The sequence below is a fragment of the Girardinichthys multiradiatus genome, chromosome 6, assembly GCF_021462225.1.
Source record: "Girardinichthys multiradiatus isolate DD_20200921_A chromosome 6, DD_fGirMul_XY1, whole genome shotgun sequence".
Taxonomy (NCBI): domain Eukaryota; kingdom Metazoa; phylum Chordata; class Actinopteri; order Cyprinodontiformes; family Goodeidae; genus Girardinichthys; species Girardinichthys multiradiatus.
The window spans coordinates 15,705,739-16,282,454 of record NC_061799.1 but is presented as its reverse complement, the minus strand read 5'-3'; the positions used below and the strand labels follow the sequence as shown (position 1 = coordinate 16,282,454).

The 576,716-nt window shown below is 39.0% G+C and overlaps 2 protein-coding genes and 2 long non-coding RNA genes across 4 annotated transcripts in view; 1 reads left to right on the top strand and 3 right to left on the bottom strand.

The window, feature by feature from the left end:
- Positions 1-139,552: 139,552 nt before the first annotated feature.
- Positions 139,553-140,500, bottom strand: LOC124870648. The gene is made up of 2 exons (XR_007038848.1): positions 140,157-140,500; positions 139,553-139,972 (listed from the first exon to the last, which is right to left on the bottom strand). It is a non-coding gene; the product is annotated as an uncharacterized LOC124870648 (long non-coding RNA).
- Positions 140,501-193,251: 52,751 nt separating this feature from the next.
- Positions 193,252-502,687, bottom strand: brinp2 (bone morphogenetic protein/retinoic acid inducible neural-specific 2). The gene is made up of 9 exons (XM_047369231.1): positions 501,954-502,687; positions 376,782-377,225; positions 330,145-330,335; positions 326,575-326,756; positions 311,215-311,320; positions 288,660-288,896; positions 202,225-202,447; positions 197,924-198,230; positions 193,252-195,570 (listed from the first exon to the last, which is right to left on the bottom strand). Exons 2-9 carry the CDS (start codon positions 377,156-377,158, stop codon positions 194,749-194,751), a joined length of 2,445 nt encoding a protein of 814 aa, XP_047225187.1. The 5' UTR covers positions 377,159-377,225; positions 501,954-502,687; the 3' UTR covers positions 193,252-194,748.
- Positions 502,688-520,984: 18,297 nt separating this feature from the next.
- Positions 520,985-521,828, bottom strand: LOC124869585. The gene is made up of 3 exons (XR_007038618.1): positions 521,718-521,828; positions 521,367-521,616; positions 520,985-521,295 (listed from the first exon to the last, which is right to left on the bottom strand). It is a non-coding gene; the product is annotated as an uncharacterized LOC124869585 (long non-coding RNA).
- Positions 521,829-547,647: 25,819 nt separating this feature from the next.
- The window catches only part of astn1 (astrotactin 1), a 523,796-nt gene continuing 494,727 nt past the window's right edge, over positions 547,648-576,716 (top strand). Inside the window, exon 1 of the mRNA XM_047368543.1 lies at positions 547,648-549,116. Within this exon, the coding sequence (XP_047224499.1) occupies positions 548,807-549,116 (310 nt within the window). The 5' untranslated portion in view covers positions 547,648-548,806. The remainder of the gene's footprint in view (positions 549,117-576,716) is intronic.

Sequence of the window (576,716 nt, the reverse complement as noted above, 5' to 3'; positions counted from 1 at the left end):
AGGTTTAAGAAATAAATAGACATGTAGGTATGTTTTATAATTCATTAGCACTTTAGACTACAGTGGAATATTACTACTTAAAAAGCACTGAGCATTAGTCTGATACACAACGAGCTCTCAGAGGTTAACAAACAAAGCAATGCTAGATCAGTATTGAATTAAAATGTATTTTTACTTTGTTTAATCTGTAGTAATGGGGTTTATGTAGCACATAAATAATGTGAGTAATTAGAGTCCATTCCTTCAGGTAATTGGTACAGTCTGTGAAAGTTGAAAGCACATCTGTGATGACATGTGATTATACAATCACATGTAAAGTATATAAGTCGATTTTCTCACATGCTTTAATCTGTTTTTATTTTACAAGTTTCTTTACATATAAGAATCCTGGTCTAGAAGTTGCACACACAATTCATGCAAAGCGTCATGGAATTCAATAAAAAGGTGGATAGTGGTCTGCTGAAAGTTGTGGGGCTTGTGTTGGCTTTTGGGCTCAGTGTAAATGTCATAATACAGGGGGTTTCCTCTTAAAAAAGCAGAGGCCACTGTCCACAGAAACTGTGTTCATTACCTTTGCCATGAGTCTTGTTAAAATTTTGTCATTTGATGCTTCTAGCAGTGTTATTTTTTTATAATCAATCCATTTATTATGCTCAAAACTATTTTGATTTTTGAGTGTTGCACATTAGTTTCAAGGCATTTTGGTTTATTTGTATCAGGTGCAAAGTATCTTGTTTCAGTCCTTTGTACTCCATAGGGCGTCAGAAAAATATGTTATTTTAAAATTTGCAGGAATAAAAAAACATGTCAACAAGCAGCTATTACCAACTTTTGGTGTGTAAGTAAAAGTAAAGACTTAATGTGATTGTCATGAAGTTTTGACGAAAATTCAATCCGGAAGACTCCCTCCTACCTCAGCCGGTCCAATGGGTCCTCCTGCATCTCCGCCCATCCAATCAGCGTCAAGTCTGCACCTTCTCTTCAGCCAATCATCTCCAAGGCTTCGCTTTAAAGCTCCTCATCGGCAAGATTCTCTCGCTCTTCCGCTGAGCTTTGACCCACCTCCTCCCCATCTCCTCCTTCTGGACTCACAACAACCCGAACCTTCAGGCCTCCACTCTACCACCAGTCGGATCCCGGGGGGGAAGACATCTCTAATTTAATCCTAAAAATACTCATTCAAGCCCTCATCATTCGCAGCGTTCAGGTCTTCCCTCGGGGTCTGTTCACCAAATAAATGTATATAAAAATTCAATCTGAAAAGACTCACAAAGAAAGGGATGGCAATTAGAAAAGTTTTAATGGTGTGAAGTTACATGGTTATTTCTTTAGCGCTCGGACATGGGAGGAAGACATGAATGCTGAGAATGACATGAGCTAAGATGATCTTTGTAAGGCTTAGATTTAGAGATGTCTTTCCCCTGATCCGACACTGGTGGTGGATTGGCGGCCAGGGAGTGAGGAAGCCAGAAATAGATGTGAAGGAAGATGATGGAGGTGGGGTGGAGGAGGGATGAGCTCAGCTGACAAGCGAAGATGAACACTGCTGAAGGTCCTTTAAAAGCAAGGCGTCGGAAGGTGATTGGATGGAGAATCAGACGGACAGGATGCTGATTGGAAGGCCGGGAGACGCAGAGAAGAAGGTGGAGGCGGTGAAGGTGAGTCTTTCATTCTGAATTTTCGTCAAAACTCCAATAAACTTCTAATAGCCTTTCTTTGTGTTTTCCATTTGTGAGTCTTACAGGATTGAAATATCAGATGCTAGATGTGCTACACAACTTTAGTTTACACCACTGATATTTAAATAATTGATCTCTCTGTTTTATTTATGATGTGACTTTGATAGACTGAATTGGAAGACAAGGTGAGACTAAAATTATGTCAGATTGAAGAAGAATGAGCAATAATCTTCCTCCTTTTTTATGTATTGTGTTAACAGCTCTCATTTTAGCATTTCCCATAAAACCACATGTATTCCTCTCAGCACATTTAGGTGGTAATTAATGAGACAGTAAGATGGATGCCTGAAAATTGTCTGTATCCAAACTTTAGTTGTGAAGTACACTCCCTGCTGGTACACCTTTACAGTTTCAATCTAAAAATGGAGATGACAGTTTCTTCAAAGAATGCTGACACATTTCTACATTCCTAATGTTTTTCCATTACACCTGTTGTATGTGTTATTCTTAGAAAACACGCTTCCTTCCATCAAAATTGGCCAAGAAGTTGTTGTCCCTGAAACGAGTCCAACCTGGAATTCCTTTTCTCATTGCTAACAATGAAGGGGTGATGAAAGCATTTAGCATGACACCTGCTTCAACAAACCCACTGTCATCTGGACAAAGCCAGTAGCACTGTGAGGATTATGTTCTTTGATTTCTCCAGTGCATTTAATACAATCCAACCTGATTTGCTTTGTCAGAAACTCCAGAAAACTCAGGTGGAGGCCTCAACAATCTCCTGGATCAAAGACTACCTGACAAACAGACAGTTTGTGAGACTGAAGGGTTGTGAGTCTAACCAGGTAGTCAGCAGCACAGGAGCACCACAGGGGACTGCACTCTCACCATTCCTTTTCACTCTGTACACCTCAGACTTCCAGTACAAGACAGACTCCTGTCATCTGCAGAAATACTCGGATGATTTTGCAGTCGTGGGGTGGATCAGAGATGGACAAGAAGCTGAGTACAGGAAGGTGGTGGACCACTTTGTGGTATGGTGTGGAAACAATCATCTCATTTTGAACGTGACTAAAACAAAGGAGATGATTGTAGATTTTAAGAGAAACAGGAATAAGTCAAAAACTATTACTATCATGGGAGAAGAAGTGGAGATGGTGGAGGAGTATAAATACCTCGGTGTTCACCTGGACAACAGACTAGAGGGTAGATGCAACAGTGAAGCCATCTACAAGAAGGGACAGAGCAGACTGTACTTCTTGAGGAAGCTTAGGTCCTTTGGTGTTTGCAGCAAGATGCTGCATATTTTCTATAAGTCTGTTGTGGAGAGTGTGATCTCTTCTGCCATCATCTGCTGGGGAAGCAGCATCAGAGCCAGGGACTTAAAAAAGCTCAACAAGCTGATAAAAAAGGCTGGTTCTGTTCTGGGGACTCCTCTGGAACCTCTGGAGATCATTGTGGAAAGATGGATTCTTCATAAAATGAAGAACATTATGGAGAACCCTGAGCATCCTCTTCATGAGACTGTCCTACAACAACAGAGTGTCTTCAGTCAGAGGCTTCTTCAGATCTGCTGTAAGACGGATCGCTACAGCAGATCCTTCCTGCTCACAGCCATCAGCATCTACAATGGCTCTTTGAGGAAATCTTCATAATATGAGCTACAAAAACATTTAATTTCCCTTTAGGGATTAATAAAGTATTTTTGAATTGAATTGAATGATCTCGAATTGCCACAGAGATTTAAACTGCATTGGACCACTTAATAACTTTTAAACAAAGTTCAAGTTTAATTATGAAGCTAAAAGAAAATAATTTTATAAAGTAACCTCTGAGGTAAAGAAGTCTCTCAAGGGTGGTGATTCATTGTACAACTGACAAAAAAGTGTGGCCTGTCTGTAATTCTCTTTATATTTAGAATTTTTTAAGATGTTTTGCTATTATAAACTTTTTGGTAAGCACACATTCTGCATGTCGTGTCCAGGGTGTACCCTGCCTCTCGCCCATAGACTGCTGGAGATAGGCACCAGCTCCCCCGTGACCCACTATGGAATAAGCGGTAGAAAATGACTGACTGACTGACATTCTGCATGTGTTACAACAGCCTGGATTCGTATTAAGAGTATGGGCACTAGACTGGCCTGCCTGCAGTCCAGACCTGTCTCCCATTGAAAATGTGTGGCACATTGTAAAGCACAAAATACTACAACAACAGAGACCTCAGACTGTTGAGCAACTAAAGTTGTGCATTAAGGAAGAATGGGAAAGAACTCCACCTACAAAGTGATTAAGTTGGACCATTGAAACAAAAGCCAGATTCACAAAAGTGTGTTGTGGGTTTTAACTAATCACAAAAGTAGTGACAAAATCCATGAGTGTATTTCTTAATGACCAAATGTTACATCCTTTGCAAAAGTCAGAGTGAGGAAATGGAAGACTAAAAAGAAAGTAATCACAGAGACAAAGCAGTTATTTTTATGGAGTTAGTACAGAAAGCCGTTACTGCTAAAAATACCTCTCTAACTAATAGTGCAGTTGAAAAATGTGCTTGCTGTGTGTTAGGACACACTCATGCAACAATGAGTCGCCTTTGTTTGATCTGTATAAAATACCAAAGATAATTTCGCTGAAGTAGTATTTTCCTTTGGATGGTTGGAAGATTCAGCAGCTCCTGGGAGAGCAGTAGTACTCCTCATGTCTCGTCATCCAAGCAGCAGGGTGGCTTCCCACTCATTCTACTCCCTGCTTAGCCATGTCTGTCCACCAGCTGTGTTCAGTCTCAACTGCAAACGTCTGTGGTACTAACTGATTGGTGGTAGTAGTCTCAAATACTTCCATTACTGCTTCTGGCTTAAGCTCAGATATGTGCCACAACCTACATCAGGATATAAATTTTACAGCAGACTCACCTTTTTGTTGTCTGGACAGAAGGATGTTAGTTCCCAGCCTGATAGATACAGAGGCATTGCTATGGAATGGTCAAAAACAAAAACATAATAGTCTTTTAATTATAGGTTTACATAATAAAAGTGTGCCTTCATGTTATTCATGGTGCAAACATTAGCAAGAAAAAAGTAGTAGTTTATGTGTTTTATTCTAGCTCTAACTCTAAGTTGCGCTTGGCTAAAACATTCTGAACTGAATTGAAATGGTGCTCAGGCTCCGCCTTAATTCAATTCAGTTTATTTATTATGTGCCAATTTCCAACAAATGTTACCTCAAGGGACTTTACAACACATATCATATCCAGGATTTTATAATCAGATCAAATCAACACAAACCAGTCATATCGATGGCTTACTTACATTCCATTGTGATAATAGTCAGAAAACAATTCAGTCATTTTTAGTTTATTATGCCAACTCGTAAAAGGCTATCTGTCCAAGGAAGACCAGCCATTTGCACTGATTCATTAACTTTGCAGCAATACCTCATCCCAAGCAAGCACATGGTGACATCGAGACAAACAACTTTCTTTCAATAGGAAGAAACCTTGTTCAGCAGGTTGCCTCCTTAACAGTTGGTCAGACTTTTCCACAACAAGTCATCTATTATCTTCCATACATCATAAAAGGTAATCTTTCTATCCTTTTATATCATAAAAGAAACTCTGCATCTTGCACATTGAGCCAAAAATAACTTTTTTAACTACATTTTAGCTTACCAATGTTTTCTTATATAAAATATATATTATTTAAATTCTAACAAAGTACTGCAAAGCATGCTGTTATTGATTTACATGAAAACAAAGGCCTGAATAAATAAAGCACAGCCTGCATAGTGATGAAAACTCACAAATAAACATCTACCTTATTGAAAGGAGAGTTTATTAATCAATCAAAATTGACAAGGTGGCACAGTGGTGGGTGCCAGTTACCTCTTTAGTACTGAGACTCACTGTATATTTGATTATCTGTCACTTCTTATACATATAACATCACAAAGCCTCACAAATGAATAGCATATAGAAATTCATATTAAAGAAAAAATTAACATAGTAACACACACACACACACACACACACACACACACACACACACACATACATTGAATGGTCAGTTGCTAAGGAACACGTTGGTTATTGATGTTCTCCGAACAGTAAGTAATTTAGTGCAGAGCTCACTTGTCTCAAGGACATTTATAGTGTACCTCAATTTCCACCTCCATCTGCCCATGAAGGCTCATTTTCTCTCTTCTCCCATTGCCAATGCAAAAGATAGAATCTGCACTTGGACTCTGACCCACTGCACCCCTCAAGGTCTCGAAGTAAAAGATGCTCTGCTTTGTTTTAATGATGGTAAAATGGCAACAAAAATAAAGATTGAAATACACTGAGGTTGTCTCTTGTGTACAATACTTCAGAGGACCTTTAGGTTAGGATGAACTAGGCTAAGTGAGCAGGTGAAGTGTTTAGCTCTGAAACCTTCCGGCAAAATGTTTTAGGTTTTAATCTTGGGCGAGGCTTTTTTGTATAAATTTTCATGATATTTTGTGTGGATTTTCTTTGCACACAATATGCAAAACAATATTAGTTGCCAGACAGCATTGGACATGGATTTATTTCTATAGCAGAACTTCGTCACAAATAGCAGACAGAGATATAACAGCTAAAATGATGGAAAGCCAATGCTGGATGGGCTGGTACACTGGTATTACCTGGAACTCAACCCACTCAAGACTGTGGAAATGGTGGTGGACTTTCGGAGAACACCACCCCCATACACCCCCATCACCATCCTCAACAACACCGTGTCGGCTGTGGACCACTTCAGGTTCCTAGAAACCACCATCTCTGAGGACCTGAGATGGTCCTCACACATAGACACTGTTCGAAAGAAGGCCCAGCAAAGACTGTACTTCCTGAGGCAACTCAAGAAGTACAACCTTCCACAGGAGCTGCTGGTCATCTTCTACACTGCTATCATTCAGTCTGTCCTGTCTTCATCCATCTCAGTGTGGTTTAGCTCATCCACAAAACAGGACAGGTCCAGAATGCAACGAATAATCAGGACTGCAGAGAGAATACTCAGGGCTGACCTTCCCTCCATCTAGGACTTATACAGCTCTAGGGTCAGAAAAAGAGCTGCAAAAATCTCTGCAGACCCCACACACCCTGCACATAAACTGTTCAGAGCTTTACCTTCAGGCCGCTGCTACAGAGCACTGTTCACTAAAACCAGCCGCCACAGAGACAGTTTCTTCCCCCAGGCTGTTTCTCTGATGAACATTTAATAGAGTACCAAACAACAGCATACAGATGTTGCAAATGCACCTTTTTATTTATATATGTGTATATTTATATGTTTTGCTCAGTTTACATATTATTAAAGGGCCAATTGACATAAAGTTCCCACCACATGAACAACCCGCATAATCCACACATACACACAAAGAAATTAAAGCTAATTTGTCTGCAAATGAAGCTATGAGTAAAAAACAATCGAATGAGAGAGAATAAGTGTTGAACACTTGGTGAAAACATTTCTGCTGCTATGTGCACATTATGATCAGCTAGCTTAATATTGACTGACTTTGACAAAACAAGTGTGTAAGCCAAATTTTGCAAAACAAGAATACATTGCTGCATTTACTCTTGCAAACTTAGCACAGCGGCTCTCAGAGACAGAGGGAAGCAACGTTCTGCGTTAGCTTTATTTTGCAAATGGTCTCAGACTTTTCTCAAAAACCTTTGTCATTGTCACCTGCTTGCCCCGCCTCTCTCTTCACTCTCTCCGTATATTTATGCTTTAACTCACCATGTAGCTCCAAAGTTCCTTTCTGCATTTTGGCCCAGCTCCAGACTCTCAGCTTCTGACAGTAATTGTTTTATAACAAACATGTTGTCTGTTGTGGCATCCTAATTATTGAGATGTACCGATCTTTCAGATTCTTTCAGGCAATTTTTAGTCTGGTGTTTATGTGTTTTTATAGAACACCATGTTCAAGCATAAGGGTGTCCCTACGTGCTCTTGGCACCAGGACACCCTAGGCCGCAGTTTGATGATAGACTTTGTTGTTGTGTCATCTGATCTGCGGCCGCATTTCTTAGACACTCGGGTAAAGAGGGGAGCAGAGCTTTCCACTGACCACTACCTGGTCGTGAGCTGGCTCCGATGGTGGGGGAGGATGCCAGTCAGACCTGGCAGACCCAAATGAATCTTCAAGGTCTGCTGGGAATGCCTGGTGGAGTTTCCCGTGAGGCGAAGCTTCAACTCCCACTTCCGCAGGAGCTTCAAACACATTCCGGGGGAGGTGAGGGAAATTGAGTCTGAGAGGGTCATGTTCTGCACCTCCATTACCGAGGTGGCTTACCGGAGCTGTGGTCGCAAGGTTGTTGGTGCCTTTCGTGGCGGCTATCCTCAAACCCCCTGGTGGACACTGCTGGTGAGGGATGCTGTCAGGCTGAAGAAGGAGTCCTATCGGGTCTTTTTGGCCTGTGGGACTCCGGAAGCAGCTGATGTCCAAGCGGCATGCGGATCAGGTGGTTGCTGAGGCAAAAACTCAGGCATGGGAGGAGTTCGGAGAGGCCTTGGAAAACAACTTTCATACAGCTTTGAGGCGATTCTGGTCCACCATGAATGGGCAGAGTACTTCGACTCCCTTCTCAATCCCACCAGCATGTCTTCCACTGAGGAAGTGGAGCCTGGGAACCTTGGGGCAGTCTCTCCAATCTCTGGTGCTGAGGTCACCGAGGTGATTAAAAAGCTCCTCGGTGGTAAGGCCCCAGGGGTGGACGAGATTCGCTTAGTTCGATGAGTTCCTTAAGGCTCTGGATGTTGTAGGGTTGTGTTGGTTAACGCGACTCTGCAGCATCACGTGGACATCAGGGGCAGTTCCACTGCATTGGCAGACCGGAGTGGTGGTCCCCCTTTTTGAAAAGGGGGACCATAGTGTTTTCCAACTATAGGGGAGTCACACTCTTAAGCCTCCCCGGTAAGGTATATTCAGGGGTTCTGGAGAAGAGGGTCCGTCGGATCATGGTCTTGAGCTGACAAAGGGTAGAGTTCCTTCTCCGGTTCGGGGGGGAGGTCCTGCCTCAAGTGGAGGAGTTCAAGTATCTTGGGGCCTTGTTTACAAATGAGGGAAAACTGGAGCAGGATATCGATAGACGGATCGGTGCTGCATCAGCAGTGATGCGGGCGCTGTACTGGTCTGTCGTGGTGAAGAGAGAGCTGAGTCAAAAAGTGAAGCTCTCGATTTACCAGTCGATCTATATTCCTACCCTCATCTATGGTCATGAGCTTTGGATCATGACCAAAAGAAGGAGATCACGGATACAAGCGGCCAAAATGAGTTTCCTGCGCAGGGTGTATGGGCTCTCTCTTAGAGATAGGGTGAGAAGCTCGGTCATCCGGGAGGGACTCTGCTTCTCCACGTTGGGATGCCTCCTGGACGCCTCCCTGGTGAGGTGTTCTGGGCACATCCCACTGGGAGGAGGCCCAGGGAAAAACCCAGGACACGCTGGAGGGACTATGTTTCTCAGCTATCCTGGAAACGCCTTGGGATTCCCCTGGACGAGCTGGCCCAAGTGGCTGGGGAGAGGGGAGTCTGCGTCTCTCTGCTTAGGCCCCCGCAACCCGACCCTGGATAAGCGGAAGACAATGGATGGATGGATGGATGGATAAAATTAAAGTCTTTGGGCATTATGACCATCACCAGAGCCAGCCCAAGGCATAAATGAACTAAGCCGCTGCTTAGCTTGCTTAGCTTATGCTATCAGGGTCCTCCAAGAAATGCTTCAATGTGAACACAAACCATAGATCTAAAATTTTTAGATTTGTTCTTAAGGAATGAGAACACTTGATATGATTGTTTCAGAAAAGATAAATTAAATGTGTTAATTGTTTGCAGTTCTTAAACTATCCAAGAGTGAAGTATGGTACTGGTAATCTTATGTTGTGTTGGTGTTTTGCTGCAGGAGGGACAAGTCATAAAACAAATGGCATCATGAGGAAAGAACATTACCTGGAAATACTGAAGAAGCTTCTTATAAGACATTAACCATAACAATAAAGACTTAGAACACATTGAAATTCCAAGATGACAAAGACCGTAACCATACTGCCTAATCTGATTCAGACCAGTTCTGTTAGGAAGAACAGAAGCTTAAGGAAGGATACCAGAAAGTTTGAACCCAAATCTTACAGATTAAAAGGCAATTCTACCAAATAAAAGGAAAATGCATGTAAATGTCTGAATTTGAAATAAAATCTGAAATCTGAATATGAAAGTAAGAACAAATAAAACTCAAAAACATGTTCTTGCTCATTGTTGTAGCATTTAGCAAATATAAATAACTTTAGAAATCCTAACTGACCTAAAACGGTAAAAGTTTGTTTGATTTATTGTCAGTGAGAAAGAAAAATATGTCTGTGTATGGATGTTTATATATGGATAGATATCAACATGCATAACCTACAACATATAAACATTTCATATAAAGAGACTTCCAATAACATGTTTTTTCTGTTATTTAGTTAGAGGAAATATTCTACATAAAGGTAGCAAAATAAGTAAAATATTTTGAAGCACAGTGATTTTTCCTTACTCACAGACACACTTATAAATTACTTTTGCCAATTTTGACCTTCCTCTGCAGTGTAACCCCATTTCAACGCAATTTCAGTTGAATGTTAAAAAAAACAAACAGTGGTTGCACTCTTCTGCTAGCTTGCATAAATAAATATTAGATACGATGCCACAGATAATAGTGAAAATCTAAAGAGAGTAATTTAAAAAAAGCTTTCACGCTTCTCATGTAATGCAAATTTTGTGAAAGCTATGTCACTGAACTTGTGTTCATTACACATTGATTAAACATCTGTTTCTGTCTTCTCCAGTACCATGCTCATACACCTGAAGTTGTCAGGATGAATAAATTAATTCGCTCAGTATAAGTGATCCAACACAGCCTTTCATCAAAAAATATCTCTAATTGAAAGCTGAAACAGAAATGCACTTCTGGAGAAAAACAAATCCACTAAGCACAAAACTACTTTTCAATTCAATAAATCTATTTATTATGCTTTGTGTTTACACAGATTCACAATAAAAATTTTGTAAGTGTGCTCAGCTTATAAAATTAAAGTCCTTGAGAGACCTTGAGAAGATTGTCTATTGACATAACTTCAGAACAGCTTCCATACAAGTATAAAGGACAGTGATCTTGGAGAAGAAAAGCAGCCCTTATGGAAGATAACGGAGGATACTGCTTGGCGGCGTCTGCACCACCCACAAAAGGAAGAAAATGTTCTGCTTCGCTGCCAACAGAGCGTTGGAGGAAATCATGAAAGCAAGCTTCGCTTATTAAAGTATACACGTAGGTGAACAGTAAGATGCCAACATGTTATGTGGAGCGGTCTTAAAATATCAGGTACAGAGTTCAAATCACAATGTAGGCAGGTGCTTAGCTGCACTAAAACCTGAAGGAAAAAAACAATCTTCCTGTCATAAAGACAGAAATGTGGGATTAAACAATAAGCATCCCTGCTTTTGATTACATAAATATCAAAGTTTAAATGTCACTGTTCATAAAGGTTTTTCTTTTTTATGAAACTTTTTTGAAGATTTATGATATGGAGTTTAGACGAAAATTCATCTTGGAAGACTCACCTCTACATCCGGCTCCGTCTAACTACTCCTCTAATTTCTCCGCTCCAACCGATCAGCTTCTGGTCCGTTTTCCTCTTCAGCCAATCATCCCTCAAGGCTTCGCTTAAAAGACCTTCACACGCAGAATCTCCTGCTCTTCAGCTGAGCTTCGACCATTCTCCACCCCATCTCCACCGTCAGGCTTCAAGCTCCTTCCGACTCCCTTATCTCCTCAGTCCTCCACTCCACCATCAGTATCAGGATCCCAGGGGGAAGACATCTCTAATTCTAACCCTAAGATGTTCATTAAAGCTCATGTCATTATTGGAATCCATGTCTTTCACCGAGTGCCAAAAGAAAACAAACATCATGCCGTTTGGGTTCAGGGGGATGTGTTCGATATCGGTGCTTGTTGGGGGTGGCCCTGTGGGGAGGTTCTTGTTGGGGTTCACTGGGGGTGGGAGATTCATGGGGTTGGGATTGGAGCTCGTTGGGGGGTCGGGACTGCTCCGTCCTGGGGCGGCTCTGGTTGGCGGGTTGCTTTGGGCCATGTGGACCCCTCTTTTGTACATAGCCCCCTCTCCGGAGGTGGATGGGGGTTGTTGGGGACTGGGTTCGGGGCAGGGGGGCAGGAGCCGGGCCGGGGTCACCCGGGTCTGGGCAGTACCGGCGCTGTCTGCCTGCCTCTGCCCCAGGAGGGAAGGGGACCACATCCGGGGGCTGGTTGCCCCTAGGGAGTACCAGCACCTGCACCTGGGAGTATAGAGTATGCAGGGGGAGTGTGAGTGAGTGTATGACGTCCATTGTTGTTTATCCTTACGTTGGGTGTGAATGATTTTATGTGTATGCATGAGGGTGGGAGTGGGTGATTGTGACTGTGTGTGCCTGTTTTTTTTTTTTTTTTGCGACATGTTGGGTCTTGGACTGCTCCCTCTCCTGGATCAGCTTCCTCCCCACCACACCGCCTGCCGGTGGTTGGAGTCTCTGACCGCTGGTGTACTTGTGGTTCTCAGTGTCCGCGGCCGGGTGCTTTTGTGTGGGCTGGGTCACTCCCGGTGGCTGCTTGCCGGGGCCTGGCCCCCTGGGCTCTGTTGGGCCTCTGCTTGGGGGGTGGTGTGTCCCGGGGTTTTGGGCCTCTGGGTCCATGGCTGGATCTGCTCGGGCGTGGATGGCTGCCGGCGGGGCCTGTGGGCTCATCGCTGCGGCTCCCTGGGGCTTCTGCACTGTCGCTGCTTGGTGGTTCCCCTGGGACTCTCCACTGCTCTTCTGTGGGGGGGTTGCGGTAGTCCCGGCGGTGGTTCTCCTGGGGTTCCTGTGCTTTGGGGGGCCTTTAGATGTCTGTGGCTCGGATCTCCTCAGTGTCCGTCCAGGGACCATGGGGCAGGTCTGTGGGTCCTCACACTCGCTATTGCATATTTTTGTGGAGAAACCTTGTATACAAAAGCGCGTCCACACTCATACTCACAGGTGTTAAGCTTCAGGTGTTGACAAATACACAGATGTTCTATATTGGGCTGCACCTCTCACTAAGTACATTTTACATTCAGAATTACACGTGTATTATTTTGTAAAAAAAAAAAAAAAAACAGCTGCAGGTGTATAAGCAAGCATGGTGTAATCTTGTATTCTCTTCATCCTTCTTTCTCTCCTCCACTCTTTCCTCCTTTTCTCCCATTTTTCCCCCATCTCTCTCTCTTTTGAGCTTCTTTTTTCCTTTTCATTTCATTCTCTGTGTCCGTAACAACTGAAATATTCCCAAAGAAGTTTATAATAAAGTTTGTTTTATAAATATCAAGCAGAGATTTAAAGCATTAGCTGTGATGCTCTGCTTGTGAAAGTAAATCTGTTGAGCAATTTCTTGGCACTCAGACAACAATTCTGAGCGATATTCTGCAGGACAGGACACGGTAAAAAACAAAAAAACAAAAAACATACATCAGCTAATAAACTTCTCTAATTGCCATCTGTGTGTTTCTCTCATTTGTGAGTCTTTTCACGTTGAAATGTAGTCAAACATGAATTTCATAAACACTACAGTGAATACTGTACATATGTAAATGCACTAGTGTGAGCTGACAACTCTTCTCAAAGCTTCAAACAGCTGCTACAGATGTCGATTTTAGCCCTTAGCTAAAAGGCTGAATTCAAATGAGTGCTATTGTGGAAATAATGGATCATTTTACAAAACCTTGCAAAGGTATTTAAACCTTTCGGTCATTTATCTTTGCAAAGGACCTCAGAGGTCAGTCAGAATTTGAACAGCAATTTTCAATTGATAATGGTTTGGACTTTGTTTGGGCTTTTCCAACGCATGGAAATGCTTTGATCTAAACCATTCCATTGCATCTCTGACTGAATGTTCAAAGATGCTGTCCTGCTGGAAAGTGGACCCCTACACCAGTAGGTTTTCTTCCAGGATTGCCTGACATGTAGCTCCAACCGTTTTTTATCACATCTGACCAGCTTCCATGGTCCTGCTAGGGAACGGATCCCCACAGTGTAATACTGCTTTTACCATGGGAATGATGCCCATTTTAGATTATTTCTAATGGCAGTTGCTGGCCCAGGATTTTATTTAGGGGTGTGAATGCTGAATGCCTATGCACAACATACTTAATTTTTTTGTTGGTTCAGATGTTTGTTTAGACTCAAAGTAATGCATAAAAATAAAAAGCATCTTCATCTTCAGGTTTTTAGCAGACACCTAAAGCTAGTGTGACCAGATTTCCCAATTTGTGTGGGATTTTGCCGCATTTTTCAGTCCTGTCCCGTTGTCCCTCAAACAGAAACAATGTCCTGCATTTGACTGGGTCAAATTCGGAAAAGTCAAAAAACTGTTCGACATCATCACAGAGCCACATCAGCTGTCAATCAAAATACGCAGCAGCATCCCACGTTACCTGCGCTTCATGATGCTAGTAAATCTAGTAAGACAAGCTAGTAAACTAGCTAGTAAAACAGAACCAGAAAAGCAGTATACTTAATTCAATTCAATTCAAAAATACTTTATTAATCCCAAAGGGAAATTAAATGGTGTAGTAGCTCATATTATGCAGATGCATATAAATATTAACTGTATGCTAAGAATTATTTTAACCTTTCTCTTGACTTATATCTTTGTATAATGATATTCTATTGATCTTTTGTAAATTACAAACTATGGCTTGAGCTAGAGAATGCAAATGAACAACTGTTGAGGGAATTCTTCAGGTATAGCTGAAGTTTATCAGATTCTCTCACGTTTGTGGCATGTGTATACCCAATAAGATTCAATTCTCTAACTGAAACAAAGGTGGTTTCATAGTGTGTATACTTCTAGGACCAGGCTATTGGAGCTTTCTTGTTTTTCACTTTTTACCCCTTAAAATATTTTTTTGTTTTCGTTTTTCAGTTTAGTTGCCCACGCCATATATCACATTAAATGTAGAAAAGCTCTAAGGAGGTTCAACATGGTTTAATTTTTTTTACATCACAAAAACCTGGCATTTTGACATCAGTCCATCAACATTTTAGATCCACTATATATTCACAATTGTACTTAAGAGCTGCAGAGCAAAAATATAAAACTGACCAAATGAAGCTAATAATTGAATAAATTATTTCATGATATAAAACACAAAAAGGCAGATTCTCAGTTATTCAAATTAAAATAAAAAATAAGAAAAATAATGACAAGCAGCTGCAAAGCAGAGACATCTGTGATTCGTGTTGAAACAGCAGATGGTATCTCTGTCCAAAGGCCACTGTCACTCTGCCTGGGTGTAAAACAAGGGAATAAGTTACATATTTTTCCTAAAATTGAATAATACAACCAGGTCTAAGAAAAGATCCAAGTCAAGTAAAAGGCAAGTATAGCAAAAATAGATAGTGGAAGGTTTGGAGAAGGCTGTGTTTTAATTGAAGCAGAGAGATCATACAGAATGATTTTTTTCTGTTTTATCTTAATTAATGCTTCATTCTATTTTATAAAAAAACTGAAAGATATACCTACCCATTAAATCTGAGGATCTCATTACTTTGCCTTTTCTACATTACACATAATGTTGGTCATCAAAGGCCTACTTCTTTTTTTTTTTGACCATCATTACCCTCAAGGATCTATGAGATGAGTTTCTGCGGTGGGTTAGCAGTGGGTTAGCCACTACAATAGAAACTCACCTCATTGATCCTTTGAATCCATTAAAGTTGCTACATAGTTGGTACTTTAAGCCTATAGCTTCTATGTGTATATGGCTACATATACACATATGTGTTACACTTTCAAAATAGAAATGGAATTAGGATAATTATCTAAAATTAACTTCTTTGCTCTTTTTCCAACATTTTTACTGCCCTATGTTTAAAATGTTCTTGCTAAATTTTATAAGAAATGTGAAAGCTTGTCTTTAAAGCAATAAACATTTTAGTGTTGAACTATGGAGTCTCTTAATTGTCATATTTTATGTTTGTTTTGATCTGGAGGTTGTAAGGCATTGTTTTTCAGGGAAACCAAGGAGGAAAACAATATATTTGCATCATGGACATAACAACATATGCAACTGCATCTAAACAAGATTTTTTTAACCATTCCTTCTAAGAATAAAAAAAAAGAATTACCTCCAAACTGTCATTTCATTCAAAGAGTTACTATTGAGCTGCAAAAAAGGTAAAAATAATAATTTTGTTAGTGGTTAGCATAGATGACACAATCCCTTCTCTTGCCATACTGATGAATAATAAAGTGAGGTCAATATTTATACTTACAGATGGAATTGTATAAGTTTTGTCATCATATACCACAACTCCATTTAAACCAATTGGGTTAGTTTGACAAGGCACCTAATTAGGAATGATATTAAAATGTAATGTATTGACATGTAAACATTTTCCTTACTTATTAATACAGTATTTGATAGTGTAGTTTAGTTTCTAGAACTTGTACTCACTGAGATGCGCGGATCCTCTTCTCCCTGGGGCTGAATTTGAAGGGCAGGAGGCTCCAACATACATCATTTTTGTGTTTATTCTTGTGGACTTTCAGTTAAGCCCAGAATAATTGACCTCTGGCAGATTTAAAATTATTTTCTTTGAACCAAAATGATTGTTTTTGACACAAGCATTTCCCAAGAAAACATCAGCTTTAAAAGAGACAAATATCTTGTTTTTTTATTTACATTTTACCTTAATTGACATTTGAAAAATAATGTACATTCTTCTCAATGCCAGATGAAATAGACTGACTGGGACTTTCCAAAACATTAATATTACTTCCAAGAAGAAGAAACATGTTGGAAAAGTTAGAAGTTTGTTAGGTCTCTAGCTTTCAATTTTATGAATAATTTAGTGCTCAACTGTATATTACCTTCTATTTACTGACAGCTGCTTGACACAGTGATGGAATCTGTTTTGTGAGTGTGTGTGTCAAGGTTTTTATGGATTTTTACCCAAACCTTAAACTCTATAATATTATTAAATATATTTCTATGTCAAAAAAGGGTCATTACAAAATTATACATGAGATTATTTATTTATTGAAGCCATATCCAAAAGTCAGAACAAGCTAACAGAAATGATAATAAAAAAAACAAAAACATACATTCTATTAATTTAATATTAATATTAATTTAATATTAGATTAAAATCAAAGACACAATTAAAACCACCTGGTGGACCTAAAATGTTAGCAGCATCAAACAAACACACTAAGCAATATAAAATAATAAAAGTCTAAAATGAGGATGCTATTAATGTCTGCTTTACAATTTATGTCAAAGTGAAACTTAAAGGTGCTAACTGCTACAAACACAGGGCAGGTCAGAGGCCTGCTATGAAAGAACATGCAAAAGAACAACAGAACGACTGGCCCATCCAAACCAATCTTTCACCAGTCTTGCTGTGTGTATTGGTGCATTGTCATCCTGATACACGGCACCGCCTTCAGGATACAATGTTTGAACCATTGGATGCACATGGTCCTCAAGAATGGTTTGGTAGTCCTTGGCAGTGACGCGCCCATCTAGCACAAGTATTGGGCCAAGGGAATGCCATGATATGGCAGCCCAAACCATTACTGATCCACCCCCATGCTTCACTCTGGGCATGCAACAGTCTGGGTGGTACGCTTCTTTGGGGCTTCTCCACACCGTAACTCTCCCGGATGTGGGGAAAACAGTAAAGGTGGACTCATCAGAGAACAATACATGTTTCACATTGTCCACAGCCCAAGATTTGCGCTCCTTGCTCCATTGAAACCGACGTTTGGCATTGGCTTGAGTGACCAAAGGTTTGGCTATAGCAACCCGGCCATGTATATTGACCCTGTGGAGCTCCTGACGGACAGTTCTGGTGGAAACAGGAGAGTTGAGGTGCACATTTAATTCTGCCGTGATTTGGGCAGCCGTGGTTTTATGTTTTTTGGATACAGTACGGGTTAGCACCCGAACATCCCTTTCAGACAGCTTCCTCTTGCGTCCACAGTTAATCCTGTTGGATGTGGTTCGTCCTTCTTGGTGGTATGCTGACGTTACCCTGGATACCGTGGCTCTTGATACATCACAAAGACTTGCTGTCTTGGTCACAGATGCGCCAGCAAGACGTGCACCAACAATTTGTCCTCTTTTGAACTCTGGTATGTCACCCATAATGTTGTGTGCATTTCAATATTTTGAGCAAAACTGTGCTCTTACCCTGCTAATTGAACCTTCACACTCTGCTCTTACTGGTGCAATGTGCAATCAATGAAGACTGGCTACCAGGCTGGTCCAATTTAGCCATGAAACCTCCCACAGTAAAATGACAGGTGTTTCAGTGTCATTGTCCAACCCCTGTATGTAATGGATGTAATATTAATAGGACTCGATGGGAGACGCCAAAGACTAAAGGCTGGATTCCCGATCAGTTTTGTCCACTAAAATAATATACTTTGTTAAGCTATTCTTGTAAAGAGAAACCCCTCTATAAAACACAAATCAATGATGATAAGCATAAGAGAAAATGAAATTTACTGAACGTAACAACTTACCTGGCATATTTATCCTGGGTGTTTGGGAATACTGTCTGATATTAGACTAATGCTGCCACCTAACTTTGCTGCTTTGTTGCCTGATTGTTTCTTCAATTCTTTTGGGGATTTCATGTTTTTCAAGTTTTATCATCTTCAGAATGTTCAGCCATTCCTTATGGCCATTTTAAAATTATTTCACTAGACGAAATCCAATACTTTTTGGACCAAAATTTCAAGAGCAGGCTCCATGGATCCATCACGTCTTGTCCTGTTAAGAAAGAAAAGCCAACCTTGAAAAAGAGAAATATATAAATTGCCGAGTAGAGATAACTAGTTTAAACTTTGTGTCTCAACACAAATCCCTGTAAATATAATTTTTAAGACTTATCTAATAAAATCTGAAAGGCAGAGTATAATTAAGGAAATTGTGCTTTACAACTATACATATTTTATATTTAGTGTTGTTTAAGAGTTTTTTAAGAGTAGATTTGCTCACCTTTGAATATCTAGTGAACCTCAGCTGAAATGTGGCTCCAGCATTTGGGTAACGTTCTTTGTACTCTGTCCTGTAGCTCTCATGGAATGTGGTTTTATCTCATTTCTTAAATGCCAGTTTCATTTGAGGCTTCCTGTAAGCTTACGCTTATTGTTACAGCAGGAGAGCTCCGAGAACAAGCTCTTAAATAAAATTAGCTTTAAAAGCATTTGTTAAAAGGATTTTCTATACCCTATGTTGAGATAAATAGGCAATTATTATTTCTCCATAGATTCATTTTGAAAACCTTGAAAACTGGCTCAGAGTTTATCTGTTCCTTCTTTCTAGGTGAAACGACTAAAGGAGCTACATCCATTAACATTTACTTTTCCTTCCCATAGAAAGTACTCCTGGATCAGTGCTTCTGTGTTCTTTTTGTGTGTCTGCTCTGTTCTCTCTAAACCCCAGTCGGTCGTGGCAGATGGCCGCTCACACTGAGGCTGGTTCTGCTGGAGGTTTCTTCCTGTTAAAAGGGAGTTTTTCCTCTCCACTGTCGCTACATGCATGCTCAGTATGAGGGATTGCTGCAAAGTCAACGCCAGTGACTGTCCACTGTCTCTACATGCTCATCCAGGAGGAGTGACTGCTGCAAGTCACTGACTGGATGCAATCTGCTGGGTTTCCATAGATAGAAAACCTTTTTATTCAATTTGAATAAATAACTGAATCTGACTGCATTGTTCAATGGTTAGGATGAATTGGAATGTATGTACCTGACTTTTGTGAAGTGCCTTGAGACGACATGTGTTGTGAATTGGCGCTATATAAATAAACTGAATTGAATTGAAAAGCATGGGTTTTACTTCATACTACATAGTTGGTATGGAATCACCTTAAGTGATATTTGTTACTTACGCTTGTATAAACTTGTTGGTTTCACATATCTGTCATTCTTGCTACACCATCAGGAAGGAGGAGTCACTCATAACCTTTTCCATCAAGAGCAGCATTCTTTTCCTCTGTGGTCTCTTATTATTGAAGATCACACTGTTTTGCACTTTCCCTTGTGAGTAGTCTCAAAGTTACATATATTTTATCATTTATTATATACTCTATTAGAAAAGCAAAACTGATGGTAGTTTTTCTAATTTTCTCTCTATTGTATTACTCTACACCCATTGGTATTTACATTCCACTGAGTGTCAATCGAGTTTGCAGAAACTCTGGTCACACCTCAGTCAACACATTAAAATGCTCCTCTGGAGAAGACAGGTACAATCTATTTTTGTTCGACTGATCAAAACAAAACACCTATTACTGATGTTTTTACGATGGCTATTTATCACAGAATGTGAAAACTAGCAAAATGTGAAACTGATGGCTTATAGAAAAAAGAGGACAGGAAATTGTCAAGCTGCTGCTGCTACCGAAGCGTTGGCAAAATGTGTTTCTTGGCTTCACAACTCAAACATTTATGCTTAACTTTTTGCTTGAGCTTTATGGTTGTGTATGCATGAGTCTGGTAGCCTTTTGTATTGATGTAATGCTATCAACATTTTTCATCGTGACTATTGTGTGCAAATTCTCAAAGATATTAGTATTATCAATTCTGTTAAAAGTATTGAAAATGTGCAAAAACAATACATACTGGAATTTATGTACTAAGAGTGGAGCCTGAAGAATAGCATAAATGTTATCATCAAAATGATAATAATAATTATCATTATAAATATTACTTCGATCCACTGTCTATACTCACTTGTACTTGCAGGGTCCTGGGTAACGTTTTTCCAGCAGCCATTGGGTAGCCAACAGGGTACATTCTGTACAGGTCGTGAGTCCATCATCAGGCAATACAGAGACAAAGAAAAAAAAATATCTGTGTATATATATATATATATATATGTTGAGACATCATGTTGAGACATCATGTGTGTTTTCTTTCTATTGATATTGATAATGATAGCATTATTGGCTCTACACTTGGATTTGGTTGCAAAGGCTGCCCGGAACAATATCACACTGTATAGGCTGAGACACTATTTGAGTTCGGCCACTCTCGAGACAAAATTACTTGTTGTTTGAACATGTCTAAGTGCAGGAATAAGACCATACATATAAAATGGACATACAACTCTCTAAAGTAGCTGTCATGGGTATTAAAGATAGGGTATGTGAAGAGGACCGGCAAAGTGTTATTTTCTCTGTATAGTTCAAGCCTCAGCTGCTTCAGTGTGACAGTTTCGGAGAAAAACTGTATTCAACCGTGTTTCATGTGTGCAAAGACTATGTAAACAATTTCTGTGCTGATTGAATCTGGAGCACTGTAACCTTTTGCTCCACTCTCAAGGCAGTAGATATGGAATCATGGGAATTGACCTGACTACAGAAACCATCAAGGGATCTTCTGAGAAAACTTTAATTTTCAGAAATGATCAGGCAAGAGAAAGTCACCACCCAAATATTTATCCAAATAGTGAATTTCTTGGCAAGTATTGCACGTGCGCATACACACACACACACACACACACACACACACACACACACACACACACACACACACACACACACACACACACACACACACACACACACACACACACACACACACACACACACGCACACACACTGAACAAAACATGTAATCATAAAGTGGAGCAACATGATATGTATGGCATTTAGTGTCAAACAGAGATTTATTGGCAAAATCCCAAATTGTCATTTCCTACATACAGTATATACATTTTCCTACATATGTTTTCATCAAGTCAAAAAGATTAAAATCACATTCAGTTTTCTACTGCATAAGAATAATGTTTTAGCTTCTAGAGCATTTTTGCATAGTATCAATAAGGACCCCTGTTGTAAGAGGGGGTTGTAATAAATGACAGTAAACAGCTGGTTTAACTTAATAACAGGCTGAGGCAAAGATCCTTGTTTCACGGAGATTTGTTGGCTCTGGTGAACATTATGCTAGAGGAGGACTTTCAACATATTCCCATGTAGATTCTGAATCCTTTTCCACCAGTCTGATGGACTTTTCCCTGAGCAATACAACTCAGACAAAGGGAGTGTTCCTTCTGCATTATATGTTTGAGCAACGTTGGACGCTAACATGGTTGCAGTGTAATGAGGATTCTGATCATTTTCTGACCTCAAACTGGTCCACCTCTATTTATAATACCAATGCTTTGAATTGTGCTGAACTGAATCAGGTGTTTGTTAAAACAGTAAATCTTATCGAGCTGAATCACAATTTAAAACAGAATACCAAAAGTCATTGAAAAAGGGACTTTACTTTTTTGTTTTACAGAGGATAAACTACATGTACATGTCACCTGAAATATGCTTATCTTCTGTTTCTAAATATATAGTACTTGACTCAACACTAGTACTCAAACTTGATTAACACAGCACAATGTGCAGCCTATACAGTTTTGCAAACCCTGGATACAAAAAGAGATTATGATTTTCAAAAATTAGCTGCACAAAACACTGCAGTACAAAATAGTAACAGGCAGCCTATAAGGATTTGAGTTTAGTCAAGGACTCTGACACATTGATACATTTAACAGAATTAATAAAACTCATTTGAAATATTCAAATTTATGAGCACCTCTAGTGTTTAAAAACGACTACAGAGTATTAATACTTAAGTGGGCACAATTTAAAAACATACGCAGCATATTTGTGAAGTCCTTGAAGTGTTTGTAGTCAGTTTTGTATCCTTAACATAAACAAAAACAATTAAATTTCCACTTTACTAGATTTTTTAAAATGTTATTCTTTATAAGGTTTGTCTCAAAACTGTGTGTAATTACTGAGGAAGGGCAACCATTTTCAGGACAATCCTTGATTATTCTTTAATGCATTAACTGCTGCCAACCATTATGTATGCCCTCCTGCTGCAGATTAATTGTATTGTGTGTCTTACTTTTGATATACCGCTGTATAACTTACTTTGCAGTCCTGTCTTTGTGCTGTTTTAATCAATTTACTTTAGGTTCATGGTGAGTAAATGGACAAAAATAATGACACACCACATTCATGGAATTCATGGAAACTTGAAACAAGAGTTTTCAAGCATCATTTTGTTTTAAAAGTTGTGAGAACCTGTGTTCACTGAATATTAAATACTTGCAGAAGACAGAAAACACTGTCTTGTCATGTTTTCTTGTTTCTTTTTCATGCTTTGTGTCCATGTGGACCACAAACAGCATTGCAGATTTATGCAGCTTTAAGACTCAAAAGTATGTATTTATTTAAAATAGAAGAAGTCATAAAAATGTTACAGATACTAGTAAAGATAATACTGTTCAAATCGTAGCAGTTTATAAAAATACTGATAAATTGTAATTCTTTACCATAGTTGCTATGACAGAGAGACTATCAAATATTACAATCAGTATTCCAGTTGTGTGGATGCTTTATTATTTTCACTGATAAATAATCACAAATATAAAATTAGTTTTTACCTAAATGTAGAAAATGTTATATCAACAGCTTCAAGACATCAGGAATATTATTTCCAACTTTTCTGCCTACTGCTCTGGAATTTTTGGACATTCTGGTCAAAGGTGCGCTCACCTTTGTTCACGCGGTGAAACACCGGAAGAGAGGGAAACGGGCTGGGGTGCTGGTACGACTTCGCCAGCGTGGACTACGAACACTGTTACCTGGAATATTTCTCTCTAACGTGCGCTCACTTCCCAACAAAATTGAGGAACTACAACTGCTGTTGGGGAAAAACAGGGACTTTTATTCATCGGCAGTTTTGTGCTTCACGGAGACGTGGCTGTGTGGATTAATACCGGACTCTGCGCTGCAGCTGGCAGGATTCCAGCTCTACAGAGCGGACAGAGACACGGAACTCTCCGGCAAAGCGAAAGGTGGAGGAATCGGTTTTTACCTCAACAGTGGTTGGTGCAACGACGTGACAGTGATTCAGCAGCACTGTTCTCCAGACCTGGAATCCTTCATCATAAACTGTAAGCCTTTCTATTCCCCCCGTGAGTTCGCTTCGTTCATCCTGGTCGGTGTTTACATCCCGCCGCAAGCTAACGTGCAGGTCGCACAGCGCATGCTCGCCGACCAGATACTGAGTGTGGAGCGGACCAACCCGGACTCCTTAGTAATCGTCATGGGCAACTTTAACAAAGGTAATCTGACCCACGAACTCCCCAAATATAAACAGTTTATAAAATGTCCGACCAGAGAGGACAACATTCTGGATCACTGTTACACCACCATCAGAGACGCTTATCACGCCGTCCCACGTGCTGCACTGGGCCAATCCGACCACATCATGGTCCACCTGATTCCTGCATACAGGCAGAAACTAAAGCTCTGCAAACCTGTTGTGAGGACGACAAGGAAGTGGAGCAGTGAGGCTGTGGAGAATCTCCAGGCGTGTTTAGGCTGTACAGACTGGGATGTGTTCAGGACTACTACCAACAGTCTGGACGAGTACACAGAGGCTGTGACGTCCTACATCAGCTTCTGTGAGGACAGCTGTGTACCATCATGCACCAGGGTGAGTTACAACAACGACAAACCCTGGTTCACAGCTAAACTCAGAAGGTTAAGACTGGATAAGGAAGAGGCCTTCAGGAGTGGGGACAAAGACATATACAGAGAGGCAAAGTACAAGTTTGGCAAGGCAGTGAAAGAGGCCAAACGACTGTACTCTGAGAAGCTCCAAATCCAGTTCTCAGCCAACGACTCTGCGTCTGTCTGGAAAGGGCTCAAGCAAATCACCAACTACAAGCCGAAAGCCCCCCACTCCATCAACGACCGACGCCTCGCCAACAACCTGAACGAGTTCTACTGCCGCTTTGAAAGACAAAGGGACAGTCCTGCAACCATCCCCCACGACACCCCCCAACAGCTGCAGCCACAATCCACCACCCCCATCTCTCCAACCTCAAGAGGGGCCTTGGCACCTCCAACCCCCACCCTGAAGTTCCCCCCCACCAGCCCCCTACCCACGCCGAGGACGGCTCTTTCCATCCAGGAGAGGGACGTAAACAAACTCTTCAGGAGACAGAACCCCCGGAAAGCTGCTGGTCCGGATTCTGTCTCACCAGCCAGCCTGAAGCACTGCGCTGATCAGCTGTCTCCAGTCTTCACAGACATTTTTAACACCTCACTGGAGACATGTCATGTGCCAGCCTGCTTCAAGTCCTCCACCATCGTCCCTGTTCCCAAGATGCCAAGGACCACAGGGCTTAATGACTTCAGACCCGTCGCCCTGACCTCTGTGGTGATGAAGTCCATTGAGCGCCTTGTGCTCTCACACCTAAAAGACATCACCGACCCCCTCCTGGACCCCCTGCAGTTTGCCTACAGAGCCAACAGGTCTGTAGATGATGCAGTCAACCTAGCCCTTCACTTCATCCTCCAGCACCTGGACTCCACAGGAACCTATGCCAGGATCCTGTTTGTGGATTTCAGCTCTGCCTTCAACACCATCGTCCCAGCTCTGCTCCAGGAGAAACTCTCCCAGCTGAGTGTGCCCGACTCCACCTGTAGGTGGATAACTGACTTCCTGTCTGACAGGAAGCAGCGCGTGAGGCTGGGGAAGCACGTCTCTGACTCCCTGACCATCAGCACCGGTTCCCCCCAAGGCTGTGTTCTCTCTCCTTTGCTCTTCTCCCTGTACACCAACAGCTGCACCTCCAGTCACCAGTCTGTCAAGCTTCTGAAGTTTGTGGACGACACCACCCTGATCGGACTCATCTCTGATGGTGACGAGTCCGCGTACAGATGGGAGGTGGACCATCTGTTGGACTGGTGCAGCCAGAACAACCTTGAGCTCAACGCTCTAAAGACAGTGGAGATGGTTGTGGACTTCAGGCAGAACCCAGCCCCACCTGCCCCCATCACCCTCTGTGACTCCACAATTGACACTGTGGAATCTTTCCGCTTCCTGGGAACCATCATCTCCCAGGATCTCAAGTGGGAGCCAAACATCAGCTCCCTCATCAAGAAAGCCCAGCAGAGGATGTTCTTCCTGCGGCAGCTGAAAAAATTCAACCTGCCAAGGACTATGATGGTGCACTTCTACACAGCCATCATTGAGTCCATCCTCACCTCCTCCATCACCATCTGGTACGCCGCTGCTACAGCCAAGGATAAGGGCAGGCTGCAGCGTGTCATTCGGTCTGCTGAGAAGGTGATTGGCTGCAGTCTACTGTCGCTCCAGGAACTGTACACCTCCAGGACGCTGAAGCGGGCAGGGAAGATTCTGGCTGATCCCTCCCACCCCGGTCACAGACTCTTTGAAACTCTCCCCTCTGGCAGGAGGCTGCGGTCCATCCGGACCAAAACCTCACGCCACAAGAACAGTTTTTTCCCATCTGCCACCAGCCTTGTTAACAAAGTCCGGAAACCACACTGACACTCCCCCCCCCTTTTTTTTTGTTTGCTGACAGGACACTTGTAAACTGTAACTCTATGCATTACATTAACGCTCAGCTTGGACTCCTGCTTCACTTGCACTGCCATACTTGCACAATGATCACCTGCACTGTTGTATTGCTCTTGCATCTTATACTGCTCTATATTTACTCTCACTCACTTAAAACTGTGCACATATATTTATATTATATTGTAGATATGTTTATACTGTTTAATTTGTATTGTATTGCACTGACTACGCCAAAACAAATTCCTTGTATGTCCAAAAACGTACTTGGCAATAAAGCTTTTCTGATTCTGATTCTGATATGTATCCTGGCAACACAGACCTGAAATCAGGCCAGCTTGCTCAATGTTACCTTTCAATGTTTGGCTTAGAGGTTTAACACAAAATTTAAGACAGGAAGATACATTGCTAGTGCATTGCACCATTAATGGTTAATCTTGAATGCTTTGTAAAATGAAATAGCATGTTTATGTTGATACGACAATCCCTAACAACATTCTATTTTTTTTTCACACGTGACACAGCTCATACCATATGAAGAAACTGTTTGCCGGGCAGGGCAGTTTTGCTCTACAAAAAGGATATCTGGAAATGGTATCCTAATTGCTTGATTAGCTTTTCAAAATCAGGATTGCATCAGGCATCAGACTAGACAGGTTCCATTAATAAAGTATTAACTTGTGTTTGTATGATCTGATTGGATTATATGTACAGGTGCATGAGTGTGAAGGTGGGTGTGTGTGCAGGTGTGTGTAGAGTAGGTGTGTAAAGTAGGTGTGTGTGGCCATTCACAGAGGATCACAGCATGTAGTAAGTATGTTTTCACAGTTAATGTCATTCATTCATTCATTTTCTGTCTCTGCATCGTCGCCACTCTACAGGGATATCTGCAGTTTTTGAAGTGGACAAATTTCGTTTTGATGGTAGCACTTCCTCTCCTGTGAGCAGCAGCAGAGCTAACTCTCCTGCTTATGGTACATATGGCAAAGGTACACAAAATAGCCCAAGTGTTTCATGCCCTGCCTCTGACATGCAGCAAAGGTCCAGTCAACACAGAATAAAAGGTTTTGGCCTTGCTTGGCTGTCAAGGGTGAAATAATCTCCCTGGCTCTATAAGACTGAGCTAGGTAATGAAATACCTGATTGACAGACATAGAGAAAGACAAACAGATAAAGAAATAAAGAATATATAAAGATTGAAAGGTAGAAAGAGACTTGAAACAGATATAAAATGTGATAAAGAGAAGACACAGAAAGATGGAGAAATAAGAAAGATGGAGAGAGTTGAAGATAAAGAAAAAAGAAAAATGCAGATATACATACATATATACAGGGGATGGACAATGAAACTGAAACCACAATAATTTATTAGTATAGTGTAGGGCCTCCTTTTGCGGCCAATACAGCGTCAATTCATCTTGAGAATGACATATACAAGTCCTGCACAGTGGTCAGAGGGATTTTAAGCCATTCTTCTTGCAGGATAGTGGCCAGGTCACTAGGTGATACTGGTGGAGGAAAACGTTTCCTGACTCGCTCCTCCAAAACACCCTAAAGTGGCTCAATAATATTTAGATCTGGTGAGTGTGCAGGCCATGGGAGATGTTCAACTTCACTTTCATGTTCATCAAACCAATCTTTCACCAGTCTTGCTGTGTGTATTGGTGCATTGTCATCCTGATACACGGCACCGCCTTCAGGATACAATGTTTGAACCATTGGATGCACATGGTCCTCAAGAATGGTTTGGTAGTCCTTGGCAGTGACGCGCCCATCTAGCACAAGTATTGGGCCAAGGGAATGCCATGATATGGCAGCCCAAACCATCACTGATCCACCCCCATGCTTCACTCTGGGCATGCAACAGTCTGGGTGGTACGCTTCTTTGGGGCTTCTCCACACCGTAACTCTCCCGGATGTGGGGAAAACAGTAAAGGTGGACTCATTAGAGAACAATACATGTTTCACATTGTCCACAGCCCAAGATTTGCGCTCCTTGCTCCATTGAAACCGACGTTTGGCATTGGCATGAGTGACCAAAGGTTTGGCTATAGCAGCCCGGCCGTGTATATTGACCCTGTGGAGCTCCCGACGGACAGTTCTGGTGGAAACAGGAGAGTTGAGGTGCACATTTAATTCTGCCGTGATTTGGGCAGCCGTGGTTTTATGTTTTTTGGATACAGTACGGGTTAGCACCCGAACATCCCTTTCAGACAGCTTCCTTTTGCGTCCACAGTTAATCCTGTTGGATGTGGTTCGTCCTTCTTGGTGGTATGCTGACATTATCCTGGATACCGTGGCTCTTGATACATCACAAAGACTTGCTGTCTTGGTCACAGATGCGCCAGCAAGACGTGCACCAACAATTTGTCCTCCTTTGAACTCTGGTATGTCACCCATAATGTTGTGTGCATTTCAATATTTTGAGCAAAACTGTGCTCTCACCCTGCTAATTGAACCTTCACACTCTGCTCTTACTGGTGCAATGTGCAATCAATGAAGACTGGCTACCAGGCTGGTCCAATTCAGCCATGAAACCTCCCACACTAAAATGACAGGTGTTTCAGTTTCATTGTCCAACCCCTGTATATATATATATATATATATATATATATATATATATATATGGTATCCCACTCACACCCCACCCCTGGCGACTGCCCCTCCAAGACCAAAATCATAGGGGAAACAGCCAATATCATGCCCACACATAGTAAAAATAGAAATATCTGAACAGTTTATGAAAATTAAGAAACAGAAACATTTAAATGTAATTACCATTAGAAGCTGACTTTTAAATAGTTACATTCAATTTGATTCAATTTAATAAAAAAACTAATTGGCGAACCAATTTGGCAGAAAGATAAGGTACAAAAATAGTACAATCTTAATAAAAAAATTATTTTACTTTTCATTGACTTCATTATAAAAAGGTTTAACACAGTAGGTTAATATACAATAACAACTGATAATCAGATCACTAAAAATAACTGAAAAGAAGACAAAGAGATTTTTTTTTTCTCTGATATGCTTTGGCTAGTTATTCACCAGCAAAGACGTCCAAACAGAAAAGGCCATATTAAATTTTTTCGGAGGAATGACCAGGCCTGCGAAAGGTCAAGTATATACTCCAGGGGTAATCCTCAGCCCTAAAAGAGGTCACCAAGACTTGAAAATCTATTAAAAACTAAGTAATGTGTTGCCTCTTGCTGAACCTGGTGATAGCTCTAACATTTATTGAGGTTTTGTGAGGTTAGGTATGAGTAGAGAGCATTTCTGTACAGTGGAAAAATGTTCTTCACAAATAAATATTATGTAATATTTTACATTCATAGTTGATTAAATCACAGTTTGGGAATGGTTATATTCAAGAGTTAAAACATATTAGAGAACAGTGCAACAGTGACCAGTGTTTAATAGGAGAGAAATTATAGGTTATAAAAGGTATTTGCATCACTTTTAATCACAATACCCGAAGTCTCAAACTGTGATACAAATACCAGTAGTTGTGCTTCGACAGCTTTTACTTGAAATTTGTTAACTCTTTACAAGGTAAATAGAAACAAGATTAACTGTTATGTAACATGTAAGGGATTTTATAAATCTCCCGCTTGCATCCCACTACAACTCTGCACATCAGAGGCTGGAAAACACTTCACTGAGCTGATAACAGACACGGAGAATAAACACACTGATTGTCATCATTGTTCTTGGGGAGTTTAACAGCTCAAACCTGTCAACATTAACTATCACAATACAAACATCATGTAAAGTGTCCCACCAGCGACACAAACACACTGGACGACTGCTACACAGTCTTAAAAGAAGCATACAAAAACACTCCACAGTTCACCGTTCAGTTTTCAAACTCTCTTATCACAGCCTGCTTCATCTCATTCCAACTTACAGGAAAAAACTAAAACACTTTTATGCCAGTTATTATGACTGTTAGAAGGCGGACTAAAGAGTCAAAGCAGATGATACACTCCTGCTTTGACTGCACATATTGGAGTGTTTTTGAAGCTTCTGGTCTAAATGAACTCACTGACATTGTGACATCATACATTGGGTATGTGAGGGCATGTGTGCAGGCCAAGAACCTTTTTTATATACAACAACAATAAACTATGATTCACTTTGCATCTGAGGAAGCTGTGTCAGCTCTATGTAAGCAGGTGACAAACTGACTAAGGAGATCAGGACAGTTAAGAGAAGCTACAGGGGGAAGCTAAAAACAGTTTCTCAGCTAACAACCCAGCTACAGTTTGGAGGAGCTTGAATGACATCACTAGCCACAGGAGCCCGTCCCCCCTCACTGTGATTACCCCCAACTGGCTGACAACCTCAAGAGTTTCTTCAACAGGTTTAAAAACCAATCATTCACTCTTCACTACAAAAAGACAATCTACACAGAGACCTGGCTCCAGAGGAATTTAGCTGGGGGTGCTGTGGCTAATTTTGGGGGGATCCAGGAAACTGTTCTTTTATTTTAATATAAATATGTAAATACACATTTATGTAGCCTTTCAAATTAAATAACCATGTTGTTTTGAATACAAAATAAAGAATAATGGCTTAAATAAACAGTGATATGCAAGTGTGCATCAGTCACCAGAAAATACTTAGTAATAATGCTCAGGTTTGCATAAACTTTAGTTTAGCTCATATGTTTCAGACATTTTAGAAGCTAATCAGCACTGCATTATAATCATTGTGTTGAAAACAAATTAACTCCAGAAACCTGAAGGCAACTGAACATGAACATCTCCTGAAGAGACGTGGAAATGTTATTGAAAAAATACTGAACATTTAAAATATTTCCACTCTTTTTTTTTTTTGCACAAACCTTAAATGCCATCCACTGATGGAGTGTCTGAGTGCAGGGGCTGCATCCTTTGAAAGACCGGTCTACGTAGGCCCGGTTTGCCGCAAAGACCGTGAAGGCTGGGAGTGATCGGCTTTGAATTTGAATGGTCTAGCCTTCAGCAGCTGGTCCCACCCTTACCTCAGCCTAAGTTCTGTCACCTAGCAACCGTGACAGCATGAAGCAGAGAGCTGGAAAGCTGTAAAGATGGAGCCCACAGGTTAACCCTGCAGTCTCCACTGTATATAACTGCACGTTTTTATTTACCCCTTTTTTATATTTCTGATTGCTTATAAGCTTGTTTTGCCTAAAATGTTCTTGTTTTATTATCTTTTAATTTTATTCTCTCTCAATAATCAGCCATTTAAAATATTTAAAATAACTTTTATGTTCACAGATATATGAAAAAATTACTAAATAAAGTATATTGATGACAAATACCACTTAATTTATTGGTAAAAACTTTAACAACCTTAACACTAACATAGTAACTTTCTCAACCAAGTTTAAATTCATTTATTTGTAGAGCATAATAACAAATAAACCAAACATTAACATCAGATATCATCTGACTGAATTACGTGTTTGACTTACAATCAATGGTGAAACCCAGCAGGAGTATGTAAACAATGGGCCAGGTTACAGGCATCCTCCCTCGGTCTACCGACCCTCGACCACCTGGTCAGCTGACAGCTGGCGAGGCGAACTGGCTGTTAGAGCAGTGGGAGCATGTCGGGGACATGTCGAGCAATTAAGCGATATCTTGGTAAACCGAGCAGATATTTCAGTTTTACACAGCTACATTCTCACCTAAAATCATTGTAAAAGTTCATTTTGGTTCACAGAAAATGTAATATATCCAATTTTATTCACAGCTTTTCTCTCTCATCTGCCATTACTACTTGCATTTGAACTTCGACCGGTAGTGTCTTCTTTACCGCCTTTAAAGTGCCATTTAATAGGCTACAGCACCCTCTGCTGGTTGTCTTGGGTAATATATTGCATAGTTGCAACTTAATTTACACGGGGCTTGTGATGTGCCTTTGGTGAGCGCAGATACCTGAATGGGCGGGCCCGGCACCACAGGCCCACCCTTTGGCGCCAGGTCTGAATCTACATCCCCCATGAACAACTCTACAACCCTCTCTAATTTTCCCCATGCCTACATTAAAGATCATGGAGAGATTTGTAAATCAGAAGACTATGAAAAGCTCCAAGATCTGATCATATTTCCCTCTTCTGCCTGAAAGCCTGCCCTTACCAACTGACTCCTGTCTTCACTCAGATCTTAAACAAGTCTGGAGCTGTGTGAGGTTCCCTAATGCTTCAAGCATTTTACCATCATGCCAGTCCCCAAGAAAATCACAATCACAGGATTAAATGACTACAAACCTGTTGCCCTGACCTCTGTCGTCGTGAAATTCTATGAGCAACAGGTGTTGAAGCATCTGAAGGACATCACCGGCCCCCTGTTGGATCCCCTATAATTTAGTTACCGGGCAAACAATTTCGTAGATGATAGAGTCAGATTTGGACTACACTTCATCCTGCACAGCCTTGCCCACCCAGGGATATACAGGGGTTGGACAATGAAACTGAAACACCTGGTTTTAGACCACAATAATTTATTAGTATGGTGTAGGGCCTCTTTTTGCGGCCAATACAGCGTCAATTCGTCTTGGGAATGACATATACAAGTCCTGCACAGTGGTCAGAGGGATTTTAAGCCATTCGTCTTGCAGGACAGTGGCCAGGTCACTAGGTGATACTGGTGGAGGAAAACGTTTCCTGACTCGCTCCTCCAAAACACCCCAAAGTGGCTCAATAAAATTTAGATCTGGTGACTGTGCAGGCCATGGGAGATGTTCAACTTCAATTTCATGTTCATCAAACCAATCTTTCACCAGTCTTGTCATCCTGATACACGGCACCGCCTTCAGGATACAATGTTTGAATCATTGGATGCACATGGTCCTCAACAATGGTTCGGTAGTCCTTGGCAGTGACGCGCCCATCTAGCACAAGTATTGGACCAAGGGAATGCCATGATATGGCAGCCCAAACCATCACTGATCCACCCCCATGCTTCACTTTGGGCATGCAACAGTCTGGGTGGTACGCTTCTTTGGGGCTTCTCCACACCGTAACTCTCCCGGATGTGGGGAAAACAGTAAAGGTGGACTCATTAGAGAACAATACATGTTTCACATTGTCCACAGCCCAAGATTTGCGCTCCTTGCTCCATTGAAACCGACGTTTGGCATTGGCATGAGTGACCAAAGGTTTGGCTATAGCAGCCCGGCCGTGTATATTGACCCTGTGGAGCTCCCGACGGTGTTTCAGTTTCATTGTCCAACCCCTGTATGTCAGGAGCCGGTTTGTGGTCTTAATCAGAATCTTAATCAGAATTAAAATCGAACTTGCTTCAGTGGAAAGGTGCTACACACAGACAAACATACAGCTGACATTAATAATTTTGGAAAAATACAGTTAAAAAAACAAAAACAAGTTGTATAGAAATGTTATGAGAATAGAGAAAAATAATGCAAGCTCAGTCTTCAACACCATCAACTCATATTCTCCACCCGGTTCACAGTACTGACCTCTACCAGCTTTCTGACTGGCCGGCACAAGCAGGTGAGACTGGGTAGCATCGTCTCCCATTCAAGAACCATTAGCAATGGCACGCTCCATGGGTGTGTTCCCTTCCCTCTCCTCTTCTCCCTGTATACAAACGGCGGCACCTCAGTGGATCAGTCTATAAAACACCTAAAGTTTGTAGATGGCACCACTGGTATCTGTCTCATCCAGAACAATGATGAGTCTTCATATAGACAGGAGGTGGACTGGCTGGTCCATTGGTGTGGTCAGAACCACCATGAGCATAACCCACTAAAGACTGTGGAGAAGACAGTGGACTTCCAAAGAACTCCCCCCACACTACCTGTCCTCACTACCCTCAACAACACTGTGTTGACTGTGGATCAGTTCCAATTCCTAGGAACCAACCTTTCTCGGGACCTGAGCTGGTCCTCACACATAGGCACTGCTTGGAAGAAGGCCCAGCAGAGACTATACTTCTCATCCACAAAACAGGACAAATCCAGACTGTAACAAACAACTAGGTCCACAGAAGGGATCACTGCGGCTGTCCTTTCTTCCATCCTGGACTTGAAACACGTCTAGGGTCAGGAAGAAGGCAACTAACATCTCTGCAGACCCCTTACATCCAGGAAACAAACTGTTTAGACCTTTACCTACAGGTCGGCGATACATAGCTTTATTTTCAAAAACCAGTCACCACAGAGACACTTTCTTCCCACAGACTGTTTCTCAGATGAACATAATAAATCCTTAAAGCCTCAGTAGCCAGCTCTGCTGTGAAACAAAATAAGCATATTTTACTACCACAACACAACTTTTTTTTTTCTTTTCTTTACATGAAATAAAATTGTCTGTAAATACACATATATGAACCCACTGTTCTGTTCTCTTTATTGTATTTCCTCTGAAGTTGATATATTTATACTAAATGCCTGTATGTAGTTCTGAACCACGCCATGTTCAAAAAGCAAAGATAAGACCCTGATACTGTCCTTACCAATGCACTGAATAAAACACACATTGTGGGTGTTTACAGCAGTTATTGTTCCACTATATATATTTTTGTCTGTTGGTGTTGAGCAGTTCTGCAAAATTCTGTGCATGAACTAGATAAAGGTATCTGCATCAAAGAAGCTTAATAAAGTGGGGCAGTATCCAGGTAAAGTTGGTGACAGAGCACCCTTAATTACACAATGATAACAAGACACAGGGGCTATAGTAAGAAGTACATATTCCAGCTAGTTATACTCTAATATGGTAATGATGATGAATGGTTAATATTGACTTTCTGACTTTTTACACTTTCCAAACAGATTGATATATATTGTTGGGATGCTGCAGAGACTTTAAAGCAAAGGATAAATATTTCCCTGCCCATATTTCCCTAGACGTAGCCTATCTCAAGAAGGTCTGACAGTAGATAATGATGACTTTCTTCCCACATTGCATCCGGCTGACATTTCCTTCACAGGTAAACAATCACAACCAGCCGGTAGTACACATTGTGCAATTGTAGTTATACACAGGTTGTCCCACAGGAGGTCCACTGTCTTGAAGCTTTGACTCAATAATCAATTCCAACACATAAACTTCCAGGAGTCAGTGTTAACTCAGAATACACTAAACCTCTTGTTTAACCAATGACATTATAAGAAGTCAATCAACTTGATAAAATTCATTGCTGCTGTTAATTTAAACTATAGAGACTTCTTTAATTAATTCATCATTAAGAGCCCTGAGATTCTAAACCTGACCATGGATCCTCAGGTTACTTCCAAAATTGTGCTTGTATTAGATGAAAAATAGATTTTAAAACAATCATTCCCTGCATATTACAATGAAGTTAAGAATCATTTGGTGAGGGACAGGAGAATTAGTTTTGTAATTAAACAGACCAAATAATAAAAAAAAGAAGTTATGGTTTTCTTTTACAAAAACCATACTGACTTTGAACATTATGGGGTAAGAACGCTGTCAAAAACAATGTGTATGTAAAGACGGAAATGTGTGCATATTAGTCAATAGGTGTGCATAAGTAAAATCCAAAAGAGGTATTGTATATTTTTACTATAAGAATACAAAATAAAGAGCAGAGATAGGGGGGGAAATCAAGAGTATTATAAATAAACCATTGTTCTTATTTTTATGAAATAAAAAACTAAAACATAGAATATAGTGGGTGGAGTTATACAATGATGTACAGTAGGTGGCGGTATGCACCTCTGAATATGTTGTGTACCACCATCTCCCCTCTGTTCCTAATATTCCTTTTAGATTGAATTATCTCCCATTGCCTTTTTCCATCATCCAATCCTGGTACAACATTTACTGGCGGTGAGGAGTGTGACAGCGCATGCGCAACACGAATCGACTAACTCTGTGCTCCACTAACCTGCCTGAGAACACATGACGCCAAGTCGATGATGTAAATTCGTATTTTCATAGAAAAGAAATCGTATTCACAAACTGTTGTAGCATATTGTATTCATAAAGAATAAACCACAACTGTAAACTTGAACTTTGTTTTTGTAATTTCTTGAAGCTGTAACATTTTATTTTGTATTCTTATAGAGAAAATATACAATACCTCTTTTGGATTTTACTTATGCACAACTACTGACTAATATGCACACATTTCCGTCTTTACATACATATTGTTTTTGACAGCGTTCTTACCCCATAGAACATGAACATGCACAAAACCTAAAATTTAAAAAACATTGAATCAAATAGCAAAAAAAAAAAAAAAAAAAAAGAAAAAACACAATTGTGAAGATGTTGTGTTAAATAGGCACAGGATCAAGGGGTTTTCTCCACTGTCCACAATTTTAAACTCTGAAACCATAAGCTGGATCCCGTAACTGAATTCCCAAGCTCTCTGTGGAAATCTATGATAGAGCTGGCCTTCCTAATGAGCTTTTCTAACCGCTTCCTCTCAGCTGTAGAGGAAGCGGTTAGAAAAGCTAAAAATGTTTTAGGTTTGTTTTTTGTGTAGTTTTTCTCCATTCCTTTTTTCTTATAAGTGTTGCTTAATGCAATCAAATTATTTATTTAGTTTATCTGAATTTTTTTTAGGCTTAAAAAATGGAAATGTATGCATTATTAATAAATGTAGATTCGATGTAAATCCCTGATACTGTTTGAGTAAGGTTATGCTGCTCTGAAGTAAAAGTTTGCTAACCACATTTTCATATATTAAAATACATTATATTTAAATTACTTATTTATATATATATGTGTGTGTGTGTGTGTGTCTAAAGTACAGACCAAAAGTTTGGACACTCCTCAGTTTTCTTTATTTTCATGACTATGAATATTGTAGCTTCACACTGAAGGCATCAAAACTATGAATTAACACATGTGGAATTATATACTGAACAAAAAGTGTGAAACAACTGAAAATATGTCTTATATTCCAGGTTCTTCAAAGTAGCCACCTTTTGCTGTGATTACTGCTCCGCACACTCTTGGCATTCTGTTGATGAGCTTCAAGAGGTAGTCACCTGAAATGGTTTCCCAACAGTCTTGAAGGAGTTCCCAGAGATGCTTAGCACTTGTTGGCCCTTTTGCCTTCCCTCTGCAGTCCAGCTCACCCCAAACCATCTCGATTGGGTTCAGGTCTGGTGACTGTGGAGGCCAGGTCATCTGGCACAGCATCCCATCACTCTCCTTCTTGGTCAAATAGCCCTTACACAGCCTGGAGGTGTGTTTGGGGTCATTGTCCTGTTGAAAAATAAATGATGGTCCAACTAAACGCAAACCGGATGAAATAGCATGCCGCTGCAAGATGCTGTGGTAGCCATGCTGGTTCAGTATGCCTTCAATTTCGAATAAATCCCCAACAGTGTCACAAGCAAAGCAACCCACACCATCACACGTCCTCCTCCATGCTTCACGGTGGGAACCAGGCATGTAGAGTCCATCCGTTCACCTCTTCTGCGCCGCACAAAGACACAGAGGTTGGAACCAAAGATCTCAAACATGGACTCATCAGACCAAAGCACAGATTTCCACTGGTCTAATGTCCATTCCTTGTGTTCTTTAGCCCAAACAAGTTTCTTCTGCTTGTTGCCTGTCCTCAGCAGTGGTTTCCTAGCAGCTATTTTACCATGAAGGCCTGATTCACACAGTCTCCTCTTAACAGTTGTTCTAGAGATGTGTCTGCTGCTAGAACTCTGTGTGGCATTGACTTGTTCTCTAATCTGAGCTGCTGTTAACCCGCGATTTCTGAGGCTGGTGACTCGGATGAACTTATCGTCCACAGCAGAGGTGACTCTTGGTCTTCCTTTCCTGTGCCAGTCCTCATGTGAGCCAGTTTCTTTGTAGCGTTTGGTGGTTTTTGCGACTGCACTTGGGGACACTTTCAAAGTTTTCCCAATTGTTCGGACTGACTGACCTTCATTTCTTAAAGTAATGATGGTCACTCGTTTTCTTTACTTAGCTGCTTTTTTCTTACCATAATACAAATTCTAACAGTCTATTCAGTAGGACTATCAGCTGTGTACTGTATCCACCTCCTGCACATATATTTATATTATATTGTAGATATGTTTATACTGTTTAATTTGTACTGTATTGCACCGACTACGCCAAAACAAATTCCTTGTATGTCCAAAAACGTACTTGGCAATAAAGCTTTTCTGATTCTGATTCTGATTCTGCACAACACAACAGATGGTCCCAACCCCATTTATAAGGCTTGAAATCCCACTTATTAAACTTGACAGGGCACACCTGTGAAGTGAAAACCATTTCAGGTGACTACCTCTTGAAGCTCATCAACCGAATGCCAAGAGTGTGCGGAGCAGTAATCAAAGCAAATGGTGGCTACTTTGAAGAACCTAGAATATAAGACATATTTTCAGCTGTTTCACACTTTTTTGTTCAGTATATAATTCCACATGTGTTAATTCATAGTTTTGATGCCTTCAGTGTGAAGCTACAATATTCATAGTCATGAAAATAAGACAACTCTTTGAATGAGAAGATGTGTCCAAACATTTGGTCTGTACTGTATATGTTTTCTTAATTAAGGAAATGTAATAATTTTCTTAATTAATATTTACACAGCCTTAAACTGCATTTACCTATAATTATTATTTTAAAATTTGACAAAAAGTGCAAAAGGGAATGATCACAAAGGGGGAATACTGTGTGATTCTCATTACAGCAAAGATGAACCAACTTTCAACCAAGTACTTGCACACAGCAAGCTATTGTCTGAGGTGATTAGAGTAAGAAGAAAGCAACAAATTGTTGTTTGTGCACAGAAGCTGATTTGTTTACAAATGTAATCTGAACCGCAGAAAGCTTTTTAAGAGTCAGAACTGCCACATTTGCACCTTGTAGGCTGAAAATCTCTTTAAAATATCAATATTTGTTCTCTCTGTAAAGTGTTAGTTTTTAAAGTTGTCTTCCATGTTTTTGTTATTTTCGTGCCTCTTGCAGTATTTCAGGCATACCATATAGAGCAGATTGTTGCCTACATGTGCCAGGGCAGTTTTGCTTTTTCCAAAATTCAATTCAATTCACTTTATTGATATAGCACCAATTCACAACACAAGTTGTCTCAAGGCACTTTACAAAGTCAATTCAATCGAATCATGCAGATTCCAAGTCAAGTAGATACATTCCAATAGATCCTAGTTATCAAACAATGCAATCAAATTCAGTTTATTATTCAAATTAGTAAGTAGTTGGTGAATTGGTAAATAGGAAACCCAGCAGATTGCACTGACTTCCAGCATTTACTCTTCTCCTATGAGCATGTAGCGACAGTGGACAGCCGCTTGCATTTCAAGACAGTATTCTAATTGTGTGATTGCCTTCATAAATTCCAGATTCAATCTAGTATCAATGTAGGCAGGCCACATTGATGTTATAGTAATCTGTCTTTTTACGACAGGTTTGTGTGGTCTTTGCACTTAGTGTGTATGGGTTGGTGACCAAATGTGTTGAAAAAAGGGTGCTTGTGTTGAGTGGGTGTGAGTGACTGCGACTTTGTCACCTGGAAGATTACATTTGAAAGTGTTGCGAGAATGGCAGAAGGCCTGCAATCTACAGGACCTAAGGGCAGCAAAGGGCAGGTATACCCGGGTCCAGAAAGCCACATGAGTCCTAGCAGGCCAGACATAAAGCATCACCCCATGGCTGCCATATGATCCACACAGAAGTAGGTCACAAGCAGGGCACAGGAGCAGCAGCCCCCATCCCAAAGAGGCACAGAGCGAGATGCACGGCACCTACCCTGGTTGTGGCTGGGCTGTACAAGACCCCACTGCTTGTTGACAGCAGAGTATTTCCCCACTCCATCCCCAAAGTGTCTCTAGTGTATTAAAACTGAGGTGCAGGACAGAGCAAAATATAGCACTGCATGGTGGGCACCAATGAATCCCACCTTGGGGACCAGACAAGAAGGGACAGTGGCTCATGGCCCAGCTATGCCCAGCCTCATTGGTGGCAGCTGCAGCACCCCTATCCCACCACTGATACCTCCATGCCAAACCCACCGCCACCCCAAGGCAACACCCAAATGCCTAGGCTGTCTAGTGATATCACCAACCGAGCACCACCAACCCCATGCATCTCGGCCCCCAAAACCGAAGTGGCAATGCCCATACCCCTTATGCCACTAGTACCTCTTTTCCACCAACACACTTCGGAGCCCATTCTGGTTTGTGTTTTCGAACCGGTGACACATGCCTCTCCTTTTCCATATTACCTGTAGTTTATGCATTATATTTAAACTCTTTCATGTGTTTAGTTTGCTTTATATTTGTATTAACCAAACTTGAATAACCTTTAAAAAATTAATTGTAATTACTTTTGAATTAACTATTAATTTCTTTTATTTTCATAACAAAAGTTTATCTGAACCACTAAAATAGGTAATTCAGCTCAACCTTGTAAAGTTAACCTGTCCTGAGGAGATTCTAGACAGTTACATAGAACCACGTCTTTGAGAAGTTCAGTTTAGCTTGGTAAGCTGGAGATGTAGGTGGCGAACCCGGCAGGGATGGAAAACCTGAGCAGATACTGACAATATGAGATACAGCCAGCTGCGAGTTCAGCTGATTTTTTTAGCAAAGGATGTAGTCAGCAGTTTTATTTAAATTCCTGACTTTGCTGCACACCTTCAGGAGCTCTTCTCATTAAGCCCCCTCATAAGGTTGGGTGATAAGCTCACACTGCTTTTGATTATTTGAGATAGAGTTCACCCCTTCTATGATTCACAGAGACCATTTAGTCATTCAGTGTTAAAGAAAAACGAAAAAAAAAAAAACATATTTGGATTGTGCTGTGAATGTCAAAGCTCCAGCAACTAATAGTGGTTGGAAACAGCTTTTCACTTTCCCCAAATTGTACTACTACTTCATGTAAACATTATAAAATTGCTCATTCTTTTTTGTGCATTTGTATACATAGTTTTCCATAGAATATTCCTTTTGCACATTGGTTTACATAGTTTGTCATGATTTATTCTTTTTCTCAATAAAATTCAACCAGTAGTAGATAAAAGGATAGAATTTAGTTTGATTTCTTTTATAATCTTTTATTAATTAATTTTTATACTGTGCACATTTTCGTGATACACGGAGTAAATTTAATGACCAAAGGCTATGTCATATTTAGGACTACTACAATTGAAATCAGCACTGTTATTTGATCACATTTGACTAAATTGTGCCAAAATGCCAGCTCCACCCACTAAACCTTTTGAGGAACAAATATGTTTCAACTGATTCAGTCCAAATTTGCTGCGGTTATAGTCAAGATGTTGATGAATGCAATCTGAGGCTTCTGAGGATTTTCATGGTGTTTTGCAATGTTCATTTAGAAAAAACTAAATTTGGGAGGCTCAAAAAATTATATTTTTCTTTGTTTAATCACAAATAAATCAAACATAGTAACAGTTGCAATAGTGGTTACATTGGAAAAATATTATGTCTTACCTTTACGCAGTTACCAAAAGTTTGCATGTAGACTTTATAACTGTGCAGCTATACTTGGTTTATTTTCATGTATGTAATTGCAGGCAGAAATTTTAATGAAGCGGTCACTGTATTATCTCCTGACCTAAAGACAGACTGAAATTTTCTTAAAGATGCTAACGCTTGAAGTTGAATAAAACATTTTTTTTCTAAAATCTTGGACAGAAAGGATGAATTAAAAAAAGTGGTCTAAAACTAGGTAAAACAGAGGGATCCAGGTGAGATTTTTCTTTTAAAAAAAGGACCGAACAGCATGTTTAAAACTAATTGCCATGGTCCCCAAGTTAAGTTAGTAGTTTGAGTCTTACTGATTGTGTGGGGTGGACAGGTGTCTTTATGCAGCTAACAACCTCAAACAGGTGCTTCTAATTTAGAATAATAAGTGGAGTAGAGGTGGACTTTTTAGAGGCGGACTAACAGGTCTTTGGGGGCCAGAATTTTTGCTGATTGGCAGGTGTTCAAATACTTATTTGCAGCAGTAACACACAAATAAATTATTTTAAAAATCATACTTATTTTCCTCTCTCTCTCTCTATATATATATATATATATATATATATGTATATATTTATACACTGCTCAAAAAAATAAAGGGAACACTCAAATAACACATCCTAGATCTGAATGAATGAAACATTCTCATTGATTACTTTGTTCTGTACAAAGTTGAATGTGCTGACAACAAAATCACACAAAAATCATCAAAGGAAATCACATTTATTAACCAATGGAGGCCTGGATTTGGAGTCACACACAAAATGAAAGTGGAAAAACACACTACAGGCTGATCCAATTTTGATGTAATGTCCTTAAAACAAGTCAAAATGAGGCTCAGTATTGTGTGTGGCCTCCACGTGCCTGTTTGACCTCCCTACATGCCTGGACATGCTCCTGATGAGACGGAGGATGGTCTCCTGAGGGATCTCCTCCCAGACCTGGACTAAAGCATCCGCCAACTCCTGGACAGTCTGTGGTGCAACGTGATGTTGGTGGATGGAGCGAGACATGATGTCCCAGATGTGCTCAATCGGATTCAGGTCTGGGGAACGGGCGGGTTGTCCATAGCTTCAATGTCTTCATCTTGCAGGAACTGCTGACACACTCCAGCCACATGAGGTCTAGCATTGTCCTGCATTAGGAGGAACACAGGGCCAACCGCACCAGCATATGGTCTCACAAGGGGTCTGAGGATCTCATCTTGGTACCTAATGGCAGTCAGGCTACCTCTGGCGAGCACACGGAAAGAGATGCCACCCCACACCATTACTGACCCACTGGCAGTGCTCCTCCTGTTCCTCCTTGCACAAAGGAGGAGGTAGCGGTCCTGCTGCTGGGTTGTTGCCCTCCTACGGCCTCCTCCACGTCTCCTGGTGTACTGGCCTGTCTCCTGGTAGCGCCTCCAGGCTCTGGACACTACGCTGACAGACACAGCAAACCTTCTTGCCACAGCTCGCATTGATGTGCCATCCTGGATGAGCTGCACTACCTGAGCCACTTGTGTGGGTTGTACAGTCCGTCTCATGCTACGACGAGTGTGAAAGCACCACCAACATTCAAAAGTGACCAAAACATCAGCCAGAAAGCATAGTTACTGAGAAGTGGTCTGTGGTCCCCACCTGCAGAAACACTCCTTTATTGAGTGTGTCTTGCTAATCGCCAAAGATTTCCCCCTGTTGTCTATTCCATTTGTACAACATCATGTGAAACTGATTGTCAATCAGTGTTGCTTCCTAAGTGGACAGTTTGATTTCACAGAAGTTTGATTTACTTGGAGTTATATTGTGTTGTTTAAGTGTTCCCTTTATTTTTTTTTCAGCAGTGTGTGTATATATATATATATATATATATATATACACACACCACCAGAACATGACTACTGTTTGCAGGCAGGTATAATATTATAGATGTGATTAATGTTTGAAGGGTATAACTAATTGTCATATTTTGTGAGCACCATCTTCTAATTCTGCATATTTCTGATTACATCTTAGTGATGTGGTCCAGCCAGCCCTTTAAACTTGATGGATGAAAGAGGCATCACAAACATCTGCAGACCACCTGTGTGATGCTTCGCTCACCATCCAGAAAGACAAACCACAGGTCTCAGTTGCAGCATCCCATCCAAGTCTCTGACCTTGCGAGAGATTTAGCCACATCGCCAGAGACTTTCTGTTCAGAAAGACATCTGCCTCTTTGTTCTGTTGAAGAGGTTTTTCCAGGAACCGGTCACTCAGGTGGATCCTGCTGTCGCCGTTGTAAATATTTGTACATAGTTTTATTTTGTGCCTTTTGTCTTGTAATCTTGATCTGTTTGAATGTTGTTTTTTTCCACATTCTGTTTAAAATGCTATTTGTAATTTTCAAAATAAACTGTGTTTAGAAATTTAAATGAAGTTGATGTATTGTTGGGTCAAATGGAAATAAAATACATTGGTGACAAAAACATTGAAATTTATTAGAACAGCTTAAAACTTTAAGAAACAATCTGAACAAAACTTAATATTATTTCTTATATAGCACCTTATTTCAGTACCATTCTTTCTAAGATGGAAAACAGTCTGTCCATTCTCTGTGCCCTCATGTCCTCCCTGATCAACTGCATCATCTCTGTTCCTCTTTCTTTTCTGACCCCTTCCTGCTGGCTCACTGTCTTCCTTCTCCATCTGGTTGCCCACCGCCCCGCTTGGCCCTGGAGTGTCCTCAGGGATGGAGGCAATTAGGACAGGAGGTGTTGTGGAAGACCTCTGTCCCAACACCTCATCCATAAGGACAAACCAGGGCCAAGTAGCAGCAGTGGGCTTTTCACTGACTCCCTCTCCTGACCCTGGATACTTACAATCCTAAAGCTAGATGGAATAAAAGAAGAGTTGACTAAACAGAGAAACCAACAAGACTTTTAGAAATATTTTTTATTTGTGTGTGACATGAGAACTTCTGAACATACTTTATATTTCCATTTCATATTGTCCCACTTTTTTTTGGCCTGCAAGGGGTTGACCTTCCCCTGTTGGTCCATCTTCTCCAGAATTGTCCTAAACAAGCAAAAAGAAAGAGGGAAAACCAAAATCACTGGATGGATATTTATGAAAGTTAGAAAGATAGGAGTTTTTGAAACTGGACAGAAACTGACTGCAAAAAATGTTGTTATTGGACCTCCAAGCGGTGGCTGAGTTTTTAGCTCCAGTAAAAAAGGTGGTGGTTCTCACCCCTGAACTTAATAAACTGGACCGTCAGCTCCTTTGTCCCTAAACAACAAAAACAACAAAACAAAAAAAAAAAACATCTTGCTTAATATCAGTGTAAAAAAAGTATTTTGTTTTAATTTTCCATTTGTCTTAATTTGCAGAACATATTAAAATATTTCTATACAAATGCCTAAAACAAGCTCTTTCAAACTTTTCACTTCTTTACTGAGATTTGCTTGCATTTAAAAGTGTATTTCTCTTCAGCTGTACCTGGAATCACGAATTATAATGCTAACTGAATTATAAATATACTTTTAAAAACACATATAGCACATTTCTTCATCAAATATGAATATTTAAAAGCTTATTTATTCTCAATCACACTCTCCAGCGATACGGTAAGATTACATAAAATCGTCCATTTATTCAGGTTAACTTTAATATCACCTGTAATGTCAAATCGACTTACATGAACAAATGACACAATACATTAAAATAATACTAACATAAACTGTTAGAAATCACTTGTGTTTAACGTTCACTGTGATGACTGGCAGCAGGAGCTCAGTGCCGATAGTCCGTTCAGATCTCTACCGGGTCTAGATCGCCCCACCGCCGGTAGGACTGGCGAAGCAAACCGGCAGTTACTACGGTGGGAGTGGAAAATTCCGAACACGTCGGAGCACGTTTGAAATTAAGCGATGTCTTGATAAATCAAGCAGATTTTTCACGTCTACACAGTTATATTCCCGCACTAAAAACATTGTAAAAGTTCATTTGTGTCACAGAAAGTGTAATTTTTCACAGTTTACTCACAGCTTTTGCCAGTGTGGTCCGCCATGGCTGCCCCTGTTTGACCAAACCGCTTCGATCCGCAATGAATTATGGGAAAAGATGGACCGCGAAGGATACTCACAAGTCATCCTTCAAATCGGGCAAAAAGACACATTTGTCGGCAGCATCTGACAGACCTTACGCGCCGCGCTGTGATGTAATCAGCCCACAAGTACGCACTTGGAAGGATCCAGCCCCTGAATTGGGACACACCCTCGGCCTGCACATGGATCCTCCTCCTTCCTGTATATTGACCAATAGGAGAGGAGCTGGAGAGAAGAAGGCAGCCCTCCTCATTTGCATAATGAAGCAGAAATGCATACGGTAAAGGAAAAAGAGAGACGAGGAAATGTCAAAAGAAAAAAGGCATGTATGTGTAAGGAAAAGGAAAAAGAAAACATTTACATTTCTTGATGAAGACGCATGTTTAAGGAAAAGGAAAAACAATATATATATACATTTCTTGATGAAAACGCATGTGTAAGGAAAAGGAAAAACAAAACATTTACATTTCTTGATGAAAACGCATGTGTAAGGAAAAGGAAAACAATATATATATATTTCTGCTTTTATATTTAATTTTGTCAGGATCGGTCCTCCATAGAAAAGGACATAACCATTGAGGGGAAATTCAAATCTATTATTAACATATCACCTGACAACCAGTGTTTTTCTCAGTTTAAGTCAGTATCCTTCAGTGTTTGAGTTTTGGATTTCTGTAGATGTCTGCTTTTTTTCCCTTGTTGTTTATATTCTGTTACTATTTTAGTACATCTCATTGTCTACTAATTTCTTAGTTCATTTTGTACATTTAGATATTCAGTTACATTTCCTTTCTGTGTTCCTGTCTGTCTGCTCCTGCCCATTTTGTCTCCTCCCTCAGCTCTCTCCCCCTTCCTTCGTGTCAGTTGTTTCTCATCTCCTCCTGATTACTCCCAGCTTGCACTGCCAGGGTACGGCCGCTGCGCTACACCTCTTCTCCGCCTCCCTTGCACAGATGAGAAGAAGCAGAACTTTCAGGTTTCAGGACTGGTGCTCACGCTACCAGGGTGACTCGCAGTGGTATGCCTCGTTGGCATGGTGAGTCGACCCAACGAAGTGGATGCATCTCCAGCCCACCTTCTTGCTATATGGACCCAAGATTGATGCCTCACAACTCCTCCACCATGGTCAGCGGGGTTCCAGGTCTCAGCCACCACTCCAGTTTCCACCATCCATCTCAGTACTTTCCTCATTCTTCCACCGGATACTACACTGTCGTCGAGATGCTCCCATCCCTGTTCCAGAGGATCACGTCTACGCCTCCATTCCTGATCCAAAGGGTCTAACAACACCCCTCTCGTCTTCCAACGGGTCTGGTCAACGCCCTCCTACTTCCCCCACTGTCTACAACCTTGTCTCAGGCTTCCTGGTACCCAGCCAGATCCACGTCACTGTTCAGTGTGCCAGAGCCCAGGATTCTCTGTTGCCTTCCATCATTCCTTCAGCACCCTTCAGTGGTCAACAATAGAAAATGGGTATTTCCAACTCCTGTGTACAGTCAGCAGCAACATCCGCAGCGTATCTCTGCTCCTGATTCTAAGTTCCCATGTCTGCAGAAGAAGTGGCTCTCACAGCAGTAACTTTAGCAATAGCTGCAGCTCTCTAGGCTACTGTTTTTGCTGCAGAGACTCCCCTGGTGTAGCCTGTATTATCACAGCCATTATCATCCACATCTGCTTTTCTGGCTCAGTCATCATTATTGTCATCCACACTTCTGGATCAGTCATCATCCTTGCCATCTGCACTTCTGGCTCAGTCATCATCTCCTCCATCAGAATCTCCTGTTCAGCCTCCCTCTGCAAAGATATCCGAGGGGTTGGAGAAGGAGCAGGATCACCTTCCTGTGCCTGAGTTCTGTGAGAGGTTTGAGCACAAGCAGTCTCACATTCGTGTGCCCAAGTTATCCGACGAGGGTTTCCAGGTGGGCTCGTTTTGTGTTCCATGGTGGTCTGAACCCGCCTCATGCTCCTGTATTCTCCGACAAGGGTGTCCAGGTGGACCCGCCGATTGTTCCTGTGTTCTCCAACGAGGGCGTTCAGATAGACTTTACCAGAGCCTCGTTGAGGATTCCAGTTCCTCTGTGGGTTCTTGCGTACAGTAGATCGGACTTTAGAGCTCCTTGCTGGGTTCCTGCGTCCAGTCTCCAGAGCTCTTTTGCTGGGTTCTGCGTCCAGTTGATCAGTGTCCAGAGCTCCTCTATTTGATCTCACGTCTAGTGGACGAGTCTTTAGAGCTCCTCCATGGTTCCTGCGTCATGTGGACCAGTGTCCAGCGCTCCTCTATTTGTTCTAGCGTCCAGTGGACCAGTGTCCAGAGCTCCTCTATGGGATCTATTGTCCAGTGGACCTGACTCCAGAGCTCCTCCGTGATTTCTGCATCCAGTGGATCAGTGTCCAGAGCTCCTCTATGGGTTCCTGCATCCTGTGGACAAGTCTCCAGAGCTTCTCCGTGGTTTCCTGGCACCAGTAGACCAGTATCCAAAGCGTCACTGTGAGTTCCTGCGTCCAGTGGACCAGCTTCCTGAGCTTCTTTATGAGCGCCAGAACTCAGTGAAGAGGTTTTTAGAAGTCCTGTGGTGACTACCAGTCTCCAGATGTCCACAGTGGCTTGCATTCCCCTGAGCTCCATCATGTTTTCCAGTCCCGAGAGCTCCATTGTGGCTTCCAATATCAAGGGATCCACTGTGGTGTCAGATCTCCAGCTCAACTTCCAGAAAAGATTCTCAAGACAGTCCTTTAGATATATCATGTAGGCTAACAGCTCAAATAAAATGAGTTATTTTGTGTTTATCTTCTGGAGAGCTATGCTTGTAGTCTGCTGTATATAGGTCCTTCTCAAAATATTAGCATATTGTGATAAAGTTCATTATTTTCCATAATGTAATGATGAAAATTTAACATTCATATATTTTAGATTCATTGCACACTAACTGAAATATTTCAGGTCTTTTATTGTCTTAATATGGATGATTTTGGCATACAGCTCATGAAAACCCAAAATTCCTATCTCACAAAATTAGCATATTTCATCCAACCAATAAAAGAAAAGTGTTTTTAAAACAAAAAACGTCAACCTTCAAATAATCATGTACAGTTATGCACTCAATACTTGGTCGGGAATCCTTTGGCAGAAATGACTGCTTCAATGCGGCGTGGCATGGAGGCAATCAGTCTGTGGCAGTGCTGAGGTCTTATGGAGGCCCAGGATGCTTCGATAGCGGCATTTAGCTCATCCAGAGTGTTGGGTCTTGAGTCTCTCAACGTTCTCTTCACAATATCCCACAGATTCTCTATGGGGTTCAGGTCAGGAGAGTTGGCAGGCCAATTGAGCACAGTGATACCATGGTCAGTAAACCATTTACCAGTGGTTTTGGCAGTGTGAGCAGGTGCCAGGTCGTGCTGAAAAATGAAATTTTCATCTCCATAAAGCTTTCCTTTTAATGATATGCTAATTTTGTGAGATAGGAAGTTTGGGTTTTCATGAGTTGTATGCCAAAATCATCCGTATTAAGACAATAAAAGATCTTAAATATTTCAGTTAGTGTGCAATGAATCTAAAATATATGAATGTTAAATTTTCATCATTACATTATGGAAAATAATGAACTTTATCACAATATGCTAATATTTTGAGAAGGACCTGTATGTGTTGTCCACAAAAGTAAAAATGTTTTGAAACATAAAAATTTCTCAACAGAATCCGTATCAAACCAAGTTAATGTAACATAATGCTTACTTAGGATTTTCTACATAAAATTCAATTATCCCAAGAGCGTATATATACACAACATTACACTGTATAACAGAATGATACATTTGTGACTTAAAATTATGTGCAGCTGCAATCCTGCATAGTACAAAAAAAGATGTGGTATTGTTATAAACACATGGACTTGGACCTCAACTTCCCCTGCATGCCTGGCAGATTTGTGTTTCAATCAGATACTCAGCTTTGCAAAATAATTTTTGTTTTCTAAAGATGGTCAGCTAAGCAAACCCAAAGCACTGTGCTTTCTGCTTTGTATGCAAGTAGAGGTGCACTGCAGAAAGAAAACTTTAAAGCTGTCCCCACACTATAGACAGTCAAATTATTGATAAGAAATCTCAGATTAAATACATTTTTTTTTCAACTTTTCCAACAAAATGGGACCTTAAGATCAGCAAATTTTGGAAAATGATGTGCGTTTTCAGAAACTTAAACGTTGAACCAGATATTAATGAAAGAAAGTCTTGTGTATTATTTTTAATACATTCTTGTGTATCATAACCTTTTGGGGAGATTAGGTGAACCTAAATGATTTTAAATTTCTTCACCAAGAAAGGTTGGATATCATGTCGTTGTGAGAAATATTTTGCTAAATTGTCTTAACCAATGAATTTATCAAACCCAAACAAGAAAGTTCTTAGAGTAAACTTAAGTTAATTAAATGGATAGTTGGGATTTTTTGAGCAGAGGTTTACGGAAGATATTATCAGTAGGTCCCTTAGAGTGAAAGTTGAATTAATCATCAGAGGTGTGGACAGCTGACAGCTAATCGGAACAAACCACAGTTGATTTTAGCCATTTATAAAATATCTAAACTGAAACATTGCATATCATGGGATACAAAGCTACAAAGTTCAGGAGGCATCCAGGATGCACACTAACACAATTTTGTGCCAACCGTCTTCAAATACTGCAGACTGTCGCAAACTTTTCCTGACTGGGAATCGGTAAAATTGAGCAAAGAATCATGAAGTGTGTCCCCAGCTTAAGTGAGCTATTAGTTATTTTTCGAACATTTCTCATTATTTTCAAAAAATAGAATTATCTGTTTCTCTTAGCAGAGTGAAAATCTTGACCCATTTAGATGGTCAGTCAGTCAGTCAGTCATTTTCTACCGCTTATTCCATAGTGGGTCGCGGGGGAGCTGGTGCCTATCTCCAGCAGTCTATGGGCGGGAGGCGGGGTACACCCTGGACAGGTCGCCAGTCCATCGCAGGGCAGCACACAAAACAACCATGCACACACTCATACACCTAAGGGCAATTTAGAGAGACCAATTAACCTAACAGGCATGTCTTTGGACTGTGGGAGGAAGCCGGAGTACCTGGTGAGAACCCACACATGCACGGGGAGAACATGCAAACTCCATGCAGAAAGACCCCAGGCTGGGAATCAAACCCAGGACCTTCTTGCTGCAAGGCAACAGTGCTACCAACTGCGCCACCGTGCAGCCCCCATTTAGATGGTCTTGTGAAGAAATGACAATTTTGATGAACCAAAACAGTTGTTGGACTTAGAAATCTATCTAAAAATCAGTGCATTGATTGTCTGCTTATGGAATCACTTTCAGTTTTTATAAATTATAGTCTGTCTGCAGTTATGTATCACAAGGTGGAGAAATTCTGCGGGTGATATAAATGTAGTCACTTCTTTGTTTTATGTTTTTTTAAGCTACTCTGTGCCCTGTAACAGCCTCAATCTATTACAGCAGAGAAGCAAAAAGCTTCATTCTCCCCTGTAGCTCTGACCTCAAAGCAAATGTGGCTTCTTGTTCAGGTCCTTGTTGCTGTTTGTCTAAAAGCACCTCTTGTCTCAGACTCCGTGTCTGATGCGGGAAAATGTGTGTTATGTCTGTATAGAGCTTTTTTTTAATTCAACTCTGCTTTTCACAATTGTGTTAGTTACTTTCCTTTGCACTGTTGCTTGATTTATCAGGCCTGGCTGGCACTAAGATTCTGAGCTGGCTTCAAACTTACCCTTAGCTTATCACACCCCCTTCTCTGTTCAAGACCCCTTCACATCCTAATTTTATATGTGCACCTGTTCAATCAGTAAATTACCCCGTTATCCGTTATCAGCCCATCTCTGTCGGCCCTGCACTCGGGTTCACTCGGTTAGCTGCCCTCGTAACGGATCTCATCAGCAGAGATTCTGAAGGAATAGATGAAACAACTTAAGCAGATTCTGATCTTTAGATTATGCAATAACAATGCAAACACTTTAAAAAACGTCTCCATAACTTTAAAACTTGTTTGCTCATAGCTGCTAATCTTATTTTGTTAATCTTGAACAGATCTTATCATTTAATTAAGAAGATTTTCTTGTGGACTCAGATGATAAATGTGTGACACAGTTCTGCATTAAAATGTTTTTTGAATTATAATTTAAACTTTTCCATTGTAAGCCTCTTTGTTCTATATATATTTAAATAAACAAACCATGAACCGAGTGTCAAAGCAGCAATATTATATTGGAGTTAAAATGGGAGCAAATTCAGTCACAGTACTTCATTATTTCAAGAAAGGTGGAGGGTTATGACTAGAAATAAGAAATAAAAATATCTAAACTTTGCTTAAGGATTTCAATTGGGAAGACTCTAAATCCGTTTTTATACAAAGTTTTTTCCTTCTCTTAATGAGGAGCTTCTTAGAAAATGGATGTTATTCAGGACAACTAATGAAGTGTCAAATGTCAGTATTTACACAAACGTTATTGTCACTATCTGCAAAGTTTTAATTTCTTTAGCAGCTCTGCTTTCAAGATGGGGAAAAAAGCTAATAAAAGCTAGTTCCAAAAGAAATCCAACGAGCTCCTGCCTGACAAACTGTTTTATTACCGTCCGTGGCCATGCGGCTTTAAAGAAGCTTGCTTATATTCTCGTCACACTATTGCATATTTGCTTGACTTTTAAACCATATGTAAGAACTAGATAAACATATCTGACATTGCAGCATTTAAATTTGTCCGTAAATTAGGGATGCAAGTTAACATTAAATGAGTTAATCTAAAGTTGATTGATCTTTTCAATCAACTAACGATTAATTAACAAGTGACCATATTCTTAAAAACCTGAGTTTTCTCTTGTATCATGAGGGTATTTCCATAATCTGAAAGGCTACATTTTATTTTAAAAAGGAAGCACATCATAATAATTGCCAGTTGTATTAAATATTGACTAAATAAACAACAAAGTGTGGTTCTCTCACACATTATTAAACTTAGACATATTTATACAATATAACAAACAGAAACCTATTAGGTTACTGAATAGAAAAAAATAAGGTTAATAGAATATGTGAAACAATTATAATCCCCCATGAACAGAGAGATATATAACAATCATTCAAAGACAGGATAACATTCAAGTTAAAGGTGAACTCATAAACAAATCTTTTATGTCATCACATCCTTGCCTTCCCAGCACATTGGTAAGTTTTGGTTGAGAGGTTGATGCTGCTCTGCCATGCAGCAGAGCTTAATGGGGCCTTTTTAGGTAATAACTTAAGAAACTTGTAGAGTATCTTTTATTTAAAAACCGAACCGCATAAAGTGTATTTTGCATCGTTGTTGTCATTTAACAATGTAATAAAATCCTACAGCGAACTCGGCTTGTACCGTTTCTTGTTCCTCTGCTGGCATGGGTCTATGGAAGCAAATCGTTACCATATTTCAAATGAAAAAGCATTTTCAGAAATGCTTTTTCATTTTAAGAATGTGGCTGCATTGTTTGACTCATAAATGAAATCAACAATCCTATTTGCATTTGCATTTTCTTCTTCAAGACTGCTCATTCCTTCACTAAATTAAAATGAAAAAGACATTTGAGATTTATTTTTTAAAATATGCCCCAGCAAATAGATACCAAAATTCAATTTGAAATGTAAAATTTGAAAATGAAAAAGCATTTCCAGAAATGCTTTTTCATTTTAAGAATAAAATTAGTAATCAATCATCCTATTTGCATTTGCATTTTCTTCTTCACGCCTGCACATTTTATGCCATAATCAAAAAGAAAACACAGCAGACATTGCTTTTTCGTTTTCGTGGTCTGCCCGCAAAATACTGCCCAGAACTCGAAAACGAAAAAGCATTCCGAGCGGCGGGCGCAGAAGAGTGACGTCAGCAGCCGCTCTTCCTCACCTCCCTGCTGACCGAGCTACCCATCTTGTTCGGTGGGAGGCGCTGTGCACGTCTGCATCGCATTACATCGCAAACGTGCCGAGAAATTGATTGAATTGCAGCAGGGCCGAGCTCAATTTGTGGCAGTGGCAGGCAGAACTGGTAGTTCCGGTGGCATCCTCATGGCCTGGGACATCCAGCGTGTTTTTAAGCATTTATGTATATTTTTCTGTGAATGACAATTCAGAATAGCCGCTCATGCTCTATAATAAACCGGCTGTTTGTGCAATAAATCGTTGTCATCCTTTCAACACGTCACACATACACATAGTGCTATTTATTTTCCATGTCAAGTAAATACAATCACCTTATGTTATGGGTCTAAAGCTGTTTATTAAATAATAATCAATAATGAAATCATTATTTAAAGGTAACAGGCTATAACAACAATGACAACCCATTTGCCGATAATCAGCATCAGCTTCCACAAAAACAGCGGCAACCGCATTGGCAAGCTTTTACGGCCGGTCTGGCACCTTCTGGCATCCTCGCGGAATCCCGTGCCACCGTGCGGCAGGTTCTGCCTGCCACCGCCACAAATTGAGCTCGGCCCTGCGGCAATTCAATCAATTTCTCGGCATGTTTGCAATGTAATGCACTGCAGACATGCACAGCGCCTCCCACCGAACAAGATGGGTAGCTTGGTCAGCAGGGAGCTGAGGAAGAGCGGCTGCTGACGTCATTCTTCTGCGCCCGCAGCTCGGAATGTTTTTTCGTTTTCGAGTTCTGGGCAGTATTTTGCGGGCAGACCACGAAAACGAAAAAGCAATGTCTGCTTTGTTTTCTTTTTGATTATGGCATAAAATGTGCAGGCGTGAAGAAGAAAATGCAAATGCAAATAGGATGATTGATTACAAATTTTATTTATGGGTCAAATAACGCAGCCACATTCTTAAAATGAAAAAGCATTTCTGGAAATGCTTTTTCATTTTCAAATTTTACATTTCAAATTGAATTTTGGTATCTATTTGCTGAGGTACATTTTGAAAAATAAATCTCAAATGTCTTTTTCTTTTTTATTTTAATTAAGTGAAAGAATGAGCAGTCTTGAAGAAGAAAATTAAAATGCAAATAGGATTATTGATTACTAATTTCATTTATGAGTCAAACAATGCAGCCACATTCTTAAAATGAAAAAGCATTTCTGAAAATGCTTTTTCATTTGAAATATGGTAACGATTTGCTTCCATATGGGTCCGCCAAGATAATTTCTCTTACAAATATAATGCTTAAGGATGAGCAGCGGCGCCCTCTTTTGGATGGCGGCCACACTACAACACTGAAGCCAGGCCTGCAAGCCACAGCTCTTGAGCTGCATGCGGCTCTATTTTCATGACTACTATTACATTCTCACTGAAGGCATCAAAACAGTGAATAAACACATAGGGAATTATGTAGCAAATTTAAAATTGTAAAATAACTTTAAATATGTTTTATATTTTTGATTCCTTAAAGTAGCCACCCTTTGCTGTGATGACTGAAATATTAACCTTTGATTGTCTCTCAATGAACCTCTGGGAAGTTCTTTCAAGACGCTTTGGAAAACTATTTTAGGTGACCACCTCATGAAGCTCATGGAGAGAATGCCAAGAGAGCAAAGCAGTAATCAAAGCAAAGGGTGGCTATTTTGAGGAATCTAAAATATTAAAAGGTTCAGATTTATTTCACACTTTTGTTTACTACATAATTCCATGTGTGTTCATTCTGTTTTGATCCCTTTGGCAAGAATCTACAATGTAAATAGTAGAAAATAGACACCTAATAAGTGAGAAAACGTTTGACCTATAGTGTACATTATATTATTACTATTTTAATGCATAGTTGTATTGGAGTACGAGGTACAATAAAATAACATTGATTTAAAAAAAAGGATTTTATAAACTGTCAAACAAAATCAGCCTCCCTGGTAAGAGGAGAGTCAGACCGACTTCGGCTTCAGGAGGAGCAGTGTGGTTTTCATCCTGGCCGTGGAACACTGGACCAGCTCTACACCCTGTGCAGGGTACTCGAGGGTTCATGGGAGTTTGCCCGACCCTTCCACATGTCTTATTTGGACCTGGAGAAGGCATTCAACTGTGTCCCTCATGTTGCCCTGTGGGGGTGCTCTAGGAGAATGGAGTCGGGCGGCCATTTATTAGGGGCCATTCGGTGTCTGTACAAGCAGAGCAGGAGTTTGGTCCACAATGCTGGAACTAAGTCGGACCTGTTCCCAGTGCATGTTGGACTCCAGCAGGGCTGCCCTTTGTCACTGGTCCTGTTCATAACTTTTACGGACAGGATTTCTAGGCGCAGCCAAGGGCCGGAGGAAGTATGGTTTGGGGACCAGTGGATTTCGTCTCTTCTTTTTGCAGATGATGTGGTCCTGCTGGCCCCCTCTAGCCAAGACCTACAGCATGCACTGGGGCAGTTCGCAGCTGAGTGTGAAGCGGCTGGGATGAAGATCAGCTCCTCCAAGTCCGAGGCCATGAATCTCGACCAGAAAAGGATTGCGTTTCCTCTTCAGGTTGGAGAGGAGTTCCTGCCTCAAGTGGAGGAGTTCAAGTATCTCGGGGTCTTGTTCACGAGTGAGGAGAGAATGGAGCAGGAGAATGACAGACGGATCGGTGCGGCTGCCACAGTACTGGGGAGGGCTGTGCCGGTCCGTTGGGGTAAGGAGAGAGATGAGCCGAAAAGCGAAGCTCTCGATTTACTGGTTGGTCTACGTTCCTACCCTCACCTATGGCCATGAACTTTGGGTGATGACCGAAAGAATGAGATCCAGATACAAGCGGCTGAAATGAGCTTCCTCCGTAGGGTAGCTGGCACTCCCTTAGAGATAGGGTGAGGAGCTCGGCCATCCGGGAGGACCATGGAGTAGAGCTGCTGCTCTTTCACAGGTGGCTCGGGCATCTATACCGGATGCCTTCTGGACACCTACCTCGGAAGGTGATCCCACCGGGAGGAGGCCCAGGGGAAGGCCCAGGACACGCTGGACTATGTCTCTCGGCTGGCCTGGGAACGCCTTGGGCTCCCCCCGGAGGAGCTGGAGGAGGTGTCTGGGGAGAGGGAAGTCTGAGTGTCTCTAGTGAGTCTGCGGCCTCCGCGACCCGGTCCCGGATAAAGAGGAAGACGACGAGTACGAGTACAATCAAAATATACGTCACATCCACATCTATAACCCTCGCCTTTACCTGCACGTGGCTTCTTGAGGTTGCAACCCCCACGGTAAGCTAACCATGAATACATTCCAAAAGAGACAAATCTCAGAAGAAAACAGAGTTTCATTCTGCCTGGACAGATTCCTTTGCCTTCACTAGCAACGACACTGGCTTACTTGTACAAAGTCCAAATATCGCTCCCGTCTCTCAAATGAAAGCCTGCATTCCTGTGGGAAGTTTAAAGTCACATCTTACAGCCCCGACTTAGGGAAGATTAGCATAGAGCTTCAGAAAAAGAAGTCACATTAAACAGGTCTGAACACTAGCATTTAATTGGCCTGAAGAAATTACTTAAAAAACATAGTTTAGACGCAGGGTTGATGTAGATTTAATTGTATGCACATGTGCTTCACTTGACTGCTAGCAAAGAAAAAAACCAAAGAGAATGAGAGCACACTGAAATGGACTTGTCAAAAAATGTTACTAATTTTATGTTTACTTTATTTAAACAGCTAAGCTGCAACTTTAACATTTAACATCTGTTTGTTAAATTCTATTGTCGTAACAGGTAAAATAATAATAAAAAAAGTTAATTTAAAATTGTATTAGCTGTGTTATCGTTTTCTGCTCCAGAATATCTTTCTTTGGTGGAAAGGGGAGCAAAACAGATATTTTAGTAATAAAGGTTAACCGACCCCTGGTCTAAGCAGACATTTTAAGTTAGTCAAATCGAACAAATTTCAATGTGATAAAAAATTATTGGACAATTAATCATAAGTCTATTACTTGTTTTCATCCCTAATAAATGCTAAGCAGACGGAATCAGTGACCCAGCAATCATGTTAGTTTAGGCCTGCATAAAATCTCTGCAAGAACAGAGAAATGTGTTCTCTCACTCAGGACAGCTTACAGCTCTGTTTTAGGACTTTGTGCTGACCTTTCTGGCATCAGATGTTTTTTCTTGTGTGGTGTCCCACCATTTTGGTTTATTTTTGGTCTGAAGTTCAAAGTTGGCCAGGTTAATGTACTAGCACGTGCTGTAGTGGGAGTGCCCTATGAGATCTTTGTAAGAGCTCTGCACTTAAGTTTGTTATGAAGTACTAAATGTCCTGGCCAGTACAATAATAAAGGTTTCCTCAACTCTGCATGCCAAATGCTTAAAGTGGCAGACATTGCAGGTTGGCTTATAATTATTTGACTGCTTGGGGGTGTTAATAGACTGTGTATAGAGCTTTGAACCTTAAGCCCAAGATGGTCACGTGAGCATTAACCACAGAATGTGAGGACTGATTGATCCATACAGATTCATGCCTATGTGCCTACACTACGAGAGTACATCAGCTGAGCAGACATGACTAATTGCAATTTTTGAAATCTGGATGCATCAAATGTTTGGCTCAGTAATATCTGATTTGTTCAAAATAAAAGATGAAAGTTAACATTTCTAAGTGAATCCCTGTAAGGCTGTTCTGCTACTAGTCCCACTGTGGACTGCTGGACCGCAGCTTTTACTGTTTGAGGAGTTATAGAGCCTTTTGTGAAAAGTGAAGTTATATTTTATTGTTCATTACCTAAAAATACACGTATTCCTTACTGCTCACTTACTGTTCTATTAACACATTTATTACATTGCATTTTTTTCATATTTCACTGAGGCAGATTGTTTTATCAGTGCAGATGTAATTGTTCACTTTTATCAAGTTATTTCATTTAAAGTTAAGCTTTCTTTAAAATGCGTTTCTCTGAAAAACTCAGACACATTGAACCAGCAGCACACAATATGAATGTTTAGAGGACTTCAGTCCAGTCTTTGCAGTCTGTTTGAATATTCTTTGCAGGTTAAATCATTCAAGAAAGACCTAATGTTATGCTGATAAAGGGCATTTATTGACATTTTTCAAACCTTTTCTTGCTTACAGACTCAGGCACAATTTCCTGTTGGACTTGAGTCATAGTGGCCAAGTGAAATTGGAGATATGTCATAAACACAACAGAGGGGAAAAATGTCTGCTACTGACAGAAACCTTTATTGGCTGATTAATGATATATGCACAATTTGCTTTGTTTGTGCATAGCAATTTCCAATCTAAAATAGTTTTCTCACAAAATACAGAAGAAATAAAAAGTTTTATTTTCTGTTGTTCCCATTACTTAAACTGGTTAGTTTATGCTTGAATGGAGTACCTGTTCTGCTTCCTAGAAATCTGACAGGACAGCGTGGAATAATTATTTATTTTAAATAAGAAAGTCATTCATGTTCCTTTATAGAGTGAGTAAGAACAATAAAATACTTTTAGTGTTGTTTTATTTTTGTGCATGTTTGTGCAAGATGCTCCAGTTTCCTGCCAAAGTCCAAAAACATGGATCAAAAGGTAATTACAGTTTCTAAACTGCCCTTAGGCAAGAGTGTCTGCCTGGTTGTTAGTCTAATGTGTTTCAGAGTTGAATCTGCATGGGATTAAGCAGATATAGAAAAATAAGTAATTGTTAAAAGCACCAACTAAACTAGATGTTTATTGTTTCTTATTTCTCTGATGTAGTTTATTACAAAGCTGTAGATTTCATTATATTCAGTGTTCAGATAATTAAATTATCTGAACGCTGTTTACTAAGAAACATGTTGATTTGTGGTTTAGTTTGTGCAATAGTACAGTGAACCTCTATCCCGATCGCAAGTCTTTTTTTCCAGGACTGCCCTCCTTTTATCTTTTTATCAACTGCGACCAACTTCCCTGACCTGTTGAAGAAAATGATTCCCACAATATGATTCTGCCACCATGTGTCAGGACCTGAGTGCTATGTCTGTTTTCTGGTGCTGTTTGCCGTGCTTAGCCTCTAGATGGTCCATAAGAATACACTCTCAATGAATTACACTGAAGCTTGCATTGTAATGTACAAAATTGTGGAAATGTTCACACCTTTGCACCGTATATACAGCATCTGTAAAGGCTGAAGCGACTCAAAGATCCCTGCTATTCTAGATGTAACACTGATCATTTATTTATAATAAAAAGATTCCTAGCTTGCCTGAAACAAGTGTTACATTTCTAAAAGCAACTGAATGTAAACACAAATGCTGTACCTCTTATTATATTTGCAGTTAGTTCATATAAAAATAATAATTATTTAACTTTTCAGACTTAAATATGAGCTGTCCCAGCCTCCACTTGTCAGTGGATCAACAGCTTCCTGACGGACTGACAGCAACAGGTAAGACTGGGGATCATCTTCTCCCGCAGCAGATCAATAAGTACTGGTGCCCCCCAGGGTGTGTTCTATCCTCACTCCTCTTCTTCCTAAACACAAATGACTGCACCTCATCGGACTCGTCTGTGAAACTCCTGAAGTTTGCAGATGACACCACTGTTATTGGACTGATCCAGGACGGTGATGAGTCTGCATACAGACAGCAGGTGGATCGGCTGATACACTGGTGTAGTCAGAACTACCTTGAACTCAACCCACTCAAGACTGTGGAAATGGTGGTGGACTTTCGGAGAACACCACCCCCAAACACCCCCCTCACCATCCTCAACAACACCGTGTCAGCTGTGGGCCACTTCAGGTTCCTAGGAACCACCATCTCTGAGGACCTGAGATGGTCCTCACACATAGACACTGTTGGGAAAAAGGCCCAGCAGAGACTGTACTTTCTGAGGCAACTCAAGAAGTTCAACCTTCCACAGGAGCAGCTGGTCATCTTCTACACTGCCATCATTCAGTCTGTCCTGTCTTCATCCATCTCAGTGTGGTTTGGCTCATCCACAAAACAGGACAGGTCCAGACTGCAACGAATAATCAGGAAAGCAGAGAGAATAATCAGGGCTGACCTTCCCTCCATCCAGGACTTATACAGGTCTAGGGTCAGAAAAAGAGCTGCTAAAATCTCTGCAGACCCCACACACCCTGCACATAAATTGCTTAGAGTTTTACCTTCAGGCCGTCGCTACAGAGCACAGTTTATTAAAGCCAGCTGCCACAGAAACAGTTTCTTCCCCCAGGCTGTTTCTTTGTTGAACATTTAATAGAGTTCCAAACAACTGCATACTGAAGTTGCAAATGCACCTTTTTATATATGTATATTTAAGGACATAAAGATATATGCATAAATATATCTTATAACGCATTAAAAGAAAACCAAAAAAAAAAAAAAAACCCAGAGAGCAAAGTGTACCTGAGTCAAATTCCTTGTTTGTATGTACATACTTGGCAATAAAGCTGATTCTGATTCTGAACTTTAAAGAACATTAGCCAATGTCTTTTGAAGAACCTAAAACATGTTATACAAAAAATAAAAATAAAAATAAAATTGACCACTGAAAGCAATTCAGAATTTTAAAACGAAGCTCTTTAGAGTGTGGCAAAAATAGCTCCTGCAAATTTTAAACTGAGTGACTTTGCATGGGCCTCCTGAATAGATTTGGAGGATGTGTAGTTGTCTGCTTGTTCACATCTGGTTATCCGTCACTCAGATTATTCCTTCTTCATCTCAAGGTTCTTATTTTTCTGCTTTCCAAATAATCAATTAATAATGATCTTCTGTAAGTCACTACAGGTAAATTAAAGCCCCATGCTTCATATTGCTGTTCACTTTGAATGCATCTCTGTTTTTTTCTTTCTGCATTAGGTTCTACTCGAATTCACCAACAGACCAAATCAAGTATAGCTAAAGTCATCAGTAGCATGAGCTTTCACTTTCAACCCTCTTCCCTTCCATGTTGCAGGATGTTTTAAAAATAATTATCGTTTGCATAAACATGACCAAAAACATCCATACATTTGGTACAGGTTTGAATTGTATATTGCTAAGACTTTCTTTTTTCCTCCCCAGTATCTTCCAAGGGAAAATTTTACACTACTCATGAATGTGTTATTTTGAACGCGGTGACAGTCATCATAACTGCACAAAGACACTTCTCTCATTCTGTTTACACCTCCTGTGATTTCCCTTAGTTATTTTCTTTCCTTGCTCCTCCAGTCATACTTAGTCTGCTCAACAGTCCTATACTTTGTCTTTTCAGTCTGGTGAATTTTATGGACTCTCAGGTGACTGCTCTGCTTCTTCTAACCCATAACATCCACCTCTCCAGCCAAAACATACCACCTTGACAAATCCTCCACCAGTGCGCCCTCCTCATCCCAGAAAACTCGACTCCACGCTACATAACGTCTCTGACCTGGATAAGAAGGAAAATCAAGTAACCCTAACAATATACCGACAAACACTGCAGAGAACATTAGCTGTCAGATTTAGGTTCTCTCTCCTTCCATACAGACATTCTGTCACTGACTTTCTGTCAAACCTGTTTACTAAACTTGGCTTGATGTCTGAGTCCAAAACAGGTGCATCTGGAAATGTTTAATTTTATATACATATACAGACACATACAGGGATATTTTGTTGACTAGTTTTGTCTGTTCAATTTGATGACTAGTGCTTACATCTTATCAAAATCAAAATTTCAGTTTCTCAGAAAATTTTACTGTATTGTGGGCTACACAACCATGGGGAAGATTTTTGTGGTTGCATTTGTCCAGCATATGGTCATCAATAATTTTCACAAAGACAGTAAGCCATAACAGCTCAAAGCTTAGGAACTTAGCTGTTCAGGATTTTGTATGCATACATTTTAAGGAAAGTTGAGTATTAGGGATAACTGATGTAAAGGTACACAAGCACCAAGGATAATTGTAGTACTGAAGAGAATTTGAGGCAAAGTTAATTCAAGAGTTATGAGGGTTGTACACAGAAAAATAAATAAAGAGAGGGGAGGTCATCAAAGAGGGTATGGCTATCCTGAAAACCTTTGAGTGTGTAGGTAGTTTAGGACATCTTGGTCCCTATTTTATTTGTTTAATGGAGTTTGAAATATTGAGTAAATAATTTTTTTTAAATAACTTTCATACACTACCTGGCCAAAACAAAAAGTCGCCACCTGGGTTTAACTAAGCAAATAGGTACGAGCCTCCCATTGGATAATTACTGCATGGGTAATTATATTTCAGCTGGCAAGTTATTTAACCCAGACTGGTGCAAAGAGTAGCTTTTCATTTCTTAAACAACCATATCGAAAGACATCTTGTGGTCATGGAAAAGATGTCAGTCTGTTTCAGAGGGGTCAAATCATTGGCATGCATCAAGCAGAGAAAACATTTAAAGAAAATTGCAGAAGCTATCAAAATTGGGTTAAGAACTGTCCCAACACATTATTAAAAACTGGAAGGATAGTGGGGTATGGAGCTAAATTGGGGCCATAAAGTTTGTTCAAATGAAAAAAATTTGAACCTGAAAAATAAAAGTTTGTTCAAACAAAAAAAATGTAAACCTGAAAAATAAAAAATTTGAAAACTGGAAAAAAAAAAAACAGATGTGAAATTGGAAAAAAAAAACAAGTTCAAAACTACATTTCAGATCCAAGTTTTCGAACTTGCAGATTTTTTTTTGGGCTTCAAATTTTTGGCCCTGTTTTGGCATGGGGTGCAGGGCTTCAGATCACGGGGTGTGGAATCATGAATGACAGCTCAACACAGCTGCTGAACAACATATTCCCAGCTGTTGCTTTCAGGGACCGTGGGAACTGGAAATATATGTAATACATCATCGATATTCTATATATATGTGATTGGTTTTGAAAGATAAAATGCTTCACCAATAGAAGCAGCTTACGTGAATACATCTCAGAGGAGAAAATATGATCTTGACAGATTTGCACGGCATTTTAAGTCCGTGTTGGAGATTTCCCATGCTCTCAACATAAAGCAGAAGAACTGCCAGACTAAGCGGCAGGAATGAAACCAGATGCAAAACGAGCCGGTATTTTCCGAATATCCTTGCATAATTAAGCCTGGACTTGTTTTCACATGGACTGGACTTGGGTTTCGGTTTCTGGTGCATTTTTGATTAAAACGTGTTTGGTCTCCATTTAGTGAAGTGACTCACAGCCAGGGGCAAACTGGCTTACGGGGCAACCGGGGAAATCCCCAGTGGACCACTGGCTTAGGCATTTCTTATTTTGTGAATGTTTAGTTTTTAATAACCACCTTTCACAGACGCAAGGCGCTGGGCCGGTGATTCAGCTCGTGGGCCGGTGGTTCACTTCAGCCCGTGAACCACCGGCCCACGAGCTGAACCACCGGCCCAGCGCCCCGCACAGACGCACGGCGAGCACGACATCAAGTACGCAAGAGGCGACAGTTTCTGGGGCGCTGATATTTTTCTGGACCATTGTGCCCTAAACTATGCCATATCAACCTGTTAAGGATAACCTTTATTTATATGACTCATAGCTGTTTTTTCCACTTATACCATTGTGATATAAAGCATAAGTTCTAATGTATCCTTTTTGTTAGAATAGGACAAGAATGCTCATCAACTCACATTACAAGGATAAATGGCCCAAGGTTTGTCATGAATGACCTGTGGCTGGGGCACTGGGTTTGATGGTGGAGCAGGCTGTAACTGGTTTGATTAGAATGTAGCAGCACACTTAGATTAAGGATGGACACCCGCTACTACACAACGTACCAGATAGACACCACAATGGTGACACACCAGTCTACTGATAAACACTGAGGGAGGGAACATCCATTGCATCGGAGTGCCAGATATAAAACTACATGTGACCTTCTATCGAGGCTCTTTCTCATCCTTTCACAGACGCTACGGTCCGAGACGGGAGCCTCGGTGCTGATCTCTGTAATCATTCCTCTGCCTAATTTAGATTAAAGGAGCTTAAAGTTAGAAACTGTTTGAGAGTCATTCTTTTAAGAGTAAGTGTTAGATAGAGTCTGATCGCCTCTGGGGACCAAGGATCGGAGAAACTCCGAGAGGTCTGACCGCCAAAAGGTTGTAGTAGATCGGACAAACCTCTCCTCTGCTCCTGTCAGGCAGATCAGCTCTGCTGCATGCTGGCGAACAGCTGATCTGTAACACATGAACATGCGCTGCAGGGCGGCCAGCTGAGCTGACAATGAAGAGCGGAGATCAGAAAACAAAGCCCAGGCTACTAAAACAAACAGTGGCACTAAAAACTATATATATATATATATATATATATATATATATATAGTGATATATATAGTGAACCACCGTCCCACTAAGCCAGCGGTCCACCGGGGATTTCCTCGGTTGCCCCGTTTGCCAGTTTGCCTGGCTGTGAGTCACTTCACTAAATGGAGACATGTTTTAATCAAAAATGCACCAGAAACCGAAACCCGAGTCCAGTCCATGTGAAAACAAGTCCAGGCTTAATTATGCAAGGATATTCGGAAAATACCGGCTCGTTTTGCATCTGGTTTCATACCGCTGCTTAGTTTGGCGGTTCTTTTGCTTGATGTTGAGAGCATGGGAAATCTCCAACACGGACTTAAAACAGGGCCAAAAGTTAGAAGCTGAAAAAAAAATTAGCAAGTTCGAAAAAAAAAATTTGAATCTGAAAAGTAGTTTTGAACTTGTTTTTTTCCAATTTCACATCTGTTTTTTTTTTCAGTTGCCAAACTTTTTTTTCCAGTTTTAACATTTTTTGTGGGGAGGTTCAAAATAATTTTTCAGGTTCAAATGTTTTTCTTTTGGACAAACTTTTATTTTTTAGGTTTAAATTATTTTTGTGTGAACAAACTTTATGGCCCCAATATAGCTCCAAAGTGGGGACCCATTGTCTTGGAGGAAGAAATGTGGCCAGAAGAAAATCCTGAATGGTCCTGATCGCCGATCACTTAAAGTCAAGTCAAGTTTATTTATATTGCGCTTTTCAGCAACAAGGCACTCAAAGCACTGTACATAATTAAAGACATTACATTGATACAGAGAATCAAACAACAGAGGTAATTTAAAAAAGTAAAATAAAGAGAATAGAATGATGGATAAGAAAATTAAAGGAAAATCGGACTGAAAACGTAACTAATTATGCTTAGATGGCACAGTCAAAGGCCTCACTAAACAAGTACGTTTTTAATCTTGTTTTAAAGCAACTTAGGGTTTCGGTGCTTTTACCGTGTTCTGGGAGTTTATTCCAGATTAGTGGAGCATAAGAACTAAAAGCTGCTTCTCCATGTTTGGTTCTGGTTCTGGGTGTGCAGAGTAGATTTGAGCAAGAAGACCTGAGAGGTCTGGGTGGTTGATACACTAACAACAAGTCTGTAATGTATTTTGGTGCTAAGCCATTCAGTGATTTATAGACTAACAGAAGTATTTTAAGGTCTATTCTGTGAGCTACAGGGAGCCAGTGTAGGGACTTTAGAACCGGGGTGAGTTGCTCCACTTTCTTAGTTCTAGTGAGGATGCGGGCAGCAGTGTTCTGGATCGACTGGAGCTGTCTGATCGACTTTTTAGGCAGACCTGTGAAGACACCGTTGCAGTAATCAATTCTACTAAAGATGAATGCATGAATTAGTTTTTCAAGGTCCTGCTGAGACATTAGTCCTTTAATCCTGGAGATGTTCTTTAGGCTATAGAAGGCCGACCTTGTTACTGTCTTTATGTGCCTTTGAAGGTTCAGGCCTGAGTCCATCACTACACCCAGGTTTCGAGCCTGACTGGTAGTTTCCAGTTGTATTAACTGAAGCTGTGTGCCAACCTTTAAACGCTCTTCCTTTGGTCCAAAGATTATTACTTCAGTTTTGTTTTAATTTAGCTGAAGAAAATTTTGGCCCATCCATGCATTGATTTCTTCTAAGTATTTACCCAGCGCTTGAATGGGTTCATAGTCACCTGGTGACATCGTAACGTATAGCTGTGTGTCGTCTGCGTAGTTATGATAACTTACGTTGTTGTTTATTAAAATCTGAGTTAGGGGGAGAATGTAGATATTGAATAGAAAGGACCCTAAGATGGACTCTTGGGGAACGCCACATGTGATTTTTGTGGTCTCTGTTGTAAAGTTACCTACTGACACAAAAAAGTCCCTGTCCTTCAAGTAGGATCTAAACCAGTTGAGTGCTGTACCAAAAAAAAGGCCGACTCAGTTTTCCAGGTGCTCTAATAAAATGGAGTGATCAACAGTGTCGAATGCTGCACTAAGGTCCAATAATACCAGCACTGTGGTTCTTCCACAGTCTGCATTTATACGGATGTCATTGAACACCTTGACAAGAGCAGTCTCTGTACTGTGGTGAGCAGGACGCCTGACTGGAAGACATTGAAGTGGTTGGTCGTTGTTAGGAAGTTATTTAACTGTTGAAACACAGGTTTTTCCTTAATCTTGCTGATGAAGGGGAGGTTTGATATAGGCATGTAGTTCTGTAGTAGCAGCTTGTCCAAGTTGCTCTTTTTCAATAGAGGTTTGATAATTGCTGTTTTCGGGGCCTGGGGTGTCCAAGTTGCTCTTTTTCAATAGAGGTTTGATAATTGCTGTTTTCGGGGCCTGGGGTGTCCAAGTTGCTCTTTTTCAATAGAGGTTTGATAATTGCTGTTTTCGGGGCCTGGGGTGTCCAAGTTGCTCTTTTTCAATAGAGGTTTGATAATTGCTGTTTTCGGGGCCTGGGGGAAAACACCTGACAAAAGGGACGCGTTTATTATTTGTGTTAAATCAGATATTATTACAAGCAAAGCTTTTTTCAGGAAAGCTGTGGGTAAAAGATAGAGACAGCAGGAAGAAGAGCTTAGTTGGTGTACAATTTCTTCTAAGTTTTTGTAGTTTATTTGGTGAAATTGGGAAATTTTGGCAAAATCGGTTCTAGTTGGAGACAACATTGGTACTGGAGTTGATGTGGATGTGCTGACTGCCCCTCTGATCTTTTGGGTTTTTTCAGTAAAGAAGTTAGCAAATGCATTGCAGGACCTGGTAGAGTGGAGTTCAGATGCTACAGTTACAGGAGGGTTTGTTAACTTGTCGACCGTGGCAAATAATGCACGAGCATTGTTAATGTTTTTGCTGATGATCTCAGAAAAGAAAGATTCCCTTGCATTATTCAGTTGTAGGTTATATCTGTATAGTCTCTCTTTATAGATAATATAGTGAACATGGAGTCCAGTCTTTCGCCACCTGCGTTCATCTTTTCGACACTCCTTTTTTTTCACTTCTGACTGGTGGAGCACTTCTCCACAGAGACATTTTCTTCCCAGAAACAACTTTCACTTTAATTGGAGCAATTGAATCAATGATGTCCGGCTTCAATTTGCAAGGCAGCATAAAGATTGGACTCTGGAGAAATGGAAGAAGGTCAAATGGTCTGATGAGTCCAGATTATCCCTGTTCCAGAGTGATGGGCGCATCAGGGTAAGAAGAGAGGCAGGTGAAGTGATGCAGCCCTCATGCCTAATACCTACAGTACAAGCCTGTTGGGGCAGTGCTATGATCTGGGGTTGCTGCAGTCAGTCTGTCTGGGTTCAGCAACAGTATGTGTTCAAATAATGAGGTCAGCTGACTACCTGAATATAGTGAATGAGCAGCTTATTCCATCAATGAATTTTTTCTTCCCTGATGGCACGGGCATATTCCAAGATGACAATACCAGGATTCATCAGGCTCGAATTGTGAAAGAGTGGTTCAGGGAGCATGAGACATCATTCTCACACATGGATTGGCCACCACAGAGTCCAGACCTTAACCCCATTGAGAATCTTTGGGATGTACTGGAGAAGACTTTGCGCAGTGGTCAGACTCTACCAATCAATTCAATGCAAGATCTTGGTGAAAAATTTATGCAACACTGGGTGGAAATAAATCTTGTGACATTGCAGAACCTTATCAAAACAATGCCACAGCAAATGTGTGCCGTAATCAAAGCTAAAAGCGGTCCAATTAAATATTAGTGTGTGACCTTTTTTTTTTATGGTATAGACTTTTTTTTTTTTGGCCAGGCAGTGTATAAAGCAGTTTGTGTGTAACTGTTAAGAAGTGGACTGAGGAATCAAAGCAGACGCTACTGGCCTGCTTTGAATGCACAGACTGGACTGTTTTTGAAACCTCAGCCACTGACTTAAACCAACTAACTGATGTGGTGACATCATACATCAGTTTCTGTGAGGACATGTGTGTGCAGACCAAGACCTTCTGCACCTTTGGGAACAATAAGCCATGGTTTACTCCACACCTCAGGAATCTGCGCAGGGAAAAGGAAGAAGCTCACAGCAGTGGAGATTTGGCGTGGTACAGGCAGGCCAGGAACAAACTAACAAAGCAGCTAAGAGAAGCTACAGTGAGAAGCTTAAGAACAACCTTTCTACTGGTGACACTTCAGCTGTATGGACTGGTCTGAGAAACCTGACTGCCTACAAGAGCCCCTCCACCCATCCTGAACAGAGTCCTCGCCTGGCCAACCGTCTGAATGGCTTCTACTGCAGACATGACAAGAAGCCATTTACACCTCAAATCATCCCCTCTACATCCCATTCAAGAACAAATTCCTCCCATAAAGCAACCAACCCCCCACCATCAGATCCTCTGCCTGCACTAAAGATCTCCGAGGAAGAGGTAAACAAGCTCTTTCAGCGCATGAAAACAAAGAAAGCTGGAGGACCTGATAAAGTCTCCCCATCATGTCTGAAAGCCTGCGCACATCAACTTGCTCTGATCCTCACAAGGATCTTCAACAAGTCAATGGAGAAATGTGACGTCCCCTCCTGCCTCAAACGATCCACCATCATCCCGGTTCCCAAGAAACCCACCATCGTAGGATTAAATGACTACAGGCCTGTAGCCCTGACATCTGTGGTCATGAAATCCTTTGAGCGGCTGGTGTTGAAGCACCTGAAAGACATCACAGGCCCCCTGCTGGACCCTCTGCAATTTGCTTACCGAGCAAACAGGTCAGCAGATGATGCTGTTAACTTAGGTCTACACTTCATCCTGCGACACCTCGACCACGCAGGGAAGTACGCCAGGATCCTGTTTGTAGACTTCAGCTCGGCCTTCAACACTATCATACCAGACATCCTCCACCAGAAGCTCACACAGCTCGACGTCCCAGCCTCCACCTGTCAGTGGATCAACAGATTCCTGACAGACCGACAGCAGCAGGTGAGACTGGGGAGCATCTTCTCCCGATCCAGATCAATAAGTAGTGGTGCCCCCCAGGGGTGTGTTCTATCCCCACTCCTCTTCTCCCTGTACACAAATGACTGCACCTCATCAGACTCGTCCATGAAACTCCTTAAGTTTGCAGACAACACCACTGTCATTGGACTGATCCAGGACGGTGATGAGTCTGCATACAGACAGCAGGTGGATCGGCTGGTACACTGGTGCGGTCAGAACTACCTTGAACTGAACCCACTCAAGACTGTGGAAATGGTGGTGGACTTTCGGAGAACACCACCCCCATACACCCCCCTCACCATCCTCAACAACACTGTATCGGCCGTGGACCTAAGAAGGAACCACCATCTCTGAGGACCTGAGATGGTCTTCGCACATAGACACTGTTCGAAAGAAGGCCCAGCAGAGACTGTACTTCCTGAGGCAACTCAAGAAGTTCAACCTTCCACAGGAGCTGTTGGTCATCTTCTACACTGCCATCATTCAGTGTGTCCTGTCTTCATCCTTCTCAGTGTGGTTTGGCTCATCCTCAAAACAAGACAGGTCCAGACTGCAACAAATAATCAGGACTGCAGAGAGAATAATCAGGGCTGACCTTCCCTCCATCCAGGACTTATACAGGTCTAGGGTCAAGAAAAGAGCTGCCAAAATCTCTGCAGACCCCACACACCCTGCACATAAATTGATTAGAGTTTTACCTTCAGGCCGCCGCTACAGAGCACTGTTCACTAAAACCAGCCGCCACAAAGACAGTTTCTTCCCCCAGGCTGTTTCTCTGATGAACATTCAATAGAGTACAGAACAACAGCATACAGATGTTGCAAATGCACCTTTTCTATTAGATATGTGTATATTGTACATTGTAAATTGTAAATTTGTATATTCTGTAATGCAAAAACAGAACAAAAGAGCAAAGCGTACCGGAGTCCAATTCCTTGTTTGTATGCACGAACTTGGCAATAAAGCTGATTCTGATTCTGAATAACAAAATAAACAGGACATAAATCAATATTTTCCATTCCATGCAGTTTATCTAAAGTGTGTAGGATTATATTGACAATTTGAAGGCAGCTCTAATTAAAAGAGCCTTGGGGAAAAGATAGTATGAAAACGGTGGCATGCACATAATGAAAAGGATGATTGGAACTTTAAAGTGTGTGTGAAAAGCCGTTATTGAAAAGATGCATAAGTAAAATTAAAAATATATTTTTTATTAAATATTTACTAAAGGTTCAATTTAAACATAGAGCTTTCTTCTAAGAAAAATAACTAGAACAGAAAGCAATAGCAGAACATAGGATCAAGGGAAACACTAGAGTACACTAAAGACATTTAGCATTTTATACTCTCTAAGTAGACAGAACATAATTAAATGTGAATCACGAGGCTTTAATTGGCAGAAAATAGGAGCACCAAAAGAAGACCCTTTTGATAATCATTCTTATTTTCTTTTCTTGTAATATTGGTTATTAGTCTTTATTTTTAGGTTGAAAATATATTTATTTTCTTTTGTTCAATATGATTTGCAAACTTTGAAAACTAATTTGTCAAAGCACATACCTTTTTAAAAGAATGAACGCTAGGGAAAAAGTCAAGAAAAAGTATTCTAAACATGTTGTGATTTTACTCAACTTCGAAGGCACTTGACCAAACAGGAAAAACTTTGTGACGGCTCTAACTCCAGGGTGTTATCGACTCCAAGGCTCTGAGAGATTTGAGACATGGCGAAAAAAGTGGAGATCCCTCTTTTCAAAATGAAACTATTTTGAAGTTTCCCACTGTGGGAACTGTGAGGAAGCACTTCTCATACATTTTTCATCTTTCCAAGTTATCATATATAGAGCCTTTCAATTTACTGATGTAATCCTGAAGACACTTTTGACACTGAAATGTATTATCAATGTGAAGTAGAATTCTTTGAAGTTTTTGATCAATCCCAAGGAAAGCAGGCGCTTTTTGCTAAACAGCACCAAAACCTAGTATGAAAAAAGTCGTGAGTTATATGAGAACTAGGAGAAAGTTTCACTCATCTGCAGTAGCTGATAATAGGATGTATCACACAGCAGTTGTTCTTGATTAGGATACTTTGTACAGAAAAGGAAGAAAACATGCTAATGCAAAGGGTACTAATGCAGAATATTGAGATGGGGGGGCAGGATTTGTCTTGATAAACACACCTACCTTGAGTGCATCTTCAAACTATTTTTGTTTTGACATCTTGAACTCAAAGAAACAAGAAACCGAGTATTTCCAAGACAATTGGAAGGGGCAGTATTTTGTGTGACCGTATATTATCTCAAATGATAAGTATTTTACACATCACAGTTTCACATGCAGCTGAACCTAATTACCTAATTTCCACTGGCTTAGAATGAAGGTCTTATTTACTTCAGCCTGCTTCTGCTTAGTGTCAAATACTGTTGAAAAGAGATTTTAACATACAAAGAAAATTTGTTTCAAATGTACTTTTTATTCATCAGTTTTGTATAACACAATATTTTCCTAACACTTTGACATTAAATAAGACAAAACATATCCTGTTTTAGGTCAGTTAGAATTATCAAACTATTTAAATTTCCCAGAGGAAGACATTGTAAGAGATTTTTTTTATTCCTTTCTTTAAACTCAGATGTTTACATACACTGATATTACTTCGCCTTTAAGTAATGTGGGAAGGCCCAGATGATGATTAAATGGCAATGTAAGTTTCTGGTAGATTTATTCATGTTTCATTCATTCATTCATGTTTGGGTTTACTGGAGGCACACCTGTGGATGCTTTCAAGGTAACACCCAAAAAACACTGCTTCCTTGTGTCACTTCATGGGAAAATCTAAGGAAATTAGCGAGATGTAAGGGAGAGCATTGTGGACCTCAACAAGTTGTTGAGGTTATTGGGTAAAATATCAAGGCACTTCCAGGCCACAGCCAGCTGGTCAAAAACACTGTGAAAGTACAGGGGTTGGACAATGAAACTGAAACACCTGTCATTTTAGTGTGGGAGGTTTCATGGCTAAATTTTACCAGCCTGGTAGCCAGTCTTTATTGATTGCACATTGCACCAGTAAGAGCAGAGTGTGAAGGTTCAATTAGCAGGGTAAGAGCACAGTTTTGCTCAAAATATTGAAATGCACACAACATTATGGGTGACATACCAGAGTTCAAAAGGGGACAAATTGTTGGTGCACATCTTGCTGGTGCATCTGTGACCAAGACAGCAAGTCTTTGTGATGTATCAAGAGCCACGGTATCCAGGGTAATGTCAGCATACCACCAAGAAGGACGAACCACATCCAACAGGATTAACTGTGGATACAAGAGGAAGCTGTCTGAAAGGGATGTTCGGGTGCTAACCCGGATTGTATCCAAAAACCATAAAACCACGGCTGCCCAAATCACGCCAGAATTAAATGTGCACCTCAAATCTCCTGTTTCCACCAGAACTGTCGGTCGGGAGCTCCACAGGGTCAATATACATGGCCGGGCTGCTATAGCCAAACGTTTGGTCACTCATGCCAATGCCAAACGTTGGTTTCAATGGTGCAAGGAGCGCAAATCTTGGGCTGTGGACAATATGAAACATGTATTGTTCTCTGATGAGTCCACCTTTACTGTTTTCCCCACATCCAGGAGAGTTACGGTGTGGAGAAGCCCCAAAGAAGCGTACCACCCAGACTGCTGCATGCCCAGAGTGAAGCATGGGGGTGGATCAGTGATGGTTTGGGCTGCCATATCATGGCATTCCTTTGGCCCAATACTTGTGTTAGATGGGCGCGTCACTGCCAAGGACTACTGAACCATTCTTGAGGACCATGTGCATCCAATGGTTCAAACATTGTACCCTGAAGGCAGTGTGTATCAGGATGACAATGCACCAAGCAAAACTGGTGAAAGATTGTTTTGATGAACATGAAATGGAAGTTGAACATCTCCCATGGCCTGCACAGTCACCAGATCTAAATTTTATTGAGCCACTTTGGGGTGTTTTGGAGGAGCGAATCACGAAACATTTTCCTCCACCAGTATCACGTAGTGACCCGGCCACTATCCTGCAAGAAGAATGGCTTAAAATCCCTCTGACCACTGTGCAGGACTTGTATATGTCATTCCCAAGATGAATTGACGCTGTGTTGGCCTCAAAAGGAGGCCCTACACCATACTAATAAATTATTCTGGTCTAAAACCAGGTGTTTCAGTTTCATTGTCCAACCCCTGTATATGCAGTCTGGAAATGCCCAGCCATCATACTATTCTTGGCAGAGCATGTTCTACAGGTCCTTCTCAAAATATTAGCATATTGTGATGAAGTTCATTATTTTCCATAATGTCATGATGAAAATTTAACATTCATATATTTTAGATTCATTGCACACTAACTGAAATATTTCAGGTCTTTTATTGTCTTAATACGGATGATTTTGGCATACAGCTCATGAAAACCCAAAATTCCTATCTCACAAAATTAGCATATCATTAAAAGGGTCTCTAAACGAGCTATGAACCTAATCATCTGAATCAACGAGTTAACTCTAAACACCTGCAAAAGATTCCTGAGGCCTTTAAAACTCCCAGCCTGGTTCATCACTCAAAACCCCAATCATGGGTAAGACTCCCGACCTGACTGCTGTCCAGAAGGCCACTATTGACACCCTCAAGCAAGAGGGTAAGACACAGAAAGAAATTTCTGAACGAATAGGCTGTTCCCAGAGTGCTGTATCAAGGCACCTCAGTAGGAAGTCTGTGGGAAGGAAAAAGTGTGGCAGAAAACGCTGCACAACCAGAAGAGGTGACCGGACCCTGGGGAAGATTGTGGAGAAGGGCCGATTCCAGACCTTGGAGGACCTGCGGAAGCAGTGGACTGAGTCTGGAGTAGAAACATCCAGAGCCACCGTGCACAGGCGTGTGCAGGAAATAGGCTACAGGTGCCGCATTCCCCAGGTCAAACCACTTTTGAACCAGAAACAGTGGCAGAAGCGCCTGACCTGGGCTACAGAGAAGCAGCACTGGACTGTTGCTCAGTGGTCCAAAGTACTTTTTTCGGATGAAAGCAAATTCTGCATGTCATTCGGAAATCAAGGTGCCAGAGTCTGGAGGAAGTCTGGGGAGAAGGAAATGCCAAAATGCCAGAAGTCCAGTGTCAAGTACCCACAGTCAGTGATGGTCTGGGGTGCTGTGTCAGCTGCTGGTGTTGGTCCACTGTGTTTTATCAAGGGCAGGGTCAATGCAGCTAGCTATCAGGAGATTTTGGAGCACTTCATGCTTCCATCTGCTGAAAAGCTTTATGGAGATGAAGATTTCATTTTTCAGCAATACTTGGCACCTGCTCACAGTGCCAAAACCACTGGTAAATGGTTTACTGACCATGGTATCACTGTGCTCAATTGGCCTGCCAACTCTCCTGACCTGAACCCCATAGAGAATCTGTGGAATATTGTGAAGAGAACGTTGAGAGACTCAAGACCCAACACTCTGGATGAGCTAAAGGCCGCTATCGAAGCATCCTGGGCCTCCATAAGACCTCAGCAGTGCCACAGGCTGATTGCCTCCAGGCCACGCCGCATTGAAGCAGTCATTTCTGCAAAAGGATTCCCGACCAAGTATTGAGTGCATAACTGTACATGATTATTTGAAGGTTGACGTTTTTTGTATTAAAAACACTTTTCTTTTATTGGTCGGATGAAATATGCTACTTTTGTGAGATAGGAATTTTGGGTTTTCATGAGCTGTATGCCAAAATCATCCGTATTAAGACAATAAAAGACCTGAAATATTTCAGTTACTGTGCAATGAATCTAAAATATATGAATGTTAAATTTTCATCATGACATTATGGAAAATAATGAACTTTATCACAATATGCTAATATTTTGAGAAGGACCTGTATGTCCCATAGAGAGTTCCAATGTGACTTAAAGACAAGACAGTAAATGCTTTTGAGTGTCCATTTTAAAGGCCCCGAGCTCAGTCTCTGTGTTAGCAAGAGAAACTACCAACCTGGCTCCAAACTTTCCACTAGTTCTATTAGGAGGAATTGGCCAAAGTTTCAGCAAATCATTTTGAGAAGCTTGTGAAAGAATATACAAAACTTCCAGCCCAAGACACAGAGTTTAGAAATGATACTGGCAAATTATAGGGAAATGTTCTGAATCTGAAGGAAGACATTCTCTCATTTTTTTGGCAAGTTACTTTGGTTAATCTTAATCTAAAGTAACCTAAAACATAAAAAAAATCATGAGAAAAGGTTATGACTGTCATGGTCTGCCATTTTGTTCTTTGTTTTGGTTTACTTTGCCATTAGAGGCTTTCCTGTTCCTTTGATTAGTAGTTTACTTTTGTCTAGTTAATATTTGTTTAGATCCTTGTACTTGTGTTAGATCTATTTTCTTCCCCAAGTCTGTTATTTAGTTTGGTTCTCTTTTTGTTTGTTTCTTATGGTTATTTCCCCTCTTTGGTTTTATTTAGTTTTAGTTTCTCATTTAGTATTCTTGTGCTTGTTTACTTTAGTTGTTTCCATGTTCTTAGATTTAGTTCCTTCTAGAGTTACTATTTATATTTGTTTATGTTCTGTTTAGTTTCTTGTTCCCTGCTTTGCCCAGTTAGTATTTCCCTTCAAATCTGTTTCCCTATGTTTAGTTTAGTCTTTCCTCGTGTTTCCGTATCTCAGCAGCCATAGAAACCTAATTCCCTCACACCTGATCACCACACCTGTCAGTACTCACCCTGATTACCTACCTCTCCTTCCCATTGTCTCACCAGTCATTTGCCTCTGTATAAAAGCTTACTGGTTTCATTTCTTCCCCGTTGGTTCCTCCTGTTATCTCCCTGTGTCTCTAGCTCCGTAACCTCATGTAAGCCATATTATTATTTGTGATTAAAATAAGAAGATTTCCAAGACTATGTGGCATCCAAGCGTCTGTCTGCATCTCGGTCCCGACCAACCACAAACCCTGACAATGAGTTTATTAAACAGTTTATGTTAAATCTGGTTCAGCTGTAATGTTATTATTATTATTACCTTATTTGCAATATCTACTAAAGTTACCTGTTATACTTCCTTTTAAACATTTGGAATAGGTCCATGGGCTATACAAAATGAGTTAATTTCATTTATAGCACAAAATTATTCTCAGATAATGAGATTTAATGTTCTCAGTTCCCCCTATTTTGAGCTCATATCAGAATGAGCCGTTTTAGGGCTGTGTCACTTTTATGCATATTAGCTGTATCTGGCCAGCGCAGCCAGCACTTTGTAAATGTAAAAATGGCTGCCAGCTGATGCACAACAGCAGAGCCATACATCCTTCATCCTAGATCAGACCCAGAAGCAGGAGAGGTGTTGCCTCCTGAACAACCATCAAGGATGCAGCAAGCAGTTTCTGAATGGTAACTTCAGAATGTCATGTTTATAAATCAAAATTATATTATAATTATATAATATTATTTATCACCATCTCAATTAGGGTTGCCACCGTTCACGTAACATATGAAATACCCAATATACATTTCTGTCACACCCTAAAAAATAAAAGGAAGCTACAAATCTCTGTTATCCAACAGCAGGAGACTGTGCATGGATACATGTGGGTCTTTGCAGCCAACAACAGAATATCAGCCTTTATGGGTTGCCATTGTAAAGCATGTGTAAGGTTAAACCAGCCAGCGAGACGTGATCCTCTACTGAAAACCAAGTAAATGGAGCTCCGCTTCAGTCAGGGGTGGGACTCAGGTAACGTTGCCAAGTGCCAGTGTAATTGTGACATCACAATACAATACACAGCTTTTGAAAGCACGCATTTTCTAAAAAGAATAAAACGTTCATTTATCGCCAGCTGAATGTTTTTTTTTTGTGTTTGCACTCTTTGTAGAAGCATTAGAGACACAAATGGAAGTATAGAAACAATCAAAAAGTGAACTTTGCATAATAGGTCCCCTTTAATTTATTTAGGGGACAGAATGCACAGAAAACCTTTGTATTCCACTTCAAATTTATACACATAAAATACCACAGACATGTCTGACAAAATCAATACACTATAGTCCATGGTATACCTTGCATAGCTTGTCTGTCAATTCGACAATTCTGGGTTTGGCAGTTGCCATGAGAAATGCACTTGTCTGCTGTCAGCCTTAGGTCTCATAAAAAAAATAGTTTTTTTTTAAAGACTTTTTCAGTACTACTATTCTACAGTTGGTTTCTGTCTCTGCTTAGGTTTTTTGAGAGGATGGATAAAACCTCATAAATCCGAGGCCATGAGGCTATAGTTAAATTGAAAAAAAAACAGTGACCATATTAGGTCACCTCTATCCAAAGATTGAAAATTCACTGGGAATTAGAACTGGGAAAGTGTCTAGTTCTTAAATTGCATTCAGTGTGTCCTCCATTCCTTTCAGTTATTCAAAACTAGGTAACATAGAAGACCTAAATGAACGTGCCAAGCAGGACACAACAGGTAGCAGCCAGTGTTGATTAGGTTCCTGTTGATCTCAGCAGAAAGAAAATCAGAGTTTGAAAAAATCCAAGGAAAGAATCGACATCATTAAGAATGTATGTGCTATTTTCGTTTTTGCATCATTAAGTTGTTGTCTTGACTTAGAGAATCAGACAAATATACCAGAGCAATAATAGATGGCTAGAGGGTTGGTTTGTACTTTGATGGCAATGGGTTGTCACACTGTTTCCTATATTTCTCCTTTTGCTAATGTATCTAAAATGCATTTTGGGCCGTAAACATGTAGAGCTGAAGTTTATTTTGAGACACATCAAGTCGTGTCATGTCTTTCAAATACGAGTGCCGTTTTAGATACGTTTTATCAGGACAGAATAAGTAACTTTTGCCCATTTCCTTATTTTTTACCCATACCTTATGATTGCCTGGCTGTCTGTGGATGAAAGTAATATTTCCAGCACACAGGTGTTGTCTGCCAACTAATGATCAAATAATGAAATAGCTGAATTATTTATAAAACATTCCTTAGCATACTGCGGCGAGAGAATCTTCATCAGTGGAGAAAGAGGGTCTGCAAACGCTGCATGAAATTAAGTAACAATATTTTTGGATCACTGTTGCAACATTTGAGCAGCACCAATATACATCTCATAACAGTGGTGTCAATGTACTGTGTCTTTGTTGTTTCTAAGTATCAATGCTTATGCCACAGAATGTTTTGATATGTCACAGCTTAGCAATCGGTTTAAGTTACATATCTCACAGTATCGGATAGGGATCAGGCTGGATGCATTATTTACCTCAGGCAGTGTATGTTCATAGGCTGCTGAAATCTGAGGCAGTGACTGGGGTATTAAATTCACATGCCTTTCTGGTACTTGGATCAAACACATATTTTACATTATACAGCCTGTAAAGCAAACGTGAATTGCATGAAATGTTTAAAAGAGTCTGCAAAATGAATAAAAGATCTGAAATCAGACAACAGCTTTGGAGGTTGGATTTAAATCAGGATTCCTGCAAGGAAAATGTAAGGCTGTTAAAAGATGTTTTTAAGAATATAATTATTTCAATTTAAAACCGGCATGAAAAAAACAATAACTAGTTAGTACCTTGCTTAATAATATTTACAATAGTTAATAATAAAAACATAAATATAGGATTGTCGACTTATGTTTTTCCAAGTCTGGCAATGGAGTCCAGTGCTTAATTCATCCAGTACACAATACGAGTTATAAAAACCCTGTTAAATATATTTCCATAGCAGACTGTCGAATAATTTAACAGCAATGTTCTAATTATAGTTACCTCAACAGACTATCAGAAGCTGAAACAAGCTTATTGTAAAAAAAGAAAGAAAGGATGGATGAAGCAATAATAGGTACGAGTGTACAAATTTAGGATGTATCTGAATGTAATTAAAGATCTCGACAATTTAAGTCTTGGTAATGCTTTAAGTTAGGATAATTAGACTTAGGCTTTTTAAGAATCTGTAGAAACCCTGAAAGAGCAAACAAAAAAACTACAGAAAAAAAAGAGTGAGTACATGGTATTGATAAAAGTTGGGGAAAGTAGGAGTAGGGCAAAGTAATGAAGGTTAATAAAGTAGCTTTAATATTGGTGTGCTCTTCGACTGCACATACACAGAAGTTAGCAAAGAGGTCTTTACCATTTAGGTTGCACTTGTAACATTGGTTTCAACAGAAGACCCAATGACTCACTCCTCCTTGATCCTAACATCTTCAGCGAAAAATGTATTTCATGGCCACTCACAATACATAAAAAAAATTATTTTTTGCTGTAGATTAGTAGATCAATGAATCATGCAAAGGTTTTGCGTAAGGAAACATATATCAGAAAATGTCATCTGTACCGTTGCCATTATATACAACACTATGGCTTCCTGCACCAATTAATCTAAGCTGAAAAATACATGTCCTCCACGGACAAAAGGAGCAGGATACACACAGTGAGAGGGTTTGCTCCAGTGCTCCTCAATACCTTAAACTAAAAGAAAGAAAATTAATTCAAAACTCTGACTCTCACTATGTTGACAGATTATGTAGCCAGTAAAAACACCATCATATATATTGTTTCAGGATGATAGAACTGAAGTTGAATAAGATACAATTTAAGTTCAATTAAATCAGAAGAAAAAATGTTTTATTTCACATTGCTGTATCCAAAGATGAAGTACCATCAAGCTGTTATTTTGAACAGGCTTGATTAATTGTAAAAGTACGTAATAAGCTGAAAGAGCAATCCAGCAGATATGCTTAGAAGGAAATACATGTGAGACATGCATCTTTGGGGGCACAATAGAACCAAAACATAGAAAAAGTACTTAAAATGATGATGATGATGATTTCCTTTATTTGTACAGGGACAGTGCACAGCAATACATTGACGTAAAAACAGGAAATACCCATGGTGCCAGGTTATAGCAAAAGATGCTAATTTTCACCTGTAGTCCCTTGACAGGTTGTTATTAATCAAAACTGTTTTTTTTTTTTTTTAATGGAAATGTATGAGAGAAGAGAACCAGTGAACATAAACTAATACAATACAATCGTAACAGACCTCGCCCCTCAGTTACACCAGTTATTAAAGACTTCCAGGTATTTATCATTTCTCTATCACACGCTTGCAATAAACATACCTATTTGTTCATACACACATACACTTTCGCATTCTCACATACTTTCAGATGAACCAACTATACTTTCATTTACACACATTGATCACTAATGAGTGCAAACCTGCTTTGATTGCCCTTGTTACTGTAGTTGTTTTTTCTGAGCTCAGTGTGACGTACCTTCTTAGAGGAGGAGCACTAATACCATGAATAATTAAAAAAAGTAAGCACATGTTTGCATGCATAAAAAGGTTATTAAAATGTAAAAAATTGTATTTTGAAAGAATATGACAGTGGTGATACTGTCTACATTTCTTGTCATGAATTTTTATTGCACTTTTGAAGGTTGATTCAAGAGGCTTTAAGACTGTTTTGCATGCCTGCGACCAGCTAGTCACACAATACAGAATACGGGAAAAAATCATGGAATTTAAGTACATATGTGATGCTTCAATGGTAATAATAAAAAGGGAAGCAGTACTGCCAGAGTATGACACACACTAGCACAGCAATTTCTAGTACAAAGCCAAGTGTGTTGTGATCCAGTAGAACATGCTAGCAAGGGAGGGGAGACACTCAAAATGACACATTTATTGCAGCGCCTGTTCCATGTAGCTAAATAATTAACCAGAGGGTTATAAAGGGTGTAGAACTATGGACAGGGCCCTGGGAACTTTTATTCTTGGCTTTACGTACACTGGTTTACAGGAGAAACAAATAGCAAGTGTTTTACATTTTCTCCTTAATATTTTGGATTTCATTTTAATAATGGGGCCTCCACTTAGCATAAAATATATGTATTGTTAAACCTATATGCAACCTGCTAAGAATTTAATTTAAGTCAATTTATTCTAATGTCAGAAACCCTTTCATGAAATAGTAAATGCCTTTAACAAATTAATAAACCACACTCTGATACAAGGTTTAAGTTTAAATGAAAATGTATTTAATAGAAAATGAGAGTTTAAAGTTACACTGAACACAAGTTCAGAGGTTTCAACACAGTTTTTTCCTTTTAAGCCTACCTACATTTTAACAGTAAAAACCAGACTTTCACACCACGTTAAACCTTTGATATCACGTGTTATTTACTCAACAAGTTTAAACCAAAGTAACTTGTTGCAGGCCTCAGTCGATGCTTGAGTTGGGTGTGGCCAAAAACAAGGAGACAGTTCACTTGCTGAGCCGGCAATTAAAATAAAAGCACATGCACAAATTAAATCACTGTACTCACAACTCCGGCAGGGTTATATTAAGTGAGGGAAAATAGGTGGTACTTCTCTCCAATGAGTAGCTCGGTCAGATGAGTAAGCAGATGAGGATACCACCCAATCCAAAGGTCTTAGCCAACAGCAACCTCACATGAATCAAATGAGCCAAATGAGAACTGCTCTCCCAGCAGGTCCAAAGATCAACTCCTGGTTCACTTCTGTGCACATTAAGAGTTCTCAGTTCCCATACATTCATTTATGTCACTCAATTTCTTCTCATATCAAGACAGTATGAATTTGTCTAACCACAGATGTTAGCATATACATTCAATATGCATTATATACATTCAATATGCATTAACATTAACAGCTACTTCCTTGAAATATATGCTACAAGTAGCCTGCTAATGGGCTACTTGAACTTAGCATGGTTTACTTTAGCTCACTGCATCATCTAAAAACAGCACAAAACACATATACACCGGCATTTACCTTCTGTATCGAGGCCGGATTTACGCAGTGGCAAGAGGGGGCACTGCCCCTCGAACAAATGTCTGGCCTCTTCAAATCAATTCTCAATCACAATCTCCCTCCTCCTCCTACATTTAAGGGCAAAACATAGTCGTGCGTATATGTTTCAACGGACGTCCACCGGACATGTCCGCACAAAGCTCAAGTTTTACGACCTCATATACAATATCACACAATACTCGCTTCTGCTTAATGTTATAGCGCTGCTGAAAACATCACACGGCTTCTGGCCCGATATTTCCTTAACAAAAGGGCCGGAGAGGAGGGCATTTTGGTGCGACACCTGCTGAAAAACCCTTGCATTTTCTTCCAATCAGCATCCATGCATGACTGCATAATCCATTGTCTACACGTTTCGTAATCAGAAAATCTGTGATTTCAAAGCCTCGTCCAGCTATAAACTAATGTTTGTCAGCTTTAATAAAGAGATAAAAGGAGGAAGATATAGAACCAAACAGACAAATTAGACCATTTCACTGATTTCAAGTCTGAAGAAGAAAAGAAAAAGCAAACCATTTCCCTGAATGTCTAGTAACTCTCACAATAAAGTGTTGATTAGAAACAAACATACGGTATGATATAATTACAGCATGCTGGCCAAAACTGTTCTGTGTAGTTAAAAGTCACTTTTACTCAAGGAGTTCTTTTTATGCAACCATTTTTACTTCAACAGTTGAGGAATCATTCTGCTGGGTAGTTAACAACAAAGACTAATATATGTCAAAGGTCTATTATAATGCTCTATGATATAGAGCAGCAAACAAAACAATTATGAATAAATAGGAGAATGTTACTTAGCTATCTGTTTGATTTTATAAGCATATTAATAGACACAATGTTAATGTAACCAGGTTAATTTAACTCTCACATTGTTACATCCTACAAATGGAGCTGCAGCAAACTATGCAGCTCCATCATCTTGCTTTATGATGTTGAGTTTAGCTACAAGGGGGCAGCAGATGATAAATAAGCCTACTCCAGAGGCGAATAAGAATCCCCTGCTCTTTGTAAGAGAAGGCTGAGAGTGACTAGTTTTTTTCTCAGATGCCACCCTGAATCATCATTGTCGGCTGATGGTGTGGGAAGTAGAAGTAGAAAGAAACTTAAGTTGAGCTTACAGTGAAACTTCGCGACAAGAAGCATATTTGATGAAGAGTATGTGAACTAATTAATCGGAGAAGATTTTAAGTTCTGTGATTCAAGCTTGGATTTATTTGAACTATGTTGATAACTCTCTGTTGTTTATTACCCCAGATGGTGGTGTGAGATGTTGGAGTGTGGACAGACAGCAAGGCACAAGGCAGAAGATCCGAGAGAGCAGTAGGTGACTTCCTTAAGCAGGCAGATTCCGGGAAGGTGGAGGAGGCTCTCGGTAGTGGAAACACAGTTAAGTGTTTTAATCAATGGAGGACTTGGACACAGGACATCAGACTGGAGTAATCTAGGTCTGTGTCATTAGGGTCTGTTCCAAACACTCTGGGCGAGTAAACAATCTGACGCCTCCTTCCACGTTCCAGCTGCTTACAAACACTGTCCTTGATAAGCCCTGATGGAAAGCAGCTGCGCAGCTGCTCCTGCCTGTCGCACCCTGCAGGTAAGCGAGAGAAGGAAAAACACAACAGCAAACCACACAAACCCGTGCTGAGCTCTGTTACATGAGATTTGGACGTTTGCATGGTGAATTAAGGTTTAACTGTATGACCATGCCATGGTAAACAATGGTTTCAGGTTCCTCTGTAGGTTTTCCACTTTGGTCATAGGTGAAATGCAGGACTGGTTTCCTTTCATGTTTTGATTTTCGGATTTTGGGTAAATCATTTCCCAGATTTGAGGTTGTAGAAGCTATAGGCTCAACATCTGTTTCTTCCGACGTAGTGCTCTCCACTTCTTCTTGCATCCGACCCTCATTTTTTGATTGTTCATTTGGTTGGTTTAACTCACTCTCAGACAAGGGAGCCTTGTCATTCACTGACTGATGAGTTTTCAATGAACTGACATGTTTTTCCAGCACATGTTCTAGGTCTGTAAATGTTCAAGGGTCGACGAGTATGTTCATACTCAAACTCAGAATCTGATAAGGAGAAAAACATCAGATACATGAGCAGAAGTCATCTGTCTCCTCTCAAACTTCCTTTTACAGTGCCTTCTCATTACAGGGGATTTCTCAACTTTCACAAGAGCTTCTTCAAGCTCAGGCATCAGAACCAGATAAACTATTTGGCAGAAGATGATCTCTATGAAGCATTCTGTCACGTCCATTCCTGCCTTCTGGTCGCACTCTATAAACCGCCAAGTTCGGCAACTTATTAATGGCATCATAGGGAGTAGACTTCCAGCAATATTTATCCGTAAGGCCAACATTTCTCACTAGGACCCTGTCACCCTCCCTTAGTGCTTGATCTTTAACACGCTGATCATAACGCACCTTGTTTTTGAGATTATTTTTGTTAGATGTTTCAGTGGCCAACTGACATGTTTCCTGCAACTCTTTTTTTATTCTGTCCACATACTCAAGATGGGACTTTTTGTACAGTTGTACGCATGTACTATTTGACAGATATGCTGACTCCATTACTGTTTCTTTACAGTTTCCAATGTACCCAGGATAGAAATCAGTGTCCTGTTAAAACACTCAGGTTGTGCATCACCCTGTGGATTATAGAGAGAAGTGCGTGACTTTCTGATTCCCAACACAGAAAGAAACTCTTTATGCAGACGACTTTCAAAGTCTGCCTTGATCCAAAAAAATCCTTGCAGGCAGGCCATAATGCACAAAGTATTTGTCTCACAGGACTTTGGCAACTGTGATGGTTTTATGATCTTTAGTTGGAATGCTTGCACATGTCTAGTGAAATGGTCTGTTACTACTAGTACATTTGCAATGCTCTTTCGGTCTGGTTCTATCTGCCGAAAATTAATGCAGACCAAATCCAAGGGTCCATTACTATTTATCTGGTTTAATGGCGAAGAATGTGCTGGGAGAATTGTACAGGAGACGCATCATCCGCATGTTCTAATATACTGCTCCGTTTCTGCACTCATTCGCGGTGAATAGAATCTGTCTTTGATTAGTTCAGATGTTCTCTCACCACCTAAATGTCCACATTCATCATGTAGTGATCTTAGAACAACTGCTTTATGGTGGTATCTGTCTGTTACTTTCTTTGTCGATAGAGTAGTCCATTTATTACTTCAATTTTTGGAGCTTCACGCCAAAGCAAAGAAACATCAGGTGGATTGCTTTTAGATGAAACTCCCCAGCTTCAATGGCTTGTTTCACTGGGCCAATTACTGGGTGAAGCTGTTGGGAAACGTAGATTTCTTTGGGAGTCAACTCATCCAGTGTGTTGACTCCTAGCCTCTAGGAAAAAGAATAGGCTTCAGGAATGGCTACTTCGGCCACTCCAAGTTCATCAATTAGCCTCCCAGCTATAGAAAGTGTGGAAATAGAGCAGACCTGCCAACATATTGCTTTGATCCTGGAGGATGGAATGTCTTTAATGCCCCAGTTCTCATTACTGGAGTATGTCTGGAGAGCAGGTCTGCATCAACATTATGACGACCAAGACGGTACTGTTTATTAAAGTCATAAGTGGCTAGGGCTCCCAACCACTGATGTTTTGGCAGTAGTCACCCTAACCCTAAACAGACTTTTAAAAGCTGAAACAAGCTTATTGTAAAAAAAAAATGAAAGAAAGGATGGTGTAGCGATGAATGTACAAATTTAGGATGTAACTGAATGTAATTAAAGACCTGGGGCCTCATGTACGAAGCGTACTTACGCACAAAAACCTTGCAGCGAAATGTTTTACGCACAGTTCGGCGTGTACAAAAATGAACGTTGCGTAAAAGCATGCAGAAATCCACGCAATCTTTTTCAGTCGACAATAACAAAATACAGATAACTAAATCTCACTTGAATACACTGAAAAATGACTCAGTTCAGTTTTATTGAATTAATGGAGCACAAACCTGATTTTTTTTTTCATGAGTTTGAGCTTTTATGGTTTAAACCCAATCGATAAAACTGAATCACATTTGGCCTCATTCAATAACGTAACACATCTCAGGAAATGATATAAACAACCTCAGTCGGATGTAAACTCTAAAACTTCCTTTGTGTTTGTACTTATTTGCTGGTCCATGATGATGCTTGGCTTATTAGCCGCTTTAGATTGCCCAGGGCAATTCTTTTTTGAACTCTGCACAGAGCAGGCCCCAGTGTTACAGAGAGATAGCAGAAGGAACTATATGTCGCTGGTGCCAGTTCAAGTTCTCACTACACTGCGGTTCTTTCAACAGGCACTTTTCAGAGGGAACTGACCGACAGGTCGGGTATTTCATTCCTGAGCCAGGCCGTGCCAGCCATATGGGTCGGCCTCATCCGTATGTTGCTCATATATATATTAAATTCCTCTAAACTGTGGCTAAAATGGTAAACATTATATTGCAATTTGAATTCAATTCAGTTCATTTTATTTATATAGTGCCAATTCACAAAACATGTCTCAAGGCACTTCACAAAAGTCAGGTACATACATTCCAATTAATCCTAATCATTGAACAGTGCAGTCAGATTCAGTTATTTATTCAAATTGGATACAAAGTTTTTCTGTCTAAGGAAACCCAGCAGATTGCATTCAGTCAGTGACTTGCAGCATTCACTCCTCCTGGATGAGCATGTAGAGACAGTGGACAGTCACTGGTGTTGACTTTGCAGCAATCCCTCATACTGAGCATGCATGTAGCGACAGTGGAGAGGAAAAACTCCCTTTTAACAGGAAGAAACCTCCAGCAGAACCAGGCTCAGTGTGAGCGGCCATCTGCCACGACCGATTGGGGGTTTGAGAGAACAGAGCAGAGACACAAAGAGAACAAAGAAGCATTGATCCAGGAGTCCTTTCTATGGGAAGGAAAAGTAAATGTTAATGGATGTAGCTCCTTTAGTCGTTTCTTCTAGAAAGAAAGAACGGATAAACTCTGAGCCAGTTTTCAAGGTTAGAGTCTGAAAGAGAGCACATAGAGCTAGTCACAGTAAAAGCTCAGTCAATCGCCATGTCTAGGAGAGAGAAAGAGTTAAACACTGAAAGACAGGGCCATGTGGATCATCGGTAGAGGGTGAGCATTAAGTTGTTGCCAGCAGAAGCTTGGACGATGCCCTTCTCCAGAAAGGTGTCGCAGGTAGACACAGATTCAGGCCAGGTGTAGCTTCTAGGAAGAGAAAAAAGAGAGAGAACAAAGTTTGCAGGTCTCAAAATGTAATCAGAGCTACGGATTGCTTTAAGGACACCATCTGTAAATTAATTTTATTTTGTGCATAGAAAGCATCTTCATTCAATATATGTACAACCTATTTGTATGTGCGCAAATGTGTCCCACGAACGCAATGGCAAATTGGCTTCCTCAACTGATGATTCCTTTTATACTAAAATAATAATTAGAATTATTCCAATTATAATAGTTGTGTTGGGAACAAACTTCAATCTCCATTGTTGATCTGTATTTCATATTCAGTGAATCTTCTCTTTCCTGCCTTACTGACCACCCCCTGTTGCCATGGTCATTTGGACATATGGGTGCCTTCCGGTGTGCGGTTCAAGGACCACATGCAACTGTGCAGACTTTAACACAAAGGGGAATGTATAAATGCTATGAGTGCGGTGACATCTATACGCAGAGTTACGTTTCGTACAGCAGAATTTTTTTTTGTGCCGCAAGTTTTAGGATTTCTCCCTTCCACCAACTTTTAGTATGAAAGCTGAGCACTCTTTTGTACCTGAGGCCCGTGGACAATTAAAGTCATAAACACAATTCATTTTTCACTGTAGATTAGTAGATCAATGAATCATGCAAAGGTTTTGTGTCAGGAAACACTTACCAGGAAATGTCAACTGTATGGTTGCCATTATACACAACGCTATGGCTTCCTGCACCAATTAATCTGAGCTGAAAAATGGATAAAAGGAGTGAAATACACACACTGGGGGTGTTTGCTCCAGTGCTCCTCTAACTAAAAGAAAGAAAATTAATACAAAATTCTGACTCTCACTATGTTGACAGATTATGTAGCCTGTAAAAACACCAACATATTGATGATAGAACTGAAGTAGAATAAAACATAATTTAAGTTCAATTAAATCAGAAAAAAAAAAAAATTTATTTTACATTGCTGTATCCAAAGATGAATTACCATCAAGCAGTGATTTTGAACAGGCTAGCTTCATTGTAAAAGTACAGAATAAGCTGAAAGAGCAAACCAGCAGCTATGCTTATTAAGAAATACATGTGTGACATGCATCTGGGAGGGGGGGGGGGGGCAAAATAGAACAAAAACATAGAAAAAGTACTTCAAACAATAAAGAGGGAAGCAGTACTGCAAGAGCATGACACACACTAACGCAACAATTTCTAGGGCCCTGTCCCAATACTCACACTACACCCTACGCCCATCTATGAAGTGTGTACTTTGTACAAGTGCATGTAGGGGTTGAAGTGCACAGGTTACAAGCGTGCAAAGTTGGAGAATTGGGACAGTAGGGGTTACGTCATCAACTTGCACCTCTGCACCGTAACTGAAACATCAAAAAGGGCGGGAACCAGCGCTGTTTTCACAGTCTTGCTGCTAAATAACAATTTAAAACTGCAACAAGCAATTGTTTTGAGGAGAATAAAGTGCAGGAAGTGAAGGAGGCTTATACACCAGACTCTCGCCGTGGCAGTGTTTGTTTGAAAGGTAACTTCAGTGTTATGGCCTACTGACTGCCCAGACTCACTCTGAACCCAGTGGTATCTTACAGTGTTGAGCCTGGAAAACCAGTAAAAAAAATATATTTGTCGGCTTGCTGTCTAAAGTTTAAGCAGTTCTTATTATTCTGATTTGATGGCTGATTACATTGACGGTTGTGATTGGTTTCGCTCAGAACATCATCTGCAGCAGTGAATTGTGGGTAATATACTTCAGCAAAGTCCACTTAGATGCGCGCTTTGCCGAAGTGTGGATTGAGGGCACAAAGGGGGCAGGGTTAAGGACCACTCTGGAGAATTGGGTCACACTACGCACTCGAACCCATCAACGGGAACGCTCAATTCAGGGAAACAAGGGTGGAATGCGAGTATTGGGACAGGGCCTAGTACAAAGCCAGATGAGCTGGGATCCAGTAGAACAGGCTAGCAGGGGAGGGGAGACACTCAAAATGTATTGACACATTTATTGTAGCGCCTGTTCCATGTAGCTACATAATTAACCAGAGGGTTTTTAAGGATATAGTACTAATGACAGGGCCCTGAGAAATTTTAATCAATGTACCTTCAAAACAAACGTGCAGCATTTAAAGAACATAATAAAACTGGAAATGACACATTTTGTTTTGATTTGCTTAATACTATTTGTTTAACAAGTAGGATACCTACGTTTTAAACAAAAGATATTTAAATAGCACAGAAAAGTTTCCATTTAAAAAAAAACATTTTTACCATATTTATTCAGTGCTTTTTTTCCCCATGTATCCCTGCTTTAAACTTATATTACTTTAAACTGCCTCATTTTAATATTTCAGCTGGTCACCTTAGAATGTGTGATTATGTGGGTTTCTCAAACCTGCAGATAAAATTTTATGTTTAGTCACACTGCAAAACCTGCCAAAACTGTTCTAAACAACATTGTTCAACCTCCACACTCTGTTACAGTTTACTTTGTAGAGGTGCACTGAACAGTTAGATTTTTATCAAGCTTTTACCTGCTAATACTGAATTTAGTGGATTCTTTTTTTACTCTTTAAGAACTTTAATATAGGAAGAGAGAAAAACAACACAGAAAAATATTGTCGGAGCTTTCCTGTCATAGGTGGTAATTAATTATTTACAGGGCCGGCTCAAGCTTCCACTGGGCCCTAAGCTAAATTTTATTTTGGGGCCCTCTTCTTATGCCAGTAACATGGATTTTTATAATCAATATTTAGATCATCAGATCATTCACACACCTTCGCTCAGCTCTAGTTGGCTGAATTATTTTCCCATAGATGTAATACTTATTCTTAGTAATTAAATGTATACTATATGGTGAGTCCTCCCTTCACTCGATGCATTACCCACAGTTGAGCCTGAGGATGTGGACCAGCACTGGGCTGATTCTGTGCCTCCAATGTACTTTAACAGTGATCCTGGAGAAGTTTACACAACTTATAAGTTGATATACAAATAATGTTTATTTTACTCACACAAATTACCATGTTGTGCAGTAAACAATTTGTGCAAACAGCATATCAAACTATAACTAGAAGCCATGCAGCCTGTTTTCACAACACATTACTAGCAAATGTCAAAAATAAGGACGTTTTAATTAATGTTTGCTATCAATAGTTAGCAAAACTTATTTTTGAAGCCAAAACAAAGCTGAAATATATAGGGCCAACCCCAAGAATCAACTCAACCAAAGTTATAGCTCAGTATTACAAAAATATACTAGAAAATTTGCTCACTTTTTTTTAACTAGTGAGCTAATTTTCTATTGCCAGCTACACAAATGTATTTGATAAACATTCCATTGCCAAGGCATACAAACATACCTTTATCTAGGCTTTTTCTCCCCCTTGAAAGATATGTCCTTTTTTGCGACATTGATTTGCTTAATTGCCTTCCACCTGCACTTTGGAAGTTTGGATGCGCAGTGTGCATAGCACAGTGGGTAGCACATATTACTGGTGCAGCAGAGCTTTTTAACAGCAGCACTTTGTCATAAAAACAAAAGACAGACAATTCTTACTTTTGGGCAACATTGGTTTTGGTAGTATTTATTTTATCTGCTACTTTATTGTGTAAATTTGAAATGATCATAATTTAAGTACAAGCTCTGGGAAGTACAAAATCAGTTTTCTGTGGAGGTGCTCCTCTTATCTCAAATATCCCTAAACTGCATTTTTAGTTTTGAGTAGTCTCCTGGATCCAGATGTCTCCAGAAGACAAAAAAGGCAATTTTAGATTAAAAGCTTGGGATATTTCTGAATATCTAAGATATCTGTTGCAGAACTATCCACATTTCAATAAGCTTGGTTGTTCAGTGCATATGATATAAGAAACTGAAGAACTCTAAACTGTAGACAGTGAGCTTTTAATGACACAGTGTGCAAAAGTAGATGTAATTAACTTTAAAAACACTCAAATTAGAAATTACCTTATTGGGACCACTTACCTACTTATTACCCATTAATTATCTTTTTTTTTCTTTGTTCATGCTGTGACCTTGGCAATTTAGTTTAGAAAACGTCTGCACTAAAATGCACAAAAAAGTGTATCTTTTCCATTATAATCATATATTTTTAAATTGACCACTGTTGTGACAAATTATGATGCCTCTTTGTAAAAATGTACTTTAAATGAAAAGCAAAATCCTGAAAATATATCTTGATGGTAACTCTTATATAAGGTCATATCAGGGCATTAAGTAGGTAATTACATAATAATTAGTGGACTGTAAAAGAAATAATTACTAGTGGTCATTTAGTGTGGTTCAGGAATCATTTGTGATCCAACTGCTAAATAGATGTGCCTAATGTGTTCTACCCGACTTTTGAGTTTAATTGGACATATTTTACCACCTGGATTTAGTGGTTAGATGTTAGTAGTTTATAAGTGGGTATTTCCACCTATTGATGAGAACAATTGGGGGCACATAGAGAGCTGTATGGTGTATGTGTCTAAGACTTTACAAAAACTGACATTTGATGAGGAAAACCTTCCATATGCGAAGCGTATGATAATAATGTCAGATGAATATTATAATAGTTTTACACTGTGCAGACATTTGACAATAAAAAAGTTTATATCATTTTGTAGTTGTACATAGTACAAGTTGTAGTTCATTTAAGCTTCACTTACCAGGTCCAGTGGTATCTTGTAAAATAATCATTGTATTAAATGACCATTTTCAGAAGTGCTGTACTGAAGATAAGTTGAATGTAATAAAATCATGTGTGCAAAACAAACCCCAACAAATTTATAAAAACCTAACATTTCACAAATTTGACTCCACAGAAGCAAAGGTCACTATATATGTGATAAAATACTGCAATTGTAAAGAGTAAAGTTAAAGAGTTATATTTAAACCATTTACTGTACTTTGAAACAGCAGGCATCCACCCTTGTGTCTCTCTCTTTCTGTTCTTATCTTGCAATGGGTTCACAACATTCATATGGTGTCAAAGAACTAAAAGAAACATTGCAACTACTCAGATTTAAGGAAGCACCTTTTTGCAATGCCTTCAGTGGTGCTGTGCTGCTTAAAGTCAGAATCTCTTGGCCCTGGCTTAGCCACGTCACCAAGGAGATACTGATTTGTTAAATATGTAATGTCAAAACCAGACAGGGATGGAACACTACAAAACATAAAATTATTCCCACGTGCAAAAAAACAAACAAAACAAACACAAAACAAATATATAAATAAGCATTAGGAAGGTTTGTCATCTAAATAGCTAGATGAATTATTTGAAACTACAACTACACACGCAGCATGTACACACACGCTGTAAGAGACTGTTCTGATTTTGTCTTTTAAAATGCTCCACAGTGGGGCATGGCGGCATCGCGGCGGTTGCGCAGGGGTGGAGCAATGTTCAGAGGCTTCAGTCCTCGATGCAACCCATTGTGGATTCAACTCCTGGCCCAGGCGACCTTTGTTGCATGTTTTTCCCCCATCTCTCTCTCCACCAGTTTCTTGTCAGCTTACTTTCAAAATATGAGAAAAATTAAGACCACTTGTGGTACAAAAAACATAAATAAAAAAAAAAGCTCCAAAGTAGCATCACTGAAGAGAGATGGATACAATACAGGGGGACGAGCTAACATCCACAAAGCAAAGCAGATGTTATGCAGTGAAATCTGATACTTTGGCACATTTGTGAGCTGAAGCTTGAAATGTTAATGTGGAAGTGGGGAGGAGTTCTGCCACCTATTGGGACTAGTAAATATATTGTTAAAAAATTGACATTCTGGGCGCAGGCCTATTAGACAGACATGACAGACTTTACTGACCAAGAGGTTATGGATTGCTTTGGCAAAATCCTCCTGTTACAAAGATACTTCTTCATTGACATTCTCCAGGCAAAAGAAATGCACTTTCATTTATTTTCATTATTTTGATATACATAAAATGACTTAAAGAGAGACTGAATTAACAAAGTCTTTTGTTTTCAGAGATACTGGTTTCCATTGGTATATCTCTGTATGATAATTAAATTAGTATGATCAAATAACAGAAATGGTAGAAGTTTGAAAAGTTATTATTTTTCTGCTGGTTTTCAGCGGTTGATGCATAAAAATTGATGATGACAATGACAGAAAAGACACAAAGTTTTAACATTTCTCATTTGCAGGGGTGCAATTCAAAACCACACATGAGCAATGTTTCTTGCTGAAGTGATTGTTTTCAGAAGTGTACGTGTTGCTGTTCCTTAATAAGAAATATGTTGGAACAGTATTATTTCTGAGAACTTGACCTGACAGAAATAATGTGCTTTACCCTATTACACATACTGTAGATTCCCCCAGGGATGGCCGATGGTTCTGTTTCTTTTCTCAGTAATTGCTCTGACAACAACAGAGGTACAAAGTTTATCAGTCCAATCACTCAAGTAGATTTTGCCCCTGTACTTGTTAGCAATTACAATAAGATGGCTCATGCCCAAGCACAAGCCCTCCTCTCCCTGTTGGAGACAATATTCAACATGTCAGCTTGAATCCACCAAAATAGCTTGCTGGCTGTGGATGCCTGAGTCTCCCCACTGGCATCAGATCAATTCGCACTGGAGCTTTCATGCTCAGATTTCCCGACTCTGTTTCACAATCTGCATCCCGTAGCTCAAATCAGTGGAACAGGATGGAAATAATTCGAGTATGTATTTTGCTAACAGTCCTTAAAACCCACCATTTTTTAACCCTACTGTTACCATGAACAGAATTAGTGATAAATGTTAAAATACTGTTAAAGAAAAAAGAGCACCATGCTGAAGTTCCCAAGGCAGTCCAATAATAAAATCAGTAATTAATATGGACCACATGGCAAATCATAGAAATAATGTCTACAGCCAGCACCTTTTCCATGAACTATTCAGTATATTCGTTATGAAATGTGAAGCCACTTTCAAAATGCAGAAGACTATTTTATAAAAGAAAGAGGGAGGAATGTTTCTTTGTAATAGATATAAAAAAAGGACCCAAAATTTAAACCACACAAGTGTGCACCCAACAGTAAATTCTTGATTGGAAAACAGCTAGACAAGAGAAAAGTGTGAATTCTGACAGGTTACATCTGTTTTGGTGAGTTATCCTGGATGATATTAACCCATTGCTCCACTTATGAGAAGGCACCAGACATTTTACACATTTATCTGCCTATATATGTGTGACCTGTGCTCCTGGATAAATCTCCCAGCATTTCATAAACTGTATGTGAATTTGCACTTATCATATTTTGGTTGCCTTTTATATGTGTAGATTTACAACAGTCTTAAAATTCCTTATATATTTTTTGTCACAATGTTGTTTTGGATTGGACCAAAGTGCAGACATGAGATCAGCAGGATCATCTTTATAATTCAAAGGTTTATTTATGAAGTCAAAACGTAGCAAAAAGCAGTGCAGGAACGAACCAGAATCCAAATACAACAACTCCCAAAAATCACTGCAGGTACTCCAAGGCAAGGCGAAGCATAAGGTTTCCAAGGCAAACCAAAATAAAACATAATCATGGTAGGGAACGAGGAGTGACGAATAAAAGGAACCAGCAACGAACAGAGACACCAAACCAACTAATATACTGGGGAAAGACAAAGGCAGGTAATCAAGGGAACTGAGAACAGGTGTGACAAGGAGGCAGGGAAGCAGAAGGAACAGGTGAAACAAATACAAAGGCTGAGGAAGAGTGAAAGGACTAAATAAACAGAAAACACAAACTAAGCAAGAAAATAAATCAGAGGAGGAAATAAAGAACTAGAATAACTATGAACTAAAGTAAACAGACAAACTAGAGGGGAACCATAAAAACACAAACATTAACCTAAGAATAAACAAAGAGCCCACAAGAAGAATCTAAATTACAAAATAAACAAACCAAACGTAAACAATAACTAAAGCTGGGATAAGAACATATACCCAACCATAAATAAAACACAGAGGTACTAATTAAGAATCCAAGGATGAATAATCATAATACCACAAAAAGTAATAAGAAAGCAACCACAAAAGAAACTAAGAGCTAGAGGAAGACAAAACACACATGGAGATGGTAGAGGGAGAAAAAGGAACTAATAAACATGAAGCCAAAACCAAAGTAGAAACAACTAAACAAAAGTAAGAACACAAAACAACAAACTATGTCCAAAATGTCATGTCCTGACATTTTTATATTCTTCCAACAAGGATCCAAATGATTCCTTCTCTGAAACAGGCACACTCTAATCTGAATTGTTGGCTTTGCTTATCAGACTACTCACCATGGTCAAACAAAAATGTGCTTTTTTTGGAAGAAAGAAGGTGTTGCTTTTTTGTTTGTGTTTTTGTCAACTGCAACTTGCTCTCATTTTTGCATTTTCAAGCCTCATTAAGAGTTTTTCAAGCCCATAAAGACAAACACTTTTTTCTTGAATTTTGTAATTGCAGATACTAAGGATATGGTCTTTCTGTTTGAGAAGAAATGTATAGAGTTTAGCATGTTTAAGGTACAATAAACTAGACCAGGGTTACTTAACCAATCAGTTCTATAATATTTTAAAACTAATCAGCTTCAAAATCTTTCAAAAATCATGGTTGAATTATCTAACTCTCCACTGATCAATTTTGTCACATCAAAATGAAGCAAGTCGATTTCTGTAAATTTCTCAGGATTAGGTTTAGGAACAGTCTGAATGACTGTTCAAATGCTATTATCTACCATCTATTGAGGATGGTGCAACAATCCAAGTTGATCATTCAGTTGTCCAGTTTTTGGTAAATCTCACAGAGATAGGAGCTGCATTAAAGTTCTATTTATCGAACCACGGCTGGTTGATCACTGTTTCTGGGCTGGAAGGCACTCTTAACTGTCTGTTTTTATATTGCCTTTTTCTTCTACATTTCCTTCAGGTGTCAGAAAATCCTTCTAAGCTTGAAAGTTGTCATGGGTCACAGTCAGTCACTTTGTCTATGAAGACTACTTCAGGACTGATGTTTTACTGATAGTAAACTAGCATATAATTCACATATAATTCTTTGAATAAGCCACAACATTCACATTCAAGGTTTGACAGAATCATTAATAACAAGTAAAGATATGACTAATCATGAATTAGTCTAAATTTCTTAGTTAGTAAAAATGAGATTTTTAATTGTTTAATTTAAGACAGACATATTTTGACAGGAACTTAAAAAAAATTACTTGAGCATTTAATGTAAGAGTATCAATGAACACGACCTCATATTTTAGGCTTGACTGAGACAACGGTCTTTGAAGCATTTGTCAAAACTATGTAAAGTTCAAATCCATTCATTTCAGGCCTCTACTACAAGGGGTAAGATGAATTTGTTACAGACTAACCCAAAACTATAATATCAAAGATGCTGTCTTTGCATTACTCTCAACAAGCAGGATGAAAACAATTTTTTCGACAGAAGAACTTGCCAAAAAAGTCTGTATAGTAATCTTTTGGAGGATTATTATCAGTTTATGAGTTTGACTAATCTACTACTGGTGTCAGTTTCTCTTTACAAAGTTATTGCTCCACTGAGGACCCACATTTTGACTTTTAATACTTTCAGCCTTAATATTTTAGATGTTTTTGCAGATCCTAAAGAAAGAGGGGAGCCATTCCTAAAGCTTTTCAATGGCTTAACGACCCCCCTAGAGTCATTAAAAGACAATGGAGAAAAGGTAAAAGGATGTTGGAAAAGATATATCCTACAAATATTTTGTGGTTGCCTTGGGAGCCTAGTATTGAGACATTAAAGTTATTAGAAGCAATACACTTTACCAGGAAATTGGGCTTTTAAAACCTATAAAAAAATATTATACATCTTTTGTAGGGGAGTCAGAAGTTTTATTTGTTCCTTCAAAAAATCATAGCTTCTTCAAATTATTTTCAAATATTCTGCTTCCAGGGGATGATATTTATTTATAATTATTTAATGCAACAATCTTTTTGTAAAATTATATATGAAGAACTTTGTACAACATGCATTGCACCCAAACCATTTTACTTGAATCTAGTATTTGACTCCATTTTGTAAAACTAAAATTCTTCATCAATCCATCCTTGATGAATTTGCTGGTGTTCATAAGGACATTAACTTGTTCAATGTCCCATTTAGTTTTAAACTTGAGTTTCCTGATGTTGTATTGAAATTGCTTTAGAGACTTATATAGAAATGTCTGACGAAGACATGACTTGCACAGAGCAGATTTGGCACAAAAAGTTGTCTTTGTGATGCTAGGGGTGCAATGATTAATTTCTTCCAAGAGAAAGGACAGGGTTATCTCCTGTGAGTAGTCACATCTGTAAGTGATTCAGTGGTGACCTGACAGGTATTTAGAATTCAGTACTCCTTACTTCCAGCACCTAATTCTCCCATTTGGTCACAGCAGTCAAGCCCATCAGCTGTTATTTGCAAGTTGAAACGTACTTGATGAGAAACCTCTTTAATATTTCTAGATCTCTTGCCACAGAAAGGGTGATGACACTTAAGTAAAACAAAACGGTAAGATTTCCACTTGCTTATAAACTTGCATCTTTTCCACACCAAATATATTTTGTTGTCAAAACTGCCAATTTTATCTTTATAAACACTGATATGCTGTATATTTTTTGTCCAATGTGGAAAGCAAAAATTAATTAATACATTTTTTTTGCAGGAAAATGACATTATTTAACATCTAGCCATTTCTTGACAAGTTTTATCACAATGTAATGACAATATAATCCGCCAGTCTCATTGCTTATTGAAATCAATCTGAAGAGTACATTCTTTTCCTTTTCAGGAAGCAGACAAATCTGAAAGATATTTCTGCATGCTCTTCGGGATTAAGGATTAAGTCAAATTCAACACAAAATTTAAAATTTTCAAAGAGCTTTCTGACAAGGAATGGAGATAAGTGGGCGTGTAGCGGTTAGGGAGTATTGCATTTGCATTCTGGAGAGGCCATAAGTACCCTGCTTTGAATCCAGCAGCCTGCCACTCTCAGTCCCTGAGCTAGACCCTTAGACCCTGAATGCCCTCCGGGCACCGCACAATGGAAGCTCACTTCTCCCTATGGGATGGGTTAAATGCACAGGACAACTTCTTCATTGTGAGCTCAATAAAGTCTATATTATTATTATTATTCACTGTCAACAAAAGAGTTCAATCAGACATGATTGGTTATCAACCTATCTCTAAAATGTTTCCTTTGGATGCCAGGAAGAATCCTCCAAACTCCACAATTTTATTAAAAATAACAACAATATATATCACTTTTAGCTATATTACTATATCATTTCTGACATTGTTTCCCTATTTAATTGTTCCACTTTTCTTTTGTTTAAGGGGGGAAAGCACATGTACTCAAATTGTTTATGGCGATCTATTTATTGACATTAAGGACATATATTGGGGCACATGGTAATATTAGCTGATCATTTAAATGATAAATTGGCCATGATGCATTGCTTTGGATTTTTATCAGTAAAAAAACAGTTGAATTGTGCCATTAAAAAGAATCAATACATCACCAATTTAGGTTTTCTCATTGTCATTGTATGAAGACATTGAAGATTTTGGATATCGCAAATCCATTTAAATGCGTTATTCTGTAAAATAAGTCTTTTTTTGATAAATTCATCACAGAGCAGTAAATAGGTTACTGTCTCTTTAAGAGAAGGTCTGGGGGTTGTTGATATAGTGGCAGGCAGTTGAGGCTTAAATTACCAAGCAACATAACATTTTAATGAAACTCTTTGTTAAAATTCTATGTAAATTTAAAAATACATTTATTTCTAATCCTGTACAAAGAATGGTTACTCAGTCTGCTTTCTTGTTGAAAGTTATGGTTTGCGAAATTGCTGTATGTCCACCACTTTCAAATGTATTGTGCTGTCACCTTCCACATAGGCCATGCTTATTACATTCTTTGCCTTGACAATATTTCTTTACTGTTTTTTTCCGCCTTTTGTCTTTTCAATAAAGTCTTACTGCATTACTTCTAAGTATGTGTTTCTTTAGTGCCAAACCTTACCTCAAGGTCCAAGCAGTAATGAGGTTTACCAGAAACATAAATCAAAAACCATCAAGTTTGGGATGGAAGTTTGGGATTTCTAAACAGATACATTTTTTTCTAACCCAAATATATATACACGTATATCTTTTTGTGCAACATCCTTTTAAAGAGCTTGATATATAAAAATGAAGTGCTTCTTTTAATCAGTTGGTGACAGGATTTTGGATAAATGTATGTATGTAATTACATTGTGAGATAATAAAAAAACATTGTATTATTATTTTTTTTTACTTAATTAATGGTGTAGGCTTTGTCACGAGTTTAGACCCTCCCTCAACTTTAGTGACTGCGTAGGATCAAATTAACCAGTCCAAAGTGTGGTTGCAAAAGCAAAAGGAAAAGTGAAAAAGAAAATAAGAAAACAGATATTCAGTGTCAATAGGAATTCCCCCAATATTGCTTTTGAATTGATGGGGGGGAAAGCTTCTCAGCAGACACACTAGGATTCAGCTGAGCCAAAACAAGCTCAGATGATAGGGTGGGACTGGTTAAATGGTTCCCCACTGAAACACTTTTACATTCTCTTTATCCATCAAAGCTCATGTTCTTCAAACTGAACTCATCCAAGGAAGCAAAAAGATGAAGTAATATGGGAGCTGAAAGAGCAGAAATGAGTTGGCAAGGAGAGTATGTAAAATTGTTATGTGTAAAGGGACAGTTTGACTAAATTTAATGAAATAGCTGTTGACATATACTACCAGTTGAATTTGTATCTTTCCCAATACAAGAGAGTATGGAAAAGTGACACATGGTTTTCAATTTTCTTTTAGAAAGTGAACTCTAAATATAAGCGCCATATTGGCCTTATTTGATCACTCCTACATGGCTTGTATGTAGGAGTGATCTGGTCAAATGAGGCACATGGCTGTCTACTTGCCACCTTTCCATAAAGGTCACATTGTGGAGTAGTCAACTAATACCTGTCCCTACAACACATTATTCCATCTGAGCTGTAAACCTCTGCAGCCCCTCCAGAGTTGCCATGGGCATCTTGGCTGTCTTTATTAACGCGATTAATGCACTCCTTACCCTGCATTCATGCTGAAATTGCATATAGAGATTTTGTTTAGGGGTATCAAAGTAAAAAGGAATTAATACAAATGCATACAAAGTCCAAATAGTAGACCTTATGTTTTGGATTTAACTTGACAAAGTATTAAAATTTATGATGGTGCACAAGTATAAAATTTCAACTGCACAAAACGTTAGAAAGGAAAAAAAAAAACAACCAGTACCTTCTTAACTGGTGTTTTCACAAGTTAAATTTACTGACGGCCCCTAGTTTTTTTGTTCAAACAGACAAACATTTAAACAAACATTTAAAACAGTTTTAAATGTCTTGCGGTGTTAAGGTGTTATGCCAAGCTCTTGGAGTGGACCTAAATGCAAACAGGCAGGCAGAAGCAGCACAATGAGTTGAAAAACGTTTAATAAAAAACAAACGAAAACTCACAGCAATAAGGAGGTAGGAGACGCAGGCCTGAACATAAACAGGCTTGGCAAACAACAGTTGAGAATATGGACAGGCTTGGCATGACTTGTCATGGCATGGCATGGCGTGGCAAACAGTATTCTCCAGCGAGGAGTAAACAAAACATAAGAGTAAATATAGAGCATGGCACAAGTACATACAGTGAGGCTAATTTGGCTTTGTAAAGCACTTTGAATTGTCTTGTTGCTTAAATGTGCTATTTAAATAAATTTACGTTGCCTTGCCATGGAACAAGCTAAACATGGTGGCAATGACAAAGAGTGGAAGCAGGACATGATTAAGAACAAAACAGAGAAACAAAGACAAAACCAAAGAATACAATTTACAGAAGAAACAGAACTAAAATGCACCATAAACAGAATAATAAGAACTAAACCTAAAGGAATAAACTAAAGCACCACTTGGAAAACTTAAACAATCATGATCAGGGGAAAAATCCAAAATAAAACTCAAACATCTGCAAATCATGACATATGGGTTTAATTTATGAATTCTCCAAGAATATAAACATGTACACACATCAAGTATGGCCATATTGTAACCTGTATAGTCTGCCTTTTATCAGTAGGTTGCAGAAATAGAAGTGACCACCAGCCTTTATGCAAGATTATACACCAAATCCTATGGCAAGAGATTGGAGCCATGTTGAATACCTTGCCACTCAGGGGCATGTCAGAGCAACACATTGTAGAAGAGCGAAGATAGTCAATGGCCTCTATTACCAGTACTCTTTGTTTACTTCTCTATATATTTTGTTCAGAAAAAAACCCAGTCACTGAGTATAGAGTACAAAAAACATTTCAGATTGAATTGAAAAGTTTAAACATCACAGCCTGCTGTGGTAAGGATTTTTTCAGTCACCTGCAAAAAAACCTGAGGTAAAAAGAAAAAAATAAATAATTATAAAGCACCTGTATGTTGATATCTGTGACTTAAAGTTCTCTTTATTCCAGGGAGCAAGTCTTTCACTTTATGATTGTGATTGTACTTACAGTTGTGTTGAAAATAACAGAACTGTGTTTTAAAAAGTGAGCACTGGCCTAAACCTTAATGACTGAATTGATTGCGATTTTTTTTAAATTCGTTCCTGCAGTATGCATGTCATGACAGTTGGGTTAAATGTTTTTTTTTATTACGCTGCTACACTTACTTGTAAATTATTTGCCACTTAGAAATATTATTTCAACAAAAAATGCTGACTAATTTGATCAGTGAAGGACTGTTATTATTTTGAACAATTTGATCTTTATGCATGGAGTACATTTATTTATTACCAAATTGACTTATTTCATCTATGATTGCACTTTTATCAAATAATTGGGGTTTTTACTTCAGTGTGTGTTTTCAAACAGCCAGTAATTGTTACAGAATTAGATGTGAATCCCCCATTGGAGTAGTTCAGGCTGTTATGGATAGAAATGCTATTTCATATTCATTTCTTTTTTATGTTTATCAGCAAGCTACCAATAACTGTTACACTGTGACTACTTATGATTGTGCTTCAATAATTGTTTTTTCCGGGTATCATTTTGAATAGCTGAAAAGTCATGACTAAAACAGACAGTTTCCCATCATAAAAAAAAAATACAGGTGTGAATGCCAAGCAAACTATGCATACACTCAATTTACTAAAATGTCAAATAAAATTGTAACTCCATCCCAGACATTAAGTGAATGATTGTAATCATCTGAAGTCAAAACTGCCAACTGTAAATGCTTCAGATTGTTGCCAATCCCTCTCCACATTTGACCAATCAGAGCAGAAAATTGCAGTCAAATAAAACTTGAACAAACAACTGCCAGCATCTGTCACAACAGCATGCAGTGATGCGTGTTCCACCAGAGAGAAAAAGGGAATGCATTGCGACATAAAATGCTGGAGGATAAAACATTTTTTCTGCTGTTCACATGTAGGATGTGAGTTCTGAGCTGTCAGCAAAGAGGTTTAGGAAAGAGGATAAAGGCAATTCTAAGCTTTTTAAAACATGAAGGTGTTGAATAGCCAGATTAGAAGTGCTCCGCCCTAATTTTACAAGCGAAGCAGAAACACTGCTGTCAATGCAGAACAGATTTGCTGCCAACAGGGTTTAAACTAATCATCATTCAGCAGGCCACTTTTTCATTTGCATTATCTTTTTACACACCAGTTAGAGGGCAGAGGAAAACTGTCAAGCTATTTGTTTTGTCTATCCACTGCTGTGTCTCCTGCATCCTCAGTCTATGTCTCCTCTGAAAGAGACGTTTCTGTAGCAAGCAGCTGTTGACGCTTTAGTTTGCTCTGCACATAACCAGAAACAAGGTAAGATACGACTGATGTGACTTGGAGAAATAACTGTGGTAATTTGTGTTTATGAACTATTCTGGTTAAGTCTCAGTAATTTGCAAGACATCTGCAGCTTTGTAATGGTATCATTCATCAATTACACATTCTATAGATAAGATTAAATTTGTCTGTAAATATTTAATTGTTTTTATTTTTGTTTTCCTTGCATACATTAAAAAGCAAAACTAAAATATACAGAACAAAATGTCAGGTGACATTGTACCAGTTTTTATACATTGTCCATTTTCTCCGTAAATCTTCACTTTTCAGTTGTGATAGTCTTATAGTATACGTAAGTCTCTCCATGTTGTGGATTCCTTCCAAAATGTCAGTCCAGTTGCCCAGGGAGAGGGGATCCACCATTTTTGTGTGACAGCTTTCTTTAAGACAGCCACAAAAAATTTTAATCGAATAAAAGTCCTAACATTGAATGTTAACTTCTGATAAATGTCCCAAATAGATGACTGTACATGTTAAAGGTTGCTGGAATCCAAATATTTCTGTTACCCATTTACAAACATCATCCAAGAAATGTGTCAGCTTTGGACATTGCCAAAACACATGTGCTTGGTCTACATCTTGTACTTTACATAATCTTCAGCAGGGTTGCTGTACAGACAGTGATCCCATCTTTATTTTTGGTGTGATAAAAAATCTTACTACGCTTTTCCAACAAAAGATTTTCCACATTAGCACTGTTGCCTTGCAGCAAGAAGGTCCTCTGTTTGACTCCCAGTCGGGGGTCTTTTTGCATGGAGTTTGCTTGTTCTCCCCCCGTGAATGCGTGGGTTCTCTCTGTGTTCTCCGGCTTCCTCCCACAGTCCAAAAACATGACTGTTAGGTTAATTGGTCTCTAAATTGCACTTAAGTATGAAAGGTGTGTGTATGGTTGTTTGTCTTGTATGTTGCTCTGTGATGGACTGGCAACCTGTCCAGGCCTGCCCATAGACTGCTGGAAATAGACACCAGGTCCCCCCGACCTCATATGAAGGAAGCGGGTATAGAAAATGGATGGATGGGTGGATGGTGTTGTAGAAAAATTCACATCCAGAGACTGATGATTGTCACTCAAAATCAGCTTTATTTTAATCTTGCAAGAGAAAAGAATTTTACAGCATTGGAGATGCGCTCAGTAGTGCTGCCAAATCATTCTAACCAGACAAAGCAAAAGTTCTCCTATAAGCTACAACAGTTTTCAAGGTGGCTCTCATGAGACCTGTTGTCCTAGACATAATCTTAACAGTGCGGCATACATCTTATCTCACACAGCTGAAAGCAGAAGGCTGAGAAACCATTACTCTAAGACTAAATAAGAGAAGAATGGAACAACACTGAGGGATTCTAATACTTTTGTCAGTTCCTGTAGAGAATCAAGGAGCAAATCAAGCAAGGCACTAAACATTTCCATGACAATCCACCCTCTTCGATCATAATGAAACTAGTTTCATATGTTATGGAACTCCCAAGAAAATATTTACTGAATGACAAAGAAGGAAAGTACAAGAAGATGAATTTCAAAATGTGAATTGATTAGTAATAAAATTAATAATAAAAATGAATCAAAAATTGATTATATGAAATAAGTAGTAATAAAAATTGACTAAATAATGTAAAATTAATAATGAAACATTACAAAGGTAAACACTACAACAAATCAAATCTACTCTAACTGTCATCCTCTTTGTTGGAAACAATTTGTCATTCTGATGGAAACAAAAACATCTCTTCAATCAACAACCTTTTAAGGAATGATCAGATAAAATGAATACACAAATAATATAAAGAATAAAAAATTAAATGAAGAAAATATAGTAGAATATATTAGTACACCAATATACTAGCAAACAGAAATCATGAGTTATCATCTACCCTGTGTGTGTTCGGTACACATCTACATCATTAGAATTAGGAGGATAATTTGAATAGATGTAAACTGAATATTGGTAAATTTATTAGAGAGCATCATCATCATAAGAGTCGCTGTCAGACCCATCAGAGCAATCCATGGGTTCCTCTACACCTGTGAGGAGAGGCATCTGATATGACTTAAAGGAGTCCTCCTTTGACAGAGCTGAAGTGAGAGCACACAGCAAAGAAAAGGTGGAGGGGTGGCCACTTTGTTTCAAGATTTATTAGAGTGTAAAAAAAGTATTTCTGGGCAAATTTGACTCTTTTGAATATTTGGCTCTCCGGATAAAGAGCCCGGTCCGAACAATGTTCTTGAATATTTACAGGCCTCCTAAGTCCAAAACAAACTTTTTCAGTGATTTTAATTAACTTTTATCTGTGATATGTGTTGATTATGACTGTTTAATTATTGTGGGAAACTTCAACATTCACATGGACAATCCTGAAGACAGAAGTGCAATAGATCTATGTGACACTTAGAAATTTTGGTTTGACTCAACATATTAAACAGCAAACGCACAAACAGGGACATAATTTGGACTTGATCACCACTAAGGGTCTAAACATCTGACCACCTTTCTGTTATTTTTGAAAGCATCATCTGCAATCACTCAGTTTGCCAAAGAGACATGATAAGAAAACGCATCTTTAAGGACAGTGCTGCTGAAACCTTTAACCAGATTTACTCTTCTACCTCCACTTTGCCCTGTAACACTGTAGATGAGCTGGTAGAAAACTTTCATTCTAAAATCTCAGACATCATTGATTCAATTGCTCCAATTAAACTGACAGTCGTTTCTGGGAAGAAAATCTCTCCATGGAGAAGTGCTCCACCAGTCAGAAGTAAAAAAAAGGAGTGTTGAAAAGCTGAATGCAGGTGGCGAAAGACTGGACTCCAGGTTCACTATATTATCTATAAAGAGAGACTATACAGATATAACCTATAACTGAAAAATGCAAGGGAATCTTTTTCTGAGATCATCAGCAAAAACATTAACAATGCTCATGCATTATTTGCCACGGTCGACAGGTTAACAAACCCTCCTGTAACTGTAGCATCTGAACTCCACTCTACCAGGTCCTGCAATGAATTTGCTAAATTCTTTACTGAAAAAACCCAAAAGATCAGAGGGGCAGTCAGCACATCCACATCAACTCCAGTACCAATGTTGTCTCCAACTAGAACTGATTTTGACAAAATTTCCCAATTTCACCAAATAAACTGCAAAAATTTAAAAGAAATCGTAAAGCAACTAAGCTCTTTATCCTGCTGACTCGATCTTTGACCCACAGCTTTCCTTAAGAAAGCTTTGCCTGTAATAACATCTGATTTAACACAAATAATAAACACGTCCCTTTTGCCAGGTGTTTTCCCCCAGGCCCTAAAAACAGTAATTATCAAACCTCTATTGAAAAAGAGCAACTTGGACAAGCGGTTATTACAGAACTACAGACCTATATCAAACCACCCTGTCACGGTGGGGTTTTGCAGTGGACCGAAGCGCAGACAAGAGCTTGGAAGCAGCATTTCAAAAAGCAGTCTCTCGGCTTTAATAAAAAAAAAAGTCAAAACGTAACAAAAACACTGCAGGTACTGAACAGGGTCGAGATCCAAACACTTACATTACAGACACTGCAGGAACATGGAGACTCAATGCAGGGACGAGGATAAAGGGTCGAGTTGTAACACAAGGAACCCACAAAACATAATGAAACAAACCAACTAATATGCAGAGAGAAAACAAAGGCAGGTAATCAAAGGAACTAAGGACAGGTGAGGCAAGGAGGTAGGAAGGCAGAGGGAACAGGTGAACCTAATACAAGTAATTAACAAGACACCGAGCAGACCTAAAACAAAACTATAAACAAAGATAAAAATAAAGCATAAGAATCAGGGATAAACATGAACTGAAGGAAACTGAGAAACTGAAGGGAACATAAGAAACACCAAATCTAAGAACGAACAAGGAACCCATAAAGCAAACCAGATTACAGAGTAATGAAACCTAACACCACACAGACTGAACAGACAGGAAGGGAAGCAGAGAATACAAGGACTAGGATGTAAACAAACAAAATGTAAACAATAAGTAAACACAACCTAACCAGAGGGGCTGGGGAAATATGATAATTAGTAAACAAAACAAAACACAAAGTCCTAAATGTCACATCCTGACAGTACCTCCCCCTAAAGGTCGGATTCCAGACGACCAAAAGCGGCACACAAAGTCCAAAACAAAAACAACCCAACCAGGGTGGGTGGAGGGGGCCTCGGACGGAGGGCGAGAGTCCAAAAACAAAAACCCTAGATCCAGAGGCCAGGGGCACATAAAAAACAAGGGTCTAACAATTTGGCTGCTAATGAGCCAGAAACAGGGCAGCAGATGATCAGGAGGCCTGCCATGGAATAGCCAAAGGCAGGACAGCAGGCGTCTAGGAAACCGGCGGCGACAAAGATGCAGGCAGTCCGGAGGCCGGCGGCGAGGCCAGGCGAACCCACGAAGCGAGGTCCTCGGAGGCCGGCGGCGAGGCCAGGCGAACCCTCGGAGCGAGGTCCTCGGAGGCCGGCGGCGAGGCCAGGAGAACCCTCGAAGCGAGGTCCTCGGAGGCCAGCGGCGAGACCAGGCGGACCCTCGAAGCGAGGTCCTCTGTGGTCTGTGATGTGGCCAGAACCATGGCGGAGACTTGGACCCAGGCGGGGCCCGCAGAGGCTTGGACCCCGGCAGGAGATCTGGAGGTCGGCCAAGCAGGGTGGATGACCTTCCAGGAACTGTGTCAGGCTCTGGCGTGTCTGGGTGTGTTGTGTCAGACCTGGAGACAGGCTGTGTGTCAGGCTCTGGCATGTCGTGTCAGACCTGGAGACAGGCTGTGTGTCAGGCTCTGGCGTGTCTGGGTGTGTCGTGTCAGACCTGGAGACAGGCTTTGTGTCAGGCTCTGGCATGTCTGGGTGTGTCGTGTCAGGCTGTGTGTCTGGTTGTGTCGTGTCTGGGCTCAAAAGCCATGGCAGCCCAGTCGGTCTCACAAAAACACTCCTCCATCTCTTCCAGCAATAGAGGCGAAGGTCAAATCTCCACCTCCTCCCCATACAAAGCGCGCAGCGTCTCATCCTGCTGCTCAATCCATCCTTTTAGCTCTGTAGCTCTGTCTGCTTGGTCCTTGTGGTGGGTTCCTTCTGTCACGGTGGGGTGGACCGAAGCGCAGACAAGAGCTTGGAAGCAGCATTTCAAAAAGCAGTCTCTCAGCTTTAATTTAAAAAAAAGTCAAAACGTAACAAAAACACTGCAGGTACTGAACAGGGTCGAGATCCAAACACTTACATTACAGACACTGCAGGAACATGGAGACACAAGGCAGGGACGAGGATAAAGGGTCAAGTTGTAACACAAGGAACCCACAAAACATAATGAAACAAACCAACTAATATGCAGAGAGAAAACAAAGGCAGGTAATCAAAGGAACTAAGGACAGGTGACGCAAGGAGGCAGGAAGGCAGAGGGAACAGGTGAACCTAATACAAGTAATTAACAAGACACCGAGCAGACCTAAAACAAAACTATAAACAAAGATAAAAATAAAGCATAAGAATCAGGGATAAACATGAACTGAAGGAAACTGAGAAACTGATGGAACATAAGAAACACCAAATCTAAGAAAGAACAAGGAACCCATAAAGCAAACCAGATTACAGAGTAATGAAACCTAACACCACACAGACTGAACAGACAGGAAGGGAAGCAGAGAATACAAGGACTAGGATGTAAACAAACAAAATGTAAACAATAAGTAAACACAACCTAACCACAGGGGCTGGAGAAATATGATAATTAGTAAACAAAACAAAACACAAAGTCTAAAATGTCACATCCTGACACTCCCCTTCATCTGTAAGATAATAGAAAAACCTGTGTTTCAACAGTTAAACAACTTCCTAACAATGACCAACCGCTTCGATGTCTTCCAGTCAGGCTTCCTGCTCACCACAGTACAGAGACTGCTCTTGTCAAGGTGTTCAATGACATCCGTATAAATGCAGACTGTGGAAGAACCACAGTGCTGGTATTATTGGACCTTAGTGCAGCATTCAACACTGTTGATCACTCCATTTTATTAGAGCTCCTGGAAAACTGGGTCGGCCTTTCTGGTACAGCACTCAACTGGTTTAAATCCTACTTGAAGGACAGGGACTTTTTGTGTCAGTAGGTAACTTTACATCAGAGAGCACAAAAATCACATGTGGCGTTCCCCAAGGGTTCCCTTAGGGCCCCTCCTATTCAATATCTACATTCTCCCCCTAACTGAGATGTTAATAAACAACAACATAAGTTATCATAACCATGCAGACGACACACAGCTATACGTTACGATGTCACCAGGTGACTATGAACCCATTCAAGCGCTGGGTAAATGCTTAGAAGAAATCAATGCATGGATGGGCCTAAATTTTCTTCAGCTGAATCAAAACAAAACTGAAGTAATAATCTTTGGACCAAAGGAAGAGCGTTTAAAAGTTAGCATGCAGCTTCAGTTAATACAGCTAGAAACCACCCGTCAGGCTCAAAACCTGGGTGTAGTGATGGACTCAGACCTGAACCTTCAGAGGCACATAAAGGTAGTAACAAGGTCGGCCTTCTATCAGCTAAAGAACATCTCCAGGATTAAAGGACTAATGTCTCAGCAGGACCTTGAAAAACTAATTCATGCGTTCATCTTTAGTAGAATTGATTACTGCAACGGTGTCTTCACAGGCCTGCGTAAAAAGTCGATCAGACAGCTGCAGTTGATCCAGAATGCTGCTGCCCGCATCGTCACTAGAACTAAGAAAGTGGAGCACATAACCCCAGTTCTAAAGTCCCTACACTGGCTCCCTGTGGCTCAGAGAATAGAGTTTAAAATAATTCTGTTAGTCTATAAATCACTGAATGGCTTAGCACCAAAATACATTACAGACTTGTTGTCAGTGTATCAACCAGCCAGACCTCTCAGGTCATCTCGCTCAAATCTACTCTGCATACCCAAAACCAGAACTAAACATGGAGAAGCAGCTTTTAGTTCTTATGCTCCACTAATCTGGAATAAACTCCCAGAAAATTGTAAAAGCGCCGAAACCCTAAGCTGCTTTAAATCAAGATTAAAAACTTATTTATTTAGAGTGGCCTTTGACTGTGCCATCTAGGCATGATTAGTTGCGTTTTCAGTCGAATTTTCCTTTCATTGTCTTGTCCATCATTCTATTCTCTTTATTTTATTTAACTTTTATAAATTACCTCTGTTGTTTGATTTTATCATTTGATTTGTTTTTCTGTGTCTGTATCTGTGTTTATTTGCTTTGTGATTGTATTGTAATTGTATGTTCAGCGCTTTGAGTGTCTCGTTGCTGAAAAGTGCTATATAAATAAACTTACCTTACCTTACCTTAGTGATCAATCTGTTAATTAGAGTGCGCAGACAAGGAATGGCACAACATCCACAGCAAATGAGAATACCTGTAAAGATGGCAAAGGAAGTTATACCTGTAATAATAAAATCCTTCCATTTACCAAAAGTGTCAGCAAACCAATCAGGTAAAGAATCTACACCGGAGTTTTCTGTCATGTGATGTGCCAGGGTGCGCAATTCATCTAGGGCTCTGGCTACTGAACCATCGGGGGCTGTATTATTTGTTAATACTTTGTAGGATTTCAAGCCTTATAAATGGGGTTGAGACTATCAGTTGTGTTGTGCAGGAGCTGATAGTCCTACTGAATAGACCGTTAGAATTTGTATTATGGCAAGAAAAAAGCAGCTAAGTAAAGAAAATGAGTGGCCATCATTACTTTAAGAAATGAAGGTCAGTCCGTCTGAACAATTGGGAAAACTTTGAAAGTGTCCCCAAGTGCAGTCGCAAAAACCATCAAGCGCTACAAATAACTGGCTCACATGAGGACCGCCCCAGGAAAGGAAGACCAAATGTCACCTCTGCTGTGGATGATAAGTTCATCCGAGTCACCAGCCTCAGAAATCGAAGGTTAACAGCAGCTCAGATCAACAGGTCAATGCTACATAGAGTTCTAGCAGCAGACACATCTCTAGAACAACTGTTAAGAGGAGACTGTGTGAATCAGGCCTTCATGGTAAAATAGCTGCTAGGAAACCACTGCTAAGGACAGGCAACAAGCAGAAGAGACTTGTTTGGGCTAAGGAACACAAGGAATGGACATAAGACCAGTGAAAATCTGTGCTTTGGTCTGATGAGTCCAAGTTTGAGATCTTTGGTTCCAACCACCGTGTCTTTGTGCGGCGCAGAAGAGCTGAACGGATGGACTCTACATGCCTGGTTCCCACCGTGAAGCATGGAGGAGGAGGACTTTTATATTTATTTGTATATATTCATAGTCATGAATATATATAAATAAATATAAAAGTTCTGTTTTTCTAGATCAAATACTCCATTTAAGGTCTGAAGACTTAATTCGTCCCTCTTTATTAATCTGGCTCAAATAGTCAAACCTCTGTTTGAACAATCCTTCAATTTTGAGTTCATATTTCTGGTTTAAAATTTGTACCAACTACAAATCTTAATTTTGTTTTCCATTTCACACTTCTTAACTACTTTAAACCAGGTTTCCAAGGTGAATTTGGTTAGGGATTCCAGCTGTTTCTTATTTTCTTTAAGCAATTTCTTTCTGGCAATTAGAGCCAGCATGCAGCTGGCTGTAATTAGTATTACATAGTAAATAATAGTATTTAATTAGTATTAAATAGTAAATAATAGTATTTAACTCTTATTTCCTCCCATTTTGTAGAACAATCTGTGATACACCTGCAAAACAAGGGTTTCAACTGAGCCAAATAAAAATAGTTTTCTAGGTTTGGCAGTGCCAGGCCTTATTTTTGGGCAAGTGTTGAATATCTAATTTTTGTTTTACCCCCGTTCCACATGAGACTTGAAAATCTTTTATCCCACTCTGCAAATTATGAGTTTGGTATTGGTACTGACAAAGTCTGAAACATATATACAATCCTAGGCAGTACAGTCATTTTAATTATATCTATGCTTACATATAACTCCAGCATCAAGACTTCCCATCCTTCCATTTCTTTATATATTTTCTGGTTCAGGGATTACAGTCATTTTAATTATATCTATGCTTACATATAACTCCAGCATCAAGACTTCCCATCCTTCCATTTCTTTATATATTTTCTGGTTCAGGGATTTGTAGTTCTTTCTATATAGATTAGTTAAGTTGTTTGTAATTGTTACATTTAAGTAATTCATTGATTTCTTGTTCTACTAAAAATTATATTGCTGGGTAATTTCTGTGGATGGCATATAGTTAAGAGATACAGCTTGAATTTTCCCAGTATTCAGATTATATCCTAATGGATATCCATATCATTTCATCAAGTTCATCAATTTAGGTAGACACGTGTCTCATTGTTTTAAATATTAAGTCTATTAATATTAAGACATTGCCGGCAAATGGTTCGGTTTTGTGTTCTATATCTTTTTTTTCAACCCCCTCTTATTCTTCAGCTTGCCTTATTGGGCCAATGGCTCAATGAATATTGCGAATAGGTTTAGTGATAGACAGTTCTCTGTTTTTACCTTACTCAAGTTTGCCAGTAATTATGGCCTCTTTCTGTGATGGGAAAATATTCCCTTTTTAAGTGTTTGATAAAATGATGCTAACAGCATTGGGTTTAATAATTTTTTTAAATATCTTGTACTGTGCTATGGGGAATCGGTCACAGACCAACACATAGTAGTGCATTTTTTTAGTGCAGGGAAAAGGAAAAATGGTCATAAATTCTTACAGATAACAATCTGAAAACTGCAGTGTGCATATTTATTTAGCCTCGCAGAACCAATACTTTCTAGAACCACATGTTGCTGTAATTACTGCTCTACAAATCCCTCCTTTATGTGTGAGTGACAAAAAGTAAGACATTTTTGAGACAGTTGTAAAATGTCTCCCTTATGGATTGCAAGATGCCTTAAAGGAAACAAAGCAAACGTAAAGAAATAAGTTGAGACAAAAATTACTTTAAGAGCCTCAAAAAGGAAATAGTGTGTTCATTACCATGAATTATTATGCTTGACAGTTGGGGTAGTGTGTTTATTACCATGAACAAAGCCAGAGCTACAATGGAATGGTTAAGATCAAATGTTTTCTTGTGTTAGATTGACCCAGTCAGAGTTTAGGCCTAAATCCAACTGAGAATTTGTTGCAAATCTTGAAAATGTATGTTAACAGATGCTCTCTATTCACTTTGAGTGTGCTTATGTCATAGTTTGATGTGGTGAAGGACTCAAATGCAGAAACAAACTGAGGTGAAGTTAAGTATTTTATTAATAAACAATAAGAAGAACTTACACAGTGGTCTTGCACTTGGAGAACTGGCATGACACAGAAAATGGAACGGGCATGAAACAGGCAGGCAAACTGGAGAATCCAGCAGAGAACAATAGAACCAGTGAGCTTAATTACAGAGGCAAGGGTAGAGAGACAACAAGCAAGCCGGAAGAGCAATCAGGCAAAATGTGGATTATACTCCTAGAATATTTGTGGCTTGTCAACATGTAGTTTGGCAAATTCCAGTTTGGCTTTTTTATGATTTGTTTTCAACAATGGTGTTCTCCTTGGTCGGCTCCCGTTAAGTCCACTTTGCCTCAAACAATGTCGGATGGTGCGATCTTACACTGATGTTCCTTGAGATTGAAGTTCACCTTTAATCTTGTTAGAAGTTTTTCTTGGCTCTTTTGTTATTGTTCATATTATCTGTCTCTTTGTTTTGTCATCAATTTTCCTGCTGCGGTTACGTCCAATGAGGTTGGCTACAGTTCCATGGATCTTAAATTTCTGAATAATATGTGCAGCTGTAGTCACAGGAACATGAAGCTGATTGGAGATGGTCTTATAACCTTTACCTTTAACATGCTTGTCTATAATTTTCTTTCTGATCCCTGAGACAACTCTTTCCTTTGCTTCATCTGGTCCATGTTGAGTGTGGTACACACCATGTCACCAAACAGCACAGTGACTACCTGTAGCCCTATATATAGGCCCACTGACTGATTACAGGAATGTAGACACCTGTGATGCTAATTAATGGACACACCTTGATTTAACGGCTGCATGGTGGCGCAGTTGGTAGCACTGTTGCCTTGCAGCAAGAAGGTCCTGGGTTCGATACCCGACCGGGGGTCTTTCTGCATGGAGTTTGCATGTTCTCCCCGTGCATGTGTGGGTTCTCACCGGGTACTCCGACTTCCTCCCACAGTCCAAAGACATGCCTGTTAGGTTAATTGGTCACTCTAAATTGCCCTTAGGTGTATGAATGAGTGTGTGCATGGTTGCTTGTGTGCTGCCCTGCGATGGACTGGCGACTTGTCCAGGGTGTACCCTGCCTCTCGCCCATAGACTGCTGGAGATAGGCACCAGCTCCCCTGTGACCCACTATGGAATAAGTGGTAGAAAATGACTGACTGACCTTGATTTAATATGTCCCTTTGGTCACATTATTGTTAGGGGTACCATCATTTTTGTCCAGGCCTGTTTCATGAGTTTATTTTTTAAAATAATTCTGTTGAAGCATGTTTGAAAAGCAATATTTGACTTTCATTTGTTCATTTTCATAGAATTTTTATTCATTATTACCTTTGTCAGATTCAAGTTATTTCTGTGACCATTGTGGGTTTTTCTTTCATTAACCGGGGGGTACCAACAATTTTGTCCACATGTGTAGGCACTTATATTGATTTCTTCTGCTCAGCTCTCCCCTAACAGAGAATGGCTGGTGTGATACGCTTCTCAGAGATATCTGACCTGGGCAGTGTGTAGAAACAGTTATGTGCTTTCTCCCTGGACATAAGATGTTGCGTGCTGCTCCTTTGAACCCTAAACTATTGTATGTAGTTATAATGGGTTATAAAGTGGTGTTTCTCCTTTGCCAGCTGCCGCATTGGCACATTGAACGGTCCAAAGTTCGACACAGTCCAGTAACTATTCAAGACCAAACTGTAAAGCATGTGTCGTGATCTGTAGGTTTTTGAGGTTTGTTTTGGATCTTGCACATTATTTTTTATATTCTCTATGTGGTGCTTTATTAGTTCTTTCCTTGGGTTGAGTTTCTTAATTATTCTTGTTTTTTGTTCATAGTGCATTTTAGTTCATATTTTGTTACATATTAAATGTATTTTACTCACTGAACTGCTCCTGCTTGCCTGTCTGCTTTTTGGTCCCACTCCAAGAGCCACTTTCTGACAGCATGTTAGACACAAGTTGACAAAAAAATGTTTGCATTCCTCTGCATGCTTCTTGTTGGTTGTTTGGTTTGCTTCTCCATCTGTTACCTATTTATATCAATATGTCACTGATTTTACTTGTTCTTGTTTATCCAGATGTTTCCTTCTCTGCATGTGCATAAAGAGAACAGTCAGACTTATATTAGCCTATATCTTCTTAAGTAGATGTACGCTAGGGGAATCTAGAAACAGCTACAGTTGATGTAGTGCAGGGTTTTTCAACCCTTGTCCTCAAAGCACACTGCCATGTATGTTTTAGATGTGTCCCTGGTTCAGTGCACCTGATTTCAATTGATGGCTGAATAACAGGTTTTTGCTGAACTGCAAAAAGGTTTCTCTAACATGTTTTCATCCAGTTTGTTCTGACTGGAACATCCTCATGAATTCTATGAAAAACTGATTGACATAGGAACCACATAGGCACCAGAAATCTTTGTCTTTGGCAGAAACACCTTATTACTAACACTATTTAACAGTTTATTGCACCATTTTAAAAACATAGTTGAAAATACTGTTGACTAAAACACCCATGTGGGTAGAAATAGTTGCACGAGATATCATTCCTAAATAGTGTATCTGCAAAAACATGTACAACTGTGCCTAAGAAGCTTGGTGCAGGACCCAAACAGAGGGAAGGTTTATCTGACTTGAACCCCAATCAGGGAGTTAGCTTTAACTGCCCAGGGTCTCTATGATCACGATCTCTTGTTTCCCATCAGGCGAACAGCAGTGTTCAAAACAAGGTCATTTGAAAATTGCTCATTAGCATATCACTGCAGACCATTACAACTAAATCCATTATTAAACCATTGTATCTACATGTTAAAGTCATTGATAATGTACACAGCTTGTACTTCACTCATACAAACAATAAATAAACAATTGGAACTCACCAAGATCACTATCAGAATAAAGACTGTCAAAATAAGGTGAGATCTTTCCATGTAATCCATGCAACATTTAGTAACTGCTCACAGTTAACTCCATAAAAGTTACAATAAATATCCTTATATCCTTGTGTGTAATCCATGCAATAATTATTAAAACACACAGTTGAAGCAGTGGATAGTGAAACAAGCTTGTTCTCATATTCTGGAGCTGAGAGACTGGAGAGGCCTGTGTGGAGCCACATATTATCTGCCACATGTTATCTGTCTTATCTTTTGCAAAAATATAAACAAGTATATCCAAAGAAATGATGTATGATGATTTTACATTTTTTCACATGTATTAAATGAAATTAGTAATCTTTGATTAACAAGTTAAAAGATGTATGATTGAATTGTGGTTAAGAATTGAGAATTAGAGAAAGAAACATTAAGGTTTGACATTCTAAATCAGCTAAATATGAAATAAATATAACATTAATCATTTGTAAAGCATGAATAAAAAGAATGAAGTGATGGTTTTGTAACTGTGTTTTAAAGTAAATGCTGAAAGCTGAAGAATGAAATGTGTAATACTGTGTAAAGTTTAAAACTGAGCAGATTAGGGAAAGAACTGTAGGATGACTAGGAGTGACGAGAGCCAGATACATGCTGACAATGACGAGAGGAAGGGAGGATGGGACTACAGATGCGTGGCTATTATCGGCATCTCCAAGGCTGAGAAGCAGAATCAGTAGGTCACAATGACCATGACTAAAGTATTGAGCAATAATCAAGAAGCTGAGCTGAATAGGTTGCGCAATAACTGAGAAGCCTAATAAGGGGCTGACCAGTGAAAGCATCAAGCACCATAAAAGCAATGCTGAAGGAGGGAACGGGGTTGTTTCCTCGCAGAAGACCAGCAAACAAGATCGGACGGAGAAAAAAAAGCTTAGATGGAAAAAGGAACAGAGACACAGCCCCACTGATCGACTGCATTAAAAAAGAGGATCAACCCGTGGGCCCAGAAAGGACTGTGCCTCAAGATTAAGAATCTGATTTAATCTAAAGCCTTTTTATCCAGACAACAGAAGTGAACTTGATCGGTGAACAGCTGATTGCTCTAAGTTTCAGGCTGCTGGAAGTCCTGAATCAACCTCGTTTATGTCTCCGGGTTTCCTTCAACTCTTCAGCCTCTGGAAACTACTGTCTTCGGAGACAAATAACAACAAAGATCCTGTTTAACTATCAAAGCTTGGAGCATCAGTGCCTGCCACTTAAAGGAAGAAAAATGAAGATTAAGTCGTATTCCCTTCAAGAAACCACTCGTTACCAGAAGAAACTTCTCCATCAGGTGCATGGATGACCCTCCGTCTTCAAAGCCTCTCTAAACTCACTAGTTTCAGCATCAGGGAAAGACAGATTGAGTTGATTGATTCATTTCTATTATTGAAATTATTTTATGTTGCCGAATTTAAGCTGTTACTGACCCCTGCAAAAGCGTTACTACTTAAAGAAAGTATATACAATTCTAGTTAAATCCTGGACATTCAATTATTTGAGTCACCATATTGTTGGTTTTTCATTGGTGGTAAAAAGTCTTGTTGCCTGGTTCCAAGATATTTTAGGAGGTTTTTATAGGTTGCCTTAGCCAAGTTCGTTAAAACAGCGCCCTTGGGGCTCGTGCCGAACTACTAAAATTAACCTAGTCCATATACCAAGAGCCAGTTGTAAAATTAGGGAATGAGCAGCCGTGAACAAAAGTGACTGTTGAAAGTGTGGATGACTGTTATAGGCTACTCAGTCATCTAGACCACCAGTTGAAGAAGGGCGAGACTTTTGTATGAAGGCTGTCAGAGACTAGGCTAGTCATTTCCCAACACCAGCTTAAACAGAACGTTCAGTAAACCTGCTTAGTAAGACCTTTCAGGTTTGTGGATGTCCGGACCCGTTGGATGGAGAGCTGGTTTGAGCAATCCCCTTAGACATAGGGAAGTAGGAGGGACGGGTTAACTCATCGGACAACGAAAAGACACATCAGTATATTTTATGGAAAACAGTGACTCTAGTAAGGTGCTCAGTTTAGTGTCACCATGCCACAAAACGGTGAGCTTAATAAGATTGGGGAACAATTACTACCAGTGTATTGATCCAAGCTTTCTGAACAGTTTCTGCTCTCTGGATTAGCAAGGTCATGACTGTTCTCTACTTATTTTGACTGATTTCTGTTTTGTTTGAGAACTTTAAAGAATAGCATTAAAATATTTTTAACACCTTCCTGATGTGGCTGCTTATTAGGTATTTGTATTAAGGGCAGAGATACATCACACTATGTCACTGAGAGAGAAATCACGGTAAAACAGGGTTTTATTATTTAAAAATAAATAAATAAATCATGGATTATGTCCTTAGCAGTATCAGCGATTAGTAACTAAAAACATCAGTCTCTCTGTACAGGTCCTTCTCAAAATATTAGCATATTGTGATAAAGTTCATTATTTTCCATAATGTCATGATGAAAATTTAACATTCATATATTTTAGATTCATTGCACACTAACTGAAATATTTCAGGTCTTTTATTGTTGTAATACGGATGATTTTGGCATACAGCTCATGAAAACCCACAATTCCTATCTCACAAAATTAGCATATTTCATCCGACCAATAAAAGAAAAGTGTTTTTAATACAAAAAACGACAACCTTCAAATAATCATGCACTCAATACTTGGTCAGGAATCCTTTTGCAGAAATGACTGCTTCAATGCGGCGTGGCATGGAGGCAATCAGCCTGTGGCACTGCTGAGGTCTTATGGAGGCCCAGGATGCTTCGATAGCGGCCTTTAGCTCATCCAGAGTGTTGGGTCTTGAGTCTCTCCACGTTCTCTTCACAATATCCCACAGATTCTCTATGGGGTTCAGGTCAGGAGAGTTGGCAGGCTAATTGAGCACAGTGATACCATGGTCAGTAAACCATTTACCAGTAGTTTTGGCACTGTGAGCAGGTGCCAGGTTGTGCTGAAAAATGAAATCTTCATCTCCATAAAGCTTTTCAGCAGATGGAAGCATGAAGTGCTCCAAAATCTCCTGATGGCTAGCTGCATTTACCCTGCCCTTGATAAAACACAGTGGACCAACACCAGCAGCTGACACGGCACCCCAGACCATCACTGACTGTGGGTACTTGACACTGGACTTCTGGCATTTCCTTCTCCCCAGTCTTCCTCCAGACTCTGGCACCTTGATTTCCGAATGACATGCAGAATTTGCTTTCATCCGAAAAAAGTACTTTGGACCACTGAGCAACAGTCCAGTGCTGCTTCTCTGTAGCCCAGGTCAGGCACTTCTGCTGCTGTTTCTGGTTCAAAAGTGGCTTGACCTGGGGAATGTGGCACCTATAGCCCATTTCCTGCACACACCTGTGCACGGTTGCTCTGGATGTTTCTACTCCAGACTCAGTCCACTGCTTCCGCAGGTCCCCCAAGGTCTGGAATCGGCCCTTCTCCACAATCTTCCTCAGGGTCCGGTCACCTCTTCTCGTTGTGCAGCGTTTTCTGCCACACTTTTTACTTCCCAAAGACTTCCCACTGAGGGGCCTTGATACAGCACTCTGGGAACAGCCTATTCGTTCAGAAATTTCTTTCTGTGTCTTACCCTCTTGCTTGAGGGTGTCAATAGTGGCCTTCTGGACAGCAGTCAGGTCGGCAGTCTTACCCATGATTGGGGTTTTGAGTGATGAACCAGGCTGGGAGTTTTAAAGGCCTCAGGAATCTTTCGCAGGTGTTTAGAGTTAACTCGTTGATTCAGATGATTAGGTTCATAGCTCGTTTAGAGACCCTTTTAATGATATGCTAATTTTGTGAGATAGGAATTTTGGGTTTTCATGAGCTGTATGCCAAAATCATCCGTATTAAGACAATAAAAGACCTGAAATATTTCAGTTAGTGTGCAATGAATCTAAAATATATGAATGTTAAATTTTTATCATGACATAATGGAAAATAATGAACTTTATCACAATATGCTAATATTTTGAGAAGGACCTGTATATTTCCCAGAGAATGTGGATTCTTAACCCTGAGATTTCCAAACTTCTGTCAACTTTTGTTATCTGATGAAGCTTTCCATCCTGTTTAAAAGTTACAGCCTGAATTGTGTCTGTAGAAAATACAACTTATTTTTAAACAGCTTCTTGCACGTTTTGTGCTTAATCTGATTTCTTTTGTACCTCACTGATAGGGTGGGGAGCCCAAAGTGAACTTATATATATATGATATCCCCAATCACCACTGGTCAATCTGAAAATCATAGACAATTTTGGCAGTGCAATTATCACTTCTAATGATGTTTATTTCAAAGTTCTATATAAGAATAATCACACTTAGATGCACAGATATTACTTCTGCAAGCAATACCCTTCCGACAATCTTTATTAAGTTTAAATTTTCTTATACTATAAAATGGCCAATAATAAGCCAAATACAAGACTTCATTGCATTGCAGAATCTGAGTTTAATTAAGTTGTATAACACTAATCAAGTTTAACTGAACTAATACCCAAAGCCTCTGATGATTATCAGGATCTCTTTGTCAAGCCTGTTTCTCACAATACAGTCGAACGTTAGATGCCCTGAGAGTAGAAGAATATGTTTTTTTTCTAGGTGTTGTTTTGCACTTCTGCCTCCATTTTTTGCTTGTTCTCTCCCCTTTCACATTTGCTTTTTCAGCTGTTGTGGCAGCACAGCTTGATACCTCCACTTCCTCTCTTTATCTCTGCCTTCCTCAAAGCCTGGGAATGATCGATAATCCAGCACACATGCAGCTTCATGATCCTGCCGGAAAGGTGTCTTTTGGGAAACTTTAAGGGGTACTTGGTGCGCTGCCATGTACCTGCCATTCTGTAATTCCAAGAGTAGGTAGGGTATCAGTGAGACAGAGCGGGGGTGAAGTACACTCACATATCAATCTGTCAAACTCAAGAGTTTCTTTAAATCTAGTTGGTTTCAGTTTCAAAAAATACTCACCAAGTTAGGAGGTGAAATGATAAGTCATTACCAAACCAACTGTAGTGATTAGCTCCACCAAACAGGCTGAAGGCATGTTTAAGTATTCTAAACACACCGAACACCCACAGGAGCAGCATATTTTAGCAGTTGGTCTTGAAAGGAGACATTTTTTTCTTAATGTTGTTTCCTTTACCTATACCTGCGATCATAGGGCGCCTGAACAATGGAGCATATATAGCAGCTGCTCCCCTGATTTTAAATGTGGGGGTTTTACAAACCCATTTTTTGACCCAACAATTTCTGATCGCTCCCTATAATCCGACAAATGTAGGTTTCTGTTTTCTTTTATTATACTTTTTTATTAAAAATAATTGATAAATTTTAGTTCCACCCTCTTTCACCTCTGACATACAGTACAGACCAAAAGTTTGGACACACCTCATTCAAAGAGTTGTCTTTATTTTCATGACTATGAATATTGTAGCTTCACACTGAAAGCATCAAAACTAAGAATTAACACATGTGGAATTATATACTGTATAAAAAAGTGTGAAACAACTGAAAATATGTCTTATATTCTAGGTTCTTCAAAGTAGCCACCGTTTGCTTTCATTACTGCTCTGCACACTCTTGGCATTCTGTTGATGAGCTTCAAGAGGTAGTCACTTCACAGGTGTGCCCTGTCAGGTTTAATAAGTGGGATTTCAAGCCTTATAAACCATCAGTTATGTTGTGCAGGAGGTGGATACAGTACACAGCTGATAGTCCTACCTAAATAAAGCAGCTACGTAAAGAAAAACGAGTGGCCATCATTACTTTAAGAAATGAAGGTCAGCCAGTCTGAACAATTGGGAAAACTTTGAAAGTGTCCCGAAGTGCAGTCGCAAAAACCATCAAGCGCTACAAAGAAACTGGCTCACATGAGGACCGCCCCAGGAAAGGAAGAACAAGAGTCACCTCTGCTGCGGACGATAAGTTCAAGGTAAAAGGGCCAACAGGTGCTAAGAATCTCTGGGAACTCCTTCAAGGCTGTTGGAAAACAATTTCAGGTGACTACCTCTTGAAGCTCATCAACAGAATGCTAAGAGTGTGCGTAGTAGTAATCAAAGCAAAAGGTGGCTACTTTGAAGAACCTAGAATATAAGACATATTTTCAGTTGTTTCACACTTTTTTGTTCAGTATATAATTCCACTTGTGTTAATTCATAGTTTTGATGCCTTCAGTGTGAAGCTACAATATCCATAGACATGAAAATAAAGAAAACTCTTTGAATGAGAAGGCGTGTTCAAACTTTTGGTCTGTACTGTAGTTTGGTCCAACTCACTTGATATAGGTTGCTTTGTCTCAGTGTGATCTCTTCAGTTGGACGAGTTACAGTAATAGAGTGAAAAGCCAAACTAAACAAAATCTCAATCAGCTTTTTTACACAGCCTTACGCTAGTGACATGTAACAGTCTGGTTCCACACCACTCTTAGAAACATTATCTGAGGGACTCTTTAAATTCACTAATTAATTAGCAAATAATCGACAGTAAAAAGAAAAAAAGACAAGGTTCAAAGCAAGGATCTTCGGTACAAAAGGAAGATGTCTTAGACTTCTATGCCACCAGACCCATACATCCATCTTTTCGCCTGGGCTATATTAACAGTTTACTCCGTTCAGCATGTTTCATGAGCTTTAAGATTAGTGTTTGATATATTTGATGTACATCTACATCAGACAGAGTACTCTATATTTTATTTTTGATGGGATTTCTTTTGGCTGCATGAGAAGCTAATTATTTAGTGGCCAGCAGTTTAAAGCTCTGCTTTAATTTTATTTCAATTCTTGCGGACACGGAGACAGAAACGAATAGGAAAAAAGAAGCACGAAAGAGAGAGAGGTGGGGCAAAAAGGGAAAGAAGGAGAAAAGAATGGAGGAGAAAAAGAAGGATGAAGGGAATACAAGATAACACCCTGGTTGCTTCCACACCTGCAGAAACATTCGTATTAACAGCTTTTTTACCAAAAATGAACGGTATTTATGAATGCAAGATGTATTTAGTGGTAAATGCGGCTCAATACAGAACATTCGTGTATCTGTTAACACCTATATCTAAACACCGGTGGGTCTGAGTGTGAGCACGCTTGTGTATACAAGGTTCCTCCATAAAAATATGCAATAGCGAATGTGAGGAGCCACAGACCTGCCCCCCTGCACTTGGGATAGATACGGAGGAGATCTGGGCCATAGCCATCTAAAGGCCTCCCAGAGCACAGGAACCCCAGGAGAACCATCGCCGGGACTACTGCAACCCCCCAGAGAAGAGCAGGGGAGAGTCCCAGGGGAACCACCCAGCAGCCACAGTGCAGAAGCCCCAGGGAGCCGCAGCGACGAGCCCACAGATCCCATCGGCAGCCATCTACGCCCGAGCAGATCCAGCCATGGACCCAGAGACCCGAGACCCCGAGACACATCATTCCCCAAGCAGAGGCCTCACAGACCCCACAGGTCCAGGTCCCGGCAAGCAGCCAACGGGAGTAAACCGGTACATACCAAAGCACCCATCCCCAGACACCAATAACCACAAGTACATCAGCGGGCAGAGACACCAACCACTGGCAGGTAGTGTGGCAGGGAAAGAAGCCCCACATTTGATGGGGGGCCTAAACTGATCCAGGAGAGGGAGCTGTCCAAAACCCTACCCTACACAAAAAACAGGCCCACACTGTCACAATCACACATTCCCAACCTCATGCGTACACAAAAAAACACCCACGCACACAACGTAAAGACAAACAACAATGGACGTCGTACATGCACTCACACTCCCCATACTTGAGCCCCCGCCCCAACCCCGGTCCCCAACAACCTCCATTCTCATCCGGAGAGGGGGCCATGTACAAAAGAGGGGTCTACATGGTCCAAACTAGCCCAACAACCACAGAATGAAACAGTCTCAACACCCCAATGGATTCTGATCCTCCTCCTTTTTTCTAATTTGTTGCGCTATTTTGTAACATAATCAGGTGTTGTCATGCCTGTAATATTTTGCTACCTGTTGCTTAAAATTCACTAACAAGAATAGCAAAATGCTAAAAAGGAAAATATTAATTTTATGCATACAGAAAAAACATACAACTGATAATAATCATATCAGCTAGACAACAGTAACATCTGTTCATGTAGAAAACATAAAAGTGATATAAAGCGTCCTCCAAAGGCAGCTTGACCTTAACCAAGTGACTTATTATTTAAATATTTTGCTAATGTGAGCACAGCTGGGCATATAGACAGTGAAACATAAAATGGGGGTCAGCATGCAGCTCCTGCCAGTCTACTTGTCCTTCACTCACTGTCCTTATTTTCCTAAATAAATGTACTTCCAGAATTTAGGTCATTGGCCAAAGTCCCAGTAGAACCAACATCCATCAGAACACTCAACAACTTTTTATGTTAGCAGGTGCATAGTGATGTGAAGACAAATAAGATACAGCTGAAACCAGACGTTTACATATAAGATATAAAAGGGCATATAACATTTTGTTTCTCATGCATTGACATTGCAATCAGATAAAAAGGCGTTTGCTATTTTAGATCACAATTGCCAAAATTATTTTTATTTGTTAAAAGCCAGAATAATGAGCATACCAATGTCTTAGAGATTTTTTTAATTACTTTCTTAAATTGTAATATTTGGATACACTTCTTTAATATTTAGTAGAGTTAAGATGTATAACTTAGGTGAAATATTCTGCCCCCTGACAAGCTTCTAACAATAGCTTGCTGAAAATGTTTAGCCCATTTCTCCTGATAGAACTGGTGTAGCTGAGTGAAGTAGATTCACCCCCTTGCTAGTTAAAAATGTATCATTTCTGCCCACTAATTTTCTGTGAGACTGAGATCAGGGCATCCCACCTCTATACTTCACATTTAGGACGATGTTGTCACAAGACATCAGCAAGCTTTCCCGTTTTTCCTTTTAAATGTAATAACAGTCATTAGGGCCAAACACTTCAATTTATTTTCCATCAGATGATTGGACATGTTGGAAACTGGGATTTGTCTGTTTTATGCTAAGTAGTGACTTCTTCCTCTCTGAGTGGTCTTTAAACCCATATCAGTAAAGCACCCGTTTCACTGTGGATAATAGGACACTCTTCACCCCCATGTTCCCAGGATTTTCTGGGGTTAATGCACACATTTCACACCAAGATATGCTCATCTCTGGGACACAAAACCCTTTTCTTGAACAATACGACCGCCATTCATGCTTATGCTGATTATACTTGCATGTAATAGTCCTACTATATCAATGTTCCATTACTGGAAAACAAAATGCATCAAACTTAATAACATAAAACCTAACTGGCAGAATAGGAAGAGAATTCTGGAAAATTTGGGATTTGATGGAACGGTGCAGCTAATTCTATTATATATCAAAGGAAGCAGTAAGTATATCTATTAAAACTAAATTCCAAGTTTTAATTTTTGTCCAGTATTGCAAAGTGCACCAGGTTGTAAATACAGGAAGTATTGTCACTCGAATGTCACTCTCCTTTTGGACCACATTTACATGTCTTATTGTGTAGTAATCTCATTGATCTTAATGTAGTTTGAACAGTTTCCGTTGTTTGGCGAAAAATTCAATAAGCGCAAAGGAGATCACATATCCTCACCTTGCTCCTTTGGGGGATAAAAGCTCAGAAAACATCACTCAAACCTCCACATTATTTATATATGCAATAAGGCCTAGACATGGTCCCAAAAGCAAGTGTATCTGAAAGCAGGACAGACTTTCTTTCCACTTTCAAATCTTTCAACAACCATGCTGACGAGGCAACAAAAAATTGTAATCAGAACAGACACATCCAATAGAGCCAAGGCCGGCCAATTGACCAACTGGCAATTGGCTTTTCTCCATACATTTAAAGATCAATATGAGAGACCTCAAGCTCATTTGGTCAACTGTACTAACGACAGAGGGAAACAAAATGAAGTATTTGTGTCAAGCAATTAAACAACAAAAAGAACTGTAAATAACACAAAGTTTTTCCCATAGGTTCAACAATGGAGAATAAATTAGAACATTTTCACTGGGGATTGAAATACCACAAGTTACATCTGATAAACCTTGAAATACTCTTCAAAGAATAAACGTTTAAAGTAAAACTTAAAGTAGAAATACAAAAATATAATAATAATTGAAATGTAGTAATCTCCTCCTTGAACCGCCACCTTAACGTGGTGGAGGGGTTTGAGTGCTCAAATGATCCTAGAGGCTATGTTGTCTGGGGCCTAAATGCCCCTGGTAGGGTCTCCCATGGCAAACAGGCTCTAGGTGATGGGTCAGACAAAGAGTGGTTCAAGAATCCCTCATGAGGACCAAAATATTGAGGCACGTGACGTCGCCCGGTACGGCGGAGCCGGGGTCCCACCCTGGAGCCAGGCCTGGGGTCGGGACTCGTCGGAGAGCGCCTGGTGGCCGGGTTGCTCCTCGCGGGACCCAGCCGGGCCAAGCCCGTACGAGAGACGCGAGGCCATCCCCCAGTGGGCCCACCACCTGCAGGGGGAACCGTGAGGGACCGGTGCAAAGAGGATTGGGTGGCGGATGAAGGTGGAGACCTCAGCGGCCCGATCCCCAGATGCTTAGGCTGGCTCTAGGGATGTGGAATGTCACTTCGCTGGGGGGGAAGGAGCCTGAGCTTGTATGGGAGGTCGAGAGATATCGATTAGAAATAGTCGGGCTCGCCTCCAAGCACAGCGTGGGCTCTGGAACCCATCTCCTTGAGAGGGGTTGGACTCTCTTTAACTCTGGAGTGGCCCACTGCTGGGAACGCCTGGCGGAGCCCTCGGCCAGGGATGTATTCAACTCCCACCTCCGGGAGAGCTTCGACCAGATCCCGGGGGATGTTGGAGACATAGAGTCCGAGTGGACCATGTTCTCCACATCTATTGTCGATACTGCTGCCCGTAGCTGCGGCCGTAAAGTCTGCGGTGCCTGTCGCGGTGGCAATCCCAGAACCCGGTGGTGGACACCGGCAGTAAGGGATGCTGTCAAGCTGAAGAAGGAGTCCTATCGGCTGTGGTTGGCTTGTGGGACTCCTGAGGCGGCTGACGGGTACCGTGAGGCCAAGCGTGCTGCGGCCCGGGCTGTGGCAGAGGCAAAAACACGGGCCTGGGAGGAGTTCGGTGAGGCCATGGAGAAGGACTACCGGTTGGCCTCGAAGCGATTCTGGCAAACCGTCCGGCGCCTCAGGAGGGGGAAGCAGTGCTTCGCCAACACTGTTTATAGTGGGGGTGGGAGACTGCTGACCTCGACTGAGGACATTATCGGGCGATGGAAGGAGTACTTCGAGGATCTCCTCAATCCTGCCATCATGCATTTCGTGGTGGAAACAGAGGCTGGGGACTCGGGGTTGGACTCTCTGAAGTCACCGAGGTGGTTAAAAAGCTCTGCGGTGGCAAGGCTTCGGGGGTGGATGAGATCCGCCCTGAGTACCTCAAGTCTCTGGATGTTGTAGGGCTGTCATGGTTGACACGCCTCTTCAACATTGCGTGGCGGTCGGGGACAGTGCCTCTAGACTGGCAGACTGGGGTGGTGGTCCCCCGGAGGGTGTGTTCCAACTACAGGGGGATCACACTCCTCAGCCTCCCTGGTAAGGCCTACGCCAGGGTATTGGAGAGGAGAGTCCGGCCGATAGTCGAACCTCAGCTTCAGGAGGAGCATTGTGATTTTCGTCCCGGCCGTGGAACACTGGACCAGCTCTATACCCTCTACAGGGTGCTCAAGGGTTCATGGGAGTTTGCCCAACCGGTTCACATGTGTTTTGTGGACCTGGAGAAGGCATTCGACTGTGTCCCTCATGATGCCCTGTGGGGGGTGCTCCAGGAGTATGGAATCGGGGGCCCTTTATTAGGGGCCATCCGGTCCCTGTACGAGCGGAGCAGGAGTTTGGTCCGCATTGCCGGCACTAAGTCGGACCGGTTCCCGGTGCATGTTGGACTCCGGCAGGGCTGCCCTTTGTCACCGGTCCTGTTCATAACTTTTATGGACAGGATTTCTAGACGCAGCCAAGGGCCGGAGGGGGTCTGGTTTGGGGGCCAGTGGATTTCGTTTCTTCTTTTTGCGGATGACGTGGTCCCGCTGGCCCCCTCTAGCCAAGACCTACAGCATGCGCTGTGGCGGTTCGCAGCCGAGTGTGAAGCGGCTGGGATGAGGATCAGCTCCTCCAAGTCCGAGGTCATGGTACTCGACCGGTATAGGGTGGCTTGTCCTCTTCAGGTTGGAGGGGAGTTCCTGCCTCAAGTGGAGGAGTTTAAATATCTCGGGGTCTTGTTCACGAGTGAGGGAAGAATAGAGCGGGAGATCGACAGACGGATCAGTATGGCTGCCACAGTAATGGGGGCGCTGTGCTGGTCCATTGTGGTGAAAAGAGAGCTGAGCCAAAAAGCGAAGCTCTCGCTTTACCGGTCGGTCTACGTTCCTACCCTCACCTATGGCCATGAACTTTGGGTCATGACCGAATGAACAAGATCCCGGATACAAGCGGCTGAAATGAGCTTCCTCCGTAGGGTGGCCGGGCACTCCCTTAGAGATAGGGTGAGGAGCTCGGCCATCCTGGAGAGGCTCGGAGTAGAGCTGCTCCTCCACATCGAGAGGAGCCAGTTGAGGTGGCTCGGGCATCTATACCGGATGCCTCCTGGACGCCTTCCTCGGGAGGTGTTCCAGGCACGTCCCACCGGGAGGAGGCCCAGGGGACGGCCCAGGACACGCTGGAGGGACTATGTCTCTCGGCTGGCCTGGGAACGCCTTGGGCTCCCCCTGGAGGAGCTGGAGGAGGTGTCTGGAGAGAGGGATGTCTGGGTGTCTCTGCTGAGTCTGCTGCCCCCGCAACCCGGTCCCGGATAAGCGGAAGACGACAAGTATGAGTACGAAATGTGATTGCTTGCACTGTGGTGTTCTTTGCTCAAAAGGAAATAAAAATATTTTTGCTTTATTTTCAGTTTATATGCATTTACATCTGACAAATAATGCATTAGCGAATAGTTGCAGAGAAAACTATATAAATTGCAGTTGATTGATTTTGCACATGCTGTTTAGTGGTGTTTGCATCTTGTCTGCGTTTTTTAATTAAAAAAGTGTTTTTCTTACATGAGAAGTGCTGAAAATTTCTTCTCTCTATGCACATTATTTCTTAAGCAACTAACAAACATTTTGTGCATTCAAGGGAGACTTCAAAGTGTAGCACCTGGCTGTATATTTAAAGATTTAAAGGTGAGGAAGAACATGTGTTTCTTCTATTCAGTCTCTCCTGCAGTTTACATGGAGCTTAATTTTAACCTGAAGTAAGGTATTGAACTCGTTCCATCTCTTCATTATCATGCTGATTCAGAAAGAGTTTTTACTCATACTTTGTCAGGATTAAAATGTTTTCACATGAAAGACAAATATGACTGAAATACATCCTTTAGACTTGGATGACAAATACCAGTGAAGCTCTGCAGGGGTGTTTGTGCTTGTATGTTAAAGAGATACTGAAAAGGGAATCTGGGCTGCACTGAGGCACTGTTCCTGACATGTTCCTTCCCTTCTACTCCCCCAGTAAAATCCTTTATCTCAAAGCATGACTGCAGGAAGGGCTGTTCTCTTCAAAAAGCAACCGATATGACAGGGAAATAAATAAAATGAGGGAAAAAACCTTCAAAGCATTTAAACTCATGAAAGCTTTTACTTGATAAATAAAGCCTTAGTTTTCGATAAAATGTTTTTTAAACCGAAGCTTTGCTGAATTAGTTTTCACATCAAAATCTGTCCTTCCCAGAGGATCTACGCTGGAAAATTTGAATAGGGTCAGGGGGCATGTGATTTTAAAACAGATACAAGAAATGGGAACTACAGTCTAACTCAGAGGGAGTCTTGAGCTGTACTTTAGTCACAGTTACAAAGACTTCAAACTTGACTTAGACTTAAAGTCTGAGACTTGTGTAATCAGGGATGGGACCATGCGTAGATTGTTTGAGTAAATGAATAATGTTGTTTTCTCTGAATTACCATAGTGTATACAAATTACCAGTTGTCACTGGAGGATTTAACAGTAGCTTTCAAGTTCATCTGTTATAATTTAATGCTACCATCAAGCAAGCATTTACATTCAATGAGACACATACTGCAGCTCTGACAGAGACGCAGTTTGTAAAGGGTGTGTTTTATTTAGATACCAGGAATGTTTGTAGACAGTTGGCTATTAATGGCTAAAACCAACCTGTTCAGGTTCCCTAAAACTAAACTCTAAGTCAAATTACTATGGATCATTTCAGGGCAAAATGAACTTATTTCACCTCAAATATCGTGCTTGCTCTCTGTTAAGATAGCATCAATGCAAAGACACTTAAAGGTCCTTAGGAAAATAAAAGGTTTTCTTGTTATGTTCTTTCAGAAATTGATCGGAAAAATTATCTGTTAGAAAACATGCCAGTATTTTCATCTTTGTAACAATAATTTTTTACAATGGCAGTGTGCTGAAACAGCTGCTTTTATAACACTGCTGTTAATACAGCAGTTATCCAGATCTAACATAGTTCAAGGTCACTCACAAAACTCAATCCTGCAGGTTCATATGCCACATTAATTAGAAACCTTCATACTGAATAATAACCATGTCTGTAGGGTGGATCAGGGACAGTGGAGACACTTCTTTCTTTATTAATAATTACCCAAAGCTAAATGCCGTAAAGAAATTATTTTTACATAGCATTTCTTTTGCTTATATAGTGTGCCCTATATTTAGGCAGCTACTTTGAAGCTACCTTAGTATGGATTGTAATTGTAGTAGGAATGTAGCAATAATTTTAAACTTATAATTTTTTATGTGGGAATGTAGTTTATTTATTGAGTGTAGTTCTTATGTTATTGGTAAGATCAATTAATGACTTTTTAATATATGTCAGGAACTTACATCACAAATCAGCGTGTATGAAAACGACCAACAAAAACTGTTGTCACTTACTCACAAATGGTTACCTGTGGCGACTCTTTTCGATACAGAAGCTGAAAAAACTATTTGATGTGGAAGGGACTTGTCAGGGTTCTGGGTTTTTGTGTGTGTGTGTTTGTGTTCACTTTGTTTTTAGCTTTCAGATGGTGCACCTGAGTTTCTCAGGTGCACGGGGTGACAGGTGCGACTAATCTGCTGATTGCCTTGAGGAGTATTTAAGCAGGAGCCTGCCAGCACTTGCCAGAGTATTTGCCTTCAGTGGTAACAAACCTAGCCACTACCCAAGCTATGCTTCGTTCCATGAATCTTTGCTGACATTGTATTTGATTTTTTGCAGGCTGAAACTTGAACCTTGTTTGTCTTCGTTAAGCTTCGTCTTTGGCTCCAGTGATTTCCTGGACGCTCAAGTTTACCTACGTTTTGTGGATTACGTATTGGATTTCGTGTTTTGGATTAAGCTGGCAGCTTCCTGGAAATTCCCGACTCCTGAACCAAGGCAGAGGCGTACCCTGTCCACCCTCCAACGCAAGTACCTGAACATTGAACTCTCTCATGAACTCACCAGTATTCACTCCCCAGCTCGTACTGAAGCATCTGGACAACCTAGCTTCGCACACCCAGGTTCTGACTCCCTCTACCCCTGGCGACCTGACGGCATTTACTTAGTAAGTGTAGAATATAAACTATCTATGTGTGTAACTGGAATGTGCAGATAGAGGACAGGGAGTAGCGGATAGAGAGTGCAAGGTCATAAATTGGTGAAGGACAGGGAGGGCCGGAGACAAGACAAGATGAGCTTGCTGGAAGAAATAACAAGAAGCACTCCTTATTTGGACATAAGGAACTGTTATGTTATACAACTGAGTGATATGATATATGTAAAGAAGGAAATGTGAACACACCCTGGAGACTTAATAAAACGAGCTGGAACCAGAGAGAGAGCAGAGTTGGGCTCGCAGGCGTTGGCTGGAGCATCTCTCTCACTCTGCGCAGAGGCGAACTTAAGCTGATTGTATTTTGTGTTTATTTCACTCTTTTGAAACCTGTGCCCAAATCAACGGACCTGGAGAAGCAGAGACGGCTTCGACATAAGACACTTTCTTGTTTACAAGTTTTGTTTTCGTTAACACCGTTCCCTGTTTCACCAGTTCACTTCCCCTCTCTTTCAGTTGGCGAATTTACCCATTCATGTCCCTGTGTTCACGTACTGTAAATAAACACCGTTACACTTTCAGCTTGTTTCCTCTGAGTGTTCTTTGTATGTGGGTCAGTGCTATATCGAAAATGACAAGACTATGTAATTAAGATACTTTTGCCAATATATTTGGAGTGGAGAGATTCGCATTGATGAAAATTGGCTCACTCAGTGAGATGCTAATATGCATATGCTTGCAAAACATCATAGTTTAGGCCTGCTGCGCAAGGACATTATTTAAGGTGTATCAACTGTACCCCTGTTCCAACTATATCCAGTCAACATTAATAAAGAAGGATCTCCAAGGAGAACAAATTATTTTATCCCATGTTTGAAAATGGGTTGGATGGGCCCACAGAGATTGATTAGATGCTTCACATACTGTAATTTCATTCAGTTAGAAATTAAAAAGTTACAGCAAATGTTGAATGGATTTGATTTGGGTGAATTACACTTGATGGTAGTGGAAGCTTTTGTAAGTTTAAAGGTCTGAGTTACATGGGGTCAAAAGAATGCTGCTGCACATTTTAATACATATGAAGTCTGATGACCTGAAATGGATATGGAAATGAGGATGGAGTGTGTTGCTTCAATGCTATTATTCACTCGAAACTCAAGTGGCTATGCTGTCAAAGACAACTCATTTGCATGAATGTTTCATTTTTATTTCACAAACTCATATCCACACTTCCTGGCCTTCTTGGTAGCATTCCTACAACGTTCTCCCTCCATAGGTGAGAGCCAAAACCTCCACATCATGCCTCTTCCACTTACTATTTATCATTAAGTGAACTCCTGCTGGAAGCTGAGGAAAATTGCCACATTTTAATCCATGTGGACTGTGGAGCTGTAATTTTTTTATCATCAGCATAGATCTTTTAATTTTGCCTTGTAGTGGAGAGAATTATGCCACCACAACAGTATTACTGTATTCCTGACAACTCTTGCATGTAAGGCAAATTGATTTGTGGACATAAAGTTTTTCCTAAAACAACAGGAGATAATCTTTTTAAGTGACGTGTAGAGATTGTAAGAATTATGATTATTAATTAATTAATATATATCAAGAATTATAATTTAAAATCATAATTTGAAAAAAAATAATTTCCTAACCAAAAATCATTACTTACGAATCGAAATCAGAGATGTCCTCTGGTGTTGTAATTATGGCTCAAGGCCCTTAATAATTACAATTATATCTGAAAAGACTCACAAAGAAAAGTTTTAATGATGATAAATTACATGGTTATTTATTTGGCGTTTGGACCTGGGAGGAAGACATGAATGCTGAGAATGGCACAAAGATGATCATTTGTAAGGCTTAGATTTAGAGATGTCTTCCCTCTGATCCGACACTGGTGGTGGATTGGCAGCCAGGGAGCGAGGAAGCCAGGAGTAGATGTGAAGGAAGATGGTGGAGGTGGGGTGGACTAGGGATGAGCTCAGCTGACAAGCGAGGATGAAGCCAGTTGAAGGTCCTTAAAACGCAAGGCGTCGGAAGGTGATTGGATGGAGAATCAGACGGACAGGATGCAGATTAGGAGGCGGTGAAGGTGAGTCTTTCATTCTGAATTTTTGTCTAAACTCCATTTATTAAATTCTCAGTAACTGATAACTATTACTAGATGTCACTGTTTAATCAACCGCTTCACTGAAGGTGGGGGAACTTTGACCTTATTTTGACAGACAAATCACTCTTGCTCAAAATAAACACAAACGCTTTCTCTTTATCTACGTGAAATGTATGAAATCAACAGCCCTGATACACCTCGCTATTCTGATTCAATAATCTTCACCTAATCAAGTAGGCAAAAATTCTACACAAAAGGGGTAAAATAACTAACTAAACAAGATAAAACAACATTGAGTGTGTATGGAAGTCAAACCAGCAGTTATGGCAAAAACAAGAGAAAATACAGTACTGGGCGAAGCTTTGGGAGCAGCCTCCACCAGGCTGCAGTTATAAAGCCCCCAACGTTGGAGCTCAGGGAAACACAAAGGGACACATAAAACCTTTAGGCGAGCAACGAGTGGAAAAACACTAAGAGTGAAGACAATGGAATAGTGAGTTTTCACCATGAGGTTCTAGCAGTCCAACTTTAAGTTCACCTGAGTCTATGCTCAGGTGTTCAAACACAGTGAGACACACACAGCTTCAAAGTGCGGTGGCTTTCAGAGTCCAACAGCAATCAAAGTTTCAATAAGACATTGCATGCAAAATAATATAGAAAATACTTAAAATGCATAGTCATAATGGCTACAGTGGCTGGAATGATGTACAGAGAAGCTGAAGAGAAAGCTGCAGAATGGAGGTGGCGGAAATCAGTGGCTCCCTACCCTGCTCCTCAGGGAGTCCTCTCTAGGTGTCTCTTTGCTGCCACACACCTGGCTTAAATGAATGAGTGATTAACAGGCTTGTGCAGCACATGATGGCATGCAGAAGAGGTAATACAGTTATTTGAAGCTGGTGTGCTCTAAAACATGCAGGATAGAGGTCCCTGAGGACCAGGGTTGGGAAACACTGGTCAAGTAGTATCAATCGTCACTATTACAGTGTTAAAGAAAAATTGTTTTAAAATGAATCCAGAATAAAAACAAACATCAAGCATACAGGTCCAAGTAATAAAAACTATTAAAAATACAAGGACATAAAAAGACACCCAGGTCACATCAGCAAAAATTAAAAATAAATTAATTTACCTCATTTTAAAATGTTTTCTTGAAAGACACCCTATTACATAAAAAAGTAATGTTTTGTTGTTTTTTTTTTCACAGGGATGAAGCATAACAAAGATGTATTCAGTACCAAATAATAAAATGTTGGTACTAGAAAAAATTCTGACACTGACCTGAAACCAGCATTGGTCTAGGGCCAGCATTTATCAGCTCGCTAGTCTGTTACGCTAGCAGAAGAATCATGGATGGAGCCATGAAATTGAAATGCTGGTAACCATTTAATGGTTAGCGTGTGGCACATCCTACAGGATGAATGGGAAAATTGTTTTAGTGCAACTGTCCTCAGAGTTGTGCACAAAGTGGTGGATAAAATGATGACTATCCTCCAAACACTTAATTTCCCCACAGAGAAAGAATTGGAGGAGGTAGGATCTGGTTTTGCAGGCTTTGCAGGCCATGAGGTCTTCCGTTTCGCCGTATGTGCCAACAATGAATTCGACATTCAAATCTTTCCTCTTGCTGAACCACTATAGAAATCACACATCAACAGGAAGCTACAGGGGTTGGACAATGAAACTGAAACACCTGGGTTTAGACCACAATAATTTATTAGTATGGTGTAGGGCCTCCTTTTGCGGCCAATACAGCGTCAATTCGTCTTGGGAATGACATATAGAAGTCCTGCACAGTGGTCAGAGGGATTTTAAGCCATTCTTCTTGCAGGATAGTGGCCAGGTCACTACGTGATACTGGTGGAGGAAAACGTTTCCTGACTCACTCCTTCAAAACACCCCAAAGTGGCTCAAAATAATATTTAGATCTGGTGACTGTGCAGGCCATGGGAGATGTTCAACTTCACTTTCATGTTCATCAAACCAATCTTTCACCAGTCTTGCTGTGTGTATTGGTGCATTGTCATCCTGATACACAGCACCGCCTTCAGGATACAATGTTTGAACCATTGGATGCACATGGTCCTCAAGAATGGTTCGGTAGTCCTTGGCAGAGACGCGCCCATCTAGCACAAGTATTGGGCCAAGGGAATGCCATGATATTGGCAGCCCAAACCATCACTGATCCACCCCCATGCTTCACTCTGGGCATGCAACAGTCTGGGTGGTACGCTTCTTTGGGGCTTCTCCACACCGTAACTCTCCCGGATGTCTTTTCCAATGGTTATAATCAGTCTGACAGAGGGAGGTATCCCAATCATTGGAGTTTTTAGTATAACAATGACCATCAGTGGGACCCTTTGTGAGGTGCCTTGAGATGATATTGTTGTAAATAAGCACCGTTTAACTAAATAATCTGAACTGAAACTATCTGTGTAGTGATGCTGCTATAGGCTTAGGCTGCTGGAGGACATAATGACCACTTTCACCCTCTTCGCTACATTCTCACACTACTCTCCAATTTTGCATTGTTTGCTGTTATTTCAGCTTTTAACCTTGTTCTCTCTTTTATCTTCCTAGAAGCTACACCTGGCCTGGCTCTGTGTCTGCCTGTGACCCCTTTCTGGAGAGGGGAATTGTCCGAGCTTCTGCTGGGAACAACTTAATGCTCACCCTCTACCAATGATCCAAATAGCCTTGTCTTTTAGTGTTTAACCATTTCTCTCTCCTGGACATGGAAATTGACTGTGCTTTTACTGTAACTAATTATATGTGCTCTCTTTCAGACTCTAACCTTGAAAACTGGCTCAGAGTTTATCTGTTCTTTCTTTCTAGGTGAAACGACTAAAGGAGCTACATCCATTAACATTTACTTTTCCTTCCCATAGAAAGTACTTCTGGATCAGTGCTTCTGTGTTCTTTTTGCGTCTCTGCTGTGTTCTCTCAAACCCCCAGTCGGTCGTGGCAGAAGGCTGCTCACACTGAGCCTGGTTCTGCTGGAGGTTTCTTCCTGTTAAAAGGGAGTTTTTCCTCTCTGCTGTCGCTACATGCATGCTCAGTATGAGTGATTGCTGCAAAGTCAATGCCAGTGACTGTCCACTGTCTCTACATGCTCATCCGGGAGGAGGGAATGCTGCAAGTCACTGACTGGATGCAATCTGCTGGGTTTCCTTAGATAGAAAAACTCCGACTGCACTGTTCAATTGTTAGGATTAATTGGAATGTATGTACCTGACTGTTGTGAAGTGCCTTGATACAACATGTGTTGTGAATTGGCGCTATATGAATAAAACTGAATTGAATTGAATTGAATTGAAAACAGTAAAGGTGGACTCATCAGAGAACAATACATGTTTCACATTGTCCACAGCCGAAGATTTGCGCTCCTTGCACCATTGAAACCGACGTTTGGCATTGGCATGAGTGACCAAAGGTTTGGCTATAGCAGCCCGGCCGTGTATATTGACCCTGTGGAGCTCCCGACGGACAATTCTGGTGGAAACAGGAGAGTTGAGGTGCACATTTAATTCTGCTGTGATTTGGGCAGCCCTGGTTTTATGTTTTTTGGATACAATCCAGGTTAGCACCAGAACATCCCTTTCAGACAGCTTTCTCTTGCGTCCACAGTTAATCCTGTTGGATGTGGTTCATCCTTCTTGGTGGTATGCTGCAATGTGCAATCAATGAAGACTGGCTACCAGGCTGGTCCAATTTAGCCATGAAACCTCCCACACTAGTGAGGGAAGAATGGAGCGTGAGATCGACAGATGGATCGGTGCGGCTGCCACAGTAATGGAGACGCTGTTCCAGGTGTGGTGAAGAGAGAGCTGAGCCGAAAAGCGAAGCTCCCGATTTACCGGTCTGTCTACGTTCCTACCCTCACCTATGGCCATGAACTTTGAGTCATGACCGAAAGAACGAGATCCCAGATACAAGCGGCGGAAATGAGCTTCCTCCGTAGGGTGGCCGGGCACTCCCTTAGAGATAGGGTGAGGAGCTTGGCTATCCGGGAGGGGCTCAGAGTAGAGCCGCTACTCCTCCACATTGAGAGGAGCCAGTTGAGGTGGCTCGGGCATCTATACCGGATGAATCCTGGACGCCTTCATCGGGAGGTGTTCCAGGCACGTCCCACCGGGGGGAGGCCCAGGGGACGGCCCAGGACACGCTGGAGGGACTACGTCTCTCGGCTGGCCTGGGAGCGCCTTGGGCTCCCCCCGGAGGAGCTGGAGGAGGTGTCTGGGGAGAGGGACGTCTGGGTGTCTCTGCTGAGTCTGCTGCCCCCGCAACCCGGTCCCGGATAAAGCGGAAGACGATGAGTACGTGTACCTCCCACACTAAAATGACAGGTGTTTCAGTTTCATTGTCCAACCCCTGTATTTACTTCAATAATATTGCAAGGCATCTGTGATTTCAATGATTCCTTCTTAGATGTATACATTGGAAATACCAGTTCAGTGCACGATGCACTGGTGCTGCAAAGGTCCCCAATGTACAAGCAAGCCGTTTATCCACTAGCTGGTTTCTTTCCTATAGGAGACAGTGGATACCCCTGTCTACAGCATCAAGTTTGCACAATGACCCCATATCGGCAGCCTGTGGCCAGTGAGTAAATTCTTTGTTTGTTGTAGTTTTTTTTTGTTTTTCTTAATCTACATTCAAACAGGTCTTTAGATTGTAGATTTTTGCAACTTAAACATTTCCATTTATATTTCTGTACAGGCAGAGTGGAAAAACGATTTTAAAACAGGTACCATGCCAAGGGCAAAAGCATTATTGAGTGTACCTCTGGAATGCTTAAAACATGGTGGCGCTCCATCTTTCTGCATGCACTTCATATCTGGCCTCTCTTTGCTCCAAAAAATTATTACTGTACTTTCTTTGTGTTAACCCTGTAAATACATTTATTCGTTCATCTCCTTTTTATATACATTATTTTTCCATGATTGTTTGTAGTTTCTTACATTCTGCAAATCTGTAAATATTTAAAACATTGTAGATAAATGATTATGATTGCTAAAGGAATTTAAAAATTCATTTTTGGGAGAAACTTTACTAACATAAATATCACAGTGCTACACACAAACACACACCAAATGAAAATTCGAAATCTAGCGGGTTTTATTTACAAATTTACAACAAGCTTTTCAAATAATTACAGGTATATATCAGCCCGTGCAATGGCAGCTTTTTCCCATCATTCATCTCTACCTAGTGGGTCTTTCTCTCTCTTCTCATCCCTTTCTGCCTGTTCCTTTAAAATGGCCAGGACAGCCTCGCTGTTCCTTTGGTTTTTTCCTGCCCTGCGTTCCTCCTCCTCTGCCGATCGAAGGGGGAGAGGCCTTGGTAGTGTCTGTGCCACCTGAAGTAGGAGTCACGTCTGCAGCAACTATCAGGGGTGGGCTGATTGAGTGCTGCTCCTGTAGTGCAGCATCCATTAAACTGTACCACTGCCAGGTGGCAACAGTTACACTTCAAGAGTCCACTCCTATTCCAGTTGGGGGGGTCCTTAAGTTCCTGAAAATTGTAAGGACAATGTCAAACTAAATTAAAATGTAAAGTTGTTTATATATATATATATATATATATATATATATATATATATATATATATAAAATATGTCGACATACATTAGCCATAAAGTTGCTATCTAGTTGTTTATTGGCTAGAAGCTTTAAGTTAAATCAAACATATTTTTTACCTGAGCATGATTGTCTCTCAGCCGGAGATAAAATAAAGGAGATGTCTGCGACGACGATAAAACTGCTGAAGTTCCTCAAAAATTAAAAATAAAACTACCAGAAGTTCGGCTCCATTTTGCTTTAACTGCTTTTTTCTCCTCGCAGCTACGGTTGCTAGGCGACAGTTGTTACGCTGAGGTGAGGGTGGGAACAGCTGGTAAAGGCTAGACCGTCCCATTCCGCAGCTGCTCACTTCCGGCCTCCGTGGTTTTAGCCAGCGCCATAGAAGGACCCTTTCTCTTTCTATGGCGCTGGTTTTAGCGGTCGACAAAGGACACAGCCCACGTAGACCGGGTCCTTCGAAGGATGCAGCCCCTGAGGCTGACTTCCGGGTCAGCATCACCGTTGGTACATTCCCTTTCCGGTTGATTTTGTCAAATGTAAATTTGTTTCAGTACTTGTAAAAGTGTTTTGCATCTTGTTAAATTGTTTTCTGAAATGTAAACTTGTTTCAGTACTTGTAATAGTGTTTTGCATCTTGTTAAATTGTTTTCTGAAATGTAAATTTGTTTTCTGAAATGTAAATTTGTTTTCTGAAATGTAAATTTGTTTCAGTACTTGTAAAAATGTTTCGCATCTTGTTAAATTGTTTTCTGAAATGTTAATTTGTCTTTAAGTTTGCAAAACTGTTTTAGATTTTGTAATGTTGGTTTTCCTAACCACCATTCAGTACTACCGTATTTTCCGCACTATAACGCGCACTTAAAAACCTTTAATTTTTTCAAAAAATGACAGTGCGCCTTGTATATATGGATCAATTGGTTAATTGGTTGATCCATACTGGTTGTACACGGCGCTCTGTCAAAATGTTTCAGTACGACTGGTAAACTACAAAGCCGCACCGGTTGCAGCATTAGGGCTACCGTAGTCAGGGGTGTCGCCGAAGTAATAGCGGTAAACACCTGTACTGTACTTACTCCTAGTCCAACACCACTTGTGTGTGTATAACGTTTGAATGTACTGTTGCAGGAATTGCCTGAACTATATGTGATTAGAAGCTCAGTGTGTGGGGTGTATGTTTCGTATGTGTGTATGGAAGATGTTGACATTACTCCTCCGGACAGAGGTGGCGCTGCGTGCTGCCGTAGCTGAGAATCAAGAGTGAAGGAGTGATGTCAGTATTATTGTGTGTGTGGGGTGGGTAGAGACGGCGACCGGAGCAGCGGTGTATGAGTCTGTAAGCCCTGTGTTTTTACGTGCTGCAAAGTCATTAAAAAGAACCCCGAATCTCGTCAACAACTCAGTGTTTTGATGCTGTTTCTTCATGCTCAACTCAGCAACGTATGAGTGAGGGAGTTAACCCCGAGGAAACTAGTAAGTTCGGCCCTGGAGAAAGCGTCTCCCCTGTGTCATCAGACTACGGTCAGGGGACAGAAACAGGAAAGGTTAACAGTACTAACGTTTGATTTAGTGCATCAAACTGTTTCTTTTACGTGTTTACTGAATCAGGGAAAAGTTCCCTTTCACGTTTTAACTAACGTTTGATTTCAACTTCAACTTCATAGACTCCAATGCATTCCTAACGTGCGGTTGGCTCTATTCAATAGAATTCTATGTAGAGGAGACCTTACCATGAGAGTGAATGGAGTTATCAGAACGCTGGTTTGTAGTGTATTAATAAAGTTTGACTGACTGACTTATCTGACTGTTTTGTTGACATTTTCTTTAGCACAGCTCCATCTAGTGGATGCATAACGCAACCCCAGTCAAACGTTTGACTGCAGTAGCTTCTATTCTATGCGCCTTAAAATCTGGTGTGCCCGATATATGAAAAAAGTTCTAAAATAGGCCATTCATTGAAGGTGCGCCTTATAATCCGGTGCGCCTTATAGTGCGGAAAATACGGTAATCAAGCAGAAAATCATCCAGTTCTACTCAACAGCCAATTTCTCACTGCATCTCAAACCAGTTCTGATTCTCACTTGTGACAGTGAGTCATTAAACCCTCATTGTATTTTTACAAAAATGCAGATCAGACCATTCAAATGGAATTTGAAAGAGATATAGACTGCCGTTCAAAAGCTTTAGAACGCCTTTCTCATTTAATAGTTTTCTTTATGTGTATGACTATTTACATTGTACGTAGATTCTCACTGAACGCATCAAAACTGTGGTGAACACATAGGGAATCATGTAGCAAACAAAAAATTGTAAAAAGAAATATAGATATGTTTTTATTTTAGATTCCTTAAAGTAGCCGCTCTTTGCTGTGATGACTGAAATATTACCCTTCAGCCATCTCATTTCAGGTGATCACCTCAAGAAGTTCACGGAGAGAATGCTATGAGAGCAAAGCAAAGGCTGGCTATTTTGTAATAATATAAAATATAAAAATGTTTGACACATATTTGACACAGTTTGTTTACTATATGATACCATGTGTTGGTTAGGTTTGGTTGCCTTAGTGAGCCATTTTTAGAGTGCAGAAACACCGTTAAACTATTACGTTACTTTATTAATAAGCAAAGTGTTTTAGTAGTCTTCCCTTTGCATGCCAGAAATGTATGCTCTAAAAGTGGCCAAGTCTCTTTTAGAGCATAAATAGATGTGGCATGCTACATCAATGGAGATTTTTATGAATAAGAGACTCTCACCAACACAATTTCAGTAGCAGCTGGCTAATAAAATAACTCCAAAGAAAGTGAATAAATATTTTCAGTTGTAGAAAATGCTTAATCTTATTTTAAAAAGAAGAGTTCCCAAAAAACAAGGCACTAAATACCTCACAAATTATTTACAAGTCTTTCACCCTTAAACATTTATCAACATGGCCTATTAACCTATTTTGCATTTTCACATAAATTTAGGAATTTGAAAGCAACTTTATCCACTTAATATTACTAGTGCCAAGTTGATGACCTGCTTTAATCTCCCCTCAGCTTATTTTTGGCTTATGGCCCGTTCTATAAAAACAAGCCACTCATGTATCATTTTGTGCCAGGTAAATAATTCTAACCGATTGGTGTGCTACTTCCAGCACATTTCCACTGACTCACTACACAACTTTGGCTGTTGCCACAGAGCTCTAAAAACACTAGGTGTTCACACAACAGACTAGGTTTTTTTTCTCGACAAAAAGACTGGGGATGACGCACTTAACTGCACCTGCTGCTGGAACACAAACTACAGGATTTTTTATTCCAACTAAAGGCAACTGAGCACATCAAGCTTGTGTATAAACTCTTATAATAGGTAAAAAAAAACAAATATACCTGCAGGTCGCGGTAATAGATGATAGTCTCGGATATTTTTGTTTACACTCCCCCATAAAATAAAGAGCTGCGATTTAAAAATTGCCCCCGATTTGATTTGCCTCAGCGTTATGTTTCACCAAGGGCTCTCAGATCATTTGAACAGCTTCTATTGACTATAACAAAAACTATGCAGAAGCTCAGAGGAGATTTTTCAGTTGTGGCACCAAAATTGTGGAAGAAGTTGCCATTAAATATAAAAGAGGCCTCTTTCCTTTCTGCTTTCAAGTCTCTCTAAAAAATATATCTATTTTCAGTGGCCTTTGACACAATGTAAGTTGGTCTGCTGTTCTTCTTTATTTGCGTTGTGTAATTTTACCCTGTTTTTAGTTTTGGTTATATTTCACTATTTTATTATTTGTGTATTGATTTTAACTTTTAATACTGTACAACCCTTTGGTTTAAACAATTTGTTTTTAAATGTGCTTTATAAATAAAATGGATTGGATTGAATTAAAAATGTTAAGGTTAATGGACAAATTAATATTTAGTGTTAACTGTATTCTTTGTTTTACTCATGGTGAGAGTTTGGAACATTTATTTATGGTTGGGGGTTTGCCTGTTGGGTTTCAAATGACTTTAAATGTTGGCTGTAGACTAAAAATCTCTTTTGGCCAGAGTATATTATTTATTGTTCAGTAATCAGACAAGAAAGAGAGTGGAAGATATGCAGCAAATGGCTTGAGACTGGGAATTGAAACCCAGGACAGCCACGTGGAGGACTATAGCTTCTGCACATGATGTGTGCGCTCTTCCAACTGAACCAGCGCCCCGATAATGTTATTTCAAAACACATATCTGAACAAACAACATCATATTTTGCCTTAACATTAAGCCTTTATGATAAATATTCTATGTGAAAAATATTTCATTCAGAATGTCAGCTTGTTAAATTAAGTCCTTTGTATTTAATATGTCAATTGTTTGGTTTATTTCAATAAGGCCCTTCATTATTTATTGTGTTTTTGTCTTGAATATTGAAATGTTTTTTTGTCTGTGATTGTAATACGTGTTTTATTATGCCCAGTGCTGTTTTGCGTTCATGTGTATAGTTGCAAAAAAACGTAATAAAAAAAAGTTGTTTCCCAGTCTATCTCTTTCATTCGCTGTCAGTAAAACAGTTGGGTCGGGGATCAGCTCACTGACCCAACAACCCGACTACGTCCAGATTCTCCTCAAAACATTCAAACATGTTTGTTTGGCTGTGACTGAACTTGGATCAATTCCCCTCACACACTTGCAGACTCTCGTCATCACCTCCTCTCACACTACCAGATTTTGGTGCGGACTCACCCTGCCAAGTAACTAGAACTGCAGACTAATGCTGAATTCCCCTGACTGGGAATCGGGGCTGAAATCTGCCAGAAAATTGTGTAGTGTGGCCCCAGCTTACCTTTTAAATATCTGGTTTGTTTACAATTTAATAGTCAACGTTACAGAAATGTGCTATATAAATTCACCACACTGAAGTGATTAACTGTTGATTTTAAAATATTAATATGCTCTATAAAATTCTAGAATTGCGCCGCTCAAGGTGGCAGCAGGTTGGAGTAGCTCTGTTACTTTTGATTCTGATTTATTCTTTTTTGGGAACTCCAGATGACTTTTTTTGGACGACTGTCTACTCCAGTGTCGGATGCTGTCCAGATTGGAGGATCTTTCCTAATACTTTCTATTTTTGGACATTTGTTATGATGCATTGCCATGGCAACGGGGTTGTTTCTTACAACCGGGAGCAGCTGATTAATATCTCAAAATCTCAAACAATAGTTCAACTACAACCCCAAATCCCTGATGAGTTGAAAAGGAGACGCTGTGGATGCAGAGCAGGAGCTAAGAGAAGAGAGAGAAGGAGGAAGTTCAAACCATCTCTTCCGTCAATTATGATGGGCAATGTGAGATCGTTGGGAAACAAGTTGGATGAACTCCAAGCCCTACAAAGGACCCAGTCAGAGTACCGGGCATGCAGTATTATGTGTTTTACTGAGACATGGCTGCAGGATCATATCCCCGACTCCAGCGTCTCTCTGCTGGGCATTTTAACCAAACGAGCAGACAGAGATTTAAGGAGGAGCGGCAAATGTAAAGGAGGTGGACTGGCAGTACTTGTGAACAACAGATGGTGTAATCCAGAACATGTAACTGTGAAGTGTCATCTCTGCAGTCCAGATATTGAACTGTTGGCAGTAAGTTTTCGTCCATATTATTTACCCAGTGATTTCAACAGTGTTACTTTGGCAACAGTTTACATTCCACCTTCCGCTGTTGCCGACACTGCATGTGATGACATCAGCTCAGTTGTTGCTAAGCTACAGACACAAAACCCCAATGCTTTTGTGGCAATTTCTGGTGATTTTAACCATGCTTCACTCTCTGCTACACTTCCAACATTTCAACAATTTGTCAGCTGCTCTACCAGAGAAAACAAAACATTGGATTTGTTTTATGCAAATGTCAAGGACTCTACAGCAAGACCTCCTCTATGCAAATCAGATAACAATCTTGTTTTTCTCTGCTCGAAATATAAGCCCCTTGTTCAGAGGCAACCTGTAATAAAGAGGACCGTGAGAAAATGGTCACAGGAAGCTGAAGAAGCTTTGCAAGTTTGCTTTGAGGCTACAGACTGGGACACACTGTGCCAGCCACATGGAGAGGACATCAATGCCATGACTGAGTGTGTAACCGACTATATAAACTTCTGTGTGGATAACATCATCCCCACCAGAACCGTGAGATGCTTCCCCAATAACAAACCTTGGATCACCAGTGACCTGAAGGACCTGCTTAACATGAAAAAAAGAGCCTTCAGAGAGGGAGACAGAGAATTATTGAAGAGTATACAGAAGCAACTTAAAGTCAAGATAAGAGACAGCAAGGAGGTGTACAAGAAGAAGCTGGAGAGCAAGCGACAGCAAAACAATATCAAAGATGTGTGGACAGGGATGAAGAAGATCACAGGCTTCAAGAAGAAGGATGATCAGACCGATGGAGGTCTGGACAGAGTCAATGAACTGAACACATTCTTCAATAGGTTCAGTTCAGAAACAAGCTCAACATCTTCCTCTCCTGCTCACAGCCAAACAGACATTCCACCCTCTTTTGACCCACAGGACCCACAGCTGTCCAGTAACACCTCACATTTTTAATCTTCCACCTCAGCCCTAGACCCTTCTGCTTCTACATGTTTGCCTTCAACCATATCAGAAGATGCTGATGCTTCCTTTGCTTCCCCTTTCCACCTGTGTGTCTCAAGAAGTCAAGTGAAGATGCAACTGGAGAGACTGAATCGGAATAAGGCTGCAGGTACAGATCAAGTCAGCCCTAGAGTCGTGAAGGCCTGTGCAGAGCAGCTCTGTGGGATTCTGCAGCACCTCTTCAACCTTAGCCTGGCCCAGAAGAAGGTTCAGGTGTTGTGGAAGACCTCCTGTCTTGTTCCGGTACCAAAGAAAACTCACCCATCAGTCCTCAATGACTATAGACCTGTTGCCCTGACATCCCACATCATGAAGGTCCTAGAGAGACTCCTGTTGGCCCACCTGCATAAGCAAACAGTAAGCCATCAGGACCCCCTTCAGTTTGCTTATCGCTGTGGAGTTGGAGTTGAAGATGCCATCATACACCTGCTTCAACAAACCCACTGTCATCTGGACAAAGCCAGCAGCACTGTGAGGATCATGTTCTTTTATTTCTCCAGTGCATTTAATACAATCCAACCTGATTTGCTTTGTCAGAAACTCCAGAAGACTCAGATGGAGGCCTCAACAATCTCCTGGATCAAAGACTACCTGACAAACAGACGACAGTTTGTGAGGCTGAATGGTTGTGAGTCTTACTAGGTAGTCAGCAGCACAGGAGCACCACAGGGGACTGTACTCTCACCATTCCTTTTCACTCTGTACACCTCAGACTTCCAGTACAAGACAGACTTCTGTCATCTGCAGAAATACTCAGATGATTCTGCAGTCATGGGGTGGATCAGAGATGGACAAGAAGCTGAGTACAGGAAGGTGGTGGACCACTTTGTGGCATGGTGTGGAAACCATCATCTCATCTTGAACGTGACTAAAACAAAGGAGATGATTGTAGATTTTAAGAGAAACAGGAATAAGTCAAAAACTATTTATATCATGGGAGAAGAAGTGGAGGTGGTGGAGGAGTATAAATACCTTGGTGTTCACCTGGACAACAGACTAGAGAGGAGATGCAACTGTGAAGCGATCTACAAGAAGGGACAGAGCAGACTGTACTTCTTGAGGAAGCTTAGGACCTTTGGTGTTTGCAGCAAGATGCTGCATATCTTCTATAAGTCTGTTGTGGAAAGTGTGATCTCTTCTGCCATCATCTGCTGGGGTAGCAGCATCACAGCCAGGGACTTAAAAAAGCTCAACAAGCTGATAAAGAAGGCTGGCCCTGTTCTGGATACTCCTCTGGAACCTCTGGAGATCATTGTGGAAAAACGGATTCTTCATAAAATGAAGAACATTATGGAGAACCTTGAGCATCCTCTTCATGAGACTGTCCTACAACAACAGAATGTCTTCAGTCAGAGGCTTCTTCAGATCTGCTGTAAGACGGAGCGCTACAGGAGATCCTTCCTGCCCACAGCCATCAGCATCTACAACGGCTTTTTGAGGAAACCCTCATAATGAGCTACAACAACATTTAATTTCCCTTTGGGATTAATAAAGTATTTTTAAATTGAAAATAATATGAACATTTCTTAGAAACAAAACTGCTTTACTCATTAATTAATCCCCTTATAAAGATGTCATGTAACAAACCTGTTAGTAATTATCCACTAAAACCTTATTTTTTATGTAAACTGATCAGAGGGAAAATCATTAGTCATTTATATAATTTATAAGATACTTGGAATTTGGGTTTTTAATTGAACCTAAATATCTCTGGAGCACACTTTGGCATTAACCATTTTCTCAAAGTTATCCTTTACCACCATCAGTCTTTCCCACTGGGAACAGGCAGAAGGGGAATGCAATTACCCAAATGTTTACACTCACACTGCCTAAGTGCAGCAAAATATATCACACAAACATGCAGTAAGAAGGGGCAGCCCTGTGCTGAAACTGTGAGCTGCATGCATCATCGAAGCCTCCTGGGAAATATAAGTCTGCAATTGTTATTCTGTTCTGAGCTGGATTCCAAACACATTTTACACCTCTTATTTTTGTGAGTGTAAACATGCTGGTGAGTTTATCAGTGTTGCACCAGTGATCTGTCTTCTGTGTTTTCTTAGAATAATGTGACCTCCAAATGGCACACTTTCTGCGCATCCCTTCACTGCCTACAGTGTGGGTATTCCCAAAGACTACATCCTAGAAGCCTACACCTGGACTGAACAGGAACTCTTATTCACATCCAGCTGTAGTGTGCGCTCACCTATATATTCGATACATACTCCTTACAAGTAATTGGTTAGATCCCCTTTTGCTTTCAGAGCTGCCATAATTTTTTCACAAGGTGTTGGAAACATTACTTTTTTGGCTCATTTTGACATGATAGCATCACACAGTTACTGCAAATCTTTCTGTTGCATGTCCATGATGTGAATCTTCTGTCCCACCACATCACAAAGGTGATCTCTTAAATTGAGATCTCGGGACTGTGGGGAACATTGCAATAGAGAGAACTCATTGTCATGTTCAAGAAGACAGTTTGAGATGACAAGAGCTTGTGACCTAGGGCCTGATCTTCAAAAGGTTTGTTTGTACAAATACACATGCAAACCTTTTTGTGAACGCAAAGTTGAGCTACAAACCAGGTGCAAATCGAAATGCGTGTGTAAAATCCACAGAACAGCAGGCGCAAATATTTTAGCGTGTTTGCCTTCTTGAATATGCAAAACATGAGATAATGACCCGAACGTGCAAATTTATAGGAGGAGGATATGTAAATATAATTGGGTGTAAATAAAGCTGTTTAGAGCTGTATTTTGATCTAGGTCTGACACTGGCTGTCAGCTTTTCTTGGTTTTATAATTAATATTTCATTGTTCAACTGTAGCTTTAAATGTTTTCATGTTTCTAAATGTTTTTAGCACTTTGAGATACTTATATAAATGTCATTTTGTATCACTATAATATTTTTATTATTATTATTACTTCCAACTTCATGGCTTTGAACTTAATCTTTCTTTTACGGCTTCTCTGCTCTGCGACACTCTGCATGGTAACAGGCAGTAGCACATGCAATTCCTCATTTAAATATGGTGGTTTGTATCTTTTTTGCACCTGTTATCATTGCGCATGCAATCTTTGTAGATCGCAAGCAACATGTGAACTTATTGCTCAAGCAATTTAGCAGTCCATAGTGTATTAGCCTGGAGAAAATAGCCATCTGAAGATAGATACATTGTGGTCACAGATGGACATAGTCGGCAACGATACCTAGGTTTTGCCGTTTTTAAACAAAGCTTAACTGGTGCTAACACGCTTAAAATGCACTAAGAAAATACAGGGGTTGGACAATGAAACTGAAACACCTGGTTTTAGACCAGAATAATTTATTAGTATGGTGTAGGGCCTCCTTTTGCGGCCAATACAGCGTCAATTCGTCTTGGGAATGACATATAGAAGTCCTGCACAGTGGTCAGAGGGATTGTAAGCCATTCTTCTTGCAGGATAGTGGCCAGGTCACTACGTGATACTGGTGGAGGAAAACGTTTCCTGACTCACTCCTTCAAAACACCCCAAAGTGGCTCAATAATATTTAGATCTGGTGACTGTGCAGGCCATGGGAGATGTTCAACTTCACTTTCATGTTCATCAAACCAATCTTTCACCAGTCTTGCTGTGTGTATTGGTGCATTGTCATCCTGATACACGGCACCACCTTCAGGATACAATGTTTGAACCATTGGATGGACATGGTCCTTAAGAATGGTTCGGTAGTCCTTGGCAGTGACGTGTCCATCTAGCACAAGTATTGGGCCAAGGGAATGCCATGATATGGCAGCCCAAACCATCACTGATCCACCCCCATGCTTCACTCTGGGCATGCAACAGTCTGGGTGGTACGCTTCTATGGGGCTTCTCCACACCGTAACTCTCCCGGATGTGGGGAAAACAGTAAAGGTGGACTCATCAGAGAACAATACATGTTTCACATTGTCCACAGCCCAAGATTTGCTCTCCTTGCACCATTGAAACCGACATTTGGCATTGGCATGAGTGACCAAAGGTTTGGCTATAGCAGCCCGGCCGTGTATATTGACCCTGTGGAGCTCCTGACGGACAGTTCTGGTGGAAACAGGAGAGTTGAGGTGCACATTTAATTCTGCCGTGATTTGGGCAGCCGTGGTTTTATGTTTTTTGGATACAATCCGGGTTAGCACCCGAACATCCCTTTCAGACAGCTTCCTCTTGCGTCCACAGTTAATCCTGTTGGATGTGGTTCGTCCTTCTTGGTGGTATGCTGACATTACCCTGGATACTGTGGCTCTTGATACATCACAAAGACTTGCTGTCTTGGTCACAGATGCGCCAGCAAGACGTGCACCAACAATTTGTCCTCTTTTGAACTCTGGTATGTCACCCATAATGTTGTGTGCATTTCAATATTTTGAGCAAAACTGTGCTCTTACCCTGCTAATTGAACCTTCACACTCTGCTCTTACTGGTGCAATGTGCAATCAATGAAGACTGGCTACCAGGCTGGTCCAGTTTAGCCATGAAACCTCCCACTCTAAAATGACAGGTGTTTCAGTTTCATTGTCCAACCCCTGTATATCCCACACCGTTATACCACCATCACCATAAACTGTTAAATAAAGGCTAGATGGATGCATGCTTTTTATGCTAGATTCTGGGCCTACCATTTAAATGTTGCAGTTGAAATCAAGACTTGTTAGATTAAGAAACATCTTTCCAATCTAATTTTGTCCAATTAAGTTGAGCCTGTAAAAATTGTAGCCTCAATTTCCTGTTCTTGGCTGGCAGGAGTGACACCCAGTGTTCTCTTTTCCTGCTCTAATCCATCTTCTTCAAGATTCGAAGTGTGTGTGTGTTCAGAGATTTTGTTCCGCATACCTTGTTTTTAAAAACTGCTTATTTGAGCTACTGTTGCCTATTACTTCGAACCAGACTGCTCTTTTTTCTTTTACCTCTTACGTCAACAAGGCATTTATGTACACATAACTGATGTTCACTGGATTTGTTTTTCTTGTACCATTTTCTGTAAACTGGGAAAATAGGTATTTATATGCTGACAGTTCCAGGGGACTAGTTGTTTTTCGGAAATACTCCAAAAAAACCTGTCTATCACCAGTAGCCACACCACATTTAGAGTTATTTTAATCCCCTTTCTTCCCCTCATTCTGATGCTCAGTTTGAACTTCAGAAAGATGTTCTGACCACGTCTAGATGCCTAAAACTTAAACTTGCTGGTGAGGGTGTATTTCCTCCTGGCTGAAGAAAAGTAATACTCCCATCACACTATTGAGTTTATGCCTTGCATTTTAATGGCATAGGACAACACACTGCATTAGGTGAACAATGCCCCAACATTGTCCTTCTACCGATCTGCAGCATATGCATTTTATTTCCAGTTAACCTGGGCAGTTATGTTAAAAAAAGCCACATGAGCATCACAGATCTGAGACACCACAGAAGATTATTAGCCTGTGCATACTAAACAATGCGTAGCTCCAATTAATGGAGACTCCAGATACTTCCTCATTAATTAAAGAAAAATCTATTTGAAAGTGTCAGGGCTCTCATAGAGCATTACATTTTTATCCATAGATAGTTGGCTGAAGTACTCAAAAACACAATATTCACACAGTAACAAAAATAACCTACTTTGAAAACTAAAATCTACCCCCTCCATCCTAATGCACATGCACTATAGAGGCTCACATCAAAAGCAACACAGATTGAAGGGACTTAATGCTCCATAAAAAATAAAAAACTTAACCCCACTCTACATGTGTTTATCTATTATGGCAACATACCTGGGAAGATTAAAAATGGTGTTATAGCAGCTTGAAAGACCAAATTTCCAAGTAAAATGATACAAGATGGAATGACACCACTGATTGTTAGAGAAAATTAGCTTTAATTGTCAACGTGATTAGAGACGCACCTCTTTTTGGAAAATCTCTGGCTCAGATTCTCTTTCTGCAGAAGCTCAGACAGAAAGGTTGAGGCAATCTTGACTGTCAGGATCCACATCTGTTTTGTGTTTCTATTAATTGCACCCACTTGTTGTCCATGTAGTTCTGTTCATCTCTGTTGTATTTAAGTCTGTGTTCTGTTCCCCTATTGTCGGGTCGTCTGTTGTATCTTTGTTGCAGTTCCTGCTCCACGCTGTCTGCTGTAACCTGCTCCATGCTGTCTGCCATGGTGGAGCAACATGCTCCACGTCACCTGACGCTGCCAGTAGGAACACTGGAAACCTCAGAAACAGAGGCTTGAGGGGACAGCGGAAGCTGTGTGTTCTGTTCCGTCATTGTCGGCTCGTCTGTTGTATCTCTGTTGCAGTTCCTGTTGTCATTCCTGAGTTTTCCTCTGTGTCCTGTAAGTTTTTTTTTTTGTTTAATAAATGTATCCATCCACCTTGCACCTGTCTATGTCCTCCTATTGCCTTTGTCCTTCACCACCGCAAACCCTGACACAGACAGATTTTCAGCTGTAATATAGTCTCTGGGTATGCAGACAGTAGAAAGTACTTTTGGATCCAAGTGTCTTCAAAGAATGCACTCGTCCAACATTTAGATGCACACGTGTGTGTCTTCCATTGTGCTCCTCTGAAAGAGCTGTCTGTAAGAGGGCGAACAGGGCTGCACACCAGAGTTTTGAAGAGTTATTATGTCAGGGATTCCAGCCGTGACATCTCTTTCGTGGACATGTTCCTAGAAAATGGGTTGATGCTGCGCATTCTGTGATTCAGAGTTTTTTGAATTGTGCTGCCTTGTGTTCAGGGTGAAATGCTCTTTTAGTTTTCTGGCAACCTGTCCAGGATGGACCCTGGCTTTCACCCCTTGCGAGCTGGAGACAGGCACCAACCCCTTAATGACCCTTAGTAGAAATAAGCAAATTTGGATAGATAGATGAATGCAAGGGAATAGTTGATTAAAGCCATTCTCTAAATTTGTGAGAACAGAAAGTGACCCAGGAATGCTAATGACAAGAGTAATAGCAGCCATTTGCATAAGGTTATCATTTGCATATTCAGTGGTTTGTTAGGGTATACATGTCACTGCCTGCTGAAAGAAGCTAGTCTTACTGAGTGGTGCTTGGCTTTTGTCGAGTCTCTTGTCTGCCTGGAATTTGTTACTTGGTGCCTGCCTTGGTGGCTTAATCACTGACAGCCTTTCGATAGTATTATTTCACATGTCTTGCACAATCCATGTAGCTACTATCAAAGAGGCTTTTTTAAGAGGTTGAGCTGGTGTCACTTTGTTCCACTTAATTGACCTTCAAATTACAAACAGTAGCAGAAGGGTGAAGCGCAGCTGTTATGAGCACACTGGCTGTTCAAGTGAATTCTGGGTCTTCTGATTTTAGTGGTTTCTGTACAGTCATGGGTCCATTTCAATACGTATAAAATATTGATCTTATGTACCCCGTTAAATTGTAATTCAGGCCAGTCTGTGTGCTTTTCAAGCTGATTCCCAACCAAATTTAGGTCTGAACTTTGATTGGGCAATTCTTCTACATGAATATGCTTTGATCTGAACTTTTCCATAGTGGTTCTGTTGTATTTTAAGGGCCATTGTTTTGTTGGAAAGGGAATCTCTGGTCTAGTTTCAAGTGTTTTCCAGCCTCAAACCCCAATGATGCCTTTCCTCTTCCCGCTCTTCCATGAAGGCCAAATTTGTGCAGTGCACGGCAAACCCCCACTTTTCACAGCATCTGTCTCCTCTCCCCTTCGCCAATGTACGAAGTCCGCAGTAATTACACACCCTTTATAGTTAATGAGGCATTTAAACTGTCTCCACAGGATGGCACAGGGTGGTGGCATCCGCTTGGCCATCCGGCAAAATTTAACCCGATTCTATTTTTGGTCATCTGGAGCCAGGTCATAGTCAATCTACACAGAACACACTGCACCAACAGGAAACTGAATGAGCACGATGTCCATATTTTCAAAATACTTCAGTAAAGACAAACTATATTTTCTTAAAGGCGTCGCTATTTTAATAAATGTGTGTATAGTTAATCCCATTGTTTACTTATTTCTTAGTTTATTTTGTACATTTAGATATTCACGTTAACTTAGGTAATCAAAACCTAATGATTAAACATTAAATGCACCAAAATAAGCAAAAAATATAGCTTCTCTCTACTTGGTGTACTCACCCAATTGGTTTTTACAAACAAAAGGTTATAAAAATGTCTAGATGCGAAAGATTGAAAAGTGAAGCAGTTTTAATTGTTTTAACAGTGAGTTTGGTCTGACTTCCGCTTTTACCACTGGCTTTTAAAGCGCGATCTGTGTCTGCATCTCAGTGCACCTCCGAGGTTTACAGTGGAGTGGAGTGCTTCCAATGTAAATCAGGATTGGAACAAATGGCGGCACAGGGTGGGTCGGAGTGGAGACGTGTTGTCCTGTCAACAGATTCCCTGCCTTTTTATTGCTTCTGTGATTAATAAACTTTTTGCCTGGCCGGTCAAGTTAGGGGGACAGCCATGTCTAGGTATGTTTGCAGTTGTACAATACTCTCTTAATTTTAAGATGATAGGTTGAAAAGCGCTAAGAGTTTTTCAAAATGTGGAACTTAATTTTACAACCTGACTCTGATCACTAATTAGATAACTTCTAGAGGCTAAAGTTGATTGCACAGGATTCTATTTAGGGGGTATCAGATAAAAACAGGGCAGGACACAAACACACCACAATTTTGAATTAATTTTCCTTCCTTTTTCACAATTATACACTACTTTTTGTCTATCACATAAAATCCTAATTAAAAACATTGAATTTTGTGGCTGTAACAATACATATAGGACCTGAACCCTACACCTGATCCACAAAAGCTCGATGATCTACACTTGAAGTGCTGTGATTCCAGATTCCAGGGAACAAAACGTCAAATACCAAGGATCCTGCAATTTTATTGATGATTTTAATTTTTTTTACCTTTATGTTTAAAAATTCTTCAAGAATGGCATTCTGCTGATTTAGGATAAACTATAGTCTCGGATATGCACAGTGTTACCACTGACTACTTGAACACGAGGTGCAATGCTATCTGTGCAGGCACAATCATAGGGAGATAATGTGAAGCGGCGTGAAATCTCAGGCTTTGGGGAGTTATTGTGGCAGGGCAGGAGATAGAAAGGCACAATAATCATTGTTTGAAATTTCATCACTGGTTTCCTCCATCATGCTCATGTGCCAACACTCTGTCTGCTTCTTCTGTCATTTTAACAGCTATCATTCCTCCTTATGGGAATCTCGTTGTCAATCCCTCTCAAGACTCATAATTGCTTTGCTGGCCTCTCCATGTAATGACCCCTTACTGAGTAATCCTGAGCATGGGGTTTGTGCTCTGTCTTTGACTAAAGATTACTTTATTGATCGCTCCTCCCTACATCTCTGTCTCTGGGTCTAATTTCTCAATCTTTTCATGGCCAGTAGTAATTTCCTGAATGCTAGTCCTTGCTTTTTTTTTTACCACTGAGTTCACATGACTGCATGTATTGCAAAGCTCAGTCCCTGAGGTAAAATGTCCTTTTGTCAAATATATTTCTTTGTTTATGCTTTGGAATTTATGCATCTCTTTAGAGTAGACAATTCCTTGTACAGGTCCTTCTCAAAATATTAGCATATTGTGATAAAGTTCATTATTTTCCATAATGTCATGATGAAAATTTAACATTCATATATTTTAGATTCATTGCACACTAACTGAAATATTTCAGGTCTTTTATTGTCTTAATACGGATGATTTTGGCATACAGCTCATGAAAACCCAAAATTCCTATCTCACAAAATTAGCATATCATTAAAAGGGTCTCTAAACGAGCTATGAACCTAATCATCTGAATCAACGAGTTAACTCTAAACACCTGCAAAAGATTCCTGAGGCCATTAAAACTCCCAGCCTGGTTCATCACTCAAAACCCCAATCATGGGTAAGACTGCCGACCTGACTGCTGTCCAGAAGGCCACTATTGACCCCCTCAAGCAAGAGGGTAAGACACAGAAAGAAATTTCTGAACGAATAGGCTGTTCCCAGAGTGCTGTATCAAGGCACCTCAGTAGGAAGTCTGTGGGAAGGAAAAAGTGTGGCAGAAAACGCTGCACAACCAGAAGAGGTGACCGGACCCTGAGGAAGATTGTGGAGAAGGGCCGATTCCAGACCTTGGGGGACCTGCGGAAGCAGTGGACTGAGTCTGGAGTAGAAACATCCAGAGCAACCGTGCACAGGCGTGTGCAGGAAATGGGCTACAGGTGCCGCATTCCCCAGGTCAAACCACTTTTGAACCAGAAACAGTGGCAGAAGCGCCTGACCTGGGCTATAGAGAAGCAGCACTGGACTGTTGCTCAGTGGTCCAAAGTACTTTTTTCGGATGAAAGCAAATTCTGCATGTCATTCGGAAATCAAGGTGCCAGAGTCTGGAGGAAGACTGGGGAGAAGGAAATGCCAAATTGCCAGAAGTCCAGTGTCAAGTACCCACAGTCAGTGATGGTCTGGGGTGCCGTGTCAGCTGCTGGTGTTGGTCCACTGTGTTTTATCAAGGGCAGGGTCAATGCAGCTAGCTATCAGGAGATTTTGGAGCACTTCATGCTTCCATCTGCTGAAAAGCTTTATGGAGATGAAGATTTCATTTTTCAGCAATACTTGGCACCTGCTCACAGTGCCAAAACCACTGGTAAATGGTTTACTGACCATGGTATCACTGTGCTCAATTGGCCTGCCAACTCTCCTGACCTGAACCCCATAGAGAATCTGTGGGATATTGTGAAGAGAACGTTGAGAGACTCAAGACCCAACACTCTGGATGAGCTAAAGGCCGCTATCGAAGCATCCTGGGCCTCCATAAGACCTCAGCAGTGCCACAGGCTGATTGCCTCCATGCCACGCCGCATTGAAGCAGTCATTTCTGCCAAAGGATTCCCGACCAAGTATTGAGTGCATAACTGTACATGATTATTTGAAGGTTGACGTTTTTTGTATTAAAAACACTTTTCTTTTATTGGTCGGATGAAATATGCTAATTTTGTGAGATAGGAATTTTGGGTTTTCATGAGCTGTATGCCAAAATCATCCGTATTAAGACAATAAAAGACCTGACATATTTCAGTTACTGTGCAATGAATCTAAAATATATGAATGTTAAATTTTCATCATGACATTATGGAAAATAATGAACTTTATCACAATATGCTAATATTTTGAGAAGGACCTGTAGGTGGTGAAAGAAAACGAAAAATATTGTAAAACTGTTATGGTATGGTTGGTTACATGTGGAATTCCACCGCAGCTTCACTAACAAAAGCAGAAAAAGTTTGAGATTCTAGAAATTGACCATGATTAATAATTTGTAAACGTTTTTCACCTTTTGTTGTGACATATATCATGCAAAAATCAACTAAAAAACAAACAAATCTGTTAGGTGGAAAAAAAAAGTACAACAATGTGGTTACATATTTGAGCACACCCTGAAACTAGCGACAAAAATTGGACACCTTACCAAAATGTATAACACAAAACATAAACTGGTCAGGGAGGCTCTCAAGTGGCAGTAATGCTGCAGGAGCTGCAGTCCTTTTCAGCAAATACATTTTGTCTACTATGTGTAACAACAATCTCCTGTTTTCTTCAGATTTCTGGACTGGAAAGGCTACAAGATAGAAGTCATCCTCCTAAAGAAAACATCCATGCCTAGCTAAAATTTCAGAAAACCCTGTGGGTCAATGTGTTATGGTCTGAAGGAACCCGAACTGAATCTAAACTTATGTTTGGAACAAAAACAACACTACATTTCACAGAACACACCAGGTCCATTGTAAAACATGGTTGTGGTAGCATCGATTTTCTGGGCTTAATTTTCTTCAGATAGAACTTTCCTTTTTGGGAAGTTGATTGATATTGTGTTGAGTGCCAAGTACCAGTCAGTTTAGGTCCGAAAACTTCAGAAACCCAAAGAGAACAAAGGGTACAAGTTTGAGCATCACATTAACTCCAAGCATATATCTAAACAAAAGAATGCCTTCATCAGATGAAAAGAAAAGTTTTGGAAATATCTAGTCAGACTCCAGACTTAAATCTTACCGTGGGGTCTATGAATATGCCAGTGGACAAGAGATGTGATCCCAATCAGAGTCAGTCAGTCAGTCATTTTCTACCGCTTATTCCATAGTGGGTCGCGGGGGAGCTGGTGCCTATCTCCAGCAGTCTATGGGCAAGAGGCATGGTACACCCTGGACAAGTTGCCAGTCCATTGCAGAGTGATTCGGAATATTTTTTATTGGAAGAAGTTTTGATAACTTCAAGCAATCAAATATTACCAAGGCAAGATTTGGGATGCTCATAGATTCCAATCAAAGGAAACTGAAATACTGCTAAAAAATAGTTTTTGTGTGGTTACACCCGTTTTTTTCTCCACCCCTTACTGAACATATTTGTTTGTTTTGTAATAGGTGGAATATACAGGATATATGTCATAAGAAAAATTTGAAATGCTTCATCATTGTCTCATTTTTTAAATCTCAGAATCCTGGAAATTTAACAGAGGTCTGTGCACTTTTGAGAACAACTGTAGATTGCAGCAGAACTGTAGACACTTAACAACTGGGTTGGAGATAAAAGTGAAGTTTGTGTTTGTATCTCTCCTCTGCTTCACACACGTATCTACTGTCTTGTTCTGAAGTCTATTTCACAGGCAGTTTAACAAGGCTCTCCACGAGGAAAATTTCTTACATACCTTTTTTTTAAACTACAATCTCTTGTGCGGAAATTGAAGTGGGGACTTTCTTGAAATTACGTTAATATTTCTTTTCTTTACTGTAGTGACTAACATAAGCAGAGGTCATAAAAACGACAGCATTGTATTCTAGGAGTGAGTACGTTTTGAACATTATCTGTTATTTTGTTTTGTTTTAGATCATAGTACAAAAGAAACTATTTTTATTGGGGTTTTTTCTACCCCACATAAGTAAAATGCAGTATATTACATTCAATGTTGAACAGAAGACCACAGATTCAACATGTTATGACTCGGTCATAAAAATAAAAGAAGCTCAAAGGGATAACAGTTATATAGACAGTTCAGAGAGAAAGAACACTCAACATGAAAAGCCAGGCAAAATATCTGAAAAAAAACTTCTTAAAAGCTAGGAAGAAGAAAATAATATATTCAACCATTAAAACTATTTTCTTCATGGGATTATTTAGATGAGAGTATAAAGTCACTGCAATGCATAAACCCAACTGACATTGTCACTTTGTGGTAACCTAGGCTGAAAAAAAACAAAAAGCAAAAACACTCACTATAGTTCGACCACAGGGAGGGCATAATAGCGGGAAGAGGAGAGCCCTGTTGTACAGGCTAAAGCATAAACATTTGGTGCTACATATATTTCTATGAGGAGAACTACAGCAAACAAACGCTTTTTTTTCAGAGACAGAAGTGACAGCATGGTACTGTCTGGACAAATGAGGGTCTGTAGCGGTGCGTGTGTGAGCCACACATGCAGGAAGATTGAGATGACTGAGCAGCCAACCCAAGCAATCCAGATCTGTATGTAGTTTTGCTTATTATGTGAGATGAGATAAGCATTTTGCAAGTGTTCAGCAGAGAACTTTGTTGTCTGTTGTGTCTGTAATTGTGAGACTTTATTATTATTTTACCTAAAAGTTTTTACCGACATGCTAAGTAAACAAACATCAGTGGGGTCTCCTGGTAAAACTGTGGTAATTACAGAATGCTTGTAAACTCTGTTATTTATGACTACAAATGTAATACGGATATGCTGAAAATTGTTCTTCATTTATTGTAATAAGACAAAATGAAGCGATGGTAAACAAATATGCTTGAAAACATGGATGTTTGCTTGGGGTAACACCCCAAGCAAACATCCATTTTTCAAGCACAGCTCCAGCATTTCCTGCTGATGTGGCTCTGTGTCAACTCGCCCCTTTCTATCTTTCATACCTATTGCTATAGGTGATAGCAGGATCCATTCTTCACATCTGGAAGAATGCAGGTTTGTCTGCTTAACATGGACTTGTGATGCATTTCTGAGCTAAAATCAGAATTGACACTTGAAGTGGAGGACTGCTGCTTCGGCATCAGAACATCTAACAGATACTGTATGATTTATGTGTTTTCACACTAATCTTTTATGTTCCAACACAACTCAGCACCACAGCATTTTTGAGTATTTCCAGCAAAAAAAATAAATAAATAGGAGAGTCATGATACAAACTGATGGAATGATGAATTGGAGTGTACAATAGTTACAGGGGTTGGACAATGGAACTGAAACACCTGGTTTTAGACCACAATAATTTATTAGTATGGTGTAGGGCCTCCTTTTGTGGCCAATACAGCGTCAATTCGTCTTGGGAATGACATATACAGGTCCTGTACAGTGGTCAGGGGGATTTTAAGCCATTCTTCTTGCAGGATAGTGGCCAGGTCACTACGTGATACTGGTGGAGGAAAACGTTTCCTGACTCGCTCCTCCAAAACACCCCAAAGTGGCTCAATAATATTTAGATCTGGTGACTGTGCAGGCCATGGGAGATGTTCAACTTCACTTTTATGTTCATCAAACCAATCTTTCACCAGTCTTGCTGCGTGTATTGGTGCATTGTCATCCTGATACACGGCACCGCCTTCAGGATACAATGTTTGAACCATTGGATGCACATGGTTCGGTAGTCCTTGGCAGTGACGCGCCCATCTAGCACAAGTATTGGGCCAAGGGAATGCCATGATATGGCAGCCCAAACCATCACTGATCCACCCCCATGATTCACTCTGGGCATGCAACAGTCTGAGTGGTATGCTTCTTTGGGGCTTCTCCACACTGTAACTCTCCCGGATGTGGGGAAAACAGTAAAGGTGGACTCATCAGAGAACAATACATGTTTCACATTGTCCACAGCCCAAGATTTGCACTCCTTGCCCCATTGAAACTTACGTTTGGCATTGGCATGAGTGACCAAAGGTTTGGCTATAGCAGCCCGGCCGTGTATATTGACCCTGTGGAGCTCCCGACGGACAGTTCTGGTGGAAACAGGAGAGTTGAGGTGCACATTTAATTCTGCCGTGATTTGGGCAGCCCTGGTTTTATGTTTTTTGGACACAATCCGGGTTAGCACCCGAACATCCCTTTCAGACAGCTTCCTCTTGCATCCACAGTTAATCCTGTTGAATGTGGTTCGTCCATCTTGCTGACATTACCCTGGATACAGTGGCTCTTGATACATCACAAAGACTTGCTGTCTTGGTCACAGTTGCGTCAATGAAGACTGGCTACCAGGCTGGTCCAATTTAGCCTTGAAACCTCCCACACTAAAATGACAGGTGTTTCAGTTTCATTGTCCAACCCCTATATGTCAGGGTTTGACATTTGTGGACTTTGGTGGTGGTTTTGTGTTTTGTTTACTTTCAGCTAGATGTTTCTATTTTTGGTTTTGTAGTCATGTTATTTATTTCTGTTTCCTGATAGTTCTGTTCTTTCTCCCCTTGCCCTTAGTTCCCATGGTGTTGTTTTCTTATTTATTACTTAGAATTGTTTTCTCTATATTATTATTATTATTATTATAGTTCTCTAGCTTAGTTCCTCAAGTTAATCTCTATTCTACCAGTCCCTGCTAATAGGTTAGCTTAAGTTATTGTTTACGTTTGGTTTACATTTATTCTAGTCCTCGCCTTCTCTGCTTCCTTCCCAGTTAGTTCAATCAGTGTTGGTTTAGGTTTGTTTACTTTTGTAGTTAGGGTTTCTTTATGGTTTCTTTTGTTAATTCTTATTTTGCCAGTTTCTTAGATCGTCCGCCACGGTCTCTACACCTGTCGACCTCCACGTCTTTGTCGCCGGCCTGCACGCCTTCACCACCGACCGCCCAGGACTCTGTGTTGCAGGTCCTGGCGCCCACCTGAACTGTGTGCCTGCGCAGGACTACTTCCAGAACTTTGTGCCTGCACAGGGCGACGTCCTGGTCACCCACCTGAACTTTGTGTTTTTGTTTCTGGCCATCCTGCCGTTGCCCCCCTCCACCCGCCCGGTTCGGCTTGTTTTGTGTTTAGACTCTTTTGGGCGCCCTTAAGGGGGGAGTTCTGTCATGATTTCTGGGTGTTTTTGGTTTATTAGGCCCGAGCAGCAAAGCAGCTGCGACGGCCTATTGTAATTCGAATGTTTATTATTATTATTCTGGCGACAAATTAATCGCCTTTTTCGCGGCTTTAACATATTCAAAAAGTCTGCAAATTTGGCGGAGCTATCAGTCGTGTGTGAAATTTACGTATTTTAAGGATTTTACGAAAGTCGCAATAAAAATGGCTCAACAGCGCCCCCCTGAAATTTTCAAAAAAACATCCGCATTTACATTACTTTATCGTACAGTTATGAAATTTTGTACACTTGTAGAACTCCCCGAGAACTAACCAAAACTCTCTTGCACCTGCATCCTACAACAAACAGGAAGTCGGCCATCTTGGATTGCAGTTTAAATTTTGACCCCATTTTTGCCCTTTATAGCATCCGTATTTGATCGAACTCCTCCTAGAGATTTTGAATGATCGCCTTGAAATTTGGTCAGTTTGCTCAGAAGGGATGGGGGATCTAAAGTTATCAAAATTGTGACTTTTTGAGCATGCTGAGGGGGCGGAGCCAGGTCTCAAAGTTAGACGACTCGCCAAAAAAATTGAAATTGTTATAGCTCTTACTAGGAAAGTCGCAGACACACAAAACTTTCTGGTATTGATCCACATCTGGCCCCAAACAATATTCAATGGTCACATCCTGCCATCATCAAAGCCCCGCCCCCTGAGAACAGGAAGTACCATGTTTTACTGTGAAAGGTCCAAATTTCACCCCTGTTACCTAATCAACACGAAACTGTCCCTAGTGGCAGATAACAAGATGGTCTAAGTTGGTTTGGAACACAGAGACTTTAGGCGGGAGGGTGTGGCCATGGCAGCGTGGCGATGACAGACGTCACGCCATGGCCTTACGTTTGCCTGTTATTTCCACATTTCTAAGCCGATCGCCACCAAACTCAATAGGATTGATACTGGTCCAGCCCTCTAAAGATTTCCAGTGATAAAATTGGTGGGCGTGGCCTAGTTGCTCAACAGCGCCCTCTAGGAGCACTAAAAAAACCAGCCCCAAGCCATGCTGTGTCCGAGGTGTATGACATTCAGAACACTTATGTAACTTCTCAGGACCTACAAAAAAGTCTCTTGGACCCATTGTCCAAACCCCACAGGAAGTCGGCCATTTTGGATCAAAGCCGCCATTTTGTCTCATTTACATACGTCAAATCTGAGCAAACTCCTCCTACAGCTTTTGACTTACAGAAATCGAAATCAATCAGTATGGTCTTAAGGCACTGGAGATCAAAAGTTATCAAAAGCTTTTTGCTACATGAAAGTATGTGGGCGTGGCTAAGCCTCAAAATCTGACTTCTCGCCATGAAACACGAAACTCTTATAGTTTCTACAAAGAAAGTCACAGAGACATGAAACCTTCTGGGATTGGTCTACCTCTGGCCCTAAACAATATTCACTGATCAGATGCTGACATCATCAAAGCCCCGCCCCCTCAGAACAGGAAGTGTCATGTTTCACTTAGTGTGGGCCATATTTGATCTCCTTCAACTAACCAACATGAAACTGTCTCCAATGACAGATAACACGATGGTCTAACTTCATCTCCAGTACTGACAGGTTTGGCTGGAGGGTGTGGCCGTGGTGGCGTGGCGAAATCTGATGTGACGCCATGGCGATACGTTTGCCTCTAAATTACACATGCAGGGTCCGATTTACTCCAAACTCAATATGGTTGATCCTTGTCAGCACCTAAACAGCTCTATTAGATTACATTTGAATTTGGCTCAACGGTGCCCCCTACGACACTTCAAGGGCTATATCTCCCTCATTCATCATCAGATTCACTTGAAATGTAGTATACATGATCATGACTTAATGATGGACACGTTGACACAGTCAATTGATGATGTCGTTTTAGCCCCGCCCACAAACAAACAAGCGAGTGCAGCTTCCATCTGGAAGGTCCGATTTACTCCAAATTTTGAATGCTTTTTGCCAGACCGAAACTCTGCATGACCGAAGATCATATAACATGTTGCTCAAAGTGCCACCTACTGGCGAAGTGTTGAAGTGACATGGTGTCATCGTATAAGGCGTGTGATGCCAGGCTCCTGCGGTCGCTCAACAGCCCGAGTTGCGCTGAGGGGTGCGAGGGCCTTCAAAGCTGCTTGCAGGTTTCTAGTTCCTATTATTATTATTCTTGATAGATTTTGAATCATGCTTCTGGTCATGCTTTAGTTTTTGTCTTCTTGTTCATGTTTTGTCAAGTTAGGTTTTTTGGATCTGGTTATGCTTTAGTTTCATATTTTTCTAGTTATAGTTCCATTAGTTTGTATCCTTGGATTTCCGTTCTATTCTAGCCATGTTTTGTGTTCTCCTGTCAATCAACTTTATTCGGTTCACCTGCACCTAGTTAATCTGTCTTCTTGCTTCACCTGGTTCACGCTCCATAAATACACACCTGTTCTGTTACTCGTCGCGGAAACATTTTCAGATCATGCCACCTTGTGTTACGGATCATGCTTTGCCTGTCTTGCCTGCCCGTTTATTGTTTTGTCCCTGCCTCCTCTTTTGAGTGAGTTTTTGTTTTTCCACTATTAAATCTATTTCACTGTCATGCTGCCTGCTTGTCTGCATTCTGAGGTCCTATGCTGCACTGATCCTGACAGTAAGCCTTGCATAAATAACAAAACAAAAAAAATACCTAAAAATACGTGAATAGGTTGGAACGTATATAAAGTTATAACATATCAATCATTCTTCTTTCTGGGCAGTAGTTGCTGATTCCTAACAGTTTTTTACATGAAAGAAATAAACAAAGATGGATAGACCCATATTATCACCTTCTACATTGACATGTGTACTCCTTTAGAGTACACAGAGACATGTGTACCCCTTTAGAGTACACATGTAATTGTAATTGTGTGACCTCCCAAGTGAACTGCTAGAGATTGTGAGATTGCATTCGTCTTGTGAGGTGCATGACTTTCAAAACCAACTTCCTGGAGAAACATAAAAGAAAAGAAAAAAATAGAAATGACCCATTTGTTGAAAATTGGTTGCATTCAAACCTGAACAAACTGTGTTCGTTAAGGGGTAGACTGCCTTAGATGACAATTTTTCTGTTCCTGAAAGAATAATGGATCCTGCACTTGGATTTATGAGAACTTTTATGAACCGGAATGTGATAAGACCTCAGTTAATATTCTTAAAATTGAATTTTGTGACATAGTACTCCACATTACAGATCACAACCAAAAAACAGCACAAATCTAAAGAAAATATGTTTTCATTCAGCTTTTGAAGTGTTCCCAACTGTCCTAGGGTCATTAAACAGGGAAATGGTTTTAAGCCAAACCAGCACAGGTGTTTTTCCATGGGTTTTCACTATTTTATATTTGTCACTGTAGACGCGATGTCTGCTCTTCCTGTTTTATGACAGACGAAGAAACATATTTAGGGAAGACCTTTGTAAATTTATAGAATCACACATCCTGCTTTTATCCCATTCCTGGAGCCTTGGCCACATTGTTACAGTTTAGTACTCTCCATACTTCTTCTCCTCTAAAATGTTCTTCAGCAGCGGTTGCTTGGCAGGATTTTGACATACAAAGCTAATTGATAAAACACTTGTCTGAAGTGCTGAAGATATGTCTGCTACTCAAATACTGAGAAACACTTAACATTTCCTTCATGCACTCTAATATGGGATGCTGTCATTTGCTTGGGCCTTTGTTGTGGAGCTACGTTTCTTTCACTTTCAGTTAGTTTCATCATTCAATCTCCCTGTTGTTACAAATGTATCATGGCAGACAAAAGATGTGGTTTTAGTAGGCACTAGTCATCATTGCTTGTCTGTATTCTGTCTACATATGATTCAAATAAAAATAAATACTTGTTATTCCTAACTTTGGCAAGACATACAATATTTTATAAAGCATAATATTGTTTTAAATAATGATCTGCTGAATAAATCCAACCTTTTGGATGACCATTCCTCAGCGGTGTCTAATTAGCTGCCTTTATTTATTGAAATAATATTTGAAGAAATATTATTAAGGGAATATTTTGGAAAGAGCCAAATCTTTCTGTAGAAATGGGGCTTAATGGTGTTTACTTAGTTATCAAATTTAGTAAAATGATGTTAGGGACACATTATTTCCTGGATTGAAAACTGAACCTTTCTGGGTAAATATTATTTAGCAGCAAACACATGTCCTTAGCTGTTAGCAGTTAAGCTAACAAAAAAGCTGCTACCTTAGCACCAGATTCAAACACACACCTTTAAAAATACCATTAATAAAAGGATTAAAATGCATAAGCGCAGACGGCGCGTTATGATCAATCTTCTGTTTAAATTCACCCTTTAATAAAGTTTGTCTTAACTTTAAAAAACACACAAAGAACACAACCTGAGCACATGTGCTGCAGATAATCTGCTAGCACCAAGATAGCTGAGTTCAACACAAACAAAACCAAACTTCATAAAATGAAAAACGTTAAGATCATTTCAATCTAAACCACTTCTATATTATTCTGCTCTGCCCAAACACTTAACCTCATGAACTGTGGTGAGGAACGTTGTCCAAGCGATGATGAAGTTTGAAGAAACATCTACAGTCTTTAAACGGTTAGCTACAGCTAACCTCCGTAGCTGTGAGGAGAGGTGGCTGTTCTGTCGGCCGGTCTATGAACAAACGGTTAGCTTCTAGCTAATCTCCGTAGCTGTGGATGAAACACTTCACGTTACCGTTACCACGGTGATGGGGTCTCTGGGGTCTCTTCCTTCCAGACTGGGAGACCGCTCCGCTCGGCATTGTAGAAACCACTTCTCTGTAGGGAACTTCTCTGGGACAGTTTGCTTCTGCAAGCCTCAGAGAGAACGTAAGCAATTCTTACACCTTAATTTCCCTGTTCATGAATGAAAATACCGGATACACAGACAGTATTTCATTCGTATTTAACCTTGCAGATGATCGATGATCGTATGACATCCTTGGGTCCAGTTGAAGAGGGTATGTCTGTTTGCCAGCAAAGAGACATCAGTGCGCTTGTCTCCCCTATCCAGTCCCTCTCGAAGGCCGTGTGGAAGAGATCGCCTTGTTGGAGAGGGGGTGCTCCTATTCAGACAGCGTCATCAGGGGAAGTCTGCTGTTACCTCCCTTTTCTCAGTTGCTGGAAGTCAGTTAAATGCAATTTATTTTGAAAGTTCCAGAAAAGTGTGTACCGGAGTTTTAATGTTGAAATCCATGGCTGGGTCCCAACAACAGCTTCCTCCTAACAGCATTATCAGAAACTAGCACCTCCAGCATAAGTCACAATAACTAGCTTTTATTTAGGTGGGTGAAGTATACCAGTTATTTGTGGTTAATGTATCTAAGTGAATCCGAACAAACCTGTTGCACAAAAGCCATAGATCTTACTAGAAGATTTTCTGATGTAATTATTTACTCAAAAATGGCACAGTTCAAAAATCTACCAACAATCGGTTTTGTCAATTTTTATGTGAATCTGAATCTACATTTTATCTTGTTACTGTGGTGCATCTGATCTGCAAGATAGGCAACTACTTGAAGCTACTGAATTTTCATGCATGAACATGGGATTAACTTTAGTAAGAATAACTCATATGGGAAAATACTTTTTCTAAGTGGCTCGGATCAGTATTGGGAAAAATATCCAGATTAGGGATCTACTATAAGCCTTTGTTCTGGACCAAGTGACATTAGCGACTGTTAAAAAACTCGCAACACCAGAAAACTCAGTTTTGACAGCATCTCACATACCCAACATTTGTACAACAAAGAAACAGTGCACATTAACATTTAATGTTCAGATTACATAACCCCATTTAACTCCTCGACTCTCTGTGTCTCACGTTTCTGTGTTACACTTTAACACACTGAACCTGAAAGCTATAGAGTCTCTTTTATAGGTTTGATTTTTTTTTTTACCTTTGCTCTCACCTGACTTTGATATGTGGATTTTGGATATTGTTTTCCCCCCTGGTATGCAGATATGTATGGCTTCTCTGATCTTAGACAGTTTGATCAGTATCTGAGTTCTCCTAAGGAAAAAAGGAAGAAAAACACACACACTATTACTCTAGGATAAAGCACCAATAAAGTATTTCTTGCAACTGCTTTTCTGATAAGCAGCATAATTTGTGGAGAAAATAGAACCTTGCTACCATTTTTTGTTTTGTTTAAGAACACACTGAAATTTTTAAAACAGGAGTAACTACACTGTGTATATAATGCAGTGCTTTAAACTTTAAAATAGGAGGTTAAATCTCTCTCTGCTTAAGTAAATCATCAAAATTTTCCAGCTACTTCTAAAACCGAATATTTGAACATACTGGGTTTTTGTAACATATTGTAGAAACTACAAACCACCTCTCCTACTTTTTTGTTGTAGGGAGAATTAAAGGTTATAAAACTTTAGCTGTTGTTGGTCTCTCCCTATCTGTTACCTGAACCTAGTAAGGCCTGTTGTGCTGTCACAAATTTAAAGTTAAATTAAAGTCAATGTGCAACAGGGTGAATTTTTTCCGCTATTTGTAGAACAAATCTGCTACTGGTACTACAAGACAACCAGACCCACCATTCTGTTTGCATAAGCTACCTGGACAGGACACTGGTAAAAGAAAAGCTTATAAAACATTGATTGCAAGCAAAAGTTAATTGATTTAAAACTAAGGCAAATCCTAGATGAAAACATTGTGAATCCACGCACTTTGTCCATTAAATATACTGAAAATTACAATACTAAGTCTTAAATATTTCTCTTACATCAACAGGCATTTAATAGCTAATAAATTGTATTATGCAGGAAGTTGCACTGTATTCTCACTGATCCCAAACGCTTCTACCCACAAAATACAAGCAGGTGTGGAATGCAATTACTGGGCCTACAAAAAAAACAATCATTTAAATTTAAAAGTGAAAATCCAACTAAAACTTATTCCTGTCAAAGACTACTGTGGATTTAAAATAAATACAGCTCTCAATTCTCTCAGTAATATTTTGTTCAAAGTGTAGGCTGAAACACCTGTCCATTTAAACCAAAGATTCTTTCTTTCAAGTTTTCTATTTAATCATTGGGCACAGTGTGTGTATGTTTCTGCACTTACCAGTTAATCTCCCCTGGCAATTTCTGATGTAGCTTCCGACCTGCTTTGCTCAGCTGGTCTACATCCTATGTTGTGGCTGCCTGGGTCCTGTCTTTATCGACACCAAGACCTGTGTTTTTGCTCATTTCTCTCAAAGAAACAGAGGCCTTGAAGAGGGATTGGACAGCAGACTTTTGCCTCCTCTTCGATCTATTATTTTCCCCTGTGTCTGCTTCTCTTTGAGCAAGGTTCCCTGATGCCCTTTTACTTCCTGCACTGTATCTCATCTGACAACAAGCACACACAAACTGGGCCTGCTGAATCTTCTTTAGTAGAAAGCATTCTGAATGCACCCGTAAAAGCCTTAAGTGGAGACACAACCAAGAGATAAATCTATCCAGTTTTATGTTATACAGTATCTAACAAAACTATTCAAGCGCTAAGCTGCAATAATATTCAAATTTTGACAGGATACAACCCATACAAAATGGGTTTAATTAAAATTTTGTGTGAAAGACAAACAGGTAGGAGAATCATACAAGATTTAAAAAAAACATTTTACAAATACAAATCTGAAAACTGTGCTATGCAATTGTATTCACTCTTACCCCCCCAAATAAAATCCATCTCAACGTATTGAAACAGATCTATCTCCAAGGATCACTACTCAGTCACTACGCTCTAGTATAGGTCAAGAGTCCATCATAGGGCTTTCTTTGGCCCAGATTAGTCATACTGTCTTTTTGAGTTGCGAGCCGCTCTCTTCAAATAAAGAATATTCAACTACCCCCATTATATTACTTTATAATAGGCACTCAGGTGAAATCAGTATGGACAAAACAGATGGCATTATTTCTTTTTTTGATATAAAAGAAACATGTTGTCCATCTCATTTAGTGGCAAAGGAGGGATTTGTGTGTGGATCTGTGCGAAACAGGTTCGCAACAGCGACTTGGTTCTGATCGGTCGTCCTAAGGAGCTGCTCAACAGATGTGGTATGTCGGTTAATGTTACAGCTCTGCCACAAGCCCTAGGGCACACTGCAAACATGTGGAGGTAGGTGCTCTGGTCAGATGAGGCCATAATGTAACTTTTTTTGCGTGCATGCAAAATTCATGTGAGATGAAAAACTAACACTGCACTTCTCCCTGAGCACACCATATCCACGTGGTGGAGGAAGCATTATCCTATAGGGATGCTTTTCTTAAGCTGAAACAGCTAAGCTAGTCAGAGTTGATGGGAAGATAGATGTAGCTACATAAAGGTCAATCCTGAAAAACAAAAGTTGGTAGAGGCAAAAAACATGATATTGTGGCTTGGGTTTAACTGCCAGTAGGACAAACTAACAAACACACAGACCGAGCAGCAATACAATGGTAAAGTTAAAATCATAATTATGTATTAGAGGGCCCAGTCAAAGTCCAGACCTAAATCCAATCTGTACTCTGTGAAAAGATTTCAAAACTGATGTTAACAGATGTTCTCCATCCACTCCATAATGAGTTTGAGCTATTTAGCTATTTCTGTCTCTAAATGTGTAAATCCAGTAGAGACATACCCCAAAATATGTGAAGCTCCAATTGCATGAAAGAGGGTTCTATAAAGCATTGACCTAGGTGGGCTGAATATAAACATTTTGAAAGCCACGTATTATTCCCCTTCTACTTCCTAATTATCCACTACTTACTTACTTACTACTTACAAGTTTGTGGGTGTAACTTGATAAACATGAAAACATTTAAGGGGTATATATTCTTGTGTATGCTTCATAATTCTCTATAAGACTCTGTACATCTTAGATGTATTCATTTTAGTCAGAAATCAGAAAAACAAAACTCAGCCTTAACTTGCCTAATCTGACTGCAACCCTACACTGCATGAAGGAAAAGTCTTGTGCTTCTACATAATGAAATCACAAATTTCCAATTACTCTTCACTCCTTATTACAAGATAAATGTCCTCTAATATGCAGGCTGCAGAGGTATTTTTGTAAACTGAGAAGTCAATTTCCTGAGTTGTCACGGTGCAAAACAGGAACCAAATGTGCAGTGTCACATTGCATCAGATTGCAAGTTTATCAGCTGGGGAAAGCTAGAGATGAACAGAAAGGCAGGGAGTGTGACAGAGATGGGGGGAAAAGAGTGAACAATGACCAGCTGGAGATGCTAGCTTTTTTCCCTTCTTTCCTATAATGAGGTGTTGAAGGAGTCACTCTGAATTGAGTTAATAAAAAGTTATTAATCTTCGACATGGCACCCACAAACACAGAAGTGGGTTTGCCCTTGGGCTAATCTTCAGGCCTTCAAGAGACAGCTAATCCATCAGACAACTATTTAGTCTGCATACTGCAAACCTTCTGGACCTCCCAAAGAAGCAGGCAGGGAGGGAGAAAAAGAGAAAATGAGGGTAGTAGATGACTTGAGGAAGTGATGGAGAGAAGATAACGTTGAGAGAAAGTGGAGGGGAAAGGGAAGGTGAGAGGTATTGGGCTACTTGTCCTGCATTGATTTATGATGTTTTGAAAGTCAGACTATTTTGAATTAATGAGTTGAAATTGGTAAAAACGACTGGTGTGTGCATACGAGTCTACAAACTCCTTGTGGCTGTAGGTCATTTGACACAATCATCAATAACTGTGTGGATTTGAAGGTTTGAAATTACTTTGAAATTACATTACTACCAGTGTATTCAGAGAAATGATTCATGTCTAGGAACAGGGTCAGGCGGACTTTCAAATTAAAGGTCTGCAATTGTTTGACCCTGTCTGACAAACAGTTTGTTGTTGTGGGAAAGCTAGTCAGCAAGTGTATCACCAATGCATTTATCAGCAATGGATACATCTGAAAATGTAACTCTTTTTAGGCACATGACAGCCTGCAAAAACATCTAAAAATAATTTTTTCCTTCACCGATTTTCTGCTGAGGGTCACTTGGCAAACACATTCATTATATCTGACTAAGTACAGACAAGGTCATATAGATTCACAGGAGTTGCAGATAACTTTTACTTTGTCAGCATATTAAAGAAAACGGTTTTGAAAAATTGCCTTGAAACTCTGTTAAAGTACATATCCAGACATCATGCTTCCTATTTCACAAACGCTAAAATCAATACTCAGCCCACCACTTATACTCTAAGACTAAGGCTCACACACAAAACAGGTTGCAGTTCAAACTCCTGACTATTTAGGCTTCACCTACAACAGTCAGCTAAGCACTTAGTTTGTAGCAGATCTGTGGTAAACTGAGTGAAAACCACACAGCCAGCCTAATCACATTTCTATACTGATAGCTAATAACACTATTATACCAAACAGACAACGTAGACTTCCTTTTAGTTGAACAAAAGATACAAACTCACTATTCAGCTACCACTTCAGAGTAGACAAGGTAAAAGTCATGAAATGAAGAGTCATCACAAAAACCATATCAAGACAGGTATTCAGAATGGGAAGCTGATTCGAGGACACAGACTACACCTCCTCATGAAATTACAGTAACAAAAACTACACAAAAAACCCTTTTTACTTGTCATAGATAAATAAACGTAGATTGTTAAACTGATTCCACTTTGCTCATTTGGATGAATGTATCAATAATTAATCCATTTGTTGCCAAAAGTTGTATTGTTATTGTTAGCTTAAGACAACCACATGTGTTTTAGCATTTGGTGCAGCTTTAATTAAGCTGACAAGAGTCTCAAAGCCAGTTTCACGCAGCCACATCAGTCCACATATTTCTTCTAGTACCAGAACCTCCTAAGCCAAACTTTATCTAAGTTACCTTATGGTAAATGGTAAATGGACTGAACTTATATAGCGCTTTTCCAGTCATACATACCACTCAAAGCGCTTTACACTAGCGCCACATTCACCCAATCGCACTCACTAACACTCACACATTCATACACCGATACGCAGATCGGTAGGCAACTTAAGGTTAAGTGCCTTGCCCAGGGGCACATCAACATATGGCAGGAGGAAGCTGGAATCAAACCCACAACCTTCTGATTGCAAGACGACTACTCTTCCTACTGAGCCACAGTCGCCTCGTAACTTATGTACAGTTTCGAGTTACATTACAGGTGTCGCTTCAAATACTAAAGGAATGCTGGCGCCGTTATCAAAGGATTGTAAAAGATGCCCAAAGAATGCACCTGTTGGGCTTGATTTCAAGAAACAGTCACAATCCTGCTATCTTATTTAAAACTGTTAACATTGTTCTAAATGATTTACATAGTGACTTTATGAAAACCTCACCTACTGTATGTGAAAGCGTTTTGCACTTTTTCAACGAGAAAGTCGCTTCTATTAGGGTCCAGATCACCCCCTCTGATTATGACCGTTCAGTCATTGTGCCTTGTTCTGTTGTCTTATACAGCTTTGAATGTGTGACTTTGCAATCATTGCAGGTGGTGTCACTTAAGGCCAACTGGTTCTCTGGATGATGTTATTCCACCTAGATTATTTAAAGATGTCTTTCTTACTATAGGGCCTTCTGTCCTTGCTCTTGTAAATAGTAGCTTGTCCTCTGGTGTTGTTCCTAAAACTCTGAAACGTGCAGTTCTGCAGCCTCTACTCAAGAAACCATCTTTTGATCCCACTGTTCTGGCACATTATAGACCCATCTCTAAACTGCTTTTTATTTCGAAAATTCTTGAGAAGGTAGTCTACAATCAGCTAATGGATTATCTTGAAGAACATAATATTTTAGAGGTTTTTCAGTCCAGTTTTAAACCATTTCATAGCACAGAGTCAGCTCTTTTAAAAGTTTTTAATGACATACTTTTAGCAACTGATTCTGGTGACTGCGTTGTTTTGGTACTGTTGGATATATCAGCTGCTTTTGATACAGTTGATCATGGCATTTTACTTTCCTGTTTGGAACATTGGGTGGGCATCGGTCACAAAGCTCTGGGTTGGTTTAGATCATATTTGGCCAACCGTACTTTTTGTGTCTGTCTTAATGCCCATAGGTCCCCCTCTGCTCCACTGTCGTGTGGTGTCCCACAGGGCTCAGTTCTAGGCACTCTTCTTTTTTTGTTGTAGCTCCTCCCTCTTGGCTCTATTTTTTAGAAAATATGGGATTGCTTTTCATTGTTATGCACATGACACACAGATATACTTACCACTAGAAAATGCAGACTCCACCTCTCTTCGGTCTCTGCAATTATGTCTGGATGATTTGAAGGCCTGGGCGGCCCTAAATTTCTTGAAACTAAATGAAGATAAGACAGAGGTAGTGATTTTTGGCAGATCGACTACAGATTCCCTGACTAATCTTTGCTTTCTGGCCCAGTATGTCAAGCCGGTTATCACAAATATAGGGGTCAAGATGGATGCTGGTCTTAAGTTGGAAGCACATATTAGAGCCGTTGTAAAATCCAGTTTCTTCCACTTAAGGCAGCTAGCCAAAATAAAACATATCCTTTATAGACAGCATTCGAAACAATAATCCATGCATTTGTGACCACACGGCTGGATCACTGCAATGCACTTTATATAGGAGTCAGTGATTTATATGTTTCCCAGCTCCAGAAGGTTCAAAATGCTGCTGCTCGTCTTTTAACAGGACCCGGAAATTTGATCATATCTCCCCTATTTTAGCTTCCTTACATTGGCTGCCAGAACATTTTAGGATTAATTTTAAAATCCTTTTATTTGTTTTTAAAGCTCTTAATGGCCTTGCCCCTCCCTATCTGTCTGAGCTGTTACATTCTTACAGACCGTCACGTTCCCTCAGGTCAGCTGATCAGTTGTTCCTGAAGGTGCCAAAAACAAAATGCAAGCTCAGAGGGGACCGTGCTTTTTCTGTGGCAGATCCCAAGCTTTGGAATGATCTTCCTTTGGGCATAAGACAGGCCTCTTCACTCACTGTTTTTAAGTCACTCCTTGAGACCCATCTTTTTTCTTTGGTGTTTGGCAAAATCTGAGATGTTTTTACTTGATTTATTGTCTCTGTACATTAATATGTATTTTATATTCAATCTCTTTCCATTTTGCATTGTTTTTATGATTGTGTACAGCACTTTGGTCCTGTCGGTGTATAAAGTGCTTTATAAATAAAGTTGGTATGGTATGGTATGGTACCTTAGTGCTAACTCGAAAATGGCTGGTTAAAAAACAGACAAGAACCTTTTTGTCAATAATATACAAAGTGACTCACATCCTCATAAGAAAGAATACTCCCTATAGATAACCTGACACTTACTTCACATTAGTACGTTAGTGATATAAGAGTGAATAGTAAATATTTTAAAAACACTTCTTCTTAATGGACTGAACATCCAGAGACATCATTTTTGTGATTATTTTAGGTTTGCCAGTCCTAGTCCTTATAGGCTAAGGAAATCAGCTGCGGAATTTCACAAATGTCCTCCCCAAATTTGGCCTAAACAAAGGCATTAAAATTTAGGCTTGATTAGCTCTTCTGATCTACGTCAGCAACTTTATAACCAAATTTAGATATCAGTCAACCTGTGTTTCTTTATGTTTTCACTTTGTCATTCAAGTCATATGTTTTAATGAAATATTGCCTTGGTGGTTGTTCTTTTATCAATTGATATTTACTAAAAGAGTCTTAAACAGGAGAGAAATGTTATAAAAATTGTAATTGTTATGATGTTAAGATCTTTTATTCTTTTGTCTTTTTCATTACACAGCATTAATAGTACTTTATCAATATATGTATATATAATATATTGCTAGATTACTTTGTGTACTAGCTGTACCTAGTATGAGACCTTATATGCAAAGGTTTGCTTGCAGAAGCATGTGACCTTCAAGAGACTGCATCCAAAGGAGCTGATGCTCTGCAAGGGGTTTTCTGCTTAATGTTATCTCACCCAAGCTCTGACAAAGAGCTCTCTGACAGTAGACTCTGGGAAGGTGAAAATTGTGTGCACCTAGTAGGGGGGAGACTTGCAGATAAATAGAGACACATTCTCTGTATTAGTTAGTTCAAATGGGTTGTTATTGGTGAGACTGTATGTGCTATGTCATGTCTGTTGAACTCCTTGCGCAAGTAAAATGGCCTGTGTATTCCAAGAATTTGAGTGTTTAAATATTGTTTGTCTGACAGATTCCAGTTTGTCCATGTAAATGATAAATCATCTTTAAACTCCAGGGTTAATTGTGGAGTACCACAGGGTTCAGTACTTGGGCCAATTCTCTTTACTATATATATGCTTCCAATAGGTAAAATTATCAGGCAGCATTGGATACATTTTCACATTTATGCTGATGATACTCAGCTTTACTTATCCATAAATCCTGATAAGCCCAACCAGTTAGATAGACTACAAGCATGTCTTCAAGACATAAAAACTTGGATGACTTTTCTGCTTCTAAATTCAGACATTGTCTTGTCTGAAGTTGTCATCTTTGGACCGGAGTCTTTAAAAAAAAAACTGCTTAGTCAATCACTTAACCTGGATGGCATTAAATTGATCTCCGGTAATAATGTAAAAAATCTTGGTGTTATTTTTGTCCAGGACATGTAATTTAAATCCCATATTAAACAGGTTTCTAGGATGTTGTTTAAGAGTTCCCTTTATTTTTTGAGCAGTGTATATATATATATATATATATATATATATATATATATATATATATATATATATATATATATATATATATGTATGTATATTATTTTATTTCATCTTTTTTGTGATAAACTATAACACTCAGACTCTCTTATTATTATTCTTGGGGATTTTAACAGGACACATTTCTTTACTGACCTACCTAGATACAGACATCATGTCTGTATCTAATTGCCTGACCAAAAATTAAAAACACACTGGACCACCGTTTCACAAGAGGGTTAGAAGTCTCTGATCACTGCCTGTTTCGTCTGAAACCAACTTACAAGCAGAAACTGAAAATCTATGTGGTTCAAACTATTAGGAAATGGACATAATATGCTACAAAACTGTCTTGCTTCCACAAATTGAAATGTTTTTGAAACATCAGCCCTCAATTTAAACCATTTAGTTGATGCAGTGACATCATACATCAGCTTCTGTGAGGACATGGTGTGGAGACCAAGACCTTTTGCATGTTCAACAACAATAAATCATGGTTTTTTCACATTTGAGGCAGCTGTGTTGGACATAATAGGAGGCTTACCACATTGGAGACCAGGCCCTGTATAATCAGGCTAGAAACAAACTTAAGGAGATCAAACTAGCAAAAATATCCAACATGTGATATTATCACACGGGATACACATACACTACTGGTCAAAAGTTTTAGAACGCCTTTATCGCTTAATGGGACTCTTTATTTTCATGACTATTTAAACTGTAGATTCTCACCAGAGATAACAAACCTGTGAATGAACATACATGGAATTATGTAGTAAACAAAAAGTGTGAAATAACTAAACATTTTTAGATTTTAGATTTTTACAAAATAGCCACCCTTTGCTTTGATGACTGCTTTGATCTCTTGGTATTCTCTTCATGAGCTTCATGAGATGGTCACCTGAAATGGTTTTCACTTCACAGGTGTGCCCTGCCAGGTTTAAGAAGTGGGATTTCAAGCCTTATAAATGGGGTTGGGACCGTCAGTTGTGTTGTGCAGGAGGTGGATACAGTACACAGCTGATAGTCCTACTGACTAGACTGTTAGAATTTGTATAATTTGAATAAAAAGCTAACTCCGACTGTACTGTTCAATTGTTAGGGTTAATTGGAATGTATGTACCTGACTGTTGTGAAGTGCCTTGAGACAACATGTGTTGTGAATTGGCGCTATATAAATAAAACTGAATTGAATTGAATTGAATAATGGCAAGAAAAAAGCAGCTAAGTAAAGAAAAACGAGTGGCCATCATTACTTTAAGAAATGAAGGTCAGTCAGTCCGAACAATTGGCAAAACTTTGAATGTGTCCCCAAGTGCAGTCGCAAAAACCATCAAGCGCTACAAAGAAACTGGCTCACATGAGGACCGCCCCAGGAAAGGAAGACCAGGAGTCACCTCTGCTGCGGACGATAAGTTCGTCCGAGTCACCAGCCTCAGAAATCGCAGAATAACAGCAGCTCAGATTAGAGAACAGGTCAATGCCACACAGAGTTCTAGCAGCAGACACATCTCTAGAACAACTGTTAAGAGGAGACTGTGTGAATCAGGCCTTCATGGTAAAATAGCTGCTAGGAAACTACTGCTGAGGACAGGCAACAAGCAGAAGAGACTTGTTTGGGCTAAAGAACACAAGGAATGGACATTAGACCAGTGGAAATCTGTGCTTTGGTCTGATGAGTCCATGTTTGAGATATGTGGTTCCAACCACCGTGTCTTTATGCAGCGCAGAAGTGGTGAACGGATGGATTCTACATGCCTGTTTCCCACCGTGAAGCATGGAGGAGGAGGTGTGATAGTGTGGGGGTGCTTTGCTGGTGACACTGTTGGGGTTTTATTCAAAATTGAAGGCATTCTGAACCAGCATGGCTACCACAGCATCTTGCAGCGGCATGCTATTCCATCCGGTTTGCCTTTAGTTGGACCATCATTTATTTTTCAACAGGACAATGACCCCAAACACACCTCCAGGCTGTGTAAGGGCTATTTGACCAAGAAGGAGAGTGATGGGGTGCTGCGCCAGATGACCTGGCCTCCACCGTCAGCGGACCTGAACCCAATCAAGATGGTTTGGGGTGAGCTGGACCGCAGAGTGAAGGCAAAAGGGCCAACAAGTGCTAAGCATTTCTGGGAACTCCTTCAAGACTGTTGGAAAACAATTTCGGGTGACTACCTCTTGAAGCTCAACAACAGAATGCCAAGAGTGTGTGGAGCAATAATCAAAGCAAAAGGTGGCTACTTTGAAGAACCTAGAATATAAGACATATTTTCAGTTGTTTCACACTTATTTGTTCAGTATATAATTCCACATGTGTTAATTCATAGTTATGATGCCTTCAGTGTGAAGCTACAATATTCATAGTCATGAAAATAAAGAAAACTCTTTGAATGAGAAGGTGTGTCCAAACATTTGGTCTGTACTGTATATCTTTTCAAAACTATTGTTAAGAACTGAGTTCTACTTCCATGAATTTATATTAGCGCTATTTATTTGATTCTTTGTGCTTTATTATATATACTTTTATCCTGTTTACTCTAGTTTATTATTATTATTCAGGCTCCGCTCTATTTTTTAATATTTATCTAACAGTGGTATAGTTTTTATATATATTTTTGTAGCCTACCATCAAATCAAAACAGAATTCCTCAACGGGCCCCCAACATCTCCCAGAAAACAGGCTTCTAGATCAAACACCTAGTTTTGATCCTGTTTTCCGCATTGAGTTCTACTCTCGGAGATTGCAGGAGTTTTAGACTGAGATTTGATGGCACCTAATATCCAAATCAGAATTCCCCACGACACATCTCAGCTGTCAACAACTTTATGTCAACACCAGCAAGGTTTCGGGTTGTCTCACTGAGTGAATCATGTGATTCTGCATTCATACACACACACCTTGTTTATTAACAGGCCTCTTTAAAAACTGCAGTTCTGTTAAACGCCGAGCACACCGGCTCACGTACTTATCTAGCGCTAACGCTAAGCATACCAGCTTGCGTATTTTACTTTTTATACACTTAGTTGGTTCTGTCTTACCTGTGCGTTCATTCACACTGTCTGTCGGAATGCGTTGATCCACCTTCCCGGTGCCCCTGAGTCATTTCGGCGGTTACCAACACAGAATTTACTGTGCAGGATTTTTGTTGTCCAGACGTTCTGAAGGCTGCGCAGACTGAAACCCCACACGCACCGCAGGGCCCCAGGCGGCAGATTTCTAGCGATCCGGCTCGAAGGACCAAGAAATGATAGAGTTAGAAAGCTGATAAACACAGACAAGTGTATAATAAGACACAAGTTAACCAAGTAAGTTTGACTTGCAAGGGTGAGACAGTCCTCTGCCAGAACTGCCAATTCCTTCACACAAAGGGAAAAATCCTTGTACCAGCCTTTTATTTACAACTCATATTCCTACAAGCAAAAAGCAGGAATTTGTTCAGCCAATTCTTACAGAGATTTTGACCTAAAAGTGAAGTCATTCCCATATATGCTATAGGCTTGTCATGTCCAGAGCATGATCCGCTCCAGACCGCATTCCTTAACCTTCCACAAACCCTTTTTCACACTAAAAAACAATCAAAAGAATCATCTTAACTATAGTAGAACTTCAAACATAAACATGATTTAAACTGAACAATGATAACTTATATACATTCTTCCAACAAATAATATTGGTCATATTTATCAGGCTTTATTTATGAAAAATGTATGGCTGAATATTTTCAAGAAATATAATTAGAAATGTTTAAAGATGCAAATTTAATGTTGAAGTTCTTTAAATATGTTTCCCCTGCTTATATTGGGAATACAGTTCATCACTGAGGCATACTTTTAGTTTGCAGGCCGTTAACATGAGTGCCTCTTAGTACTTTAGCAAAATTAAGTATTATCTCAGAGTCAGTGGAATACAATAAACTATCCTGACTAACAGTGCTATCTACCACCAAATCCACATCACTCCTGACTTCTTTAGCGAACAACATGACAGGAGTTAGCTGCTGCTAGCTCCTTTACACAACCAAGCTGGCAGCCATGATGAGACACAGCATTTACTTCCCAGAGGCTCGACCTCAGCCAATAGGAGAGAAGCCGAGGCAGTGACTCTGTACCAAGTCCTTGATGCATTCTTCTGTTTATGCACCTTTCTTGGTTTTTCCATTTATGCAAGTTTTTGGACTCTGTCCTTTTCATTAATCTGCTCTTTTTGCCTGATTTCTCTTTTTGCACCTCTTGCTTACTTTTAGATCCTACTCTACTGCAACTAATCACATTTAAGTATCATTCGACGCCTGAAACCTGCCAGTATGAGACATGTTTTCAGCACCAAAACTCTTTTTTTCTGTTTCTAACATATAATATTCTGTGTTATTCCCTCAATTTTTGAATAGTCAGTCTTGGTGTATATGAGCCGACAGCTTCAGTATGAAAGAACAAGTCAGTGTTTCATACACACTAAGGTATTGTTTAACACATAAAAGAGGACAAACATGAAGCAAAAGTAAGATGAAGCAAAAAGAATGGCCTCCGAAACTGACGATCATCCTCTAAAACAATAAAGGATCTCTTTAAAACAATGTGTCCAACATGACTCACATGTTTTATTTCAGTCTGGTTGTGTTTTTTGGCTAAAGAAACCATCAGGTAGTGGATGGACTGAAAAAAGTAAAAAAGAAAAGTGATTACTATATAGTGAAATAGACATGCAAGAATGTGCCCATGCTCTAACAAAGATCAGCGAATCGATAGGCTGATGGAGGGCTGACAGAATGACAGCTCTTAGCAGACTGCTGAAGGGCATTACGGGAGAGATGAGGTAGAGGAAAGGTAAGAGTGTGAGTGAAAGGTTGACAGCCGGCTCTAATGAATGATAATAGTTCACAGAGTGGACACACTCGGCATGTTGAAGCTAACTCTCACCTCAGTCGGTTCCTGTGCCTCCTACACATCAGAGTCGTGCTTGTCAGCACATCCACCCACAAAGACACTCATTGTGTGCTTGAACAGGCCTGTAAATAACCATATATAAAATAACTGCCGCGTTGTCTACAGAAGAAGTTTTATAGGTTTATTAAGCTTTTACCAGTAAAATGCATTAAAATATACATTTGTAAGGTACATGCTGTATAGGGTGTTGCCTAGTTCCGAATTATAAATATGTAAATGACTGGTGGTTTGCCTGTATTATTGACACTAGAATAAAGAAATGATAACTTTTTCAGTTTGCCAATTTAAATTAAATTGCATCACTTTGCTTTAAATTCTACCTATTGTTTTTTTTGTTTCAACTTATTTAGCAAATTTTACCTCAACACCTAAAAAGTCAAAGGATTTCAAAAGTAACATTCAAGAATAAATCCGTAAATTACCATGTATTACAACTTTTATTGTGCAAAAATAAAATATTGTGAAAGATGATTCCACTTCCTGTGGTACTATAAAAAATCCTGAAAACACAGTTTTATTCATTCACTGGGAAGTAAAAAATAGAGCAGGACAATGTGTTTTTAGCAGGTGAGGTTAATGTTTAATTTTCAGATTATGTTTTGGATATTCCTTTAGTAAAATAATGAGCAAGTTCAAGGATTGGTGCAAGTCCAGCTAAAATGACCTCTGGATGTTTGGAAGAGAAAAATGGCTGCTTTAAAGAATTATCTATTGTAATTATAACCCTGGTCATGATTAATATGTTCATAAACAAAATAAGGCAAATACTCTCTAATGATAATCTGCGCTTCAATATAAGGCAAAGGTCATCCACTGGTCAGTTGTAGCCCAGCTCTGAATCTGTCAATGACAGCATTTGATCAGATGTGATTCAGATAATAACATACAGTAAACATACATCTTTCAAATAGCTGTTTTAACAGGCTGCCTAATTCCTATATTTATTTTATTTAAATAATAAAGCCTGGGGTAGCTCACTTTATCAGAGAAATAATCACTAGGATGAATTACATGGTTCAAATTGGATCAGAATCATTGAAAAATTAATGATCCTACCACTTAGTATGCTTATTACCAAAAATGTATTATTTCTTTGTTTTAACAATACTTCCCAGCAATAAATCTTATATCAAAGAAAATCACTTTATTTCCCTTTAAATGGTACCACAAGGAAAAAGGAAGATGCATTTGTGGGAGAAGCAACATTATTGAGAATGTTGATTGTACCTGTTAAAAACATGCTAAAGCCTTTAAGCCAGTTCCACTGTTTATGGTGGAGGCAATATGATGGTGTGCAACAGCACAAAACAAATCTTGTCATGATTGGAGGCAATCTAAATGCAGAGAGATATCAGGATTAAGACTCTGCAACCAACAGCAATCCCATAACTTCACTCTTAGGGACAAAACTCTATTCTGTAAGACACCAATGCTCATCCCCACAGAGCAGAGTGGTGAGGTGGATATTGCTTGTGTGATGGAAATTCTTGCAGTAAGCATTCCACAGTGTATGACCTTTGGGTTACCTCACTCCCCTGAACCTCTGTGTTATTGGAGAAAGCTGTAAAAGTCATTATCAGAAGTTTAATGGTTAAGGCCATTTTTCAGGGTGATGCCTTTGGGAGAGTAGATGGTTGTTCCTAGGTAACCTTGTCACCTTTGAACCCGAGAAGGGTCTAGGGTCGTAAAACACAGACTCTTGGAAGTTGAGATAACACAGTCATGTTCTGGTATAAATACTGTGTGTAAATGTTGTTCGGGGCTCTGTTTCACTGACTAACCTCAGTGTCAGGGTCTTCAAACGCTGAATGCCTTTGAATAAAACTTATTGAGACAAAGTCCGGATTTTCTCTTGTTATGAGTCAACTTCTACCCACTTTGATAAGAAAATTCCACAACAATTTTAGCGTCACGAACAGGATCTAACGTGCCAGAGGAGACCGCAGGATGGGACACGGACGCCTGGCCAGCCTGAGAGTTGTTCTCAGTCCACCTCCATATTACGGTAGTGGAGTCCTCATGCCCGCCTGCGGCGTCTGGCTGATTAGATCCGAACAATTTGTCTTCAAATATATCTGGGTGAGAAGTTGCTCTGTATGATATAATGTATATTATTATTTTTATTACACATTAACCATCATCTCCTAACTAATTAATTAGGTTCCAGAGTTGCGAGAGGGAGGACATCAGCTGAGGGCCCGGTTACCCTGCAAAAGGAATTGCAGGGAGGTTCTTATTGGTAACAATAAGATAAAGCAAAACACAGGGTTTTGCGGGTGGTTTTTAGCAATTTTCTACACCTCATAAAGGAGAAAAGCCAGTGGGCAGACGTGCCGCTGAACAGGTAAAAAAAAATGGTTCCGGAACCTTGAGGCATCAGGGGTGTCTCCTCCTCCAGACTCTGATTTATAAAATAATGAAAGGAAAAAGTGGGGATGATTGTGTTAAATGTGCTTTAATTTGGAAGATAAGTTTGGTTTTTCACAGCGTGGAAGTTTGAGTGTAAATAAGCTAAATAGTTTAAAAAGTTTCAAGTAAAACAGTTGATGGAAAAATAAATAAAAAAACATAAGAAAAGATTAAAAAGCACAGAGTGCATCAATTAAGGGGTTAAAGAGTTCAAACTTTCCTGAAGGAAGTTTTGTTTGTCTTAAATATTGCGATCAGTCGGAAAAGAAGGTAAAATTGAAAAGGGACATTAGAGATGCGAAAAGAAAGTTGTTTTAGAAAGGATTATAGTTCATGTTGTGGAAGGAAGTGACAGGCAGGGGGACAACTGACTGACTGACTGATAATATGTATTTGTACAAAATCTGAACCTATACTAAACTTTTCTTTTGCCTCTCTCACACACAAATACACACATATATGGGATTTAAGTTCAACATCTGCGTTTTTGAGTCTGGACCTTAGAAACCTGCCCTTCTCCATGGCTACTCCACCAGAGACGCTTCTCCAGCACGGCCTGAAAGAGAGAGATCTGCCTTCCTGCATGTTGAAAATCGCAGTGTGACTTTCTACAAGAAAAAAAAACAAAACTCAGAAGAAGTCTGGACCCACTGAGATGGACAACGATCCATGCTGTTTGCAAGAGCCAGAAGAGTGATACACTGGATTTATATTGAAAGCACATCTTATGCGGGCAGAAGAGAAACCGGAGCAAAGTTTCTTCTTTCTCCCTCCTGGAGAAGTTAAAGTGGACAAAGAATGATTGAATGTCTCACCAACAGACCGGGGAAGGGCCTGGTTGTTTTTTGGACTGATAGAGGACTGTGTGCCATGACAGTCTGACTCTGGAGCGATTTAGAAACTGATGGGGGTAACGTACAAACAAACACACATTTACATAAATCTTTTCCTATTTTCTGCAATGAAGAACGCTTATTAACCGCTGCTCATGTGACGCTTGCTTGACGTTGACAGATATAGCAGGTTAAAATATTATTTTAGGGTTAGAAAAGTATCTTTAAAAAGGTGATAACTTAACTCATTTGATACTTTCCAGTTAATTATTTTAGAGAAACAAGTTCTCTTTCGTCGTGGAATATTCAGGGTAAATTATTCTAGTTATTAAAAGTTATTAAAAGCAGAGGAAGTTACAACATCTCCAAAACTCAGCAGTAACCAAGTGTTTCTATGTTATTCTCAGGACAGATCTCATGAAGGAGTATTTTTAAAACCCAGCGCATGCGTAAAACCTGATGGGTTTCTCCTTCAGATATTATTTTTTGTTGTCAGATTTTGTATTCCATAAATCTAATGGGTAGAGACCTCATTAAAACAGGCTTAGTTTTACTGCAGATGGTCTTCATACAGTTTCTGACACAATACTTACAGTTTGGTGCAGTTTTGTCCGCAAGTGCTAACTGACGCTTATGGAAAGTACAAATTCATTGTTTTTCACAGCAGCTGCTGGGAAGAGGTTATATTAGTTTTTTTCTTCCCTCTTCTGATTCATGCAGCGTGTTGATTTACACTGTACCTTATATCAGGTCCTGACAAAAACTATGAAAGGTTGGTTCTGCAGGTTCTTTTTTCTCCCTTTGGAGACGGAAAGGACACCTGATCAGTTCTGTGTTGCATAGAAATATTAAAACACTTGTTGTTTTCTAAGATATCACCAGCTAAAAACTTTAAAAACTTTTGAGAGTAATTGGCTTTGTTAAACACATTTCTCTTGGTAAAACAAACCTTTACAATGAGTATGAAAAAATTGGGTTATTTAGAAAGAATCTGTTTGGACAGTGGTACCACACAAAAATTAAACTAATCTCATGCTTCCTAAAAGACTGCATGAAAAGGCCTTCAGAACCGTGGAGTTATTTTCCACCACAGTATTAAGTTTTTAAGCATGCTTTTTCTTTATTTTAAAACAGATCTGGTTTTTGTTTTGTTCTTGGTTTTTTAGCATAATGTTTGTCTGAAGCTTCTTATGAACTGGGTTAGAAGCAAATATGATCTGAGGTAAATTAGGAGCTGTGAACTAATGATTTTAAATCTGATTATTGTCCAAGCAGAAATAATATATTTAGCCAATCCTTCAATCTCTGCAGAAAGTTAACACCATTGTTCAATGCAGTAGTACTCAACTTGTGGTTCCTGGACTCCTGAAGCCTGTAAGCCATAGATTTTGGGTCCATGAAATTATAAGACTTAATTAAAGGTAGGCTGATTACTTATTAAAATAGATCTAAGCCAATGATGAGTTCCAGTCATTTTGGTGACTTTGAAATGCAATAATACTCAAAATTTCTACTCTGGGGAACACAGATTGGGGTTGAAGAGTTTAGTTTTGGAACCAAGGTTAGGACTTGTATAACGGAATAAAGACAAGTAAAATCCTTCATTTTAGGAAAAGAAAAGCAATAAAGGCTCTCTTAACAGTAAGAGGATGGTCGGCTCAAACTCAAGTCTCCTTGTTTGATTTCTTAAGGTTTAAAGATTAAAAGAATACATATGAGTACAAAGATACACAAGGTGATTTCAGATTATTAAGAGATAAAATATTGAAACATTTATCAGCATTTGGATTGTAAAAGAGGGGTTCTAGTAATAAGTTTTTCCCAACTCTCAAAATTTAAATAGCCAAATTAAAGAAAATGATGTTTGTTCTTTTTTAAACACAATGTGGGAAAAAGTCCAGTTTGGAGACAAGCTTCTTATCTTAATTTCTGATTAAGTCAAACACTGCAGTTTTGTTTAGTTTGGGTATACCATAAAAATGTCAATGCTGACTTTTCTAATTTCCCCTTGGGGATCAATAAAGTATCTTTGAATTTGAATTGAATTAAATTAAAAATACTTCTTTGCATTTAACTTGAAATTCTGCAATGCAGCTGCGATCAAATTGAGCCAAACAAAAAGAGAATTATAACAATAACTCTCAGGATTGTAGTTATTATTATAGAGTTACAGTACAAAGAATTAGCAAAAGGTTTCAGCATCAGTAAATTTGGATTCATATAAGAGAAAACTGTTGCTGTGCTTCTAAATACTTTGAGATCTCTTTGGATTATGTGCACTCATTTTTAAAAAGGATCCTGAAGATTGTCATAACAACATTGATCAATTATAGCATTAAAAGATATGGTTGAGAAAACATATTCTGAAAAGAGATTGTTAAAAATTTCTTTGAATTCTTGAAGCTTCAAATTTGGCCATTTGTCTGTCTCTGATGTTTTGTCTTTGTTTTGTTGGTATGAATGTTTGATTATATGTTGCATGAAACAATAATCCATGTTTGGAATAATGTTTCTAAATCTCAGATTGATTAAACTTTGAGTTTTCAGGAGAATTAAGAAGCAGCTTGTTTCTGAGGTAGGTGCATGTTAACACTTTTGTAGTTTAAGTTTCATTAATGTGGGATGGAATGAAGAAACTGTGGGGTCCGCCCATAGGCTGTCAATCAGAGGTTAGTTCTGCCTGACTCCGCCCACCTACTAGATTGGTTCATGCCTTTGCTGTCATGGTAACGCTCAGCACCTCCCTTCCCAAGTTTTAACATTGTTTAAGAGACAATAGAGTCAAAATGCTTGTAGTGATTGTTGCCTTAATAACATGTTTTTTTTTGTATAATGATTAAGGATGTAGCATGACTTTTAGATTTATGTGTTTTATTATTAAAAGGTTAATGAAATAGTTTAAACTAGTTTGAAGAATTAGTTTTGCATGCAGAATCATTGGTGATTTATTAGATTGAAAGTTTCCCTGGTACCATTAAGCTAGCTGACAGTTCAAGATATGCAAAAGTAAGGAATATATTTTTGATAAAGAATCAGAGTCATGCCTTTATACTTGGTGGGAATTATTTATTTGATTCAATTTGTAGGGTTTATTCATCTGAATTACATTAGATGTCCATTAATCTAATACTCATCTTTGTACAAGACAAATTAGGATGATGTGTGACTAATTTCTAAGTGAGACATTGATGAACTGAATAACTAAAGTTTGTGTTTAGTTGTTGATGGAACTGAATTGCAGTTAAAAACATCTGGATTTTCTTTATGTTGCTTTCGTTAAATTCATAGTGACACATAGTTATGTCAGAATTCATTTCTTTGGTTCTATGTAATGTGATCTTGGTTACTAAAACATTTTTGTACAAACTTTTTGCTGGATTGTCGCATGGGTTGGACCCTGCGCCAGAAGAGGGGAATGTCAGAATAAAGTAACATGGGGTTCCAAAAGTTTTAGCACTCATGGGAAAAAGGGTAGCTCATACCTCCAGTGAGGACTTAGTGACAATGCGAGAGAGACGTTGTACTTTGTTTATATAAATGGTGCATAGCTCCCTAAGACCACATTATGAAAACCTCTCTGAAATTATGGTGTTGATTTTTTGTGAAATTTTATATCTCCATAGATTAGACCATTTTTGAAATTCTTTTTGGGTATTCTGAAACTATGAAATATTGACCTGTAATCAGACCTTCCTCAAACATCATGTCACATTTTTGATATTCAGAATATTTAGCTGATGGTCATTGCTAGTATATCAGGTGAAGTCAGAAGATCAATTCTTTGGATTTGTTGGATGTTTTGATGAAGTTCATGTAGTTAAGCACTTAGGTTTGAGAATGGGACTTTGAATTGAAAGTTAGCCAAGTGTTGTGAAGGCTCTGCCTATTGTTCTCACTTATATGAGATTGAGACAAAGGACACAGGCAAATCTCAGTCCTTTTGAAGTGCTGTGTGGCAGGTCTCCTAATTTGGACATGCGGATATTGCCAAGATAATTTTCTTCCACATCTTTGTGTGAAGATAGGATGTTGTTTTACTGTCAAAACCTGTCCACTGTGTTTTCTCAAGTTTCACAGACGGTGAAGGCTGCATTACCAGAAACAACCACTTCCACCCTCCAGTCCTTTATTCCTGGCGACTGGATTCTGGTCAGAGAATTTAGGAGAAAACACAGGAAGTCCAGGCGCTGGAATGGCCCATATCAGATCCTACTAGACACCCAGGAAAGCTGCAGGAAAGCTGCAGGAAAGCTCCAGCTCCTCCAGCTTCATCTGGCTTCCAGGACACAAGTCATCTTCCAACTGGATCATCCACGGCCTGAAAGGTGTGAGGACAGCGGACCACCACAAGACAAAGAACTGTAAGCTGATCACTGGCGAGTGATTGAACAGGTGGTTGAAGAACACTGTTCTTACAAGGGCACAATAATCCCTTGGGCAGTGCAACGTTATTTCAGAATCTACTTAAGGCCATCGCATTGCCTGAAAGTTAAAAATCATAAGTTGGACTATGGAAGCCTAACTTCAAGCTGGTTAGAGTTCCTGTTTCTAAACATATTTCTAGAGGAGCTTCCTACGACCGCCCACCTGTACCAGACTGGTAACAGGGCAGCTTGAAGCGCAGAAGCCACTCAGGAGAGGCAGCAGGATTTTTTTTATTATTATTTTTTTTAAAGTTGTTTATAATTTGTTTTCTTTGAGAAAAAACTGTTTGCTTTCAGTACCAGAAGAAAGGACATTCCACTTCAAGGTCACGATGCAGTTAAATGGAAGATGGTCTGTTCTGATGCTAATGATTGGTATTTCAAGTATTTTTATAACTCTTGTGTTCATTTGGGAAAAGGTACAGCAAAGACAATGTAAGGCTAATTTGAGGAATTGTGTTAATAATACTCATCAGCGGATTCGGAGAGAGATCCATCACTTTTCTGACTACTATGATCATGCTGATAATGTTTGGTGGCAACTGATGCATCAAAACTGTGAGGAATTATACTGTAAGAAAAAGCAGAAATGTTAGTAGATTTTCTAGTGAGACTAATTTAACATGTGCTTCTACAGGAACTCTTTATAGAATTCGGGGTATTAGAAATCCGATTAAAGATCCAGATATTTGTATTGCTACACCTTATTTCCTTGGAAAGACGGAGGGTTGTAAAACTTTTATACCAGTTTCATGTGCCTTGACCCACAGTAATACATCTAGACCTTGTCCTGTCAGAACTGATCCGTATACTATTTCAGAATCTTTGGCTCCAGATCCTTTTGTGTTAACTCTTAATCTTACAGCCTTACCGGATGGAGGTTAGTTGTATGGCATGGCAGGTAAATTAACCAGGGTTCTTGTTACTTTTCCTAGTAGAGATGGGTTTTTGTGTCCTAAGAACATGGGTTGGATGTGTGGAAATAGATCATATCTGTATCTGCCTGCTACTTGGTCTGGAGTATGTTATCTAGCTCATTTACTACCTACGGTCACAACTTATTCAATCAGCCTAAGCTATTAGAACGATGAGTTTGCAAACTAGAATGGCTTTGGATTATTTGTTAGCTGAGGGTTTTGAATAATTTTCCTTTAGTTGTGATTATCTTGTAATCAGAAGAAAGGAGTGTGATGGAAATTCTTGCAGTAAGCATTCCACAGTGTATGACCTTTGGGTTACCTCACTCCCCTGAACCTCTGTGTTATTGGAGAAAGCTGTAAAAGTCATTATCAGAAGTTTAATGGTTAAGGCCATTTTTCAGGGTGATGCCTTTGGGAGAGTAGATGGTTGTTCCTAGGTAACCTTGTCACCTTTGAACCCGAGAAGGGTCTAGGGTCGTAAAACACAGACTCTTGGAAGTTGAGATAACACAGTCATGTTCTGGTATAAATACTGTGTGTAAATGTTGTTCGGGGCTCTGTTTCACTGACTAACCTCAGTGTCAGGGTCTTCAAACGCTGAATGCCTTTGAATAAAACTTATTGAGACAAAGTCCGGATTTTCTCTTGTTATGAGTCAACTTCTACCCACTTTGATAAGAAAATTCCACAACACTTGCCTCGGTAGTTCTCCCACATACTACTGAGGCACCTGCTTGTTAAATTAACAAATTCAATCAATAAACAACACCAAACAAGAGTTAATAGCAGAATAAGCCATTTTGCAACAGGATAAATGAAGGATAAAACTGATTTTGTTATTACATTGCCAGGAAGCAATGTAATAACAAATAATTAATTGACCAAACTTAGGTTTCCTTACTTTTTGTGCTGTTTACATTATATTTGTAGTAATTTAACCTATTCCTAAAAATTGGTTAAGAGACATCACTTTTTTATTCTTTAGTCCGCATTTGTAATACATATGCGTTGTCATCTGAAAAGGGCATCCTTTGTTTCTTTGATTCAGACTAGTCATTTTGTCTTTTTGAGTCACCATCCGCTCACCTCAAAAGAAGCTATTTCCACCGTCCACCGTAGATTGCCTTGTACAAGACACTTGCATTTAGGCAGATGACAAAAAACAATATTTGCGTATGAAATAAGCACAGGCATTGCTAAATAGCTTAGGTGGATGCTAAAAGCATTAAGAAGCTAAAGACCTATAGACACAGGAATAACATATTGATATATTTTTTTCCTAGGCTGACAAAATATAAAAAAAACTCTTGATGACCTTGATGACCTGATGAAATGTTCTTTAAAGTTTTTTTTAAAGTTTTCTCTTACAGCATTTAATTTTACTTGGCAGTCAGATCTTGAATCTAAGAATGAGGTCATCCGGAGCTAAACTTCTAGCTGCAAGTTGGAAAACCAGTGTAATTTGCAAAAGTTATCAGACTAACTAAAATTAGCTGTAAAGACAGCCAACAAATGTACTTCTCTGCCTTTTATGCATTAAAAACACCAACCCTGGTAACACTATGGCTTCTCAGCCTTTTGTTCAAAGAACATAAATAATAGCCTTATGTCACAGCATTGCTCTGAATAACATTTACTGAATCTCATGCAGGAAACATGTAGACATCACATCTGCACTGATAAAGTTTCACTCACCTCAGCATGCTGAATGGTTAATGTGGTTCCAGTGTGACTTATTCTTGGATTAACTGAAATAATAAATATTTGACCACTTGGGAAATGAAAAGACACTATACACTATAAAAATGGTTCACATTATAAGCAACAAAGACTTGACCAAATTTAATGCTTCACAAAATGTGCGTCATTCCTTCATTTTTGGACCCACTGAAGTATTGCTTTCAGATATGACAGGATAAATGGTGAGATAGGAAACATGTTCACAAACAGAACAGTGCTGCATGGTACTAGTTTAATGAGATGCATACTGTCAGAAGTGCAAACGAGTTTATACCCGTAACTTTCAACATCATTTTTATTGGAATTGAATTGAATATGAACAGAAAGGTTGTTTGTGGAGGTACTTTGAGATTTAAAGTAGATTCTTCTGTTTCATTATTTTACTTGGAATATGGTAATCCAAACTTTTAAGTGGAAATTGAACACACCATCTACTTCCCTAGATTGTTGTAGAAATGTGATTACATGTGTATGACCTTGAGATTGATTAAAAAGTTGTGGGGCAACAAATAACCACTTCCTAGCCGACCTCTTGGCAGTTATAGAAGGTTTTGAAATAAGTTTTTTGGAAATTAAGAACAAACTCTCAAATAGATAAAACACTTTGCTTTTACTTTAGCAAGCTGAGCACAAAACAGTTGAAAATGACATACAGTATACTGACCTCCAGTGAGTAAATGGTAAAGTAAATGTATCATCATATCAAGTGTCTTACTTGCAACTCTGAAGAGGACCCTTACTGCCCGAGATAAACTTTTTGACCGTGCATTTGCTGTGATAACTGCTGCAGAATTTTGAGCCACATAAAAAGAGAGAATAAAAAAAGCTAGATTAAAAAAATAAAAGTAAATAATGACTTAAAAACATGAGACTAAACCAAACTGTTAAAAACTTTTAAAACCATATTAAAAGCCAAAAAAGATCCATCAGTTACAGAGATTTTGTATAACTGGAGATTTTGCAGAACAGTTACATAGTGCAAGTACTGGTGGGCACTGTGAAAGGTTTTAAATTTTTCCACAACACTGAATCAAAACAAGAGCAGAAAATGTGACTGGCATTTGCTGTACATAGAAAATCTACATTATCACATACTCCGGAGATTGTGTCTGTTGTTCTGTCCTTGTAGAAATATAAAAAGCCAAAGAACCTTTGCTTCAAAACCAAACACAGAAATTAAATGTGCTTCTTGTTTTAATATTAACTTTCCATATAAGGCATGAGTCTGTTTTGTTATAAACATTTTTTTGGTCTTTTTACTCAGTTATCTAGAAAGCAATGTGCACTTGTCCACAATCTTGAATTAAATGGAGCATTATTTACAGCAATACATCCACAGACCTCCTTGTCATCTCGTTATTTGATTTCATTCTTGTATTTTCAGGTTAAACGAGTAAGAAAAGACAGCATATGCCAATGTTTTTTTTCCACCCAGATTGCCAATGTGTTCATCTGCCTTTGGCACAGACACACCACCATGAACAGAACATCACTAACAAGCTTCTCATTTGGATGTTAAGAATAGATATACGTTTTAAAATGCCAGATAAAATGGAAGATGTGGATTAAAAAGGAATACTCAAAGACATCAGCAGGGGCCAGGATTATCAAATTTCAAACTGTTAAGCATAACATAACTTATTCACCACATGGATAATATTACCACCCACCACCTCCAACCCAATTGTTCTGTTTCTGAAGAAAATAGTTATAAAATGAAAGTCCTCTTCTTTTGACTAATTTTTCCAACACCACTCCAAAGTTCCTCTTAAAAGATCAGATCTTAACAGAGATTATTTCTGCAGTTCCAAACCAGAAAAATACTTTTGAGAATAGATACGATTCTTGACCTGGTCTGGTCAGAGAGCTCGCCAAATGCATGGCAGTAATAGCAAAAGTACTCCATTCAGTTGGCAAAGCAGAGTCTCTGAAGAAGGATAAAGCTGCACCTACCAACGAACAAAAAATGAGGAATAGAAAGGCCCAGCATGTAGATTTCAGAGTTGGTTCATCAAACTAGGACTGTCCATGAAGCATCAACTTCACTCTGGGTGTAGTAAAACTCCTGAACCAAGAGTGCTAATCTAGCTAGCTGCAAAGCTGGGCCAGGTCAGGTTCGGGAAAAGCATTAGGGAGCTTGGAGTTGAAGATCTGCAGAGAATCCTTGATTCGTGCCACCTCTCCTGCAGACAGCTTGAGACGGTGGCGCAGCAGACAAGAAAACAGGTCAAGTGGCTGCGGCGCTGGTGGAGACAGACGGTTAATCCGATCTCTCATCTCCAGCAACATCAGAAAGGCTGCGTCCTGTGTGCCCTGTGTGTAGGGGTAGTCGAGTTGGAGAATAACATCCTTAATGCCTTCAGGGTCAAAGTGCATGCTATATCCAAAGACTTTAAGAGTGTTGATCTTCATGTAGCCCATGTTTGACGTCTGATCATCCAAATCCAAGGGTTCATAAAAGAGAGTTTCATTCACCGTTGGATCGTCTGTGACTATGCGGCTCCGTAGGTAGATGTGTACTGTTTCAAAGAAAGACTTCCACTTATTTCCCAGTGACAGTGTCCAGTTGTAACACTGTGCATTGGGAATGCTGTCCAGTCTAGTTCTCTCCCAGTCAGAGAATTCAGGCTGATTCACAGGCATGAACCAGCTTTCTGAGTGGCTGCCCCCAAAAGGATTCACATAAATGACAGGCACAGGTTCCAGTGTTGAATTTTTAGTTGAGCATATTTGAAAAGAAATACCCATTAGCATGTGGATGAGGTTGGATTTGTTTTTGTTGCTCTTGAGTGTAAGTAACATCCTCTTCCTCCAGGCAGGATTGAACCAGCTTCCCAAGCGGACGTCGTTGCTGATGTAAATGGCATGGACCTCTATTCTGCTGTCCAGTCGCTGAAGCAGGAACTTCACCTATGGAAGAATCAGTAGATAAGCAATGTTTCTGTTATGACTTTGAAGTCATATTTCTCTAAGGTTAATTGAAAATATTCAAAATTATGGAAAATGTAAAGAAACTAAAGGTCAGTGTGCACTTTCAATAACCTGCCTTTGAACTGACTTCTCCTAACCTTCTAAACAATAAAATGATTTCTGAAAAATTTTTGTAATTTAAACCAGTTTTAAGTGAAGGCTTTTGATTTACTTTTTGGTCATGCAATTGTCTGGCACAGTGACCATAATGGCAAGTGATTTACTATTATCAGTGACACCTTCTGTCTTATATTACACAAAAGGTTCCAGTAACATTGGAGGATAAAAACCGCCTATGAAAAGCTTACATATTAAATATGGGCATGAGTGTCATAAGAATTTTGAACATAAAGAGGAATTTGAACTGTTCTTTTCTAAGGGTAGAATGATAACAAAACAAACAATGTGAATAAAGAAGATTGACAATCTGGCAGATTATCTCTAATCCACACATGGCTACAGTCTGAACATAGAGGCCCCCTAATGTTTGATTAGATGTCTTAGATGGCCTTTAGCAAATTACACCTCGATTATACCTTTTTTGTTGCCATCTACAAGATTTTGACATAATTTTGCCTGGATATTTGACTGCCCTTTTTGGTACAATTTTTTGATTTCATTTAAACTGTTTGGACTATAAACTGCTACTTTTTTCCCACACTGTGGCCTATACAATGGAGCGGCTAATGCATGTTTTTTTTTCAGTAGACCAATGAAATTGATGAGTAGTTCACAGAGGTCCAATGAACTTGTGCGATAAATCAAGAGCACTTTCACAATTCAATTACTGGTATTGTAAATCAGTCATTTATATTCACCCTCATCAACATGGAAAATCACCAACGGGTTTCGAAAGGCTGGACTGCTGCGTGATTAAGGGGACCGGGTGTGCTCAAGTGAGAGCATCAACGAAGAGGCTGAAGTGAGTGACAAGATCCTGAGGCTGTTCAATTCGGACACTGAAGAACAGGACTTTGATGGTTTCAGTGCGCAGGAAGAAGATGAAGAAGGCGATCAATGACTTTTGACCTGGTAGGCTGCAGTATATATCAGTTAGGAGATATTGGAATGTTGTTCGTGCACTGTTCAGTAAAAAAGCATAAGCAACGTAATTTGTGTGTTACTGATAACGTACGTATATTTAAATGTAGCCGTGTTACAGGCACTGTATGAAAAAAAGCATTTGCAATATGCATTTGTTTTTAATACCATACGGATTAAGTAAAAAAAATCCTCACGTATAATATCTTTCTCTGTAAATATCTCATATTACAAAGTGGAACACCCGCGGCTTAAAATCCGGTGCGGCTTGTACAAGTATGAAATTGGTTTTCTTTCTAAAATTAGAGCATGCGGCTTTTAATCAGGTGCGCTCTGTAGTCCGGAATTTACGGTACTTGCCTTTTAAACATACCCCACAAATTTTAAGTACACTTAAAGTTGGCATCAGTCCAAAAGCTTGAGGTTGGGATGTTCCATCCATTCCAAAACTACTTTTGATCTCTTTGCTTTCTTTGTCCTTTTGGAGCTCATTATGTTTCTAAGTTTCAACCATCTAACTTCTGATTTAAGGATAAGTTAAAAATTTGCAGGTATTCCTCCCTTTTTATAATTCCATCCACCTTTGCACCACACCAGTTCTAATGCTAGTTTAACAGCCTGGGAACCTCTACCATCATTAGTTTCCATCTCAAGGCTCGAGGCACATCTCAAGGCTTGAGCCTTGGTGGTTCGTAAACATCCAAACCAATGCCCTTTGTTCTAAGGGTGAAGGTTTAGGTCAGATCGTTTAAACCTGGATAGAATTGAAGGTCCCAACAAAGCACTGATCCTAAACACACATCAAAACCACTTTTGGAATGAAAAAAGCAGACCTCTGGAATTGTATTGTCATAGCCCCACATTGAATAATTTTAAAATGTTTAGATTATGCTTAAAAGCCAGGTCTGTGCCAGGAAACCAACCAATTGAACCCAACCCAATCAAATGAACAATTCTGCCAAGCTGAATGGACAAATATCCAGCAAGTTATGCAAAAAGCATGTGATCTTGGTGCAGTTTTCTAAGGGACTTCAATCATCTTAGCAGATAATATGTTTATATTTGAGCCTTTTGTCTACCTGTTTTTGAATTTCACTGACGTTTTTGGTTGTATAATTGTCCCACACTTGAAAAATAACTTCTTGATTGGATTCCTAACGGCCAAAGTTATTATGACATTTATGCCCAATGTGAATGTATTTAGACTTTTTACTGGAATTGTATAAATGTGGTTAATAGAAGCTGCGAGAACCTCAGCATCAGGCATGTCCAGGTCAAAGTTCAGATAATGGTCTAGGGAAGCCCCGATGCTCGGACGACAGGAGCCAAGATGGAGGACATTGCCATGGTGACAGGCTCCACATCGGGTGGCATTGTCAGTGGCACACTGGGAACAGGAATTGGGAGAGGTGCCCACAACACATGGGATTGCTCCTTGGCAGGTGGGCTGTTCCACAGGACAGGTACAGCTCTTAGCCTCCTCAGAAAACATTCCCAGGACTCCGTGCTCATTACAGTAGAGCAGAGACTGAGCCGTACCCAGCCAAAACCTAACAGGCCTTAAGAAGAAAAAACAGAAGAAAAAACACATAAGTAAAATTTTATGTTAAAGGTCTGACAGTGCTGTCAATAAACAATTACCATTTTAATCATTTACCATTGTTTAGATCTATAACAATACAGAAACACACTACCAGTAAAAGGTTTGGACACACCTTTGTCATCCAGTGGCTTTTCCTCATTCTGTTTCTCTTTACATTGTAGATACATAATAAAGACATCAAAACAATGAAGCAAACTTATTTAGAATTACGTACCAAACAAAAAAATGTAGAATAACTAAACACATTTGTTATATTTTAGAATAGTCCCCCTTTGCTTTGATTACTGCTTTGCACACTCTTGGCATTCTCTCGATACAGTCTTGAAGGAATTATGAAATGTAATAATAAAATAAAGACAAAATATTGAATTCTCTCGATACAGTCTTGAAGGAATTATGAAATGTAATAATAAAATAAAGACAAAATATTGAATGAAAAGTTGTGTCCAAACTTTTTACTGGTAAGTGTAAATGTTATATGTAAACAAAATGTTAATCTTCATTTTCTTGGTAAGATTTAACAGTCACACAACAAAATATACTTACTTCTCAAACTGTTGTGAAGTCATGCACACACAGAATTATATACTCTGTAAATGATCCATTCTTTCAACAAGTAATTGCCTGACTGACTAATGTACCTACCTACCCACCTTTTGTATAGTAGATTCTTTGGTTTTGGTATTTTTGTTCTGTTTAGTCCCAATATATTTTTGTTTTTGCCTGTTTAATCCCAATGATGTCACCCACCGGTTTTTCATGCTTTGGTGATATTCATGTCTGAAATACTTTGATTTTGTACATTTTGGAAAAATGTTAAATTCTCACATTGCATTTTATCCTGCTAGCATCTTGTCAGTGTTCAGACAATGACTAACAAAACAATATATGTCACCACCTAAAGCAAAGATGAAGCATATAACTAGTCTAAAGCTATGGCTGTTTTCTCTTGGTCACACAAATTTTAGAATGAATAACCTGCACCAATGTGCCCCAGTGTAAAGAAGTACATATAGAAAATGTTATTGTCATTTTACCGATCTGAAATGAACGACGTGTTAGTAGAGACATGAATGGGGAAAAAAATGCATGTGCACTAATATTGTTTGCATGTTGAATCATAGATTGTGCAAAATAGCCAAAACAGTTGGAATCATAACATTCCTTTTTGTTTTTCTGATTCACAACAGTTGCTTAAAATTTTGTTTGATATTTCTAGCTAACATATTTTTTTATATTTTGTAAATCATAAAATTGGTTTTCCAGGAACATATTTTCACTCACTTTGCTTCCAGCATCGTTTCTTTGCCTAACACCAGTCTCTAATTGCCAATTACTGGTTTTGTGTTGGGCATTACACTACTCTTTGTAATATGTTCTCAGTTTGCTTGGCAATAACTTTTTTTTCTTTCAGCAGCACCCTGAGGTTTCCTGTTATTAGTCTTTTTGTTATCCATTTAGTTGATGTCCAACTGTTATGTTCTCTCATCATCCACAACAAAATTATTTAAAAATATAATTTGAAATGGAAACATTTTAGCAATGTTTGTATGCAGGATAAAATATCTCCCTTCAAACAATTCATTTAAATTAATAAAGATGGACCAATTTTATTAATAAATGACCTTGACATCATTCTTATAATTTATAAAATATCTAAAAAATTGTAAAATCACAAATTTTATACAGAAAATATGGATGAATTACTTTCATTTTTAAAACGTATAAAATGTGTTCCTCATAGCCTATAAGCCTATAAGTGTACATATTTTAGATAAAACACAGTAAACCACATTTTATGTCATACTTTCCTTTTGATACTTATAATGGGGATGGAATGGTCTATAAAAATAAAAAGTTTTGTTAGATTGTGTCAGTTTAAGTCATGTATATCAAATTGTCAGCTATCTGGAGTCCTTTTGGATTTTGGGCTACTTATGATGATGGCAGTAAGAAAATTGAGCGGATTTGAGCTACTGCACCCTACATGAAAGTGGGTTGTCATCGTGACTAGATGAACAAAACATGGGGCATTTTACTGTTTTTCCTACAGCTTGCCACGATAAAGTTAACAGCAAACTTCCAATTTTGTCAAACCAATATTTAATGTTTCCAACAAACCAGTATTTATAGTGGATAACACGTACTGTATAGCAACTGCCTGCAAGAGCTGTATAACACATGTTGCTCATACTAGTGACATGTTCAAAATGTTGGCTGATTTATGGAAACATGTCAGATGACAGTGCAAAGAAGAGAGTGAGTCTGGTAGGAAAGAACAATTTCTTCTAAAACAACTGCAGGGGGAAGAAGTAAAACAGAAATTACAACTCAAGCGTTAGGGTGTTTTATGAAAAAAATGCCAGTGCAAGTAGTTGGATTTAAACTGATGAAGAATGTTCTAATGCTGCACTACAGTATTTCTCTTCCACACACTTCAGCAACATCATTAAGTGTAAAGATGGGGAATTATAAAGGCTTTTTCTGACACACCAGATGTAGTCTGGTAATTAGTGAGCTCCTTCTTTGTATTCTTGACATTCACAAAGTCTCCAAGATTGCAGAAACCCTTTATAGTAGCCTTACAAAAGCTTATTCTATTAGTTCTGAATTTCATAATGAAAAATTAAGTTTTGACTAATAATTTAAGGCAGTTTGAAACATTTTTGATGAAAAAAAGCATCTTCAAATCAGCAAAAATCAGCAAAATTTTCAAATCATGCAACAGACTATCTTTAGCCTAGACGTTTAAGACACAATGTGTGGCAAATTTCTGAAAAAGTCTAAAGGATTTAAAATCCTGAGCCTTTTTCTTTTTAAAATTTAGACCTGATAAAAGGCTTAACTTTATATTCATAACGTCATTTAAATTGTGATTAAAAGTCTCCAAGGAAAGTACACTCATGGGTAAGATATAAAAAAACACAAATTTACACTTCCCTTTTCTCACAATATTTGCACCTTCAAGTATTTTGTCTTTTTAACCTTTTTGAATGTTAAACATTAAACTGTCACTTTGTGGAATTATTGCATTCTCTTACAGATCTTAAATAAACTGCAGTTTTATAATGCTGTTTACAAGGCAATCACACAGTCAGGTAAAAAACAGAGCGGGATCAAACCAAACATAAATCGTGGGACAGAATTACGTATGGAGAGAAAATAAAGTGACATAATGTGTGCCTAGGTGGAACATATCAAGAGGACTAAGAGTAAGAATGCTGTTGCCATGGCACTCTATCCAAAATGTACACAGAATCCCTCATAAAGTCAGCTTGAAGAAGCTCCAGCCCACAGATTTCTCTAGAAAAACTATTTTGGAGATTTTAATTTAAAAAGATTATGTGCACACTCGCAATTATGTGTTTACATTCATGGCTTTAAAGTACAATGTGAAGTTCTTATATTTAAAATCAGGCTTAGTATTTTCATCGTGGTTAAAGAAATTGTAAATGTCTCAGAAATGCAATACTACTACTATTTAAATCTACGCATGTTTAGCATGGACAGATAAAGACTTCCAGACACTTATCTCCAGTTTTAAAGAGTCAGGATACACCCTGGAAAGGTAACCTTATGGTTTTCACAAAACAACTGTCTTTACACTGAGACTGAATTACACATAAGTTGACTCTTTTAGCTGACTTCTACATGTAATCGGTTCAACTGCCCTTTATTTAGGCATATTAGAGCAAAGGATACTTAATACAAAAACACGCCACAGATTTTTATTTATAAGAAAATGTATCTCTTTCTACTTCACATTTATTAGTTGATCTGTGCTGGTCTATCCTATGAAATCCCAATAAAATACCTCTGTGTTTTTGGTTGCAGCATGACAAAATGAGTAAAAGTTAAAGATGAATCCAAAAAAGTACATGAGCTCTCAGTTATAACAAACTATACTTCAATCATTTAGTGCATTTGCTGACAATGTTGTAATGGTTTACCTTTCTCGGGGCAGACTGATGCGGGGTTGCTTTGGGCAGCGTTTGCTCAGGGTGAAGAGCTTTCTCACAATTTTTTGGGCCTTTCCCAAAACCATTGCGGTGCTGGCTTCCAGCTGGGCGTAACGCTTCTGGAGGGACAAGTCAGCTGACCAGAACTTGGCAATTGTGGACATATTCAAAAACCGGTCGGTGGGCAACTGCTTCAAGAAGGCTTTGAATTCATCTGAAATAAACACAAGAGAAGCAGGTAGAGGGTGAAGAATGAGAGAACAGAAAGAAAATTAGATGATGTCATGCAGTCTGTTTAAGCCATCCAAAACCCTTTAGTCTTACATTTCTTCACTGGTGGTATAAACAGAAAATGAACAAGGAGCTGGAAGAGTTTAATGTCTCATTAGAAAATACAAAAAGCTGTTTTCAGCTAATAAATTGGATTTACAAGGTAAACATGAGAGCTTTAATGTGTGGGTATTCTCATTCAGCTAACTATTAGAGTCCCATCATGCTCAATGTGGTATCACTGTCAACACTGTCATTTAGAAACCTTGAGAAATGGCTGTCTGGTGTCACATGCAGATGGGCATTTCCATTTATATTGTAAATCTTTAATTATGAGCCCAAACAAACTAGGAGTGCACCCATAATCACAAGCTGAATAGACCAATAAAACTGTGGGAAAACAGCAAAAGGGCTTCTAGCTCTGGGGTTTCCCCTTTAAAATGGAAAACAACTGAAAAACAGTCTTAAATTTACTGCAGATTCTGCAGCGGGCACAGCAGGTGTCCATCAAAAACAACAAAGCCAAGTGTACAGAAACTCATGAATTTGGCTGTTCAAGACAACAACATTATCTACATTCAACAGCATTAGCCAAGCAAAGAGATTAATACCATGTACAAATGATCTTGTTTTAAACAAAGTTAGCAACAGTAATTTACAGCAGTGTCAGGTTTTTAAAACATATGTTGACAAAACCCGAAGTTTGTCAAAATTAGTTTTTTTTTTCAATGAGAATAATATACCTTTAGATTTTAACAAAATTAAAACCCCTTCATAATAATGTCCAGTTATTACATCAAGGATTCAGTAATCTATCTAAAATAAGTTACATTGTGCATTTCAAATAATTTTGTAAAGAGCTGCTATAAAATATTACAACATAGACAGGAGGCAGGAGATTTTCTTTTTACATTTTAATGATTTTATAAGATGTTTTTATTATAGGACGGAACCACCTGGGGCTGATTTTAGGTTCTTCATTTTTTTCTAGTTTAAACATTTAATAAAGGTCAAATAAATATTTTTGTGGCATTTAATAAGATGGCATTAAAAATACATATGTAACTCAAAGATAAAGTGAAATCAGAGCTCAATCAACTGAATACCAGCAAATCAAAGCACTTAAATGTACTCTTGATAAGTAACTTGCTAGAATATACTAATTGTGAGCTAAGGTTTTTAATCTAAAAGCCTATTTTACTTAAAACTGCAAATGGTTGATTGATCCAAAATATTTATTGACCAAAATACTTGAATTTGTAACAGATTTTTAAAATGTTGCTCAAATTGTATTTACATTTTTTACATGCAAAATGGGGCAAACTGATTTTGTTTATCCAAAAAAATATTTTTAAATTCAAATTCTAACTGAACAGGTTTTATCTGTAGATGTTTAAACACAGTTTACAGCTCAATTTCAGAATGAAAGAAACTCATACAAAATAATCTTACAAGAGTTAACAGATCACTGAAGTATATCTAATGAAAATTGTACAGAGTTACTGCATGTACCCAGTGGCCTGTTGGTACGAATCACGAATAGTGATGAGTCCAAATAATGAGAGGAAGTGAAACACCTGGTGTAGTGGTGCAGAGAAGATAGAGGAGATGGTGGTGGATTTCAGAAGGGACAAGCACACTCTCTCTACCCTGCACATTGAAGAGGAATGCTGGATTTGGGAGTTCAGTCCAGAGGAGCTTCTAACACTGTGCGTTGGAGAGCATCCTCTGCACCTGCATCACAGTATGGCACAGGAGCTGCACTTCTGCTGAGAGGAAGGCTCTGCAGAGGGTGGTAAAGGCTGCACAGAGGGCTATGGAGAGCAGTCTTCTCACCACTTCAGACCGCTACACATCACAATGCAAAGGGAGGGCCCTCCGCATCATGAAGGACTCCACCCATCCCGCACACAGACTGTTTCAGCCTCTCCCCTCAGGTAGGTGGCTGAGGACATTCAGAGTAAGACCACCAGGCTCAGAAACAGCTTCTTCCCTGAAGTTGTCAGGCTGCTGAACTTGAGCCACACTCTGTAGACTCTCTCACTAAACACTGACCTGCACTAAACACTTCACCCACCAAAGGTGCACTCACTTTTAGGTGCAATATTAAGGTCTACCTCATGCTTTACATGGGTATTTAGTACTTTTCAAAGTTAGTTTCAGCGTCACTATTTAACTGTGTATATTTCTTGTTTTTGCTCTTCGCTGCACATATTTTTAATGATTGTTATTTTGTTGGATTTAGCTTGGTATGTTTTAAGTATTAAGCTTCTTAACTGGACCTGAGTCTGAAATTTGTACCTTAACATGTAAATGTGAGATGGTATGACAGTAAAAATCCTTAAATCCTTGAATTTTATGATAAGACTAATATGGCTCATTGCTCAGGGCATCATGATCTTGAAGGTGAAGGCAGATGTTAAGCTAAATAAATAGAAAACATTATTATTAATTTAAAAGTTATGTGTTGGGTGCTTGTCTGCATGACCATTCAATGAGAAGAGGGAACCCACCAGTTTTGTGTACATTGTAAACACTCTAAGACAATTCTGAAAAACACTGGTGGCAAGTGACGCACGAGTGCTGATAAAGTTCACTGATGCTTTTTTAGGCCATTTGTTGAGCATCAGAAGTCTGCATATTCTTTCATCACTATTGCATGGGTCCACTGAAAAACACTTTGATATTGAGACCTTAAACTTTGTTCAGTAAATGAATAAAATCCTCTTTTATGATTTCCAATTTTTGCTTCACAACATCAAGGGCTTACAGTTGGATGCTCATCTGTGATCATCAATATTTTCTCTGAAATATTAGACACCGTGTTATTAAAAAAACTTAGTACTTTGGTGTTTTTCTGTCTACAAAAGCCTTTAATCTCATTCATGGCTCCATAACCCACTGTTAGGGGTTGTGGCCTAGTGGCTGGCTCTTTCTGTAGCCATTTAGGTAGAAACTGCTAGAGCTCAATCTGTTCTCATACCTCTCGCTGGTGTTTGCAGATGAGCTTTCCTTCGGGGAGCCAGAGTTTGCACAAGTGCAGCAAAGATGTTTTCTAGTGGAATGATTCTATTTTTTTATTATTGTTATAATTCTAGTAGAAAAATCCTGCGTTTTAAGTTGGCTTCCTCTAATTGTTTGTCGTGACCACAGTCTGCTGCTGTTCACCTTGGTGCAGGGGTTGAAGAGATGTTTCTCGGTATTGCTGGCCAAACTATTTTCCAGATCTGAAGAAAAGGATATATCCTCTGGCTTTGCGCAAAGAGAATTCCAGCAAAGACTGTTGGTCGGTGTACTCTCAATTACATCGGCCCTCTGTTTTTTGATGGTGCTAGCTGTCTGTCAGTTTTATCACTGTTTTGTATCATTAGAAGGGACATTTAAGTTCCATACCCAGCATTTACTTCCAGATTCACTTCAAGCCAATGAATTTTCATTTCCATTACTGCTGTTCTCTGGAGAAGTTTGTTGTAATTGTAGCAAAAGGGAGGCATCTCATACTGATTAGTTTGTGGTGCCGTAAAAAGTACAGCTGCTCCTAAAATTGTGTGGTGCTTCTATTGAAAGCAATTAAAATAAAAACAAATCCCAGAAAAAATCTTCTGAAAGTCCTCGAATGTCACATATTTAAAGTAGATTTGTCCAACTTTTCTACCATGTTTGGCTGAGATATGAGAAGTTAAGAGTAATCCAGTGCAAGCAAACAGAGAGCAAGTGGCAGAAGCTGTGTTGACTTTTGGAACCTCAAATAATAAGACAAGTGAGAGAACAGCTAACTATTGACTGGTCAAAACTGGACTAAAACTATCTTTTTAGAAAGAACACAAGCTAATTTTAAAAATATTGATAGGTTGTAGTTTAATAATACAATTGTTGTTATATGTTACGTAATAAAAAGTGAATAAAACGTTGCGGGATGGGCTTTGTCTTGGAAATGTGAGTGTTCGGTTGTCAGAAGGGCACTGCAGGAAGGGGGTGGGGGCAGAAGATGGGGCTCTATTAAGAGTAAAGGGATAAGATTACAATTGAATTGTTTACTTAAAATGAAATAGACATACAGTACAGACCAAAAGTTTGGACACACCTTCTCATTGAAAGAGTTGTCTTTATTTTCACGACTATGAATATTGTAGCTTCACACTGAAGGCATCAAAACTATGAATTAACACGTGAAATTATATACTGAACCAAAAAATGTGAAACAACTGAAAATATGTCTTATATTCTAGGTTCTTCAAAGTAGCCACCATTTGCTTTGATTACTGCTCCACACACTCTTGGCATTCTGTTGATGAGCTTCAAGAGGTAGTCACCTCAAATGGTTTTCCAACAGTCTTGAAGGAGTTCCCAGAAATGCTTAGCACTTGTTGGCCCTTTTGCCTTCACTCCGCGGTCCAGCTCACCCCAAACCATCTCGATTGGGTTCAGGTCCGGTGACTGTGGAGGCCAGGTCATCTGGTGCAGCACCCCATCACTCTCCTTCTTGTTCAAATAGCCCTTACACAGCCTGGAGGTGTGTTTGGGGTCATTGTCCTGTTGAAAAATAAATGATGGTCCAACTAAAGGCAAACCGGATGGAATAGCATGCTGCTGCAAGATGCTGTGGTAGCCATGCTGGTTCAGTATGCCTTCAATTTTGAATAAAACCCCAACAGTGTCACCAGCAAAGCACCCCCACACTATCACACCTCCTCCTCCATGCTTCACGGTGGGAACCAGGCATGTAGAATCCATCCGTTCACCACTTCTGCGCCGCACAAAGACACGGTGGTTGGAACCAAAGATCTCAAACTTGGACTCATCAGACCAAAGCACAGATTTCCACTGGTCTAATGTCCATTCCTTGTGTTCTTTAGCCCAAACAAGTCTCTTCTGCTTGTTGCCTGTCCTCAGCAGTGGTTTCCTAGCAGCTATTTTACCATGAAGGCCTGATTCACACAGTCTCCTCTTAACAGTTGTTCAAGAGATGTGTCTGCTGCTAGAACTCTATGTGGCATTGACTTGTTCTCTAATCTGAGCTGCTGTTAACCTGCGATTTCTAAGACTGGTGACTCGGACGAACTTATCGTCCGCAGCAGAGGTGACTCTTGGTCTTCCTTTCCTGGGGCGGTCCTCATGTGAGCCAGTTTCTTTGTAGCGCTTGATGGTTTTTGCAACTGCACTTGGGGACACTTTCAAAGTTTTCCAATTGTTCGGATTGACTGACCTTCATTTCTTAAAGTAATGATGGCCACTCGTTTTTCTTTACTTAGCTGCTTTTTTCTTGCCATAATACAAATTCTAACAGTCTATTCAGTAGGACTATCAGCTGTGTACTGTATCCACGTCCTGCACAACACAACTGATGGTCCCAACCCCATTTATAAGGCTTGAAATCCCACTTATTAAACCTGTCAGGGCACACATGTGAAGTGAAAACCATTTCAGGTGACTACCTCTTGAAGCTCATCAACAGAATGCCAAGAGTGTGTGGAGCAGTAATCAAAGCAAAAGGTGGCTACTTTGAAGAACCTAGAATATAAGACATATTTTCAGTTGTTTCACACTTTTTTGTTCAGTATATAATTCCACATGTGTTAATTCATAGTTTTGATACCTTCAGTGTGAAGCTACAATATTCATAATCATGAAAATAAAGACAACGTTTTGAATGAGAAGGTGTGTCCAAACCTTTGGTCTGTACTGTAGTTAGATTAAAAATACAATGGGACCATCAATGGTATGAATTGCACATCAGTTTAACATCCTTTACTAAGTTTGCCAACATTTTTTGGACGACTTTATGTTCTATTATGAAGCAGTAGATAAATAACCTGCCAGTTATGAAGGCTACAATTTCTCTTTCTTACAGAACCAGCTAAGTGAGACCTTCTTGGATTGTTCTAGGTCTGCTGGAAAATCTTATTCCCATGTGCTGCTTTTGGCATGGAGGAATCTGCAGCTGAGCCGACCTGCGCTGAGCCCAACTGACAAAACTCAAGCCTATTACAGTGCTCAGTGATCCCAGATGACACAATGGTCAGGTTCTTTCCATCTCTCTCTTTGTGCTCATCTGCTCCTTTCCCTGTCTGTGATTGTTCTCTACTTGACAAGATAAGGTTGTCTCTCTCATGAGTTGTCAGCCTCAGTTTGCTCGGGTTTGTGGGCTGTTGCTTCCTGTCTTTCTGATATCTTGCTTAAACCTCTTGTTAGCTTTTTGCTTAAGGTTAAAAGTGAGGATTTTACTTTGTTATTTACTCAGTAAATGGCTGCTTTTGTTGATGGATACTTTTTGTACCATTCATGCTTTTAGTTCTTTACTTTAACAATTCTCACAAAACAAAGACACTGACTTCAATGTGCTGTAAATATACTATACATTTGATATGTCGCAAAGAGCAGACCTATTCTAAATTCTACGCCAAAGCAAAGTTACTGTTAAAATAATGTATCTTTTCTGTTGCTCAGTACTACTTAATTTCTGTTTTGTATCATAAAGGTTCAAAGTGGATCACATAGTGGATCTCAAACCCATGTTGTAGATAAAGTTTTTGTGCTATACAAATTTGAGACCATGAAAAATAATGTCCTACTTTTTACACCTTTAAATGTGACATGTACTTCATAAAATTCAATTGAAAAACAAGGGGATGTAAAACAACAGAAAAAAAAGATGCAATAACTTGGTGGCCTAAGTGTCCACAGCCCTGAATTAAATTCTGTTGAAGGACCTTTTGCATTAGTTTCAGCAACAAACAATCAGGTCTGCAGAGAGGATCATCGGGGCTGACCTTTCCTCTATCCAGGACTTATACAGGTCTAAGGTCAGGAAAAGGGCTCCTAAACTCTCTGCCGACCCCACACATCCTGCACACAAACTGTTTAGACTTTTACCTTCAGGTGGTGCTACAGAGCACTGTCTGCTAAAACCAGTTGCCGCAGAGACAGTTTCTTCCCCCAGGCTGTTTCTCTGATGACCACTTGAGAATCCAGAACAACACCATGCATACGTGGACTGAACTCACACTCTACTCTATTGTAAAGTCAATTGTGCATACATGTACATTTCTATTATATATATATATATATATACATATATATATATATGGAAAATCAATGGAAATCAAATTTATTAACCAATGGAGGCCTGGATTTGGAGTCACACACAAAATTAAAGTGTTCAGTTAGAATTTGACCTCCCTACAAAGCCTGGGCATGCTCCTGATGAGACGGCGGATGGTCTCCTGAGGGATCTCCTCCCAGACCGGGACTAAAGCATGCGCCAACTCATGGACAGTCTGTGGTGCAACGTGACGTTGGTGGATGGAGCGAGACATGATGTCCCAGATGTGCTCAATCAGATACAGGTCTGGGGAACGGGCGGGCCAGTCAATAGCTTCAATGTCTTCATCTTGCATAAGTGCTGACACACTCCAGCCACATGAGGTCTAGCATTGTCCTGCATTAGGAGGAACCCAGTGCCAACCGCACCAGCATATGGTCTCACAAGGCTGAGGACCTCATCTCGGTACCTAATGGCAGTCAGGCTACCTCTGGTGAGCACATGCATGGAGGGCCATACAGCCCTCCAAAGAAATGCCACCCCACACCATTACTGACCCACTGCCTAACCGGTCATGCTCAAGGATGCTGCAGGCAGCAGATCGCTCGCCACGGTATCTCCAGACTCTATCACGTCTGTCACACGTACTCAGTGTGAACCTGCTTTCATCTGTGAAGAGCACAGGGCACCAGAGGCAATTTGCCAATTGTGATGTTCTCTGGCAAATGCCAGGCGTCCTGCACAGTGTTGGGCTGTGAGCACAACCACCATTTGTGGACATCGGGCCCTCATACCATCCTCATGGTTTGGTTTCTAACCGTTTGTGCAGACACATGCACATTTGTGTCCTGCTGGAGGTCATTTTGCAGGGCTCTGGCAGTGCTCCTCCTGTTCCTCCTAGCACAAAAGCGGAGGTAGCGGTCCTGCTGCTGAGTTGTTACCCTCCTACGACCTCCTCCACATTTCCTGGTGTACTGGCCGGTCTCCTGGTAGCGCCTCCAGGCTCTGGACACTACGCTGACAGACACAGCAAACCTTCTTGCCACAGCTCGCATTGATGTGCCATCCTGGATGAGCTGCACTACCTGAGCCACTTGTGTGGGTTGTAGAGTCCGTCTCATGCTACCACGAGTGTGAAAGCACCACCAACATTCAAAAGTGCCCAAAACATCAGCCAGAAAGTATAGGTACTGAGAAGTGGTCTGTGGTCCCCACCTGCAGAACCACTCCTTTATTGAGTGTGTCTTGCTAATCGCCAAAGATTTCCCCCTGTTGTCTATTGCATTTGCACAACAGCATGTGAAATTAATTGTCAATCCGTGTTGCTTCCTAAGTGGACAATTTGATCACAGCTCTCTGGCTAGGCCATCCAGAACTTTGCTTAACATTATTTTCTTGATTTAATGCAGGTCCTTTGAAGATATCAATGACATGCACAGTTACAATATTAGGTTGATCTCCAGTTCCCAGCTCTGTAAGGGTGCCACTCTGCATGTACATATACGGCTATACTAAAAAACAAGGGACAAAAGTGAGTTGTAAGATAAATGTCTAAATTCTTTGTTTTATTCAACACATTTTTGTATGAAATTTCAGCACACATTTTCAGGGCGTTTATGTCTTTGCAAGAGTATGTCAATGTATTGAGTGTCACACATAAAAATATTACATTTACATTATTTATTACCATATATGTTTTTTTTTTATTTATTTGATTGGATTGCAACCCACATAAGGATCAGTCACAGAGGTCCTAAAAAGCATAAAGTTGGCCCTAGTTTACATAAATTATACTGTTAAAAGTATAACAGTTTCATTTTTCACAGAACTTTGATTAAAACAAATTTTAGCAGAGCATTTGGTTTTTGATGCTGATAAGGAAAAGCCTTACTTTCTTGAAAGATACAAGAAAGCGTGTCATGGAAGAGGAACAGCATGGCCAACAAGAAGGCAGCCAAATGACTGAGTGAGATCGAGGACCACGGTGTTCCTTTATGATAAAAGCCGGGCAGCAGAGTCAGGAACCAACTACACCATGACTTTTTCCTGCTCATGTCTGTCTCGTAGATAATGCGAGTAAACATGCAGCATGTACAGCCACAAATAATAGACTGCTGTTTTTTTGCTTTGTTGACCAGCTCTATAGTAATGTATCTGATTCCAGCTGGTAACTAACATATTCAGGCAGCAAAGTAGTGAGTGTTCTGGGAATTCTATATCCCAAAGCTGTGCCGAATATCTAAGTTTAAACCTAGAACACTAACAGAGGTATTTGAGACTACCTTCCTTTGGCCAAGGAAGTCATTGGTTACCGTAGAAACTGACCACTGGCCGGTGGACAGACATCGCTGACAAATGAGTCGCTCTAATTTGTTTAATGTGTCCCTCTTGCTAGGGCATTGGTAAATGAGTCAGTGTGACAGATGTTCCTCAAAAGTCTTACTCAAAAGTGTAGTCCAATGGTTTTCAAAATGGGGGCCGCAGCCCCCTGGGTGGCCGCCGGGGGCGCTAGAGGGGCCTAAGTAAGGTTGGGGGGAATGATTAAAAAAAAAAAAAAACAGTTCTTATTCTCAAAAGTTTGTTGAATGTTATTCAGTGGGATTATAATTGTGTTTTGATAATATTCTTACATTAAAGAAATATATTGATTATGGAATAGTTAGTAAAAGACATTTTAAAAAGTTTATGTTTCTTTACATAATTTTTTGCATCGTCTGTGGGTTTGCAAAAGGGGGTCCCTGCGCAGAAGCTTATGCTGTTTGGGGGGCCATGGTATAGAAAAGTTTTGAAACCCCTGGTTTAGTCTACTGCATATGAAGTAAGTTGTCACATTATTAATATCCTCTAGAGAAGTAAAATGCAATTTCATTTCATTATGTATAAAAAGACAATAGTTACTTGTTATCTGTTATTACTCTTATGTGTAAATATCTGTATTAACGCATGGCTGCAACTCAAAACATTTGGGCATCTGGACATGGTGAAGACAACATGCTGAAGTTCAAATCAAGCATCAAAATGAGTAACTTTGAACAAAGAACAGTTAGTGTCAGACCGGCTGGTGTGAGGATTTTAAAAACCGCTGGTCCACTAGGATTGTCACGCACAAACATCTCTCAGGTTTATAGAAAGTGGTCTGAAATAGAGAAAAGATTCTGTAAGCGTCAGCTGAATACCACACCGTGTGCCAATCCTGGCAGGAAAAAACAAGAACATGAGCTACAATTTGCAAAGAGACATTTATTATTTATTTGTTATTTTGTCTTGGAAAGTGGTAAGGAGCTTTGAGCCCTTTACTACTAAATTAACATAGTTTAAATGCCAGCCTTTTGTTGCTGACCATGTCCATCCCTGCATGACCACAGTGCACCCATCTACTGATGGCTACTTCGAGCAGAAAAATGTGCCATGTTACAACGCTTAACAGAGCATGTTTGGGATGTTGTGGAACAAGAGATTTGTATGATGGATGTACATCTGACAAATCTCCAACAGCTACGCAATGCTGCCATGTTAATTTGGACCAAAATATCTGAAAAATATTTCCAACATTTTGGTAAATTTATGCAGCAAGGAATCAAGTCCCTTCTGATGGAAAAAAGTTTAGTAAGACGTAATAATATGGCAGTGTTTTATTGCTGTTTTATTAGAGCTCATAAGTATTTTGTTTTCTAAACAAAATACTTTCCTCCTTCTCCTTTCCTTCAATCAGTGATTAACTCAAAGAGAGTTTACTATCAGTCTTCTACCATCCAGCAACCCCCTCTACATTTTATGCTTTAATTGTTGTGTTTCATTGCTTCTACATCCTTTAGTTCAACTCTCACTTTCCATTTAATACACATTTAGTAATCATTTCCAGTGTCATTAGGCTAGAAGAATTTGTCTGTCTATTTTCCACCCTTTTCTTGACATTTATGACCATGTTTAAAATTTATGATCAATTTTGCCCTCTCAAAATCTATCAGATATAGAGCCAGGGGTGTTATTTTCCCTAATGGGTGACAACCTGGCCTTGAAATCTTAATATCTGTGCTGTGTAAATGATTCATGCCAATTTCAAGCAGAGATGGCAGCTAAGTGACTGGCTGGCAGATGCCTGGTGGTGGTTGTCTGTATATTTTGTAAAAAAGCAGTAGACTGAACAGTGAGTAATGCGATTTGAGAACCCCCAAGAGACAATCCAAAAGCTTGGCTAAAAATACCTATAGCTACATTGATTATAATTTTACAGTGAATGGAAATTTTATCTTGATCTTAAAACATATAGTTCAATGCACATACAATACTTTATTAGTGTGAATAAGGAGGATTTACCACAGGGTACAAACAGTTCATGATCTTTATGAATAAAAAAACCTAATTTTGGAATTGATAAAATGTCTTAATTAATCAGAACAGTTGTTTCAAACTGTTTTTTTAGACAGCTATAACTGTAATAGTGGGTAAATACTAGGCATTAACATGTCAAAAAAAATCTAAGCTCATGCAAAGCACAAGAACAGAATGATATTTTATCCTTGAAGCACGAATGCTAATGGATGACCCATGACTTGTGGTTGAGTTTGCAAGTGAGCTACACATCAAATGCATGTTAGCATGGTCATAGTAATATATTACTGTACTTCTTTGTAACATTTGAACAGACTAACCTCCTCATACTCAAGTCAAACTGTTTCTTGCAACAGCAACTTCAATAATTATCCTGCTTCCAATGTGCTTTTAATTTGATTGCAAAGATAAAATAATGATGGATGTCTTCAGGCAAATGTGGCAGAACTCTGTATTTTACTTTGCCATGCTGCTGCTGGAGGATGTGAAGTGGAGTCCAGAGTTGTCGACAAAGCTGCTATCTTCATCACTTGAAAGTGCCTGTAACACATTAAAAGCTACACCCATTGCTGACACTGCTGCTCACTTAATAGTTAACAGAAATAATATTGTTTTTTCCCTTGACTCTTTAGATGTTCTGTATTTGAAACTGAGCTTTAAATAGTTTTGAGTTATGTTTAATCACACTTCAGTAAGCTCATTTATTTTCTATAATAGTGTGACTGTATGAATATAAAACATTTTACCTTACCAAGAAGAGTATATCCATCTAAGTACAGTAGTTATAAGACATTTAGATTTTTTTCATTCATCATTCAGAGAGGACCAAAAGTGTACATTATGGTTTCAAAAGACTTTGTTACAAATGTTTCAACTGTTTTTGATCTGATAGATGTCCTTCGACACATATCCAGGAATGTGTCGAAAGAAGAGAGAAGCAGACAAAAAAACAAAATCAGTCCTAGTGACTGATTCATTATGATACACCCTAATTACATTTGTTTCTTAATCCGGTAAAGCCTTTTGTTTTTAGATTAGCTCCTAATCCCCTGAAGACTTGCACTTTTTCCAAGCATCTTCTTTAATTAGTTGGAAATCCTTCAAAAAGACAGGAGCAGTTTGAGTGCTTTCCTTAAACTGCCTTTATAAATTTGGAAGAAACCAAACACTGAACTATTCGTCATCAGCGGATTGAATAAAGTTAAATTTTTAAAGATTAACATTCAAGCTTTCAGAGGTTTACAAATCTTTATGCTGTTTTTGCTATTGTATGCTGGCTTTTTAAAGTCAGTTTTTATGATTTAATATTTGCCAAATTCTGCCACCAACTCTGTGGGAGTTATTATAAGTGCAATGTTGTCATTTATCACCCACTGTAAGTTTAGCTATTGACTTGCAAGAGACCTGCCTCTTAAACTGATCTGATTTACACTCTGTTCAGTCAGAAGATCAAATGTTGACCTGAATTTCAGATTTTTAGGACATCATGCTCCAGATGGAAATTTGATGAGTAGATTAACATAGAGATAGAGATAGTGGTGGAAAGCAGTGGAAAGGACATATTTTTTTCAGCACAGCATGCTGTGCACGTATCTCACTTGCCTGACTGGAGTATAATGTAGAATAAATTAGTCTATCTTCACTGTTTTTTTTTAAATACCTTATCAGAATGTTAGAAGTTAAATTAATAAAGGAACAAAATAAAGTGTGCATACCTTTACATACATATAGAGACAGATACAGTGTATTGTCTGCTGAGGCATGGCATCCCACTATACTTGCAGGGTTGCCCTCAGGTCATTGAGGTTCTGGAGGTACAGAGTTACGAGCCTCTAGATGCGGACTACCATACATTTTCAATTGAAACCGGAGAGAGTGCAGGCTCAACATGAATCAACTTTCATCAGAAAGCAACACCAAGGACTGCTAGCCCCTTGTAAATGCTCCCTGCCCATACAAGATGATGATGCCTGTATTTAGTGGCATGGTCAGGTACAATTGCAGGTTGTCTAGTACACAGACCATGCTGATGTAAATGGTTTTGAATGGAAGAATGTGACACTTGCGTCCCTCTCACTTCCCTTAAATGTGTCTGGAGTTGAGTGGCATTCATCACCCTGTTCCCCAGGACACTGTTCATAATGAAGCAGTCATCAGTGTGGGATGTGGCCAAAGAATGTCCACTTCTAGGCCTTTCTGTGACTCTTCCAGGCACTCTGCATCTCTTTTTTAACCTGCTGATGATACTCTGTGACATTCTAGTCTCAGTGGACACCTCCACCTAAGAACATCATATTTGAAGTCTCGCAATGGCAAGGTACTATTGTTCCGTGTTCTGTGTATGTAGTTATATGTGGTTACCACCAGCAAAATGACAGGAGAGCTCGTGCGCAATCTCTGAGAAGGAGTTATTATATGAAGCGGAACACGTCTTTCTTGTGTGTCGAAGCAGCTGCTGTGAGATGTGCTCCTAACAAACCGTTGCCATGTACAGATTATTTGTACACTGTCCACTGCATGTTCACAGATTTATTGTTTTTAATGATGGTGGAGAAACTCGATGTTAAAAAGCAGATTACACTTCACTGCAGCTGATGGTGTCATCATCATGCAGCTTGTAGTTTGAATGAAAGTAAGAGGAACATGTTTCAATAGCTGACACATTTTGCTAAATAGATGGACTGAGCTCTGTGCGCTGAGCTTTACTCATTAGATTTATGTGATTCCTGATCAATGTTCTCCTTTTGGCTTGTGTTGTGCAAACCTAACTTAAAAGCCATCTAAGAAATATTATTATGACATAAAAAAATGATTCTGAGAGGGAAATGTCAAATTTATATGTAAAATATTTTTAAAAAGAAGCACAATTCGTCTGAGTGCTCAATTTCTTCGACTGTGACATTGCATCTTTTAAGATGGGTTCTGGTTAAAGGAATTACAGGAGAAAAATAAGCTACTGTTTCAATCAGCTTACTGTATGCATTTCATGTAAACGAAATTGGCAACATTTTGATCACGTCAGAAAAATTACAAAGAAGTAAAAATCACATTAGCCAAATAATAGCAAACTATCTGCAATAGTGACCCTAACTTTTAAATAACAGGATCAGCAATAAAAAAAAAACATATCATTTTAACTTTACCATTGTGACTGTGGTTCTTAACTATTTCATTATAGTTAAATGTATATAATTATATATCATAATAATGTATCAGTTATGATCTTACAGAGACCAGTAAGCATAAGCCTTAAATCTAAGTATAGATGTTGTATGGTTAAAATTGAACTTGCTACACAGTAAGCCTGTTCCTTTAAGAGAGCATGGCATGCAGATAAGGTGGACAGGACTCTAAGCAGAGTGTGTGTACACACTGCTGTGCTTGGACTTCTGCTACTGACAGAGTTAACCTTTACAAATCTACTCCTTCTCGCAGAGAATGAGCTTTTACTTCCATCTTAATTCATTACTGCTGTCATGAGATGTGTTGCATTCTTAAGGGTCCACAGAGGGAACTCCAGGGGGAGGAAAAAAGACGCAAAATGTGGAGCACAAGAATGATTTCAGTCTGTCAATCATTTTCTACACCACTTCATCCATAGTGGGTGGTGGGGAGCTGGAGCCAATCTCCAGCAGTCTATGGGCGGGAGGCGGGGTTGACCTGGACAGGTCACCAGTCCATCGCAGGGCAACACACAAACAACCAAGCACACACTCATTCACACACCTAAGGGCAATTTAGAGAGACCAATTAACCTAACAGGCTTTGGACTGTGGGAGGAAGACGGAGTATCTGGAGAGAACCCACGCATGCACGGGGAGAACATGCAGACTCCATGCAGAAAGACCCCCGGTCGGGAATTGAATGTAATCATACATGTTTCTTTAGTAACTCTAATGCACATTAATATTTTTATTAGTAAACTTTTATGAGTAAATGAGTAATTATATTACCTACACCGCTACATGTACCTGGTACTCCCCAACCCTGGATGTATAAATTTTTATTTAGACCTAAAAACTTATTGACTTAGAATGGACCACTAACAGTATTAAGGTATACCAAAGTGTTAAAAAGTAACTTGTTCAAAACTGCAACACTTTATTGTCATGACATTTCTACAGTTCTACAGTCCTTTCGATGAGCAAGGGTTCTCCATTGCCAGTTGCTGTGGATTGCCGGTCAACTGGCTGAAAGTCGGCTCCCACGTTTGTCTCATGCTCCCAAGAAAATCATGGTATTTTTATTTCAAGGTTATCATGTGCGTATCTTGTACAGGACCATGCCTACCCTGTCTAACCCTGACAAACATAAGTAGGGGATGAATACCTTACAAAATTCATAAGAAACCATTGTTGTTTTTCACTGATTGCACTGAAAAAGTATTAACAATTGGACATTTTAATTTCTTTTTCTTACATTTTAATATATAAAAAAAATCAGATTACCTTAAAAGTTGTGATATTTATAAATCACTTACTCAACTTTTTTAAAATATTATTTCTAACCAGAAATATGTTCCTACGGTAGACTTTCATTCTTTCTTTTATACCAAACTGAAAAAGATTACCTGTCCCTGCGGATGTTCTGCCATGTCAGTCCCATTCAAAAGCTCTCATTCAAAGACTTTACCTGAAGCACTAAGCTCCAACTTTATGGAATACAAATGAAACAAATGACAGACCAATTCACTCCCTGTCAGGCACTGCCGCAAGGGAAGTTTACCTTGCCCACTTGATAAATAGTCACTCTGTGCCCCTAAATACAACCACCCTTTGCACTAACACTGCATCAACTGAATGAAACTGAAGTGCGTTCGAGTAAAGCACACAAATCCAAAAATATGTGACAGATTCACTCTTAGGATCGCAAACCTATCGTCTATGTGAGAAATGGGATTCATTTCAGTTTGTGAAACCAATATATACACAGGCACAACACATGGGAGGTAATGCCTTTCGGAGTGTTTGTTAGTGGACCCTTGTGGGTGATCGTAACTTGAAAAAACACTTTAACGCTGTACCTTCAGCCTTCAGTAAGTAGTAAAGAAGATCAATCCGAACTTGGAGCACAACTTTCCCTCTTGTTTAAGGCAGCATCAACATATAAGACCAGAAAGTGAATTCTAAGCCAGAAAGACAGTTTAACCAGCTACCATGAATCTGCTACAGCTTGTCTTTAAAAAGAAATGGACCAATTCTTTTTCTCATTGGTATTTAAAATAATCACTCTAGGCAATACCCAGAATAAAAGAGGCACTGTTTATGCTGCAGCATTTGAGCCGAAAGAGTTAGGAAAAAAATATTTTTCTAGTTTCATTGAAATATCTTGTGGCACTTTAACAGACTGTCAATGAGGATTAATGAGACCAATGACAAAGTCGGGACATACTGAGATGAGGATTGATTGATGTATGTCAAACAGTGTTTAAAGTAAATTGTAGTATTTGCACTTGAATAAGTTTTTTAAGTGTTAAATAGTGAAATAGTCAAAAATGCCTTGGTATTCTGAAGCATTAATGCTCCTTTTACTGGAACTAAGGGGCTGATCTCTACTCCTGAAAAACAGTCCCACACCAAATTCTGTCAAGCCAAATTTTACAGTTGACAAAATCCAGTCAGGCAAGTACCATTATCCTGATAACTGCCAAATGTCCATTGGATTGTGAGGCAGAGACCATGTCTCCACTACTCTAGAGTCCAGTGGTGACGTACTTTACAAAAGAGCACCCAAAACATTGTACGTGTACTGGTTATTATAATAAAGATGAGCCAGTTAGTACCTGCCATTTTGTAATAATCTCTGTTTAAGAAAAAACCTTGTCACTTATCTTTATTAAGCCACAAACAGCGCTATCTACCACCAAATCCACAACAATCCCGACTTGTTTAGCAACAACATGACAGATGTTAGCCATTTTTGCTAGCTGCTTTTCAGAACAAGGCAGGCAGCAATAATGCGACTTAGCACCTACTTCCTAGAGGCTGGACCTCAGCCAATAGGAGAGAAGCTGAGGCGATGACAGTGTTCCAAAGAACGCCCCCTCTGTCTCTCATTTTTACTTTTCCTGCTGCATGTTGACTAGAGAAAGACAATACAGTCACCAAGGATTGTAAAAAAAGATACGGGAAAAAAAAGGCTCAGGGAAATCTGTTCGGCAGGAAAATACAACAGGGATATATTAAAGGAGAAAATATATCAGTGTTTAAGAAATAAAAGGACAGTAAGATAATTTGAAAAATTATATATATTTTGAGGAAAAAAACAAGTTTTATATATGTCTGGGTGGTAATAAATATGAAAGAAATTAAAGGGCTGAGAAAAATTCACTTGTATAAGTGACTTCAAGAAAGAGAATTTGATCGAAAATTAGGAGCTAAAATAAAAAAAAGAAAAACGTAATAGCAAATAAAAATAACTAAAACTAAAATTGTTAAAGATTAAATTAGAAATATATATTTATAACTGACTAATTGATCAATAATTGAATAAATCTCTATGATTTTATTGCATTTGATGGCACTCTAATTTGGTCCTCCATAAATTTCTATGTAAGATATATGTATTATTGTTAAATGGGACTCACTAAATGTTAACTGATAATATAAGATGGCTGATGAGCCTGTCATTCTGAGCACTAGTTTTCTTCTGTCTGCCTTTTCCCTGCTAACGCTTCAGGAAAATAAAGCCTTCAAAAACATCTATTTTGGCACATAAATGATGGAATACAGCAAGGTTATATCAATAAGTGGATTTAAAGATTTTTTTAAATATATTCACAAGATATGTTCTCTGCAAAGAGCTTGTTATAATTGGATACTTTGTTCCCATCTCCTATGCAATCACAGAAAACTGCATTTAGTTCTGTCAAGTAAAGCTTCAACTAGCCTAAGGTTTCCCTAATTTAGACCCAACTCTGTGTTTGCATCATATGGGGAATGGTAGTCTAGTGGTTAGAGCAATGTGCCTGAGTACTGAGAAGTCTGCAAGTACCCGTGCTGAATCCTGCAGACTCTCTGGCTCCCTGAGCAAAACCCTTAGGCTCGACATGCTCCTCAGTGGTGCTGCAAGAGCACCCACTGCTCCCTACAGGAGTTTCATGCCGAGGACAAATTTCATTAGAATGTACAATTGCAATGACAAAATAAAGCATTATTATATACAATTATGAATATGCATTATTAAGTTAATAATTAAAAACAACTTAATATAGTTTTAGTTTTTGTTTTGATGTTAATAAAAGGTGCTTCTTCATAAATAAATGACAATCTATAGTGTATGGGCAATGTATGTGTTTTATAGGGGGTTTCCTTGAAAGAAATGAAATGCACATAGTAATATGATGTTTTTAATTTAGCACCAAATTATTTAGATTTTGCCCTTTTGTTAGACTTTTCTGATTTATATTGCAGTTTACATCTAAATTTTAAGTCACTTATAGACACAGGCAACATTTTTCCCCTAATGCAATGACACTTAGCATTACATCATGTATAACTACCAAAATCAATCAATGTAATCATGTGATATCCCAAAGTCTAAGATATGTTGCTGTTGCGAGTAAGAAAAATCCCTCGTCTTCCTCCTTACTTTGATGCCACACAATCCTCCGGGTCAAATTCTACTAACCCTGTTTGAACCAAAACGGTAGGAGGCCACACTGCCGTCAGCATTGCTGTTTGAAGATGAACTACCTCCCTGACTACTGCAGAGAGATCAGAAATGGAAAATGGATTTAGGTGAACATGGAGGGGGGAGGTCAGTCGTTAATATCCAGCAAGCCACTTTCAAGCTGCGTCCACCTGAGGGGTAAGCTTCTCAATAATTTTTTCCCCTTTTTCTCCCAGTTTATACATCAGGGGTTGACAGAAGCCATATGCACTTTCCATCAGGTCTGTTTCACACTTGCTAAGTTACACGCATCGGGGGTCTGCACAAGGAAAATACAGCCTCACATGATTGGGTAATGAGAGCAGCCAAGTAAAACCTCTGCTTTCTACTACAGGCCACTGATGTGCTCTGATGGAGCAGCTGGAGGTTGCTCAAGGACATCTCAACAGCAGCTGCTCAGGAAAGACTGAACATCGCTCACTTCACTCTGTCATGCACAGCGATTGAGATATTGTCTGAAGATGTGACATTTTAGGGTATTATTCCCTGCAAAGTCCAGGTTGTCACTAATAAATTGAAGGCTATTGTGATGAACAGGGTATGGATTCATTGCCATGCAGCCCTTGCATCTGTGTGTTTGTCTTTACGCACGCGTGTGTATTAGTAGAAGTGTGAAAGGGTCTGACAAAATAAACTCTTCTTTATATTTCTATTCATTGATCCATCCACTTAAATGTCACAGCCACACTGGAGAGGACCCTGTGGCATTTGTAAAAGAAATGTCTTTCATGTACACTATGCTGACATCTTTCGACACTGACTTTATAAGGAGCTGAAAAACACAATCAATCTGTTTCCCCAGGAAACATCAAAAGTGATTTAAATGTTTTTCATTCTCCTGACAAGAGCTCAACAAGGATGATTTTCACGGAGCAAATAAAAATTCTTCAGCCCTATATAATACATCTTTTATATCAACAACAAAAAAGAGACCTCTCGTGCCTAACTTAAAATTACTTTGAAAAGTGATGGCATCAGTTTCTCACTCAGTACAGCTTAAATATATACTTAAATATATATTTTTTCTTGAATTCATCCTCCTCACTGGCAAAATTGCCATGTAAACCTTAACTTTATGGAAGGAAATTCATGCTGGACACTTTGGCTTCATAATTTTTGTATTGGATGGCCATTCGTTTGCACATTGTAGCCAGAGTTAGATGTTCCAAACATGAAGTAATCACTCTTTTCGACTGCCTTGTACTGCATTTTTGTCTTTTACACTTAATATATTTTGTTGATTTGCTACTTGGTCCTACACTGTTTAGGTGGTAAAAACATCCACGCGGGGATTAATACACCTTTATTGAATATGTCAGATGTAGAGCTTTTGATTTTCTCATTTCAATTTCAGTTTATTTATATAGCGGCAATTCACAACACATGTTGTATCAAGGCACTTCACAAAAGTCAAGTACATACATTCCAATTAATCCTAACGATTGAACAATGCAGTCAGATTCAGTTATTTATTCAAATTGGATAAAAAGTTTTTCTATCTAAGGAAACCCAGCAGATTGCATCGAGTCAGAGTTTTGTAGCATTCACTCCTCCCGGATGAGCATGTAGAGACAGTGGACAGTCACTGGCGTTGACTTTGCAGCAATCCCTCATACTGAGCATGCATGTAGCGACAGTGGAGAGGAAAAACTCCCTTTTAACAGGAAGAAACCTCCAACAGAACCAGGCTCAGTGTGAGCGGCCATCTGCCACGACCGACTGGGGATTTGAGAGAACAGAGCAGAGACACACAAAGAGAACAAAGAAGCACTGATCTAGGAGTCCTTTCTATGGGCAGAGGTAAAAAATAAGGAAGATAGCCTAAGCCACTCTAACTATCAGGTTACTTTTCAACAGTTCATAGGTGAACAGAGAAATCTGAGAGCTCTTTAGGTCAGGATGTTTGGAGGTTTGCTTTACAGAAATCTATAAACATTCACATACATTTTCAATACACCTACCACCCCCTGTCACCCTCTAAAGGGAAGAAAAAAAATCCTATGGAGTAAAGAAAATGTATGTTTACAGATTTCTGAGAATGTCAAGTCTAATAAAGGCTAATCTTTTAAAGCTACCATTGGGTCCCAATTATAAATACAGATTAACAAAGGTTAGCAAAATCAAACATTCACTTTACAGGTGTGAGGCAATCTTTAACATACACACCTTCTATATTAAAGGGAATCCATTGCAGTGTCTGATGCCCATGCCTAATAAAGGGGCATTAACCTTGAATGCTCCCAAGGTCTCATTTAACAAAAGGAGTCCATATGGGCCATTGCTGCATTTGTTTCCAGACAGATGGGTTTTATCTATGCACCTGCTCATGCTGCAAATGATCCCAAATTATGCAGAGCTCTGTTTAGATTTTTACACCTTTGGCATTAACTATTAGCACTTTTGTGTGTAGGTTAGCAAGCCCAGTCCATAAAAAGCCAATTAACATCATGGGTTACATCACATGCTGTGTTTGGCCATCAAGATCCTCACTTTTGTGTAGTTGTTTTGTGTTCTTCAAATAATTCTAGTTACAATTATATTTAATTATAAACCATTTCATAGGTTTCTCTCCCTAGAAATGTATTTTCAAGTCACGCTTTTAAAATAAAATGTGTTCTAAGACAAGAAAAAAAAAGTTACATGTTTGTTTTTCCCCAAATGGGGTTATAACACTGTCAGCAACTGTTATTTAATTCAGTTTTGAAATACTTTAAGAAAATGACGTTGCCGAAGCAGGTGTTATTGTTCTATATACTCTTATACAAACAAATAGTGTTAGTTTAGTAGTAATTGGAAGTTTAAGATGTTGAATTGGGCGGTCCATGTTATGATTCAAATTTTTTCCTTTGTCATGTTTGTGCTTTTTCTCTACAGTGTCTCCCCTGCCTGCCTCTGTGCCAATCATCCGGATCTAGTCCACCTGTGCCATGCCTAATTGTCTTCCTGCCTCACCTGTGATCTGCACTATTTGGGCTCACCTCAGTCTCTGCCTCCTCGCCAGATTATTGACCGCTGTTTGCCAGTAGAAATCCAGTGTTTCTTTCCATGCCCTCCAGACCTCTTGCTATTTACAACTCTTCACGACCACGGACCTTCCTCTTTGCCTTGCCCATGACGGATTCTCTCTACAAATCGAATATCCGTATAAAGACCCTCGCTCTGCCTTTTGACCAACGATCACTGCTTAAACCCATGGATCAGTATTTCCTTTTCTGCCTCTCTGTGAATGATCATTGCCTGAATGCTGACCACACATTTGGATTATGGACTAAGCCTGAAAGGAATGTTTGTGTCAGTGTGCCGTTCGGTGTCAATTCTTAGGATTGTCTGTGTGCCGTTCGGTGTCAATTCTTAGGATTGCTCGTTGCATTCCCCAGCCTGACTCTCACACCCCACGTGATCTGGCCAAGTCTCTGTGGTCCCATTCACTCACCTTCTCTGATGTCACTGCAGAATGGCTTGATTTAAAGCTTTGTAGGTGGTGCAACTTTCTGAATTATCAAACAAAACATTTACTAATTAACAAGGTGCAATGATGATCAGATTCTGTAGTAGAGCTAACAGCCCACATCTCCACAAATATTGTCCTATTTGAAGGATGAAGGTTTTTTAAAATGTTATTTAGATATTATAGTGATTTTAATAAAAAGACACTATTAACTCTTTATGGTTTTGTGGTATCAAACTAATTACTATGATAAACACAGATGTAAAAATATAAATGCAACATGCGAAAGAGAGAGAAAATATTTGCCTAATAACAATTCATACAAGTACTAAAATGGGTTATCTTTAATTACATGTTCCTGTTTTATCATATTCTAATTTAATAGTTAAAGTTATTGTATTCTGCTATCTGTGAATCTGACAACTGTTAACAGTCCAGCACAAACTCCCAAGCTAAATGTTTACTGAAGTCACGGCTTTCCCTCTCTCAAACAAACATGGTTCTTTTAAAAGGCTATGTTTTAAAAAATACAGCCACGTTTCTTAAATAAAAAAGTGCAAGTATATTTATATCAAGAACACATACTGTTCATTTTGTATTTATATTTGTTCACCTCAAAAATAAATGTTCCTTTGTGGTTTTCATTAAGTTGTATTCAAGGTAGTTCCGCAGATGATCTAGCCAACCACTGATATGATGCAGAAATATTAAAGAAAAACAGAAGACCGTGCAAAGGGAAGAACTGATACGAGAAGCCTCAAAACCAAGCACCCCAGTGCTTCCTGAGATAGCCCAGGCTTACACTCCTTGGAAAAAAACCAAAAACAAAGCCTTATGTGGTCACAACATTGGATCCAGTTGGGACAAACATCTAATTTAGGAGCAGATGGACCCATATTTCATGTACATCCAGGACATCCTTAAGGGGTATGATAACTTCTGAGGTATGTACTTTGGGCATAATAGAACCCCTTGCAAAACCCAAGAGGTCATCAGGACTTACATCAAGGGCTGCAATTTGACTCCTTTTCTTCTTTAAACTAAAAACAATTACCTATTCCTCTAATAACTTTTAAACCCTATAAACCCATGCTAATAATAAATACAGGTCCTTCTCAAAAAATTAGCATATTGTGATAAAGTTCATTATTTTTCCATAATGTCATGATGAAAATTTAACATTCATATATTTTAGATTCATTGCACACTAACTGAAATATTTCAGGTCTTTTATTGTCTTAATACGGATGATTTTGGCATACAGCTCATGAAAACCCAAAATTCCTATCTCACAAAATTAGCATATTTCATCCGACCAATAAAAGAAAAGTGTTTTTAATACAAAAAACGTCAACCTTCAAATAATCATGTACAGTTATACACTCGATACTTGGTCGGGAATCCTTTGGCAGAAATGACTGCTTCAATGCGGCGTGGCATGGAGGCAATCAACCTGTGGCACTGCTGAGGTCTTATGGAGGTCCAGGATGCTTCGATAGCGGCCTTTAGCTCATCCAGAGTGTTGGGTCTTGAGTCTCTCAACGTTCTCTTCACAATATCCCACAGATTCTCTATGGGGTTCAGGTCAGGAGAGTTGGCAGGCCAATTGAGCACAGTGATACCATGGTCAGTAAACCATTTACCAGTGGTTTTGGCACTGTGAGCAGGTGCCAGGTCGTGCTGAAAAATGAAATCTTCATCTCCATAAAGCTTTTCAGCAGATGGAAGCATGAAGTGCTCCAAAATCTCCTGATAGCTAGCTGCATTGACCCTGCCCTTGATAAAACACAGTGGACCAACACCAGCAGCTGACACGGCACCCCAGACCATCACTGACTGTGGGTACTTGACACTGGACTTCTGGCATTTTGGCATTTCCTTCTCCCCAGTCTTCCTCCAGACTCTGGCACCTTGATTTCCGAATGACATGCAGAATTTGCTTTCATCCGAAAAAAGTACTTTGGACCACTGAGCAACAGTCCAGTGCTGCTTCTCTGTAGCCCAGGTCTGGGGAATGCGGCACCTGTAGCCCATTTCCTGCACACGTCTGTGCACGGTGGCTCTGGATGTTTCTACTCCAGACTCAGTCCACTGCTTCCGCAGGTCCCCCAAGGTCTGGAATCGGCCCTTCTCCACAATCTTCCTCAGGGTCCGGTCACCTCTTCTCGTTGTGCAGCATTTTCTGCCACACTTTTTCCTTCCCACAGACTTCCCACTGAGGTGCCTTGATACAGCACTCTGGGAACAGCCTATTTGTTCAGAAATTTATTTCTGTGTCTTACCCTCTTGCTTGAGGGTGTCAATAGTGGCCTTCTGGACAGCAGTCAGGTCGGCAGTCTTACCCATGATCGGGGTTTTGAGTGATGAACCAAGCTGGGAGTTTTAAAGGCCTCAGGAATCTTTTGCAGGTGTTTAGAGTTAACTCGTTGATTCAGATGATTAGGTTCATAGCTCGTTTAGAGACCCTTTTAATAATATGCTAATTTTGTGAGATAGGAATTTTGGGTTTTCATGAGCTGTATGCCAAAATCATCCGTATTAAGACAATAAAAGACCTGAAATATTTCAGTTAGTGTGCAATGAATCTAAAATATATGAATGTTAAATTTTCATCATGACATTATGGAAAATAATGAACTTTATCACAATATGCTAATTTTTTGAGAAGGACCTGTATAATATCCACCACTAGCTAACCAATTATGCCTCATTCACCTTGTTCATGCATCTTCCCTGGATGCCAAAATGTGCAGAATAGCAGCTTGGTGACTTTAAGTTTCAGAGAGATAACCGCCTGAACAAATTCTAGATCGATGTTGTAAAGAAGAGCCACTATGGAGACATCAGGATCACCACCAACACTTGCCTTTGCAGTGCCCACAATTCTCCAGATAGTTTTATTAACTACCAGGAGATACAGTTGGGATTTATGGACAGTCGGTTGGTGCTGGCTCGTGAGGCTGTACCATCTCTCTCTCCGACTCTCATCCTCCCGACATTGCCGGTGCTGATGTTGCAGCCGTTGACAATGGCATCGCCGGCATCTCCGAAGGCAGTATTATACGTCCAACTAATGAAGTAAGTTTCCTTGTGTGCTTATGTTTTAAATATTCTAAGTGCTGCCAGCTTTCATGACTATTGTTTCTCCATACAGGACACAGAGGCGGGAATACTCCTGCGCGTGGTTTCAGCGCCCCCCAGTGGACACGCCCCCAGCGGACACGCCCCTAGCGTTTCAGAGCAGAGAAATCTGATATGTTTTCATTACTTTTGAGACCTAATTTTATATTCTTTGTGGTGAATTTAATTGTTTAAATTTGGCTGGGTGAATAAAAAACATATTTCTGTAGTGTGACAAACTCAGAACACATATTTATTGTTACTTTACATGGACTTTAAATTCAGCTCTGAATCAGAACACCTTTTACTGTTCAATTTGTCTTCAAATTAAACCCTAATGACACTACTGAACTTATATGCAAATATTATAAATAGGCAAAACCTATACAATCCATGCTGTTCCTTGTTACAGATACTGTATATTTTGCACTCTTCTTCGCTGCTTCCAGACACAAAAATCCACAGAAATGGTCTCAGATAGCAAAGAGGTAATTTCTTTAAAATTCCCAATTGCACATCGCTTAACATAGCACTGTGCTAAAGGCAGAGATGACCTTACAGTTTAACTTGCGTTCCACCCCAAGTGGATTCAGTTTGACCGACACCGCCTAACAGCTATGCCTCTGGAAAATCAATCAAAATCCAGGAAACCCTATCAAAAGTGTGTTGGGGATAACTTGATTGCTTTGCAATCCAGTCGTGTGATCTGTTTCCTCTTTCACCTGCAAGCAGGATATACCTACCCAACATGGATGTGGGGGTGTGAGGAGTTGGAAGGGCACCTCCTCACTATGTGCATATACAGAGATGCAATGTACTATCAATATAGGCACAACTGACAGGGTATTTTCTTTTCTTTTTGTTTTTGATTGTCCATCCTGCCCCTTTCTCTTATAATGTTCCCTAGAAAATGCCCATATTTCCCATAAAAAGGACATGTACCTGACCTAATAACAGAACTAAAATAGGAAACTAAGTTGAATAAATTGCATGCCTCTTTATAGTAAAGATTTGTAAAGATCGATTTCAACCTTGAAGTTACTCCAAAATAACAGTGGTTTAATAAACAAGGGGAAAAAAGAAATATGTCAATGAGAGAAAAACACAACACTTCAATACAGTACCATTATAGAGCTCATTCGTGTGAGCATCTTCTGTAAATCCCCTTGTCTTCATGGGATTAAACTGACACATTAATATGTCAGTCTGGTCAAATATCCACTTGTTGATAGGGCACATGACCACCCTGAAATCATACTCAGTTGCTTTTACATAAGTAAAACTGAAAAAGCACTCCATCCATCCATCCCTTGCTTATTCCTGCAGGTCCAGTTCATCAAATGGCAACACAAAGACAAACAACCATGCAGACAGACACATACCTAAGGGCAATCTTATGATCAATCCATTAATCCATTAAGAGTAATCTATTAATTTAAATAAATTAACTTAACTGTTTTTTGGACTCTGGGAGGAAGCTTGAGTACCCGGTGAGAAACCATGTATGCTCAGGGAGAACATGCGAACTCCATGCAGAAAGACCTCAGGATTTGATTGGCTGGGATTCGAACACAGGACCAATTTGCGGCATGGCAACATTTCTGAACACTGCGTCAATGAGCATGAAAAACATATCCTTTTTTCAAATAAAAAATCAAGAGGTCTGAGGAGAATGGAGCACCTTCATGATGTGGCTTGGTCCCTCCTATAACATAAATTTGGGGCTTGTTCAAAATTTAAACCCAGGACCATCACTCATTACTAAGTTAAGACAAAATGGTCCCAAGTTACTGGGTGTTTCGCTAAAGGACGACTAGATAACCAATAACGTTATTGTCAACAAATCTTCTGATGCAGGCTTCCTATTTTAAGGTACATGCTGTCACATCACAAAGTATTGATGCAGCATGCACATGCAATAATGTCCTTTTCTTCTTGTTTTAACTTTAGGTGCTTATTCCTCAGTAAAAAGATGATTTCTGAACAATATTCTTCATATTTCCCACTTTTGAATCCTTACCGAGAGGCAGTTTCCATTATGAGAAATAGGTTTATGTTAGCCTTAGTAAAATGAGGTATTGTAAGGGCATCTGGAAATGTTTTTATCATGTACTCCTTGTAAATGAAGGATGTGATTTCCTTCTCATTTGTCCTGCAGAAAATAGTTTGTTTTTAGTCCTTGAGAGAATTCACCTTCTGATCCTTACAAGTGGTGCTTTTAAATTTCTATTCATCTGAAAGCAATAGGCTATACATCTATCTCTATGCATCAAATCTTTATATATGTTTTGTGAATTTTTTATGATTTTTATGAATGTTGATGTTTCTCAAGCACAAAATCCCCGCTTGCCTTTTTTCTATAACACAAAAAAACGCAGTTTGCCTTTATGGAAGACTTCTAAGAACACAGTTATGTTACAGAAACCCTTGATAGCCAAAGATATAGGGATTTAAGTATACAGCGTTCCTATCAATGCTGTGGTAAGATGTTTAGCTCCACTTCTATTTACTATTCATTTTCGTTTCTCACTTTCAACACCGCCTGTTAAGACATAGCTGTGCTTCAGCGTCCAACAGTATGTAGGTAAGAGGTGAAGACATCTTTGTACAATTTCACAGCGATCGTTTTTTTCTCACAGGATAGAGTAGAGAAGTTTCCTGCCTCTTCCTACAAAATGTCAAAGGTACTTGTGACTCAGGGTAAAGTAAAGATAGGTGCTGTTTGCAAGAGGCTTAAACTCCACTGAGCTTCCTGTACTGACGCTACAGGAATGACTTTGTTCCCCGCCGGCTCTGAAGAGTCAGAGAGGGGAAAGACAGATTAAAACAGCTTGGCTGAGAGAGGAATAGAAATAGAGATCGCTGCAAGATATTTGGCAACCGCTACAAGCAGGCGACGTATGCTGAGGTACATCCCTCCACTCTTACACTTAACCTTTTACACAGGGAAATATAATTAAAATTGCTAATGAAGAGCACATTGAGAATTTATGAACAGCAGATTTGGTCCCAATTATCTCCTACAAATAAGATGTTACTGCTGAGAAGAGTAATGAGAGGCTGTAAATATCTTAGGTCATTTGGTATTAAATGGACATTGATCATCCAATCCTAATAACTCCCACTCTGCTTGACTTAGTTACAGGTTGATGTAAATAGATACTAATTGTTCACCCAGCTGGCCAGTTATCTGGTTAAATTATATTACAGAATGACTAAAGCAATGATTCTTCAACTGACTTGGCCCATGTTGGAGAATGTGCAGTGGTTTGCAGTTTAATTAACTAAGTTGAGATCATTTGTTTCCAAGCTCTCATACAATCATTGAGAGTGTATTAGATGCAAGAGATAAGCAACAAATGAACCGTTTGTAACTGTTGTAATTCACTATCTACTTAAGGTGAAGCAAAGCCAAACCAGTGAAGACTTGTTAAGGTTTAAGGACAAAACCAAACCGTCATATATTTTTGACTTTATTGAATTGTTTCACCCATAAAGGGTAAAGAGAACCCCTTACCGTTCAATATCTAGAAAAAAAGACAATAAAAGACATATGAAAAGTATTTGCACCATTACAGATTTCTTCTGATTTTGCTTTTTTTTCATAGTTAATGGTTACAGATCATCAAGCAAATTTCAGTATCAGACAAGGTCTGAGTAAATACAAAAAGCTGACTTTAAATGATGATTTCCTTCATTAAGCAAAAAGATATCCAGTCAAACCTGGCCCTATGTGTAAACCAATTTACCTTTAAAGTTAAGTAGTTGTTACCACAAACTCTGACTACACTCCAAAACCTTCATTAATTATCTTTTGGATCATAGTCCTGCTACATTGTTCCAGTGGTTTTAAATTTAACATACCTTTCTGAAATGCTGTCAGTTAACATCACTACTTTTGAAGGAGTATTTTCCCAATCTTGTGGATCATCAAAATGGCATCTGGGGATATGAGCTAGTCAGCTGTGGTTTTCAGCCCAGAACTAGGAAAAACTGCTATTTATATATGAGACTGATGATCTAAAACATTCAAGGATGACAAAAAGCAAAAACAAAATAAATCTGTAAAGGAGCAAATAGTTTTTCATGACGTTGTGTTTCACAAGATTAAGCTGAGATAAGAATCTAAGTGACACTATTTTGGAGAAGGAATGGGCTGGTGTGAGATTCGTCTAGCATGATAACAAGACACGATCACATAATTAAAACAAAAAAGTAAAACAAATGGTATACTATGACATGGTCACTTATTTAAAATCTGGTAGGCAACAATTATTTCTACTGCTGCTAAAATATACAACATATTATTACAGTTGTAATGCTGTTATATTTACCATTTATTTATTTTTTTGTTTTGTTGTAGTTAGATACAAAGAGAACACATGCGAGTAACCAACTTCATTTGCTCATGACACTCATTAACACAAAACAAATTTAGTTGCAAGTAATGAGATAAAATGTAAAGATCGTCACCTAAAGCAGAGAGCCAACAGGTTGTTTCTCGCTATTCTATTTAGAGTAATCCTGGGTGAATTACTTAATCAGTTTTGGTTGTCAGCCTGCAGTTAGCCCCTTAACTGCAGTTGAGCTTGTAGCTTGTAAGGAGTAGTGAAACAGTGTTACCTTAGTAAAGGCCAAAGGTGGGCTTCATTTACATTACACACCATGAATTTTCAAACTTTCATGCAAGAGAAGAGTGTTGGTGAAAACAAGAAGTAAGGAATATTTATTTCTGTTAGATTTGCTGACTATGGTGTACAGCAAATAAAAACAATATCTTTCTCAGAAAATTAGTATACTACAAAAGAGTAATAAACACATTTTGAAAAGAGAAATGTTATTATATGTGTTTGTTATGGCCTACACAATAATGTGTCCAGCAGACAGTCATTGACACCCATGACAAGGAGGGTATGCCCACAAAAGCTGACTGTTAACAGAGTGCTGTAACTAAGCATATTAATAAAAAAGTTGAGTTGAAGGAAAAAAGTGGCTGACAAAGGTGCACAAGTAAAATACTTAACCAGTCTTGAGGAGATTCTGAAGCAAAGCCCATTCAGGATTTTAAGAAAGATTCACAACTCCGCAGGCAGCACTTCAAGCCACCACACAGACATCCAGGATATGGTCTACAAATGTTTTATTAGTTCCTGGTGTGTAGCAGAATTTGAAAGTAAGACAACTAGCAATATTAAAACAGAGTAATGATGTTGAACGAGGATACAGAACAAAAAAAAAAAAAAGCACAATGCATCAAAGACTGGTATGCAATTTGTGTTTAACTTGAAAGTCTTTTGTTGACCAAGTTATTACAAACTTTGCGATTGCACTGGGTGTGAACCTCAAACGTTTGGCAGTTACTAGAGATTACGCTGAAGAATGTCTGAAATGAATTGTTAAAGATATTGCATTTTAGTGTTTATTTAAATAAATGGCATTCCTCTACATTATGAGCTGTGCCACCTGTCAAACTCTCAAGCCGTTACCTTATAGAGACTCTTTTAGAAAAGAAGAGAAAAAAAGGAGCCTTAAACAGAAAAAGTTCAATTGTTCTAGGCTGTAGAGCAGTTAATGAGCACGTCTTTATCCAAGGGCCTTCTGTGTGGTAATTTACAGCTGGAGATGTTAATAAAACAGATAAAATAACACAAGTGCACAAAAGTGAACCCATAAAAATATGTTGTTATAATGACATTTGATTGGCCATGTGTCTAATTGAGTCTCAAGAGAAAAACAGAGGCACTTAGCACCAGGACAATGTTGGGACCCCAGCCATGAGTTACAACAATAAAGGCCAGTAAGAACTTTTCTGGAACTTCCAAAATATATTGCATTAACCTCCTTCCAGCACAGCCAGGAACAGGAAAAAGAAGGGGGTAACAGCGGACTTCCTGTGACATCACTGTTTGAATAAAAACCCAGCGCACCAACAAACAGAGCTCTTCCACGCAGGTCCCCAGCGGAACTGGAAAGAGAGACAGACAGTGCACGGTAATCTGTCCTTGCTGGCAAGTAGACATAACTCTTCAAACTGGATCCAAGAGTGTGCACTAAGTTAAGTCGAAATGAACTGCTGTTTGTGTATCCGGTATTCATTCATGAACGGGGTAATTAAGGTACAAGTGTGGCTTGACTTTTCTTTCTGAGGTCTACAGAAGCAAACTGTGTTCCAGAGAGTTCCCAGCAGACCCTGTCTCTACAACACCGAGTGGAGCGGTTTTCCCGGTCTGAAGGAAGGACAAAGGTACCGCAACACAACACGCCGCTCTGCGTCCAATTCTGCCCAGGCCGGCAGAACGAGCCGCCCCACCCCACAGCTACAGAGGTTAGCTGCAAGTTAACCCTTTGTTTACCCACACATGGTTGTTTCCTCAACTTCATCACCCCGGACAACTTCTCAGCACAGTTCATGTAAAAGGTACTGTTTGGGCAGAGAATATTAGTTTAGAATGAAATAATCTAAACAATGTTCTTTTAATGACGTTTGGTTTGTTTGTGTTTAGAACTCTATCTTAGTGCCAGCAGATTAGCTGCTCAGCACATTTGCTCAGTTTATGTGTTCTGTGTTTGTGTTTTTAAAGTTAAGGCAAACTTTATTTAAAGGTAATTTTAAACACACTAAATCGGCCATAAAGCGCCATCCACACTTAATCATTTCAACCCTTTTATTGGTGGTATTTTAAAGGTGTGTGTTTGATTCTGATGATAAGCAACAAGTTTATTTTGTTAGCCCCAACCGCTAACAGCTCAGAACATGTGCTTCCCTACTCAGCTGAAGTCAGCTGAAGATAATTTACTCAGAAAGGTTGTTAGTTTCCAATCTAGGAAATAATATTTCCCTAAATACTATTTTACTAAACTGGATAACTAATTAAACACCATTAATACCCATTTATCAAGAAATGTTCGGTTCTTATTCAAAATCATTTTTCCTTAAATATTATTTTAATATTGGTCTTTTGGTCATGGCTTTCAACCATCTTTGTTTCACTTTTTATATTGTACATAACCCACTAGTCTTCCTTATTCTTTCATTTTGCTTGGTAGTTTAGTTTGGTTGTTTTAGCATAGCAAAGAGTTTGTTGATTGAAATATGTTTAACTTTGAGTTGACTTATTTTTGTTAATAAATTCTTGTATTTTAAGAAATTGTGTGAATTCATTCTGTGTGTGTGCAGAGTTTGTGCTGTTCAATAATGCCAGAGCTTGGCTCATCCCTTTCAATTTTGTCCTAATACCACCGCCTTATTGGGCTGGTATTCACAGGACAACCCTTAACAGACTGAAATATTATTTAATAAAACCTGAAAATGTATTAATATTAAATATAAAAAAATATATATTTATATTCATAATCACAACAACAGTGTTGTTTCAGCCTGTCAGAAAAGCAGCAAGAAATCACTTGACAGTAACAAAGAGCCAAGTGATTTTGAGCTATTCAAAAAAAAGGAATTGATTTTGCCTCAATTGGTCTATTAAATTATTACAACTTGTTCTTGTACTAAACACAAGATCAAAGTTAATTTAAACCATTTTGCATGGCATCGTGATTGTATGAAGAAATCACCAGCAAATAAAATAATCTACCTCATTTATTTCTGAGGAACTTGCTCAAAACATTGTTTTGAAAGATTCTACAACTACCAGATCGACCCATTCTGTCTGAGAAACATTGATCAGTATAAAGAAAAGCAAAACTGCATTATATTTGAACAAAGTTAAGGTATTGAGTTATACCAACGTACCCAAACGTAGCAACACTATACTGCTATTGAAAACTACTGTAAAACTTGTCAGCAGTGTGCAGTTCAGTAAATGTGTCTTTTGTTTATAAAGAGCTTATATCCTGTTAACACCTGCTAACATTCCTCCTGCATCAGTATCGTTTTCACACTACGGACAATTTGAGGTTGTGTTTATATACTTTAAAAAGACAGTGAGTGTAATAAAAAACATATAAATAGTCCCTCCACCATGCTGAAGCTACTACTCACCGATGTACAACATTCTTGCATAATACCACCAATTTTTAGTTCTCAGAGTCAAATGTATCAAAACAAGAATGTGCTTAACAAAGCAGCTGTCAGAAACTGAAAAGAAGAGGGAACAGCAAGAGAAAAAAGCCACAAAATAATGGCACATGCTTCCCTCAGTGCTCATGCACATCCTGGAGCAGCTTTTTAGCTGGACAGTTTGCAGTCTGCAACATGTGGATGCACAAGTTAAATCCGATTCTAATAAAAATTAGCGCTGACATCTGTGATAAAAAAAGAGAAAAAAAATGCAAGGCATTGGCAGTAGGCAACATAATCCAAGAAAAAGCAGTGGTGAGAGGATGTTATAGAGATTTTTTGATTGATGAATGTTATGTAAATATAACACCGTACTCCCTGCTCTACAAACACACTTTTGGATCAAGTCTCCAGCTGTAAAGTTTGCAGTCTGCTGATTCTTCTACTCAGACCCAATAAGGTCTGTATGTCGTTGTAACATTAAGAATTTTTTGTTCGGGCAGTTTGTATTCATTTATTGCTTACAACAGTTTGTTCTGTAATGTGATTTCAGTGGAAAAGCAACAGTTTTGTGTTGTGTTTTACATGTTTATATTCTCAGCTCCTACACTGATAATACAACATCAAGGGCCTGTGTGTGGGTGCTGTATGCACTGGTACTTTTTGAGGAAGGCTGTATCAACAATGGATAAGGGTAATTTTAGAGTCTGTCCTAATTTTAAAAGCAGTTTTCAACCAAGAGATAAATAAACTCCAGTCCAGGGGGCAGCTCATTTTATTTTTTGTAAAAGGTTAAATCTTTCTGTACTTTTCCTTTCTCTGTTAACCTTAATAACACTTTAATACCACTTATTAGTGTTGATTGCAAAATAAGTTTCCTTTACAAATCCCAGCTACAAGCAAGCAAGCATTACATCAGACACTATAGGCACTATAGGCACTACTGGCAGGGAGACCATTCCTCCTTGCTACATCCTAGGTCAAATATTGATAGGTTTAAATTAGCCAAACTAAAGTGGCTTCAAGGAAGAACTCACATATAAGATGATTTCTGATGCAATAGTGCCTGGTTAAATATTAAAAATCCAAATTTTTCAGTTTTGATATAGAATTCTTTCTTCACAATCACAATGTCAGGGCAAAAACCAAAAAAGCACTTCTACTATTCAAGTTGCAAATGGTTTTGAGGCACACTGCTACTCTTTGACTCTAGGAGTTAAGATGCTTCAGGCATCTGAAAACAATAACCCCAAGAATGCCTGCCTTTGAGCTTGTTCAAAAATCCAGTTAGATAATTTTAACTTTCTTTTGCCAAATAAAAAACATGTACTCATTTTTCCATACAAGAGCCATCCCAAATATCTAATTGACCAAAAGTAATTTTGTTCCAGTAATCTTTTCCAAAAGCTATTGAAGCATATTTGGATCTAAAGTTGAGTTTTCTTTGTTGACCATTACTGAAAAAGTAGCATTAGACATTACCCAAAGGCTAGTTTTCAGATGCTGTTCCTAGAGAGCTTATCTTCATCAGGGTAAACATTGTAGTAATGGATGCCTCTTGAAAAAAAGACTATTAAGAGTTATCAAGTTATTGTTGTTAACATTAACAGTGCAGAAATCTTGGATTTAGTCAAAGATGAGCCTTTCAGTGAAACAAGGATCTCCAAAAAAGACAAGACAATGATGGCAATGCACCAAGAAATTGTCTAGTGACGGAATTCTCACCATTTATAACTTAATTGAGTCTGGCCTGTGACTGGCTAGTATTGCAATCTTTTTTCTGATGAGAGAGGGCACCACATCTAAGTGCTATCAGCTCACAATAACAGCCTTTGGTGTGGAAGCTGTAATTTAGGGACAAAGTCTCAAAGGTAGAGATTTCCAATACCAGTAAGGTGTTTAAAAAGAAAAGGAGGCACAGAGATGCAAGAAGCTATTTAAAAGTCAAATGCATTTTTGATGAAATGTCAAGACATGCCTGTGGTGTATTCAGGCTGCGAGAGAGAGATTGAGGTTTAACAGATAACATAAAGAATGAACAAAACACAGAAAAGTTGCTCTGTTTTACCATTTTGCTATTTCAACCTCTGCCTGCCAAGGACGCTGGATTTAGAGATGTTGGCAGGCTTTAGCTTATGATAAATCCAGGGAATAAACATTGAGACCTGCTTTTCTGGTCATGCTAATCTGTGCTAATTCCTTTAAATAAGATGCCAAAAACATCTTAAACCGCAAACACCATAATAATTATGTTTTTTGTTTTAAATAGTAAAACCTGTTTTACAGTAACAGCTTGCTTACACACTCACACAAACGCTCATACAAACACACACACACACACAAAGTCTGAGGTCGCCTCTGCTCCTAATATATAAAATTAATGAGCACTCGCAAGAGGAGAACTAGAAAAACATTTTGAATGTTGCTATTATATATTCCTTATATTATACTTCCTAAAAAGAAATAGGAATTGAGAGGTCAAAACTTTACAAAAAACGCGGTGATCTGAAATTATTCACTAAATTCTGATCTGTGGTCTTCACTCTTATCAGGCAGTGGTCTAGTCAGATTACAGACCTAAATTCATGTTTAAACTGTGGTGGGAACTTTAGACAAAACAGATGAAAAAAAAAAACCTTCCAATGCAAAAGATCTGAGAAATTTCACAGATGAGAAATAGTCCAAACTGCTACCACACATATGAGGGAAGCTTGTTAGCAATTCTAATAATGCTCTGATTGGTGAAGAACCTATTAGTCATTGATTACTGAAAAAAGAGCTTAAGTACTTTTTGACTTTGCTATAGCAATGACAAATGTATTTTGGTATACATTCCTTCCTTTAATTTTCCACCTGTTAGCGTTATATAATACTGAAGCATATGCTTTTTTAGTCTTGTGATTTATTTATTAGTCTTGTTTTTCTTCTTTCCATTAGCTATCATCTTTACCTTTTTTATTAGCCTGTTGAAGGAATTTTTACTCTTTATTTCCTTTGCTTATTTTACAAACATGTTTGTTTTTCAGTTTTCCTGTTATCCTGGCCATGAGTTTCAAGAAAATAATTTATTTTGTGCAACTGTGCCTGGTTTTCTGCATTTGGTATTTATCTTTGAACTAACTCATAACCAAGTGTTATGACTGGAAGAAAATGCATAAAAAAACTCCTGCTGTCTATTTTTCTCATGATTTGCTTAATCCTTAATTAACTGTCCTGCTGTCCCTGGGCGACTTGAAATATCCTCCCCTGTCAAGTTCAAAGGGCATGTTTACCAATTAACACCATCATGATAATCTCCCCTCGGTTTAAGTCTCAGGTAGGTTGCCTCGAGGAATTATCAGGCTGTGGTGCAGCAGTAATGCCCCTTTTCCACCGGCTAAATTTAGCTGCACTCAGCCCGTTTTGCGAGATTTCCAATACTGTTTTTTTTCTGTACATACTTTTGTCAGGGCTGAGTAGGGACTACATGTGATGTGAACAGACTGCTGTTCACTAATTGGCCATGGGACGAGGAGAAAACAACGTTTTTGAAGAAATAGTGCAGGAAAAAGTTAGTAAAACTCAAGAGCGACTAAAATAATATTAAGAACCACATTGCACATCATATCAAAATATAATGTTATATTTACAAATCATAAACCATGCCTGAAGGCTGAAAGGAAAAATGACACCTTGACCGCTTTCAAAATTACATGCAGGCGGGGCACTTTATATGATAACATCCTAAATCAGTTGAACGCACATAATGTGACACATAACGTAACACTGTAACAAAATGCTTTTCAAACAAACTGTGAAAATGGAACAGTATCAGGGATGTGCACAGATAGACATTATGGGGTGTCCTTTTATCCTATGGACAAAAAAGTGCCCTCCTGAAATCTTTTTTTTTTTTTTTTTTTTACAATGTATCGTGTGGGGCCCAAGGTAACATTTCTGAATTTAAAGGCCTATAATACCAGTGCCCAACGTTTTTGAAATTTTGAGCGACAACTACCATCCCCCCACCACACACATACATGCCCCGTCTCGTGTGTCTCTCAACAGGGACGGGCTACATGCAGAGCGGACATGTGGACACGCGCTGGTGCAGCTAACCTCTTTTTTCCTCTCCTTCGCCATCAGATAGAGCCCTGCCCTGCCGACAGGCCGGCTAACCATCCAGGTAAAAAATAAAACGAATGTACATCCTTCCTAAACTTCAGATGAAAAAGTTAAAACTTCACTTGCCTCCATTTTTTGGAAGCAAATCGTTACCATATTTCAAATGAAAAAGCATTTTCAGAAATGCTTTTTCATTTTCAAATTTTACATTTCAAATTGAATTTTGGTATCTATTTGCTGAGGTACATTTTGAAAAATAAATCTCAAATGTCTTTTTCTTTTTCATTTTAATTAAGTGAAAGAATGAGCAGTCTTGAAGAAAAAAATTTAAATACAAATAGGATTATTGATTACTAATTTAATTTATGAGTCAAACAATGCAGCCACATTCTGAAAATGAAAAAGCATTTCTGAAAATGCTTTTTCATTTTAAATATGGTAACGATTTGCTTCCATACATTTTATCTAAACAGAACAGGCCAATCAATGGCATACCTTTACCCAATTGATTTGATTTAACTCTTAGATTAAATTAGAAGAAATAAATTAATTCAAATCTATCTCATATATGTAGGTATTGCATTTGCTATAATGGTCCCTGATGACTTCTGTTTGACTCATGTTTTTTTTTTTTATTGCAAATACGGTCAAATGAGCTGGTTAACATTATAATTCATACACTACTAAAAATACCTTTAATAAAGTTCAGTAAATGTGGGGCATGTAGGCCAAGTTGGATTTTCTACTGTATGTGTAAAATTATGATGTGATCAGAGTATTTTAATTTCTAAATAGCAAACATCTTATCAGTTCTCAGGACTTGTAATCTCATTAATTTGAATTCTCTAAGAATAATTTCTGTCAAATATCACACTGGCTACATGCAGAAGTATAGATGATTCTTCTTATGATCATATTCTTTGCTGGTGGTTTCATTTTGACTATAGAGATTTTATAACTCATTTTAACTCATTTTCTGGGTATAGTTGATTTACACTGTAGAATGGTCACTGGTTACTCACATTTCTGAAGATAACTCATTTAGTGTGACCTATCTGGTAAATGTGGCAGTATAGCCTGCTTTGCTGCAACATGAGGTTATTTGGTGCAAAATACATTTTGTGATAGAAGGACAGAATGATATAGTCAACACAAACACATTGTGCTCAGTATGTAAAAAGAAAAAAAATGAAGGATAATGTAAGTTTCAAATTTGACTCAGGAAGTTAAGGTTAAAGGCTGGTTGTGAGTCAGTAATCTAACTTTTAATCAATCTATGATAATTTTGTTGCCTTATTAATCATAAGAATTTTGTAAAATGCATTCTTGTTTTGAGTTTTTTTTTTCCTGGGTGGTCATTTCCCCAGATCCCACAGCTTGTTTTGTGGGTGCTTAGTAATACATATAAATTATGTTCATGCTGTGTCTGTAATAAATCTCACACAACAAAGACAGCCGACAGCTCCATGTGCTGCACAAGTAGCCCTTTTCTTCCACTTGAGCACCTGCCCCCTAAAATGTCTGTGCACGCCACTGACAAGTATTATACTGTTTTTTATCAAAACGGCACCACAGTGTAGTATACAATGCATTCTGGGCAATATTTACTCTTTCTCTTGAAATACTGTAATATACTGTAAAATGTATTGCATTATGGGAAATATTTCAGATTCAACAGTTCGAAGGCTCTGTTATAACATAATTCTACCGTATTTATCGTTTCTCGTAACGTTTTACTGGTTAACAGTTATCTAACTTAATCTACACTTTCTAAACTACCTTGAGCAAGATCATCTCCAAGAAGACAGTTGACGTTGAACAGAAGAAGGGAGCCACAGTCAGCCCTTGTGTTTCAACTCTCTAGAAGAACATCATTGACTCTGAGTGGAATTTCTTATAGGTAAATGAGAACTCATCAACAACACTTTTTTTTTTTTGGTCATTGCCACATCAGAAAATATTTCAACTTATGAAAAGCCTTTCAAAAGGACAGTATAAGTAATCAGGAAAGCACAACGTGTTGTCCTTTGTAGGATGTAGAATGTAAAAGCCTGCTTCGAAAGGATATGAGTTGAGTGAAGCGATTATTTGTCTGATGTATGCACAGACAACCCAAATCAGTGATTTTTCTGGTCTACCTTTAAATGCAAAAAAAAAAAATTATAATAATAATAATTATTTCTATTTTATTTAACAGATTTTATGATTTGCTGCATTAAGTTCTTCAAAGAAATAACTATTTTTTAAATCTTTTATTTAAATTTTGTTTTTAGTTTCAGAGTGATTACAGTGTTCTCGTCTGTACACCTTAATGTACACCAAATGTGACTGACAAACGTAGACAATATTTTGAAGGAACTAAATGGATATTTCATTTTATCATGGCTTTTTTTTTTGTTTGTTTGTTTTCATAAGGGGTTAATATGATTTGTTTGTATTGACAAATGTTTCTGGTGTTGCTTCCTTTGTTGAATTAATGATCACATTTTGACATTTTTAAGTGTATTCTTTTAGTCTATGTTGCTGCATGGAAGTTATAGCTCATATCTAAATGAAACTCTTGATGTGAATAAAAACAATTTAAACAATATGGGATAAACATTTTAGGGCCTGTGAAATATATAATTTTAGTATATTGCATTACAACAGTAAAATACATGTAAATTAAGGTTAGGATACTGTAGATTGATTGTAAATTACTGGCAACCCTACTGCCAGTATTTTACTGTAAATACACAAGACAATTTGCTACAGTGAATCAGCTGTTCAGATGCACATTTTGCACCAAAACACACAAAACAATACCACCATGAAACAACGTGTTTGGTTTGGAAATTTATTGACGGTCCCTAACTGAACCAGAGTGTGCAGGAAGAGGGAGCAGGCAGATGGTTGGAGGCGGGGCTTCCTGCCATAGCTTCAGTTGTCAGAGAGTAGATGGAAACACAACAGCTTCCATGCTGAGTGGAGCGAGACCAAGTGAAGCTGAGCAGTGCCGCCTTAAAAGAGCCAGTGGAAAAGGGGCATAATCGTTTTCAGGTAAGACCAGTCATAGTTATCTGAAGTCCCCAGAGTTCAGCAGTTATCTGGTAATTGTATGAAAATGCAGCACCTCTGTTATATCAGCGTAGTTACACTTTATAGAGGTTGGTAACTTGATCTGAAAGTGTTTGTCCTTAAACCAACTGAACCCCAAAACTAACCTTACAACTCAACACATTCCTTGCCTTAAATCACATGATAAAGCTGGTTTTAAAAACCCCACACAATTCAGCTCTTTAACAAACTCTGGACAAGGAAAATCTAGCCTTCTGTATATTGATTTATGTTTTTCTTTGTCACTGTTTTGTTTTGTTTCATTTATCACTCCTTCCTTTTGGTAATTGTGGCCTTTTTTAACTGAAAATCTTTACCAAACAATTTCCTCTCTTTTCTTCTTTTTTTCATTTGGCACTGATTCTAACTGACTAACTTTTTCGTTTCGATCTTGTTTGCTTTAAAGTCCTCCACGCTTCTTTTTTTTTCAATTTGCTCTGCTCTCTCTCCTCATTGATTTACTACCCTCCTTTTTCTTCCATGTCATCATTTTTATTCTCTACACATGTTCACAAAATTAATAGCTGCCAGGTTATGCCTTGGAGAACCTTCGCTATCATCTCCTCTATTCTGGAGCAAGGTCCTTAGGAGAACTGCTGCCACCTGGCCATTTGTCAGCTGGAGGATCATGTCTACAGGCTATTTACTAGCCTGGGTGTGGTAAAATACAGGTAGGACAAGAGAAAACTGAGCACCTCTAAGGAAACTCTGTTCCAATTGATCAAGTCTTTGAGATAAAAAAACAATATATGGAGATATTTTATTTATTTATTCTTATGAAATTATATTTCATAAATTCAATTTATACTTCTAAAAATGGTTCAATAAAACATGCCCCTTTTAGATTGAGTATTAAACTTTATTAAAGTCACTATGGACACTGCAGATTACTACTGCTTCAAACATTAATGTTCTCTTTTGAAAGAAGTCTATGTGATATACAATACTGTCCAAAAGCCTTGATTCACTGTTCATTTCTTTAACTTTGTTCCAAGGAGAAAAATTTAAAGACAAGGCATTCAAATACTGATGAATGCTTATCTTTGTCTGATCTTCTTTTGTCCTCCATTTGTCCTCTGCTCTCACTTTTAAGCAGCCCTACCTAATATGCTTTCATGGTCAAGGAGTGAACAGGAAATAGATGATACATTATCTAATTTAAAGAAAAACTTTTTTTTCTACAGACAGTCTGGAGAAATACAGTATCTATCAAAACATTTTACCAAATTGTCATCTTTAGTTCCAAAGTTGCATTCAGAGAGTTATGTTAGTATTGGAGTCATAAAGAAAAAAGGTACAACATGAAAAGATTTACAATAATAAAGATTTTACAATGCAAGGCTTACATATAAAGCAGTACAGATGCCCTGCTTAGTTGTTTGAATCAATATGTGTGAATTCTGTGTTCTAATTAACTTGATTACAGGTCAATAGGCTAGCACATCTGCTTTTTGAAAGGGTGTGAGTTTTGTATTTTCATGATTAAAGTCTAATAACTGTCCATAATAGTATCAAAGTCATGCTTAAACCCTCTTTCAGGGTTTTACAAGTCAGGGGATAAACTGATCTAGTCTTTACCAGGTTCTAAATTTATTTAAATTTAACCTCCAGTGTGGAAAAACATAAACAGATTTTACACTTTTATTATAAACAAAGAAATGAAAAATGAAAAAGTTGTAAGTGGAGTCATCCCTGTCAGGATCTGCCATTTTGGGTTTTGTGTTTGTTTAGTTTCTCAGTTAGTGTTTCAGTGCTTGTTTACTGTTGTCATGGTATGACATACTTGGACTTGGTTTGTGTTTTTGTATTAACTGTTCTTAGGTCTATGGTTTCCTTTATTGTTAATTAGTTCCACCTGTCCACCTGTCCCTTATGCCTCCATGTCTCCTTGCCACACCTGTTCTTAGTTCCTGTGATTACCTGCCTTTGTTTTCTCCCTGTATATTAGTTGGTCTGTGTTCTTTGTTCCCCGCTGGTTCCTCCGTCACTATTCCTCGTTCACTTCCCTTGTTTATGCTCAGTTTTGCTACGTTACAGAACTATGTACACATGTAAGTTTTTGGCTCGACTCATGTTTGTACTTGTTGGATTATGTTACGTTTTGGAGACCATTAATTAAAGAAAAGTCTTCCTCTCACCATGCGGCTGCCAAGCTCTTATCTGCACTTTGGTCCGATCCAAACCAAGAATGTGATATTAGGAACCAGCCATAAACAGGACCAAGCAGACAGAGCTAAAGAACATAAGATGTGGATAAAGCACCAAGAGGAGACGTTACAAGCTATGTATGGAGAGGGGGTTGAGATTTTACCCTCGCCTTCGTTGCGGGAGGAGATGAAGTGTCTCGATGTATCTGATCGGGCCTCCATGGATGTATTACCGGATCGGAATCATACCTCTCCAGCTTGTTCCTTCTCCAGGCGACGTCCTCCTCGCCGCAAGCGCTCCACCCCAGCTAGAGCAGCTCTGGCCGAGCTCAACCTGCCCACAGCTGCTTTGTCGGAGCCATCCACGTCAGCAGCGGCTACTGCGGAGCCATCCTCGTCTGCAGCGGCGCCTGCTGCGGCCGAATTCCTCACTGGGTTCGGCTCCCGCCATGGACGACGTCGTCGCCGCGGAACAGTCGCCATTGAGGAGGTTCGGATGGGCCCCTCCCACCCTTCTACGGAGGGTCCATCCGCCATGGCCTCCTCGCAGCTGCTTTTCCCGGTGTTGGTGGGTGGTCACCCAGCGCCCTCTGCAGGTTACCAGTCGCTGGTGCAGCCTCCAGCCCTGAATTGGGTTCAAGCCAGGCTGGAGAAAATGAAAGAGGATTTCATGAAGGGACGTTGCTGTGATTTTGTGCTTCATCTAATGGATCATCCAGAGGATCTGAATCTGGTGCACTCTGTTCTACAGGCCGAATTCATTGCGGAGGGATGGCTCGACGCTCCAGCTCTTCTTTCTGCTGGAGGTCCTTTCGACCCTCTTCTTGCGGCCGTTAGAGCAGCACAGAGCTCCAAGGATTATGAGCCACAGCCATCCGCCGTCAAGCTTCATGAGCCACAGCCTGCAGCCAAGCCTCTGGACTCACAGCCTGCAGCCAAGCCTCTGGACTCACAGCCTGCTGCCAAGCTACAGGACCCAGAGTCCAGAGTGGGTTTCAATGGAGAGCCGCCTCTCATCCTAGTTCCTGAGTTTCCTGAGGGGTCCGAGGACGGACCGCCTCTCATCCTAGTTCCTGAGTTTCTTGAGGGGTCTGAGGACGAACCGCCTCTCATCCTAGTTCCTGAGTTTCCTGAGGGGTCTGAGGACGGACCGCCTTTCATCCTAGTTCCTGAGTTTCCCGAGGGGTCTGAGGACGGACCGCCTCTCATCCTAGTTCCTGAGTTTCCTGAGGGGTCTGAGGACGGACCGCCTCTCATCCTAGTTCCTGAGTTTCCTGAGGGGTCTGAGGATGGACCGCCTCTCATCCTAGTTCCTGAGTTTCCTGAGGGGTCTGAGGATGGACCGCCTCAGATCTTGGCTCCAGGACCCATTGACTGTGCTCCCGAGCTGACCTACTGTGCTCCTGGCCAGACTGACGCCAGGCCCAGGCTTCTGCGGGCCCTGCCTGGGCCCAAGTCTTTGCTGCAGTTCTGGCTTTGCAGCAGACCTCCGAGGCACCTGCTTCCACGTCGCAGACCACCTGACTCCTCGCTTTGTGGGCCTCCTAGACGCCTGCATCTCTGTCGCCGCCGGCCTCCTAGATGCCTGCGTCTCTGTCGCCGCCGGCCTCCTAGACGCCTGCGTCTCTGTCGCCGCCGGCCTCCTAGACGCCTGCATCTCTGACGCCGCCGGCCTCCTAGACGCCTGCTTCTCTGTCGCCGCCGGCCTCCTAGACGCCTGCATCTTCGCTGGCTACATCGCCGCAGACCTCCGGATCATCGGCCTCTTCACTGGTTACTTCGCCGCAGGTCTCCACGGCTTCACCACCGACCGCTCAGAACTGTGTGGTGCAGGTCCGGTCGCCCGCCTGAACTCTGTGCCTGTTGGGGACGACCTCCTGGTCGCCCACCTGAACTCTATTTTTTTGTTTCTGGCCTTCCATCCAAGGCCCCACTCTGCCCACCCTGGTTGGGTTGTTTTTTGTTTCTGGCCCTCCTTCTGAGGTCCCCCTCCGCCCACCCTGGTTGGAGTATTTTTGTGCTTTGGACATTGTGTTTTCTAGTGGTCGTCTGGGATCCAACCTTGAGGGGGGGGGGGGGTTATGTCATGGTTTGACATCCTTGGACTTGGTTTGTGTTTTTGTATTAACTGTTCTTAGGTCTATGGTTTCCTTTATTGTTAATTAGTTCCACATGTCCCTTATGCCTCCATGTCTCCTTGCCACACCTGTTCTTAGTTCCTGTGATTACCTGCCTTTGTTTTCTCCCTGTATATTAGTTGGTCTGTGTTCTTTGTTCCCCGCTGGTTCCTCCGTCATTATTCCTCGTTCACTACCCCTGTTTATGCTCAGTTTTGCTACGTTACAGAACTATGTACACATGTAAGTTTTTGGCTCGACACATGTTTGTACTTGCTGGATTATGTTACGTTTTGAAGACCTTTAATTAAAGAAAAGTCTTCCTCTCATCATGCGGCTGCCAAGCTCTTATCTGCACTTTGGTCCGATCCAAACCCAGAACGTGACAACTGTTAGTTTATTTGTTATTTTTGCATTCGTCTAGTTTATTAGTTCCCCTTTTCCCTTTGGCCTAAGACCCCTTTTTTGTTATTATTTACCCAGTAGCTTGTTCCCCTTAAGATTAGTCGTTCTTTCCCAGCCTAGCTCTTTAGTATAGTTCTTCATGTCCCTGCTTTGTCTAGTTAGTGTTCCTTCCAGATTTAGCCTTGTGTTTTATGTTTAGGTTTCCTTTCCCTAGAGTTGTCTTTAGTTTAGTTTAGTTTTCCCCTCCTGTCTCTGCATTCTCTAGCTCCCGTTTCCATAGTAACATATTCCCTCAGTTCCCTGCAGCCTGGTCCACACCTGTTTTATGTTTTCCCTGATTACCTGCCTTCCAGTCTCATTGGTCCATACTCCACTTCCCTCAGATTATAAGCTCTCTAGTTTTCATTGTTCCCTGCTGGTTCCTTACGTTATCAACCCTTGCTATCTTCCCGAGTTTCTCCTTGTGGTTTGTTTTCTGTTTTGGCTCCTGAACTTGTGCATTTAGATAACCTGCTTGTAATCTGCCTGCCTGCCTTCTGTAAGTCCACCTTCAGTTAAATTATTAAACTTCAACTACTCACCATGCAGCCTCCTCGCCATGTTCTGCATCCCAGTCCTGCCTCCAAACCCACAACACTGACAATCCCATTATTCAGCTTGGAGAACCTCTTCTAGCACCAATACCTTGAAGTAGTTAGGAATTTTTTGTATTACTTAATCAACTCCTCACATTGTGGCAGATGTTTTTAACGTGTTTTTATTCACAACATTGCTTTAGGTTGTTGTTTAGGTTCGTAGACATTCATTTCTACACAGCTCCACAAAATAATTATATAGAATCTTTTGAAGTGAGGTTCTGTAAAGTTTTAATCAGTAATACGGTATTTCCCTTACCTGTACTAGAAACGATGTCAGATCACAGTTAGCCTAATGAAATGTAAAAAAAATTCTTTAAGTGATGGAAACTAACAAGAGGATGAGAGGTCTATATAAGTGGTTTAGCTGACTTTAGCCATTCAAAACAACTTAAACTGAAAATGTTCATTTCAGTGGGATATATTGCTATGTTGGATATAGTGGATATTACCAGTCAACAGTAAGAAGAACCTCTGTGAACTCACAATCGTTTAGCTTACCAGCTGTACCACTCTACCATATCAGCTACAACTCGGCAGTCCGTTGTAGCTGAAGAATAAAGTAAGCTTTTGGATTTTACGTCATTCTGTCAGTTGTGGAACAGCATCAAAGATGGTATGTTTCAGTGCTTTCCATGTCTCATAGTTAGTAATTATCCTGGTGAACTCACAATCAACTGATGAGGCAGCTTGATTTGGTAATATGACATCTTTCTAAAAGAACAATTACCAATCACAACATCAAAAGACCTGAACTAACACTTCACGGTCCCGCTACAGAGTATATAAATAAGGTTAAGCTCTGGACTTGGACTGGAGTAACTATTGCCTCTTTACTTTTCACATCTCCAGACACTTTGTTATAGATTTACTGCTGGGGATCATAATATCGTCCCGTATCGTGACTGTTAGAGTCAAGCTTCAGTGGTCAGACATTTGGCTTCAGTATTTGCTATACAGATGAGTTTAAAGTCAATTCTGTGGTGGTGGGATAAGGATTTCAACATGCTTGATAGTAAGTATGTTTTGTTTGTGCCAAACACAGCTCTATGCATTATGGCCACACATCTTTTCTTTGGTCCTATGCAAAATATATTTTTCCAAAAGGCTTGGTGTTCATTCAAATACAACCTTACAAACCTAAGTCCTGCTGCCATATACCTCTTAGAAGGAATAGCCTTTTTACTGGCAACCTTCCCATACACCCTGAAATGAACTTTACAATCCTGCAAGGCTGCCAACACTCCCACATTATAGAGGTGGTCACACTTGATGATTAGTAAACCAGGTTCATTAATGATTAATTTAAGTATCTTTCTTTTGTGGTTAATGGGGAAGAGGCAGGGTTTATCCTGGAGACATTGGCAGTCAATCACAGAAGGGAACATTTAATTTAATGTTATTTATTTCACCTTTATTTAACCGGGAAAGGTGTCATTGAGATTAAAAATCTCTTTTGCAAGAGCGTCCTGCCCAAGACAGGCAGCAGCAAAGTTACACGTTGTCACAACATACAGCCACCATACAAAAATGCACAATTACAAATCTAAAGAAGAATTATAAATATCAAATTATCAGAGGCAACACATTTTACATTCACATTTTTTTCTCTTCTGCTCTCGGTGGGGTCAGACGCTTTTCCACTCTCTCCTTGATCCTCCCCCATTTTTTGCCCTGCTACAGCTTTTTGTCTATGTTTTTCTAAGAGCCTCTGTTCGCATATCCTCCTATTTTGTCCATTATGGATTTGGTCAGCTGGTCTCTCAACGCAATTGATCAAATTTTCTCGATGGGAAGACCGGGTAAAGGGGAACCCTCTTGTCCAGACGGGACGTTCTTCTCTGGATATGCAATGGATTTCCGGGAGCAGTGGAAGATTGTGTGCCTGACAACAATGTCAGTCGAGGACGTGGAAGATTTGTACATAATTGGATTTCTGATAACAGAATTTCTGCTTTTTGGAGTTGGCGGTTACCTGGCTTATCGAAATATTTGTAAAACATCGGCAGCTGTTCAAAGCACTCCAAAGCTGCCTGGGATGTTTGAAGGGATCTTTAGAGCTCTCAGCACTCAGACTGATACCTTAAGAGAGCAGAATCGCAAGCCAGACGTGATCCTTGAACAGAATCACAGGCTGGCTGCGTTTCCTGGACTCAAAGGTAATATGATTTAATCTTGGAGAAAGTTGTTTGCTCAGGATTTACTGAAAGTACCAGAAATTTGGCTATTTGGATTTGAAATTGAGAATGCCAGTAAGACTTTCAAGGCAGGCAGAAAATCACAGCCGGCCTGAACCAAAACATTTATTGTTTGTCTAATTCAGGCGCCCCAATATGGCCTTCACAGGCTTCTTATCAAAACATTTCTCCTGGATGTTCTGTAAATACAGCGCTCTGTCCCAGCAACCCTCCTCATCTGTGAACTGAACTGTATGGCCGTTTGATAAACTTCCATTTCTTTTTCAAGGACAATGGCACCTCCGTCAGTGTTCAGAGTCTAAATCTTTGCACACATGATCATACTTAAATATTGGCACCCTCATGAGTCCACCATGCCCCTGCAAAATCTTTGCTTATGTGTGTTGCTTTCCCATGCTCCTTATTTTTACCTAAATGTGGATTTCAATTTAATTTCTTCTCCTTTTCATAGATTTTCATAGATTTATCAGTGAAAGGAAAATAATACTAGTTTCTTTAAAAAAATTGAACAAAAGCTGTTTTTACACCAGTGACTCAACTTCCTTAGTTAGAACTCAGTGATTGCTTAGTTAAATTCAATGGATGCAAATGCCAGTTATTACCTCTTTAGAAAGATTGGCTTAGAACCAGCTCTTACCAATAAAAACCCAATGATTATTAATGTTATCTGTATCATTGTAATGCTGGCCAGAGATTTTTAGATTTCTCAGAAGGATTCATAGATTTTTAGATTTCTTAGAAGGATTGTAGTATCATTTGATTTTTTTTTTCTGTGTCTGTATTTGTGTTTATTTTCTTTGTGATTATATTGTAATTGTATGTGCAGCGCTTTGAGTGTCTCATTACTGAAAAGCACTATATAAATAAACTTACCTTACCTTACCTTACAATATGAATAAAAAATGAATCAGATAAAACAGCTACATGCTGATGTTACAATTTCCCTATCACTTAAAAGTATTTTAAAATATTCCAAAGAGACCAGCTCCCTCAATTTTAAATCATTTTGTAGTTCCAAGCACAAGGCGAACTAAAAACCTTTCAAACCCAGCTTAGAACAGACCTATGGAACTGACTATAAAAACAGGTCAGCAGAGCAAAGATGATTAGAACCGGTGCATTTCTGAGAAATATATACAGGGGTTGGACAATGAAACTGAAACACCTGGTTTTAGACCAGAATAATTTATTAGTATAGTGTAGGATCTCCTTTTGCGGCCAATTCATCTTGGGAATGACATATACAAGTCCTGCACAGTGGTCAGAGGGATTTTAAGCCATTCTTCTTGCAGGATAGTGGCCAGGTCACTACGTGATACTGGTGGAGGAAAACGTTTCCTGACTCGCTCCTCCAAAACACCCCAAAGTGGCTCAATAATATTTAGATCTGGTGACTGTGCAGGCCATGGGAGATGTTCAACTTCACTTTCATGTTCATCAAACCAATCTTTCACCAGTCTTGCTGTGTGTATTGGTGCATTGTCATCCTGATACACGACACCGCCTTCAGGATACAATGTTTGAACCATTGGATAAACATGGTCCTCAAGAATGGTTCGGTAGTCCTTGGCAGAGACGCGCCCATCTAGCACAAGTATTGGGCCAAGGGAATGCCATGATATGGCAGCCCAAACCATCACTGATCCACCCCCATGCTTCACTCTGGGCATGCAACAGTCTGGGTGGTACGCTTCTTTGGGGCTTCTCCACACCGTAACTCTCCCGGATGTGTGAAAAACAGTAAAGGTGGACTCATCAGAGAACAATACATGTTTCACATTGTCCACAGCCCAAGATATGCGCTCCTTGCACCATTGAAACCGACGTTTGGCATTGGCATGAGTGACCAAAGGTTTGGCTATAGCAGCCCGGCCGTGTATATTGACCCTGTGGAGCTCCCGACGGACAGTTCTGGTGGAAACAGGAGAGTTGAGGTGCACATTTAATTCTGCCGTGATTTGGGCAGCCGTGGTTTTATGTTTTTTGGATACAATCCGGGTTAGCACCAGAACATCCCTTTCAGACAGCTTCCTCTTGCGTCCACAGTTAATCCTGTTGGATGTGGTTCGTCCTTCTTGGTGGTATGCTGACATTACCCTGGATACCGTGGCTCTTGATACATCACAAAGACTTGCTGTCTTGGTCACAGATGCGGCAGCAAGACGTGCACCAACAATTTGTCATTTTTTGAACTCTGGTATGTCACCCATATTGTTGTGTGCATTTCAATATTTTGAGCAAAACTGTGCTCTTACCCTGCTAATTGAACCTTCACACTCTGCTCTTACTGGTGCAATGTGCAATCAATGAAGACTGGCTACCAGGCTGGTCCAATTTAGCCATGAAACCTCCCACACTAAAATGACAGGTGTTTCAGTTTCATTGTCCAACCCCTGTATGTGTAAATAACAAAGGAGCTGACCAAGTAGACCTTTATAAATAAGTACATACAAGTGCCAACGCCTGTGAGATGCCAAAGAGAACCAACCACCACATAAAGTACACAGTGATGTGTAATAGCACTGAGGCCAGTGATGAGCCTCAGAGCTCCTTGGTAGGCAGTATCAAGAGTTTTCAGACTTTGAGATGATGAATGCATGTAAGTCAGTTTACACGCAATATAATATAGGATGTAAATGAAAGTGTATTGTCAATCCAGATTCTTAAAACTGCACATATATTTATATTATATTGTAGATATGTTTATACTGTTTAATTTGTACTGTATTGCACCGACTACGCCAAAACAAATTCCTTGTATGTCCAAAAACGTACTTGGCAATAAAGCTTTTCTGATTCTGATTCTGATTCTGATTCCACGATATTTGTGATGGCTAACAGATTCTATTTGAGCACCCTCAAAGGTGGTAATCTGTGGCAGGATTCGGGAGTTGGCTTTTGAGTTTGAGAATAACATAAATTTATGAATTTAAGATGAGTTTTAAATCACATAGGTTGTTTTGTATAGTATCAAAAGCTAATTGTAACTGGGAAATGGCTTGTAAGGTTGAAAGTGCATAACTATAGAGTACTGTGTCATCAGCGTAGAAATGTGAGTATGCATATGTGATATTCCAGTTTATTTTATTGATGTAGTAAATGAATAGTAAAGGTCCTAATACTGATCCTTGAGGTACACCTTTATTAATAGAGTGTTTGTGACATGAGCCCATCTGCTTTTACACATTGAGTCTGATCTGAGAGGTAGTAATGAAACAATTTAATTGTTTCAGCTGAAAGTCCGCATGCAGTGAATCTTTGTACCAGTAGAAAATGATCAACTGTAAAAAAAAGTTTTAGTGAGGTCTATGAACAAGGCTGCACAGTGAAGATTGTTGTCCACTGTGGTGATAATGTCATTAACTACTTTTAATGCTGCAGTGGTTGTGCTATGTTGCCTCCTAAAACCAAACTGTAAGTCAGAAAAAACATTATTGTCAGAAAGAAATTCTTTTAACTGAAAACTGATGTGAGATTCCAGAAGTTTGGCCAGAACAGATTATTTTGATATTGGTCTATATTTATTCAAAAGTTTTAGGTCACCACCCTTAAACAGTGGTAGAACAAAACCTGACTTCCAAATTGGTAGAATTTCATTTGTGACTAGAATGAGATTGAAAAGTTGGGTCAGAGGAGGGACTATAAATCCGGCTGCTACCTTTAGGAAGTAAGGCTCTAGATTATCAGGTTCTGGAGCTGTAGTATTTTTTAAATGTTTGAGGGCTTTGTGGACCTCGACAACTGTAAATGGGGTTGAAACTAAAGGGTTGATTTATAGGGGATGGACACTTAAATTTGTAGTATTTTTGTGAATACTGTAAAAAGCCCTCCCTGGGCTGCCACCTTAACCTGGTGGAGGGGTTTGAATGTCCCAATGATCCTAGGAGCTATGTTGTCAGGGGCTGTATGCCCCTGGTATGGTCACCCAAGGTAAACAGGTCCTAGGTTAAGGATCAGACAAAGTGCAGCCCACAGACTCCCTATAATGATTGTCACAAATGGACACAGTGTTCCCTTGCCTGGACGCCCCACTCTGGGGCCAGACCTGGAGGTGGGGCACGCTGACGAGCGCCTGGTGGCTGTCACCCATGTAGCCCGGCTGTGCACAGCCCAAAGAGGAAACGTGGGTCCCCCTTCCGATGGGCACACCACCCGTGGGAGGGGCTAAAGGGGTTAGGTGCAATGTGTTATAGGTGGCGGCCAAAGACAGAGACCTTGGTGGCCTGATCCTCGGCTGTAGAAGCTGGCTCTTGAGATGTGGAATGTCACCTCTCTGGTGAGGAAGGAGTCTGAGTGGGTATGTAGAGTGGTTCCGGCTATAAATAGTCAGGCTCACCTCGACGTGTGGCTCTGGCTCTGGAACCAGTCTCCTTGAGAGGGGTTGAAGACTCTTCCACTCTGGAGTTGCCCCTGGTGAGAGGTGCATAGCTGGGGTGGGCATACTTGCTGCCCCCCATCTCGGCGCCTGTATGTTAAGGTTTAGGGTAGCCTCCCTCCGCCTAGGGGTGGGTGACGGGTTTTGACTCTTGTTTGTGCTTATGCACCAAACACCAGTTCAGACTACCCACTCTTTTTGGAGTCCTTGGAGGGGGTGCTGGAGAGCGCCCCTCAGGTGGACCTCCTTGTTCTGCTGGGGGACTTCAATGCTCACGTTGGCAATGAAACTGAGACCTGGAGGGGTGTGGTTGGGAGGAATGGCCCTCCTGTTTTGAACCCGAGTGGTGTTTTGTTATTGGACTGCTGTGCTCATCATGGATTGTCTATAACTAACACCATGTTCAAGCATAAGGGTGTCCATATGTGCTCTTGGCACCAGGACACCCCAAGCAGCAGTTGGACGATCGACGTTATTGTCACCAAGGTTACTAAAAAAGCTCCTTGGTGGTAAGGCCCCAGGGGTACAAGAAATTTGCCCAGAGTTCCTTAAGGCTCTGGATGTTGAAGTGTTGTGTTGGTTAACGTGACTCTGCAGCATCGCGTGGACATCGGGGGCAGTTCCACTGGATTGGCAGACTGGGGTGGAGGTCCCCCTAATCAAAAAGGGGGACCGTAGAGTGTGTTCTTACTATAGGGGAGTCACACTCTTAAGCTTTCCTGGTAAGGCCTATTCACGAGTTCTGGAGAGGAGGGTCCATCGGACAGACATACCTCGGATTCAGGAAGAGCAGTGTGGTTTTCGTCATGGCCGTGGAACACTGGACCAGCTCTACACCCTCCACAGGGTCTTGGAGGGTGCATGGGAGCTCGCCTAACCAGTCTACATGTGCTTTGTGGACTTGGAGAAGGTGTTTGACCGTGTCCATCGTGGAATCCAGTGGGGGGTACTCCGGGAGTATGGGGTACCAAGCCCTTTGTTAGGTCCCTGTATGACCAGTGTCAGAGCTTGGTCCGCATTGCCGGCAGTAAGTTGGACTTGTTTCCGGTGAGGGTCGGACTCCGCCAAGGTTGCCCTTTGTCACCAATTCTGTTCATAACCTTTATGGACAGAATTTCTAGGCACAGCCAAGGTATTGAGGGGATCCGTTTTGGTGGCCTTAGGATTGCCTCTCTGCTTTTTGTGGATGATGTGGTCCTATTGGCTTGATCGGCTCGTGATGAGCTCTCACTGCAGCAGTTTGCAGCTGTGAAGTGTGAAGTGGCCGGGATGAGAATCAGTGCCTCCAAGTCCGAGCGGGAGATCGATAGACGGATTGGTGCTGCGTCAGCAGTGATGCGGGCGCTGTACCGGTCTGTTGTGGTGTTGGGGATTATGATTATTGATTGATTAACCTTGATCAATAATTATAATCAAAAATCATAATTTGACAAAATTAACTTCTTAACCAAAATCCTCATTTATGTATCGAGAGCAGAGATGTTTCTGGTGTTGTAATTGTGGCTCAACGCCTTTGACAATTACAACTGTCAACTACTCCGTAATAATTAATAACTATTGCCGGAGATGTCACTGTTTAATCAACCGTTTCTGCCGAAACGTGTGGAACGTTTAACCATATCTTGACTGACGAATCACTTTTGCACACAATGAACACAAAACGCTCTCTTTTTATCTATGTGAATATTTATTAATCTTCACCTACTCAACATGCAAAATTCTACATAACAAGGGTAACACATCTAACTAAGCAAATAAAGCAAACAGCAGTGGGTGTTTATTGAATCAACCAGAAGTTATGGCAAAAAGAAGGAAAGAGAATATGGAAAAGGGGTGTGTTGGTGAGTGGAGAGTTGGGGGCGCAGCTCCAACTGTAACTCAGTTATTCTGAGTCATAAAACGTCCCCCAACTCCTGAACAGACAAAGAGCGAGGAAAGGTGGAAAGGGGTTAATTGTGCGTCCACAATTAACTTCGGGAAAAACGGTCAGTCTTTGTCTTCTGGCCTTCTTGTCGAGAAGGGAAAATATGATCTGACCATCAAAAGTTGACTTTGGGATGAAGCATGGTAGCGGTTCGACTCCTCGAAACTCCGTGTTCTTAGTTACGTGTTAAGCTCACGTCTTTGATTGGCAAAGTGAAATTTCTGGCCTTCCTATTCCAGAAACCTCAGTTATGAATTGTTCATTGTCCAACGAGAGAGAATGAATTAACTTCCAGGAGCTCTTCTCTTAAAGGAGCACACTTCAGTTGCTAGTCCGGTCTCTAGCAGAAGGCGGCGTGTTCAAAACGGATGCCTTCCTATATAGCGTCTTGTGACGTCAGACTTGGGACGCTCGTCATATCCGTCGCAATGCTCGATGGGATATGTAGGAGCGGTTGTCCTGGATACCAAAATGGCCGATGCCATTGGAGAGGCACAGTGACGTCCAACAATGTGCAGATAGTCCAATACTCAGCAAACAAGTGGTCCAACAGTGGTGAAGAGAGAGCTGAGTCAAAAAGCGAAGCTGTTAATTTACATTTTCTTAAAGTTGCATGCTTATTTACAATACTATTAAAACCTTTATAAAAATACTTCCAAGAATTTTCAACATCAACAATTAAATAAATCTTATCCCAGTTGAAACTATACAAGTCATTATATTAACCCGGCTCTGAGAATTGTATCATGTCACGCTTTGAATAATACGAGGCTTTGTTTTGGGTATTATAGTTGCACGTGCAGTTGCAATGACACAATGATTGCTTATGTCCTTCCCAAATATCGAAGCAGGTGTATATTTATGTGGGACATTGGTTAGAATCAAGTCAGTTCAAGTAGATTTTTCTGAACTTTTGGGATTTGGTCTGGTGGGACAGTCCACAATTTGAAAAAGAGTTAGTGCATCACAGTGGGCTTTGAACTCATGTGATACTGGTTGCAACCAGTTCAAATTAAAGTCCCCAGCAACAACAATTTCATTGTATTTCAGTTCCGACAGGAGCTGTATTAAAGAAGTAAGAGCACCACTGGGAGCTGATGGCATCCTGTAACAGCAAACAATAGTTAGATGGAGATTTTTTGATATTTCTAAATCCAATGCTAAACATTCATACTGCTTAACTACAAATTTAGAGACTAACATATTCACATGAATTATACATTGTAACCATCAATATGAATGTCCCTGTCAGCAACAGATTTCTTAAGCCAAGTTTCAGATAGTATCATTATATCCACATCAGTAGAATGAGCCCAGATTCGAATCAAATCCTTTTTTTAACCAAGCTTCACACATTGAGATGAAGAAAGCCAAGACCAGATCTTGTTTTAAAATCCGCAGGTGTGTCAAAGCCAGGGCCTGAGTTGGGCTGCACACTTCCAGACATCAACAACAATATGAAATCAACCATCTCTGCTTAGACGAGCTTTTGTAAGATTTGTAGGCTAAATTATGTGCTTTAGGAAAAAAATTGAAGAAGACCCAATCTGAAATAGTGAAATTCTCCTGAAGAAACATAACACATAATAGCTGAACCAGTTCAATTGAGACCAGAGAAGAAAGCAGAGGGCACTATATGGCACTTGAGAAACCTGGCTCACAGCCAGAAGTTCCCCGTTCTGGTGTAATTAAAAGTTGAAAAGGTGGATCGAACGTACGGGATCCATAATATAATCCAATGGTGCTGCACAAAAATAGCCCAAAAACTGCAGCTAGATGGAGAGCAATATGGCCTGTGCCATCATATATTCAAAACTGCTAAGGGAAAGCAATAAGAAAAAATTCCAGCTCTTGCTTTCTTAGTCCCTTAAAAACTTGTGACCGAAATCGCGACCCAACACAATGTATGCTAAGCAGAGTTACCACTACAGCTTAATGCAGAAACACTGACCAGTGTTGATTCAGGGGCAAATTGTTTTTGCTCAAACATCACAAGCATACAGACATGCAGAGGAGTTGTGTGCCATCTTGGAATGAGATAAAATTATATATTATCAGAACCTTTCATTTCAGATGCCATCATACACCTGCTTCAATGTTTCTATGTAAAAAACAGTACTTGTAATAATACCAGTAATATAGGGCAGACAAATGAGTTTTTAATAACTTTCAGTAGAAAATATGACTAAAATGTAAAATATAAAAAAGAATTACCCAAAAGACATTATTTCATCTGCTCTGTAATATCCTGTTTCTAAAAATAGCCTATAAATGTAAATATGAATTTGAAACTTTGCCTGGTAAAAAAAATATATTCATTCATGTCAGCGTTTTCTCTTGTATGTTTGAATTTCATACAAGTTTTTATCCGAGAACCTGTGGGGAAAAATACATACTCGCACTTCACTGAAATTTGAGGCTTTTTATTAGAGATATTTGTCATTGTCTAAATTTCTACTGTCTTCTAAAAATCTTGATACAGCTTATATGCAATTTTGAAACTACATTTACTTGTTGCTTGACCAAACTTCATGACAGCTGCCATGCTGTTTTGGTGACTGGTATGCTAAATGCATTTAGGTCCACATACAGGACTCGCACATTCTCTGCACAGTCATTAATATCCCACTGACAAGATCATTTAAAAGCTTTTTCTCTCCCGCTGGTTCCTGATGTAACACTTTAACAACATCCAGTGGGCACTTTCTGTTGCAACAGCTTTAAAACAAAATGGGAAAGGTTGAAGTAAATGAGCCAAAAAGGCAGGAAGTGTTTGAAAAAAAAAAGATGATACTCATTCAATAGAAATTAATTACATTTTTCCCTTAAATCCCTCAAATCTGAAAGAACCTTGGTTCATCAGCCGTTCACTGCAGGAATGTCCTGCCGTTTTCTCAATTGGATTTAGGTCTGGACTTTTACTTCTAACACATGAAAATGCTTTGATCTAAACCATTCAGTTATAGATCTAGCTGTATGTTTAGGCTGGTCTTGCTGGGTCTTTTGAAGCCTCTAACAGGATTCCTCCAAGGTTGCCCTGTAATTATCTGACATCCCCTCTGACTAGTCTTAATGTCCCTGTTGAAGAAATCACCAGCACACCATGATGCTGCCACGTCCATGTTTTATGGCGTGGATGGTGTGTGTAGGCCCCAGTTACTGTAAAACTGATGCTGTGCATCACCCTGAAGTTTAGGGTGATTTATAGCATGGTTAAAATAGTTTTGAAACTTTCATTAGTTTTTATTTGTTTTTAGTTTTGACTTCTGATTTTGAATTCTGTTTTGTTTTAATTAGTTTTAAGTATTTGGTTGCTAGTTTAGTTTTTATTTTTTTTAAATGCTTAGTTTCAGTTTAGTTTTTATTAGTTTCAGTTATAGTTTTAGTCTTTTATGTACAGTAATACAACTTACATACCAGGGGCAAAACTGAAAAAAATAAATAATAGAAATAGTTGTGTTTAACAAAATCCCAGAAAACTAGATTTTCAAAAATGTATTTTTGGCAGATGAACAACCAAACATACCACACAAATATAAAAGACACAGCAAAGCAACTTTCAGAGGTCATGTAAATGAAGTAATAGCACCTTCAAGGTAGGTATTGTAGATTAGCAGAAGTTAGCCATTTTTAAGATCTAAAACAATTTTAAGATTGAAAAATTCTAGAATTGTGCCGCTCAAGGTGGCAGCAGGTTGGAGTAGCTCTGTTACTTTTGATTCTGATTTATTCTTTTTTGGGAACTATTCCTCTTGTGGTGGATACAGTTGATTTTTTTTGGATGACTGTCCACTCCAGTGTCGGATGCTGTGCAGCTTGGAGGATTTTTCTTAATACTTTCTATTTTTGGACATTTGTTATGATGCATTGCCATGGCAACGGGGTTGTTTCTTACAACCGGGAGCAGCTGATTAATATCTCAAAAGCTCAAATAATACTTCAGCTACAACCCCAAATCCCTGATGAGTTGAAAAGGAGACGCCGTGGATGCAGAGCAGGAGCTAAGAGAAGAGAGAGAAGGAGGAAGTTCAAACCATTTCTTCCGTCGATTTTGATGGGCAATGTGAGATCGTTGGGAAACAAGTTGGATGAACTCCAAGCCCTACAAAGGACCCAGCCAGAGTACCGGGCATGCAGTGTCATGTGTTTTACTGAGACATGGCTGCAGGATCATATCCCTGACTCCAGTGTCTCTCTGCCGGGCTTTTTAACCATACGAGCAGACAGAGATTTAAGGAGGAGCGGCAAATGTAAAGGAGGTGGACTGGCAGTACTTGTGAACAAAAGATGGTGTAATCCAGGATATGTTACTGTGAAGTGTCATCTCTGCCGTCCAGATATTGAACTGTTGGCAGTAAGTTTTCGTCCATATTATTTACCCAGAGAGTTCACCAGTGTTATTTTGGCAACAGTTTACAGGTGGAACACCTTCCGTTGTTGCCGACACTGCATGTGATGCCATCAGCTCAGTTGTTGCTAAGCTACAGACACAAAACCCCAATGCTTTTGTGGCAATTTCTGGTGATTTTAATCATGCTTCACTCTCTGCTACACTTCCAATGTTTCAACAGTTTGTCAGCTGCTCTACCAGAGAAAACAAAACATTGGAATTGTTTTATGCAAATGTCAAGGACTCGTACATCTCTACAGCAAGACCTCCTCTAGGCAAATCAGATCACAATCTTGTTTTTCTCTGCTCGAAATATAAGCCCCTTGTTCAGAGGCAACCTGTAATAAAGAGGACTGTGAGAAAATGGTCACAGGAAGCTGAAGAAGCTCTGCAAGGTTGCTTTGAGGCTACACACTGGGACACACTGTGCCAGCCACATGGAGAGGACATCAATGCCATGACTGAGTGTGTAACCGACTATGTAAACTTCTGTGTGGATAACATCATCCCCACCAGAACCGTGAGATGCTTCCCCAATAACAGGATCACCGGTGACCTGAAGGACCTGCTTAACAAGAAAAAAAGAGCCTTCAGAGAGGGACACAGAGAATTATTGAGGAGTATAAAGAAGCAACTTAAAGTCAAAATAAGAGACAGCAAGGAGGTGTACAAGAAGAAGCTGGAGAGCAAGCAATATCAGAGATGTGTGGACAGGGATGAAGAAGATCACTGGCTTCAAGCCGAAGGATGATCAAACCGATGGAGGTCTGGATAGAGCCAATGAATTGAACACATTCTTCAATAGGTTCAGTTCAGAAACAAGCTTCGCATCCTCCTCTCCTGCTCACAGCCAAACAGACATTCCACCCTCCTTTGACCCACAGGACCCACAGCTGTCCAGTAACACCTCACATTTTTTATCTTCCACCTCAGCCCTAGAACCTTCTGCTTCTACATGTTTGCCTTCAACCATATCAGAAGATGCTGATACTTCCTTTACTTCCCCCTTCCACCTGTGTGTCTCAAGACGTCAGGTGAAAAGACAACTGGAGAGACTGAATAGGAATAAGGCTGCAGGTCCAGATCATGTCAGCCCTAGAGTCCTGAAGGCCTGTGCAGAGCAGCTCTGTGGGATTCTGCAGCACCTCTTCAACCTTAGCCTGGCCCAGAAGAAGGTTCCGGTGTTGTGGAAGACCTCCTGTCTTGTTCCGGTACCAAAGAAAACTCACCCATCAGTCCTCAATGACTATAGACCTGTTGCCCTGACATCTCACATCATGAAGGTCCTAGAGAGACTCCTGTTGGCCCACCTGAGTAAGCAAACAGTAAACCATCAGGACCCCCTTCAGTTTGCCTATCGCTGTGGAGTTGGAGTTGAAGATGCCATCATACACCTGCTTCAAGAAACCCACTGTCATCTGGACAAAGCCAGCATCACTGTGAGGATCATGTTCTTTGATTTCTCCAGAACATTTAACACAATTCAACCTGATTTTCTTTGTCAGAAACTCCAGAAGACTCAGGGGAAGGCCTCAACAATCTCCTGGATCAAAGACTACCTGACAAACAGACCACAGTTTGTGAAACTGAAGGGTTGTGAGTCTAACCAGGTAAACAGCAGCACAGGAGCACCACAGAGGACTGTACTCTCACCATTCCTTTTCACTCTGTACACCTCAGACTTCCAGTACAAGAGAGACTCCTGTCATCTGCAGAAATACTTGGATGATTCTGCAGTCGTGGGGTGGATCAGAGATGGACTAGAAGCTGAGTACAGGAAGGTGGTGGACCGCTTTGTGGCATGGTGTGGAAACAATCATCTCATCTTGAACATGACTAAAACAAAGGAGATGATTATAGATTTTAAGAGAAACAGGAATAAGTCAAAAACTATTTATATCATGGGAGAAGAAGTGGAGGTGGTGGAGGAGTATAAATACCTCGGTGTTCACCTGGACAACAGGCTAGAGTGGAGATGCAACTGTGAAGCCATCTACAAGAAGGGACAGAGCAGACTGTACTTCTTGAGGAAGCTTAGGTCCTTTGGTGTTTGCAGCAAGATGTTGCATATCTTCTATAAGTCTGTTGTGGAGAGTGTGATCTCTTCTGCCGTCATCTGCTGGGGAAGCAGCATCAGAGCCTGGGACTTAAAAAAGCTCAACAAGCTGATAAAAAAGGCTGCCTCTGTTCTGCGGACTCCTCTGGACTCCTCTGTAACCTCTGGAGATCACTGTGGAAAGACGGATTCTTCATAAAATGAAGAACATTATGGAGAACCCTGAGCATCCTCTTCATGAGACTGCCCTACAACAACAGAGTGTGTTCAGTCAGAGGCTTCTCCAGATCTGCTGTAAGACGGAGCGCTACAGGAGATCCTTCATGCCCACAGCCATCAGCATCTACAACGGCTCTTTGAGGAAACCTTCATAATATGAGCTATAACAACATTTAATTTCCCTTTGGGATTAATAAAGTATTTTTGAACTGAATTGAATTAAGTAATTTGAATATATTTCAATTTGAATGTAATGAAGCTCAACAATAAATTCAGGTGTTACACCACAAAAGCCAAGCCATCATTAATACAATAAGGGTTTGGATACTTTTTGCAAGTATTCTGGTAGTATACACCACAGCTGCTGGAAGCTGGTGTTATATGATTTTTGTAGTGTTAAGATATCCCTTAGTGAAACCTTGTTTAAACGTGAAAGTCAGAGTGGATGGGTGAAAAGGAGAAATACATCAGTCAAGTAAGATTTTTTTGTTGATCTTAAGGAAAAACCGTTGCTCCAGCGATGTGGTTGTTCTGTTTCTTAGTCCAGATGTTAGCAGTCCACACACAGAAAAGATGCATTTAAGAAATGCTTGTGAAGCAGCGGCACTAACAAGATCCAAAGCTACTGGGGAAAGTTTTGGATTAACAACCTGCCTTGATTTCCAGAAATGTAGCATTGTCTTTTTACACACACCCTGTTTGACATCAGTGATATACTTCTCAATTTCAGTTAACAGAACATCTTCATTTACAGATGAGAAGTTACCCTCTATACGAGATGCAAGGAAGCGGTATTTCTGAAGAACAGTAAAAGGGACACTTGTGACATTTTTGGTGGGATCGGCTGTGCCATCATCCTGAGTAGTAGTGGCTGTGTTATACTGAGCTGCCAGGTTCTGCACAAAGGACTGTGCTGCTTTCATCAGTGATGCTCAATCTGGTGACTGAAGAATCAGTGAAACATTTGGGTCCAACAAACTGTGTGCAATCAGGATTAAGAATACCAGCAAACCGCTCTCTTAAAGACTTCAGCAGGACCTGAGCTAAAGGATTCCTCAGAGGGCTCGTCAGCAGGTGTGCCTCAAGTGTTGAGCAGACATGGCACTACTTGTGAGAGTGACTGGCTGTCACTCTAAAGCTGGTCTGTGTGAATGGCAAAGGGTTCAAACAGTTTGACAAGGTTCTCCACCTTGGCCCAATCACTTGTGAGGAGTGTGTGCATCCCTAACCCCTCAAGAAGTTGGTTTAATTCAGCTCTGGTTTCTAGCAGTCATCTCAACATGTCAAAAGTTCTTTTTCACCGAGTGGTACAATCCCGGATCAGAGTTCTGACACACTTTTTTTTGATAATTTCTTCATTTGCCACAGATGATTTGCTTAACGCATGTATGAATTTTGTTATAATGGAATCAGCAGTTGCTGTTTCATGGCATCCTTCATTGTGAGCTGGAGTGTATGTGCAAGGCATGGCATCCTGTTGAACTTGCTGCTCTCCCTATCTTCTTAAAGCTCAAGGTTTTAAAAAAAAAACAGGCAAGCTTTGTTATATTTTCACCTAAGGTATGTATTTAATTTAAAACAGATAAATTACTGTAGCTACAGGAATTAGCTCTATATAATATCAGTTTATGCTGCAGGGTTCTCAAGTAAGGCCTGGCAATAACTCAGTTTTATCGATAATTTCAAATTTGCGTCGTATGAAGATTTCCTTTTTTGAAAAATCAAAATTTTGTACAATGCACTCATAAGTATTTAGTTTAGAGTGACAAGAGCACGCCTGATTCCCACATAAACAGAAAATTGCAGCTAGCAAAGTACACTTTGTTCACAAAAAAGGCTATTTTACAATAATCTTTTACAGCTTGGACTTAGTACCTCTTAATTCAAGTCAACTGCCAAAAAGGATGACTGAAGTAAAAGCAAGGTTTTTTTTAAAATAATCTGTCATTTGTAACTAGTTTTTAAGAAAGCGTGAAAAAGAAGAGATAAATAGGATTTGGTTTAAAAAATTTGCTGATTATTTTCACCCTTTCCATAGCATTATCTAACTACAATAAAGCTGGAGTAAAAAGAAATAGATTTGTACATATTTTCATATGCATCACAGAGGTCAATCAGGAACTCTTAGCTGCAAATGTTGTTGAATAATGCAATGTTACATAAATAAAAATGAGAAACAATGTAATTGGTCCTATAAACACTAACCGAGATCTCCACTTTCCTCGATCTCTGTGTCCGACTCCTCCGATTCTGACCCAATCCACATTTCTTCCTGGCTCTCCGCAGCAGCTTGCCCATCCTGCGAAAGGTTTTTATCTTCTGCTCGTTTACGATTCTGAAGGAGCCATATTGCCTTGATGATGTTGGCCCTGTTGTCTGTTACAACGAGAAGCACCTTCTCTTCCCCTATACCCCATGCTTCCAATGTCTGATCAATGCTGTGGGTGATGGCCTCCCCAGTATGTGGGTGCTCCATTAGGTGCAAGTTAAGCAGAGCATGGTGGACTTGCCCTCCAGGTGGGTGGTAAAAGCAAGCTGACACACCCATGGAAGATGCAGTTAATCCCCTTTTGCTCCAGCCAACTACACAGAGGGTTAGCTTTCTCGCCTCTTTTATGAGGTCTTTCAGTTTTTGCTTTGCTATATCCATTTTGGATGCCATGAGACTCTTGACTCTTGCAGCACCAGGTGTTCTGAACTTTGGTTCAAGGGCAGTGCTGAACTTCCTGAAGGCCACAGATTCACACAGTTGTGAAGATTTCCCATTATCAATAAACATATTCACCAAAGCTTGCTCTCGCTTGTGATGCTCCCGCAAATTAACAAACCCTCAACCAACAGATTGTCGTGGTCCTTGGAAATACTGCTCTAATCTTTTTTTTGGGGTTGTTTCGGGATACATCTCGCTGCTTTGGTTGGGTTTACCTTCGGATCCTGCGGATGAGGGTTGTGCATGCTCCGATACCTTCTCAAGGTAAGCTAGGTTAGCCCTCTTATTGGAGCTTTACAGATGAACTTTTAGGTTTGTGGGGTTTTTCCCCTTTAAGTACTGCCCACATATTTTATCTTATTCCATGACAAGACATTTACTTTTATCTAAAATGCTGTCATACTCTAAGTAGTCTCAAATTGGACTCTGCCGTTCCCAGGTTTTGCCAACATGATGCCAGATGTGGACAGCAACACAAATTACCTGATTGCTGTACCTGCCATCTGCTGGCATAATGTGGTAATGCAAAAAAAGCAAAAACAATGACCTGACTTCAAATCAATGCATTATGATAAAGACACACAAACGAAAACTAAGTACATTTTCTCTTAAAATTCAGTTAGTCTTAATACGTTTTCTAAACTCCTATTACAGTTTCAGATACTTTTCTGTTTTTTGTTTTGCAAGGTCTCGTTTTTATTTTTATTTCAGTTAACGAAAATGTTTGTTACTTCTAGTTTTCGTAATTTCGTTAGTTTTAGTCAATGATATTGATCTTGATGTATAGCATGAGTTTTCCAGTGAAGCGGTTGCATTGCTTGGCCAGAGCTGAAATGGTTCTAAAATGGTTTTCTAAAAGAACTTGCTTGGATTTCCAAAATTAAAAAAGCCCACCCATGCCACATCATTTAAATCTACTTGCCCATCCTGTCAGTTTAGGTTTGTGGATGTTCCATACTCCTATTTCTGGATGATGCATTGAACCATGCTATACGTCATGTTCAAGACTTGGTGTGTTGTATCTGATCCTGCTTTATAGCTTTTATCTTCTTTTTCTTTATAAAGGTTTTGTTTTTAAAGAACACAGGTTAGTAGACTCTATTTACTAATTAAGTGACTAGCATGCAATTTTTTGCACTAGATTGTATTCTTGGGTATCAGGGTAAAGGGGACAGAAATGTGAATACATGTCACACTTTTTGATTTTCTTTGTAAATATTTTGGCAATCCTGTGTCCTTTTTGTCCCTCTCCAGTTATGTATATTTGGGCTGTCTAAACCCCACCCCCCAAAAAATAAAATTGTTAGAGTAAAGCTTGAAGTTGTAAAATCACAAAAGCTCAAGGGGGACTTATTTTGCAACTGTCTACTTTTGTCTTACAAAAATGAAAACAATTACCAAAGAAAATGCATTTAGGTTCTTCACAAATCTGCTGGTTTCATCTGTTCTAATTAACAGTGGCAGACAAATAGAACATCTGGCTTTTTCACATTTAAAATGATGGTTGGGCATTGCACGCATCAATTGCATGGATGGGAATAAAAAAAAACAATAAGGATGTTGTTCAATCTGTGATGGAAAACAGATGCAATGACAATTCAAACAACCAGTCATCTGAAAAAGCAAATATAACAAAATTTAAATAGATATTCAGAGAAAATAAAATTAGATTGTTCTAGTTTTGAATAAACAATAGTGACTCAATAGTGAGCCAGGTAGATGGATGAATAATAAACAATTTCCTGTATGTAAAATGTCCCATTTACCTTCCATCTAGCAAAAATGGGTAGCAGGGATATTTTTATATCAAATACCCATTCCAAGAATGTCATCCCTATGTTGTAATGAATTTTCTTTCTCGACTCATAAAAGAGTTGCGGCTTTTATGGTTACAGTATTTTGTTGCATTTCCTAAAGCTTTAAAGCAGATGGGTAGGATATGTAGATACATTTGTAATTGGAAAGGGATGATGTTTGTAATGCGGTAAAGGGTGGAGAAGCCTGTGCACATCTGAAGTGTGATTCTCAACCAAACTGCTGTGAGGTAGTAATAGTCTGTGTTCACAGTTGTAAGCCTAAGCTCAGACATTATCTGTTAAAAATCACAGTTTTAAGATGGATATTTCTATAACACTTTCACAGTATGAAAATGATCAGTAAATGGTGATGATTAGGAAGAACAATGTGCAGCTTTCTTTATAAGTCTACCAACTGTGATCTTTTTACATTGCACCTGAGCTACAGCGTGTCATTAAAGGGTGTATTTTTTATTTGTAGAGCTGGTGGAAAATTATACATATAAAAGTAATAAAGTCACAATTAAATCATCAGAAGTACTGTTGAGTGATTATATATTAATAACAATTATTTACACATCCTAAGTTGAATTTCAAAAACACTTGTCCCTTCAAAGACATGCCAGTTAGGTTAATTGGTCACTCTAAATTGCCCTTAGGTGTATGAATGAGTGTGTGCATGGTTGTATGTGTGTTGCCCTGTGATGGACTGGCAACCTGTCCAGGGTGTACCCCGCCTCTTGCCCATAGACTGCTGGAGATAGGCACCAGCTTCCCCGCGACCCGCTATGGAATAAGCGGTAGAAAATGACTGACTGACAAAATAAGTCTAAATTAGCTGACAAATATTTAGGTTCACATAGAGATAAGCCAGACTGTTGAGTGTAAGTTGCAGTATTTACTCACTTTACAACAAAAATAAAATGTGAGACTTCTGCTCAAAGCAGAGATCTGACATTCCCAAAACTCACAACAGGCAATTATATCTTTTGCACTGTGGGGACAGTGAACAGATCCCTCTGGAGTCAGGCATACTGAGCTAAACTGTCATAAAACTCCTACGCTCTGCTCAGTTGTTCCAAAAGACCAAGAAAAGCCTCAAGTAGGGCACCTAATGAGAAAAAAAGACATGTGCCACAGCCAGCTGAAGCTACTCTCTTCTCTGTGAATGTGATGGGTGGGATAATCTGCTCTTACCCTGTTCATCACCATCACCCCAGAAAATTACAAGTTTCTTTATTTAATGTTCGGTCAGGGCTGTCAATGACAGAGTGGGTAGGCTTTGTAGAAAAGCTAATGACATGAAGGCAGCAGAGAGCGCGGCAGGTCAGGCGAAAAGTCGGCATCCATCTACCCTGACTGCATCTGCCTGTTGTCAGTGGCAACCACTTTCAAAAGAAGAGAAATGAACATGTTTTCTTGCTCTTCTTGCAGTGGTAACATAATCACTATCTTATCCATTAGAATGATTTTTTAAAAATATGTGTTTACTCATATCACGATTAATAAAACTACTTGTTAATGTTTAAAACAAAAATTTACTGAAAACTAAGGCTATGATTTGAGCAAAACACATTTAAATAGAGATGTACCAATAAGACATTTTGTGGATGATTTTTTGATCATCGATCATTCATACCTTTTGTAAAGATATGAATTTCCAATATCTATTGTAGCTGATCTGAAGTCCTCCTTAGGAACTACAAATGATTTTTTACTTTCTGCATAAATTTAATATTTAACTGTATTAACATGTTTAGAGAAAAAACAAACAAACAAAAAAAAAATATATATATATACGGTAATGTGCAAAGGTTTTAGGCAGGTGTGGGAAAAAAATGCTATAAACAAAGAATGCTTTCAGAAATATAAATAATGATTGTTTATTTTTATCAATTTACAAAATCCTAATGAGCAAACCCAAACATACAGCCAAAGTCATTAGGAGCTATCTTCAGCGTAAAGAAGAACAAGACTTACTGGAAGTGATGGTATGGCCCCCACAGAGCCCTGATCTCAGCATCATCGAGTGTGTCTGAGATTACATGAAGAGACAGAAGGATGTGAGAAAGCCCACATCCACAGAAGAATCTGTGGTTAGTTCTCCAAGATGTTTGGACCAACCTACCAGCCAAATTCCTTCAAAAACTGTGTGCAAGTGTACGTAGAAGAACTGATGTTTTGAAGGCAAAGGGTGGTCACACCAAATATTGATTTGATTTAGATTTTTCTTCATTCACTGCAGCACTAGCGCCAAGATGATGGACCAGGAAACTATAGTACAAAGCCGGGCAATGTTAAAAAGTTTATATGTCTTAATGTCGTTAATATATGCTCTTGGTCCGTCATCTTGGCGCTAATGCGGCTGCTTCTTCTTCTTCAGCTGGCGGTACGCAACAAATTCAGAGGTGCATAGCACCACCTACTGTACATCATTGTATAACTCCACCCATTATATTCTATGTTTTAGTTTTGCATTTCATAAAAATAAGAACAATGCTTTATTTAAAATACTCTTGGTTTCCCCCCCTATCTCCCCTCTGTTCCTAATATTCCTTTTAGACTGAATTATCTCCGATTACCTTTTTCCGTCATCCAATCCTGGCACTTCGTTTACTGGCGGTGAGGAGTGTGACAGCGCATGCGCAACGCGAATCAACTAACTCCGTGCTCCACTCACCAGCTGGAGATCACAGGACGCCAAGCTGCTGATGTAAATTCGTATTCTCATAGAAAAGAAATCATATTCACAAACTGTTATAGCATATTGTATTCATAAAGAATAAACCACAACTGTAAACTTGAACTTTGTGTTTGTAATTTCTTGAAGCTGTAACATTTTATTTTTCATTTCTCTAGAGAAAATATACAATTCCTCTTTTGGATTTTACTTATGCACAACTATTGACTAATACGCACACATTCCGCCTTTACATACACATTGTTTTTGACAGCGTTCTTACCCCATATATAAGGTACACTTAATGGATTGTTAACTCATATAGCAACTCAGCAAGTCATATGGCAGGAACTCAGAGCATCGAGGCTTCTAGATATGGTCAACATGACTTGCTGAAGTTCAATCCAAGCTCCAGTATATGGAAGAGAGGGGACTTCAAAGTCACTTTGAATATGGAATGGTTGTTGGTGTCGGTCTGAGTTTTTCAGAATCAGCTGCTGGGATAGATATGCACAACCATCTCTTTTGTTTAAAGAGAGTAGTCTGAAAAAGGAGGAGGTATCCGTTGAAAGGTATTTGTGTGGATGAAAATTCTTGTTATTCTTAGAGGTTAAAGGAGAGGTATGGGATAATAGACAACAGTAACTTGTATTTTCTTATCAGCCAAGAACAGGAAATTGAAACTAATCTGCCCAAGATCACCAAAGTAGGAAAGGAATGTGGTCTGGTCCAATGGGTCTCAATTCCAGCTGCAACATTCAGATAGTACGATCAAAGTTTGGGCTAAACAACATTATAGCATCCTGCATTGTATTCATTTTTCAGGCTGGTGCTGGTCCTGTGATGGTATGTGGGATATTTCCTATGCACACTTTGGGTATCTTAGTAACATGTGAGCATTGTTTAAATGCCACAAGCTTCCTGCCTTGTTGTTCATGATGTCCACACCTTTATGACCACAATATACCCATCTTAGGATGGCCACTTCCATCAGGATAATGCACATGTAGCAATGCTCAGTTCAACTTATGATGGTTTCTTGCAAATGTCTATGAGTTCACTGTACTATAGTGGCCTTCACAGTAACAGATTCTAATTCAATAGAGCACTTTTGCAGTGTGGTGGAATGGGAGATTTGTATCATGGATGTGCAGCTGACAAATTTGCAGCAAATGGTGCCTGCAACACATTGCTGAATGTGTATCATAAATAATTACGTTAGTTGTGAGGGGAGAAGAGGGTCAAACCTGGTATTGTCAACAAAGTGAATGAAAAGTTTATGTCAGAGAGGGAAAAGCTCTGACTTGATGTGGTGTTGGTTTGCTAAATCATGCTTATGTTTATTGTTACCTTTCTGCAATCAATCAGTTATGTAGACATAGAGCAGAAGTGATGTCACACTGTGTGTTAGAGAGAGAGTAGGCAATGTTAAACAGCTCTGCTGTTCCAGATTTTATTTTTTATTCTAAAAAAGGGGTTCCAGTGTAGATACTGTGAACCATCTATAGGATCTTCATTGGAAATGTTAGTATTACTAACATTGGACTGCTAGTTCTCATAATCCAGCATGTCTGGCAAACAGATGATTACCCAAGACAGAAGCATGCCTATATTTCTATTGGCTGAGATCTTCAAGTGAGACAGCATTGTTGAGAAACATCCAATAAACCAGTAACATTTGGCTACTAACCTACAGCATGGCTAATCTGACCAGACAATTGATCACTGAAGAAGCAAAATGATTTAAAGCACCTCAGAAAAAATGAAATAAAAAAACACAAAACAAAACATGATAAAGTGTTGTTTTATGTCACACAGGGAAGATCAAAGGCTACACTTTGTACATGTTGCCTTTTTAAAATATAGTCAGCAAACTTTGAATCTGAATTTATGCTCCTTTTGAAAACATTATCTGACCTATACATAAAAAAGCTTTTAACTCATCTATGTGATAAAAACATAAAGTATTCATTTGTGATTTTTTTTTTATGTGATTCACCACTCACTCACTCAAGTCTGCCAATAAAAGACTCTAATCTCTTACCTCTCAGTAGATGAGTAACATTATTATGGAGACAGCAAGATTCAGTAAAGGATTTATCAAATCCATTAGAGGTGAATTAAGTCTGAAATGTGTGTGGGGGTATAATAGTTTGGCATTATTGATGGATCTGAAGGGAAGCTATAACCTGGGATAGACTTCGACACTGGAAAACTGTCTCCAAAAGTTTTAATGCTGTTAGTCCTAATTAAAAAAACTGTTGAAAAAGACACGTAAACAAATTACTGCATTGTTAATATAAGTTTTAGTTCAAAGTTCTTACAAAGTTACCAGAATGTCATATTATTAATATATGGATATATATGACTTGAACTACTGCTGGTGTGTCCCTGCTCCAAATAACCTACTGCAAAAATTAATCAAAATAAAGATTTATATTAGAAACCTTTGTCATTTAGTCAGTTGGAAAAGCAATCCAGGTGATCTGTGATTTTATGCAAATGAACATTCAGGTGAGATTACCATGTTATTAGCAAATTCCATTGATATTTGGTCTGTCAGAAATAATGGAAACTTTTGCAGAAGGCATTCCTCATGTGGCATTCCATCCTAAATGGGTTACATTTATAATGGAAAAAAAAATTATAAAGTGAGTGTTGAGCTGGCTTTGCAAAATATACCCCCTGTGAGCTTTGGAGATTCATAATTGAACGCCTATTTTGTAGAAACAACCTTCTCTGAACATCTGTATTGCATTTTCAAAATATTTTCTTTTTGTTTTATCTATGACTCAGATAGAAACAACACAAACACACTATCTTGTATCTGTAACCTGTAATTTGGCTACCAAGTAACAACCAAGTAACTAGAATCCGTATATATCCAGAAGTTGCCTTTGTGTCGCTAAAGCAAAGACTGGAACTTCTCCATACATTGGAACATATATACATGCATACAGAGTCTTCTTATGAATAAATTAAAATATGCATTCAGATAAGGATCATCTGTCAGATTAAAAGTATCTTTAGAAATTAACCTTTAGACAGGTTAAACATACTTTTCCTTAAGCCTTAGTTTCTGTTTTAAAATTGGGTTAGTCTGATGTAATATTTTAATCTAAAATGTGTATTCATTCGCTGTAAGTAAAAAATCATCATAATTAACAGAAATAAAGGCTTTAAAACATCAGTCTGTATGTAAATCATTTATATGTGTTCCACTTTGTAAATTTAGTTATTGAAATAAATACATAAATAAATTAATACATAAATAAGTACTGAAATATTTACTTAAATAATATATACCTTTTAATAATACTCCTTTTTAACATAACGTTTTTGTAAGATTTTGATTATTTCACTATTCTGTTTAATTCACAAAATTGGAGTGAAACAGAGGCACACTTGATGTAGTTTAAGACAACACCTCAACACATTAGGGGAAAATTTAAAAAAATCAAACAAGATATAGGAAGCAAATTTTGGACTTGGACCTCCAGAAAACCTGGTTCATCCTTGGGTACAATCTCCTGATGACTAAAGGTCCTGTGTTGCCATCTACTCAACCAGCTATGTGGTAGTATATAACAGGCAATTCAGGAAGGATACGGGTTTTCTGTCCCAGAGATGAACGTGTTTTCATGCAAAATCTGTGTGTCAACCACAGCAGTAAAGCAGAAGACCTTGTAAAGATACTGGCAGAAGCTGGAAAGTAAGAATCACTGACTAAGTTATAGTTCTGTCAGAAGGTTAAAGTGAGATGCTTGTGGAAGGATACCCAAAAGTAGGATGCAAATCATAGTTGAAATGATAATTCTAGCAAATACTACAGTATGTATTATGTATGTATATTTCTGAATTTGCGGCTAGTTAAACAAGTTATCTAAAAACGTTCTCTCTCATTATTCTGGCATTTAGCATACATTTTTTTAATATAAAATACAAAAAATGTGTCTGATTTTAGTGAAAAACAAAGGTTATATGTCTTTTTAATACAGTGAACATTTATGTAATTATCTGGTTCAAGCTTTAAGTGATCGTCTTAAACAGGTCATGATGCGAAGGTTCCCCTTCTTCCAACTAACAAGATTTTCTGGAAAACCTCTCATCCAGATTCTGATCTAATGCATTCCAGAAAAGAAAGGATGCCACATATCTCTGCTCTGTCCTTGTTTTTCTGAAATGAAAAAGGACAGATGTATGGGAAGACAACAAAAACAAACTAAGAAAGAGATGTAAAGGAAGCAGAGACCACCATTCCCAAACATCTGTGCAGTGGGATAAACGAAGCAAATTAGATGAGAAGGTAGAAAATCTTTAGTTGAGTTAAAATCTATCTTTAGGACAAAAAAAATTCCCCTTGTGTCATTTTCTTAAGAAATCCAGGAAGTACATGTGCTAAATCAACAGCCTGGGCAGACATTCAAAGCAGTGGAGTCCTGATAGCATTCAGAGGAATCCATGCCAAGGCTATTTGTGGGTGATACCGGGTATCAAACAGATTGGGTAGCTTGGGGGATGTTTTTCTTTTTCCATTGACATAATGGAGGCAAACAAACATCAAATAATCTGTAATCCGATGCAAAATGACGAGTGGAGACCTATAAAGAAAAACAGAGAAGGTGAGGAAACACAAAAGGAAAGAAACAACCCTCAGCTGTGGTATGTGGCTGTCATTTATAATAAGGATGGTTAAGCAGTTCTGCCTATTACTGATATGAAGGTATCACACAGTAGGAGGAGTGGCACAATACAGTGCTAACTGTTCATAATATATTATTAGAGTTGTCAACATGACATTTATTGATTGCACAGCAGAAGGATCAAGTTCAATAATGTCAGCAATGCAATAAAAAAAAAAACAGGTTTTGTATGAGTGATTTGGCTGTGCAGACAGCATTAATCCAGATCGGGCCTTCACTAAGATTTCATTCATCGCAGTGAAACAGGATGAAATATAAAAAAAATGGTGAGGAATTTGCGTCATTAACTGTCCTTGACAGTGTGATTGGGTGTTCTTTCAATACACAACATAGGATGTATGAACATGTTTTGTTTTTTAGTCCGATACCCCTAAAAAAAATCCAGTGCAAATACTTTCTGTTAGGTAGTATTCAGTCAACTCAGAGGTAAGAACGATACAGAGTCAGTTTTACTTGTGACAAGGGTAGCCCACTTTGCAGTGCAACTACAAAGTTTTGACACCCTATCTCTTTATTTATATGCACAGTTCAACAGACAATTCAGACAGGGTGTATATGTGTGTGTGTGAGGATGAAAGGAGGCTGGTTCTCATGGGAAATAGATAACGGTGATCTCACACACAGGAGGGCTGCATATCAGAACATGATACAAAGCGGAGTGCAGGTGCCTTGCAGCACAAAGTTTTTACATGAGTGATAACAAGTCCTCGTACCCATCCAACACTTTCTTTTAACTAATTAGTAACAAAAGGTGTGTAACCTAATCTCAGCACAAGTACAGCTGATCTGTGAAAAAATCACGTGGGTAATTAAGGATTAATACTGATGAAGTATTTTTGAATTGAGTTGAATTCAACTGAAAAGGGTTCAACAAAATGTTAGTTTAAGGTGTGCACACCATTGTAAACTGGCTGTTGCAGCTTTTTATTTTTTTTTACAGTTTCATTCTTGCAGCTTTGTTTATTTTCAACCAAATATGACAGGATTTGTGTCACAAAAAGTTAGAAAAGAGATTTAACATGGTCTCATTTTGTTACACCACAAATAACAGGCATTTTAACAAGGGCATGTAGACTTTTTATGCTCTGCTACAGAGACTTAGTGGGTTTCAAAGAAGTCACAAAAAACTGGTCTTTGTTGGGATATTTAATATACAGTCTGTTGGAGATTGATGTATAACCTGACAACCTATCCTAATAGTCATGTTGTTAACATGTTTCCACACTTGACATCAGTATTTCATCTTGGAGTCGCAGGAACATCCAATTAACACTCTGACTCACAACGTGAAGCCGCATATACAGCAGCTTCTCACAATGGTGGCATTTTTTAAATGCTTGTCTGAACTTATCCTTGCGTGGTCAATATGTACTGTTCTATAATTAGTCTACTAATGAGCAGGAGTACGTAACAAACATCTGCTCTGAACTTCCTATGCGAGAAAACTAAGAAAGAACAAAAGTCTGCAACAGTACTAATGACTCTTTGAAGCTGAGGGCTAATTGTTAAGAAAAGCCTATTATGAGCCTAGGAAAATTGGAAGTTTCAAGTTTAAACTTGAAGCTAAAGTAGCCGTGAAAACTTAAAACATCTCAGCCCTCATATATTTACAGATGGAACCCTGGTAAATATATGTAAAAAGCCTTAAATAAGGTCATCTTTAATTGTTGAACTCTGGACATTTTAGAAAAAAAATCCAACATTTAACACATTTTATACTGTTATGTCAAAATTCATATTAGCCAAAGGGAGAGATCAATGATCATCACTCAAATCAGCTTTATTCCAACCTTGATAAGGGAGAGCAGTTTTACAGTCAGACACGTGTTCAGGAGCCCTGCCAAACCGTTCTGACTAGACAAAGTAAGAGAACTCTCTTATAACAGCTTCAAGGTAACTCCCACGAAAAGAGCTCACTTAGGAGGGATAGATGTAAGGCCTGTTGTAATTCTTCCCCTGACATGTTGACAGAGTGGCCTCCTCTTAGACTACACAGAGCCAGCTGCCCTGAACCCCGACATGAATTAGTGCTGCACCAGGAGGAACAGGAAGGGGGAGTATCAGGTCATAAACCAAGGCACTTTCTAAATTTTCATCAACAATACATTGCCAATGCTTTACACAAAAAACATTTGCCAAAAGGATATACTCTATATTGTCTTCTTCAATAACTCCCTTTTTTGTACAATGTATCTTCATCTTTCAGCCTTGGCACCTACCTTATTCAATCATCTTTTCAAATAATTCCATGGACTTTCTATAGGAGTTAGGTCTGAAAGCTGTGATGCATGAAGGAAGGTTAATTTTGTGTCAGGTGAACCACTTCTGTGTTGATTTGCACTCTAACAAGGTTCACTGGCCCTTTGGAAGATACAAATGTCCACAGTATCATAGATCCTTCAACATACTACACACTGCAAATGAGATGCTTTTTTATGTATTCATCTATAGTATCACACCAAGACCACCTGAAGTGTTTCTTGCCAAAATCAAATTTTCTGTCTTATGTAACCAAGACACACAACTCCAGTTAAAATCCACATGACATTTAGCAAACTCCACACATTCATTTTTATGATGGAATGACCTGAAAGGCTTTTCTTGAGATGCCTCTAAATAAATGGCTGGCTTATAGATATGGTAAATGGACTGAATTTATATGGGACTTTTCCAGTCATACTGATGCTTTACACTAGAATTGCACTGACAAACACGCACACATTTATACATTGATTGGTAAGCAACTTGAGTTTAAGTGCTTTGCCCAGGGGCACATTAACGACACTAATTGTTGTTATGGAAACTCGATGAGTCCAAGATGCAACTCTTTGCTCAGTTTTCTAAAATTGTGTTTTCTAGCAGTGGCGGATGCTGGTCTTTCAAGGAGGGGAAGGTCAATTTCAAGATCGCTGATTCGCTCATTTCGCTGTCAATCAAAAAGGGATTCAGCCACAGACAGATCATCCAATCATCTTGCAGAAGCTGAGTGTCCGGGCAGGCCGAGGCCCGCCCACTGCCCCATAGACCCCCAGAGACGCTGAACGTCTGATGGGCGGGATAAAGCCCAGCATTTTTGCTTCGCTATTGAACTCACTGTTTAAAGCCCTGTGAAGCTGCGGGAATGAGTGAGAGGAAAGCCACATCGTTACCAGTGATAAGAAGCTGATTCTGAACAAAAGTTGAGCGCGTTGTTGCACATATTTAGTCAATGACATGTACACACAACAGTGTATATTTGATCACTTATTTTTTGACATTTTAGGGGAAGCTGAGCTTCCCTTGCAGTCTTAGAGCAATCGCCACTGTTTTCTAGATACATTTACCTTCCTTACTGACTTACTATGTGAGGCTGAAGATAAATATAGGTCCACAACCAGCGTATTAGAAAATTTGACCTCTGTGTTATGTCAGATTTGTACTCCCAGGGAAAAAGAACGTTTTGGATTACTAATGAAAAGTGTTTAGAAATTAGGATTAACTCAAAGTATGAATAAAAGAAAAATGTGTCAGATACATTTGCTGTCCATGAATAGTTGCGGGTGCCAATAATTGTGCCCCAGGTGTAAAAAAGAAAAAAGACAAAAAACAAAGAGAACTACCAACAAGTTTATGCTACTGTAATAAAAGATTTACTTATTTTTATGGTTTTTACACTATTTTTCCAGAAGAGCAAATTAACTTCCATCAAAACACTAAATGACACAACAATTGTTAGTAGGGTTGATTATGCAGAAGCATAGAAAGTATGGAAACCTACACATTGTAATGCGTCTTGCCAACAAACACATACTTATATTCATGTAACTATATAACCTTTAATAAACAACATTAAATAAAATAAAATTTATGTGTTCAGCATCTTGTTATGAACAGGGCATAAAAAGGTGCACAAACTAGAGATATTCAGATCATGGGGCATCAAGCCACCAGTAATGGGTTAGTTGTATACATTCATCCAAAAGCCGTTTATAACACCACGTGGATGTGGAAACCTCAAATTAAATTATTGTATTTGCATTAACGCTGAACACGCTCAAAGGTTTTCAAAATACTGTGAAGATTAAAATGTATTAACATGATCACTACCTCCCCTAACCAACATGAAGTGAATACAGATGTAGATGGAAAGCTCTTTTTTCCTCCCTCTGTCTTCTTCTGACTGTGAAGCTAACACCACCTCCTGCCCACCCTTGGAGCCAGGAATTGAATCTTAATTACCTAGAGGCTCCGTCTTATGTTTCATGGTTGAGTTACCTCATTTGTTAGCTATATCCTATCCTCACGCTCCTCATGCTCAGTGCCTGAGAACCCCTGTTCGTTGTGTGAGCTGAGTTAATGTCTCAAAGAGCCACTCTAATGGGTTGCATGTCGAATCTGACATGTTATTGATGTGCTAATTCCAACTGCTATCTGTATTTCATTATGAGATCAACTGTGACAGTTTGCACTAACATGAAGTGAATACAGACAAAGATGTAACTTGTTTTACCCAGTCTAATTCATGCATACGTTGGTTACCCATAAAAGGGTATAACAAAGATTTAATAAGGTATGGTTTCAAAACTGCAAAAAAATTATATTCAACCGTTCCAATAGGTCTTTTCAAAACACTTTTTTACCCTTAATAAAAGCTTCCAATTTTATTATTTTATGCACAGGACTATTCTCAGTAGCTCCTGTTTATAAATGTAAATCTTAAATAAATTTTTCCTTTTTACTTAATTTAATAAAATGATGTCACTGGATGTGCCAGTTTTTTAGAATACCACTAGAAATCTAACTTGATTTTCATTAATTTAATTAAAGTACACTCAAATAATTGGCCTGTTTCATCTCCAAATGCCCTGGTAACCTTGTTAGAGTACATGTGTTGTAATTATGAATATATTATTTAATATTTAATATTAATACTTCAATATTTCTTAAATAATATTTCGGTCTGTTAAGGGTTGCCCTGTGAATACCAGCCCAATAAGGCGGTGGCATTAGGACAAAATCAAAAGGGATGAGCCAAGCTCTGGCATTATTGAACAGCACAACTCTGCACACACATGGAATGAATTCACACAATTTCTTAAAATACAAGAATTTATTAACAAAAATAAGTCAACTCAAAGCCAAACATATTTCAATCAACAAATTATTCACCATACTAAAACAATCCAACTAAACTACCAGGCATAATTAAATAACAAGGAAGACTAATGGGTTATGTACATTATAAGCAAGTTGATCAAAGATGATTGAAAACTATGTCCGAAAGAGTGATGCAACATTACCATGCAATATTTATGTTTGAAAACCAAGGATTATCTTGAAGACTCTGGAAGTGAAGTTAAGTTAGTCTTGGAACCAACTTAAGCAATAATCAGCAACATTTAGACAACCCTTCACAATGCAGTCAGTCATCAGTCAAAATATTATTTTAATAAAATAACATTTTAAGAATGATTTGCTGAATAAAACCAACCTTCTGGGTGACCAATTCTCAACCGTGTTTAATTAGCTGCCTTTATTTAGTAAAATAATATTTAAAGAAATATTATTTTGAATAAGAACCAAATCTTTCTGGAGAAATGGGCTTAATGGTGTTTACTTAGTTTTCAAGGTTGGTAAAATAATATTTAGGGAAATATTATTTTACTGCATTGAAAACCAACAACCTTTTTGAGTCAATGATCTTTAGCGGTCAAGCATGTGTTCTTAGCTGTTACCAATTAAAGCTAACAAAAGAAGCTTATAGCTCATCATCAGAATCACACATATGCCTTTAAAATAACACTAATAAACGGGTTAAAATGCATAAGCACGGATGGCACGTTATGGCCGATGTTCTGTGTTTAAAATCACGCTTTAAATAAAGTTTGTCTTAACTTTAAATAAATACACAAACACAGATCACACAAACTGAGCACATGTGCTTACAGCTAATCTGCTGGCAATAAAATAGCTGAGTTTCAACACAAACAAAAGCAAACTTCATAAAACAAAAATAATGTTTAGATTAGAAAAGCTGTCCAGGGCGACAAAGTTTGAAGAAAACATCCACAGTGAACAAAAGGGCGTGCTGTGTCTCTCTGTCCAGACCCCTGGGGGACCCGCGTAGAAGAGACAGGATGTCTGGAAAAACTGGGTTTTATTTGGACAGTGATGTCACGGGAAGTCCACTGTTACCCCTTTTTCCAGGCTGTAGGTTAATGCGATTTATTTTGAAATTTCCAGAAAAGTTTGTACCGGACTTTCATGTTGTAACCATGGCTGGGTCCCAACACATGGCATCATAGTACCAGGGGATTTTAAATAAAGTTAAAAAACACATACATCTTCTTCCAGATCTTTACCAAGTGAACTAATAAGTGTTCTGGACACTGTATGTTTGACTGAGAAGAGGAAGGAAAAGATCAGCAACAGAAGCACAGAGCCACAAAAGGAGGGAAAACTGATAAATATACAGAACTCAGAAACAAACACTTGCCATGTAGATTTCCTTCCTCTATCTTTTTATTTTCATTTTGCCTCCAAATTTCCCTCATGTGCAGCTGTTGCTAGAGTATGAATGAGTAACTGTAACTTGTGTGCTCCCCAAAATAAGATTAAACTTTGATGAGCCTCTCCACACAGGAATGCCCCTGGCAATACAGCGTATGCCTGTTCTGTCCCTGTGCATGCTATGTGTCCTTGCTGACATTTTCAGCTCAGTACTCAAACACAACCATCTCAAAGCACTATGGGATTATTTTAGGGATAAACAGCAAAAAGCTAGCTTCCTGATAAAATCCATAATATCAGCTCAATGAAAAAAGGAAATAATGAACAATTCACAAACCATTTGCCATTTTTCCTCTGACATCCTGCGAGTGTAATTTTATAAAGATTTAATATCTAGCAAAACAGCAACTTTGCAAAATCAAGTGCTGTCAAGGTGAGTCTAAATGAAAGCACAGAAAGCCAGTTTACCTCTCTGATGTCACTCAGCTGCTTTGCTGCACAAACTGCAGCTTGCACACAATTACCTAAGCTCTGCAGGGAGACACAATACGCTCACAAAACGTGAGGCAAGCTGCCACAAACCTGTTTCCAATTAAACCTTGCATACACCTTCCAAGTCATTAAGAGGTGAGCTTGTAATGTGTTGAGATGTAGCAAAGAAAAAAAAAAAAAAAAACTTCAGCCAATTAAAAGAGTGACGCCTGACTTGTCCTGCAGCGTTGCTATCATTACATCACACACCTGCACTGTTCTTTCTGTGACAGATAGTTTTCATAAAGCAGACCAGCATGTCGAAACTGGAGATTGTACATCTGATACAATCTCTGCCAGTGAGGCCCAACAACGCTAAACGCTTAACTTTCATCCTGACACATTTGGTCTACTTCTTCCATATTCCAGTAAGTTCATTGAGCAACAGATTTACCCATTAAATATCAAAAGGTTGCTAGGTAGCCTTTTTGAAAGAAACGGACACTAACGTTTTATACATGTTGTCACAAATGTAAAAAAACATTCTTTAAAATAATTTTATTTACAATGTTATAGTGAAAATAAAATGTTTAGAGGGCAATTGATGTGTTCTGCTTTAGACCACAAATTCTCAAAGTCCACACCCAGACCAAAGGGCAAGTCAATCCAGATCCAGTCCACAGTTTGTTTTTAGGGAATGCTCAGCTGAGGCTCAGCCATTATGTGGGAAAGATCTGACTTAGTGCAGCACATTGCAATAACACTGGTAATTAATTATTTCATCACCAGTTTCTGTAAGCTTTGCACTTATGGAATAAGATGATTTTGTACTTGATAAGTGTATGGACTTGATTTATTGGCAGTAGAAAAGAAACAGGTTATAAGCCAAATTAAATTAAAACAGAGCAGAAGCAATGTGACAAGAGCCTAGCAGCACAGCAAAGACCTCCCCGTACAAACATCCTCAGTCAAGCGAGATGCAAATTTCCTGAATGCTTTTTGTAGTTCTATGTTCTGAGTCAGATAGTCCCTTGGAAATAAATGGTAAAAATACAACTGTTTTATATGAAGTGTATTTAGTAAATTATAGCACATTTCTAAGGAATCAAAATATCCTAACATAACTGTTGAGTGAGTGAGTTACATAGAAAGAATTACAATTAAAGCTACAAGCAGCATTGGGCGATCCTCACGGCTTAGCACCGCTCAGCTTGTGTAGCTACCACAGGAGCTCCACGCCACCACCATCGCCGGCTCCATGTCACCGTCACGTCTGCTGCTCAAAAAAGCCTGTCATTTGGTTGTCTGTCGGTGGGGCTAAAATGATGTCTTCAATTGACCATGCCAACGTGTTCAGCATTCATCCATGATGATGCACACAAAATTTGGTCTGGATCTGATAATGTATGAGGGATAGAAAGTTTTTGAAGTTTCCTAGGCGGCACCGTTGATCCAAATTCCAACGTAATCTAAAATATTAATTTTGGAGTAAATTGGACCATGCATGTGTGATTTAGAGTCGACCATATGCAAACGGCGAGGCATTAAAATGGCCACTCTGCCACTCTCACTTGGTCCAGCCAACAGTCACTGTTCAGAGTAGGTTTCAACACCACATTGTTCTTTGTCATTAGCTTGAAGCTTGTATGAGCGAGAGTTTTAAAGGAGGGCATCCAACAGTGAAACGTGACTTTCTGTTCTAATAAGCGGGGCTAAAGTGATGTCATCAATTGACCATGCCAATGTGTTTAGTATTTGTCCACGATGATGCACGCAAAAGTTGGTGTGGATCTGATGATGTATGAGGGAAATAAAGCTTTTGAAGTTTCCTAGGCGGCACCGTTGATCCAAATTCCAACATAATCCAAAATATTCATTTTGGAGTAAATCAGACCATGTATGTGTAATGTTAGAGCTAAAGGCCATGGCGTGACATCAGACTTCACCACTCTGCCACAACCACAGCCTCCAGCCAAACTTCTCAATAATTGAGACAGTGGGGAGAGTTTCTTGTTGATTAGGTGAAGCAGTTCAAATATGGACCTTCCAATGTGTAACATTACACTTCCTGCTTTCAGGGGGCGAGGCTTTGATAATGTCAGCATTTGACCATTGAATATTGTTCGGTCACAGAAGTTTTCATGTCTCTGTGCCTTTCCTTGTAGGAGCTATAACAATTTCGTCTTTTATGGTGAGAAGTCAGATTTTGGGACTTGGCCACACCCACATGCTTTGATGCACCCAAAAGATTTTGAAAACTTTTCATCCCCAATGATTCTCCAAGAGCATACTGAGTCATTTTGTAAGTCAAAAGCTGTAGGAGGAATTTGCTCAGATATGACGTGTGTAAACGAGAGAAAATGGTGGATCTGATCCAAAATGGCCAACTCTCTGTGGGGTTTGGAAAATTGTTCCAGGAGCGTAGTAAGAACCACTATTTTAGACATTATTGTCCAAGGAACTACAAGGCATAGTGCGCCAAATGATATACAGGTCCTTCTCAAAATATTAGCATATTGTGATAAAGTTCATTATTTTCCATAATGTTATGATGAAAATTTAACATTCATATATTTTAGATTCATTGGACTGCTGTCCAGAAGGCCACTATTGACACCCTCAAGCAAGAGGGTAAGACACAGAAAGAAATTTCTGAACAAATAGGCTGTTCCCAGAGTGCTGTATCAAGGCACCTCAGTAGGAAGTCTGTGGGAAGGAAAAAGTGTGGCAGAAAACGCTGCACAACCAGAAGAGGTGACCGGACCCTGGGGAAGATTGCGGAGAAGGGCCGATTCCAGACCTTGGGGGACCTGCGGAAGCAGTGGACTGAGTCTGGAGTAGAAACATCCAGAGCCACCGTGCACAGGCGTGTGCAGGAAATGGGCTACAGGTGCCGCATTCCCCAGGTCAAGCCACTTTTGAACCAGAAACAGTGGCAGAAGCGCCTGACCTGGGCTACAGAGAAGCAGCACTGGAATGTTGCTCAGTGGTCCAAAGTACTTTTTTCGGATGAAAGCAAATTCTGGTATGTCATTCGGAAATCAAGGTGCCAGAGTCTGGAGGAAGACTGGGGAGAAGGAAATGCCAAAATGCCAGAAGTCCAGTGTCAAGTACCCACAGTCAGTGATGGTCTGGGGTGCCGTGTCAGCTGCTGGTGTTGGTCCACTGTGTTTTATCAAGGGCAGGGTCAATGCAGCTAGCTATCAGGAGATTTTGGAGCACTTCATGCTGAAAAGCTTTATGGAGATGAAGAGTTCATTTTTCAGCAATACTTGGCACCTTCTTACAGTGCCAAAACCACTGGTAAATGGTTTACTGACCATGGTATCACTGTGCTCAATTGGCCTGCCAACTCTCCTGACCTGAACCCCATAGAGAATCTGTGGGATATTGTGAAGAGAACGTTGAGAGACTCAAGACCCAACACTCTGGATGAGCTAAATGCCGCTATCGAAGCATCCTGGGCCTCCATAAGACCTCAGCAGTGCCACAGGCTGATTGCCTCCATGCCACGCTGCATTGAAGCAGTCATTTCTGCAAAAGGATTCCCGACCAAGTATTGAGTGCATAACTGTACATGATTATTTGAAGGTTGACGTTTTTTGTATTAAAAACACTTTTCTTTTATTGGTCGGATGAAATATGCTAATTTTGTGAGATAGGAATTTTGGGTTTTCATGAGCTGTATGCTAAAATCATCCGTATTAAGACAATAAAAGACCTGAAATATTTCAGTTACTGTGCAATGAATCTAAAATATATGAATGTTAAATTTTTATCATGACATTATGGAAAATAATGAATTTTATCACAATATGCTAATATTTTGAGAAGGACCTGTATATAAAAAAAAAAAAAAACATTTGACATACACCTTAGTTTCTGGGTCTAATTTGAAAAAGAAAATATCCCAGTGAAAGGAGAGGATATAAAAAAAAGTTTGTCAATCAGACAAAACATAAATAAAGGTTTTGGTCTCTATATTCTGAACACAAAAAGAAAAATAGTTCTATAAGTAGTTGGTACATCACCAGTTGCTCCTCCTAGCACGAAGTGAAACGAACTACTTGGTGCAAATAAAACGTCTCAGATGAGCATCCAGCTGTACTATAATTTGTATCTTCATGAATAAAATGACAGCAAGTGAGGTATAAACCAAGTAGGTTAGCAATAATCATCTCTGTTTATCGCCATATTGTATGAGTAATTATCATTAACGTAATCACAACAGCACTTCACAGGTACATCCTGTATAAACACATTGGTAACACAAGCTGCCTCCAGCGTGGAGCAATAAATCATCACCATCCCACCTGCTCCATCTGAAACTGGAATTTAACAAACTTATGCAACACGGCCCCGATCCAGCTGTCCACAGCTCATCTCTCTTATTTATGTACCGCAACACTGTCGACAGCCATCAACTGTGAGGCAGCAGTGGCATTTTATCACTACAGCTGCATAGAATCTAAAGTCAAACTCCTAAACTGTGATATAACTTTCAAGTTTTATTTCAATAATTAGTTCTTTGAAAAAAAATGCATCTAAGACAATATCTTTGAGTATTAATAGTTTAATCCAGAAATCATACTAAAAATAAACGTGAGGATGAAATGAATTAGCTCTTGTTTTTCTATATTTTGGATAGAAACTTTCACTTTAAACACATATTGATTGCTGCAATATGTTGGAATTTAAAATGTAAAGTTTTTCACACTTTTCACAGCTCTTTACAGCTATATTTTATACCTGATTAGCCTAGCATCTAAACAAATTCATCACACAAAAATACAAAACAATCTATTAAAATATCCAGATATTGTTGTCAGAAAAGAGGAAAAACACATCCACAACAATTAGGGTGAATAATCAATATTGGGTTCACATGAACAATCTGAGATGTAATCAATATTTTGGGGGGAATCAAGAATCTCCATTTGTCATTCAATGAATAAAAATACATTATTTCAAATAATATGTAATGTAATATGTAAAGAAATATTGAGTCCAGGTTTGAGAAGTCCACATATTTCAGTTTTCACGCTTTTCTCAATTTAATGTCATCCAAATACCAAAAAACATTTGGAAAGCTCCTTTCTGTGTTTCTACCAATAAAATAAGTGTTTTATAAATATCAAACTATATTTTAAATACTATCTCATCAGTGTAGAATCAACCAATATGTGTTTACACAGTATAAGTATTTAAGATTTTTGACAGCAAATAATGAAACATGGTCTAGATTCCTTAAAAAATAGCTCTTTAGTTAGGTTTTGATTAAGGCTGGGAAGTAGATGCTACTCTAGCAGTGTTAGCAAGTCTGTAACTCACCTCTTTTTTCTTCCCAGTACTCAAAATGGTGCTACACAAACAAAGCAGAATAGTGCTGGGGGCCCCCTCGATGTTTATGTAACCGAGTGTTGTTAACTAACAAGACCAACAGTTTTTATTACCCAACTCTGTCAACACAACAAGGCAACTCAAGAAGTATTTTCTTTTTGTCCTAAAAATAAGACTTACATAGATACAATGGGATTTAAAAAGAAAAGCACCCATCTTCATATTCTTAAGCATGCAATAATAGCATAAACCTTCTTCACAACACAAAGTGACACTGAGACAGCTGCTGGATAGCAACATAGTTCAGTTAGACAGGTAACATCAGGGGACTTTAATATTGCAAGATGTTGTGCTACAGGAGCTCCTTAAGACCCCTAACAACTATGTATGCAAACAAATTGACATGTGTGCATTAAAATGCACCATACCTGTGTGAGTTTTTGTTAGCATCTCCACCATGATCAGTTTTATCACAGACTCATCTTCTAATTTACAGAGCAAGATACTTGCTGAAAAAGACAGATCTTAAACTTACTCTGAAAATCTATATAAAATTATAAAATGTGGTCTCTTTACCATAGTTTGTGACACCAAACAAAGTCACTATTAAATACAATCCCTTTATAATTCAATGTCAGCCCAAAAGACTGCCTGAAAAGAACACCTCCACATACCTGATTCCATAAACTCCTGATTGAAGTTGTTCCATCCTGCTTTGTTCTTCTCCAGGTTCTCCTCCATGACTTTGATGTCAGTGAAAGGACAGTTGCATTCTGGGAATCTGGGAGAGCACCGGCACCAGCAGTCGTTATTGCGGCAGAGAAGCTCACCCTCTGTGTTACATGCTACGTAGCTGAGGGCCGCCTCCACAAAACGCCCACGGAGGAACTCTGGCAGGACATCCTGCAAACCTGACATGAAGTCAAAGGTTAAAATAAATATGTTTAAGAGTGCAAGCTGCAATTTCAGCATGAAAAAGAACATTCTTAACATAGTATTTTTGTTTGGCATTTTTCTAAAGAATTACAGGCTATAATTCTACCCACAGCAGGGAGCTGAAAGATTTTTTACTTTAATTTCCAGCATTCATCATGTCAGATTTCATTCTAAATAATATGTTTTTAAAAACTGCTCCTGAATATTCAACCTATTTGAAACAACTTGAAATAAAGTACATAAAGAACACCTAGGGCTAGATCAGCCTATGTTTGACCCAAATGTATAAAACTGAGTCGGCAAAATAACACAAATTAAGTTGCGTTTTACCGCAGAGGTTTTTGCAGTTTGCTGAAGCACTTACGTGCTAAACTACTGGGAAAAAAGGTTGGAATCCATTTCATTTAACAGTTTGCAAATCTAAAAGTTACATTTTGCTGCATTCAATGTTTAAATCGAATGAAAACGTGCAGTGTTAATCATATTGCCAAGATCTGACTTAACCACTTATTGAGCCACATCATAAGCTGAAGAGTACGCATATCGACATCTCTCAGAAATCAGCGGTTAGCTTGGTGTGTGAACCCCACGCTGTGTTCCTGACTTTGTCTGTAGTCCATCCCTGTCTTGCTGATTTTCTGTCTAATAATTGTTAATTTGTGTCAAAAGCTGCTTCTCTCTTCGCTTCACAAGCTCTTTCTGGATTATTTTCAGCCGCCAAGTCAATCCCGCTGTGCCCTGCTATGAATATGCATATCTCTTCTTTGGTATTTTCTCTTTTACTGGCATGGAAAGAGATGTAATTAGTCACATTTTTCCATGTTCTATGTTTTGGCAGGTGCTTTGAGGCCTTTTTTACATTTTTGTTTTAACTTTTCAGTGGGTTAGTTGGTGCGATACGGTTGGTGTGAGTGGGTGTTGATGTGGTTGTGTGTATGTGTAAGTGCACATGCACCAGTTCCAATATTGTCAGAAGTTTCTTCAGTTTAGGAGAGACAGCTAAGTAACACTCCAGTTTCATAAGTCATTATCTCCCTCTGTCTCTGCCTTGATGGTGCATCTCCTTGTTTTCTTCTTTTTAATGTTTTATGGAATAATTGTACTGATAAGATTAGAAGTAATCTAAATGTAATATAATATAAATGTTGTTATTCTAAGACATATTGTTTTGTTTTGAATGTCAGCACATAATATATGAGAATGTGGAATGACTTGCAGAAAGCTTCCTCTGTTGTTTTTTTAATTAGTTTCATGATTAATAAGAGGAGTCTTTCTTGATAATGTACTGAGCAACATCCATGAATGTCACACCAGTAGGAGGATTTGTACAATGCTGTTACATGATGAAAAAGTATAGCCACTAAACCAGACTGCTAAATATAACTCTACACCACAGTCAAACAATTGAAGTCACATCAAAGGCAACTTTCAAGCATCCTTTTGAAAAGTTTGGATGAGCTTTCAAGCATCACTTGGCTCTACTGTCATTTTATACATAAATGGTTCTGTCTGTCCAACTTGGCTATTTTTCTTAAAAAGAACATTATGAACATGTAGACTGAGGACAAATTATTTAGCTTGGCTGTTAGGTGGGTATTTTCCTGTGAGTCATCCTCTTTTCACCTTGCTGCTTTTCACCTTTGACACACATCGTTACTGCAGCAGTACATCAGTATTCAAGTGAATGCTTGCCATGATCAGCATGACACTCACGTCTGCCTTTCCAAAATGAGTAAAAAATGCAAACTGGAATGTGCTGTAGGTGCAACATTAGTCTCTGTTTGCCATTTTATATTATTTAGACTGACGTAAACCCCAACAACACTATAATGCCCTCATGACTATCAGTGAACTGGGAATGTTGTGGCAGACAAAAGGCCACATGATGACTTTTTTTATGTAGTATATACTTTAATAATCAAATGGAGACCAAATTAACCTTTTTGGAAGGTAACATCAAGGACAATCTTGTGCATATATGCCTATTGCACATTCCTGTTTAAAGATACATAAGTGTAAATTGCAGAATGTAGCTGATTGAAAATAACACAACCTCAAATGTCATGAGGCAGAAAACCTAGATAAGCCAGTATGGGTTAGGTCAGTTTTATTGCCTTGTTTTTCTTACCAGAAAATAAATCTTTTAAAAGTTACACTGATTGTAACGTTCCCTAAATGTTAAGCTGCTGTCAAGCTTTTTCTTTTTACTCGCTCTGTGCGTTGACATATCTAAAAATGTATTTTTCATGGGTCTAGACTGAAAGAAACTAAGTGCATTTTATGAAAAAATAAATTCTGTCACATCTATGAAGAATGTGTGTCACTTATGATGTGTTTATAATATATATTTTATGTGTAAAGGATATGTGGCAACTGCGCCAGGAAAAAGCTAGTTACTTTGACTGTGATGTCATCATTGTATTTTGTTCTTTACCAAGCCTAATGATCACCTGAATATCTTGGAATGAAGCTATAATGTGTTGTACATATTGTATGAGTCCTCCCCTCCAAGGAAGAAAATTTAGAAAATAGGTCCAACTCCCCTTCTATATCAGCAAGCCCAAGCTTTTGGCATTCTGAGGTGAGTAAACTTTAACTACTGTAGAGAGACTTCAAACTAAAAGCATGGGTCATTGTTACAATATGTGTGTAGCATTTATGCAAATTACATAGCAGCATTTCATATTTGCACCATATATTGTATGTATATGTGCAGATCTCATGCCTGTGGTTTTCCCATATCAAATTACAAATGCTACAGGTTCAGATCAATAAAAATGAGATGTTAGCCTTCTTTGCACGCTAATGTAATGCAGGGGAAATGTATAATAGCATGACACATGATGCACTAAACGTTTTCAGCTTTCTGTCATGACAACTGGAAAAATGTATGTGATAAGAAATGTAGCAATGACTAAAATTACTTGTAAAGTTGAGAGGTATTTAGGAATATAACGAAAAAATTGTTGTTACTTCAACTTCCCAAACTTCTCATTTTCCATATTCCTTAACTAGAATTAAAAAAGGAGATGTTGATAAAGAAGATGAAAACAAAAAAGGATCTTTCATCATTGCCCCTCCAGGCTACCTTTCACTGAGTTCTAAACTAATTTGCTGCCTATTTGAGGCCAAATTCTAATTAATCTAACATTGGTGATGTATTAATTACATGTTTCCGTGTAAAGGGAATATAAAGCATTGAGACAATCATTTAATCTGTTAATGAATCAAACAGCCATCAATTATCCCTAGTGATATTTTCAAAGTGTAATTACATCCAGATATAGAGGTAAGAGTCAAATTTTGGCCTAAGCAACAGTTTATTATTGAAAAGATTTCTGACAAAAAAGCTTAATTTATGCCATTCTTTGACAATTCTATTTGGTTGGAATTATGTGCAGGTATTTATATCGTCCATCCATCCCTTCATCCAACCCACAGAAAGCCCCTAAATACAACAAATTGCTTGGAAGCATCCAAACTGCACTAAACACTATACCTCTGTGCCATTATGGCTTGAAACAGCGATAAACAAATCCCATCTCTTGCTTTTAATCTTCAGTATTTTCTCTCCTTATCACACCAGGTCCCCAGTCACCACCATGAAAAACCTGTGGGTGTCCTCCTTCTGATGGGGCCTTTTAGGGTCATTACCCATGAGACTTTGCTTCTATCCACCCCCAGATTTAGATCACTCCAGTAGACTAGAAATAGCAGCCCCAAGGTTCCCTGTCTCTCTATCTCTCAATCCCCTGCAGAGGTCACATTTTTCATTTTGGGCAATTTGAAGCTCTTAAACCCAACCCATGATCACTACCTCTCTGTTATCAGTGCATGTCTTTGAGTGACTGTGTGTGTGCTGATTTTAAGCCTTTGCTTTTCTGAGTGCTAAGTCCACTACACCGGAATGCCCTCCTGTCTCTGCAGGAGATGGCATCGGTAGTCTAGGCCCGTGGTCCTGTTCTCAGGGCCTCAGAGTTTCCCATTGACCTGGCTTCAATGTATTGTATGCAAGAATGCACACACTGGCAATGATGCTCATGTATCACATACTCAGCCTCATTCTTTTTTTTTTTTCTGTCGTTCGTTTTCCTCTTTGGTAGCAATGCTTCCATCTGACTGTGACTTGAATTTTCTGCTGACTTGTTGCACAGGATGGAAAATGTGTATTCACCTCAGCTTAGCCGTTTTATGCTCTCCTGAGATAATTTTGTGCTCATACACAAAAGCGTCAATCATATTGTGCATGTATAAAAAGTGCAAAGCATTAATGCTTTGAAGAGATAAGGCCCGTGTGGTGTTGAGGGAGTTATATGCAACAGGTCTGTCAGTTTAAAGGGTAAAAAGCCTCCAAGCCACAAACCTTTTTTTTTTTACCAAATAAACATCCAGCTGGCTCTCTTTCTATGTCTCCCCATATCTATTTCTTTTGTTGAAACCTTTACTGTCGAGACATCTAGAGCTGTGATGTCAGAGCACAGACCAGTAACAAATTTGGCACACAAGCAGCACATGAATGATTCATAAAGTGCTGTATACTGAAGCAGCTTGTGTGCTGAGAATTTGTTTCAGTGACTGCCCAAACTTAGACCTAAGCAGAGGGAGCCACTTGACAGACCTCTCACCCTGCAGGAGCTCACAAGTGTCCTACAGCATCTGTCCCCATGCCCTGCTCTTGCTATTGAAGGAATTCCAGCAAACTTCTAAAGGCCTGTTTATGGAGCTTTAGAGGAAAGTTGTGGCAGATGAAGGCCACCCCGCAGCTGTCAGCAGGCAATGGAGTCATTCTAGCTAAAAGTGGGCTTGTACATTTATCCGTGTGCTTGCATAAACCCATATACTACCAGTAAATACATTTGTTAGAAACTAGTATTTTTCAAAACAGGATTCCTAACAGACTGGAGTACAACATAAGATAAAAGCTTGTTTATTACAAGAGAAAATAACTAAGACAGTCCTAATATTCTTTCTCCAACAACCATACATTCTCAAATAAAATATTGCTATCTGACTCAGACAACAATTCTGAGTGCTACTACATAAATAAGTGCTATAAATGAGTGCTATAACATAAATAAATAAATAAAACATTGCACAGGCTGCACTGTTAAATCTTCAGTAATGCCTCTGGTAAGAATTCATTCTTCTTGTTGAAGGTGTGCTTCACCGCCACCAACTGACATGGAGTGTGGATCAACATGGATTAATATCTAGGTTGATTGTATAATATATGTAATCAAATTCTATTAAATAATATAATTCTTTATAAAAATCATATAATATTTTATATATGTTTGCTCCCTAGGTTCCTTTGCAATATGTCTAAATGTTTCTTTAATCCTTTCAAAATTTCAAATTCTCTCCTTATAAAATCTTCTTTCTTGCCCATATTTCTGACATTCCAAAATAACATGTTCTATTGTTTCATCCTTCCCAGAGTGGTCACATTTTTGCTTCTGTATTTTAAAAAGTGCACAATTAAGGTCTGTATGTCCAAATCTTAATCCAAAAAGTCATCTGATCAGAACACCTTCTTTCACATGTTAACTATGTCCCCTAGATGTGGCACACTGGAAACTGTACTTTGTATGGCTTTCTTTTAAGAATGGCTTATACTCTCCTAAAAAGGCCAGATTTGTGGAGTGCATAACTAATTGATGTTCTGAGTTTTCCACCTGAGCTGTGGATCTCAACAGCTCTTCCGGAGTCACCATAGGAATCTCAGGTGTTTGTCTAATCTGTAATTAATTTTAAATCTGGAATTTCATGTGTTTTGTTATTTTTTCCTAATCTTTTAATTTCTGTAATATTACTGTATTCGTTATTGGTCTTTCTTGTATCTACCACTGGGACTGCAGATGGAAGTCAGCTGGAAAAAAAAGCTATAATATTGTGCAGTAAATTTTTGCTCTTTGAGGTCAGTCTTTTCTGTAAATGATTCTAGATAAATAAATAAATACAATTATCAATGAAATTGTTAAATGTTCTCCTTGCAAAGTCTATCAGTTTGAGGTTGACACACTTGTCTTGCTAGGCTTGCAGTTATGCCATATTCATTTTCAAATGATGCAATGAACAATATTTCTTAAGATGTCAAAAAGTTCGGTTTTATAATCTAACCATGTTTTAAACGTCTCCTCAACTTTTTCCCTTAACTGTCAGGTGTGTACCTTGGTCTACATTTTGCTGTTCAAACACTTAGGTTTACAACTGTGCAGCCTGAACAGAATTGTGAACACTTTGTCTACACTAAATCTGTCTCTAATTACTAATTAAGTGACATCTGAAAGCTTTTATATAAAGTTACCAGATAAAATGGGAGCAAAAACATATGCTTGCAATACCTTTCATATTTCTATTTGTAAAAAAAGTTTGTACAACATGAATTATTTTCCTTCTACTTCATAACAAGGCAGTTTCTTGTGCTTGCACATAAAATCCCAATAAAATACACTGCAGTTTGTATATGTAACATGGCAGACTGCCAAATGATCAAAGGTAATGGATACTTATGCAAAAACATGTATAAGAAAATGCAGATTTTTACAGGAAATGGTAAGTAGGCAAATAGGTTTACCTACAATTATGCTAGCCTTGTATTCTCTGGCCTGTAGCATATCCTACCATAGTCATAAAGAATAACACTGAACATAAACTTGGCCCTCAGTATTTGCCCGTCAAGCTGGTAGCTGCCCCTGATTAAATTCTAATCATAAAGTGGGTCTACTGAGCTCATCAATGTGCTGATAGTTTTAAACTTGGAGTATTTAGGAGAAGGTTGCAAGCTTGAGGGTGAAAAATCAATAGTATTTATCCTACACAACAGCATTTTCTGTGGAGTTTTAAATGGTGTCGCTCTTCAAAAACCCAATTCTAATTCCACAATCTATCTTTAACCTTTTAACCTCACATCCAGTTAAAATTTAAACATCTGAGATGAAGAAGAAAAAACAGAAGAGTGGTTGGTCATGTGGGAAAAGGTGATGTTTGTTTACCGCTTTTGAATATTTGCTATAAAGACATTTTACCATGCATTTTTGTAACCCTCTCTGTGCACTGTAGAGCTTGGCATAAACAGTCCTGACCTGCCACAGAAAACAAAGCTGCTCAGCTACTTCAAAGCCCCATTTTCACAGCATCACTGGAACATACACTGACTGGCCCGATCAAATAGGAAGGTTAGACATTATGTTTAAAGGATAGTGACACAAACTGTGAGACATTTGTTCTGTAACCGTGAAGCTAAAAAGGCTTCCTACAGACACTGACAGACAAATATAAGATTCATCGTTTTGCTCTTCAGACAACAGAGGTGTGTTTGTTGTGGCTCTGGTGGAGTATATGTGAAAAAAGGCAAATCATCAGCATGAAACAAAAAAGAGATAAAGTATGAAATATGATTTTTTCCCTCTACTTACCTAATGTGGCCTCTTTGGATGGGTTGTACTGGATCTCTAATTTCCCCTCAGGGATCAATAAAGTATCTTTGAATTGAATTGAATTGTATGTCTGTGCTTATTGTGGAGGGTAGTCCAAATTCGTGAAAAATATATTTTAAAGTATGGCTGTTAAATATTATCAGAAGTGCAACTATCATGACAAAACAAGAGGAAAATGACAGTATATATACCAAAGCACTACAAAACACTTTCAGGCTGATTTGATATGACAAATGAATATAGTCAGTAAATATAATTGTTTTGTCTCAGTTTTAATTTGGTGTCTGCTTAGTTGTTCATCTTCATCATTATGTTTGGTGAGGGCAAAACTAAATGTGTTAGGGCCACCAAAAGTAGTTTGTTGTGTTGTCACAACACTAAACTTCCAAACCTGATTCCAGTTCCAAATGAAATACTAAATATAAAAAACAATTTTTGATCATTTGTATACAAAAATTATCAATTAATAGAAAAAGGTAGCTGATTCCTGAATTACATCTTTTTTCTCTAGTTGCGCTTCTTGGGCTTCAAAATAAATATCCTAAGAGTGTAAGCAGAACATTTAAAAGAAACTGACTTGATATGTGTTACTTACAAAAAGCTCATGTTTATCTTTGTTATCTTGAAATATATTTTTTATTAGAATTGTTTTCATTTTATTTTTTTATTTAAAAATTTGAGTTTTGGTTAAAAAAATAACAGATTTATTTAAAATAGATATTCAATGAATGAATATCTAATTTTGTAGTTTGCTATTTCAGATGACAGAAGTGCCTGTTGATTCCCACAACATTAATCCGTTAATCAGTTGAGAAAACAAGAAATATAAATTTGGATTCCAAATTTTATGGTTACGGCTAAGCCCAAAATATATATACTCCTGGCAGATTTAGGTTTAAAGTAATCTTATGATTTAGCCAACATGTTTCTTTTGAATGGTAATAGTAATGTTTAGAAGCAGCCCAGCCAGGGTCCTGACTTCAATCTGATAGTGAATCTATGGAGGGAGCTAAAGATTAGGTTGATAGCAGATCGTAGAACCTCAAAAACATATCTCTAAAGATTAATCGTCAAAACACCAGTGAAGAAATGCAAAAAACTAGTCAGCAAGAGTTAAGACTAGTGTAATGTCATAAAAAATGTTTCCATTGATTATTGAGAGGGTTCTAAATAATTTTGGGGATCCAATTGTTTTAATAAAGCGTAAAATAAAAGAGATTGGTTATTTTTTTGTTGTACTCCGTTTGTTGAGATGGGTGTCTTACTTACTGGTTGAATTAAAATAATTCATTCATTCATCTTCTATACCGCTTATTCCCATAGTGGGTCACAGGGAAGCTGGTGCCTATCTCCACAGTCTACGGGCGAGAGGCAGGGTAGACCCTGGACAGGTCGCCAATCCTTCGCAGGGCAACACAGAGACATTCAGGACAAACAACCATGCACACACTCATTCACACCTAAGGGCAATTTAGAGAGACCAGTTTAGCAGCCATGTTTTTGGACCTTGGGAGGAAGCTGGAGTACCTGATGAGAAAGACGCATGCACGGGGAGAACATGCAAACTCCTTGTAGAAAGACCCCGGCTGGGAGGTAAACTCAGGGCCTTCTTGCCTCAAGGCAACAGTGCTACCAAATGCACCACTGTACAGCCATGAATTAAAATAACTTTGAATCAAATCTACCAGGAGTAGTAATAATTTTAGGCTTAACTGCAAATATTATTTTTACAATCTTAATACTTGGCTTCAGAACAGTTCATATAGGGCATGGCGCATGGCGTAACGGTAGAATGCATGACTCAGCTGTCCCTGGTTCGAGTCCCGACCCCGGCGACCTGTGCTGCATGTTTGTCCCTCCTCTTCACTCCACTTCCTGTCTGCCTACTTTCAAATAACCAAAATAAATGCCACTAGTGCTGCAAAAAAAAACTAAACAAAAAAAACCTGTTCATTTCTTTATTTTCTAAATCTTTTACATATTCACAACTTTAACTCAGTGGCCAGAAAGAAGACTCTTGATCTTGTGTAGCCTTAAGATCTTCAACTGCAAGATCTTGCAATATTTAAATGCAAAATAATTTTACGCCAATTTAAAATCTACCATGTAAAATGCTGTTATCCAGTTGTTCTCAGCGTAAGCTATTATGAGCCCCTGGATATTTAGGTGATTGCACACTATAAAAACAACAGATCTCTTCTCACTGTATTTCTGATAAAACAAACTGATTGTCTTTCTTTGGTCACGATCTGACCTTTTTTGTGTGTTGTGTTTGGCACCACCCTCTGACTGGGAGTATTATAGTCCCTCTTGCAGACTTTACAAATATTTTGCAGTTGAGGGACCAGAAGAGCGAACTAACATATCATATAAAGCTGAAATGAGGTTTAGAAAGGCCGCAAATCCATAATTGATAGACTAGTCAATATTCTACACTGACTGTAGATTCCTGAAAAAACTGAAACAAAGAAAGATTCTGAGTTTTTCTAAAAGTTTGGCTAAAATATTGTTTCATCTCACAAATTTGATGTCATGCAATCCTAATCTCATGTACTGCATAAATCTTTCTTTGACACATTCAACAAGCAGTCATCATATATTTTTAGCTCTGTATTAAAGGTTTCACCTAACACTCACTAAAAGAACAGTGTGTGTAGAGCAAGAATACGTTCTCAAGCTTTGAGATTGCATATTGATGCATCAGCCAATTTTTCCACCAACTGGTATATTTTGAGTTGCCACCTCTTCCCACACAGTTCTGTCTATTGTTACCGGACTTTTACAAGACTCTTGATGGATTTCTCGGTAAACACATACTGAAGTGTACTGCCCACACACACAAAAGTGGTGTATAACTAATAGCTTGGAGGGTTTCATTTTGAAGGTAATAAGCATTGGAAAAACAAAACACAGAGATTTGAGGATTCTGTTTCAAAAGCTCGTTTCAATGCTTTGACTGAAGGATAAAAATACTAAGACTACTTTATATGGTGCAGGAAAATAAAAAAGTCTTCACTGCAGTGTAACAAAGAAAAGACTAAAACTTAACACTAAGCCGTAACTGTATTGTCTCTAAACCTAATCCTTACTATAACCTGAAATTTTGGTAGTATTTACCAAATCCCAATCCTCATCTTTGCTTAACTCTACCAGACTATTAATTGTTTTCTAAATCTAAGGTCACTGGCTTGTATTAAGCTTTAATATATTAATGTCAGGGTTCCTAGCTCATTTAGCAATGAGCCAAGACTCATTTTCTTTCCTTTTTTGGGATTCCATTGTTCTCATTTACACCTAATCTCTCTGCGGTCTCGATCTGAGAACATCACAAACCAAGTCCTGAATGACGAACCCCTAAGATGGTACTACATACGCACACACTGGAACAGTTTATTCTCCTGATCTCCAAGATCTTAAGACTGACAAAAATGTAACAAGTAAACGAATTTAACACTGTTAGATGCAGAAAGTAGAATGGGTATTCAACATCATTCGTTAATCGAACATTTCACCTAAGACTGTTCATTAGCTTATCAAAAGTTTAAGACCATAATTAATAATAATAATAATAATAATAATAATAATAATAATAAATAAAAAAACAGAACAGAACTAAATGTGTCTAAAAAGGACTTGTTAGTTGCCCCACCTCTCTTTTTGATCACTTGAAAAAAGAAGGCTTGACAGAGTTGGCGATGGAGTTACATTAAGCTGTGAGCTTGATTGTGTCTTTCTCCTCTGCTCCAGAATTGCTTTTGTTTGCTCCATTCTGGCTTTCACACTGTAGACTTGCAGTATATTGAGAAGCTAGGTTATTAAAACAGTAAAGTCCAGAAGAGGTAACATAAACAATTGCATAAACACACATGGATACAGTATTGGAGTCAGATGTCAAGGAACATAAAACAACAGTTTTTCTCTTGCAGAAAAAAGTACAGCACAACGCTTTAAAGTGTCTATCCTGTCACCACAATGTTGTGCAACAGCTTTCTGTTCAAAACGTCTCATATTTTTTTTAAATAACTTATTAATCCACAGTGCAGAATTTCAAACAAAAACAGAATTTTAAAGCTGTTTATCCTATTATAAAGAGGCATGTTTGTAGTGATTGGATGAATTTAGGAACTACGAAGAGGCAAACCCCCATCCAAGAGGCTAGCACAGAATGACTTCTTCTATAGCACATTAAGAAAATTTATGAGATCTATTTAAAAATGGTCTCATGCAGAGCACTGAGTTTCTGCCATAATTATTCCTTAGGAGACTTGATACCTCATTGCAGACTTGACTTAGTTCTACATGAGATAGAAACAACTTTACAACCAAATTTTTATCCACTTGGCTCCCAGGGACAAATGCTTTGAAAGGGCAAAAATGAAAGCCATCAAGCTAATTGAAGAGAATAGAAGTACAAGTTTACCCCTGGTCCTGATAGGGTTCTCCCTTCCTTTTTATTATAAAATCAATGTAAAACAAAAAACATCTTAAATTACTGCATTTGTAGAATGAAACATCCATCCAAACTCTGAAGGCCCTTATGGTTATGACTATATAAATTTCTGTGTGGATAACATCATCCCCACCAGAACCGTGAGATGCTTCCCCAATAACAAACCTTGGATCACCAGTTACCTGAAGGACCTGCTTAACAAGAAAAAAAGAGCCTTCAGAGAGGGAGACAGAGAATTATTGAGGATTATACAGAAGCAACTTAAAGTCAAGATAAGAGACAGCAAGGAGGTGCACAAGAAGAAGCTGGAGAGCAAGCTCCAGCAAAACAATATCAGAGATGTGTGGACAGGGATGAAGAAGATCACAAGCTTCAAGCAGAAAGATGATCAGACCAATGGAGGTCTGGACAGAGCCAATGAATTGAACACATTCTTCAATAGGTTCAGTTCAGAAACAAGCTTCGCATCCTCCTCTCCTGCTCACAGCCAAACAGACATCCCATCTTCCTTTGACCCACAGGACCCACAGCTGTCCAGTAACACCTCACATTTTTTATCTTCCACCTCAGCCCTAGACCCTTCTGCTTCTACATGTTTGCCTTCAACCATATCAGAAGATGCTGATGCTTCCTTTGCTTTCCCCTTCCACCTGTGTGTCTCAAGAAGTCAAGTGAAGAGACAACTGGAGAGACTGAATAGGAATAAGGCTGCAGGTCCAGATCATGTTAGCCCTAGAGTCCTGAAGGCCTGTGCAGAGCAACTCTGTGGGATTCTGCAGCACCTCTTCAACCTTAGCCTGGCCCAGAAGAAGGTTCCGGTGTTGTGGAAGACCTCCTGTCTTGTTCCGGTACCAAAGAAAACTCACACATCAGTCCTCAATGACTATGGACCTGTTGCCCTGACATCTCACATCATGAAGGTCCTAGAGAGACTCCTGTTGGCCCACCTGAGTAAGCAAACAGGAAACCATCAGGACCCCCTTCAGTTTGCTTATCGCTGTGGAGTTGGAGTTGAAGATGCCATCATACACCTGCTTCAACAAACCCACTGTCATCTGGACAAAGCCAGTAGCCCTGGGAGGATCATGTTCTTTGATTTCTCCAGTGCATTTAATACAATCCAACCTGATTTGCTTTGTCAGAAACTCCAGAAGACTCAGGTGGAGGCCTCAACAATCTCCTGGATCAAAGACTACCTGACAGACAGACCACAGTTTGTGAGGCTGAAGGGTTGTGAGTCTAACCAGGTAGTCAGCAGCACAGGAGTACCACAGGGGACTGTACTCTCACCATTCCTCTTCACTCTGTACACCTCAGACTTCCAGTACAAGACAGACTCCTGTCATCTGCAGAAATACTCGGATGATTCTGCAGTTGTGGGGTGGATCAGAGATGGACAAGAAGCTGAGTACAGGAAGGTGGTGGACCGCTTTGTGGCATGGTGTGGAAACAATCATCTCATCTTGAACGTGACTAAAACAAAGGAGATGATTGTAGATTTTAAGAGAAACAGGAATAAGTCAAAAACTATTTATATCATGGGAGAAGAAGTGGAGGTGGTGGAGGAGTATAAATACCTCGGTGTTCACCTGGACAACAGACTAGAGTGGAGATGCAACTGTGAAGCCATCTACAAGAAGGGACAGAGCAGACTGTACTTCTTGAGGAAGCCTAGGTCCTTTGGTGTTTGCAGCAAGATTCTGCATATCTTCTATAAGTCTGTTGTGGAGAGTGTGATCTCTTCTACCATCATCTGCTGGGGAAGCAGCATCAGAGCCAGGGACTTAAAAAAGCTCAACAAGCTGATAAAAAAGGCTGGCTCTGTTCTGGGGACTCCTCTGGAACCTCTGGAGATCATTGTGGAAAGATGGATTCTTCATAAAATTAAGAACATTATGGAGAACCCTGAGCATCCTCTTCATGAGACTGTCCTACAACAACAGAGTGTCTTCAGTCAGAGGCTTCTTCAGATCTGCTGTAAGACGGAGCGCTTCAGGAGATCCTTCCTGCCCACAGCCATCAGCACCTACAACGGCTCTTTGAGGAAACCTTCATAATATGAGCAATAACAACATTTAATTTCCCTTTGGGATTAATAAAGTATTTTTGAATTGAATAGAATTGTATTAATTTATTTTAGCCAATTCTTTATTTAAAACTGTAAATACTCATAATTGTAGTATAGACACTTCTATTTGTTTTCTATGGACAACTTGTACCTCTCAGCTGATTATAAGTTTATTTCACAATTAAAAGAATTACGAAGATATAGTTTCATTTATTGTTGCAAAATACAAAACGCATTGTGCTTATTTGACCCACACACTCACCTACAAACTAATTCTGCTTTTAATCACCATGTCAGAGTGCGGACAAAGCCTGCAAATAATAATACATTTTTAAAAACAGGGATTTTTCATTTTTCTCTTTAACGTTGCTCAATAAGTCTCAGACTCTCTTTGATACAGCATTTGATCTTGCAATGGAAAAGAAAGTTATGGTTCGATTTGAGGACAAAACTCTAGTACCTTGGAAAAAATCTGTGACACTTAAAGCTTCAGTTTTAAGGACAGACAGTAAAAAACTGAATTTTGGGAAATGTTTAGCCTCTTTTTGCGTGCTGGGTCAAAGGTTGTTAAAATAACATTATAGGGCAGTTCTAGGAGAAAATTACAGGGCCAAGCAGATAATATTTTGATATTGAGTCCCTTTTTTTTTCTAAGAACCTTTTTGTTCTTCACAAAGTCCACCCAGATCATTATACATACATATATGTACATGGCTACATATATCATATACATATCTATCACAAACATTTGAAAAAAGTGTTTTATTGTTATTTAGAGTTGTTAAATTGACTCTCTGATTGGGTGCAAGACATAGATGTTAATGAGAGCCTTTAGCAAGATGGGTAATATTCATTCAAGAGAACAAGCTACATGCACATCATCACAAAAGTAAATGGAAGTTAATAGAGTGGCTGCTGACAGAATAAAGCTCTCCTTGGTTATTGTTACATCCACCGACCTCTAGGGGCTAGAGGTTAGATAAGAATTGTTTTTATTTTTAGTCATAAAGGGGCATTTGTGTTTGTTGTCTTGGCCCTGGAGACCATGAGGTTTATTGCTTCCTTTCGGTTTGTTAAGTCCTGGGTGAAACCCTGAACTTGCAAAACTAAATTCCATTTTATGCTGAACTGGCTTTAGTTCAGTAGTTTTAAGTTCATTAGTTGCTAGATTTATTTGATAAATTTTGTTGTACGCTGTGCCTCTTAGACTTCCACTCTAGGTAGGGGTTGTAACATTAATGTACAGTAAACAAGCTGGAACATTAAGCTGTTTCAGTTTCTATGGATCAATGCACAATATACTTAACTGTTACAAAAGCAGATATTTCTTTTATTTGAGTCTGTTATTCGTGTAAAATTCAGATGGCATCTTGTTCAATTTGATCCAGGCACATGTGTTTCTTGTTAAGTGAAAAAGCTGTTTGCATTATTTGGATTTCGTTTCCAGTACGAATTCTCTTGAAGTGTTAAAAGTAGAGAGGTCAAGCCCTTGAGGGAAACACAGCACAAGAAAGATGAGAAAGTGGTAGAGGTCAGTTTGATATTCTGAGCAAAGAGGGGCTTTCGTTGCTTGAAATTTTAGTTAGATCAAAGGTTTCTGAAAGGGAACAGGTCTGCATAAAAAAAAAACACTCTTGATCAGTTCATTTTAAACAACAATTATGAAATTCCCACTGTAAACAGAGAAATGATTCATGGTGAAATAGAGCCAAAATTTGAAGAACTACTAGGTAAGCAAAGAAGACAAAGGTGTACCTGCTGCCTCTGATCACCCCCCCACCCCAACCCCCCTGGAAATTCTTACTTCAAAGTGTTACAATAACTTTTAGTCTAAATCCCCTGATCACACTTACTAAACAGTGAAAGTGTGGGTTTTCCAATAGACTACACACTGACATTATGAACCCCATTAAAAAAAACCAAATGGATCCATCAGCTTTCCCGGAAATAAATGGCGACAAACATTTGTTATATTACCTTTAATATAACACTTCCTTCACCAGACACATTTGGCATTCTTTAGGGGGCAAATTTATGCTATTTTAAATATGTGGGCATACAAAATTGCAATCAACCTTAGCAGGATTTTCTTCTACTATTGGCTATTATGGTTCCTATTATGAAAACAGCAGGAGATGTGCTTACTGTATTAGTAAATAGGACTCCATCAACAATTACACTAGAATATTAATGTATAAAACAAGCCACCGCTTTGTTTTTGCCCTTTCTTGTCTGACATATGTTACTTCATGACAAAAGCAGCATTTGGCTTTTGAACTCTAAAATCCAGAAAGATTTGCTAGGAACCGAGACAGTAAATGAAATATGGAAATGTGTCTACATGAATAATTGAGTGGACGCATCCTCAGAACCGTCTGAATACTTATCAAAGACAATTTGTTCATATCAATATTAGATGTTAAACCGACACCAAAACATGCTAGATGCATGAAGCCCACAGTTACCTCCCTTATACTGGAAACTTTATATATGTTACCCAGTTTCAGGCTAAATTGATTTGGAATAATGAGCTTCAGTGGGAAGACCCTTCTAGTCAGGCTTTGTTCTCTTTATGCAGCACAAATTTGTCTTGGAGTATTCTAACCTGGATTAAAAAGAAGGAGAAATACCACGAGGAAGACGGTAAGAAGAGGGTGTCTGTGTAACACTTTCTCATTTAATAGTTTTCTTTATGCTTATGACTATTTTCATTGTACGTAGATTCTCATTTAGAGCATCAAACAGTAAATTAACACATATGCAATTATGTAGCAGACCAAAAAATTGTAAAAGAACTTTAAATATGTGTTAAATATATGTTTTTTTATTTTACATTCCTTAAAGTAGCCGCCCTTTGCTGTGATGACTGAAATATCAACCTTTGGCCGTCTCTCAATGAACCTCTGGGAAGATCTTTCAAGACTCTTTGGAAAACTATTTCAGGTGATCAACTCACGAAGCTCACAGAGAGAATGCCAAGAGAGCAAATCAGTAATCAAAGCAAACGGTGGCTATTTTGAACGATTATTTTACACTTTTTGTTTACACAATTCCACATGTGTTCATTTATAGCTTTGTTGCCTTTGGTGAGAGTCTACCATTTAAATAGTTATAAAAATAATGACACCCATTAAGTAAGACAGTGTATCTAAAACTTTGACTGGTAGTATATATACATAGTGGGGCACAATTATTTTCCAGCGCTACCTTAACTGTCTTGGCCATGGAGTTCACTAGAGCTTCACAGGTTGCTACTGGAATCCTCGTCCACTCCTCCATGACAGCATCGTGGAGCTGGTTTGAGGACGGCCCACAGTTGCTAAATAGAGTTTCAGTCTGGCGAGATGCTTAGCCAGTCCAGCACCTTTACCTTCAGTTTTTTAGCAAGGCAGTGGTTGTTCTGGAGGTGCATTTGTGGTAGTTCATGTCTGGCCTGTGGCCTACTTTCCAAAGGGAGGGGATCATGCTCTGCTTCATTATGTCACAATACATGTTGGCATTCATGGTTCCCTCAAGGAACTGTGTGGGCAGCAGTCATGCACCTCCAAACCATGCCACTCCTACCACCATGCTTGGCTGTAGGTTAGACACACTTGTCTTTGTACTCCTCACCAGGTTGCTGCCACACACACTTCACACCATCTGAACCAATTAAGTTTACCTTTAGACCACATGGCATGGTTACAGTAATTGATGTAATCCATGTCCTTTGTCTGCTTGTCTTCAGAAACCTGTTTGCAGGCTTTCTTGTGCATCATTCTTAGAAAAGGCTTCCTTCTGAAAAGAAAACATTTGAATGTGATGCTGAGCATGTGCACTGAACTTCTTTGGTCAATCATTTGCCCGATCATGGTGAGGTCTGATCTGAGTGGGACCTATCCTATTAAACCATTGTATAGTCTTGGTCACCATGCTGCAGCTCACTTTCAGGGTGTTGGCAATCTTTTTATAGCCTATAGGCCATCTTTATGTAGAGTAAGAATGCTTTTTTTTAATCCTCAGAGAGCTCTTTCTCATGAGGTGCCATGTTGAACTTGCAGTGACCAGAATGAGAATGTGTCAGAGCGATACCACCAAATTTAACACACTTAATCCCCATTCACAACTGAGATCTTGTAACACTAACGAGTCACATGACACCAGGGAGGCAAAATGGCTGATTGGGTACAATGTGGACATTTTCATTTAAGGCTGTACTCAATTTTGTTGCCAGCAGTTTAGACATTAATAGCTGTGTGCTGGGACAGCATGTTTACACAGTTATACAAGCTGTACACTGACTACTTTACATTGTATCAAAGTGTCATAACTTCCGTGCTGTTACATGAAAATACATGAAACACTTACAAAAAGGTGAGGGCTGTACAAATGTTTGTGAGATGCTGTACATATATACAGCACAGTACAGACCAAAAGTTTGGACACACCTTCTCATTTAAAGAGTTTTCTTTATTTTCATGACTATGAATATTGTAGCTTCACACTGAAGGCATCAAAACTATGAATTAACACATGTGGAATTATATACTGAAAAAAAAAGTATGAAACAACTGAAAATATGTCTTATATTCTAGGTTCTTCAAAGTAGCCACCATTTGCTTTGATTACTGCTCCACACACTCTTGGCATTCTGTTGATGAGCTTCAAGAAGTAGTCACCTCAAATGGTTTTCCAACAGTCTTGAAGGAGTTCCCAGAAATGCTTAGCACTTGTTGGCCCTTTTGCCTTCACTCTGCGGTCCAGCTCACCCCAAACCATCTCGATTGGGTTCAGGTCCGGTGACTGTGGAGGCCAGGTCATCTGGTGCAGCACCCCATCACTCTCCTTCTTGGTCAAATAGCCCTTACACAGCCTGGAGGTGTGTTTGGGGCCATTGTCCTGTTGAAAAATAAATGATGGTCCAACTACCGGATGGAATAGCATGCCGCTGCAAGATGCTGTGGTAGCCATGCTGGTTCAGTATGCCTTCAATTTTAAATAAATCCCCAACAGTGTCACCAGCAAAGCACCCCCACACCATCACACCTCCTCCTCCATGCTTCACGGTGAGAACCAGGCATGTAGAGTCCGTCCGTTCACCTCTTCTGCGCTCCATAAAGACACGGTGTTTAGAACCAAAGATCTCAAACTTGGACTCATCAGACCAGAGCACAGATTTCCACTGGTCTAATGTCCATTCCTTGTGTTCTTTAGCCCAAACAAGTCTCTTCTGCTTGTTGCCTGTCCTCAGCAGTAGTTTCCTAGCAGCTATTTTACCATGAAGGCCTGATTCACACAGTCTCCTCTTAACAGTTGTTCAAGAGATGTATCTGCTGCTAGAACTCTGTGTGGCATTGACCTGTTCTCTAATCTGAGCTGCTGTTAACCTGCTATTTCTGAGGCTGGTGACTTGGATGAACTTATCGTCCACAGCAGAGGTGACTCTTGGTCTTCCTCTCCTGGGGCGGTCCTCATGTGAGCCAGTTTCTTTGTAGCGCTTGATGGTTTTTGCGACTGCACTTGGGGACACTTTCAAAGTTTTCCCAATTGTTCGGACTGACTGACCTTCATTTCTTAAAGTAATGATGGCCACTCGTTTTTATTTACTTTGCTGCCTTTTTCTTGCCATAATACAAATTCTAACAGTCTATTCAGTAGGACTATCAGCTGTGTACTGTATCCACCTCCTGCACAACACAACTGATGGTTCCAACCCCATTTATAAGGCTTGAAATCCCACTTATTAAACCTGACAGGGCACACCAGTGAAGTGAAAACCATTTCAGGTGACTACCTCTTGAAGCTCATCAACAGAATACCAAGAGTGTGCGTAGCAGTAATCAAAGCAAAAGGTGGCTACTTTGAAGAACCTAGAATATAAGACATATTTTCAGTTGTTTCACACTTTTTTGTTCAGTATATAATTCCACATGTGTTAATTCATAGTTTTGATGCCTTCAGTGTGAAGCTATATTATTCATAGTCCTAAAAATAAAGACAGGTGTGAGAAGGTGTGTCCAAACGTTTGGTCTGTACTGTATGTTATTGATGAATTTGAGCAATTAGAACAAGAAGTTAACCCTTGGCAGACTACTGTTGCAAATTTACCCCAAAGCGCCATAATGCAGCCAAAGTGGCATATGTATTCTAAAAATAACGACTGATGCTAAATCTGAACATATCAACGGTCATACTGGAAGCAATTTGCCATGATCTAGTAGTCATTAGATGGTTATGTCCCAATATGCATAATGTCACTAATTTGCATCTTAAATAACAATTGTTTTAAATTTATTTTAGTTTTGTATGTAACAATTAACAATCTACTTAATTTAGCATTTTCTGGACAGAAAAAAACAAAAATAATGTATTTTTATATAACTGTATATTCAAGGGGTAATCCATCAAGGAATTCAAACAAAGCTATAATAATGATGAAAGTAAAAACCATTAAAATTTGGTTTCCAGGATGATCAACATATCAAATGTCATATTTTTTAAAACACATATTGTTTTCTTAATGGTAAACCCATTCTTTGTCACCGTTTTATGGACTTCTATGACTCCTGCCCTCTTGAGAAATTCACATTATCTGCAAAATCTGTTTCACAAAGCCCATATTACTAGTTATGCCTATCTAAAACAAGCTTCAATTTTGGACCTTTACAAAATATGTAAATATTCTAAGTAACCACTGTAACATCTTCTTTATTTTAGTATTACTATTTAGCTGTATGAGACTTTCAAATCTTTATCCAACCGCCAGCTCTGGAGTCTATATGAGGAAATTTGTGTTTGTCTTCTCTTCTGTTTGTCAGCAAAGAGGATTTTGTCTAAACATTGCAAAAATGTTTTAGAAATCTCAAACTGTGTTCAGGTTGGTCCAAGTATATTAGTTAATAAACTAGAGATAATCAAATGCAGCACAGATTACGTACAAAAGCTGAAACAGCCCACTAATTTTGCAATGACAGGATATTAGGAATCAGATGCACACTTCAGCATCGCTAGCAGTCACGGTATTCTCACAGTCCATGCAATTGTTTGTATTTTGCCTGATGACAATTCTTTTTTTTTTTCTAAAAGGTACCAGAAATGCACCCAGAATTATATATGTAATAATACAATTGGTGTAGGCTTCTTTAAAGCATATGTAACAGAGTTTTCTCAGTTAGTTGAGAAGCAGTCTTTTTAGTGGACAACTCTGTAAAAACAAAAGGACAATTCAAAAACTACTTCCTTTGTTACTGAAAAATACGAGTCCCAAGCATAGATACAAGTTGTTAATCGCAAAGCACTCGCTTTAATTTCTACAGGACATAATAATATCATAAATGATTGTCAGCAGACAAAGTACAATGCTTATAGCAACTGGTTAGTGCTTTCTGAGACAGGCATTACTTCCACAAGAAATATTGTGGTGTTCTAACAAAGCAAGATCTTTTGGTACAAGATCTCATAACACCACTTACTTCGATTAATGCCTAAATGTGTTTGAAAAGTTGCTAAAGTTCATCAATTGAGCTAACCAAGGTAGACTTTCTATGTTTAGGCACAATTTGGACAGGACTAATATCATTAAAAAGACCAATATTTAACAGTTTTCTTTTGACTTAATAAAGACATTAACTGGCCAATCTGACATGACTTTTAAAAAGACGTCCATGTTTTTTTTTTTCTGGATCACACTCCCTAATAAATAAATTTATTGTATTTATTACAATGTTCCTGGAATTCTCAGGGCTTTATATATTTACAAAATTCTCCAAGGAAATTGTCGCCCCCACAGGCAGTATAGCCACACTTTGTTATCCAAAAAAAGCCAAGGAAAATAGTTATTTTGCCTGTACTTCTTCACCTACCACTACCTGAAATGATTTGGTGATAATTTGCTCACGAGTGTAAATAAACACTATGGAATAAGTGGTATAGAAAATGAATGAATGTAAATAAACAAAAGTATAATTTGGTAATTTAACCACCTGACCTTTATCTGTTTACTTAGTTCTCCATATAGGCTTGGGTGGATTAGTCTAAGGTCATTGTGGGTCTGAAGTAGCTTCAGTCTGGTAAAATAACAAATTTCCTGTGAGATTGAGAACCATTCAGGCAGAAACAGACATATAAACTACTGCAGTGTAAAGTAAAGGGTCATCCATGGCAACTACTACAGCAGAGGTGAGAGAGTTGGCAGGCAGGTGGATGGATGTGGTCAGTGTGTGTGTTTAAATGTGTGCGTAAGGTAAACTTTATCCCATCAGTGCATCTTTTCTCTGGAGTTCAGGCTGTGTGCATGTGCATGGAGCATCAAGCTGCACATACAATATGTGTGTGTATTTGTGTTTGTGGTGCCTTACCCTTTAGGTGGATCTTATTTTCCGGGCTGTGCACCAACACCGAGCTAACAGAGTCCAAGCTGTCGTAGTTGCTGCAGCCGAGAGGACCTGTTCTTGTTTCTGTTACCTGGGGAAGCAAGAAAGAGAAGATCTATTTAACGTTACATACTTTAGATGGGGTGAATGTTTTATCAGTAAGTTAGCCATAAACAATGAGTGTGTTTGTTACTGTCTTTCATGGTTTAGTGTGCAGCTTGTGGCAATATTTTAAATTTAAAGCAATAACAGTCTATATTGTTAAATTGTTAAAATAAAGTTTTATTCAAAACATTATGGCTTCCATAATAAAACAGGAAAACCGTAAATATAATCTTCTTATTTACATCATGTAAACAATAAAAAAGATAGTGAATAAATATTCGTTCTTTTTCCCATGTTGTGGAACAAGACTATATATGAAATAAAAGTACAGTACAATCCTGTTCTTCAAACAGGCTATTTTGTCATGTAATGATGCTCTCTTCTTATATCTAATCTCTTCAGTTTTAGCATTGACAGCAATACCTATATTAAAGTACTACTCCATTTCATTGCTTACCAGCATGACTATAAGGATCCCTTATTCATTCGCTGGTAAACACAAGACAGTCTACCACCCCATTAAATAGTCAACATAGAGGCTAAAGCTGCTATTACACCGTTTCTTATTGTCTATGTAACACACTTTCTATGGGTTCGTTCGTTCGTCGTCTTCCGCTTATCCAGGACCGGGTTGCGGGGGCAGCAGACTCAGCAGAGATGCCCAGACGTCCCTCTCTCCAGACACCTCCTCCAGTTCCTCCAGGGGGAGCCCAAGGTGTTCCCAGGCCAGCCGAGAGACATAGTCCCTCCATCGTGTCCTGGGCCGTCCCCTGGGCCTCCTCCCAGTGGGACGTGCCTGGAACACCTCCAGAGGAAGGCGTCCAGGAGGCATCCGGTATAGATGCCCGAGCCACCTCAACTGGCTCCTCTTGATCAGGAGGAGCAGCGGCTCTACTCTGAGCCCCTCCTGGATGGCCGAGCTCCTCACCCTATCTCTAAGGGTCTTAATGTAAAAAAATAAAGGAAGCAAATTTTATGAAACATCAAATCACAGCATGTCTATGTAGATGTGTGACACTTGGGAGGTGCTGGCATTTTGTATAGTGCATTATATTTGGATAAAGGGTGTAAAATCATCTTAGAAAAGGTTGGTTCCTGAATTACTCTTGTTGATGATTACAATCTTCATAATAAATAAAAAAATCACAAATCCAAGTTTGCCATTTATCTGGATCGTATAAGGCCCGATGTTGGTTGCTGCCAAGTAAATAAATGATCAAACACAACAAGGGGGCCTACTGGAAACAGATGATCTGGTTTATCCAGCTCACTTACTTTAATTAGCAGACTCATCAGAATCACCTCTGTCTCAGATGATTCCGTACTGTTTGTGCTAACAGTAACAATATAAATCTCATTAAAAGAGTTGCACTATACACTCAGTAGATAAAAAAACCCAAGTCGTATTATTAGCATAAGAACAAAACAGCAGTGACACAAGTGATTCAAATGAACCGGATCATTTTAGTGAGTCAGAGCAACCCAAACCCTCAAAATGAATTCTGACTCGGGGTAATAATAATGTTTTGGAGTGGCCAAGGCAGAGTCCTGATATGTATCTGACAGAGAATCTGTGGACAGAGCTAAAGATTAGGCTGATGGCAAAGAGGACTTCCAACCTATAGGTCTTGGAGCTCATCCCCAAAAATAAATCATCAACATACCAGTTTTTGAGGCTGTATTATGATATCTGGTGGAATTAGTAAAGATATATACGCAGTGGAAACAAGCAAAAATGTGGACAGCGTTTTGCAATTAGTTCGCTCCTTTCATCGGGCAGCATACTGAACCTTTGAATTTCCAATGTTTTTACGTTATCTTGTGTCTTGACTCATTTACAAGGCAGCTACATGCATTCTTATTGATCATGTTTTAATTTATAGACTACTTAACTGAGTGTTAGCTAATACTTTGTGAGTTTTATCTGTAATAGGTGCTTTATAAACAAATGTACTTACTACTAACTAGCAATTATATGAGGTGTTGAATTGTTTTAGTTAAATACATTTTTTTACTATTGATTTTTGAGAAGGGTATAAATAATTTTCCACATGCCTTTTTTAATAAATTATAAATAAAAACAGATTTATTTTCAAATTGATACTTCGTTTACATGTTTTTATCATCGTTTGACAATCCCAAGTGTTTTTGAAATGTGTGACAGAGATGCTTTGAGAATAAAGTTGTTTATGTTTTTTTTTAATCTTTGTATATTTTATCCTTTGTTTGTGTATAATTACAGCTCCCTGAAATAACTGACTATTATTTACTTATTACAATTTTATTACATTATTAAGACAGGATTAAGACTGGAACAATGATGAATTAGGCACAATTACCACTATATGCCCCAGAAAACCACAGGATGCTCACAAGAATAATACAACAACCCTGCTGCACACTTAAGAATGCTGAACAACTCAAGTACTCAGCCTGCATGCAGGGGAACAGAATATGAAATCCTTTACAGCAGTGTGAACGTCCCAACAGGAAACAAATGGCGCATTTTTGTCATGAGGGAATAAAAACTAATTTACGCCCATGTCGGATGTCTCTGACAAATCTGTTATGAAGGCCAATAAAGTATTTATTATGCTTAAACCTGTGACCTGGATATCAGTACTTCTACATCATAGAAAATATATGAAGTGTTGTTCTAGCTTTCTCACACAAGATGCTTTGCTGAAGGGTGGCTCATTGGAAAACAAAGAATAATCAGAACAATGAGGAGATAAAGATAAATCAAGTACATTAAAAGAAAGAGGGAAGAAAAGAGAGGGACACAAGAAATGAAGTGAAGGTTTTCATAAAGAATAAGTACCAAAATTACAAATGGTTCATTTCTTATGTGAGTGTTCAAAATAGCACAGCATGAGAGGATGGATGTGGCCTCTAGCAAAGCTATTCTTCAGCTAAGTGGCCTATCTGGAAAAGAGATGCAGCCTGTGCAGCAGTCTTGTTGCTCATATCTTCTCACTCTGCTTGCCTGGAGATTGCATCTATTATCAAAAGAAATAGAAGTTATCTTTCAAGGCACAATGGGTGATACACATCTCAAAAATCTGTCAAATATATACAAAAATAGGAGAGAAAGACAGCTGCATGATTGAGTTAAAGATAAGAGAGATAAAGGCATGAGGCAATGGAAAATGTGTGAAACAAGAGGCTTTATTTAGCTTGTTATTTAAGCAACACATGGTCAGAAAACCGTGTTTATGAAAAAGGCTCAACATTTGACTCCTATTGATGTTTTTATTGATTTTGGTACAACATGTCTTATCTGTTTTAACTGAATGTATTTATTGGGTTCATTTGATGGGGACAGATACATATTAACATTAACAAATAGAAAAAACAAAAAACAGTATAGCATAAGCTAATTTGCAGCACTTGCAGGGCTTTTGTGAAAAGAATATATATAAAACTACACTTCACAGGTATTTAAAAGTAGATTTTAAAACAAACAACTTATTGAAATACAAACAAATGCAGCAGAGAAACTAAAACATAATAAAGCAATAAAACACTATTACAGTGCTGTTTTTGACAGGATTTGGTTTGTTTTATAAATATGCTAAATCTGGTCACAGACTTTAAGTTGACAGGAAGTGAGTTCCAAAGACTTTTATGGAAAGGAACCTTACAATCTCCATCTGAGGCTGCTCTGGTGAATCAGCTACAGCCCTACAGTTGATTTACACAGTCATTCAAAAAGTTGAAATTAATAAAATTAGCAAAATACTCAGGCAAGCTGAGAAGAATGGGACCTATAATAGTTCCTTGATGAATTCTTCAGGTGTAAGGTGTTTACAGGCTGAAGACAAAGTGCAGTCTTCACTGCACACTAAATTACAGAATCAGTTCTTGGGGGTCTGATTATTAAGATTTGACTCATACCAACTCCATTTATTTGCCTTCACACACTGCATGTCATCTTGCCTTTCATAGATTTGTCTTACATATTGTTTTCATCCAGCTGAACAGAAAACAACAAAGCAAACTTTGGACTGAGATCAAGCTTCAGTTTCAGGGGGGCATTAGAGCTCACTAAAAAAAAACAAAAAACATTTGAGGGTAGTGTTCAAGACCAAGACCGCAAAAACTGAGAGGTGTGTAGTTAGGACTTTTCTATTCATATATAAATGATGATATATAAACGATGTTCTTTGTTCAAGGCTTCACAATCAGCAGCTGACAATGAGCAAAGGAAGATAGTTCATTGGCATGATCTTTCCTTTCATCTGTGCCGATTGTGGGTTTTTTTGCAACTCTGACATGACATTGGCCTTTTGGAATCTCAAAAATTTTCTCTGGAGGAATCAAGTGCTACCAGTTTGATGTTGTTACTGGGTGAAGTAGACTAGTGTTAGCTAATTTTGTTTTAGAGTGGTGACAAAAAAGTGAAGACGGAATAACAGGTTATAAGCAGCTATTTAAAATGAATCTATATTTTTTATGCCAAGACATTTCTTAGGTTCATTCAGGCTGCATGAGATTGAGAGAGAACAAGACTTTCAGCAGATGATGGGAAGCCTGAAAGGAGCAGGCAAGTTTTTGCTCTTGAGCCTTTACCCTCAGTCTGTCATAGAACATGCAGGATTTGGAAATGTTGGCTTGCAATGGTTTAGTGGGTCATGGGCCTTTGTCTGGTCGAAAACTGCCAAGAGAAAACTATTCCTTACAGTAGGTGACGATACTGTCCTGCAATGCAAGTAGATATCTATCATTTCACAAAGAAGAGGATACGCAACGTTTATTTACATATGTTAATTGAACATTGCAAATACGCATTACTTAATGCAACTACGCATTTATTTTCGTTTTATAATTTATATTAATAATATCTCCAAGCTAGAGATTTTTGATTCAACACACTTTCTTTGTCTGCAGGGACGATAAAGCATCACAGTTTTCAGCTTTGCTCTCAGCTGAGTACACATTGGGCCTTTGGTACCTCCCAAGAGGAAGCTCAATGACAATTCATCTGAGAGCTGCCACCCCCGGCTTTTAGCTTGTTTAAAACTCCAAAGAGCTTTTAAATGAAAGGACCAATCCACCTGGGATATTTGACTTTCAATGATCAGTCAGTAACGTGCTTTATCAAAAAATCTCAAGGTGGGCAGCATTCCCCCATGATCATAAAAGGCTTTTTTTGTGTTTAAAGTTTGAATTATGTAAAAATTATTTCTTCCTCTATTACATCCAAATACTTTAATGTGACACTGCTTCAATCAAACCAGTGCTGCAGGTGAAGTAATAGTAACTTATGCTGATTATACTCGTACTCGTACTCGTCGTCTTCCGCTTATCCGGGACCGGGTCGCGGGGGCAGCAGACTCAGCAGAGACGCCCAGACGTCCCTCTCTCCAAACACCTCCTCCAGCTCCTCCAGGGGGAGCCCAAGGCGTTCCCAGGCCAGCCGAGAGACATAGTCCCTCCAGCGTGTCCTGGGCCGTGTCCTGGGCCTCCTCCCGGTGGGACGTGCCTGGAACACCGTCCAAGGTAGGCGTCCAGGAGGCATCCGGTATAGATGTCCGAGCCACCTCAACTGGCTCCTCTCGATGTGGAGGAGCAGTGGCTCTACTCCAAGCCTCTCCCAGATAGCCGAGCTCCTCACCCTATCTCTAAGGGAGTGCCCGGCCACCCTATGGAGGAAGCTCATTTCAGCCGCTTGTATCCGGGATCTCGTTCTTTCAGTCATGACCCAAAGTTCATGGCCATAGGTGAGGGTAGGAACGTAGACCGACCGGTAAATCAAGAGCTTCGCTTTACGGCTCAGCTCTCTCTTCACCACAATGGGCCGGCACAGTGCCCCCATTACTGTGGCAGCCGCACCGATCCGTCTGTCGATCTCCCGCTCCATTCTTCCCTCACTCGTGAACAAGACCCCGAGATACTTAAACTCCTCCTCCACTTGAGGCAGGAACTCCCCTCCAACTTGAAGAGGACAAGCCACCCTTTTCCGGTCGAGTACCATGGCCTCAGACTTGGAGGAGCTGATCCTCATCCCAGCCGCTTCACACTCGGCTGTGAACCGCCACAGCGCATGCTGTAGGTCTTGGCTAGAGGGGGCCAGCAGGACCACGTCATCCGCAAAAAGAAGAGACGAAATCCACTGGTCCCCAAACCAGACCCCCTCCGGCCCTTGGCTGCATCTAGAAATCCTGTCCATAAAAGTTATGAACAGGACCGGTGACAAAGGGCAGCCCTGCCGGAGTCCAACATGCACCGGGAACAGGTCCGACTTATTACCGGCAATGCGGACCAAACTCCTGCTCCGCTCGTACAGGGACCGGATGGCCCCTAATAAAGGGCCCCCGATTCCATACTCCTGGAGCACCCCCCACAGGGCATCATGAGGGACACAGTCGAATGCCTTCTCCAGGTCTACAAAACACATGTGAACCAGTTGGGCAAACTCCCATGAACCCTCGAGCACCCTGTAGAGGGTATAGAGCTGGTCCAGTGTTCCACAGCCGGGACGATTTTAAATTTCTGGTGATTCTGTATAATTCCACAATTTAGCTTATCCTTCTTTGGTTCCCTGTTAAATCTAGAGTACAATTTAACATTCCTATTAAAAAATAAATAAATAAATATAATTCCTATTAATACATATAAGTGTGCAAATGGACAAGTTACATCTTATGATTCCCAATTCTGTGGGTTCACCTGTGGATTCTACAGTTAATAAAAGTATAATGGGAGGCACATATTTCAGATGTCACACTCTTGTCCAAAGGCACCTCTCCATGTTTTGACCACTTAGGGAGACATCCTGCCTATTTTTAAGACAGTTTCCTTAAACTTTTCTGTTTAAGCTTGTAGTTAGAGTGGTTTTGAAATTTAATCATGCTGCTTTGTTACTCTGTTATCTTCTCTTGCTAGTACCTGTTCATAAATTTTTTGTCTGTTAGTGGGGAGAGCTACTGATGGTGTTACTGGTTTTGTTAACTTTCAGATCTCTCTTTTTCTTTGTCATAGAAAGTACTCCTGCCTTATTCTTAGCCTGGCTCTGCTGGATGTCTCTTCTCGCTAAAGTGGAGTTCTTTCTTTCTGTTGTTGGCAAATGCTTGCTCAGGATAAACGGTTGATGCAAAGTCAGTGACTCGATGCAATTGACTGGACTTCTTTAAAAAAACATTTTAATCAGCCATTTATGATCAACTGACTTTGATTGTGTTGATCTAAACTGTATTTGGATCTAATTAGACTCTATTAGACCAAACCAAATAGGATTCCATTATGAAACAGATTTATGAACTAGGTTTACACTATTAAACAGTTGGATAATTTTGTTTTAACTGAACATTTAAATTTTTTTTTAAAAACATTCCTTTTTTTTTACAATATGTTTGTGTATATTGCATGGTGCATGGTTTAAACGTTTGGTCTATTTTTTTTTAACACAAACACTGAGATTTATAAACAGAATTCAGGTGTATCTATGAAATTATTGTGAAGTTTCCGGGCTGATGTTGACTTTTAACAACTGCAAAAAAACAAACAAAAAAACAACAGACCACTTTTGCATCACATAGAGCTAGAGTGCATCCCCAAATAGAAGATTTCTCATAGACACAACGCAAAGTCTTTTCTCAGGAAACAATTTCTTTCTAAATGGACACGTGGCTAAGATTTATCCACTTTGTGCAGAGAATGATGATACGTTTCGTTCCAACCTCGTACTTGGTGCTGCAATGACACAAAGCCCAGTGGAAAAACATTGACGCAGGTCAAGTACATCCCACTCAGTGCTGCTTCCTCTTGTGGATGAGTTTCTATTGCAGAACACATTGTTTAAAATGACCCACATACTAGATGTTTTCATCTAGTAGGAAGGTTTAAAAAGAGATCTTTTGTATGGGTTTAATATCTGTGTATAAACCAGTCCATTATAAACTGTGTTCTGTTTTCATGTGTGTTCTTGTTTTATTTAAGATTTTGTTTCAAATGTCGTGAAATTTTAAAATTTGGATTTTTGTTGAAAAACCACTCACGTTTAGTTTTCTTAAACGTATTAAACTGGAACTAAACCCCAAATCAACTTTTCTTTGCAGGTAAACTGTATAAATTGACCCTTAAGGGTGCCATCTTTATGTTACTGTGCAATATTTTAAGTTTTAATGTAAACTTAATGCTGCCCTCTTTGGGTTGAACAGTGGCTACTGCAGTTGAATTTTCCTATTGTTCAAATGATACAGCTTGATATATTTCTACCTCACAGCCCCGTGTTCAGCTATCAAACCATCTCACTCAGACACACGCATAGTGTTTTATGCTTTATACCGTTGATCATATACTTTACTTGAGATGGCATAAATCTGCATGTAAATTTAAACTTATGAAAGTTTGTGACTGCTTTGAATGTCTGCGCCTATTACCAATGATGCTGCTAATATAATTTTGCCACTCAGAAACTGGATCCATTCTGTCTTCCACTGTCTCGCCAGTGCTGGACTCCACAAAGCCTCCCTTAACCTCTGGTTATGAGATAGGTGAAAAATCCTCCACCTCAAAAGATCTATCTGCGGCAAAACTACCAGCATCACTTTGCTCACTCTCCATGTTTCAATATGTCAAATTAAACTAGCTGCCACTTTCCCTCATCCTGACTCATCGGAGCTTAATCCCTGCTGCTCATCCCTGCACTTGCCCATGCCCCTCGGTGTCTCTTGGCACTGCCCACTTTGGCGACATTTTTCAAAATGCGTCTGGGGGTGGGGTTATGCTTTTACATAGGGTTTAGTTCCACTTTAAGTTTTTTGGCTGTTCTTTAAGATACACCAGTCCTTTGCCTGTATAAAGGCTATTCTAGATGTAACAATTGCACTTTATTTATATAACTTACTTCAGTTCTAGTTTTGTTTTAGATTTAGATTCTTATTTTAATGGAGTTTTGACAAAAATTCAATCTGGAGGACTCACCCCCTGCTCCATCCAATGACTACACCATATGTCCCCGCTCCAGCCAATCAGCATCGAATCCGTATTTCCTCTTCAGCCAATCACCGTCCTAGGCTCCGCTTTAAAGATCTTCACTCACGGACTTCCTCGCTCTTCAAGCTGATCTGCGACCCTCCTCTTCCCCATCTCCACCACCTGGCTTCCTAGCTCCTCCCGATTTGCCTACCTCCTGAGGTCTCCACTCCACCACCAGTCGGATTCCAGGGGGGAAAGACATCTCTCATTCTAATCATTAGTTGTCCATTCAAGCTCACGTCATTCTCAGCGTTCGTGTCTTTTTCCGGGCTCCAAACTCCAAAGAAATAAATATCTGTAAATAAACTTCTCGAATTGCTACCTATGTGTCTTCTCACTGTGAGTCTTACAGGACTGAATTATCCCTCATTTGTAGTTGGGTCCAGCCTCTAAAAACATGGTTCCCATTATTTATCAGTAATTAGAACTACCTCAGTTTAGACTCTAAACAGAGCCTGAAGACAACTACTTAAAAAAAATAGAAGCTGAAACAGAACCTGCATTCTGCTCTTCAACCCGCAGGGTGTAACCTCTCGTCGACGTCTTCCGTTTATCCGGAACCACGTCACAGGGGCAGCAGACTCAGTAGAGACGCCCAGACTTCCCTCTCCCCAGGCACCTCCTCCAGTCAAAACCGTTCCCAGACCAGCCGAGAGACATAGTCCCTACAGCGTGTCCTGGGCCGTCCCCTGGGCCTCCTCCCAGTGGGACGTGTCTGGAACACCTCCCGAGTGAGGCCTCCAGGAGGCATCTGGATTAGATGCCCAGGCCACCTCAACTAGCTCCTTCTTTCAATGTTGACTTTCTTCTTGCCACTCCTACATAAAGGCCAGATTTGTTGAGTCTTGATGACACATTCTCCAACTTGAGCTATACATTTTTGCAGCTCCTCCAATGGGGTTGCAAGACACTGTGCATAGCTTGAATAAAACACTAGGATCTTCAGACTCTAACTGCTTTATGCACATTTATTTTACTTTGAACTGAACGATACTTCAACATTTAAATAATCTCTAAGGAAATTAGATTTACTAAATTATCAGTATACTCATTTGCTTTTTGCTGCTAGTAGAGGCTCACCACATCAAATGTTTTTTACTTCTGACCAAAATTTGTCATTACTAGGGAAAATAGCACTGTCTATTAAAGACAGATCAAAAAAAGGTTAAAAAAGTCATTACTGTCTCACCGTTTAAAATTTACTAAACACAGGCAGTGCTAATAGAGTTAAGATGCTTTAATTTTAAAGATGGCTTTAAATTTGTACCTTATTGAAAAAACAAAAAACAAAAAAAAAACATCATAATTACTTATTGTGCCTTTCTGAGAAAAATTATGCACTGCAAATTCAGTAGAGGTAATTTCTTACTCACTCATTTAATGCCGTGAAAGAAAATAAACTTTAATGTTGAAAGATGTTGCATTTACAAAATAAAATTTTTTTCTCCCACGCTAAAACAGTTTGTTGTTATGATCAGATTCCCTTTTGCTAATTTGTTATGAAGATACTGGTCAGCCATCCTTTTTTAAGTGTTAAATTACATTTATTCTCACTGTAAAAATTCCTCTTTTCCCTCAGAGTAAAATTATGCATTTTGAGCCCAAGAGATTTTTTGCTCTCTGTCTTGTCCAGCCATTCTAGTCTTAGTGGGGGGCACAATGGAGTGTTTTGAGCTCCATTTTAAAAGGACTCTTGGAAATACAAATGGTTTGAGAACCGATATAACCTTTGCATGCCGAGGTTTTCAGCAAGTGGAGGCTACTAGGACAAAATGCTATGTACAGGCTACATATGAAATTGGCACTTACCCAATTATTTGTCATTGCAATCAGATTTGCTATTTAAGCTGATGAAGAGAAGCATGGCCCACCCACCCACACACCTGCTGTCACCACAGGAAAGCCAGCAGATAAGTGAAAAATCATTTTCTTGGTTATGCTTTCCCAGCAGTCACAGGGGAAATAAGGAATCAGACAAGGTAAACTAGTCAGAGGATATATTAGGGTTTTTGTGTAAACCATTAACCAGCTGTGCCACTTAAAATTTTTAGTCTAGGTTAAGTTAGGTTAGGTTAGGTAAGGTAAGGTAAGGTAAGGTAAGGTAAGGTAAGGTAAGGTAAGGTAAGGTAAGGTAAGGTAAGTTTATTTATATAGCGCCTTTCAGCAACGAGACACTCAAAGCGCTGTACATACAATTACAATACAATCACAAAGCAAATGAACCCAGATACAGACACAGAAAAATAAATCAAATGATAAAATCAAACAACAGAGGTAATTTAAAAAAGTTAAATAAAATAAAATAAAGAGAATAGAATGATGGACAATAAAATGAAAGGAAAATTGGACTGAAAACACAACTAATCATGCCTAAATGGCACAGTCAAAGGCCACTCTAAACAAATAAGTTTTTAATCTTGATTTAAAGCAATTTAGGGTTTCGGCGCTTTTACAGTTTTCTGGCAGTTTATTCCAGATTAGTGGAGCATAAGAACTAAAAGCTGCTTCTCCATGTTTAGTTCTGGTTTTGGGTGTGCAGGGTAGATTTGAGCCAGAAGACCTGAGAGGTCTGGGTGGTTGATGCACTGACAACAAATCTGTAATGTATTTTGGTGCTAAGCCGTTCAGTGATTTATAGAATAACAGAAGTATTTTAAACTCTATTCTCTGAGCTACAGGGAGTCAGTGTAGGAACTTTAGAACCGGGGTGAGTTGCTCCACTTTCTTAGTTCTGGTGAAGACGCGGGCAGCTGAGTCAGGACCAACTGCAGCTGTCTGATCGACTTTTTAGGCAGACCTGTGAAGACTCCGTTGCAGGAATCAATTCTACTAAAGATGAATGCATGAATTAGTTTTTCAAGGTCCTGCTGAGACAATAGTCCTTTAATCCTGGAGATGTTCTTTAGGTGATAGAAGGCTGACCTTGTTACTGTCTTTATGTGCTTCTGAAGGTTCAGGTCTGTGTCCATCACTACACCCAGGTTTCGAGCCTGATTGGTGGTTTCTAGCTGTATTAACTGAAGCTGGGTGCTAACTTTTAAATGCTCTTCCTTTGGTCCAAAGATTATTACTTCAGTTTTGTTTTGATTCAGCTGAAGAGAATTTAGGCCCATCCATGCATTGATTTCTTCTAAGCATTTACCAAGCGCTTGAATGGGTTCATAGTCACCTGGTGACATCATAACGTATAGCTCTGTGTCATCTGCATAGTTATGATAACTTACGTTGTTGTTTATTAAAATCTGAGTTAGGGGGAGCATGTAGATATTGAATAGGAGGGGCCCTAAGATGGACCCTTGGGGAAGGCCACATGTGATTTTTGTGCTCTCTGATTTAAAGTTACCTATTGACACAAAAAAGTCCCTGTCCTTCAAGTAGGATTTAAACCTGAAAACCTGAAAGGCCGACCCAGTTTTCCAGGAGCTCTAATAAAATGGAGTGATCAACAGTGTCGAATGCTGCACTAAGGTCCAACAATACCAGCACTGTGGTTCTTCCACAGTGTGCATTTATGCGGATGTCACTTAACACCTTGACAAGAGCAGTCTCTGTACTGTGGTGATTAGGAAACCTGACTGGAAGATATCGAAGCGGTTGGTTGTTGTTAGGAAGTTGTTTAACTGCTGAAACACAGCTTTTTCAATAATCTTACTGATGAAGGGGAGGTTTGATATAGGCCTGTAGTTCTGGAGTAGCAGCTTGTCCAAGTTGCTCTTTTTCAATAGAGGTTTGACAGTTTATGGCTTTTGTTGATTGTTTATTACTGTCTCTTATCCTTTTGGCTTTGTTCTTTCTGTCACATATAAGCACAGAGATTTTACAACTATCTCCTATTAGGGGCCCACGTTTTTCCTGGACATGCTCAATTCTGATAGTTACCACTGGGGCCCAGACTGAATCACAGAGACGTGATTTGAAGGTCCTGATTAGGCGGAGATAGATTAGGAGGTGGTGGAGGTCTGCGGCATTTGGAAGATGTTGGTTTAGTAGCAGGGCCTCGGCCACGGGGGGTGTTGAATGGAGAATATGTCAGTGCCATTTGGGTCCTGATTTTAAGAGCTCCTTTCATGTTATCAGAATCCAGTAAAGCAAAAAGCGGGCTCAGTGGGGAGATGGGAGAGTTCTGTGCAGTCTGGGTCCGGGTTTGGGGGGAGGGGGGTATAATGTGGGGGTCCACTTCTCCTGTGGATTTTGACGGGGAGACCTTTTGTGATGACCTCTCTTTCTCAGCCAACTGGCTGATTGTTTCTGCTGGAGCTGTTGGAGGCAGCATTATCATTGTTGTTGATACTTCATGTTCTCTGCTGAAGGTCGAAGCTGCTGGCAGATTATTTACTGAATAGAAGAGATTAGATGTGAGACGTCTGGCTCCCGGCTTGTTCAAACAGAAACCATCTTGCTTGAAGAGTTGTCCTTTTTCCCAAAAAATATTAAAGTTGTCGATGAAGTTCACAGGTGTGGTGGCACATGTTTTTTTCAACCACTTATTAATCAGCAGAAGGGGTCTGCTGAGAAACACCTTGATATTGAGACCTCCAACAATATTCAGAAAACGAGTGAAATCCTCCTTCAGTCCTTCTGATTTTTTCTTAGCCGCGTCATCCATGGCTCCACAGTGTATAATAAGGTTTTCTAGAGACGGGCGCTTTTCTGTGATTGCAAGAATATTCTCTGAGATATCAGAGACCACGTTACTGGTACCAATCATAACGTCTGTGTTTTTCTTGTTGCATAAGTTTTTAATCCCATCCACAGCTGTGTTGCTCACTATTAGGGTTCTTGGTCTGGTGGGGTACTTTTTCTCTGGCAATTTAGGAGAAGACAGTTTAGAATTAAGGTTGTTCACAAACCTTTTATTGTTCTCAGAAGATGGATCATTTTCCTGGTTTTCATTCTGTAGTGGAGCAAATCTGTTTTGGAGGGGATTTCCATTATTTCCAGCTGTCTCACTCCTATCAGTTGTTGTGACAGCATCTCGCTGTCAAAGTCTCCTTTTCCCAGGGGAAACGGGGGCATTTCTCTGTAATTCTGGCCATTCTCATTTATTTAATTGCTGAGATCTTCCAGTGAGTCGACCACCTTGATTTTTTGGGCATGCACCTAAAACATGCCAGGGGGGGTCTGCCGGTAGGTTTATTCTCAGTGTTCTGATAGCCGGCTGAGTTGTTGAGCTGGCTGTCACTGTTTGGGATCAGAGTTGAATCATTGTTGTACCCCATATTCACCTCCACATTGACTTCTAGTCAATAGATTTTCATCTCCAAAACAGCCAATTTCTGTAAAAGTTTGTCGAACTCCTCTGTGGTGAAGGGAGGCATTTTGTGCTGATTAGCTGGCGTCAACTTGTCCTGCTTTCGAGTTAAATAATAATAATAATCCTTGGGAGTCGCTGGTAAGAAGTTGTTTTAGTCCAATATTTCCGTAAAGATAAAAAGTTAGGAGTAAAAGAATGCAAGCAAGCAGGGAGCTTAGGAGAAAAGCATCTGAGCAGGCAGAGAGGGGGAAGTAGAAGAATTTTAGATTTAATCTCAATTCTCTAGACAGGTTTGTCAAATTCTATTGTTAAGGTACAAAACAGGCACTTTTGCACTTAAAGGGCTGTTGTACCTTTGATTTGACAGTTTTTCTTTGCAGTAAAACAAAACTTTTGAGAAAAAAAACAAAAAACTATTATTTATTTCTTACAAAAAGTGCCACTGCATATTTACCACAGAAAGACACTGTAAATTATTCCAGATGGCGGATAATAGGGTACAATATGTACCTGCGCATGTGTACAATTCCCTTTGAGACTTTAGAGAAAGTTCACATTTCCTATGCTGTTCTCCCTTTGTGAGTTATGGTGCATGAACCGTGTCATTAATCAACACCTGCCTCTTTAGATAAAAAAAAACATGTTGTTTCCTCAAACCCTTTTTAATCTCTTGAACCCTGAAACCATGCACTGTAACAATAATCTTTAAAAATTATTGTTTGTTGGAGCTGTTTGTTAAAGGCACAGCACCAAGTGATTTAACCCCAAGGAAGAATGTTATAGGAGTGTTAATGTTGGACTCTCCCCCCTCATAACTCGTTGGTTGTGAATCCTAAAATTGGCAAATAAATGTGTGTTTGGCAAATAAACACTGCATTTGCATTCACAATATAATGTATTAGCAGCATACTGAAAGAGGCATTTTTTTGGCAGGGCACTGAAGCAAATATTATAAATTTAGATGAGTATTCTAAGTTCATATGCTCAGTAAATAAGTGCAGTACCTTAATGGCAGAGGTGGCAATCTGGAGGTGGTGGAGTCGCCTAAGGGTGCTCTCCCGATCGGTGAAATAAGAAGCAGCCAGCTGATGAAGCAGCTCCAGAGATACCACAGAGCTGTTGCTGTTGCCCTCCGACTTCTTGTTCAGCTTCTGCTTGTCCAGGAAAATGGTCAAAGACTCCTCCCCTGTAAATCAAAAAAACTATTTATTAATCAATGTCTGATTATGCCTGATTACTAATAGATACATATTTTCTTGGAAATCCTGCTTTTTTTTTAACTCGGGTGTTTTGGAAGTCACTGTGGTTTTGTCTTTTGCTTAATAATTCAAATAATTTACCAGTTTTCTTGACTTAGTCCTCTTATATCAAACAACTACAGGACAATTTCTATTAGAAAAGGAACTGTGAAGGCTTTGTGACTACTTCATGCAAAACTATAGAATGCAAACACTATCTCAGTTTGAGAGAAAACAATGTTCTTCTGGTTCAAATGAAGTGTGTGGAAAATCTATAGGAACCAGAAATAGGTTCTGTCTTTAAATGTGGTGTAAAATAATAAAGTAACTATTATAGTTCTTAGAGGAATTCTATGATTTGACTTTTTTCCAATGTAAGCATCAAGAAGACAAAAAGTGTTTTGTGTACATACTTTGGGACCTGCAACTACAAGTGAAAGTCACCACCTTTGCACTGAGTCCGAAATGTTTGAAAAGTAATTTATAGGAGTTTATAACAAATGTATGTAGTGTGAGCAGCAACCCAACCTTACTGTGAAATGTCCATTCAATCATTAGCAACACTTCAGAATCAGAATCAGAATCAGAATCAGAAAAGCTTTATTGCCAAGTACATTTTTGGACATACAAGGAATTTGTTTTGGCGTAGTCGGTGCAATACAATACAAATTAAACAGTATAAACATATCTACAATATAATATAAATATATGTGCACAGTTTTAAGTGAGTGAGAGTAAGTATAGAGCAGTATAAGATGCAAGAGCAATACAACAGTGCAGGTGATCATTGTGCAAGTATGGCAGTGCAAGTAAAGCAGGAGTCCAAGCTGAGCGTTAATGTAACGCATAGAGTTAAAATAGAGTTTAAAAATCAATTAATAATTAAACCCATTTAAAATCAGCAACGACCGCTAATTGTCATTATTGCATCTCCTCTTGTTTAATCCTGTTGGGACTGAAATAGGGAATTAAAATTGCCAGTGTCTCATATGCCCTGCGTTGCACTGCATGCTGAATTTTGCCATTTCGAGACAAAAGAAATCTGTTGAAAAGCACACATTATTTTTGGATACAATGACCTAAATTAGGGCAGCATGATAGCTTGGTGATTGGTGCTGTTGCCTCACAGCAAGAAGATCCCGGGTTCAATTCTGGGTCAGGGCATTCCACTGTGGAGTTTGTAAATTTTACCAGTGCATGCATATTCTTTTTACCCTGAGAACCTTGTTGTCCTTCAACGGTTCTGTTTTTAATTGGAGCAACTATACTGGGTATTCGAGATTGTCCTTAGCTGTGAGTATGTGTGTGATATGGTTGTCTATGCGTTGTGATGGACTGGAGACCTGTCTATCACAACACACACTCCTTACATACTGAGTTTGTTGAGAAACCCAGAGTTTTGGAAATAACTTACTTCTGCTGTTATTTATAGATTTTTTTTAATACTGATTAGTCTTGGGCTGCCCAGTGGCACAGTTATTAACACTGTTGCCTTGCAGCCTGGACTCTTTCTACATGGAGTTTGCGTGTCCTTTCCATTTGTGAATGGGTTCTCTACAGGTACTCCAGCTTCCTTCCACAGTCCAAAAACACCAATTGGTTACTTTCAATTGTCATTTGGTGTGTGTGCATGTGTGTGAGTGTGTATGATGGTTTGTTCGGTGCATCTCTGTGTTGCCCTGGGATGGACTTGGGACCTGCCCAGGGTGTACCCTGCCTCTCGCACAAGGACTGCTGGAAATATGCACCAGGCCCCTCTTGACAGATACAAAACAAAACAGGTTTAGACAACAGATGGACGGATGGAACGACAGACAGACAGACAATTAGTCCTATGATCTAATGTTGACTAGGTTACTTTTTGCTAACATAACAGCGTTTGTTAGTCAAGAAATAGACTAAGAACATTTTAAGGTGCTTTGAAGTGCCAGGATTAGCAAGATAGCATTACATCCTTTGGTTCATGTTGATTGGGGATGTGGGATATTGATGAATTGGCACTAATCCTAACTTGAGTGGCGTAACATCTTTGTCTGTCTTTCCAAGGAATTTTGAGACACTCACTGCTGACCTGCTAAGAAAAGTCAGATATGACAAAGAGTGCTACTAACAAATGAGAGGATTGAATGGTCAAAATTAAAGCAAAGATGGAATTTAAATGTCAAACTAATATCCCTTGTGATTCTATTATGCAGGTTGTTGTGGCATAGCTTTTTTGTAACAATTCAAACAATGTTATTCACTGGTCCTGATTCAAAACATTTGCATCCATCATTATGATATATGCCCCCTCTGCATATTCCTCAGAAGCATTTATCTCATCACACCAGTCCTGATAGGATGGTAATTGTGACGTCACCTACCGTTTAAGTTGACACATTAAGTAGCACAACCCCACATCATGTATCTGTCGCCTAATTGGCCAGCTTGCTTAACAGTCCACAGACAATAGCCTTGCTATCACTTCATTGCTGAATGCTAAATTGCTGACTGATGTTTCAACAATAAATTGGATAAACTTGAAGTTCTTATTTTTTGTCTAACATTTCAATACTGCTGTTTTTAATGATAAAAATGGCAATTGTTAACCTGTTTAGCTTCACAAAATTAATGCACATGCTTTAGCTTTAGCAAACTACATGCAAGGAGGAAATCAGCAGAACAAAAAAATCAGAACAACATCAAGAACGTACACTTTTGCTCTGCTTCAATCTAATTGGTATGCAGACTGGTTGCACACATTTAGCTTGGAATGTTAATTAAACAAGAGAGAATAAGAGTCTACCTATCAGTGTGACACAAAATTTATCTCTGTTCTGTCTCCAACACTCATTCTCCACCACATATACTAAAAGCCGACTCCCAGACAAAAGTAAAAGATGGAGATATTTAGGTACTTTTAGTAGAAATATTTAGAGATTTTATTTATTATATTGTACATACTGTATATACTGTATCAGTTTTACAAAGCAGGCGCCCTGGGTATTAAACACTTAATGGTTTTGTGTTTTGAGGCCAAAGCAGTCTTGTTTTGTGATTAACTCTGCAGGGGTTAAGGCTAAAAAAGCTCAAACATATAGATATAAGGAGAGCAAAAGCTTAGTTCTGTTCCTTTGCTATTTATTTAGACTCCTACAGTTGTGTGTATGTTCTTCAATGGAAAGGAAAAGTGGAATTTTACCACCGCAAGCAAAAATACTGGTTAAATGCATCAGGTTATAAGGCCTGGGTCTAGCTTTCCTTTCCATTTGTCTGCGGTGGCACACTGAAACAGGTCATAAAATAAGTACCTCTTCTATGAATTCCTAAGAATAAACACCTGCAGGTCCTACTTACCTCCCAAGGTAGCAGAAACCAGGAAGTGGGTTCCATACTTCTTGATGAGGTTTTCGTTGATTTGCTGCAGGGTTGGCCGTCGCCCCAGTAATCGCAGGTTGCGTAGGAACTCTGGAGCTAAGGGCAACGGAGCCTTGAGGAAATCTCTCTTTTCTGTGGCCAAGCTGTTCACCTTCCAGTGGCTGAACTCCCTGCAGGTATGAATAGATTTACAAGTGATGCACACTGTATTCTACTGTTAATTCATTAGGCCACAACCCAGGGCCTGCATGCACAATGACACCTTTGTAGTTTAAGTCTACATAGACAGTAGTAAGTATTTTATTATATCCATGACTGATCACATCTTTCTATCTTCTTTATCTGATTTGGCAAGAAAGATGAAAGAATATCTAAAGTGGTGTCTATACTTCAGCTCTTTTTGGCAACATATCTATTAATTTTTATTGTAAGTTACTCTGCAACAGACTGGAAATCTGTCCAGATGCTACCACATCTCTTGCCCATTGTCCACTGGAGATAGACATCAGCCCAAATGCAAACCAGAATAGAATTATGAAGGTATTGAAAATGGATGGGTTATTCTGTTACTCAATGGATGCATGGATGGTGTTTTATTTTTATTTTGTAGGTCCAAGGTTTTCTTGGTTGAACTTGATCTTGTGTTAAGGAATTCTGCCACCTCTAACTTTGCTTTCTGACCAGTTTTTGAAGTATGAGTGAAGATTTTGCCATGCTTAAACAGAGTTAGGATTTTGTTAAAGAGGAACACAAACCTTGTTGTTATGTAAGGGTGGATTAAATTAAAGCTATAGTGGTAATGGGGAAATATCTATCAAAATTTCAGACTTATTTTGCTTTCTGATCAAGTGGGAATACATGTGGATGAAAGTAACTCATGGTAATTTTGTCCAAAAAATTACATAATACACAACATGCTGTGCAAAACATATTATGCACAGCTGGCAAAAGCAGATCAAGGTTTTTCCAGTTAATATAAATAGCATAAACTGTGCTTAAAATCATGTCTTATACAGATGAAAAACCTATGATCCTGGTACTTTCCAATAAATGTTTCACATGCAAATAATAATGAACCAGTTCCCAAAATAAGTGACCACGGTGGGCTCTGTGCATTGAGGGACAAGCTGGGAGGTCAGACATTGGAGGTGGCTCCTGAGTGTGCAGCCATCACCCTTTAATAAAAACCTTTCTTATTTATTTGTTTTTTGTCTGAGCTGTATTTGCTGTTATTGTGGCTGAAGACAGAACAACTGGGACCTGACACAAAAATAGGTGCAATTTGCTCTTATCTGCTGGAATCAATGGGAGGGATTGTTCCTGTGTGTATTTAGTAAAAAATGCTTTGTGCTGTTCAGAAATAAAGCACAACAGTTACAAGAGTCATTATAAAGTACGAAAAAAACTGAAAACGGAAACACTACACATTAAGTCATCACAGTGTTATTAATTGGTATTTGTGTTGAAAATTCTTTAAAGGTTAGTTAAACTTTTCATGTCAAGTAATTAAAATATTCAGAAGGCTAATACTGTGGGTGGGTGGTTGGTTGCATTTACTTTATGTTGTTGTATTCAATTCAATTCAGTTTTATTTATATAGCACCAACTCACAACACATGTCGTCTCAAGGCACTCTTCAAAGTCAATTCAATCTTCAATTCAAGTCAGTTCTGTAAATTAAATTCAGAAGATTGTGAGTTAGATGTTTTGCCTGCCATTGCCTTAAACCCATAATATGAATTTCAGCTTGGCTTGCTAAGCAAATACTTTCCCCACAGCAAAAAAAAAATAAAATAAAATAAAAAAATGGTGCCACTTATTTTAATGTACCACAGAGAACAGCCTATGTTGCCAGTGTCATTCACAATCTTGCCTGTTTACTAAGTAAAAAATATATATATTACTATTAATGTACTAATTAATAAATTTGGCAGACTGTTACCACTATGTCTTAATCAAGCAAATGTGGTTTTTCCACTCTGTTGGGCCATCATCCATTTGGACAGGAAATGAACAGCTACAACACCTCCCAGCATGCATTGCAGCCCTGACGTCACCACCCAAAGTGATAAATAGCAGCTGACGTGAAGAGGCAGTCTCTGAAGAAATAGAAGCTTGCGGGCAGGTTTACTTGTCTCCAAACTTTTCCCGGAAGAGCTTGATAAAGCTGGAAATCTGTCTGATACAAGAAGATCAGAAGATTCATATCCCGATCGAAGACTGTTAGACCCTAACCCGAAGCAGGTGAAGACCCGAAGCACCGATTCCACCGTACCCTTGCTGAATCTTTACTTATGTGTGTGTTGCTTAACCATGCTGAGGTTTTTTGTACTATTTCAGACTCTATTCTTAGCAGAATAGAGTCTGAAATATGATTTTTTTTCCTCCTATCTTACTTTACTAAATGTGTGATTTCATTACTTTTCATAGATTTGAGTGGCTTGTTGCTGAAAATCGCTATATAACAGGAACAAACTAACAAAGGAAATCAAAGCAGCCAAGAGAAGCTGAAGAACAGCCTTTCCACTGGTGATACTTCGGCTGTATGGACTGGTCTGAGAAACCTGACTGCCTATAGGAGCCCCCCCACCCATCCTGAACAGAGTCCTCGCCTGGCCAACTGTCTGAATGGTTTCTACTGCAGGCATGACAGGAAGCCGTTCATGCCTCAAATCATCTCCTCCACATCCCATTCAGGAACAAATTCCTCCCATAAAGTAACCAACCCCCTACCTTCAGATCCTCTGCCTGCACTAAAGATCTTCGAGGAAGATGTAAATAGGCTCTTTCAGTGCATGAAAACAAAGAAAGGTGGAGGACCTGATAACGTCTCCCCATCATGCCTGAAAACCTCTGTAAATCAACTCACTCCGATCTTCACCTGGATCTTCAACAAGTCACTGGAGAGGTGTGAGGTCCCCTCCTGCCTCAAACGATCCACCATCATCCCAGTGCCCAAGAAACCCACCATCCTAGGATTAAATGACTACAGGCCTGTAGCCCTGACGTCTGTGGTCATGAAATCCTTTGAGCGGTTGGTGTTGAAGCACCTGAAAGACATCACAGGCCCCCTGCTGGACCCCCTGCAGTTTGCTTCCCGAGCAAACAGGTCGGCAGATGATGATGTCATCTTAGGCCTACACTTCATCCTGCAACACCTCGACCACCCAGGGACGTACGCCAGGATCCTGTTTGTAGACTTCAGCTCGGCCTTCAACACCATCACACCAGACATCCTCCACCAGAAGCTCACCCAGCTCAACGTCCCAGCCTCCACCTGTCAGTGGATCAACCACTTCCTGACGGACCGACAGCGGCAGGTGAGACTGGGGAGCATCCTCTCCCAAACCAGATCAATAAGTACTGGTGCCCCCCAGGGGTGTGTTCTATCCCCTCAGTGTGGTTTGGCTCATTCACAAAATAGGATAGGTCCAGACTGCAACAAATAATCAGGACTGCAGAGAGAATAATCAGGGCTGACCTTCCCTCCATCCAAGACTTATACAGGTCCAGGGTCAGGAAAAGAGCTGCAAAAATCTCTGCAGACCCCACACATCCTGCACATAAACTGTTTAAAGTTTTACCTTCAGGCCGCCACTACAGAGCACAGTTTACTAAAACCAGCTGCCACAGAGACAGTTTCTTGGTATTAATCGGATAGGTTAATAAGGTCTAGGCAGGGTGAGGTGTTGTTCAAAAGGTGATTTAGGATTAGTTAATCCAATGTATTAACTTGTTGCATGCAATATTGATTCAAGTTTGAATATTGTTGAACTCTGAAGCGCGGTTACGGAGAAAAGTTTAGATGTGTGTGTTCACCATGTTTCAATCAACTTAGTGCTGGCTCAGTTGGAGTTAAAGTTGAACTTTTGAAGTTTTCATTCAAAGCAAACTGAAGCTGTGGCCTGAGCCTCAGGACTGGCCACTCCATTGTCCCATCCTTTATGGCCCTCTGTGTTTTTCCGCTGTGTTCCGTCTTTTCCTGTTTTATTACCCTTTGTCTTAAGAAGAGCTGGATATCAGCTGTTAGTGGCTAAGGGACCAGCTGCTAGGTGCTTTACCGTGTCTGAGCTGGCTTGGTCGTAGCATTCTACCAGCTGACAGCTGCTATTGAGACGTATCAACCGGCCAAAGAAGGCTTCACCGTTTATCAATTTTGTTCTATTTTTCCAAGTCAATCCAAATTGTTGTTTTATTCCCACGTTTGTCCATAAACTGCTGGTTTGATTTTCATATACCTCTTGCGCACATCTTTTTTTTTGTTTAGTCATTTACTTACTTTTGTAGAATAGTACATGCTCAATTAGGTGAATGTGTTGGACCAGGATGGTGGATTGTAATAGGGGACTATCGGTTTAATACATTTTCAACTAGATAAAGAGACAGACTTGTGTCAAGTTTGTGCAAGAGTGATTTGTCTGTCAACTAAGGTTAGTGTTCCCCACCATTCAGTAAAACAGTTGATTTAACAACATTTAGAGACATTTAGCGTGGTTTTAGTTAATAATTATCAAATATTAATGAGATTTAATTACTTGTAATTATTCGTGCTGTGAGCCCAATAATCAAAACACCAGAGTGTATCTTTGTTTTCTATTCGTAAGAAATAATTTTTGGTTAGAATTTATGACTTCTGAATTATGATTTTTAATTATAGTGGCTGGGTTGCTCCTCACGGGACCTGGCCGGGCCAAGCCCGAATGAGAGACGCGAGGCCATCCCCCAGGGGGCCCACCACTTGCAGGGGGAACCGAGAGGGACTTGTGCAAAGAGGATTGTGCGGCAGACGAAGGTGGAGACCTCTGGCGGCCCAATCCCCGGATGCGTAGGCTGGCTCTAGGGACGTGGAATGTCACCCCACTGGGGGGGAAGGCACCTGAGCTTGTGTGGGGGTCGAGAGATAGAAATTGTCGGGCTCGGCTCCACACACCGTGTGGGCTCTGGAACCCATTTCCTTGGAGGGGCTGGACTCTCTTCTACTCTGGACTGGCCCACGGGGAGAGGGGCAGGTTGGGTGGGTTTGCTTGTTGCCCCCCAGCTCAGCCGTCTCGTGTTGGGGTTTACCCTGGTGGATGAGAGGGTCACATCCTTGCGCCTTCGGGTTGGGGACAGGTCTGTGACTGTCGTTCCGTCCTACAGGCCGAGCGGTAGTGCGGAGTACCCAGCCTTCTTGCCGTCCCTGTCAGGGGTGCTGGATAGTGCCCCTCCCGGGGACTCCATTATTCTGCTGGGGGACTTCAACGCCCACGTGGGAAACGACAGTGACACCTGGAGAGGCGTGATCGGGAGGAATTGCCTCCCCGATCTGAATCCGACTGGTGTTTTGTTACTGGACTTCTGTGCTAATCATGGATTGTCCATAATGAACACCATGTTCAAACATAAGGGTGTCCATCAGTGCACTTGGCACCAGGACATCCTAGGCAGGAGGTCATTGATCAACTTTGTTATCGTATCATCCGACCGTCGGCCGCATGTTTTGGACACTCGGGTGAAGAGAGGGCTGAGCTGTCCACTGATCACCAACTGGTGGTGAGTTGGATCCGCTGGAGGACAGGAAAGCCGGACAGCCCTGGCAGGTCCAGGCGCATAGTGAGGGTCTGCTGGGAATGTCTGGCGGATATACCCTCTACAAGGTACTCAAGGGTTCATGGGAGTATGCCCAACCGGTCTACATGTTTTTTATGGACCTGGAGAAAGCATTCAACTGTGTCCCTCATGATGCCCTGTGGGGGGTGCTCCAGGAGTATGGAGTCGGGGGCCCTTTATTAGGGGCCATCCGGTCCCTGCATAGCAGGAGTTTGGTCCGCATTGCCGGCACTAAGTTGGACCTGTTCCCGGTGCATGTTGGACTCCGGCAGGGCTGCTCTTTGTCACCGGTCCTGTTCATAACTTTTATGGACGGGATTTCTAGGCGCAGCCAAGGGCCGGAGGGGTCTGGTTTGGGGACCATAGGACTTCGTCTCTTCTTTTTGCAGATGATGTGGTCCTGCTGGCCCCTTCTAGCCAAGACCTACAGTATGCACTGGGGCGGTTCGCAGCTGAGTGTGAAGCGGCTGGGATGAGGATCAGCTCCTCCAAGTCCGAGGCCATGGTTCTCAACCGGAAAAGGGTGGCTTGTCCTCTTCAAGTTGGAGGGGAGGTCCTGCCTCAAGTGGAGGAGTTTAAGTATCTTGGGGTCTTGTTTACGAGTTAGGGAAGAATGGAGCGGGAGATTGACAGACAGATCGGTGCGGCTGCCGCAGTAATGGGGGCACTGTGCCGGCCCGTTGTGGTGAAGAGAGAGCTGAGCCAAAAAGCGAAGCTCTTGATTTACCGGTTGGTCTACGTTCCTACCCTCACCTATGGCCATGAACTTTGGGTCATGACTGAAAGAACGAGATCCCGGATACAAGCGACTGAAATGAGCTTCCTCCATAGGGTGGCCGGGCACTCCCTTAGAGATAGGGTGAGGAGCTCGGCCATCTGGGAGAGGCTTGGAGTAGAGCCGCTGCTCCTCCACATCAAGAGGAGCCAGTTGAGGTGGCTCGGGCATCTATACCGTATGCCTCCTGGATGCCTTCCTTGGGAGGTGTTCCAGGCACGTCCCACCGGGAGGAGGCCCAGGGGACGGCCCAGGACACGCTGGAGGGACTATGTCTCTCAGCTGGCCTAGGATGCCTTGGGCTCCCCCCAGAGTAGCTGGAGGAGGTGTCTGGGGAGAGGGACGTCTGGGTGTCCCCGCGACCCGGTCACGGATAAGCGGAAGACGACGAGTACGAGTACGAAAATTAGAAGCCTAAATATTAAACATCTTTCAAATTCTTAGTATCATGCCTCTTTTATGAGGACTGCTCTTGAATGCCCTGGCCAGAAACAACTTTGTTGCTGTTCTTGTCACTTTGGGTAAAAGAAAAAATTTTCTATCTTAGGAAATCTAGCCGATTTTATTGAGTCATTAACTGTGCAGCAATTTGTCCTCCTGAACAATCATGTAATAAAAGTGGACAGACAAGTGCATTAAGTCAATAACTTTGCAGCAAATCTTCATACTGAGCATCCATGTAGTGTTGTAGTGAAAACTCAATTTTAACAGGGAGAAACCTTCAGCAGCCTGGCTCAGTGTCAGTGGCCATCTGCTGCGACCGACTGGGGTTTGAGAAGACAGAGTATGTACACAAAAATCACAGGTCCAGGAGTACTTTCTAAATTATAGAAAAAGTAAAGAGGTAATGGCTTTAATAGCTAATTTAGTAGCTCCAGCTAGGAGAGAAAAACCAGTAAACATATTTGCTCTTAAATATTTGTAAAATTCTAAGGAAAAAACAGGACATGCATGGGGTGTGTTTCATGAAGGGAATATTTCAATCCCTTATCATCCCTAACCTCCTACTGGCCTTCTGTGGACAGACAGTCTATGCCGAAGGTCCCTGAATGGCAGTCTGGATTTTATTAAATTACCATCTTTCAGTCACTCTGCAGACAGAGGTCAGACAGGGGAGAAGTAGAAATAGGTATGCCAGAAAAAATATACTTTGTGTTTGTGAAGAAAACCTGCCTTAATGTCTCTAAGAAGAGAAAAATGGACAGGGGACAGAAATGTTTTCATTCAGGGTGGATGGACTCCTAGGTTCTTTATTCCTCAGTGGAATTTAAAACTGGTTTCTCTCAAAAACTAGGCAGTATTAAACTTGGATTATTAAACTTGGAAGTGTAACGTGCTACTATGAGAATAAATATACATTGTTTGGAGAATCATACAGACCTAAATCTGAGCTGAGACTACATTTAACACAGAACACAGTTTGACACCAGAATCTTGACAAACACCCTTATTGCTCAGCAACTTGTTGAATTTTGGGTCAAATAATAATAATAAAAAAAAAAACTTTCCTGGAAGTTTTAAAGAGATAATTCTTTTCATTTATTAAAAAACACTGCGTGAACAAGGAAAAAATTGGCTGTTATTATTAGTCAAAAATATACACAAAAGATGCATGTCTGTAGGCTCTCATTTTATTTTTAATGCTATCCTTATTTGACTTGATGATGAAAAAGGTGGAATAATTTAAATTTTAATATAGACAAATATGCCAGGCTAAAAATACCATTGTAAACCAGTCTAATTGTGTTATCTTTAGTATTTGTATTCCTTCAGGATTGCCTGTTTCTACCTCGATCCATCTTCCCACCAACTCTGACCAGCTTCTGTGTTCCTGATAAAATAAAGCCTTCCCACAACATATTACTGCCACCTCCATGTTTTCATTGTGGTAATGGTCTATATGGGGTATGTGCTGTGCTAATTTCTTTAAAAATAACAAATGAACAAATATTTTGTCAACACACACAACTTACACAATGTTTTCAATGTTTTCATCAGTACATTACACTGGTAGTCAACAGCTAGGTAATTTATGTCTGCTGTTCCAGGCAAGAGAATGTGATTTCTAAGTATTGTCTTAATTAGCAGTGTACTAGCTAGACACAGATAAAGAGTCAACAGATGTCTGGAAAATTTATTGATCTCAAGTCACTGAAAATTACTCCGTATTCTCATTCTTTCAGCCCCTGAGTTGTGTGAATATGGGAGCAAGACCAACAGATATATAGAGATGCACCGTTTCTACATAAACGTGCTAACAAAACAGACTTTGGTCATTAGAGGTATGAATGCAGTGGTCTGAAACAAAATACCAACAGTGACAATGTTTTTTCCCATGAGTCTAGCTTTCTCCCATGTAAACACAGACAGTAGAACATACCTGTACATAGGAGAAGGTATACATGTACTGTATCATTGACAAGGTTTCCTACTGGCTGCTACTTTTTGTGGTCAAAGGTTTGCCATTACACACAACACAGTATTATAATTATTCTGTTGACAGCTTAGCAGCTACTCAGAAACATACAATGGACCAGTTCTCTCTGATATTATACAGTAAATATGAATAGGGTCATTCAGACAGCCGACAGTACTATAATAAAGACAGCAGCAGGCTGTTATTAGTGTTTCGTTGTTGTATTGAATACTTGTCCTCACAGAAGGATTCAGTTTTGTTAGCATTTAGTACAGAGCATGACAAAGCTGCTCTTAGAAGATATGGCCTCAGGAGCATACAGTCACACTTGTGCTTCATTAGGAGGTTCATTCTCTCTTAATGTGCCAATTAAGGTCTGCCCACAGCTGCAGAGTCGCAGCACAACACTGGTACAAGCAACCCTGGGCCACACTTTTCTTTCTCTGAGGCAGTGCAACTAAGGCAGCCAGGGTGTGAGGGCACACTTCGAAGGAGCAGGGAAAAGATTTGAAGACAGAAAAAGTCAAGAGGAACAGAGACAACCTCTTACTTCTCAACTGTTGTTTTCAGAGACACCTACCCTTACTTCACTTTTTTTCACTTGCATTCTCAGTGTACTCCTTCTCTTACAGTCAAACATTTTTCTCTGCATGAACACGGCGCAGCAATGCGCTTTGTTCTCTCTCGCAATTTCTGCTCTCGCCCCCCTGCTCTCTGAACCACGTTCACAATAATTGCTCCAGCCACATTCGGACTTTTTTCTCAGATTTTTACCAAGCATTATGGTTAGTTAGTCCTGTAGATCCATAAAAAAATAGATGATTCTACAAAATTTAAAAACCTGCTGTACAAAAGTTAATATTTGGACGTTCAAATTAGCTACTTGTGAGTAGCTAATTAATGCATCTACAGTGCCTTGAAAAAGTATCAAACACCTTGAATGTTTTTACATTTTGTCAAGTAACAACCACACATTATTTTGGGGGATTTTATATTACAGCCCTACAAAAAGCAGAGCATGATGGTGAGGTGGAAGAAGAGCGAGACATAGTGAAGGATATACAAACAGGTCGGGTACCTGACCTCATCTCAAATAATTGCTTTTCTCAAAGGCCCTTTAAAATATCCTTACCTAACATTACAGATTTCACCACAACATTAACCTGCTCCAGGAGATAGCATCCTGAGTCTTCAAGATTTGAATGTTTTATGATTCTGAAGTGTTATATTTAAATGGTCTTGGATGAAAATCTGTGTGATATGAGAGGATATATATGGATGTCTCCCTGGGTGAATGTACACCATATTCACTAAATGCGTCATATCTCTCTAGTCAGGGTGCACAATGTCCTCCAATATGTGTGAACACAGCTGTTCTGTAAAGTCCCCAGATTGTTGCTGGTGAATTTTAGTGAACAAACATCCTTAATGCACTGTGCAATACTGAAGAAACAAAGAAAAGTCTTCAAATTCCAGCAGCATTTTAATTACGAATATTTTAAAATAAATCTCATTACCATGCTGCAAACTACAATTTGTTGCATGCATCAGCAAGCATTATTTGTAGCTCAGTATTTAGTCCAGCAAGTCACAGGATGGTAGTAGACTGATTTAGTGGTGCTGATGTAGACTGATGTATTTTCAGAGCTGCTCGGCAATGGGGGAACTTATGGTGACAGGGCCCGAAAAGCAACGAAGCACACTGCATCATTTACTTTTGTCCTCGCTCCGTTCCCTAAGAGTTAACAGTAAGGCTGCTACCTGACCACTTGGCTAATGATGATAGATTGTGTTAATTAAAAGGTTTTAGCACAGCACTGATTGCACCTGCAGCTCTGGCATCCATTTCTGCTGAAGAAGAGGAAATTTAGTTTTAAAATGAAGAAAAAAAACTCTACCTATATAGAAGTTTATTTTAGATACTTCTCCTGGCAGCATGTTGGAAAGACCAACACCTGGATGTCATTAGCTGTCAGATGATAAGAAAATCCTTGATTACCAGATTGGAGGACCAAACCTGACATAATTAAAGATACATTCAGAAATAAATAAATAAATGATTCAATAAAATAATTACTGGGCCAAAAACAAAATAAGAAAAAGAAATTTAGTCAATAATTGATCAGTTGATTAGATATAAATATATATTTATGTTAGTATCTAACTATTGTAAATTATCTCTTTGCTATTACTCTTATTTATTAATTTAAACCTACTTTTCAATCATACCTTTTTTCTTGAATTCTATATTTTTCCGTTTTTTATAAAATAAAATTAAAATGTTTGCTCTTTTCCCAGGACTTTTATATCTTTCATATTTATAAAAACATATATATATATATATATATATATTCACTACAGACCAAAAGTTTGGACACACCTTCTCATTCAAAAAGTTTTCTTTATTTTATTTGAATATTGTAGCTTCACACTGAAGGCATCAAAACTATGAATTAACACATGTGGAATTATATACTGAACAAAAAAGTGTGAAACAATTGAAAATTAGCCTTATATTCTAGGTTCTTCAAAGTAGCCACCTTTTGCTTTGATTACTGCTCCGCACACTCTTGGCATTGTGTTGATGAGCCTCAAGAGATAGTCACCTGAAATGGTTTTCCAACAGTCTTGAAGGAGTTCCCAGAGATACTTAGCACTTGTTGGCCCTTTTGCCTTCACTCTGCGGTCCAGCTCACCCCAAACCATCTCGATTGGGTTCAGGTCCGGTGACTGTGGAGGCCAGGTCATCTGGCGCAGCACCCCATCACTCTCCTTCTTGGTCAAATAGCCCTTACACAGCCTGGAGGTGTGTTTGGGGTCATTTTCCTGTTGAAAAATAAATGATGGTCCAACTAAACGCAAACTGGATGGAATAGCATGCTGCTGCAAGATGCTGTGGTAGCCATGCTTGTTCAGTATGTCTTCAATTTTGAATAAATCCCCAACAGTGTCACCAGCAAAGCACCCCCACACCATCACACCTCCTCCTCCATGCTTCATGGTGGGAACCAGGCATGTAGAGTCCATCCGTTCACCTCTTCAGCGCTGCATAAAGACACGGTGGTTGGAACCAAAGATCTCAAACTTGGACTCATCAGACCAGAGCACAGATTTCCACTGGTCTAATGTCCATTCCTTGTGTTCTTTAGCCCAAACAAGTCTCTTCTGCTTGTTGCCTGTCCTCAGCAGTGGTTTCCTGGCAGCTAATTTATCATGAAGGCCTGATTCACACAGTCTCCTCTTAACAGTTGTTCTAGAGATGTGTCTGCTGCTAGAACTCTATGTGGCATTGACCTGTTCTCTAATCTGAGCTGCTGTTAACCTGCGATTTCTGAGGCTGGTGACTCGGATTAACTTATCGTCCACAGCAGAGGTGACTCTTGGTCTTCCTTTCCTGGGGCGGTCCTCATGTGATCCAGTTTCTTTGTAGCGCTTGATGGTTTTTAAGACTGCACTTCGGGAGACTTTCAAAGTTTTCCCAATTGATCGGACTGACTGACCTTCATTTCTTAAAGTAGTGATGGCGACTCGTTTTTCTTTACTTAGCTGCTTTTTTTTTGCCATAATACAAATTCTAACAGTCTATTCAGTAGGACTATCAGCTGTGTACTGTATCCACCTCCTGCACAACACAACTGATGGTCCCAACCCTATTTATAAGGCTTGAAATCCCACTTATTAAACCTGACATGGCACACCTGTGAAGTGAAAACCATTTCAGGTGACTACCTCTTGAAGCTCATCAACAGCATGCCAAGAATGTGCGTAGCAGTAATCAAAGCAAAAGGTGGCTACTTTGAAGAACCTAGAATATAAGACATATTTTCAGTTGTTTCACACCTTTTTCTTCAGTATATAATTCTACATGTGTTAATTCATAGTTTTGATGCCTTCAGTGTGAAGCTACAATATTCATCGTCATGAAAATAAAGAAAACTCTTTGAATGAGAAGGAGTGTCCAAACCTTTGGTCTGTACTGTATATGTTTTTTTTTTCCTCAAAAATATATTATTTTTCAGATTATTTTATTGTCCTTTCATTTCTAAAACACTGATATATTTTCTCTTCTAATATATTTGTTGTATTTTCATACCCAAGGCATTTCGCTGGGCTAATTTATCTCGTCTATCTTTTTTACATTCCTTGGTCACTGTATTGTCTTTTCCCCCTCAATATGCAGCCGGAAATGTAAAAAGGACCTTGGCGGGACAGAGACAGAGGGGGAGGTCTTTGGAAGAGTATCACCGCCTCAGCTTCTCTCCTATTGGCTATGGTCAAGCCTCTGGGAAATAGCTGCTTAGACTCATTATGGCTGCCTGGCTCTGAAAAAGAGCTAGCAGAACCCTCTAATTTCTGTCATGTTGTTGCTAAAGAAGTCAGGGGCGTTTCTTATTTGGTGGTAGGTAGGCCTGTTAGTCAGGATAGTTTACTGTATCCCGTTGACTCTAAATGAGAGAATACTTCAGTTTGCCAAAGTACTAAGAGTTAACTGACCCGCTTTCAAAATAAAAGCATGCCTAGGTGACAAACTCCATTCCCAGTCTAACAAGGGTATGCATATTTCAAAATCTTCAACGTTAAATTTGCATTTTGGAACTTTTCTAAAGATAGGTCTTGGAAATATTCAGTTATACATTTATCAGAAATAAAGCCTGGTAAATAGGACCAATATTAATTGTGGTAGCCACAGATAGATCTTTTGGGGTGGTGGATGTTTCACCCTCCTCATCACCAAAAGTTGAGGGAGGCTTTATGGAGTCCACTGTGCCTATGCCTAATCAGTTTGAGCCACTGGCTCAAGGCACTGACTCAGTGTTGCCCGAAGCTGGCACTGACAAGTCTGTGTAAGTCAGAATGGGGGAAATGTATCTGAGTGAGATGGCTTTTTATACAAACACGGGGCTGTGACGTAGATATCGACCAAGCTGTACTGTTTGAACCAACAGGAAAATGCAACTGCAGTAGCCACCATTCAACCCAAAGAGTGTAGCATAGTTTTAGGACAAATATTGCAGAATCAATCAAGTTCACATAAAAATATAAAAATTTGCACAATACCATAAAGATAGCATCCTTAAGATCCAATTTATACAAAACAAAGTTGATTTGAAGTTTAGTTACTCTTAAAGTATAGTGGATCATTTGTGATGCTGTGGCCCAAATGTCTCTTCCAAAACCCCTGGGAACCTTGTTAGAGTGCATATCGTCATGGACTTTTTAAAATACCTGGAGTTACTGGTGGATTCTTCTTGTAATAAATCTGCTGGACTGCCCCAGTAAACTAAAAATTGGTTCATGTGATCAGGCATTTGAACAAGATAATGATCCAAAACATATTGCCAGAGCAACACAGTGGTCCACCAGATGCTAAACCAACTTTTTTCCATTGTCATCTCAGTCCTTAGAGCTAAATTATAGAGGAAAAACACTATGGAGAGCTAAAGAGAAGCGTGCATAGGAATAGTGCAAAGAGTAATGGTCAAAGATCCCTCTTGGTTAGTGCTTAGACTTTGTGAAATATTTTAGAAGACTTCACTAAGTGCCGTTCTACGGGTAAAGAGGGTTTTACAAAATATTAAGTACAGCTGATTTAAAAAAATATTATTTCTTAATGTGTTTTTCTCCTACATTAATAAATTCCTGAAGTCAATATTTGGCTTTTTAAAACCTTTCAGTATCAAGGCTTTAGTGCTCTTTACACATCTTTCCCTGGGATGCCAACAAATAAACCACACACACACACACATACATTCCAACATCTTATTATTAATCAAAATCCACATTGAAAGATTTATTGAAAACTATGAACACCCCTACAAGCAAAGGTATGTAAAAAATATATAAACCCCTGCAATTTTTAAGGGATGTTTTACCATGCCTCTTTAGTGGTTTGTTCAAGTCATAAATCTGTTAAAAAAATAAAATCCAAAAAGGATTGTGCCAAAACAAAGTCAAAGAGAGGAGCTGTAAAAGAAACACACATATAAGCAAGAATTGCAAGTTTTTGTGCACCTCTGCCCTCTCCCACCATGTTTCCTACAATCCTGTTTGTTCTGAGTTTTGACTTATGATGAGAAGTTTGTGGTGTTGCAACTGAAAAGAGCTGAAACTTTATAATGAGCAGCTTCACCTAAATCAGGTACAGTGTTACCTATTAATAAGAAGTGGCCCACTTATTATTTCTGACTATTTCCAGAGTTGGAGTTGGAGGTTGCGGGTGGGGGGAGGGGTGGTGGGTGCGCAACCTTCAGGATTCTCCATGAAAATGGTGCTTCACTGTTCACAACACATCCTCCATGGAAATGAGCACAGGACAGGTGATATTTTCAGCTGCCTCACTGGAAGTGTTTTCATTAGACTATTACACTCAAGGGAACTTGGTTACTGCAGCTGAGAAGTGAAAACACAGACACTTCTGAAAATGAAGCAACATCAGCAGCAAAGAATGAATAAAACATTCGATTTCGAAGCGCTTCTTGAGATGAACTCGATTAACTCAAAAAGCTGCAAAATGAAAATGTTCACAAACTTGAAATTATGACTGACATGCCTACATTTGTTAGACATCACTCAACTAGGAGGCAAAGTGTACAGAAGGCTCCCTAAACCTGAAAATTGGCACATAAATTTGTCAAACGGCCTCATCAAACATTCAACCACAGGATTATTATTCCCAAACAGTACATATAAAAGAAGCTTGACTTGGCTCTGAAGCAAACAGCCGTTTCAATTTTTCACCCTGGGAGCTGAATCATGAAGTCGTTTCTCTTGTCCTGGGATTCAAGTTCATTAAAACTCCCTGCTGTCTTGCAGGGACCCTCTAGAAATAGACCATCTACCCAGTGTGGAGAGAGAAAACTAGTGCATGATTTTTAATGATGTCTGAGGTTCTCCTATCCAAGTCATTATGCATCTCCTGTAAGAAATTAAAGTGGAAGTTCACTGCAAGGGACCCCAAACAGCGATAGCATAATGACAGCAAATGGGAGCTGTGACGTGAAGGGGCTACTAGAGATTACTGTGTGGACAAAAATTAATCTGCTGTAAAAAGTTTCAGCTATGCCGCATGCTGATTTTAGAGTCAATATTATGGAGTGAAACTCAACAAATTTAACATTCGATAATGTGAATTTTTCAGTGAGTCCTGAATCTGTATAAGACATTACCTGCCTAATTTTTAAACTGGCAGATCCGGGGTGGGTGTCACTGTCAGCTGTTTTTGAAATTTGTCACATTTAAGCTGTGTGCATACCTTGACTCAATATACTGTCTATGCACCATTAACACTACTGAGATTTGACACAAAAAAATTACATCCCATCTAATCTGCCTATAACACTGCATTGCTGCAGGTTAGGAATTTGACCCCTGTACTGTTTTCCCTTGAGCCTAATTTACCACATAAGCATTTAGAAATGTAATCATTTCTTCATCTTTTAACATTTAATTCAACATACAAAAAACAAGCGGCTTTAAGTTATCATGACAATTGATAACATATACATCATAAAATATATACTATATAAATATGTATTGATGTTCAAAGATAATAACACCAGTTGAAGATGAATTTCTGAATGATGCAAAGTACATGCTTTCTATTTTATTTTTACTTTTATTTTTTTTTTTAAGATTAGTGGTTCATTCTCTTGGTACTTGGAAGTCAGATTCTCTGAGTTCCTAGTTGGTAAAGCAAAAAACAAAACATTCCCCTAAATTCATGATTCTGACTGAGAAAGTTGAAGCTCAGCAATCAACCCTGCATTCATTGTCCAACATACAGTAGTTGGGCCTATACAGAAACTATTAACTAAGCGCTTCTGATGGTTTGTATCTCTTTTACCCAGTCACACCCAGTACCTTTTGTGTTTTAACAAATAAATAGAGAGAAATATGGTATTAACAGCCTGTTAATACCATATGTGGTGTTAGCACCACAACAAATAGCAAGCTCCACTCTGTTCCAACGGGTGCGATGTCATTGCTACCTCTGGTTGCCTACTTTCAATACATCTCAAACCTAGCATCAGTTATAGTATCATTAGGAAACCATGTTCTAAACCTACATTTAAAACATTAGTTGTCAAGTCTAAACAGTAAACATGTTCCAAGATATGCTAGATATTATAACACAATGACTGAGGTGCAGTGTAGTATTTCTGAACAAGAGAATGTGCTTTTATTTTGACAAGCAGGTAAAATCTTTGTCATGACACTGCCAGCTTAACAGTGAGACAATGTCAGAGGCAAGATAAACTAATGTCCTGCTTTCACTCTTGATTACATTAGATAAAAATAGTTATAAGAGTTGAGTCCCCAAACTTGACTCTAAGCCAAGTCTTTAGGTTTTAGAGCACAGGTCATACAGGTCCTTCTCCAAATATTAGCATATTGTGATAAAGTTCATTATTTTCCATAATGTCATGATGAAAATTTAACATTCATATATTTTAGATTCATTGCACACGAACTGAAATATTTCAGGTCTTTTATTGTCTTAATACGGATGATTTTTGCATACAGCTCATGAAAACCCAAAATTCCTATCTCACAAAATTAGCATATTTCATCCGACCAATAAAAGAAAAGTGTTTTTAATACAAAAAACGTCAACCTTCAAATAATCATGTACAGTTATGCACTCAATACTTGGTCGGGAATCCTTTTGCAGAAATGACTGCTTCAATGCGGCGTGGCATGGAGGCAATCAGCCTGTGGCACTGCTGAGGTCTTATGGAGGCCCAGGATGCTTCGATAGCGGCCTTTAGCTCATCCAGAGTGTTGGGTCTTGAGTCTCTCAACGTTCTCTTCACAATATCCCACAGATTCTCTATGGGGTTCAGGTCAGGAGAGTTGGCAGGCCAATTGAGCACAGTGATACCATGGTCAGTAAACCATTTACCAGTGGTTTTGGCACTGTGAGCAGGTGCCAGGCCGTGCTGAAAAATGAAATCTTCATCTCCATAAAGCTTTTCAGCAGATGGAAGCATGAATTGCTCCAAAATCTCCTGATAGCTAGCTGCATTGACCCTGCCCTTCATAAAACACAGTGGACCAACACCAGCTGCTGACACGGCACCTCAGACCATCACTGACTGTGGGTACTTGACACTGGACTTCTGGCATTTTGGCATTTCCTTCTCCCCAGTCTTCCTCCAGACTCTGGCACCTTGATTTCCGATTGACATGCAGAATTTGCTTTCATCCGGAAAAAGTACTTTGGACCACTGAGCAACATTCCAGTGCTGCTTCTCTCTAGCCCAGGTCAGCAGTGCTGCTTCTCTCTAGCCCAGGTCAGGCGCTTCTGCCGCTGTTTCTGGTTCAAAAGTGGCTTGACCTGGGGAATGCGGCACCTGTAGCCCATTTCCTGCACACGTCTGTGCACGGTGGCTCTGGATGTTTCTACTCCAGACTCAGTCCACTGCTTCCGCAGGTCCTCCAAGGTCTGGAATCGGCCCTTCTCCACAATCTTCCTCAGGGTCCGGTCACCTCTTCTCGTTGTGCAGTGTTTTCTGCCACACTTTTTCCTTCCCACAGACTTCCCACTGAGGTGCCTTGATACAGCACTCTGGGAACAGCCTATTTGTTCAGAAATTTCTTTCTGTGTCTTACCCTCTTGCTTGAGGGTGTCAATAGTGGCCTTCTGGACAGCAGTCAGATCGGCAGTCTTACCCATGATTGGGGTTTTGAGTGATGAACCAGGCTGGGAGTTTTAAAGGCCTCAGGAATCTTTTTCAGGTGTTTAGAGTTAACTCGTTGATTAGGTTCATAGCTCGTTTAGAGACCCTTTTAATGATATGCTAATTTTGTGAGATAGGAATTTTGGGTTTTCATGAGCTGTATGCCAAAATCATCTGTATTAAGACAATAAAAGACCTGAAATATTTCAGTTAGTGTGAAATGAATCTAAAATATATGAATGTTAAATTTTCATCATGACATTATAGAAAATAATGAACTTTATCACAATATGCTAATATTTTGAGAAGGACCTGTATATTCAAAAAGGAGCTGAAATGGAAGAAGAAAAATGTATAACAGCCTTCTTTTAACATGCTGACTGGCAGTTAGCAGCAACTGTTCCGGATGGCAGTGCTGTGTATCTCTGCTATATACAGCCAGAGGAACACTCCAGTCATTCCAGCAATTTCTCTGACTGTGCTTTAAAGTACTTGAAGTACTTCACTTGAAGTGTTTTAAACAGTACAAACAGTTTGACAGAAGATTTATTAATTTTAAGGCCATAACATCTTAAAACCCTGGTGTACCTAGATGATAACAAGCCCAGGCCTCGTCAGGACAAAGTGAGAGATGCAGTATAATTAACACTTCTCCGTTGCCGTGGCTTTAAGCACTAAAAGCAACAGTGGAGAAGTGCTAAGTGGGCCTTTATATCACAATTGGTGGAGTTTCAGTCCAAACATATACCCAAAAATCTCTAATTTGTACAGTGTTTCTAAAATTCTTGCTTTCTACTCACCAATAACTACATTTGTATTTGTATGGGAGGTGCAAACAGTAGAGAACGTTTTGCAAAATATCCAGGTTAATATGGACAGGACCTGAAGCCTGTGGAACATGTCTAGTCTTTCATATCATGCCCATCAGGCTTAAAAGTGTCTTCTGAAAAAAAAACATAAACAAAAACATAAATAAATGAGAAATACACTCCATAGTAGACTTTTATGAGGATTGTTTACTGTTTAATAAAAGGTGAAAGGTTTTTGAAGTATGTGGATAGTTTCCACACTGTATGCACACTTCAGGTGTGAGTGATGTATGAGAAATATCTACTGTGTAGAATAATAGTAATTCAGCAATGCATGACTGATTGCACCACATAAAAAACACAAGCACGTTTTGTCTTCTTGTAATGATCCATTCACATACAGGTAGTATAAATATTACCCTTTAACCTGAATGCACCAATTAGTCTATGGTGCTGACTAAAAGTGCCCTTGTTTTTCCTCCAAAGTAAAAGTGCAGCATTGTGATAAGCTCCAAACAAAAGTCTTCTATCTTGCTGTTTTTTTAACTTCTCCTCTGGTTCAAGTTGAAATAGTATATAGGCTCAATGTGCATAAAATCTGTAACATCAAGCTTATTCTAGTGTTGCTCTCGTATTAACAAAGGTTAACCTATAGGACTTGTGATAAGCTCCAGAACTTCCTTGCCTTACTTTATCAGTATCGTACTGTTGAAATCTGGGAGATGAATGCTTCAGTTTCCCTATTACATTTCCTTCAGCTATTTTGAGAGTTCTGCTATAACCAATTCCTCCTTCTCTGTGTCTAAATGTGTGTGTGTGCGTGAAAGAGAGAGACAGGAGGCTGATATGTCCTATTTCCATTGCACACAAAAAAACTAGGCTTGGGGGTTTATTAATTTTTGTTTCCAGCTCTCTTGGATAGAAAAAAAGAGACAAGGCCTATCATTTCAGCATTAGATAACTGTTTCTGCATTAAAATGAATCCAGTTCAAATGAGAAGACTTCAACTCGATTGTTTCTTGGCTGAATAATTGTTCTGAAAGACACTGAGATTAAACATCTCTGGTGTCTTTGACAATAAAAAGTGGGCTGCCAGTGTTAATTTGTTGAGATGTGCTCAGCCAGTCTCTGTATGGTATCCCTGCCACTCTGCAGTAATACATTTCTGAAAAACCACAGCTATATGGGCACTTGCATTATTCATAGTTCCTACTACACAAAGGAGATTACTTATTGATGTGCATAGAGATCCCTGCATCACACAGGGGGAAAGTTTTCAGAGTTTTTACAAGTCTGTCAATAGATTTATTGTGGTTAAATGAGACATATACTTAAACAAAGATGTATTTAATCAAATTACTTAAAGTAAAGACATGGGTAATCAGGGTATTTTTTCCTTTCCCATGTGTGTCTTTTTGTGCAGTGTTAACAGAGTTGGTTACATACTCTTGCTCAATAGGATAGTGTGACAAGTAGCTATCTGCTTTAATAGTCCTAGTCTCAACACCTTTAAATATCTACACACTAGACAATACCCTACACACAACTAAATCTACGCAGCTGTCTATGTATATTTGGAGTGTAAAGGTGTATGGGCCATCCTGGTTGGGACCCAAGTGTTCCAAAGAAATGTTAAGTTGTTATAAACATGTACACATGCAAAAAATGCAGAATAAAATGTGTGGAACTATGCTCCAAAACTACAAAAATCATTGTTTCCTACTAATTATTAATGTCAAAGCACAAAAATCATCTGTATTTAAAACGTAAGCCATTGTTTTTACTATCAAGTTTCATTTCCAATTTCCAAAATATAAGGAATAAAGATGGGAATTCTCTGAGTTATAAATGTTATATTTCAGCGTGTTAAAATTACCCTTTTTTTTTGCTGTGTATTTAAAGATAAATACACATTCTTTTTTTTTTTCCACATAATGTAGCCGGATGTAAAATCTTAGTGTATGACATGAATCAGAAAATACTGTTTGTGCTCCAACCCTGAGCTGAGAAGGTCTAGGTAAATGTAACTGGTATGTATACTGAGAACACACTTACAAGTTTATTATTATTCCTATTGTGCACAATTAAATCTCTATCTATATTGTGTCATTAAAATGTGACCTAATGAAACATGGCAAAACTAGGCACAGATCTGCTGTATAATTTCCATGTAGCTTGGTTGGTGGTTGTCCATTGCTGATAATAATACAGTAATAATATAAGATATGAGAAACAGTATAACTGCTTATATTTTGTTGGGTATATTTTGTTGGGTATATTTATGTGCGGAAAGGAAGGAGACATATGATCAGACTAGTGCTGCCTTATAAAAGGTTTCCAGACAACAGCTCTTTTTTAAAAAGCTTTTTGTGCTTTTAATCTGATTTAAATGACTATTAGAAGTGAACTTATACTGATTCCTAATAACATATTTGTTTCTACCCCTGCTGTTTATTGAAGTTAAACTTTTTGCCATTCATGTATCATCATTTATTATTGAATATCTTGTCCCCTCTGACATTTTGCCATTTTAATACACTTTGTATGGTTATATCAGAAAATAATATGATTCTGCAGACAAATACCATGTTTGTGTTTTTTTTTTTTTTTTTAAATTGCCAATTTTACCCAAATGAGTTTAGAGATTACTGGCAGATAAATCAAGGATCCTCATGCTCTCCCACCTCTGACATCCCTCACCAACAACTCTTACCCTGCACTTTGTGAATAGAGAGCAAACCTCTGCATTATAATTCAAATTGACTTCTGCTAAATTGAAAGAGAGAGCATGCGAGAGGCAAGCATACAAATGCAGGTTATTCTGCCTCTTACAGTTCTGCCCTGGAGTCATTACCCAATGGGAAATTGGCAGAATGTAGAAGAATTGACTATGTTTGTGCCTTTTATTCCAGCTGAGATGAAATAATACAATCAGTACATGTTTATACACAGATCTGGTGGCACTTCATAAATACAGCTTGCTGTCAATCATGCCCTACTGGGAGGCTGTTTTGCCAGCAATTTCATATACTGCACACATGACATGTGCGCACATGTGGGCAACAAGGACCAATTACAATCCAATTCCTGTTCACTAGTATGAGGTGAAGATTGTCTGTGGCCCCGGTGTCACCAAAGACTCCATAATAAGACAGTTATTAGAGCTTGCATTTGACAGAACAAAAAAAATAAATAAATAACACTTCTCTGACAGAAAAAAATCAATATAACCTTTAGTTTGACATGGTTCTTGCTGTAATGTGTTGTTAGAACCTCAGCAGATAACTGGTTAAATCCTTTAGAAGCATATCCCAACTTTAGAAAACCATGTTGCACACAAAAAATGGCATCTCAATATGAAATATGCCTGCAAATACAGTATCATCCTGTATATTCACTGCTTGCCGGAAAATGGACCCTGTAGTGTCCTATACGTCTCCTAAACTCTGGATGTCCCCAGCATTTACCAGCCAATTTTTAGGCTTTCTGCCATACAACACAATGTGTTAGAACGTACTGGTTCAGAACAACCACGGTCAGCTCTTTTCTATATGCTTAATATGTCTTTCAAACTTCGTGCAACAAATACTAAATAAAGACAATTTGTAAGTTCAACCTCCTTCAAATTTTATGAAGAAGCAATTAATTTGACTAAAATTAAGGGGAAGAGAAGCAAAACTGACAAAAGGGGAACAAAATGGAGCAAAATGGAACATTAATACCAGATTTATTGCAGGGTGGATTTTTCAGTCATCTAGGTTTTGTTACACCGTAATATTGAATGCACCTGGAAACCTAATCTCCATCTTCCTTTTTTCTACACAAATGTACACATTGCTGCGCCTTGCCAGACCAAGTGCTGTTCACACCCTCACTTTATCCATTCCATTTTCTCCTCTTCCCAACAGTCTTTCCTTTTCCTTTATTCCCTCCCCCCTTGTTCATCCATACCACGCTTAACTCCTGAATCTTGTCTATTTATTTTGCTGAGGCATTCCAGCTGTCTTGACATTTGAGTGTTTGCAACTCTTTTTTTCTGGCACTACTCAATCCGTTACAAAATGAGCCGTCTGCCATCTGCTTTTTATGCTAGTGATTTTATTTCACCCAGAGATTTGTTTGTGGATCATGGAAATAAAGGATACATCTGAATGATGGATGAATAATGCAGCAAAGTCATGTTTTTATTAGTATCATACAGGCCATACATGGAAGGCAAAAACATTTTTGCTGGATATTGAAATTGGTGATTTTCCCTTTAAAAAACGGCATCAGAGATAATGCGAACAGACATGGGTGTTATTAATCCTCTAGTCCAAACTAAAAAGCAGAACTCCCAGCAGACTGCAGTTCCATATAAATTCCCAAATCAACATCAACATAGATTCCTAACTCAGTGATGTTGTTCCAAGCAAAATAAAAAGGTATTCTTCATGTGTATCAGAGATACATATATGCAGTCCCTTACTTTAACTCTGAGACTCCAAGAAATGAGTTCGACAGAAATACAAGGTTAAAGGGATAAAAAAGATCCTTTGTGTGCTTCCTTCAGCCTTCCTGTTTTACTTTTTAAAAAGTCTTGCTGCCACTCGTTTACTTGCAGCCTGAACGAATCACATAAAAGGTCTCCAAATGTTGCAGAAAGTACAATTTCATTTTAAATGGCTCAGTGGTTAGGACTGACCAAGCTAAAAACTGTCAGATTCTGGTCTGCATAATTCCTTGCTGTGTTAAAGGTAGGTGTCTGATGGACATGCAATTAAACAAAAGCATTTCTGAACAATTTAAAATCCTGACCAATTAAAGAAAATTAGCTTGCACATTTAAAACAAAATCATAAGCAAAATTAGAATAACAAATGAGTTCAATTTTTAACATTATTGTGAAAAATATCCACCATATTTTATACAAGGCACACGTTCTCCAACACAAATATAAATCAGTCACAGTGCTGTTAAAAGTATTTTCCCCCTCACAGATTTTCTTCCCTTATTCCAAAAGTTGGAAATCATCAAACTAATTTTAACATCAGACAAAAATTTATCAAACTAAATACACAATGCAGCTTTCAAATGATTTCATTCGTCAAATAAAAAAAGCTATCCAAACCAAGTTTCCTGTTTTACAAAGTAATTACCTCCTATATCCAATAGCTGGTTGACTGTCGTCAAGCATTTCCAATAACTGGCAATAAGTAATCTACTCTGCTGTGAAGGAATTTTGGCCCACTCTTCTTTGCAGAACTGTTTTAATTCAGCCATATTGGACAGTTTTCAAGTGTGAACTGTCTCTTTAAGGTCACACCACTGCATCTCAATCAGATTTCACTCAGTACTTTCACTAGACCCCTCCAACAGCTTATTTTTGTTTTTTAAACCAAGTTTAGCTAAAGGCCATGAACTGATGGTCAGACATTCTCCTTCAGGATTTTCTAGTAGAGAGCTGAATTCATGGTTCAATGAATTATCCCAAGTCATCCAGGTCCTGAAGCAGCAAAGAAGTCCTAATTTATCATATCATCACCATCGTGTTTGTCTACTGGTATGATCCTTTCTGAAATGTGTTAATTTCATATGAAATGCAACAAGAAGTATATCTTCAAGAAGTTACACTTTTGTTTCATCGTTTTGCAGAATTTTCTTTTTTAAGTTTTGGGGATCATCAAGATTTTATTTTTTTTGGGCAAATGTGAGACAGGGCTAATGTAATCGTTTTGGTTAGCAGTGGTTTTAGTCTTGGAGTTCTCACCTCCATAGATTAAATATTTGCCAAAACATTCCACAGCATTATGTATATATGGCACAATAAGGACAGGGCCCAATAATTGGAAAAGAAAAATTAGGATAACAGTGACATTACAAAAACCAGATGTTATAGAAAAGACAACATAGAAACTGTACGTCAGACAAGCCCGTTGGTCTCTGTTTTTTGCTCGTTTTCATTTTTCTATCTCCTACAGACCCGGTTCCAAGAACTTTAAGCCTGACGCTCTCTCGCTCTCTCGCTTGAGCAATTCATAATAACCACTGCTCTAAAATCAACACCTTCAATCATGAATGAAACTGGCAAATGGCCACATGGACAAATAAGTGTCTTATGGAGAAAGGTTTTTGATGAGAGAGGACAAAGACTAAGCTATTTCACTAAGGCCCTGTCCCAATACTCGCACTTCCACCCTTATGTCCCTTAATTGCGCGTTCCCATTGATGGGTTTGAGTGCATAGTGTGTCCCAATTCTCCAGAGTGGTCCTTAGACCCGCCCCCTTTGTGCCCTCAATCCACACTTCGGTGAAGCCCGCATCAAAGCGGACTTCGCCAAAGGATATTACCCACAATTCACTGCTCCAGATGACGTTCTGAGCAAAAACCAATCACAACCGTCAACGTAATCAACCATCAAATCAGAATAATAAGAACTGCGTAAACTTTAGACTGCAAACCGACAAATATTTTTTTTTACTGGTTTTCCAGGCTCAACATTGTAAGAAACCACTGGGTTCGGAGTGAGTCTGGGCAGTCAGTAGGCCATAACACTGAAGTTACTTTTCAAACAAACGCTGGCGTGGCGAGAGTCTGGTGTATAAACCTCCTTCGCTTCATGCATTTTCTTCTCCTCAAAACAATTGCTTGTTGCAGTTTTAAATAGTTTTTTTAGCAGCAAGACTGCGAAAACAGCGCTGGTTCCCGCCCATTTTGATGTTGCAGTTACGGTGGAGAGGTGCAAGTCAATGACGTAACCCCTACTGTCCCAATTCTCCAATTTTGCACACTTGTAACCTGCGCACTTCAACCCCTACATGCACTTGTACAAAGTACACACTTAGTAGAGGGGCGTAGGGTGTAGTGTGGGTATTGGGACAGGGCCTAAAAGAAGTATGTTTGGAGGAGTAAAGGTGAGGCTTACCAGGCATGATGGCATCATCAGGCAACTTCATGTGGGGCTATGTTCCTGCTAGTAGTACTAGTGAATTGCTCAAACTGGTGGGAGTGAAGAAGAAGGGGGACTGCCTCCAAATTCTTCAATTTTACCTTAAATCAGCAGCAAGATGCTTGTTTGGGTGTTCCAACTGGAAAATAATCCTAAAAATAAATTTAAATTAGCTCTGGAATAGATAAAACATGTTCATATTAGTCCTTAAGTACAGCCTCTCAAAGGCCAGATTTCAGCCTTAGTGAAAATCTGAAGACTATGCTTAAAGGTTGTGTCTATACCAGGAAACCAGCTGATTTAAACGAACCCTACTAAATGTGCAAAAACGTGATGAAATATCAAACCAGACTATAAAAAGAAAATCCACAAAAACATAAATTATAGCACCAACAAAGACAGATTCTTGTTTTAGGTCAAATCTGAAAATAATTAATAACTGAAGTTCAGCAGGCACAAGAATGTCATGTTTGGCCCTGACAATTAATTAAACACATTCATAACAGCTGCTGTTTTTTTTTTTGTTTTTTTTACCCATTTGCTCATAAACCTTTCACTCAGATAATCTTCTCAGTGTTTCAGTTCATCAACTGTCCTGTTCTACATGCTGTTTGAGAGAATACCACAAATTAGGCAATGTGAAAGTCCACTGGGAGAGCAGTTAAATATGTGCTGAGGTTGTTTCCGAGTAGCTGTGTTTGATCAGGGGGATGGTCAGAGCCCAATGTGAAAGGTCTTCTTCAACAAACCTAGTTTTGTGATGATGAAAAAAGGAGGAAAATATTGCCAAAATTACCATCCAATCAGCGTTGTCTCTAATAAAATAATTTTTGATGAAAGATTATTTTTGATGTAATTTTGATTTTCTCCTTGTTGTATCTATGAATTTGAATTCCTCAAAACAAACACCTATTAATGTGTGAAAGGGTCTGTTCTCAAAGGGATTTCCTGCTTAAAATTCACACATCGGAACACAGAAATATTTTTCATTCTACTTAAGAATGGTGATCGTTCTGAATGTGTGGTAATATTTAGCCCAAACCAAGATATTAGACATGACAGAAATTTTAAAAAGTTTGGAAAATTCTTTTGGTAATCCCTTGTTCTTGTCATTGCACTTTTTAGGAGTATTTGCATTTGCATCCCATTATTCAGATAGTCTGTGAAACTAGACATAAGCCGATGTGAGATTCTCTTGGTATGCTAACATTGATTTTTTTAAATATATAATATAATTACATTTATTGTTTCCCCATATCAACAATATTCCACTGTCAATGCACATTAGTAATTTTTGTTTTGTGTTCTAAATATCACTGTCTGTTTTTCTTACACCAAAGTAAAACTTGCTGACACCTAATATGTTTATAGCAGACATAAAGTGAGAGTCAGTGGCTAAAAGTTAGCGAACCAAAGAAATGCCCAGCAAGGTCTCTGAGAAGCAATTAGTAGCCACTGTTACAACTGGATGTTCTGTGAGTTTGGCTCCTACAAAGAGTATAAAAGCTGCAAACTCTAGGGTCATCTCTCAAGTCAGCAGATTTTTTTATTTTTTAATATTGTGCATAAATCTTCAGTGTCACATCACTTGAAGTTTGATTTGCTTTGTGTGACCTTTCAAAGCTGAAGACATTTTAGGAGTTTTTTTCACTGCTAGTTATTTTACAACATCAATGCGTAGTAAAATAAATTGTTCCCCTACAGAAAATACTATGAAATTCCCTAAGTTGGGTTTATCATTAGAAGCAATTAACAAAAGTAAAGAAACCTTGTCTTATGAACAATAATACTGCTAAGGTATCTGTAATCACTAGAAAATTGTTGTAATAACATCAACTTTTTAATTTTGCTGTCTTTAATAACTAACTGATATTAATGTATTTCTCTCTGTAATGTGTCATTTATAATGAGAATAATTATGCCCCATTAAAGATTGGCCCCATAACAGAATAAGTATTTGCCAAGTCCCAGTCTGAACTCAACATGTGTTTCTAGTTTCTCACTGGTTTAAAAGTAAAAAAAAAAAAATCATGACACGTTATGCATCTCTGTCATGGTCTCAAACCAGCACTCAGGCCTACAACGTTTACTACAACAGTATTATTAAAAGGCTATAATATTGAGATAAATTACCAAAAATCATAAAACCTATACATACTGAAGCATCTTGGCATAAACTAAACCTGTTCAATCATTTCATTGTCTTTAGCAACTTTTTGTTGATGCATAAGACAATGTGGAGAATGTAAACTTGCTTTTACTATATCCGAATTAAAATCAATAACCAATTCAAGCATACAAATTAAATGGATTTTGGACACATTTTCTTGAGTAGAATTGAAGCAAATAAGTAAAACTTATCCCAATGGGTCCTTGGTGTTTTTTGCTTGTAAACATTTTTAAAGTTGTTATATTTTCCCTATTATATACATTATCACATGCCCTTATGATCTGAGCAAAGCTTGCACAGCAGGAAGCAAGTAAAAACTTTGAGATTATTAGGAAAAACTAAAATCGATGGATCAACAAAAAAATAAGTAGGGGCTACAGCATTGCAAAATAGGCTGTGAATTTTCTAAATTCTGCTAGTTCTGTGTGTATCTTAATTTTAAAATAATAAAGTGAGCATGTGGTCTTATCCGTGTGATAATATAAGGAGAAAAATTAAAGAAACAAACCCCACAAATCCATACAGCCATCCCATGACATTTTTCTACCTTTTGGAAATAAGCCTCTAATTAAACAGTTCTGATACCACAGTGATGAATTTATAGAACCAGCAGAAATGATCCCTGGTTGAGTTGTGTCTGTTTCAGACATGGAAGGAATATTTTTGAGGCATTCCATGCTTATTTAAAATGACTCTTAAGGACTTTAATATGTATTAAAAGTTGATGTTAGAACAGAACAAAGGACACTAAATTAAGCCAATGTATTTGGAACTCTGGAAATACAAATATTCTTAAGGAACCCTTATGTATATGGGTCATGCAGTGAAAATGTAACTATATCATATAAGATGAAACAATTATTTTAAATTATTTTCTGAGCATTTCATTTTTTACCTAAAAAAAAAAAATAATCTTGCTTCATGTGGGAATGTAATTATTTGAAACAGCTTTACTTTTGAATATTTTATCCTTTATTTTAGCTTTCTTTATCAATGCAAAATGTTAACTCATTACTCCTGTCTTTGATGTAACCATTATTTTTGAGTGGATTATCGAACACAATTATAGGCTTGACAAATATAAACCATGTCTTGTTCTGTTGCAAGTACATTTTTGGTAAATTTAATGGAAGTCAGCTAGTGGGTAAAACATAAGCTGCAATTTAGAGTAAGTTAGTGATGTGTAACAACTAAAACACAAAAATGTTTTTTTAAACCAGCAAATTATGTGACAAAATCAGAAAAAAATGCTACATTTGAGGTACAAAATATACATGCCACATGCCAAGACAAGGATTCAAAATGCTTGTATCTCTCCTTTCCCAATGGAAGACTGCATGTGTTTCAATTGGGTGCTGCTAGGGGTGTTTGACATAAGCTTATTAACATGTCCCGCTTAGGAATCTAAATAATTTCTTATTCCTCTTTGATGATCTGTCAGGAGATTTAGTCATTGTTTCTCAACATGCATACTAACCACATACAGTCTTGGCCATTCAATAAATTAGAATATTGTGAAAAGTGCATTTATTGCAGTATCAATTCACTAAGTGAAAAACATTATATAGATGACAGACTGATATTTTCAAGCCTTTATTTCTGTATATTATGGGGATTTTTCGCTTACAGCTAATGGAAACATTACACTGAAGATTAGAATATTACATCAGACCAATAAATAAAAGCATTTTTAATACAGAAATATGGGCTATATTAAAATAAATTGAATATGACTGCATTACAACATGTAGTCATTGCAGAACATATTTTAATGCACAAATAACAGTCTAATACATTATCGGTATACATTGCAATCTAAACGTTATATATTTTTTGGTAACAACATGTCCCCTGTTGCCACTCTTACACCCCATTTTTAACTTGTGTCTCATATTTCTGACTGCTTACACTGTCAAAGATATAGAGCAACATCTTGAATACAATCTTGAAAAATAGAATTTGCTCAAACAGTAAAGAAGATGGATTTGGAACCACTTGGACCTATGGTGCTGGTAAATCCAAAAATATTATTTACAAATATAAATTTGGTTGCAGAACTTATTTTACACCAGGAATCAGCTATCTGCCTGTCTGGCACCAGACCCATTCTGTTCATTTCGTAGGATGAATGATAGGCTAATTTATGCAAGTTTTAATTTGGAATGCCCATGGATTCATGAGACCCTTGGAGACCTGAAAGAGGGGACCCCAGGATACATCTTCTGAATATTGACTCTGATCTTAATTTCACTGGAGTCACAGATCGGATGGGTAGCTTGAAAAGGAAAATAAGATTATATTTGAAAATGTTTTTCAAATATGTCCATTGAAGATTCATTATAAAGACAATTATTACAAAGAAAATGATGCATCTAAATTGCATTTTAAAATTGCATCTAATCAAAACTGTTCTACCTATGTTTACCTAATCTGGAAATTACTCAAACCACACACAGTTTTTTGGTTTTTTGGATATTTTAAGGGGCAGCCCATTGCACCAGTAGTTTTTTTTTTTTTTTCTTTTTTTAGGAGTTGGGTTAAATTTGACCCTTGATGTAGTAGCTACATCTTGCCTCGCTCCAACCCCAACTAAAAAGTACCTGCACAAATTTGCTGAAAACCTGAAAATAATGCAACCACAGTTTGATGTTAAATGCTAAGAGTCACATTAGAGGACACATTTTTTAACTTTAAAAAACCCATTATGCAATTTAACTATTTTTAGTTAGTCTAAAACAGTTTTCCTGAGTCATAATTTGTTTTATACCTAACTGAACACAAACAGCTACTCTGCAACCCCACATGCAGATTAGGAAAACAGTTTTGTAATGTACTATGTAGATGACTTTTCTCAGAGAAGGGGCTTAAATTGTTTCTGGAAAAAGGCGCTAAAGCATTTTCTTTACACCCGTGGTGATCAGTGAATTTCTTTTTGAACCATCAAACAAAAGTTATACATAATTTAAACAACACTAATAAGAATTGTTTTCTATTTCAGTTATTTCAGAGAAAGCCAACCCCCGGCCATTGCAAAGGGAAAATTGCTCAAAACATTGTAATAAAAATGCTGTTTCCTTCGGCACTGACTGCTCTTTACATAAAGTGACCTGTTTTGTTCCTTTGCAAGTAAGTGAAATGCAATCGTGTTCATGTTTTTTTTAATTACATTACTTTTATTTGTGCTCCTCTCAAAATCCTCCTTTGGGATGCTGAAACCGAGATTTTGTGTAAAAAGCTGCTGTAATTTATGCAGCAGTTGGAACCTCTTTTGTGTTGTGCTTTTATGAAATTAAAAAATCTGTAAAAACCCCACATCTGTGGGTATCTTTATATGTAGCATGCCAGTGGGCAGCCCAAATAGGTGTCATTGAAATTAGCAAGAGCTGTGTTTGTCAGCTGGAACACACACACAGACCAAGGCACACACACTGTGCTCATCAGGCAAATGTATCCTGCTGGGAAGGCTGTTACTTCTTGACTGTTTCCATCACAGAGCCACAGGCCTCTTTCTGCCCTGCTGCTCTGTCCATGCTAAGCTCTTTACACCTACTGTCTGTCCTCTAACACCCTATAACCAATCACCTACCCACAATGAAACACAATCTACACCCAAAACCCTACTGTTAGCAGTCAGTCCCTTTCTAGCAAAGCAGAGCAAAATGAAAATTAGACAAGAGTCTTGCAAGCTGACAGCCTTGCCTGTGCCCGGGAAAAGATAATCGTCACCAGACCAGCATTCACCCTGGTAGTCCGGTTCAGGGATTGCTAAAAGTGAAAAAAATTCACACCTTCTCTTGGCTTTCACAAAGAATTTTTTTTTATACCAGACCAAACAAAGTCATGCAGTTGCAATAGATTGTTTTGGAGGCAGTACAGGGCTGATCGAGAAGATCATAATTTGATTTTTGGAGGGGCCTTGTCTACCCATGTCTACCCTGGATCTGGGACAATTGTCCCGTTTGTCCCCCGTCAGCAGTCGTACATACAGTATCACCATGAAAAACGCTCAACAAAACCTTTGTGTAACTTTGGACAAATAAAAATGAAAACCCTGAATATGTCACTGTGAATCCTTAATGTGATATTATGGAGGTAATGTAATTTTGATATAGTAGATGACATCTGCTTTGGCAGAGGCTGAAATGATTTTATCCCTCAGTTTCTCCAACCAGGTTCTAGTCTCAATACATCAATTACTATCATTTTTCAGGACCCTCTAATGTCTTGTTGAAAGTTCTTTGTCTAAAGTAACAATAATAAAATGCCATGGTTGTTTTGGAGTCTTATGAATTCCAGCAAATATGAAACGGAACAGATAATTGTTTGCTATTTTTTCACTTCTTCAGAACAAACAAACGTTACAGAGAATCTGATCAAATGCAACATGAAATCCTACTTTCAGTGACTACTGCAGTCTCAACATTATTCAATCCCCTGAATGGGATTCTTTTTAAAAGCACACATTGACCTCAGGTCAACCAGTTGCAACCAAAAAAGTGCCTTATGATGGCAACAATTCATTGCAGGTAGAAATTAATAATATGTCACCAGAAGTATCCAAAAAGTTCAGATAAAAGATCATCCCCTTGTAAAAACCAGAAAAATAGAACAAAAGTAGGCAAAGATCCTAAATCTCCTTTCAGATACAGTAGGAACCAAAGCGAAAGGAAAAAGTAACTCCACCACCTGGACATGAAAAAAACATTTGCCATCAGTGGCTACCACCAGAATTCTGAGGAGCAAAGTGATAAAAAATCCTCTACTGACTGCAAAAGACCTGCTGTACCTCAAGACTTGTTGATAGCAGCACCTCAGGTTTCAGCTTCCACACTTAGGCATACTGAACCCTAAAGGGCTCAATGCCTGAACTCCAAGATTTACACCACCACTGACCTAAAAACACAAGAAATCAACTCCAATTTGCTCTCAACTATATAAAAAGGCCAAAGAGCTTTCAGATTTTTCTTTGTTGAGTAATAAATTAAACCTGGGACATTTTGGTCCTAATGCTCAGCAGTATGTCTGAAGGGGAGGAATGATACACTATATATGATGAAGAGGACACAATGCATACAGTGACGCAAGGTGGGAATGTGTCAAGGGCAAAATGGATTCAATCAAGCATCAGAAAATCCTGCAACAAAATGTCTTGCTATCTACGAGGGAAGTGAAGCTTGGACATCATTGGACCCTTAAATAGCTCAAACAATCCCAAGTCTCATGAATCCTATTTGCAGCAGATCTTTACAGCAAAATTCTGCCCTGCTAAGTACTAATGACGCTTATATTAAATGGGGTTGAATAATTTAGAAAGTGCAGTAGTAATTAAAAGTGGTATTTTGTTTCTGTTTTGGAGAGACCAATAGTTAAATTAGTTGTGTCGTGCCTTTGAAAGCCTTACCTCAACAGGACGGTTTCTTTACACCTGCAAAGATGCTCACAGCATGCTTAACATGGATTTGTAGCCCATTTCTGAGATAAAACTGGAATCGACACTGAAGGCAGAGGGGTACTACTTCGGCATCAGGTGATGTGACAGAAACTAAGCGGTCGTATATATTCACACTATACTTTAATGTTCCCACAAAACTAGGTGGCACAATATTTTGGCATATTTTTAGCAAAACAAGCAAGCAAACCAAAAGAGCATGTTTCCGCGCATGGTAGTAAAGAAATTATAGCCCAACATACATCTCTCTATGCTACAACAATACATTTAATCCTCCTGCAACTTAATTTTCCATACCTGGTAAGGAGAAGCGTGTTCACCATTAAAATCTAATTAAAATGTACTATTTTGACATACTTACAGTATCTTTGCTCAAACTCATTGAAATTTTAGATATCTGTTCATTTGTTGTGTCTGTTTATTTGTTTGTTTTCTGGTGAAAAAACAGCGAGGAGAATATTTTTTCTCAGCAAATCCCCACATTTGCAGTCAGACACTGAGAAGACATGTTACTCTCTGTCTAGAGCTCATTTAAGCTCTGCATATACTGAAACTGCATGTTATTCAAAACAGCTGGTTTAAACTTCTACGGAGCAAACCTCTGATGTAATCTCTAATAGCCCATTAGAAAGTCCAAAACAGCCCTGGACTCCAGTTATGAAACAACTATGAAGTTCTGTAGAACTGCTATTATCTCTGTGTTGCTAAACCTATGTTGGGGTCATCCATTTTGGTCGGGGAGTTCGACATGCGCAGCTCAACAGACATCGCAGCTCTGACGTCACCCGAGATAATAAAACCTGCGGAAAATAAACTTTCATTGCCATTTCCAGCGTGTCTCACGGAACGACCCATGGAAGGCGAATATGCAATATCTGGAGAGACAAGAGCTCGCAGGCGAACTTTTTCTCCACACGGCCATTCCCAGAAGATCTTAAAAGCTAGAAATCTGTCTGATACAAGAAGGTCAGAAGATTCATATACTGATTGGAGACCACACCGACACCTGGCGCAAGTGAAAAATCCACAGAGGTTTTATTTCCAAGGAGATGAGTTTCCCTTGTGATTCAGTCGACTAAATGGTTCTTCATATTTTCCCCTTTTGGACGGATGAGAGGTTTACCGTTTTTCTTTAGAGTTGATCACGGACGTATAATCCCCCTCGTTTCCCTTCAGACCTGACCCATCCTCAACCGGTGAAGAGAGGAAATCAACGTCAAAGTAATTTCGTTATTTTTTTCTTATTAAATCGGATAGGTGCATTTAGAAGTCTGGGCAGAATGAGGCATAGTTAAGGTGATTTAGAATCACCAGTAGTTAATCCAAGGTATCAACTTGTTGCATGCAATACTGATTGAAGTGTTTTATGCTGAGCTGTTTTGATTTGTTGTGCAAGTGTGCTGAATCGGGGAGCACAGATACGATCAGCAAGGTGCATGTTCATGTCTTTGCACGGCTGATTCCAAATCAGCCAGGAGTTAGAAGTTGGACTTTTAAAAGTTTTTCATTCAAACCAACTGCGGTCTGGGCCTCGTGGCCTGACCACTCCTTTGTCCCAGTTTTATTACTGGAGTTTTTCCACTGAGTTCCCACCTCAGAGTTTTATGACTCTTTGTTCGAGATTTGGGGCAATCAGCTGCAAGTGGCTAAGGGCGTGACCCCAGCGTTCTACCAGCTGATCTTTCAAAAATCGAGACATCAAGACAACAGGAGGTCGTCTCTTTCCAAGTTCACCCAAATTCCACATTTTGTCCGTAAAACTGCTGGTTTGATCTTCATAGACACTCAATGCGCATATATTTTCTTTTATTATTATTGTTAGGTAGTCATTTTTATCCCCTTTGTGTAGAATAGTGCTTGTTAGTTAGATGAAGGTTTTTGGACCAGAATAATGGTATTTCAGAATTATATAGCTTCAATAAATCTTCACATATATAATTAAGAGAAGCGTTTGTGTTTATTTCATGCAAGAGTGATTTATCTGTCAAAAGAAGGTCGAAGTTACCCCATCTTTGGATAAAGTGGTTGAATAAACAGTGACATTTAGTGGTTTTGGATAATAATGATCAATTATTAATGATAAATAACTAATTGTAAATATTAAGAGCTTTGAGCACATGATCACAACACCAGAGGTCATCTCTGATTTCTATTCGTAAGTAATGATTTTTGGTTAAGAAATTGATTTTCCAGAATTATGATTTAGAATAATAATTTTTAAGAAATATTAATGAATCAATAATCATAATCCTTACACCTAAAAGGAAAATGTTGGATATGCAAATTTGAACAAAAGGCAATATTATGTCAAATCTGTGCAGTATTTACACCAGAATGAGAAGACTCTTTATTTTTAAGCACTTAGTAAGGTTAATGGTTAAAAGAAAAATGTTTCTTTTCCAGTCTTTATCAACAACAGACAAAGACCTGATAATTAAGGACAGGGTCACCTTAAACAATGTCAAAAAGCTCCTAAGTTACCGGGAGGCTTAAAAAATCTGTTTTGTCCAAAATCATTTTAAATCAAACGTTTATTGTGTATGTGTATTATATTGGCTTTTAATTTTTTATGTTTAATGTAATTTTGTTTATTTTGGCAAAGGCTATCATAAACTTTAAGGACTGATTCCGGCTGCAGTCCATGCTTTGTGAATTTCCGTCAACATCTTGAATTGTTTGTGCTTTGCACTTTGTCAGCAGCCAGCTTCTTTAGCAATGAGCTTTTGTGGCTTATACTTGAAGATCATGTCAATGACCATGTCAGTGGCAGGACAGCCATTGAGTCCACAGTCCTCCCGATGATTTTGTAGGTGACAAAATAGCTATAATAATTCAATTTATGTCTTAAAAATAATTTTTTGATTACAATGCAACTCATTGAGATCCACACATATACCAGTATCTAACAGTGGCACACTGCCTAGGATTCATCAACGGTGTCTTGGGATAGAAATGTTTGTTAGCACTCCCACAAGGGGGAGGGCGATCACACTGACCTTAGCATGACCCCGCGACAGCCTTTACAGCTTGTTTAACATTGTTACATGTAACACTGAGTTATGTGATGATGCAATTAAAGGATTTAGCAGATTAGCGATGGCTTAAAAAAGTCCTGCTTCCATGTAGTCACATCATTACCCCTGATTAAAAGCTAATGAGAGCTGACAATTTTACTCTTGTGCTGTAGGAAGTTATAGCAGAGAAAAGCCTGACAGCACTTATTTCCCTTAATGATAATCAGATATCACCATTAGAGAGGTCACTTGGGTACAATTAGAAACAAGAGGCAAGTGCATTTCTCATGCAGTAGCAGTGTTTACTGTGACTCCAAGATGCCATCTACGCGCAATAAGGTCAAACTAGCACAAATAGCTATAATTATTGTCTAACTCCACCATTGTGTAATTAAATGAGTTATTTGATCACTTCAACAAATTCCTTATCTGTCATGCATGTTTTGTTTACAGTCACTTATCATATTTTGAGAGGACATTCTTACAGAAAAATTAAAAGTGTAATGCCTTCAACCCCTCCATTTCTTTTACTTTCTGAGCAATTTTGCCTGAAACAACAGTGTTTATGCTTGACATTAGGTTGGGGCAAATTACCTACATATATCAAGAACAGTAATGACAAACACTGGATTGTTCACATGTACAGAAACCTGTTCAGCCAGGTCAACCAGCTAGCCTATTCAAAACGTAAATGTTCTGCTGCTGAAACTGTTCTATTGTTTATTTCGATTGATACTGAAATCTTTCTTCAGCTTTCTACCAGACACGTGAATGGTTTGGGTCCAAACTGACCGGTATTTTGTCACCAATCTTGACAAAACAAAATAGCTACATCTAAAAAACAGACAGAAAAGTAATCCCTAGATTGTGATGCTGCAACCACTATGTTTCATTGTGGGTATGGTGTTCCTTTGTTGATGCTCTGTTTTATTTCATGTCAAACATACCTTTTGGTCTTGTGGACTTAGGTTTCATCAGAACATAACACCTTCAGGCCTTGGGGGATTTCAGCCAGACCTGGATTTTTTTCTTTGGATGAAAAGACTTTTGGTCTTAACATAAGTACTTTTACTTCCTGCATTTCTGAGTGTAGCTGTAGGTGTCTTGGCTGCCTCCAGTTTCTTACACTTTTCTTGCCCTCCTTCTGAGATTCTTTGATCCATTGTAACCTCTTTGTAAGCTATTGCTTTAGCTAAAAATGTGAAAGAGCCAGTCTCAATAAACATCATAAAAGGTAATCAGAAATTTATTTCAGGTTAACCCGAGTTACTGTTATTGATTGCAATTGTGAACCCAAGGAGACTGAATGCTAAAATTAAAGCAACAGTTGCTCAACAAAGTAATTCTATTAACTTTGGTTAGTCTACTGTGTTTTATCAGGTCCAAATTCAGGTGATGGAAAATGAAGTGCACAGTGACAGCACAAACTCGATTTAACATACAACTTATTTGTCTCAGAAATAAACTGTGGCTGATACATAATACTGACCACATTACATTTTTGATAATCTAATGCAGAAGTTATCTGGGCTACGTTTTTAACTGTCTTCGGTTTAATCCTCATCAAGCTGAACCTTTCACAACTCAGTTTTGTGACAAAATATGCGGGTACTTTTGTTGCAATACATTGCACACTAATTTACTCATTGCTGTTGTGACCGTTGTGTTGTTGGCTGTTTGCAGAAATACAGCGAGCAAAAAGGGGGTAAAGTCAAAGAAGAGACTATTCAAGGCAACATAAAAAAAAAATAAAACCATCTGAACATAGGATGACTCACATGTTGCCTTTGGAGAGAGAAAGCATTAAAATTCCTAAGCTGAGGATATTTGGCAGCAGCTCTGCGACACAAGTGCAAATGGTTTATGTTAATACCTACTTGTTTGTTCACTATCTATGCTTGTATAAAAAGATTTTAAAATATAAGTAAAACCATTTGGCTAAAATTCTGAAAGTCAAAGTTAAGATAAAGGAAATCACTCAGTGTCCTGTTGATAAAGTGGTGTCACTTTTTTCACATCTGTCGCATAACCTTCACCTGTCAGAACTTCTCCTCGGTCTGTAAGTGATGCTGTCATTTCCATTTGATTCAACTTCAGGCAAGGAGAGAAAAGAAGAGCAGACAGCAGAGAGGGAAGGCGGAGATGGATGAAGACAGAAAAACATTGCTGTTTTCATGTCGCGTTTGAGAGCAAAAAGACTCTAGACAGAAGGAATCGATTGAAGTGCACGTCTTTGGAAATACACTCAGTCAGCAGCTGAAACGATGAAAGAACGAAAATTAAAAACAAAAGAAAATGTGTAGGCTCAGGTCTACATCTGTAAACAAAGAAAAGTCTATGATATCCCTTATAAACAGTGGATAATCTATTTTCAAAGAACAGGAAAGATGGGGAATCAAATGACAAGTGAAAAATAAATCTAAATATACTGTAATCTAAATTGAGGTAATACACATTCAAATTGCAGCCTCAGCAAATAAAGTGCACATCATTTACATCTGCTATCATTTTCAGAATAATGATAATAGTGACAGGGGCCATTATCTCTGGGCCAAACCCAGGACTCCACTGCATCATTTAGAGATGACCCAGCTGACAACCTCCGGAAACATTAGCTCCTTGTTGAGCACTCTACTTTGGGGAAACTGTTTCCTCCATAAGACTGATCAAATAGTATTTATATTTTCTGGAGTGACATTTTTTTTTTACTTAATGAAACCATCACTGGAAAATTTTGAAGAGACCTAATAAGAAAACAGCAGAGTCTTTCTCCTTTTATGTAGAACTTGACGTGTAGTTAAAAACACCAAGGAGAATTTTTAAACAATGTTTAAAACAAAGAAAATCTTTAAAGTTGTATAAGTTGCCTTTTTATTTATTTACTTTCTTAAAATACAAAGTTTAAGTATAGCATTGTTATGTTTGAGACCTATTTGCCACTAATTCCACTAAACAGTGGCAGTTTATGATATCGGGGATATGGCTCTTTGCTCAGGGTGGCATTAGATGGAGGCTGACAGTATGTTATTTAAAAACCTACTATGTGACTTTTATTTTAAGTCAAAACAGCATGACCGATTCTCAGTAATATTTGGCTTATATCCAATGACTGAAGACAGTGGTAAAAGCTCAAAAGAAGCTATGCAGTGAAGAAAAAGTATTAAAAAACACAATCTAGAATGAGATGAAATATGTATGGGGTGAAGCAATAATTGATGCACTCCGCAACAAAAACTACTACATCTGGTTTTTGTATGACTGCCGTGATTTGTAAGGATAGCACCAAGTCTTCTAGGCATGGACTGAACAACTTGGAAAAATACTGCTACATTTATCTTTTTCCATTCTTCAAGAACAACATATTTTAAAGCTGGATGGTGAGTGATGCTCAACTTGTCTCTTCAGAATTCCCCATAGGTGTTCAGTTCAGATCAGGAAACATACTTGGCCATTCATTCACCTTCACCTTTTTTTTCTTCAGAAATGCAAAAAGTAGCTTTAGATGTGTGTTTTGGATCACTATCATTATGGAGAAGTCCATGATGACCAACAGCGCGGAGAGATGGTAGCATCTTTCCTTTCAGTATAGAGCAGGAGATCTGAGAGTTCATGATACCATCAATGAAATGCACATCTCCGACACCAGCAGTGCTCATGCAGCCCCACATAAGGACACAACAACCACCATGTTCCACTGTATAAACCATGCATTTTTCTTTGAAATCCTCACCTTTGTGATGCCATCCAATTTTGAAGCCATGATTTCCAAAAATGCAAGTTTTGTTTCATCATTCCAGAGTAAAGAGTCCCAGTTCTCTTCATCGTTTTCAGCATGGGCCCTGGCAAATTCTAGGCATGCTTTTTTCTGCATGGGCTTTAGGAGAGGCTTCCTCCGTGGACAATACCCATACATGCAATTCCTCTGCAGTGTGAGCCATATAGTTTCATGGGAAACAGTGACTGCAGTTTGGCTTTCTACTTCTTTAGCTAACTGCAGTGAACTTGCATGGTGATTCTCTTCAACCCTTCTCATCAGAAGACTCCTATCAAGGTGTTAACTTCCGTAGATAGCCTTGATGCCTCTGTGAAATGGTTGCATTTCCATCTTTCTTAAATGTTTGGATCACTAATGCTACAGTAATCTGACTGGCATGCAAAGCTTGGCTGATCTTCTTGTAGTCCTCACCTTTTTGTGTATAAAAATTATTTCCTTTCTCAGGTTTTGTGACATTTCTCTTCCATGTGGTGCCACTGCTGACAGCATGAAATGGGAAGTGGTTTTCTTTAAGTGATGCCCTTTTATAATCACCTGTCTGCTAGACACCTCTTAAATGAATAATTAGACTCACTTGTGGTCGGAATCTTGTTAATTAGAATTTTGTAGTCTTAAGTTTCTATTTTCTCCTAAGATTTTATTTGGGGTGGAGTCATTTTTGCAAAATGGACTTGAATACATTTGTTAGTAAAATTACTTTTTTGTGTGTGCAAATGAACAAATCTTGTTTGATGTCAAAGGCCCACATTTGTGTGAGTATTTTATGGTATAGTAACATCACAGAAAATGTTGAATCTGAAAAGAAACTAAAGGTTTTATGACAAATCTGGTAGGGTGCACTCATTTATGCTGAGCACTGTACATGGCTAAAAGCAATGTTGTGCTAGGGACCCTTTGAGGTAGGAAATGCTGTAGATGCAGAAAGAATCGTCCGACACTTTAAAGATTAAATGGCTTTTGAAATCATTTACTTGAACTATCAGTTAAAGCCTATTTTCTTAGCCATTAATGATCATTAGTATATGTATACAACTAAGCCCTTTATCTAACTGTGACAAAATGAATACAAGTAATAATTGCACCAAGCAAAAGTGGATAAAATAGGCTGATATACAGATTAGGTTCGCGTGCAACAGATACACAAAGAAATCGGCTGTTGAACAGAGCTGGACAATTTTAAGTTTGATAGGTCCAGACCAGTAATGAACCGGTGAGAAATTCAAAATTTTTATGTTTTTTTTTTTTTTTTATCAGAGGACCCACCATATCTAAGCACTAACATATCTTGCTGACCATAGTACTCTTTGTTATAGAAATTGTAACTGAAGGAAGAATACTTTCATTTAGTTAGTTTTAGAATAATTGAAGTGTTGAAAACAAAGCCACAAAAGGATGTAAATTAGAGCATGGTGGCTGTTCAAATAGGCTTCTACAATGTAGAGCTTGTCTTTAATGGGTGATGGTCATTTCACACCTTTTGCAATTTGGTACTTTTCAGATTTGATGATTTCAAACTGGATTTTTTTCTGGTGTCTGCCACAGTGTGTCAATTTGGAGTCAAACTGCATGCCAATTTGAATTGTTAACTTGTCAGAAGAGTGAACATACAATAAAGTTTTACATTCTCTAGAGAATGCTCAGTGAATCTCCTGTTTACAATTTGTAATGTTAACCATGCCAATGACTGATATAAGATGTTAAAAATGTTAAATCCAATAAATGTTGTCTTTGTTTTAATATACTGTAGTAAAACATTGGTTTACAGCGAAACCTTTGTCACACACAGGGGGACATTATTTCTGCCAGTCAAGGCAGGTCATGTCAGGAAATCGAGAAAGGAAGATTTTGAATGTTGTTTATTATAGCACTTAAAGTGGAACTAAACCCGATGCAAAAGCACCAACCCGTCGCTAGACAAATTTTGAAAAATGCCAACAAAGTGGGTGATGCCAAGAGATATCGAGAGGTATGGCCAAGTGTGAGGATGAGAGGAGGGGGTTAGCAGGGGTGTGGTCAGGAGGACGAGGGAAAGTAGCAGCTAGCTTAATTTGACATATTGAAACATGGAGAGTGAGCAGAGCAACACTGGTAGTTTCGCCACGGATAGATCTTTTGAGGTGGAGGATTTTTCACCCCCCATTGTCACCGGATGTTGATGGAGGCTTTGTGGAGCCCAGCGGGTCTGAGCCTTAACAGTTCGAGCTGCTGGCTCTAGGCGCTGACTTAGCAATGCCCGAAGCCACCGCTACCGAGGCAGTGGAGGACAGAATGGGTCCAGTTTCTGAGTGGAAAGGTGATATTAGCAGCATCATTGCTAACATGGGCTAATGTTCAAAGCAGTAACAAACTTTCACAAAGTTTCCATTTACATGTAGATTTACATGTTATCTCAAGTAAAACATATGATCGAAGGTATAAAGCATAAAACGCTATGACCAATGCTTGCAAATTCAACTCCTGACTTACTAAGGGGGGAAGTCTGGGTGAGATGGTTCTTATACCCGAACGCGGAGGCTGTGACGTAGACATATACCAAGCTGTACCATTTGAACGAAAATTCAACTGCAGTAGAACCGTTCAACCCAAAGGGCAGCACTAAGACAGTTTTAGGACAAATATTACGGAATTAAATAAGTAAAAATTGCACAGTAGCATAAATAGCACCCTTAAGGTCCAATTTATAGTTTATCTGCAAAAAAAGTTGATTTGGATTTTAGCTCCACTTTAAAGAGACATTTGACTTTGAATAAATCAGCCACAAATCTCAGATTGGTGCATATCTGCTGCTTGACTCCTGTTCAAAATCTTAAACTGGGAAAAAAACCTACAAGAATTACATTTCGTGCTGCTGGATCATAGCCAGGCTCTAGACACTGTTCGGAAGAAGGCCCAGCAGAGACTGTACTTCCTGATGCAACTCAAGAAGTAGAACCTACCACAGGAGCTGCTGGTCATCTTCTACACTGCCATCATTCAGTCTGTCCTGACTTCATCCTTCTCAGTGTGGTTTGGCTCATCCTCAAAACAGGACAGGTCCAGACTGCAACAAATAATCAGGTCTGCAGAGAGAATAATCAGGGCTGACCTTCCTTCCATCCAGGACTTATACAGGTCTAGGGTCAGGAAAAGAGCTGCCAAAATCTCTGACACCCTGCAGATAAATTGTTTAGAGTTTTACCTTCAGGCCACCGCTACAGAGCAGTTTACTAAAATGGTGCTCTGTTCATCAGTGTTTCTCTGATGAACATTTAATAGAGTACCAAACAACTGCATACTGAAGTTGCAAATGCACCTTTGTATATATGTATATTTAAGGACATAAAGATATATGCATAAATATATTCAAAATATATTTAAAAACCCAGAGAGCAAAGTGTAATGAATTCAAATTCCTTATTTGTATGTACGAACTTGGCAATAAAGCTGATTCTTATTCTGAAATAGAAAGGCTACTTTCTTGAAAATGGTATTTTAAACTCAAACAGGCTGTTCAAAACATTAAGACCATTATCCTAAAACAACCCCAACCGAACCAAAAGTGTCAAAAAAACTCAGAAGTGAATAGGAATTAGAAAATTCCCAATCACAGTGTTTCCAGTAAGCTGGTTGGAAAGAAGCTACTAATAGTTAAAGATCCTTGCTATCTATGCCCAAATACTTCCAACTGAATCAGGGATATTATTCCCCTGGGGGAAAGTCCTTTGTCTGATTTGGAGCTTTTTCCATTGTGCCATGTAGAAACATGTTCAATGGGATCATCTTCTCATACTAAGAACAGTGGAAGAAAGCAGTTACTTTTTTTCCCTAAACAGAAAAAAAACAACTTTCTTCTACTTTTCAATATCACATTTGGTGCTCCCTTGCTAAGTCCTAATGTGCGATGTTATGAAATGGGAAAAAAATATATATAGAGCAAAACGTCTTTAAAATTTTAGGCAAGATAAATTGCATTAAAAAAACACAAAGTGAACTTCAGTTAAGCATATTTTTAAAGATTCAAACTTAAATCAGGTGATATTTTATTTAATGACTGCAGCAAACATTTGGCTGATTAAACCTCACTTATTCTTGGTTATGGCTCTGAATATGCAAGGTTCCTGTACTGAGACAAATGTGACCCACACTGAGCTGCTCTCATTTAGAGGAAATCAATGACGCCCCCAAACTGTTACCAATCAATTAAAAGATTACATTTCCAGCTGTAAAATGTAGTTTTATATTCGGGGGGGGGACAATTCAATTGAGGTTTTAAATAATGTCCCAAATTTATCTACAGTAGATATAGTTGAGCCAAACCATGGGAGTATACGAGGACTATACACAACAAAAGAGACTGGTAAAAACTCTGAATCCCAGAATGCACATTATTAACCCATTTTCATGACAGGAGGAATCACAGCTGGAATCTCTGTGATGTCATATAGCTATAAAACTATGCATGCAGTACTATTCTTTCTCTTTGTCCGCAGCTCTAAACAGGCTGCATTGGGTAGGACACATGCATGAAAGTCTTGATCTCGCTGGCCGAGTAAAAGACTGCATCTTTGAAGAAAGCTTGGATCCAAAGTAAAGTACCTTCTGCTGTTTGTGAATCCTGTGATCGGACCCTGATTGAAAAAAAGACTAGACGCCTAAGCTTCTGCAGAAAAATCTGAGTCAAAGATACTGCAAGAAGAGACTGATTGTCTAAATATGAAGTGGTTTTCCTTCCGCAGCCCTGAAGAAGACGCATTTGAAACTGTTCATCCTGATTATCAGAACTGTTCACAGTAAGAGGTTGTGGACAGAGAAAAGTAGTTTAGGAGAAAACAATCTAAATATTGCTTATTTTGTTGTGTTCTGTTTGCTCGTGTTGTTTTACTGCTGGAGTGCTAAAAGGCCACTGAGCGCAACATTTGTTTTTGGGTTGTGCTTTAAAGTTGCTACAAACTTTATTTCAATGGCTTAAACACTGATGGTACAGTAATGTGAGCTTGCTCCATTTTGTTTCTGTTTCTCCTTTATATCCCTTCACTAATGCACATACAAATATGTCTCCACTGTCTTTATAAAAATGCTAAATTGTGTCTCCATTATCTCAGCTGCTAAAGCAAAAGCTCCGCTAATGCTATTTGCTCATGCTAATTACTACAGTAGCCACTTTCAGTTCTGCTGTGTTTGCCACACAGCTCGCTCTGTTCGTTTTGCCATCTTGTGAGTCCATCACCGTATTCAATCAGTCACTGTGATGACTGGTTAACACAATAAGCATCCATTATCCTGAATGTTATTGATTTCTAATTCAGCAAATGATTTTTGAAACATTATTTTATTGAAATAGTATTTTATTTTCCCTTCTACTTAGCATTGTGAACTACTTGTTCAAACACATAGCAATTGTTGGTCTGTTAGCTTTCAGAACTAATTTGGCCTCACTACCAAACGTTGGTTCGTAAACATACATATTCACACCAAACTGTAATATCATTGTGCGATTTTATCGGTTTCACTTTGATTTGTTCCTTTTAATTTTTTTTTCTCATAGTTTATTAGTTTTCCTTATTTTTTCATTTAGTTGTACTTAGTTGTTTAGTTGAGTGTTAATAGCATAGTAAAAGAGTTCCTTGAAAAAAATATTTTAACTGGAAGCTGAAGTATTTTGTTAAGTGTTAAGTGTATGGCTTATTGTTTAAAAACACCAGAGTGTGAAATCACTCATTTATTGTTCTTTAACACCACACCTCACCAGGCAGGTATTCACAAAACAATAATTGACAAAAACTGAGAACTGATAACTTAATCACTGATAATAAGGGTTCGTCTTGCAAATGTCTTATATCAAGAGATCACAAATCAAAATGGTGGGCAAGCAGCTTTTTGCAGGAACAGGAGGACACAAATCCACACATAGATTTATGGTAGAGTGCCACTTTCTGTTCCACCTTTTGATCTTTTAAATCACAAGTGCATTCTCTTTTCATCTCCCCATCCCCATCTGCCACATACACACACATATGAACACCCCTTCTCACCTGTAAATCTTGTATCTTGTAGAAAACCCCTGCTGGAACCTCTCTCTGAACTCGGTGTACTCTGGGCATCTGTGAAAAGGTCCTTTCTCTGACAGCAGCCAGTCCAGCTGCCCTCCACTCTGCCTTGTGTTGAAGCCCCATGCTGAGGAGCTGGAGGTGGATGAGGAGGTGGAGGAGGATGACGAGGATGCTGGGGATGACAGGGAACCATGAAGAGCCTTTCCACTCTGTCCCCCACTGGCCAATTGTTCAGCTCGGGCAGGCCATAGCAACACCAAAGGCAACCATAGGAGCATCAAGGAGGATGCTGACCATCTAGCAAGGTTGGCAAAGCCATGGAAGCACCTCTTTTTTCTCATTGGCCAAGGAGTTGCCATGGTCCCGGTGATGTTGTACTAGGGCACCTGGGACCGGCATTTCTTCTGACAATCACCTCTTGCAGGCCTGAAAGAGATGAAAATAATAATAACAAAAAAATTATTTACTTCAAAATAATCATGTTGGCACATTTTTCATTGCATATAGGAATTTTGAATCATCAGTAATAAGGTTTGGAAATACTTTGCCATTAAACTGCACAGGCAAGATGTAAATGAAATAATAAGTCAACATAAAATGGTGACACCAGGAATTAGTTTTCCGCCAAAAAGGCACCTCCCAATATGAATGGATCCATTAAGATCTTCTCTATCATATTTTGGGGATTTTTTAAACATTCTTATTGTATTTGTTAATTGAAGCTACAAGCACATCCACTTTCTATAGGATGATGGTATTTGCACCCATGCAGTAGCTGCCATCACTGGACTTTATTTGGCAAAATTATGCACAATAATGGATTAAATTTATGCTATCCATATTTCATAGAATTAAACCAAAACTGTTTATATCGAGCTTTAATGTTGACAATGAGGTACTGGACCCCTGATATCAGATAATAAGGTTAGATACATGGTAAGTTTGTTCAAAATGATAACTTGATTAAGCAAAGTCAAATAAATGCAAGGAGAAGCTGTTTTAATTTATATTCCTTAATTCACATCCACTCATGCTTTATTTTTTAAAGTTTAGCTGCTGTCACACTGTTTCTTATCTTGCCTTGCATGCTGGCATTTTAAAAGTACATGTGATGTTGGTTTTAATTTGAAGCAATGAAGGGAAATTACTGAACCCCAAGTCTAGTTGTGTCCTAAAATATTCATGTTGCTTTAAAACACTATCATTTGGAAAGCGCGTGTATTTTTTGGGGGGAGAGGAGTTGTCATATTACAGGATCAAAGACTAAAAGTTCAACTTTTCCAGTTGGAGTACAGTCTTCAGGGGACCATTATTGTTGTATTTCCAACTGGAAACTCAGAGAATCTGACTTCTGAATAAAAAGAGAATGCATCATTGAATAAAAATTGTATTTAGACAGCACAGCTTTTTCAAGATATTCTGACAAGTTAACATTTTCTGTGATATGTTGCCAGATCCATATTCAATCCCAGGTAAGTCCTTGGAAGGTGTGGACAACAATTTTGTATCCAGACATTTAATTACTTTATCCACTATCAGGACATTAATACGCAAATGCTCTGAAAGCATAAGTCCTTGTAGGCTATAATCATTTTTACTACATGTACAAGATATCCTATACTTCGAGATATCAAAGAACTAGCTTATACAGTCACCGGCCACTTTATTAGGTACACCTTTCTAGTACCAGGTTGGACCCCCTTTTGCCTTCAGAACTGCCTTAATCCTCCATGGCATAGATTCAACAAGGTACTGGAAACATTCCTCAGAGAGTTTGGTCCATATTGACATGATAGCATCACACAGATGCTGCAGATTTGTCGGCTGCACATCCAGGATGACAATCTCTCGTTCCACCACATCCCAAAGGTGCTCTATTGGATTGAGATCTGGTGACTGTGGAGGCCATTTGAGTACAGTGAACTCATTGTCATGTTCAAGAAACCAGTCTGAGATGATTTGTGCTTTATGACATGGCGCGTTATCCTGATGGAAGTAACCATCAGAAGATGGGTATACTGTGGTCATAAAGGTGCAACATGGTCACAACAATACTCAGGTAGGCTGTGGCATCGACACAATGCTGAATTGGTTCTAAGGGGCCCAAAGTGTGCCAAGAAAATATACCCCACACCATGACACCACCACCACCAGCCTGAACCATTGATACAAGGCAGTATGGATACATGCTGTCATGTTGTTGACGCCAAACTCTGATCTTACCACAATTCTACACTGTGAGCAGAAATCGAGACTCATTAGAGCAGGCAATGATTTTCTAATTTTCTATTGTCCAATTGTCCAGGAGTGGCACCTAATGTGGTCTTCTGCTGCTGTAGCCCATCCGCCTCAAGGTTTGACGTGTTGTGCATTCAGAGATGCTCTTCTGCATGCCTTGGTTGTAACGAGTGGTTTTTTGAGTTACTGCTGCCTTTCTATCAGCTCAAACCAGTCTGGCCATTCTCCTCTGACCTCTGGCATCAACAAGGCATTTGCACCCACAGAACTGCCGCTCACTGCATATTTTCCCTTTATGGACCATTCTCTGTAAACCCTAGAGATGGTAGTGTGTGAAAATCCCAGTAGATCAGCAGTTTCTGAAATACTCAGACCAGCCCGTCTGTCACCAACAACCAAGCCACATTCAAAGTCACTTAAATCAAATTTCTTCCCTATTCTGATGCTTGTTTTGAACTGCAGCAGATCGTCTTGACCATGTCTACATGCCTAAATGCATTGAGTTGCTGCCATGTGATTGGCTGATTAGCAATTTGCGTTAATGAGCAGTTGGACAGGTGTACCCAATAAAGTGGCCGGTGAGTGTGTATTATATAAATATATATATATATATATATATATATATATATATATATATATATACTTGAGTATTGTTGCTGACCATGTCCATCCCTTTATGACCACAGTGTACCCATCTTCTGATGGTTACTTCCAGGAGGATAACGTGCCATGTCATAAAGCATAAATCATCTCAGACTGGTTTCTTGAACATGACAATGAGTTCACTGGACTCAAATGACCTCCACAGTCACCAGATCTCAATCCAATAGAGCACCTTTGAGATGTGGTGGAACCGGAGATTCGCATCATGGATGTGCAGCCGACAAATCTGCAGCATCTGTGTGATGCTATCATGTCAATATGGACAAAACTCTCTGATTAATGTTTCCAGTACCTTGTTGAATCTATGCCACGAAGGATTAAGGCAGTACTGAAGGCAAAATGGGGTCCAACCCGGTACTAGAAAGGTGTACCTAATAAAGTGGCCGGTGAGAGTCTATATATATATATATTTATATATCTATATATATATCTATATATATATCTATATATAGATATATATAGATATATATATATATATATATATATATATATATATATGATATAAGATATATATAAGATTCATGTCAATGTACTCAGATGTTACATAATGGTCACTACATACATAGATAGGGTTCCCTAATCAAGTGAACATTAAAACCAAACAGAAATGACAAAATAAACTAATAACTCATAATAACTAATAACTATGCCCACGGTATCAAGTGAACCTAACGTATTTTCATGACTAAAAGATTACCACAGTTTTTATAGCCAGGGTTTTGCATTTATGTTTTAGGTAATATACAAAAATTTTAATTTGTGTTCTTAAACAATCTTATGTACCCAAAATGAAGAAAAACCTTTATTAAGGATTTTCTCTAAGTTTTACACTACCTCAATGTAGCTTCAGTGCTGTTTTGTCAACCAGAGGGAACCGGAGCGAGTCCAGCATGTGTTTGTAAGATCACGATGCAATGGGTCTTTTATACTAGGCTATTATATAAGCTATTATAAAAACAATTGTAAAATATCATTTACGCATCAAAATGACACATCTGGTAAAAACAAGGTGAGCAAAACTGTGTAGCCATCAAGAGGATCAATATGAAATGACTTCATGAAAAGTTTTTGAAAGATAAAAAAAGTGACTTAGTAGCATTTATAATTTGGTGAGGGATGAGTGTTTGAGATTGACCACTGTGACATAGCAGGCAGCTTTCAGCTTTTTGATTTGTGTGTTTGGACAAGCATGTCATCAAACACCTCAACACATTTCAGTAAGTGTTAGCAGCACATGCCACACCATGGTTTGAGTGCTAGTTCTCATCATCGAACATGAAATTTCCTCTCCTAATCTTGGTTTCATTAGACAGCCAAAGCAAACACACACACACACACACACACTGCAATAACGCCTTACAGAATTTTACAGAGCCCTCATGAAAAGCTGAGACTCGTTCTTCATTTCAATGTTAATGACTAGCAGGATTGCAGAGGATTCTTTGGGGACAAATCAGCATTTCAGAACAGAAATGTAAAGTAGCAGACAAGATGCTTTAAGTGGATTGGGATCTCAAGTATTCCCTGTGTATCTTACAAACAAATTAGGAAATTAATTTCAGGTGGATAAATGCAGGCTCAGACATGAAAAAAAAACAAAAAAAAAAACGCTTCTCAGGGAAGTGCATTTTTAATTTTCACCAAATGTATCATGAGGTTACTTTGGTCTAAAAAGGTAATTAGGGAAGTCATCTGTAAAATGGATACACGTATTCATGCAACTAAAAGCCAAAGACAGCCTTGATGAAGAGGATGTTGATGCTGTTTTATGTGGTGTCCTGCCCGGAGATAAAACTGCTGCAAATTAAAAGTGTACCAGCATTGGTTTTATAATGTCTCATTTTGATAAATGTTGTTAGATGCAAGAATCATTTGCAGAGTAATTCAGCTATAAATAACCCTCTATATTTTAAAAGGCCTTCTTTTGCATTGAAAATAACATATTCTGAAATACTGACTGAAAGATTCTCTCCTCTCTGCAAAAGACATGAATAAAATCATCCAGTGAGGTTTGACCAGATAATATATAATGACTTTCTTGCTGGCTGCACGGTGGTGCAGTTGGTAGCACTGTTGCCTTGCACAGCAAGAAGGTCCTGGGTTCAATTCCCAGCTGGGGGTCTTTCTGCATGGAGTTTGCATGTTCTCCCTGTGCATGCGTGGGTTCTCACCAGGTACTCTGGCTTCCTCCCACAGTCCAAAGACATGCCTGTTAGGCTAATTGGTGACTCTAAATTGCCCTTAGGTGTATGAATGAGTGTGTGCATGGTTGTTTATGGGCAAGAGGTGGGGTACACCCTGGACAGGTTGCCAGTCCATTGCAGGGCAACACACAGACTGCTGAAGATGGGCACCAGCTCCCCAGTGACCCACTATGGAATAAGTGGTAGAAAATGACTGACTGCCTTTCTTGCTTTTCTCAATCTAAGATGGGCCTAAAGCCAAAAAATACATTGAAAATGTTGTTTTTTGTGTTTCAGAAATATGTAAACTGTGTTTTATTAAATCTTTGTCATTGTTAAACTTCCCACTTTAGTTTTAAACACTCAAAGTTTTTCAACTTTTAAACTACAGGTGCACAATGCCAGTCCTGATACTTGAAAACAGAGAAACAGCTATTTAGTTTTTTTAACAACATGAAGCTCCAAACCAAATGCTAAGTTTAGTGTAGTTAGCTGCTAATAGTAAACCAGTTGGGGTTTTTTCACAGTACTTACAATTCTGTTGTGTCTTGTATTATACTCCACCACCACTTAAAAGTGGTAGAGGCTTCTTCATCTTTTCTGTTTTTTAAACCGGCATTGTAAGCTACTCAGACATGCAACAACTTTACAACTCGACTCTGTCACACAATTAATGTCAGGGTTTGTGTAGCGGAGGACCTCGGAATGCAGATGAGCAGGCAGTATGATGGTAAGTGAAATGATTTAATTAACACAAAAACTTACTCCAGAGGGTGATGGCAAAAACAGATGTGGGCAGGCTGGCAAAACAGGCTTGATCAAAAAAGACAAGAAATGAACAGAGAAAGAGAATGATCAGAACAGAGGTGTATATATGGAGCAAGAACAAGGTGAAACGAGTAGACTGAATGCTAGGCGCAGGTGAACCGAATAACGTTAATTGACAGACAAGAGAGAACAAAACATGGCTGGAGCAAAACAGAGACTCTTGAATACAAACTTAAACACAACTAGTAAACCATGAAACAAAAGCATAACCAGATCCTAAAACACGAACAAGAAGACAAAACTAAAGTATGACCAGGAAAATAACAGAAGCACAATTCAAAACATTAACTGTGAGAAACATAAGAGGAAAAACCCAAAAACCAAACAACCCCAAATCATAACAATTAATACAGGGTGTTAAATTTAAATTACTCATCTTCATACCTGGAGTCTCATAATATTTAATTAAACTAAAACAGCAACTGTAAAGTACTTTGAATGACGTAATTCAGTTTTAAAAGAAATATAAAGGCATTTTAATTTAATGAGTTCTTGTTATACTCCTAGTTATTAAATTTCTAATTGTTTGTGTGTTTATTTGTTTCATTCACCTTTAACAGTGTTCAGTTGTTCTATGATTTTTGCAGAGAAGAAAACAAACAAAAAAATCTATTTGTGCCTTCATAATTTAAAGAATGTTAAGGTAGAAAAGAAGAAAAATTTGTAGTATGGCTTTTGTTTCTGACAACCAGTGGGCTTGTGACCTCTGAATTAACTTTATACTTCAACATCTTTAAAAGTATGATGGCACAAAAAATGCAGCACAAAAGAAAAAAAACACTGACACAATTTTCCCTGATTTGGGTGGTTACTTTTAAACTTTTAATTACACCTTTACAATCATAGTGCCACAAATGAAAATCATGGCAAATGATAGTTGAGGGAAAGAAGGGGGATTACAGAATTTCCTTCCTGAAACATTCGGTTAACACACAAAGTCTTGAACATGCATCGTAGATCCCCTAACATTTACATGGCCTTTATCTCTTTAGGAGAATTAAAGATAATATCTATGTTTCAGATGTGGTTTGAGGTCTTAGAAAGGTATTACACTGGGTTATACTGTAAACCGGGTTAGAAACAAGGCAATGGTTCATTTACAAGTACACCAAAGTGAGATTTGATCACAATTAATAGACCTATACTCATGTATACAAGTTTATGACATAATAGACTTTAACTTTGTGTTTAAATAGAAACACTGCTCTGTCTGAACTTGGACGCACCTAATGACGTACTTCAGATGAATTAGATAAACACGGAAACATTCTGATAATTTATATTGTAAAGGACTCATTTTGTTCTTAAGACCAGATAAGTATTTACTTTTAATTTACTGAAGCCACTAAAAATGACAAGTACGCTGTTGTGTTTCTGTAAGATTTCCTCTAGGAACTAATTACTAAATAGAGGTCCATGTCAAGACAACTTTACAGGCGCAGGAATAGCAAAAAAAAGAACAATACTGAAGTGGGATTCAATTGACAAACAGATTTACTGCTAAAACGAGGGAATACAACATTTTGTAGCCTCTCAGGTCAAAACTGCAGATGATGCTTCTCAGAATCAGAATCAGAATCAGAAATCAGAAAAGCTTTATTGCCAAGTACGTTTTTGGACATACAAGGAATTTGTTTTGGCGTAGTCGGTGCAATACAATACAAATTAAACAGTATAAACATATCTACAATATAATATAAATATATGTGCACAGTTTTAATTGAGTGAGAGTAAATATAGAGCAGTATAAGATGCAAGAGCAATACAACAGTGCAGGTGATCATTGTGCAAGTAAAGCAGGAGTCCAAGCTGAGCGTTAATGTAACGCATAGAGTTACAGGTTACAGGTGTCCTGTCAGCAAAAAAGGGGGGTGGGGGGGGGGGGAGTGTCAGTGTGGTTTCCGGGCTTTGTTAACCAGGCTGGTGGCAGATGGGAAAAAACTGTTCCTGTGGCGTGAGGTTTTGGTCCGGATGGACCGCAGCCTCCTGCCAGAGGGGAGAGTTTCAAAGAGTCTGTGACCGGGGTGGGAGGGATCAGCCAGAATCTTCCCTGCCCGCTTCAGGGTCCTGGAGGTGTACAGTTCCTGGAGCGACAGTAGACTGCAGCCAATCACCTTCTCAGCACACCGAATGACACGCTGCAGCCTGCCCTTATCCTTGGCTGTAGCAGCGGCATACCAGATGGTGATGGAGGAGGTGAGGATGGACTCAATGATGGCTGTGTAGAAGTGCACCATCATAGTCTTTGGCAGGTTGAATTTCTTCAGCTGCCGCAGGAAGAACATCCTCTGCTGGGCTTTCTTGATGAGGGAGCTGATGTTTGGCTCCCACTTGAGATCCTGGGAGATGATGGTTCCCAGGAAGCGGAAAGATTCCACAGTGTCAATTGTGGAGTCACAGAGGGTGATGGGGACAGGTGGGGCTGGGTTCTGCCTGAAGTCCACAACCATCTCCACTGTCTTTAGAGCGTTGAGCTCAAGGTTGTTCTGGCTGCACCAGTCCAACAGATGGTCCACCTCCCATCTGTACGCGGACTCGTCACCATCAGAGATGAGTCCGATCAGGGTGGTGTCGTCCGCAAACTTCAGAAGCTTGACAGACTGGTGACTGGAGGTGCAGCTGTTGGTGTACAGGGAGAAGAGCAGAGGAGAGAGAATGATGGTCAGGGAGTCAGAGACGTGCTTCCCCAGCCTCACGTGCTGCTTCCTGTCAGACAGGAAGTCAGTGATCCACCTACAGGTGGAGTCGGGCACACTCAGCTGGGAGAGCTTCTCCTGTAGCAGAACTGGGACGATGGTGTTGAAGGCAGAGCTGAAATCCACAAACAGGATCCTGGCATAGGTTCCTGTGGAGTCCAGGTGCCGGAGGATGAAGTGAAGGGCTAGGTTGACTGCATCATCTACAGACCTGTTGGCTCTGTAGGCAAACTGCAGGGGGTCCAGGAGGGGGTCGGTGATGTCTTTTAGGTGTGAGAGCACAAGGCGCTCAAAGGACTTCATCACCACAGAGGTCAGGGCGACGGGTCTGAAGTCATTAAGCCCTGTGGTCCTTGGCTTCTTGGGAACAGGGACGATGGTGGAGGACTTGAAGCAGGCTGGCACATGACATGTCTCCAGTGAGGTGTTAAAAATGTCTGTGAAGACTGGAGACAGCTGATCAGCGCAGTGCTTCAGGCTGGCTGGTGAGACAGAATCCGGACCAGCAGCTTTCCGGGGTTCTGTCTCCTGAAGAGTTTGTTGACGTCCCTCTCCTGGATGGAAAGAGCCGTCCTCGGCGTGGGTAGGGGGCTGGTGGGGGGGAACTTCAGGGTGGGGGTTGGAGGTGCCAAGGCCCCTCTTGAGGTTGGAGAGATGGGGGTGGTGGATTGTGGCTGCAGCTGTTGGGGGGCGTCGTGGGGGATGGTTGCAGGACTGTCCCTTTGTCTTTCAAAGCGGCAGTAGAACTCGTTCAGGTCGTTGGCGAGGCGTCGGTCGTTGATGGAGTGGGGGGCTTTCGGCTTGTAGTTGGTGATTTTCTTGAGCCCTTTCCAGACAGACGCAGAGTCGTTGGCTGAGAACTGGTTTTGGAGCTTCTCAGAGTACCGTCGTTTGGCCTCTTTCACTGCCTTGCCAAACTTGTACTTAGCCTCTCTGTATATGTCTTTGTCCCCACTCCTGAAGGCCTCTTCCTTATCCAGTCTTAACCTTCTGAGTTTAGCTGTGAACCAGGGTTTGTCGTTGTTGTAACTCACCCTGGTGCATGATGGTACACAGCTGTCCTCACAGAAGCTGATGTAGGAAGTCACAGCCTCTGTGTACTCGTCCAGACTGTTGGTAGTAGTCCTGAACACATCCCAGTCTGCACAGCCTAAACACGCCTGGAGATTCTCCACAGCCTCACTGCTCCACTTCCTTGTCGTCCTCACAACAGGTTTGCAGAGCTTTAGTTTCTGCCTGTATGCAGGAATCAGGTGGACCATGATGTGGTCGGATTGGCCCAGTGCAGCACGTGGGACGGCATGATAAGCATCTCTGATGGTGGTGTAACAGTGATCCAGAATGTTGTCCTCTCTGGTCGGACATTTTATAAACTGTCTATATTTGGGGAGTTCGTGGGTGAGATTACCTTTGTTAAAGTCACCAACGACGATTACTAAGGAGTCCGGTTTGGTCCGCTCCACACTCAGTATCTGGTCGGCGAGCATGCGCTGTGCGACCTGCACGTTAGCTTGCGGCGGGATGTAAACACCGACCAGGATGAACGAAGCGAACTCACGGGGGGAATAGAAAGGCTTACAGTTTATGATGAAGGCTTCCAGGTCTGGAGAACAGTGCTGCTGAATCACTGTCACGTCGTTGCACCAACCACTGTTGAGGTAAAAACAGATTCCTCCACCTTTCGCTTTGCCGGAGAGTTCCGTGTCTCTGTCCGCTCTGTAGAGCTGGAATCCTGCCAGCTGCAGCGCAGAGTCCGGTATTAATCCACACAGCCACGTCTCCGTGAAGCACAAAACTGCCGATGAATAAAAGTCCCTGTTTTTCCCCAACAGCACCCCAACAGCACCCTTAACGCCTTCTTTTTTAATTACCTTTACTGTGCACCAATCATTTCCTAGTGTACCAAGAAAAGCATACTTGTACATAACCTGAGCTCACACTATGCACTACTTTTCCCACAGATAGTTAGTCTAGCCAACACACATAATATGTTTCCCCTGTGCATTACATGTTTTGCATGGCTGATTGGTCAGTGGAAATAACAATAGCAATTGCCTGAAATTATTAAATCACAGTGTGGAGTTTGGTTATATTAACTTTGGCATTTGCCGGACTTTGACTAGGCAACTGCTAGTCACCCAGAAACACCCATTAAATATGGGTATACCTTTTTTTTTTGCCAATCTTGTTCTATTTTAAAAACCATGACTGCCTTTGTTGTACTTGACAAGAAACAAGCCAGTGCTCTGTTTGCTGTAAGCATGGGAAAAGTGTAGCAGTAGTTGCTTTCTTTCAGCTAACTGACCAGTAATGCACAGCAACAAGTGGGGGTCGGGCAACACTGCATGACTCTGTGCTCCATACAGCCAGAGCAATCCCTGGTTACTCCTGAACGTTAAACTGTAGCAAGAGCCTGACACCATATTGTAGCCATTTTGAAACTGTAACTTTTTGATTTCATGGTGCGTCAGCTCATGCCTAAAGAGTATGTCTAGAAGTTAGCTTACAAATATTGCAAAGCTATCTGAAAAATAAATGTTTATAACTTTGGAAGGCTGGCAGTTGTAGTTTTCAGATGCATTTCTATAGCTTTTTAAAATGCCTCTCTTAAACAGAAATAGGCATTGAGAATAGCACCGAGACTTCACCGCTAATTATAAAATGCATAAAACATGCTGTGAATGTCAGCAAGACAATAGGGGGACATAGTGAATTTTTAGTCTTGACATTTAATGTTCGCCTTGCATTATTCACACACAGCCTTTGCCTATTTACCCTTTTCCTCCAACCAACCAAACCTGCGAAGGCAGGAGCTACAGCAAGGAGCCATGTTCATGTTGAATCTGTTTTGGAAGAGAGGTAAGGAGGGAGGTTGAGGTGATGTTCACACAAGGGCATGCTGGTGGAATGGAATCGACCACGTGTCATGCCTAAATAACATCTCAGACACGACAGGGTAATGCACAGCAGAGACTTATGCTTATTGGATTTCTTTGCCTTTGCTGGGCTTAGCAGGAAAAGAGTGGTTGTGCTGTATTTGCACAAGAAAAGAGAAGGCAAGAAGGGTAAAAAGGGAAATATGAAACATAGAAAAGGTTGAAATGGGGACTGAGGAAAAACAAAAAGAGATGTGTTAACAGAAGAACTATTATGTGGAAAAAAAAGGACCTTCCTGATCAATTCTCAGGAACTTTCTGTCTAAAGTTCCCATCTGGCTGCTGAGTCATCAGGCCAAGTGGTAAAATAAAAAATGGTTTGACCTACAGACTTCGTAAAGTTATTGCTGCTCCTCTTGGGATGGCGAGAATTATGAGGGTAAGCCAGTGTCCAAGCTTTTTTTTTTTTCCTGAGTCTGACAAATTTACCACCTTCATTTTTTTCTGTGCCACAGAGAGCTGCAGCAGGTTGTTGCTAGTACCACTGTTTAGAATCCCTCTTAGATCTATTCTTCGTGTTTCCTATTTTATCTGTAGATCTGTGAATATGCAGGGTGCACATTCACAATCTTGGTTCTGTAAGTCCATATGCTGCCAAGCACCTGGTCTGGACCCACGGCAGAATTTAGAGCTGGTGGAGGTCCATCAGCATTAGGGGCCAGCTGTATTCATCCACCCCATATGTTCGCCACTAACCTTCAATATTATGTTATGAGAGTCAGCAGCAGTAGTCAGCCAACTGCACACCTGCTTCTAACCCTCTTTAGATTCAGGCCCGCTCTATGCACTCAGGAGGGGAGTGAGTTGGATAAATACTGGTTGAAGAGCATTGCTATAAATAAAACAGGATGATAGCAACATGCAGAAAGGTTAAGAGACAACAGAACAGGAAAAGGAAAAACAGAGACAAAACGGAACCAACATTTACATTTTGATGAAGGCTCAGTTTGCATATGAGCAGCTTACACTGGACACGGTGAACCAATGAATGGCAGAGGTCTCTGCCTGGACAAGGCTGTCTATATTGCAGTGGTTACAATAAATAAACAGTTTTTCCTTTTCCATCTATCTAGCTCTGTCAGATATCACCAAAAGTGTCTAGGATTATGCTTTCTGGGGCTGTGCAACTAATCAAATTTATGTTTTAGTCTTTTTTGGCTTCCAACAATTACAAAACAATACAGTCAATAACAAAACTCTCATTAATAAAATTATTTTTGCCATATTACACTTCATATGAGTTCCAGCATAAGGAAAAGGTGAATGGAGTCTGTAATATCTGGATGCGATCTAATGAATCTGGGAGCTTCAGGTCAGTTCAGCCCTTCAAAAATTCCTTGTTTCCTTGTCTAATTTTAAAAGGCAATGGTTAACTTTCATGGATACAACCCATATATGCAACTCTGCTGCCTTTGGCACAAATGTATCATTTTTACAAATGTGACACCATTGAAGAGGGAATAAAACGGCTTTACAACAGCACAACATTTGCTGCCAAGAAGCATTATTACAACAGAGAAATAATCAACCAACCATTATTCCCTTCCTTTCTTTGCTATGTTTAAATAAACCATATGAATAGACATTTAAATAGGTGGCAAAAGAGCAGCATTGTAGATAATAGTATAGAAAAAAATATAAATGAAATAGGAATAAGAGAAAATATGTATAGTTCTTAAAGTGCAATAAATGCACTGTTTCCAATTGAGTGTGTAATCATGAGAAATAATTTTATATTGACCAAAATGATTGTGATGTTTTTTTCCCCGAGAATTGAGCAGCAATAATGTGAAAGGTTTTCCTAGAATACTGGCTCATGCTCAAACTACAGGTCCTTCTCAAAATATTAGCATATTGTGATAAAGTTCATTATTTTCCATAATGTAATGATGAAAATTTAACATTCATATATTTTACATTCATTGCACACTAACTGAAATATTTCAGGTCTTTTATTGTCTTAATACGGATGATTTTAGCATACAGCTCATGAAAACCCAAAATTCCTATCTCACAAAATTAGCATATTTCATCCGACCAATAAAAGAAAAGTTTTTCTAATACAAAAAACGTCAACCTTCAAATAATCATGTACAGTTATGCACTCAATACTTGGTCGGGAATCCTTTTGCAGAAATGACTGCTTCAATGCGGCGTGGCATGGAGGCAATCAGCCTGTGGCACTGCTGAGGTCTTATGGAGGCCCAGGATGCTTCGACAGCGGCCTTTAGCTCATCCAGAGTGTTGGGTCTTGAGTCTCTCAACGTTCTCTTCACAATATCCCACAGATTCTCTATGGGGTTCAGGTCAGGAGAGTTGGCAGGCCAATTGAGCACAGTGATACCATGGTCAGTAAACCATTTACCAGTGGTTTTGGCACTGTGAGCAGGTGCCAGGCCGTGCTGAAAAATGAAATCTTCATCTCCATAAAGCTTTTCAGCAGATGGAAGCATGAATTGCTCCAAAATCTCCTGATAGCTAGCTGCATTGACCCTGCCCTTGATAAAACACAGTGGACCAACACCAGCTGCTGACACGGCACCCCAGACCATCACTGACTGTGGGTACTTGACACTGGACTTCTGGCATTTTGGCATTTCCTTCTCCCCAGTCTTCCTCCAGACTCTGGCACCTTGATTTCCGAATGACATGCAGAATTTGCTTTCATCCGAAAAAAGTACTTTGGACCACTGAGCAACAGTCCAGTGCTGCTTCTCTGTAGCCCAGGTCAGGCGCTTCTGCCGCTGTTTCTGAATTCAAAAGTGGCTTGACCTGGGGAATGCGGCACCTGTAGCCCATTTCCTGCACACGCCTGTGCACGGTGGCTCTGGATGTTTCTACTCCAGACTCAGTCCACTGCTTCCGCAGGTCCCCCAAGGTCTGGAATTGGCCCTTCTCCACAATCTTCCTCAGGGTCCGGTCACCTCTTCTCGTTGTGCACCGTTTTCTGCCACACTTTTCCTTCCCACAGACTTCCCACTGAGGTGCCTTGATACAGCACTCTGGGAACAGCCTATTCGTTCAGAAATTTCTTTCTGTGTCTTAACCTCTTGCTTAAGGGTGTCAATAGTGGCCTTCTGGACAGCAGTCAGGTCGGCAGTCTTACCCATGATTGGGGTTTTGAGTGATGAACCAGGCTGGGAGTTTTAAAGGCCCCAGGAATCTTTTGCAGGTGTTTAGAGTTAACTTGTTGATTCAGATGATTAGGTTCATAGCTCGTTTAGAGACCCTTTTAATGATATGCTAATGTTGTGAGATAGGAAATTTGGGTTTTCATGAGCTGTAGACAATAAAAGACCTGAAATATTTCAGTTAGTGTGCAATGAATCTAAAATATATGAATGTTAAATTTTCATCATGACATTATGGAAAATAATGAACTTTATCACAATATGCTAATATTTTGAGAAGGACCTGTAGATGCTCTGCGTCTTCAAAGGCTCAGCCCTACAAAAACCATATGATATCCGTATGATAACAGTGGTCTGAGGAGAAGCCTTAGAAGAAACCTCTTGGTCACTGTAAAACAGCCGCCCTTCTCTGTTATCTCTCTGATCACAGCTCACATTCTAATGAGTTTTTTTTATTTTTTTTTTTATTATAGGGACCTTATGAATCAAAACAGGTTATCAATGGATAGACAAATTTGCATTATTTAGGCTGTGAGCGAAATTGGATATACAGCACCCAACTATTCTAAACACAGAGGGCAGAAGTAGCTTCTAAAAAACAATCAAACACATGGCTAAGCCAAGGCGAAGCACAGCTGTTTAAATTTCAGCTAAAATATGCTGACTTTAAATGGATGACATTAGGATAAAGATTTAATTAAATACAACAATGTATCATTTTAAAAATTATATTTTCACCTATATCTTATATACCTGCAGAGGTAGAAATCATTCTTATCAAACTGCCTGTTCTGTGCTTAACTTTTCTTCCTTTATAGTAGATTCTTTTTCAAAAACAACACAAAAATGTTTAGCAATAGCTGAAATAATGTCGGGTGCTTTAAAACAGTATAAGGTGTTATTTTTCTTTTCTTTTAAGCAAACCCACATTGGTTGAAATATAATCAATGTTTTTTTGATATTATATTGGTAAACAGGTTTTCCAAAAAAAAAAAATTTAATTCTTGCTAATGAATTATGCTAATGTAATGTAAAAAAAAAAAACAGTGAAATGACATAAATCATAAGCAGGACTTACCGATAACATCTGTTAATGTGTGGAAATAATATAAGTAAATGAAATCAGCTTGATTAGGTTGAATGGATCATAAAATCTGTCACATTAATGTTGTTTGGGCTCAGCAGAACAGCACCAGCATCTATCTTACAGACCTCAGCAATCTGTTTGCACCAGATTGAACTGCATCTATTGATCTCTGCCTTTAATCCTTGAGGCTGGCTGAGAGTTTTTTAAAGCAGCCTGTTGACAAACCTAAAAATGGGAGGAAAAAATTTTCATGATTAAAGCAGAAAAGGTTGATCATCATGCTCGAGCTAGCTCCTGCATGTATCTCTCAATAATTTATGAGGCTCTCTCAAAACACCCCGCAGACAATTGGGATGCCAGGGCTCCACACCCAGCGAGCTCTCCTTTTTAACAAAAACTTGTTAGTAATCCAAGCAAAGAAGAAGGACTAAGGATTAAAAACAAGTGTGACCTGCAGTGAAAAAGTAACTGCATTAACAAAGTAAGAACAATAAAAAGAGTATTAGGTTGCATCTGATTAAAGATGGATTTAATTGGCTTTTCACAGGGTAACGGCGCCAGCAGGGTGAGTTTTGAACAAGCAGGTGGTGGCAACTATACACTGTGGCAGAAACTCTTTCATGCACAACTGACAACACATACGCGTGCCCAAATTAGCAAGCAAGCAAGGTCAGCAAGAAAATCTGGACAACATAATGGTATTAATGTTCTGAGACACACTGATGCCTAGTGGTTAAACATTAGAAGCTCTGCAAATTATATATGAAGTGGGCCTTGTGTGTGTGTGTGTGTGTGTGTGTGTGTGTGTGTGTGTGTGTGTGTGTGTGTGTGTAAATGTGTGTGCTCAAGTTTCTTTGTGCAACACATTATATCTAAGTGTGTGTGAAGGTCCTATCAGGGTGCTCTCTGGCCAATTTTCAGCTAAACAAAGAAACAGCCATATGGCCAATTAAGGATAGGATCATCAATACCCATGTTAACATCTTTACCAGCTAATAATTACATAAACATCAGCTTGTCAACTGCATCTACTGCTGAAAGACATTTTAGCCTTCCTCACATACTCCACCCACTCACTGGTGTTTGACAAGTCAGTAATATCTACTTTTGCCCACACTGTTCCAGGTTTTCATTTAAACATTATAACTGGCTTGTTTTAAATAGAGAGGCAAGACTCAGCCAGATCAAACTGGACACTCAGTATTTGTATTTGTGGTTGGATGTTATTTATTCTTCTTGCTCGTGGCAGCTTGACTATATCCCCTGGTTCAAGCAGAAACAATTATTGGAATGGTGCTGCTAACTGGTGCCATTTTGTTTTTTACAATTTCTGCACTTAACTAGAGGGTTGTGCATTTGAAACTCTGAAATGCAATCAATCTGAATTCTTGTTGAAGTAAATGTGTAAGTCTTTCTGTCGCAGGATGAGTTTGTGAGAAATACAAACAATGTAAACAGACATGGGCCTGTATGAGATTCTCAAAAGGATTTAGATCAGAAATGTATTACAAGATCTAACTAACAAATAGTTGACAAATGTAGTTAAAATTCCATACTTCTGCAGACTCAAATATTGGGATTCCACAGTCCAATTTCTTTGCCCAAAAGTTTGCTATGAATATATCACAGTTTTGCCTACAGAGGTTAGATTTTAAATACATATTTTGCAAAAAACCACAAGCTGTAGGGACTGATAGACAAAAAAGTAATACAGTCTAAATAGAAAAACATGTTTTAAGCTCCCTTTTCTTTTTCCATATTTATCCAAGCCTAAATCAACACCAAAAACAAATTTCCAGACCTTTTTATGCTTTTGCAGATGTCATAGAACCCCATCTGTAAGTATGAGGAAAAAAATATAGTAGTCCTTATTCAATGGACTAACAGGCAGTGCACAACAATAGGTTTATGAGGGGCAGTGCTACTCCATTCATACAGCTAAAAAAAACTTTAGAAGACTCTGGCAACTTATTGACTTTAACCCATATATGAATGGTATGATAAAAAACTTTATTAAAACCCCATGTATACCTTGTTACAGATAATTGTGCCATACACACTTGTTGTAATAACTAGAATAGGCCTGATTTTTCACATTTTGCTTCGACTGCTGGATGAGGTACTTATCAGCACATATAACAACAGGTAAAAGATATTTTAAAAAATTAATAGACCTGCCTGCCTGAGGTGTGCTAATTACTTAATGCACTGAAAGGAAGAATACCTGTTTAAAAAAAATTGCTCTCTGAATAAATAAAGTAAGCAAAACTACATAGGTGAAGGTATTAAAACACGGTTTTAGTGCATTAGCAAATTAAATATATCCCTGAACATGACATTCAATGGAATAACAATTTACAACCCAAAGTTATCTCACACATGTAAATAGAACACGGAAAGGCTCCGGCTTTAGGAGCCCTTTGCTAGTATGCTACTTATGTTTAACTTCACACTTTGACCAATCAACTGGTAACAAAGTCAATATCGACAAGCAATATGAAATACAGTGCTATATATTTAGTATAAATCTTATACAGAATCAGTTATTTTCCATTAAAACTATTATCAAACAATATTAGAAATTGCGAACATAAACAGCAGCAAACATATGATCTAGACTCAGCATGGCTACCATTTTTGTAAATAGCTAACATATTAACGTACTGACAATATGTTAAATACGTTTTTGATGTTACCAAGAATAGTGAAGAATGAGAAGCTGTCCATACCAGACATTTTATATGAAAAAACAAAACAAACACCAGATAATCAAATGTTAAAACTCTGGCTATAAAATGTGACTCTTCTTTGTGCAGTACAGAATCCAGCCTTCTATTTTATAGAATTAACATTGTGCAAGTGCATGAGAGATGCCTCTAGGCCTCTTGGAAACCTTACCATGCGTTTTCAGCTATAAATACACACATTACCTGAGGTTTTCCTAAGGGTCTTTAAAAAAAAAACTCTCATTGGTGAATAAAGTGTGCAAATACATAACTTTTTTTAGGTAGATAGCAGCTGTCCACTGAATTTAATATTTAAGTTTATTTTATAAAACCTGAGCAAGAAATAAAGTATATTATTGACAAAAAATAAATGGTAATTAGCTGGAAACCTAAAACACCTAATCTTTGGAAAACAAGGATAGTTTTAAGTTCGTTCGTTCGTTCGTCGTCTTCCGCTTATCCAGGACCAGGTCGCGGGGGCAGCAGACTCAGCAGAGACGCCCAGACGTCCCTCTCTCCAGACACCTCCTCCAGTTCCTCCAGGGGGAGCCCAAGGCGTTCCCAGGCCAGCCGAGAGACATAGTCCCTCCAGCGTGTCCTGGGCCATCCCCTGGGCCTCCTCCCGGTGGGACGTGCCTGGAACACCTCCCGAGGAAGGCATCCAGGAGGCATCCGGTATAGATGCCCGAGCCACCTCAACTGGCTCCTCTCGATGTGGAGGAGCAGCGGCTCTACTCCGAGCCCCTCCCGGATGGCCGAGCTCCTCACCCTATTTCTAAGGGAGTGCCCGGCCACCCTACGGAGGAAGCTCATTTCAGCCGCTTGTATCCGTGATCTCATTCTTTCGGCCATGACTCAAAGTTCATGGCCATAGGTGAGGGTAGGAACGTAGACCGACCAGTAAATTGAGAGCTTTGCTTTTCGGCTCAGCTCTCTCTTCACCACAATGGACCGGCACAGCGCCCCCATTACTGTGGCAGCCGCACCGATCCGTCTGTCGATCTCCCGCTCCATTCTTCCCTCACTCGTGAACAAGACCCCGAGATACTTAAACTCCTCCACTTGAGGCAGGAACTCCCCTCCAACCTGAAGAGGACAAGCCACCATTTTCCGGTCGAGTACCATGGCCTTGGACTTGGAGGAGCTGATCCTCATCCCAGCCGCTTCACACTCGGCTGCGAACCGCCACAGCGCATGCTGTAGGTCTTGGCTAGAGGGGGCCAGCAGGACCACGTCATCCGCATAAAGAAGAGACGAAATCCACTGGTCCCCAAACCAGACCCCCTCCGGCCCTTGGCTGCATCTAGAAATCCTGTCCATAAAAGTTATGAACAGGACCGGCGACAAAGGGCAGCCCTGCCGGAGTCCAACATGCACTGGGAACAGGTCCGACTTAGTGCCGGCAATGCGGACCAAACTCCTGCTCCGCTCGTACAGGGACCGGATGGCCCCTAATAAAGGGCCCCCGATTCCATACTCCTGGAGCACCCCCCACAAGGCATCACGAGGGACACAGTCGAATGCCTTCTCCAGGTCCACAAAACACATGTGAACCGGTTGGGCAAACTCCCATGAACCCTCGAGCACCCTGTAGAGGGTATAGAGCTGGTCCAGTAAATCTTTGGAAAACAAGGATAGTTTTAAGTTACTGATTAAATGTTTTAATGTGTTACTAAAGTGAAAAAAGCTGAGTTGTATCATTTACTAGCATAACAATGGGCTTTAAAAGGCTTTCGAAACTGTATGAAAAGTAATGCATGCTGAGGTATATGTTAGTATCAAACTTGCTTCATGGACAGATTTTGATTAGATAAAAACACAAAATAAACCCACTTGAGGTTTATTTAAAAATAAAGAAAAAATAAAGGCATTCTTCAATGTCATCAGTATTCATTTATATATTATCAGATGCAGCTATTTTTACTGTTTTGACTAAATAATTAGCAGTTTCTAACTGAACTCTATTATATCAGCACAAATACTATTTCATGATTTTTGAAAAAAACATATAATCAAACATGTTTAGTTTACTTCTCCTCCTGTCTTTCCATCTCTGTCACCCATTCTTTCATCCTTACACAACAGCCCTCTTCTGTTCCTCATTAGATTTCCTCTTTTTTTCTTACCCTTCATAAACATTTTTACCCTCCTATCAACATTTTTCTCCATCGATGGGTCTGGTAATTGCTTAAGTTGCCTCATAAAGTCCATATTTGAATACAGAAACATGGCCTTTATTAGTTGCAAGCTAGTTTAATCTTTTCAAAATAGGTCCACACAGAGTCAGCTGGGCTTCACTTGATATTCTGCCGGCAGCAGCAGAAAGCAAACTTGGGTAATTGAAAGGGCCCAGGGGGTGTTACCTAACACACAGCATATAGGAAAACCGGAGGTTATGTTTAAAATATACATGAGTCAGTTATGCCACTAGATTGCAAGGTATGAATAATCTGCTTTCTAAGTCCCAGAAATGATGCTGAGTTTGTCACTCAAAAGACATGTTGGAGATCGGTTAAGGCAAAGCTCTAGGGAATTAAGTACATGAAGAAATAACTAAAGGATTGTTTTTAAGGGACAAGGGAATGATTTTAGTTTCTCAAAACGTAACCAAATAATAGCTGGAAAAAATTGTTTGTAATCTTCACTATCTTGGAGAAAACCACGAGAGAATGGTTGATCAGCTGTTATTTTTCCGCTTACTTTGGGTAGTAATTATTTGGGTTGCACAGCTTTTAAACAGTTCTCCCACTTGAGTTCTCCCAATTGCCTCATAAATCACTTAGGAAAATCAACAATTGAGATTTCCACAGCTGCATGTCACGTGTAGAGAAAAAAAAACAAAGTATGCCTGTCAGCATTTTGTTTGGACTAAACCAAAAAGCAATGACATGAACGTGTTCACATACCGGGCCTCACATAAAGGATTCCTACCATGCAAACTTTTTACATTTTGTCATGTTACTTCAATTTATTGTATTGGGATTTTAAATAACTAAACAACACCATATATACTGCATTATTGTGAAGTGGAAGAAAAATTGCAAAGTTTCCACAATGTTTTACAACTGAAACTCTACAACTTTACCCTGCATGTAAATTCACCCCCTTTACTCTGATCCCCCTAAATTTATCCAGTGCAACCAGTTATCTTCAGTAGGCACCTTTTTGACATATTCAGTTGACCTGTAAACTATATAATGTAATCTCAGTATAAATACAGTTGTTCTGTGAAGTCCTCAGAGGTTTGTTGGAGAACACCAGTGAACAAACAACAGCACGAAGACCAAGGGGGTCACCAGTCAGGTCAGAGCAAAGATGGTGGCGATGTTTAAAGTAGGGTTAGGCTGTAAAATCCCAAGCTTTGCACATCTAGAGATCTGTTCAATCCATCATCCAAAAAATGAAAAGACTATGGACAATGTCAAACATAAAAAGACATGGTTGTCCACCTAAAATGTTTGATTGGTCAAGGAGAGCATTAAAAAGAGAAGCAGTTACTCTGAAGGAGCTGCAGAGTTCCACGATTCAAGAGGGAAATTGTCATGTTAAATCTGGCCATCATGGAAGAGTTGCAAAACAAAAAGACTTTGGTAAATGAAAGTTGTAGGAAATCGTGTTGGCAGTTTGGCACAAACCAAGAACTTTCTGGCTTAAATGCAAAACACATTGTTTGTTGGAAAACTAACATTTTAAAATTTTTGTGTTGGTCTACCACAATAAATATTAATGAAATCCAATAAAGTTTGTAGTTGTGTATGACAAGCTATGAAGTGCCAGTAATATAAATACACTTGCAAGGCTGTGTAAATACTGTACTACCTTCAAAGAGTAGACTATAACAATAGGCATCATGACAGCATAACTGTAATACAGCTTAAAACAATTGTCAAATTACTGAACCAGTTTTATGGCTGTTAAGGTCCAAATATAAAAGTAGATGCTTGGGTCCAGATCTTATCTGTCTCAAAAATTAAAGTGTGAACTTTTTATCCATGTGTGCTAGGTTACAGAGGAGAAATAACAGCTGAATTCAAATGTCATGACATAGATGGCACTATCATGACGGGTAATTACTGAATCGCCCCAAGCTGATGCTAAAAATACTCTGTGTTTTCTGAAACACACAAACAATGTTAACAAGCTCCAAGCAGAATCTTGCCAAGCTGAATAGAATCTGAACATATACAAAACAGTTGGCAGATAATTGAGTAAGCACTGAGCCTTATGTGGGTCATTATGCTTTCCAGTCTGGTCTTGTAGGTTCATAGGGATGGCATGCAATTAGCACTGGCCTACATGAAGCTGTAATGATTATTACCAACATTACTCAGACACAACGACTTTGACAAAAAGCACTAACTGGGCGCATTTTCAGTGTAATAACAGCTGGACTGACACACGTTACAATGGACAAGCTGATTCCTAACAATACCGCAAACAGAGGCTGATTTGACAAACAAACACATCCATTACCAAGGTAGTGGTTAATGCACAACTGCTGTTGTGTGGTATGTGGAAATTATAGTAGCATGCAGGAGGTTTACACAAACATGAAATGATTAGCTATGCTGTACCATAAGTGTGCTTTTTTATCGCTTGACAAAAATTCAGGTTGACCTTATGCAATTATTTTATTTTGTCTGGTTGTTTGTGTGTCATTATTTGCAAATTAAATAGCAGTAAGAATGTTGGTTAAAGGTCAGAGTCAAGCTGATATAGATTTGATTGCGTTATTTCAAAAACAAATTCTGAATGAAGTGCATGTATTACTCTCATATGTGATAAGAGCTGAAGAGTCACACAGCAGTAGCCAGTAATTTATTGTGTGGTCACTTCTGCCATCTGCCAATAACCCCAAACTGACAGTAACAGTTGTTAATGGGCAGAAGTTGATTTCGTTAGTCCTATTGAATTTGAAAGGGAATTTACAGATACACACAGCAAGCTCTTTAGTGCAGGTAACCTAGGGTCATTGTAATGGTCCCTGATAATCATACCTGATGCACCAGGAAAAGCATGACCAGAAATAAAAAGCTATTTTACAGATGCTCTCAGAAGAAGCGGGTTTAGAAAATTGATGGATGGATGGATTTTGTTTTCTAAACAGGATCTGACTATCCACACTGTGTATGGAATGTTAATACTTTCCATAACACAGTGAAATCAGCAAGATTGAATCCCCATGTTCATGCTTCAAGCAATCTGCTAGATACATCTCCAAGTCCTAAGTTTTTGAATAGAAGACACTTGGCCTTCCTGTTGTTTTATTTTACTCTGTTCTAATACATAAGCCTGAAAGTTGTAATTAAAAATGCAGAAAGATCTTAAAGGAATTACATGTTTTTGCAAATAAGCATCAATAAGTGGAGATGCAACTGTGAAGCCATCTACAAGAAGGGACAGAGCCGACTGTACTTCTTGAGGAAGCTTAGGTCCTTTGGTGTTTGCAGCAAGATGCTGCATATCTTCTATAAGTCTGTTGTGGAGAGTGTGATGTCTTCTGCCATCATCTGCTGGGGAAGCAGCATCAGAGCCAGGGACTTAAAAAAGCTCAACAAGCTGATAAAGAAGCATGGCTCTGTTCTGGGGACTCCTCTGGAACCTCTGGAGATCATTGTGGAAAGACAGATTCTTCACAAAATGAAGAACATTATGGAGAACCCTGAGCATCCTCTTTATGAGACTGTCCTACAACAACAGAGTGTCTTCAGTCAGAGTCTTCTTCAGATCTGCTGTAAGACGGAGCGCTACAGGAGATCCTTCCTGCCCACAGCCATCAGCATCTACAACGGCTCTTTGAAGAAACCTGCATAATGAGCTACAATAACATTTAATTTCCCTTTGGGATTAATAAAGTATTTTTGAATTGAATCAGGGATGTCCAAAAGTGTAACCTAAGTGCCATGTGTATGTTATTTTATCACTAAATATACCAAAATTAGGCTGAACAACTGACACTGATTATTAAAGCATTAAATGTTAAAATTTTCAGTAGTTATCAGTTGTAGCGGTCAGTTGCTTGACTATGTAGGGTTTTAAAATAACATTGTTTCATTTAACTTGATTTGGTGGAGGCAGAAAAAAGGAAAACTCAAGGAATTAAGATATTTTACCAAAGGCCAAGTTTTGATGCTACGTGTTTGAGTCAAAGCATCCAACCAGCAACAGCTCTTCTGGGATGTTCCCAGTCAAAGTTCAGGATCTTCTAAAAGTGATTCAAGTAATAAGGGGAGATCATTGTATTGAATCTGTGAAGTCTGAGTAATGCACAGCCAAGTTACATACAGAGTTTTAAAAATGTCCATAATGGTTTAGTTAGAAACATGTTATGAGACAAAGTTCAGCATTATTTATGTATGAATGTATGAAATATCTAAATATGTATGTAATGAATGTATGAAGGTCATGAGGGTGTCAAGTGGACACATAACAGAAGCCCTGACACCGTATAGGAACACCCTACTTCTGGAAAACATTATTCTCTACTGGCAGAGTTTTCTTAGATTTTACAGTTTGACACAACTAAGAAAGAGATTTTCACAATGGATGAAAAACACATAGAGAGGTTATGAAGTCTTTCAGTGTGATAAGCTAGAAAAAACCGTCAGTTTCCTTAAAACATAGAAGTTAAAGGCTTTGCAAATGACAAACTGGTGCCATAAACTGCAGCAGGAAGGGGATAATAAAATTAAGTGGTTTGTACCAAGTCAAGGACAGACGTGCATACGACCAGAGTTCATCAGCAGAGCAGCAAGAGATGCAATATTTCAAAGCGTAGATGTTTGAATCATTAGAAGTTGTAAAATCAGAATTTCTCAAATGAGATATGAAAGTTACGCATGCAAATCAACATATTTGAAACTCTTCTTCTGCTGCCATTCCTACAGTAAAGCAATATTATTTTGTCAGTGGGCACTCTCCTACTGTGTGGGAAGATATTGTCGGGGGAGGATCTTGGGTCGGAACAAAGCGCAGACAAGAGCTCGGTAGCCGCATCATAGTTTATTCTTAAAAAGGTTGAAACATAACAAAAACACTGCAGGTATGAATCCAGAGACAAAATCCAAAACTTTCAAAACACTGCAGGTACTTTGGCAAAACGTAGCATAAGCGAAGCAAAAACAAAACATAGTCATGGTAGGGAAAGGGGTAATCAACAGAATAACAGAATAACAGAAGGAACCAGCGAGGACCTAAGCACACAGAACAACTAATATACACAGAGCACTTAGAGGGGAACAAAAGGCAGGTAATCAAAGAAACAGGGAACAGGTGTGACAAGGAACAGGTGAAACAAATACAAAGGCTGAGGATGGGTGAAAGGACTAAACAAACAACAGAAAACACAAACTAAGCAAGAGAATAAATCAGAGGAGGAAATAAAGAACTAGAATAACTATGAACTAAAGTAAACAGAGAAACTAGAGGGGAACATAGAAACAATAACCTAAGAAATAAACAAAGAGCCATAAGGAAAATCTAAATTACAAAATAAACTATACAAGAACCCACAAAGTCCAAAATGTCACTCCATGACAGATATCTGCAGAGAGGGAGCAAAAACTAAAATCTACAAGTATTTTAAGATGTCATTTATCATGCCTGATTATGTGAATCTGACAATTATTCCTGAAGAAACAACCTTTTGATGTTGTTTAACAATGTGTAATGTGTACAATGTAGATTATGCTCTGTCAATATTTGCATTTATTATTAATTTGTTTCTCTTTTTAATTGATATTTTAACAGTAATACTATTTTTTGCATCTAGTAAAGGTCACTAAGTTATAAAGACTCAGTTGTAGTGTCTAGATAAGAAATTGTTCTACGTACTGTTCAGTTCCTGAATGGCCGATCACCATATCTGTTGCAATTTATCATATTCTACTGAGGACCAAAAATATATACAAGGCTTTTAAATTGAATATTTTATATATAGTTTGCGTAAATGTTTCTTACAGCGTGACTGAACTGAAAGGTTTTATATTTCCTATTATTACCTATTTCATGATCTATGTTTTTTTAATATGGATACTTTTGATCACGTTTGTGTGTTGCCCTGCGATGGACTGGCGACTTGTCCAGGGTGTACCCCGCCTCCCGCCCATAGACTGCTGGAGATAGGCACCATTTCCCCAGCGGCCCAGTATGGAATAAGCAGTAGAAAATGACTGACAGACTGACTTTTGATCATTTACCTGACTTGTAACCTTTTACATGATTTGAGGGATTAAAATCTGTTTTTCATTAACTACTGAGTCAAATGTGCTTTGTGGGTTCACATTTTTAAACATATAATGGATCTTTTTTAAAAAGCTTTACTTTATGGTGATTGGTCACATTTACCCTGACAAGGGCTGTCCCATCCCTTTTAAGCCCATTTCGCATGATAAGTAATGGCCGCCCTGAGCTCATTCATCTTAAATAAGTGGGGAGCAGGCAGGTGAAGAACCATGGGCCATCTGGCAGCCACAGAAGCAAGAGTGTTTGCTTTAAAACTGTAATGTTTATGCTCATTCAGCGCTCTCCTGTACAGCTACTCGACCAGAGTTTAATCAAACACAAGTTTCTTAGCCTGACCTTTGAAATTATGCATAATGAGGAGAAGGTTAATATTATATCAGCACAAATGCTTTCTGTGTGATTGAAATATATCAGTTTCTGTTATATAAAAAAGTTAAGGAACATTACAAAGCAAGTATAGGGGGGTGGGTAAAGCACATCAAAAGTGTATTACTTTGATTTAAGCAAGACATTTTAGATCAAGGATGATATCTACATACTAAGCACCAATTTAACCAAAGTACTATCAAACTAACATTTGATTTTTACATTTTTTTTATCTTTTTTCTAGGTAAAACCGGTGGCTGAAACACTTTAAAGCCTTAGAACAATGGCAAAAATAAAATACATTTTAAAATCAAAGTTATCGAAATAAAACTATGAAAATAAATAATAAAAATAAAACTACTCTCCAATTTTGCATTATTTGCTGTTATTTCAGCTTTTAACCTTGTTCTCTCTATTCTCTTCCTAGAAGCTACACCTGGCCTGGCTCTGTGTCTACCTGTGACACCTTTCTGGAGAGGGGAATCGTCCGAGCTTCTGCTGGCAACAACTTAATGCTCACCCTATACCGATGATCCACATAGCCCTGTCTTTTAGTGTTTAACCCTTTCTCTCAGTCATGGTGATTGACTGAGCTTAACTATAACAAACTCTATTTGCTCTCTTTCAAACTCTAACCTTGAAAACTGGCTCAGAGTTTATCTGTTCTTTCTTTCTAGGTGAAACGACTAAAGGAGCTACATCCATTAACATTTACTTTTCCTTCCCATAGAAAATACTCCTGGATCAGTGATTCTTTGTTCTCTTTGTGTCTCTGCTCTGTTCTCTCCAACCTCCCAGTCGGTCGTGTCAGATGGCCGCTCACACTGAGCCTGGTTCTTCTGGAGGTTTCTTCCTGTTAAAAGGGAGTTTTTCCTCTCCACTGTCGCTACATGCATGCTCAGTATGAGGGATTGCTGCAAAGTCAACGCCAGTAACTGTCCACTGTCTCTACATGCTCATCCAGGAGGAGTGAATGCTGCAAGTCACTGACTGGATGCAATCTGATGGGTTTCCTTAGACAGAAAAACCTTTTATCCAATTTGAATAAATAACTAACTTTGACTGCACTGTTCAATGGTTAGTATGTACCTGACTGTTGTGAAGTGCCTTGAGACAACATGTGTTGTGAATTGGCGCTATATAAATAAAACTGAATTGAATTGAATTGAATCAACATGTCAGATTCCAGAAATTTCCATAAAATTATGAACTGTTGTTTCAGGTTTTAAAGATCCTAACTTGAATTTCCCACTTAGGGAACGTAAAGCTTTCAAAGAGATTTTCTGGCAATCTCAACTAAATGCAAGCTTTTCTCATATAACTCTTTGTAAGGCAGCAAATTATATTTCAAAAAATGTCACAAGACCTGTCAGGAAACAGGACAAACCATATAAACATTTCACACAAAATTGACATTATTGACAGTCATAAACCATTCCATTAAAGTATTTCAAGTTACCCACCTCAGTGCTGTTTATGTAAACAACTGAAGCAGCGGGGTACAGAGGTTAACCTGCTTCAAAAGCAGGTACTCACAGAGTAGTGGGAGGTGACACTAGGTGTGCTCTTTTGTAACTAGAGTTGCTCCAAGCAATGCTGTCTGTTACCAGAATCAGAACCAACAATTTTCAGCTTAATCGGTGGTTACTGTTTAGAAAATCTGATTCATTTTCAGTCAGTAAAAACAGCATACCTTAGGGCTACTGGGTTTTGATAAGAACAATACTCTTCAGTGTGCAGTGAGAGAAAGAGAGAGAGAGATAGAAACTTTAAGAAGATAATAAGACTTCTTTATATTTTAAAAATTGCAACTTCTGTATTTAATTGGTAGTGCCTGATTTGGAAAGGTTGCCAACCTTTTAGAAATCTTAGACTTGAGGTAAGGATTTACATTATACAGATGACTACCTTAGTAACGCTGTCCACACTAGCAAATTGCTAAATTCCGATTGGACCATTTCTGATTCAGTGATCATAAATTTAATTTATGTAGGTACATACTTTTATGGAACATAGCTACTGCAATAGATGCACACCTTATTAGCTGCTAGTGAGGATTTTATTGTTGCAGCACTAGTGGCCTTCATTTTTGTTCTTTTTTTCCCCAAGTATGCAGACAGGAAATGGGGTGGAGAGAGGGGAACGACATGCAGCATAGGTCTCCGGCGTCCAAGCTCACACCTGGGATGGCTGTGTCGACGGCTGAGGCCTATGTGGGTCGCGCGCTGTACCACCATGACCTGCTAGTGAAGATTTTTGCTCAAAATCCTAAATTACATGTGCACTTACGTCTAAACATACATAAACAACTATCTCACACAAAACACGCTTATTCAGTGATTTTAACTCCCAAAACATCCAAGACAGACTGAGAGGGATTTCCACTGATAGTGTCCTTTGGCTAAACAAAATAAAAAATACTTTTTTATTATCACCAGTAGGTACAAGGTAGTTTTCCTTCTCGTCCTCTGTCCATTTTTTTGTAAAAAGGTCAGATCTCAAAACTCAATAGTGTCCTTTGTGTTAAACACTCATTTCTCTCCAATAACCTTTATAAAAAAGGTTTTTCATAAACTGTGTACCATCTGCTGTGATTCAGTTTTCAAACTTGGATGTGTTCTGAACCAAGATTTAAAAAATTCAATCTATTCCACAGGCCCATTGCAGCCTCATTATTCATTGCCACTTGTTGAAGTAGGAACCTTAGCAGAGGAAGGACCTGAAAATATTATAGGTCCCTGCTCATAATTTAAAACAAAGAAGGCCAAGATCTAGTGTAAGTGCTGCATTGTTTAATTCTGTGTTGGGAATGCCAGATAGCAGGGGGCATGCATCATCTTCTTGAACTTTTACCATGTGAAATAATAATGAAGGGGCACAGTATTTCTAAGCCTGTCATTACAGAAATATGGTCTTTGTTGGGAATGCATTGGTATCCGAGCTGTTACATAAATCAAGGTCAAATACAAGGAAATGGTCTTCTCTCTGTTGCGGGATGCACATGATGACATGTGTCGCTCCTGTTTTATCACAAGCACCTTAACTGTAATGAAATGCTCCAGCATTAGCACACTAGGCAGGGATTAAAGGAACATCTTTTTTGTCTTGTGCTCAACTTGCACCTGAATTAGATTTCCTGAGGTTAGCAAGGAAAAGAGGGACTCAAGGCCTTTCTCAAGGTGGATTTATAAGATTCATCAGGCGTACCCTTTGCGGCAACATTGTTGCTTAAAAAAAAAAATTACTTCTATCCCAGAGTGAAAGAAAAAAAAAATACATGACTGAAGGCTGCTTCTGCTTCCAACATCATTAGGCAACCACCCTTCATTACAATAGCATATTAACAGCTTATATCAGTTCATTGAAATGTGTTTAAATACTCCTTCAGCAGAACAGATGCACTTTAGTCTCCTGGGTCTCATGTATAGTTGACTCAGTCACAGTGCATGCATACACACGTATATAGAAAATGTTTCTATAGCTACGACACAGATAGATTGAACAGTATTTTTTAATGATCACCCACCCCCCCTCCTGAGATTCCTATAGAAAATTATTTAGCTAGCTGTGCCACTTCTCAATAATGCCTGAAGAGGTCTTGTAATTGCTTCACCAGGCTGCAACATTAATGCTTCATTTTGCTGAGCAGGGAGTGCAGCACAAGCCATACAAAAAAGGGCCCATTGTGGGGTGTATTTAACCTCCACGTAATGCACCGTGATCATTTCAAACATTACCCATCTCGAGTCATCATGAATCTAATGGGGCAGATACAAACACAGAAAAATGTCAGTCAAGTGTTTCTTGTGTTATCAGAAGTTACAGCTGAAATTATAGCTATAAAATGTAAGGTCACAATCAACATTATCAGCAATGCAGGAAACGTGTAATCCCATATTCTTTGGCCTAGTGATTCTTTCCAAGCCCAATTTGTCTCACAGTTCATTATCAAACACTGCAAACCACCATCTAATTTGATTCCGCTGAATACTGGAATTACCCATCTGTGATTTTCACCTTGAGGAAAACCTATAGTTAAACATTTTGTTGCAGTTTTTCTTTTTTAACCGTCATCACTAAGGTCTTGGGAATCTAGTTAGCTTTGATTAGGACACCTTGTTGGACCAAGAAACCCAGTATAAAGAAGAAACACCTACCAACGCACAAGATTAACTTAAGAAAATTAACTCTTGTAATGGCAAGGTTTTACTACAGCTCCAAAAAAATTGTTAAAAGGAATGGTGACTTAGCTTGTAAAACTATAGTAACTGCCCAGGATTTTATTTAGGGATAAAGCCCAACTTTATTTTGGTTAATGTGCTTTAAATTTGACAAAATGTGAAAATGTGCAATGGGTATGATCCTTTTTGCAAGGTATTTCATTGGCAGTTTTTTTAATCAATCCTAATGAAACATTATTGAAAACATTCAAGTGTCTGAAGAAAACAGTTAATTCAGCGGACAAATTTGTTTTTAGTGGCACACAAATGACTGCTGTTTGAGGGTCTTCACCATCAAAGTGATTATCTGTTGGAGGAAAAAAACTCTTCAGTGGTTAACATGATTGTTGTTAATATGCATTGCCAGCCGTTGTGTAGCTTTCTCTCCCTCATAATGCATATAGATTGGCAACAGGATATATACAACTTCTTAGAATTTCTAATGAGGTTCTTTGGAATATGTTTAGATTTTTTTGTACAATATGTGCTTTACTAAAAGCATAATGCCCAGAAGGACATCCTGTTATTTACTGTTTATCATGATTAGCTGTATGACACAGATGCGATGCCAAGGTATTCATAATGATGAGTACAGGGCAACCTCAGGGAAATATTAGCTTCTGAAACAAAGGACCTAGTGCATATGCAGCTAAGTAAAGTGACTGCAGTAGAGGAGTAAGCAGATGCCAGAATAACAAACAGGGCTCCAGCAAACACCTTCCCTCTCGAGCAACATAAATGTGAACCACAGTGCCTTGTAGAAAGTATTCATACCCCTTGAACCTTTTCACATTTTGTTTATTATTCATACTTCAATAAATTATACTGGCATCTGATGTGGTGAAGCAACATAAATTAGTGTGTAAAAGTGAAGTGGAAAATACATGTGCCTTTAAACGTTTTTCTCAAAAATATCTGAAAAGTGTGGCTTGCTCCCTTTACTCCAGCACCCCTAAATAAAAAAACCACTGCGACCAATTACATTCAGAAGCCATAACCCAATTAGTAAAAGTACTCAAAATTGAATCTCTATATAAGTATTGGTGTTCTTTGAAGGCCTCTGAGGCTTTCACCTAGGACATTAGTAAATAAACAGCATCATAAAGACCAAGGAGCACAGCAGACACGTAAGGATAAAGGCCTGGAGAATATGAAGTTGGTTATGTTATAAAACTATATCCCATTTTTTAAATCTAGGGGAGGATTGTTCAACCATATATTAAAACAATTATGGCACAACTGCAAACCTACCAAAACATGGCACCTAAACTGACAGGTCTGCTAAGGGAAGCATTAATCAAATATGTCAACAAGAACATGGTGACCATGGAGAAGCTGCAGATATCCACAGTTCAGTTTGAAGAATCTCCTGACAGGACAACTTAATTAGGCATTTTGGTAAGAGTGACAAAAAGAAAACCATTGTTAATTAAGAAGTCCTGTTTGAAGCATGTCACAAGCCATAAAAGGGACACAGAAGCAAAACTAAACTCTTTTGACCTACATGTAAAACACTGTATCTGGCTAAAAACCAGTACTGCACATAACTTTGAAGACATCATTTCCACTAAGGAAGATGGTGGCACCACCATGGTGTGAGGATACCTTCCTTTAGCAGGGACACTGAACAAATTCAGAAAAATTCTGAATTCCAGAATGCACAGCATTAACCCATTTTTCACGACAGCTGCCAGGAAGCAGGAGTTCCCAGTAATGTCATAGAGCTACAAAACTCTACACGCAGCAATGCTCTTTGTTGTTGCCCGCAGCTCTCCACAGGACGCATTGGGAAAGACACTTGCGTGAACATCTTGATCTTGCTGGCTGAGTAAAAGACTTCCTTTTCAAAAGAAAACCTTGGATCCAAAATAAAGTGACTAAACTGGCTCTCTGAGCTCTTGCAGAAAGAAACTGAGTCAAAGATTCTCCAATAAGCTAGCATTTGAAACCACAGCACTGCATACCTGCAATTTGGCTTCATATTCAATTCCTTATAACAAACCTTGGTGCTGACACATACATATCCACACTTAACTCTGATACCACCGCATTGTTTCATTGCTTATTGGTTTCAATTTAATTCTTATTTGTTTCTTTTTACTTTTTTGTAGTTTATTAGTTTTCCTATTCTTTTCATTTTTACCTAGTAGTTTAGTTTTATGTTAGTAGCCTAGTTCAAGAGTTTCTTGTCTGAATTATTTTAACTGGAAGTTGAAGTATCTTGATAATAACGTGTATTTCGAAGAGATGTTGTTTGTGTTTAATTCTGACTATGTGTGAAGGGTTTACTGTTTGAGAATGTCAGGGAATTCACTTCTTAATCTATTGTTCTTTAATACTACACCTCACCAGGCAGGTATTCATGAAACAATAACTGACAGAGACTGAGAGCTGCTTGGTTAATAATTACTTACAATCAGATGGTTCCTTAATTTGTTAATTTTAATAAAAATTACCAACATTATTAATATTTGCCCTTGGCACTTATTAATAGTTATTCATAGTTAAACCTGTTGGACCATGTTTTGCTGAATATTGGACCATTTGCACGTTGCTGGACGCCACCAGGCCTTCTGGCGTTATCGGCCATTTTGTACCCCAGGATAGTCCACTACTACAAATCCCAGCGGGCACCACGGCAGATAGGACGGGGCATCCCAGTTCTGACGTCACAGTGGACTATATATTAAGGTGAGCCCTTTAATGAGGCGCTTTTCACGCTGGAAACCAAGACGCGGTTACCACGCAACTGGAGCATCATTCTGGAGAAGAAAATCCCACGTGGACTTTCATTCATTCTCCCCATTGGCCAATGAGAAAACTAAGTGAATTAAGCTTACAGGAATAAGAAGGCTTGGAAGTTTTCAACTTTACCGATCGAGGACGTGGATTTAACACGTAACCAAAAAAAACGTGGAGGTTTTAAGGAGACAGAATCACCACCCTTGTTTTTGTTCCAGTTGACTGTTGATACTGCTTTTCAGAAGTAAAACGGACCGTTCTACACCCCCCCCCCCCCCCCCCACCCACCCATCATCATCATCAAGCAAATATACATACAACAAGATCCACAGTGAAATGGTTTATATCAAAGCATGCAAATAATTGATTTTGTTTGGGACCACATGTAACATTAAATCATTCTTGATTTGATGGTTCCGGAGATTAGGTTATTTAGGTTTAATAGAGGTGAACTCACATTTTCTCTTCTTTAGAACTAAACTCAAGCTCACTTTGACAACTTTCACACCAGACCAGGTGGACCAAGCCAGAACAAATGAGCTATCAATTCACCTTAATAAACGGAAAGCATAAGAGCTGGATATTTGTACCACCCACTGTAATTTACTTCTTGTCCTTCACTTGTAACACATAGGCATCCCCTGAATTGTTAGCTAACTATGTTAGCATAAAAGTCTGACCAGCCTCAAAGTAGGTGCTTTTAGAAGGTTAAACCATATCTTTCCTACAAGTTATTTCTAAACAACCTTGAATTTTTTGGAATTTTCCGACACATAATAGCCCACATTTATATGCACCACATTGCCATTGTGTTATATTGTCTTTCGGAGAATTTTGATATAATGACACCTGAGAGACATAATGACAGGGTACTCTTTACCATGATTACAAGTATGACGATGTCAAGGTTAGGCGCAAGATCACAGCCCTGCAAGGCCATAAAAAATCAATTATGTTAACAACTTGATATTATGCTATAATGCAGCTGAAACAAGTTGTATTTAGTTTGCAATCACACTCACTCAAGTGCCTCAAACACCTATAAACACATTTTTTTTAGCCTTGATGTTTAAAGTGAACTCCTGATGCTTCTTTTGAGACACTCATGTCTACAATTTACATGCAGTGAGATAGAAGGATGGATGTGTGAGTTGAAGGTGACCAAAAAGGATCAATAGGTGTGCATCTGCTGACATATAATTAAACTGCTGCAACCACTGCTTTAAAAATCACTCGCATTGCTCTCAAAGGCCAGAGCTCATTGACTATATGCTTGTATGTAGGTGAGTGCATATTTGTGTGAGTGTATGCCTTTTTAATTGCCGTGGGACGCCCTTTGAGAGTTCCCCATCACTTCTCAAACAATTAGTTTAATGGAGCATTGCAGCAGGATCTGGGTTAGCAAAGTCAATACATTGACATTCCACAGCCATAAAGTATCAGCCACTCATATGTCCATGAAACTATGCCACACACTTTAGATAACACAAAAAACTGACCTTTGTTTAAGTATTATCAGCTATTGAATATATTGTTCCACTAAGGAGGTAGATGAATATCATTTACTGTGTTAAGATACACAGAAACAACTGGACCATGTTATTTTCTTAATTCACTATAAAGTGTTTTTTGTCAATTTTTAATCTAGACATTTTACACTTTAAATGTCATCTAAATAATGTGAATTAGTTGTGAAGTTTACAAAGAAAAACTGAAACTGGCAGATTATTAAATCGGAGTGGGGAATAAATCATGTGATCTGACAGTTAAAGCTTTGTTTATGATAAAATTATGAATGACAGTGGTAAAGTGTGTTTTTTTAAGTGAGTAAACACTAGATAACAGTCTGTTTCATAAAAATATGGGGTTCTGCGTATTGCCTAAATTTGTTTAAATGCACACCACGTTAAAAGAGTGGTGAGCATTATCCCGAAGCACCCTGAGATCATTAAAAGAAGAGTGAAAATACTGTCAATTCTAAGTGTTATAACACAGACACTTGAAATTAGTCCACATCACAATATAAATGTAACTTCTCTGCACCAATATGTAAACATTTCGAATAATTTTGCTTCCTGCCAAAGATCTGAAAGCTAATCCTAAATAAAAAAAACAGACATTTAGTTTCCCTTTAATCTGTCAATTCATACTTGAGCTTGTCGACCTGCAAGCACTTTAGAGACTGATGTTCAAGTAACTTCGCCATGATCCATTCTGAAGCCTGGCCTCTATTTTTTTGGTGTGCATGTCTTAAGTGAGGGTTCATGTGAAGTGTGTGCACGAGTTATTGTTACGTTCTTATTCCTCTCAGCCCTCAGGTTACAATGTGCATCCACTCGATGGTGCTGCTGCAGAACAGGATGATGTTTCTCAGGTCTGTTCTTTCACATCTGTCTCTCCAAGTTTGCCTAACTGAAGGGCAGTTAAGGTTAGCAACCAAGCAGACTTGAAGATGTAGAGCAAACTGAACTGAGAAAGACAAGGTTTAGCATTTATTATAAACCCAACCAATGAATTAAATAAAATGTATTATATTAATTGTGCAAACTTTTCAAACATTTATAATGTAGAGATGCTTGAATGCCATGTCTTAAACATTTGGCAATTAACTTGATTTTCAGTTATTCAATTTTGTTTATTTATATAGTGCCAATTCACTATAAAAACCATCTGAAGGCATTTAAAAAAAAAGTCTATTCAATCTTACCGGACAGATAGATTAAAAGTCTGTTAAATACATTCTAATTTGACCCAGTTATTACACAATGCAGGTAAGTGTGGTTTATTCAATTTGGTGAAATAAAGTTTTCTATCTAAGGAAACCTAGTCAATTGTATCAAGTCACAGACTTGCAGCAATCACTCCTATGATTAATTAGTGAATGCTTTTTTAGTGGTGGACAGAAGACAACACTAGTTTTATGGAAAACAAGACAACAATTGATAAATGTGTGCAGTAAATACACAAAATTGGTGTTTTACCAGGGCTGCCCTTTGTCACCGGTCCTGTTCATAGCTGTCATGGACAGGATTTGTAGGCGCAGCCAAGGGCCACAGGGGGTCTGGTTTGGGGACCAGTGGATTTTGTCTCTTCTCTTTGCAGATGACGTCGTCCTGCTGGCCCCCTCTAGCCAAGACCTACAGCATGTACTGGGGCGGTTCGCAACAGAGTTTGAAGTGGCTGGGATGAAGATCAGCTCCTCCAAGTCCAAGGCCATGGTTCTCGACCGGAAAATGGTGGCTTGCCCTGTTTAGGTTGGAGAGGAATTCCTGCTTCAAGTGGAGGAGTTTAAGTGTGTCGGTGTCTTGTTCACAACTGAGGGAAGAATGGAGCGGGAGATCGACAGACGGATTAGTGCGGCTGTTGCAGTAATGAGGACGCTGTGCCGGCCTGTTGTGGTGAAGAGAGAGCTGAGCAAAAAAGCGAAGCTCTCGATTTACCAGTTGCTCTACATTCCTACCATCATCATCTATGGGCATGTACTTTGGGTCATGACTAGAAAGAACAAGATCCCGGATACAAGTGGCTGAAATGAGCTTCCTCTGCAGTAGGGATGGCGTGATTATCGATTGGATCGTCTATCGGCGATTGAAGGGTTGGATCATGATTTATTTTTTCAAAGGGCGATCTTTATTAATTAATTTAATGCCGTGCTGGGGATGTAAAATAAATTTTATATGCGCGCTTCTCTGTAATTTAAAATGTTTTAATCATCATCCCCGTGATCTGTGCAATAGAGGGAATAAAATGCGTCTTTCTCTTTTTTCCTTTCACTTTTCTCGGAGTAAGCGCCAACGCAGCTCCTCTTCGTATCTCCGCTCGTCATCTTCTTGCGCTATACTCTGTGCGCCACAAGTGGTGCCGATAGAGCTGTATTATCACATATAGTCACAAAACGAATAAACCATGACAGGCATACATTTGAACAAGTAACTTTATTACAAATCGAGAGTTACAGTGTGAAATAAACTGGCTTTAATAAATAATGTGTACAGACAAAAAAGCTTAGTTAAACGGTAGAATTTCTTAGAAAATGTGAATGTTACCACAAAATAAAATCACTTCAAATATGACGCCTACTTAGGTTTGCCTTTCATAAGAAATTATTTCGAATGAACTTAAAGCTTAAAACATTAAACAATAGAACATTGCAGCCTGCGTATGATAAACAAATGAAAATAAATATATGACCTACTTTTACAAATTATTTGACAAAAAAACAAGCATGTTAACTTTATCTGGCTTTAGCAGACTGCGGTACCGGGTTATAACATTCCCTGCTTTACTGAAATTGCGCTCCGATGGCGTGCTGGTCGCAGGAATGCACAAATATTTCTGTGCAATTTTTGCCATTAAGGGTAAGCGGCTTTCGTTCCTTTTCCACCATTCAAGAGCGTTGGTTTCTCCATCAACTACCTCTTCTTGGAGGTAATCTGCCATTTCCGCCTGCGCTCGCTGCTCAGGAGTTGCAACAGAAGCAGGTCTTATTGTGCCAAGGAGACTGTCCAGTGTTTTCTTCTTTTTGCTTGGCTGGGACTGGGAGAAAGGAGGTGCATCGTCGTCATCCGTAGAGTCCCGCACAGTCACAGGTGGTCCGGAAGTAGTCTGCTTCCAGAACAGCACCATCTCATCCTCCAGCTGGGTTCTGATGTAGTCCAGGTCAATACTGCCCACGTGAGTAGCTTTGTACCGTGGGTCAAGGAGGGCAGCTGTGCGCATTAACTGGATGATCTTGTCGTTGTCATATCTACTGTCAAGTTGCTCCAGGATCGTTTGTTTAATGGCTGCTGTCAGTTTGGCATTGCTCTCTTTTTCCTTGAGAGTATCTTTCATCAAATGAAGCAGAGGCAGCAGCGATGAGATGGTGACGTCACGCTCACTTGACAAGATGTCTGTAAATTCAGATACAGACTTCAGGCCTTCTGTGACAGCCTCCAGCACGCTTACATCTTGCCAGCTAATGGTTGGTAGTGTGCGCCGAGTCCTGTCATCAGCAAAAACCCTTCTGATGTGAGGCAGCAGGGTGAGGTCATGGCATATTTGCTGCCCCAGCGCGTTGCACAATCCTGTTTTATAAGAGAAAATATAATGGGGCAAAGGGCACTTATAGGCTGAGTAAAAGCAATGTATTGTTACTTTCTAAATGCGCTGTCTTCTGTGTGTCTGTTTGTATGCAGACACCGATAAAACTAGCCTCCAATCTATGTTATGTTATTATTGGTAATAATACAGTGGCAACACTAAGCTAGTGATGAAATTGTACATTTTTAACAGAAAACATATGATTGAAACTGAGTTTGTTATCGCTTGGTGGGATAACGGCTATATGTTAATACTTACAGTTATTAAAGAAAGCGGTTTCTTTATCCCCTGTTGCTCTTGCTCTTTCCTGAGTTGCTGTCGCCTTTGCCAACTGTGTGAAAAGGCTCCATTTATTTGGCGACACACTCCGAATGCCCGGTCCGTTTTTTTTTTTTTTTCTTTATTCAAGGCATTGTTGACGGCTAAGACCAAATTATGCCCGAAACAACTGATCCATGTCCACTTCAGATCACGAACAGCTGCAACGATGTTGGCTCCGTTTTCGCTTGTAATGCAGACGACTTTCTCTTCTCCTATTCCCCATACTTGCAACCCATCCTGGAGTGCTTCAGGTCGCACCGCCGCGGTGTGACTCTCTGGGGTAAAAGCTGTCTCGAGACATTTGGATTTTAATGTCCAGTCTTTTGAGACATAGTGCGCAGTTATGGACATATAAGGAGACATGTTAATGCTTGACCACATATCCATAGTCAAAGCAATGAAGTTGGCCTCTTTTAATTCATTAACTATTTCCCCTCTCAGCTGTTCATACAGTTTTGGCACAGCAGTCTCCGAGAAATATTTCCTCCCAGGCGGTTCATACTGCGCATCCAGTGTAGTCAAAATTTTTTTGAAACTTTCTCTTTCAACCGCCTGAAATGGGACGCACTCCTTCGCCAGAAATCTTGCAACAGCTGTTGTACACTTGGTCCATCTTTCGCTGCCTGGCCTGTATTTAGTTGATTTAGCAAAAGCTGCTGATATTGTGGGCTGCCCCCGTGGCTGTCCCCCAGAAGCACCTGCGGCGCTGCTGGTTGGAGGCAGTTTTGCAGCCTCGGCGGGGTGATGGACTCGAATGTGCGCGAATAAATTTGTGGTTTGCCTATCGTTTGCAGGTACACATAATTTGCATAATGTGCAAATAGGCTGTGTTAGGTCTTGAGGCTCACCGTTAGCATTTGGATAGACCCTAAAATATGCCCAAATAACCGACTTAGCATTCTTTTTGGGCACCAAATTGCTGTCTGACTCTGCCATGTTTTCGGCACCAAGATTTTTTTTTTTGATGACATAATTGCGCCCGCCCCATCAGCCGATTGGATCGTCTATCGGCGATAGCCAGTGACCTCGATCTTACGATCAGAAAATAGGGCGATTTCCCATCCCTACTCTGCAGGGTGGCACTCCCTTAGAGATAAGGTGAGGAGCTCAGCCATCCGGGAGGAGCTCGGAGTAGAGCTGCTGCACCTCCACATCAAGGTTATTATCATTAACGAAAACTAACGAAATAATGAAAACTAGAAGTAAAAAAAACATTTACGTTAACTGAAATAAAAATAAAAAACTTTGCAAAAAGACAAAAACTAACTGAAACTGTAATGAGTGTTCACAAAACTAACTAAAATGAACGGAAGTTATAGAGATAATGTGCTTAGTTTTTGTTTGTGTGTCTTATGCATAAGTAAGAAGTCTAGTCTCGGGTTGTTGTTGTTTTTTTTTTTCCTGCTGCGCCACATTATGCCAGCAGATGGTGGGTACGTCAGTCAAGTCATATGAGCGGTCCGTCCAACACCTAGCGTCATGTCAGCAAAACTTGGCGCCAGAGTCCAAATTGGGATTACTTTGAATATGACAGTGTTTTAGATAAAAAAACATGTCTTGTAGTGTAGGGTGACCAGACGTCCCCGATTTGGACAACCCCTCCCTGGCTAAAGCTGTACCTGGAAATGTCTCTGATTTTAGAGTTTTGTGAATGAGAAATGTTGTGTGTACTTACTACGGTAGCCGGGGGTAGAGAGCACGAGTGAGCATGTTGAATTGATTGGTGACCTTTAGTTTATATTTTCTGAGTTAGTTATTAGTTGTTTTGCTAATTTATTATAGTGTTTGAGAACTCAAGCTGAAGGGTGTTTTCCACTCAGTCTGGACATATGAAAGTTACTCCCCACCGGGAGGAGGCACAGGACACACTGGAGGTACAATGTCTCTCAGCAGGCCTGGGAAAGCCTTGGGCTCCCTTTGGAGAAGGTGGAGGAGGTGTGTGGGAAAAGGAAAGTCTGGGGGCCTCTACTAAGTATGCTGCCCCCAGGACCCGGTCCCGGAATAAGCGGAAGACGAAGAGTACGAGTATATCTAATCTATAATATCTCTGTTTATACTCCGTAAGTTACAAACCCACTTAGACATAAAATCAAAATTGAACTACTGTGTGTATAAAACATGATCCCAAAAGCAGTGTGCATAGACAGAATTTTAGGTGCTGACTAGTCATAGGAGTGCATGAGATTCAAACAGTATAGTAAACTTGAGTAAAAATAACAGTTTCATTTTATCACAGCATTTCTCTAAAAAAACAAAACTAAATTGTGTAACACAGTCTATTTGCTTTTATGTAAAGCAAATAGACTGTGTTACATCATGTGTTAATATCAAACATGTTTGATATTCTTTGGGCATCTCACAAAGTGGCTTTTTTATTTTGTGGCACTAGTGGCCTTTATTTTGTAAGTTGACTGACAGAAAATGGGGTGGAGATAGAGAGCGAGGGAGAGAGAGAGAGGTGGAGAAAGACATGCAGCAATGATCAACAGCCGGGGCTCGAACCCGTGACAACTGCGAACTGTAGCCCCCGTACACTTGTCGCACGCTTTACCCGTGTCACCACCATGCCTCACAAAGAGATTTGTATCGCTGAGATTGAATCGGAACTATAAATGTCTCAGAAATGTTGAAACAAATTATTTGCTTCACTGTTATCTATTAACTCCATCTTTCTTATTTTGTAGTTTCTTCCTCAATTTTGAAATAATGTTACTATTATACACAGACAAACTGACCTTAAATTTGAAATTAGTAGCCCCTTCACCCCATAAAGAGACAGCTCAGAATAATATCACCTACCCTAATTAAGATGTTAAATATTTAAATAAATTATTACTTAATTAAATTTAAAGCCACTGAATAGCAATGTAACAAGAGCTCATGCTACAAGATCTCACAACATTAAAATGCCAGGATAATTCTTGTTAAAGTAAATTCTGTCAAAGCACTAGCAAAGCACTATAACATGTAAATGTTATATTTATTTTTTGTTTTTTATGTGTGGATCTATCTGTGATGGGACAAAATTCAGTTCAATTCAATTCAAAAATACTGTATTAATGCCATAGAAAAATTAAATGTTGTTGTAGCTCATATTATGCAGGTTAGCTTGTTAAAGCATAAAGACAGGAATGAAGGACAAACAAGCATAACTGACACTGTTTACACCAATTTCATCAGGGATGTTTCTTTAACCATAATAGTGAAGAACAAAAACAGGGAGAAGAACAGACAGACTTTTTGGTAGAATTTGGACCAAATAAGGAAAATCCATATTTCTTTACCATTCCTCTAAACTATTTATATTTTAACTTTAGACCCTTAGAGCCAAATAACATTGTTGATAATTGAGCACTTTTCCTCAGATTCTTTTTTTACCACTACCTTTAAGCCTTTTGTCTCGTTGTGCTCTCAGTAATTACTGAGTTCCATTTGTCCAACAAATTACCCATATATTACTGCTCTTTAGCTGATGTTATTTTAGCTGGAATAAAAAGAAAAATGATGACCTGGAAATGTTGAAGTTTTCTTAATGGTTCACATTAGATGCAAATTGCTCTAATTTAGCCGTAGTGGATTCACATGATATCTTTGTTTTTCTGTGGATAGGAAGTATAAATAGGGTTTTTATTATAAATGTGCAATTAAATCTATCAGTGTGTCTTACAAGTTTTTGTGAAGTTTACACTTCAAAAGTGTAAACTTACATTTTAGGTTATACAAATTTACATTAATCAGTTCATATACATAACACATTATTTAAAATCTTTTGTTAAAGTCCTTCTTGATGAATACAAAAACAAAAATCCTAAACCTCCAGCTCTTAAAAGGAACGACTGAGGATTTCTATAAATTTTAAACATTGGACCTAATTCATGAGTGAATAATGAGTCCAAGATCTCTCACCATATCTGAAACGAAAACTAAATCCTTCTGCGGTTTCTCTGTAGCTCATTCATATTTAGAACACTGTGACTACCATTCATGGCTGTCATATGGAGCACTCAACACACTACTCAACCCTTACTAGAGAACGTGCAGTTATGCTGATGCTAGATTCTGTGTCAATAGTTATACATTATCCACCCATGTTAGAGCTTAAACATGCGTGAATCGCCGCTTCAGTGAAATAACTTCGGGGTGGATGTTGTATCCAAAAAGTACCCCATAGCGTGAATCCCCCGGTTGTCATCATCTCTCAGTGGTCACAGATCCATCAAGGTAAAAGTTGCAATGAACTTTGTAATTAGCTCCTCCTTTTCTTTTCATCTCCCACCCCTACACAACAGTATTAGCAACAGAAGAAGAGTAAACAGTAAGTAATTTTTTTATGCACAAAGACAAACTTTGCATCAACATCTTAAAATATATAGCACTTTTTAATGACAGTATTAAAAGGAGTACTTTTACTTTTTTTGGACACCACAGCCCACCTCAATACAGTTTTACAGCTCAATCTTGTAGCCAACCGAGTTTCACATCCAAGCAATCCTTGCAATTGCAATTTTGCAAACATTGAAATGATTGCGATAAGGTATATTGTGCATCTATTTTTATTCAAAAATAAAGTGTGAATACAATCCCACTTTGTTTTATACCAATACTGTCATTTTACAGCAAGCTCTACTCTAAAAACTGGCAACTCTGCTATATCCTTTCCCCATGAGATAATATTTGCAATTCTAATCTAATGTAGTATAAGAGCCCCTAAACATGCTTTTTTTTTGTTGCAGTCATTCCATTTTAAAAAGAATAGCATCCTTCAATGTCAAAAAAATAATAATACTGTGCAAATTATTCTTGTTCAGGATTTCAAGGAGAATTTGTGGTTGATGAACAAGTAAATTTTCCCAAATTTATGAAAAAAACAGTTTCCTTGCAGTGTTTATATGGATTAGCAATCTCACTTTCCATTCTGAGTGTTGATGCTGTCATGTCCTCTGGGTAAAGTGAACATGTTCAGTGTCCCATAAGAGTAAAATGTCAAATATCTGAAGTAGTATTTCAATCCTGAATTGAATGTTGGACCACTTCAATAAATAAGCAATGCTGTTATCTCAAGAGCCCTGCTGTCAGCATAGTTAAAAGATTTCCTCATGTCAAAGTCACAGCAAGGGCCTAATTTGACTTCTAGCTTGATTGTATGCAAACCCAAATGCTCCACTGACTCACTGTGGAAAAAGCCATCAAGTAGCAAAAACCTATGTTTTTATGTTAATATAATGGTCGGATAACCTCTAATGCACATCAGGGACTAATTCAATCCCAACACACTAAATTCAAGGCCTTATGAAGTATCTGAGAACCTCTCTAACAGGTTTGGATTCATCATGGGCGCTGCATCTACAATTAGGATTGCTTGCAATGCAGTATTAAAACAACATAAAGAGTCACTGATAGAGTAAACTTCCACTCTGTCTTTCTAGCGTTAGAAGTATATGCTAGGTTTAAACGGGCCTATCACTATTATTAGATCAATAAAACATGTATTGGGTATTCTACTGGGTTTGCGCTTTGTGAAGCTTGATCTAAAATCAGTAAAGGCCTTTTCTGCATTACATAAGAATGTGAGAAACCTGAACTACACTCTGCTTAAAGCAGCTTTGTGAGGAATGAAAATCATTACTAGAACTACGTAATTCACAGTATGCCAACAACTGAACCTTTCCTCATACCCTCTGATAGCTAGTGCCATTAGACGAAACATTTCCTCAAAGTGATATTGTTGGAAAGTGGCTGTGTACATGGGTTTCATTCCACTCTAATGACCCTGAGCTGAGCTGAACTGAGCAGGGATGAGATGAGAAAATAGAATGGGCCACACTGAGCATTGCCATGGATTACAGAAAAAAAACGTTTGCAGTATTGAGCAGAGGGATTATGTCTTTGGAAAATTGTCTCAGCTGTAGTCTATGCAAACAGACAGATATCACTTTTTAAGCTTCTTGAACTTGCCTTATCTCAGATTCAACCACAAAAAGAAAAGCGAGGAATAATGTTATGCCTTTGTTTATTATGAGAAGTTAGGCAGCTTGCAGGAAGTCTATAACCTTAAAAAAGCTTTCTTTTGTAGATGTTAATCCCTGGCAGAACATTTTAATGTAACAATTTCATAGCTTATACATTTTACTTGAATAATATCTTAATCTCTAATGTGAGTGGTTTTGGCGTTAAGAATAGCATCAGTAAAATTTGCATTTAAAGGGACATCAAAACTCCATTTTATCTATTATTCTGCATAAAAAGAAAATAATTCTGCATATTTGTTTTTTCCCCAGGAGCCTTTTGGTCCATATCCTTTAAAGCTGGAACTCAAATCTGGGAATAACGTCACACCCTGGTTGAACACCCTCTGGTTGTAAGTTAGAAAACAAATAGGTACCATAACAGTTAGCAAATCCTAATAAAGTTAAGTACTAACTACAAGTCAATAAAAATACAGCCCTCTCCATTGCATGCATTTAAATACCAAAGAAATGCAAAGCTCATGTAAAGCTTGCTTACATGTACTCACAATGTCATATTATTCTGGGCCTTATAAATACATTTCTACTATCATTTTTCTAAGTAGCAATGGTCATACGAAAAAGGCACTTCAATGATTTTTTAAAACCTAAGTGTACAAGAATAAAATTATACTGTATTTCAAAAATCAACATAGGGTCAACACTATGTCTGCAACATCAAATATATACACCCTACCTAACATTTGGTTAAAAGTCCCTTATAAGTTGACAGGAAGCTACATTTACATATATATATATATATATATATATATATATATATATATATATATATATATATATATATATATATATATATATATATATTCAAAAAGGCAAACATTTATTTAAACTGGTGGGTTTCCTAGAATGGGCCAAATATTTGGTCTGTGTTTTCCATTCAAGCTTTGTTATGAAAAATGGAGGATTTGGAACGTTTGGCAGTAATTTGGTGAAGTAGTGTTAGGGTAAGGATTTAGATGTTTTTTTAAATGCAATGGAGACTGTGGTTTAATTAATGCTAGCAATGCTAGCAGTGCAAATCAATGAATGAAGGTGCTAAAGGACAATATATTATGTGTGTTTTAAAACATGAGTACAATTTTTCAACCAAACCATAATTTGTGTCTGTAAAAACAAGAGTAAAATGCGGCTAGACATGATAAAAGAAATCTTTAAATGATAAAAGTGGAACATAAGGGTCTTTAAACACCAATTTGTCTTTTAAGGGGTTTGTGAGTCATACTAGCAAGAGCACAGGATGTCAGAAGAGCAGCAAAGCAGGAGCCGACAACTGTTGTACAAAGCCTTAAGGTCTGCTTTTGATGCCTAAACTGTATTTCCACATCTTTCAAGCAAAATCTTTAAAGCTGTTTTGGCTTATTTATTTGAATAGATGACTTTTAAAAAGTTTTTTATCTTTGAAACATGCACCAAAATATTTATTTTTACCTTTCCTATCTTTTAAATAAAAGCACCTATATTAGTTTATTTAGACTGCAATAACTTCATTGAAGCTGCTTCATCATTTTGCTTATGCTACTTAAGGATGGAATAGCCTCTATTTTTGTCTTTTACAAAAGTTTCCTCTTCAGAAATAATTTATTCAATTTCACCTGGCAGAATAAAAAAAAAAGTACAACTTTAAGAACTCGTTCTTCCTGTTTATCAATGTTACATAAAGGATAGCACATTCATAACTTATTGTGGATTCATACAAGCACAAATGCATTTTAGATGTTTCCAGGCCTTTGGCGTGAACTATTTCCAGCTTCGTCAAACTGTAATTTTAAATAATTATGAGCAGGTGGGTTGGGTGCAGAGCCATGGAGCTCAGTGAGTGCAGAGGAGTGCTGTTATGCCAACTCCTGCCCTGGAGGTGAGCGAGGAGAAGAAAGGGAACAAAGAGAGGACACAGGCTATGGGGAAAAGGTGATATCTTTAAAGTACTACGTCACCTTTATAAATCTAGTAAACCGAAGTGCCCTGAATGCTGTTTGCAAAACATATAAAAAGGCAAAATAACATGTCAGACCTGAGACGATGTGTTCATTTATATTACTGCCCACAGGACCTCTAGGTGAAGACACTGTGCTTTTTTTGGCTACCATGACTTCTCTGAGTGTAGGAACGGTTGATGCTGGAGGCACAGTGCCCCTGGCAATGCTGCCATGCCAACTCCAATCATGTGTCCTGCATCTCTACAAAACAGCTGAGTCTCTCGGGAGGATGCAGCCAGCAGCTAACCAGAAACAAACACCTCTTTGTTCTTGATGCTCAATGAGACATGCCTATAGAGAGAGCAAGACTCACAAAGAGAGCCTGATGCCGGGGATGGTGGATAGACAACAAATAGCAAACGGGCTGAATTTGCTGGAGAGCTAAAATATTATAGCAGCAGTTGTTTGCTGCATTGAACCATATTTTAAGGTAGAAAGCAGTCTATGTGCTATAGGGGAAAAACGATTGTGTGTAAACTGAAATGTCAAGAAGGAGTCTCTTAACAAGATCATTTAAACGTGTCATAAGGCATGCCCCTGTCTATAAATATTCCACTGCTGTGAGACAAACAACTAATACTCCAACGAAGTTTAAATTTACTTTGTAAGGCTTCATTATTTATGTATTTTTTTAAGTTGCAAATGTTATTACATTTTTGTGGTGCTTTGGGCACATGTTCTACTCACCTAAACCTCATTTGATACAACTATGTTTAGCTGCACCTGTCCCACAAGAAACAGCAAATGATGTGAGAAGACATATTACAGGATACTACTGCAACTGTAACCTAGCTTGAAATATTTTCAAATAATGTGTGACCATATGATAACATTGAGTAGAAATACCACAGCATGTACAGCATCATCTCATTACTTTAAATTCAAACTGAAAATAGATAAATATTCTGCTGCCTAACTTTGATTAAACTTGTAATATAATATTCTTTATTACATTTACTGGCTGATCACACAGCTTAAGTTGTCTTTGGTGTGAGTTAAAAATATAGGAGCCTTCTTTCAGCCAGCTTATCAGCAGTGTGCAGCAATAAGGGGAAATGCTGTGTTAATCTATGATACACACAGCTGGAACAAACTCCAATTACCCTATTACCTTCACCTCCATTTCATTTAGAATACTTTAAACCACATGAAAGGTATAATGGAAAATCGTAGTGGTTTAATATAGCTAACATTTTAAAACCTTGGTATACCTTTAATAATAAAACATAAAAGGCCCAAGCCAAGTTTACTGATTTGTTTAATGCAGCAGAAGTATTACTGTACGAAACATAAACAAAAATAAACTGTACTGAAGCTTGAAATGCAACTATTAATTAATATCTGCCACTTATAATTTAAAGAGTGAAACTGTAGTAGTAGTTATCCCATTTTAATCAGTAGGTAGTTTTTAAAGACAGCAACCTGTCCAGCCTTGGAGTCAGTCTAAGCCAACAGAACAATATGCCACTGTTACAAGGGCAGAATTCCTAAAAAAACAAAACAAATGAGTACAAGTTACAGTTTCATATCATGGCTATGCTTCATTACACATTTTTTAATGCAAGGTGGCGCAGTTGGTAGCACTGTTGCCTTGCAGCAAGAAGGTCCTGGGTTCGATTCCCGACCTGGGGTCTTTCTGCATGGAGTTTGCATGTTCTCTCCATGCATGCGTGGGTTCTCACCGGGTACTCCGGCTTCCTCCCACAGTCCAAAGACATGCCTGTTAGGTAGATTGGTCAATCTAAATTGCCCTTAGGTGTATGAATGAGTGTGTGCATGGTTGTTTGTGTGTTGTCCTGCGATGGACTGGCGACCTGTCCAGGGTGTACCCCACCTCTCGCCCATAGACTGCTGGGGATAGGCACCATCTCCCCCGTGACCCACTATGGAATAAGCGGTAGAAAATTACTGACTGACTGACTGAGGTATTGTTTCTTTACATGAAATAAATAAAGTACCACTGTGTTCAAATTAATGTCAGTGCAAAGTGAAAAAATGCTGTAGCTCTTTTGTTCAGAAAGCTCTGTTTTTACTGCTCTAAGCACTCCTCTGGACTTTTTAGACAACTGTTACATGGGCCAAGCAATACATCTGTTGCTGATTTAAGATAAAAACACAAACAGGAAAAACAAACAATTTTTAAAGACAAGTTGGGCTAATACAGGGTGACTCCTATTTGAATGTGTCTTTGGAACAAATGGCTCCTAAAATAAGTATGCAAAAGATGTATAGAAGCACATCTCAAGAACTATGAAATAAATCCAGATGCCATGTGTAATAATAAAATAAGGTTAGAACTTATTAAATACTATAACTTTCCAATCTTAATGTGCTTGTCTACCTCGAACAACAGTTCCAGGTCATTTTGCCCATTGCTAATAGCAAAGGCCATTTTCTACTTAGAAGTTGGAATCTCCTCCTAACTATTTTATTTTGATAAAATAAATATTTAAAAGCTGTTAAACACCAATCAGTAATTAGTTAAAATTTTGAGTTAAATACTAATATTTTACACATAATTAAAATGTATTGTATTTTCTAAAGATTTTATATTCCATTATTATCTCCATTGATTCCAATTCTGATTCCTATTGGGGCCAGTTATCTCTCATGAAATATGACACATTATTCCCTCTGATCAAACCAAAGAAGTCAAAGAGGTCTCCTAAATATAGATATTTATCAGTCACATAACCACATTTCCTTACTGTAGACTATCAATGGATTATAGTATCATTTGTCAAAGTGGGTACATTTCGTTCTCAATATGGGTACAAATTGATTCATAGTCAGTCTTTTTATAAAGTACATTTCATACTAACACTGACAAAGTACAAAATGGCAAAGGGACAAAATGACCAACCCTCTATAACAAAATGCCCATCATTTTTACAGCTTGACTACTTTGGACATTCTGAACAGATATCTGTCCTGCATTTAAAAATGCAAGAAAAACATTTCAAGCACAAGCAGCATTTCTTTGAAAACAATCACTGATCATGGCTGGCTTTTTTTTTTTTTCTTATTTTGCATTTCTGGTCAGTAACTAACCTTTCACATCAGAACAAATTTTTACATGGGCCCAAAGGGGTTATTTGGATTTTTTTAAGTAATGTTTGGTGTTGTTACCATCGGTAATGTTACTTACCCTGTAGTGGACAGATGCCATATCAATATTAGTTTTTTTAAAGTCAAGTCAAGTCAAGTTTATTTATATAGTGCTTTTCAGCAACAAGGCACTCAAAGCGCTGTACATGAGGAAAAACATTACAATGATACAGAAAATCAAACACAGAAAAACAAATCAAATGACATTAATAATCCTTAGGAGTTTACTGGTAAGAGCTGGTTCTAATCCAATCTTTCTAATAGAGGTAATTAGATCACTAAGTCATCTGTGGTAAGGAATTCATCCTGTGCTAGAAGAAATATCCAAACTTTAAAATACTAATAATGTTTGGCTTTCACTGGTATGAGATAGTTGTAATACAATCCTTCTAAGAAATCTAAATATCTATGGTCACTGGTGTAAAAACAGCTTTAGTGCAAATTTTCAAATACTAATAATAATTGGCTTTTGCTGGTAATCCTTCTGCGAAATCTGAAAATCTATGAAAAGTAATGAAATCACACATTTGGGTAAAGTAAGATAGGAGGGACAAAAATAATATTTCAGACTGAAATAGTACAAAAACCTCAGCAGGGGTAAGCAACACACACATAAGTACAGATTTAACAAGGGTACGGTGGAATCTTGAGGGTGCGAATATATATAAGTCTGAATGTGTTTGCAAGAATTAGACTGTCAACACTGATAGAAGCGCCATTGTCCTTGAAGAGAGAGGTGAAAGTTTTATCAATAGGCCACATAGCTGGTAGTGGAGTGCTGGGGAAGAGCGTCGTGTTTATATAAAATCCAGGAAATATTTTGTTAATACCCAGTTAGCAGAAATTGCCAAGGCCACAGTGGGGCACCAGATTTAGAAAAACAATAAATGTTGTTCAGGCAGTTGTGAATTTCCAACTACCTTAAGAGATTTACTGGTATATCTCAATTGCGAATCCAAATAGCCAAATTTCTGGTACTTTCTACAGATCTCGAGCTTACAGCTTCTCCAAGATGTTATCCTTTAACCGTCCAACCGCTGCCAGGCTGCGATTCTGTTCAAGAATCCTGTCCAGCTTGCGATTCTGCTCTCTTAACATTTCAGTCTGAGTGTTGATCGCTCTACAGACTCCATCTAACATTGCAGGCAGCTTTGGAACGCTTTGAACAGCCGCCCACGTTTTGCGAATCACTCGATAAGCCAGGTAACCACCAACTCCAGAAAGCAGAAATCATGTTATCAAAAGTCCAAATATGTACACATCTTCTATGTCCTCGACCGACATCGTAGTCAGGCACACCATCTTCCACTGCTGCCAAGAATCCATTGTGTATCCAGAGAAGAACGTCCCGTCTGGACAAGAGGGTCTCCTTTACCCTGTCTTCCCATCGAAAAAATTTGATCAATTACGTTGAGAGACCAGCTGACCAAATCCTTAATTTACAAGTTTGGAGGATATGCAAAGCGAGGCTCTGAGAAAAATACAGACAAAAAGCAGAAGCAGGGATCAGCAGGGAGGGAGGGAGAGAAAACGTGTGTCTTCCACCGAGAGCAAGAGAAAAGAATAAAGTAGAGTGGTATAGGCCAACATCTAGTCAGATAGAGCCCCTTTACTATCTGATTTTAGACATTTGTACCAACTGAAAATGTTTCTCTGCAATACAGACATAATGACATATTGCTATAGTAGCAGATATGAAACATGCACACAGGGGTGTCCAACTCCCTACCTCAAAAGATGGTCTCCTGCATGTTACAGATGTGTGATTGCTCTAACACAACTCAATCAGGTGTATTGAACCAGGGAAAGATAAACTATGCAGGACAGTGGACAGTGCCAACTGACTTTAGACACCACTGGAAGGGCAAAAGAATGCACCGATGCCTCTTCACAAATGACAGAATGTTGTAAAATCGTCTACTTTTATGTTTTGGCAAACACTGACATTGTTAGGCTCAGAAAACAGTGAGAAACTTAGTCTTCTGTGAAAGTGTAGGCATTTAACATCTCATAATCTTGCACCCAGAAGTATGAACAATTTTCATTTGAGTTTTATAATTGCTTAGGCTGCCTAGAATACAGAGTCTGTTTGACCAGTTTTTAGACTAGCAAAATTATGAGGATTTTTCCATTCTCTACATATTCACAGCGATATGACATCTGTCAAGTACACATGGCTACAACTACACTAAAAATTTTAAGTTTTTTTCTCTAGGACATAAAATCACAGTGAAAAGAAAATGTTTTTCTTAAAATATCAGTGTTACCATAGGCAGGGCCTCTTTTGCTACAAAATGTATTATAGCATGTAGGAAAACAGAAACGTTATTTAAAGGGTTGACAACACTTTATCCCTCAAAATAAATAAAAAAACAACTGTCTAAAAGGCAATAGTTGCAAATGTTACTGAACTCTCCTTTAATGAAAGCAGTAACTCTCCAGCTTAGCTCCACTGTATAGAGACATTGATTGCTTTCCTCCACAGTTAGACAAGGATGTTAAGGAAGTTAAATAGCCTCAGTCCTTTCTCTATCACTGAGGCGCCACTTAGCTTGGCTCCATGGGGTAAAAGTTTAAAATTAATTTCCTGAACTTGAAAAGTTTACAAAAAACGAAACAGAGGATAACATAAGCTACGGCTGGGTCTCAATTTGTTGTATCTGTCAGCCGCCTCCCTCTGCTTAAATATCCTTTTTTCCTCTCTTCATCTTTCTGCTCTGTCTGGCTCCGGCCATCCCCCTCATTCCCTTTTTTGATCACTTGCATTGCTTTCGTCTTCTGAATGTGTATCCAAAGGCATTATCAAAATTCTCTTTGAGCATCCACGCAATGGATAAGAAACATTATTTTCAGACCAATTTTTTAGCCTTGTGGCTTCATGGGCCTTCTCAAATCACGGTGGAAAAAAAAAAAAAAAAACATCTGTAGAAGTCGAAAAGCTTTTCCAAGGACATCTAATGTATCGCCTACATGTTCAAATGGGCTAAACATTTGTGTACGGCTTGAATTTTCTTTCTGCCTAATCTAATGCCTGCTTCACTCTTCTTAACCATCCCTCCTTCCTGATAAGAAGATACATGTTTAAGTTTTCCCACAGGAAGTATTAGAGTTCTAAAAACCCACATCAGATTAACTTGGAAGTGATATTGGAGCTGAAAGTGTGGCCAGAAGGTTATGAATGAACTTTCATGGTGTTGAGAGTATAACTTTTAGAGCAGCTGATTGCCAGCAAGAGCCCTATTTACTATTCAGTGTCTAGAATTAATTTTTCTTGACATACAAACATACTTAAAGCAAACTGTTATTTTGGTAAGGGATAAGTATAAAGGTTTTTTTATCCCGTTTTGCTAATCTTAGTAAGGATTTTCATAAAATAAATAAATAAAGATACTACTGAATATGAAACTTTGAACCAGATTGCCTCCCACATTTGAACGTTTGCAAAATCTTTTTTATGACAGGAGAATATTCTACCATCCATCCATCCATCCATCCATCCATCCATCGCCCTGTCCCAAGCAACACTTTTCAGCTCATTCTGGGAGATCCCAAGACATTCCCAGGTCAGAAGTGACATAAAGTCCCTTCAGGGGTCCTGGTTTTGCCTCAGGGTCTCCTCCTAGTGGAATGTGTCCAGAAAACCACCAAAGTTAGACACCCCTGAACTATCCTAATTAGACATCCAAACAAAAGAGCAGGAGGCCCCCCTGAATTTCTGAGTTTCTCAGCTTGTCTCTAAGGTTCATCTTAATTTGAGCAGCTTGTATCTGGGATCTCATTCTTTCAGTGATGATCTATATCTCATATCTCCAAGGATTAAAGTATAGATGTACCTGTAAAAGAGCGTTCTTTTTGGACTATGCTCTTTCCCCACCACAACAGACCGGAACAGCACCCAGCAGCTTTACTACACCCATTTATCCATCTCCCACCTTGAAATCCAGTCTATTAACACCCCAAACATGATCAGGAACAAAGGGGCAGCTCTAGCGGAGTTCTAAAAAGATGCTCATCTTAGTGCCAATAGTCCAGGCACAAATATTGCTTTTTGTTATACAAGGACCAGAGGGCCCCAGTTACCAACAACATCCCCTTAGAAATATCTTGAGGGACACAGTAGGAGTCCTTCTTCCATCCATAAATGGTCTGAGATTATGCAACTGAAATACATTTTTATTCAAGTTCTTTTCATATCATCACCATGGGTGCTAATAAATGTAGAGGCCACTACAAAGCGCCAGTTAGGTGCAATTCATACTGCTGTCAGCCACCTAAACAGCAATTCAAAGGCACTATTATAAAATGTATTTAATTGATTCAGGCCCCCTGAAACCAGTTATAGATCCAAAAGACACATTTGTTGGAAAAGCTTTCTTGTAGTTTAAGTCTGACCTTCATCATTAAAGAACATAATATAATAGTGGCTGGAAAAAAAACAACAAATTCTAAAATATTCATATGAAAACATGAAATAAAGCAAAGGCAGGGCTGACACTTCAGGGAAAATTATACATCACAAGCTAAAAATGCAAAAATAAATAAAATGGAATACAAATAACAACGTAAGCTCATAAACAATAAAACAAACCAAAGGCATTAGAGAAAGACAAAAAAAGCAAGACATAAACCAGCAGAAATTTTGCCCATAAGAGTGCCAGTGTTGGCATTTGTTTAGGACTTGACAGACAGATCTTGAGGAAATTTAAAGAAGGAAAAATTATTTTCATTCCTGGCTTGCTATCTTGCAGCAGGTGTTCTTACAAACAAAACAGATCAGGGAACGGCACAGAGCGATGCATAAGGACTGACAGATTTTTTCATGACTTTCTGACTTCCCAGTTTTGCCCTCACACTAGTAGGTAGGAACACTGCTTCTCAGGGTGCTCACCTTTCTGTTTTATGACATTTTCTATGTATGTACTCAACTTTTAGAATCAAAGAGCTGTTCCTCAGCCTAAGGAAGAACAGGCAGTCCAGCAGCAGATGGTACTGTATGGCCCCAACAGACTAAAATACAACTAAATACAACTAAATACAACTAAATACAGAGATGGGTTGAGGTTCTTCTTTTCAAGATGTATAAGAAGTAAAACTATTTGTGCCTCAAAGAAGTCTTGTCAAATATTGATTTGTTTTATGTTTGTTTACTTCACAGAATGAAATGGGTTTTTTTTTTCCTTTCAAATGTTGATGCTTATATTAGTTCTGTGAATATATGAGTGTAGTAATCAATATTTCCGAGCAGTTACAGTTAGCTACAGAAATTAATTTCGGAGTGATTAGTGTTGCCTTAAATCAAAGCAGCTAGATTAAAATATGAATCTTGTTTTATTTATACACACACCGATACACAATTAATGTTTTCATGATGTGGTGTTTTGCTAAGGTATTCATTTTTTTGTATTTAACTTTTTACAATTTGTCATGTTACAATCACAAACCTCAATGTACTTTTGGGGGGAATATTATGTGACAGACCAATGCGAAGTGGTACATGATTGTGAGAACAATGCCTTTCTTGAAAGAAAACCACAAGAGGTCCCATTTGTATGTTTTTCACAAACCATAGCACAGCAAACATGGCAGAAGCTCAGATAAGACCAAATTTAGACCTTCTGGCCTATATAGATAATACTTTATGTGGTCACCACACATCATACCAAATGTGAGTGAATTTAAATGCCTGCCACAGATTAGTTGTAAAATAGTTTAAATACCATTTATCATTTGCACTGTAGTTCAAATTTATGCACTATTTGTTGTTGGTCTATCACATAAAATCCATATGAACAATTTGAGGTTGGAGGTTATAACAAGCAAGAATGTTGAAAATCTCAAGGGGTAAGAATACTTTTGCATGGTAGTTTAATTGCCATCCTCTAGAACACAGCATTCAGTTTCCATCACAGATCCATGTCCTAGCCCTATCAGCGGCCATTTCAGATTGCTGTATGGTGTATCCATATCAGCCCATTATACTCCCTTGCAACGTAAGCTGATGGGAAATTGTGTTTTGAAAAGAAAGGAAGGTGAATATTTCAGCTGGCCCCATAGCAGAGCAGGAGAATTATAACATGGGATAGTAATTTCCAGTGAAGATGAGCATCAGCAATATACCTGGCTCATCAGGGAGTGCTCTCAGTATAAGACTGCTGACGAAGCTTTCACCAGGAATAGCTCATGACTTGCAATTTAGAGATCCTTTTAAGATCGCACAATGTGACTGGCTCCAGGATCTCAAAGAGAGACGTGGAAAAGAACAGCTTGATGGGACGCTCTATGTAAAACCAACCTGCGCAAGCTGTGATTTTAGGTCAATTTTTATGGTGGGAACTAAGCCTATATCTAAATAAAAGACTACTGTGAAAGAAAATCAACAATATAATGAGCTCAATGAATTTGAAAATGCCGCCTTCACAAATTTTGGAGAAAAAAACATCAGTTAACTTATATGCTTTTTAGAATACTAAACCTTTTATGTACTTACAGGTTTAAGAAGAAGGGTTTGAAAACTTGATCATACATTAATAGTGACAGATTTCAGTTAGGAAGGACTCAATATAATTTCTTAAGATTAGACAAAATAAAGTTCATGTCAGCATTATCTTGGCTCAGAGTACCTCAGTAACTTCTTTCAAAATCACAGCTAATTTGTCATGGTGTTCTGAGGTAAGCCAAGTATGTCACCACAGCCAGTTTTTCCTAATACAGTGCCTTGCGAAAGTATTCGGCCCCCTTGAACTTTTCAACCTCTTGCCACATTTCAGGCTTCAAACATAAAGATATACAATTCCAACTTTTTGTGAAGAATCAACAACAAGTGGGACACAATTGTGAAGTGGAATTAAATTTATTGGATGTGTCAAACTTGTTTAACAAATAAAAAACTCAAAAGTGGGGCGTGCATGATTATTTGGCCCCCTTGCGTCAATACTTTGTAGCGCCACCCTTTGCTGCAATTACAGTTGCAAGTCTCTTGGGGTATGTCTCTATCAGTTTTGCACATCGAGAGACTGAAATTCTTGCCCATTCTTCCTTTCAAAACAGCTGGAGCTCAGTGAGGTTGGATGGAGAGCGTTCATGAACAGCAGTCTTCAGCTCTTTCCACAGATTCTCGATTGGATTCAGGTCTGGACTTTGACTTGGCCATTCCAACACCTGAATACGTTTATTTGTGAACCATTCCATTGTAGATTTGGCTTTATGTTTTGGTTCGTTGTCTTGTTGGAAGATAAATCTCCGTCCCAGTCTCAGGTCTCTTGCAGACTCCAACAGGTTTTCTTCCAGAATGGTCCTGTATTTGGCCCCATCCATCTTCCATCTTTGTCTCCCAGGTGGCTTGTGGTAAACTTTAAATGAGACTTTATGGATATCTTTGAGAAATGGCTTTCTTCTTGCCACTCTTCCATAAAGGCAGTGTACGACTGATTGTTGTCCTATGGACAGACTCTCGCACCTCAGCTGTTGATCTCTACAGTTCATCCAGAGTGATCATGGGCCTCTTGGCTGCATCTCTGATCAGTCTTCTCCTTGTTCGAGAGGAAGGTTTAGAGGGACGGCCGGGTCTTGGTAGATTTGCAGTTGTCTGATGCTCCTTCCATTTCAATATGATTGCTTGCACAGTGCTCCTTGGGATGTTTAAAGCTTGGGAAATCTTTTTGTATCCAAATCCGGCTTTAAACTTCTCCACATCAGTATCTCGGACCTGCCTGGTGTGTTTCTTGGTCTTCATGATGCTCTCTGCGCTTTGAACAGAACCCTGAGACTATCACAGAGCAGGTGCATTTATACGGAGACTTGATTACACACAGGTGGATTCTATTTATCATCATCAGTCAATTGGGACAACATTGGATCATTCAGAGATCCTCACTGAACTTCTGGAGTGAGTTTGCTACAGTGAAAGTAAAGGGGCGAATAATATTGCATGCCCCACTTTTCAGTTTTTTATTTGTTAAAAAAGTTTGACACATCCAATAAATTTCATTCCACTTCACGATTGTGTCCCACTTGTTGTTGATTCTTCACAAAAAAATAGAATTTTATATCTTTATGTTTGACGCCTGAAATGTGGCAAGAAGTTGAAAAGTTCAAGGGGGCCTAATACTTTCGCAACGCACTGTAACTCCATCAAGACGATGTTTGCTATGTTTTCATTAGTTCCAATCCAATCAGGTTTTTCAATGTGGTCTGGCCTTTGTAACATTATTTCATTTAGCTCTCACAGGTATTTACTTCACATTTTTATAATATAGCTGCGCTTTCTTTCTCCATAGAGCTGGTTTGGTAACTCAGAGTGAAGACAGTAATCAGCAAGGATAATTTTTTTTATTTTCCTATAACACAGTGCTATCTCTGTTATATTTGCCCATTTCACACTGTGCAAACTCCAAGATGAAATGTGTAGCAGGTAAAGGTGTTGGGGTGAAATACACACATGATGGAGATCCAGAGATTGTTTGTTAGGCCTGTCATATATACTCACTGTGGTACTGGAAACTGTGGGAGTTGATAGGTCCCCTGTTATCCATCCGTCCTAAATTACATCTGCTGCCACTGTAGCCTATAGCCTCCCCAAAATGTCCTCAGTGACAACTAACTCCCAGTTATTTGGATTTCTTTTGTTTAGGGCAATATGACTCTGACACTGAGCTTGCTTGTTTGGAGTTATGGGGTGTCACGCTGGACTGCCACATTGCAAGACGAGTCTTTTTCCTGTGAATATTTGGTAAGGAAAATGATTTATCCCTCAATAAAGAGTCAACATAAACCTATTCTACTTTTTAAAAGTCACACTATCATTACTGAACTAAAATATGTTGCAAACAAAGCCAATTTAAGTTTTGAAATTGGATTTAAATTACATCCAATATGTGAGCATCAGTGGAGTTTTCGATATTGGTTCTTGCTTGCAAACAATGACGAAACTAAATATAAAAATACCCAAACAGAGAACAAACATACTGAGAAGAGTGTTCTCTGAGTACACCTTAACCTCAAAACACTCTCCCCCATGTTGTCAATTTATTTTATTGATTAGTTTTCATATTATTTTTAGATGTACGTTTTTGCATGTGTGTATATGGTTGAGCCAGATTGCATTGGAAAAATGAAACCAATGTAACCCTAGCAGGCCTAGTGGCCTGGCAGGCAACGGCATGCTTCTGCCGGCCACTGCCACGAATTGAGCTTGGCCCTGCTGTCCCAACACCACCCAGCAGATAAAACTGTGCCCCATTATTTGAATATAAGAACATGAAATAAAAAGAGCTTCAAATGAAAAACGCAGTTAAAAAGTCACTGAAATACGTAAAGTAGCTTTACAAAATAAAAGTGTCACAAAATAAAACTGCATTATGAAATAAATAAATAAATCTTTAAGTAAATTAAATAAATCTTGAAATGAATTAAATAAAATAAGATGAACATTTATTTTAACATAATTATTTTGTTTTATTTCATGGGGATATTTATTTATTTCATGGAATATTTATTAATAATTTATCCATAGCAGTATTTATTTATTTAATTTTGAATGAAACAGCTCTCCATAGCAATGCTGCTTGAATGCCAAGAGATGTGACAGGTGCTGCTCTTATCCCCAGTGCTGTTTGATCTCCCAACATCTGAAAGAAGGCTATTCATCGACGTCCTTCTGACAACAGAAAGGCATTTTATTTACTTATGTTTTTGATGTAGATCCTATTACAAAGATTAACTTGTTACTTTCAAACAGAGTAGATATGCATTTTTGGGTTCCCTGTACTATTGGTAACTATAGTGTGTGACATCAAACTATCCTCTCTTACATCTTATCTTATAAGGTTTCAGCCAGTGTATTTCTGCCACAAATAGAAATTAAGGTAGGATGGATGTAGAAGAGTAAAGCTGTCATATACCTTTCACTTTCTAAACTGCAAAACTGAAAGGTAGATTATGTATTCATGGCTGATAACAAACAAAGCTCTGCTTTATCTTGAAGGAAGGAGGAGATACGCAGAAACAGACATCTTTATGAATCTCACTGACGTTAGAACAGTGTACATGTATACATCTTAAATCTGACTGGCATATCATTCTTTAATTATGAGTATTTGGACTCTTCTGGTCAGTCATGATAAATGGCAACAGCCCCACTCCATGATGGGAAGTGTGATGGATGTTTGTAATGACAACTGCCACGCCTTTCCACTTTTTTGCCCGAGAACAGCACAAAGCACAATGATGGATGATTTTACTTCACAAAACTTGATGAGGCCCAGCAGTCACAATATCACACAGCCAAAATAGCTTACAGTGTAGGGTCTATGAACAACTTTTAGGAGTTGGAATTTCAAAATGTTATACTGTGTTGCTGTTTTCTGGTATAAAGACAAAATTTTTAGCATAAAATAGAAGTCCTTTGATATCTTTTGAGATATCCGTGTATAATTGTTACAATAATAAAGCATTTTCATTTCATTCTTGTTACTTTTTTACATGGTTTATACAGTTTTATACCTTTTATTAATTAATGTTTTCTCACAGGCAGAATTAATGAAAGAAACGTCTCAATTAGAGGGAGCACATAGGAATGCGTTTGTTTTGCTTGCCCCCCCCCCCCACACCTTTAAACTTCATTCCCAAGACAAATTTAAATTCATATTGTACATTTTTCACACAATTATCCAGCTTGCTCCAGCTGCTCCTAATAACACAGTCCTACATCTTTGATGAACCTTGTCGACGTTACTAAGGCTCAAGCCTCTCAAAAACTGGAACCTTCTGGAGTACCTGTGTCATTATCCACAGGCAAGTGAGATTTACATCACCATGGACTGAGATGTTGTATATCAAAAAAGAAGCTCATCTCCAAATTGATGCCTTCCAGCTCAATTGAAATTTGTAGCTACTATCCACATGGACAAACCAAGATGCCTTGTGGAAAAACATTAATCTCTTTGACTATAATGGCAATAAAAGAATGGTTAGAAGAATCAATGTAAAGTTTTCAAATCTAAGGACACAGTTCCAGCTTTCAAGCATGATGATGTAGCATCAAGGTGGACATCTTTATCACTGCTAGAAATACTTGTTCAGTGCTCAAAGTGGGTGGACCAGTGAAAGAGGGTTACCTCAAAGTTCTTCTATTTTAACTCAAATCAATAGCTGGCCAGTTGGAACTTGGAACTGTATTTCAGTTGACTGGATCTTAAACATACAATTAAACATACAATCCCAAATAACTTTGAACTAGTGCATATTAATGTTATTATAAATCTATTAGAAGTTGTGTATGGTATTATTGGTTCACTCAAAAATAAAATGGTTTAAATATATAATAAAAAGTCCAAATCTAAAACAGAGATTTATGTCAATGAGTAGATGTAAACATCTAAACTGTATATGATAGTCACACAGTTCGCAAAGACTAACATTTTTGTTAATTGGTTCAATGATGTTCCTCAAGAAAAAATTGTGGCACAAACCAAACTCCCAACCAGTCGTCCCTATCATTAAGAATGTTAGGAAATTTAACAATTTTGGTACAAACACCTTTTAAAAGCTTGTTTTAAAGCCCAGGACAAGATAACCTTTTACTAATTGGGTTCAGTATAAACCTCTGTTTACCATTCTACAGCCATAAGGCCCTCTGTCAAACAAATTAAACTTTGCAAAATCTGCTCATATCCAGGAATATGATTCTCATAGGCTAATATGTAGCAAGCAGGCAAGATATCTATGAAAAAGCAACAAAATATTGCAGGTATCTCCATCTTTTTAGCTTGGGCGGACTCCATTACCACAAGGTATGCAACTTCAAATTACAAAATCCATGCAAGGAAAGAAAGAAGGGGAATTCGTGTGGATTCAATTATGCTTACACAACACTACACCCTCCACCCCAGGTCCACCCCTTCACTGTCTGATTTATTCATGAAGGTTGATTAGGCTGCAAGGCCAATATAAGCGGGTTACATCACTGTGTGGGTAAATTGCTGTTTGTCAGAGCTGCTTGCTAGATTTACAGCTCCTTAATGGGCTGAAATTGGAGAAGCAATGGCCGTTTTAATTAAGGAAGCTAAAATAGCCTCCAGTGCGCTGATGTATATCTGCAGACAGTACAGGGTGGTGGTGCCTAGTGAAGGGTAGATAGGTGTGTGTTTACATATGTTTACAACCATTTATATAAGGAGGCCTTAACTTTGCTTTGGGTATAGCATGCCTTTATAACAGTTTCATGTTACAGCTTGGTCCCAGCTGGAAGCTGCCAGGATAGCTATGCTCTCTGCTGCGCTCCTGGTGGAGAAACAGGACATTAAGGAAACCTTAAGGGCCCAGTTCATCACAACCATTCTGTAGTTAAATTGATTTAGCCTGCATCATTTACGAGTCTTTATTGATGACTTTGTAGTTTAAAACTCAGCTTAGGCAGATTCTTCTTATTTTTGGGGGTTCAGCAAAAAAAAAAAAAAAAAAACAACAACAATGGATTAAATGGCAAACTAATTAACAATGGATTAGCTATTTTCTTATCCCTTCTGTAGATTTATGCTTCTTGCAATTATAGAACCAATGTTTTGCCATTTTAGCTGATTGTTTTTTATTTTCTGCATCTTCAGGAACACATTATGTCTTACAATACGTGAAACAAGACTACTTAAGTAATTAATCATTAGGATTATAATCATAAATCCAGACTACGACCAGAATGAGGTGCGACTAGATTTCAGCCATCTTTAAGGTGAAACCACAAAGAAAAATGTTTTTCTCTTCTTTTCAAAAATAATGGGTTTTTTGACACTCAGTTTTTATTGGTTGTTCATAATTTTTTCATATAGAACAGAAAACCATATAAAAACATATAATAGTCACAGTATAAATTATAATTAAGGTTACAGGTGTGAAACAGCAGTTAAGTTTACAACTAATTAATCTCTGGGGCAGCGCACATCATTTCACATGTCTATGACACAAACCACACTAATTGCTATCAAGAATCTAATCCATGTGCCCCATCTTATTCGGCCTGCAGCCTCAGCATAAATGTGTATATATATATATATATATATATATATATATATATATATACATATAGATATACAGGGGTTGGACAATGAAACTGAAACACCTGGTTTTAGACCACAATAATTTATTAGTATGGTGTAGGGCCTCCTTTTGTGGCCAATACAGCGTCAATTCGTCTTGGGAATGACATATACAAGACCTGCACAGTAGTCAGAGGGATTTTAAGCCATTCTTCTTGCAAGATAGTGGCCAGGTCACTACGTGATACTGGTGGAGGAAAATGTTTCCTGACTCGCTCCTCCAAAACACCCCAAAGTGGCTCAATAATATTTAGATCTGGTGACTGTGCAGGCCATGGGAGATGTTCAACTTCACTTTCATGTTCATCAAACCAATCTTTCACCAGTCTTGCTGTGTGTATTGGTGCATTGTCATCCTGATACACGGCACCGCCTTCAGGATACAATGTTTGAACCATTGGATGCACATGGTCCTCAAGAATGGTTCGGTAGTCCTTGGCAGTGACACGCCCATCTAGCACAAGTATTGGGCCAAGGGAATGCCATGATATGGCAGCCCAAACCATCACTGATCCACCCCCATGCTTCACTCTGGGCATGCAACAGTCTGGGTGGTACGCTTCTTTGGGGCTTCTCCACACCGTAACTCTCCCGGATGTGGGGAAAACAGTAAAGGTGGACTCATTAGAGAACAATACATGTATCGCATTGTCCACAGCCCAAGATTTGCGCTCCTTGCACCATTGAAACCGATGTTTGGCATTGGCATGAGTGACCAAAGGTTTGGCTATTACAGCCCGGCTGTGTATATTGACCTGTGGAACACCCGACGGACAGTTCTGGTGGAAACAGGAGAGTTGAGGTGAACATTTAATTCTGCCGTAATTTGGGCAGCCGTGGTTTTATGTTTTTTGGATACAATCCGGGTTAGCACCTGAACATCTCTTTCAGACAGCTTCCTCTTGTCCACAGTTAATCCTGTTGGATGTGGTTCGTCCTTCTTGGTGGTATGCTGAAATTACCCTGGATACCGTGGCTCTTGATACATCACAAAGACTTGCTGTCTTGGTCACAGATGCGCCAGCAAGACGTGCACCAACAATTTGTCCTCTTTTAAACTCTGGTATGTCACCCATAATGTGTGCATTTCAATATTTTGAGCAAAACTGTGCTCTTACCCTGCTAATTGAACCTTCACACTCTGGTCGTACTGGTGCAATGTGCAATCAATGAAGACTGGCTACCAGGCTGGTCCAATTTAGCCATGAAACCTCCCACACTAAAATGACAGGTGTTTCAGTTTCATTGTCCAACCCCTGTATATTTTATTTTTATTTTTTTAATTCAGTCTGTATTAAAGTCACCAGCACATATTAGTATACCTCGTGACTCTGAGAAAGTCACTTCTAGGATTTTGTTTTTCAAAAACAGTAGGTAATACTGTGGGGGCATATAAATTGAAAGAAGAATAGTCGTCTTCCCTTCTTATTTGCCCTGGACCAATATATACCAGCCTTTACTATCTTGTATTTGCTTAAGAGGTTCAAAATGTAGGGAGATGAGTATTAGCACAGCAACTCCTCTTTTATGACCTGTTTTGAAAGAAAAGCATTAAAAGGCATTTTTAAATATTTTTTTTAATTATTTCTCATGCTTTGTTTGGGACATATATGTTTCTTAAAGAAGGGTAATCTGATTTTTCTAAAAGTTGCTAAATTTTTATCTTTGTGAGTACTCTTCCCTTCTTAACAGGGTTGTTGAAAACCATTTTCCTTCCATGAAGCTGCTCTGATATCATCATTAGTCATACCAGTGTGCCAATTTACTAATGCTGACAATTTGAACACAGTGAGAACAAAAGGAACACAGAAAAATTAATACAAACAGGAAGACTTCCATCCTCATGGCTGTACTTTGCCCTGTTAACATAATATCCATTTCCATATTTTAGAAGGAGGAATACTACCCTAAATAGGGGCTCCTTCTCTGCCACAGGCAAATTTCCCTCTCCTTTAAGTATCAGTCTTTTCTCCATTAGTCCTAATCAGTGCAGTGTGCTAAATTATAATTCAGGGTGTTTGAACTCAAATAAACAGACAAATTATGGGAATTACGGGCATGGTACACATCACCAGTTCAAAATATTGTTGTTGAATATGTAACTTAAATTCTGCAGCAAAATAATAAAGCAAATTGTCCTAGAAAAGACATAAATTCCTAGACCCCACAAAAGGATACATATGCACAGTGACGATATATGCATTTTTCTAAAGCGCCTTGTTGTTCCTGTTGAAATCCACGAAGCCTCTCACAAACACGTTTAGAGTAGGAGCTGCCCGCTTTGTTCCAGTGTGCGCCTTGGTTGGGTGAATGATGGCTCTTCATCTGACGCAGCTCCATGGAGCACCCCCTTTTGCTCATATCCTAGGCTGCTTCTTGTGCATTATAATACAAGCGTGGTCTGTTGTCCCGGTAAATCCTCATCATCATCCTCTTGATGTTTTTGTATTCTTTAAACTTGTTTATCTCAGCCAGCAAATCATGTGCAAATGAGATCGTTTTAACATCACAGATAATCATCTTTTTCAATGCCGCTTAAATTTTTTTTCCATTGATATTATATTTCAGAAAGTTACCCAGAATAGATCTTGCAATCATTGTATCTGGTGGTTTAGGTCCCACTGACCGTTGTGCTCGTTCAATCTGCAAGTCCAATCTTGGACAAGCGAAAGTTGCTTTTTCAAAAAATGTGCAATGAACGCTAATATCACGCTATAATTGACACCTTCTTTGATGCCACAAAATGCCACAGGCAGTTATTAAGTATAGATAAATAAACTGCAATAGTAACACCCAGGAAGAGCAACTTATTCCAGTTGATGGAGTAACACACCATAAATGTTACACCCTTTTTCCCAAAAGACAAACCTTACAAAAAAGGGATGAATCACAAGGGACACACACACTTAATAGACCTTGACAAGTTAAGAGGTATACAACACAAGAAACAGTGTGATAGCAGATTAATCAAACATCAAAGGCACATTAATATGCAATGGTTTCCTCCAAAAATTAAAAAAGAAAACTTAGTGGTGGATCAAAGTGCAGTTGTATTGTATCTGCATTTTGTGATTTCCACCGTTAATCAGAAAACTGCTCAGACAAATCCTTTAAGAACATGTCTCTAAGGAGGTGTATGCATGTTCACAGGAGAGCAGCTTCACGATTTGTTTTGATTTTTTTTCAGATAAGAGGATTAATGGAAACTGGTACAAATTCCTAAAAACCACGTGTGCTGCAAAATATTATATTCGATTTAATCTATGGATTAACCCGGCACTATCTTTTAATGTCTTCTGGTTTTGAGACTTTGTTTGCATGTCTGATTAAGGGAGGAAAATAGCTTTTTTTTATTTTCTGAAAAATTTAGTCAGAAGTGACAAAATAAGCATTCAGTCTGAAATGTGTGTCTTGCCATTTGAGATTTGTTGAGAGATGTTTGCTATTACATCTCACATCACTTTTACTACTTCAGATACTTTAAGAGCTAACCGCACTGGTCTCATTCAGAAATGGTCTACAACAGTTTTGAACCCCTTTTGTTTCATAGTCCTCCCATGTAGCCCAGGACCACCAACTCACATGATGTGACTCAACAATAGATCAGGTCCAACCAAATGCTTACTAGCTCTTAGCAAAAAATATACACTTCCAAACTGAAAAAAAAAACAGCACGTAAACTGAAAGAGTGGATCTTTCAACAGGCTTTGCCTCATCTGTTTAGCAAGCTGCCTGTGTTTTTCTTCCTTTGGGCTTATGTATCAGATTTTGCAGGAAAAGTATGCATGTGATAAATTAATGTGGAGCAACAATGCAAGACAGAAATATGTTGGATTGCATTGTAAGGCTAACATACTCCATTTACTTCCCAGATTTTTTTTTTTTTTTGCCAAAACAATTGCACAATTTTCAGAAGGAACCCATGGATGGATGGACAGATCGATAGATGGAATAGAATAGAATAGAATAGAATAAATGTTTTATGAGTGTGAAATTATTTTTGTAAAGAATTTCAGTGTAGAATATTCCTGCCCAGCTAGATAAATCTGTCTTGTATTTTCTGTTTCTTTGTGTTTCCACAAAAGACTAAATCTAAAAATGATGATCTATCCAAACTCTTTCAGAATTTTCTCAAAACACCTAAACACTTTTGCTTACAATGTGTTTTGTGGCTATATTTGTGGCTATATTTCTAAGCATGTTGCTGCATGAGAAAGTCTTCCTCTGAGTGTGACTGTGTGTGTTTGCACAAGTAGGATTCATTGGAAACAAAAGGGCTAGCTCTTCTGCATTATCCTCTGCAGATAAAAAGGCGAAACATGAACCCATTAAGGCCTCAGGTCTTATCTATTAGCCAGAAACAATCTCAATGACCTTTCTGTCTTTGCTAATTTCACACAATAACCTGACCTTTAAGCAGACTTGACGCAGACATGCGGGTAGTTAAAGATCTTTACCACAACAATACAGCTATATTCTGCCCACCGCCGACAAAGAGAGTTTAATTATCTCCTCTATTATTACCCAGTCCTTGTTTTTCGTCTTTATTCATTTTCTCTCAGTGAAATATTTGTTAGAAATGAATCATTTAATAATTATTGTAATTCAATATCCATGACCGTTTGTAAACAATCCATATTGAGCACTACAAAATGCCTGAATTCAATTTGAGATGCATTGTAACGCTGCATTTTTGGTCAGCTTCTTCGAAGAAAGAGGCGATTCAGAAGAAAAGATCGCTCTTCAATTCTTGTAACTGTTTGTTTTTGCATTGTTATAAAAAGCCATACAATCCTTTACGTGCATAATCACAGCAATAAAACAATGTCAAAGTACAAGTCCTTCTAAAAAAATTAGCATATTGTGATAAAGTTCATTATTTTCCATAATGTCATGATGAAAATTTAACATTCATATATTTTAGATTCATTGCACACTAACTGAAATATTTCAGGTCTTTTATTGTCTTAATATGGATGATTTTGGCATACAGCTCATGAAAACCCAAAATTCCTATCTCACAAAATTAGCATATCATTAAAAGGGTCTCTAAACGAGCTATGAACCTAATCATCTGAATCAACTAGTTAACTCTAAACACCTGCAAAAGATTCCTGAGGCCTTTAAAACTCCCAGCCTGGTTCATCACTCAAAACCCCAATCATGGGTAAGACTGCCGACCTGACTGCTGTCCAGAAGGCCACTATTGACACCCTCAAGCAAGAGGGTAAGACACAGAAATAAATTTCTGAACAAATAGGCTGTTCCCAGAGTGCTGTATCAAGGCACCTCAGTGGGAAGTCTGTGGGAAGGAAAAGGTGTGGCAGAAAACGCTGCACAACGAGAAGAGGTGACCGGACCCTGACGAAGATTGTGGAGAAGGGCCGATTCCAGACCTTGGAGGACCTGCGGAAGCAGTGGACTGAGTCTGGAGTAGAAACATCCAGAGCCACCGTGCACAGGCGTGTGCAGGAAATGGGCTACAGGTGCCGCATTCCCCAGGTCAAGCCACTTTTGAACCAGAAACAGCGGCAGAAGCGCCTGACCTGGGCTACAGAGAAGCAGCACTGGACTGTTGCTCAGTCGTCCAAAGTACTTTTTTCGGATGAAAGCAAATTCTGCATGTCATTCGGAAATCAAGGTGCCAGAGTCTGGAGGAAGACTGGGGAGAAGGAAATGTCAAAATGCCAGAAGTCCAATGTCAAGTACCCACAGTTAGCGATGGTCTGGGGTGCCGTGTCAGCTGCTGGTGTTGGTCCACTGTGTTTTATCAAGGGCAGGGTCAATGCAGCTAGCTATCAGGAGATTTTGGAGCACTTCATGCTTCCATCTGCTGAAAAGCTTTATGGAGATGAAGATTTCATTTTTCAGCACGACCTGGCACCTGTTCACAGTGCCAAAACCACTGGTAAATGGTTTACTGACCATGGTATCACTGTGCTCAATTGGCCTGCCAACACTCCTGACCTGAACCTCATAGAGAATCTGTGGGATATTGTGAAGAGAACGTTGAGAGACTCAAGACCCAACACTCTGGATGAGCTAAAGGCCGCTATTGAAGCATCCCGGGCCTCCATAAGACCTCAGCAGTGCCACAGGCTGATTGCCTCCATGCCACGCCGCATTGAAGCAGTCATTTCTGCCATAGGATTCCCGACCAAGTATTGAGTGCATAACTGTACATGATTATTTGAAGGTTGACGTTTTTTGTATTAAAAACACTTTTCTTTTATTGGTCGGATGAAATATGCTAATTTTGTGAGATAGGAATTTTGGGTTTTCATGAGCTGTATGCCAAAATCATCCGTATTAAGACAATAAAAGACCTGAAATATTTCAGTTAGTGTGCAATGACTCTAAAATATATGAATGTTAAATTTTCATCATGACATTATGGAAAATAATTAACTTTATCACAATATGCTAATATTTTGAGAAGGACCTGTATTTAGTCATCCACAGTTCACTGACAAAATAAATGTGTTATCAGTAGAGTTTACTTGGAATAAGCACTGTGGCTCTTTCTATTGCTTGCTGAGATGTAGGTCAGAAGATCAATGACACCCTTCTGACTGTGCAGTAAAAGTACAGCTACAAAAAGGAGCCATTTAGTTTATCCTGCCATGAGACTTTAAACAGTGAAGGGGTAAGCCTATTTCTGTTGACAGGTAGCAACTACACCACTAAAACCAACAAATACTTGAATTTTAAAATTTGCCCAAGAGGTATTATTCCTTTTAGCATCAATAATTTAAATAACCAATATAGAAGGGAGTAGGTAAAAAGACATAAGACAATAACATATTCTTGTGTTTTCAACAGACAATTGTGACAAAGCATCCCAAAATCTAGTATTTCTGTAATGGGGAGTTTTCACATGATGTCGCAGTCAAGTGACCGCTTTTCGCAATCGCCATCTTGGATGGCGGCTGCAGCCTGTTTTCGTTGTTTTAGCGTGATCAGTGAAGCAAAACTCTGGACTATTCAACTGAACTATGGGCGAATCTGGACCGCTTGAACCTCACTCACGTCCGAGTGTATAGTGCACATTTTGTGACAGGTAAACAATAATGTTCATCTACATTTATTGCAATAATATCCTGAAAAGTAGTCTGCAAAGACTGTAAGCTAATCGGTTGATTCTGAACTGGGTGCACTGCTCAGCGCAGCCGTCCAGCACTCAGCGCTGTGACCTACTTCAGTAAGCTGCGCTCTCACGTCTTGAGTAGCTAGATGTAGGCTGCAATTTACCTTTACTGTTATACTGTAAATGTATTATCTAGTGGTATAACTATTATGTAATTATTCAATAGAAGGCAAAATTGAACTTATCATGGATTTTTGCCTATGTTGTGGCTATGAAAACATAGTTGCATACTTACTTGTCTAAAACTTATATGCGGCCAATCGTCCAGATTTGTGCTAAACAAATTAACATATTGATCCACCTTGTTGATGATTGCAATTTTCTTGAGGTACATGGCCTTATAAGGAGGCTGTAACGACTCTACATACTTATCCATGGTCGAAAAAGTATGCAGTGTTGTGAAAAGTGTGAAGCGATACGGAGACACCCAAGATGGCGAACTGGAAATAAGTCTGTGACTTCTGTGACGTCAGTGAAAACACCCCGTTTTGAACTACAACATCATTAATAAATAATAATTATGACACAACCCTAACAAAGCAATTATTTTAACATAAACCATAGATCTTTGCTGTAGTCAAATCAATTTAATCTAAACTAGTGAAGGTTTTCTGCTGTAGATGCATTTTGGTGAGTTTGGGTACATGTGAAATAATTATGTGCTCAACCACACAGGATGTGAGTTTCAAACGGAAGCTAACCTATAAAGGTGAATTTCCATGACCCAAAGCTTTTCCATGAATGGGTGGGGGGCCTGGTAGGATAGTATTTTTGTTATCTACATTGAACTATAAGTGTGGGTGGGAGACTTTTAAGCATTTGTTCTTTGTTAAAAGACTCCCAGCATGTTGAATCACTTATCTCCCAGCTTAAACTCTTCCACTGCTCATACTTACTACAGTATTTACTAATTAAGCAGGAATAATTGCTATTTTAAAATTCATTTAAACTCTTACAGTGCTTACATCTTACTACATTAATAACATCAACAAACCTTAGTGGAAATACTCATTAAACCAATTACCCTGTTATGCCCTGGAGGTTTTAAAGCAATTTCAAGTATAACTCCACAGTTATAAAGTCTAAATGCAAACATTTGGTCTCTATGTAAAGGTAAGACATAAAACATTATTCCAGGGAACCACTATTGCAACTCTTACTATGTATGATTTATTTGTGATTGAACAAAAAAAAAAAAATGTTTGAGCCTCACAAAACAATTTTAATTAATGAACATTGCAAAACACCATGAAAATCCTTTTGAAATCCTAGGAGAAGCCTTAGGTTGTATTCATCAACATCATGACTTTAGCAGCAGTGAATTTGGACTGAATCAGTTGAAGCATATTTGTTCCACAAAGGTTTTTGTGGGCAATGTGCCAGGTGGAGCTGGCACATATTTCATTATATATTTTATTTTTGATAGCTTGCTTTATTTAAATAAAAAGTCAGTAAACTATAATTGTTTGGATTAATATCAATTCAGCTGCTGTTTTCTTTCTAGGCAAATAAACTGTGAGTCATTGTTATTCAAACTGGACAAAACCAATTTCTTCCAATTTGAGACATTATACGGAGTTGGTTCCAGCATATTGTTGCACTGCATTTGTCTTCTTCACTTCTTCTGACAATCTGCCCATTTGATTCCCCTCAGGGACTTCTTAAGAATAACACAACAGAGGTTTAAGGATGAGAATAAACTGGGCCCCTTTTCCTCCATGTCTTCATTTAATTGACTAATCTGCTCTGCCCTACCCATGAGCCCAGTAAGCCAGTTGTCGACTCTAAGAGACCCCTCACTCCAGCTAATCGAATGTAAAAAATGTTAGAAACATCCAAGAGTGGATTTGGATTTTGCCATAAATAGGAAAAGGGAAGGGCTTGTGGAAATTCTGTTACATGTATGCAGAGACAGTTGCCAAAGCCATTAAATCGCAGGTCGCTTTTGGCTTAATCCTAGCTGGGCAGATGTCTGCCTGTATGTGGAGCAAGACAGGCAGATAAGTCATATAACCAACAAGAAGTGAAAACTGGATTTTTTTTAAGGAAAGCAAGAAACACATAACCACTTATCCTTATTGTCTGAGTAAAATATTTGCAAAGATACAATGTTTGTGTGTGAGAAGACTGGATACATTGAGCCCTAAATTCAGAGCTGAACACTTCTGTCACCTCTCTCTATTACTACAAGTCTCTGCTAAATTATTTTCTCATATCTTCTTGTTTCTGTCTGATTGATTGTATTTGTACTTTGTTCTTCTATCATAAGCAACAGAAAAAAAAAAGTAAAAAAAAAAAATGTAAATGTTACTGTAGGTTTGTATTGTCTCCAGGAAAGAGAAGAAGTGGGGAAAAAAGCTAGAAACAGGTGAATGAAGTTAGGGGTATGCAACTTTAAAATATAATGCAGACATATTGCAATATGATGAGAAATATTGCAAGAATCCAAACAATACCTTCAACACCTTTATTCATAGGGGGAAAACTCCACCATGAAAAAACTATTGTTTTTTATATCAGATCAAGTAAACGTAACTGAATTATTTTGTAATTTATAATTAGTTTTCTGTGTTGATCAGTTTATCTTGGAACTTTTTAATAGAAACATATGATTTCCTGTTTCGATGGGGTATAAAAACAACCTTGCTGGGATGTCCAATTCCTAAAAATGGGAAAAACAATAGCACAGGCAATTCATCTACTGTAAATGTGTTTTGATCATTAAATGACTGCACCAAACCTGCTACTCACATCCGCTTGACTATATCTAAAGTTTAAAACAATTGAAACTGTGACAAGCACGGAAGATGAGTTTTTCCTACCACCACACACTGTGAGACAGATGGTAAGGAAGGTAATAAAAAAAGATGCTCCAAAGCTCACTACTGAAAAACTGAAGCAAATAGTGTCATCAGTGTCACCAAGTTTCCATAACGACAATTTATTTTAGGGCTTTCGTGCACATCTTTACTCTCATTGCAAGTTATAACAGAGGGTGTTGCATGCTCTGAAAACTAAAGATTAGAAGGGGTGAGCTTTTTTTCCACTCACCAAAAAAATGCATCAAACATCACTGGTATTTGTATCCAGGTACACATTGATAAGAAAGGCTTTCTGACTAGACATTATAAGACATATCACTTTTACCCCAAACCTTAATATTTATCACACTACTATAGACCAACTTGTATTGGTGGTCAAACAGAAATGAACTACACTAAAATCTGACAACTATTAAGTACATAAATAAATAAATAAATAAATCCAGATAGTGTCCAAGTGAAAGGTCCAGATTTGAATTATTTCACCAACAGAGTAAATTACCATATTTCCACTAGCTGTCAGGATGTCTGTTAATCAGTCCACAGGTTACACCCCACATGAACTACAGACTGGGATCAGCACAGCGGATACCCGGACAAACAGATTAATTTGCACAATTAACTTCTAACACGTTCTTTAATGAGTTGCAGACTCTAGCGGCAGAATTTTCCAGAGGACCTGAGGAAACAAGAGGCTCCCCTGTGGTACCAGGAGTCAACTGGGTGTAGCTCAAAGTCATCATCAAGCCAGGAACCCAGGTTCACAGGCCCGTTCCAAGTCCTGGAAAGAACATCTCATGCGGTTCGTCTGAGAGGAAATGGGGAGATCTGGTATCATTGTAGCCAGTGCGCAACAGCTGAGGAGCCTACAAAGTCACAAGCACCAGAGGTGTCATAAAGGGGCATAATAAATCCCCTGGAAGCTCACCGGTGTAATCACACTGAGCTGAAAAGGATTTATCCACTCCAGAGACTTTTTCTTTTAGTTTTCAAGATTAAAAGAAGAGGATTTATCCACACCAGATACTTTTTATTTTGGTTTTCAAGATGATTTATTCACTAAAAAGGAGTCATTCAAGTCAACTAATCAACAGATAGATTCAGGATTGAAAATTTCAACATATGTGACTCTTGATTTTGATTGTGTGATCATTGAATGTGGTGTGTTTTCTGTCAATTAATCTTTGGAGCATTGGTTATGCTATTGTTGTTTTATGTACTTGATGTATGACTTTGAATCAACATTTCTTGACTAAATCCCACAGTGTGTGAAGGCTATAAGCTCCTGGGTAAGTAGAATTGATCTGATCCAAAAAATAAAAATGGTGATGCAGGGTTGGGATGTTAGTTTTAAATGGAAATATGGGGGAGGAGGTTTAATAATGACACTGGTGGGAATAATTGTGTTCTTGATGTGTGGTGTTTTCCAGAGTGGTGAGCATCTCTCCAGTCCCAATTTCAGCAGCCGTCGTAATCTACTCCGGAAAATGACTGAAATATCGGACACATGCATTAAAAGACATGGAGGTATTGAATTAGATTATGTACTTGGCTCAAACACCACATTTCAGTTTGATCTCTGTTCTGTGTTTACATGTGAGGGTAGCGAGCTAGCCTGGACTAAATATAATGTGTATCTGAGTATCTATCAGAAAGGTACGGTGGATGGTATGGAGAACATCAGCATGCCAGCCCAGGGTTTTGTTATTTGGGAAACTAAACAGGGACGAATACTGTCAGATAATCCATATGCAGAAACATTTCAGCATTTGGTGACCTTGGCTAGAGGACAAGCAAAGGGTAAATTGAAAACTGGAGGTATTAATCCAATATTACTCAGCATTGGAAGAATACAGAGCAACCCCTACCACAACCCTAATATTACAGTAAGGCCACCTACAGGTCCTTCTCAAAATATTAGCATATTGTGATAAAGTTTATTATTTTCCATAATGTCATGATGAAAATTTAACATTCATATATTTTAGATTCATTGCACACTAACTGAAATATTTCAGGTATTTTATTGTCTTAATACGGATGATTTCGGCATACAGCTCAGGAAAACCCAAAATTCCTATCTCACAAAATTAGCATATTTCATCTGACCAATAAAAGAAAAGTGTTTTTAATACAAGAAATGTCAACCTTCAAATAATCATGTACAGTTATGCACTCAATACTTGGTCGGGAATCCTTTTGCAGAAATGAGGCGTGGCATGGAGGTAATCAGCCTGTGGCACTGCTGAGGTCTTACAGAGGCCCAGGATGCTTCGATAGCGGCCTTTAGCTCATCCAGAGTGTTGGGTCTTGAGTCTCTCAATGTTCTCTTCACAATATCCCACAGATTCTCTATGGAGTTCAGGTCAGGAGAGTTGGCAGGCCAATTGAGCACAGTGATACCATGGTCAGTAAACCATTTACCAGTGGTTTTGGCACTGTGAGCAGGTGCCAGGTCGTGCTGAAAAATGAAATCTTCATCTCCATAAAGCTTTTCAGCAGATGGAAGCATGAAGTGCTCCAAAATCTCCTGATAGCTAGCTGCATTGACCCTGCCCTTGATAAAACACAGTGGACCAACACCAGCAGCTGACACGGCACCCCAGACCATCACTGACTGTGGGTACTTGACACTGGACTTCTGGCATTTTGGCATTTCCTTCTCCCCAGTCTTCCTCCAGACTCTGGCACCTTGATTTCCGAATGACATGCAGAATTTGCTTTCATCCGAAAAAAGTACTTTGGACCACTGAGCAACAGTCCAGTGCTGCTTCTCTGTAGCCCAGGTCAGGCGCTTCTTCCGCTGTTTCTGGTTCAAAAGTGGCTTGACCTGGGGAATGCGGCACCTGTAGCCCATTTCCTGCACACGCCTGTGCACGGTGGCTCTGGATGTTTCTACTCCAGACTCAGTCCACTGCTTCCGCAGGTCCCCCAAGGTCTGGAATCGGCCCTTCTCCACAATCTTCCTCAGGGTCCGGTCACCTCTTCTCGTTGTGCAGCGTTTTCTGCCACATTTTTTCCTTCCCAGAGACTTCCCACTGAGGTGCCTTGATACAGCACTCTGGGAAATGCCTATTCGTTCAGAAATTTATTTCTGTGTCTTACCCTCTTGCTTAAGGGTGTCAATAGTGGCCTTCTGGACAGCAGTCAGGTCGGCAGTCTTACCCATGATTGGGGTTTTGAGTGATGAACCAGGCTGGGAGTTTTAAAGGCCTCAGGAATCTTTTGCAGGTGTTTAGAGTTAACTAGTTGATTCAGATGATTAGGTTCATAGCTCGTTTAGAGACCCTTTTAATGATATGCTAATTTTGTGAGATAGGAATTTTGGGTTTTCATGAGCTGTATGCCAAAATCATCCGTATTAAGACAATAAAAGACCTGAAATATTTCAGTTAGTGTGCAATGAATCTAAAATATATGAATGTTAAATTTTCATCATGACATAATGGAAAATAATGAACTTTATCACAATATGCTAATATTTTGAGAAGGACCTGTACTCTTAGATGTGGAAATAGGAGTTCCAGATTTTATATGTATTTAGGAGTAGATTTGCCAGGATGGCTCGCACGAGATCAGGGTAGAATTGTTAGAATTAATCTTGTTTCTGTTATGGCCAAAGGTGGTAAAGAGAAACCTCCTGTGGTTCAGATAGACTATAACACCTTTACCCCGGAAGATGTTATCCAAGGGGCTCTGCGATTTACAGAGTCCAATATGTGGTTGACGTGGATGGCTCAGACAGCACGTGAGTCGGCCATGAGCAATTATATAGCATGTGTGGCTGCTAGACCCACTCTGGTCACTGTACCTGCTACCATATATGAGAACGCGGATCCACTAGGATTTAAATGCATGATGCTGTTAACTAATGGTAAAGAAAACCCTGCATGTCATACTTTAGCAAAGGTGTTTCCGGTTATTAGTAATAGCTCACTGGTAGGCCCTTTTTCTCCTCAGAGTGAGGAATATGATTACCCCTGTTTCAATTTTACAGGGGTTACTGAAGAACCACAGTTAAAATTGGGAATTGTCTCTCCTTTATGGTGCAACAAAACTTACCCAGCTGGCACTGTAGGACACTGGGCCCGAGAAGGTTTATATTACTATTGTGGTGGAAGTGTTTTATTAGCCCAAATTACCCCTAGGGCAGTAGGAAGCTGTGCAATGGTGCGGCTAGTGGCTCCATTACTGCTGTGGGGGGAGAAATCACCACATGGAGGAATGGTGAGGAAGACCAGATCCTTTGATCTTATGGACAGCTCGTTAACTTATATTGATCCAATTAGTATTCCACGTGGAGTTCCAGAACAATTTAAATTAGTTGACCAAGTGGCAGCAGGGTTTGAAATGTACCGGTAATTTCAGCAGTTTTTCCTGTAACCCCAAATAAAAATGTAGACAGGATCAATTACACACATTACAATGTCTTAAGGTTGGCAAATCTGACACGAGATGCGGTTGAAAGGCTGGCAGAACAGTTGGCGCCTACTTCTCTTATGGCTGTGCAGAATAGATTGGCTCTGGACATGTTGTTTGCTGAAAAGGGGGTGTGTGTACAATATTTGGTGACATGTGCTCCAATTCTGCTTCTGATGGTTCAGGGACTCAAGCATTAGAAAGCTTACATACTAAGAAAAGACTGGACAGGTGGTTCACCAACACCTTTGGTAAGTGTCTCATTGCTGAATTAATTGTCTGTATTTTTGGTATTTAGTAACGTGTGGATGTTTTTGTGTGCCATGTATTCGCTCCCTTACAGTAAGACTCATAACATCAGCTATTGAAAAAGGGCACGCAACTCCATATAATATGATGCAAAATGTTGTTACTGAAGTTTGGGAATTAATGGCCCAGTTGTAATTCATTGTTTTCCTTTGTCACTTCGCAGAGTACTAATCTTTTGGTGTGCATTTGTTCCTATAATTCCTATATTTTTGAATATTCACCTCTTTTGCAGAGGTCAAAAAGGGGAATCAATTGTTGAGGTAAAATAATGCTATCACTGATATTCTTGCGGCCTCAACTTCTCCCAGTCCGGATGTCGTGAGAAAGAACAGATGAAGAGCAGGAAATTAAGATTAACGCAAGTTTAATTTGGAAGATAATAAGTCCAATGATTTCTAATGCAAAATGAATATACAAAACAACAAAGAAAGAAAATTACATAAAGGAAAGAATAATTTACATAAGGGCCCTTACGGAGAGAGATGGATTTTCAGCAAAGCATGGCTGTCTTTACGCAGATGTCTCTGTCATTTCAAGTTCCACATGCATCTTTATACTGTGGACTTCAAAGCTTACTGACTGTGCCTTCCCTTTTTCCGTCAGGTGTTGTAAATCAGCCAAGCTCCCTTGTGGCATCTATACCATGGCCAAAAGTTGACATTTATTGCTTTATTGTCCCTACAGCCAGCTTTTACGGCTTGCAGCTGCCGAGAACCTTCTAACCCCTTTTTCCACCCTGACCCCTGCGCTTACTGACTCTCTCCCCAAGGCTCACTCATGTTAAATCTCAGTTTAATGTTCTCACATGCAAACTAAACTAATAACATGAAATTACATTATTTTAATTCTCAACAATATATATTTGAGACTTTTATTTTGATGCAAGTAATTAAGTAGTGTTTGAGTTTTCTTGTGTTGACAGATTCGACGAATAACTTCTTGTTGGGCTGAATGTCAATACTGGTTACAAAAGGATTAAAGAAGCCTCCGCCTTTCTTAAAATGTTTTTGGGCAGCATTTTGTGTCTCGTTAAAAAAGGAAATGTTGACCAAGTGTAAGACAAGACACAAATGATTTGTAAACAATGTGAGAATACTACGACATCATTAGCCTCTAAAGGTGCTAAATGTGGCATCTCATTTGTAGACATATACTAAAAAACATCAAATAAAGGCCTTCAAAGAACGTGTTGTTTGTTGAAAAATTTACATGGTGAAAAAAGTGGGAATTTTCTGCTTTAAAACAAACAAATTCTTCAGTGTTTGACCATCGGATTACCATTTAGAGCTATTCGAGGGCTAATTGAACAATTTTGATCACTAGCCGGTTGATTGGTTCATCAATATTTAATACTTATACTATTTCCCTTTTCAAGAATAATGGCATAAAAGTAAAATGCCAAAAGCAACAATCCTCAATCCATTCCTTAGATTTAGGATTTAAAGTGCATCATTGTGTCTGTGATACGCTTGGCAAGAGCCTGTGCACATCTCTCTCAGACCGAAAAAGGGCATCTAATCGGCAGAGGATTTCCATACTTGCCTCCTGCCTTCGCTAATCTGAAGTACATCACGTATCTGATTAGGCTTTATTTCAAGAGTTCAGAAAAGAGATAAGGAACTGACAAAGATGGAGATAGCATTAATCCCAGAGTGACGCCATGTCCAAAGGAGTGCCCACTGCAGAACAACAGGGTAATGAAGGCCTGCAGGCCACGGCTATGCCATACTGAAATAGAGGTGACAGGGTACAGAGAATGGAGCGACAGGAAAGGAGCAAACAACAGAATAAAGTGGTAGAAAAAAGGAAAGATGATAGATGAGGAACCATAAGGGGATAAGGTGAAAAGCAGAGATATAGAGAGGGAGTACAGCATAGGTGAGCAGAGAGGAAAAATTCAGGGAGACGTGTCAGCAGCAGAAGTGTTAGCTACATCATTACAGGGATACAGCCAAACCAGGTTGCACAAGCATGGACTTCAAACATTTTAAGACTGCATTTGCTGGTGTAATGCATTCTACTGCAAGATGAAGGAAATTAAAATAGGAAACTAGAAACCATCAAATATTTTTAATTTATCCCTAAAAGGAATAAACAACGTTGCAAATAAAAATCTTCAACAGACTGCAGCTCTAAGGTTTGTAAAAGATTGTGCCCACTATCAATAACTAATAATCTTCTTAATTCAATTCAGTTTATTTATATAGCACCAATTCATGACACATGTCCGTTATTTGACCATCTCATTTTTTGCTAACCTAATGGCTAGTTAATAGTGGCAACACATTGCTTTTGCATGAATATTTGTGTGAAGATTATATGGTGTTTAGTTTCTTTTAAAATAAAAACTAAATTATACATAACGCAGGCAAAAAAAAGCACAAAAAAAAAAACATCCAATCCAAAAAGAGGTTTTGAATGAACTAAGATCTTTAGTGGCATAAGATTGCACAAACAATTAACTGAAAACAATAACACGCCTGCGGTATGGTGATTTTACTCTCAATATCAAGCATACTGTGATAATAAAATCCATTTAGGCCTTAATGCAATTTTAATACAAAAGGAGAACAATTATGTTTTCCAATTACATGGACTTTCTGGATAAGCAGGAGTTGCAATAATGAAGCTTACCAATAGAGGAGCTGTTAAACTGTTCCAAAAACAGTTGACTATATGCACATCCAGAGTACTACATACATGAGTTGGACAATGAAACTGAAACACCTGTCATTTTAGTGTGGGAGGTTTCATGGCTAAATTGGACCAGCCTGGTAGCCAGTCTTCATTGATTGCACATTGCACCAGTAAGAGCAGAGTGTGAAGGTTCAATTAGCAGGGTAAGAGCACAGTTTTGCTCAAAATATTAAAATGCACACATTATGGGTGACATACCAGAGTTCACAAGAGGACAAATTGTTGGTGCACGTCTTGCTGGCGCATCTGTGACCAAGACAGCAAGTCTTGGTCACATCCAACAGGATTAACTGTGGACGCAAGAGGAAGCTGTCTGAAAGAGTGGGTTCTAACCCGGATTTTATCCAAAAAACATAAAACCACGGCTGCCCAAATCACGGCAGAATTAAATGTTCACCTCAACTCTCCTGTTTCCACCAGAACTGTCCGTCGGGAGCTCCACAGGGTCAATATACACAGCCGGGCTGTAATAGCCAAACCTTTGGTCACTCATGCCAATGCCAAACATCGGTTTCAATGGTGCAAGGAGCGCAAATCTTGGGCTGTGGACAATGTGAAACATGTATTGTTCTCTAATGAGTCCACCTTTACTGTTTTCCCCACATCTGGGAGAGTTACAGTGTGTAGAAGCTCCAAAGAAGCGTACCACCCAGACTGTTGCATGCTCAGAGTGAAGCATGGGGGTGGATCAGTGATGGTTTGGGCTGCCATATCATGTCATGGCATTCCCTTGGCCCAATACTTGTGCTAGATGGGTGCGTCACTGCCAAGGACTACCGAACCATTGTATCCTAAAGGCGGTGCCGTGTATCAGGATGACAATGCACCAATACACACAGCAAGACTGGTGAAAGATTGGTTTGATGAACATGAAAGTGAAGTTGAACATCTCCCATGGTCTGCACAGTCACCAGATCTAAATATTATTGAGCCACTTTGGGGTGTTTTGGAGGAACGAGTCAGGAAACGTTTTCCTCCACCAGTATCACGTAGTAACCTGGCCACTATCCTGCAAGAAGAATGGCTTAAAATCCCTCTGACCACTGTGCAGGACTTGTATATGTTATTCCCAAGACGAATTGATGCAGTATTGGCTGCAAAAGGAGGCCCTACACCATATTAATAAATTATTGTGGTCTAAAACCAGGTGTTTCAGTTTCATTGTCCAAACCCTGTAGTTCCCCAAGCTGTGTGTCAGAGCAGCCCATTTACAACCTTTGTCTGACAAGGACTTGGAATGACAAATCTCTTCAGAGCTACACCTCTGTGACAGACCTGAAGAAAACGTTTGACTCAAGTGTCAAATATTTGAACTCCTTGAACTGTCAGACAAGCTGGTGATCTATCTTGCAAGACAGTCTCAAAAGTGAACACGTCACACCAGTGGGAGAATAAAAAAAAGAAACCTCTGATGCCTCCTCCCCTCTTAATACACCCTTTTGTATACGACTGTGATGTTAAAAATTCTATAATGGTAAAACAGAAATAAAATTATGTTGGCCCTTTTCATTGGCTGATAAAGCTAATGAAACTTATTTCACAAACATATTTTGTTTACATATTACCATGCCATGCATTTATTGATTACTTTTTTAGCTACACCTTGCTAGGTGGACAACTGTTATCTTCTCAAATTAACCTTAATTCTTCGTGGCTTAGATTCAATGAAAATACTCCTCAGAGATTTTGTTCTATATTGATATGATAGCAGCAAAGATTCTGCTGCAGATTTTTCAGCTGCAGAGTCATGATATGAATCTCCTGTTCCACCATATCCCAAAGCTGCTCCATCGGATTGAGATCTGGTGATTTGAGCTTTGCAACATGGTGTTTTATTTCGCCAAAAGTAACCATCAGAAGATGGGTATTCTGTGGTCATAAAGAGATCGATGTGGTCAGCAACGATGCTAAAGCAGGCTGTGGCAGTTAAATGAATCTCATTTGGTGCTAAGGGGCTCCATTTAGGCTGATAAAAATATCTCCCACAAAACTACATCTACACCACCAGCCTAAACTGCTGATACAAAGCTGATGCTGCTGAAATCAAGATTCATTGGACCAGGCAATGTTTTTTTCCAGTCTGTTATTGTCCTGTTTTAGTAAGCATGTGCAAATTAAAGCCTCAGTTGTCTGTTTTAAGTTAACAGGAGTGACGTCCGGTACAGCTTCTAATGTTGAAGTTCATCTGCTTCAAGGTTCAGTGTGTTGTGCTTTTAGGCAATAGTACTTCAAACCCTTAAGCTGAAATTGGTTATTTTAGCTACTGTTGCCTTTATTGAATCTCAAACCAGTTTGCCCATTCTCCTCTGAAATCAGCTTCTGCTCACAAGATATTAACATTTTCTTTAACTACTTTTTCTCTGTTAACCTGAGAAATGGTTTTGCATGAAAATCCCTGCAGATCAGCAGTGGCTGAAACCCTCGTACCAGTCTGTGAGGCACAGCATTGTCACATTCAAAGACACCTTTCAGATGTTCAGTTTAAACTTCACCAACGTGCTTGCACATTTGCCTAATGCGGTGAATGCCTAAATGCAGTGAGTTGCCTGCCTTTTTTTTTTCAAATCAGAAAACGTTTTCAAACTAATTACCAGAAACGGACTAGCTCTATCTAATGAAGTATATGGTTAATATAAATTTATTGGAATAATAATAACTTACTACTCATTACAAAGGAAGTATTATTTGCTAAATATCTGTCTCAGAAAATTATACACTGATTGCATCCACTCAATCAATTCCCGGTGAAGTAGCGGAGGAAGGACTGAAAGTCTTTACTTCCTATTATTTGTTAAAAAGAGAAAGCTACAAGCTTTATTTATCATCTCACTGAGCATTAAGCTGTATTGCTTCACATCCATTGTACAGTAGGTTGTCTTGTCTTTCTTTCTTCTTAGTTTTACTGTCTGCATGCGGTCCAGTGTTGCTCATGAACACAAGTTTACATTTCAGTGACATAGTATGGCCCTGTTTATTTCTTGTTATTGAAAAATCCATTGATTACTTGTTGATGTGAACAGCATCCCTGCAGCAGTGCACACAATACCACAATTACTTTGAACTCCTTTGAAAATCTGGCACACAACCTACTTCATAAATCACTAATATTTTATTTGAGTGCATGGACTGGCTAATGTGTGCATAACTAATGAACACTTTTATTAAATGCTTTTATGGATTTATTGATCATTATTCTTTTCCTCCACTGACCAGAGTTCAGCTCTTTAGCGCTCAGTTGCTATGATTGCTAGAGAACAATGTTGTAACCTTTTTGCAAACCCACCCAGAGCATTAACAACTGTACTCAATCATAAGTCAATTAGAATAAAAATAGTTTAGTAAATCTATATGACATAACGAATACATACTGGAAAGTTTTACATCTTATGTCAAAGAGCTTCAAAAATCACATCCAAATTGAGAATGGACCATCTGCAATAGAAAATCAAACAGGGAGGAACAGTTCTTTACTGGTTTATGAAATATGAAAAGGTTTAGACACAGGCCTATGTGTTGATCCAATTTATTGGGTTCCTAAGACAAAAAAAAAAAAAACCCACATCTAATAGGATGAATTAATTACCAGTCAGGTAAATAACTCATCAACAGAAGATTATTGTTCATTATGTTAAAGTTCTTGATTTCTTACTTTTCTTACTTAAATAGTAAAAGTGAAACGTGGTTTATATGTGGTCTCTAAGTTGCAAAGGGTTATAAAGTTGCAAATTTTTCAAAATGTCTAAGACTAAATTGTAGGAGGAGAAGATTTCATCTTACAGCAGACAAAGGTAAAGGGGATTGACCAACTCCCAATGAACATCACCCCACATTTACTCAAGTAAAATCTAATAATAAATGTACCTGGTAAAGGCATCAGCCCAGCCCTGTTTGTCATTTTGAATTTTCAACTTTAATAAGTTGACACAGTTGTAAGGATGTCATATCAATTATGAATGGCATGTACTCTAACATTGTTAGAGCATCACTTATCTATGACGGTCTAACAATGTGGTGCTCTACATTTACGCCAGCCAACCTACTTTAATTACAGTAGAAATTAATGAGTTATGTCGCTGTGATTGAAGATAGGTCAGGATTAGAATATTTACGTGTTGTGGCTACCATGCCATGGCCAGCTACTGTGCATCGAATGGGCATCTATTTACCTTAAAATTGTGACAGCTTCAATTGCAGCTGCTACTGTCAATTCATAGTCAACCCATAATTAGCAGAAATGAAAAAGAAGTGTTTAAATTTAGGTCCCAAACATAGTGCAAAAAGAATTACATCTGTTGAGAGACATCTGTTCACATTTTGTGAACTAGCAATTTCTCCACAGCTGCCATAATGGAGCTTGTGCCTCATAAAACCTCCTTTATTTTCTTCTTTCCTGCTTGACAGTTGACACCATCCCCAAGGCATTACTTAATGACCCTGGGACCTTTCCAGACTACTAAATATGTATTATGAAACTGTCGAAAAAGACACAATTGCCTTTACGAATGGTTAAAAAAGTGGCTGTCTTGAAATCAGAAGGATATCCCTGAAATATTAAACCACAACAGAGGACGGGGTTTGCAGAGGTGTCAACAGTTTAACTTACTGTTGCAAAAGCCTGAAAGTGCACAGATCAAATCATAACTTGATAGCTCAATTATCAAGCCAAGCCGACTTCTAGCTGTCTGTGAGAATCATTTAGGCATGAGAATGCATGAGAAGCTAAGTTTCAAGAATATGAATAGAATATTTTTATATTTTGCTTGGTAAAATAAAGATATACGTTGAAACCAGATATTTACATACATTGTATTAAAAGAGAACCTTTTCGACATTAAATGAGACTAAATGTTTCCCATTTTAGATAATAAAGTCTATGTTTTGGAGTTACAGTCACCAAGCATTGAGTAGCTATGCCCACTATAGAAAATCTATGAGCATAAATAAAAAGGAGTGTGTGAGCTAGACTGCCTACAAACCAGACTCAGCTACACCAGTTCTGACAGTAAGCATGGGCCAAAATTCCAGCTAACTATTGTTAGGATAACCCAGAATGTTTGACCCAAGTTATATACTTTAAAAGATAATCCTGCCAAATACTAAAGACATGTATGTAAGTAGAAGAATAAAGTGAAAAAATATGTAGAATAACCCCTCTCATTATTCTGGTATTTGATGAATAAAACACATTTTGATAAACTTCACAAACATTTAATCTAATTCCATTCCAGGCAATGACAAAAAAGTTCTGTTTTCTCAAACTATCTGTTTTAAGCTTTAAGCATGTGCTTTTCCTCAGAATTGCAACCTTTGCCAGAGAAGTATCAGTGTTGCAGTGCTGCTAATCCAATGGAAGCTGTGGCTACAATGTAGTCCACTGTCAGTGAGTGAATGTGTATGTGAATGGGTGGATGACTGATTGTAGTGTATAGCACTTTGAAGTCCTCGGACTTTATAAAACACTATACAAGTGCAGGCCATTTACCATTTTTATCAAAGAACAACTCATGCATTGCATTGCAGTTGTGCACATCTGCACATATGCATGCATAATGTTTTTGGCTTGTGCATGAACAGAATATATCCAAAACGTGGATGCGTGAGCGGCCATGCAAGATCAGAAAGCCTGCATCTCTGTATGTGTTTTGGAGTTGGCATGATTTTATACCATATTCAAACTATCTCATGTTGCTTTTACATTAGGGAAATAATAAAACCTTTGCTAGGGCCACTTCTCTTTGCTTCGACAAGTGTTCTAGCCATTTACAGAATGAGAACTGAGCCTAATCATCAGATTGGGAAATAGTCCCCTTAAGACCTGCCAAGGGAGCATATTGTGTGACTTGTCCCCCTTCCACAAGGCTTGATATTTAATGGATATAGGTGCCGCAGCAGGCAGTGATAGATGGGGGGTAATGCTGAAGTTGACATGCCACTGACAGAATGCAAAGCCGTCAAAACAGACTCGCGGTCTGCGAGCCAAAACCCATGCAGGGAGACAGAGGGAAGATGGCGAGAGAAAGACAAGAGTGCAAAGAGAGGATGGTGAAAAGTATCCGAGTGACACAAAACAGGAGAGACAGAAAGACGGGGAGGAATCATGGAATCTGCTTCTGTCTGGGTGTTTGCTGTGAAAGATCGCAGTGGATAAAAAAAAAATGAGCAGATCCACAATGGCATATGGCGTAAGAGATATTGTTGAAATAATTATCATATTATATTTTTTTTTTTCTAAACATTTTTGCGAACTAAAATCATTTCAACAAAACTCTACTTTGACCCACTTTTCAGATTATCATTTAGATTTTATTTGTATCCTTTTTCTTTTACTTCACAATTATGCAGCAATATTTTAAGTACCCCTCTGAAAAACTAAATGAACTGAATTACTCAATGTTCCACTCATTTTTTTTTAACTTGATTGCTTAAAAGCAAGGTACAGAGACCTTGAATAAAAAAAAGGTCATTAAAGATCTTAGCTGTTAAGAGTTAACAGTTTACCGACCAAAGAGTTTTTGATGTCTTTCTCTGCATCAGCATATCAGACCTGTGTTTCTATTGTACATAAATGTCCTCCATACGTCAGGGCCTGGAGGTTTCTCGGAGTGGGCTATTCATCAAGCCAAAACCTATTATGTATATATGTAGCATAGCTTGCAGAGGAGCATTTGTCCCGTTAAACATGGGATGTGTTTACCCAGTGACAAGGTACCCACCTTAACCTTTAACATGATGTCTGACAGGTTTGTAGTGTAGTTTAAATGTATAGCTGCCGAGGTTGCTGATATTGGCAGCTGTATCATGTCAAATTTTACCTGAAAGTTGCTGTGGGAGTGGATTTTAAAGTAATATTTCCATCATGCAGCTGGTGTTCCAAAGCCTCTCTCTGTGGTATGCTACATTTCTCTTTGCTTCAGGGAATAAGTACACTGAGAGAAGCTGCAATCCAACTTTTATAGCCATTATTTGCAGTTTCTCCTCTAATACTATGACATCTAGGGTTGATTTTAGTCATTTCCTATATATATTAGCTATATTATACATTAATAAAACTTAAAAGGATCATTCTTTTCTATTTGATAGAGAATGACATTGCTAGAACTTTAGATGCTAAAAGCAGACAAGTATTAAAAAGTTATGTATTTCTACCTTGCACATTCTTCTAAATTCTGTCTTTAAAATTCCACATTATAAGTTTCTAATAATTTCTGTTGCACTAAAAAGCATTTCTGGAGGAGGCGTCTGTGACTAAAAGAAAATATAACAGTTGTCGCCTGAGCAGCTTCTTTATGTGAGACCAAGAACAAAGAAAAAACATCTAATGGATAAAAGCTGATGCTCTTTGAAGTTAACAAGTGAAACAACACCTCACTGTTGTCAGTGACAACAAATATTAAATGATCCCAGCAAACTCAACAGACACCTAAATGTACTTTGTTTAAGCATGTTAATGATGACGTCTGTAACATCTGTATGCTGCTGAGCATGTTACATGTTATATTACTAGCACATTGTCTAGTTGAGGATTTCAGGCTCCTGATTATTTGTCTCAACTTTTAACCAAACCCTCCTAGGCTCATTGTAGCCTTCGATCCCAAGTCCAGAATCTCCTGATTCTTCGTCGTACAAGGTTAAAAATTAAGGGGGACAGAACCTTTCAATCTGTGGCTCCCAAACTGTGAAGCAGTTTGCTCCTGCAACTTTGCTTTGCCTACTCTGGATGTTTCTAAAAATCAATTGAAAATAGTTTTGTTCCACCAGGCTTTAAGGTCATGATTTTATTGTGCTTTTTATGCTTGTTTTTATACTATGTATAACTTAAATGTGTTTTAAGTTGTACAGCGCTTTGTGACTTTGTGTCTGTGAAAGGCACTTTATAAAACTACCTTCACTTACTAAGCCAGTTTAGCTGCTGTTGGTGGTGAGCGAGGATGTGCAAAAATTGTAGACTGTATTAAAATTAATTTCATAGACAGATTAATACACTGTATTATTAGATCACTGTATGCTTTGCTTAACCGGGGCTCCCACAAATTTTCCATCTTAAAATTTTACTGCTTTTCCAGACTTAAACTTCAAGATTTTCTTATTAGAACATATTGGACATATGAGAAAGATTTTCCAAGTCGTTTTTTATGACCTGTTTATTAGAATAAATAGCTAACACAATTCTGAGTTTGACTTTCAAGTCGTGATTACTTCACAGCATTTTTTGTTTTACGTCTGGATAAACTCTCTCAAAATCTATTATAGACCTTTTCCATTAGTACATACTCAGCTCGACTCGGCTCTACTCGATTCTACACGGTTCAGGTTGTTTGCCATTACAATTTAGTTCCACCTCAGTTTGAGGGCCAAAACACTCTGGATGAAAACAGGAAAGTGTGGGAAGCCATAGAGTGGTATCATACCAAGCTAGAAGACATGTGTGGGTAAGCTAATGGTACATAATGCTAGCTAGCTAGAGTGGTCATATACACAATAAGACCAGCGTATGACCATTTAATGGTTGATGATATTAGGTATTGTAATATGTATGTTGTGTGTGTTTCAAATGCATGTCCTTACTGCAAACTGACAGTGTGGGTGTTTAAATAAGCTTCCCATTGGTGGGGTGTTACTCTTCCCACTTTGACAAATTTGCAATTGCTGCAGAACAACGCTTAGCTTCCTGTGCAACAAACTACATCTAGCTCTGGAGCGACGAGCTTCGACTTTCAGTGAAGTTTTGCCCTCAAGGAAGAGAGGGGCCATTGCACTGTGGTAGCTAGCGACCGGCTCAGCGTACAGGAGTATTTGCGCATCTGTTTGGAGTCAGCATCACAACTGTGTGCAGGGGTTTTGTGTAGCTACAGCTGTAAAAATATTCTTGTTGCCTTCTCAGTCTTGAGCCCAAACATATCATTATATCTCATTCAAAATCTATATTTTGACAATAAACCTTTGTGTCTTTTGTAATGTCTCTACTTTTGTTTTACAAAGACTTTAATGAGTACAGTTTCTTCTGCACCGGCACATCCAAAAATAGACTCATTTGTGTGATGACTGCCCAGTAGGAAAAATCCAAACATATATATCAGAATTCCATTAAAAGTGAAATTATATTTGTAAAAGGCAATGTACTCAAATATGAAGAGAATTAAATTAAAATTAAATTCAAACTAAAGATATAGTGCTGCTGTTGCTGTTATTTATGTAGCCCAATGTGACAATGTGCCATGAATCAGGAGCTTAAAAGCCAATGAGATAAAAACAGTTGTATCAAAGCCAAGCTGAAATTGAAAGGTCCTAAAGAAGATTTATATGATGTTTAGTGTACATTGTATTTTTGGAGGCAGATGCTGTGCTCTTGTGCAGCAGAGTGTTTGAAATCTTTCACTAGCTACAAGCTGAACTGCTCTTGTGTTTCATCAATAAGGAACGGGGCAAGAGAGAAACTTTAAGATGCAGGAAAGGACTGTGGTTTTAGCTGTTTAAGATGTGCTTGCTGCTCTCTTTAAAAAACTGATTACACCACACTGGAAACCATTATGGCCGATGCTTAGGTCAACACTTTCTTAGAAAGATGTAAAGATTGGCGTATCAATAACGGCAATTGAGAACACCGTTTTACAAATATAGCAAACTACTTGGAAAACACAGTAATGATCATATCAGATATCATTATGCATACTGAATTCTCCTGCTTGAAGGAAACCCATGATTGACATCCAAGTCGACAAGTTTGCTATTCAATATGAAGAAAGGGCTTGAAAGAACATAAAATGGGGATGTGTTTCCCATCAATCACAGTTTTTGGGTCTTTATTAGCACAATCTTACTTTTGTGTCTTAGTGCGAGAAAGTGTGTGGGTGTGTGTTTTTGACTCCTATGAGGACCATTCTTCAGTCCATTGGTCAAATTGCGTACTTCAAACCTTCTCATCAACTTTAAAACCCTTTGAGGGTTGATACACCTATCAACCTGGTCAAGGAAACATGCACATCGATTTCCACATTAATATGCTCATTACTTTAGTCAAGGAGACGTAAATGTCCTTACTGTGCCCTGGATTTTGCCTTTACTTTGACAATGGGCTGCTCTTTACTGTAGAAGAAATACTCCTACTACTGTGTACAAACATCTAATTTCTACACTTAAAGTTTAAACTTAATCTAAAAGGCACAAGGTATGAAAACTGACCACATCTTGTAATTAAAACTTGTAAAATTAACTTCTAAGAATTTGCCAACTAGCTGTTTTCTGTGTGAATCTAATTTGTCTCTAAAATCATTTAGATGGTATTTTTGCCTAGTCTTCAACCTGGGTTTATTGACACCACGAAAGTCTTTTGGTCCACTTGTTTGGTCCAGACCAAAACCAGACATTTTTTTTTTTGTTTAGTGCGGTTTGCATTCACATTGTACTGGTGTTCACTTGTACACATTGCACTTGTACACAGTGTAAAAGTAAACTATACTGTACGTAAAGCCATGCACATTGCAATCATTACTCTCACTCGACAGAAATGACTAGGGTGGGACAAAGCACAGGCCCGGAAATAGACAAAACTATCATAGAAATACAGCTTGCTGCATTTGTGTTCTGCATATTTATGCAGTTATTACAACTGCCAAATCAGTGTTGGCACTGCATCGGCAAATGCTTGCTGCAAGCTGAAGGAGACGATGTGCTCTGCGTGTCCTGACCAACAGCATGCTGGCAGCATTGTTGCTAAGCAAAAGATCAGGTACAACTTTGATGCCAATCTAATTTCCTTTTAGAAAAAAACTTGTTTGTTGACTTAAAATACTTCTATATTTAAATCTGCAAAGATATGAATAATCTTGGACTGAAAGCCCGAACATCTAAAATTTTCCCCCATGTCCAAAGAAAAGGGTTTCACTTAAGTTGTGCTCTTATTTTTGTTCAGTTTTAGACTTAATCCCAGCATTATAAAGCTTAACTTGCAACAAGCTCCCATGCTATACAGTTTGAAATGTCACTATTGTCTTTTTCTAATGTTTTGTCTTAGCATTGAACAGGCCAATTTTAGGCTGAACTTCCTGGTACATCCACTCCTACAGATTCTAGATCTTAATATTTTGTACAATTTGTAAAAAAAAAAACATCTCCTGTAGAATAATGGATATTCTATTAAATGGACCTAAAACCATTCTCCGAATGGGCAGCGATGACCACATCCTTTAGATTATTGCTGATGTCTTCCGGCTTTGATGTGTTGGTGAATGCTCAATCGTAGCAAGCTGCCAAACCTGCTGCATTTATAGAGATGCTCACGCTGAGGATAAGTTCATTACATACGTTTAGATTTCAGGACCTGGCTGCTATTTATGACCTTAATGTATGGGAATGTTTTTGTGTTGTGTCCAACACTGATTGGATGACCTGGCAGAAATGTGATGTATTGCTGTGTAGGTTCAGACTTGTGAATTTTAAATTGAAGGAGAGTGCAGTTACATTTCACCATGTATAGCTGTAGTGTTTGATCAATAGGTAATTCCTGATGGTAACAAAGCAAGAAAAGGTCAGTGAACCTCAGCCAGAAACAGAACCATGACACACATCCATCTTGACGTGCAGTGGCAAATAGGGAGACACAGAAACAGCAGTGGTCTATGATATCTTCTGATGCATGTTGAAAGCTGCCCTTCCAATTCTTAAAACCTACTTGGATGGCCTCACCAGCTGTACTCACTCTTTAAACTATTTTCCTTCTCCTTAAAAAGTATCCTTGAATTTCAGTTGTAGTGTAATAGATCAGCTTGAACTTTGCTCAACATCAGGTTTAAATCTCATTGAGATCTTCTTGCAAAAATTAAGCTGAAAAGTTAAATTCCATGCAGGCACTGTGTTGCCAATAAAAGATGCTGACAAATATTTTGACACCCCTGGTAAAGATTTGTAAAAACCCTTAAAAGTAACTACATTTTTATTGCAGCAGCAAAGTCTCACATTTAAACATGAAAAAGTGGTTTTCAGTGGTAAAAAAAAACACCACAAATAATTGTTTTTAGCAAATATTATCAGTGGTACAATTATTGGCACCCATAACAATTTCTTTCGAAAACAAATAACTAAGGCATTTTTTTTTCATTCAAACTTCACTTTTCTCTGTTGGTCACCATATCTTAAAATTTTTAATTAGACAAAGCTGTTGGCTGAGCTTTTACTGCGACTTACTAGCTGTGCTCTCTTTATCCGATAGACTTCAAAACAGGCTCAGAGCTAATGTGTTTAGCTGTGTTTCTATCCTAGATGAAGCAACTAAAGGAGCTACTATTGCCATTCACTTTTTACTTTTGTTTAACAGTGAAAGTACTCCTGGATCAGTGCTTCTGTGTTTTTGTACTAATCAGTAAGACTCTTTCACAACCATTAACTATCTTCATGTAACTCGGTTTTCAGGGAGTGAGGTCCTGAGAAAGCCATTTCTGTCTACTATCAAATGTAAATATGGATTTTGCAAAACTCAACTGAAACCATGTACTTTAGTCACAAACTGAGCTTTTCCTAGATGCAGTTGGCATAAAATAGGATGAATAGGTGAAAAACAGGCCCACTCTTAAGTATGGTGGATGAATTATGATGAAGTGGGCTTCCTTTTTTCAAAAAGACCCATAACAACTTTCTAAGAGTGGCAAACACTTGGGTAAACTTCACTAGTAAATGGAAAATTTGGTTTTCACTGAGTCCTATAACAGGATAATAATCCAAAACATAAGGCTAATCAACAGAGAAATGGCTTACCAGACCCCAAAACCCTTCTTTTATTGCCACGTCAGTGCCAAAACCTAAATCCTAGATAAACTGGGGTTTAGAAGAAGTGAAGAGAGCAAAAATATATCTGAACGATCTACAGAAATTGTGCAAAGAACAATGGTCAAAGATCCCTCTTTATATAAGCTCCAAATATTGTGAATGTTATGGGAGAACACCAATCGCTGTTCTTCTGGCAAAAGGAGGTTCTACAAAGTATTGATAGCACAGGTAAAAAAAAAACACTTTCAGACTGGATTATGTTTATAAAAATCTTTTCTTCACACAGATTTTTTTTCTCTCTGAATAAATAAAATTCATTGTTGGATTTTTCTAAATATGTCTGTGTAAAGTTATGCAACTGCAATAAAAGATACATTTATTCTAAAGCGTTTTACACATCTTTGCCAGGAGTACCAATAAATATGGACAACACTAAACTTGTGTAACATAGAGTACTGACTAGACTGTTTTACATACTTCTCCAATCAGGACTTTTCCACGTTCACTATTAAAAGACAAAAAATTGCATCACATTATATTAATAGTTTATTTTTTGTCTTAAACAGGCAAGAAACTATTATTATAATCTTTCAATCCAATTCCTGAAGATAACAGAGAAATTATCAATCCAGTGAATCCGCATTTGATATGGTTCATAATTAAAAAAACAAGTAATTTATCTTAAAACCACAATAGCTGCCAAATACTATTGATCTTGAACTAAGCTGTGAAGTTTTTCTGTAATTTTCAGGGAAACCTGCAACAGTCAATGAATTTTAATAAGCATTGTTATGATCAGATCTATTGAAGGAGAAAAATAATCCCAGGCCTCCAAAAGACTGATGATAACTTTGTTTTTCAGTCTGGAAGAAAAAAACATCACTCAGCTCAAAAATTGTCTTCAGAATGTCTCAATTTCTTTCTGCATGAATCAACTGTTGAGTTTGAAGGAAAAAAATCTTTCAATTAATTAATAAGGTTTATATAGTGGCTATTATAGGATTTCTTATACTTTTTATCTCATTGTTTTGTTTGGGTCTTGTAAAAAAAAAAGGGGATCAAGACCAGGTGATTCAGAGTCATAAAGAGCTGCCAACCTTCAGACAGTGCTGACTTTCCCATTCTATGTAGAAAACTCCTTTCTGCATGTAAAACATCACAAAACGGTCGCAGATTGCCTCCCTGTTCTCTGAAACCAGCCACTGGTGAAAAATGTAATTTATAAGGAACATTTCAATTTTTCTTACCATTAGTTTCCAGGGATTTTAATTAAGCATGAGTAATAAATCTAAATCTTTTACTAATTTATCTGCTGTCCATCCTTACACTCCACAAGCTCAGTCAGTATGCAGCAGAAAAACTAAAAGGAGAGGATATGAAAACAAAATATTTTGCTGCATTAGTTTAACACAACTTTGATATAAGGATAATATTGTGAATGGTATAAGGACCTTGAAGTCAACATTCCATATCATTTGAAGATAATATAAATATAAAAATAATCCAAAACTGGGGTACAGGAGTAATTTAGTTAAATATGAATGATCTAATGTGTGTGTTATCATGTAAATGGCATAGCCTTTAAAGATGAAGAGATTTATAGAAAATGTTATTGTAAAATAAATACATTTTAAACATTGTAATAAATTTATAATATTATATATCTTCTATTGTGATATGACTTCACAGATTCATTAAATTAAAGATATGCAAACAATCCTCAGACAGAATGCAAATAGCCTGACAATCATTAGCAGTAATGGGATTTAAAATAAAATATGCCCATACAGCCCGGCATAACGAAAACGTATAAACAACCTTTCTGTTTCAAATCATGAACCTTTGTGCATTATTTCTTTCAGTGAAGGTTTCATGACATGACTTTGGTTAAAGACTCTAAATTACTCCAATAACCTGTATAGACTAATTAGATTTAAGATTTTGGTAGTATGGCTACTCTCATGGAAAAAAAGCAAAGCAAAACATTAATTTTAGAGTAAATGTTCAGTTATTATTACCCTACTGAGGCACAGCTTTAGCCTAAATAAAAACTAGTTCTAAGTTCAGTTGGTAGCACTGTTGCTTTGCAGCATGAAGGTCCTGGGTTCAACTCCTGGCCGGGGGTCTTTCTGAATGGAGTTTGCATGTTCTCCCCGTGCATGCATGGGTTCTCTCCAGGTACTCCAGCTTCCTCCCACAGTCCAAAAACATGACTGTTAGACTGTTAGGTTAAGTGGTCTTTCTCAATTGCCATTGGGTGTGATTGAGTGTGTTCATGGTTGTTTGTCCATCATGACTCTATGTTGCCCTGCGATGGACTGGCTACCTGTCCAGGGTGTGCCCCGCCTCTCGCCCGTGGACCACTGGAGATATGCACCAGCTCCCCCGTGACCCTGTATGGAAAAAGCAGGTATAGAAAATGGATGTATGGATTTAATATTAGACAAAGACGACCTGAGTAGTGACAAAGTGGAGTCTCAAATGACGATTTTATTTATTAATGGAAAAAAGCTATCCAAACCAACTGGGTTTTGTGTCAAAAAGTAATTGTCTCCCTTGTGAAATCATTACTTCACTTTTTTCGAACAGCCAAGCTATATCTGAATAGTCACACCCATGCCCGTTTACTGGCAGAGCTGCTTAAAACGAACCTGACAGACAACATGGAGTGGGCTAAAATATCTCAAAAAGCAACAAATCACGTCCCGATCTTCAGAAAACCAAGACCAGACGAAAACCAAACTCATAGACATCTATCAGTTTGGAAAGGGGTGCAAAGCCATTTCTAAGGCTTTGGACTCCAACAAACCGCAGTGAGAGTCATCATCCACAAACAAATCACAATCTGGCCTGTCTCACATTTGTTCAAAACATATTGATTATCCCCAAGACTTCTTGGAAAATATTTTATGGATTGACAAGACAAAAGTGAACCATGTGTCTCTTTACATCTGGTATAAAACTAACAGCATTTTAAAAAATACCATAATGCTGACAGTCAAACAATGGTTTGAGTGTGATGTTATGGGGCTGCTTTTCTGCTATAGGACCTGGACAACTTGTTGTAGTGCAGTTTTATGATGCCTAAAGTTTGCCAAGTAAAAACGTTTTTGATTAGTTCAACATGCTCCCAAAATTCTTAATGCCATTTAAACACTTGGTCATGTCAATGGCGTTAATAAAGATGAAGGCAACAGCAAAGCTGCTGATTTAGTCACAAGGAGGTGTTGGTGGAATAACTCATGAACTGTGAACATTTCATAAAGTATAGATCCTTAGAGGTGGAGAATAAATATAAGAAATATAAGAATAAGTTAACTGCTATACTACGAATAGCTAAACAGGATTACTACAGTAAAATATTAGATAGAAATAAGATAAACATCAAAGGGATTTGGAATGTATTAAATAATATTATCAAGAAAAACTCGGGAAAAATTAATTTTCCACAGTTTTTGTATGTATGTGTATGTATGTATATATATATGTGGATATATGTGTATGTGTATATGTATGTATATGTATATATATATATATATATATATACATATACATACATATACACATACACATATATCCACATATATATATATATATATATATATATATATATATAGTTGTGTATATATATTTATTTATTATTTTTTTGGTTTGTGAATTCTGGATCAAAAGCATAGATGTTAATTAGGAAGGTTACTTAAAATTAATTTAAGTGCAATTAGAGGGAGAAGGGGTATGAAAAATAAGTTTTACTTTTCAGACAATTTCTATTAATTAATAATCAATGTCAGATCTCAAGTTAAATATACTGACAAGTTTACTTATTGGAAAATGTTTATTTTACTAGTTTCTATTTATGTTTAAGTTAATTTAATTTATTTGGAACTGGAAATTTAATTTAATTTAATGTTTACCAAACACTTCTTCGTATGATATTTGGATATTTGTTTGTTTGTTTGTTATAAGCATTTCTGAAATTGATTTATTTATTTACTGTTTGTCATTGTCTGAAATCATTGTCTGAAATAAATAAATAAATAAAATAACACTAAACATTCGTCAAACTATCCTTTGACTTCTGTATGTTTTTAATTCTCCATTTCTAACTTTCCTGCTTGGCTTTACAACTGTTAGGATTGAGAGCCTATGTAATGCAGATTGGAGTAGAATTCATTTAAATGTAAATGTGAGGTTGTTAAAAACGTGTTGTTTCAGTTGGGCCCAAGCAATATGTCTCATAATTTATTATTATGGACTTTGGGACTGCTGCATAATAGAGATGTGGAAAGTCTAAATATCAAACTGCATGAATATCTGTGAATGTTTACTTAGAGAAAATCATTTTCTTTAGTTTTAACGAAGTTTAGAGTGCTCCCATTATATCTGTATTACTGCAAACACTGGTCACTTCTGAATCTGTTAACCATTTTTGGCCAAAATAAGACCTTCAAGCCACAAATGTTGTCCAGGAAAGCTTTCTTTTTGCTAATGCATAACTGACAATTCCTCAGGATACGTGTTTATCAAACCTGTATAGATTTTTGCATTATGATGACCGTTTACTCCGAGGTCAGCTTTTATTTTAACAGCTTCGTCCCTCTTTGTAATACTACTTGGACAACACCTCATGAATAATGCCTGTTCCTCTACTAACCAAGCATTCACATTCTGATGTTTTTCCAATTATCTCACAAGCTGTAATTCTCCGCCGCTGCAGTTTGGCCTGCAAGTTATTAAAACGAAAACATTGGAAGGGAGGGTTAATTTACAGGCTTTATTTTCTCATTCTCAGCCAGCAGTATTTAGCATGGCACTGCTTTCAATCTCAGAAGCAAATTTTGTTGTCTTTTTCTTGTGCTTTTATTATTCCATCTTGGCCCCCATTAATGGTCACGAAGAGATCGCTGTGGAGTAATCTTCGTGTGCTCATGGAGAAACTTTTTCTGAGTAGTGCAATCAGTCCTGCACTGACCATCCACTCGTGCCGACCCTTCCTATATTCTTCCTGAGTAATGGGCTCCAATCTGAACTTTCTGTTGACCTGTCAGACCCCCCTTCCAATACTCTCTTTCCTCTCTACCTCCTCACACTACTCTCTGTCTGCCGACTGCCAATTAAAACGCAGCGACTGTGGTGACAAGGGCCCTGCTGATGCGAGTGATTGGACAAGCTGCAGCTTTTTCCTGGCCCGAAAGTGAGTCTGAGGCTCGTCGATCACGCTTGATCTCCACCGACTGCCCTGTGTCCAATAAATCATTTTCTCGGCGACCGGAGCCTCTTTGACCAAGGCAATCAAGGAATTCCACTTTATCTGCTGCTGATATCAAAGCCAGCTGCGCAGTTAAACATTAAGTAGTGATTGTGAGATGACCCCGGGATAAGCTGGGGCTCCCTGCAAGCTGAGTCAGATGTGATTTATTTGTGCATCTAAAGGTGTGGTGAGACCCATATTACAATGAAATTACACAGAAAAAAAAAAACTGATTTATGCACCTGTGCCGTGAAACGTTGTTTTTTTTATAGTTTTCTCACAGATTTCCAGATTTATCTGCTATTCGCAACTAAATATTATATCAATCACACTTCAACTGCACCTATACTATAAAAATAATGGACTGCACTGGAGCCCAGTCTTGGAAATTAGAGGGGCTGCTCACTAGTTAATTGCCATAAGTTGCTCATTCAGCACAATATTAAATGTGCCATTAGTGTTTGGTTTCTAAGAAATTAAGTCACTATGAAATAAGCAAAGATTTAATGATATATCAAATGTCCAACAAGAAAATATCTCCTGCTGGACCCTGAGCTACACAATGTCTTATCCTAAGCAAATAACTCAATTTGTGCTATATATTGTATATGTATGCATTGCATTTGTTACACTCAACATAGCTAATTGAACCATACTGCATAAAGATTTTATCGTACCAAACTTCGTCTGAGTGCTACTGTCCACATCATATTTATCATGGGCAATTCCTTGTCATTTCACACTATTGTACACATGATTTGATCAGGCTTTTTGAAATGTCGGAATTTCCACAGCTTAGCCACACAGCTCTCACCTGCTATGTATACTGCAACACAAACGCTTTCAAGATGTGACAGGGCTTGTCTCATCAAAGTATATGCTCTCTGGTGGTGAATACAACAAAAATGGTGAGAATGCCTAGTTTTGACGCATTTAAAAAACAGGAAAAAGAAATTCAGATTTTTCAGTATTTGGCCTGTTGATCAGCAGTCTGAGCCAATCAAGGCAAAATTGATTGGTGCATCTCTAATATACTATACATTGTTCTGTAAGTTCTTCCAACTACTTGTACTCGTTGTCTTCCGCTTATCTGAAACCGTGTCGCGGGGTAGCAGTCTCAGCATAGATGCCCAGACTTCCCCTCCTCCAGCTCCTCTGGGGGAAGTCCGAGGAGTTCCCAGGCCAGCTGAGAGATAAAGACCTTTCAGTTGTCCTGGGCCGTCACCTGGGCCTCCCCTCGCAGGGACGTACACCCCTTTGGAAGGCGTTTAGGGGACATCTGGAACAAATGCCCAAGCCACCTCAGCTGACTCCTCTCCATGTGAAGGAGCAGTGCCAGTACCCCAAGCTCCACCCGTATGGAAGAGCTCCTCACCATATAGTTAAGGGAGTGCCAGGCCACCCTGCGTAAGAAGATTATTTTAGCCACTTCTATCTGGGATCTTTTTCTTTCGGTCATGAGTTTATGACCATAGGTGAAGTTAGGAACATAGACAGACCAGTAAATAGGTAAATAGGTATCCACAGCAAAAAAGAAAGTGACAAAGAAAAAGAGATAATAAGATGGAGCAAATAACAGAAAAGCTGAAAAAAAAAGAAATATTTACAAGAACCCTCTAAAAAGGGAATATTGTGTCTCTCTATAACAAAAATGGAGTCACAGGCTTTCTCACTTCATTGCTGAGAGGCCCATTGCCACTATACACAGCAAGATTCTGCTTTGATAACTACATCTATCAGGGGAGCCTCAGACTCTCTATCATCACAGTAAATTTGCACAAGCACATGCTCATACTCAGGAACCTATATCAGGTAAACACAAATCAGTGGACATACAATCCTTTTTAGAGCCAAGTTTCCCCCCACTGCTGCCTATAAACGTAGATCTGGGCAAGCCCACATATACACACCACATCCTCTTTATTACCATCTATTGCAATCCATAGATTGCTCCCTGTCAATCTCAGCAAATCCCCTTACAACTAACAATTAGACGGGTGGGAGACTATTAGAATTTAGCAAATGAATGCACTGCAAATATAATCCCAATAATCTATGACTCCTCAAATTCAACCATACGTTAAATGTTACGTATGACTTCATTAAGAACTAATGTCTGCTTTTATGTGATGCTTTTAGTGACCTTGACTGGCTTAGTGCGTCACTGTTGAGGCAAGGATCCAATCCTGTTAAAGCTATTCAGTGGAGTTGGCACATCACTTCTGTCTGCAGGATCAGTCCGTGTTGCCAAGTTGAAAGCAATGCCACAAACTTGGAATGACTTCTATTACTGAGAGTAAGAAAGTAAAAGAACAATGATTTCCCTGTGTAATGGGTCCAAGATAAGGTCTTAAATACAGCAGCAGCATATTGAATACAATTTGATTAAACACATTTGCCCTAAGGCATTTCTGACCTTATTATGCTATAATTAAATTAGAATAAATCACCTCCATATAACATTTATTACCTGTTTTGACTTTATATTCATATGACAAATGCTTCTATCCATAGCAATTTAGAATTCCATGACTTTTTTCAAGGACATTTCACCACATGGTGTGCTCAGCACAGTTTAACCTACCTCCGCTATAAGAAAATCCAGCATTACCAGTGAGGATCTTATGTGTATGTAAGCTTAAAAAAATATATATGCATACGCATAGTAGTGTATGAAGCCAAAAACAACAAAATATTCTCAAAGTACAAAAACAAAAACAACAAAAACATCCAGTTTATATGCAGAAATACAATAAATTCAGTCCAATCGTTCTAACAGTTTCAAAGTCAACAGTATATCATTGAATTTGTTATTGAACAATACAGTCAAGTTCAATTTATTATTCAAACTGTTAATAATGTTGTTTTTTTTTTGTTTTTTTTTGTTTGTTTCATCTAAGGAAGCTCCGCCAATTGCATTGAGTCACCTACTTGAAGCATTCACTCCTCCTGAATGAGAATGTAGTGAATTAAGTATACGGTTTACAAGTACAAAATGGGGGCATGAATTTGCAAAGGGGCAAATAACCAGGAGACCTTACTTACAGATGCACATGCTGTGTGTGTACAGACAGCTTAATCTCTTGTGGACAACTGTCCAAAATCACCTTAAACAACCACAAAACAAAAAGTTTTAAGGTACTAATGAAAGTTGATTAAGATCTTACACATATCAATTATCACACTGGAACCACGTTGCAAACATTAAGCAGTAGGTGTTATGTCCAATAATGTCTAATCTAAATTTATATGCTTCTTTGTAATATATTAAAAAATTATTATTTATTTAAATTAGAATTTGCTTTCCAGCAAAAACACAAAAAATATACCTATATAACTGTAAGTACATTTATAAAGTAAGACGTTAGATTATAACTATATTAGCAGGAAAGGCAGTGGCAATGTGTTTCCTACAGGTCAACTTTAAGGCATGCCTGGCTAATAGCTGTGCTGCCCAGTCTCCAAGCACACCACATGCCATGCAACTCTTTCAGGCCAAAGTCTATGCAACAGTTGGTCAAGCAGGGCCTTTTCTATAGCAAGCCATCTATTATCTTCCATGAATGAAAGGTTACATGTATTTCAAGAGAAAATAATTAAAAAAAACATCCCTACATAGTAGTGCATGAAGCCAGAAATAATAGTATATTTCCTGAAGCAATTCTTGATAATGACATGAAAACAGGCAAGGTGGTCACTTGGTCAAAGTAATCTGATAAAGTCCTAATGATATAAGTTTTATGGAAATCTGAAACTCTTAGTGAAGCACTTATGGGTTATAGGAGGGTACGAGTTCCAACTACCTTGGAAGGACTGATCATTCCATGAAAATATACAAATGAGCAATTATTTACACTCACACCTCTACCTAAATTTCTATGACCTCTTAAGGTATCTTTTAACACAACAACTGGGATTCAAGCAAGAACATGTTGTAGTACCCTACAATGCTAATTAAAGCAACATCATGCCACTTTTTTAGCTTCTTCTATTAGACCTGTGTAGTCCCACTTAGTGCAGTTAAACTAAATATGTCACATACAAAAGAAGCAAAGGTACTCACCTCATTAAGTCTCACTATGAGCACACTGCAGTAGTTGTAACACTAGGAGCTCAGAGAGCCCCTGAAACAACCAGCCAAAAATGAGTTTCTATGGCAGATATGTTAGAACCACTTCAGTTTCACATTTTCATTTGGCGTGAGAGGCAAAAACCAGGTCAAAGGCTGTCACTGAGCCTTCTGCTGTGGCACATCTGGAAACTGGAAGTAGTACAGTCAAAAACACTGTAAATCAAAGTGGCTCCTGTCTCCATGGAAACTGTGTCCTGATCATTAGCTGCAACATAAAATACATTTTAATCTAAATGGCCAAAAAAACCTAATACAATCAGCATGTAGGTAAATGACTGGCTTTTTCCCTGCTACAGTACGTTACAGAACAGACTGAATATCAGATAAAAATTCATCATCTTGCTGATAACTCCACTCTACTTTTTTTGCTTAGGAGCTGCTCTGAGTAGTGTTTTCAACTCTGCCCATCTAAAATATCCGCCTGTAGTTCTATCCTATCTGCTCAATTATTTATAAATATTGATATGGATCAAAATCCCTCCTATTTATTTCAGAAGTGAAACTGTAGATAAGATGTGAACACATAAAACTAGAAAGAAATGCGCAATTTCAAAAGAGCAGATTTTCCCCCGATGTGAAATAAAAAATGCATCAGATCATCCATGTAAATCTTTTCCCTAAAACTCACACAGAAATGAATTAAAAAGGCATGTTGAGTTAGTCAACCAAAACGTTTGAGTTCAGAGCTGGAGTGTGAGGTTGTTAGATGGTGCTTCGGAAGATTCTTGTGAATTGAAAATGCAGTCATGCATGCAAAGTGAGCCAGATGAATTCGGAGATTTAACATCACTGACACCAAGCCAATAAAAGAGAAAAAAATACCTCCTTACGCCTCAAATTGGGAATATTAGAGGCACAGTAATTTGGAACTCATTTCCTTTCCCTTTACTTGGAGGCATTTCAGCTTGTTATGTATCACATTCCAACATAATATAAGAAAGGCAAAAGGAGATGATTTATTCCTGGAGTTTATTTTTAACAATAATTATGGCTAACATAAACTTCCATCATATTGTGCACATAAGCAACCTTGCTTTTCATATGGTGGCGACCAGGATACATTGAAAAGTCAGAAATCCATTGCATGTTATTCTGAGGATAAATTACATATAGTGAAATATTACATATACATTAGGTAATGTATCCTATCCTGACAATTGACAATTATCTATATCCTGAAAGTGACTGCATAAAAAGCCACACTTACAATGTACAAAAAACTAAAATTATGCTTTGATTTTAACAAATGGCTATTACAATATTGACCCCTCAATGACACTTAGTGCATCCTTAGTAATGTGACATCAGGTGCTAGTCTAAGAACTTGGCTGGTGAGCAGAATTGGCCAATTTTATGCTTAGCCATTCCTGTTTGAAAACTGGCTAGTTAGAAACAAAAAATCGGATCTTTTTCCGATCGGTGAAAACACTATACCATGTCAACTACATAATAATTTTCATTTGTTTTGAAACATCAACTACTTAGTCAGAGACACACAGGGTATGATGCCACCAAATACGGGTAAATAACTACCACAGAAAGGCTCTTTAAGGCCAATATAAAGCTACAATAAATTATTAAATGTTTTAACAAGCTATGAAATAAAAGTAAATGAAACCCTTTTCCTCTCAAACATCAAGTCAGAGATGCTTTTATTCACTGTGAAATTATATTGTATGAATGTAATATATTGTGACATAATGCACACTTTCAGGAGTGATTAAAAATTTGCTTTAATCTGAATTGTAAGGGATTAAGGTAGATATGTTGTATTTTTTTTTGTGGGGGATGTTTTGTCTGCATTAACACCTTTGTCCTATAAACTGAGGAATTTCATTATATAATTGCAGAAATAGATAGCTCTGTAACTTTGAGTTGTTTTATTGTTATGACAGTTCATTTTTCTTAATGTATCCAGAGAACAACAAAAAAATTGTTTTACAAAATCAGTTACTGGAAATATCCACAAAATTCCTAGTGTAGTTTTACAGGTCATAGGGTATTTATGGATACTTTAGAGAAAAAAGCAGCTCACTTAATAAGACATGGACAGTTCACAATGGCACCATGGAAGGCTTTTCCCTCCAAAAAAAACAACCTTTAGCTTCTGGTAAGTTTATCAAGCTCTAATTATTTTGCAGCCTTGTTTTTGCTCAATTTTTCTCTCTACAAACTCCTTAGGGAAATAGTTAATTCTTTTGCAGAGACTTCACATGTTTCAGCATTTCCACAAATTGGTCTCTAACTTTTTCTGTCAGCTGTTTGATGCCAGATACATGCCCAGAGGGTTAATGCATTACCAGTTAGAGAGGGGGGAAAAACTAAAATCATTAATAATAAAAAAGAGACAATAAAAAGCTAACGATGCAATGTTTTGCTCTGATTCTCTAAAGATTTATTATTTAAAATTTGAGACCACACTGGTAATTTAATTCATTGTTATTCTGGAGTCTTTCCTTTTCGCGATTTGTATTCTTTGCTCATTCAGACTTCTTCATGCCTTACTGGCAACTGATGAACTACATTATGTTTTTTTCTTATGCTGCTGCAATGATTTCTCTCCACTGCTTTAACATCTTTCACTATCCAACATGCAGTATGTGAGCATGCTTCCAGAGCGAACAGAAAGCTATTATCATATCTTCTCAGATGCTGTAGTATGTTGGGTCAGAGCATTTGTGACAGGTTTTTAATATTCACATCATACCTCCTTCTACTTTGAAGCTATCAACTTTATCAGACAAGAGTAAGGACAGTGTTTGCTTGTAAAACATATTCTAGAGATTCATGGTGTTTGACCTGATTTTTTTCCTTGCTCAGTTTCCAAATGTTCTGCTTTTAATCTAAGGTGTTAAACAACATTTACGTTGTCATGTAAAGTATTCATATCCCTTGACCCTTTTAGATTTTGTCACATTGCAACCACCAAAAACCATTATTATGTGATAGTTCAAAAGTAACACAAAATTATGAAGCAGAAGTAAAATGATATACAGTTTTTAAAAATGTTATTAAAGGAAATCTAAAAGGTTTTGTATGCATTTGTATTCAGGCCCTTGTTTCATTGCTTTGTAAAAGCTACTGCTGCAAATGCAGCTGCAAATCTTCTAGGATATGCCTCAACGAGCTTTACACATTAAAATGCGTCTTTGGAATATGGCTAAAGCTTGGTCAGATTGGATGAACAGCTGTTTTAAGACTGACACAGATTCTTAACTAGATATAGGTCTGAACTTTGACTTTGACACATTCATATGCTCTGATCTAAACCAGACAATTGCAGTTCGGAGTGCGTGATTAGGGTCACCGTCCTGTTAGAAGGTGAGTCTCTGCCCCAGTCTCGTCCTTTGCAGTCTCTAACAGGTTTAATTCCAGGATTTTTCTGTATTTAATTCTGCCCATCAACTCTGATCACTTTTCCTGTTCCTGTTAGTTTTTCGCCACATGTAGCATGTTGCCTGTAGGTCAAATAAATTCAACTTTGGTCTCATCTGACCAGAGCATCTTTTTTCACATGTGTCCCTGTCTCCCTTAAATGGACCACTCTTCTAAAGGACAGATTTGTGGCGTGCACAAGTAATAGTTGTTTTGTCAAAAGATTCTTCCACCCATTAAAAAGGTGAAAAATTGCAATGGTTGAGAAAATTTTTGGTAAGCCATGTAGATAAGAAATAATCCTGAGGATGGCCCTAGAAGCACTTGCCTTGGTCCTCTTTTTTATATTTAAAATCTAAGTGAACGCTCGCACAAGCACTTAGCACATAAATTGTGATACAACGCGCCAGTGTAGTATAATCACTACACCTCAGCAGCATAACCGGTTTGGCTTACGGCTGAATGTGAATCTGTCAGAAAGAGTGGGTGGGTGGAGGGTGGATAGGGGTAAATCTCCTTTTAACAGCAACAGTAAAAATCAATGTGGCGAGTTTGGATGTCAGAGCCAATGAATCCAGATGATATAGGTCGATACGCAGATCAATGCCGTAACATATGATCATTGTATTTCTCACCGCTAAATGTCTTTCCTAATCATTTTCAGGAAGTGGGAGGAAAGGCTAAGGGGAAATTGGATGAATGGAAGGTGAGTGGAGAGAGATTCACATGTAGTCCTTGGACAGTGTGGTAAAAGGTAACTCATAAAAAATAAACTGCTTGAGGGCTGAGAGTGTTTGCCGTTCTGTCCTCCAGCATCAAACAAAGGACTGGTTTTCTACTCAACATTGCTCATACCTGAATTTAAGGCACAGCCGAAATACACTTTATGCTACTGTAGATCTGTTTACAGATATAGCAAAGTGGGGAAGTAAACAGGACTGAATGATTTTTCAATTTAGAGCAATTTCCATTTTTTAAATTATGTTTAGCAGGGATTCACATCCTAAGCTATGCTAGGCCTGACTGAAATAAACAGGTGATTATTAGACTTCTGCAGAGTTTAATGAAGAGTTGAGAATGTCAGTCAGTCAGTCAGTCATTTTCTATACCGCTTCTTCCATAGTGGGTCACTGGGAAGCTGGTGCCTATCTCCAGCAGTCTATGAGGCGAGGTACACACTGGATAGGTCACCAGTCCATCGCAGGGCAACACACAAACAACCATGCACCCACTCATTCACACACCTAAGAGCAATTTAGAGAGACTAGTTAACCCAACAGGCATGTCTTTGGACTGTGGGAGGAAGACGGACTGTGGGAGGAAGACGGAGTACCCGGTGAGAACCCACGCATGCACGGGGAGAACATGCAAACTCCATGTAGAAAGACGCCCAGCCAGCAGTCGAACCCAGGACCTTCTTGCTGCAAAGCAACAGTGCTACCAACTGCAACCACGTGCAGCCCATCAAAAAAACTTAAAAAACTTAAAAAAACATATTTTTGGTTTTGTCTGGAAACTTCAACACATCGTGAATCTTCAGGGATTAAGCTCATAATCGTACATACTTAAAATAAGTTTTTGAATAAAGTCTAAAAGTTTATTTTAATATTGAAGACCTAATCGACTTAAACAAGGCCACTAATCAATGTGACCTGACAGATGAAAAAAAGGGTGTGAGAGACATTGGGGCAATTGAGCCACCGTGAGGAGTTACAACCTGCAGTTTGAGGAGGGATAAACCATTAACTTCACAGGTCTTTAAAGTTACGATCAAGGATCTGTATCAATGTCCTATCACTCCAGGGTTGATTGTTACGCACTGATTAATGTGAATGTTTTTTGCCAACCCAGAAAGAAATGATAGGGACTAAGGCAGTCATATTAAGTAAACATTACAGGAATGTTCTGTATATGCTTGTTTTTCTCATACAGAGCAGCTGAAAACTGCCTGCGCAGAGAAATAAACTCCTAAATAAGTAGGAGTTTTTTGTCATTTTTGTGATCTATAGTTTAAAATCCCTTTTATGAAGTGCAAGAGAAAAGTGTTTGACTGCTAATATCATTTCAAACACTTGACATAACAAAAGAGTATATTATGCACAAGAAGCAGTTAAAAAAAGGCTAATTTGTTTACTGTATATTTTTGCTTAATAGATGAAACGATCGGAATTTTGTGTGCTATTTCCGATCCACAGTTTTTGGAAACCTTTGACCTGGTAACATGACTTTAGCGGATGACAATTTCTTTTTATGAACTATACTATGAAAAGATATGCATTTAAAGTATTTTTATTGCCTAACCATCAGGCAGTAATTTATTATTTATATTAAGAGAAGAGGCGATTTCATACTTTGTGTATGAGGGAGCAGCTGCTGTAAAACAGGGTCAATTTTAGACCATAGATAAAATGATTATGGAACTTGCAATTAAAACGGTCTTTGGCATTTATATTAATGCTTGGTGCAGTTAGCAAAACTAGTATTACTTACTCAGTATTCACAAAAGAATGTAGATCGTTAGCTTAATTCTGTGATTTCCCAAAGGCTGCCAACATTACCAATTCTATCATTTTCTATGACAGACAGAGGCTGAAAAAGACAAAAAAGACAACAGCACCTTTGCTGGACTTTGTTCAGCCTTCCTGTTATCTACTAAAAGCCTTCCTTTCTCTGTGTCTCTCACAGTCTGAATGAACCATGGACATGTCTGGACATGTCATAGAAATTACATTTTCCTTTTCAGTAGCTTCTTACATCTCTTTTGACTTCATTTTTATTAACTGTACCAATGACAGTTCATCTGGGTCTTCATCACTAACATTAGCCACACAGAAGTGTGTCATTATCTGATACTAACTAGATAAAATAGAAAATAAAAAAACCTGACCAACGGCCAATGATCAGGGCCAGTTGGTCTAAGAACTGTCCATTTCTGATCACAAGGGGATTTCATAGCACTTCTCTACAAATAAAATAATGTCATAGATAACATTATTATAAATGTATCATTACTTTCTTATTTTATAAGCAAAAAATAGTTGTTAATCATTTTTGAGTAGGTTGTTGGATATTTTTGTTCAAGATTTTGAGTATATACTGTTTTAAAATAGAACCCATGTAATTTAATACATGAATATCATATCATGAAAATGTATTTAACACCCCATGCCTTTTCTACAAAAGAAAAATTCAAGAAAAGTTTGATTCCAATGTAAACCACATTTGTTTTAGTTCACTTTTGAGTGGCTTTTTGAATATGAAGGATTATTCAAAACATGATCCTCACAGATGGAGGTAAAGATGTAAAACTCCAAGGGGTAAACACTGCACGGTCTATGAGCATTTCAAAGGCAGCTTTTTTCATGCTCAAAGGCTGGTTTTCATCTCAAGTCGGTTCTAGTTTTTTTTCTGGAGAACCTAAGCAACTGCTTTCACTGCATTAAAGCTGCCCTCCAGACTAGAGAGTCTACAGAGCTTTGCCTCTAGGTGAAGCAAAGCAGATGAAATCAATTTTTTTCCTCTTTTCATCTGAAGGTGCATAAATTGTCTTAAGGTGTGTGAATTGTTAGGAAAATATGTTGCAGATGATTTTATCTCAGAAAGGAGATCTCTATTCAGTCACAATTTTTTATGTGCATGTGGTGCAACAGATTAACTAAAACAGTAATGCAGACACTAACCTTTTCTGTCCTACAAAATATTTTAAAGCATTAAATATTGTGTATTTTGTGTAATATTGTATATTGTGTCTTATCTCACGTGCTTATGCTGAGCAAGTATAAAAAATGTATTAAATGGAATTAGTTTTTTCTGTTAAGTGTGGGAAAAGTCCTAATGAGGATTGCAAGACAAGAAAAACAAGACTTATTTTATTGTATGTAAAGAACATTATTGGGTATAAAGCTACACACTTCCGAGATGATAAACCAATCCAAGCGCCCCCTGTACATTTGTTTTTTTTTTTAAGAGCTTAGTCATTAATTAACAAAACTTTGCTGGGTACTAGCTATTTTGTGCCTGACATTCCTGAAAACGCATGCCTGGAAAACTATTTTCTTTAACCTTATGGGAGCAAACAAATCCATGAACTGATTTTCCAAAAAAAAAAAAATAAACTCATTAGTGAGACACTTTTTTTTGTCCACTACTTAGTGGTTTAGCCCATAAGAATATTAGAAAGCTGCTTATAAACATATTTTAAAAAGGAAAAAAAACTGAGTGGATTACATGAAAAAAGGGGAAATTTCCTTTTTTTCCACATAGAATGCAAGGTCAGCAAGCATTATCGCTACTGAAATTCTTGTTGGAACCTGGCTAAAAATTACTGTACATATGGGGAACATTTAAGCATCAACCGGTCCACATACCTTCCTACTATGCCTGCAATGGGATACATGAAAGACTCCTGTTGGCCCACCTGAGTGAGCAAACAATAAACTATGAGGACCCCCTTCAGTTTGCTTATCGCTGTGGAGTTGGAGTTGAAGATGCCATCATACACCTGCTTCAACAAACCCACTATGAGGATCATGTTCTTTGATTTCTCCAGTGCATTTAATACAATCCAACCTGATTTGCTTTGTCAGAAACTCCAGAAGACTCAGGTGGAGGCCTCAACAATCTCCTGGATCAAAGACTACCTGACAAACAGACCACAGTTTGTGAGACTGAAGGGTTGTGAGTCTAACCAGGTAGTCAGCAGCACAGGAGCACCACAGGGGACTGTACTCTCACCATTCATTTTCACTCTGTACACCTCAGACTTCCAGTACAAGACAGACTCCTGACATCTGCAGAAATACTCGGATGATTCTGCAGTTGTGGGGTGGATCAGAGATGGACAAGAAGCTGAGTACAGGAAGGTGGTGGACTGCTTTGTGGCATGGTGCGGAAACCATCATCTCATCTTGAACGTGACTAAAACAAAGGAGATGATTGTAGATTTTAAGAGAAACAGGAATAAGTCAAAAACTATTTCTATCATGGGAGAAGAAGTGGAGGTGGTGGAGGAGTATAAATACTTCAGTGTTCACCTGGACAACAGACTGGAGTGGAGATGCAACTGTGAAGCCATCTACAAGAAGGGACAGAGCAGACTGTACTTCTTGAGGAAGCTTAGGACCTTTGGTGTTTGCAGCAAGATGCTACATATCTTCTATAAGTCTGTTGTGGAGAGTGTGATCTCTTCTGCCATCATCTGCTGGGGAAGCAGCATCAGAGCCAGGTACTTAAAAAAGCTCAACAAGCTGATAAAGAAGGCTGGCTCAGTTCTGGGGATTCCTCTGGAACCCCAAATGGTGTACTTCCTAATGACGGACACAAAACTAAGGAAGTTCTAAAGCCTTAGTATTCTGACAGCAGCAATTAGGTTGCCACTAATATTGCTGCTACACAAATGTGTAATGCTACTGTTAAATTAAGTAGGCTTTTAACTCACTGTGATGTCAACTGACTTAAGATAATTAAACCTTACAACCTGGAAAAGGTATCAAATTGCAACGATCAGGCTTTTCCTGGCTGATCTGAAACTGACACAATTTTTCTTTTCTTTGGGGGCGGGGACATAAGGAGAAGAAGATATAAAAAAAATGTGTTGGGTTTCATAATACAGGTTATGAAATCCAACATTGTAAGTTGTTTTTTTTTTTATAACCTCTACTCCATTATCAGTTTAAATCAAACTGATAATGGAGGTATTGAAAATGATTTTTCCATTATGCATAAATCCCAAATCTTCATCTGATTTTAGATCAACTTAAAAGGTCCACCATAGCATACACTGTAGGCTGATATGTTTCTAAACTGGTGGGAGTTCTTAATTTTCAAACATTTAATGAAAAGAAAAACAAAATTCAAATTTCTATGTATTTCATTTGATGATCGCCAATAAGAAGTGATCAAGAGAAAGATTGCCAATTTCTTCATTTGTCCTACTAATTGGTGAGTATTTAGTATCAAACATTTTTGCATAGCAGAAGTAATAGAGAAAGTTAGTTAAAAACGGGGAATGTTCTCTGATCAAAATAATACACAAATTTAAAGGAAATCTTTAGGGTAAAACAAATAATTGAAAAAAAAGAAAACTTTAAACAGCTTTTTGGTCAAAAGTGTCCAATAAAGTGGCTGGATAAACTAGTCCTAATTATTGTATTAAACAGTGAACTTAATCAATTTATCTAAATGAAATACATTTTTTTCTTTATGCTGGCCCAGTAATGGAGAAATACAGAAGAAATATGCCGACAAATTCAATTTGAGGGTATACCTGCAGCAGTCCAAGTCACGGAACAACCAAGAAAAGATACAATCCACTGAATTAATCTATACTGTACCTCCTGGGACTGCTGACTTGAATCACTTGTGTCATCAAACTCCTCAACAAACCGTATTAGTGCACAGAGATACAGAGCTACTGTATGTCCATCAATCAATAATCAATTACTGGAGGAGCGCATTGCACCTTCCTTTGCAGCTCGAGAACATTGCCTAAAGATTTTTGTCCATAACATCACAATATACTGTACATAAAACATAGTGTTGGCCACTCGATAACGGTTTATTGGTTTCCTATAAAGCTTAAAATGGTTTGCTTTGAAGTAAAGACAATACATACAGTAGAACAGAAAATACACTTGTCTTAAAATTTTGCTGGTAAAGAGTCCTGTACCGTAAATACAGTCTTATTGCAGTAAAAGGTTAAAGATACCCCAAGTCCATGCAAATTAATTTCCAGGAAAATTAAATTATCTGGTTTGAACAGAATGCTCATTATAATGAATAAAAATGTCATCTGCACTTTGAAAATCAGTCCTTTTCTTGAGGGCAACTCAAATAATTTCTAAACAAGAAAAACTAAATTTCTTGTGCAAAAAAAAAAAATTGCACATAGAATAAGTTGCTGTGTTGTGCGCAATCTAGAAAGATTTTGTGCTCAATGAATAGGTGCAAAAGAGGTGCATACCACCCTATCTAAATGATGGAGAGTGTCAGAGGGCAGAGCAGTCGTAAAAAGATGAGGTTCTAAGAGTTGGAGGTAATACTAATAATTAAAAATATAATAATAATAATAAAATACATCTGTATACGTACCTCAAAGTGCTACAAAACAACAGTGAAAATATTTAGAAACATGAAAATACTAAAAGCTACACTTCAACCGTAAAATATTGTAGAGGTCTGTTTCTTAAACAGGATGAAAACCAGCAGACATGAAGAGGGCCATAAGAAAAGAAAAGGCAACAACAGGCTTCAGCAATTTTCCAGAGCTCTGAATGTCTTCATTTTAATTTTTCAAGAAGACTTTCACATAGGTCTCAGGAATTGAGATTTCTAGCACCAGGGTCACAGCACCAGCAGATCAGGCAGGAATGCATCTTTTTCAAAAACGCCAGATCAAAACAAAACAACCACCCAATTATCCTACCATCCTACTTAAATAGCCACAGACACTACCACTGACCCACCTTAGGAGTTTCCTTCTGAACAGTGCATTTAAACAAAACTATGCCATTTGCTACCAAAATTATTTTACACACATCCACACACAATACACAATGTTGGAGACATAGAGTCCGAGTGGACCATGTTCTCTGCATCTATTGTCAATGCTGCCGCCGGTAGCAGTAGCCGTAAGGTCAGCGGTGCTTGTCGCGGCGGCAATCCCCGAACCCGGTGATGGACACCGGCAGTAAGGGACGCTGTCAAGCTGAAGAAGGAGTCCTATCGGCTGTGGTTGGCTTGTGGGACTCCTGAGGCAGCTGACGGGTACCGTAAGGCCAAGTATGCTGCGGCCCGGGCTGTGGCAGAGGCAAAAACTCGGACCTAGGAGGAGTTCGGTGAGGCCATGGAGAAGGACAACCGGTTGGCCCCGAAGCAATTCTGGCAAACTGTCCGGCGCCTCAGGAGGGGGAAGCAGTCAAGGGCCGGAGGGGGTCTGGTTTGGGGACCAGAGGATTTTGTGTCTTCTTTTTGCAGATGACATGGTCCTGCTGGCTCCCTCTAGCCAAGACCTACAGCATGCACTGGGGCGGTTCGCAGCCGAGTGTGAAGCGGCTGGGATGAAGATCAGCTCCTCCAAGTCCGAGGCCATGGTTCTCAACCGGAAAAGGGTGGCTTGTCCTCTTCAGGTTGGAGGGGAGTTCCTGGCTCAAGTGGAGGAGTTTAAGTATCTCGGGGTCTTGTTCACGAGTGAGGGAAGAATGGAGCGGGAGATCGACAGACGGATCGGTGCGGCTGCCACAGTAACGGGGGCGCTGTGCCGGTCCGTTGTGGTGAAGAGAGAGCTGAGCCGAAAAGCGAAGTTCTCGATTTACCGGTCGGTCTACGTTCCCACCCTCACCTATGGCCATGAACTTTGGGTCATGACCGAAAGAATGAGATCCTGGACACAAGCGGCTGAAATGAGCTTTCTCCGTAGGGTGGCCGGGCACTCCCTTAGAGATAGGGTGAGGAGCTCGGCCATCCGGGAGGGGCTCGGAGTAGAGCCGCTGCTCCTCCACATCGAGAGGAGCCAGTTGAGGTGGCTCGGGCATCTATACCGGATGCCTCCTGGACGCCTTCCTCGGGAGGTTTTCCAGGCACGTCCCACCGGGAGGAGGCCCAGGGGACGACCCAGGACACGCTGGAGGGACTATGTCTCTCGGCTGGCCTGGGAACGCCTTGGGCTCCCCCCGGAGGAGCTGGAGGAGGTGTCTGGGGAGAGGGACGTCTGGGCGTCTCTGCTGAGTCTGCTGCCCCCGCGACCCGGTCCCAGATAAGCGGAAGACGACAAGACGAGACGAGACAAGAATCAAATCCAACTAAAATTTCAGTCCACATCCACCCTCATCTTGAGCCCATTGGTCTTCCACAATGACGTGGATGATTAGAAAACTTCCAACAGGAAGTTAACAAAACTAAACCACATCCCGCTTTTAAAAAAAGTGAAAGATGATCTCGCTAGATAGAAATCTCTACCCATATCTCTCATGGGCAGGGTTGCTTCAATAGAAATAATGGTCTTGGCAAAAATCCATTACTTATTATCAATAAACCGTCATCTGACTGGTTTAGATCTCTGGACTCCTCCATCACTAAATTTCTTTAGAAAGCTAAACCCCCTTGTATTAGCTTAAAAACTCTACAAAAGACCAAAGATAAAGGAGGACTAGATCTGTTTAACTTTCATCATTACTTCTTAGCCAACAGGCTACAATACATCTCAACATGGTTTAAACACAGTCCTCTAGATGAACCCTGGCCAAATGTAGAACAAACATTATGCAATAATATTAAGATTTCAGATATTCCATTTATTAGCTCAAATATAAAACGACGTATGTTTTAAAAGCCTCAATATCAGCACCTCTCTGACAGCATGGTGGGAATATCTAAAAATGACAGAGTCTTCACTAATCACATGCAGATGCACACCCATCTGGAACAACCCTGACATCCTAAAAAAAAATAATATTATAAACTTTCCACATTGGGGGAGTAAAATAATTTTACCTTCCCCCTCAGTTTGCTTGTTGGGCAACTTAGATGATGTCACCATAGAGATAAATTCAGTTCACATGGTTTTCACTGACTTATGTATCGCAAAGATAAGAATAAAATCCTTCTTAATATTAACCAGTACAGAAACCTTCTGTTGGATTATATAAGTCTTGACAGCCTCTGCCTCCACATCAGATCAATCTGTCTGGGCTCCTTTAATCGGCTCCATCACCTAATGGGGGTGGGGCACCTTTGGCTTCATCCTGTGGAGCACTGTGGTGGTGCGGGGGGGTGTCTGGGTTTGAAGCATTTGAGGTGTCGCTGGGCTGGGGTCGCTGGAGGGTCTGGCGCTGGTGGCTGTGGGTGGGGCTTTGGTGGGTCTAAGGGGCAGCATCTGGTGGCTGCATGCAATGCTTTTGGGGAGCCTGTGCCGGTGGACATAGATTACTGGCGTGGTGGCTCCTTGGCAGGTCTGGGATGGGCTTGTGGGCTCTGGATTCCTGGGTCGTGTTGCCCCCTGGCTGGGGTCCTGGCTGGGCCGGCGGGCTTGGGTCCGTGCGGGTATGTCGCTGGGGTTTTGGGCCGGCGCATGTTTGGCACCCGGCACGGGGCCTGGGGCCTTTGGTGCATCGGTGGGTGTAGGGGCCTCCTAAACTGGCAGATGCTCTCTCCTTCAAGAAGTGCAATCTGCTGGCGGGGCACAGGATTTGTGGGAGGGGTTGGGGCGGAGTCACCCTGGGTGTCTAATGTCTTATGTGTTCTGGGAGGTGTTCGAATGTTGGGGTTGGTGTAGGTTTTCTTCTTGGGTGGAACTGGGTGGTTGACCTTGGGTGGGGATGGGCATCGTTTGGACCTGTGTTGTTCCGGTTCGGATTCTGGTTCCTTGTCTGGGTTCCGTTTCCTGATGCCAGTCCCGGTTCTGTCTAGGGGAGGGGGATCGGAGGGGTCTGCATGGTTTGGACGGGCTTCTGGCCGGGGTTGATCTCGGGGTGGACTGGTCTTGGCTTCTTGGTGGGTTTTGGTTTTGACTGTGGGCTCTCTGCCTTTTGTGGGCTTCGGTGTGGGTGTTCTCACGGGGCTACTTCTGGCAGTGGTATGGCTGCCAGGCATGTTCCTGGACCTGGAGAGTGTGGGTCTTCTTCTCACGGGGGTGCACTTTCGATGGGGGTTTTGTTTTTGGAGGGCTGGTGGAGGCGCATTTGCATGGTGTGGACTTTGTGCACAGCTTTTGCTTTGGGTGCTCATTGCTGCGTTCTGCCCTCCGCTGTATGGCATGCTGTGGTGTTGGGGCAGTGGCCCTGTGCATGGCGGCTCTGGCCTCTGTGTGTGGGTGCTGCAGGGCGGCGTCGCTGGGCTCGACAGTCTGTGGCCTTTCTGTGCCACCCTTCTGCTTGCTGGACTGCCGAGTTTCCCTTGGGCACGGGGGTGTTGGTCCTAGTCATGGCATTAGAGGTTACGTTGCATGTACACATTGAGGGTTCTAGGTGGAATTGGGGGGGGGGGCTTGGCAGACCCTCTTCCCCACCTGTTTTTCTTTTTAAATGCATACTACAACAACATGCATCAACTCTACATTTGAGCAGGCGGAGGGCTTGGGGTCTTTTCACACCCACGTTTGTTGTTTGCCTTTTGGGGTTGGAGGCCGAGAGAGGGATCTGGGTTGGGGTTCATGTCTTATGGGTTGACTGGTGCTGGGGCTGGTCCTCTTTTTGGATATGGGGTGACCGGCATCTGGATCGGCTGAGCGCCAATGGCAGAGCTGAGCTGGATAATGTTTCTACCTGGGCTATCTTTGCAGTGTCAGTGATGTGGTGTGTCTGTATGGTTGCAGGGCATGGTGGGGGACGCCCGCTGCCGGGACCTCTTGCCGGGTAAGTTTGTCCCATTTTGTTGTGGGGTCAGGAGTTCCGTTGTGAGATTGGTGCTCGGCAATGTCTGCCCTGTTGCACCTATGGGCGGGGACTGGGGTGGCGATGCTTGGGGCCCTTGCCTCGCTGTCGCGGCATGCTGTGTGGTGGGGCGGGACGCGGCAGGGGTGCTTGGAGCGGGGCTGTGTGGAGCTTGTGCTGTGTGGGTGTTACTTCATTGGCTTTTCGGGGATGAAGATCACCTGTGGGGGTGTGCTCATATTCTGTGGGGAGGGGATTCATGGCGCTTGTGTTTGATATCTGTGTCCTGGTTGGATGATTAAGTCAGTAGATTGTGTTTATGACTTTAGTTCACCCTAGAGAACAACTTTGTTTACCAATATTTTAGCTAGCAAAACTAGTCCTAGCTATGTTCACCATTCACACTTTGATCAAAGAAATGGTTACAAAGTAATTTCAGTTGTTTGTAAAATCTAATATAGACCATTATCTGTATTTTGTATCTCCTGGTTTTGGCTGTAAAAACTAAATATGAAAATAATTTTTAGCCAAAATATTACTTGTTCAGTCCTCCAGGTGTTGAGTTATTTTTCCCAGCCAACTCTCTGATACTCTAAACGTTAGAGATGTGACACATTGACCCACTTTTTGGTTTGAAAGCCTAACCCCGTATGCAGGGTCAGACCCAAAACCCAATCCTACTATAATAACACATTTTATTTATAGGTGCCTTTCTAGGCACTCAAGGTCACCTTACATAAAACAGACAAAATTTAAATAAATATTAAAATAAGTACAAAATGGGGTTAAATAAAACAGTGAAAAATTACAATCACAATGCATAAGCTAATTTAAACAGATACGTTTTGAGTTTAGTTTTGAAGTGTGGCAATGAGTGTGTGTTGCGGAGATCAGGTGGAAGTGGAAGACGGGCGGGGGGAACAGTGAGATGGATCGAAGAGGAGGATCTGAGGGTACGGACAGGTACAATAATGTGAAGAAGGTTTGAAAGATATAAAGGAGTGAGGTTGTGAATAGCTTTAAAGGTAAGAAGGAGTATTTTATAGTTGATACGATATGAAATAGGAAGCCAATGAAGCTGTTGTAGAACAGGTGTGATGTGATGGATTGAAGGAGTCCGTGTAATGATACGAGCTGCTGAGTTCTGAACCATTGTAGTTTATGAAGGGTTTTCTGAGGTAGACCAAAAAGAAGAGAATTACAATAATCTAAACAAGAGGTGACCAGACTATGAACCAAGACAGCAGTGGAATGAGGAGTGAGAAAAGGACGGAGAGGCAGCTGTTTTGAGGGCAGAAGGAACAACACCAGCGGTAAGAGAATAATGTATAATGTCTGTAATCAAAGGGGATAGAGAGGGAAGGGTAGCTTTAACAGGAATTGTTGGAAGAAGATCTAATTGGCAGGTTGAAGATTTTGATTTTTGAATTTGGAGATGTCATTAATTGAGGGTAAAGACTGAAAATAAATTAGTAGAGGCAGTTGAAACTGAAACTGATGACATTAGAGCCACAGAGTGTAACAGTTGTTGATGAACATGTGATATTTTTGAAGAGAAAAAAGATACCATAGTATTACAAAAATCAAAAGAATATAAATGCGGAGGAAGTGAATCTAGTGGTTTTGTAATATTTGCCAGCAGGGAGAAGAGGGCCTTGGAATTACCCTCATTAGAACTGATTAGATTTGAATAATATATGGATTTAGCCGTAGAAATGGCATCTTTATAGTGAAGAATGTGGTTTGAATACTTATCTTTGTGTACAGTGAGTCCAGTTTTCCTGTAGAGTCTTTCAAGTTGATGTTCGTTTGCTTTTAACTGTCTAAGGGTGGAAGTAAACCAAGGTGCTGTATGAGTGATTGAAACAGATTTGGCTTTAAGTTGAGCAAGATTGTTTAGAACGTACTGCAGGTATTTGTTGTAATGTGATAGCAGTTCATCTGTGGTAGAAAACCGCTCGACTCTGGGAAGACTATTGATAGAAGAATGTAAGTTATCTAAGTTAATGTTCTTAATTTTACAAAAGGTTATAATACGTGGAGGGTTAGAATTAGAAATAGAAATATTAACTCCAAATGATAAAAACATATGATCTGAAGATGGGAAAGAGTCAGCTTTACAGCCAACAGATTTAACACCAAAACAGCAGGGTAAATCCAAAATATGACCTTTAATATTTGTGGGGAAATTAGTATACTGCTGTAGTCCAAAACTATCCAAGCAGGATATAGTCTTTGGTAAAAGGATTATCATCTTTATCCACATGAATGTTAAAATGTTGGCAAAAAAACCCAAACTGGGTTTTTATAAGTATAACCCAAGCAGTTTTTATAGAGAAAGAATAGAGAGTATAGAGAAAATAGCTTTTTTCCTAAACTCAGTCTGGACAAATCCACTAAACTAAACCAGTGTTTATATTTGTAATTTTTCAATTCCGTTCAAACCCTGATTTAAAATGTTGTTTACTTATGCTGTAAAAGATTACTCAGAATGCTCAGAGGGCCATTGCCTAATCTAAAAGTGCAGTGTAATGTCTGTTATTAAATAGGCTGCATTTCCTGTTTCTCCCATTGTCCTAGAAGAACTATATCATACTTCAATCACTACAGAGCATACACACTGAGTACATGCATTTACATAACGAAAAAACTTTTTGCAGAGGGGCTCGTAGGAAAATGAATTCACCCACTCCGTAAATTATATTGAAAGACAGAAGTAAAACAAATGAGACCAGATAGTACCACAATATTTTAAAGGGTGTGAAATGGGACCATTATCCTTGTCCCCTCATGCTACCAAGATAACTTTTGAAGTAGTGTACCACATAATAAAATATTTTTAATGAATGACTAATATCTCTAAGAGACTAGCCTTGACCTGTAGACAACGAACCCGTCTGTAAAGGCCAGTTTAGTGCAGCTGAGCCTTTATATGAGCGTGAAGCTAATTTCATCTCTGATAATTTTACTTTTCCTTGGCTACATCAGCTATAAAAGTACAGACCGAGAAGTATCCAATGGTTTTAAATATATTCCATTAGGTCTAGAGCAAAATGAAAGGTAGTTTGATTTGGTTTCTGTTTGACAGCACAAGCCAAATGTTGCTACACTCAGGGAATCCATAACAGTAACAGATGAATCATGGGTTTCATTCCACCCACCATGGATCTATGATTCTCAAGCAGGGAACCAAACAGTAACAAAACTGAATTAGAAAACAGCAAAGTTCCCCTTTTACACATATAACACAGTGTAATAGGTGGGCTAACGCATGGCTTTGGGCAATGATTCAATAACCATCTTGGGTATTATGTAAATGCTCTGAGATACATTTGTATTGAGGGGGAAGTGATGCCAAAAGTGAGAAAGAGCGGATTATTATGTGTGAAACTTTCAACATTTATTTTCAGAAATGCCTTTTCCAAAATGTTTTTAATCTACTGTATGTTTTTTGATGTTTTTCAAGTTAATCATAAAGATATTTTGTTCTGTGAGCCAAGCACAGTTAGGTCCTTACACACCTACCAATTCAAAATAAATATGTTGGTGTATCTAAACTTTTGACGGGCACTGGAAGGGTGTTAATCAAAGCCAATGTATTATTTATTTTTCCTCATATCAATTTAAAAACAGACAGATTTGTTGGTACCCTTGGTAAAGATGTGTAAAAAGCCTTAAAAGTATATAAATATATTTTGCAGTAGCCTATTCTCACGCTAAAAATAGTGAAGAAATTAAAACATAAGTTGGAAGATTATCTTGTTACCCTTGTTAATCAATAGTCTTTAACATAATACATGGTGTCACAGTTATTGGTACCCCTACTTTTAATTCATTGTACAACCATCGTTTGGCAATGGACCAGTATTATTCTTCTAGTATAATATTTAAGAAGAAATAAGTATGTATTTTTATTTCAAAAAATGATCCCATGATGTAAAAGGCCCACATCGTCACATAGCCTTTCCCAGTGGGTGTGAGGTGCTTTTCCACATTGTCATCTATTATTGCACACCAATCCCTCTTGGAATGTTTGCTGTCAAGAAGGTCTCATCGGACCACGGCAGTTTCAGTCAAAGTCCAGTTGAGTTTAAAAAGCTTCATATGTTTATCCTTATGATAGTACTATTGAAAATAGCTTTTTTTCTGGCATCAGTCTCAAACAACCAGTTGTCATGTAGCAAGGTAGGTTGTTATACTGACTTTGCTACCCCAAGGTGCCCCTCTTCGCTACAGTTTTCTAACAGTGAGCGCTGGAGATTTTGTTTACCTCCCTTTCCATGTGGAAGTGCTACCAGTGATTTTGTTAAAAACAATCATTATTTAAATAAATAAAGGTTGTAAATAAAGGTTGGATATTACTAACATTTTATAGTGTAAGATTATGCTACTGCAATAAAAGACTAACTAATTGTAAGGTTTATTTACGCATCCTTACCAGGGGTGCCAAAAAAATGTGTCCAAATATAGTTCACAAAACTAAAGTGAGACAGTATGATCAATTAATTTCAATGTCGTACAAAAAGTGGAAAAAAAAAATGTAAACAGCAAAACAAAAGAAAAGCTAGTAATAATATTCTGCATCTACAGCAAAGTTACAGAGCCTTGCAAAATTATCCACATCCCTTACAACTTTTTTCACATTTTGTCTTCACTCTATTTTATTAGGATTTTACAGTCATATTCAATATATTTTAATATTATTGAAAAGTTTGTTTATTTCAGCAACTCATTTCACTAAGTGAAACACATTGTACAGTTTAATTGCACACAGACTTTCTAAGGCTTCATTTCTGTTAATTACTAGGATTTTCTGCTTACAGCTAATGAGAACACAACAGTAGAATATTACATTGGCTGAAAAAAAAAAAAAATTTAATATAGAAATGTGGGCTTAATAAAAAGTATACGTTTGACACTGGCCTAAAGGTTGTTATTTTCAAAAGGTACTTTCAATCTCACAAATGAACCTCATCAGAATGCATTCTAACTTTAATTTATTGAATGTGACCGTGCGTGACAGACTGACATAAAAATACCAAATAACTAAACTGAAAGGAAAAGGATATATGGTTTTCAAAGTTTTTTAAAGCAAAACCTTGAAAAGTGTATCATATTTTTGTATTCAGCCATCTTCTATTCTGATACCCTATAATAACATCCCATGCACCAAACTGCCTTCAGAAGTCACGTAATTAGAAAATACTATTCACCTAGGAGAAACTGCTTAAATACAGCTCTTCTGTAAAGGCCTCAGAGATTTATTAGAGAACATCAGTGAACAAAAAGTGTCATGAAGAACAAAGCAGACTCACAAATCTTTACAGGAAACATGTAAAAGAAGGTGCACTGGTCCTTACACATTTTAGTTTATATCGAAAAAGTTGTGGTGTAAAACTATGTTAGTAGCCTGAACATACCATCCCCATGATAGAACAGAATGGTGGCAGCATCATTAAGTAGGGATGGCTTATTTCACCAGGGACAGGAAGGCTGTTCAGATTTAATAGGAGTTAAATGCAGGTCAATCCAGGAAGAAAACCTGTTGGAGGCTGCAAAAGACTTCAGACTGGGAAGGAGGTTCACCTTCCAGCAGGATGACGACCCTAAACATTTATAGCCAGAGCTGGAAAATAAGTCATTTTTGTAAAGCGGAATGGGCAGACATTTTAGTCCTGTGTAAAACTGATGGAGACACTACCAAAACAACAGCTGTAATTGCTTCTACAAAGCATTGTCTAAAGGGGGCTAAGTACAAATGCAAATGCAGTCTTCACATTTAATATTTTTATTTATAAAACAAAAATAGGAAAACTATCAATTCACAATTATGCACTACTTACTGGAGTATCACATAAAAAATTATAATAATTGAAGGTTCTCATTGTATTTTGTATGACAAAATGAAGTTAACAAGGTATAAGTACCTTTGAAAAGTACTCTAATACTTGTAAGGAACTTGTGTCCACAGGATTCTCTGGAACAAAACTGTTTTCAGTTTTTGAAAACAGCTGCAGTTTAACTCCTCCACTCCAACTTTAGTACCTTCTCTAATGGACACTTCATCTGCCTCCATGGCTGCCTGAAGCTTTCAACATCTTTCCAATCCAGTCCTGATGGCGGCACGGATTTACAGTTGGGCTGCCATTAGACAATATGTCATTAGAGTTCTGAGTGTCATGCACTCAGCTTCTCATTTACATCCTCTAAGAGGCACTGTATATCACAGAGATCTCAGTAGTGTCAGGACATCTATCTTCCTCTCAAATGCATGGTTTAGGACGACTGGAGAGTGGATAAAAGATAAAAGCGAAATCCCCTGGTATGTGGATAGATTTAAGTGTTACAGTGTGCATAGATAAACTGTTTGACTTGTTTTCAGTTCATTAAGTGACTTGCTTGCTGTGTTGGGTAAAGAGGCACCAGTGATGGGTGGGTGCTCAGGAACAAAATCTGAAGCAGAAGCCTCCTCCTCCTCTCTGAGGATTTCCTTTCAAATTATGTGCAAAAGACTCAACAAAAGTACTTGTCAAGTAAAAAGGTTGTGCTTACATAGTTTCGAGAATGTGTAGTTCCTCCTGCAACATACAGGAGGAGAAACATTCTGGTAGGAGCGAGGCAGGGAGACAGGATGGCATCCATCTCTTAGAGGGAAGACAGAAGGAGCACACACACATGGAGGTGAGATAAAGCAAAGCAGAGGTTGAGGGACAAGTCAGGCTTAGAATCAGCTTGCAGGCAACATAAAGTGATAAGAATTGGATGTGCTATGCATGAGCACACACACACACAAACACACACCCACACACACACACACACACACACACACACACACACACACGGATGGATATGACTGGGAAGTTAAAGAAACAAATGCTAAACACAGCACAACACTAAGGTGCACACACATAATTTCCTCATGGATCTAAACGCAATATATTTGAGGCCAAACAAGCTCCTTGCTACACAGTTCTGAAACGACCAAACAAGCACACCATATTAATGATCCGTATTGAAACTCAGTTGTACCCTATCTCAGCCTATCTAATCGATCATCGATCATCTCTAATCTGCATTCTCTTGCTCATACAAACCTGGCTGTGCGCAACGCGTAAAAAACGCAAAGTAGCTTTACATTCCCCGCCCCACTGGCCCAAACCCCTATTTTCTTATTATTTTTATTCATCCGCTTGCACCCAGTCCCACTCAGACTCACCCAGGGTGTGAACGCAGTCCTCCCTGCGCGCCTCTTGCTTGTTTGTCCGTGAATCCAGTAAAAAGGAGATCTGAGAATACGAGCAGCAAATGCGCCAGCGAACAAGTGGACACGGCAGCCGACTCCTCTCCTCTCCTACTTCCACACTCTTTCCGCTCTCCTCACTCTTCCCCGCTGACCCGGGGCAGGGTGAACATCAGCCGCGTTAATCCGGGCATTGTCTCCATCATCGGCTTGCTAAAAAAAAATTAATAAAGTGAGTCTAGAGAAAGCAGAAGTTTAAGTTGGGAGTAGAGCAATGCCGTCCTGTGCAAATCCGCGCTCTGACACAGTGTTGGCAGTCAGTTTTCGCAAATGTACAAAGCTTGATTCAAATGTTTTTGTGATGCACGAAACTCGCCAGTTTGTAGGCTTTGTGACTGAAAGCCAAAGGATAAGATTTAATCTCCATAGGATGTTTTCTTTTCTTCTCTTCACTTCCTTCACAGCCAAAGCAACTCTCTTTAGGAAGGATGAAGCGCACCTGCAGCCAGAGCCAGGGCAGACAGGCGCAGGTATCTACAGACCAAGCATCCTTCTCCAAATCTTTGTGTGTAAAGTGATCTGTTAAATGATTTATTTCAGGTCTCTGTGCGCCACGGCCATCACCCGTTCAGCCTTGCGTTGGTTCTTCCAGAAGCTCAGGGAAAAATCGTCTCGTTTCAACTGCACTCTCTTCTCCTCTGTTCTCTCTCTCTTCACCCAGCTCAGTTGGTCCTTCTGTAGGCAAGCCACGCCCTCCCTATGCAGCGATTGGCTGGGAAATTCGGAGAGGGCGGATGGAGATGAAGGCATGTATTATTGCGAACTCTGGAATACAGGACAGAGCGACGTAGGGACAATCAGCTCTCCTTGCCAGTCAGATGGCGTTCATCCATAACTTTTCTCCACACAGACCTCTTCAATGGAAGACCTGCAATAGGCTTTAAAGAATTAAATCACCATATCAAATGCATCCCGATAAACGTCATCAGAAAGATAAATTATTTCAGTAATTCAATTCATAAAAGTTCATTGCACAAAGTATATTTCAAGTGTTTATTTTTGTCAATCTTGATGATGGACACGAGTCAGTGTAATCCAAAAAGTAAGTTTCTCTGAAAATTTTAACATTACATGAGACCAATAAAAAGGCCTTTTATTATATAAATGTTAGATTATTGCATGCACAACCTAGGTGTGTATATATATATATATATATATATATATCAAACTCAAACAGAAGGAAAATGATTAAATGGGCTGTATCACATTTTTATTGAGTTCCAAAGTTTGCTTGTCTCTCAGACTGCTTATGAGAAGTCTATTAAATGCACAATGCAAAAACAAGTAAGCTTTTCACAAATCAAATCGCATATTATTTTAAAATAAACAACAGTGGCTGGTTTTTATGATGGGCCTAATTGGAAATGGACCCACAAATCAAATTAGGGCCCCAAACAATCTTGAGCCAGCTTTGCCTTGAAAGGACTCTAAGCTGAGGTCATTGAAGAGTTCTGGAGGAGATTCACAAGGTGTGGCCAGCAGATAAAGCTTTAGCTTCAAGAGCCACCACACACAGATGTATCCAGGGCTGGTGCAGACCCAGAACCAGAGACAATTTCAGCATCTTACCTGGGCTAAACAGAAAAGGTAGTAAAACTTGCATTTCATTTGGAAATCATTGTCCTAGAACCCAGGAGAAGAGTGAACAGGTACATATAGTTTGAGGTCTTGTGTAGGGTTTCCAGTCAGTAATGACATGGAGAGCCATGCCATCTGCTGCTCTTGGTCCACTGTGTTTTTAAGTCCAAAGTCAGTGCAGTCATCTACTAGATAGTTTTGGAGGACCTGCTGCCCACTATTCACATGTTTTTCTGGAAATGCTGGTTTCACTTTTCAGCAGTACCTGGCACCTACCCACAATGCTAAAAGTACCAATACTTGGTCCAAATAATGTGGTATCACTGTGCTTCACTGGTCAGCAAGCCCCCTGACCTCAACCCCATTGAGAAACTATGGAGGTATTAAGAGGAAGATGAGAGACACCAGATGAACAATGCAGATGAGTTGCAGGCTATTATTAAAGCACCACTGGCTTCCTTAACATCTTAGCAGAGCCACAGGATGATTGTCTCCCTGTCATGCCAAATTGATGCTGTAATTCATGGAAAAGGAGGCCCAACCAATTACTGAGCACATATACTATACAATATATAAATATACTTCTTAGTGGGCCAATATTTTTATTTCACATAGCCATTTTTATTGCTCTTATGCATCTGTAAGCCATAATCATCAACATTTATAGTATTAATTCTTTCAATAAATCATTGTATGTGATGTCTCTGTATAGTCATTTCTTGAAAATGACTTTCTAAAATAAGTTATCTACTTTATTGGATTGTAATTTATTGAGATTCACCTCCATGTATCAGTATGGAGTTCTTTTTCTCAGAATACAACTTTCCAGTTCCTTTTAAATAAAATGACTCACATGTGCAACTCATAACGAGCTACTTGACGTTTCTTGCACCAAACAAATCTAGTATAACACACTTTGATCCAGGAAAAAATAAAAATAACTGACCTTAAACGCAACATTAAATGCATTAAAAACACCTTCCATGAAAGAATTAGGATCATTTTAAAGGTAATAATTTTTTTTTTAGAAGTATTGAACTTTAAATAATGTTAAAGATGCACATTTAAACATGTTCCATAAGATGTACCCAGTCAAGAGGTCCATTGCAAACGTTGCAAATAAATGTGTTGGATGAACTGGAACAATTGCTCATCTCCTATGACTGTAAGTTCTCAAGCAAACTCTGTTAAAATGTGAGAACAGGCTAAATAATATAAATAACAGCAATGATATTGATAATTACAAAGCCCTCACCCTAAAGCCGTAATTCTACATGGAAAGACCTGGGAAGTGTGAGCAGACCGAGAGTATACCAGGAAAGAAGGGTAGCTGGCCGTCTAATGAAAGTGGAAATACTTCCCTCCCTTTTTTACCCTCTAATTCACTGGCAGTGCATTACCAATTTTTTTTTTCTGCTACAAATATGCTTTGGCTCCCGGCAAAACTGAATTCGTACTGACATTCTTTCCCATTGTGCAGCACATAATCATACCATCCTGTCTGTCTGCCTGTCTGCCTTCATGGACCACTTCTCTTTATAAAATGTACTGTCTTCGAGCTAAGCAGCTTCCTCGGTAAGTCTGTGATGAATAAGTAAGTGGTTAAAGGGAGACTGGAGAGTGAAGAGTCGACTGAATATGGTGCCCAGGGCATCAGGAGGGAAATAAGGAAAAAGCCAGTGCCGCCTTTCTAATGGCAGCAAATGAGGTGGGCCGGATATTGTTGTGGCACAGCCACACATGGTTTTAAAAGGAAGGCATGCAAAAATCACTTGACAGCTGCTGGGAGAAGCTTTGATTGATGACAGTGCTCCAGGGAGTGTTTCAACATGAACTCGGTTAACTTAGAGCTACACGCAGCATTCATCACAGCCAAGTGAGATGCTTACTGCAACCCAGGTGGCATTTTATTCAGAAAGGCACTTGAGGGACATCTTCATCGGAATGGTATCTGTTTGCAGCTATTTAAAGGCTCACATCAACAAATCTCCAAGAGTCCCTTCAAATCGAAGAATCAGCAAGAGGTTTTCAGCGACTTCAGCTCATTAAGCTCAGCTGGTACTAAGGGACTCAATGTGTGCCATTAGTATACCCCCCACATCATTACACCAACACCACCAACCTCAACCATTGAAACAAGGTTGGGCGGATCTATGGTTTTATTTGGTTTATTCTGAATTCTTACACTTACCATCTAAAATGCCAGCTGAAAACAAGCTTTCTTTTTCAGACTACTCACTGTAAATGCAAGATACAGCTAAATGTAAAGTTTAGAGTCAGACATGTTTGTTTTTTTTATTTGTATTACCAAGCAATTGACAAGGTGTACCTAATAAAGTGTCAAGAGACGGACAATGATGGTTCGTATCACCTATTTATTCATTCTGAATGGGACCAACCTTCCCATTTAGAATGAATGGGAAGGTGTGTTTGTTTTGGCATAACAGGGGCACAATCAAGATCCAGGAACATCCTTAAGTGATGTCTCTAAGTGTAGTTTCTCAACTGTTTCAATGTACTCAAACCTTTGACAGAAGAAAGCAATCAATGTTTCTAACTGATTTCTTTTTGCTAATACTAAAGCTGTCCTCTTCCTTAATGTGGATAAAGTGGTTCTTATCTGTAGTTGTCAGAACACAAATTTAGTTTGCTGTATTGCTCTACAGTTTTAATTGCAGCCACTTTTAAAGCATTGTGACGTTGCTGTTCCTCCATAGTAAAATCTTGATACTGTTTAAATAAATTTGCCAACAAAATGTTCACTAACATAGTCTAAAATCAACCTCCATGCTGGTATTCTGTTATTGCAGCTGTACTAACATAAACACAATGGAGCACACTGGTCAATCTGGAAAACACCACTGGTAAGTGTCTAATAATAGATGGTGGCACGCAGTCGTGCAGTGGCATCTCGGCTACCGGCAATAGCAGATAAAGTTAAATATAGTTTAACAGAAGTTTGCCAACTTAGGCACAGGAGGAGAAGGACATCACAACAATGTTGGGGGAGAGAAGAAATAGGTGGCTGTGTTGGCAGAATTGGGGGAAAAGAACTGGCGTGCTGGCCAGATTAAAAACTACAAACACACCCGCTTTGTCAACTTTGTCCTTGCAAATGTTAAGTCGCTGGACAGCAAAATAGACTCTCTGAGACTCCCAATGAATAGATACAAGGAAATGGGGAACTTTTGTGTGCTTTTTCTAATGGAGAAATGGCTCAACAGCAACATGCCTGACGCTGCTTACTGGATCAAGGGACTTCTCTTCCTCCGTGTCAATCGTAATCAGTTGTTGGGAAAACCTGCAGAAGAGGACTTGTAGCTTACATCAACAAGCATTGGCGCACTAACTGCTGTGTGGTACGCAGGTACTGTTTCTGGACACTGGAAATTGCTAACATTAATGTGGAACTCCAGGAGTTACACAAACACATTTCTGAACTCCAAAACAAGCACCTGCAGGCAATACACACTGGTGTGAGGGATTTTAACCAGGCCAAGCTGACAGACATTTCCTCAGTTCTACCAGCATGTCTCCATAGGCAAGGCAAGGCAAGGCAAGGCAAGGCAAGGCAAGGCAAGGCAAGGCAAGGCAAGGCAAGGCAAGGCAAATGTATTTATATAGCACATTTCAGTAGCAAGACAATTCAAATTGCTATAAATGAAAAAAGAAAAAGAAACATAATAGGAAAAGTACATTGCAGTGGCAGGCTGCACGGTGGTGTAGTTGGTAGCACTGTTGCCTTGCAGCAAGAATGTCCTGGGTTCGATTCCCAGCCGGGGGTCTTTCTGCATGGAGTTTGCATGTTCTCTCTGTGCATGTGTGGGTTCTCACTGGGTATTCTGGCTTCTGCCTGCAGTCCAAAGACATGCCTGTTAGGTTAATTGGTCACTCTAAATTGCCCTTAGGTGTATGAATGAGTGTGTGTGTTGCCCTGTGATGGACTGGTGATGTGTCCAGGGTGTACCCTGCCTTTTGCCCATAGACTGCTGGAGATAGGCACCAGCTCCCCTGCGACCCACTATGGAATAAGCGGTAGAAAATGACTGAATGACATTGCAGTGGCATAAAGGTAATTAAATAATTAAAGAGAATAAGAAAATTAATAATTAAACAGATGATAATAAAAAATAAATAAAATAAAAATTAATGATAAAATGATTGATAAGAAAATGAAAGTTGGATTGAAAACTTAAATAAAATGTTTAGATAGCACAGCCAAAGGCCACTCTACACAAATAAGTTTTTAATTCTGATTTAAGCAACTTAGTGTTTCAGTGCTTTTAAAGTTTTCTGGGAGTTTATTACAGAGTAGTGGAGCATAAGAACTAAAAGCTACTTCTCCATGTTTGGTTCTGGTTCTGGGTATGCAGAGTAGATTTGAGCCAGAAGTCCTGAAAGGTCTGGGTGGTTGATACACTGACAACAAGTCTGTAATGTATTTTGGTGCTGAGCCATTCAGTGATTTATAGACTAACAGAAGTATTTTAAAGTCTATTCTTTGAGATACGGGGAGCCAGTGTGAGGACTTTAGAACTGTGGCGATGTGCTCCACTTTCTTAGTTCTAGTGAGGACGTGGGCAGCAATGTTCTGGATCAACTGCAGCTGTCTGGTCAACTTTTTAGGCAGACCTGACATTGTTGCAGTAATCAACTCTAATAAAGATGAATGCATTAATTAGTTTTGTAAGGTCCTGCTGAGACATTAGTCCTTTAATCCTGGAGATGTTCTTTAGGTGACAGAAGGCCGACCTTGTTACTTTCTTTATGTGCCTAAAGGTTCAGGTCTGAGCCCATCACTACACCCAGGTTTCGAGCCTCATTGGTGGTTTCTATCTGTATTAACTGAAGCTGTGTGCCAACTTTTAGACGCTCATCCAATGCTCGTCCAAAAATGATTACTTCAGTTTTGTTTTGATTTAGTTGAAGAAAATGTTGGCAGATCTATTCACTGATTTCTTCTAAGCATTTACCAAGAGCTCGAATGGGTTCATAGTCACTTGGTGACATTGTAATGTATAGCTATGTGTCGTCTGCATAGTTACTCAGAGAAGAAAGATACTTTTGCATTTTTCAGTTGTGAATTATATCTGTGGAGTTTCTTTTTATAGATGTTATAGTGAACCTGGAGTTTAGTCTGTCGCCATGTGTGCAGCTTTCGACACTCCCTTTTTTCACTTCTGACTGGTGGAACACTTCTCCATGGAGACTTTTTCTCCATGGCGACCAGGTGAAACAGTATAATAGATTATGTGTACACCAACAAGCAGGGGCCATACACAGTTGTCCCCCAACCCCACCTAAGTTTCTCAGATCAGATATCTATTATGTGGATTCCTGCTTACCTGCCTTTACCATAACCTGAAAAAGAAGAACATCACTTTGTGTCACTGTGTACAGCCATGTCAATGCTGCAGGACTGTTTTGATCGAACCAACTGGGATATCTTCAAAGATGCTGCAACTAATGAAAACAGGGTGGAGCAATATCTATTGGTCTATTGCAGACTGCAGTTACATCAGGAAGTGCACTGATTATGTCACTGCCTCAAAGACCATAACATTCCATCCTAACCAAAAGCATGGTTTAATGGAAATGTACAACTCCTGATGGCCCTGGATGAAGCTTTCAGATCTGGTGACTCTCAGGCACTCAGCACAGCAAGGATGAGCCTGGAAACTGCAGTCAAAACAGCAAAGAGGGACTATGCTCCTAAAATACAGGATAGGTTTGTTACCAATTACCCCAGAATAATGCGGAAAGGCATAAAAAAAATAATCACATGAGAGATACTGAATGACCCTCAAATCCATCACTCCCAGATGCCCTTAACACTTATTATGAACACAGGGTGTTGAATCCTTCAACTCCTTTCTCACTTCCAGACTTACTGTCCTACCAGGTGAGCTGTCACTCATCATGTCAGCTCATGATGTTAAGCGAACTCAGTGCATCAATCCCATAAAGCAACAGGTCCAGACAAAGTATCAGGAAAGGTGCTGAGGGGATGTGCCTCTGAACCAACAGTTTTGGACTGACATTTTTGTTCTATCACTCTCCCAGGCTGTGGTGCCTGTGTGCTTAAGACCCCCACTATCATCCTAGGACCCAAATGTGCAGCAGCAAAAAGCATGACTACCTTACAGTGGCTCTCACTCCAATAATTCTAGAAGGTTTCGAGTGGCTAGTTATGGACCATATTACCAGCAAAATCAATGTAAATGTTGATACACAGCAGTATGTATGCAGGACAAACCGATCTACATCTGTTATGATTCTGGTCCATCTGCCTGCTCTGCTCTGCCCTGCTCTGTCATCATGCAATCATCTCATCTGCTTCACCTGTTTGCAGCTGCGCTGGGGCGCAATCACAGTCATGCCACACACCTGTTTCACTGCTGTTACATACAGCCCTCAGACAGGCAGACGGTGTCAGATTTTCGAAAACATTTGTGAGTAGTTATCCAGCGTTCCTTCCTGACTGATCTCGTTACATGACCTTGCCTTGCCTTACGGATTATTCCCTCTTGCCTGCTCCTTGTCTGACAGATTGGATTTTGGATTTCGACTCTGGTTTCATGCCTCTGCCAACTCCTTGTCTGACATCTCTAGCCCTGGATCTCAACCCTGTTTTCTGTCCACGGATTTATGCCCCAGCCAAGCCCCTGGTTTATTCAACCTGAGCCTGTCCAGTTTTCAAGCCGGGCTGGATTCATTGTCAAGAGGACAATCACAGCCCTCTGTGTTCCAGCCACAGCTTCAGCTGATTTCCCCTGAGGTTCTGGATCACATCTTCTTCTGGGTTCCGCTCCTCTTTCCCAGACTGAGAAGGTTCGTGGCTTTACTTAACTCTGTTCTGGTCCTGAGTTTTATTCAGCCACTAATGTGCCTCTCTGTCCTCAGTGATTTGTGGAAGCTGACTGCTGGTCTCCTGTTCTCTGATTCCTGTTTTGCTGAATAAACCTTTTAACTTTCTTACATTGTGCTTCGCCGAATTTTGGGTCCTCAAATCACTGGTCGTAATAACATCTGACGCAGTGATGTCAGCCATTCACACTGCTCTGACTCATCTGTAATACTGTTTAGATTTTAGCTCTGGATTCAGTACAATCAGACTGTAGCCAACAAGTTACTCCACCTTGGATTAACATTGTTTCTCTGCAATAGGTTTATAGCCTTTGTTAACTTAGAGCTTTGACTCATTGGGCTTTGACTTTTATTTTTTTAACTGTTCATACGGAGGTCTTTTTTTTTTTTTTTTCATGCTTACTTGAAACAACAATAATATAAACATAACCCTATGATGACCAGAGGGCAAAGTTAGAAGAGACCAAATGCTTGAAGGTGCAGATTAACTCCTTCAGTCATCTCTGCTGTAACTGGAAATCCACTGTTAGTGGTGCTCCCTGCCCACAGCAGGATCCTCCACAATAGGCAGGATAAATTAATGTTTCAAGCAAGCAGTACAGATATGTATTTACCAGTACACAGTTTAAAGAGTTTTAACTCTATTCCGTTTTTGAAAGTAAGACTTTGTCTTGGTTTCATCAGTTGTCCCAGAAATTGCCTCAGTAAACACAAAGGAATATAACACCATCAACTGAGAAGTGGGACAGCAAAATGGAAGGTAGCTGATGTGATTAAGTACACCTGTGCTTGTTCTACAGGGGCATGTCAAAACCAGCATTGCGAAGACGGTCTGTTGCAGCAAAGTGGACAGTAGCTAAGGGAACACACTGAAACCACAAAGAAACTATTGCCTTGGAATGGCTATTGCCTTTAATCAAATAACAAAAACAGCTCCTAACAACTGATCTGCGCATAAGGAGCAATAGAACATAAAGCATATCATCAGACTTGTTAACTGTTCTGCCAGTCCATCTTTCACATTAGTTAAAGCACCAATAACACTGGCTGGAGAAGAAGCATGGTTGGATGCAATGAGATCACACTATTTGTTACCTTGTAAGCCAAGAAAGCCTGTATGTATCTTTTCATTTAGATTTCAGTGTAGGATCATTCTTCCCTGCACCTGTCATACCTCCACCAAAATATATCCTCAAAACAAATGAGGGATTAGAGGACTAAAAGGGCTGTTTGAAAAAGGAGCAAGGCTGCTCACTACAACCCACAGAATATGTATTTCCTTTGTTAAAGGGATTTAAAAAGTACGACACCCACTCAGTGGGCTAGCCAAAGCTCTGTGTTTTTTTTTATTTTGCTCACCTCTGCTGCGGCTGAAAGCTGACCAACAGTGGCACCATTTGCAGCATTAAAATGGAGGTACGTGTTTGGGCTTTTTTTCCTCAAGCAAGTGTGTGCACACAAGAAACTCTGTTTAGTTGTGACATGGAAGCTCTCCATGGACCTTACTGGGCCATGGAGAGAATTAGAATGACGATTTTAGAAACAATGAGGTGTGTAGTTTAGGTGTGAATGTCTCCATAGTATGGTTAAAAGCACCTTTAGATTTTTGGCAAGTCTTAACTTTCAACAAAGGATACATTATCACCATTATGCTTGATAGTTGGTAGTGTTCCAGAATCAAAAAGATTTACTATGACTCCTCAAAACATACTTTTTGCCACTGTGGCCAAATAGCTCAATTCTCCATCTCATCTGACCAAAACATCTTTTTCCAAAAAGCATTAGCTTTTCAAGCTCAGTTGAGTTTAAAGGTGTTGAATTTGTAACAGGGGCTCACAGTCAATGCTGATATAGAAATTAAATTAATTGTGAACAATGCCACTGTTTACCAGCAGTTTATTTTTCTTGAACATCCTAACCAATTTCCTATTTTAATCAGAGGGTGACAGTTTGGAGGAAATGGTTGACACCTTGCCACAATTAGGTATTACAACATGACAATGATCTCAAACACACATCAGCACTGCTTTGGGGATGGATAAGAAAGGTCAACATTAAAGTCCTGACCTCAACCATGCGGAAAATTTGTGGACTACCCCAACATGCCCAAAAGTGCTGAAAACCACCAGGGAGCCAACCAAATCAAATAGGTTTGACCGACTCTGGTCAGCTGGACAAACATCCAGCCAGATGTCCTAACTTACACCAAATAAAAAAGCAGAAAACTGGAAATCACTGAAGTTGTCTGTTTTATCATTCTATCCATCCATTCTATATGACATTCATAACCATTAGCTTCCACGAACAAGTATGAAGTCATTCTGCTTGAATCCTAATGATAAATGGTGTTGGTCTTATTGAACTGCTCTTCTTTCTCTACCAATGCTATAAATAGAACTGGGCTTGGCTTTATAGCCCTGCAATAAGTAAAATAAATATTTAATGCATTGAAATGAAGTAGAGGTACCATAGAAAGGTTACCAGGCAATCTTTTTAGAAAATGTCAGGCCGAACACATCTGATCCGTTTCCGATCTTTGTTTCAAAATGCCTTGATTTTATTGATTTAGTGAAAGTAATGAAAATAGATTTAAATTCCCTATCAAACAATGAGCATAAATAAATAAATAAAATATAAGAGTGTTACACCAGCCTAAAAATGATTTTCATGTTATAATCAGGAACCAGATTATTTTCTGTAAAAAGTACTGGATTGATACCGCCTAAAAAGTCCTTTCCATTAAGACATACGTCCGTAAGTTTTTCATACAGCCCCAGCAGACTAAGGCTAATTTGGGTGTCTATCAACACAAAGCTAATATGACCTTTTAAATGCATTGTATTATGTGCTACCACCATGTAAAGTTATTTTAAAAATTTCTTATTTAAATGTTTCTGTAAGATCAAGAACATAATAGGTACTACCAAATATATATCATGAAGAGACTCCCAGAAACAAAACGTGATAAAGAAAAGATTAGACAAAGATTTTTTGCTGCGCTAAGAAAGTCAGCACTTCTTATAATTTGAAAAGTTCAGTGACTGGATCTCTGTGAGCCTCGGGCAAAGCATGGTTTCACCCTAAGGCTGTGATTGCAAAGCCCCCTGAAGTCACCTCTGAAGTCTGGGCCTGTTGGCTGTTAATTTTCATTTTATATCATTTGTAAAAACTCTTTGGCAACCAAGCAGTCATGGGAATTTCATAAAAATATATAATCAAAGTTTGATACAAAATATCCCATTATTATCTGAACCAATGTTGTAATCCATGTCTACCTATGCTTAGAACTTTATATGTTTACAAGGTGGATGAATAGTGGTCTGTCTCTTCTATACATTGACTCCAGCAGGCAAGGTCCCAGTTTTCCGTATTTAATGAAGGTAACCGGCAACGCTAGTGTGCATCCGTGTCTGTCTGTTATAGTAGGTGTGTATGTTACTGTATGATTGTGTATGTGTGTAACTAAGGGAGACAGAAGAAAAACATAGGCAGACAGCATGAATGTAACATGAATGTAACCTTGATTCTTTAAAAGGTTATTTCTGTTTAAAAACATTTTTACTGCAACTATAAATTCATTAATCATATCTGTTTTCAGTTATTTATGCAATTATTTCAGAAATTGTTTTGGTTTAACAGGCACTATTTCTGCTTTGTATCACAGTCTTTCTCTGTGATTAAGCTCTCTACGGGTTGATAATTTTCATCAAATGATGTGATATTCTTTTGTTCCAAACAAATATCAGTATGGATAGCGAGCATGATTTGTTTTCCATTTGACATTTGAAGTGTTTTCAAAATGTTCCTTTAAATTTTGTGAGCAGTGTAAGTGTGGATAATTACTCAGAATGTAAGACAGGATGCCACCAATTGGAGCCACTTGAAGCATTCATCATCCCAAGGCGGGTAAATTTTCATTAGTGCAGAAAGAGAGCCTGCATGGCATAGCATGAGATGAAGTAGTATATTTAAATGCTCATTGCTGTAAAATTTGAGTGGCACAGACATTTTGTTGCAAAGTGGCATAGGTGCAATATCAATGAGACCTCAGAGCAGTGACCCTCATGCCGCAGCACTTTTTGACTTGTCCAAAAATCAATGGCAGCTTGAATTTGCTGGTGATCAAATTGCATAATATACTATGGTAACAGTTCTGTAAGAGATGACAGAGTGTAATTTACCCATAGCAACGTTTCTTCCTATGTCTTTGAAATACAAGACATATATGCAATATTGTTAAAGAGATATTATTTAGCTGATAACATAACTATAGTTCCTAACCACCAAAAGAGTAAAAATGCACTCGTAGTTATTTTTGATATTATTGTGAGTGGATCCTTTCACCCAGTTTACCCTTGCAGTTTTTGTTATTTCAAATTCTTGAATCATATGGTACTTTTGTTATTACATTACATGAGAGGTTTACCAACAGGTTCTGGATGTCAAGTTAAGGAGTTGTACTTTGTCACTGATTTCATGTACCTACTCAGTAAGTATGGAGCTGCAGCCTATCTTTGCAGTACATGGACAAGTGACAAGCTAAAAACCTCTGATTTACTATTTACGGTGCTTGAAATTAGATGGTGTTAACTTGAGATGAACTTTTAACTTAATGCTTTTATCTACATGACAAACCTGAAGTGAATGCAGCTGTCCCATGTTTGAATTGTATTGGGGGTTGGCAAACAGTGTATTAGTGCATTACCGCCACTTGCTGGTGTGGAGTTGCAATTATTGTCTAAACCAGAGAAGAATATAAACTTAGGAGAGTGATTACTGGAATAAGACACACGTGGAGTTGCATGAACCTGAAAAGATAACTGTGGGAATCAAAAATGGCAAAGAAGCATAGAAACTAGATAATTAAGGTGTCACTATGCAGAACATCAGGCAGCACAAGAATGACCACACCAAAAACTCAGAAAAAGTAGAGAACAGCAGAACAGGAAGTACATTAAAACAAAGCACAAAACAAAAAGAGACAACCAAAATAAAACAGAAACTAACAACAAACAACAAAATTTAACTAAGGAAACAAACTTGACAATATATCAAAAACTTTAAGTACAACAAAACAATAATGTAAACACAGAACCAAAATCAAACTCAAAGTATTACAATAAAGTATGCTGTGAACATGAAAATATTCAGTTTTAACCTGTGTTGCCAAAGTTAGAACATGACATGCCTAAATTTCACAAAGAGCTGGGTTGGATAAGTCAACTGCTCCCCACAACTGCTACTGAATACCCTTTATAGCTGGGTTTTGTTCTCCCAGATTGAGAGTTTCAGCTACTGGATAGTCATATTTCAGTCATTCAAATTGTTGTTACTGACATATTTCCCTCACTGCATTTTCTAACATTGTTTGGACTGTCTGGAAGCCAATATTAAATTATTTTTGATTTGTGGGTGGAATCGCAAAGTCAACTCCTATTGAGTTATTGTGGCAGAGTTTGATCATGCTTCTTGGATTATATATTCTGTTGACAGGGAGATGCTACCACAGTGTGAACACAGAAACAGCTGCAACATAATTAACTGGTTACTGGTCAGCTAATATCATTGTATTATCACTTACTAATTGAAACAATCTTCTTGCTTTTACCTCATAAAAGAAGAATATTATTGTTTTTTTATCTGCTTTGTACATTTTATTTTTGAGTATTAAAGCTGAACTTTATTTTTCTGATAATTCAATTAAATTCAATTCAGTTTATTTATATAGCGCCAATTGACAACACATGTTGTCTCAAGGCACTTCACAACAGTCAGGTACATACATTCCAATTAATCCTAACAATTGAACAGTGCAGTCAGATTCAGTTATTTATTCAAATTGGATAAAAAGTTTTTCTGTCTAAGGAAACCCAGCAGATTGCATCCAGTCAGTGACTTGCAGCATTCACTCCTCCTGGATGAGCATGTAGAGACAGTGGACAGTCACTGGCGTTGACTTTGCAGCAATCCCTCATACTGAGCATGCATGTAGCGACAGTAGAGAGGAAAAACTCCCTTTTAACAGGAAGAAACCTCCAGCAGAACCAGGCTCAGTGTGAGCGGCCATCTGCCACGACCGACTGGGGGTTTGAGAGAACAGAGCAGAGACACAAAAAGAACACAGAAGCACTGATCCAGGAGTACTTTCTATGGGAAGGAAAAGTAAATGTTAATGGATGTTGCTCCTTTAGTCGTTTCACCTAGAAAGAAAGAACAGATAAACTCTGAGCCAGTTTTCAAGGTTAGAGTCTGAAAGAGAGCACATATCACTTTATGTAAAGACTACAGACTTTTCTAAAGGTTTTCAATATAAAAGAACGAAAAAAAGATGTGTCGAGTATGATGATGTCCTGAATGGGCAGTCTTGCGGGTGTAACATATTAGTAGTAACCCACTATGTTCTAGTTGTAGGAAATCTTTTCAGCACATCAAAATTACCTGACAGGAATCCTTGTCGTCAGGTCCAGTGGCTGTTGTTGTTTTTCCTACCACCAGTCTATGGCTAGATTTAAATACAAATTAAACAGTTTCTCCAATTGATCAGTATCACCCAGTGAAATGTATTTCTTTTTGCAGTATGAGCAAAAGGCAGGTCACTGAGGAACACAGTGTTGAAGATATTTATCATTATCTTCTATGCTGGCAGCCTGCATTCTCACTGTCACTAACCAGAGGGAATTCTGAGATTTTCCCAAGGCCTGAAATTACAGAGTGCAGTTTCCTGTTTGGGAAAATTGATCTAAAATAAAATGGAAAATATGTGTGGATTTTCTAGTAGTTTATATTACTTTGCTTGTTTGTTGTTCTTTGTAAATCACTTTCCTGGGCTTGTGTACCTGCACCAATTACTCGCACAACGTGGTAACATTTTTGAGCAATGTTTTTAACCTACTGATTAAAGCTGCACAATAGACATGGTTGCAGCCATTTTTAAATTCCTCACTTCAAAAGCGATCTTTGTGTTGTGTAGAGATGTTTAATCTGAAATAATTTTTTGCCCTTGAAATATTATCTTTTCTTTAAAAATAAATAAATGAAATCCATACTGCAAATTAAAAAAACAATGGAGAAACAAAAAAGAAGCACATTGAGTTTTAGTCAACAGGCATAAACATCTGATTATTTTTTGTTGTGTGTTCGACTGGTTTTATTCCTATCTACACAGGGGGGTGTAATGAGTACTTCTCTGTGAAAGCTTTTTATGCATTGGGTTCCTGTTCCCCAAGGCTTGATACTAGGTCTATTATTTTTATTTACTTTCAAGAGGTATTCTACAATATTTTAATAAATGTAAGACATTGCTTCTTTTTTAACATCTATCAAGTACAGAGTTCAGAACTTGGGAGCAGTTTTTGTTTTCGACCTAACCCTGGCTTATGAAAAATCAATTTGATGACTTTGGGTTTTTTTCATACCTGTTGTGCTGTCCGTTACCACGGGAAAAAACTGGTCACATATTTGTTTCTTCACTTTTAGACCATTTATTTTAGATTATTTTTCTGACCCTTATGTCATACTAGACAAAGCTAGTTTGTCTGGGTCTAGACAAAGTAAGCAAAATAATAACGAGCATGTGAATAAGCTATGTTCAGACATTTTGATGCTGTGTGACACATTTAATTTTGATACGTTTTATTATCATTATTTACACATTTCTGAATCCAGCCTAAATTCTATCATCAGTTAATTTCTCTCCATTGTTTATTAGAATTGCATTCGTTTTTTTGTTTTTTCTTTAACAACCAATCATAGCTCAAAGACAGTGTCACACCTAGCAACAGGGTCAACTACACCTCACTATGATGGGAATTTCTGTCATCTCCTTGCTTACGATCGCTCTCAGCAGCAAATAGAATCGCTCTTAAGCTAGGACTCCTTTGCAAGAATTTTTTGGCTATGTTAGGAGCTCTCTGGGAGGACTCTGTGAATCTTTATGAATATGGGCCCTGTTTCCTCCCTGTTTATGCTCTTTGGCAGCCTCATTGTTTACTTATTTCAGTTCACTTAGACATTTTCTGTACTTCCTAGCAGTCCCATCTCATCTGTGTTAATTGATCACTCTCCATCAGTTACATTCCCCCCCAGCTGTTCCTGATTCTCTTCCTGATTAGCTCCTCTAGTTCATTGGCCCATTCTCCACTTTCCATTTATACTTTTATAGCATTTATACTTTCTGGTTTTCTGTTTTTTCCACTGGATTATACTGCTTGCTACCTGTCCGGTCCCTAGTGTGTTCCTAACCAAGCTTGTTTCCTGCCTGTTACTTCACACAGATAATCTTATAAGTTATAGCTCAGCTCAAAATAAACTTTTTAACTCACCATGCCACTTCCTTGCTCTGCTCTGCAAATTGGTCTAACACAACTCCAACAGACAGACATATCTCAAACAGTAATGAAATAATGTAAATGGAGCTTCAATTTTGAAAAAAAAAAAATTGTTTTTGTTTGCATTTCATTTAAAAAACAGAATATTGTACATTTTTTATGTCCCTTTCAAAAATCAATGAAAAAGTTGGTATTACAGTGTATTAGTATAAATTGGTATAATAGCAATCAAACTCTTCTTGTAATTGCTGACCAGCTTTTTGCATGTTTCCACTGTTGTTTTGACTATGTGGTGATCATCTCCAGCTGTTTTGAGATTGGAAGGCCTCCTTGTCATCACCCTAATTGTTAGAGTTTTTCATTAGATTTGAGTAAGTACTCTGGCTGGGACACCCCAAAACATTAATATTATTTCCAGTCAGAAGGAAGATGTTGGTAAAATTGAATGATTACTTTACACCTTTATCTGCCAGGGGTGTGCATCATTTTGGGCTCAGCTTCTCAGGTGTTCTTGACATTTATTAAGTTTTGGAGCTATGCATACTTCAGATAAAAAAAAAAAAGAAAAAGTTTACACTTTTTTTAGCTTCCTACATCAAACCACTCTTGACATAATTTTGAAAAAACGTTGTGGCTCTAAACACTTTTGGGAAATACTTCCTAGAGTAAGCTACAAGAGCAGCTCTCATTATGTCAAAACATGCCAAACAGTTTTTCCTCTTTACTGTCAGAATCTATGTAGATGTGTACTGTAGAAGAATTAAGCAGTCCAATCTCATAGTTTAACATAGTGCAATGTTATATACAAAGAGCAAAATATGGACATTTTAAACCACCAGAAACATTTTTCTTATTTTATTTTAAAGCTGTTTGCAGTTTTCCTTTTTTCTTTAACTTTTTTTTTTTTTACTTACTCACCGGTTATATTGTTATCTAAATCAGAACAGACGTCAAGCCAACTATGTTTAATACTTGCTTCTACTCTTTTCCCATCACTATTCCCTTTTTTTGTCTCTCTCTCACTGAACTCTGGCTGCCTCAATGTCACGGCAGCGAGGCAAAGACAATTAAGGTGTATAAATATGTAAATATGGTCACGGCAGCTCAGCGGGAGGATCGACGTAATGACATTTTCTGCCCTCGTTTGGCTAATCCCCAAGACACCTCTGAATTAGAAACCTTAATGACAACCAATAACGCACAGATGGTCAAACTCTGGGGGCACACCGGCCCTTCTGATGCTGCCCGGGCTCCTTGTGGCATTGGACTTCACGCCAACTATACAAACACTCACAAGCAAAAAGACACAGGGCTAAACACATGGAATGGGGCTATCATGCAGGGAAGCAAGGATACGATACAGATCACAACTGTGCACACACACACGCACGGACCCACACACAAACACAAGCACACACACACATAATACCTAGCCAGATGTCACCTGTACCCGTGGGGGTGATCATGGTTGTAACTAGAAGGTCAGGTCTTGGCAGGCCGTTTAAGGCCAAGCATCGCTCTGTGTCAGTGTGTTTGTGTGAGTGTGTGTGTAGAGTTTATTGTTTGGTGTCTTAGGTAATATGTCTAGCGAGGCTCTCTGGCAGATGTCGACCATTCATCTTGCAAAAGCTGACATGCAGGAACGCTCTCAGCAGGCATGTCTCAAGAGACGGAGCAAGGCAAGTAAGGAGAGGTGGGTTACACTGATGAAAATATACAGGAGTAGAAGTGAAAAAGAGAGCAAGAGCGCACAAAGAGAAGTGTCTTGGCTGGTTTCCTACAGTAATTAGTTCAACCTAGCTATTTGTTCTTCCCCTCCTCTATTAGTTGGGAAAATGTTTCTTTTGGGACTAAGCAAGTCTTTACAAAGGGCAAAACCACTTGAAAGACTCCGACTCTTTTACCCTGCTGCGAGTTCTGGGAAGTTTGCAGGAAGAGTGAAAGAAAGGAAGTGTAAAAGAAAATCTGGCAATGAAGGTAGAATTTAACAGGAAATAGCTGCTTTGGAAACATACAATACTTCATACAGTGTCTTCCAAAAGCATTCATATCCATTTAATCTTTGCACATTTGCTACTTTACAGCCACAAGCTTTATTCAATTTCATTGGGACATTGTGTGATAGATCAAGAGATTAAAATTGTGCCATAGATTAATATTCAGCCCCTCTGAGTTAATAACTTGTAGAACCAGATTTTACTGCAATTAAAGCTGAATATGATTTTGGGGTGTGTCTGTACCAGCTTTGTACTTCTACAAACTGAAATTTCTGACTATTTTCTTAGTTGCAAAATAGCCCAAGATCAGTCAGATTGAATGAAGCAAGTCTACGAACAGCAATTTTAAGTCTGCCTGAAACTTCTTAATTAAATATAGGTCTGGGCCTGTCATATTGGATAAGGCCGACTTGACCCACATGCAGAAAACACGGAAGGAACTTTATGTACAGGTGACCTGGGGCTGGAAAACCAAGATCTGCTCACCGGCTGCAAAGGAACGGACGCAGGTAAGAAACTGCAAATGCAACCCCTGAACACTACTTTGTAAGGGGGCTTACAGTCTGGTTGAAGGTCGGCCCGCCAGGGAGAGAGGTTGTCAATCCTGGGGGGTGGGGGCGGTGTGGCTACGCTGAACCGCCGGTGCTACAGATTGTCTTGGCAGGACGAAGGAGGGTGGACAAGGTTCGCCTGGAAGCTGCGGAGGAACCACCAGGGCCAGCGGCCGGCAAGGAATGAACGATCAGAATCCAAGTTATTGTCAGATGAGTTCTTCAGAGGTTCTTTTACTTGGAGCGTGACTTGGGCAACCTGAGACAAATACAAACTATTAGTCAAGGTTATCAAAATTCTTCAAAGATACAAAGTTTCTTCAAGGTTCTTTCAAACTAGGAATGGCCAGGTAATAGTACCACAAAAAGGCAAAACACTCAGGTGTCAAAGTGTTGGCTTGCCACCCTCTTGTAGTCCTCCAGCTGATGACAAGATGCGACACACCTGTCCACCCTGATCCTTCAGCTCCAACGGTCCCTACTGGTGGAAAAGGGTTAGTAGCAGGCAGATGATAACCAGGATCTGACAGGGCCATTCCATCACAAGAACATGTTTTAATCTAAACCACTCAATTTTAGCTTTGGCTATGTGTTTACGGTTATTTTCCTCCTGTGAGGGCAGCCTCTTTCGTAGTCTCAAGTCTTTTGGAGCTTCTAATAGGTTTTCTTTCTGAGTTGGCCTGCATTTATCTCCTGATGTGTTCAGAGTGATTTGCATTGTTAGTTTTCTCCCACAGAGAGAGTTTGGCATGTAGATCAAAAAGATGTAATTTCATCTGACCAGAGCACCTTCTTTTGAAAATTCGCTGTTTCTCCTACATAGCTGGTGGGTATGTTTAATTGGGTTTTCTAATGGCTTCCTTTCAACAATGACTTAATTCTTGCCACTCTTCCTCTTCCTACAGATTCTCCCCCTAAGCTGTGGATTTAGTAGCATAGCCATGTCTTGGTAGGTTTACAGTTATTCCATATTCATTCAGTTTTCAAATGCTGAATTGAACAGTGACTATGTGAGATGTTTAAAGTGTGGGAAATGATTGTATTACCTAATTCGACTTTAATCTTCTTCAAAACCTTATGCCTGACTTGTGTGATATGTCTAGTTTTCATGATGCTGTTTGCTTGCTAATGTTCTCTAACAAACCTCTCAGACCTTAACAGAACAACTGTATTCATACTGATATTGAATTACTCATGAGCAAACTCTATTTTACTAATGAAATGAACCAGTTTGTTTAACTGGATCTTAATTAGGGGTACCTGGGTAAAAAGGGCTAAATTCAAATGTACAGCACACTTTTTAGATTTTTATTTGCAATAAAGTTAAAGATCCGCTATAATTTTCTTCCACTTATTATACAATTATGCCCCACACTGACATACAAATTTTGGGTGTAATGTAACAATGTAAAAAAAATATAAAATCTACAAACTATAAAGATTAAGTGGACATGGATGGATGGATGGATGGATGGATGGATAGATAGATGGATGGATGGATGGAACTAATGTTTTGTCCATTTAGGTTTAGGAGAAAAACATAATCAGCAGAGATGACAAATCATAGTAGTCAGAGAAGTGATAACATTAGTTCGGTTAATTTGTAAAATTCCATGAAATTGTTTCTTTTTTTTTATTATTTGAAGGTATAAGCTGGTGTACAAAACCTAGAACGAAAAGAGAGAAACCCTTTTTTTTGTGCCTGATATTTATCTGACCAAAGTTTAGTTTAACCCAAAGGTAAATATGGGCTTTTTTGAGTTTATTGCAGAAAATTGTAGACGGAGGGAAGACGTTATTGGGGTGAGAAGAAAAAGAAGATGTGGGATGGCTAAAGTCAGAGAATGTTCCCATTCCTAAAATTACCTCATGAGTTCTTTGTGCATCCAATGAAAGGGGACCACTGATTAATTTCAAAGGAGGGTTAGGTTCCACAACTATGTAGAATGTTAATACAGCACCTATCAAAGAGACACAGTAGAAAAAATATTCTTAATTCTTAAACAAAAAAACCTTAACTATTATTGTTTTAACCTTATTTAAGAGTGTAAAAGACAAAACACATACATGAAGTGACAAAAGTGTTTCTGTGAAATGCCAACAAAAACAAAAAAAGTCTTCAAATAATGTGACAGAGAGATTAATAGGGTTGTATGATATTTGGTTTTATTTCCAGTGCTAACATCTGTGTTCTATATACTTATCCCATTGTTAAAATCCATCCAACTTTTGAATACGACTAAGCCTTGCAGGGTTGTAGGGGACACTGGTTCCTATCTACAGTGGTCATCAGGTCAGAGGTGGACAGATTTCCAGTTCATCACAGACAAAATGTTTCTTGTTCAGTTTTTAAACGTTTCCAGCCGTGTCTGTAATTTCATTATGAAGGCTTGAGTTGTATAGTAATAAGCTGAGTCTTTGTATCTTGAAGTAGCAGATTTGTCAGGAAGCTAATTATAATCACATCCCTCCAGCAATTATTGACCTAACTGCAGCCTCTAGGTGCCTCATTTCCTGTCCTCATGCTTTGTTTTGCATTTTCTGGAAAAGACTCTGCATGAGCTAGAATGCCTGTTGAGCTCTGCAGCATGTTAGTCACTGGGGGATGAGTAAGAGACATGGAGACCATGGTGGCCTTTTGGGTCCCATTTCTCTCCTTTGCCAGTCACTTCAAAGCCAAATCCTTGTATATCAAGGTAAAATGTTAATATTCCAAACATTGAAGGTTCATACATGTGCTGATAAATTAGTAATGGTCAGAACAAATTACCTGTTGTGAGTGTTCAAAAATGTATCAACAGTTGTATCACAGGTCATGCAGAATATCGAGTCCATCATATCATACAACATGTGCCTGAAGAGTAAAGCTTTAACTTTCAACGAAATATTTGGCGGCAGCTGCATAAGCTCCATCCAGAAAACAAAGCCTGTTTAATTGGCCCAACAAATCAAAGCTTTTCTAACAACTACGGACTAAGAGTTTTTATAGGCTTATACGAAAGTCCGAGGTTTAAGGTTGAAATCAAATTGGAGATGGTATATCCAAATTTAACCAGTTGTCCTTTTCATCTGTCATTTCATTTACTTTGAGATGAGACTACCTAATTTATAATCTCAATCTCCTTTAATAAGTGTGAAAAAATACGCTTTTAGAGACAGAAGCCCTGCCATTTCAACAGAGAGTCATAACAGCTTTATTAAAAGACAGCAAACAACAAACCATGTTTTAGATGTACATTTTTAAATGCTATACAATGTGTAAAGGTTATTTTTTATTACTATTTTTAGTAAAATACTATATTTTAATTATACTAAGTAATAAAGTTTCTCATTACCTGTTATTTTGCAGAGCTGTGGAGAAACATATTTATTTCTGCTGTGAAATAATTTGATCCCTCCTTTGCTGAATTATTTTACTTTAGCCACATAGGAGTGCTTGAAGTCCTGCTTAATCTTGTGCTATAGTATTCAAACTAGACATAAATCCAGACTTGAAATAGGCCACTCCAAAATATTCTGTTTGTTTGTTTGGACTAATCAGCAGTGGACTTGCTGGTGTGTTTTGTACAGTGGCCCGGAGGTGCAAACCAAAATTACAACATCTGAAACACAATTACAAGTCCCAAAACAAATTTACATTTTAGAAAACACATTTCAATTTCAGAAAGCAAATTTACGTTTGAGAAAACACATTTCAATTTCACAGCAATCGATTGGCATTTGCCCCGTTTTCGGAACTACTCCTTCAGTTGTTTAGATACCGGACTGCAATAGGTGTGGCAGTTGCATATAGTCATCCTTAAAACACATTTCAAGTGTTAAGAGATCACAAATGATCGAACAATAAAACATGATATCATAAATATATTCGGCAACTTCGTAAAAGATAGATGGAAATGTCTAAAATTGACGGGGTTTAATTTTGAAACAATCCGTTTTCTTGCTATAAACACAGTAATGTCTAAAACGCTTTAAGTGCTTTAATTTTGAAATCAGATGTGGGTGAAATTTGATAAGTGACACCCGAAGATGTTCTGTCAACGAACATCAGACTGGTACCCTGGAAACAATTTTGTTTTAATAAGCGTGGAAGCTTAGGGACAATAAATGGACATTCACAATGTTGTGATTATGAATATGAATATATTATTTAAAATTAATACGTAATATTTTCTTAAATAATAATTCAATCTATTAAGGCTTGTCCTGTGAATATCTGCCAAAGAAGGAGGTGGTATTAGGACAACATTGAAAGGGATGAGCCAAGCTCTGGCATTATGGAAAAGCAAAACTCTGTACACACACAGAATGAATTCACACAATTTGTTAAAATACACAATTTCTTAAAATCCAAAATAATACAACAAAAATAATTCAACTTAGTCAAACATATTCCAATTAACAAACTATTTACTATACTAGAGCAATTCAACTAAAACTACCAATAAAAAAATGAAAGAATAAGGAAAACCAATGAACTATATACACAATATAAACAAGGGATGCAGAGATGGTTAAAAACCATGATCAATAGAGTGAGAACCAAGGATTATCTTGAGGACCCTGGAAACTAGGTTAGAACTAACTAAGAACAGAGAAATATTATTAAGGAAATAATAATATAATCAGTCAGTCATTTTCTACTGCTTATTCCATAGAGGGTCGTGGGGAAGCTGGTGCCTATCTCCAGCATTCTACAGGCGAGAGGCAGGGTACACCCTGGCTAGTCCATTGCAGGGCAACACACAAACAACCATGCACATGCATACACCTAAGGGCAATTTAGAGTGACCAATTAACCTAACCAGCATGTCTTTGGTCTGAAGCCAGAGTACCTGGTAAGAACCCACGCATGCACAGGGAGAACATGCAAACTCCATGCAGAAAGACCCCGGCTGGGAATTGAACCCAGGACCTTCTTGCTGCAAGGCAACAGTGCTACCAACTGTGCCACCATGCAGCCCTGTTAATATAATATTTAAGGAAATATTAGTTTGAATGAGATCCCACAAACGTTCTGAATAATGATTCTTAATGGTGTTTATTTAACCATCACATTTACTAAAATAATATTTAGGGAAATGTTATTTCCTAGATTTCCAATCTAGGAAATAACCATTTTGGACAGTTGATTCTTAACTAGCTCTCACCTGGTGACAAGAAAACCCCCATGGACTGCCTAGCCTTAGCTGTTTCAGCTAACAAAGGAAAGCCTATAGCTTCCTTAAAGTGTACCTTTACAATACTATTAATACAAGGATTAAAATCCATAAGCGTTGACGGCGCGTTATGGCCAATATGTGTTTGAAACCACCTTTTAAATAAAGTTTGTCTTAACTTTTAAACACAACACAGAACAAATAATTAGCTTCAGGCTGAAATGTCTGTTCACATTAGTTGGACAGACGGCCTGCTAGCACTTAAGTAGTTGAGTTTTCTCAACACAAACAAAACCAAACGTTATAAAATAAACATTATTTAGATTATATCATCCTAAACAAAGTTTCTCTGCCCAAACACCACCTCTTATGTGAACCGTTCTGAAGAAAAGACGGGAGGTCCAATGGGCGGTGGTCTGGATAGCGTGTTTCATGTTTAGTTAAAGTGTCTTCTGTACTGTAAATTTGTTTCCTGAAATTTAAATTTGTTTACTGAAACTGAAATGTGTTTTCTGAAATGTACATTTGTCTCAGGCTTTGTAAAAGTGTTTCAGATTTTGTAAGTGATGTTGGTTTGCACCTCCCGGCCACCGTAGTTTTGGATAACTGTTCTGCATCATACCCCAAATGCGCTTGGGCTTAAGGTCATTAAATCATTTACTAGAGATTTTTATGCCAGAGAGAGAAATACATGGTTCTACCAACTACAGTAAGATGTTCAGTTATGATGCCATTTTGAGAAATGTTTACTGATACAAAACAGTATGCTCACAATGCAAATATGTGGTGCTCAGCAGTTGTACTTCTTTGTTTTTAAGACAAGTTAGTCACATGCACCAGGACAAGTAATTAAAATGTCACCTACTGAATTTGTCATTTGATATATATCAAAAAGTCTTATTTAAACTAAATTATAATTCTTTTGTATGGAGGATAGTGATAAAGTAGTACATTCCCAAGTAATAAAATGACCCAAGTGATTAAACAGCATTTTGGAGGCAAGCAGCACATCTCATTTGTTGTTTGCCTAATGCAGATTGTGCAAAAATTACCATCTGCAGAAGGCTGGTGTTAGTTTTGGTGCAGGCAAAAAATAAGAGAAACAACAACCTGCCATGCTGCTGGTATTACAAGAAACGGATCAGGGTTATGACAAAAGGTAGAAGTGATCGTGTCTTGTAGTGTGATCTTCCCAATATTTTTGCAGCCTATTTTTCCTATATAATAAACTCTTGTCAATTTTTTTAAACATTTCTTGCTTGAAAGATACACTGACCGTAAGACGACGGGGTCCGATGGAAATTTATTCTGCCCTAATATACAAGTTATTACATTTGTTTATACTTTTATAAAGGGATGAATGGTTCCACTGTCTTACAATCTGTAGCATAAATAATTCAATTGGAAACACCATTGCAATATTAGAAATTCAATATGTGTTAGACACAAATGCTTATGATGGTTTGAAAGGATTAATGGAAGAATTAGCCAATATTCTCCCATGCAAGAGACAGACCTGCTAGGCCCAATATTGTCCTTAGTCAATTTCACAGTCTTGCTTTCATTTACCCAAGAACTCATGTTAATATGCCCTGGGCAGTTCCAAGTTAGCTGTCAATACTGTGTATTGGTAAATGGATTTACAGTATGAACACCTGTCACTGTGTGGATGTGACTTGAAGTGTAAAAGCTCCTTGGGTGGTTGTAAGAGAAGAAAAAGAAGTGAAGTTTATTCCATCTATCCATCCATCCATTCATGCATCCAATATACCTGCTTATACTTGTAGCATCACCCGGGTGGGGTGGGGGGTGGGGGGGGAAAAAGCAGCCCATTGACTATTTAAAAAAAAATTACTTTCTTGGGGTGCGGCAGTGGCACAGGGGTAAAACGCGTGACCCATATTCAGAGGCTTCTGTCCTTGATGCTTTCTTTCAAAGGTTTTGTTTTTTGTTTTATTTATAACCTGTGGATCATGTCATCCTCTTGTTCATATCTTGGACTTTGTCCCTCAAGCTTTCACTAGACCATGAACTGCATTTACCACACAGGTACAGTATATTCTACAGAAAAAAAAATTTAATTAAAAAAATAATGATTATGCAATATATTTGAATGAACAAAAGCTGGTGTAGCATGTTGGATTACTTAAAAGCTTTTTTCTGTTTTTTTCTTATATATCATTTAAATTTTTCAGATCGTCAAACATATTTTACTATCAGACAAAGATAACCGTGGTAAATACAAAATGCAATTTTTAAAATGATGATTTAACTTGAGAAAGAAAAAGGCAATCCAAACCAATTTAGCCCTATTCTGTGTTGAAAAAATGAAATAATTGTTCTGATTTCTGCCAGACTAGTAGAACTGAGAAATCTTTTGCATGACATCACGACGTAGGCTAAAAGATCTCAAAAAGCAACACATAAAGCCCTGATATTAAGAAAGTGATTATCAGGAGAGAGACAAAGTCAGTGATTTCTACAGTATCAGTTTTAGTGGCCAGCCAACCAAAATTACTCCATTAAGCACATCAACGATTCACCCAGGGTTAAAACTAAAACTCAGAACAACATCTAAACCACTGCCTTACTTGCCTCTGTTGAGGTCAATATTCGTAATTCACCTTGGATTTTTCCAAAGTGAAAATCACTGCTACAAACACCAGAAAGTCCTGTTTCACATTTCCCTAAAAACATCTTGATGATCCCAGGGACTTTTGGAAAATATTCTGTGGACTGATAAGACAAAAGTTAAAGTTTTTGGAAGGTGTGCTTCCATTACATGTGGTGAAAACCTAACACAGTAGTTCAGAAAAAGAGCATCATACAGACAGTCAAACGTAATGGTGTTCTTGGGCTTGATTGCTCATGAACTGGATTACTTCAGATAACTGATGGCGAATAAATGCTGCTCTCTAACAGAAAGTTATGAAGGAGGATGTCTGACAATAAGTTGGTGAATTTAGACACAACTTGAGTTATGCAGCATGACAAGGACCAGCTGGTCCACCTCTGAACTGTTCAAAAACAACAAAATAAGGGTTTTGGAGTGTGCTAGTAAAATTCTGTTCTTTATATCCAATTAAGATGCTGTAATATGATCTTAAACAGGCCGGTTCATGCTCAAAAAACCCTTTAATGTGACTGAGATAAACAATTAAAAATAAAAGCTTTTCCCAAAATTCCTTAACATTGATTTAAAAAACTCATTGCTGTCGGAGTCTGAGGGTTGTTGTATTGTTTTGCTGCCTGCTGCTTACTGTGCTTGATCCATAGATGGCGCTGGAGATCACGGGTGTGAGGTGACAGGTGTTCGGCATCTTGTAATCACGGAAGGTGTACTTCAGTAGGACGCCGCTAGCACCTCATCGCTGGAGTGTTAGCCCTTAGTGGTACTAAACTCACGCCAAGACTAAGTTTCTTGTTTCCATGACTAAACCTTGTGTGTCCTCACTCACGGGCCAAGCACTGATGCTGGAATTGTTCCTGGCCATTGTCTGGTCTCAGAGTGATCCTTGTTCAAGGACCAAGATCCAAGTCTTCTGCAATTTCTCTGGATTGAACCCAAGCTGGCGGGTACCTGGCTCACACCTTTGTTTTCGATACTCAGCGAACCCTGTCCACCCTCCAACGAACCCATCCATGGATCTCTCCACCCTGAGCTCCTCGCAATCACACCGAGTACTGAGCCAAACCAATATCTCCTGGAACTCACTGCCAAGGATCAAGTTGTTCAACTTACCGGGATCAAGCTCTCTCCTCCAATCGTCCTCTGTCGGCACTCTCAGACTACACATCCCTCTTCTCCCCCTGGCGATTCACTTCAAACTCCTATTGGCGATTCCCCGGTTCCAGAAAAACCTTATCTTCAATAAACCAGCTTAAACGAAAACACTGTTCGATCTCCTAAGTGTCATTCTCTATGTGGGTCAAATCTATTCCTAAAACGATGACAATTGCCATTTATTGCTAAGGTTTGATGGCAGTTGTTGCTGTTAAAGGTGGCTAAACCACAACTCCGAGTATTAACTTAGAGTTGTCTGATATTTGGCTGATGGAAAATTTCTTTGATAATCTCTAACATTTGGGTGAGAGGAGAAACTGGTGATGCATTGGGCTATGCCTCTCCTCATAGGCTCCACACCACACAAATGATAAAATTGGAAAGGTTTCATTTATAAATTTAGATCCTCCTATGATTTTAAAATAATTATAAAATTCTATTCTAATATAATTATTGGCTATTAAAACAGACTTTCCGGATACTGTGAATGAAAGTCTGGTTCCTCAAGAGAAAACATGGTTATCGGGGCTTGTAGCATCACTGTAACAGCAGTATATGGACATGTAAGCTAGGATGACAGGAAGCCCCTGGAGGTGATTCACTCTGTTTGACAGAGGAGCCTTGGGTCTAATTTTAGCTATGAGAGGTGACCTGAACACTTGACAAGTTTACAAGGCCTGGGAGAAGGATTTGATGGTTTGTAGCTATGCTGACATTCTTTTCTTTTTTGCCAAATCTGGATTCTGATCACAACACAAAACTGCATTTTTGTCTTTGTTTGACTGAGTGGGCTCCTACAAAAGCCCTGCTTTGTCTTGTCAGTATCAGAAATGTTCAGAATTTTGTTCCATGTTGGCCATGGGATCACACATTAATCTTTCGTAAAGTTCGGTTTCTCATACTTGATGTATTTCACTGAGTTCTTCCTCTAATGATGCAATATTTTTTATATAAGGCATCTTCCATCTGAGAACAGAAATAAAATCTCAGCTAGGTGTTTCCAATAAAGAGCAACATGCCATTTTCTACTGCTGAAGCAACTGAAAGTATGTTTTACTTGTTCTTATATGATGTAAATTACATCATTCTCATAATTCTCATAATAAACCATGGTTCATTCTGTACTCTATAAGGATGGTGTCTGGATGCATCGCTGATATATTTTTTTCTACCAGTAAACCCTTACTCAAAGATTACACATAATACGGCAAAAGCAGTTACCATCAATCAAAAGGACAAAAACTGTTCAACAGACCACCTGACAGTGGAAAATAACTTATATGACTAAGAGTGTGCCCTTAAGGGGATGAATACTTTTTGACGCTGTATAAAGAGCAATTGGGGCATAACATGTCATTTGCTTTCCATCTTTAGAGTGTCATTATCAGTGAAACAAATAAACAATGGCCCTAGGCATACCGCCAGTTACAAAGTAGTTTGTGGACAGCAAGGTTAATATTTTGAAGTGCCCTCAGAAAGCATTGATCTCAGTCCTGTAGACAATTTGTGGTTAGCGATGAAAAGGTCTTCGGTAGCAAGGTGGCTGACAAACCTAGCAAAGTTACACCATTTCTGGCTGGAGAAATGGGCAAAAATTCCAGGTAGCTATTGAGAGAAGCTTGTGGAAGATAACCCAAAATGTTCTTTTTTACAGTGTATGTAAACATTTGGTTTTAACTTTAGATACTCAAACCAGGCATAAAGCAAAGAGCAACATTTATTTTACAAATAACAGGAAAATATGTCACCATAAACACAATTGCTCACCTGCCTTGCAGTTTTACCTAAAACTGCACATATCAGTATTGCAGAGGAATACTGAGATCTCAGTATTTATAATCTTTAGCATTGTCTTCCTATGCATTCGACACTGTAGATAGACACAAAGATGTCTGATCTTTAGCTAAGTACAGTTGGACGTGTACAAAACATACAGTGTAGCAGTAAGAGTTCTTGTACTTAAACATAAATGAAAACACAACTACTCATGTCTGAGAGCCTGCACTGACCAACTGACTCCCATGTTCACTCATATCTTCAACACATTTCTGGAGCTGTGTTAGGTTCTCATGTGTTTCAAACGCTCCACCATTATCTTGGTCCCCAAAAAACATGACTCCAGACCTGTCGCCCTGACAGGTCTGTGGTCATGACAAGACATGATAGGTTGGCAGATGATGCAGTCAATCTAAGATGACACTTCATCCTGCACCACTTCAACCACCGAGGGACATACACCAGGATCCTGCTTGTAAACTTTAGCTTGGCCTTCAACACCATCAATCTAGACATCCTCCATCAGAAGCTCACCTAGCTTAAAGTGCCAGCCCCCATTTGTCAATGTATCACCAGCTTCCTGACTAACCAGCAGCAATGTGAGGCTGGGAAGCATCTTCTCCCACTCAAGAACCGTCAGCACCGGCGCTCCTCAGGGATGTGTTCTCTCCCTACTCCTCTTCTACCTGTACACAAATGATTGCATCTCAGCAGACCCATCTGTGAAACCCCAGAGGTTTGCAGATGACACCACTTTTATTGGTCTGATCTTAGACAGCGAAGAGTCAGCAGGAGGCAGATTGGCTGGTCTACTGGTGTGGTCAGAACCACCTGGACCTTAACCCGCTTAAGACAGTGGGGATGATGGACCTCCAGTGAATACCCTCCACACTCCCTCCTCTCACCATCCTAAACAAGAATTTGCCTGGTGTGGATCACTTCCGGTTACTAGGAACCCCCCTTTTTGGGGATCTGAGTTGGTCATCAAAGAATCATGATGAAGCAGAGACTGCTGGTCACCTTCTACACTGCGTTTATTCGGTCTGTTTGATGCACATCCATCACTGTGTGGTTTGGCTCATCCACAAAACAGGACAGGTCCAAACTGCAACAAACAATCAGGTCTGCAGAGAGGATCATCAGGGCTGACCTTCCCTCTATCAAGGACTTGTACAGATCTAGGGTTAGGAAAACAACAGCTAACATCTCTGCAGACCCCACACATCCTGCAAACAGATTGTTCAGACTTTTACCTTCAGGTCACCGCTAAAGAGCACTATTTACAAAAAACAGCCACCACACAGACAGTTTCTGTCCTCAGGCTTTCTCTCTGATAAACACTTAACAGTCAGAGCCCAGATCAATTCCATGCATATTTATGCAATTTACCCATGTCTTTCTTTTGGAAAAACTGTTTATATACAGGTCCTTCTCAAAAAATTAGTTTGTGGACACAAACAATGAATTTGGCTTAGGCTCTACTTTGCTCTCAATAAAAACTTTCTTTTTAGAAATACACAAGGGAAATAAATACATATTCATAAATATGTACAGGTCCTTCTCAAAAAATTAGCATATTGTGATAAAGTTCATTATTTTCCATAATGTCATGATGAAAATTTAACATTCATATATTTTAGATTCATTGCACACTAACTGAAATATTTCAGGTCTTTTATTGTCTTAATATGGATAATTTTGGCATACAGCTCATGAAAACCCAAAATTCCTATCTCACAAAATTAGCATATAATTAAAAGGGTCTCTAAACGAGCTATGAACCTAATCATCTGAATCAACGAATTAACTCTAAACACCTGCAAAAGATTCCTGAGGCCTTTAAAACTCCCAGCCTGGTTCATCACTCAAAACCCCAATCATGGGTAAGACTGCCGACCTGACTGCTGTCCAGAAGGCCACTATTGACACCCTCAAGCAAGAGGGTAAGACACAGAAAGAAATTTCTGAACAAATAGACTGTTCCCAGAGTGCTGTATCAAGGCACCTCAGTGGGAAGTCTGTGGGAAGGAAAAAGTGTGGCAGAAAACGCTGCACAACGAGAAGAGGTGACCGGACCCTGAGGAAGATTGTGGAGAAGGGCTGATTCCAAACCTTGGGGGACCTGCAGAAGCAGTGGACTGAGTCTGGAGTAGAAACATCCAGAGCCACCGTGCACAGGTGTGTACAGGAAATGAGCTACAGGTGCCGCATTCCCCAGGTCAAGTCACTTTTGAACCAGAAACAGCGGCTACAGAGAAGCAGCACTGGACTGTTGCTCAGTGGTCCAAAGTACTTTTTTCGGATGAAAGCAAATTCTGCATGTCCGTGTCAGCTGCTGGTGTTGGTCCACTGTGTTTTATCAAGGGCAGGGTCAATGCAGCTAGCTATCAGGAGATTTTGGAGCACTTCATGCTTCCATCTGCTGAAAAGCTTTATGGAGATGAAGATTTCATTTTTCAGCACGACCTGGTACCTGCTCACAGTGCCAAAACCACTGGTAAATGGTTTACTGACCATGGTATCACTGTGCTCAATTGGCCTGCCAACTCTCCTGACCTGAACCCCATAGAGAATCTGTGGGATATTGTGAAGAGAACGTTGAGAGACTCAAGACCCAACACTCTGGATGAGCTAAAGGCCGCTATCAAAGCATCCTGGGCCTCCATAAGACCTCAGCAGTGCTACAGGCTGATTGCCTCCATGCCACGCCGCATTGAAGCAGTCATTTCTGCCAAAGGATTCCCGACCAAGTATTGAGTGCATAACTGTGCATGATTATTTGAAGGTTGACGTTTTTGTATTAAAAAACACTTTTCTTTTATTGGTCGGATGAAATATGCAAATTTTGTGAGATAGGAATTTTGGGTTTTCATGAGCTGTATGACAAAATCATCCGTATTAAGACAATAAAAGACCTGAAATATTTCAGTTAGTGTGCAATGAATCTAAAATATATGAATGTTAAATTTTCATCATTACATTATGGAAAATAATGAACTTTATCACAATATGCTAATTTTTTTAGAAGGACCTGTACATATTTATGAATATGTATTTATTTCCCTTGTGTATTTCTAAAAAGAAAGTCTTTATTGAGAGCAAAGTAGAGCCTAAGCCAAATTCATTGTTTGTGTCCACAAACTAGGCAAATAAAGCTTATTGGGGTTCTGATTCTAATTCTGAAAATTTGACCAAAATGAGAACAAAATATTAGATTACCTTTCAGTTGTGTGTTAAAAAAAAAGTTTGTCAGCTAATGCTATAAAATGCTATTTGACAAGACTGACAGGTCTGCCAGATATGTTTCCCGCCACCTCAGGCAGAAAAAAAGATGATTAAATAATCCTTTGTTTTGTGAGTGATAGTAAGCGAGTCAGAGGGCAGTCGCTTTAATGTAATCTTTGTTTAATCCTATAACACAGAGTCCGGGGCTTGTCATGGCAGGCTAAAATGTTGTTGTGAGTACAGCTGACACATAGCAGTGGTTCACCTTTAAAGCAGATTTTCACCAAAGAAAATTTCACTACAAAGTAATACTGTTGCAAATAAATGAAGATGGAGAAGATTCCATTCTGCAGAAATAGGGTCGGCAGCAGCTGCATTGCTGAGGCAGCATGTGCAGTTTCTGCTTAACTATTTTGAGTGTGAAAATAATCACAAATATTTCCCTGACAAGGGGTTTCCACACTATCTGTTTCTCACAATAATCTCTAGAGCCAAATGATACACAGTAACTAACATAATAAGAATCTTTACAGGCCTTGGTTCAGAAAATGCTACACTAAAAGACATCTGTAAAGTGTAACTAGAAGAAAAAGCATTTAGATGGAAAATTACTTACAAGAAAGCAATCAATCAACATGAAAATATAGAAAGAAAAAAAAAAGAGTTTTGCATTGATTGCAGTCATGACAATTCCCTATCTAGTTAGCAGATATAATCCTGCATCTCATGTAAAACCAGTTGCCCTGATTCAGTGGTTTTACAAAACTGCAGAGTGCAGCAATAACAACCCCATCTGCAGTGTAATCCTGAAACCGAATTTTGAAAGTTCTGCCAACAAAAGCTAATTTCCAAAGGCTCACTGTCAATAGAGATGAAGAAAAAGCTGCAGATTTTCTTCTCATTTTTACTCTTTGTGGGATGGATCTCCAGAACAAGTCTGGTTCAGCTGAAAGGAACAGATTTATTAGGAGAAGTTTGAATATTCGGGGAGGAAACGATTGAAGATGGCATGCCAGCCAAAGACGATTCACAAGGTTGTGACTATGAAAAGTGTCCTACAAAGATAATAATGTTCCTTGAACATTTACATTTTTTTCACATTACAGCTACAAGCTTTTATGTACTTTATTCAGCTCTGCTGTGATAGAACAACACAAAATAGTACATTATTATGAGAGGCATGGCAGAGAAAGTAGTGGAAGGGAATGGTCCCATGGTTTACAGTTATTTTGCTACAAAAAATCTGTGTGACATGCATTTGTATTCAGCTTCCCTTAGTCAATACTTTTAACTTGCAAGTCTTTTGCATATGTCTGCCAGGTTAACACATCCAGAGACAAACTTTTTTGCTTATTCTATTTTGCAAAATATGTCGACTCCAGTTGGATCGGATAGTTAGTTTTCCGTCAATGTTTTGCATGTATACTGAAAAGTTCATTTATGGTGTCATGTGACTGGAGCACCTTCTTCTTCACGTTTGTTTTTGTCCTGTACATGGCTTACTGTCTTTTGGTTTGAAATGACTTCTGAAGGTAATTGGTTGCACCACTATGTCTAATTTATAATTTTCCATCAACTTCAAAATTATGCACTACTTTGTGTTGGTGTCACATAAAATCCCATTGATGTTTGTGGTTATAATGTGATAAAATATAAGAGAACATCTGGGAGTATGAATACTTTTGCAGGGCAAAGTAAATAAAACAAAGGCCAACCATATTCATTTAGTTAGAAATAGTCCTGGTACCACAATGTAAGCTATACAGCAAAGGTGATATTCGAAATTAGAATGCTAAGTTTAACAGCCCACATACAGATAGTTTGAAGTCCAAGATTTTAGTTTAAAATATTTTTCATTCCATTCCTTAGTGAGTTTGGAAGCTAATTACAGTCACTCTACTTGTCTAAATGCTTATTAAATGTAGACAAATGTATGTTTTATGTTGGCTGTTACAGATGTCTTCCCCATCTTGCTAATGATAACCATAACACTCAGCCATCCATCATTATCCATGAAATTCACTGACCTATATTGGATCCAGTCTCCAGGAGCTGCAGCTACATTGTCATTAAAGGACAACATCACACATTCACATAGCTCTAAAATAAAAAACAATAAAACTAAAAAAATACTCCTATATCATCTGAGATTAGCACATAAAAATTTGATTTATTTAAATGAGGCATCGCAAATTTGTTGGTATGTCAAAGAGAATAGTTACATTTGATTTTTGAATCTATTAAAACAAAAGTAAAATAAATGTGCATAATTCTTGAGGCACTTCTCAATCATTTATGTTTTGCATCCAAAGAGCAAGACTTAAGTATTCCTCAAAATGTCCAATTTTTCTTCATGTATTTAAAGGGTTTCTTTATACAATGGTTTTAATTTCCATGTACCCTGTAAAGTGCTGTTAGCTAAAAAACGTAGGGTATTCAATGTCAAGCAGTGTGCCCTGAATAGGGTAAGAAAACTGGAAGAGAATTAGCAGATCTAAAAAAACTCTCTTCAGCATATAAACAGTTGAAGTAGGAAGAAAGTCGTGCAAAGATATGACACAGAACATAAGCCATGCATATGTCACGGTTTGGATTTCAATAACTTAGCTCATTAAGTGAAACACAGTATATAGATTAACTACACACACACTGATGTTTCCAAGCCTTTATTTCTGTTAATTATGAGGATTTGCAGATTACAGCTAATGAAATTATGGCATTTAAGATTATAATATTACATCAGACCAATTAATAAATTTATGTTTTATAACTGCTCAAAAGTTGATATTTTCAAAAAATACTCTTAATCTGACAAACCAGCCTCATTGGAACATATATTCTAATTTCTTTCATTTGACTGTAGTCAGTTAAGAAGTCTCCACTAAACACACCTGAATAAGTAGTCAAATCTAAAAGAAACCCTTTTAAGGTCCACCAGAAATCAGGATAAAAAATAAACATATGAGATGTGGCTCAAGTTGTTTGCATATTACTATACTAATTTGATGGACAAAGGTTCCTATGTGCGGGCAACTCTCCAGTTGTTAGGTATTCCAGGGATGGACCAGAGACTAGGTGCAGAGAGCTGGTGGATAACTTAGTGACATGGTGTGAAAAAGCATTTTCATCTTGAAAGTGAACAATACAAAGGAAATCCCCATTATGGGAGGAAAACTAAGGTGTTGAAGGAGTTTAAACATCTTGGCGTTCACCTTGACAACATACTGGACTTGTGACTCCACAATGAAACTGTATACAAGAAGAGACTGAACAGACTTCACAACTCATTTGTATTTTGGCTTAACCTTCAGTGTGGTTCCAGTTAATTGTGTGCACACTAGATTTAAAAAGACATCTTAGTGTGTGTCTTTATAGATCTTTTAATGTATTAACTCATGTTTCAGCTGCTTTCTGTGCAGCTTTTCCCCATGAACAGCTGTCTGAAGCCCAGTGGAAAGACATAGGAGCCAGTAGAGTATCTCTCTCACTTTAATCACTTTAGTAGTAAAAGCCATATTTGTTAGATCAAAAACTGGTGGATTAGTTTCCTAAAACTTCCAGAACAACATTTTCCTCAGCCTCTCTTGGATCCCCAATCCCTCTTCTAGTTGTGACCTCCTGCTGAAAACAATTGAGACAGAATCTAATTATTCACCCTTGCAACACTCTCCCAGTTTGCAAAACTAACAAGACTCTGGGTCCTACCAGAATGTTATTGATGCACGGCTAAGATCATCAACTGTATATGATTTATTGACAACTTTATTGTTCAGGTAATCTCATTTTATGTTTGTCATCCAGTTCTCAGTGTGCATCTGTGTTTGGCTCAGTTATAAAAGCATAGGCCATGAATTTTAAAACTGGCTTCACAAGACACAATTGCACAACTCACTGGGGGTGTTAATAACTTAAAATCCCAAATAGTAAGCCAACAAAGGGTACCAAAAGCTGAGTTCAGGAACGATCAATCATTTAAAAATGACTTGGCTAGGAGATTGATCCAATATTTAGTAACAGATCAGATCACCGACAATATAAAACAAATTAGTGTTACCCCAAGACTGGATTTGTCCATGTCATGTTGGAGAATAATTTATAATATATTGCAAAGACAACAATTGAAAGAAACAAGAAAATAACTAGAAAAGCACTCATAGGAGCACAGGCCTCGGCAAAGGCAACAGACTCACTGATAACTGTTTTCTGTACAGATGAGCACTACCCTGGATGACTTCTGGCTACTGTATGACAGCTCATAACCTCCTTGGCGCAGGTAAATATGCTTTTTGAATCTGAAGTTCTGAGAAGTCACAAATCTTTAAAGCGTAGAGACATCAAATAAGAATGCTTGATCACCTTCAGCTTGGAGCTAATTCTTAGAAAAAGGCAGAAAAAATTGCTACAAAACCAGCTTTGTTAGAATAAACCATAGATAGGACATCTTTTGCTGATACAAACATTACAATGCATTATTTTTTTTACAATCAATATGCCCCTGGGCAAGGCACTTAACCCCATGTTCCTTATCGGTATTGATGTATGAATGTGTGGGCTCTTGCCAGTGTGATTGGGTGAATGCTGCTCTAGGGTACAGTGCTATCAGTGGTCAGTGTGTCTAGAAAAGCACAATATAAAATTAGTCCATTTACCATTCAACAACACTCAAGTTAAATGTGGTGTTTAAACGTTGCTCAATTTGTTACTAAGGGTCCCAGTGTGCCAAAAGAAATCTCACCCACATCACTGCACCATCATCACCAGCCTAACCTGTTGGTACAAGCAGGATAGAGCCATTATATGTAAACCTGAGAGATGATTGCGTCATACTTTCCCATCAGGTCTGCAGTTTCTAAAATACTCAGACCAGACCCACTGGCATCAATGCCACTTTCAAAGGAAATATAATCCCCTTTTTTCCCTATTCTGACACTCAGTTTGAGCATCCATAAAATATTTAAACCATGTCTAGATGTGTAAATGAATTGAGTTACTGCCAGGCAATTAGCTGAGTCTCAATTTGTTTAAACAAATGATGTATCCAAGCAAGCAGTTGGTAAGAGTATTTTAAGTATTTATCAAGTGAGGGAATACATTTCAAATGTAGGATAACCCTAAACTAGAGAAAACTTTAGAAACTGTGGTTTTGGTTTGCCCATACAAGACTTCACCCCCAAAAATAAAGTTCTGGGTGGTCTGGGGTTTGCTAACAGAGGCCAGATGTTCTGCACTAATATTACGGATTCTGTATCGATGGCTTGCAAAAATCGAATGCCACATTTTCTCTTTTTTTCCTGAACTGACTTTTGACACTATATAAACGTAAATGTGAATTATCTTTAGGCTCCATCATTTAGCTGCAGCAAGTCAAACAATGACCCCTGCATCTGCCTGCAGATTTGTAGTGTTATGTTTAGGTCACAGAGCTCTGCAAAACACAGTCCCTTTCCTTCAGTTAAGCTGCTCTCTTCATGCTTTGCTATGATTGGCACAGCTGCTACAGAACAATAAGACCACTGATGTGATCGGCTGAGAGTGGATTTATAAACCCACCACACCCGCTGACTAACATTCAACTTTAGTTTGCTCTTCTGATCTTTTTGCCACAGCTCACACTCAGCCTACAATAGCAGCAGAGTTTAGGGACACCCACTTTGCTTGTGTTGCAAAGACCTACCCCTTTTCCCTTCTGCTATATGCAGTTGAAATAGAATACTGTTTTGATGCTGAGGACAACTTTTAGCACTTTTAGCACTGCCTTTAATTACAGAGGTATATACAATATTATTGAAGATTGAGTGGGGAATGTACAACCAACAAGGATATGCACAAACACATGTATGCAACGAGTCATAAAACTGGCAATTTCAGGGTTTTACAGTCCTCAAGCAGAAGACTGCATAATCTCCCCCCATTTGTCTGGTGGCACGTTTACATCATATGGCGAGCATTTCAAAGGGCTATGACTGTATCTTCTGTGGCATGATTGGAACCGACTGCTGGAGCTCCAGTAGCATGAAGACAAAGCCCTTTTTTAGCTGTAATCAACTTTTCTGCCCACGCAGAGGGTGCAGGGCGAGGGAGCTGAAAAGATGAATCTGTTTGCTCCTGATCACAGAATAAGCCATGCAGTGGGCCGAATCCTTCCTATTTTGGCAACGGGGAAGAGTTTGAAGATTAAACAGTGAGATCTTTCTCTTGATCAGCCCCTCGGTCTGCCCTCCCTGCCATTGCTGCACCTGCTAGTCACAGCCCCTGATGTATGCGCTGTCTTCTCTACACCGCTCACTCTCTGCGTCTCAGCTGTCACTGACTATCTTTCTTCTGCTGCCACCTCCCCCCATCCTCCCCTTTCCTGCAATCCTTTTCACTGCTTTTGATTATCGGCTGCAACTCAGAACTTGTGCGAGCAGACCTGTAACAGTTTTATCTCTGCCAGGCTTTCCAGTTACTTTCATACTTGATCTCTTTGAGGTTGCATTCATTGTCTTACGTCCATCTCTTCCTGTGCTGTGACTGAATAACACAGTAGTTTTACAAAAAAAACAAGAAAAAAACCTACTGTTATTCAAAGACTAGCTCAATACATTTTTAATCACAATGTAATGAAAATGGAAACATTTTTACATTTCATAACAAAAAGTGGTGGTTGTGTTATTTACTTAACAAATTAAGGGTGTTTCAGTGGACCTATATATTTCCTAAATGAAAATAAACAAGATCTAAGGATGCTAGTTTATGGACTGCAATTGATCAATTTTCTGCTGCATCTAGTCTGACCATAGGATTAGATCTCCCTGTGGAGCAGAGCAGGACTGGTTGATAATCACTGCAGACAGACAGCAGCCTGAAAGGCAGTTTCACACCTCACACCATGTATATTATGACTTATAATTAAGTAAAACAAGTACATCTAGCACAATTCTATTAATTCTGACAGGGTACAGATTAAGGTTGGGCAATTGGATGAATTTTTCGACCATCGATGATAGGCTGAGCTTTCAACGGTCATTTTTTTAAGACCAGTGTTTGGTTTTTTTGGCCTACAGGTTAAGACCAAAACATAGTCGGTGTAGTGTACTTCACTCCACGGATATCCGCCGGACTTGTCCATGCAAAGCTCAGACCGCGTACGCGGTGTCACACAATAAACTTCTTGGCGGGAAAAAACTTTCCTTATTGAATTGTTTTATATGTGACATTTGGACATTTGTGTTCTAAATTGGCAAACCAGTCCATGCATGTGTACAAGTCCCAAAGTCAGCTGCGCGAATATATTGCCGATCGTCATTTGTTGGACTGATGAATAACGGTTTCAAAAATGTTACATATCCCCCAACCTTAGTACAGATGCCATGGATAAAGAGGGAAAACCAAAATCAAACTCCTCTTTCAAGAACCTCCTGCCAGTCTGAAGGACTAAAGAGTATTACATAATTTACATTACTTTGCAAATATATTCACACCCCTTGACTTTTTGTTATAATTTAAACACACCAACACAAAGGATATATTGTTTTCAAAAAGGAAAAGGATATGTGATTTTCAATAAAAAAAAAAAAAGTTTTAATAAAATGTGACACGCATATGTCTTCAACCCCCTTCAGATATTAGAAAATTTTGTGGAAGAAATTGCCCTTAGAATCCACCTAATTGATAAATAAATATGAAGCTTTGTGTGAAGGTCTCAGAGGTTTGCTAGAGAATATCAGTTAACAATAGTGAACGAACAGATTCATGAAGAACAAAGAACAACAACACAATAACAACAAAGAACATAGACAGGTCAGGGAACCTTCTTTAAGAAGAATAATGTAGAGTTTAGTATTAAAAGAATATGCCAAACTTTATACATCTCACAGAACTTTTTTCAGTTCATCAAAATAGAAAGAGTATAGCTCAAATGCAAACAAACATGGCCATCCATTTTAAACGACAGCTCAGGCAAAAAGAACAATATTCAAAGAACTGTCTGAGAGACCCACTATAACTCTGCAAGAGCTGCAGAGGTCTGAAACTCAGGTGGGAGACAGAATAACTTAAGTTGTACACCTTAGAATTCTGACCTTTATTGGAGACTGGGACTGAGGAATTAATATTGAAAGAAAGTCAGAAGAAATGAATGAAGAAAGCCATGTAAGGGATATGGCAAACATGTGTAAGCAGATACGGTGGCCACAACTACTACTACTACAACTCTTACTTCTGCCTACATGCAACTGCATACACTCCACATCACCATGAACACACCATCACTACAGTGATGTTTAGTGGTGGTTGCATGATGCTGAGGTAATTCTTTTATTCAGGAGAAACAGAGAAGCTTGTAAAAGTTCATGGAAAAAAAGGTTTCAACTAACTTATTAGAGCTACAAAAGACTGGGGACTAGGGTTAAGGTTCCTTTTTCAGAGGAAAATAAAACATAGAGCCAAAGCTACATCGTGAATGGTTTTTAGCAAAACCTGACATATTCTTGCATAAGAAAGGCTCATTCAAAGCCCATTATATATGACTGAGCTTGAGCAATTTTTAAAGAATAGGCAAACATTTTAGTCTCCAGAAGACCTCTAGCTGTAACTATAGCAAAAAGGGGTTCTACAAAGTATTGATTCAAGAGGGATGAGTACATATGCAGCTTTTTTGTAGCACTTTTAGAACTATGTTGGTTTTAAAAAATCAAAACATGAAACCCAATCATTTTTCTTTCACTTCACAATGGTGTGCTACTTTGGGTTTATTCTGTAAACTCCCAATGAAATATTTTAAAGTCTGTGGTTGTAATGTGAAAAAATGTGAAAAGTTCAAGGGCTGTGAATACTTTTTCTTAAGAAATCAGAGTTATGGCAAAATCAAGAGAAAGCTAAATTTGTACATTTTCATTGCAGATCTGAACTGCAGGATATTACTTCAAACCTTGTTATACAGTTTTTGTATATGCACAAAAATTAGTGTTTTATCCCCCACATCAAGACAAGAGTTTTAGTAATTTATTGCTGTGGCAGGAGTGCTTCTTCCATCCAGTATGATTTTACACCTGGTAAGCAGCCATAATGATATTTTCTTGCAATTATTTAAAGTATATTGAAACACAAGCCATGTTTTTTTTAAACCATTTTCTTGTAAAATTTGAAATTGCAATAAGAAAGAAAAGGAAATTGTGGAAAACAAAAATCTAAAATTAGTGATATAATTTTGGGCTCTGCATTAGTTTATCTCAAATTGAGCACTCCTGCTTGACAGATCATGTAAAGCTCCAAACTTCAATCCCTCCAACTCCTAAATTCAGTTTTTTGCCTATTCAGTCACTATGATTACAATTCTGTATTCATCTTTATATTGTTAAAGGAAAAATACCAGTCCTGGGGTAATAAATCAAAAGATTTAGTTTGTGTTTGAGTGGGATGAGAATCGTACTGTCTCCAGGCTACATTTTAGTAGCACCTAATATCAGGTGACAAAAAGTGGAAAGCATGGCTCGTAACCTTTTTTATTTTTGTTTGTCATGGAGTGGCTCCTTTTGTATTAGAAGTGAACAACCTCCTGCATCTCACCTAAAATGTAATTTGTAAAATTATCCAATATAGACAATTCCAAGGAATTCTGGGTACTTGTCCAGGCACCTGCTGTCCTCTGTTCTGAAGCCCTCTGTTGTAATCATTAGATGCCTCCATTTCTGGAAGATGGCTATGCCTTTTCTCTCTGGACCCCACCTAGGCTTATCTCAGCCAAGGCTCTTGGCAGCATGAACTCCCCTGTGGAGCTGGGACAGCACAGTTGCTTTTATCGGATTAGAGCTTTTTTTCCCCCTTCACCTGAAAAAATGTCTTCACACACAGCCAAACGAACTCAAGCTTTACAGATTAAAGACAACTGGGAGTTTTCTAAAATATTCTTTTAAAAATTGGGAAACAAAACATGATTTAAAAAAAAATCATCAGCTGCAACAAATATGAGAAAACTTGACTAAGGCTCGGTAATCTTTTAGTTTTTGCTTTACAATTTGGCTTTCTTAGCCTTTAAAAAATTAAAAAGTGTATCTGCATTTTAATGAAAGATGTAGTTTATTCTTGGTGCAAAAGCACAAATATTTTTTCTCAAAACCACCTAGCACTGATTGTTGATCGGCTGCACTTGTAAAGGTAAAGGCAAAAGTTCCAAAATTGCACTTACGATAAATGATAAATAATTTGCCAGTTTACCTCTAAAATGACAAAGTGAAAACTAGTTTTGCAACTTTTTGTAGCCTATGTTGCACTATAGTCTGCCTGGGAGGAAAATAAACTGCAGCATGTCACCTAGTGTAACTTTAAGGGTTAGAGGTTTGTTTTTTATGACTTTTGAACAAAATATTCTCAGGCAATTTGCAGATGCTCACATATACAGTGGAAGAACTTTTACAGTCTGAAAATGTCTCCACATGCCTCATAGCAATGCACAAAAAAAGTTTTTCTTCAGCCTCAAACCGGCTGTCAAGTAGAGAGCCTACCTTTTCCAACAGTGGACAGGACCGTGACTAAAGAAAGGGCAAAAACACACCCAGAGGCAAACGTTTACAAAATCATTGTACATTGTAAAATATTTCAAAATTTGCCTCAAATGGTAACTTCAGGAACAATCAGACCTGAATAAATAATAAATGCACACACCAATTAGTCCGTTTCTGGCATTTAGTCACATCAGTTTGGTTTTAGGATATTTTACTTTAAGCAGCTAAGACTTGTCCACTTTCCTTTTATTGTACTTTTAGCTTTGATCCTACATGCTCTGCTATTTTTGGACTTTTAAATAGATTTTATGAGGACAGAGAGAAATGTCAGTTAATAGGAGACCACAGAGCTGCTTAAATATTAAAAGGATGGACAGTGGTGACACAGAAAACACAATCTTCTTTTCTTACGGCTTTGTGTCCAAATCCAAATTGCAATTGAGTGGTCGACAAAGTGGTCAAGGGATTTAGAATCAGAAAAGCTCCCTGCAAATGTTGGTTTAAGTAGAATTTGGAGTTTGTATGTGCCCATTTCTGTAATGTATTGTGAGTTAAGAGTAGAGCTAAACTGCAGTCAAGAACTAAGGTTCAGCATGGTAACAGAAATACTGGTAAGATAACTGAAGAGCTTACAGAATGAGCACAAGAAGAGCAGGACATGGAGCATGTGTGGAGAATGGCATTGGATTCAGGTGAGTTTAATCTGGGCAATGTGGAACAGCTGTCAAGAAGCGCAATACAGGGGAACTGAAGTGGAGGTGAATAATAACACAGATAATACACAAAGAGCTGAAGCAGACAAAAATAATCTAGAAATTAAAAGGGAAGAAGCCTAAGAGAACAAATTAAAATGAACAAAGGGTAGATCACAAGAAATAAGAAACCAAACACAAAGGAATTAACCTACATGGCAAGACCCTAATAACAATAACAAACACATAAATTTGAACTGAGTATGGCAAGACCTTTCTAACATAGTAAAGAACTAAAATGGCAGGACCTAACCAATAACAAAGAACTGAAAATCAATCCAAAACACAAACACAAATGAAAACCAAAACCAAACACCCAAGGATCATGACTGTTTCTAGTTTCACTGCTGAGAATTATTTTTACAATACTGTACAACATGTGGTAAAAACCCACAAATGGAAAAGCAAATATAACTGCTGGTGAAATCTTAACAGACATTTCTGAAAGCCCTAATAATCAATGTTTTTGTATTTACATTGGAAAAATCTGCTTCTGCAGTATAGAAGATGACTCCCATGATAGCATCCCCCATAAATCCAAGAAAGCAGGTGTTCATTTTTAAGCCCAGTGTGTTCGACTTCAGTAACATAAATAAAATATAACATTTTCCCCGCAAATGACTGACCAAGACACAAACACATGCTGTTTCCCTCAGAAACCCCTCAGTTCTTTTAAAGACACTGATCTAACAAAACATTTTGACCACTGACATCAAAGTGAACGATAAAATGAAGAAGACCGATTATCTCTTCATTGTTTCATATTAGGTAGCAAGTGAACATTTGTCCTCTAAGATAATATGCTAGAAGCAGGATAAATAGGCAAACATATGGATTTGAGCAAGTTTGACAGCAGTCAAATAGTAAAGTTTTACCATTGCTTACCAGGGGAACACATAATACCAAGATGCACTATGGTAACAAAGTAAGCAGTGAAGGCAGTGAGACTCCTTGGGCAATGTTCTGGCTGAAAACCTTGGTTCCAAGGATAACTGTAGCTGTTGCTTTAACACACTGATCTAAATGTTATAGGCCATGTACATCTTTTCATGGAAATAGTTTTCCCTGATGACCATTGCATCCCTCAGTGGGATAATGTGCCAAATGAATAAATCAAAAACAGTTCATCAGATCTCAATGTAATTAATCAAACATGTATGGGGTGTGCTAAAGAAATAAGCATTATCCAAGTAGGTTCCTTCTCACAACTATGATCCATGGCTAACATCTTGGTGTGGGATGCTGCAGTCTACACAGGTCTAGTGGGGTTCATGCTACTGGAGTTAAATTGTAATTCCAAACAAATCTTTCACATTGCATGTAATTTCTTCTTTTTTTGTTTTGTTTTTGTTTTAGAAAGTGGTAAGGTCTCAGGTGCTTTAATTACACTTTATCTTGTTTATGTTCCCAGAGAAATTAAAAAGCCATACCTCAATGACCCATGTTAAATAATTATTTTTGTTATATTGTTGCTGTACATATGTTTGCATTTTTAAAAAATGTATGGACTTGACTGACATGTTCCCTCTGGTCTTACTTTCTTTGATAAAGCCAATTTATTCAATAGTTTATCTACACTGAATTTTATTTTCTTATAGAAGTGAGAGGGAGAATGACAGATGACTGTTGAGCTTCAGATGAAACAATCAAACTGTATTTCTGAGCACAATGTGTAGTGTTCTCATGTCACAACAACAGCATAGCCTTTCCAGGGAAAATTAGGGATATTGCAGCAGAGTACAAGGAGTTTTAGCAGTCAGTTTGTGCATCAGCACTATCAATTAGGAAATTAAGCATACACCAGTCTAGTAGCAGCCCAATAAAATGGGTCAGGCAAACTGCTAAAGATGCCAGTGATGTCCCTTGGATATGATATGCATATTTGCATGAGAGGGCAAATGTACAATTAGATTAAAAATGGTGATGCTTTTGTTGATGGTGCCTGAAGGGCACTTTGGATGCACTCGCTGTTAGTAATCCATGCTCAGCCACAGAGTTATTTAGACAGTTTATCGATCAATTACAATAAGGGGGTCAACAGCATTAAAACACAGTAAAACCGCCACACAGTCAATGCCCAGCAATGTATCAACAAAACCCATGTGACTGATCAGAAACAAGAAACAGGAGGCGTTTGTTTCCCACACTGAGAGAGCCCGCCGGTGTACCACACTCAGCAGATCCCTCTCAAGCGCTACGCCGGGAGACTCAAGCAGCCTGCAAGAGAAACAGCGAGGAGGGTGAGAGAGGAAAAAAAGGAGCGACGGAGATGGCGAGTCTAAACATGGAGCCGACACCGCTGCTGCTGCGGCTGCTGTGGCTGCTGTGGCTCCTAACCGCACAAACCACCACGGTCCGGGGTCTGAACGGCGACGATGACCAGAGCCAGGACACCGAGTGCAAGATGAAGAGCGTCACCGTGTCAGCGCTGCCGTTTCTGAGGGAGAACGACCTGAGCATCATGCACAGCCCGTCGGCCTCCGAGCCCAAGCTGCTATTCTCCGTCAGGAACGATTTTCCAGGGGACATGGTGGTGGTGGACGACCTGGAAAACACCGAGCTCCCATTCTTCGTCCTGGGTGAGCGAACTTTCTTTGTCCCTCTTTTCGTCGTTCTTCCTGGGTTACAGCATGGTTCATTAGCCGTTAATTGAGTAGATTAAATCCCACTCAGTCTTTGTTACTACACAGAACATCTGTTCGTTAGCTCAGGCCTGGCTACATAACGGAGTTTCCTTTTTTAAAATTTGCGCTATTGTTTATAGAGCTGTCAACACGAACAGAAACTATCTTGTTTTAGGACCAACCACCTCCTCAGTGGTTGATGATTAGCGTTGCAGCTGTTAATAATTAGAGCAACACTTTGCGATCCTAATTGCAATAACAGGCCAAGTAGCACTGCTGTGCTAGCAGTATATCCAGATTTTAATTGAATTTATAATAGTTAATTACAAAGTAAAAACAACACTTTAATGTCCTGTCTTTTTCTTTCTTTGTTTTTTGTTAACTTGATCACATGGTGCTACAGGAAAGCAGGTGAGGGGAAATATCCATAAGCTTGCATACATGGAGGCTAAGCAAACTTTTCTGACCTTACTTTTGAACTTTATGGTGTTTGAAGTTTGATGTATTATAGGCTAATTCCGTGTGGTTTATGACTTGTATTTTGAACTAACATGAGTTTGGCTTTGTATGCAGTGAGAAAGTTTCAAGTACGCGCTGTCCATGGTCCTGAATGTTTGCCGACGTCACACTTTACAGCTTCGTCACTGAGCAGGAGCACTTAGGGCTCAGCTTGGGTTTATGTCATTTACAATTAGGAATTTGTTGTTTCTGGATGCTTTTGTAAGATTTCAGCATGGATCTACAGTTATGCTGAAAAAATATTCATACCCCTGTTAGATTTGAATTATTCTTTTTTTATTTGACTTCTTCTAATCTAACTTACACCCATTAAACATTATATTATCTTTTAGGAAATACTTGTCTCATTTTCTATCAAAAACAAACGACAGTTTCTTTACCTTTTAGGGATTAGTTACCTGATTGTGCTCAACATAACTTAACAGAAATTATGTTTGGTGAGTAAATGGAAAATGGTGATGTTTGCTGAGGTGCAATGCTAGCATAATATTGCTTCCTCTGTGTTTTGATATTTCTTGATTTGATAATTCAATTCAAAACATGTTTTTAAGTTTTTTTTGAGTGTGGACAAAACTTACTGTAATAGTTTTGATTTTGCCTCATAAACTAAGGACTGTGCTATGAATGTCATACATTTTAATGACCCGTGTTATAGCAGTGTGCTGGATTGTCTTCTGGTCTCCGCCACAGAACTGTCAGTTGAACCCCAGTTGAGCATCCCCTAAAATAGTGTGTGGACTGGTTTCCCCTTGAATTATTGGATAAAGATAAACTGAGCAAATACAAAAAGCAGTTTTCAAAAGATGATTTTATTCACTGAGTGAAAAGCTATCCAAGCTGACCTTGCCCGTTGTGAAAAAGCAATTGCCCCAGAAACCTAACTAGTTGTGCCACACTTCCCAGCGACAACTGACATAAACGCCACCACTAAGGATTTTTGGCCCACTTTCCTTTGCAGAAATGTTTTTATTCAGCCATGTTGGAGGGTTTTTGAGTATGAACACCTTGGTCATACTACAGTGTCTGAATTGGATTTACCTCTATTACCTTTAGATTTTGTCTGGGCCGTTTTGTTCTTGTGGTGTCAGAGATGGCCTTGCTTCTCTGCATTACGTCATTGACTTTCTGCATAACCAAAGTGTAATTGAGCTTAAGGTCCTGTACTGATGGCTGGACATTCTCCTGCAGGATATTCTGGTAGAGAGCAGAATTCATGTTTCCATCAGGTATTGCAAGTCACCCAGGTCTTGGGGAAGGAATACGCCGCTGCAATGGATGTTTCCTGCTCAGGTGTTGCAGCATTGAGGATGTACTATTGTGCAATGCTAATTCAGCTTTGCAGTACACACACTACACGGTGCTTTTTTTCTGTTCAGTTCAAAGTGATCCCACACTTTTGATGCTTTCCGTTGTTTTCTCTGAGCTTTTTTTGCCCCTTGTAATCTTCCTTCATAGCTGATAATCACACTTGGAATCCACGTATCAGGCTATCATTAGCAGAAGTGAGAAGGTTGTGCAACACAAATAACTGCCCAGCCGGAATATAGTGCACCTTGCACTGGCTTCCTATAAATTAGAGAATTCAAGATAAAATGTTGCTGCTAACATTTAAGTCTTTTTGGCTTAGCAGCACACTACTGATCTGATCTGCTGCACTCTTACAATTTAGCCAGGGCTCGTACGTGTATCTGCTGGTCAGTTGCTACTAAACACCACCAGATCCAGAATAAAATCTGGAATAGACTGTCTTTAAAATCAAAGCTTTTCAAACAGATGATCTATTTAAATATCTGCTAAAATCACATTTATTTTCATTGGCTTTCAATTCTGGTTAAGCAGGACATCTGTGTGTTTGTTTTGCTAGTTGTATTGATTATTTTGGTAGTTTAGTATGAGGTGTTGACTTTTTACCAAGTAAAGCACTTTGGTCAACTGTGGTTATTTTTAGATGTATAATATAAATAAATTTGAATTGACTTCCTGTGACTTCTTATGTAAACACTTTTATAAAAACTGAAACACCTTTGAGGCTGATTCCTTCTTTAACAACTTCGACACTAACGAGTCTTGTGATTGGCTAATATTATTAGCACTTCTGGTGCTTCACTGATGTGAAAAACGTTTGACCTTTTGACCTGCCAGTCAACAGTGGTTGAGCTCAAAAATGTCAGATTTTCCCCAGAGGTTTTTTTTTTTTGCAAGGATGGTTTATGTAAGCACTGTAACGACACCTTTAGCTTAAAACTTTGAAGAGTGTGTTTCTTGTGTTTCTGACAATAAGGCTGCTGCAGAAACCTTTATTTTTCCATTTTCAGCCTTTGCAGAGTTAGTAAGACATTTGCCCTCAGAATTTGCTTGTAATTTCTCTAATCTATTCTTTCTTCCTTGTAATAGTTTGCTGCATAGATTAAAATGTGTTGTCATGTGTTGAATTGCACTACAAGTAAAAACTATCTGAGTGAAAATATATCTAAATTGTTGCTTTCTCCCAATTATTATATAGTTTGTTCCTAAATATTTTGTCCATTTGATTTTACATCATCATCTTTAAATGACAAATTTTGACTTAACTTGGTAAATATCTCTTTAAGTTGTTTTTTGCAGATCTTATAAGAATTCCATATTGTCATCACTGCTTTTAAAATTTGTTTGCAAGTAAGCTGTAAGACGTTCCGAGTTTGCAATTTTGTAGACTGACAGATTTTCACCTTAGATCAAGAACACCACAAGAACTGGGTGTTTCTTACCGTAATATAGATTACCACAGTGGCTGAACAGTTTTTGGTGTTTTTTTTTCCCGTTAGCTTTGCTTTTTGGCTAATTTGAATTAGAAAAAAGGTAAAATAATTTCTTCCAAATGATAGCCTGAGCAGGCTTTGTAAAATGTTATTAACTGTTCAAACCCATAAACAAAGCCTGTTATGTTCATGTGAGTGAAATTAGTTTCCTTTTCGTAGCAGATGTAATATAGGCTTTAGGAACCACTAATTACTTTATTTGCAGTATAGATAATGCTTAACAAAACATTTCCAGTTCTTCATTAATAGACAATTGAAAGGGGGGAATAGACCTGAATGATGAAGATCCAGGATATTGCAGTATTATTTAGTATTTTCCATTTTAAAAGCCTAATTTAGACAACAGTTAAATCATCATGGGGTAGAGGGATCTCTCAAGGCTTGTGCAGCATATTAATGAACCTCAATTTGTGTCTGACATTTCCATGGGTTGCCTTCTGCTCTGGGACAGAAAACTTTTAATGAAATGAACACAGGGGAGTCCAACACATCTCTGCATTCATGGTGCAAGTAGCATCCCAGCCACGCAAAAGAGAGCAGTGGCACAGCTGCAGCCTTTTATTCATTTCCTTTTTTTTTTATTCCCTTATTTTGCTTGTGGCTTGATTTCCTTTGCTGCTTCACAAAAAAACATCCTTTGTGATTTAAGGTGTGTCTGCATTGAATTGTAAAGCAGGGTGTTCATTTCAATTGTATGTATCTCTTAGTGGGAAACAAAAACAGTTTCGGTTAGCATGGTGTGTCTGTGTTGATAAAGGGTACTAATTGAATTTAAACCTCTATGATAAGATGCTGGCTGAATGTTGTTTGATTGGAACCATTCAGGTCCTTGTAGCTGCTGCCGTTTGGGGCATGAGGGATCCATGTCTCACACTACCTTTCTCTTTATTGTTAAGCGTGTCAAAGCTTTATTCTGATTAATGTCCCACATTTTTATGCATATTCTTTTACCACCTCACAAGCATACAAGCTGTCTGACAGAATATAACAAATGCCATTATATGTAAAGCCAGCTAAATTGAACAACACGGACAGAGAAAACATACAGGCAGAGCAAGTGAATGATCTCAACTTGTATAGCATTTTCAATTTGATTTTGTCTTGTCATTCTCTTAGTATAGCCAAAGTTTACCCAGACATTAGCTTAATTTGTTGCCTGAAGTTGGTTTTAAAAATAATTCACTGGAGTGCTTGAACAATCTGCAATGTTGCCAGAAAGCCATTTACCTAGAGACTTAAAACTCTAGCAAACATTTTTCCTCCCACACGTGAACACATTTTGATTTAGGGTATTTACGTAAATGCACGGCACACAAATGGATCCATTGACGTTGTTTTTGACAGATAGAGAGGGAAAGAGAAGCAAAATCAATATGTTTGGGGCGATTTCACTGCAGTTGGAAAATATTAAACTCATTTTTGAAACAGAAAATCTTTGTCTTTTATAGTTATAAGGTTATAAGTTACAAGTTTATTTATATAGCGCTTCTCAGCAACAAGGCACTCAAGGCGCTGTACATAAGGAAAAAGATTACAATGATACAGAAAATCAAACAACAGAGGTTATTAAAAAATTAAGAGAATAGAACGATGGATAAGAAAACGAAAGGAAAATTGGACTGAAAACTTAACTGATAATATTTAGATAACACATTCAAAGGCCACTCTAAACAAATAAATTTTTAATCTTGATTTAAAGCAACTTAGGGTTTCGACGCTTTTACAGTTTTCTGGGAGTTTATTCCAGATTAGTGGAGCATAAGAACTAAAAGCTGCTTCTCCATGTTTGGTTCTGGTTCTGGGTATGGAGAGTAGATTTGAGCCAGAAGACCTGAGAGGTCTGGGTGGTTGATACACTGACAACAAGTCTGTAATGTATTTTGGTGCTAAGACATTCAGTGATTTATAGACCAATAGAAGTATTTTAAACTCTATTCTCTGAGCTACAGGGAGCCAGTGTAGGGACTTTAGAACCGAGGTGATGTGCTCCATTTTCTTAGTTCTAGTGGATCAACTGCAGCTGTCTGATCGACTTTTTAGGCAGACCTGTGAAGACACCGTTGCAGTAATCAATTCTACTAAAGATGAACGTATGAATTAGCTTTCAAGGTCCTGCTGAGACATTAATCCTTTAATCCTGGAGATGTTCTTTAGGTGACAGAAGGCCGACCTTGTTTCTTTCTTTATGTGCCTAAAGGTTCAGGTCTGAGTCCATTGTTACCCTGGATTTCGAGACTGACTGGTGGTTTCTAGCTGTATTAACTGAAGCTATGTGCTAACTTTTAAACGCTCTCACTTTGGTCCAAAGATTATTCCTTCAGTTTTGTTTTGATTCAGCTGAAGAAAATTTTGGCCCATCCATGCATTGATTTCTTCTTAGCATTTACCCAGCACCTGAATGGGTCCATAGTCACATGGTGACATCGTAACGTATAGCTGTATGTCGTCTGCATAGTTGTGATAACTTACGTTGTTGTTTATTAAAACCCTAAGATGGACTCTCTGGGGAACACCACATGTGATTTTTGTGGTCTCTGATGTAAAGTTACCTACTGACACAAAAAAGTCCCTGTCCTTCAAATAGGATTTAAACCAGTTGAGTGCTGTAACAAAATGGCCGACCCAGTTTTCCAGGCGCTCTAATAAAATGGAGTGATCAACAGTGTCGAATGCTGCACTAAGGTCCAATAATACCAGCACTGTGGTTCTTCCACAGTCTGCATTTATATGGATGTCATTGACCACCTTGATAAGAGCAGTCTCTGTACTGTGGTGAGCATGGAAGCCTGACTGGAAGACATTGAAGCGGCTGGTCGTTGTTAGGAAGTTATTTAACTGTTGAAACACAGCTTTTTCAATAATCTTACTGATGAAGGGGAGGTTTGATATAGGCCTGTAGTTTTGTAGTTGCAGCTTGTCCAAGTTGCTCTTTTTCAATAGAGGTTTGATAATTGCTGTTTTCAGGGCCTGGGGGAAAACACCTGACAAAAGGGACGTGTTTATTATTTGTGTTAAATCAGATGTTATTATGGGTAAAGTTTTCTTAAGGAAAGCTGTGGGTAAAACATGGAGACAGCAGGAGGAAGAGCTTAGTTTGTGTACGATTTCTTTTGTAGTTTATTTGGTGAAATTTGGGAAATTTTGTCAAAATCAGTTCTAGTTGGAGACAACTTTGGTACTGGAGTTGATGTGGATGTGCTGATTGCCCCTCTGATTGTTTGGGTTTTTTCAGTGAAGAAGTTAGTAAATTCATTGCAGGCCCTGGTAGAGTGGAGCTCAGATGCACCGACCGTGGCAAATAATGCACAAGCATTGTTAATGTTTTTGCTGATGATCTCAGAAAAGAAAGATTCCCTTGCATTATTCAGTTGTAGGTTATATCTGTATAGTCTCTCTTTATATATAATATAGTGAACCTGGAGTCCAGTCTTTCGCCACCTGCGTTCAGCTTTTTGACACTCCTTTTTTTCACTTCTGACTGGTGGAGCACTTCTCCATGGAGACATTTTCTTCCCAGAAACGACTTTCACTTTAATTGGAGCAATTGAATCAATGATGTCCGAGATTTTAGAATGAAAGTTTTCTACCAGCTCATCTACAGTGTTACAGGGCAAAGTGGAGGTAGAAGAGTAAATCTGGTTAAGGTTTCAGCAGCACCGTCCTTAAAGATGCGTTTTCTTATCATGTCTCTTTGGCAAACTGAGTCATTGGAAATTATGCTTTCAAGAATAACAGAAAAGTGGTCAGATAGGGCAACATCAGTTACAGACACCTTGGAAACTTAGTGATGATCAAGTCCAAAATATGTCCCTGTTTGTGCGTTTGCTCTTTAACATGTTGAGTCAAACCAACATTTCTAAGAGTGTCACATAGATCTATTGCACTTCTGTCTTCAGGATTGCCCATGGGAAAATTCAAGTCTCCCACAATAATTACAACAGTCTTAATAAACACATATCACAGATAAAAGCTCATTAAAATCACTGAAAAAGTTTGTTTTGGACTTAGGAGGCCTGTAAATATTCAAGAACATGGTTCGGACCGGGCTCTTTATCCGGAGAGCCAAATATTCAAAAGTCAACTTTGCCCAGAAATACTTTTTTACACTCTAATAAATCTTTAAACAAATTGGCCACCCCTCCACCTTTTCTTTTCTGTCTGCTCTCACAAAGATAATTGTAGTTCGGAGGCGTCGCCTCTATCAGAATGGGAGCTTCATTAAATTCATGTAACCATGTTTCTGTTAAAAACATAACATCAAGATTGTGGTCAGTAATGAAGTCATTGATTAAAAATGATTTTCCTGACAAAGATCTAATGTTCAATATCGCCAGTTTATATGACTTAGTTGCTGATATTAACTCTGTGTCTGGTTGTACCTGACAGTTTATGGCTTTTTTTGATTGTTTATTGCTGTCACTTATCCTTTTGGCTTTGTTCTTTCTGTCACATATAAGCACAGAGATTTTACAACTGTCTCCTATTAGGGGTCCAAGTTCTTCCTGGACATTCTCATTTCTGATAGAGTTACCACTGGGGCCCAGACTGAATCACAGAGACGTGATTTGAAGGTCCTGATTAGGAGGAGATAGATTAGGAGGTGATGGAGGTCTGCGGCATTTGGAAGATGTTGGTTTAGTAGCACGGCCTCGGCCACGGGGGGTGTTGAATGGAGAAGATGTCAGAGCCATCTGGGTCCCGATCTTAAGAGCTCCTTTCATGTTATCAGAATCCAGTAAAGCAAAAAGCAGGCTCAGTGGGGAGATGGGAGAGTTCTGTGCGGTCTGGGTCGGGGTCTGGGGTGAGGGGGGTTTAACAGGGGGGTCAGTCTGGGTTTGGGGGGAGGGGGGTATAACGGGGTAGGGGCGGGGTCCACTTCTCCTGTGTATTTTGACTGGGAGACCTTTTGTGATGACTTCTCTTTCTCAGCCAACAGGCCTGTTGTCTCTGCTGGAGCTGTTGGAGGCAGCGTTATAATTTTTGTTGATACTCCATGTTCTCTGCTGAAGGTTGAAGCTGCTGGCAGATTATTTAATGAATAGAACAGATTAGATGTGAGACGTCTGGCTCCCGGCTTGTTCAAACAGAAAACCATCTTGCTTGAAGAGTTGTCTTTTTCCCAAAAAATATTAAAGTTGTCGATGAAGTTCACAGGTGTAGTAGCACATGTTTTTTTCAACCACTTATTAATCATCAGAAGTCTCGAAAAAAACCTCATCTCTACAGAAAATCGGTGCAAAGGGTCCGCTGAGAAATACCTTGATATTGAGACCTCCAACAATATTCAGAAAACGAGTGAAATCCTCTTTCAGTCCTTCTGATTTTTTCTTAGCCATGTCATCCATGGCTCCACAGTGTATAATAAGGTTTTCTAGAGACGGACGCTTTTCTGTGATTGCCAGAATATTCTCTGAGATATCGGACACCACGTTACTGGTACCAATCATATTGTCTGTGTTTTTCTTGTTGCAGAAGTTTTTAATCCCATCCACAGCTGTGTTGCCCACTATTAGGGTTCTTGGTGGAGCGCTTTTTCTCTGGCAATTTAGGAGAAGAATGTTTAAAATGAAGGTTGTTCTCAAACATTTTATTGTTCTCAGAAGATGCATAATTTTCCTGGTTTTCATTCTGTAGTGGAGCAAATCTGTTTTGGAGGGGAATTCCATTATTTCCAGCTGTCTCAATCCTATCAGTTGTTGTGACAGCAGCTCGCTGTCAAAGTCTCCTTTTCCCAGGGGAAACGGGGGCATTTCTCTGTAATTTTGGCCAAGTCTAATTTATTTAATTGCTGAGATCTTCCAGTGAGTCGTCCACCTTGATTTTTTGGGCATGTGCCTAAAACATGCCAAGGGGGTCTGCCAATAGGTTTATTCTCAGTGTTCTGATTGCTGGCTGAGTTGTTGAGCTGACTGTCACTGTTTGGGATCACAGGCAGGGTTGAATTATCGCTGTACCCCATATTCACCTTCACATTAACTTCTAGTCGATGGATTTTCATCTCCAAAACAGCCAATTTCTGTAAAAGTTTGTCGAAGTCCTCTGTGGTGAAGGGAGGCTGATTGTGCTGATTAGCTGGCGTCAACTTGTCCTTCTTTCGAGTTTGATTATAAAAACATCAAAATCCTTTAGAAAAAAATTAAAATAATAATAATAATTGGGAGTTGCTGGTAAGAAGTAGTTTTAGTCCAATATTTCCATAATTTTGGCTAAGAGATCAAAAGTTAGGAGAAGAATGCAAGCAAGCAGGGAGCTTAGGAGAAAATGTCTGAGCAAGTAGAGAGGCGGAAGTAGAAGTTTTATACTTTAGTGCCCACTGATGAACCCAGGTGTCCATGTAAAGTTTTTTTTTTTTAAAATAAGCACAGATTTTAGCATCAAATTCTTGCCCTTTTTGCAAATGTGCATTGGTCCATGTATTGATCCCTTACTGTTCAATGCAGATTTTTTGCAGAACTAGTAAAATCAATCTGCACTGTACTATAAGTGCAGCCTCATGTTGGATTATGACAATATATTTAAAACACAAACTGTTTGTGAAATTTTATTTTAGGAGTGGCAGTTGCTTACAAAACTAGACCTAATGGTTGGAAAACAAAAAAAAAAGTCAAACTAGAAGTTATTCAGCACCCACCCCCTTACTTTCAGTATTCGGTCGTCCTTGGTGAGAATCTATTAACAAGCCACATCTTGGCAATATTTGCCCACTCTACCATGCCAAAAATCTCAAAAGCTATCAAACCCGTCATTGGTTGGTTCCACTCCATTCAGCCCGTTTTCTAACCGTTTCCATGACTGTATTTTATGACCTGGTACTGGCTTTTTTGGTACCTGCTCATCAGCAGGTCTCGTTGGGGCTGAACAGGGCCAAAATGTGATGTGAGTAGACAGCTGTTCACTAATTGGCCATGGAAAAGTGCTCACTGAGTTAACAGAGATAATATATCATGAGAGACTGCAGATTTTCTTGCACACCTCACTGCCTGGTAAAGCTCAAGAAACTCAAGAGCAATTACTAAAATATTGTGGCAAGCCATGTAGGTGGGACTGACTGAAGTCAGTCAGCTGCTGCTAAAAGTAGCACCACCTACTTTATCCACAGAGCAAACAGTGGAGGTCACTAAACTAGACATACTCATGCTGCAGAATTGTCTCTAACTCCGCCTTTCCAGCACCTCTACTGGACGTGGGGCTTCAAGCCATACCTCCAGCTATCAACATGTCAATGGAAACCCAACAGGTTTAATGCAGAGTAGAGTGATGATGAGCGGAGTGGCACCGTGTGGTGCTGGGATGGAAAAGAGGCAGAAGTAACCCTGCAAATGCAACACTCAGATCACTTCAATCAGCTTAATATACAGTTACAGCTTATCAAACACTTTACCTCTCAGCAGAAGCAGCATGTTATGCTGGCAGTGGCAGTCTACCCTACACTGAGCTAATCCTTTGCAATTGTTTGAGTAGTTGAAGACCTCAGAGACACAGAGTTCATAACAATTTTAAAGGATGTTCCCAGTGTTCAAAGTGAAGGTGAGTCCTTCAATCCGTATCTTGTATTTTGAAAGAGAGAAAATTCTTGTTTTGGAAAATTCTGATATTCATATGTTTATATTAGTGGGAAACCTCTTATAAATAACATCATTTAAAGTACAGCTGGTTTGTCTGGTCATAGGTTGCCTGGTACGATTTAAATTCAACACTTTCCCTCATTTACTTTGGCCCACATTTTTCTTGGTAAATGGCCTCTCTGGGAAGTATCTAAGAAGCAATTTGAAAAAGGGTGATTCTGTGACTGACAGTAAATAATGGCTGCAGGACTGCAACCACTCGTTACTGTCAGAGAATCCCGGCTACGTTATTAGAAATTTACCCTTTTGGTGTTGTGTCATAAATTGTGTGGGAGGTGAGGTAATAAAGTTGCCCTCTGGGAGAAACTCATTCCGTATTTTCTCTGTTAGTTGTCGGTGCTTTGCTCATCTGAGCCGGAAAGCTTGGGGAGAAGTGGTTCTGAACAGCTTTCTATTAAAATAAGCTCTCCGGACTTTTAAAAACATTTTCTAACTGTAGCAGACCTGACATTGATATCTGCATGTTTTCGCAACTTCTTCAATTTAAAATGCAGTAAGTTATCATCACTTTGAATAAAAACTTGAGATCTTGCTGATATTTCCGCCCATCCAACATTGCAAGTGCATTGCTGCAGACTACATGTTGGACATTGACATGCAGTGATCCTAACAGATATTTCTTTTTTGTGGAACTGTATACAAGTTTCCAACCTAATACCCTGAAGAAAGTCCAGTCTCCATCCTCTCACTAGCATTTAATTTGGGTAATCACCTTCACCCAAGTTTATGTTTAACCCTTCCTGATACATTCAGAACATTTAGATTTTTAAATATGTAACAGTGTATTTGATACTGTAACCAAACAAACAATACCTGACCAGTTCTGTAGCAGGTTAGGTTTCCAGCATCAATTACAAAAAAACCCAGAAAACCTTCAGTTTTATTTCCCTTCTTATTAATTTAAATTTAAAATTTCTTCTTTGAGAGCAAAGTGTTACTGAAGTCAAATTCTTTCTTTATCTGCATAAAGTTGATTCTGATGAAAGACCCTTGGTAGGAAGTGAACCAGCTTTGTGATACTGAACATCCTGAATTAAACCTGAATTTACTTCAGTCAGTCACTAATCACATTATTCCCCCAGTTAAGATTATGTGAGGTTTAGAGGTGTATCAGGGGCAAAAGAAATTAAAATTCAAACATATGAATGAGCAGTACTATACAGACACAAAAAGTATTTTCAAAGATTATTTTGTGTTCTATAAATGCAAGCTTGTCTTGCTTTAAGGCAAAGTAAATGCAGTCTGAAGTTTCTTCAGACCTATTAATTGTTTTCAAGTAGCATGCGTTATCTTGAATTAGACTATAGTTTTATGTTTTATTTACTTTCATTTAGACAGGTAATCTCATTGAGACCAGTGGTCTTGTTTACAAGAGAGTTCTGCAGACTGTGAATTTACGCCTGACTTAACTATATAACTAGCTCTAAGGCTGTGATACAAACCAGGCATATATGTCACACATGCCCAACAACTTGAGGCTGTTAAATGCATGTGTTTGAATGAAATCAGGTTTTATTTCTGTGTTCCTTTCTCTTGAACAGAAAATGTAATAAACACAAACATTCGTATAGTTTTGGTGGGTTGGGGGTGTCAATGACATAACCATTTGCAGTTTATGTCATTGACATAAACTGCAAAAGTGGATGATTGTAAATTCAAATAAAAAAAAAAACATTTGGTTTTGACAATTGCTTGAAAGTAAAATCTGAAAAGTGTGGCATCCATTTGTATTCACCCCTTCTACTCTGATACCACTCGAATAAAATCAACTAATCACCCTAAAATTTCACCTAATTAGTAAATACAGTCCATCTGTATGCAATAATTTAGTCTCATCTTAAGTCCAGCTGTTCTCTAAGGCCTCAGCTATTTGTACGAGAACATTACTGAACAAACAGCATCATGAAAACCAAGAAATATGCTTGTCAGGTCAGAGATAAAGTTGTATGTAGAAAAGTTTAAAGCAGGTTTGGCTTATAAATTCAAAAGCTTTACCAGTTTTGTAGAGCAGCGCACCACAATCATCTGAAAACTGAAAAAGTATGGCGCAACTGCAAACATAGACATGGATGTCCACCTAAACTGAAAGGCTGGTGAGCTGAGCATTGACCCTAATTCATACATCCAAGTTTTTTTTCCACTGTCTGCTCAACTGATGCCTGTGTGAGGTAAATTTTGTCATCGTTCACACCCACTAGGGTTTGCTAGAGGTCATTATGGATTCACATGCAACACAGATTTGTTTTACCATGTTACCTATGCAGGCTGGAAAGGACAATAACCTGGGTCAGAGGGTGGTGCCACATACAGTTGATAAAGAAAATGAAGGGTTGGATAATGAACAGCTGAAGGAAAAAAAAAAAAAACAACAACAAAGAAATGTGCTGTTTTCTCAGTGTGGTTAATTTATTGGTCAGGGTCTACAAGGATACAAAAGCTGCATAGATATTCTTGTGAAAAATCACTTTATTCTTTCTTTTCAGTTCTTTTGGGCTTCTCCTCTTCTAAGTAGACAGTGTATAAACCAGTACATTATCGCCCCTGAGAGACGGCAGTGAAAATTGTATAACTCTGAGTGGAATGTGTTTGTTCAACTGAGCAAAAAAAATTGTACCAATAGGATTGCGAGCATGCATACATGGAGACAGAAAACCGTTTACTCAGACAGACGACCACCAGGCCTATAGTAGCTCTGAAGAAGCTGCAGAAATCCAAAACTCAGGTGGGAGAATGTGTTGCCCCGACAAGTATTAGGGCCAAATCCATCTTTTAGGGTGACAAAAAGTTTTCATTCACTTCATAATTATGTGCTTTGTGTTGGCCTGTCTTATAAAGTCCCAATCAAATGTAAGTTTATGGTTTTAATTTGACAAAAATGTGAAAAAGCTTACACGTTATAAATACTGTATGGCATGCACTGTAGCTGAAAATAAGTGAGAAACAGATTTTTTTTAATGACATAAACAAAGTTCTAAATACTTCACAGAGAGGCACTTTGTCTTTTCTGTCTCAGATTTAAACATGACATTACTGAGAACCTCCTTTGTAAGTATACCATGTTGTGCTTATTAAAAAGTGAGGTGACTAGCTTGTGTTTTAAAAACAGAGTCAACCTGGCTCCCAAGCAGTGACAAATAAGTTGGAGAGGTCCTCTCTTCTCCTTTGTCTTCAGGTGTAGTGCTACCGGCGTGAAGCAGTTAGACTTCTTGTCATACTGCTGCTACAGGAAGAAGTAGTTGGAAAAAAAAAAATCATCACCATCATCAAAAATTGGTAAGAGGAGCTCCGCAGCTCTAGTTAGTAATTGTGGTTTCTATTATTGAAAAGAAATAACAGCAGGAGATGAGGCCCTGGTGTGAAACAATGGGCTGGTGCTGTGCACCCTGGAGCAATTACCCCTTCACCCCCCCAACCCCATTATAGTTCTGACATAATGAATATGTTACAGAGACATCTAATTACTGTACATGTAGGGTGCCAGAGACACTTTACTGAGTTGAGTGAGCACATAACTCGAATATTAATTGGATTTTTGTGCTGAATATGAGACTTCTGCTGAACGTAGGTGAGTTACATAAGCATGACCAATCTATGTCTGCTTAGAACTAGAAGCCTGTAGTCTGATCAGTCTTGTGCTTTAAACAGACTTTTTTTTAATCTAGATTTATATACAGTATACAGTAGTATGCAACTAAAACACAGTTTGCTTGTGAGAGACTTTTCAGTTTAACAAAATAAATTGCTGAATATTTTTTTACTTATTGGTTTGTTTGTGTTTTTACTGCTCAGTTAGTAGGGTAAGGATATATTCAAAGACTTATTATACCATGTTTACTCTAACCTTTCTATTTTTAAGATTCAATTGAGTTTTACGAGTTCTATGTTATCTATGGCTTTAGGTACTGTTAATATTCTCATCATGTAAAAAAGAAAAAAAACTGTACCAATCAACAAATATACCAATTGATAATACAGCCAGCTTATTTCACTAATGACTTTAGCTTAGCGTAAACATTAATGGACCTTGTGATAATAACAAGTGGATTACTGCTGAAGCCTGTATTTTTACAAACAACTTTTAAAGATAAACAATTGTGTATTGGTTTACTTTAATAAATAAAACCACATGTTCAAAAGATTCTACCAGAATAACAACCTTTCCAAGAAAGGAAAATGCTGGAAAACAGAAACAAATAGATTGCTGAAAATATTTGTTTGGCATTGTACTCCCCCTCCCCTTCCCCCCCAAAATGTTTGGTAAAGCTATCAACCTCAGTTGTACTTTTAAAAAAAGTTAAGCTGGGGGAAATCAAGGTTTAAACTTCTGTTGAGAGTTTGGAAGACAATAGACAGACTGCATCGAAATGATAGAAACCTAACATTAGCTCAAATAGCCTGTTACAAAAAGATATGCGGAACATCCTCTCTAGGCACATATGTCAAACCTTGATGCAGATTGGTTACTAGCCGAAGATATCAGGAAGCACCTTTGTCAGCAAAGAACATGATACAGAGGCTACAATTCATATAGGCCTTCCAAAGTCAGACCATAACAGACCAGAAAAATGTTGTCTGGTCGAATGACTCTCAGTTCAAGCTTGGTTCTTAGTGCCTGGTATCGATTTTTCGATACCAGGCACGATTTTTCAGGCCGGTGGTGTAATAGTGGACATGTGTTTTAGCACACTTTGTGCTGAGCATTGTTTAAACACCCCAGCCTAACTAAGTTTTGTTGCTGACCATTCCCATCCTTTCACGACCACAGTTTACTTCAAGCAGCATAATGCACCATGTTACAAAGCTCACATCATCTCAAACTGATTTCTTGAAGATGACACTGAATAATGATACTTCAATGGCCTCAACAGTAAAAACAGTCAAGCTAGCAAAAAAAACAAACTAACTGACTTTTGCAGCCAGATGCCTGCCTGACCAGAGTGGTACTGAATTATTTCTGTAAGGTTCCAATGCGACCTTAAAGCTATATATTTTTTATCTTTCCAAAATAAAAAAGGCACATATAATAGGTACACATAAATGATGCTGACAGTGCCTAGACAGTGACTCTGCCTATCCTACTTGCAAATCACTTCAGTGATAACAGTAAAAACTATGGAGTAAGTAAAGTAAAGTATGGCATGCTTTGCTTTAATAAGTTCAAGAATTCCTTGTGCTTTTGCTGCATTTATTTTCGCATTTTTGGGAGAAAAGTTTGATCATAAGCCATCCCAGAGATCAGGTGTGTCAAGGAGTTAGGAGGCAAGGAGTTAGAACCATGATGTGTGAGAAGGAATTTGACCAGAGGAGAGCAACGCGATAAACAAAGAGAAATAGAATCCAAAAGAGCAAGATTGGAGCGCATAAAACGACTAGTACATGGTTGCCATGGTGACTTCATTGGGTGCTTAGACTGGAGCTCTAAGGGAAAGGTGGCATTTTTATTGCCACAGCAGGAGAAGACAGGAAGGAAAAAGAAACGTTTGAGGTGCCACCTTTATCTTCACAATGCGGTGCTATCTCTGAATAACGACGTTCATAAAAGAATATCACGGTATCAAAAACCAAATCATCAAATGCTATTCAGTTCTGGGACATTTTATTTTTAGTTAAAGATTTTTACCCTTCTCCTGTTCTGTTTTTTTTTCTACCTGTGATGCAAAAATTGAGTCAACTGTTTCTAAAAAGTGATGAGGCAAAGAACAAAAGGAGTGTTCCTGTAGGTGTTTGGCTCTTTGTTCAATAATGTTTCCATCCAGGGATTACTGTAGATTGCTTTAAATAAGATAGGTTTTACAAAGATGACCTAGAACATTTCTCATTGCTCAAATTTGAAATTGGTAAAGCATTTTAAGAAATGTATAGTAAAGTTGAGGTTTTGTTCTCATGTGGTTATATTCTCCTACCACACTAACCATGCTGGTTCAGTATGCCTTCAATTTTGAATAAATCCCCAACAGTGTCACCAGCAAAGCTCCTCCACACCATCACACCTCCTCCTCCATGCTTCACGGTGGGAACCAGGCATGTAGAGTCCATCCGTTCACCTCTTCTGCGCCACACAAAGGCACGGTGGTTGGAACCAAAGATCTCAAACTTGGACTCATCAGACCAAAGCACAGAGAGAGAGAGAGAGAGAGTAATAGAACTATAACTAGAAAAACATGAAACAAAAGCATAAACAGGAAAATAATAAACTGAAGCATGATTCAAGACTTGAGCAGTGAAAAACATAAGGAAAAAACCCATAACCAAAAACAAACAACCCCAAATGCTCAGGAAAGCAGCAAGGAAAAAATTTCTTGGAAAGTACTACCAGCACTGCAACAGATTGGTACACTGTACAGATTGGTAAAATTTACCTTTAAAAGAAATAATCATGATAAAATGTTTGACTCTGAGCTTTGCATCCAATGTAGCTTTATTGTGGTAAATACTGTTTTTCAAAATGAGCTCTGAGCTGTAGACACTAGATAAGCAGCAGTCAGTAATATCCTTGTTCATATTGATTATTTCTCTGCTTTTCTATGAAGATTAAACTAAAGCAACAAACAAAAAAAAACAAAAAAACTTTTTTTTCTAGTTTAGGTATTTAAACCCTTTTTTGCTATTGGTTTGGATTTGGTTTGCAAAAAAAATGCTCATGCTGCCGTTCTGGGAATGGGGAAGCTAAAGCAGGAGAGTTCAAGGCAGAAACAAATGTTAATATATATGCAGGCTCACAGAGGCTTGTGGGAGAGGGTTGGAGGTGGACAAACAGACAGAGACTGCCTTGGAATATTTTCCATCCCTGTTTTAAGGTTAGGGTGGAGTAATTTATTGCAATGCATGAACAGCCTATCTTCAAAGGTTTTTACAGCAAATTAATGAATAAAGGTGGAACTTTGATATGTGCACACACATCCTCATGTATATTTCATTCATGTGTAAAAAAAAAAAGCAAAACATCAAAACTTTTTAGATGATGTCAGAGGTTAAGCTCCATTAAAGTTAACATGTACAGATGTACTTGTGTGTAGTCTTAAGCGACAGACAAGTCTGGTTTTCCTTCATTGATGTCCTGATTTCATCATTCCGGTAAAAGCAATACATCTTAATTTGCCACTGTCACAGCAGGCTGGCCTCGATCTGTCAGTTCCTCAACCACGGGGAAAGGTGTTGCTCACAAGAAGGACATCGGTTCAAAGGCAGTGCGACATTAAAGCGGTCATATCTTTTTGAGGGATGGTTACTTTATGTTTCACTGAACTCTGCCAATGCAATTTGGATGTCTATGATGCTATAGAACATTTTTGGCATAACAATTCTAATCTGAGCTTTGTTGTTTTAACTGCAGTATATAAAATGCGAAGAATATTTGTATCCACAAGATAAATATACATGAAAATAACGTGTCTCTGTTGAAATGAAGTAAAAAGCACTTTTTATGTACAAAAACATTTTTACAGTTGAGAGGTGTATTATGTATACACAATGTGAATGGCAAAAGGTTTTAAGAGTTTGTGTGGGCTTCTTGATGCTTATAATATATTGAACATAGCAAAAAACTAGTTTTTTAGCATATATGGTTAGTAGAAAAAGAAAGTTTTTGGACCTATTTATGCTCTTGGGTGATTTTTTGTCATGCTCCGATTCACAAATATCACATCTGATTTCCATGTTGCCAGCAGTTATGTTCCTCTTTGTTTTACTTGCGACTCATGAATTGCCTTCCAGTCTGTACCCCTTATTTTTCTTAAATGTTTTAATAACAAATGGCTTCTTAGTAAATACTAAGTTTTCCAAGTGCAAACATTTTGACAGGTGTTTTAAAACAATATTGCAATAGCATTTTGACTTGCTCAGTTTGTTGTGTTATGTTTTATTGTTATCCATTGGCACTGCTTCATTAGTTGAAGTATGCAGTTCAATTATGTGTTCCATGTTAGCCCAGAAGGTAAAATTTTCCATTTTAAAAGTGAATAATTTAATAGAAAGGTTCCTAGAAGCAGGATTTTCAAGTGGGACATGAGGGAAGTGCCTCACTTTCAGCATCGTTCCTCTTTCACTGTGATGCACTTCAGATTCAGCTGGAAGCTCTTGAATTTTCTCCCTCTTTTATGAATTTTCTAATGTGTTTATTAGCTACAACACAATTAATTTGTGCATATTTACCTTGCAGAGTTAAGAATATTTAAAAGTCAGCTGTTATCACATGCTTGCTCAGGGAGGGGGATTGCTGTAAAGTCAGGGACACCATATAATAATGTGGGCTTCTTCAGATATCTAACCAGCATTATAAACTGAAGTTGATGGCTTTGTACTATGGCTACGACCTACTTGAAATGTATGCAGTCGAAATTAAATCTGTTAATACGACTGGAATTTGTTGGACTGATATGATTGTATACAGTATTTCTGGATATTAATTAGATCAGTTTTAATAGCTTAGTGATTTGAGACATTTTTTGTGAACTGTCTTTATATAAATAAGCTTTACTGAAACAATAAAGTCCAAAATTCCCATGAAAGACAGTCTAGGTATCACCACTGGTACCAGAATTTGCAAACTATGAATCCAAGTTCTTTATCAGATCTTTGTGGTTTTCTACCATGACTGTCCTTGTTTCCCTGCTTTTTACTTACTATAGTTTCTGTTATTTCCTTGTCCCTTGCTTTCTTCTGTCCCACTTTCACAACGTCTAAGCAATGTAAGGTGTCAGATAAACTTTATCTACAAGTAAATGTATTTTTCCCCTCAGATACCAAAATAACAATTATCTATAAATAAGTCTCCCCCTGAATGATGCTATCATTAATGTCAGGGATGATCTAGAGAGGAAACCTGTTAGTTACTAAGTTGTTAGTTCACTGGCTTTATGGCAGGTGTAGTGACCAAATGGCATGTATGTTTTTCCCTTTGGCATTGTCTGACCTTGTTATGTCAGTCTTAAACAGGAGAAACATGGTAACTTAGGATCATTCAATCAAAACTTAAAATAGGAGATAGACTTTCTCCTCTTGCTTTTTATTTCATTTATCTAGAGGTAAAAATATGTTCCCTAAAGTCCAGGTTAGGGTTTATGGTAATAATTTTAATTGGGTTCTCTATACTGTGGGTGTGATGAGTTCATCAAAAGATATATTTTGAATTGTTCTGCAAGTATATTTGACACACCTGGTTTTGGTGTATTTGTTTTTTCGGGTTTCATAGTTTACGTGTGTAGCTATGGGTTTCTACAAGGCATGGATGGCTGTCCGGTATCAAGGTATACCAAGATTTCAAGAAAGTGGCTCTTTCAATGTACAAACCCATTAAATGAGCTCAACACTGTTTAGTTGTGTTTTTCTCCTAGACTAAGCCACTAACAAAGATACGGTTTTCATTAGCTCTATTTACATGTTCTTGTCCATAGAAATTACTAATAGACCAGTGCTCCTGAGTGTGTTTCTCCTCTGTCTTCTGAACCCCCAGTCATTCCAGGCTTAAATACCAGGTTACTTTTACTGAAATGTATCATTTCATGGGAATCTCATGGAGGTCCATACTCAATTTCTCCTTTCTTCCCTTACATATACTCAAACTATTTACGGAGTAAATTGCCTGTCTTGACAAAAATCGTTTTATGATTAGCATGTTATATAGCACAACTGTCCTGAGGTTGAATCCTTCCTTGGGATCTCTCTGCAAGAGGTTTGCATGTTTCCCCATGGATGCGTAGGGTCTCTCCAGGGACTCCGGCATCCTCCTGCTATCCAAGAACATGCATTTTATTGCAATTGGCCCCTCTAAATTATCCTTAGAAGTTAGTGCTTGGATGCGTGGTTGTTGGTCCTGTGTGTCTCTGTAAACCCTGTCCAGGGTGGACCGCGTCTCTTGTGTGATAACCGCTCGAGTTTCACTATTCATGATGATCCTTGTTATTCAACAGTGTTTGTGATTATAGCCTAATTGTAAGTTTAACAGCAAAAACTGAGATGGGCATTACATTACCATACACATAAATTCAACGAAATTAACACATTATGAAGGCTGCAATAGAAATGTTCTGAATAAGAGCTGTCTCCTCTTTATAACATGATGATATGGTATAAAAGTTGCTGTTTATCCAAAATTAAAAGTGATTGGTCAAATGATGACCAGTATTTTATTCATTATTAGTTGTGGTAGAAACACAGTCTTGTGGTAGAAACACAGTGGAGTCCTTCTGCTTTATTGTTTGAGCTGGCATGCGGTCAGTGTATGGTTATCTTAATTAGGCCTAGAAAGTTAGAGAGTCAAATTTTATGCAGAGGTTAGTAACAAATGAATAATACTTTGAAATGTTCATGTGAGGCTTGGCTTCATTTCGAGAGGGACAAAATAAGAGCGGGCAAACAATGCTTTCATCTTTTCTTCAACTTTGATGCTGGACAAGATATTAGACAGGCTGTTCTGTATTCATATTATTTTTTTATTGGAAGCTTCTTACTCTAGGTTTAGTCACAGAAGATAGTGGATGGAACAAACAAATGAAATGCATAATCTTTCATATTTCTTTCTCACATTTGTTTTTTTCCTGAGATGCCTCCACCATATTTCAGTGAGGTGTGTTATAAACATTACCTGGCACGATAGTATCAAAGGCCGATATAGCATCTTAAAATTTAGGCCTGGTCCATTACAGGGAAATGTACTCTTTTACACAATGTCAAGACAGGCCAGAAGCTGGCACTATAGCTGCTGCAGATGGCTGTGAATTCAATAAGTACTAAGCTGGTGAAATATGTACATGGTCATCAATTTTCAATTTGACAGTTTGCTTTCTACGGGGAGATTATCACCTATAAACCATATGGATGGTAAAAATAGGAGTCCATTTGTTATAAAATGGACAATGACACAGGTTTAGGGATAAAGACCTTCTAGGTTTTACTAAGACTGCTGGAGCATGGATTCTGGCATGTAGTGGGTGAAGCTTTAAAATAGTTTACTCATGACTTTTTTGCTTTAAATACTTATCTCAGGATCCAATAAGTGAATCTTGCTTTGAAATAAATAATGCTGCTCTGTACAGTATGTCACAAACGTGAATACACCCCTCACATTTTTGTAAATATTTTATTAAATCTTTTCATAGGACAACACTGGAGATATGGCACTTTGATACAGTTATAGCTTGAATAACTGCAAATTTGCTGTCCCCTTGAAATCACTCAACACAGCCATTAATGTCTAAACTGCTGGCAACAAAAGTGAATACCCCTAAGTGAAAATGCCCTAGAGAGTTAGGTCAGCACTGGAAAATAAAGTGTGGCCACCATTATTTTCCATTGCTGACCTAACTCTCTTGGGCACGGAGTTCACTAGAGCTTCACAGGTTGCCACTGGAATCCTTTTCTACTTCTCCATGACGACATCATGGAGCTGGTGGATGTTTGAGTCCTTGTGCTTCTCCACCTTCTATTTGAGGATGCCCCACAGGTACTCAGTAGGGTTTAGGTCTGGAGACATGCTTGACCACTCCACCACCATTACCCTCAGGTTCTTTGGAGTTGGTCGTCTTGGAGATGTGTTTGTGGTCATTACCATGTCTGCTCTGTGGCCCAGTTTCCAAAGGGAGGGGGTCATGCTCTGCTTCAGTAGGTCACAGTGCATGTTGGCATTCATGGTTCCCTCAATTAACTGTAGCTCCCCACAGTCAGAAGCATTCATACAGCCACAAACCATTACTTTCCCACCACCATGCTTGACTGACACACTTGTCTTTGTACTTCTCACCGGGTTGCCACCACACACACTTGACAACTCAGTAAGTTTATCTTGGTCTCATCAGACCACAGGATATGGTTTCAGTAATGCTTGTCCTCAGTCTTCTTGTCTTCAGTGAACTGTTTGTGGGCTTTCATCTCCATCATCTTTAGAATAGACTTCCTTCTGGAACAACAGTGTGTGGTATATGGTCTGAGCACTGACAGGTTGACCCCCCACCCTTTCAACCTCAACAGCAATCTTTTTCAGATCCTCAGAGAGGTCTTGAGGTGCGATTTTGAACTTCCAGTGACTATTATGAGAGAGTGTGAGAGCAATAATACCAAATTTGACACACCTGCTCCCCATTCACACCTGAGATCTTGTAAAACTGATGAGTCACATGACATCGGGGAGGGACAATGGGTGGACAGGGACAATTTGGACATTTTCACTTAAGGGTGTACTCACTTTTGTTGCCATTGGTTTAGTCATTCCCAGCTCTGTGTTGACTTATTTTAAGGGGACAGCAAATTTACACTGTAATACAAGCCGCACACTGACTACTTTACATAGTATTATAGTATCATATCTTCATTGTTGAAAAAATAATAAAACATTTTCAAAAATGTGAGGGGTGTACTCACTTTTGTGAGATGCTTTATATTTGCCCTTTTTGTCTTAGAATGGATACAAAGTGTTTATTTCCACACACACGCTAAATTCTTTTCTTTTCCAATTAATTTATAGGTGTATGGATATTTTTAATTTTGCAACTTTAGATCTTTGCTTTTTCTATCATCAGCAATCTTCCTTTTCACTTTCCAAGAGGCATTACATTTCCAAGATTCATCATCTTTTGGCTTAATAATGCAAACATCAATTTAGAAGTAGAATTCAAAGACTACAATTAATGAAGTAGTAGTTTCCCTAAAAGAGAAAAACAGATATTCATATTTATGTATCTCGCTTTAATTAAGAAAATTATGTTTTCTTTTCTCCTTTACTCAGACATTTTGTCAAATCAGCATTAACTTTCATTATGGCACACATTCATTGAAGCATTATTTCAATGTTTGAAAGTATGCAGTGTCACTATCTCTTTCTGTCTATAGCTGGATGAACATTAGTCACCTCAGTCTTGCGCTGTTGATGTTCATCACAAAGATTCTTTCTGTGGTTACAGTCCATACAGCTCCTCAAAAAAGTATTCATTGCCCTTTGACCTTTTTTCACATTTTATCACATTGCATACACAAACTTTAATGTTACGTTCAGTATTGTTGTCCTGCTGGATTGTGAACCTTCACCACAGTTTAAATTCTTTTTCAGCTTCTAACAGGTTTCCAGGGTTACATGAACATTAGCTTCACCTAACTTTCCCTCAACTATGACCAGCTTCTCTGTCCCCGCTGAAGAAAAGCATCCCTTAATCATGATGCTGTCCCCACCATGTTTCAGTGTTGGAATGAGGTCTTGAGGGTTATGTACTGTGTTAGTTTTTTCAACACATAGCTTAGGGATGTATGATATTCAATGCCTGGGATATTAGGTTATAACCTAACCCTGCTTTAAAATTCTCCACAACCTTTTCCATGACCTGTATGCTGTTTTTCCTAGGTCTTCATGATGTTTTTGTTCACTAATGTTCTCTAAAAAATGTGTTAGGCCTTCAAAATTAATACTCAGATTTCTACACACAGGTAGATTTCATTCACTTTAATAGGTGACTTTTTAGGGCAAGTGGTTGCACTGGATTTTATCTCCGAGTATTAGACTAAAGGGGGCAGAATACAAATGCATGACTCACTTTTTACAGATTTTTCTTTTATTAAAAGTTTAGAAACCATATTTCACTTTCCTTCTCATTCACAATTTTGCACTACTTTATTTTGTTAGGCTAACAAAATGCAATAAAACTTGCAGTTATAACATTGCAAAATGTGGAAAACTTTAAAGGCTGTGTATTCTCCTTAGCACATCTCTGCAGATTATTTGTGTACCCATTATCTCACATGGTGGTTTAAAGAGATCACTTTCACAGGAGATGCAAGGCATGCAGGAGTTGCTGCCACGACCTGAAGTTTGGTCAGATCAGCAGCTTATGGAGATTAATTTCCCGCTGCTGAAATAAAATCAATCAGCAACCTTTAATTATTCTTCCTGAGCTACGCTTCTGCTTTCTTTTTACACATCATAGATTTGAGTTTCCTGTAGCTGTGGTTCTACCTAGGAAAAGAGAGCAATTTTATTCAGATGATTTGAGGAAACTATTTTCTCTTTACTACATACACTAGTTAGTTTGCAATGGTGCCTATTAGAGGTTGTCCTTCTTTTGCATTGAAAGCAGTTTAATTTAAAAGCAAATAAGTTTTGAATTGTTTGTTATAAATATAATTCATCTCTCAAAATTGCCCTTATGAGTTGAAATGTGTGTGTATGTGTATGGCTGTTTGTCCAATGTCTCTCTGCAGCAAACAAGTTAAATGTGCCATTTTCTTATTTTCTCTTCATCTTTACCTCTGAGAAATGAATGTGTGTCTTCTTATTTTGTCATCAACACTCTTTATCCATCAGTCCATGTTGTAACCAATTCCAGAGCTAAAAAACAATTTAAGGATTAGCTTTACATTTGTCTGACACTTGTTTTTACCCAAGTGATTATGTCAGCTTAGGTGGTTGTTTACAAAAATAGTGCCTTGCAAAAATATACACCCCTTTTAACTTTCTACATTTTGTCCTGTTATAACCATAAATCTCATTGTAGTTTATTTATTTTTTATGAGATGAGACCAACACAAAATGGATAATGGGGAAAGTGAAACAAAAAAATATATACATCTGTTTATCTTTTTTTTACAAAAATCTGAAATCCTTTTTCTTACACATGCTGATCAGAGCTAAATCTGGATTTCACTAAGTAAAGAGCAATCATGGAAGAAAAGCTGTTGGAAGATGCAAAAGACATTAGATTGTAGCGGAAGCTATTACAGCAGGACAACAGCCTTAAATGTAAGGTCTAGTCAAAGTCCAGACTTAAATCCACTTAATAATAAGTGCCATTGTTTGAAATTTGATGTTCACAGATGCTCACCAATTTGACTGATCTTGAGCTATTTAACAAAGACGAATGGACAAAACCTTTACTCTTTTTATGTGCAAAGCTGGTGTAGACGTAGTTGTATAGTGACAAAATGCAATGAAGTTCGAACAGTATGAATACCATTTTAGGGCACAGCAATCCATTAAACACACAGGAGTTTTACGCTAACATATGCAAACATAGCTTAGCAGCCTGCATATAGGAGAACTCTATTATGTTGAGCTGGCCTTGCTAGTTGTTGTGTTTTAAAAACAAAAACAGAAAGTAAGTGGCAATCGTGAGATGACTGGCTTGTAGGGATGTGGTGTTTCTGTATGTGGTTGGGTTTTCAGGTAGTTCCTAAATGTGGTTTGACATTGAGCTGATGATTATAGCCCTCAAGGGTGATAGATGAGGCTATGGAAGAAGGAGAAAATGTTGTGGGGTAGTGAAGGAGAGCTGACAAGAGGTGCAGAGAAAAAGGGAAATTGTAATCAAAAAAACTGCAAAAGAAGGCAGGCTGGTCAGAGGAACGACTGCAAGGTGTTGAAAAATGAGTGGGTTTTGCACAGGAAAGGGGGCTAATAGACATGTGTTGATCTTTATTTATTCAATACTGACATCTAGGAATCTGTTCCGTGTAGTTCTGTGTGGTTGCATTTTTTAAATTTCAGAACCTGGCAAAGACTGTTACTTCAACTTTAAAATCTCAGAGTGGACCACTGTACTTTCTTTTTTACCATGAATATAAAAGGCAGAAGCTTAGCATTCAACGTGTTATATCAAATTGGCTCAAAATGTCACTCAGTCTAATGCTGCTGATATAGCTTGGCTTTGTTTTGTATCTGGTAATGTAATTAGCTTTGAAATGCAGCCTTTTCCAGTGCCCAAACACTGAAGCATTTCTTATTTACTCCAATGGGGTCAGTGAGCAGAAACACAGAACCACAGTATTAGGCAGCTGTCTTGTTTTGAAATGTGTGTGTTGAGACCAATGCATTTTGTAATTAAACATTACACCAACATCCAGGCTGGTATATTGCTCCAGAGATGCCATACTGTGCTATAGGAATGTGCTGACATTAAAAAAGGAGACTACCCTTAACCAGACATTGGAAGCACCATGCTCAATAACATTTAATCATTGCGTATCAGAATGGCCTCAGAAAGTCAAAGAATAGGTTATTGCCGATGTGCATTGGGAACCTTTTCTTCTGTGGAACTCAAAAATAATATTATTTCTCTAGCTCTGAGCAGCTTGAAAGACTTGTGTTAGGGTTCTATTTCTGTTCTGCCTCCCCCAATGGTTTCTTCATACCTCCAGATCTTCTCTGACTTTTTGGTTTGCTCTCCCTTGGCTTTCTTCGGTTGACCTGGAGCAAGGTATGTCTCTCCCTTTCAGATGGAAATTTGATATTAAAGCAATGGTAAACTTTTGCAGTGGCTCGATTTTTGGAATAACATCCGAAATTCAATCATCTGTCCTGCGGCTTTTGACAAAAAATGATGTTCTAAATATAGACCCATGCCAACTCCGTTTTATTCAAAAAGGAAAACATTCTTTTAAAAATGATTTATATATTTTTTAAGACTTTTTAGGACTTCTGTGTGTAAATCGGTATTAATATTATTGTCCACAGTTGATGGAGCAATTAAAATTACTGTGATCAGCCATTAATTCTTTTTATATATAAATAGAAATATAGAAAATGTGGTGTGCATATGTATTCAACCCTTTACTCTTGTACCCCAAAATTACCATTTAGCACAACCAACTACCTTCAAAGGTCACCTTATTAGTAGATAGTGTCCATCGATGTGTTA

What these genes read in the sequence shown, in the direction of transcription:
- brinp2 (XM_047369231.1), bottom strand. Translation starts at nt 377,158, where the DNA reads ATGGCAACTCCTTGGCCAATGAGAAAAAAGAGGTGCTTCCATGGCTTT. An exon ending in TCAGGAGTTTATGGAATCAG is followed by an intron (nt 202,448 to 288,659) that starts GTATGTGGAGGT and finishes TGTTTATTTCAG; the next exon opens with ATGAATTCAAAGCCTTCTTG. An exon ending in TGGACATGCCTGATGCTGAG is followed by an intron (nt 195,571 to 197,923) that starts GTTCTCGCAGCT and finishes ATTCTTCCATAG; the next exon opens with GTGAAGTTCCTGCTTCAGCG.